This window comes from Pelophylax lessonae, assembly GCF_965119305.1.
Source record: "Pelophylax lessonae genome assembly, chromosome: 1".
In the NCBI taxonomy this organism is placed as follows: Eukaryota; Metazoa; Chordata; class Amphibia; order Anura; family Ranidae; genus Pelophylax; species Pelophylax lessonae.
In genome coordinates, this window is record NC_138768.1 from 745116737 (window position 1) to 745693452 (window position 576716).

At 42.8% G+C, this 576716-nt stretch overlaps 2 protein-coding genes across 2 annotated transcripts in view; one reads left to right on the forward strand and one right to left on the reverse strand.

Moving 5' to 3' along the window:
- Positions 1 to 98964: 98964 nt before the first annotated feature.
- Positions 98965 to 471624, forward strand: CORIN (corin, serine peptidase; the record flags this gene model as incomplete). The annotated part of the gene is given in 23 exon segments (XM_082265807.1): positions 98965 to 99028; positions 99031 to 99128; positions 216120 to 216264; positions 250841 to 251248; positions 274502 to 274712; positions 323104 to 323285; positions 336347 to 336460; positions 338116 to 338223; positions 351597 to 351707; positions 356683 to 356805; positions 363220 to 363324; positions 374985 to 375216; positions 377652 to 377797; positions 379018 to 379125; positions 396368 to 396481; positions 396570 to 396680; positions 399946 to 400075; positions 412649 to 412771; positions 425041 to 425090; positions 434890 to 435064; positions 460016 to 460287; positions 467527 to 467654; positions 471083 to 471624. Coding segments are annotated over 23 exon segments (3441 nt in total). The 3' UTR covers positions 471266 to 471624.
- A 57349-nt stretch (positions 471625 to 528973) lies between these two features.
- ATP10D (ATPase phospholipid transporting 10D (putative)) overlaps positions 528974 to 576716 on the reverse strand; it is a gene marked incomplete at its 3' end in the record, with an annotated part of 176005 nt that continues 128262 nt past the window's right edge. Inside the window, exons 13-23 of the mRNA XM_082252624.1 lie at positions 575904 to 576007; positions 570574 to 570700; positions 563579 to 563763; positions 560695 to 560962; positions 560533 to 560609; positions 556348 to 556473; positions 537526 to 537726; positions 536873 to 536953; positions 534893 to 534997; positions 530641 to 530828; positions 528974 to 529166 (exon numbers count right to left, since the gene is read on the reverse strand). Coding sequence (XP_082108750.1) covers positions 528974 to 529166; positions 530641 to 530828; positions 534893 to 534997; positions 536873 to 536953; positions 537526 to 537726; positions 556348 to 556473; positions 560533 to 560609; positions 560695 to 560962; positions 563579 to 563763; positions 570574 to 570700; positions 575904 to 576007 — 1655 coding nt within the window. The remainder of the gene's footprint in view (positions 529167 to 530640; positions 530829 to 534892; positions 534998 to 536872; positions 536954 to 537525; positions 537727 to 556347; positions 556474 to 560532; positions 560610 to 560694; positions 560963 to 563578; positions 563764 to 570573; positions 570701 to 575903; positions 576008 to 576716) is intronic.

Consider the following 576716-nt stretch of genomic DNA (forward strand, 5'->3'; position numbering starts at 1 on the left):
CTCCTCATATATAATACAGCCCCCTCCTCATATATAATACAGTCCTCTCCTCATACATAATACATTCCCCCCCTCTCCTCATACATAATACAGCCCCTCCTCATACATAATACAGCCCCCTCTCCTCATACATAATACAGCCCCCTTCTCCTCATACATAATACAGCCCCCTCTCTCCTCATACACAATACAGTCCCCCCCTCCTCATACATAATACAGCCCCCCCTCCTCATGTATAATACAGTTCTCCCCCTCCTCATACATAATACAACCCCCCCCCTCTCCTCATACATAATCCAGTCCCCCCTCTCCTCATACATAACACAGCCCCCCCTCCTCATATATAATACATCCCCCCCCCCTCCTCATATATATAATACAGTCCTCTCCTCATACATAATACATTCCCCCCCTCTCCTCATATATAATACAGCCCCCCACCTCATGCATAATACAGCCCCCTCTCTCCTCGTGCATAATACAGTCCTCCCCCTCATACATAATACAGCCCCCCCTCCTCATGTAAAATACAGTCCTCCCCCTCCTCATACATAATACGCCCCCTCTCCTCACATCTTCCCCCATCAGAACACATAAGAAAAGCAGGTGAGCTCACTGTAGTAACATCGGACCGGGTGGTGGTGTGTACCAGGCTTATGACTTGCTGGCCAGATTACCAGATGAAAATAAAAGAAAGAAAGCCTAAAAACGCTGATGCAGAAAACACATCAAAGAATTGGTAAGCTGCAGTACAATAAACCCTTGTTTTTGGGTTTAATATAGTTCCAACAGCCTTTCAGGTTGGGACAAAAAAGATAGTCTATTTAAAGGGAACCTGGGTGCACAAAAAAAATGAAAACTGGTTACTTTATTGGCCAGCAGCTAGATCCATACTACCTAGCAGCTAGATCCAGGGCTGCTGATAGGGGGGGACCACCAGTCCTCCTGTAGGGGGCCCGGGCACACAGGGGGGCCCCAACAGCATGGGGAATCGGTGCAGTTGGGTGGAGGGGCAATTACAGAAGGAAGCCCTGTGCAGCTCTCTGCAGCAGCTAAAAGCCATTTTCTCCCCCTCCTGTCAGCATTCAGCTGCCTGCAGGGAAATACACAGATACAGGACATTATTCCTATTCCTGATTCCCCCACCCCCATGTGCCCCCCTTTCACTCTGCAACCCCCCCCCCCTCCCGCAGCGCTGCAGGCTTCCCTGTCCTGTAAAAACATAACAAATTGTAAACAAAAAATAACAAACATTGGATTTAAAAAAATTCTAAAATAAAATAATTGTAAACATTTTTAACTTTTCAAAAATTTAAATAACAATTAAAAAGGGCTAAATCACACAGGTTCTCTGTAATGTTTGTGTTCACTAATAATAATTTTAGTGTAATTTTAGTGAAAATATCTTGACATATTAAGGGGGGCCCTGCCAGGTAGGCTGTACGGGGCCCTGTGATTTCTAACGGCAGCCCTGGCTAGATCCATACCTAGTGTGTAACCTGGAGTATGCATGCAGTTAGTGAAGTGTGACAAGTTTAAACTTCTGTCCTTCATGCTTGTTCCAGGTCAGTAAATGACAACATAGTAAAACCAGGATCAGTGATTGCTCTGGATTCTTTATGTTCCCCATTTTCTTCCATACAGGTTCGCTTTAAATGTCAGTTGGATATCTTCCATGAAGACTACTTGACAAAAAAAAAGAGTACAAGTTATGCCTCCAGACTCAATGTTGCCCAATGTTGCATGCTTCTGCAGAATTGTTGGAGGGAGCCAGAGATCTTGGTCTGATTCTTTTAACTTAGGAAACATAGCAAGGCCCTCAAATGAGATTCTCAAAATAGCTTAAAATGGTTGTAAAATCTGTTTTTATTAGTTAGGAATACCAAACCTGTTTTACTTCCCTCCTCTGTGCAGTTGGTTTTGCATAGAGCAGTCCAGATCCCCCTCTTCTCGGGTCCCTATTCAGTGCTCCTGGCCCCTCCCTCCTGCCAAGTACCCCTACAGCAAGCAGCTTGCTATGGGGGCACCCGAGCCGAGCCACAGCTTCATGTGTTCATTCAGACACGGAGTCATGGCTTAGCCCCGTCCCCTTTCTCTCCTCATTGGCTGACTGACTTTGACAGCAGCGGGAGCCAATGGTGCCTCGCTGCTGTCACTTCTGCAGCATTGCTGGATCTAGCGGGACCTCTGCCTTTACAGTCACTTTCATTTAGTATAAGCTCTCTTCTCTATAACAAAATTGCCTGCAAATGTATTCAGGATTAATGTAATGTGCTATACCTGGATTGGTAGAAAATGCATATCCAGGCACACTCCAAATAGCTTCCAGACCATAACTAGAGGGCGCTAGGTAAAAAGCAGAGTGTGCTGCTACTCTTTAAATCGCCTTATAAAGGAGTTCTGTTAGGCTATGAAACATTGCATTGTCTCATGTGATAAATAAATAGGCTCTTTCTCAGCTACAGTATGTGGTGTACTGGTAATTATATCTGGGTTGGTGTATTTTCATACTAATTTCCTTAACCACTTCAGCTCCAGAAGTTTTTACCCCAGGCCATTTTTTGCGATTCGGTACTGCGTTACAGTAACAATGGCGCGGTTGTGCAACGCTGTACCCAAATACAATTGATGTCCTTTTTTTCCCACAAATAGAGCTTTATATAGGTGGTTTTTGATCACCTCTGCGGTTTTTAGATTTTGCACTATAAACAAAAAAAGAGCGACAATTTTGAAAAAAACACTATCTTTTACTTTCTGCTATAAAACATTCCCACAAAAAAAATGTAAAAAATCTAATTTTTTTATCAGTTTAGGCCAATTTGTATTCTGCTACCTATTTTTGGTAAAAAAAAATCCCAAAAAGCATATTTTAATTGGTTTGCACAAAAGTTATAGCGTTTACAAACTATGGGATAGATTTTTGGACTGTTTTTATTAGTAATGGGTGGCAATCAGTGATTTTTAGCAGGACTGCGACATTGCGGCGGACAAATCTGACACTAAGCGACACTTTTGGGGACCAGTGACATTAATACAGTAATCAAGTCTAAAAAATATGCACTGTTACTGTATAAATGACACTGGCAGGGAAGGGGTTAAAACTGGGGGTGATCAAGGCGTTAAGTGTAAGCCTAATTGTGCTTGCTAACTGTGTGGGGGGCTCTGTGAAGGGCACACAGAGATCGGTGTGTCATCTTAACTGAGACACACAATCTCACTGTGCCTGTCTGACAGGGGAGCCGCCTGCTTTGTTTACATAGGCAGGCGACTCTCCGGTCAGTTTCCACGAAGATCGCAGGAGGCCGGTGGTGATCACGCCCACTCCTCCTGCGGTCTGGCTCCCGCTGAGTCTAATCACAGTGGGAGCGCGGCTCCGGCGGCGTGCGCGTGCCGCTGAGACTGCATGCACCTGATCACATTGATCTACATTTTGTGCAGCTGAGCCACCCTGCCTCAGTAAATCTGCGTGGGGCGGTCGGCAAGTGGTTAAAATATACATGCAATGTAAAAAAACATTACAGAGTAGCAACTATTAATTGGTGCAACTATTTAAAGGTGTACTTATCTGTGGTCTAGAGCAGCCTTTTTCAACATGGGTGCCTTGGCAAATTGCCTAAAAATTGCACCAAAGGTTATGCAAGCCTGCAGATTGATGAAATAAACAAAAATTGTATCTCTGCGCTAGCTGGATGTGAAACTGCAGCAACTCAAATTCTGAAAGTGGAAAAAATAATTGTCTAAAAAATAATGGTGCGTTGTTCCTAAACAATTGTAACTAATTGTGATAAATTGTTGTAATGACAAAAGTCAAAAACAATCAGCTGATCAAACAAATTGCAAATAAGTGGACTTATGCAGATATATATATTAAACTATAATGAATGTGAACCACAAAGTGCACAAATCAAATGTATAAACCCATGTACAACAATAATAGGAAAATGTGCATAAATTAAATAATTAAAATAAAATTAAAAAAAAATTAAAAAAGCGCATAATACGAAAAAGTCCAAAACTATGTGAAAGTGCATATATCTAATTAAAAGGTGCATAGATGTTGAATATTCTACTCCGTGTTCACCAGTGCTCTAAAATTGAAAAAAGGTGCTCCTTCACAATTGTTTAGGAACAGCGCACCAATATTTTGTAGACTATTGTTTATTGCAGATGGATGAAGCTTGCCTTTTAGGTAAACAATGCCACAGGTTTTCATTGTGCACCATTAGGACCTTATAGGTGCTGACATCCTAACAACCAACAATGACCCTCCCCTGCCCCCCTCTGTGTCACCGCTGGGGTCACATTAGCTGAGTGATGGAGAATAACTGAGGGAGAAGAGGAACATTAGAATACTAGTCAGTACCAGTGTGCAAAAAATAGTTAAAATTAATTAAATAATTAAAGTAAAATAGTTTTTCTCGATCGTCCATGGACAGACGCAGCTCTTATGCTTCTTTACTATTGGGTTATGCGCCATCTACAGGAGTTGACTAGGCTGTGAAAAATTTTCACTCGACATGCCTATAGGGGCTGTCCCTCACGACATAACCTCAGACACACTGCTCTCATATCAGTTTCTTGCTGCCTAGTGAAGGAGTAGGACCTAGGTTTCCTGCTGGGACTTCGTTTTTTTTTATTCTTTTAAGAATGTTTATGTTTATTTTTCTGCACTCACTATCGCTAGCTAGTGTCAGGGGGATCCTCCTGGTGAACCTCAAGCAACAGCCGGCTGCGGTTTCGCACTGGATAATCTAGATCCTTACGGTCTCCCAGCCTGGCCAACGAGTGTGAGCAGGTTATGGTCCGCCCAGGCCTCGCCACAACGGAGCCCCGGTGGATGGGGACGAGCCTGCGAGCAGATGCTTTGCCTGGACGCATCGACCTGGAACGGGGGCACCTGCATCCGGAAATATTTTTCATCTCCTGTGTGCCCGATGGGGAACTCCGGAGGTGGATCTGTTTGCGTCTCGTCTACACAAAAAGGTACAGAGGTTTGTGGCCAGGGCTCGAGGCACTCTGGCCGACACCACATACGCATTGGTGGCGCCCTGGAGCCAATATCGGCAGATTTTTGCTTTTCCTTCGATACAGCTGTTGTCAAGATTCCTCCGCAGGTTGGCGGTGGAAAAGGTGCCGGTGATTCTGGTAGCCCAGACTGACCTCGCCGGTCTTATTACGCAGACCTGGTAAAGATGGTCGTCGAGCCTCCTTAGTGGCTGCCTCTGAGAGAGGATCTGATGTCTCAAGGGCCGATCTTCCATCCTGCTTTACGGTCGCTGGCTTGAACGGCATGGCTGTTAAAGGCCAGGTGTTGAGAGACTGAGGCCTCTCTGCTACTGTGATTCCTACCCTGTTGAGGGCAAGAAAAGTGACTTCCAGGAAGATTTATCATCGTACTTGGAAGAGCAACGTTTGGCTTTGGGCACGATTAAGGGCTGAGTGTTAGCCTTAGCCATTTACATCCGTTGGCATCTAATTCATTGATCCACACCTTTATTCAAGGGGTGCGTCATCTGGCTCCTCCAAGAAGATCCCCTTTACCTCCGTGGGCTCTGAATTTGGTTTTGACTGTTCTTCAAAAGCCTCCTTTTGAAAATATTAGGGACATATCTCTGCCTTTGTTATCTCAGAAGGTCGCCTTTCTGGTGGCTATTTCTTCTGCCCGCAGAGTGTCTAAGTTGGTGGTTGGTGGTTTCCTGTCGCTCGACTTATTTGGAAAGTGGTTCTGCGACCTAATCAATCTTTCCTTCCTACGGTGGTGTATAACTTCCACCTCAATGAAGATATTGTTTTGCCTTTCCTCTGTCCTAAGCCTAAGCATCCCAAGGAATTTGCCTTACATTCTCTGGATGTGGTTTGGGCGATCAGGGTTTACCTGTCGCCTACGGTACCTTTTAAGTCATCTGATTCCCTGTTTCTCCTTTACTGAGGGATATCATTAGGGTTCGGCTGCGTCTGCTGCGACCATATTAAAATGGATCAGGCAGACAGTTGTTCAGGCTTATTCATTGAAGGGTCAGGTTCCTCCTTTCCCTGTGAAGGCGCAGTCTACTAGAGCGCTAAGTGCCTCTTGGGCTTCTCGCCATCAGGCATCTGTTATTCAAGTGTGTAAAGCGACGACTTGGTCATCCGTACATACTCTTACAAAATTCTACGTAGATTTATTGGCATCCTCGGATGCCTCCCTTGATCACAAGGTTTTGCAGGCTGCTGTTTAAAGAGACTTGTTTTTTTCTCTTTAACCACTTGCCGACCGCTGCCCGACTATATACAGCGGCGGTCAGCCCCTCCCAGGCAAAGTGACGTACCGGTACGTCACTAGCCTGGGAGCCAATAGGGGGCGAGCGCGCCGCCGGAAGTCCGCGCGTGTCACTCGCGATCGTCGGGTGGAGAGGGAGAAAGGCAGACGGCTAATGTAAACAAAGCCGCCTGTCATTCTCCCCTGTGTAAAAGCACAGATCATACGGTCCTGCTATGTAGGACTGTTGATCTGTACTGTTACACCACTAGCCACATCCAATCACAGTTAGAAACACGCCCCTAGGGACACACTTAACCCCTCCCTCTCCAATAAAGTTAACCCCTTCCCTCCCAGTGTCATTTTTACAGTAACAGTGCATATGTATAGCATTGATTACTGTAGTAATGTCACTGGTAGCCCCAAAAGTGTCAGAAATGTCAGTCAAGGGTCCGATCTGTCCGCCGCAATGTCGCAGTCCCGCAAAAAAAAAAACGCAGATCGCCGCCATTACTCGTTAAAAGAAAACAATAAAAATGCCAAAAATCTTTCTCTTAGTTAGTGAACGCAATAACTTTTGCGCAAACCAATCAAAATACGCTTTTTGCGATTTTTTTTTTTACCAAACATATGTAGCAGAAAACAAATTGGCCTAAAATGTTAAAAAATTTTGATTTTTTAAATTTTTTTGGGGGGAATTTCATATAAAAAATTTTAAAAATATTGTTATTTTTGCAAAATTGTCGCTCTTTTTTTGTTTATAGCGCATGATCAAAAAATCGCACAGGTGATCAAATACCACCAAAAGAAAACTCTGTTTGTGGGAAAAAAAGGACGTCAATTTCATTTGGGTACAGCGTCGCACGACCGTGCAATTGTCCGTTAAAGTCACGCAGTGCCGAATCGCAAAATAGGCCCTGGTCAGGAAGAGGGTAAAATTTTCCAGGGCTTAAGTGGTTAAGGGGTTGATTTTTTCTTTTGGGGGTATGCTCCTGTTTGTACTGGTTGAGCTTTTTGTTACCCAGTTGGCTATGTTTTTAGCCTTGGAAATACGTTATCAGTTTTGGTTGTGTTCTTCCCACCCTCATGCCTATACTGCTTTGGGATGTCCCAAAAGTGAAGAAGCGTAAGAGCTGCGTCTGTCAATGGACGATGGAGAAAACTGGATTTTTGTAAGAACTTACCGTAAAATCCTTTTCGGACGCAGCACCCGCCCCTCTATTTAAAAGATGGTTGTGTCTTCTTTTCACTGCTTACTACGAAACTGATATGAGAGCACAGTGTGGCTGGGGTTATGTCGTGAGGGACAGCCCCTATAGGCATGTCGAGGGAAAACTTTTCACTGCCTAGTCCACTCCTGTAGATGGCGCATAACCCAATAGTGAAGAAGCATAAGAGCTGTGTCTGCTAATGGACTTCAGAAAAAAAGGATTTTACGGTAAGTTCTTACAAAAATGCAGTTTTTACATTTTAGAATGGGGTGCCTCAAAAAAAAAAGTTGAGAAACACTGATCTAGAGGATATCTGAGACCTAAAATTAAGAGTTCTCAATTGCAAATGCTTTAACCTGAACTCTAATCCACCCCCACCCTCCTTAAAGTACTCCTCTTTATATAACTCTCTATAGTTCTTTTTCTCTTACGTCTTATTTTTGTAAACTCTTACCTGTAAAATTCCTTTCTCTGAGTCCTCCGACAGTCGCCGCCTCCTCTAAGTCATCACTGTTGGGTATTGACTTCCCATCCGCAGGAGTAGCTAGGCATGTAGACTTAGTCCAAACACAAAGACATTAGCATATACACACCCATGGGGGCTGTCCCATCTGGTCAATATCCCCCCTGCATCACCACTCCCAACTCAGTTTTAATCTGCCTAGCGTCAGGAGTAGTCAGGCTTCCCTGTGCTGGGGCTTCAGTCTCAGCCTTCCTAATCTTTTATTTTATTTTTCTTTGAAAAATGTCAGTTTTTTCTTACTTTACTAGCTGTTTATTTTGTCAGCTTCTAGTGTTAGTCTTCTCTTCGGATGAAGATGGATCATGCGGTGCTGGGATTCGGACTGACCGCCCTGGTTCTCCAGGGCACAGAGGGTCAGATGGACCCCCAGCCCGCCATCGAGTGTTCAGCTATGGTTCGCCCTGGCATTACGAACGACCCATCCCTGTTCGCTACAGGGATGCAGCCGTGAGGTGGCTACCTCACAGGACACGTCTGCGGTGCTGCAGCGTCAGGTCCCTGGCTCACGGCACTCCCTGTCAGATGAGGACAGCGGTTTTCCGTGCATAGAGGCTTCCCACGCCATCTGGTACAGGTAAGTACTTCTGTGTGGGGCCTCTGTCTGGGGTGGCAGTCTGTGTTGCTGTGTGTTCCCCATGTCTGTGCCTGTGTGACTCCCTGTGCGATCCCTGTGGGGATCGCTTGTGCAGATACTGTATGTTGCCTGGGGGTCCCTGTCCCTGTGTCACTTCGGTGCATTATTGGGGGTGCAGACGTTTGGTTCGGCCGCATGTCGGCGGCCATTTTGGCGTAGCCTCCAATGCATTCCTATGGGGCAGCCATTTTCCCGGAGTCTGGCATATAGTCCAGCCTACTTCAGCAGCACTTCCTTTCCATCAGCAGCAGGACATCGGTAGCAATGCACTGCGAGCTCTGCAGGTTATCGCTCTAAATTTTCCTCTGTGTTATCGCTTCACCGCAGCGATTTTTAAAAGGAACAGTACTTTGTATTGCACTGTGGTTTGTTTCTGATAACTTGAGCAATGGATTCTCAGGAAAGCAAGTTTCCTCCAGCTTTAGTGGGGGGCACCAGTTCTCCTGTGGCCCCACTGCGACCCGATTTGGCTGCTGTGGTGGTGACCTTGGTGGCGAATATGGAAATGCTGATGTCTGAACGTGCTGCGAGAAAGAGGCCCAGATTGTCTCTCTCTTCTGATTCAGATGGGGATATGGCTGCTGCTGCGAGCGTGCCCTTTTCAGGGTCCCGCTCATCCTTGGACCCCCTGGGGTCTGAGGGGGAGGCTGAGGTGGAGGGGGTTGATACCTCCTCCCCGGGGTCGCCTGAAGAACGGGTGACCATGGATGAGTTGATTGTCTCTGTTAAGGACACCTTACATTTAGAGGATGAGCCCTGTCCTCCGGGCGTTGTGTCCTCATTTGGGACGCACAGGACCCGCAAGTCTGCGCAGGTTTTCCCCTGCCCAGCTGAGTTTCATTACACTGTTAATGAGATGTGGCGCACGTTAAAACGTCCATTCCTGGTACCTAGTCGGTTCAAATTGCTTTATCCTTTTGCGTCGGCTACGGAATCACGATGGTGTGTGCTTCCACAGGTAGATCACACTGTGGCCGTGTTGAACAAGGCTACCTTGATTCCTACTGAGGATACCCCGGTTTTCCGGGATCCCACGGATCGGCGGTTGGAGTCTCTAGCTCGCCATTCCTATACGGTGGCGGGTTCGTTGCTCAAACCCGTTTTCGCGTCCGTTCTGGTGGCTCAGGCGGTGGCTGATTGGACTAAGATGCTTAGGAGCAATCTCGTGTCTGATGGTGTTCCGCCTGCCCGGCTGGAAATGGTGGATCAGATCCACCAAGGAGTCATGCACTTGTGTGATGCAGCCTTGAATGAGGCCCCCTTGGTGGCTCGCCTCTCTAGTGTCGCGGTGCTTAACCGGCGACTGATATGGCTGAAGAGCTGGTCGGCCGACCAGTCCTCACAGAAAACAGTTGCTGATTTTCCCTATGCTGGCTCTCGTCTTTTTGGCGAGGCGTTGGACACCCTGGTGAAAGGCGTCACGGGGGGCAAGAGCACCATGCTGCCCCAGAACCCGAAGCACAAGTCTTTTCGAGGCAAACGGGGTTTTGCGCCTAGCCCTAGATCCAATCAGGGGTCCTTTTGTGCCTTTCGGAACCAATCCAAGGGCAAGCCCTTCAAGGCCCAGGGCAACCAGAAGAAGCCCTGGGCGGGTAAGCAGAAGTCCGACAATGCCGGCTCGGCGGGTCAGTCCTCCTCTGCCTGAAGGGGCGCCCTCACCCATTTCAGGGGTGGGGGGACGTTTGCACGGTTTCCTCCAACCTTGGCTGCTCCGGATATCAGACAGGTGGGTTCAGGAAATCATTCAATCGGGGTACAAGATCGAATTCCTTTCCAGGCCGGCGGACAGATTTTTTCCCTCAAATCTTCAATCGTCCCCAGGGCGTCTGCAGGACCTGCACCAAGCGGTGCAGGACCTTATGTCTCAGGGGGTGATTGTCCCGGTGCCTCATCGGGACAGGTTTCGGGGGTTTTATTCAAATCTGTTCACTGTGCTCAGAAAGGAGGGCAAGGTGCGTCCTATTCTGGACCTGAAAGCGCTGAACCGCTTTGTGCGTGTTTGGAAGTTCCGTATGGAGTCTCTCCGTTCGGTGGTGGCCTCCTTGAGCCCAGGAGAATTCCTGGCCTCGATAGATCTGAAGGATGCGTATCTACACATCCCCATTTTCGAAGGTCATCAGCGGTACCTTCGGTTTGCTATCGCAGGGGACCACTACCAGTTTGTGGCGTTACCTTTCGGTCTCGCTTCGGCACCCAGGGTTTTTACCAAAGTGCTGGCGCCGGTTCTGGGCCTACTGAGGGCACAGGGCATTGCGGTCTTGGGCTACCTGGACGATCTCCTTCTGAGGGCACGTGCCAGCCAGGACCTAGTGCGCGATCTGTCCATCACGGTACAGACGCTTCAGGAGTTTGGATGGACCATCAACGTTCAAAAATCGGCGTTGTCTCCATCGGTTCGTCTTCCCTATCTGGGCATGATTCTGGACTTTGCTCAGGCGAAGGTGTTCTTGCCGGAGGACAAGCTCCGGACCTTGCAGGACGAGATCAGGTCCCTCAGGGACAACCCGTCCTCGTCACTCAGAACCTGTATGAGGTCTCTGGGGTTGATAGTGTCAGCCTTCGAGGCTATCCCCTTTGCTCAGTTTCACACGCGGGCTCTCCAGACGGAGATCCTGGCCAGGTGGGACAGACTGCCTCAGTCCCTGGATCTGAGTGTCTCCTTGAGTCGTCAGACCAGATTGGCTCTTCTGTGGTGGCTCCAGTCCCCGTCGGAGAAGGCAAGTCCTCCCGTTCGTTGGTGTGGACGGTGATTACCACGGATGCCAGCCTGTCGGGCTGGGGTGGAGTCCTGGGCAACCTGTCTACGCAGGGCACTTGGTCGGAGGAGGAGTCCTCCCTCCCAATAAATGTGCTGGAATTGCGAGCGATAAAACTCTGTCTCTTCCAGTGGTTGGACCGTCTCCGGGGCCTACCTGTCCGAGTACAGACAGACAATGCTACCGTGGTGGCTTACATCAACCACCAAGGGGGCACCAGGAGTGCTCAGGCGGCCCGGGAGGTGACCGACATTCTGTCTTGGGCCGAGACTCATGTCCCGGCGATCTCAGCAGTTAACATTCCGGGTGTGGAAAATTGGCAGGCCGACTATCTGAGCCGCCAGACCCTGGACCAGGTTGAATGGTCCCTACACCCGGAGGTCTTTCAGATGCTGTGTGCGAGATGGGGATCCCCGGACGTGGATCTGTTCGCATCCCGGCTAAATCAAAAGGTGGAAAGGTTCGTGGCAAGAATGCACGATCCGTTGGCGGACGCCTCGGGTGCGTTGGTAGCCCCTTGGCATCAGTATCGTCTGATGTATGCCTTTCCTCCGATTCAGTTACTATCCCGATTCCTCCGCAGATTGGTCTCGGAACCGCACCTGGTGATTCTGGTGGCTCCGGACTGGCCACGCCAGTCCTGGTACGCCGACGTTGTTCACCTGGCAGTGGCACCTTCGTGGCGTCTGCCTCTGCGGGAAGATCTCCTGTCTCAAGGTCCGATCTTCTATCCTGCTTTACAGTCGCTGGCTTTAACGGCCTGGCTGTTGAGACCCAGGTCCTGAGGGACAAGGTTCTCTCCCCTGAGGTTATCCCTACTCTAATCAAGGCTAGGAAATCCTCCTCTGGTAAGATCTATTACCGTACCTGGAAAGCATATTTCGCCTGGTGTGAATCCAGGGGGTTCTCCCCTCGTTCTTACTCGGTGTCGAGAGTGTTAGCTTTCCTCCAGTCTGGAGTGGATCAGCGCCTGGCGCTGGCCACGATAAAGGGCCAAGTGTCTGCACTGGCTGTCCTTTTCCAACGCCCTGTGGCGTCTCATTCCTTGATTCGCACCTTCATTCAAGGTGTGCGACATTTGGCTCCTCCCAGGAAGGAGCCTTTACCTCCATGGGACTTGAACTTGGTTCTGTCCGTATTACAGCGTGCTCCCTTTGAAAACATCAGGGAGATATCGTTGCCTCTGCTGTCGAAAAAGCTTGCTTTTCTAGTGGCGATCACTTCGGCTCGCAGAGTGTCGGAGCTGGCGGCATTGTCTTGCCGCTCCCCTTACTTGATAATTCACAAGGATAAGGTGGTTTTGTGACCACTCCCATCCTTCCTTCCCAAGGTGATCAATGAGTTCCACCTTAATGAGGACATTGTCCTGCCTTTGCTTTGTACGAAGCCTAAACATCCGAAGGAGATTGCCTTGCATTCCTTGGATGTTGTTAGGGTGATCAGGGTTTACCTGTCATCTACGGAATCCTTTCGGGAAGACGGATTCCCTATTTGTCCTTCCTGAGGGACCTCGGAAGGGCATGGCTGCGTCTGCAGAAACTATTGCCAAATGGATCAGACAGATCATTGAGCAGGCTTATGCCTTGAAGGAACGGGTTCCGCCCTTCCCTGTTAAGGCGCACTCTACCAGATCTTTGAGTGCGTCCTGGGCCTATTGGCATCGGGCCTCGGTGGCCCAGGTGTGCAAGGCTGCGACTTGGTCGTCGGTGCACACCTTTTCCAAATTCTACAGAGTAGATGTTCTGGCATCAGCTGATGCTTCCTTTGGCCGCAAAGTTCTCAGTGCGGCAGTGCCATGAAGGACCCTTGAATTTTTTTCTGGGTCCCTGGCTGTTGGTGTTTGCTTTCCTGGGTTGTTGCTCCTGTTGAGCATTGTTTTTTTCTGTTGCCCAGTTGGTTATCTTACGGTGCATGTAAGATTCCTTTCTCTGATGGGGGTACTGCATTGCCTTTTCTACGGTTGCGTCTCCCACCCCTCATGTCTATACTGCTTTGGGACATCCCAACAGTGATGACTTAGAGGAGGCGGCGACTGTCGGAGGACATAAGAGAAAACTGAATTTTTGTAAAATCTTACCTGTAAAATTCCTTTCTCTGAGTCCCCCGACAGTCGCCGCCCCCGCCCCTCTTTTGGGGTTCTTGTTACCTACTGCTATGCTACCAAACTGAGTTGGGAGTGGTGATGCAGGGGGGTATTGACCAGATGGGACAGCCCCCATGGGTGTGTATATGCTAATGTCTTTGTCTTTGGACTAAGTCTATATGCCTAGCTACTCCTGCGGATGGGAAGTCAATACCCAACAGTGATGACTTAGAGGAGGCGGCGACTGTCGGAGGACTCAGAGAAAGGAATTTTACAGGTAAGAGTTTACAAAAATTCTGTTTTTTTCCTGCTATCTTTAGGCCGGTCTAGAGATGTCATGGGTCCTTTCTGTTTTATCATGGCATTGGCAGTGGGTGGTCCTCAGTGGTGATCACGTAGTTGCATCATTGTCAAGAGTACTGTAAGCCCAGGCTGCATGATGATGCTACCCAGGGTACAGGTCCATGGCTGCCTGGGCTCACAGGAAGTAGGTAACACTGGCCATCATTCAACATGAAAGACCAGGGACATCTTCATTGGAGTCAGGAAAAATATAAGGTTTATTTTTCTGAAAATAATCCACCCTAAATTAAGAGGTTAGACTTAAATTTCAGTATGTAGGGGATTTAAAGTGGAAAACTATCTGAATGAAAAATAATTTTGACTATGTGATGAGTGTCTCTCCCCATGAGACTGTTCTAGGATCAGCATTAGAAAAAAACAAAACAAAACTAAATCCATAAAAATAAATCCATAAAAACAACTTGCAGATGTTTTCTGAATTTATTTACAGCTTGCATAACTTAAAGGAAAAAACTAATTTTGCTAGAATCTGTCACAGCATGCACACTTGCTACACAAGCCATTTTGTAATTTATTTCTTTCAAAGAAAAGAAAAAAACACAACTTACTATTTCAGTCTGCTGCCAAATATTGATGTCTGAAGCTTCTTCAATAATGCAGCACTATTTCGTTTCTGAACTGACTTTTTAAAGATCCTCATCTCCCTGTTCCTGTCTCAACACCTTTGGGTCCTTTAACATGGGCTTTGTGCCCGGTGGGCTCTGTTTGCTTAGTGGGGATAGATCCACCGATCCCCGCTGAGCAGGCGGATGAAATGTCTGTCTCCGCTCACTGTGCTGAGACAGACCTGTCAAATCCCTGCTCTTCTCTATGGGAGATCGTGTGAAAAGGACCGCCTGTCAGTTTTCAACCGATCCGATCCGATCCTCCAGACTAATGGAAAATAGGGTTTCCATCCGTCCGGATTTCACGGACAGGATCAGATCAGAGAGCAGCGGGTGTCAGCGGACATGTCAATGCTGACATCTGCTGCTCCATAGGGATGCATGGAGCATCCGATCAGGTCCGCCCCAAAAACTGACAGGAGGACCTGATCGGAAAGCCCATGTGAAAGGGGCCTTTCTGATAAGTATGTTTTGAGCCTGAGTTCACTGCTGATCAATAAAACATAACCCTGTGATTGAAACAGATTAAAAGCAAATAAAGAAAAAAAAATACTTCTTAAAAGCAGCTACATGTTATATCACTATTTCTGGGTATTACCTCTTTGTCAAGTCTAACTACCATCTACTGATGAATTACAGCCCCTTGTATAAGTATTCACTTCTTGTACCGTTCCACGTTCTGTAGTGTAAAGGCCCGTACACACGTACCGATCGTCGGCATACAAACGTCGGTGGACGAAGGATCTGCCGATTGTACGCGTGTTAGTATGGTGCCTCCGACAGATGTCTGCGCACAATCCGCGGACAAAAGTCTTTCGTGCAAACATGAAAATATTTGTATGCCGACACCAGAACGGACGATTGTTCGCCTGTCAGTACACAATTCGGCCGACAGACCGCAGATTTGCAAGACTGGGCATGCTCAGAAAATAGAAAACACAGGGAAAGTTAACCATTACATGACATCACTTCTGCAGTCGGCGGACAAAATTCTTGTGCTGTCCTTGTGCTGTCTTTGCACTTTTCAGCAGACACCGACATCCCGGGGAGAAAAGAGGAACATTTGTAAGCCGACCATCGGTACGTGTGTACGGGGCTTAACAATTATGATTCAGAACTAGAAAAAACTGACATCGTTTTCCATATTATTACCAAATAAACTAAAAGCTCTCGATTCTTGAAGTTTTTGCCTAGTTGAGGTCAAACTCTCAGATTGCGGTGCAGCCTATTGACTTCAGAAGTCCAATTGTGAAAGGGACTGCTTTTGTGCAATAAAAGTGTCATATGATTGCATAAAAATGTAAGACTGTTCAGAAATTCACGGATGTGGCTTTGCAGGGGGATCCTAAGGCAGTGCTGCTTAACCTCACGCCTATGTCTAAGAAGAGATACAGCAAATCCCTACTCAAATACCTCTTAAGCGCTGCGCTGGCCTGCATTCCAGCTATGTGGAAACAGCAATCTGCCCCCACGGTTTCGCAATGGCTTGCCAGGGTGAGCGAACTCGAGCATATGGAGGAACTTACGTCCAAACTCCGAGGGACGAGAGAGGCGCACAGGACTAGGTGGATACATTGGAACCTATTTAGAGTCTCCGAGGAGTACCTGCCATACTCTGACCCTCCGTAGGGGGTTGGTGCCGCTTGAGATGTAGCAACTTTTGCAGCCCTTTTTGGGCGCCCTTCTGGCCAGTCCGATCCCTTCGAAAATTCCCGTCCTGGTTGGCGTGGGGGATTTGCACCCTTTTTTTTTTTTATCTCTTCCCCCCTTGTCTTTCCCTCTTTTCAATCCTTCTTTCTATCTTTCCTACAACGTTCTTTCTTTTTTCACTCTGGTAACCTTAAGGTGAAAAAAAATAAAAAATTTCAGGATGCACACAGGCTCAGGCGCCTGCCCACCTGGAGTACGGTTCCTTGTTCTCCTTCACTTGTTGGTTTGCTGGTTTGACTTTAGAGGCGTCATTCCCGGGGTAAGTTTTCCTCCCTTACACGGAGGACCTGGGAATGGCGCGTTCTCTGCATAAATGTAATTTAAAGTAGCGGATCACCTTTTTATATTTTCTCATACTGTCCGCTTTTGGTTCTCCGCACTTATGTGTTGTAATGACAAACCTGTTGTTTCATGAATCTACATATTTGCCTGTTGCCTGTATTGTATTCTTTAAATAAAAAATTTGAAAAAAAAAAAAAAAATGTAAGACTGCATTGTTCCGGTTATTCAGAACTTGTTTATCACAAAACACAATATAGGAATGCTGGGGATGCAGGGACTTGTATGCTGTCAGCAGGATTTCATCCAGACTAGCTGATACTAAACTACATAGCCTGAGACAACTGGTAGAGGGGCGGGAGCATTTTAAAAGGAAAAAGCCTGGGAACATAAAGAGAGAGATGAAGTCTGGACATTCCAGGGAGAGAGCAGTGTGGATCCAAGCAGGTCCAAGCCGGATCAGGTCAAGCTGGAAAGCTGCAAGAATTGCCAGAGAGCTGAACATCCTGTGGAAGTAGGTTAGCAGAGCCTGTGGGTGGACGGGTCATCACCATCTGCACAGCCATAACAGCATAGGACCGAAAGGGGGCCCTCCCCCCTTATAGGAAGGACACTGCTTAGCCCTGCTGCTCTGTAAAACTGGGTGGGAGAGTTCTTAACCAATACAACATTACCATTGTCACAAGCGTGTTTGTTGTTTCCAGGTGCTTGAGTTCAGAACATTTATCAGTACTGGCCCCTACCTCACAGGATATCAGTGATGATCCCTTTCACCTCCCTGTTAGGCAGGAACTCTGCACCTATTCCCCTTCAGGCCCAAGCCACCCAAAGAAGGAATTAGCTTCTCAAGTCGAGTCTGTTTTTATCTGAAAGGACATACCTCAGTCAAATTCTGCTTCCCCCCCTCCCCCCCCCTTCCTGCTAAAGCAACTTCGACTACAATCTAGTGTCCTTAAGGTGACTATTTACTTTACATTTGTCTAATAAAGAGGGACTCTGTTGGCCAATTTACCATTCCTTTGGTAATTCCGCTTCTCCTCAAAGAAACTGTATTCCTATTGAGCACCAACATATGGGCCCCAGCTAGCCGGCAGAAGAGTTCTTCATATGTTTATGGTTCCTTATGGGATATTTTCTTGATTGAATTCCTGAGAGTTAAACCCTGACTCTTCTCACTGAGGGCCTACAAGTGAGTAAGCCCCTTGTTTTGTCTCCCTCTTATTTTGCTCACTTAGGGAAATTCTCTCGGTTTGGGAGTTGGTGTTTGAATTCTCAGTCCTGCAGGTGGGTGATACTTAAAGGGGTGCTGTATTGTGTATTGTTGCCTTTTCTCTGTGGTGTCTTGCCATTTGATAAACTCAGCAAATTGTTTCCTTTGCATGTTTTACGAGTTTACTGTTATTAATACAAATTGAACATTTACCTCCCCAGAGTGTGTGTGTTTATCCTTTGTGTGACAGCCAGGGAGTTGCCTGGCCAAAGTATTTTGGTGGTGTCAGCATGGACAGTGCTCTGCTTGGGGCTAAGTAATAAACAGGGAACCTAAAATATTCAGCGGCTCCTGAAGGGGTAGCACTACAAAACCTTTTTGGAGGCCCAATAATTTTTTTAGTGAACAGATGTAAATTACACCATTGTTCCTCTGCAGCCTCCATATGTGTCACTAGGGGAGCAGTGATCTGATTGGATACTGCAACATCTTTAACCACTTGACGACTGCTTACTGTGCCTCTACTAAGGCACAGTGGCTCGTTATCGTCCAGCGACGTAGTACTACGTCGCTGGACTCCTCCCCTTGTGGAGGCTCGGGGAGTCGACTTTGGAGATCCGCCCGCTTGTGTAAACAGAGCGGGCGGATCTCCTCAGTGACAAACAGTGACAGATTGCAGGGTTCAGCATAGCTGAACCTGCGATCTGTCCTTGTGTCACTCAGTCACCTCCCCCCTACACACGTTAGTAAGCACCAGGCATACATTAACCCCTCCCTCTCCAATAAAATTAACCCCTTCCCTGCCAGTGTCATTTTTACAGTAACAGTGCATATTTATAGCACTGATTACTATAGAAATGTCACTGGTACCCCCAAAAGTGTCAAAAATGTCAGTCAAGGGTCCGATCTGTCCGCCGCAATGTCGCAGTCCCGCAAAAAAATCGCAGATCGCCGCCATTACTCATTAAAATAAAAAGAACACCAAAAATGACAGAAATCTTTCCCTTAGTTAGTAAACTCAATAACTTAAACCAATCAAAATATGCTTATTGTGATTTTTTTTTACCAAACATAGGTAACAGAAAACAAATTCGCCAAAAATTTTAAAAAATTTTGATTTTTACGTTTTTTGGGGGGGAATTTCATATAAAAAAATGTTAAAAATATTGTTGTTTTTTCAAAATTTACGCTATTTTTTTGTTTATAGCGCAAAAAGTAAAAATCGCACGGGTGATCAAATACCACCAAAAGAAAGCTCTGTTCGTGGGAAAAAAAGGACGTAAATTTTGTTTGGGTACAGCGTCGCATGACCGCGCAATTGTCAGTTAAAGTTGCACAGCGCCGAATCGCAAAAAGTGGCCTGGACGTAAGACAGCAAAATCCTCCGGTGGTAAAGTGGTTAATGTGAACCATGCTAATAAATAGCAGTGCCCCTCTGCATTTGGTGTACAGTTGGGAGTGGCTACAGTAGAGAACAGTGATAGCCTAAGGAAAGGTTCCTGTTCAAAAAGTGAGACATTGGGGACACTGTTGGCTGCTCTGCTATTCATTGGTCTTAATTACTTACCTGTATTGTTCTTTTAAGTGCTACTTGTGACGCCACTCTGTCAGTCAGCCACCCCTGTTGCAGATACTGCTTCGTTAATGTAGGCCATGGCATTGTTCTATCTTTTCATGCTGAAGATATACCATTGTACCACCAGTGTTACTGTGACTTATGCTATCAGCATTACTGCAATTATACTGTCAGTGTTAAAGTGTTTGCTACTGCAAGAGTGTCTGGAAGCGGAACCCGTTTAAGTACATCATTACAAATTTGAAAGAATGTCTCACAACTGGAAAAGTAAAATAACTACCTAGATCAACTGATGCCAGGAACGGGGCAAATGGGCAGGGAAGTACACTTAATATGAAAATTCCTCAGAGCAAGATCCAACTAGTCAGAATACCTAGTAAAACTGTTCCAATTTTTTTCCTAGATTTGCAAATACCTAAAAAGTCACACTGTTACATCAACTAAAATATATGAGTTCCCAACAAGGAACACCTAAGAGCAGGCTTACCTTGAAGATAAAGAGGAGACACAGGCGCTTTCTAAGTGTAGCTGTATGGTACATCTTCATCTTGCTAGTGCGTTCCATGGACCTGGAAGCACCAGAATCTACCAGCGCCAACCTCCCGCCTCCCCTGACAGATGACAGCGTCTCTTGTGGACTCCCCCGGATTTGGAGTTGCCAAGGACAATACCCTGCTCAGTGCCCTTGCGACTGTACATGCTCTTATAACAACACATATACACTTGTCAGTAGTTCTGTTTTTCTTCTAAAAAATTTGTACCATACAGCTAAACTTAGAAGGTGCCCGTGTCTCTTCTTGTTCTCCCCTCATAGCTGCTTCTTACTTTTTCATGGAGCTGTCTCAGTGAGCTGCACCTGGATGATATATGGAGTGTAATCTATTATGAACACTAGTATAGGAGGCATTTTTCTCTTTCACTGTCATATTTTACATGAGTTGGTTCCCACTTATTTATAGATTGTGTGTACAGTGCCCATTTTTGCACTAAAAATCATCTCCTACCCTTGTTACCTTGGAGCTAGCCTATTTCTCCTCTGAAGGTACAAAGAAGGTCATCCACCAAACAACAGGAATTTCGTCTGAGAAGCAGTAAGAGACAAATGGCACATCCAAACTGAGAGCTGCAGAGATCATCATCTGTCATAGGAGAATCCTCCAAGCATCTGCAGGGCCATCTTACCAAATGGGCACACTGGGCAGTTGCCTGGGGCCCCACCTGCCCAGCGACCCAGCCCCAGCCAAGCATTAGTCCCGATTCCTGAGTGCATCCGCCGCCGAACTTAACAGGTGGCAAGCGCCTGTCAGACCTGCGATGCTGTTGGGCCACTTGGGCCGTGGAGGGGGAGCCCACAACTGCAGGAATGCCTGTCTGCCTCCACGGGAACAGGCACACACATTACAGTCGAGTCTGACTCCCATCCGTGTGTGTGTTCACCAGACCCAGCCGCCTAACTTGGAAGCTGTCATTAGCCTGGCACTGCCGTACCAATAAATATCTCCTTATCGATAATTTGCATTTTTAGTCTCGTGGGTGATTGTGTAGACGGGTCCCCAGTGCACTGCATTGCCAGGGGCCCTTTATTACTCTTGAGCTAGCACTGAGCATCTGGACACTCTATAAAGACAGGCTATGTTTAAAGGTGAATATACGGAAGCTTTTGCTGAAAAAACATGGATTGCAGTTTGGAGTTCATAAAGATAACAAAAAAAGGAAAAAACAGGATTTTTGATGCAGAATGTGAAACACATATAGATTTTTTGGGTATTGTAAATAGCTATGTGAGGTGGAAAGGAGAAAAACAGTCTTCTACTCACTCAAACCAGGATAAACCAGGATTATGATGCACAAATAGCTGATAATCAGGCCCATAGTGCTATGCAAATCCACGGGGACAAATGCCTAAATTCAAACAGCAGGCTTACTTGTATGTAATTGTGTCCTACTGTTTCCTAGCTGTTGTATTTATTCCTCCATACGATAATCAATCTCATGTGTTGTACTGTTTTTAATGGATTACAATGCTTGGAAATAGTTTGCTATCCTCAATGAAGCCCGTTTGATGGTTGAAATAAACAGAGGCCTGAAGACAGTTCTAATTATAGTTACCTATACCTCTACCAAAACCCATACTTCATATAGTCAATCAAATGAAATATTTCTAGATTTACTGGAAACTCGATGAACAGTCTCACAGAAACAATATCACATCCTGGATGAACTCTCCTGTGCATCGGATATTGTGTATATATATATATATATAAGACGTTGTACAAAAATGCACCTGCAAAAGGCTCTACATTGGGGAAATAAAAAAAAAAATACAGCACATAGGACGGAACTAAATGAAATCAGTGGGGGAGCACGCCTGGAAACCAGACCATATCAAAGAACACTTGAAGGTGCATATAGCGAAAGGAAATGTCGTTACAGCAAGAAAGAAAAATGTGGTAATATAGCTTATAAAAATATTCAGTACTCTACAAAGTTTAAACATAGGAGCGAGATTTATGACCTCATGAAAATGAACTGTTTTTTAGTAACTAAGGCCAGGCTTTCTGATGTTTCAAACCGTGGTGCAGGTGCCTTACCTCTGCTTCTTGTAGATTTGTGATCTGCAATGTATCTGTTATTATCTAATTTACATCTAATCTGCAAACAATTATTTTTTTTTTCTTCAGAATCTTTATGTATTATGTTCTGTGCTACATTGGCTTTCATATATCAATGTACTGTATTTATCGGCGTATAACACGCACCTACATTTTAGGAGAGAAATTTCAGGAAAAAAAGCTGAAATTTAAAATAAACCGCTTTGAACTCAGAACATTTTTTTTTAAATCAAATGCAGTCTCACCAGTGCCCACGAATGCAGCCTCATCAGCACACTGCCCACGAATGCAGCCTCATCAGCCCACTGCTCACGAATGCAGCCTCATCAGGGCAGTGCCCACGAATGCAGCCTCATCAGCCCACTGCTCACGAATGCAGCCTCATCAGCACAGTGCCCACAAATGCAGCCTCATCAGCACAGTGCCCACAAATGCAGCCTCATCAGCACAGTGCCCACGAATGCAGCCTCATCAGCATAGTGCCCACGAATGCAGCCTCATCAGCATAGTGCCCACGAATGCAGCCTCATCAGCACAGTGCCCAGGAATGCAGCCTCATCAGTGCAGTGCCCATAAATGCAGCCTCGCCAGCGCAGTGCCCATGAATGCAGCCTTGCCAGCGCAGTGTCCATCAATGCAGCCTCGCCAGCGCAGTGTCCTTAAATGCAGCCTCGCCAGCGCAGTGTCCTTAAATGCAGCCTCGCTAGCGCAGTGTCCTTAAATGCAGCCTCGCCAGTGACACTATCCGAACCAATTTTAAAAAAGGCCAGAAAGCAGCGCCGAGAGGTAGAGACACAGAGAACAGTCTATGACTTTTTTTTTTATTTATTGAGGGATAAAAACTTGGATAGGGATGGGAGATCATGGGATGCCCACTTGACTTCAATAACAAATCTATTACCACTTATTCACAATCTCTATATACAGTCTCTATATATATAGCTCCACCCCTACCTCTAGCACTCACTTGCTTACAGAACCCACCTGGATCACTGTGTGAAGATCTGACAGTCACTTGGTCAGTTTTAAATCCATGGCCCATTACAGGCAGGAACCTTTGGTTGTCTAGCAAAATATTAGTGTCCAGCTTGTACTCTTCCTCCTGTGGTTACTGATCCCAGAACCACCTCTTCAGGCACTACCAACCCACCTGGCTGCAGCTGCCCCTTTATTAGCCCGTCCAGACTAACTTCTCCACCACAGTCCTCCAGAGCAGTGTTTCTCAACCTTTTTTCAGTCAAGACACCCTTTAAACTTATTGACAATCTTGAGGCACCCTCCAAAATTATGGACAGTCTTGAGGCACCCCATTTTAAAATGTAAAAATTATTCTGATAGTTTTACATAATGCAGCAACATCAATACATGTAGGACACCCTACGTTAAAGGTGATTTATTCTTCCAAAGCAAATACACTTTTGCAAACTGGTACTGAATAGTATTCCAATGTTTCTCTTCTCCCTCAGTTTTTCTCCATCACTTAGCAATTTAGACCCCAAAGCTGATGGAGAGAGGCAAGGGAGGGTCAAACAAGGATGATATGCAGGCAACTGACATCCTCCTTATCAACTGATGATGTCATTGGTCGTTAGGAGGTTGGCAGCTAGAAGGTTGTAATGGTATACAATAAAAACCTGTGGGTTTGTGTAACTAAAAGGCAGGTTTCATCCGCCCACCAGCTTGTATACAATTTTGTGGCAATTTTTTTTGGCAATTTGCCAAGGCACCCCTGGAGACACCTCAAGGCACCCTGGTTGAAAAAGGCTGCTCCAGACTGACACTCTCCAGCCCACCTGGCTGACTATCAGGAGATCTCCCAGTATTGCTGACCTGTTCCTGCTGTCCTATTTCCTTGCTCCCATGCCTCCAGGAAGGGCTTTCTCCATGTGTCATGGCAGGATCCTTCCAGCACCTTCAACCCCCCCCCCCCACACTAGGAGGGCCACTGACAGCCTTCCTCAGCACTCCATCCTTCACTTAAATGCCTCTGCTGGCTTGGCCCATGTCTATTTATGAGGTAAGCTCTGCCCCCTGCCAGTCCATTGCTGGGGATTGGCTAAAGCCTCAAAATATGCATGGCAGCCCCTCCTTACTCCCACCCTCCAGTTCTGGAAGTTTCTACAAACTTCGGGGATGGAGCCGGGATTAGATTGAGGTGGTGAATGAATCTAAGATTGTATCAGGGTGATGGATGGAGTCGGAATGGAATCAGGGTGGTGGATGGAGCCAGAATGGAATCGGGGTGATGGTCGGAGCTGGGATGGGATTGGGGGGGGGAATAGATGGAGCCACCCTTTGCATTCTGTACATTATACACTCCTGCCCCCTGCATTCTGTACATTACATACTCCTGTCCCCTGCAATCTGTACATTACATCTTCATCTACTCCTACACTATATACACAATACTGTACATTATATACTTCTCACCAGTGTTCCCTTTAAGGTGCGCGCGTGCGCGGTCGCGCAGTGGAAATTACGTCCCGCGCAAGCACCTAGTTAGACGGCGCAGCCGCAGACGGAGCGGCCAGGGAGCAGAGCGTGCACCCCGAGAGCACGCCCATCGTGTGACAATAGCGAATGAAAATTCGCTATTGTCATACGGATCCTCCTCCTGGCCAATCAGGGAGCGGGTCCTCCCGCTTCCTGATTGGCCGAAAGGCCAACTTCATGCCATTGGCCGAGGAGGAGGCGCCGGGACTCGGGAGGATGGAGACGCGGGAAGCTGGAAGCCGGGGACTGAAGACAGAGTGCCGTGACCGTCCGTGAGGTAAGTGCACGGGGTCGCGGGGGGGCATTGCTGTGGCACTCTGCAGTTTATTGGGGGCATTGCTGTGGCACTCTGCATTTTATTGGGGGCATTGCTGTGGCACTCTGCATTTTATTGGGGGCATTGCTGTGGCACTCTGCATTTTATTGGGGGCATTGCTGTGGCACTCTGCATTTTATTGGGGGCATTGCTGTGGCACTCTGCATTTTATTGGGGGCATTGCTGTGGCACTCTGCATTTTATTGGGGGCATTGCTGTGGCACTCTGCATTTTATTGGGGGCATTGCTGTGGCACTCTGCATTTTATTGGGGGCATTGCTGTGGCACTCTGCATTTTATTGGGGGCATTGCTGTGGCACTCTGCATTTTATTGGGGGCATTGCTGTGGCACTCTGCATTTTATTGGGGGCATTGCTGTGGCACTCTGCATTTTATTGGGGGCAATGCTGTGGCACTCTGCATTTTATTGGGGGCAATGCTGTGGCACTCTGCATTTTATTGGGGGCAATGCTGTGGCACTCTGCATTTTATTGGGGGCAATGCTGTGGCACTCTGCAGTTTATTGGGGGCAATGCTGTGGCACTCTGCAGTTTATTGGGGGCAATGCTGTGGCACTCTGCAGTTTATTGGGGGCATTGCTGTGGCACTCTGCAATTTATTGGGGGCATTGCTGTGGCACTCTGCAATTTATTGGGGGCAATGCTGTGGCACTCTGCAATTTATTGGGGGCAATGCTGTGGCACTCTGCAATTTATTGGGGGCATTGCTGTGGCACTCTGCATTTTATTGGGGGCATTGCTGTGGCACTCTGCATTTTATTGGGGGCATTGCTGTGGCACTCTGCATTTTATTGGGGGCAATGCTGTGGCACTCTGCAGTTTATTGGGGGCAATGCTGTGGCACTCTGCAGTTTATTGGGGGCAATGCTGTGGCACTCTGCAGTTTATTGGGGGCAATGCTGTGGCACTCTGCAGTTTATTGGGGGCAATGCTGTGGCACTCTGCAGTTTATTGGGGGCAATGCTGTGGCACTCTGCAGTTTATTGGGGGCAATGCTGTGGCACTCTGCAGTTTATTGGGGGCAATGCTGTGGCACTCTGCATTTTATTGGGGGCAATGCTGTGGCACTCTGCAGTTTATTGGGGGCAATGCTGTGGCACTCTGCAGTTTATTGGGGGCAATGCTGTGGCACTCTGCATTTTATTGGGGGCAATGCTGTGGCACTCTGCATTTTATTGGGGGCAATGCTGTGGCACTCTGCATTTTATTGGGGGCAATGCTGTGGCACTCTGCAGTTTATTGGGGGCAATGCTGTGGCACTCTGCAGTTTATTGGGGGCAATGCTGTGGCACTCTGCAGTTTATTGGGGGCATTGCTGTGGCACTCTGCAATTTATTGGGGGCATTGCTGTGGCACTCTGCAATTTATTGGGGGCAATGCTGTGGCACTCTGCAATTTATTGGGGGCAATGCTGTGGCACTCTGCAATTTATTGGGGGCATTGCTGTGGCACTCTGCATTTTATTGGGGGCATTGCTGTGGCACTCTGCATTTTATTGGGGGCATTGCTGTGGCACTCTGCATTTTATTGGGGGCAATGCTGTGGCACTCTGCAGTTTATTGGGGGCAATGCTGTGGCACTCTGCAGTTTATTGGGGGCAATGCTGTGGCACTCTGCAGTTTATTGGGGGCAATGCTGTGGCACTCTGCAGTTTATTGGGGGCAATGCTGTGGCACTCTGCAGTTTATTGGGGGCAATGCTGTGGCACTCTGCAGTTTATTGGGGGCAATGCTGTGGCACTCTGCATTTTATTGGGGGCAATGCTGTGGCACTCTGCAGTTTATTGGGGGCAATGCTGTGGCACTCTGCAGTTTATTGGGGGCAATGCTGTGGCACTCTGCAGTTTATTGGGGGCAATGCTGTGGCACTCTGCAGTTTATTGGGGGCAATGCTGTGGCACTCTGCAGTTTATTGGGGGCATTGCTGTGGCACTCTGCAATGTATTGGGGGCATTGCTGTGGCACTCTGCAATGTATTGGGGGCATTGCTGTGGCACTCTGCAATGTATTGGGGGCATTGCTGTGGCACTCTGCAGTTTATTGGGGGCATTGCTGTGGCACTCTGCAATGTATTGGGGGCATTGCTGTGGCACTCTGCAATGTATTGGGGGCATTGCTGTGACACTCTGCAATGTATTGGGGGCATTGCTGTGACACTCTGCAATGTATTGGGGGCATTGCTGTGACACTCTGCAATTTATTGGGGGCATTGCTGTGGCACTCTGCAGTTTATTGGGGGCATTGCTGTGGCACTCTGCAGTTTATTGGGGGCATTGCTGTGGCACTCTGCAGTTGATTGGGGCAAGCTGGTCACTCTGCATTGACGTCCCCCCCCCCCCCCCCCCATTGCTCAATCTAAAGGTTTGCGCTCAGAAATTTTTTTATTTGCTCAGCTCAGTAAAAAATTAGAGGGAACATTGCTTCTCACCAAAATCTTCATTGTCTCAACAGTTGATGGTTGCTTTGCAGTCCCTGACTATTTTAATGAAGTTCTTTAAGGTAGGCTCGGACAAAGCAATGTACAAGGAAAAAGGAAGCCCTGGTTTTGTTTAACCACACCCACACTGCTCCAGGTCCTGGGATGAAGGCGGGGGGGGGTCCTGGAGAATTGTATGCCCTCCGACTGCTGGTTCTCCATGATGGCGGGGGCGGAGCCAGGGTTAAGCCTATCTTAGGAGTTCCATTCATCCTTTGAACAGACTGCCTCATTCAACCATGTGGGGCCCTGGTCCTTTACTCCAAACCAACCTACATCTAGCCTGTGTTCCAGTGACTCAACTTAACCTCAACAATATGTCCTCTGCTATCCAGCTTGGTGTTACTGGTTCTCTGTCCACCATCCAGTTTGATTAGCCAGCAAAGCGTCTATGGAGCCAAACTGACCTCACTGTACCCCTCCCCTGACCATTGCCCATTGAATGGGGTTCAGTCCCCCTCTATGCTGCCTGCTGATGTTGTTTAACCTGCCCCTATACTTACCAATGGAGTTCAGTCTGCCGCTGGTGACCTACTATCCTCTGCTTAGCTTGCCTCTGATGCTCTTTTGCCAGTTTCCCAGCTTGGTGGTCCTGTTTCTGATGTCCAGCCAAAGAGTCCTGTTCCTGATGTGCAACCGGAGGGTCCTGTTCATTAAGCCGAGCCGTACTGCCCAATCTGCCTCCTGGAGCATTTTCTGGCAACCAAGATATGAAAGGTCCACTTACCATGGGACACCCTGGCGTCAGGGTAACTGTATGGACCAGGGATACTGCTGTCAGGCCTTCAGCTGGCCTTGGGAGTCCCAGCATTGGGACATGTGCTGCATTAGGCATGTATAAGTTGGAAATGTTGCTTCACTTTAGGGATCTGAACCCAGACAGTTTGGGACCCTGGTGGCGGGGTAACCAGTCAGCTTCCAGACCCTGGCGATGGGGCGCATGACCAGATACTAGACTGGGGTGGCACGCCATCCAGGGGGTTAAAAAATTGAGGCCTGAAGAGTTCAAGCGAATCTTCAGACACTGAAGAAAAACCTTTTTGGACTTATCCTGCATCCACATGGACTTTTGGGTTAAAGGCAGAATGGAGCATCCAGGGGCCACTCCTCGGGGGGGGGGACTGTCAGGACTTGTGTCATTACCTGGGTCACCGACTGGTGGCACTGTTGTTCCCGGAGTAGAAGTATGAAGTTCTGGTAACCACCAGCAGGTGTCTCCCAGCAGCCAGGCTTTCCAAGTAATTAGGCTGCACCTGACATGGCTGCTGGAAGGTATTTAAGCCTGCCCATAACTGAGAGTCATTGCTTCAGTGTCTTTCTGCAAGCCGTATCCCTGCTTGAGACTGATCTTTTTCCTGTACCTGACCCTGAGACCTGCTCTTTTGACCTGCTTTCTGCTTCCCACTCCCTGTACTTGGCTCCCTGCTCCCTTTGTCTCCTGTCCTGCTCTTGTGTGCTCCCTCTATTTGTATATAGTTAGTTAGGTTATTAATTGGGGTTTTGCACTGTCACGTTATTTGTCACTTACTTTACGGCTTACCGGGGTGGTTCTGTAAAACAAAACCACTGCACCACAGATTTCTCAAAGCTAATAGCTAATCCGTGATACCTTTGCCGCTAAACCAAAAAAAAAATGGTGTATTTTACACCAATTGCAATCCAAAAACATTTTTGGATTACTGGGGTTGGTGATGAAAGTGTGTAATTTTCCTTAATAAACTTATTTTAACCTTATTCAGTCTGGGTTCTGATTCCTTAACCCCTTGCCAACTGGCAGCAGTACATATACTGAGGCAGGTCGGTTCTGTCCCACGAAATGACGTAACTGTACGTCGCTTCGCAGGGCCGCGAATGGGGGCGCATGCGCCTATTCGCCACAGGGGAAGCTGATCTGTGGGTCCGGTGGCCGCGATTGACGCCGAGCACCCGCAATCTCTAACCCGTGGAGACAGAACGGAGATCTGCCGTTGTAAACAGGCAGACCGCTGTTCTGTCAGCAATGAACACAGGGCTCCTGTGTTCCTCCTATTTAGGAACACAGATCCCTGTATTCATTCCATAATTCTATCCCCCAAACAGTTAGAACGCACCCCCTAGGGACACATTTAATACTTTGATAGCTTCTGGTGTTAACCCCTTCCCTGCCAGTGCCATTAGTACAGTAACAGTGCATATTTTTAGTACTGATTACTGTAGTAATGTCACTGGTCCCCCCAAAAGTGTCAAAAATGTCAGGTGTCCGATCTGTCCGCCGCAATGTCGCAGTCCTGCTAAAAATCGCTGATCGCCACCATTACTAGTAAAAAACTAAATATAAATGACATAAATCTTTCCCCTAGTTTGTAGACGCGATAACTTTTGCGCAAACCAATCAAAATACTCTTATTGGGATTTTGTTTTACCAAAAATATGTAGCAAGATACATATTGGCCTAAAATGATGAAAACATTTGATTTTTACATTTTTTTAAATGGGAATGTTATATACCGGTAGCAGAAAGTGAAAAATATTGTTTTTTTTTTTTTTTTCAGAATGGTCTCTCTTTTTATATAAATAAAAATTGTACAGGTGATCGAATACCACCAAAAGAAAGCTCTATTTGTGGGAAAAAAGGACATCAATTTTATTTGGGTACAGCGTCACACAACTGCAAAATTTTCAGCTAAAGTAACGCAGTGCCGAATCGCAAAAAATGGCCTGGTCATTGAGGGGGAAATCCTTCCAGTCCAGAAGTGGTTAAGGTACAGCCAACTGATTTGATCACCCATGCTGAATGCTTGCATGTGGTATCCTTGACACATATGTTCTATTGTAAATATTATTCTACAGTGTTCTCTGGTTTGAGTCTGGGACACAAAACCATTATAAATCTCTACTTAAGTCTATTTCCATCCACCTTCTGGGAGGAATAGAAAATAACATTCTTCTAACACCAGTTTTGCTAAATGGAGCTTGTTAGGAATGCTTTTTTTCCCTCACCAAGAATTACCCATAGGGTCTTTTCTGACTGAACAGCCTCTCCGCTTGTTATATGTAAATAATAGAAAAGGTTCCACCTATCCACCGCTACTGGACCACAGCATACTCTTCAATTACCGCCTAGAGGCTAGATTCTATAATCTCTTGTGCTGCTTTCATAGCGGTTTGAGAATATATTTGATGTGGGGCCAAGGAATACAACATTTCCAGATTTGGGTGGACACCAATGCATCAAGAAAACAAAGTATTGTTTAATGTAACTCTGCCAACTAGTAAAAGATTTTCTTAGATCTATTACAACCAGGGAATGATGCTTTCTGGCCATAGGTTATTATAGCAACGGGCTTCGGAGAAAATGATGGTAATGGTGGCAAGTGCTAGACAATAGCTCATGTGACAAAGGGAAAAATTGTTCCATCAGTTTCAGTTCATAATGAAATAAAGGGTCTGGTTGGATTAATAAGGAGAAACTTTAGCTACCAGTATATTGATTTGATCAAAGGTACATATCCTTTAAGAGTACATACTTGAAATTTTGTACATACATACCTGTAAAAAAAAAAATTCAATATCAGAGTTTAGTGTCACTTCAAATAAAATCATCATCAACATTATAATTTTTGAAGACTGATCTTTCTACAGTATGTATACTTAATACCCTGTTTCCCTGAAAATAAGCCCTACCCGAAAATAAGACCTAGCATGATTTTCAGGGATGGCTGCAATATAAGCCCTACCCCGAAAATAAGCCCTATTAAAATCCTTGATATCAGCCCCTCCCTCTGCAGTATTCGGAGAGGGAAAGTAGAGCTCCGGAGGGTCACATGAGTGCCCAGCGTCGCGGTAAATAAGGTATTTCCCACAATAAAGTTACAAAAGGAGACACATTGCACATTACATAATCTTTTTACAAAATCGATTACAGAATTTTACAATTACTTTATCCAAGGATTATTTTTGGGATTCCAGAATGTCATAATGCTGACTCCTGAGCTGACAGGGGGAGAGAACTTTTTTTAACATTTTATTTTTTTTATTACAGGTTTTTTAGAACATAGAGAGGGCTAAATGACACTGCACAAGCACTGAGCTGTCTATCATGCTTTAAAGGATCAGAATATTTCTTTATTTTAAGGTTACAATCACTTTAAGATCGTCATTGTACATACCGTAAATAAATAAGACATCCCCTGAAAATAAGCCCTAGTGTGTTTTTTGTAGCCAAAATTAATATAAGACCCGGTCTTATTTTCGGAGAAACACGGTAATGTAAAATAATGGAATTTTTGTAAAATCTTACCTGTAAAATTCCTTTCTCTGAGTCCTCCGACAGTCGCCGCCCCTTCATATTCGTCACAATAGGGTTATTGACCTTTGCTCCGTAGGAGTGGCTAGACAACAGAATATGTTAATATCAAAGCTTTTAGCATACCCCACCCCCAGGGGTCAATACCCTCCTGCTTCCTGCATTCCTACCTCAGTTTCAGTAGCATAGCAGTAGAGTACATAAACAAAACCCCAAAAGAGGGGCGGGGCGGCGACTGTGGGAGGACTCAGAGAAAGGAATTTTACAGGTAAGATTTTACAAAAATTCAGTTTTCTCTTACGTCCCCCGACAGTAGCCGCCCCTTCATATTCGTCACAATAGGGACGTCCCAAAGCAGTGTAGACATGAGGGGTGGGAAAAAAGCAGCTGCGCCTAAGGCAACGCAATACCCACATCAGAGAAAGGAACCTTACCAAAGGAAAGAAACCAACTGGGCAACACGAAAAAAACTTGCTCAACAGGAACAACAACCCTGGAAATAACAAGTAACCCAGGGATAAAAATATAAAATCTAAAAGAGAGAAGAAGCTGAGGCTGAAAAAGCCCCAGCACAGGAAACGTCTAACCTACTCCTGAGCTAGACAAATGAAACTGAGGTAGGAATGCAGGAAGCAGGAGGGTATTGACTGAGGGGACCACCCCCTGGGGGTGGGGTATGCTAAAAGCTTTGATATTAACATATTCTGTTGTCTAGCCACTCCTACGGAGCAAAGGTCAATAACCCTATTGTGACGAATATGAAGGGGCGGCGACTGTCGGAGGACGTAAGAGAAAAATAGATTTGAGAAATTAACAGAACATTGTTGTAATAATAATTGTAATAATACAAGAGATTCCTTAATTCAAAGTTTTATAGAGTTACTTGCCTGTTACAGTTGTATTTTATTTGTGTTAATAAGTTATCTGATAAACAGGGTAACATGGTATGAACTAATTGTGTATATCTAATACTCTTAAAGGAAACCTATCATACTTTTAAGGCAAAGTTTCTCTAGATATAAGACATCATATATCAATATATGCCAACATTGATCTCACTCAATTATGGAGTGTTTTTTATTGGCACATTTTGTCTGCCTAATATATTTTGTGAACAATATTCAGGAAAGGATTTTTTGATTATGTGTTTTTACATCACAAAATGAGTTTTTCTGCACAACACAAAAGAGGATTTTCTCAAAATTAACAGTATCCAAAGTTATAATTACTTTTTTCATACAGTGAACTAATCCTACTGAGCTGTAAGAACTGGAAGGTTTTTTCCCCCTGAGAAGTAAAATTGGTCACAGTTGGTCAGGGGTGTTTGCTTCATCTTTCTTGGGGCTAAAACTGATGGAATTTATGAGAGGATGAAATTGATGGGCATTTGTCTTTTTCCAACCTAAATATTTATGTAAGTATATAAAATCAGCTTTATTTCTTTAAATAGAACCATTAATTTAGCATATTGTAATTGTAACAGAAAAGACATTATTTAAGATTAATGTCATACTATTCCGTATATATTGGTCACTATACAATTCATTTAAAAAACAAACCTTCACATAAAAATATATGTGCATTTCACCTATAAATACCTCCCTTATTTAGACATCCAAAAGCCCTAAGACAGACTGCTGCTGGGTACCACCATCTTAGATGTGATATCAGCAGTCGCAGCAGATTCAGAGTCACTCAAGTGTATGTAGGGGGATGTAGGGAGATAAAGGGAGGGGTGGGAGGGGAGAGTAATTAGACAATCATTATTATCATTGTTATATTATTGACACATACAGATTTTATATAGTGCCAACAGATTGTGCAGTGCTTTACAAAATGGGAACAATACAGTTATTAATATTATTATTATACAGGGTTTATATTGCGCCAACAGTTTACTCAGCGCTTTACAACATAAAAGTGAGACAATACAGTTACAATACAATAAAACACAAGAGGGTTAAGAGGGCCTTGCTCATAAGAGCTTACAATCTAATAGGGTGGGTCAAGTGGTACAAACTGTGGGGGATGAGCTAATGGAAGTGATAAAAAATTAGTTGGAGGCGTGATAGTCTTCCCTGAAGAGATGAGTTTTCAGGGATCGTCTAAAGGCAGCCAAAATAGGAGATAGCCGGACAGATTGAGGTAAGAGTTCCAGAGGATGTGAGAGGCTCTGGAGAAGTCCTGGAGACGAGCATGGGAGGAGGAGACAAGGGAGCTGGAGAGCAGAAGGTCTTGATAGCAGGATGGTTTGAGTGATATTTGGAAACAAGATTGGTGAAGTAACTCAGGGTAGAGATGTAAATGGCTTTGTATGTTGTTAGTATTTTTAATTTAATTCTCTGGACGATCAGAAGCCAGTGTAGGGATTGGCAGAGAGGGGTGGCAGCCACTGAGCGGTTGGTAAGGTACATGAGTCTGGGAGTTTGCAATAGTCAAGGCGAGAGATAACAAGGGAGTAAATGAGTAGATTAGTGATTTCATTAGTTAAGAAGGGGCGAATTTTAGAGGTGCTACGGAGGTGTAGTCTACAAGCTTTTGACAATGATTAGATTTGGGGCTAAAAGGACAGGTCAGAGTCTAGGATTACACCTAGTACCCTGGCATGAGGGGAGGGATTGATGGTTGCATTTTTGACCTTGATGGTAAAATCATGGAGGAGGGCACTGGCAGCTTGGTTTTAGAGAGATTTTGTTTAAGAAAGTGGTGCGACATTCATGCTGATATGTCAGTTAGTAAGTTAGTAATGTGAGAGGAGACTGAAGGTGTGAGGTGAGGAGTAGACAGATAGATTTGGGTGTCATCTGCATAGAGAGGGTACTGGAAGCCATGGGAATTTATCAAGTAAGCAAGGCAGAAGGTGTAGATAGAGAAGAGAAGGGGTCCAAGAACAGAGCCTTGGGGGACCCCTACAGAAAGAGGAAATGGAGAGGAAGAGACAGAGTTGTATGTAACACTGAAGGAGCGCTGTGATAGGTAGGAGGAGAACCAGGATAGAGCAGAATCTTGGAGGCCAAGGGAAAGGAGTTTATTGAGAAGGAGTGGGTGGTCAACAGTATCAAAGGGCCGCAGAGAGGTCAAGCAGTAGGAGTATGGAGTAGTGGCCATTGGTTTTAGCAGTTAGTAAATAGTTAGTCAGTTTTAGTAGGGCAGTTTAGAGGACACTGCTATGGGCAGGGCCACCCCCATAGCAGTGTTTTCTACCGCCATTCACATCAACCCCCCCCCCAACTCTGCATTCTTAGCGTAACGCACTCCTGATCCCTGCATTCTTAGCGTAATGCACTCCTGATCCCTGCATTCTTAGCATAATGCACTCCTGATCCCTGCATTCTTAGCGTAACGCACTCCTGATCCCTGCATTCTTAGTGTAATGCACTCCTGATCCCTGCATTCTGAGCGTAACGCACTCCTGATCCCTGCATTCTGAGTGTAAAACACTCTTTAACCCTGCATTCTGAGTGTAACACACTCCTGAACCCTACATTCTAAAAGTAACACACTCCTGATCCCTGCATTCTGAGCATAATGAACTCCTTAATGCTGCATTCTGAGCATAACGCACTCCTGATCCCTGCATTCTGAGCGCAACGCACTCCTGAACCCAAGGCTGGGCCAAGACATCATGCTGCCTGGGTCCAAGAATAAAACACTGCCCCCCCCCAAAAAAAAATCACGCTCACCTAAAGGCCCCCCCATCCATCCATGATTATTAAAACTAAAATTACATTTATCAGGAAGTCAGATTTATGCAGATGCAGCGTGTTAGGAGAGAAGAGAAAGAGAGACATCGGGGCAGCGTGAGCTGAATCGGCAATGAAGCCGGTTTGTTGAAAGTGATCGCTCCATCATTGGACGGAGCGATCACGCGGTATAGGGCTGCTGTGATCACTTGCCAACAAACTGGCGTCATTGCCGGTTCAGCTCACGCTGCTGGGGTGTCTCCCTCTCTTCTTTTGCTACTTCGGTGGTAAAGGGCCGCTGTCATTGCCCTTTACCTGGATCTGTGATGAGCTAGGTCCTGCGGACCCAGCCATCATAGACACTTCTACACATGCAAAAACGGAGGGCCGCTATATGATGGCCTCCCAGGACTAGCCGGCATCACTGTAGCCGCCAATTGGGTAAATTAATCACAATGATTTCTATTTTTCCATATTTAGGTTTCTATGCATTACTGCTGAGAAAACTGATCCAAAAAGGTAGAGACTCAAAACTGGCTTTTATATTTTTACATTCCTTAAATAGCGCATGTCTGGACCACTACTTATTAAAAACATGCATTTATTTATTTCCTTTTGTGAATTGACTTTAATGATGTTTTATGGAATATTTACCAATACTTAAGGGGAATAGCCTATGTATAGGTAGGCCAACAAGGAGGGCATTACAATAGTCAAGGTGAGTGAATTAGTATCTTTTTGGTTTTGTTGGTTAAGAAGCGGCATATTTTAGAGGTGTTATAGAGGTTGAGGTGGCAAGAAGACAATAGAGGAGAGGGCTATGGCAAGCAGGGAGGGAAGAGGCTATGCTAATTATTTGACTAGTTAATATTGGTTTAATTTGTTTAATATTTGTTTTTTAAGTTGGTAACTGAGTCTCTTTAAAAAGGGTAACTTCACTTGCTGGGGGACTGTAAAGAGCAAACCTGAGTGGGCAAAGGCAGGGGACTGAGCTATTGGCTGTAGATTTTTGCTGCAGAGAGACTAGAGCACTGTAGATCTGTGGGCTGAGGATCACAGCCCCTTCAGACAAGTCCAGAGGATGTTTAAACAGCTGGACCATTGTGGTTGTATCTCTGGGACTTGTAAAAGGGCATTGCTGCCACTGACTTGTTGCTTCTAGTAGAGGCTGAGCACATATGGAGTTGACATTGGACTTGCAGCCTTTACCACTGCATGCAGACTTATTATGTACTGTGACTGTACATATGTGCACCACTGTAAAGACTGAGCCCCAACGCTAGCTGGCTGAAGAACCAGGATAAAGTACTGTCTTTTTAGACAAGCTGCTCTACAGGGACTTTATCTACTGCCTATAGTAAGGAGTACCATTGCAGTAGACCTGGGTCTTTGCATAGTCCCAGAGTGCACTCTAGCAGTATAGAACACTGATTGCTGGAAAGGAATTACAATACTATTCATCACTGCAGTTAATGTTATCTATGCCTTTATGCATGTTTGTAGGTTATCAGGTATTATCAATTCAACTATATATGTCAAGCTGCTACGAGCTAGTGATCATACTGTCTAGTGAATTGTGGTTGAATAAATTCTCAATTTGCTCATTTATGAATTTACTGCCATATACTTTAGCTCATAACAATATACTAAGTTCTGTTTCCACTAATCAGCCTGGTGTCTACTTCCTGATACAAAATTATAGTTGTGTGCAGATTATTTACCTTTGTGCTCTCAACAGTAATTGCAATTTCTGTTTGCTTAACCTGGTGTGTCAGAGGGGCCAAGGTTGCCCACAGAGTCAAGGCAAAGAACAGAGAACTCAAACTATCAAGAGGATCTTCTGGGTGTAGCACTACATTCTGAACAAAAGTAGAGTTGTTCTTAAAATTATAATATGATGGTATGCAGAATTTATTAAGATTGCCCAAAATCAACTTATCTTCTATTGTTTATTCTTTTCATTAATCCAAGGTGGTCTCTGTTATAACCTTGTATTTAGTTGGGTAGTTTTGGTTCTGTACAGTATTACTAGTTATATGTAATGGTTTGGACCTCTCTATAAAGCCTGAACTTGGTTGGCCAGTGACAGCCGATTAACAGTCTTGAGGATTTTTTTTTATCTATGGGGGCAGTTGGGAAGGGTTTTGTTTTGTTTCTTTAAGATTGTATTTTTCATTTTTTTACTAATTCTTTAATAAATATGGTATGGAAAAAAAAAAGATTGCCCAAAATCAATAAAAACATAGCAATGTTTAGTGTCTCCAAAATTTTGAAGTGAAAGGCTCAGCTCTGTCAAACTTATAGAAAAAGTTTTGAGAGAATAAAAAATACAATTCTGAGAAATCATTAGTTATTATGTAATAACCAACGTTAAAAACCTTCATTTTTGCTGCCTCTATAGAAAAACTATCTACAAAATGTTCCAAAAACGTACTTGCTTAATAAAGAACATTACATTACAAATCCTGTGCCATTCCCTGTCTTCACTCATACCTGATCACATAATCAGTTGTGTTCCCTTAGTTTTCACATTACAAATCTGGTTCACAGATGTGCTGAATTATGGCGTACATTAGATTTGCTGCAGAATACATAATCCATTCACAGCAGTTGTTCCCAGCAAAGTAGCTTACACTGAAACATCCACAGTCACACAGACACACAAGGGCTGGTTTGTGTGGGTATGGAAGTCAGTTAAGCTGGTACTTCTGGATTTTGGGAATCCTAGAGCAACCCTACAAAACCCATAAAACACAAAAAAGGACATACAAACTCAATGTAAACAACTAAAGATAGCTAGTACACTTACCTACCGCAAACTATTTGATTTCAGATTATTTTGGACAAATAATAAAAAAGATAAAATATTGTTTGAATTCTATCAGATGGCTCTAGAGCCTTTCATATATTAATGGGAGTTTTAGGCCTCAGTAAAAATGTCTGTAATAATTCTGATGGCTACAGGATACTAAGATGGAAAAATTAAATTGGAACTTATTAAAATGTATTAAAATGTATTCAAATTAAAAAGGAATTTATTGTGAAACTTGCTTTTAAGCGCATATGGTAGCTATAAGCTTTCAAAATGCTACCCTAATTTTTGGACTCTGCTGTTTATATTCATACAAAGATAAAGGCTGACAGAGGCTAATGACATGAACGAGAAGGCTGGGAATAGGAATGAGTTTAAGTCCTTTTTGGCATTGGGCAGTTCTTTTTTTTTTTTTTTTTTATATTTGTTTATTTAGAAATGTTATCAGTTTACAAAGTTAACCAAAATAGAAAGATATTCCACATATAGAAAAAAAAAAAAGGATGTCAACATAGCAATAGTACAAAGTAACCAGTGGTATAAAAATATGCATACAGGTTTACTATGAGGATTACAGAAAACTTGATACCTACATTTAGGAGAAACCATCAAGAATATTATAGTCCACCAAATGATAATTATTTGCTGAAATATTCAGTATCCTTATATTGTAATATGTGGAAGGTCAAGAGGTTAAACAATAACATCAAAAGAAGAAAAACACATAGAAAAACATACAGCAAATTATATAAATGAAGAAAAAACATATTGGACTAGGCGGGACTTTAAGTGAGACCCAATCTGGTGTTGCCCGGCGTCTCCATCCCTATAACAAGAAAAAAAATGAGGTTGAAGGATTGTAAGAGGTGCATGAATATCAGCCAGCCCCCAGTCTGATGTACTCACCCTCCAGTCTGTCACTAACCAAGTAGACCTGTCTCTTGGTACAAAGAACAGGGGTTTAGTTGACACACATTTGCAAACGCACCCTGTTAAATCTGCAGTCCTAACACTCCTAATTTAGTGTCCTCACACTGGAGGCACATGGCTGCTAATGGGTGGATGGGGGAACAGGTGAGAGGGAGACAGCCCAACCTCCCCCAACCCACCCTCATCCATGACTGGCTGTTGTCTCAAAGACTCAAATAATTAGGCTATAACGATGGTACAAACTGGAAGAGGCCAGCTGAAAAGCATTACACCTCCATCCCCTTGGTGGAGGCAGTATATATATAGGAAGGGAATTTATATATGGGGCATGGCCTGTAAAGCACAATGCCTTTGAAATCCCTAATATCCTATTTGGGACTTTATGTGAGACAAGCAGGTCATGCTATTGGTCTCCATCCCTGTATACGGAAAACACTAAGGTCAAATCAAAACTGCATCCACCAAAAACGCATGAATATCGCACGGTGGGACTTTGTATGAGGCACCAAGCTGTAAGCAAGGCGTCTCCATCCCTGGGTGCTTAAACATATTGGACTAGGTGGGACTTTAAGTGAGACCCAAGCTGGTGTTGCCCGGCATCCCTATAACAAGAAAAAAAATGAGGTTTTTCATGCACCTCTTACAATCCTTCAACATAATTTTTTTTCTTGTTATAGAGATGGAGACCCCGGGCAACACCAGCTTGGGTCTCACTTAAAGTCCCACCTAGTCCAATATGTTTAAGCAACCAGGGATGGAGACGCCTTGCTTACAGCTTGGTGCCTCATACAAAGTCCCACCGTGCGATATTCGTGCGTTTTTGGTGGATGCGGTTTTGATTTGACCTTAGTGTTTTCTGTATACAGGGATGGAGATCAATAGCATGACCTGCTTGTCTCACACAAAGTCCCAAATAGGAAATTAGGGATTTCAAAGGCATTGTGCTTTACAGGCCATGCCCCATACATAAAATCCCTTCCTATCTTTATACTGCATCCACCAAGGGGATGGAGGTGTAATGCTTTTCAGCTGGTCTCTTCCAGTTTGTACCATCGTTATAACCTAATTATTTGAGTCTTTGAGACAACAGCCAGTCATGGATGAGGATGGGTTGGGGGAGGTTGGGCTGTCTCCCTCTCACCTGTTCCCCCATCCATCCATTGGCAGCCATGTGCTTCCAGTGTGGAGACACTAAATTAGGAGTGTTAGGACTGCAGATTTAACAGGGTGCCGTGAAGTGGCTCTGCAGCTTTCACATGCGTTTGCAAATGTGTGTCAACTAAACCCCTGTTCTTTGTACCAAGAGACAGGTCTACTTGGTTAGTGACAGACTGGAGGGTGAGTACATCAGACTGGGGGCTGGCTGATATTCATGCACCTCTTACAATCCTTCAACCTCTTTTTTTTTATAAATAAAGAAAGGGATCATAGAATAAAAGAGAAAGGGAAGAAGCCACTCAGTGTGTTCCAGTCCTAAGTACCATAATTAATTATTTAGCATTAGTATCCCAGATGTTCCATACAGCATTACATTTATCCAGTGTATTTCATAATCTAGCTGTAAGGTGTTCCATATGCATCTTTCCTTTAATACAATACAGTAAATCCTGTATTGTGGGGAGTATGTCTGGTTCCACCTAACATCCATCCACCTAACCGCTTAGGTATATGAGTCATCCATTTTTTGGGGGGATTTTTTTTATACCTCACATAGGGAGACCTAAAAGATGTGTCAGTGGTTCAAGAGAAATTGCATTTTTGGCTATTTTAGAAATCACTTTTGTCTAATAAGGTGTGATCCCTGGACAGGTCCACAGGATATGAAACAAAGATCTCACCACAGCATTGCGTCTCCAAAAGGAGTTGTCAGCTGGAGGATATATAGTAGTAACTTAGGAGTATTGTAGCAAAACATTAATATTTTATATGCATGGAAATGGATGGAGGACAGGGATTCCCCAGTCCCTTTCTCTGCAACTTCTAGATTTTTTTTGTTAAAGCCTAATTGAACAAGCTGAATTTAGAAGCTGATTTGCTGGCATGCACACCTGCACCAGATTTTGCACTCTCCAGCTTTAGAAAATCAACCCCAGTGAGTACTTGGTACCAATCACTCACTGTGTTTATTCAAAAAAGAAAGGGGCTGGTAAATTACATATTTACCGACCCCTACCCACCATCCTGAAACGATCCCCTGCCGGTGGGAGAGAAGAGGAGTGAAGTCTGCAGCACTGTGGGAAACAGGGGGATCAGGCAGCAGAAAGAAGTGCAACTGGACATGTGGAGCAGCAGGGGTGGCATTTACTAGAAACTATTGGTGTATTTTCCTCCTGCAACAGCTGAATGCTGATGGGATGGAGAGGAGGAGAAGCTGGCATTCAGGAGCTGCAGGAGGAGAACAGAGTTGATCGGTCCTAGTGAATGCCCCCTTATGCCCCTCCTGTCCAGAAGAGACAGGGAGGCCTCTCTCAATGCGGCACCTTGGCCACATGCCCCCCCCTCCCCCCCCGATCCCCTTTCCCCCTACTTTGGCTGTTTATTAGTATATATTTTTTTATTTTATTGAGGACTAACATGTCAATTTTTTTGCATTTAGTTCAATCCGATAATTATGAAATCATTTATATGAATCTTTCAGTCTTATAAATTTACAGCCGGAAAGTGGTGATCCATATGCCTTTTCATTGGTTTCCTGTCTATCTATCCCCAGCTGCTCCCTTGAAAAAGTCTGTTGTTTACAGAGGTTAATATCTCAAACTTGTTTACAGAGGTTAATATCTCAAACTTGTTTACAGAGGTTAATATCTCAAACTTAAATTCCCATCCTTCACCCCCACCCAACACCCAGCCTGCTGTGTTTAGATGGAGTAATCTGTAGTCTGAAGAGAGAGAGAGCCCATAGGCTGTTTTTTTTTTTTTTTTAAAACCTATGTTTTCTGCATCCTGCGCCATGGTTGCATTATATTAATTATATAAAAATAATTTCATACACATAGTAAAGAAATGATAAAACAATATTACATAAAATGATATCACTAAAACTTCCTTAACCACTTACATTTTCACTTTTACCTCCTGCTGCCCAGGCCAATTTTCAGCCTTCAGCGCTGTCACACTTTGAATGATAATTGCGCGTTCATGCAACACTGTACCCATAAGAAATTATTATCTTTTTTTTTTTTTTTTTTTTTACACAGATAAAGCTTTCTTCTGGTGATATTTAATCAACACTTTTATTTTTCATATATTTTTTATGTAAAACTTACCTGCAAACAAAGGCCTTCATCGATGCGTTGTCAGTGCTGGAGGAAGCATCCATCTTCTCCCGTCTTCTTTCCAGGTCCAAGGACTCCGGCTGTGCTACTGACCGGAGCCGCATGATGTCAATCCCGCACGGTCATGGCACAGGGCTCTGAAGGAACAGCACGGGTGCGCCGATGACGTCATCGGCTGCATATACAGTACAAATCTCCTAAACGGTACACAGTTAGGAGATATTTACAGTACCTATAGGTGAGCCTTATTATAGGCTTACCTATAAGTACAATTAATCAATGAGAATTTACAACCACTTTAAGGCTCTGTTTACATCTAGGCATTTTTGGGGGATTTTCTGCTCTAAGCCTCAGCTCTTCGGGTTTTCAAGGTCTTGTTTAGCTAGTGTTGATGGTTTTGTCTTTGTAACCTTTCTTATGGAAGGAAAGGTTAAGGTCAAAATGTATTCTGCTACATTTCTTTGGGGAAAATAACCCAAATCTGTGTTTATTATTTAGTCAGTAGGAAAGGTATAGAGTCTGCAAACTATGGTGTATATATATATATATATATATATATATATATATATATATATATGCAAATAGATCAATCCTGATGTACTGATAGCATATCTCATTTCTTGAGGCCGTAAAATGCCGAAAAATGTACAAATACCCCCAAATGACCCCTTTTTGGAAGTAGACAGTCCAAGGTGTTTAGTAAAATGCAAGACAAGTTTTTTTTAAGTTGTAATTTTGTGTCAATTATATGAAAATTAAAGAAATGAAAAGAAAAAAAAAAGTTTTCACAATTTGTGTATTTTTTTTTTTTTACATACTGTCACCAGTGCAGTACATTGTTATCATATAACTGGCGTGGCTGTGATCAGGGGGACACTGACTGTTAATTTTTTTTAAATTTTATTACATCTTTTTTTTTTAAGATTTTTTTTTCTAACACACTATGACCAGAGCAATACAGTGTTACTACTCTGGGGAAGTGATCAGGATTTTTTTTTTTTTACACATTATGGATTTCTTATACTAATTAATGTAATTGGTATAAGCAACCATTTTTACAGTGAAACTGGTTCATTCAGTGTCTTTTGTTGTGATTAGCTGTGATTGACCAATGCTAATCACATGATACATATGGGCTGTCTGTACCGTGTGATCACTGTGACCAATCATAGGTAGCAACACAATTGTATAGAAGGAATGGCATGAAAGGACGGCATCCATTGCTTTCAATTGTCATGTGATTTGCTGTGATTGGTCACAATGATCACATGGTACTGGCAGCAAGCCAGTACAGTGATCAGTCATCGGCTGTGTCTGGTGCACATAGCAAGCTGCTTGCTGTGGAGGCACTCGACAGGAGGGAGAGGCCAGGTGGGCCAGCAAGGTCCTGAAGAAGCTTATTAATTTGAAATGCATCGACCTCTTTAATACCTAAGCAAAGTCAAATATTCAATTTTTGTCATATACAGCCTAATGTCTGTGTGGGATTCGTTCTCATGTGGTTTTGATAGAACTTTTTTTTATATTTGTAATAAAGACTTACATTTTACTGAATGTATGTGGTAGTCCTTTTCTTGTACCATTAAAGTCTGACATACAAGGTTCTTTTTTTTTTAAATAATGATATACAATATAAATGTGCAAAGCAAAAAGTAAGTTGGCAACTCGATAACTCCTTGGTATTATCCTTTATTTGGCTAGATCATACACACAGGATGAATGCTGACATGTTTCGTCCATTACAGCCTTACTCATAGCTGAATATGGATGTGGTACAAATAAGAGCCAAGTCTTTTCTTTTCTAAGGTAATTTTTAAACAAAATAAACAACTTTAATATCACTGTAGGTTCTGTCAGTTCTTCAATTCTTAACTTCTTCAGTGTACTGTAGTGTTAGGGCCACCGATAGGGAGTAGAACCAGCTCTTCTGTGCCAGGCCCAGGCCCCATCAGTTCAGTAGCGTGCCCGGGGGCAGAGGGGGTTACCTAAAAACCTTTGATGTATGCAAAATAATCCCACAGCCTGTGGTTCCCAGCAATTTCATAAAAGTTCCCTGGGCCCCATCAGTTCCGCAACAGGGGCCAGGGAGGGCAGAGGTATAATTGCTCATTCCCGTGAGCAGTCAACGAAATTAAAGTTCTCTCCCGTTCTATATCAATCTTCTGGGCGCAACCTGGAACTTTTTTAATGAATTGCTGGGAGCCATGGCACGAAGGATTACTCTGCCTGATTGTGTTTTATTTCTGGGAGCCACGGCTGATGGTATTATTGTATGTTCACAATAAAATTATTAACATGTGTAGGAAGGGGGAGCAGACTGGTCCTGTCAGACAGGCTGCTTGGTGGGGAGCCATGTCACACAGGCTTTATAGAGCCCCATGTTTTCACAAAGCTTTAATAAAACAAATAGTTCTTATAAGGACTGGTATATGTCAGAGTAAACTGATTGCGTGATAGTTCTTCAGCTGTCTAAAGTTGGCCACACACTCAAAGATTTCTTTTGTTCAGCCTGTAGACTAAAAGAAAGAAATCGAACAGATTCCGCCATCCACACTAAACAACACAGAAGGATGAATCTTCTGCTGCCGGCTGTCAGAATGAACAATGGCTGTATCTGATTGAATGACAATTTTCCACCCAGTTCCCCTGATATTTTTAATTTTTGTCCGATATAGTGGCACTGACAGAACATCCCACTGATCTACTCAATGTACGGCCAGCTTTGTCTGCTGGTTTCTGTCTGTTTTTCATTTTAATTTGGATCTTTTCCTTTTTAATGTCTTTTAGTTTTGAGTGGATTTGAAGGCAGCAGTCACGTACTTAGCTTGTATTGATTGCACATTTTTAGGGGGGCTTCAGTTTTATTTTGTTGAGATATGATCTTTTTTTCTTTTTGTTTGGGTTGAGCTTCTTTTTTACCCACAGTATCCCACTACATCATTTAAAGAGAAAATGCAAAACCCGTGTACACCAAAAGCACCAAAAGTACCTTAGACATGCAGGCATGTAGTCCTGCTATCCCTTTCTAGTAAACACTCTTGTCTCCAGGCAAATGACAAGAAACTAAAAAAAACAAAAAACTAATTTGATTTACATTGTAAACAGTAACTCTAACAATGATATTCTATCTTATTCCATGAATTATACGTTGGTTACTCATCATTAGGAGTATAGCTGCAGTTTTTATTCTTGCCACAAGAGGGCTGTTGTAATGAGGATTACAACCAGCACTGTGCGAGGCTTCAGGGCTTCAGTAGTTATTTTCATAATGTTGTAATATTAACCAGTTTCTCTCTCTCTCTCTCTCTCTCTCTCTATATATATATATATATATATATATATATATTTATACACTGCACACACAGATATATATATATATATATATATATACACATATACACGCGCACACATATATATAAATATATACAGTATCTCACAAAAGTGAGTACACCCCTCACATTTTTTGTAAATATTTTTTTTATATCTTTTCATGTGACAACACTGAAGAAATGACACTTTGCTAAAATGTAAAGTAGTGAGTGTACAGCTTGTATAACAGTGTAAATTTGCTGTCCTGTCAAAATAACTCAACACACAGCCAAACATGTCTAAACCGCTGGCAACAAAAGTGAGTACTCCCCTAAATGACAATATCCAAATTGGGCCCAAAGTGTCAATATTTTGTGTGGCCACCAATATTTTCCAGCACTGCTATAACCCTCTTGGGCATAGAGTTCACCAGAGCGTCATAGGTTGCCATTGGAGTCCTCCTCCACTCCTCCATGACGACATCACAGAGCTGGTAGATGTTAGAGACCTTGCGCTCCTCCCCCTTCCATTTGAGGATGCCCCACAGATGCTCAATAGGGTTTAGGTCTGGAGACATGCTTGGCCAATCCATCACCTTTACCCTCAGCTTCTTTAGCAAGGCAGGGGTCATCTTGGAGGTGTGTTTGGGGTCCTTAACATTTTGGAATACTGCCCTGCGGCCCAGTCTCCGAAGGGAGGGGATCATGCTTTGCTTCAGTATGTCACAGTACATGTTGGCATTCATGGTCCCTCAATGAACTGTAGCTCCCCAGTGCCGGCAGCACTTATGCAGCCCCAGACCATGACACTCCCACCACCATGCTTGACTGTAGGCAAGACCCACTTGTATTTGTACTCCTCAGCTGGTTGCCACCACACGCTCTTGACACCATCTGAACCAAATACGTTTATCTTGGTCTCATCAGACCACAGGAAATGGTTCCAGTAATCCATGTCCTTAGTCTGCTTGTCTTCAGCAAACTGTTTGCGGGCTTTCTTGTGCATCATCTTTAGAAGAGGCTTCCTTCTCAGATGACAGCCATGCAGACCAATTTGATGCAGTGTGGGGCGTATGGTCTGAGCACTGACATGCTGACCCCCCACCCCTTCAACCTCTGCAGCAATGCTGGCAGCACTCCTACGTCTATTTCCCAAAGACAACCTCTCGATAGGACGCTGAGGACGTGCACTCAACTTCTTTGGTCGACCATGGCGAGGCCTGTTCTGAGTGGAACCTGTCCTGTTAAACCGCTGTATGGTCTTGGCCATTGTGCTGCAGCTCAGTTTCATGGTCTTGGAAATCTTCGTATAGCCTAGGCCATCTTTTTGTAGAGCAACAATTCTTTTTTTCAGAGTTTTTTGCCATGAGGTGCCATGTTGAACATCAGTGACCAGTATGAGCGGGTGAGAGCCATAACACCAAATTTAACACACCTGCTCCCCATTCACACCTGAGACCTTGTAACACTAACGAGTCACACCTGGGAGAGAAAATTGCTGATTGGGCCCAATTTGGTCATTTTCACTTAGGGGTGTACTCACTTTTGTTGCCAGCGGCTTAGACATTGATGGCTGTGTGTTGAGTTATTTTGAGGGGACAGCAAATTTTCACTGTTATACAAACTGTACACTCACTACTTTACATTGTAGCAAAGTATAATTTCTTCAGTGTTGTCACATGAAAAGGTATAATAAAATATTTACAAAAATGTGAGGGGTGTACTTACTTTTGTGAAACACTGTATATCATATACTGTATATAGTATGAATAAATGTACAGTATATTATATAATACAAATGCTAGGCCAGCCATACACAGCCAGCAATACACAGCTTGTGTACATGCTGTAAAATCTTTGCTCTTGATCATTAGAATGATGTTAAGCAGCAGTTGCCTGCATATTTACTGCAGCTTGGTCACCTCCACCTAGAAGTTCACATTTCTATAGGAAAGCTAGGAGTTTATAGCCTACATCCCAACTTTTTTAAATGGGAATGAGGGACACCTATTAGCAAAACTAAGTGGACATAGGACACACACCCTGTCACACCCCTTTTAATGATAATTATAGAAAGTGATTGAAAGGTAAATAGTACATTTTATATATAATTATATAAATCAGACCAAAATGAGGGACAAATGAGGAGAAAGAGGGATCAAGGGACATTGTTCCAAATCAGAGACAGTCCCTCGAAATCAGGGACACTTGGGAGCTATAGCTTAACTACTTCAGCCCCGGAAGGTTTTACCCCCTTAAAGCTCACTTTAAAAGTTTATCTGTCTCCTCCCCCCTCCGGTGCCACATTTGGCACCTTTAAGTGGGGAGGCGGGTACCTGTTTTTGACAGGTACCCTGTCCCCAGTTCCGTCGGACCTCGCCGCCCCCTCCTCCTCCCTCTGCTTCCTGGCCAATATCCGAGTGCAGCGCTTTGCGCATGCACAGTAGGGACCCAACCGTGAAACCACGAAGGCTTCACTGCCGGGTTCCCTTACCAGCAATGGCGGCGGCAGCACCCAACATCGCTGGACTCTAGGACAGGTAAGTGTCCTAATCTTAAAAGTCCAATATTGGTTTTTCATTGCCGATATCGATACCGAAATTTTGGCCATTGCATATCAGTATTGGCCGATATTTTCATACATTTTTTTTTTACTTGACAGGTACTCTTGTGGAGGGATCTGGGGTCTAGAACAGTGGTCTTCAGCCCTGGCCCTCAGGGCCCACTAACAGGCCAGGTTTGCAAGATAACTGAAATACATCCCAGGTGATATAATTTGCTGCTCAGTGATTACAGTATTCTAGTCTGCATCTGCTCAAGGAAATACTTAAAATCGGGCCTGTTAGTGGGCCCTGAGGACCGGAGTTGAGGACCACTGGTCTAGAAGACCCCAAAACCCTCCTCTGCACTTAAAAACATTCAAAAGGCCAAGTTTGGCTGTTTTGAATGCTGTCATTTTTTTTAATCTGGCGCCGAATACCCGGAAGTGATGTCATCACATCACTTCATTGCTTATATCTTTAATTTGTACATATGTAAGTGGCATATTCAATAACATTTGTAAATGGAATTATGCTATGTGACATCATTTTACCCTTACATGAGCAATATTTGGAATATCGGCAATATCGGCCAGTTCTGGGGCCGATAAAGATATATCGGCAAAAGTCAATATCAGCCCTCGATATATCGGCCTTGCCAATAATCGGTCAACCCCTAATTAAAAGTCAGCAGCTACAGTATTTTTTTTGGGGGGGGGGGGGGGCGGAACTCTGCATTAATTACCAGGCCATTTTTTGCGATACAGCACTGCATTGCTTCCCAAATAAAATTGATGTCTTTTTTCCCCCCACAAATAGAGCTTTCTTTTGATGGTATTTAATCTCCTGTGCTGTCTATATTTTTTATACGCTATAAACAAAAAAAAAAAAAAAACGACAATTTTGAAAAAAAACAATATTTTTTACTTTCTGCTATAAAACATTCACAATAAAAAAATAGAATTTCTTAATCAGTTTAAGCCAATTTGTATTCTGCTACATATTTTTGGTAAAAAAAAATCCCAAAAAGCGTAAATGAATTGGTTTGCGCAAAAGTTATAGCGTTTACAAACTATGGGATAGATTTATGGATTTTTTTTATTGTTTATATTAGTAATGGTGGCGATCAGAGATTTTTAGCAAGACTGCGACATTGCAGGGGACAAATCTGACACTAAGGGGTAGATTTACTAAAACTGGTGCACTTAGGAACTGGTGAAGCTGTGCATGGTAAAATCAGCTTCTAATTTCAGCTCGTTCAATTGAGCTTTGGCAATAAAACCCGAAAGCTGATTGGTTTCTATGCAGAGCTGCACTAGAGTTTGCACGCTACAGTTTTAGTAAATAAACCCCTAAGTGACAGTTTCTGGGGACCAGTGACACAAATACAGTGATAGTGCTAAATAATAAGCAATGTTACTGTATAAATGACACTGGCAGGGAAGGGGTTAACATCAGGGGCGATCATGGGGGTTAAGTGTGTGCCTAAGGAATGTTTTCTAACTGTGGGGAGTGAACTGACTGCAGTAAGAGGAGATCAGTGTTCCTGATTACTAGGAACACACGATCTCTCCCTTCCTGTCTGACAGAACTTGTATACATAGGCAGATGGCTGTTCCGTCAGTCTCTTGGACAGTCGTGGGAGGCCAGCGGCTATCGTGGCCGCCGGTCCTGCCGACTAGCTTCTGCTGTGTCTAATCTTAAGCACAGCGGGAGCGCAGCTCCAGCGGCTATCGTGCCCCCTAGAGCCTTAAAGAAAAATCACGTACATGTACGTGATTTTCGCCTAACCACATGCCGCCCGTCCATCGTCAAATGAAGACACAGCGGTGCAGCTCTCATTCTGGGAGGATGTCATATGAGGGTGCCCCAGGATGGCCGATATCGCAGCCACACCGTGTTCCTAGGACATGGCGCGTCCCTGATCTTGGTAAAGAGCAAATGACGTGGCTCTTTACCCATGTGATCGGCTGTGTCCCAATCACAGCTGGTCACATGTAAATGCGGAAGTGCCATTTATCGCCGCTCCTCATCACACACTGTCAGAGTGTGTGGTGAGGAGAGCCGACCAGTGACTCCTTCTCGAAGGGGAGTACAGGACAAGTAATCAGGGCAATGATAATCAGTGCCCTGATTACAGTAAAGCAAATAAAGTGCTCATCAGTGACACCAATCAGTGACCCCAATCAGTGCCCATTAGTGATGCCAGTCAGTGCCTGCTCATCAGTGCTGCCCATCAGTGCCGTCAGTGCTTCCCATCAGTGCCCACCATTGTCGCCGATCAGTGCCCATCAGTGTCGCCCACCAGTGCCACCTATCAGTGCTCAGTGCCACCTATCAGTGCCCATCAGTGCGGCATATTAGTGCCTCCTCATCAGTACCACCTAATCAGTGCCCTTCAGTGCCACCTCATTAGTGCCCATAAGTGCAGCCTAACAGTGCCCATCAGTGCTGCCTCATCAGCGCACATCAGTGAAGGAGAAAAATTACTTATTTACAAAATTTACTGACAGAAACTAAGAAAAACTTTTTTTTTTTCAACATTTTCTGTCTTTTTTCTTTTTCTTGTAAAAAATTAAAAACCCAGCTGTGATTAAATACCGCCAAAATAAAGCTCTATTTGTGTAAGAAAAAAAAAAAAGATAAAATTTAATTTGGGTACAGTGTTAATAACTGTGAAATTGTCATTCAAAGTGTGACAGCGCTAAAAGCTGAAAATGGTCTGGGCAGGAAGGGGGTGAAAGTGCCCTGTATTGAAGTGGTTAAGGGCTGCCCTGCTGCAGTATATGTACAGTGGGCGGTCCTTATGTGGTTAAGTGACATCCTTGGCTAAGCATATCTAAACCCAAAAAAATAACTAAAAAAAATAATAAATAAAAAACCTCAGCTTGCCAACCCTTAGATGTGCATTTCTGTTTTCATTTTTTATTGTTCCCTTTTTTTAATTGATGCCGCCAGAAACACACTTCCTGTCTTAGGGTGGCTTCTCTATCTATGAAGGAGCAACATAGGACAGGACAGCATCACTGCCTGGATAGAGTAGTGTTAGGTGGACTAGTAGAACTTTTTGTCAATCAAATGTTTATTGAGGACTGTTGCCTGACAATCAAGAGTTGTTTAGTAGAACAAATTCAGTAACACTGATTATAAAATATTTGGGGGGAAAATAATAACAAAATAATAAGGTAAAATATAACAGTGTCATTCATCTTCGTTAGCGGGGAGTAAGCACACCCCTGGGAAGACAGCAGTAAAGTGGAAAACAGAATAAAGTATATTTAATAACATATGTGATAAAAATTATACTTAATAACTTATGTAATAAAAAAAAGTTATATCGGATAATTGAAAAAAGTCAAACAGTTTTACCCTCGGCATCTATCCAATTTGCCCAAATTGTATCAATTTTTTTTGGACAGTTGTGGCTAACATAAGTTAATTTATAGATCCATTGTAAAGCGCTGCGCGTTATATAAATCCTGTATAATAATAATAATAATAATAGGCAGGACTTTATTAATCACCATTTTCCTGCAGTAAGGGTGATTTCCATTCCCTCAAAATTTCTCTAGCAGATGACAGTGCCCCGTGAGGAATTAGCTGCCAGTTTGCTGGAATGAGGAGGTGAGTATTTCTGTAGGCTTAGTTCTGCTTTAAGTAATATAAAACATAACAGCAGAATCAATATGTAAAAAAAAAAAAGAACTATGTTAGGGGGGGACTCAGAAGAACAAAGAGTGCTGTGTTAATTCTAGTGACAGGCAGCATCATATATGTCATCTTTGATTTTGCCTTCAGTACCACTGTAGGCCATTAAAGATATACTGTATGTATATATATATGTATATATACACACTTTTCAGCCAACATAACTTAGATCAGACTTCAGTCTACAGTTGTGAAAATGGTTCAGAAACCTTTATATTAAGGCCTCATGCACACAAGCGTTTGAAACAACAAGCCGCAAAGCCAGTTCTGATGCCAGGAAAAATCAGCTGTAAAAACGTGCTTTTAGAAGGGTTTTGTATTGGCGTTAATGCACGTTTTAACCACGTTTATCATTGTTAGTGTTTAGCAGACTTTCTTTGCCCTCTTCTATTTTCCAACCTCAAAACTAACTACTACAGCTTAAAAACGTCTTATGTGGCCTAACGCTGTATGCAGCGTTTAGCAGCGTCAGGCGTTATTACAGCCTAACGCTACTGCTCCAGAACGCGCTGGCCCTGGGTTTTTTTTTTTTTACGGCTTGAAAACGCCTATGCCACTTGCAGCTCCTAAAAGCCTGTGTGTGCATGAGGCCATAGAATAACATGGAGGGGCGTTTTTAAGCTGCAAACAAAAAAAAAAAAAAAAAACCGTCTGACGCTCCTAAAAGCAGCTGCAAAAACACCCTGTGTGCATGAGGCCTTAAGCCCCGTACACACGATCAGATTATCGAACGATCTGTCGTCCGTTTTTTGTGGCATGCTAGTCTGATGTGGAAAGTGAAGAGGTTATTTTCATATGAATTTTCCCGTACGACAGAATTCTACTTCAGAAGTGATGTCATGTGTTGGATTGCTTTCTATGTGTTCTTTTGTCTCTGAGCATGCCTAGTCTTGCTCTTAAGATTTTCTTCCGTCGAAATCTGTACTAATGAGACGAAAATCGGATGTTGTTTTGACGGACAACAAAAATGTTATAGCCTGCACATCAGGATTTTGTCAGCCGAAAAGTCGGTGTTGGCTGTCGAAAGCACCATACTAACACTCCGAAAATAGACAGATCGGTCGTCGGACGAATTCTCCCTACAGATTTTCTTATCGTGTGTGTACAGGGCTTTAGACACAAAGTTTGCAGTCTTTCTGAGCTCCTGGTACACAGATGTTCTGTAAATTTCTGTTTGTGTACTGTGGGGTTCCAAATGCGAGTCCTTGTGTGGTCAGGAAGAAAATGTCTTCTGATGGTCCTTTAGTTCTAGGGAAAGTGCAGTACACTATGGTAACTTCCCTTATAGAAGTACCATTGAATAATGGCAGGGTTGGCACCTAGTAAAAGTTCTGTAACCGCTGCTCTGGGCTTAATTTATTTTTGTACATGCAGATGGCTGATTCAAACATTCTGTTGGATAATTCTGAGTGCATGTCAATAGAAAGGTTGGTTGAGTTGGAAACACAAGTCCAACGGTCTTCTTTGCAAGGCAATGGTTTTCAAAACTGGCAGAAGTCATTGTTTTTATGAGATCTAGCAGTCTTTGGTCAGTCTAAGAAAATTCATACATTTCAACATGTTCTTGTTATTGATTCAGGATGAAAGATCCCATTCGACTGACTAAAAAAAAAAAAAAAACAACTCATGCCAGCACATGCCAAATGCGTTTGCATTTTTATGTTCTTTTCTACTTGTAGTTGATGTTATGCTCATCTTCTGAATGGCTGTAAATCTGCCAAAAAAGTTTGATCACGGTGCCACATTTTACTTGGGACCCCTGCAGTGACAACACAGCATGCTGGAGCATGAGAGGGAGGTTGCATAGAATGAAATCCTAAAACAAGAGACTGCACAGCATTCATGGTGAAACGTTGGTGCATGGAAATAAGTAAACCTCTGTGTAAAACCTCATGCACACAGGCAGAAAAATGGCACTTTTAGAGGCATTGTCATGCCTCCTATTGAACCTTTATTTAACCCAGTGAGGGAGATTTACTAAAACTGGTGCACACAGAATCTGGTGCAGCTGTGCATAGCATCCAATCAGCTTCTAGGTTTTATTGTCAAAGATTAATTGAACAAGCTGAAGTTAGAAGCTGATTGGTTTTCAAATCCTATATACTGTGCCTTATTTTTGTAGATGTGACCTTCTCTACTCATATGCACATGCACTTGTAAGATTATAAAGAATTAAAAAAAAAGAGAAGCTGACTGGTTACTGTGTACAGCTGAACTAGATTCAGTGTGCACCCGTTTTAGTAAATCTTCCCTAATGTGTCCATGCATATTCTGGCATTTAGATTTGCATTTTAGAGCAACATTCAGGGGTGTAAAATGCCCTAAACCTACATTCAGTGATAAGCTTACTGGGATAATTTACACACATTCACACACATCTTCAAGGCGATAGAAGGATTTCACACACAAGCTTCTAAATGTCATATATATGCACATGTAATGTGCATAATTATGCTCCAAAACAAGCATTTTTCTGCCAGCTCTGGAAGATCCACCATAGATTAAAGTATTTTAATATGTCTGTGTGCATGCAGCTTTAAAGAAAATTCTATGGAATTAGCACACCTCCAATATTTTCTGGACATCTTTGGGTCATTAAGTGGTTTTACTTTTAGAATTCCTATTTAGGATATTGATTAGAAACAAAGCTATATTCAAGTCAGACTTGTACATGTAATCAAAAATTCTAAAAAGAGTGTAAAGTTGTTATTTTTCATGCCAACCTCAAAATATCATTCTTGTCACACTGAGTGTATTTATTTTGTGCTCAATAGTCATCGGTAACTGCAATACTACTACTCCCTCCACTCTTCCAATGCCTCTTCCTGACAGATGCTCCATTACAGCACGCAGTGTGAAAATTCTCAGTCATTTATAGATAACCATCTGTGAACAACAATTGGCGCTTTCATGCTGACTAGGAATAGCTCCTACCACTCCCCTGTGCCACAGTTTATTTACATGAAACTCGCATTCACAGGACTAGGCTCCCTGCACATTGATACATATGATGCATACACTGCATACACATATATTTATAGGAAAAACAGACCCTGCAAAAAGTGCTTGTTCATATATATATATATATATATATATATATATACACACACATACACACTATATTGTCAAAAGTAATGGGACGCCTACCTTTATGCACATGAACTTTATTGGCATCCCAGTCTTGGTCTATAGGGTTTAATATTGAGTTGGCCCACCCTTTGCAGCTAGACCAGCTTCAACTCTTCTGGGAAGGCTGTCCACAAGGTTTAGGAGTATGTCTATGGGAATGTTTGACCATTCTTCCAGAAGTGCATTTGTGAGGTCAGGCACTGATATGAACAAGAAGGCCTGGCATGCAGTCTCAGCTCTTCTTCATCCCAAAGGTGTTCTATCGATTTGAGGTCAGGACTTTGTGCAGGCCAGTCAAGTTCCTCCACCCCAAACGCACTCATCCATGTCTTTATGGAGCTTACTTTGTGCACTGGTCCAAATCATTTGGTGAAGGGGGGTGATTATGGTGTGGGATTGTTTTTCAGGGGTTGGGCTTGACCTCTTATTTCGAGTGAAGGAAACTCTTAAAGCGTCAGCATACCAAAATATTTTGGACAATTTTATGCGCCCTTCCTGTTCCAACATGACAGTGCACCAGTGCACAAAGGTCCATAAAGACATGGATGAGCGAGTTTGGGGTGAAGGAACTTGACTGGCCTGCTCAGAGTCCCGACCTCAACCCAATAGTACACCTTGGGGATGAATTAGAGTGGAAACTGCAAGCCAGGCCTTCTCTTCAAACATCAGTGCCTGACCTCACAAATGCGCTTCTGCAAGAATGGTCAACAATTCTTGTGGACATCATTCCCAGAAGAGTTGAAGCTGTTAGTGCTGCAAATGGTGGTGGGCCAACTCAATATTGAACCCTACTTACCAAGACTGGGATGCCATTAAAGTTCATGTTTTTCAAGTTAAATTTCCTAATGGTGTGGTCCATAGAAAAGATTAGCCTAGCTAGTGGTTCTAAATATGTTTCCAGAGCACTCTTTGGTGCAGGGTTCCATGCAGGGACAAGTGCATTCATATTGGACCTTGAATAATTACTTTTACAGAGAAAGTCATTACTGGTTATTATATCATTGCTATCATTATAACCTCTCCAATCTACAGCTGGAATAATAACTTAGCTCCACCTGCTTTCTCTCTGTACAGAAAATGGTTATGTTTCAGCTGTACATGGAGCAGAACTGATCAGAGCACAAAATGAATGTGCAGCTGCTGGGATGACATTAATGTAGCAACCCTGCCCTACACAGTTGGGTCTATAATAAATTCAGAATGTATTGCTGCTAGGCTGTCCCAGCCTTTGCTGATATATATCTATTCTGTGTTCTGTAGGTTTTAATCCTGGTGTGTTTATTGCTTCATTCTGTTGCTTGAAGGAGGATCCTGTAATCAGTATGGCAAAGATTAAACAATAGATCCTGAATATTTATTTAATATAGGTTTTTGAGCACCTTTCCAGAACTTTCTCTCCTCTGGGGGTTTTTCCTAGAAGGAGGCTTGTGTGAAGAACTGCTGTCAGGGCCTGGCTTTAACGCGAGATATGCTCTGTGGGCCCTGAATACCAAACCACTTACTGGAGTGCATGTCTGAAAGGAGCTGGAATGAACAGAAATACACATGCCTGAAGAGGGTCACAGATGATCTGGGAAGACGCTGCCATCTGGACCTAGGAAGAAGAATCTTCACCCATGGACTCAGGCAGGGCCGTCTTTAACGCAGGGCAAAAAGGGCAGCTGCCCAGGGCCCAGTCATCATTGGGGGGCCCAAAGCAGCTGCCCCTTGAGCCCCTTGTCATGTAGAGTCCTGGTCCGGTGGTGGCGGGGGGTGCAGGGCAGTGGGGCTCAATCCGCCAATCCAGGGCCGACAGCGGCGTCCTTTGGGTGTGGGCATCTTCACAGAGAGAGTGGGCGGGCGGAAGCTGCGTGGAAGGCGAGCAGCATGAAACTGGCTAGAGCCGCGAGCCCGGGATTGAGAAGACCTCCTACCACTATAGTGGCTACCATTGCCACTGATCACCCCACCCCCCAGCCCCAGCAACCATTTGGTGAGCAATAATGATGTGCAGTAACTAATCAACAAGAAGAAATGATGCTTTGTAACCTCTAACAACTAATCAGTGAGCAGTAATGATGTGCTGTAACCCCTGGCATGCAATCGTTGCCTGATATGCTGCATAAACTGATTTTGAGTCTAGCTGCTATTTATAGTATGTCTCAGAGCAGGTGAAGAGCGAATTGCATGCGAGCAGGGGGCAGGAAGGGGGCCGAGGGCCCCAAGAGAATGTTTGCCCAGGGTCCAATCAATATTAAAGACGGCCCCGGACTCATTTTTGTCTGCTAACAGAGGTACCAAAGTCAGATTCAGGAGCAATGGAAACACTGTAACTGCTCTCAAAGTGTCAACAATTTAGCTGGATGAAGAACGTGGGAGACATGTTGAGCTTGCATATATAAAGTTTTTTGGACATGGGATTGTTTGAATAATTTTTTTAACTCTTCTGAAGATAATCTGTGCCTGTAAGCGTCGGTTTTGTATGTACAGTTGATCTCTTTATGCTGAGGGTGGCAGATTGTTTCCAGCTGCTGGGTTTATTCACATTTCATTAAGGGTGGTTCTAGTGTCCTGTTATTGAGTATAAAGGTTTATCTAGATGTCCTCTGTCTATCAGCAGCTATTTAACCTTCCTAGCGGTATTCCCGAGTGTGACTCGTGGTAAGATTTTTGAGCCAAAAGCGGTAACCCCGAGTCACACTCGGGGTAGCGCTGGGAAGATCGCTGGATCCTGGTGGAGGTTTCACTTACCTTTTCTCCGGGATCCAGCGATGTATGAGAGCGGTGTCCGGCGGCGGATGTTCCTCTCGATCGTCTGTAAGCCCCGGCTTCCGTCTCCGGCGACGTGACGTCCGCCGGGGGGTGGAACCGGCGGCAAATTCAAAAAGTATAAACACCAAACACACTGACACACTGTAATCCTATTGGATTACATTCCCAAAATATAATAAAGTGACCTTTTTATGCCCCCCAGTGCTTTCTCCATTGCACTTCCTGCATTATCTCCATACTTTGTATCTGGATTATTGCAGAGCGACCATGGCCTCAAGCAAGCGTGCCGCAACATCAAAAGCGATGTATGACCTGCTGGGCGATAGCGACAGCGATCCCGAATCGCACGGAGAGTGGAGTGACAGCGATGCATGGGAAAGCTCATCATCCGACGAAAGTGAGTTTAGTGATGATGATGTGCCGAGCGATGTGCGTACGTGGTGCGTGATCGACTGCGGTATGGAGCACGTAGCGCCCCCAAGGTTCCCGTATACCGGAACGCCTGGTCTCAAAGTGGATGTTGAGGAGGATAACCCCTTGGCGTATCTGCAGCTTTTTTTGACCGATGAGGTCATCGAAAAAATTGTTGTGGAGACCAACCGGTACCAGCAACAACAAACCGCAGCACATCGGCGGTTTTCCAGGAGCAGGATGTGGGAACCCGTTACCAGTGCGGATATCTGGAGATTCCTGGGCCTTATTATTCTGCAGGGAGTGGTGGGGAAACCCCTGCAGAAGTGGTATTGGACCACCAACAAATTATTGGCCACTCCTTTTTTTGGAACCATAATGTCGGAGTACAAATTTTCCCTTATAATGCGATATTTGCACTTTGCCAACAATGAGGAGTTTGATGAAACATCTCATCCGGCTCCGAAGCTGAAAAAAATCTGGGACATTTATCAATTAATTTTGAAAAACTTCCAGCGGTCCTATGTCCCAGAAAGAGACATTTGCATTGACGAAAGTCTTATGGCGTATAAAGGGAGACTTAGCTGGATCCAATATATTGCGTCCAAGCGAGCACGCTTTGGAATAAAATCCTTTATGCTGTGTGAATCCAGCTCTGGATATATTTGGAACTCGGTCCTATATACCGGAAGAGGAACTAAGTTTAACCCAAGGTTCAGCAGCTATGGGATGGCAACTGCTTCAGTTCTGACGCTGATTGAGCCTCTGCTGGATCAGGGGTACTGTGTCACTACAGACAATTTTTACACCTCCCCAGAACTGTTTGAGTTCCTCCTACAGCACAAGACGGATGCTTATGGGACCGTCAGAGCAAACCGGCGTGACATGCCCCCCAGCTTTGCCAACAAAAAACTCAAGCCTGGAGAGTTAGTTGCCTGGCAGAAAGGCAAAATGTTGGCACTTAGATGGCGCGACAAAAAAGATGTCTGCCTGATGAGCACCATCCATAGCACCGCCACTGTCATGGTCCATACAAAAGGGGGAAAAGATGTGCTGAAACCGCAACTGGCCCTGGATTACAATAACACCATGGGAGGTGTGGACAGAGCTGACCAGGCCATGACCTTCTATCCAGCAATGCGGAAACAGCAGAAGAAATACTATAAAAAAATTTTCAGACACCTCCTGGAGCAGTGTTTATGGAATGCCTTCATTCTGCTGAAAAAGAAAAGCGACCGGCCTATGATCCATGCGGACTTTGTGTGGAAAATTGCGGAGCTGATTTTTCTCAGGCACCAGACACCAACTGTAAGTCGATCCGGACGCCGTGCGGCTGGTGTCGTGAACCCCGAACGACTGACCGGTCGTCATTTTATGGACCTCATTCCGCCGACGGAGAAGAAGGCTGCACCCACAAGAATGTGTGTGGTGTGCTGTTCCAAGCACGACGACACCGGGCGGAAAATAAGAAAAGAAACACGGTACTACTGTCCAGACTGTGATGTTGGACTTTGCGCTGTACCCTGTTTCAAAATTTTCCACACCCGGGACGTTTATTGAAGCAGTATGAAGAGTAATATTGCATCCTTTTTGGGAAAAAAAAAAATATATTGCATCCTTGATTGACAAAAAAAAATGTCAGTGTTTTTGTTTACATGATTTACTATCATTTATTGAATAAAAAGTGTTATTTTTTGGAAAAAAAAAAAAGTGTTATTATTATATTATTATTTTATAGTTATTTATTATATTATAATTTAGGATTTTGTGTTTCAAACTTTATCATACTCGGGATGTTATAAAGAAGAACACACGGTAAAAAGAAATCATTAGTAAATAGCTGGTTTGGGCTGCTCATTCTCCAGAATTGCAAGCAAAATAATGGTACCGCTTTCAGCACCTAAAATCCGAAAGAATCATACCGCCAGGGAGGTTAAAGGTCACTTTCATAGGATCCACTGATGATAAAGGTCATGTAAGTGGGGTGCATCGTGGTTCGGCAGCAATAACATAGACAGTTTCACTCTGATGAAAGAACTTGTATTGAAATAATGCAAAGACAGTTCACAATTAACCAGGTGGGAAGGCAGCCCAGCTGGGAAAACTCACAGTTCCACCAGTGTGTAGAGAGCAGGATTCAGCCAAACTTGCAGCACCTGTAGACAGAGATAGAATGCGGCCTGACTGTCTTGTGCCCAAGCAGGAAGATGTCTAGAGAAGTTGAGAGCCCTAAGCTTTCCCTGCAGCTAGTTCTGTCCCTAACAGATGGGGTACCTGTCCCTACTCTACCAACTTGCAAAACTCCAAACCTTAGATCCATTGCCTTAAAAAGCTCTGTCTGACCCAATATGGCTGCTAAAGTCACACTAGGAGGCAGCATCCAATGGGACTGCTTCCTCAGTGACCCAGGAAACTATGAAGGAACCAAGTTCATATTGACTTTCTCTCCAACTGTAGTGCCACTGCGGAAGAGCACCATCAGCAGTAGAAAAAGTAGGCTGCACCTATCTACAGGCAGGTAGTCACTGGACAGGTCAGAGAAGCCAATTATTTCTAGTGATGCTCTAGTACTACTGTGCATTCAATGACTGATATCTTGGAGAGTGGGATGATACTCTGCAGATGTAGCTAAAGGGAAAGATCAGAACTAGGTAGTGCCAGCTATGATCATACTGCGCTCTTGATTCAGAAGATTTACTTACCTTCTTGATAATCTGTCTTTTTATCAAATCCTTTTTGGTCAAATTACCCCATGAACAAGGTTAGGGAGTAAGAAACAATCTTACCTACTTGGTGGTTTACATTCTTCTCACAATGCCATATTCCAGTCAGAGCCCACACACCTCTTTGGCATGGACCAGACCAGCTACTCTAAAGTGACATACCGTCAGGTCCATACATATTGGGACATCTACACAATTCTAATCTTTTTGGCTCTATAATGGATTTGAAATGAAACAAACAAGATTTGCTTTAACTGCAGACTTTCAGCTTTAATTTGAGGGTATTTACATCCAAATCAGGTGAAAGGTGTAGGAATCACAACAGTTTGTATATGTGCCTCACACTTTTTGAGGGACTAAAAGTAATGGGACAGATTAACAATCATAAATCACTTTTTAATACTTGGTTGCAAATCCTTTGCAGTCAATTACAGCCTGAAGTCTGGAACGCATAGACATCACCAGACGCTGGGTTTCATCCCTGGTGATGCTCTGCCAGGCCTCTACTGCAACTGTCTTCAGTTCCTGCTTGTTCTTGGGGCATTATCCCTTCAGTTTTGTCTTCAGCAAGTGAAATGCATGCTCAATCGGATTCAGGTCAGGTGATTGACTTGGCCATTGCAAAACATTCCACTTCTTTCCCTTAAAAAGCTCTTTAGTTGCTTTTGCAGTATGCTTCGGGTCATTGTCCATCTGCACTGTGAAGCGCCGTCCAATGAGTTCTGAAGCATTTGGCTGAATATGAGCAGATAATATTGCCCGAAACACTTCAGAATTCATCCTGCTGCAAACAAAACACATCTTGTTTGTTTCATTTCAAATCCATTGTGGTGGTGTATAGAGCCAAAAAGATTAGAATTGTGTCGATGTCCCAATATTTATGGACCCGACTGTATAATAACAATACATAGGCATTCTGCTACAATAACAATTTTCCTTTTACATAGTTGGCAACATTTGAAAAAAAATTCCAGGGACACTTTGCAGCACAGCTATCAATTACTTACTTGTACCACACCCACTTACCTGAAGCTCCGCCCACTCCACATAATTAATCTCTGCCTACTTATCATCAGATTATAGGGTCTATTGATGCATTGTGAATACAGGTGGTCGGCCACTCAGTATGGTGCCATTCAGGGAATGCTTCTGAATTAATGCAAAGCATTCTCTGATTGGACAAGGTGGAGATCATGACATCCCTACCCCGCCTCTCTACCTTGTCCAATCAGAGAACACTTTGCATTCATTCAGAAGAAGTAAAGCATTCTTTGAATGGCGCCCGTGCCAAGCAGATCTATTTTGGTGATTTCCAGCTGCCAGCGGCATTTGGCAGGTATGGTGTATACATCAATATATTGGTCCAAACTCAACCAATGTAACTATGTATAACATGCCAATGCCTGGAATTTTTACAGTTAGGTTTTTAGATATGTGAGAATAATTTAGTGTTAACAGGTCGACACACTCGGAGTGAATATTTAAAAGTTTGATCATCCCTTTTTAAAATATTATGCCAGGTACTTTTTCTCATCTTATTTCTTCTTGTTGTCTATAGACCTATCCATCAATATTTAGAGTAAATATGACCATAAAATAAATGTGCATCAGTTTTAAAGGCGTCCTCTTACAATTAAAGCAAATAAAATTGACATTTTATACTAAATTAGTTGTAAATGAATTATAAATATAGTACAAATTCATTTCAAGTATTTATCTTATTCCTGTTTAAAAAAGCCAGCATTAGTCAGATTATCCCAAGTGCAGTAATTGCTTTGTACATTGCCATAAGGATGACTAGACTCATAGGTGTGCGCAGCCTATTGCATTAGGGTGTGCACCCCAAAGTTTAAATACACATGCATGTGTTTGCCTACATGTACATGGCCCCGGTAAATTACTCTCCCTTCTGGCAAAGTGAAATAGAAGTGTGTGGCACTTCTCTTATGGCAGAGCAGGTCCGAGGGAGATCTTTCCCATCTCCTAACTGGCAAACAGAGCGATAATGCTAATGTGCCCTAGGTGATTAGGGTGTGCCCCGGCACACTCGGCACACCCTGTGCGCACGCCTATGACTAGACTCTGTACAGAGTAGCTGATCTGTTTCTTACAGTCCAGAGACTGTACTTATGTGGTCTAAGTATCAGAGCACCCATGATGGCCACTGACCTGCAACTGTGATGCCTGCAGCATCGCATCTTCCCCTGCACATGTCAGCTCAGAATTAAGGGGGCAAGCAGCAGCTGAGCCCACGTGGGATCTCCCTCTGGCTAGCAGGTGTCTTCCATGTGTACAGTGGAGAGGGGAGGGTCCTCTGACCAGGGCAGCTAATCGGCTCCGGCTAGCAGGTCACTTCCTTGTATACAGTGGAGAGGGGAGGGACCTACAACCCGGGCAGCTAATCGGCTTCAGTGTACAAGTGAATAGCTTTGCTTCTACACTGAAGAGAGAAGCCGATTGGCTGCTTCGGTCAGAGGCCCCTCCCCTCTCCACTGTACACAAGGTAGTGACCTGCTAGCCAGAGGGAAATCCAGCGGCGCGGTTATATTTTTGCTTCGGCTATCACAAAGCCAATTTCCCGTGATTTTTCCTGGGACATGGACGGACCGGGACATGTGTCTGAAAACCGGGACTGTCCCGGGAAAAAAATGGGACTGTTGGCAGCTATGCTTTTATTATGGCAAAGCGGCACTAGGGAAATTGACTGGATTTTTTAAATTGTCTTAATTGCATGCATGATAATTTTCTCCCTTCAATGGACAGAGAAAATGTTTCACTATAGGAATCATTACTACTTTATAGGTCAACGAGTCTAAGATGTAAATCTAGTAACGTTACCCCTAATCCCCAATACATTAATCACACAAACCATGGCACTAATATTTATTCCTTCCTTTGCCCATTCTTAAAACCTTTAGCCGACTTCCCTTTGGCAGGGAACACAGGGTCTGGCTCTCCTGTTTAGTTAATCTTGATATATCCTTTTGACTATGCACATTAAATGCAAAGTCATTCCTTGCCATTTGCAAAGTCATAAAGAGGCCCCTTTGTTTGACAAATACTTGATTCATCATTATTCATTTTTTGTGTGTTCCTAAAGGCAACATAAATGACCTAGTGCCTTCTATTTTTCTCCATAATACACAGGTTTCTTCTCTGGTTACAATCATATGTTCAGCTAGAACAGTACTCCTATTCTGTTTGCTGGAATTTTTACTAAATGCCAGTTCCTACCATTATGTAAATGTCGATGATCATTCTATTTTTAAGAAGAACAAGTTAATAACAACTGACTGTGATAATCCTTCAAAAAGATTCTAAAACCAGATATGTGGAGGCAAAGAGCTTATTCACTGTACTGTAAGCTCTCGTAGGATCTGGATTAAACAGTAATACATTACAAAACTGATATTTTTTTAAAACTTTTTTTTTTTTAAATAGTTTGTAATCTTATATTTAAAAAAATTATTACAGTGTGTGAGTTTGCCAGACTTTCCAAAAAGAAAGACCAGCACTAGCTGCATGTCTTCTGGCCTCCTATTTAAATTAGCATATGCAAGGAGTACCTGGACCTGAGAAATACAAGGGACTGATCTTTTTCTGGAAATGCTATTCACCTGACCCATCAGTAAAACTTTCCCAGTAACTATCCCAAAGCTTTCCCATTAACTATCCCATAAACTAGAAGATTCCAACCGTGGGGCAGAAGCTACAAACTCCATTACAGTGAGTAACACACTTCCATGACTACTCTGCAGGGATCCCCCCATTGGTTTCTCACTGACCAGAATATATGGGCATTTCTGCAAAAACTGCCCACCAGAGAATACTTTGAATCCCTGGCATCTTGTGTGGAGACAGCCCTTAGAGGGGAGCTGACAGGGCTTAAACAAGAAGTGGCAGATATTTCTACTCGAGTCTCTACCTTGGAATCCAATCAGTCTGACATTAGGCAGTCAGTTTCCAGTGCATAGATGGCGCAAACAGAAATTGCTGACCAAGTTACTAATTTAATGCTACTTTTGGATGACCTGGAAAATCGTAATCGCAGACGTAATCTTAGAATCAGGGGTCTCCCAGAGGCCACCCCGCAGGCAGACCTTAAGGCCACGGTCTTCGCCATCTTTAATATGTATCTGGAGTGCCCAGACAACACATCCGACATCACGTGACGGTGGGGGACCTACCCAGAAGGTACAGGGCTGGCGTGGAGTTAGCCCGGGGACTGGACGAGTTAGGCTTCCTTTTGCCAAGCAATATGAGACTATATGCCTATTAATGAGCTTTTACATGTGAGTGCAATATTTTTACTTTTAATAAAGCGATTGTGGTTACGTTACTTCACTATGTGGGGCCATTCTTTCTCTCCATGATACCGGTATACGGAGGGAGTGTGTGCAAGGATTTTTTATGAAGCAGTGGTGAACAGGCTCTGGCTCTATATCCATTTAACACTTCTGCGCAGTTTGCTCTTGTGTGAGAACACCTGAGCATTGATTTCTGGTGAGTTGCCAATCTTACTATTCCTTGGTGTGACACCTGGTGGTGGATGGTGATCCAGTAACTCATCTCACTTACCCCTGGATTTCATGGACTGAAGGGACATTATTTCTTTCCTGAATACCATTCTTCTTTTTTGAAAATGTTTGTTTAGCAGTATCTTTGACAGTTTGCTTACAACATCTTGAGTCATATAATAGTGATCTTGTGCGCTATTCTTTTTCCATTTATGTATCTGCAAATATTTTCCATTATTTGTCCAAGTAGCAGCAGTATTTGTTCATTATAGCAGTCAAGAGACTGACTCCTCCTCAAGCGCAAAGATATTTTACTTGACAGTGGGTGTCCAAGTTTATATATATTATATATTATATATTGATGTTTAAGGTTTTAGTTGGGAATGTGTCTTGACGTCAGATCTTCTGTTGGGAGGAGGTGGCTGAGTGTTGACTCCCACCTTGACAGACTCTCAGGACCCTGGAGGACTCAAGTTTCTTGATCCTTTGGGGCCCGAAGCCTTGCGCTTTATCTTTGGCATCAGCTTCACCTAAATAGTAGTGGTCCGTGTCTGACGTCTGGACATTTCACCTTGCTTGTGATCCCTTATGGGAAACTTTTCCTTTCAGTTAAATAGCTGCATATAAGAATGTTTGAGTGTCCCCTGTTTGCTATTTAGCAGAATCTACATTTGTTCTCCCCCTCAGAAAAGAGATACTCCCTGCCTAAGCTATAGTGAAAGGATCACACACCAGTTACCAGTTGGCCTTCACTTTTAGGCTTGCCTGGGGCTGCCAACAACCAGGGGCTCCTCTCCCTAAAGTTACCTCTTTCCCCATTAGGCCCTAGCTGCCTATGACGGCAGTTAATCATCCATTTGGAGTCAAGGTAGTAGATTGCTTCTTTTTCCTTATTGCTTTTTTCTCCTTCATGTGTTCTCATTAACTAACTTTCTCCCTCTCTTTTATCCTTTTATATTTCTTTTTCCTTTCCTTCTGCCATCCCTATTCACCCCCCTCTTTTTTTATTTTTCTCCTCCTCCCCTCCACCCAGTTTCCCACTCACCTGTGAGGGTTGCCAATTGGGATCTGTTTCTATAAGATAGTGTTGAAACTACTGTCCTGGAATGTTAAGGGCCTTAACACCCCTAAAAAAAGGTCCAGATGCCTCTCTGATTTATGGAGACAACACCCCCAAATAGTGCTTCTTCAGAAAACCTATTTTCGAGCAGATAGAGTCCCGAAATTACATGATAAGTGTTTTCCCGGTGACCTACCATAGTGTGTCTCCCTCGTCCAAATCAAAGGGAATCAGTATCCTCTTGTCTAGTACCCTCCCATGGCAATTTTTGCACCTCTGCTCTTACCAGGAGGGCAGATACATTTTTCTAAAGGGCAAAAGCCAGTCACAGACATTAACTCTGGAAAATGTCTATCTTCCAAACACAGGTCAAATGACAGTTCTGGAGTCATGTCTCTCCTCCCTAGACTCCTTTGTGGAAAGAACTCTCATTTTAGGTGGTAACTTCAACTTTACACTCAACCCATATAAGGATTAGCCTAACCTCAAAAAACTCGATCTAGACTTAAAAAACGTCTCCATTCTCATCAATTGGTAGATATTTGGCATATTCTCCACCCGCAGGATAGGGATTATACCTTTTTTTTGCCACCCCATGGCTCATACTCAAGGATAGATTTTTTCCTTGTCTCTTGTGCCACGATTCAGTTAGCATCTAATGTTCACATTGGCCATATTGCTCTCTTGGATCATGCCCAAATCTCCTTAGACATAGCCCTACAACGTAGAATGCCAAGATCTACTTCCTGGCGACTAAACAAAACCCTACCACAGGATCCAGAGATTAAGGTGGACGTGTTGAGAGAATTAGATCTTTTCTTTGAGACTAACAAAGACTCCGTCTCCAGCCCTCTTCTCCTTTGGTCTGCATATAAATTCTACATAAGAAGGGTTCTCATTAATCATGGTCATAGGGTTAAAAAGGAAAAATGGGAGCTGTTATCCAGTCTATTAACCAAATTATATGACCTTGAGCAAGGTCATAAGTCTTTCCCTGACCAACTTATGGAAGTTGAGCTCAACTGGCTTAGAGAGCGGATCAGAGACCATTCCTTGTTCCAGGCCAAAAGTAAACTATTGAGGGCCCCTAGAGCGTACTACAAATTTGGGGATAAGAGTAGAAGATCATTGGCGAATGCGATACAAATCCAACGCAATTCATCATACATTATGGCTCTTTCCACTCCTTTGGGCACTAAAATCCACTTGTCCCTGGAGACTTTTATGCATTGCCCTATAACCTACACTCACCTTCCACACCTGAGGATACCTTAAAAAAGTCAGAGGCGACTGATGACTACCTCAAGGCTGCGCAGTTGCCTTCACTTACAGAGGAGGAAATTGAGATGCTACCAGAACCAATCTCTGTTGAGGAGTTTGCGGTGCTATAGCTAGATCCCCAGCAGGTAAGCTGCCTTGGCCTGATGCCTTCACAACCCCTTATTATAAGACCTCTTATGACCACAGAAATGCTTGCACTTAGGAGGTCTGGTGGCATGTTGTGGCCATCTAAAATGATGTTAAAAGCAGTGGTAAAATTCTACTGCTTTTAACGCCATTTTAGATGGCCTCACCATGCTATCAGACCTCCTAAGTGCAAGCATTTCTGTCATCCCAAAACCGGGCAAGGATCTCCTTCTTTGTGCCAACTATAGATCCATTTGCTTTCCTAACTGCGATCTAAAATTGTTTACTAAAATCCTGGCTGAGAGATTGAGTTCCATTTTTCAGCACATTGTTCCTCTGGATCAAGTGGTATTTATTCGTAATAGAAAAGCCCAGTTAGAGTAAATTAAGTTATCTCCAAATCTTTCGAGATGGAGGTGGTACAAGTTAGGGATGCCCCCTTTCCCTGCTCCTTTTTGTTCTATCATTAGAACCTCTATTGCAACATATTCGGAACAACCCAGATATCACTGGACTGGAAACTAGTACATACAATCACAAAGTGGCTGCTTATGCAGACGATTTGTTGTTCTATTTATCAAATCCTCTTACCTCCTTACCAGTCCTTTTGTTGGATGAAATGATTATCTCTGGGAATCACTTATTGAAAGATAAAAAGTGCTTTTTATATACAACTATATGAACCAGACCACAATGAGGGAGGAAAGAGGGACAGAAGGACATTTGTATCAAATCAGGGACAGTCCCTCAAAATCAGGGACTATTGGGAGCTATGGATATACTGTATATGGCGTTTCCTTTCTGTCTCATGATTTAGTCATGATGATGCAATTCTAAGATTCGGCACAGACACAGCAAGATTTTACTGATTCCCAATTATCTTAATGGGAGTATATAGTCTTTCCTTTTTTACCCAACCTTTATTTTATTCATTTTAAACAGTTTATACCACTTCCAGACTAGGCCTTTTCTGGCACTGTAAAGTATAAAAGATGATGTTCGTTGAGTAAATAGATACCAAACAAGTCACACATTAAAACGGTGCACGCCCCTGCAACCGCGACAAACGGCGTAAATTTTACTATCCATAGGCGATGGTTCAAAAGCCTTTACAGGTTGCTACTTTAGATTTACAGAGAAGGTCTAATACTAGAATTACTGGTCATGATCTGACATTTGCGGTGATACCTTACACGATGCTTGCTGTTTGGGTGCGTGCAGGACCGGCGCACACATTCACCTTGCGAGAATGGGGGGGGGGGGGGGAACGGGGGCACTTTATTGTTTTTTTTAATTAATAATTTTTTTTTTTTACACTGTTGCTTTAATGTTTTTTTTTAATCCCTTTTATTGCGGTCACATTCAAAACACCAAGATTGGCATTTTCAAATGCTTTCGATTTTTTAAAAATGGCGCCACTGACATCCGGCTGAACCGGAAGTAATATCAGGTCATCTTTTCCAGGTTACCATAGCCTAGAGCTGCTCAATACCGATTTGAGCTTTGTTTGACTCTCTGATCAGCTGGTGGAAGCGCTGGCTGGTCAATTGGGTCTACTGGTGGAACAGGAGAGCTCCCGTGGAAGGTGGCGGGGGGGGACGACACATCCCCTCCCGCTTCTTGTAAGAACAATCCAGTGGCTAGTAAGACGCCCACTCTTCCTGGTATAACCTCTTAAAGTCCAGCGACATACGGATCCGGACATGGTTATACAAGACAAGATACAAATGTAAGATACAAATGTAAATTACATCTGCTCTTTCAGTTTTCATGTATGTTCAGTAGGCATTATGTCACGATGTATCACAAATGTACAAACAGAATACAGTAAAACCTTGGTTTGAGAGTAACTTGGTTTGAGAGCGCTTTGCAAGACAAGCAAATTTTTTAAATAAATTTTGACTTGATATACAAGCGATGTCTTGATATACAAGTAGCATCATGTATAAAAAAGGAGAGGAGCCTCTAAAGTGTAGCAATATGGTTACATTTAATGAAGGTTCAATATTTAGCAACTCACATGGTTGATGATTAAAATAGGTACACCTAAGTATGCAGGCATCTGGGGTAAAGCTGTCCACATAGACCATCCTCTGCACAGCCATCTTCATCATCCCTTCCCCGCTGTACTCCATGAGTGATTCAAAGCTTCACTTTCAGATCACTCTACTGCAGGCTATTCTTCCCAGTCAGCCAGATGGTCTAAGTGTACAGCTTTACCCCGGATGCCTGCATACTTAGGTGTGCCTATTTTAATCATCAACCATGTGAGTTGCTAAATATTGAACCTTCATTAAATGTAACCATATTGCTACACTCTCCTCTCTCTTATATTCTGTAGCTCTGCTAGATTTTGCTTCTAATTCCCTTGGGAAAGCTGCATATTGTGGATGGACAATTTTATGGCTACACAACCTATCACATTGCTATAATCTTTGTATATAGACTATAAACTGAAGAACTTGTGGAATTAATCATCTGAGTTTCCATTATTTCTTATGGGGAAATTCGCTTTGATATAAGAGTGCTTTGGATTACAAGCATGTTTCCAGAACGAATTATGCTCGCAATCCAAGTTTTTACTGTAATTATTATTTGCAGGGTCTTTTTAAATATACAGACCCCTGCTGATAACATAGATATTATTGGTTCAAGCCTTTGATAGTGTGGATTGGTTCTATCTTTGGGGGAGAGGGCTTAAAAATTTATATTTTTTCACTTAACATTTTGAAGGGGTACAAATTCTACACGTTGTATATGCTTATTCTGAGGTATGTCAGATTTAATGAGCCCTACCCACCCATTTAGGAGACACATTACATGGCTGCTTGTTACCTTCTTTACTATTTGCCATGGCAATTGAGCCTCTGGCTGCTTATATTAGACAATCCCAACAGATTGGGGACTTTGTCCAGGGAATGCAAGAAGACATGATCGCATTATATTCCAATGTAACTGTACTGTTTTTAGTTGATAAGCATACCTCCCTCCCAAATGCAATGTCCTTCATTGACAACATGGGATGCTACTTTGGTCTGTGGATGACCTGGAACAAGTCCACCCTTATATTTACAGACCTGCTGCCGTAACCCTTAGCAGACTCACTATCACATATCCATCTTGTGTCTGTATTTAATTATCCAGGCATTTCTATTTCCATATGAGCAGGGCCCTCTGACTCCTCTTTTACCAAATTGTATTATAACTGTAATGTCTGCCTTCAATTTTTAAAGCGCTGAGCAAACTGTTGGTGCTTTCTAAAACCTGTATCATAATAATAATAATAATATTAATAATATACATCTCCGAGTACATAGAGTGTGTCTGTCACAGTCGTTAGATTGACTCAATTGTTTGTCTAGGAAATACACCCCAGGTAGTATTTAATATTGGGTATGCACTTACTCTAACTGCATTAAGTGCAGGAGAGATGTCCAAAATTGTTTTGATAACAGAATGAAGTGGTTTCCACACTAAGTATTTACAGTGCAACCCCCTTATGAGTTTACCAGGTATTTGACACATGCACAGTAGTTTCGTTTGCAGAGCATTCTTTACTGCATGTAAATTCATTGCTAACAGTTGGGCTGTGGTATATACGCTATTATGGCTGTCAACTAAAGTCACTTTTATGTGGCTTTGCAATAGATGGAGTACACCGGATGCCCCAATCTGCTTGGGAGCTGGATCTACAACACACACTCACCGATGGTCAATGGGACAAAATACTCCACCTAGGTCATATATCGTCACTCTCTTCCAGAACTGTTGAGAAGATCTTTAAACTATTATCACGGTGACATTACTCCCTGTCACGTTTACACTAATTATTCTTCTTCTTCTTGATGGCGAAGATGTGGTTTGGAGGCCTCTCATGCTCACAATTGGTAGTTATGCCGCATTTTACACCCGTACTGGACAGAACTCAGATTCCTCATCTCACACATTCCTAACGTCTTAATACCTGATGACCCTTGGGTCACACCTTTCCATTACTCCCAAGAACCTAGCAAGGTTTATAACCACTCAATTGTCCCCCACCTTTTAAATGCAGCTAAGTCTCTGATCCCTTTATATTGGAAAAAGCTAAAGATTCCCCCACTGAAATTGTGGTGTCAGACTGTAGACTAGACCATACAATGAAGGATCTTACTTTTGAAATCTGCAACACTCAATCTTCCTTCCCCAAAACCTGGACATGTTGGTTGGAATTCAAATCCACTCCTCGCTATGTGGAGATAATGGCCTGGGAGTTACTTCTGTCTAGATTTTTCATGCTTTTGCAACAGCTATATATGCATTAATACTCTTGATAGCTTTTTGGTGCTTCTTCTTAATGATCATTGATATTCTATGCATTTGCTTAGGATCTTGATATATGGCACGGCACCTTGCTTTCTCCTTTTTCCGACTCTTCTGTTCTGTTCCTTTCTCTCCTCCCTTTCTGCTCACTCTCTGTCCTCTCCCCTCTACATACTGTCATAGAGTAAAAACCACCTGAGACGACTTGTAATAATTCCCCTTGGTCTGTGAATTACTGTACCACCTAATATGAATGTTTGCTTCATTGTTATATATATTCACTACTGTTTTTGCGGTTAGAAAGGAATAACATATTCCCGGGGCCAAGTCTTTCTCCCATAATTATCCTCATCTGCTTATTTTTACTATGCACCCAGAGGTGGTGGTAGGGGTGAAAAATAAAGACAAGCAGCAAAAGATACCATGCAGCTGTGCAAAGAAGGAACATGCTGATCTGAGAAAAGACACCTGACAGCTGATCACTTATATGTGTACATTTAGAAAAAGAAAGACTAAAAGCCTTTCCATATTTACTTAATCCATTTACTACAGAGATTTGCAAGTTGTCCACTAGAAGCTCTGTATTTGACACTTTTGGGCTCCCTGTAACCAGTGTAAAGAGCTGACAAGAACCAATCAGTTCATGTTCTGACAAGGGGCATGCTGCTAGGAGGATAAAGCAGAGTGACAGAGAAATAAGCTGCTTCTCATTCACTATCCAGTAACAGGCTTGGGGGATCCAAGGTAGCCTGGGCTCAGAAGAAGTGGGTTGAATGATGCTGGCCATCAGACTGAGAACTATAGAAGTACTGCAGGGAACAGTTCTGGATTAAAGGTGAATATTGCAGCAAAAGCTGCCTTTTTATTTCATCTTTTAAAATGTATCTTTTTATATTTCGTTATGCTTTAAAATGTGTTAATAAATACAGAGATGCATTCATTTGTGTCTTTTTTTTGTCTGCCCAAATCTGTGTCTATAGATATGGATAAATCAAAGTCAACAGTCGTAAGCGGCATAATTCAATACAGTACAAGTGGCATAATACAATAGAGACTTTTAGCATCCCCAGCAACGCTCCAGATGCAACATGCAAAGAATTAGTGGAAAGGAAAAAAATTTTCTCAAATTCAGCTATAAAAGATCATATCATATATCAAGTATAATTTCAGATATTAGGTCCAGTAGAAAACTACATGTAATATTGGTCTGAATTGATATACCTGCTGCTGGGGCTAGGAATATGAACAACAAAGACATGGCAGTAATCTATAGCAATGTCTAGGGAGATTGTGCTTTCTCTCCCAGCACTCGACTTTCCACTGACGGAGATCAAGGAGACAACATCAAATGAAAAGACTGGAGACAAGTCACCAGTAGGTGTCAGACAGTTCACCCTAAGTCATGACACCTAGGATTGCTAGTCTTCATGTCTGCCTCTGATTTTAAGGATAAATCTAAATTCTCAGACTTTGCTCCAAAAGATCACACTGTTAATAGTGATGTCAGGTAAAAGGAAAGTAGATGCTACAAAAAAAATAAATACAGGGAACAGATAGAATATAGATAGATAGCAGTTCAAAGCGTCATTCCGTCACTTCCGCTTTCTGGTTGAACCGCATTTCCGGTAATTGGAACGCATAGCGTTCTGGAAGTGGACCGCGATCTAGGAACCAAGCGGTTACACGCCACTTTCATTATCTGCCTATGATCTACCTATGTTTGTATTTTTGCTTTTATACAATAAAGATATTTTTAGCAATACTTCACTATCTGAGCCCTTTCCTCCCTATCTATGGTCGGGACTCCCACTTATATATATTGATGCCATTTACACTACCCACAAGTATTGCCATACCTAAGAGGAAAGAATGGTTTTGATGCCTATATATCCAGTATGATGCCTATGATCTGATGTGTATTGCCATTGAGTGATGATACCCGAAAATTGACCACTGAGCAGTGATGCCTCTGATGGGAATTTGCCTTTGAGTTATACTATGCTTATTACCCCTGTAGGGGTACCTTGATCTGGTGAGTGCGGCATTTACTGAGAGGGCAGCACAATTATATCCTCACCTGCATGTGTCACCTTTTGGATCCTTTCAAGATCTTCCAGATTTTGGGACTCCAGTCAATTAATAATTTCTTCACTGCCATGGACTATTTGTTCTGAGTGCACTTGGTCACCTTTGCACAAAGTCACTTTTTATCTATTTTTCCATATTTTTTCATGTTTACTGGTATATACACACCTGGCCACTTTAGTCACCTCATAATTTTTATAGGTCTGACTTTCCACTTAGTCACCTTAATTATATTTGTTTTCACTGCATTATTGAATTATATTTTAATTATTGAGCAATGGTTTACTGCTCCTGGGACTTTTTGCATTAATTTGCACATTGCAACGTTTTTTTTTTGGTTTATCTTATTTCATTGTACCCATTTGCACTTTTGGCACCATGTCACTTTAACCACTTCAGCCCCGGAAGATTTTACCCCCATTCTGACCAGGGTTTTTTTTTTGCGATTCGGCACTGAGTGACTTTAACGGAGAATTGCGCAGTCGTGCGACGCTGTACCTAAACGAATTTGACATCCTTTTTTTCCCACAAACAGAGCTTTCTTTTTGTGGTATTTGATCACCTGTGTGATTTTTACTTTTTGCGCTATAAACAAAAAAAGAGCGTAAATTTTGCAAAAATAACAATATTTTTCACATTTTTTTATATGAAATTCCCCAAAAAAAATGTAAAAATCAATATTTTTTAACATTTTAGGCCAATTTGTTTTATGCTACATATGTTTGGTAAAAAAAATTACAAAAAGTGTATTTTGATTGGTTTGCGCAAAAGTTATTGCGTTTACTAACTAAGGGAAAGATTTTTGTCATATTTGGTGTTTTTTTTTTTAACACGTAATGGCGGCGATCTGCGACATTACTACAGTAATCAGTGCTATATATATGCACTGTTACTGCAAAATGACACTGGCAGGGAAGGGGTTAACTTTATTGGGGAAGGAGGGGTTAAGGGTGTCCCTATGGGGCGTGCTTCTAACTGTGATTGGACATGGCTACTGGTGTAGGAACAGTGATCAACTGTCCTACATAGTAGAACCGTATGATCACTATTCCAACACAGGGGAGAATGACGGGCGGCTTGTTTACATTAGCCACCTGCCTTTCTCCCTTCACGGGGGACGATCGCGAGCGACCGGCGGACATCGGGCCCGCCGGTCACACGCACGGACTTCCTAGGGAACGAGCCGGGCGGGCGCGCGCCTCCGCGGGCGCGCGTTCGCCCGCTATTGGCTCACAAGCAAGTGACAGGCGAGTGACGTACCCATACGTCACTTTGCCTGGCCGGGGCTGACCGCCGCAGTATATGTACTTGCGGCGGTTGGCAACCGGTTAATGTGTCACAATATTGTCACATTATATCTATTGTATATAATTTGTGCCACTATATTTATTGATATTTATTGTTGTTTTTTACTGTTACTTGCAATCCATATCAGTTAATTTACACACATTTTAGGCAGGGCCAGATACCTTTCCCTTTCCCCCTCCACTTTACCTATATTGCCTCTCCAGGGGCTATATATTTGAAGGTAGGCTGCAGCCATTTTAGTTCTTCCATAGCGCGGATTTTTCTCTTATTTTTCAAAGAGACAGTTGTCCCTCACTAATCCCCCTCCCTGTGTTGCCCCCCTCCCAGCCCTGGCTCTAATGCTAGCACTGCTCTGGAGTTTGTTATCTCTGTAACTTTGTTTCTCTCCTTGCAGTTCCTCCTTTACTCCCTGTCCCAGCCTGTTCATTTTTTCGTCTCTCTCCCCCATTGCTTTGTCTCCCTCACACAGTCATAGCTGATCGGCTGCATTCCCATGGGGTGAAAAATTTACTGTTACACCAGTTCCATAGCTGCCTGTTATCTTGTCCCAGTGCAGTTCAGTGTGCTTTATGTAGCTGAGCTTCCCACTCCTCTCCCCCAAACTGCTTCCTGATCTATGCACCTTTGCTTCTTCTCCCCTTCACTGTCAGTTCCCTCTGCATCCATGTATTAACCTTCCTAGCGGTATTCCCGAGTGTGACTCGGGGTTAGATTTTAGTGCCAAAAGCGGTAACCTAGAGTCACACTCGGGGTAGCGCTAAGAAGATCGCTGGATGCTGGAGGAGGTTTTACTTACCTTTTCTCTGGGATCCAGCGAAGACTGCGAGCGGTGTGCGGCGGCGGAGCTCTCTCCCGATCGTCTGCGAGCCCCGGCTTCCGTCTCCGGCGACGTGACGTCCGCCGGGGGGTGGAACCGGCGGCAAATTCGAATGTAAAATGCACCAAACACACTGATATCGTTCAAAATAAAATAAAATCACATTACATTACCCCCCAGTGCCCTTTCCTGCAGTTTTACTGTACTTTTTATGTAAATATATGTATATATATATATATACATATATATATACAGTATATATATATATACGTATATATATACACATATACATATATATATATATATATATATACACACACACACACATATTATATATATATATATATATATATACATATATATGTATATATATGTATATATATATATATATGTATATATATATATATATATATATGTATATATATATATATATATATATATATATATATATATATATATATATATACACGTATATATATATATATATACACGTAATTCTTGTGAATGAGCAGCCCAAACCAACTGTATACATTATATATATATATATATATATATACATATATATATATATATAATATATATATAATATATGTATACATAATATATGTATACATACATATATATATATATATATATATATATATATATATATATATATATATAATATGTATAATAAATGTATACAGTTGGTTTGGGCTGCTCATTCACAAGAATTACATGCTTTCAGCACCTAAAATAATGGTACCGCTTTCAGCACCTAAAATCCAAAAGAATCATACCGCCAGGGAGGTTAAATCCTTCTATTTAACTCAATTTTTATCTTGTATTTACAGGTAAGCCTATAATAGGGCTTACCAGTAGGCTCAGTGAATATCTCCCAAACATAGCAGCTGGTGATAGCACTAGTGCATGTGCACTGCGCTCTCAATGGATAACATACCATCCATTGAGAGAGCGGTGCTGTGACCATGACACCTGTGCGCATGTGTGAGTTACTTTGTCGCAGTTTGGCCAAAGGACTGGAGCCCACAAACCCAGAGGGAAGACCAGACGAAGATGGAATTTCTCTTAGTAGTGACAGCACACCGCTGGAGAGATCTGTTTTTTAGGTTAGAAAAATTAAGGGCTCATTCCCACAGGTACTCTGGCTGTGTGAAGGAGGGGTTTGGGCTGGAACCATCTGTCATTCTATGGGGATGCAGCGCCTGTATGAACACAGCCGCAGGCCCTACTCGGACCCCGAGTGGCCCCCAAATGCACACTGTCTGTGTTAGGGCCGTACACCTGCATCCCCATGCCTGTCAAATTAGGACCTGCAGCTGTGTTCATACAGCTCCAGGGGGCTCAAGCCACATAAATGAACCACTGATTCACAGACCACAGCACCCATGTACCTCCATGTAGCCCCAACCCCTCCCCCACACACACAGATTTATTTATCAACTCAGTTTCATCATTTAGATTTAGCAGGAATTCTGTGAGTTATTTTTTATTTGTGACTGCTAATAATGATTTTATTGCATTGTTATCGAAATATAGCTTTAATATTTTCTTGGGGGGGCTGTCAGATAGAAATTGCAGGGCCCTGTACTATCAGCAGCCCTGATCACGACCTTGCCTCTCCACCTTGCCTAATCAGAGGATATTGAAAAAAGTACATGGCATTCTCTGAATGGTAGCAGTGTCAAGTGAGTGACCCCCTCTGGTTAATATGCAGAAGGGAAGCTGCTTGGAACTGGAAGGCTGCTGCTATCATTGTAGTAGCATCAACTACCACAGTGATTTCCAGCTTCCGAGAGGATCAGTCAAGTATGAGATATACTGTACATACACTATATTGTCAAAAGTATTGGGACACCTGCCTTTACACACACATGAACTTTAATGGCATCCCAGTCTTAGTCTGTAGGCATTAATACTGAGTTAGCCAATCCTTTGCAGCTATAACAGATTCAAATTTTATGGGAAGGCTTTCCACAAGGTTTAGTAGTGTGTCTATGGGAATGTTTGACCATTCCTTCAGAAGCACATTTGTGAGGTCAGGCGCTGATGTTGGACGAGAAGACCTGGCTCGCAGCCTCTGCTCTAATTCATCCCAAAGGTGTTCTATTGGTTTGAGGTCAGGACTCTGTGCAGCCCAGTCAGGTTCCTCATTGCCAAACTGGCTCATCCATGTCTTTATGGACCTTGCTTTGTGCACTGGTTCAAATCATTTGGTGGAGGGGGGGATTATGGTGTGAGGTTGTTTTTTAGGTGTTGGGCTTGGCCCCTTTGTTCCATGCTCCCAATTTTATAGGAACAGTTTGGGGATCGCCCCTTCCTGTTCCAACATGACTGCGCACCAGTGCACAAAGCAAGGTTCATAAAGACATGGATGAGCGAGTTTTGGGTAGAGGAACTTGACTGGCCTGCACAGAGTCCTGCAAGCAAGGCCTTCTCATCCAACATCAGTGCCTGACCATACAAATGTGCTTCTGGAAGAAAGGTCAAACACTCCCATACTCCTAAACCCTGTGGACAGCCTTTTCAGAAGAGTTGAAGCTGTTATAGCTGCAAAGGGTGGGCCAACTCAATACTGAACCCTACAGACTAATGGGCTATACACACTATAAGATTTTCTGAAGACTTTTTCCTTTAGACTTACCAAAACCATATAATATGAGGTCAAACCTAAACACTTTCAATTTGTATGCAATCTGGCAGGCCCTTACACTACATAGAAAAGGTAAATCTGAAGGAAATCTAACCACAAAAGTTGGATAGTGTGTATCCAGCCTTAGACTGGGATGCCAATAAAGTTCATGTGCGTGGAAAGGCAATTTTGACAATATAGTGTATTTACATTGGTTTGAGCTGGTCCAATATTATTATGCATGAAATATCATACAAAAAAATAATCTCTGAAGTCCAATTGAACTTTCAGTTTTCAGTTAATTGTTGGGTGTCAGACCTCTGCACAGAGTCTATTGCTTCCACACATAGAGCAGGGGTCCTTCTCTACAGTATGCTGCCAGGGGACAAGCTTTTCTACTCAGGATGTGGTGGATTTAAAATAAAAAAACAAACTATAAAACCTTTCATGCCTTTTTTGTTTTAATGCATCCGGAAAATATTTAGCTGATTTTAAACTGAAAGTTCATTCGTCATTTAACTTACTGTATAACCTTGACACCAAGTGCCCTAAGCCATGGGGGTATGGTGCTCATTCCAAAAGCCTATTCTCTGCTAAGAAGGAAGGAAAGGCAATTTTATAAAGAGATGCAAGAGACACAACGTCAAGAGTAATCTACCACTTAGTATTCTCAGCGTATTGCTCATCATAACCTTCAAGATAAATCAAAGTAGCAAATGCAGTTGTTTATACAGATGACCAGCAGAAAGACCGGAGTTTCTCCTTTCATTAATGGAGAACACAGTATAGTAATCTGCTAACTAAGAAGTAAAAAGCAAAGTAAAGGTTTAAGTGTATCTAAACCCAAGAACAAAACTTAAAGTGTTACTAAACCCAGGAGCCTGCATTCACTATATCTGGTCTCCCACAGTGCACAGAACATGGTTAGCGCCGGTTAGTACCACGACGCTACTTTAGGTGGCGACCTCCGAGGTCGCGGTGCGAGCAGCGCGCCGCGACCTCGGAGCGGCCGCCACGGACTTCATAGCATTGAAGTCTATGGCGGTCGCCTCCTGGTCGCCCCAAAGAAGCTCCGGACCCTTTTTCTAGGTCGGAGCGACTTGTGTCGCTCCTATTAGAACGGGTCCGTAGCTTCCCTATGGGAGGCGACCTGCGGCGACCTGTGAGGCGACCAGGTTGCCTCACAGGTCGCCCTAGTGTGAACCGGCACTAAAGCAATTATTTTAGTAAATATAAACTGCTAAATACCTTTTCTCATCAGCAGTATATAGCAGTCTTATGACCTCTTTTAGGGTCTGGTTAAAGCTTGTAGGAGAAGTTTTCATGTCCTTTGTGCTGCACTCTCAAGTAGTTTGCTATGGGGGGGTCACCCGAGCCAAGCTGCCGCTCCGTGTGTCCATTCAGACACGGAGCTGCCACTTGGCCCTGCCCCCTCTCTCTCCTGATTGGCTAACTGACTTTGATTGACAGCCGCGGGAGCCAATGGCGCCACAGCTGTGTCTCAGCCAATCAGGAGGGGGAGTCCCGGACGGAAGAGGGACTCTTAGACATTGCTGGAAATAGAGGGGGCACAGGTAACTATTAGGGGATGCTGGGGAGGCTGCTACACCCAGAAGGTTTTTTTTATCTTAGTACATAAAATGCATTAAGATAAAAACCTTCTGACTTTACAATTCCTTTATTTTTCTGCTCTAGGGTGACAGGTAATAGTGTTGTTGAATTCTATTGACAACCCCATAGCTGTTATTTATGGGATTATTGATCAGCCGGTTTGCATTCTTTTTCTCCCTTCTCCCTAGGAATAAACATGCTATCTTGGTGACCCTGAGCAGGCATGGCTCCGGAATATCAGATTCTACCTGTACATGCAATCACCATCTGATGTCAAGAGTCACCTTATTCACCTGTTGAACAGATATAATAAAATGCCTTTAACTGGCCAAAGGGGAGCAAACAGAAGTGTATTGTTAGAGTTTACAATAGTTTCCCTTTAAATTAAAACTCCATCATATTCTAATCCATGGTACTGCCATGAAATAGGGTGCTGATGATATTGGTAGATATAACCATTTATTTATTTATGTGCTTTCCCAGCAGTCAGACAAGAGTTTCTGTATTTGGATATCTGTACCTGGTTCTCCCACAAATCACGTGTCTTAATCCCTCTACTAAATCACTCCAATTGATAGGAAGGAGTGCAGCACAGAAAGTTCTAACTGCATTATGAGATGTGAACTGTTTTATTACATATTAACCCTGTACACCTCAGTCTAAGCCTTTGCATTAAGTGTAATTATTAATAATGATATACTGTATATGATGCAGTCAGTGTCATTTATAAAAGATTTAATAAAATGAACAATGGCTAAAACAACAGAATTGCAAGAAAACCTTGTTCGATGCGCCAAGCATTTATCAGTAATAAGGATTTATCTTCTTTACTCGGACTGGATTTTCTATTCAGACCAAATCAGAATAATGTTAATAAAAACGATCAGTTTTGCCCAAACACCTCAATACCGGGCACTTTCACCCCCTTCCTGCCTAGGCCAATTCTTAGCTTTCAGTGCTGTCACACTTTGAATGACAATTGCGCAGTTATGAACACTGTACCCAAATAAAATTTTTATCTTTCTTTGAGACAGATAGAGCTTTCTTTCGGTGATATTTAATCACCACTGGGTTTTTTTTTTTTGCTAAACAAATGGAAAAAAAATAAACATTTTGGGAAAAAAAAAATTTTCTTAGTTTATGTTATAAAATTTTGCAAATAAGTAATTTTTCTTCTTTACGGATGTGCACTGATGAGGCTGCACTGATGGCTACTGATATGCTGCACTGATGAGCACTGATAGGCTACACTGATGGGCACTGATGGGGCGGCACTAATGAGGAAGCAGTACTGAGGCGGCACTAATGGGCACTAATGGGGTGGCACTGGTGAGGCTGTACTGATAGGTGGCACTGATGGGCACTGATATGCTCCACTGATCAGTGGTGTATTTAGGTTTTGTGCTGCCCTAGGCCTGACTAAGTTTGTGCACCCCCTAATTTAAATATCACCCACCCCTTCCTGTAAAGGCCACACCCCTTCTTGTTTATGACCTGCTCTGTAATCTGTACACAACAGACCACAACCACACTCTATCTGTGCCCATCAGCATAGCCTTATCAGTGCCCATAAGTTCAGCCTCATCAGTGCCTCCTCATTACTGCCCATCAGTGCAGCATATCAGTGTGGCCTCATCAGTGGTCATCAGTACAGCCCCATCAGTGGCCCCCAGTGTAGCCTATCAGTGCCCATTAGTGCAGCCTATCATACCGGCAGGTAGCAGTGTGACTGCTTTATGGGGGTGCCAGACTGATTTGCCACCTGGACCCTGCCCTCCGGCTCAATTCGCCCCATAATACTGGCACTAAACTAAAAGTGTAGCGCAAGTCGGCGGGGACCCTTTTCGTGCAGGAGCCAGGAGGAGGCTGTTTTTTTTCATGCGGTGTGAAGCTTTGTTGCTGCCCCCCTGCAAAGTGCTGCCCTAGGCCTGGGCCTTGTTGGCCTAGGCCAAGATACAGCACTGCCACTGATAGGTGGCACCGATGAGCACTGTTAGACGGCACTGATGGGCACTGTTAGGCAGCACTGATGGGCACCAATTGACACTGATGGGCACCAATTGACTCTGATGTGGCTGCATTGATAATCAGAGCACTGATTATAAGTGTTAGCAATGTTCTGACAGGCTTGCTGGTTAATGGCTCTCCTTTCCTCACACAGACACAGCATGGGAGGAAAGGACTGCCGATAACTGACAAGTCTGTTTGCAAGTAATCAGCTGTGATTGGACACAGCTGATTATATGGTAAAGGGCCACTGTGATAAGAACTTTACCCCGATCTGTGATCCGCTATGTCTTAAGGACATGGCAGTCATAGAGTGCGCACGATGAGCGCCACAGGAGGTGCGCAGGGGCACAGGGTGCTCGACTATAGCAAGGTCAACAAGTGGTTAAAGCAAGGGTCTTCAAACTATAGCCCTTCAGCTGTTCTGGAACTACAATTCCCATCATGCCTAGTCTTGTCTGTGAATATCAATGCCTCATGGGATGTGTAGTTTCACAACAGCTGAAGGGCCGTAGTTTGAGGATCCCTGGGTTAAAGGGTAACTCCACTTTAATGGGAAAAAATGGCAAATAAAAAAAAATATAACATACAATTGCTACAAAAGTCATATTGTAATTAAATCTTTTTAATAGTCACATTTTCTTTATAATCTACAGCGCTGTAATTTTCTGTAAAATACAATATGGCATCCTGGATGCATTCTTTACACAGATGGTGTACAAAACACCCCCTAAAAATGTAATTTCCTGCTTGTGTAATTGGCTCACTGATGTTGGACATCTTCTGCAACAAAAATAAATTTTTTGTGAGATCCTGCCAAAAGGAAATCAGTTCTAAAGCAAATCAGACCCTGCCATTATCCTCATAAGAACCCTGTAAGTGCATCAGCTGCGTAATAATGGGAAAATCACTCCAATTCACATTCACTTTGCACATGGACAAAGACAAACTAATAACAAAAAGTTAGAAATCTGCAACAAAGTTGCAAATCCTTAAAGGGTAACTCCACTTTTGTGGGGAAAAAAAAAGGAAAATAATATAGTGTATACAATTGCGACACAAATGACATTGTGATTGAATGTTATTAAAAATGACCTTTCCTTTTCAATATGCAGCTGTTGCAATTTTCTTAAATTGCAAATGGCTACCTGGAGGTGTTCTGTACACAGAATGTATACTGACCACACCCCAGAAACATCATTTCCTGCTTGTGTGATTGGCTCACTATTTTTCTCAGAAGTCTGCCTAAGATACAAGTCAGATTTCTGGCATCCCCTGCAACAAAAATGTCATTTTTGGTGAGATATTCCCAATAGGAACACGTCTAAAGGGATGCAGGCCCAGCAGCTTTCCTCATTAGAGCCCTGCAGCTGCCACAGCTGACAGATAATTATGAAACCACTCCCATTAGACCCACTCAGCACAGAGGAACAAACAATGATTTCTTCAGAATAACAAAAGGTAGGAATCTGCAACAAAGTTTGATATAATCCTGGTAATGTACATAGATCACCCAGAGGGGAATGTTTTTTTCTCAACAAAAGTGGAGTTACGCTTTAACTGTACAGTGATCACCCAGAGGTGAAAGTTTTATTTCTCAATGAACAGGAAGTTAGTCTTTAGAATCAATTGATGATGCAGTTTGTGTCTTTTCAGTAATTCATAGATTTAATCATACTGTCCAAATCTGTAAAGAATCCTTCCATCAGATAATTACATGTATGACCATCGTTGGAGAGTGTTGAAGTACCGGTAATTCTAGAGGGGTAAGCAATGCAAAATATATTATTTTCACAGGTTTTGTTTAACTATTTGCAATAAATCTTTGGATGGCTTGCAACAGAGTCAGTAGTGAACAAGTTATTGCTGGGGTTTTGTATAACCTCCTCTAGAACCCCTGCCAGAAACATTGGAATATATTATCAGAGGTTTCAGCTTTCTCAAAATGACTCAGGGGTTACTAAACCATTTCATATACCATATATAAAGTGGAGTTCTTCTTTATAATGAAGTTATGTACAAAGACTAATTTGTAAGGCTCATTAGCGAGGCCTAGTAAATGAACAGGAGCATACTGCTTCCTGTGACAGATGCGGAGAATAGATCTATTCATGGGGTCTGTGAATGAGCAGGTTTAGGATGTGTTAGGATTCAGAAGCAGAACAAGGGTCAGAGGTGCCATTTACAGCAATCTTACACAACTGTAAAAACAAATTACACTCTGTTAGAAATAACTGTTTGGCTTTCACTGGTAATTATTTCCTGTTTCTCTGACCCCCCCACCATGCTGGAAAGGTATGTCATTTATACCACCATCGCACACGGAATAGAAGGCTTTAGCGGTAATCTAATTCTCCCAGGTCCTTTTAGGATGATTGAAGAAAATGATTTCCAGGGCTTTTAACAGTATGTCTTTCCATCGCAGAACCAAGGGCAATTAAATAAACATTTTCTATAGGAACACTTACCACCATACAGGAATCTACAGAGGCAGATTATCATCAAATCTACACATTATTATCATCAAGGAACAGAGGTATAAGGTAGGCTGAGATTCTTACTTTGTAGGCTAAATAAAGGTGACCCTTGACATCAGATGGTGATTGCATGTACAGGTATGATATGATCATCCAAAGCAATCCAAAGCTCAGGGTCACCAAGTTTGCATGTACAGGTATGATATGATCATCCAAAGCAATCCAAAACTCAGGGTCACCAAGTTTGCATGTACAGGTAAGATATGATCATCCAAAGCAATGCCTGCTCAGGGTCACCAAGTTTGCATGTACAGGTATGATATGATCATCCAAAGCAATGCCTGCTCAGGGTCACCATGTTTGCATGTACAGGTATGATATGATCATCCAAAGCAAAATGCCTGCTTAGGGTCGCCAAGTTTGCATGTACAGGTAAGATATTATCATCCAAAGCAAAATGCCTGCTTAGGGTCGCCAAGTTTGCATGTACAGGTAAGATATGATCATCCAAAGCAATCCAAAGTTCAGGGTCACCAAGTTTGCATGTACAGGTAAGATATGATCATCCAAAGCAATCCAAAGTTCAGGGTCACCAAGTTTGCATGTACAGGTATGATATGATCATCCAAAGCAATGCCTGCTCAGGGTCACCAAGTTTGCATGTACAGGTATGATATGATCATCCAAAGCAAAATGCCTGCTTAGGGTCACCAAGTTTGCATGTACAGGTAAGATATGATCATCCAAAGCAATCCAAAGTTCAGGGTCACCAAGTTTGCATGTACAGGTAAGATATGATCATCCAAACAATGCCTGCTCAGGATCACCAAGTTTGCATGTACAGGTAAGATATGATCATCCAAAGCAATGCCTGCTCAGGATCACCAAGTTTGCATGTACAGGTATGATATGATCATCCAAAGCAAAATGCCTGCTTAGGGTCACCAAGTTTGCATGTACAGGTAAGATATGATCATCCAAAGCAATCCAAAGTTCAGGGTCACCAAGTTTGCATGTACAGGTATGATATGATCATCCAAAGCAATGCCTGCTCAGAATCACCAAGTTTGCATGTACAGGTATGATATGATCATCCAAAGCAATCCAAAGTTCAGGGTCACCAAGTTTGCATGTACAGGTATGATATGATCATCCAAAGCAATGCCTGCTCAGGATCACCAAGTTTGCATGTACAGGTATGATATGATCATCCAAAGCAATGCCTGCTCAGAATCACCAAGTTTGCATGTACAGGTATGATATGATCATCCAAAGCAATCCAAAGCTCAGGGTCACCAAGTTTGCATGTACAGGTAAGATATGATCATCCAAAGCAATGCCTGCTTAGGGTCACCAAGTTTGCATGTATAGGTATGATATGATCATCCAAAGCAATGGCTGCTCAGGATCACCAAGTTTGCATGTTTATGCCTAGAGAGGAGGGAGGAATAGAATTCAACCTGGCTAATCATTAACCCCATAAATAACAGCCATGGTGTTGTCAATAGAATTCACAATGTTCCCATAGCTGTGTTTCCCAGTCTGAATGTAACATTGAGAGCCACATAGACACAAAACAGCAAATGCCTAACCCAGAGTGGCATTGAGTGCAATAATTCCCCAAACTAAACAATGTGCCCCCCCCCCCCTCCCTTATAATAATAAAAAGGAATTTGAGTGGACTCATCAGGGGGGTCGGTTTTGTTTTCTTTGCCCTCTCTGTGCATGTGTTTTATTCCATTCTGTCCTGTCTATCCCCTGTGTTTTCTATTATTCTTCCCCTGCCCATTCAGCCCAAGTTGCGTTCACTTTTCTTTGCGGTGCATAGTCACACTGTATATTTTATTTAAACTCAACTCTAGGCAAACAGCTGAATACACCGGTAAGATACCCTTATGGGAAATGCTTTGCTTGCCAAAAGATTTGTCATCTTCTCCAGCCAGTAATGAGTTTAACCACTTTAAGACCCTATTTTGTGATTCGGCACTGCATGACTATAATGGACAATTGCGCGGTCGTGCGGCGCTTTTCCCAAACAAAATTGATATCCTTTTTTTCCCACAAATAGCTTTCTTTTGGTGGTATTTGATCACCTGTGCGATTTTTATTTTTTGTGCTGTGACAATTTTGAAAAAATAACAATATTTTTCACATTCTTTTATATGAAATTCTCAAAAAAAAAAATGTAAAAATCTAAATTTTTTAACATTTTAGGCCAATTTGTTTTCTGCTACATTTTTTGGGTAAAACAAAAATCGCAATAAGCGTATTTTGATTGGTTTGCGCAAAAGTTATTGCGTTTACTAACTACAGGAAAGATTTATGTAATTTTTATTGTTTTTTTTTTTTTTTTACTAGTAATGGCGGCGATCTGCGATTTTATGGGGACTGCGACATTGTGGCGGACAGATTGGACCCCTAACTGACATTTTTGACACTTTTGGGGGTACCAGTGACATTACTACAGTAATAAGTGCTAAAAATATGCACTGTTATGTAATAATGACACTGGCAGGGAAGGGGGTTAACAGTACTGGTGATCAAGGGGTTAAGTGTGACCCTAGGGGCATGATTCTAACTGTGGGGGGGGGTGTGGCTTGTGAAGTCATCACAGAGACATGTGATCCTATATAGCAGGATCACATGACATCTGTGATCACTTCAGGGAGAAGTACGGACGGCTGTGTTTACATCAGCCGTCCGTCCTTCTCTCTCAGCTGCGGGAGATAGCAAGTGGCCGGCAGCCATCGGAGCCACCTGCCACACGCACTAGCTTCCCAGCTGATGAGCTGGGGCAGGAGTGGGCCTCTGGCGGCGCGTGTTCGCCCCCTAGATGTTCCCAGGCGAGGGGCGTACATGTACGGGGCTTTACCTGGGAGAGCCAGACTGCCACCGTACAACTGCGGCGTGCGGTCAGCAAGTGATTAACACAGCCCTGTCAGACAGCAGAGCCTGCTCAATGACCTCCCTTTTCTCTGCTGCTGTTTACCAGTACAGCTAGGTCATCTCCCTACCCACAGCCTGTGATTGGACAATAAAAGATACTGATTAGCTCTTCTTCCTTTCTTATCCTGTCAGTGCAATTCTTGTTATTACTTGGGTAGGCAGCAGAGGCTGATTGGCTCAGAGCACCGCGATATTTGCCAACATTTAAAAAAAAAATTCCAGGGACACTTTGCAGCACAGCTATCAATTACCACACCCACTTCCCTGAAGCTCCACCCACTCTGCATAATTAATCTCGCCTACTTATCAGATTATAGAGTCTACTTAATATAGAGAGAATTACAGGAAATTAAAAAGGGAATTTCAACTTTAAGGCTACAGTAGCAGAGTTGGAATAATTCTCCCATTCAGCTGCACTACTGCGTAACATTTATGGGCAGCCCGATTACCAGGCACTTCCAGGGACAATATAAATTACCTGGGACAGGCTCCTATTTGCAGGGACTGTCCCAGGAAAAAAGGGACAGTTGGCAAGTATGCACTGCCCCTCCATCTCCCAGTCTGAGTGTTGCTGTGCTGGATTATCTCAGGGTAATAAAGGGACATTGCCTCCTGTTCTGGTCATTGACTGGTGATGGCTCTGTACAACAGGTGCTGACATCACATGTATAAAAGTCAGAAGAATTCCTTAATAAGATTTTTTTGCCAATAACATCTAAAATATGGTTGCAAAAGATGTTATGACTGTAACTAGAAGAAAAAGAAACATTCCCCATACTTTGACTGATATGTATGCTCTTAGGGCTCTTTCACACGGCCGCTCCGATTTTTTATTCCGCTGCGGCACTTTTTTTTTTTTTCCACGGACACGGATGACACTTGTGTCATCTGGTCCGTACGTCCGAATATCATCCCATCCGTTTGCGGATGATATACGGACATAATGTATGTCTATGGACATTGCGTATGTCAGCTGATGACGCCGCTGACATCCGATTTTGCATCCGTTTCCGTTTTTAAACGGAAGAAAAATAGAGTTCTGTTCCAAAAAACGGAACAGAACTGAAAGGACGAAAATCGGATGTCAGCGGATGGTCATCCGCTGACATCCGCAATCCCATTGACATGCATTATGTCCGTATATCACCAGCAAAAAAATGGGATGAAATACGGACATACGGAGCGCCCGTGTGAAAGAGCCCTTAGGATAAAATTGTGATTCGACTCACTTCATCTCAAATATAATGTGAATTTATGAATCCACTATGATATGATTACTTTGTATCTTCTTCTTTTATTTGATTCAATATAAAATGTATCATTTTCTTTTCTTTTGTTATTTCTATGCTGATCTAAAGCTGCGCTCCAGGAATGATCTGTATCACATAATTACATTGGTCCTGGCATAGTGTAAGTATGCATAATTCATACCGGATAGACCACTGGGGAAGCTGGAAAGTAGTGGGCACTACTACATTGATAGCTGCGATCTTCCGGGTCCTGCTCAGGTTCTATGCACACGGCTGCCTTAGGGGGTTGCTTGCCCGGCACAGTTGCCATTTGTAAAATTCCTTGTAATTGTTTTGAATGAATACAAGCTGTTCTCCGACTGGATGAGATAGAAAGGAGAGGTGGAGTTCAAATTTAAATCCCCTGCACAGATCTGCGTATTTTCCTGAGAAAAAGTGCACCTTAAGTGATTGTAAATTTTTTTTTTATTAAAAAATAAAAAACAAACAAACGCGTTATACTTACCTGCTCTGTGCAGTAATTTTGCACAGAGCAGTCCCAGTCCTCCCCTTCTTGGGTCCCCTGCCGGTGCTCTGGGCCCCTCCCACTTGCTGAGTGCCCCCATAGCAAGCTGCTTGCTGTGGGGGCACTCATGTGTGCTCGATGCAGAAAAATCTCATACGATAGAATAAAAATTCGGAGGTGTTGTAATGTATTTGTATTGTATTTTCGGATAAAATGACTAAATTATCACTTCAGCTCCAGAAGGTTTTACCCCCTTAACTACTTCCGGATGGCCCGCCGCAGTTTTACTGCAGCAGGCAGCCCCTCCTGCGCGAACCGATGTAGCTCTACGTCAGTCGCGCACCTGCAGCTAGGGGGCAAGCGCGCACTGCTCCCACTCGGCAGTGAGGACCCTGATGCACGGGACTGGCGGCTCAGATTTCCGCCTGCCACCCGCAATCGCTCCCCGCTGAGAGAGAAGGACGGTCAGCTGTTGTAAACACTGCTGACCGTTCTTCTCTCTGGAATGATCACAGAGCGCCTGTGATCCTTCTATATAGGATCACAGGTCTCTATGGTCATTTCAAAACCCCCATACAGTTAGAATCCCTCCCCTAGGCTTACATTTAACCCCTTGATCACCCGCTGTGTTACCCCTTCCCTGTCAGTGTCATTATTACAGTAACAGTGCATATTTTTAGCACTGATTACTGTAGTAATGTCACTGGTCCCCCCAAAAAAGTAAAAAAATGTCAGTTAGGGTCCGATCTGTCCGCCGCAATGTCGCAGTCCCGCTAAAAATCGCAGATCACCGCCATTACTAGTCAAAAAATAAAAAACAATAAAAATTACATAAATCTTTTCCGTAGTTAGTAGACGTAAACCAATCAAAATACGCTTATTGCGATTTTCTTTTTTTTTACCAAAAATATGTAGCAGACAACAAATTGGCCTAAAATGTTAAAGAAAATTTGATTTTTAATTTTTTTTTGGGAATGTTATACAGTGCCTTGCGAAAGTATTCGGCCCCCTTGAACTTTGCGACCTTTTGCCACATTTCAGGCTTCAAACATAAAGATATAAAACTGTAATTTTTTGTGAAGAATCAACAACAAGTGGGACACAATCATGAAGTGGAACGAAATGTATTGGATATTTTATATAAAAATAAAAATCGCAGAGGTGATCAAAGAAAGCTCTATTTGTGGGGAAAAAAGCATATCGATTTTATTTAGGTACAAAGACGCATGACCGCGCAACTATCCGTTAAAGTAACACCATGCCGAATCGCATAAAATGGCCTGGTCATTAATCCCTTCAGTCCAGAATGGTTAATGACCAGGCCATTTTTTGAAATACGGTACTACGTTTAACTGACAATTGCACAGTCATGCGATGCTGTACCCAAATAAAAGTGATTTGCTTTTTTACCCCCACAAATAGAGCTTTCTTTTGGTGGTAAAGGATAACAGGTTTTTATTTTTTGCGCTATAAACAAAAAAAAGACCGACACAAGCCCCTATATATATCCAGTATCTGTCCAGTGTGTATAAATTTAATCAAATCAAAGAACAAGATACAAAGTAATCATATCACAGTGGATTCATACATTCACAAATATAATTGAGATAAAGTAAATCAAATCACAATTATATAAAAAGAGCATAAATATACCTCAGTTGAAGTATGGTATATGTTTCATTTTTTCCAGTTACAGTCAGAACATCTTTTGCAACAATTAGGTGTTAGGTGGGAGATGGAGGGGCAATGCTCTGAGCCAATCAGCCTCTGCTGCCTACCAAATATGAACAAGAATTGCACTGCCAGAAAGAGAAAGGAAGAAGATGACCTGATCAGTATCTGTAATGACCCGTACACACAATCCGAAAATGATACGACAGATTGCACGTTTTTTTTTGCATCCTAGTCCCATATTGAAAATGAAGGGTTACTAAAGTTACGAAAATTCTCATACAACAGAATAAAAAATCAGTGATCAAGTGATGTAATGTGTTGTAGTGTATTTGTATTGTATTTTCGGTCCACAACTCTACTGAATAAATGAAAATCATACGATCTGGTATCGTACGAGAAACATTTTCCTGCTTGTCTGATCGGATAATATCGGATGAACTGTCATAATCGGCTCTGTATTAACGATCCGATTATCGTACGATCGCTTCGAAATCAGCATTTTATGTCTGATTTTCGGATCTTGTGCGCAGGCAATTAGTTAGTTAGTAGTGTATTTTGAACATGTAAAAAAATATATACAGTGCATCCAGAAAGTATTCACAACGCTTCCCTTTTTCCACATTTTGTTATATTACAGCCTTATTCCAAAATAAATTAAATTCATTATTTTCCTCAAAATTCTACAAACAATACCCCATAATGACAAAACGTGAAAGAAGTTTGTTTGAAATTTTTGCAAATTTAATAAAAATAAAAAACAAAAGAAATCCCATGTACATAAGTATTCACAGCCTTTGCTCAATACTTTGTTAAAGAGGAAGTAAACCCTCCTCAGGAAGTTGTACCTATAGGTAAGCCTATATTAAGGCTTACCTATAGGTACTGTAAATATCTCCTAAACATGTACCGTTTAGGAGATATTTACCTTTAATGCAGCCAGTGACGTCACTGGCGCATGCGCTCTGAAGGAACGGCAGATCGTGCCGTTCGTTCAGAGCCCCGTGCCGTGACCGTCGGCTCCCGCGCGCGTGCGCGGGAGTGACGTCACCGCGGCTCCGGCCAATCAGATGGCCGGATGCCGCGATCCCGGAAGACGGGCGACTATACATGTCGCCCGTCATACAGGTAAGCGGACGGCACGGCGGGGGTTCGTTCTAAGGTAAGTATTTCATAATGAGCTAGTATGCGATGCATACTAGCTCATTATGGGTTTCTCTTTCAGGATTTAAAGAAGAGAAAAAAAAAAATTCTCGGTGTACAACCTCTTTAAAGCACCTTTGGCCCCAATTACAGCCTCAAGTCTTTTTGAGTATGGTGCTACAAGCTTGGCACACCTATTTTTGGGCAGTTTCTTCCATTCTTCTTTGCAGGACCTCTCAAGCTCCATCAGGTTGGATGGAGAGCGTTGGTGCACAGCCATTTTCAGATCTTTCCAGAGATAATCAGTCAGGTTTAAGTCTGGGCTCTGGCTGGGCCACTCAAGGACATTCACAGAGTTGTCCCGTAGCTACTCCTTTGTTATCTTGGCTGTGTGCTTAGGGTCATTGTCCTGTTGGAAGATGAACCTTCGCCCCAGTATGAGGTCCAGAGTGCTCTGGGGCAGGTTTTCATCAAGGATGTCTCTGTACACTGATGCATTCATCTTTCCCTCGATCCTGACTAGTCACCCAGTTCCTGCCGCTGAAAAACATCCCCACAGCATGATGCTGCCACTACCATGCTTCACTGTAGGTATGGTATTGGCCAGGTATTGAGCAGTGCCCGGTTTCCTCCAGACATGACGCTTTCCATTCAGACCAAAGAGTTCAATCTTTGTTTCATCAGACCACAGAATGTTGTTTCTCATGGCCCAGAAAGTGCTGTTATGTGCCTTTTACTGAGGAATGGCTTCTGTCTGGCCACTCTACCATACTGGCCTGATTGGTGGAGTGCTGCAAAGATGGTTGTTCTTCTGGAAGGTTCTCCTCTCTCTACAGAGAAACACTGGAGCTCTGTCAGAGTGACCATCGGGTTCTTGATCACCTCCCTGACTATGGCCTATCTCCCCCAATCGCTCAGTTTGGCCTGGCGGCCCGCTCTAGGAAGAGTCCTGGTGGTTCCAATCTTCTTGCATCTACAGATGATGGAGGCCACTGTGCTCATTAGGACCTTCAATGCTGCAGAAATGTTTCTGTACCCTTCCACAGATCTGTGCCTTGAGACAATCCTGTCCCGGTGGCCTACAGACAATTCCTTGGACTTCATATGGCTTGGTTTATGTTCTGACATGCACGGTTAACTATGGGACCTTATATAGACAGATACGTGCCTTTCCAAATCATGTCCAATCAACTGAATTTACCACAGGTAAATTCACACCACAGGAGTTTTATTTTTAATACATTTGCAAAGATTTCAAACAAACTTCTATCATTTTGTTATTATGGGGTATTTTTGTAGAATTTTAAGGAAAATAATGAATTTTATCCATTTTGAAAAAGGCTGTAACATAACAAAAAGTGAAGTGCTGTGAATACTTTCCGAATGCACTGTAAACATAAAGAAGATATAGCAAAGTTATCATACAGTAATGTTCGGTTCACACTGGGGCGACTTGTCAGACGACTTAGTCACCTGACAAGTTGCGCTCCATTCAGTGCAATGGAACCGTTCTAATCGGAGCGACTCAAGTTGCTCTGACTTAGAAAACGGTTCCTGCACTACTTGGGGGGCGACTTCGGATTGGCTTACATTGACTTCTTTTAAAGAAGTCGTATGCAAGCCGCGCTAAAGTCGCGGCATAGGAGGCGGCTTCAGAGTTGGTCGACTTTGAAGCCGCCCCAGTGTGAACCGAGCCTTAGTGCCGGTTCACACATATGCGATGTCAGACATTGCATGTGATTTGCACCGCACTGCGGTGCAAATCACATGCAATGTCTGAGCGATGCAAATTCAGCCATACAGATTGCATGGCTGCATTTGCATCGCATTCAGACCAAAGTCACACAGCATCCTTTTTTTGGTTCGCACCAAAATCGGATTGCATGGGTGTTCACACCTATGCGATCCGATTCCTGTCCGAACTGACAGTTTGCACTGCGATATTCAAACGAATGTGGGGGTGTCATTACTTTTGTATTGATACTCTCATCGGTTCATATATGGGAGTGTAAACTGCCTGCAAGTCGGGTGCGATGCGGAAACCCGCAGTGGATTCGCAGGGTTCCCGCATCGCACCAATGTGAACCGGCAATAATAGTCAGGTACACAAAAAAATAAACAAACATAAAACTGTAAACAAAACAAAATAATTTGATTTACATATGCAAAAAGGAGTGGGAAGGAGTACCCGCTTATTCTTTATGGTTCAATCACAGGCTGTGGGTGGGGAAATGACTTAGCTGAAAACTGTGATCGCTTTGATGGCAGATAGGAGATAATGGCCAGTAGTTCACTTTGATGGTCCCTAGAGCAGTTTATAGTTTTCCAAAGGCAGGGCATTATTAGCAAAGCGAGATTTGGCCAAAACTCCTAGAGGGAAATAGTACAGGTAGGTGTTTACTACATAAATTAAGAGACTACAGGTGGCACAAGACAAGGCCCAAAGTTACTAGAAAGCGCAGGGGGAGTTTTATTACAATAATTAAAATACTGCAGAGGACACAGCAGTGTAAAATTTCCCAGCAGAGTTTCTAATCAGGGATAACAGCCCTAACTGGTGTATACCTAACATTTATATTCTCTATGAGGATAAGGGAGTGTGTTGAATGTGAAATGATTTAGGTGCAGTGCAATTTTTAATGTTACTGTTCGTGCACTTTTTCTTTTCCTTTCAAGTGCTGCAGCGGCGTGTTGCAAATAAAAGGCAGCTTATAGAATAGATGGTCGGTAACAAGAAATATCCACTTTAAGCACCCCAAATATTAAAAAGGCCCTATTAACATGAAAAAAAAAAATGAAAGAATTAAAAACCCCAAAACAATACCCCGTGAAACAAAGGCTCAATTTTTAAGGGAAGCAGTGCTGCAAAAAAAGTAATATAAAAATAAAATAAAAGCCATAGCACTATAAAATAAACAATATAACCCCAAAAATAAGGCTGCATTCACATGTCAGCGTTTGGATCGCAGGCAGAACCGCCGCGGTTCCGCCCGCGATCCGGAGATTATTGCAAATCGCAATCGCGGGACGCGCAAACAAAATCGCGGGACACAATACGCTCCAAAGAAGTACAAGAGCTTCTTTGGAGCGTATTGCGTCCCGCGATTTTGTTTGCGCGATGTTGCCGCGATTCGGCAGGCGGAAATCGCGGCAACATCGCTCGGCGTTTGGGGGGCTATTGCAAATCAACGGGCAACGCTAGGCGTCCCGCGATTTGCAATAATCTCCGGATCGTGGGCGGAACCGCGGCGGTTCTGCCCGCGATCCAAACGCTGACATGTGAATGCAGCCTAAATGAATAGCCCCTTCACCCAATAAAAGCCAACTTTTTAAAGAAAAACCAAAAACTGCAGAGCGCCTCTAATTTCCTCCTTCTGGGTTCGGCTGATGTCCGGGGACCAGATTGGAACTCAGCATACGCTGCGTGGCGTCAACGGAGCTAGTGGTGACACGACGCCTTTCAGAGCTTGCGCAAAGCTCACTCTGGGCATGCGCGCTCTTTTTTCAAGTGTGGATAAGTTGAATACAGAGAAGAAGCCTACTATATAGCGAGAGGGCACTAACAAGGGGGAGTGGTTATGTTGATTCATGTGTGGAAGCTTAAACTCCAAGAAGAATGGTAAACAGATTAATCAGTTCTGGGAACATGGTGGCATATGAGAACACATGAATGCATATGTATAAGACCATATGTCATATATATACATATATAAAGATGAAACACATGTGAAAAAGAGTTAGATAATAGACAAGGATATGGATAATAATAGTAATGTAATAGATATCAGTGATAGATAATTAAAAAGGAGATATGCATGAATATAAACGTAAAGATGTCTGAAAAAAAGAGAAATAAATAATTAAAAAAGTAAAAGAATATGTAAAAATAAAAATAATTAATAAAAAAAAAATTAATTAATAAAAAAAAAAACTTTTTAAAGGAAGCCTTGCAGTTTGCTATGAAAGGACAGATGTTAAAAGTATCAACTAATCCTAAAGTCCCGTACACCCGATACGAAAATCGGAAGGGAAATTTTGTCCGAAGAACGATCTGACGATTTTCGGATTGTTAGTATGGTGCTTTTGACAGCCGATTACGAATTTTCGGACGACAAAAACTGGATGTGCATGCTATAAAAATTTTATCGAATGTCAACACAATGTCTGATTTTCGTTTAATTAGTACAGTTTTTGTCCGAAAAAAATAGTAAGAGCAAGACTAGGCATGCTCAGAAACGAAAGAACACATACAAAACAATTCAACACATGACATCACTTCTGAAGTCGAATTCTGTCTACGGGAATTTTTTTCGTATGAAAATAACCTCTTCACTTTCCACACGAGACTAGCATGCAACAAAAAATGGACGACAGATCGTTCGATAATCTGATCATGTGTACGAGGCTTTAATCAACCACAAGATAAATGTAATCACTTGAGTACTAACCAGTAATATTTTCATTTTTCAGTGTTGTGATAGTTTGGCTGACAATTACATTAACAAAATATATTTTATATAAGTTTTCTTGAGACATAACTTTTTTGGTAGTATTTATTAAACCACTTAATGTTTTTTTTTACTATATATATATATATATATATAAGCAATTACTACTCCACCAATTTTCAGTGTAGACAGGTGGTTAAAGCGGAGTTCCACCCAAAAGTGGAAGGTCCACTCAGTTGGCTCCCCCCCCCCCCCCCCCGACTTGGGAATCCAAGTGTGAACCGGCCCTTAGGTTTTTTTCCTTCTGTTTTCACCCGCTGATCTGCCCAGTAACACACCTCCTGTATTTGAGAGCCCCAACTCTGGATGAAGGAGCACCAGGGGCACATTTGAACAGCAGTATAGTCAGTCTGGGGGGGGGGGGGGGAGTGTTAGAAGTATTGACAGATTTAAATATACATAAATTGAAGCTGAACTCCAACCTATAATCAGTTATAATCAGTTACAGCAAACAGTGTTTTCCATTTTGGGATAAAGGTTTTATATAAATAAATGCAAGCTGATCATTGTAAGCACCCCAGTAAGTGAAAAATAATTTGTCACATCCCTGTAACTGATAGATCTGCATGAGAGCTTGTCCTGTTGAAAAACAACAGAATTAAAGCATTTGTTACCCCTCCCCCCCCTGTCAGTTTCTACCCTCCCCTCTGTACACTGACCACAGTATATCATGTCTGGTGAGCCCTAACACCGTGGTCATCTGCAGCTCTCCTCTGTCCACCTCCCTGCCTGTCTGCTCCTGTGTCAGAGGCCGCCCCCTCCCCTCTTGCTGCTTTTAAAACTTTTATTGTCCTGTATAATCCTCTCTGTACCCTGATTACAAGTGCTCCTGTCTCTGTGTTTTATATTAAAAAAAATGCCGCCGTTACTGTATTTCAGAGCGATTTCCGGCAATCACGTGATCGGCCGCCTTTCTCTCTCCTCTTGCCCCGCCTCATGTCAGCAAGGGGATCTCAGCCCCGCCCCCTGCATCTGTCAGATGGGGAGAGGAGAGAGTAGCCAGTCACATGATTGCCAGGAGCCGCTCTGAAATACGGTATTTAAAAATAAAATACAGAGACAGGAGCACTTGTAATCAGGGTACACAGAGGATTATATAAAGTTGTATAAGTGACTTAAAGTGACTAAAACGACCACTTTAAGCCTGGTCAACACATTATTCATTTTTTTTTTTTTTTTATGAACGAAAACAGTCCAATAAGCGCTCTCCGCCATTGGCTGAAAGTTCTGATTGGGAGTTGGTCAGCCGCTGATTTTCCAGCATGAAGGACCCATCATTAAACTTTAGTAGGAGACCCATACATTTTTTGTTGTCTCCTGACATTCAGCCTGTGTGTACCCGGCTTTAGACCACCCATACACAAGTAGAAAAATGAACAATCTCTGGAATGAAAATAGAAGTTTACATTTATGTAACAAGTGATAGTCCAATCATTGTTTCACAATTTGTCCAGTGAAGTTGCATTTTTCTGATCGTTTTCAACATAGACATATTTTTGTTTTATTCCTTCAGCTCATGTCCATTTCATTTATAGTTTATTCTTGAATGAGTCTCCTATAAATGATTAGAAATGTGTTTGCACACTAATTATGCGAAAATCGAACAATTGGTCCGACTACTGGATATTTCGTTCATTTTTCTACTCATTTATGGCCTGTTTACTGATCAGCAGATAAACATAAAGCAAAGAAAGCCTAAGAAAGAAAAGGAATGCAGCCCTCACATCTAGGAATGGGTAAGCTGCCATGTAATGAGTGTTAGCTTTTGGGTTTAATAGCGCTCTATTGTTATAAATCTATTCCTGCTGATAGTTAATGCTGGGATTGGAGACTCAGAACACGGGGGACCTCATCCAATGACCCCCCCAACCTGCTCTCTTCCCAGCTCTGACCCCTGTGCTCTGTCTGTACACCCCACCTCTGCTCAGGGACACACATCCATGCCTTCACTCTAGGTAGGTATCTCCGGGGATCGGTAGGTGTGCCCGCACACGGAGTGACACCTCCCGGCACGTGAAGGGTGTGTGATGGGAAGGCGGTCCGGGGTGTGGAGGGCAGGATGATGCTCGGAGCCTTCATCCCGGCACGTGGACGGACAGTGTACACAGCGCGGAGCTGGGAGCGGACACCGGGGATGGGAGCCCGCTGAGTATGTTGTCACTGCAACAGTTCACCACCATTCCGGGGGAGGAGAACTACCGGCCCGTCACCGCCACCGACAGGGTAAGAGCGACCTACCTGCCTGCCTCATTTACAGAGCGATATAATATGGAGCGATAATATAGTGCGGTACAGGCTCCAGTAATATACAACTCTGCCTGTTCCGTTACTGTGCTTCTCTTCTATAGTACATAATAGTCATGCTATACCGGGTTCTCTCCTATAGTACATTAATAGTACAGTGCCGGGTCCTCTCCTGTAGTATACAGTACAGTGCCGGGTTCTCTCCTGTAGTTTAATGCTGAGTCCTCTCCTAGAAGTACAGTGCTGGGTCCAACTTCAATGCCAGATCCTCTCCTATAGTATAATAGTGATGAGTCTTCTCCTATAGTATGATATTGGGTCTTTTATAATATGATGATGGGTGTTCTCCTGTAGTATATTATTGAGTCTTCTCCTATAATATAATGATGGGTCTTCTCCTATAGTATATTATTGAGTCTTATCCTATAGTATAGTACAGTATTGAGTCTTCTATGGTATAATAATGGGTTTTCTCCTATAGTATAATATGGATTCTTCCCCTGTAGTATAATGATGGGTCCTTTTATATGGTATATTATTGAGTTTTCTCCTATAGTATAATGATGGGTCCTCTCCTATAGTATAATGTTGAGTCTTCTTGTAAAGTATAATGATGAGTCCTCTCTTATAGTATTTTGAGTCTTCTCTTTTAGTATAATGATGGGTCTTCTCTTATAGTATAACATTGAGTCTTCTCCTATAGTATAATAATGGGTCCTGTCCTATAGTATAATGACTGGTCCTCTCCTATCCTCTCCTGTAGTATAATAATGGGTATTCTCCTATAGTATAATATTGAGTCCTCTCCTATAGTATAATGATGGGTCCTCTTCTATAGTATAATATTGAGTCTTCTCATATAGTACAATTATGAGTCCTCTCCTATAGTATAATGATGTGTCTTCTCCTATAGTATACATTTGAGTCCTCTCCTATAGTATAACGATTGGGTCTTCTCCTATGGTATAATATTGAGTCTTCTCCTATAGTATAATGATGTGTCTTCTCCTATAGTATACATTTGAGTCCTCTCCTATAGTATAACGATTGGGTCTTCTCCTATGGTATAATATTGAGTCTTCTCCTATAGTATAATGATGGGTCTTCTCCTATAGAATGATATTAAGTCCTCTCCAGTAGTATAACAATGGGTCTTCCACTTTGGTATAATGATGTCTTCTCCTATAGTTTAATATTGCGTCCTCTCCTATAGTAAAATGACGGATCTTCCTCTGTAGTATAACATTGAGTCCTCTCCTATAGAATAATGATTGGTCTTCCCATATGGTACAATGATGGGTCCTCTCCTATAGTATAATATTGAGTCTTCTCCTATAGTATAATGATGGGTCCTCTCTTATAGTATAATGATGGGTCCTCTCCTATAGTATAATATTGAGTTTTCTCCTATAGTACAGTATAATGAAGGGTCTTCTCCTATAGTATAATGATGGGTCTTCTGCTATCGTATGATATAGAGTCTTCTGCTATAGTATAATATTGAGTCCTCTCCTTTAGTTTAATATTGGGTGTTCTCCTATAGAATGATATTGAGTCCTCTCCTGTAGTATAATGATGGGTCCTCTCCTATAGTATAATAATGGGTCTTCTATAGTATAATATTGAGTCCTCTCCTATAGTATAATAATGGGTCTTCCCCTGTAGTATAATATGGAATCTTCTCCTATGGTATAATGATGGGTCTTCCCCTATAGTATAATACTGAGTCCTCTCCAGTGTTAATTTTGGCAGCAAATTTCAATTTAGTTTTAGTCTTAGTCTTAGGACTAAAATGGCATTTTAGTTTTAGTCCTATTTTAGTCTTCTGCAAGTGTTTTAGTTTTAGTCGTATTTAGTCGACTAAAACTCCAGTATATTTTAGTCGACTAAAACGCCCTACATTTTAGTCGACTAAAACTCATTTTAGTCATCTATAACCAAATGGGTGTAGTTCAATTGTAATTTGTAATGCATTATTTAAGCATTTTTCTACAATTTCCAAACTCATTATATACTACTGCTGGTCCTGGAGTGAAAAATCTAATATGTTATTATTTATGCTTTGAGCATGCACCAGTGTTAATTTTTGGCAGCAAATTTCGATTTAGTTTTAGTTATAGTCTTTTGACTAAAATGTCATTTTAGTTTTAGTCGTATTTTAGTCTTAAGACTAAAATGCCATTTTAGTTTTAGTCGTATTTTAGTCATCTGAATTGTGTTAGTCGACGAAAACGTTTTAGTCGATTTTAGTCGACGAAATTAACACTGGTCCTCTCCTAAAGTATAATGCCAGCTCCTCTCCTATCGTATACTAATGGGTCTTCCCCTATACTATGCTTGGTCCTCACCTATAGTACAGTCCTGGGTCTTCTTTTATAGTACAGGACACGCTCCACTCCTACAATACAGTGCTGGGTCCTCTCCTATAGTACAGTCCTGGGTCTTTGATAGTACAGGACACACTCCACTCCTATAATACAGTGCTTGGTCCTCTCCTATAGTACAGTCCTGGGACTTTTATAGTACAGGACACTATCCACTCCTATAATACAGTGCTTGGTCCTCTCCTATAGTACAGTCCTGGGTCTTTTATAGTACAGGACACTCTCCACTCCTATTATACAGTGCTTGGTCCTCTCTTATAGTACAGTCCTGGGTCTTTTATAGTACAGGACACTCTCCACTCCTATAATACAGTGCTTGGTCCTCTCCTATAGTACAGTCCTGGGTCTTCTTTTATAGTACAGGACACGCTCCACTCCTATAATACAGTGCTTGGTCCTCTCCTATAGTCCAGTCCTGGGTCTTCTCTTATAGTACAGGACACGCTCCACTCCTATAATACAGTGCTTGGTCCTCTCCTATAGTACAGTCCTGGGACTTTTATAGCACAGGACACGCTCCACTCCTATAATACAGTGCTTGGTCCTCTCCTATAGTACAGTCCTGGGTCTTCTCTCATAGTACAGGACACTCTCCACTCCTATAATACAGTGCTTGGTCCTCTCCTATAGTACAGTCCTGGGACTTTTATAGTACAGGACACGCTCCACTTCTATAATACAGTGCTTGGTCCTCTCCTACAGTACAGTCCTGGGTATTCTTTTATAGTACAGGACACACTCCACTCCTATAATACAGTGCTTGGTCCTCTCCTATAGTACAGTCCTGGGTCTTCTCTTATAGTACAGGACACTCTCCACTCCTTTAATACAGTGCTTGGTCCTCTCCTATAGTACAGTCCTGGGTCTTCTTTTATAGTACAGGACACGCTCCACTCCTATAATACAGTGCTTGGTCCTCTCCTATAGTACAGTCCTGGGTCTTCTCTTATAGTACAGGACACGCTCCACTCCTATAATACAGTGCTTGGTCCTCTCCTATAGTACAGTCCTGGGTCTTTTATAGTACAGGACACTCTCCACTCCTATAATACAGTGCTTGGTCCTCTCCTATAGTACAGTCCTGGGTATTCTTTTATAGTACAGGACACTCTCCACTCCTATAATACAGTGCTTGGTCCTCTCCTGTAGTGCAGTCCTGGGTCTTCTTTTGTAGTACAGGACACGCTCCACTCCTATAATACAGTGCTTGGTCCTCTCCTATAGTCCAGTCCTGGGACTTTTATAGTACAGGACACTCTCCACTCCTATAATACAGTGCTTGGTCCTCTCCTATAGTGCAGTCCTGGGTCTTCTCTTATAGTACAGGACACGCTCCACTCCTATAATACAGTGCTTGGTCCTCTCCTATAGTGCAGTCCTGGGTCTTCTCTCATAGTACAGAGATTCCAGCGCACTATTCCCAATGCACACATTCCTGTAGAGATGGCTGTGTATGTAAGTGGGTGCTGAAGTCCAGCTGGAACCATGAATAGTCAGAAAGAGCAATGTCACCAGCACACCAAGATCTCCAACATGGGTCCAAAGCTTTATTTAGTGATCACATCGCTGGAGCAAATAGTCAGAGAGATGTCATCAGCACACTAAGATCTCCAAAATGGGTCCATAGCTTTATTTAGTAATCTCATCATTATAGCAAATCGCAAGATTTTGGAGCCACGCAGGCATGTGACTCTTAGTACAGGACACGCTCCACTCCTATAATACAGTGCTGGGTCCTTTCCCATAGTACAATGCTGGGTCCTCTTCTACAGTATGGTGGCAACTGCAATACTATAGCACAGTGCTAGTTACGTTTCTATATCACAGCATTGGGGTCCATTCCTATAGTACAGTGCCAGCTGTAATCCTATGGTATAGTGCTATATCCAATCCCATAGAAGAGGTCTAGGTACTCTTTTGTATAGTACATTGCCCCCTCCTCAAGTACAGTGCTGGGTCTCCTCTTATAAAATAGTACAAGCTCCTCTCTTGTAGTATTTTAACAGATTCACTGCTATAATACAATACCATCTCCTCTCCCGTAGTGTAGTGCCAGCTATAGGGACCACATCAGTGTACGCTCCCTGCCATCAACTCCCAGAAATTAGCAGCAGTTACTTTAACGTATAACTAATGACAACACCTTTTCTTTAGTTTTGGATACAGGAGAGGAATTAGAACACATGTAGGTTTTTATTGCTGTCTGTGCCCCCATCAAGAAGATTCACCCTCTCTATTTATCTTGTTTGGGTCCTGTACACACCTGAGCGATTTTCTCCTTGAAGCGTGTAGCTCTAAAACGCTCAACAAGACAAATCCCATTTATTTCAATGGCCCCTGTTCACACCGGAGCGTTCTGTCACCTGAAGCAAAACGCCTGTCACTCAAAAAAGTACATGAGCGTCTTTTTGGCAGATTAAAACGTTTTTTGGCCCTATAGACTTCCATACGCCTGACTAGAGTGTTTAACGAGCGTTTTATGAACATTTTGTAGCTCATTTTCTGCTCAAACAGCAGCTCTCCGCCCCTAGTTTCCTCTCCCTTTCCTTCCCCTAGTGCTTTCTTTTGGCTAAACAAAAATGTCTGAAGCTGTAAAACACTTATAATACACTTCTAAAATGTTTTAAAAAAGCTGCAAAAAATCTCCCGAAAAACGCCAGTGAATGTGAAAGAAAATCCCACATTTTGGGTTGACATCAGAACAGCAATAGAGGGGAAATCTTCCAATGAGGACACTAGCTTTTGTAAAGCTCCTGGATTCCTTCACTTTGGAGGGATTATTTTCTTCTCACTTCCTGTTTTGTCTATGGGACAGGAGTGAAATATCCCCCAGTGGGACAAAGATGGCAAAAATGATGGAGATTATAACCCCCTCACCTTAACCGCTTACGGCGGCAGCTCTGCTCTGTCCCGCGAAATAACGTATCTGTACGTCGCTTCGCGGGACTGCTACATTCGCCACAGGGGAAACTAATTAACGATTGCCGCTGTGCACCTGCGATCGCTCCCTGTGGAGACAGAACGACAGTCTGCTGATGTAAACACGGCAGGCCCCTGTTCTGTCAGTAAGGAACACAGGGATCCTGTGTTCCCCTTATTTAGGAACACAGGTCGATGTGTTCATGCAGCAAGCCCATCCCCCCACAGTTAGAAAGCTCCCCCTAGGGACGCATTTAACCCTTTGATCGCCCCTGGTGTTAACCCCTTCCCTGCCATTTTCATTAAGTATAGTAACAGTGCATATGTATAGCACGGATTACTGTAATAATGTCACTGGTCCTCCCAAAAGTGTAAAAAATGTCAGTTAGGTGTTCAATCTGTCCGCCACAATGTCGCAGTCCCATTAAAAATTGCTGATCGCCGCCATTACTAGTAAAAAAAATAAAATAAATAAAAATGACATAAATCTTTCCCCTAGTTTGTAGACGTGATAACTTTTGCACAAACCAATCAAAATACGCGTATTGGGATTTTGTTTTACCATACATATGTAGGAGGATACAAATTGGCTTAAAATTATGAAAAAATTCGATTTTTAAATGTTTTTTTTATTGGTAATGTTTTATAGCAGAAAGTAAAAAATATTGTTTTTTTTTTTTTTTCCAGAATTGTCGCTCTTTTTTTGTTTCTAGCGCACAAAATAAAAATTGCACAGGTGATCAAATGCCACCAAAAGAAAGCTCTCTATTTGTGGGGAAAAAAAAGGACATCAATTTTATTAGGGTACAGCGTGCTGGGAGCGCGCAGGGTACACATTCTCGGCACAGCTCTATGGGCTCTAATGCATGCGAATATGCGGCCCCTCAGCGCCAAGGGCCGGCTACATATTTGCATGCGGTCGGCACCTAGGGGTTAAACATAACTTTTGATGCTGACAGAAGTTTTGGTGGGTTACTGCACCCCAAACATTAAAAGATATGAATGAGTGAGTATTTACATATCCAGCAATCCAGTTCCATGCTCCATTGTAGCAGTCCTGTAGACTCGGGATGTAGAAGGGATGAACTGTATGAAGTGGTTATAAAAATGTATCAATGTAGATTACAGTTACTATGTTTGTTTCAGAAAGTCAGATGCAGAAATGTGTCACAGATCACAATGCCTGGAGTAGGATGTTAAATGCCCTCATTATATTCCATTACCTCCAGACAGAGACATGCCTTTATTGACAGTAAAGACAGCACAGAGCCTAGGAAGAGGCAGCAATCTGTTGTACAGTGTTACAGAATACAGGGACCGCACTTGAAAGGAATCGTACTTCTTACATCGGAATAATGGATTGAGTGTGAGTGATGAATGGCTGAATAGTCAGAACTTTGTGTGAATCATATCTCCACCAATCACATGGCTCTGTGAAACAGCTGATTGAGACATATGGGAACAATCGATGGGATCTGGTCGACACATGTCATTAAATCTGGTTATTATTGCAGGGAAGCTGTATGGGTAAAAATTGGATGTACATAGAATGTATCCTGTTGAGTAAGAGGCATTTATTATTGGGTGTATACTAAAGAAGGAAGGAATTATTTATTGAATGGTAATATTTTAAATTCCTATAGACTAGCAGTAGTTCACATTCCCGATAAATGATATATTCATCTGTACTGTGGATCATCCTGCACCTTCCAACATACATAGCTCATTTTCTATTCTTGCCTTTGCCAAGCTACTTAGAGTTACGGCCCAAAGCAAACATTTATTACATAGCAGGTGGTGGTTGTATTTGTTTTCTTTCGTTAGCTGTTCATTCTTTTTTCACCTGCTGATCCTGCCATTTATGCTGGCCATACACTAGCCGAAATACCGTTTGAAAATCTGTCATTTGGGCCGTTCGTTCACAAAAAGAAAATCGGTTTTAACTTTTCAGAACTAAAAAATCGAAGGAACAGTTTGGAAAATTCTGCCAAACGAACGATAAATTGAAAGGTTAATGTGTTTCTCGCCCATACTGTTTGCACTACGCATATGTGACAAAATGAATGAAAAACTGATTCATTTATATCCATTGAACGATTTATCAATCAAAATTCGGTCATTATATGATGTTATGATCATCGATGAGTGTTTGTTTTTCAAAAATGAGTTTGAACGATTTTTTGTATATAGTGTATGGCCAGCATTGCTCTGTTTTCTTTTTTTTTTGTTTGTTTTTTAACAGAGCAAGCTATCCTGCAGATGTTGCAGTTAGGTATGCTTACCGTGATAAGCTTTTATTTCTTTATGTAAAACCTTAATCGAAAAGGAACAAAACTGTTTGCTGTAACAGCTTATAAAGTGTCATCTGGAGTTTGACTTTAATTTCTTAGTTTATTTAAATCTGCTAGTACATTAAACACTACCCTCCTCCGGACTGACAATGCTGCTGTCCAAACGTGTCTCTGTTTCTCCTTCATCTATCCAGAGTGGAGGCACTCTAATATGGGAGGCATGTTACTGGCAAGGTCATCAAGTGAACACAGAGGGGAAAAAGCCTAAAAAAGAAAACGAATGCAGTTACCACATCTAATGGTTGGTAAGCTACAATATATTACAGTACAAGACCTTTTTGGGTTTATTGCTGCTGCTTTCATTTCCAAAGAAAAAAAATCCCTGCTGTTAGATTGGATGAGTATATGCAATGAAAAAAAAAAAAAAAGTATATATATAGAACAATAACTGTGGCGCTAAACCCTAATAAAATGTCCCAAATGAATGAGCAAAAGGCAGTCCTTATGGTATAACTTCACACTGAAGACAGATGAAATAGCCTCAGAACCGAAGAACCGCCACCAAAAGCACTCCAATCTCACCACTGCTTACCAAATTTTAATGATCCCCATGACAGACATCACATGAGCCCAAAAAACATGTATTGGAACAGGAACTCCCACTCGCTGGTCCCGGACTGGCAAGCTCAACAAATGGTGTGATATGGAACAGAAAAGCAGGGACACTCACATAGCGCAGACTGCTAGAAGTTTATTCCCACATATATTAAAATTGCACTTACAATGTTAAAAAGATGATCTTCGCATCGCAAATCTGTGTAAATGGACCTCCTCTCTGTGTTCCTCTGCGTTCCTCGTTTAGACAACCAAAAATATGGCCGCCACTACTCCTCCACGCCACAGCGCGCGTCACCAAAAGCGCCACCCGGCGCGTTTCGTCATCAAAAGATGTCGTCCAGGGGTGTGGCCTCGAGGTGCTCTCACGCTATATAAAGCCGCGGAGGAGAGCGGAACTGAGGGAACTAATTGACAACAGGGAATGGGAGCTACGTTCCACATACCGGAACCAGCCCCATTTCGGAAGAGGATAAAGATAACAACATCCGGGGAACGAGAACTTAATCACAATTCCACCGGCAGCAAAAATAGATCCTATACATAAACATACACACATACATAAATAAATACATACATACATACACATACATGAGTTATAAATAAATAAATTGAGAATGATTTGAGCAGAAAGCATGCTTTTCCTATGATGTTTCCACATGTTGCAATAACTATATTTTGTACAAGCATCTTTGTAAGCTACATTGGCACTAAATAAATCCTGTATAATAATAATAACATTCACGGTCATGTTTAAAAAATGTATTTACTACAAATATTTTAGGCATTGTGTGCTGAGCCAACAAATTTCATTTTCCTTTCTCTATTTTTATTTATTTTTTTATTTTGTTATTTTTGGCTCAGCTTTTATACTTCTTTTTTTCCTTTATATGGGTTATCAGTGGCATCCATGCATGCATTGTTCTTCTGTATTTTCCATCATCTTGTCTTTCCACATGTGTTTCTGAAGTTAAACAATCTTATGTTCTGCAGTGTCGTGACGTGATACTCCTGTGAGGACGATTGCCAAAATAAGAGTTTGGCCAAATCAAGTATTATTGGTCAGAATGAACAGAAAGGGTTTTGTATTTTGATGCCAAGTTGTATAAAGTTATCCGTTATAATGTACACACTTTTCATGCTTTATAAAATAAAACAACATTATACAACGTGCCTTCAAAATACAAAGTCCTTTCTGTTCATTCTGACCCATAATACTTGATTTGGCCAAACTAGTATTTTGGCAATCGTTCATGTATTTTCTGACCATTCACAGCAGCTGGATTGTAGTATTGGTTGTCTCTAATTAATAATTAATAGGAAAATATATCTAGTAACTTTTTTTTTATTTATTTTTTTATAATCAGCAAATCAGGAATAGTTAATACAGCGGCATGTAAGAGGAGACCTCTTGTATGTAAATACTTTCACATCTGTACACAATAGGAGGTATTTGGAATGTTAAAATACAACTGCAGCTTTTTTTATTAGCCAGTTTGGGGTTGATGTGTAAATCTCTCCCTGACTACAGCAGACGATTGTCCTTAGATTGTCTGTCCTTAGATTGTCTGTCCTTAGATTGTCTGTCCTTAGATTTTCTGTCCTTAGATTGTCCGTCCTTAGATTGTCTGTCCTTAGATTGTCCGTCCTTAGATTGTCTGTCCTTAGATTGTCTGTCCTTAGATTGTCTGTGCTTAGATTGTCTGTCCTTAGATTTTCTGTCCTTAGATTGTCCGTCCTTAGATTGTCTGTCCTTAGATTGTCCGTCCTTAGATTGTCTGTCCTTAGATTGTCTGTCCTTAGATTGTCTGTGCTTAGATTGTCTGTCCTCGACAGGGTCTGTCACATTCTTCTAGCCAAGCCAGCCAATGTAGGAATTGGGACGTTGGCTGCTGGAGGAGAATGGCTTCCCATATTACCAGAATGATTTATTAAAGGAGAAATTCTTACAATGGCTTGGGTTCACATTCTGGCAATTTTTCTATGTGTTTACATTTTTAAAACATTTTTTGAGCTTTTGAAGTGCGAGTAATCACCTTTGTTTTTAAAGAAGAGTTTTAAAACACTTAGGCTGTAGTTTTTAATGGCAGATTTACATAGATAATATAGATACCTAGTTGTGGTGCTATTAGACTTAAAGGGGCATTAAACCCAAAAACGAATATATTGCAAACGATTAATTCTTAGATGTGGTCCTGCATTTGTTTTCTGTTTTTAGGCTTTTTTCCTTTATTTTCTCCGGGTGATTTGGCCAGCAAGTCTTTGTCACTGACAGTGTTGGGACCCTTACTTTTTAATATCTTTATAAATGATATAGGGTCTGGGATTAAATGTAGCATTTCAGTTTTTGCAGATGACACCAAGCTTTGCAGTGGAATAACTTCCTTACAGGATGTCTCCAACTTACAATCTGACCTCAATTCACTATTTCATTGGGCAACTATGTGGCAAATGAGGTTTAATGTTGATAAATGTAAAGTTATGCACTTGGGGGCTAAGAATATGCATGCATCATACATACTAGGGGGAGTACAACTGGGGTAATCCATAGCGGAGAAGGATCTGGATGTTTTGGTAGATCATAAGCTTAATAATAGCATGCAATGCCAAGCTGCAGTTTCCAAAGCAAGCAAAACCCTTTCTTGTATTAACAGAGGCATGGACTCCAGAGAGAGAGATATAATTTTGCCCCTGTACACATCATTAGTAAGACCTCATCTGGAATATGCAGTTCAGTTTTGGGCACCGGTTCTCAAAAAGGATATCGGGGAACTGGAGAAAGTGCAGAGAAAGGCAACCAAACTGATAAGAGGCATGGATGAGCTCAGCCATCAGAAAAGATTATAGGAACTGAATTTATTCTCTCTTGAGAAGAGGAGATTAAGGGGGGAAATGATCAACATGTATAAATACATAAGGGGTCCATATAGAGAACTTGGTGTTCAGTTGTTCACTTTAAGGTCAACACAAAGGACAAGGGGGCACTCTTTACGTCTAGAGGAAAACAGATTTAGTCTCCAAATCTAGAAAGGTTTCTTCACCGTAAGAGCTGTGAAAATGTGGAATAGAATCCCTCCAGAGGTGGTTCTGGCTAGCTCACTAGATTGCTTTAAAAAAGGCCTGGATTATTTCCATGGTGGACTTAATAAAACTGGGTACTAATATTTATAGGTAGAGTTGATCCAGGGAATAGCAGATTGCCTCTCGGGGGATCAGGAAGGAATTTTTTCCCCTGCTGTAGCAAATTGGATCATGCTTTGCTTGGGTTTTTCACCTTCCTCTGGTTCAACTGTGGGTATAGGATTGTGTATATGGGATTGTATTGTTAAGTCTTCATTACATTTTTTTTGTTTTTTTTTTTGTTTTTTTTTTTTTATTGGTTGAGCCAGATGGACTTTTGTCTTTTTTCAACCTGACTAACTATGTAACTATGTAAAAAAGGGGAGAGAAATGAGCTAACCCTCGTGTGCCATAATCCTAATTGTAAGCGATGTAACTATGTAACTTTGGTACTTACAATGATCAGCTTTTATTCATTTATGTAAAACCTTTATCCCAAAAGGAAACAAAAAAAAAACAGATTTCTAAAACTGCTTATAAAGTGTTAGCTTGAGTTCAGCTGTTATTCAAGTCCATCTAAATCAGCTAGTGCATCTAAAGCCATAGACAAAGGGTTTTTCTTTCCTGCCTGCAACCACGGTTGATTCCTCCCACTGAGCCATCGTGTTCTCCTGGCGGGGGGGGGGGTTTGCGAGGAGGAAGCTGTCCCCGCCAGGAAAACACAGTGCTTATTACTAGCAGCTATAACAGAAGCTAGCAATAATTGCATGTAAAATCCGACAGGCTGGTTGTACCCAAGTTAATCAGTCGATCAGCTTGGGTACATTCAGCCTGCCCATACATGATTTGAACCATCTATGGCCGAATTAACAGTATTCTCCCCAAGATTGACAAGGCTGCTGTCCAAAGTTGTCTTCTTTGCTCCTGAACCCAGAGTGGAGACACCCTAAGGCAGAAAGTGTGTTATCGGCCAGGTGAAAACAAAGGAAAAAATTCATCAAGTGTATAGATCACCAATAAATAGTCCCACATTATCTTAATAGTTAAATCAGTCCAACTCCAGTGCCCACAATAAATGAATGTGCTCAGTGCTGTAAACCAAGCCTTTTTCCAGGTGCTTCACCTTAGAACGAGCCCCCGCCGTGCCACCCGCTTACCTCTATGACGGGCGACATGTTCAGTCGCCCGTCTTCCGGGATCACGGCATCCGGCCATCTGATTGGCCGGAGCCGCGGTGACGTCACTCCCGCGCACGCGCGGGAGCCCGACAGTCACGGCACGGGGCTCTGAAGGAACGGCACGAGCGGCCGTTCCTTCAGAGCGCATGCGCCAGTGACGTCACTGGCTGCATGTAAGGTAAATATCTCCTAAACGGTACATTTTTAGGAGATATATACAGTATCTATAGGTAAGCCCTATTATAGGCTTACCTATAGGTACAACTTGCAGAGGAGGGTTTACTTCCTCTTTAATACCCACAGTTGATCTAGAGAAGAAGGAAAAAAAATCTTTGTGTGTGATCCCCTAAGGTACTGGTGTCAAACTCAATTTAATCGCGGTCCACATCAGCATTAGGATTGCCCTCAAAGGGCCAGTTGTATCTGTAAGTCTAGATGTCCATAGCCACCCCCCCCCCCCTTGCAACAGATGTCAAGAACCCCCCACCAACAGAGGTCAAGAGTCCCCCACCCTCCCTTACATCACAGTGAACCTCCCTTACCTTGTGCTGCTGCTGGGAGGAAGCTAGGGGTGGAGCTGAGAAGCAGAAAGTACAGGGTCTGGAGGAGGACCAGAGGAGGGCTGGAGTCAGCTGCCAGAGTTTGCTGAATTCTGAGACCAGGAGAGGTTTGGACAAGGGGGTGCTGTGGCTCCACAGAGAGGGGGAGGATCTGAAGGATGAATTTTGTCCTCCTTTCTGCTGCTGACTGCTGAGACAAGGTGGAGGCATAAACAAGAGGATTGCTGCAGCTGCAAGGGGGGTGCGAGGGCCACATGAAATGGCATGGAGGGCCGCATTTGGCCCGTGGGCATTGTGTTTGACACTTGTGCCCTAAGGCAATCAGATATTCTCTTGGTCAACAATATCTGGTGTTAATACAGTACTTATAAATGGTAAAATTCAGTTATACTCTGTGCAATTAGGAATGCAATTGACTGACCTGGCTAGAACTAGTTCCTGAAGTCTATTCCACATTTTTACGGCTCCTACTGTAAAGAAGCCTTACCGTATGTGGGAGATAAACCTCTTTTCCTCCAGTTGCAAAGAGTGCCTCCTTGTCCTTTGTAATGACCCTGAAGTACATATTATCATTGACCTGAAACAAAGTACGCAGGTCAGGAAGTCTAACTTCATTTGTCACATTGATGTTCTGGGTCAGTTACCCAGAATGTACAGCAGGCAGTGAAAGCCAGACAGACAGCATTTTTACAACAGACTCAGAAATGTAAAACTTTACTTTTTTTTTTTTTAAGTACAGGTTACCTATAACAGTTTTTTCTGAGTCTCCGGGATGCTAGTAATATGCAGAGTAGCTGATCTCTATGTCCTGACACCCAGCCTAATATTTTGCCAGTGCCTGTACTGCTGTAGGATCAGTGGAAGTCATTAGGAGCCACTCAGTCTGCACTCACCTCTAACATGGCATGATAATGAATGACCCATGATGGTCAAGAAGACCTGGTGCTGGTTGATGGGTGCAGTATAGTGTGCCCAATTTACACTGCTTATCCGCTCACAGCTCCTAATGCTAGATCATTTCCACATGTGTATGAGCCACATGGAGCCCATAAACACATTTTACACACATGACATTGGTGCCAATAATGTTAAGCAGGGTTCATTAGGCAGAATGTGCCTTTTAATTTATACTGCTAATTGCGAGTAATGTGCAGTGGAGAATGAGAAGTTTTGGTCAATGTATAAGTTGAAAGCTGCATAGAGACAGGTGCCTTGTCACGGCTCGATGCCTGGACAGGCATGTAGTATTTAGAGCCTGTTCAGAGAAAATTAATTGGGCAGTGATGAGCAGCGTTGTCCAAAGCAGTCCTAACACATGGCAAATATTTTATATATATATAATATTTTTATATATCTCCTTTAGGGCTCTTTCACACAGGCGGATCATTTAGATCTGCCTGTCCGTTTTTTTTTTGGCGGATCTGAACGGTCCCCCCTATGCATCCCTATGGGGCATCGGATGTCAGTGGAGACATGATCCGTCAAATCTGGACGGCTGGAAACCCTATTTTCCATCCGTCCAGCGGATCGGATGGGATCGGATGAGAACGGACCGACGGTCCGTTCCCATCCAATTCCCCCATAGAGATGTATGGGGAACTGAATAGCTGTGTCTCCACACACAGTGCGGAGAACAGCTGTCATCCTCCTGCTTAGCGGGGGATCGGCGGATCGATCCCCCGCTGAGATAAACGGAGTCCGTTTGACGAACACATAGTGTGAAAGAGCCCTTACTTATTCCTTTTAAGTTTTTTACATATATGTCCTTTAATGTATTCTGCTATGTTTATCTTGTCATTGGTTATTTGTTAGGCACAGTCAACGTTTTGATGTATGTATTTTTTGGGTTTCACGATAACCTAGTACCCCTAAGACATCATAACATCTAAATTCATAGGCACCAACAGAGAGTGGGTTGCTGTACTATATAGTAAACCTGCCTTGCGAAGTACCAATATAGCCGCTGGATATATAAGGTGACACAAATCTACTAGTTATCTAAAGGAGTACCAAGGTGGCCGCTGAATGTGTGATCTAGGAATGCTAGAATACCGCACCTTATTTAAACCAGATGGTGTAGCAATATGGTGCCACACCCGATGGTGTCTGAGTGACGAAACGCGCAGGGTGGAGCCACAGCGTCATTGCATCACTTCTGTTTTCGGGTCCGTGAGGCGCATTTGCGTTCCGGACTTCCTGATTCTCTGTTTTTACTGCTTGGCTTTAACTGATCAAATGTAAGTGCACAACTGGTTTCTTATTAAAATTTGAACCACGGAATTATACTATGGATGTTTCATTTCCCACACATGTATGAGACCGCGGGGGTAACTGGAGCATAAGAGTATAGTGTGTCAGCCACCCATTGCGAAAAAGAGATTACATACAGCCACTGGTGCTGTGAAGGCTGGATACCCCCTTGGTGGGGAGAGCTTTCCGGTGAGTGCGGTACATAAGGGGGGGCATGAGTCACAAAGACACCGGCACAAACGTTTTGTGAAAGCACATATTTCTGATTTCCGTACAATATCAAACTTTAGTACTGTCATTACAGAGAGCACCCCTCACATTTTTGTAAATATTTTATTATATTTGATATATATGTGAGAACACTGAAGAAATGACACTTTTCTACAAGGTAAAGTAGTGAGTGTACAGCTTGTATAACAGTGTAAATTTGCTGTCCCCTCAAAATTAACTCAACACACAGCCATTAATGTCTAAACCGCTGGCAACAAAAGTGAGTACACCCCTAAGTGAAAATGTCCAAGTTTGGCCCAAAGTGTCAATATTTTGTGTGGCCACCAATATTTTCCAGCACTGCTTGAACCCTCTTGGGCATGGAGTTCACCAGAGCTTCACAGATTGCCACTGGAGTCCTCTTCCACTCCTCCATGACGACATCTTGGAGCTGGTGGATGTTAGAGACCTTGCGCTCCTCCACCTTCCATTTGAGGATGCCCCACAGATTCCCAATAGGTTTTAGGTCTGGAGACACGCTTGGCCAGTCCATCACCTTTACCCTCAGCTTCTTTAGCAAGACAGTGGTCATCTTGGAGGTGTGTTTGGGGTCGTTATCATGTTGGAATACTGCCCTGCGTCCCAGTCTCCGAAGAGAGGGGTTCATGCTCTGCTTCAGTGTGTCACAGTACATGTTGGCATTCATGGTTCCCTGAATGCACTCATGCAGCCCCAGGCTATGACACTCCCACCACCATGCTTGACTGTAGGCAAGACACACATGTCTTTGTACTCTTAACCTAGTTGCCGCCACACATGCTTGACACCATCTGAACCAAATAAGTTTACCGTGGTCTCATCAGACCACAGGACATGGTTGCAGTAATCCATGTCCTTAGTCTGCTTGTCTTCAGCAAACTGTTTGTGGGCTTTCTTGTGCATCGTCTTTAGAAGAGGCTTCCTTCTGGGACGACAGCTATGCAGACCAATTTAATGCTGTGTGCGGCGTATGGTCTAAGCACTGACAGGCTGACCCCTGTAACGCTCCTGCGTTTTTGTAGTAGGCTGGATTTGCAGCTGCAGAATCTCCACTCAGTAGTCATGTAGAGATGTGTTGAATAACCAGATCCAACTCTCCAGACTCATCACTGTGGGCCCGTCAGCTTCAGCATACAGATATACACACACTCAATAAGATGTTCCTGGAGTGATAGGATGTATATGATAGTATGAAGGTGATGTGCTGAAGGGACAGGTGTGAACAGTGACAGAGATGGTAAGCACTTGATAGAAATGTTCAGGAGAGTATTAGATGGTATTTAGGTAGAATGCAGATAGGTTAGTAATCGAGTATGGTAACAGGTGGTAAGGACAGCAGATGACAAATACAGGATAGGCTAACCCAGTGCAAGGATAGATGGTAGTAGACTCAAGAGCTAGCAATCTATGTAACAGTGCAGATGATAGAATTAGTATGCATAGATAGTAACAGTCCTTAATGTGCAGAGGTAGGTAGTGTAAGTTAGGTTATGGAGGATTCCCCTGTGGGGTACTTATCACTAGTAAGGTTAGTAGTAGAGGGGTCCAGTAGTGAGGGAGTGATCCGGTAGCGAGATACAGGGATCAGTAGCGAGGTTCCGGTCTGTTCCAGGTAAAAGCAAATAGCTGGAGGTTCCGGCAGCGAGACAAGCTTGTAAGCATGTAGACACACAGGCACATAAGCAAAGGCACAGGCACAGGTACAGAGATAGAGAGTGAAAGCAGTAAGCCAAGAGTGATCCGGTAGCGAGATACGGGATCAGTAATGAAACTAGTTCAGGTAGCGAGATACAGGAGCGAGTGACATCAAGTATGGCTGCTTCCCAGACGGCTTGAACGAACTAACCAGGCGGTTAGAACGAACTAACCAGGCGGTTAGAACGAACAACGTGAGAGAGAACGCCGGCGGTTGAAATAGCCGCTCAGAGCGGCGCTCGGCGATGACGTCATCCGTCTTAAAGGTGTTTGCGTACCACCTAATTAGAAAGGTGGGACGCATATTGAAAGGAAATGGAAATTAAGGGTACCAGAGGTACCAGAATCTTACAACCCCCCCCCCCCCCACACACACACACACACACACCCCTTCAACCTCTGCAGCAATGCTGGCAGCACTCATTTATCTATTTCCCAAAGACAACCTCTGGGTATGTCGCTGAGCACATGCACTCAACTTCTTTGGTCGAGGCCTGTTCTCACTGGAACCTGTCTTGGTAAACCACTGTATGGTCTTGGCCACCATGCTGCAGCTCAGTTTCAGGGTCTTGTCAATCTTCTTATAGCCTAGGCCAGTGATGACAACCTTGGCACCCCAGATGTTTTGGAACTACATTTCCCATGATGCCTACACAGCAGAGTTCATGAGCATCATTGGAAAATGTAGTTCCAAAACATCTGGGGTGCCAAGGTTCGTCATCACTGGCCTAGGCCATCTTCATGTAGAGCAACAATTCTTTTTTTCAGATCCTCAGAGTTCTTTGCCCAGAGGTGCCATGCTGAACTTCCAGTGAGCAGTATGAGAGAGTGAGAGCGATAACAACAAATTTAACACACCTGCTCCCCATTCACACCTGAGACCTTGTAACACCGAGTCACATGACACCGGGGAGGGAAAATTGCTAATTGGGCCCAATTTGGATATTTTCACTTAGGGGTGTACTCACTTTTGTTGCCAGCGGTTTAGACATAATGGCTGTGTGTTGAGTTATTTTGAGGGGACAGCAAATTTACACTTATACAAGCTGTACACTCACTACTTTACATTGTAGCAAAGTGTTATTTCTTCAGTGTTGTCACTGTTACAAAAATATAAGAGGTGTACTCTTGTGAGATAATTTATGTAATGGCAAGAGGTGCTGAAGTATGCTAGATGTTCTATTAATGCTGACTGCTGGGGGAGCCTATTGTTGCTGGGGTGGGGGTCAGTGTTTGTTGAGAGCGGTCTATTGTTGCTGGGAGATCTGTTGTTTCTGGCAGACAAATCCTCTCAGGATATATGTTTAACAGGGTGGATCTATTGTTGCTGGATTGTTGTTTTTTTGGGAGGAGTCTATTGTTGGTGGGGGGTATTTTGTTGGTGGAGCGGGATCTATTGTGGCTGGGTTGTTGTTTTTTTGGGAGGGGGTCTATTGTTGGTGGAGGTTATTTTATTGCGAGGGGTCTTTTGTTGGTGGGGATCTGTTGTTGTTGGAGCGGGATCTATTGTTGCTGGATTGGTGGGGCAGGATCTATTGATGCTGGGTGGGACTATCTACAGTATTTTATTGCTTTTCTTGTTATTATCAATTACTTACTGGGAATTGGGTAGGGGATGGAACCTAGGAATGGTGTTCAGAGGTGGGTAGGGGTCGGAAGAAAAGGGGTGACCTAGAAGGAGAGAGTTCCTTGCACATTTTCCTGCTTTTGTCATCTCTGATTGATTGGTTTCTGCTACAAGTAAAAAAACAGATGCAAAAAAACTGCTGTAGACTGATGAACCCTAAACTGAACTGAAGACGGATGTACAAACTGATGTAAACTGAATCAGCGTGACGACAGATGACGCCTCTGTGAAAGGATCCTTAGGGTAACCATTACAAACTGACCATACAATGTTAGTACAATCAACTTTAGATTTGTTAGAACTATGTAATGAGGACCTACCTAAGCTAACCAATCAATTTATATCCAATCAGACAGGTCCTTGGAGGGCTGGTTCACACCTGAATTGTACAAGGAAGCAGTGCACATTTCTGTGCGATTCCTATGCGACTCAGTGCAGTGCGCTTTTTCAGCCACTGAAAATGCACTGAATTGCACAAAAAGTAGTGCTGCGGTACCATGCGATCTGGTGCAGGCAAACGCTCTGGTTTTGGGGTGTTAGGATTATATTGACACTCGCTGCAGATTGCACACCCAGTGCGTTTTGAACGCGGTGTGAACAAGCCCGCACTTTATAGTTTTTGCTAGATCTAAGGGAGATTGTACAATCAGATTGTAATGTGTGTCATGCGCTGTACAAAAGGGGCAGAGACACGGTTCTTTAATTAGTGAACTGCCATATGTTCACTTGTTTTTTCTCTGGGCACAAATTAAACATTGGTGCTTGTTATTTTATTTATTGATTTTGTAATCGAATCAGCCATAAGGTGCGGAAAATGTTGGACTCTCAGTCTGGAAAACGGAAACACTTTGTACAAACAAACATTCTCAGCTCATCACATGGCAGCTTGTACACATGACAGCGTTAGCTTGGCAGGGAATGTGTTAAACAGCTGGGGGTTTCCCCTTTTGCGTCAGAAAATCCCTAAACTGAAAGGTTTCCTCATTAGAGTCCAGTTTGATAACTTGGGGCTGACAGATATGTAATCCTGCCTTTTTTTTTTTCCACGAGCCCTAAAAATAGCAGCCAAGATGAGATTTCATATTCCCCCCAAATGACTGTCTAGTGTCACCCAATAAGTCCTGAGTGGAAAGTCTGAATGCAGAAATACCTCTTTATAAATAGACAGGGTGCGGGTGCGTTCAGTGCTTTGTATCAACTCCCTCAAGCCTTATCTCTCCTGAATCCTGATATAAGTCCTGGTTATTTCAACAACAGTGCTCATGGTCTGCCACTTTAAGGACCGTGTGAATGTGTGTGCATCAGCAGATTTAACACACTTTACTGTAGTCAGATCAAGTAAGAGGAGATTATTTTTGAATGGGTGCTATAAATGAATACCATTCACCAGAGGCGTAACTAGAACCTTCAGGGCCCCGATGCAAGAAACCATGAAGGGCCCCCCAGACCCCTGGCCGGGGCCCTTCCCTTCAAGCCCAGGGCTCTTCCCACTAATCCTGGGGCTCTTTAATCTCATTGCATGGCCTTTTATTATGGTCCCGCATCAGGATCCTTTCACAAGTTCTGCAGTGGGCCCCCTTCCTGCAATCTTGGGGCCTCCCCACAGTGGTGAAATGCCAGGGCCCGGTCGCAAGTGTGACCTTTGAGATCCTAGAAGTTCACCCACTGGTTTGCTACTGGGCCCCCTGGAGCATGGGGCCCGGTAGCGATTGCAACCCCTGCAACCCCTGTAGTTACGCCCCCTGCCATTCACATTCCCATTGCTTTTTGAACTTACTGGGGATGGTTTACTACAGGAGTAGAGCAAGTGGAGCAATTCGCAAGAGACCTTTCACTCAGCTTAGTGAATGTGGTGAAAATTCACTTTGCAAAGAATACCTTGTCACAAGCAAGGAAATAAAATATTGTATATTCAAATGGCGCTTTTCCACTGCATGGAACCGAACGGTACGGCTCTCTAAAACAGTACCACCTCGATTGTGGTTCCAAGAGGTACCATACCCGGTACCATATCCCACAATCCTTTGCATGCAGTCACTACTAGTCACTGATTGGTAAGAGAATCGTTGTTATCCCACCCACTTAACTTTAGTACTACTTTAGTGGAAAAGCAAACCATACCAAACCATACCGAACCGTTCCAACACCGTACCATGCGGTACCAGCAGGGGAAAAGAAAACTGGGCCAAGCAGGGCCGAGTAGAGCCGAGCCAGTACTTGCAGTGGAAAAGTGCCAAAAAAAAAGAGAACACAGCTACAGCCTATTGAGGTGAAGATTCCCAGCTCCTTTAGTAAATAAGCCTTTTTATCTCTCTATTTTGAGTCAAGACTATCAAGTCAAGTCTATTTTGATACAAGAAAGTAACTTGTTTGCACTAACTGCACATTGGCATTGCATGCTGTTATTAAGTCTAACATCTACTGGAAAGCCCAGATCCTTCTCCATTATTAACCCAATTGTACTCCAACTAGATCGTATGTGCAAAACTTTACATGTATTAGTACTGGCAAAGGGGTGCCCATTTCAGAACTGGGAAGATTAGGGATATTATAAATAATTGGAAATGCAAGTGCGGGTAGACTGGGGGCTGGATCAGTGTATGGTGAGGTGTCTGATAAGGAAGAATGGATGTATTCTAGGGAATAGATTTCTGGATGGAGATGGAGGGATGAACTCAGAGGTAGTGGCTTGTGGACAAGGAGGGGTGGATGTCACCAGAGGGAAAATGTGTTTGGATGGAGAGGGAGACATGAACACAGGGGAAGAGGTGTATGGCCAGGGAGGGGTGGATGTCATTGGGGAGAGGTGTATGGGCATGGGGAGGGGGATATCATCCGGGGAGAGGTTTCTGGATGGAGAGGGAGGAATGAACACAGGGGGAAGAGGTGTATGGGCATGGGGAGGGGGGGGATTTCATCTGGGGAGAGGTTTCTGGATGGAGAGGGAGGAATGAACACAGGGGGAAGAGGTGTATGGGCATGGGGAGGGGGGGATTTCATCTGGGGAGAGGTTTCTGGGTGGAGAGGGAGGAATAAACATGGGGGTAGAGATGTATGGCCAGGGAGGGGTGGATGTCATTGGGGAGAGGTGTATGGGCATGGGGAGGGGGATGTCATCTGGGGAGAGGTTTCTGGATGGAGAGGGAGGAATGAACACAGGGGGAAGAGGTGTATGGGCATGGGGAGGGGGGATTTCATCTGGGGAGAGGTTTCTGGGTGGAGAGGGAGGAATGAACACAGGGGGAAGAGGTGTATGGGCATGGGGAGGGGGGGATTTCATCTGGGGAGAGGTTTCTGGGTGGAGAGGGAGGAATGAACATGGGGGTAGAGATGTATGGCCAGGGAGGGGTGGATGTCATTGGGGGAGAAGTGTCTGGATAGTGAGGGAGGAATGAACACGAGAGGAGAGGTGTATGATCAGGGAGGGGTGGATGTCATTTGGGAGAGGTGTCTGGATGGAGAGGGAGGAATGAACATGGGGGTATGGGTGTATGGCCAGGGAGGGGTGGATTTAATCGGGGGAGAGTTGTCTGGATGGGGAAGGAGGAATGAACACAGGGGAAGAGGTGTATGGGCAGGGAGGGGTGGATTTCATCGGGGAAGAGGTGTCTGGCTGGAGAGGGAGGAATAAACACAGGGGAAGAGGTGTATGGGCATGGAGGGTGGATGTCATCTAGGGAGAGGTGTCTGGATGGGAAGGGAGCAATGATCACAGGGGGAAGAGGTGTATGGCCAGGGAGGAGTGGATTTAATCGGAGGAGAGGTGTCTGGATGAAGAGGGAGGAATGAACACAGGGGTAGGGATGTATGGCCAGGAAGGGATGGATGTCATCAGGGGAGAGGTGTCTGGATGGAGAGGGAGGAATGAACACAGGGGGTAGAGGTGAATGGCCTGAGTGAGGTGGATGTAATTGGGGGAGAGGTGTCTGTGTGAAGAGGGAGGAATGAACCCAGTGATAGGGATGTACGGCCAGGAAGGGATGGATGTCATCAGGGGAGAGGTGTCTGGATGGAGAGGGAGGAATGAACACAGGGGTAGAAATGTCTGGTCAGGCAGGGATAGACATTAGTGGAGGGTATAAAAATTTGGTTAGGGATGCATGTCAGATGTGTGATATGGGTGGCAGGGAAGTTCTGTAATGGTGGGAGGTGAGTTGGATGGCAGTCACGTTGTATAAGGAAGTTTTTGTGAAGGCAGTGGGGAGGGGTCGGTGAAGTGGGTAGTAGGAAGGTTCTGTTGTGGGAACGGGGAAGGTTTGTGAGGAATGTGAAGTGAATGACGGGGGTCTCTCTTGGGGTGGAGGTGAAGGGAGATGAATAGCGGTGATGGACTGTAGGGGAGGATGATATGTGTGACATGGAGAGTCTGTGGGGGGTGCAAGTTGGGTAACAGGAGTGTCAGTGATGGAATTTCTATGGTGGAAAGGAGATGGGTGGTGGGGGGTCTCTGTAAGGGTAGGTGAGTGGGGTAGTATGGTGACTCTGTAAAGCCAGCCATAGATGGCTCAAATTTGGGCTGGTTCAGCAGGGTCCGGCCAATATTCTAACTATTAACAGATAGGCTGATTTTACTCATGGATCTATACCCAGCATGTTGGATATATACATGTGATTATTGCCAGCGGCTATAGGTGCTAGCAATAATCACTGTACTCTTGTGGCGCCCCTGCCGGGAGAACGCAATGGCTCCATCAACACTGACCTGTGGTAGCAGGAAATAAAATCGCATCATCTAAGGCCTACCTAAGGAATAATTGAGGAAGGGATACTCTGTTAGAAAGGGGTAAATAGGGTTAAACCTAATTTCTCTTACGTCCTCCGACAGTCGCCGCCTCTTCATATTCGTCACATAGGCTGACATGGAACACAGGAATAGAAGGATAAAACCTGAGGAGACTCCGCTGCTGCTGCTGCCTCGATCGGTGCTTCCAGGAAAGAGGAAGTGATGCTGCCAGGGCGCTCTATGTAAGCCTATGTGACGAATATGAAGAGGCGGCGACTGTCGGAGGACTCAGAGAAAGGAATTTTACAGGTAAGATTTTACAAAAATTCCGTTTTCCTGCATTGTTGCCCAATCAAACTTGTCAGAGACAAAGAAAGAATAATACATCAACCAATCGGATATCAGTTTAGTCACATCAGCTGTCTAGCTGGAGGCATTCAATAAGAACAACCCCTGCACATGCCGATAAACAACATATACATGGGGAAATACTTCACCAGAAGCAGATAGGTCCTGGTCACTGCTGCTCCTCTCTCAATCCACTGGGGGGGGGGGGGGGGGGGGGGATGGCAGATCAAAAGCAATTCCAATCTGTAATGGACTAGCTGGAGGCATGTCCCTCAATTATAATATAAAAATATAAATACTGTATATAATACATGTTTATATTCAAATCTGTACTATCAAGTGGCATCTGGTATATTATAGTTATAAATTGATACCTCATCTCATCTTTCACTGGCCCCGTATTTTATTTTTATTAATTTCTCATAGATTAGCCTCGGAATTTCCTCTTCAGTAGGACAATACAAATAACATGATGATGTGGAAATAATTTTATTATTTATAACTATTCTGGTTCTTTTACCGTTGTCAGATCAGTAAAAGATCACTGATTGGTTATTGTGGATTATTGATCTTTGCTAACTTTTGCTCTGAAACGGTCAGTTATTAGAGATATGTTTTTGTTATTCAAAACAATTTCTTCTGAATGTTTTATGCTGAATGGCGTGCGAAATAACAAGGATGTTTTCTTTGTTGTAAATTCCAAGTATAAAATGCAGTTTGAGTTGTATGACCATATAAAGTTTATTTGTGGGACTAGGTATGCAGGTAATCTGTTATATTTAATATTTATAAATCGTTCCAAGAATATGTTTCAAATAAAAATATGTTTTCCTTAAAAAGCAAAAACAAAACTTTCTTCTTTTTTCCTTTTTGCTGTGTTTATCATACCTTCATATTAATACTAGTTGGAGTTCAGGCATGTTCTGAACCACCATAAGTGTCGGTTCACACATATATGCGATGCGGGACCCTTCAAATCCACTGCGGGCTCCCGCATCACATTCAACTCGCACGCAGTTCACATTGCCATATGCAAATCACTGGGGGGTGTCAATACAAAGTTAACTACACCCCCAGATCAGTTCGCATATCGCAGTGTGAACTGTCAGTTCTGACCTGAATCGGATCACATAGGTGCGAACACCCATGCGATTTGATTCTGGTGTGGACCCAAAAAAGGATCCTGTGCGAGTTGTGTCTGAATGCGATGCGAATTCAGCCATACAATCTGTATGGCTGAATTTGCATCGCACAGACATCGCATGTGATTTGCAGAGCAGTGTGCTGCAAATCACATGGGATGTCTTTCATCGCACACATGTGAACCAGCGCTAAATGGTTCCAAAGTTGACCACTGAACCATCAGATAGGAATCAAAAAGGTACTATTTACTTGAATATTTTAGGAGCTTTATTATAATTTATTATATAACTGTCTAAATAACCTTGATCCAGAAAGCGCATGAAATGCAAACTTAGCATTGTGACAATCAGAAGTGCCTTAAAGAATGTTACCCCAATATTTCATATTCCTGATATGTGTTGGTTGTACCATGTACTTGCGTTAAATATTATCCTGTTCTCTTTGATTTACTTATTTTGTGTGAAATACCTGGTACTCCCTGTTTCAGACTGATCAGCTAGGCATGAGATCACACCCATCTCAGCATGGTGAGCTTTCTAGCTTTGCTTGCTCAGCCTGCCTGTGCTCTAATGGCTAAGACTTCTACTGACACCCTCCTGCACATCCATTCACTAAGAAGATCGGTGTCCTGCTGTTTCTCCACCCCACCTCTCCAAGCCCCATATGTTGCTTAGAACTTTTTCACAAAAAAAAGCAAAAAAAAAAATTACAGTGCAACGTGTATTATACTATATATACAGTATGTAGGCAGGTACAGTCTACTTTCTGCGTTCATCTGCAGCAGCCCTGTAGTTGGAGGGGAAGCCAAGAGGAACACGGTTCCTCTATGGTTTCCTTGATCACTGGGGAAGCAATCCGATTGGATGCTGCGGCCTCATATGAATTTGACAGCCATTTTGAGTCAGGCAGAACCTATTTAAGACAATGGCTCCCAGGTTTGGCGTGCATTTGTGAGTGGGTAGAGTAGGGACAGGTACCCTGCCTGCTAGGGACAGTACTAGCGGTAGGGAAAGGCTCCTGACAAGGAGAGAAAGAGTATGGCTACAGATCCTTTGGGCATCATCCCGCTTGGGTAAGAGATGGCCAGGCCACATTCTAGTCTATTAACACATGCTGTCAGCCCGGCAGATACCCGCTCTTTTCACAATACTGGAAACTGTGAGTGTACTAAGTCAGGCCACCTGTGAACTGTTGCTGTATTCCTTTGCACCTGACTGTGGGAATTACACCTCACTGCACCCCACCCAGGGCTGCTGTTAGAAATCGCGGGGCCACGTACAGACTACCTGGCAGGGCCCCCTCAGGAAAATATTAAAGTTAAATTTAGCTAAAATTACAACAAAATCACTATTATCAGACACAAATATAACATAACATAACTCGCATAATTCCTGCTAATTCCTGCTAAATCTATAAAAAAAATGTTAAATAAAAAAGAAGATGAGATGAGAAAAATATACAGGCTGGGCAGTTGGAGCTCAGTGATTAGAGAGACAGAGAGAGAGAAACAAAGTTACAATTTACAAATAAACTCCTGAGCAGAGATAAGTGCTGGGAGGGAGGGCCCACACAAGGGAGGGGGATTAGTGAGGGACGACTGTCTCTTTCTCAACAAGATAAAAGCAAGCTGATAGCAGGGAGAGATTCAGATTCAGGTGCTGGAGGAAGATTTCGGTAATTGTTGTCCATCACTAATCCCCCTCTCTGTGTGGGCCCCCCTGTGTACTAGGGCCCCCTACAAGAGGGCTGGTGGTCCCCCCCTATCAGCGGCCCTGACCCCACCTACATATATACTGTATACAAATGTTTTGCCTTTTATTTCTATTTTAAACTAAATAGGTTGTTATAAAAGGCGAGGGCTCACATATGCTTTAATCAATAAAGAAGCTGCTAGTATATTCTATCAAAACTGAGAAAGAAAGTGATTATAAACTATAAGTTCCCGGTAAGTTTTTGAATATGTTTACTTTAATTAGATTTGATGCTACGCGACCAGATGTGATTTTATAAAATACAGTATGAGCCTTTCTATTTTAAAGTAGCAGCATACAGCTTGCCTCCTGTACATTCCTGTTGGTTAGTGAGGCATATATCCGAGGGTCTTTTCACACTGGTAGTTTTAACTATGCCTGGCCCAGTTCACCCCACTTAGTCCTGTTCATTTGTGTAGTGTGAGTGCTCCAAACTGTACCCGGGAATGATTCAGTGTATTATACCCGGGACTACTTAGAAGAGATGATCCTAGGCACGGTTCACTTGTGGTCCAGTAGGGTTCACTTCAGTGTGAGCGCAAACAATGCCTGAGCACAAAAATCTCCATAGATCACTGAGCACAAAAGCAGGGATCACTGTGGTCTTGACTGGCAGGGGTGATGATGTAAGCGTGCTCAGGAATACGTACCCAGGGCTCGACAAACCCCAAGTTGCTATGGCGACAAGAAATTGCGTCCTGGCACCTAGGCTGCCGCCTGAATGCTCCACACTGTAATGTTCCGGTACCTTTGGTACCCTAAATTACACTTTCCACAAGTGTATGCGCCCTACCATTTACTTTTGGAAAGGTGCGCATACACCTTTAAGACTGGAGCTGTCATCACTCAGCGCCGGACTAGATGGCTATTTAAGGCGTCGGTTCTCACTCACATGTGTTCGTTCAAACACCCTTATCTGGATGCTAACCTTGCTTGAAGCTTCCATGCTTGCAAGCTTACTTCGCTGACGGAACCTCGCTGCGCTGATCCCTGCATCCTGCTACTGGATCATCCGCCTCTCCTGAACCACCCTTCGGCTGTATCGCTAATAGTGCTAAGTACCCCACAGGGGAATTCTCTATAAACTTATACTAAGCTTACACTATCTAGCTCTGCATAGTAGAGACTGTTTATCACATCTGCATAAACTAGATTGCTAGCTCTTGAGACTACTGTTACTTTTCTGCACTGGGTTGATCTCTTTTGTATGTCCACCTGCTATTCTATCATCTGCTATCATACAACATTGCTAAACCTTCCTGCATCCATCTGCTACTGTCTCACCTTCAAGTGTCTATCACCTACCACCTCCACTCAACCTTCATCATTGTGTTACCACATGCATAAAGTCACTCTAAGAACCAGCTTGCTAATTGTGTGTATTTACTGGCTGAAATAAGACCTTCCACACATGATGAGTCATTGAGGTTGGGAATGGTGTCTCAGCATATCTCTTACATGACTGCTGACGTGGAACTATTTCTGCAGCTGAAAATCCACACCATATAAAAACGCAGGAGCGTTACACACACACCCCGCTCCCCCCCATTCCGCTATGTATCCCAGGCTCCGCTTGCCCATCTGTGGGCATAGCAGGTGCTGACGGGTAGAGGGGAGGGAGGAGAGTGGACACACATCCGCTCTCTTCCCCTTCTTGTTGCTGACCCGGAATTAATGTGTAACGTCAGTTCCGGAACCCCGTTGACAGTTTCCTCAGCCATCAAGGCCGGGAAAGAATGTAATGCAGTGCAATGTGCATTGCATTACATTCAGTGGAGCACAGGGGAGACATGCAGGTTCTCAATAAACAGAACCTGTCACCAAAAAAATCATCACATAGAGGCCCCCCCCACCAATGTAATGGAAAAAAAAGTTAAGTAAAAAAATTGTTTTTTTCATTGTACAAAATTAAAGTTGTATCCAAGCACATAAACTACCCCCCCTCAAAAAAAATGAGGCCCCCCAGCTCACATATACGCATATACAAAAGTGAATGCACGTGGCGTGGCGCCTATGCCTGAGAAGTCGACTGCAATACACATGTTATCGCTGCGGACGCCGAAATGAGAGGAATAATTCTAGCACCAGACCTTCTTCGTAATTCTAAACTGATGACCTATAAGGGGCTCATGCAAATTTAAGGTTTGACATGTTGGGAATCTATTTACTTGATACAACCTCAGCTTTTATATTTTACAAAAAAATGGGTAATTTATTGCATTTTTGTGATCCCCTAAAATTTAATTTTAATGTATTTTTTTTTATTACATTTTTGTGATGATATCGTGTGACATAAAAAATTGGAACTACCACTATTTTATTTTCTAAGGTGTCTACTTTCATAAAATATATGTTTGGGGCTTTGCCCATCAGAATCGGGAATGCAAAATCCAAAGTCAAATACCCCTTACAAACTGGGGAGCCTGGAGATCCAACACCAAAAGTCCTGCAGCTGACCCCTTATCCTCACAGAAGAATATATACTGAAAAAACAAAAAACAGAAAAAACCCCAGAGTGGGCTCATATGAAGAATTGAATCGATGCATAATGCTCACCTTTACAGGTGCCTGAGAAAACACAATAGTATGCATCCTGACTAACAAGCTTCAAGATCAAGATTACACAATCTAGACACCTATATTCTTCCAGTGCTAGTAGATAAAAAAATAACCCGTCTAAGTGTATGCCTATCCAGAAGTAAAACCTTTCCACAGGAAAGGATTCACCCGATTCTAATGCTGGTAAACTTGACACAGGTGCTGTTTGCTAATACCAAGAAAAAGAATAAGCTGTTGCGCTAACTGGAACCCAACCCTCATTAAATGGGACACATAAAAGGGCCAGGAGAGTGGTAGGGAACACCAGGTAAAATGGATGCAGCTCCTCTCAAATTAGGTCTTGAGATCCTAATGCAGATATAAAAAACAAACACAAGAGGGCGCCTCCATCTAGGTGTAGCGATTTATTAAAAAGCATAAAAGACAATAAAAATGCACTCCTAGATAGAAGTAGATCAAGGCTTGTCATAGACCCATATAGACCTCCATAGGATCACCCTGAGGCTGCAGAGCTCAGCAGGCATGTGATTGAAGCAGAGTTCTTGAAAGAAGTGCAGCTGTCAGACTTCAGGCTGGATCATAAGCATCAGCAGCTTCCAGAAGTGGCAAGATGGCTGTGTCTCCGATCAGCACCTCTCTCGGCCGGGTTATGACAGGAAGTGGAGGGGATGTGGCTACATGTTTCAGGGCAGACCGGAGGGCCCCTTTATCAAACCATAGGAAGGAGATTTGCCAAAGAACACGTTTTTATATGCTGTGAAGAGTGGGATGGGAGTAGGATGCAAGTACTATTAACTCTTTTTTTACTACAAACTGGTGCTAGACACTGCATGTATCAAGGGGATATATAAGGCTAATGTTAATTGAGCAGCCTATACTGTCCATACTCAAAAAAATCAGAGAAATAAAATACGAATACATAATTAAAAAATTAAAGTAAAAGGCATATTCTAATGATGATTAGATACAAAATAGGTCAGACTTCTGATTGGGTTTATGAATGAATCCATGCTTAGATGGTAAAAAATTGGCATCTGTAAACAGCTATATGATAGTGTACAGTCAAGTGCAACATATAGAAAATGAAGTAGTTGCGGATCAATGGAAACCTGTATGTAAACTACAATGGAAATAGTGGGAATACTCATATAGTGTGTAAAACAGTCAAGTGCAGCAAAAAAAAAAATAAAAAAATTGTGGGGTATCGATTTTGTGTCAGATTGAGGCACAATGGGAATTTATGTAAAAAAAAAGGCGGAGATGCTTTTTCAATAGTGGTGATATGGAGATGGTTTACAGTTTATTTACTTTTTTGTGGTATGGGAGGCTGTCAGAAGCAAGCCATAGAGAAATGGTAAAGTTTAAATGAGACCAGGATGGAGTGGGTAAATTACTGTATTTAATTCTAATTATTCATTGAGACCATGGGGGCTGAGACTGTTTAAGGTAAAAATCCAGAATGTTTCACGTTCACATAGCCTTTTGAACTGTTCTGCTTTGGTACAGTTTGATGGAATGCTTTCTAGTACCCACAGACCCTTGGTAGATTGCTCATGGTCTTTCTTGAAGTGTCTGGGTACACTGTAGTTGGTAGAGCCTTGATCTATGGTTTGGCTGTGTTTGCCAAACCTAGCTGTGAGTGCTCTAATAGTACGTCCAACATACAGTAACCCACATGGACATTTTAAGCAATAAACAACAAACTCAGTTGAGCAGCAAAAAAATTGGGAAATACAATAACTTTTTCCATTCACCTGGAAGGATTTTTTCTTATGGTCAACAAACTGACATGTTAAGCACTTGGGTTTTCTGTATTGGAACATGCCTACCAGATGGCAGAGCAAACATAGGGACTCTAAAGTGTTTTTTTTTTTTTTTTTTTGATAGTGCTTTAAGCTTGTTTGGAGCAATACGACTTTTCAAATATGCGGACTCTCCGGTATGTGAACATGGGTTTGTTGGGAATCAGGGGACTTATTATGGCTTCCTGTTGCAAGACATTCTAATGTTGATTAAATTTTTTTTCCATGTATGGGAATCTGCTGTGAAACGGTGATAAACCGTATCGGGTTCTGATCGTTGTTCGATATTTGTTTATGCTGTTTGGCCAGATGTGAGGTGAAAGCTTATTCAATAATACCGGATGGGTATCCCTTATCAAAGAACTTATCTTTGAACACCTTGTTATGTGAGATGTAGTCAGTGTCTAGAGTACAGTTCCGGCTTAATCGCTGGGATTGATTACTGGGAAAGTTCTTCTTCCACTTCGGGTGGTGACAACTCTTACAGTGGACGTAAGAATTTCCTGCGGTGGGTTTAAAATGGTTTTTGGATAAGATGTTGGGACCGAAATGACCTAAAAGTAGATCTAGGAACCCCAAGGATTGGGTGTCACTAACATAAGTAAATATAGGCCATATTCATTATTGTTACAGTGACTTACAAAATCTGGAATGATGGAAAGGGCGCCATCCATTATGATGATGATATCATCAATGAACCTCCTAAAAAATATTATGTGGGAGGCAAATTGATTAAATAGGGGGATGTACTGGTGTTCCCACATTCCTATTGTGAGATTGGCATAGCATGAAGCAAAGCTAGCACTAGAGCTGCATGATTAATCGTTAAAAAATTGCGGTCTTGATTCACCCCCCTCACGATCTTAAAATGGCGTGTCCTCGATTCTTACAGAGCTGTTCTCTGCTTACTCACAACTGTCAAAAATAAAAAAAAGAGCCTCCAGCAAATGTTTATCAACATTGTTAAAGAGGTTGTAAACTCATTAAATTTTTATTTTTTTTTCCCAACCTGAAAGAGAAACACATTATGAGCTAGTATGCAATGCATTGCATACTAGCTCATTATGAAATACTTACCTTAGAACGAGCCCCCGCCGTGCCGCCCGCTTACCCTTATGACGGGCGACATGTTCAGTCGCCCATCTTCCGGGATCGCGATGTGCGCGGGAGCGGACGGTCACGGCACGGGGCGGCCGTTCCTTCAGAGCGCATGCGCCAGTGATGTCACTGGCTGCATTTAAGGTAAATATCTCCTAAACGGTACATGTTTAGGAGATATTTACAGTACCTATAGATAAGCCTTATCATAGGCTTACCTATAGGTAAAAGTTGCAGAGGAGGGTTTACTTCCTCTTTAAAGCTGCTAGATAACTATAAACACAGTTTTACAATGTATCATTTTGTTCTTTTAGAAATTTAGATCAAAGGAATGAACTTCCGTCTGTAAGTGAGGGCAGTTTAACTTCTTAAAGGCTAAGCCTTTTTCTGAAACTTGTTGCTTACAAGTTAAAATCAGTACTCTTTGCTAGAAAATGCTTAGATCTCCCAAACATTATATATACATATATATATATATATATATATATATATTTATATTTATCGACAGACGCAGCCTCATCTTCATGAACTGAGTGGGTTATGCTGCCACTTGAAGGAGTAGTCTAGGCAGTACGTTAGTATAAAACTTTTAACATGTACACACCCACAGGGCTGTCCCTTCAGGCATAAACCCCACTGCCACAGCCCAGCACTTCAGTTTGTTTCTGCCTAGAGAAGGAGTAGGACCTAGGTTTCTTGCTGGGACTCTGGTTTCAGTTTTTTTTTTATTTTTTTCAGAATATTTTTCTTTATTTCTCTTTAATCACTTTCTAGCTAGTGTTCAGGGAAGAATTTTCCTGGTGATCTACAAGCAACGATGCGGGCTGGGGATTTACACTGGATAATCTATATCCTTATGGTCAGCCCAGTCTGGCCTATGAGCATGAGTAGGTTATAGTCCCGACCTAGGCCTAGCCACGAGGGTGCCCCTTTTCCGGATGGGAACGAGCCTGCAAGCGAATGCCTCGGTTGGACGCGATGGCCTGGAATGCCCTGAGTCGCAGCCATACCCCTGGCAACACCCCCACTTTAGGATGGAAGGCAGTCTGCCCCCCCTGTCCCTGCTGGCCTTGGGGGGATGTCGGCCCTCTCCTTGGGGATAATGGGATTTGTGCCTCCCAAGGGATCCCCCTGGCCTGCCAGGTGCCCGGTCTGTGTGTCCTACCCTCCCCCATTCCCTGTTCCTGCGGTGGCTGTGTGTCTGGAGCCCTTGGCGCCCTGTGGGGGGGGGGGGTTTATGGTACCTTGGGCTTGCTGGTCCCTGTTGTGGTTCCTGAGGCCTTCATGTGTCGGTCGCTGGCCACATGGCTCGCCGTGGGCGCCGTCATTTTAAGTGTGGGCAATGTGAATTTTTCCCCATAGACTTGTATGAGGCAGCCATATTCGCTGAAGCTTCCTATTGATATGTATGGGCATCCATCTTTGTGTAGCCCCTGTGCTATGCTGAGCAGCGTGACCTTCCTTAGGTGACATCACTTCCTGTGCTTTTGTTTCCTGCTGTTAGCCGAGGTCACTTGCTGTCTTTTTCTCAATGCTGCTGGAAGAAACAGGTGGACGGTTTGTCTGAGGTGGTACGGTACTTGGGGGTCCCTGCGGGCATATTCCTGCACATTCTGCTGTCAGTTTTGTTTAAAGGGGGTTCCCTGCAGACCGCTGCGACCGGTGGTGGGTGCCGCGATCGGCGCTCTTAAAGCTACCGTACTCAGTTTTTTGCTGCTTGCAATATGGAGTCCCAAACTGTGCAATCACCCTCAGACCCACTCTGTGCGACTCCCGGACAGTCCAGATCACAGTCGCTGGCCATGATTTCAGCAGCCCTGAAAAACGGCTGCTGCCTTCTCCATTTATGGAGGTGTTCTCTGAATCAGAGACTGATGTCACCCTGGACGCTCCCCTACCTAAGGGGTTGCTGTCCTCACAGTCAGATGGTGAAGAGGACGCTCTTTAGTGGAAGCCCTGATTATTTCAGTATGGGATACTTTATAATTGGCTGATGAGCCCACGCTGGCAGGGACACGGGTGACCAGAAGTCTTCAAAGATTGACAGGGTTTTCCTTTGTACCGACACTTTTCACGATATTGTGAATGACCAATAGTGGCGCGTTAAGCACATGTTAGTGGTGCCTAAACGCTTTAAACGCTGGTACCCTTTTGCTGAAAAGGTCTCCAACTGTTGGATGGTGCAACCTAAAGTGGACCACCCTGTTTCCAGATTTAAAAAATCTACCCTTGTGCATGTGGAGGGTTCCCATTCTTTACGAATCCAGTGGACAGGCGGGTGAAATCCCTATCCTGCCATCTTCACATGCTGGCGGGTTCCATTTTGAGACCGTTTTTTGTGTCTGTGTTAGTCTGACAGACGGTGACGGAATGGATTAGGGGTTTCCGGTAGTCTTTGGACCCCGAGACTGTTCCTCCGGAACAGCTGGAACTGTTGGACGAGGCGATCCAGGCTCTGGTGTTTCTGTGTGATGCGTCTTTGGATGCAACTCCCCTGGTGGCCAGGGTTTTGGCCGTGGGCATTGTTTTAAGGCGCATGGTTTGGCTGAAGAGCTGGTTGGCTGACCAAGCTTCTAAGAAAGACCCTTTTTGGGAGAGCGTTTGTTTGGCGACTCCCTAGATGAGTTGATCAAGGGCCTGACTGGCGGGAAGAGTACTCTTCTTCCTCAATCCTTCAAGGGTAAGACACCCCGTGGTAAGCGGGGTCCTTCCTTTTCTGCTCATAAGCGTTTTTTTCGTGCCTCCGGGGCGCAAGAAAAAGGTAAGCCGTTCAGAGCTTCTGGAGAAACTAAAAAGCATTAAGGCAAGCCAAAGGCCGGTCAATCCAGTGCTGCGGACAAGTCCTCTTCAGCATGAAGGGGCGCCCTCACCCGTCTCAGGGATGGGAGGACGTCTGCGCTTCTTTCAGGAACCCCGGACTTCCTTCATTCAGGATGATTGGGTTCGCAAACTGATTTGCTCCAGGTAGAAGATGGAATTCTGGTACTGGCCAGGGGACAGGTTCTTTCAGTCAAATAAATCTTCACCTGTCTCCGGAGCGTTTGAAGGATCTGCGGAAGGCTTTGCGAGATCTCCTGGCTCAAGAGGTGATTGTGCCGGTTCCTCCGCAGGAACACTCTAAAGGTTTCTATTCAAACCTGTTCACAGTGCCCAGAAAGGAGGGCAAGGTGCATCCAATCCTGGACCTCAAAGCTCTGAACCGCTTTGTGTGGGTGCAGAAGTTTAGAATGGAGTCTATTCGGTCAGTGGTGGCATTATTGAATCAGGGGAATTTTCTGGCCTTCATCGATTTCAAAGATGCGTATCTCCACGTCCCCATATTCGAGGGACATCAGCGATTCCTCTGCATTGCGGTGGCAGAGGAGCACTTTCAATTTGTGGCGTTACCCTTTGGTCTCGCCTCGGCTCCCAGAGTTTTTACCAAGGTCTTAGCCCCTGTGCTGGCCTTGTTACGTTGATGAGGTATCTCCATTATTAGATATCTGGAAGATCTCCCGTTGCGAGCAGTCTCCCATTCAGATCTGCTGGACAACGTCTCTATCACCATTCAGACCCTTCAAGAATTCGGGTGGACGATCAATTTAAAAAAATCTGCCCTGATGCCGTCCATGCGGGTCACTTATCTGGGGCTGATCCTCGACTCTGCTCGGGCGTTCCTTCCATTGGACAAGCTTTAGAAGTTGCAAAGGGCGGTCCGGTTGCTAATGGAGACCGATCAGTCCTCCGTGCAGGCCTGCATGAGGGCCTGGGGTCTAATGGTCTCGACCTTAAGAGCGGTCCTGTTTGCTCAGTCTCACACGAGACAGTTGCAGAAAGAAATTCTGACAAAATGGAACAGGGATCCTCTGTCTTTGGACCTGAAGATTCGGTTGAGCCATCTCACGAAGTCGGCTCTCTCTTGGTGGCTCCAGTCGCCTGTCCTGTGCTAGGGCAAGTCCTTCCTGCCCGTGTTTTGGACAGTGGTCACCACAGACGCCAGCCTGTCAAGCTGGGGTGGAGTGCAGGGGAAGCTCTGTGCCCAGGGGACTTGGACGACGGAAGAGTCTTCCTTGCCCATCAATATTCTGGAGCTGAGAGCGATAAAGCTCTGCCTGCTTCACTGGATGAGTTGGCTCCGATTCGGGTTCAGTCGGACAATGCCACGTCCGTAGCTTACATCAGTCATCAAGGTTGCACCAGGAGTGCCCTGACGGCCAAGGAGGTGGCCGAGATTCTAGTGTGGGTGAAAGACAATGTTCCTACTCTTTCCGCAGTCCACATCCCGAGTGTGGAGAATTGGCAGGTGGATTACCTGAGTCGTCAGGTGTTGGATTAAGGGGAGTGGTCCCCCCCATCCGGAGGTGTTTCATCTCCTGTGTGCCCAGTGGGGGACACCAGTGGTGGATCTGTTTGTGTCTTGCCTCAACAGGAAGGCTCAGCGTTTTGTGGCCAGGTCTCTGGATCCTCTGGTGGCTCCTTGAAGTTAGTATCGCCTTATCTGTGCCTTCCCTCCGCTCGTTCTCCTGCCGAGGTTTCTTCAGCCAGTGGCGAATGAAGGCGTTCCGGTCATTCTGGTGGCACCAGACTGGCCTCGGTGGTCCTGGTATGCATTACTGGTAAAAATGGTCGCGGATCCTCCATGGCGTCTTCCTCTGTGGGAAGATCTACTATCTCAAGGACCGATCTTCCGTCCTGCTTTACGGTCGCTGGCTTTAACGGCTTGGCTGTTGAAAGCAAGGTGTTGAAGGATAGAGGTCTCTCTGATTCGGTGATTCCTACCCTTTTGAAGGCCAGGAAGTTGACATCTAGGAAGATCTATCATCGTAGGTGGAAATCGTACATTTCATGGTGTGAATCTCTATAGCTGCACCCTTGCTTGTTCTCTATAGCTAGGGTTTTGGCCTTCTTACAAAATGGGGTTGAGCAGCGCTTGGCGTTGGGCACTATCAAGGGTCAGGTGTCGGCCTTGGCAATTTACTTCCAACGTTCATTGGCTACTAATAGTTTGGTTTGCACTCTCATTCAGGGGGTGCGTCATCTGCGGAGATCATCGTTACCGCCGTGGGATCTTAATCTTGTTTTGTCTTTTCTTCAAAAGCCTCCTTTTGAGAATATTAGGGAGATTTCTCTGCTTTCTTTGTGATAGAAGGTTTCCTTCCTAGTGGCTATCACTTCTGCTTTCAGAGTCTATGAGTTGGCAGCGCTGTCCTGTCGTTCGCCTTATTTGGTGGTCCACAGGGATAAAGTGGTCCTCCAACCTAATCCGTCTTTTCTTCCTAAGGTGGTGTTGGATTTTCCCCTTGAATGAAGACATTGTGTTGCCTTCCTTATGTCTTAAGCCTAAATATCTCAAAGAAGTTGCCTTGTACTCTCTGGATCTGGTTCGGGTGATAAGGGTTTATCTGACGGTTACTGAGTCCTTCGGGAAGTCGGACTCTCTCTTTGTCCTTCCGGACGGCCCTCGCAAAGGTTTGGCTGCATCCGCTGCAACCATTTCGGGATGGATCAGGCAGACGGTTGTTCAGGCTTATTCAATCAAGGGTCAGGTTCCTCCTTTACCCGCGAAGGCGCATTCTACTAGAACGCTGAGTGCCTCTTGGGCTTTTCACCATCAGGCCCCTGTTGTACAAGTTTGTAAGGCAGCGACTTGGTCGTCTGTGCGCACCTTTACAAAATTTTACAAGGTGGATTTGTTGGCATCTTCAGATGCTTCTTTTGGTTTGCAGGCTGCTGTTTCATAAGAGAATGATTTTTGTTATTCTCTTAGGGGTCTTTTACCTGGGTGAGCTCCTGTTGTTTGGTTGAGCTCCATGTTGCCCGGTCGGCTAGGTTTAGCCTCTTGGAGTTGACGTTACTGTCTGGTTGCGTTTTTCCCACCCCTCATTCCTATACTGCTTTGGGACGTCCCACTCAGCTCATGAAGATGAGGCTGCGTCTGTCCATTGACGATAGAGAAAATAAAATTTTTGTAAGATCTTACTGTAAAATCTTTTTCTCTGATGTCCATCGACAGACGCAGCACCCGCCTCTCTGTATGGGGATGGTTCTTTTGTCTTCACTGCTTGCAACTAAACTGATGTGCTGGGCTGTGGTAGTGGGGGTTATGCCTGGAGGGACAGCCCCGTGGGCGTGTACATGTAAAAAGTTTTGTACTAACGTACTGCCTAGACTACTCCTGCAGGTGGCAGCATAACCCACTCAGCTCATGAAGATGAGGCTGTCGATGGACATCAGAGAAAAAGATTTTACGGTAAGATCTTACAAAAATCATACTTTTTTTTAGCAGAGACTCTAGAGAATAAAATGGCGATCATTGCAATCCTTTTTTTCACACTGTATTTGTCTTTCAAATGCATTTTTTTTGCTAAAAAATACACTTTAATGAATTTAGAAAAACTAAACAGTAAAGTTAGCCCAATTTTTTGTATAATGTAAAAGATAATGTTACGCCGAGAATCGTGATCTTTATTCTTAGCAAAAAAAATGATGATTCTCATTTTATCCAGAATCGTGCAGCTCTAGCTAGCACCCATGGCTGTGCCCCTGTCTGCAGATAGAATTGGCAGTCAAAAGTAAATAATTTGTGCTCTAAATAAAATTGGATGGCCCCTAAAATGAAACTAGCTTGTTTATATAGGAATGTTAATGTGAGATGGATGTGTAGAGGTAAGTGACATCTAGCGACAGCCAGCGACTGTTCTGCACACTATCATATAGCTGTTTACAGATCTAAGCATCTAAGCCTGTATACATTCAGAAACCCAATCAGAAGTCTGACTTATTTTGTATCTAATCATCATTAGAATATGTCTTTTACTTTTATTTTTTTAATTATTTATTCATATTTTATTTCCTTTGAGTATGGACAGTATAGGTCTCTAGGGTCAATTAACATTTGCCTTATATAGCCCCTTTGATACATGCAGTGTCCAGCACCAGTTTTTGATTAAACAAGAGTTAATAGTACTGGCCTCCTACTCCCGTCCCACTCTTCACAGCATATACAAACTTGTTCTTTGGCCAATCTCCTTCCTATGGTTTTATAAAGGGGCCCTCCTGTCTGCCCTGAAACATGTAGCCAGATCCCCTCCATTTGCTTTCATCACCCAGCCGAGAGAGGTGCTGTTTGGAGCCGCAGCCATCTAGCCACTTCTGGAAGCTGCTGATGCTTATGATCCAGGCTGAAATCTGACAGCTGCACTTCTTTCAATCAGTCACATGCCTGCTGAGCTCTGCAGCCTCACAGTGATCCTATGGAAGTCTATATGGGTCTATGACAAGCCTTGATCTACTTCTATCTAGTGAGTGCATTTTTGTCTTTTATGCTTTTTAATAAATCACTACACCTAGATGGAGGCGCCCTCTTGTGTTTGCTGTTTGCTAATTTGTTAGCTTCTGTTTCTTTCCTGTGGGTATGTGTTCTACTGCTGGTTGCAAAAAGACTTAGATGGTTTGTAGGTTGTTTAGATTCTTTATTTGAATCCACTGATACTTCTAGAAGTGCTCTGTATTTTAAATTTTTTTGCCCATCAGAATGGCCTGAGTTTTTAGGATGGGGTAGCGATATGGAGCATGAGGCTGATGCAACTATAAGTGCGCATTTTATACCTAATATAAGGTTTGTTTTTGTTTTTGTTTTTTTTCATGTTCAAATTAACCAACATTTCCAAGTGCAGTCCAGATAGTTTCCCAGTCAAGTCCAGTTAGCACAAAAACTTTTTACTGAAAAAAAAAAAAAAAGTATAACAAGAATATAAATACTTTTCTGCTAAATTATGTCTTAAGGCCCCTTCCACAGGATCAGAATGATTAGGTCTGCTTGTCCTTTTTTCAAGCAGACCTGATGGGGCATCCAATTCTCCAGGTGGGGAGGGGAGGTGGATGTCAGCAGACACCCGCCTGGCATCCGATCCGACAAGACCTGCTGAAAACAGATGTATCGCAATACGTTTGCCCCATCTGTCCAGCGGGTTGGATTGGATGAAAACGGACAGTATGTCCGTTTTCATCCAATCTCCCCATAGAGGAGAGTGGGACTCTGACAGGTCTGTCTCTGCACAGTGAGCGGAGACAGACCTGTCATCTGCCTGCTCAGCAGGGATCCGCCCTATATGAAAAGGGCCTTAGGTTTTCAATGTAATAAGGATATCTGGTGGCTACTTGTATCCTACACTTCCAAGTGCAACCTTGTCCCCAGGACATGTGTGTAAATGAACTGCTCCATAGGCTCAGCCAAATCTACTTTCTTCCCTCCAGGCATTGAAACACTCTATTTTTGACAACCTCTAATGAATGATCCAGTTGGGTGAAATGCGACTGAGGGCGAAATCATGTCTGATGAGGGAGGGAATGTATGTCTGACTCAGGAAGAAAAAGATAGTGGAGTGTGGTTTATGTGTTGGATACTTTGTACCTTTAAGGTGGAGCTCTCAGCGGCCTCTCTACTCAAAGAGGGAACCAAGGTCTGTTGGTCACTCGAAAAAGAAAAGGTTGTTGCTGTAGGTGAGTATCGCTTTAAGCAAAGGTCTTGACAGCTTGGGATCATTATAGCATTTGATTATTTGAAAACTAGTTTACAGAAAGAAAAAAAGAAGGGAACTTTACCCGTGCCACATCCGGGTATAATCATATAGTACAAAAAGTTTGCAGTTTTTCTCAGGGATAATGCCTGTCCTGTATTTTTATGCCGGGTTGTATCTCTCATCCATGTCTACCATGGCCCCTCCATCCACATTCCTCTATATACTTCCCCCTTCAGCGTCTGCTTGGTCGCTCCACGAGGTTAAATTTCAATGATAAGGTATAAGAAACCCATATTGCTGAATGATACGTGCTCTATGTCCAATGTGAACGTATTTTCATGGACCTCTGTTGAATAAATTTACTATCATAAATATCAGTTGTCAAAGGGAAAAGGTATACAAGTTGAGCCCCATCCGGCTGCTAGTCCCCTGTGTCCGCCCCCTCAAGCATATATGACCTTAGTGAGCCTCAAACATTAGACTGTGGCAAACCCGTGGTTGGTCTTGAGGAAGCACAATGTGAAACGCGTCGACCAGCAATGTCAAATAGATGCCTAAATCTTGACATTGATTATATAGAGGTGTTTATATACATGCCACAGAATTTATTACCATTATGTACATGTGTATATGTGTGTTTTTTAATATAGTCGCCTTAGGTGCATTTTATGTTTTATATGATGTTTAAATAAAATGATTTTTTAGAAATGATATATTTGTCTCATGCTAGTGCCTTTAAAATCCACCACAAGCAGTACATGGTCTTGCAAACTTTTTGTACTATATAGTTTACAGACATTTTCGATGCTTTTTGGAGTTAAATCCACTCTTTAAGGCTAAAGGATGATGGTGGTAACAATACATTGGAAACGTTGGAAAAAAATGAAATAAAAGTAAAATTTCATGAAATCACATATGAAAACCAGAAACTACCCTGCCTTACTCTTCTGAACACAATAAAATGTTTTGGCTGGATGGAGCTGCATTTTAATCAAATAAGGGGATGAAGTAAGTAATATTAAACTGGAAACGTTGGACTTATCCAATAATAAAACTAAATATTTCATTATTGCATTGTTATCTTGGATATGATTTCAGGACTTCACAGACCTTCATGCTCTCCATAGCTGTTCTTAATACATTTTCATGGTATAATCAAATACTATATTAGGTTTTTTTTTTTGCATCAAGATGATTTTGTTATGTCCTATCGACCTGTCCATGATTTTTTTAGTATATTTTGTCTTTGTCTGTTGCTTTATTGTTTGCAATGATAGTTGAAAAGCTTTTTTTTTCAATGAGTTTAAAATAAGAACACAACTAGCTCATGCTCTGGTAAAAAGAGAATTTTTGGAATGAGTATTTCATTGTTGTACATTGTCCAGATACAACATTGTGCAAAGGAAAAAGATCTTGTACATATGAAAGGTTGTACAGAAATTGTTTTCATATATTGGCTTTTCAACATTCTAACAAACCTGTCACACTGTAAAATCTGTTTAACCACTTAAGATTTTACCCCCTTCCTGACCCGGGGTTTTTTTGCGATTTTTTACTGCGTGACTTTAACGGACAATTGCGCGGTCGTGCGATGCTGTACCTAAACAAATTTCACGTCCTTTTTTCCCACAAACAGAGCTTTCTTTTGGTGGTATTTGATCACCTGTGCGATTTTTTGATCATGCGCTATAAACAAAAAAAGAGCGTAAATTTTGCAAAAATAACAATATTTTTCACTTTTTTTTTATATGAAATCCCCCCCCAAAAAATGTAAAAATCAAAATTTTTTAACATTTTCGACCAATTTGTTTTATGCTACATATGTTTGGTAAAAAAAATCTCAAAAAGCGTATTTTGATTGGTTTGCGCAAAAGTTATCGCGTTTACTAACAAAGGGAAAGATTTTTGTCATTTTTGGTGGTTTTTTTTTTAACGAGTAATGGCGGCGATCTGCGATTTTTTTTGCGGTACTGCGACATTGCGGCGGACAGATCGGACCCTTGACTGACATTTTTGACACTTTTGGGGGTACCAGTGACATTACTGCAGTAATCAGTGCTATACATATGCACTGTTACTGCAAAAATGACACTGGCAGGGAAGGGGTTAACTGTATTGGAGAGGGAGGGGTTAAGTGTGTCCTAGGGGCGTGATTCTAACTGTGATGGGACAGGTCTACTATTGTAAAAACAGAGATCAACGGTTCTACATAGTAGAACCGTCTGATCTCCATTTTTACACAGGGAGAATGACAGGCGGCTTGTTTACATAAGCCATCCGCCTTTCTCCCGCTCTACCGACGATCGTAGTGTGACCGGCGGACATCGGGTCCGCCGGTCACATGCCCAGACTCCTCTGTGAACGAGCCGAGGCGGGCGCGCACCTCAGCGTGCGCGCGCTCGCCCGCTATTGGCTCAAAACCCGGTGACAGGCTAGCGAAGTAGATCTACGTCACTCTGCCTGGCCGGGGCTGACTGCCGCAGTAAATATACTGTGCGCAGTCGGCAACCGGTTAATCAAAGTCTAGAAGAGCAGGAGCCAGTGTCCTGCATGTATCTTTAGTGCCTTGGAACTTGGGCACTCAGTGGCTACAGTCTTTAAATCTGTATTCAAGATATATATCAAGATTTGTTATGTAATATAGTGTACCTCTATATTGGCCAATGAGACCCCTGCATTGAGACCCCTGCATGGGATGCTGGAAATTCAAGATATATTCAGGCTATTATTGGTTGTAATCTATAAACTGGACCTTGCATCAGAAATATTTTTTCATGTTTTTGATTTAATTTTTTTCATCTTAATGTATATTCCTATAGTGTTTTTTTTCCCGTGGGTCTAAAATTGCTTTATCTGTTGTTGGGGCAGACGGTGAGGCAGCAAATGGGGGCGCACTTAGGAGAATATCAAACTGGGATCAATTTTAGACAGAAGCCAATCAACCTACCAGCATGTCTTTGGAGTGTGGTAGGAAACCATACTACGCAAAGTAAACCCTGGCAAACACAAGGAGAACATGCAAACTCCATGCAGATAGTGTCTTGACCATCCTCTTACAAGGCTTGCTCTAACTGGCTGAGGAGGAGGGGTGGGCATATGACATCAAGATCTCCACCGCAGCTTTGTATTCCTTGATAAAATACAAGGCTTCCTTTGAATGGCTGAGGAATGTCAACCTGACTCACTTTTGTTCTGGAAATGGGACATGAAGCCTCTGTACCGCTTCTGGAAAACAGTACTGCATACCGTATGTAGCTGATGCTACATACAGTTTATACAGCGATGACAGCAGCCTCTGCATGTAGTAAAGGAAATTGTTCCACAAAACCCGGAGTTAGGCTTTGATTGTTTTATGCGTCCAGTTCAGTTCACAAGAAATGACAAGTACTCTGCATTTCTGGCAAGATCAACATGTATTTTTGTACTTGCTGAAAATGTTCTTAGCCCAAAAAAGAATACTAATATTGTCATCATATCACAAGGAATGGTAAGCTGCACTGAGGGATACTGATGAGGCAGCACTTATGGGCACTGATAAGACACCACTGAAGGGCACTGATTAGGTGGCACTGATGAGGAGGCACTAATATGTCGCACTAATGGGCACTGGTAGGTGGCACTGATGAGCACTGATAGGGCAGCACTTATGGACATGGATAGGCGGCACGGATTGGCGGCATGGATAGGCAGCACTGATGGGCACTAAAAGGCAGCACTGACAGGCATCACTAATGGGCACTGATTGGAGTCACTGATGGGCAATGATTGGTGTCACTGATGGGCACTGACTGCTGTCACTGATGGGCACTGCTTGGGCTGCACTGATAATTGGGGCACTGATGATCAGTGCCCTGATTATCTGTACAGGTCTCCCCTGTGGGGAGATGCCACTGATTGGCTCTCCTTGCCTCACACTCTTTCAGTGTTAAGCGAGGAGATCCGATAAACGTCACTTCCGTGTTTACATGTGTCCGGCTGTGATTGGACACAGCCAATCACATAGGTAAAGAGCCACGACATTGGCTTTTTACCGAGATCGGGTTCCTACTAGGGATGATCGAACGGTTCGGGTTAGCCCCGCCAAATCTCTAGCACTTTAATACTGGGGCTGTGGAAGAGAGTGGAAGAAGTTCTGTTACTCCTGCTTCAAAGTGTCATTTAGCAATTATTAGTGTGAGGAAAGGGATATCTAGTGTAGTTAGGGTACTATTTTCCACTATAGTTAGATTTAATAATGTAGTTTCTGTAGGGAAAGTGTTAAGTGTCAGGGGACTGTAGTGTAGTGTAGGGTTAACTGACTCTGACTGCTATGGCAGGGTGACCAAACCCTTCCATGTTAAGGTGACCGCCATAGAAAACCATAGAAAAAAGATAGTTTCTATTAGATCTGCTATAGAACAGGATAGTGGCTTCGCTCCTTTCACACCTGGCCGTTTTGTTGCAGGCGTTTTATTGGGCTTTTTTGTGGACGTCTGTGGAGGCAGGCATGACAACTGAACTTCTGTGTAGGGGTATATATACACATATATAGGTGTGAAAGTAGCAGAACCCTATGGCTGCGCTAATTATTAACACCCATAGGGCTTCGCTCCTTCACACCTATAGGTGTGTATGTGTATAAATACATATAAGTATGTGTGTATATATACCCCTATACACAAGTTCAGATGTTATGCCTGCCTCCAAAGACTTCCAAAAAATGCCCCAAAAAAACGCCTGCAACAACACACCTGGGCGTTTTTGTAGCAGGCGTTTTTTTGGGCATTTTTTGGGCGTCTGTGGAGGCCGGCATGACATCTGAACTTCTGTGTAGGGGTATATATACACACACACATGTATGTATATATACACATATATAGGTAAAAACGTGAAAGTATACTGTGCTGTGGTAAGAGCACTTGGCCAAAAAATATAGTTCTGCTTAAAAAAAGAATTGACAGTTTATTCATTGGTTTCACATGTCTGGAATTGATTTTTAATGCTCTACGTAGATCGAAGTGGGATGGTCAAGGCGTTTGTATGATACACTATGCTTTAATATGTTATAGAGCAGGGGTGCCCTACCTGTGGCCCCAGGGCTGCATGTGGCCCCAGATGGCTATGAATGTGGCCCAACACAAAATTGTAAACTTACTTAAAAAAGATGATTTATTTATTTTCATTTTCTTTAAAAATGCATTTACATATAGCAAACACGTGCAGCCAAAGAAAAATTTGACAGTGTCCTATTACTGGACTTTTATACGTTTTTATCTTCCCAAAGAAAAAAATCCCACTCTTCACATTTACGCCTTATTCAGGTCATTAGTTTTCAGCAGCACTTTTATTTGTGAGCAACTATTTTCAAGGTGGAAGCACATGAAAGGCAAAATTAGAACCAAAATATCTGATGAGCACCCTGAGAATTAATTGAGAATTGCTACTACCTCCATGGAACCAGATACTGATGCTTTCGTTTAAAAAATATCACACTCATTTTATGTTGTTCTCTTTTACTTTTATAATAAAAAAAATTACAAAAAAATGACATTTTATTACCCAGATAGGTAAATTATGTATATTAGTGATCATTAACTTGTGATCTGTCCGCCTTTTTCTGCTCATTAGCTCTCCTTATTGTTAGCGTATTTTATGTGTGGCCCAATTCCTCTTCTTCCCATGCAGCCCAGGAAGGCCAAAAGGTTGGACACCCATGTTGTAGAGAATACCAAGATGCTCAAAGTCTGAGGGTTGTGTTCATCTGCTGTAGATGGCCTGGTTTCCAGAAGAGATGCCAGGACAAATGTCAAAAACTCCAGACTAGGATCTGCTTCCTTTATGTATATTTTTCATGCTTGCCTTTTTTAGTTAACTGGAATAAATCTTTGATTGCTTGATGCGTATTCAACCACCTAAGTGCAGAAATAATGTATTTTTCTTTATAGTGTTTTCTTGTGTGAAGTATCGGTTGGTTAATCCGTCTTTGTTCTGTATAATTGTAAAATAAGTGTATCCCACAAACAGACAAAAATTTTCCAGCGCACTAAAGCTGGATACACACTATACAACTTTTGTTGTTAGATTTCCTTTAGATTTACCTTCAGCTATGTAGTGCAAGGGCCTGCCTGATTGCATACAAATTAACCACTTTACCACCGGAGGATTTTCCTGCTTTACGTCCAGGCCACTTTTTGCAACTTGGCACTGCGCGAATTTAACTGACAATTGCGCGGTCATGCAACCCTGTACCCAAACAAAATTTACATCCTTTTTTTCCCCACAAACAGAACTTCCTTTTGGTGGTATTTGATCACCTCTGCGCTTTTCATTTTTTGCGATATTAATAAAAAAATGCAAAAATTTTGCGAAAAAATTGACATTTTCTACTTTGACAGTTAAAAAATATCCAATATATTCAATTTTTGTCATATATTTAGGCCAAAATGTATTTAGCTACATGTCTTTGACAAAAAAAATCCTCAATGAGCGCATTTTTAACCGCTTTAAGACCGGAAGATTTTACCCTATTCCTGACCAGGCTATATTTTGCGATTCGACACTGCGTTAGTTTAATGGACAATTGCGCGGTCATGCAACACTGTACCCAAATTAAATTGATGTCCTTTTTTTCCCCACAAATAGAGCTTTCTTTTGGTGGTATTTGATCACCTGTGCGATTTTAAATTTTTGAAAAAAAGAGCGACAATTTCGAAAAAAAAAAAAAATTTTTTTACATTTTGATATATAACATTCCCAAAAAAATTAAAAATCAAAATTTTTTAACATTTTAGGCCAATTTATTTTCTGCTACATATTTTTGGTAAAAAAAATCACAATAAGTGTATTTTGATTGGTTTGCGCAAAAGTTATCACATTTACTAACTACGGGAAAGATTTGTCATTTTTATTGTTTATTTTTTTACTAGTAATGGCGGCGATCTGCCATTTTTTTTGCGGGACTTTGACATTGCGGCGGACAGATCGGACCCCTAACTGACATTTTTGACACTTTTGGGGGTACCAGTGACATTACTACAGTAATCAGTGCTATAAATTTGCACTGTTACTGTAATAATGACACTGGCAGGGAAGAGGTTAACTTTATTGGTGGTCAAGGGGTTAAATGTATGTCTCATGCTTACTGACGTGTGTGGGGGGAGGGGATTGTGTGACACAGACACAGATCGCAGGTTCAGCTATGCTGAATCCTGTAATCTGTGACTGTCTGTCACATAGGAGATCCACCGCACTTAGGAGAATATCAAACTGGGATCAATTTTAGACAGAAGCCAATCAACCTACCAGCATGTCTTTGGAGTGTGGTAGGAAACCATACTACGCAAAGTAAACCCTGGCAAACACAAGGAGAACATGCAAACTCCATGCAGATAGTGTCTTGACCATCCTCTTACAAGGCTTGCTCTAACTGGCTGAGGAGGAGGGGTGGGCATATGACATCAAGATCTCCACCGCAGCTTTGTATTCCTTGATAAAATACAAGGCTTCCTTTGAATGGCTGAGGAATGTCAACCTGACTCACTTTTGTTCTGGAAATGGGACATGAAGCCTCTGTACCGCTTCTGGAAAACAGTACTGCATACCGTATGTAGCTGATGCTACATACAGTTTATACAGCGATGACAGCAGCCTCTGCATGTAGTAAAGGAAATTGTTCCACAAAACCCGGAGTTAGGCTTTGATTGTTTTATGCGTCCAGTTCAGTTCACAAGAAATGACAAGTACTCTGCATTTCTGGCAAGATCAACATGTATTTTTGTACTTGCTGAAAATGTTCTTAGCCCAAAAAAGAATACTAATATTGTCATCATATCACAAGGAATGGTAAGCTGCACTGAGGGATACTGATGAGGCAGCACTTATGGGCACTGATAAGACACCACTGAAGGGCACTGATTAGGTGGCACTGATGAGGAGGCACTAATATGTCGCACTAATGGGCACTGGTAGGTGGCACTGATGAGCACTGATAGGGCAGCACTTATGGACACGGATAGGCGGCACGGATTGGCGGCATGGATAGGCAGCACTGATGGGCACTAAAAGGCAGCACTGACAGGCATCACTAATGGGCACTGATTGGAGTCACTGATGGGCACTGATTGGAGTCACTGATGGGCAATGATTGGTGTCACACTCAATCCCAGACGATCGGGAAAGAGCGGCGGTGATCACCGCCTCTCCTCCCCTGGCCCGACTTTCGCTGTGTCTGAATACAGCGGGAGCGAGCCTCCGAGGGGGCACGCGCACCGCCGAGAGGGGGCGTTGTCCAGCGACGTAGGTCTATGTCGCTGGACGATAACAAGCCACTTTGCCGCAGTACCCTCAATGTGAGCGGTCGGCAAGTGGTTAAAAGTGTTTAGGTTTGACCTCATATTATGAGGTTTTAATAAATCTAAAGGAAAAAATCTAAAGACAATTGTATAGTGTGTATCCAGCTTTACTAGCTAGCCTGAGGAAAAAAATTACATTGTCTAACAATTTGTGTTAAAAACTGAGGACTAGTTTCACAACATTTGCAATCATATGTGCAAGCACTTTTGTATGGCCCCTCTGTAAAGTTTGGCTTCTAAGTCTAATGAGTGATATGAATGTACAATGTATATGTAAAGAGCTGCGTAAATGAATTGCGCTATAAGTACCTGAAATAAATAAATAAATACAATAATGTTTGAGAGTCTCCATATTGGAGCATATACATTATAGCAATGGATTAATTAAGGGCATGTATGCCTGAAGGGAGCCCACCCCTCCTAAAGGCGCAGGGACATACTAGAAGCCCAAAGCACAATGGCAGCTGAAGGCATCCAATTGTGTTCCAAGCTATACAAATTTGGCAACCGCCCAATTCATAACTTGCTTTAAAAGTAAGATGTAGAAAGGCTTTGCACAGCACAAAAAAATAAAAAAATAAATAAATAAATTCCTAGCACCCTTACCAGCTAGCCCGCAAGAAAATAAAATAAAAATTACACTGTCTAACAATAAGAGAGGTTAAGTTGGACAACATTATGAAAACACAGGTGGGATCTTCATCATGAGGGTCTCTGCTAACCGGAGTTTGTATTTTTGGTTGAGCACTTTGCTGTCCTAACAGAGATTGGCCCGGGAAGGCTGTAATCTTTGTTTTTCTCATTACTTCTAAAAATAAACCTGTTCCCTTGGTGGGATTTTCCTTTGCTCCCACAACAAAGTGTCAGAGGACAACATTGGGCAGACAGAAAAGTATACAGATTGGCTGTTATGGGAAACAAGAACATACATGACACTCCCTATCCACTCTTTCATGCTACATTCTAAGATCTCTCGGAATATCTAAGGAATTTATTGTATACGTATACTGTAAGAATCATGCAGGTAGCTATAAAGATAATTGGATGCATTCTATAATATTTATAAGTTGAAATGTCAGAGCACCATGAAAATTACTTTTGATTTTACCTGCCAATATGGTAGTTACCATGGAAAACAGAAAAACTTTTTCAAAGTGTAGATTAACCACTTGAAGATTTACCCCCCTTCATGAACAGGCAATTTTTTGATACGGCACTGCATTACTTACAATTGTGCAGTCATGTAATGCTATACCTACATACAATTTATATCATTTTTTTCCCATAAATAGAGCTTTCTCTTGGTGGTATTTGATCACCACTGTGCTTTTTATTTTTTGCGCTATAAACAAAAAAACAAAATGACAATTTTGAAAAAAAAAAAATTATATTTTTTACTTTCTGCTATAAAACATATCCAATGAAAAAATTGAGAAAATCAAATTTTGTCATGAATTTAGGCCAATATGTATTCTGCTACATATTTTAGGTAAAAAAAATATGCCAATAATCATATATTGATTGGTTTGCGCAGACGTTATAGCTTGTTTACAAACTATGATACATATACTGGAAATGTTATTTGTTTTTTTTATACTAGTAATGCCGGCAATCAGTGACTTTAGCGGGGCTGCAATATTGCGACAGACATTCGTATACTAACTGACACTTTTAACCAAAAAGCTAAAAAACATACGCATTGTCACTGTACTAATGAGGCTGGCTGGGAAGGGGTTAAACATCTAGGGCGATCAAAGAGTTAACTGTGTGCCTAGCCAGTGTTATTGTGTACTATGTGTGCTGCTTTTACTCAGAGAAGTGATGGACCTTATTTACTGCTTTGCAGGGACACAAATCCATCCTTTTTCCCCTGTCAGAATGGAGATCTGCCCTGTTTACATAGGCAGAGCTCTGTTCTGTGTCTCTGCCCAACAATCAGTGGGTGCTGGTAGTCATTCAGTGCCCAACACCCGCAGATCGGCTTCTGCTGTGAGTAATCACAGTGAAAACAGCCCACACGCTGCCACCCACTTGCCCCCTAGGCGAAAATTTTAAATCACAATTATACAGTGTATGTGATTCTGCACAGGAGGGCCACCCTGTAGCAGTAAATCTACTTGAGGGTGGCCTTAACTCGTTAAAGAGTCTGTCAGCTGAATAAAAAAGACAAAAAAATGCTGTGTGTAAAAAGGGCTGGTATCTAGAAGTGCCTACATGTTACTGCCAGAGCCAAAACCCTGTCCTTACGAACAAATCTTAGATGAATCTGACAGACAAAGTGGCATCTGCAGTGCAATATGCTTAATTGATACTGGTAATTGTCAGATACAGTTACAGTATTTAAAAAAGTTTTAAACGTTTAGAAAATAGAAAAAAAACATATATTTTTTTGTGAATTTGCAAGCCTATAATAATTATGATGGACCCTAGTACTCAAAAGAATTATGTCCATCGTATAAGCTTCCCATGCCCGGTAACAAAACAATACAAGATCCCGCTGCTCACACAATCACTAGTCGAGAAACAGCGTAGGGTGGTGAAAAACATGGGAACTGTTTATTGAAAACTCACAGAGAATTTATATACCACACAAAATCAGATAAAAGCTTGATCACATTATCGTATGCAAAGGAAAATGTAAACAGGAATATAATTACCATACCTAACAATAACCAACCAACATATTCTATATGCTAATCCACATCTAGCAACTAATAGCTGACAGTGATATAATTAACATGAGCTAATTAACTAGGCACCTAAACCAGCCTAGGTGACCAAAACATTTGGCACCTACAACCCTGAATACAAAGTACTGTACAATGCACATTATTACAAGTATAAACATATACAGTAGGTGAGAAGACACAGAAACAATAGGAGATCCAATTAATATTGGGAGGAAGACACCTAGGAGGCACACTATGGGAGAGACCTACTTACAATAAACACATTATGGCAGGCGACCCCAGTGGTTTGAGCTGATTACATTAACATCTACAGTCATGGTTTGAGCCAAAGGGGTCCCAAATATGTATATGGAACCTCTAGTTCCCAAAGTCTGTGTGTTTTGGGGAGATATGGACTCCCCAAATCCAAACAAGACCACTTCAAGGGTCCCCCAGGCACACACCTCCCAAAGAGTAGTTTTCCCTTAAAAGCCAGGGCCCATAGTCAGCAGGCAAGAGGCTACCCTGCAGTCCCCTCCAAAAGCCCCTGTCCTGGCTGGGTCTATCACAATAATACCAAAAACAAAAAAACTGTGTTCTACTTAATAGATAATTTCAAGCATGGAGATCAATGCATAAGTAACCAATGTTTGGAAAAAAAAAAAGGTTAAAAGGAAAGCAGTGCTGTGGAAATATAAAGCTGGCCATTGCTGCCTGCTCCTTCTGAAAATGCTAACTGGCTGGCTTTCATGTTGATACTGAGTCCTGCTGTTGGAATACAATGTCTCAGTGGGTGTGATTCCTCCATCCATCTCCATCTCACTTGTGTGGATGGAGGAATCTGCTGACTGAACGAAAACAAAATAGCAGTCTATGGCCAGCTTAAGCCAGTGAGCCATATCAAGTATGAAGGCCAGGACTTCAGACCTTATTTTTGCTTTCCCAATCTGCATGGTTGATTTTGAAAATGGAAATGGCAGCCCCTATGTTACGCTCAGTACAGGTTCCCTCAGGGACCATTCACACTTTAGCTACCCTTTGTTTTGCATTATATCGCATGTTAACATGCATTGCTTTAAGACAGCCCATTCATTATGAGTGGGCTGTCAACGACCTACAACAGATCAAAGGCGCAACACAGCATGTGAATTGTGCACTACAGTGTGTGATGCATTGCAGTCTATTGTCTGGTGTGTTTTACTACACTCTGTCGCAATGTATACGTTTATATAGGCCCCTAAAGTAAATCAAAGCAAAATATTTGTGGTTGCTTTAGGTAACATCACTATATCTGTTATGTGAGTTCTTTTCGGAAAAGTATAACAGTTTTGAAACAAAACCACTAGAGGGCTTATTTATTTTTATTTCTATTAATACATGAAACATCTATAATATACTTGTTTGTAATAATAATTTTTTTTAAACGAATTAACTCGGTGCTAATTTATCATGATATCTGGGGAATTAACCAATTTATAACTAAAATATAACTGACTGTCAATTTATAGTGCAGGCTTAGATTACCTGGCTATTATCGGAAAATAGGGAATAAAGTGACATAACCACTTAAGCCCCGGAGGATATGGCAGCTCAAAGACCAGGCCCTATTTTGCGATTCGGCACTGCGTGAATTTACCGGACAATTGCGCGGTCGTGCGACGCTGTACCCAAATGAAATTGAACTCCTTTTTCCCCACAAACAGAGCTTTCTTTTGGTGGTATTTGATCACCTGTGCGATTTAAATTTTTTGCGCTATAAACAAAAAAACAGCGACAATTTTGAAAAAATAACAATATTTTTCACATTTTTTTATATGAAATGCTCAAAAAAAATGTAGAAATCAAAATGTTTTAACATTTTAGGCCAATTTGTTTTCTGCTACATATTTTTGGTAAGCGTATTTTGATTGGTTTACGCAATACATTTTGCTTGTTTTTTTTTTTAACTAGTAATGGCGGCGATCTGCAATTTTGTTTGCGGGGCTGCGACTTTGCGGCGGACAGATAGGACCCCTGACTGACACTTTTGGGGGTACCAATGACATTACTACAGTAATCAGTGCTATAAATATGCACTGTTACTGTAAATATGACACTGGCAGGGAAGGGGTTAACTTTACTGGTGATCAAGGGGTTAAGTATGTCCCTAGGGGTGTGATTCTAACTGTGGGGAGGCGTGGTTTGTGATCCTGTACATAGCAGGATCATATGTATAGCCTCTGTGATTACTTTAGTGAGAATGACAGACGGCTGTAAGTGGCCGGCGGCCATCGGAGCCACCGGTCGCATGCGCTGGCTACTCAGGGAACGAGCGGGGGCGGGAGTGCGCCACCGGGGTCTGAAACGTGCCGGCGGCGGCGCATGCTCGCCCCTACAGGCTCGTGGGCAAGTGACGTACTCCTACGTCACTTTGCCTGTAAGCGGCTGATTGCCACAGTAAATAGTCGTTAGGCGGTCGGCAAGTGGTTAAAAAAAAAACAGAAAACCTTGCAGTATGCATTCTTAACTCCAAAAAGAACCTTCTATTGCTCTTAGCCCCTCCTAATCTCCAAGTTGTTTTTTTTTTTTTGCTGCTGGTCCAACTTACAATTAGAAGTTGACTATGTTTGTTCTCCATGGTCCCACTAAATGTAGGAACATAGCCATCCACTGTTGCTTGTTCCTGAGATTTACTATGGACTATGGGATGTGCATGGAGGAGTGCACATGACCGCAACTAACGTGCACTGCGTGTTCCAAGCAAACAAAAATGAAGAGGAAAAGGAGAAGTTCTGGACAGTTTATTCATTAGTCACAGGTAACGTCAAGGAGTTGTTACCACATTAGATAGCTAGTGTGTGCGGGCATAATGTGTCTCAGCCCCAAACAGTATATGAATACATAGAACAACAACTCCCAAGGAATCTTTTATTTAATTTTTTTGCCTCCTGTGTCCGCGTGTTCCTTGCTCCCAGAAGTTGAAATCCCATTTGGCATTTTCTTTCTTCAGCCCTGTGGGTGGTGATTGGGTCTATTACATTTTTCTTGGTTTTGTTTTTATCTTTGCTTGATTTTTTGTCCCCAGGCTGTTTTTTGGTTCCTGCACGTCCTTCCGCCCATGCTGGTTTGCGATGGGTGGGATTGGTGTCACACATGCCTTCACCACGTGTGGAGTCATTGTGCATGCGCTGTGCACGTGATGCGGCCTAATTGGACATCGGCGCTGCCATCATTGAGGTGGCCTTGCAGTTGCCCTCTGCTGATTGGCCCGGTGTTTGGCAGTCTTTTTTCCCACCTTTGTGATGCTAAGGAGGGTTGGGCGGGTCATTTCGATTGGCTTTATAAGCCAGATTGTTTGGGATACTAGTTGTTATTGCTGCTTGTCTTGCTGGGGAAGTGTAATCTTACGCTTCACACATGATTGAAGGTATATTCACGTGGACTTCTTTGTCCTCCTCTGTGGCGTTGGGCCATATTTTTTCACTTTGACTTTTATTTTATCTTTTTCGTTTTTTTATTTTTTCACTCTTTTTCACCCCTGGTATATCATAGTTGGCTATTGAGCCTCTGATCACTCACCCATCACCATAGTGTTTTTTTTCTTGGGGGTAATTGTATAGAGTGGCTTTTTTATTAGCTATTATCCTTTTTCCCCACATGCCTGTCTTCATTATATTTTGTATTTTGTTTCCCAGCGCTGGCGACTCTGCCGCCTTCTCCCACAAGGTTTATGTCATCTTCTATGGTCAGTCTGGTTCCACTCACAACTCCCGGTCAGGACGGTGTGGACTAGTTGGCATATTTGTTGTGCTTGTTTTGTTTTCATAATTTTTTACTTTTCTGGATCAGTATCCAGTCTATGCTCTTTTTGGTACCTCAGTGAAATTGAAAGTATACAAAAATGTTTTTTTTCTTTCTAATGACCTGGTCTTTCCCTGTAGATACGAGTTCTTACATATACTGAGGAAGTGTCATGAAATGTGTCGAGAGATAAGTGCAAGAACTGAATCATGTGCAATGCTGAAAATCTATGTAACCATTTCTATCCTATTTACATTATTGACTAGAAATTCCATTTTTTATATTTGATCTGAGCGATTTGTATTTTCAATAATATGTAAACATTTTTTTTAAGCAATTTCAATGTGTTAAAACAAAGACACTTGGGCAAAATTCACAAACCCCAGATAGCTTTGACCTGGCTACCTGAAAAAACACTTGGAAGCCACAAATAGGGCCACTGCAAAGCTTGTACCTACTGTATATGCCAACTATCAAGAACTTTGTCAATCCAAAAAATAAAGAGAATATTATCATCAATTTTCTTTAATTGCAGTAATGAAGGTGTCATATATGTGGCCAAATGCCTTTGCTCATTGTTATGTGTTGGAAAAACAATGCGCCAACTACGACGATGTATCTTAGAACATGTCAATGATGTGATCCTCAAAAGGGACAGACTGGTTTCCAGACATGTATGGCTGAAACATAGTTGTAAACCTGAATGTTGCAGTCCAGATGGCAAGCCTGGGCCCAAGAAAGGGTGAGCTAGATGAGATCTTTCTTAAAACAGAGGCTTTTGCCTGGGATCATGGGCCCCTAATGGCCTCAATGAGGCCCCTTAACCCTTTGTGTGTGGATAAATAACCCTTTGTGTGTGGATAAAACTTTGTAGCATATAGTCCGTTGCTTCATATGAATTTAAGGGTATGTATTGTTTCAAGTGCATTTGGTGTGGAGAGGTGTTATTACAAAAGTTTGGTCAAGACAACACATATCTGATAAACTTACTGGAGGATTAATATACATTTAAGAGGAGCCCGTTTTGTTAGCCTGAGAGGCTCCAGAGATAGTTATCTATAACTCCCAACATTTATAAAATTGATAAAGCCTTGCTTACTAGCTTGGAGAGTTGAAATAGTTAGAATAATCATTATATCTCTGCATCCTATTTACTAAAGATATTTAGGAGTTCAATTAGAGTATTGAGCCAAGAAACTCTGTGTTTATATAGATACATTTTATTGGGGCTCCAATATTATTTATACTTCTTGGGATAATTTATGTTATTCCCACTTTTGTCCATAAGATGGAGCAAGTTTTTTAAATTTAGGGTGCATTATTGCCTATAATCCCCAAACTGCCCACTAGATGTTCTATGACATGATAGCTTTGCAGATAGATATTTTTTGTCTTTTGCTTCCGGCTAACCAACAGACAGGTGGGGATATTATGGCCACACATGCGCGAGTGTCACGACGTGGTGATGTCACGACACAAGTGCGCAATGACATCACGTGTGTTCGGACGTCTTGACGTCATTGTGCGTGGATGCAAGGCGCCCATCTTGCCCATAATGTTATAAATAGGAAAATACCAAACAATTGGATGCCATTTTCTCATCACAATGTGCTTTATATATTTGTTTGTTTGATTTGGTGCACAGATGGTCTTTTGTACTCCTGATGAAGCTTGTTTTATGATCGAAACATATAGAGTTGAGTTAGATCACTTATTTATTTTATATTCACTTTAATTCTGGGGTGAGTCATGGTTTTACTAGGATAATGACTGAGTAGCATTTTATAATGGCGGTATTGGAGTTTGATTTGATCTTTGTTTGACTGACACCAATGAGTGGCTTGGATGCATGACACCATACCACAGTAATTGACCAGTCAAAATTGATACTGATAGGGTGTCTGTGATATATGCACTGACCTGGCTGAGGTACATAGACGACTTGTTCATGGTATGGAAAGGCACACAACAAGAGCTTGATAACTTTATGCAAGAACTGAACACAAACAATCGGAAAATCCATCTAAACCTACACGGCAGATAATCATCATATTGCATTTCTAGACCTGAATATATACCTGGAAAACGGAAAACTTAGAACAACAACCTACAGAAAACGTACGGCAGCAAATACCCTACTCAGAGCAGATAGCGCACACCCTGAACCACTGAAGAAAGGCATCCCTGTAGGACAGTTTATAAGGTTAAAAAGAAATTGTTCCAAATACAAAGACTACCTAATTGAAGCAAAAAAGTTATACAAAAGATTCAGAGAAAGGGGATACTCTCATAGAACCCTTCGACGAGCAAGACGCAAAGCAGGCCAAAAAACAAGAAACCAACTTCTCAACACATCAAAACCAAAAAATGAAAAAAACATCTCAGCCCCACCTCGCCTTATTACAAAATTCGGAAATCAATGGAAAGAAGTCAGGGAAGTACTAAACAAGCACTGGCACCTTCTACAAATGACAGACAGAATTAAAAACGTAGTAGGCCCAAAACCACTACTAGTGGCAAAAAGATCTAAAAATCTTGGAGACCATCTGGTGCATTCCGAATATACCAGATCAAATACACAAAGGACTTACCTAAATTAAAAGGCATGTACCCATGTGGACACTGCCATATATGTGAATTTGTGGAAAAAACGAATACTTTCACAGACTCATCAGGCACTAAAAACTACAGCATAAATTCATTCATAAACTGCAGTACTTCACGTCTTCTATACCATATCACATGCCCATGCAATAAAATTTATATTGGGAAAACCAAAAGAACACTTCGAATAAGGATAGGAGAGCATCTGAAAAGTATAAGACTGAAGGAGGAGACCCCAATAGTACAACATTTCAAAGAAAAACATGAAAGTAACCCAAAAGGACTCAAAGTTAAAGGCTTCTGGGCACTAAAAATTCCAGCAAGACGCGGAGACTTCGATCAAGTCCTGCTGCGCCACGAAAAAGCCTGGATTTTTAGACTAGATACTTTGACCCCAAAAGGCCTCAATAATGAATTAAGCCTCAAAATATTTCTGGACCCATGAGCCCATCCCTGAAACCCAAACATAACCCCCTTCTAGGGCACACCCTCTATATAGCCCTACAACACCTAATTTTTGGAATATCTATCCTAAAATATACACTGAATAAGAACCCAAAAATATAGCCTTGTTATAAGAAAAGTACACAGTTTTTCTTTATACCCATTATATACTTTGAATTCGATATCTGCATCGTTCTGTCCCCTCTGCAGACGCCATCTACATGATCACCAAATAAAACTGACATAAGTTTTTAAAGCTTTTTATTCTAAGTCTCCACTACTCTCTGATTGTAACCTATATACTTAGTCAGTTTCTTATTCACTCTATTATTGTCCAAAACCGCACAGTAATCTGGAATAATTGTAACATGAGGGCATTACTCACTTCATCCACAAGATGGCACTATTCAAACCGGATGAGAAAAAAATCACTAATAAAAATTAACCAATCAGAAATAAACACAGACTATTTAAACTATCATCCAATAATGCCCTCTACGTTCTTAAGAAGCGTGTACAATCACGCGAAACGCGTCAACGGCTTACGGCAGACGCCACCACAAACAGCCCATCCTCAGCATAGGAACCAGCCGACTCCATAGAAATTTTCAACCGCCGCAACACCTGAACAAAAAGACTCAACACTTATAGGCAGCAACAAGGAAAAGAAAAAGCACTTGCACGGAGGAAAAGCAGGTCTCCCCTCTACCCTTTCCCCCCCCCTGTCAGATCCCGCAACACAGCGTCCAACACAAAGCACTATATTGGTGGAACGGAGCAACGGACAGCAGCAAACAGCGTGGTGTTTAAAACCACATAGAGGGATACAAAATCTGGATGTTCCCGCGAAGCTTTGAGGTAATGTAGCTCTAAGATACCGAGGCAGGTCGACCGGACAACGAGCGGTGAGTAAAGACAACACACACACTGTTCAATTCATTGTCTTACAATCGGGCATAGCCCAGAAGATACTCATCACACTCATATGTGTCCAGGTCCCGGGTACCAAGAGCTCCCCATTGCCGGTGAACAAAATACAGATATTACTCTCTAAACCATAAGTACAAAATACAAGAAAAAATAAAAACAGTTTCACCTTCCTTCTTCCACAATTAGGATCAACTGGATCTGACATCATTCCTCCGACCCCCTTCCCCCCCCCCCCCCTATTTTTCCTCCCCCTCCCGCACAGATTCCACATCAATACAACCTGCTGCATAGTGTTTTTTTACTTTAAAGATAGGATTAAGACTACTCCACAGCGCTGTCATTTTTCACAATATGAGCTCCAACGTACATATCTGAAGTATCATTGGAAGAATATATCTTCTTTCTTTTGATTATTGAATTCACTCCATACAGGGGAAAAATTCTTTTATACCCTACTCTGAAGAAACATATTGTGACTTTGACAACCTCCATCTTAGCAACTTGAGAGTCGGCAGAAGCCCTTTGGTCATATCACTTGCATACTCTGCACATACTGAGATTTAACACTTTATATGCATGTTTTGATAGAAGTGTATACAATTACTTTTGATTTGCAAGTGTTTCATCTCCATAGGCTACATATGGTTCTATTAGAAATATATCTTATTTAAGAAGTAATATTCTGTCCCATCGAAGTTTTCGCTCCCAACTATCACTGCTTCTGAGGGTGGGCAAGGCACGGCGGGGTATCTTGCTTTTTTTACAAGCTGCCCCACCCGAACCGGTCCAGAGAGCAATGTTTATAATAGATGATCATATTTAGTCATCTCTTTCTACTTTCAATTTTATATGTCATATTAATTGTTTTCTGCTATATTTTGATATCACCAATAAAGTTTATTTATGCACCTCAGTAATTTGTGAGCCAAGTAATTGCAACTATCTTGAGAGGATCTATATCCCCTCTACAACCCCCCTTCTTACTCCCATAGTATTATTACAGTTGCCTGTGGTTCCTGGTACTAAACACACCAACAAACTGAGATATCATATCCATATGGATCCGATATCATGATCACACCTATTCCCTGGTATTTTATCCCTGTCTTGTCTGTGATATACCCTTGTAGACATAGACCAAGGAGGTACCTGGTTGATAACTTCAATGTTTAGGGACCGGTCAGTCAATTGAATAGTTACAAATTGTCGTAGGAAGGTAGATGTAGGATATTTTTTGTGTCTACCTTTCAATTCCCCCTCCTATCTCTTACAGGATTATTGTGGACTTGGATCAATGAAAGGATATAGAAGTCTAGCACATTATTACAGGCCATAGGCCAGTCCATCTAATGTTGCTACTTTATAGCAGGTGGTCATATTGCTCATGGTTGGGTGGTGCTAGGAACTTCCACTGTGTTTGTAACATTGTAGAGAGAGAATACTCTTTCAATGTATACCCTTATTTGGTATCCTGTGATAAACATATAGATCCTTTTTGGGTTGTATCGCTGCCTCTATCTTTGTAGTAGTGAATGGAACATATCTCTGAAATCACAGAGCTCCCGCCAGGCGAGATAAGTGAGGGCTTGGAAAACCAAAAGAGTGGGACTTTAACGGTACCAGTAAACATTAAATATTCACAAAGAGATAAAAATTATTATAGCTTTATTCATTATACATTTAAAATCATACGCTTAGCATAAGCTGGATGAGAGAGTCAAAAGATACAAAAAACAGAAAACAAAAAACAAGACCAAAAAACAGGCGTAATTGGTAGGATAAATCACATAGGTAGATATAACAGTGTAAACAAGACCATATATAAATTATATACACGTGGCTGCTCCAGTGAACAATCCGGTTCTAGTCCACAGAGCAGCACCCAACATGTTTCGCCAGAGGCTTCTTCAGGGGCGTTAATATGTTAGACCTATGGTCGTGATACTTGATAAACACCTAGTAAGGTTTATCCTTCATATGCAGTATATCCTAATACCAATTAAAAATCTTGAATAGAGCTCATGGGGATGTAAGCGGGGACACATCAAAAGGTAAACCCTAGCGATTAGATAAATTGCCACTCTGAACTGATGCTTTCAACCCAAGTGATTAGGTCGATCTTAAGAGGTAGCATACTCAAAACCAGAGAGACTCACATGCTAGTGAGTGTTGCCTAATCATAGCCAATAGTGAAGAATGAAGACCGTACTCTCTGTGTGATCCCGCGTCGAGTCCCCATGAACTGACGTCAGTTCATGGGGACTCGACGCGGGATCACACATAGAGTGTGATGACACTGCTACAGGTAAAGAAAAAGGGGGAGTAGGCACCCGTGGGCTGCCACAATCCTTCCAGAATGGGGGCCTTGAAAACTGTCCACTTCCCATTTTTCATTCTTCTACTTTATTTGGTTACAATAAACATGGAACTATATATAAATTTTTTTTTGTTTTATTTTTTTGGGAAGTTATTTATATCAATTTTGCAAAAACAGTACAAAAGAAACGAGAAAATAAGAAGAAAAAAAAAAGAAACAAAAAACTGAGAAACATAACAATGCAACCTCCCCAGCCCCAGTGCAGTGTCCAAATGTAACGATGTCCATAAAAATAAAAAAAGTGCGAAGAAGGATTTACCGGAAACACATAGCTCAGCGGTGTCTCTCTCCTCAGTGTCCAGTCCAGGAATCTTTTTAATCAGTCCCCCTCCCTTTCACCCCCTCCCTTTCACCGCCATCTACTTCAGGTGAAAAGACAATAAATATTATGACACATAGTGCAGGACCACAGGCCACCCCCAGGAGAGTCACTCACCCCCCCCCCCCCCGGCGGTGTGCCACCGCTACCTCAAAGAGGGGTGGATGAGCTATTCGTCCAACTCTGCCATACTTTCTGAAACGTCCTAACACAGCCTCTATTCAGATAAGTTGCTTTATAAAAGGGTAACATCTTGTTCACAAGGGATTTCCAGTACTCTATTGATGGCGCCTCAGCCCTCCTCCAATGCAGGAGAATAGCCTTGTGTGCATAGAACAGAGTAATGGACAACAAGGTTCAATGTGCTCTCAAGGTTGCCAGTTCCTCCACCAACCCCAACATACATACCGACAGAGTTAATGGAACCCTCAGGGTATTGACCTCCCCAAGGGCCCCAACCACCCCCTGCCAGAATCGTTGTATGGCCCCACAGTTCCAAAAAACATGCCCTAAATCTGCCGGAGCATGCCGACACCTCCAGCATTCTGTTTACCCCGAGGCATACATCCCCGCAACCCTGGCGGGTGTATAATACACCTGATGCAATATCTTGTACTGTATAAGTCGGTCCCTAGATGAAACCAAGCATTTAAAGGGCTGATCCCACATATCGTACCAATCCTCACTTTGCAATTCGGGTACCAGAGAAACCCATCTCTCCCTACATTTAGTGAGTGCCTTGGGGCGGTTGGTAAACAATTCCTTATACACAGTAGATAAAATTTTAGGCAAAAGTTCCAAAGCCAGCAGCCTCTCCAGGTCGGAAGCCTGCAGAGCCACTGAAGTACCCCCAAATTGAGAGTAGAAGGAGTGCCACAGCTGCAGGTGACGGAAAAAATATCTGGTAGGAAGTTGAAATTTGGATCTCCACTCATTAAGCGTGAGCAGCCGCCCTCCACTCACAATAAGTGTTTTATTTTTAACCATTTTAATGTAAATTAAAGAACGTGATTAGCAGAGAAGAAGGTGACTTTGTTGCAGGGTCCTTTTTTTATGAAGTACAGTTTTTGCCCAAGTGGTCTTCTATTTTACAAGACGCAGACTAATAGACAATATAATACTAGTGTTATTTTCTAATGTGTAACACTAGGTGAAAATCAGTTTAATTATTTCAATATATTACAAATTAAATTTAAAGTTAGTTCTCACTTTAATTATTTTGTAGAAGCAAGTAATGAAATATCAGCCTTGCCAGTAGTTTGCCAGTGATTTGGTTATTGGATTTATTAGATGTGCTTCTGGTGACATTTTTGAAAAATTAATAATTTACATACAGGGATATAGGATGACATCCCCATTCCAATAAGGCTTTGTGTATATTTTTGCCTAAATGCTTCCTGCTGGTGGCTGCTTTAAGACCAAAAAATGGATCCCTTCTCAGAACAGCGGCCAATGACAGGGCTCTTCTGCACCACTGGTCCTACAAGAACAGAGGTCAGTGTTTCGTCCAATTTTGTCTGTTAATCAGGCGCTAGTGGTCCAAGGGGTCTGCTGGCCATAAACACCGAGATGCTGTTTTGAGCAGGGGGGGGGGGGTGTTCATTTTTATTTATTTTTTTTATTTTTATTTTTTTTGTAGGATAAATATATCTACATTCTCCTAACTCTCTTGTTGCAAAGTCATTGGTGCATATTCCTTGTGTGCCAGGCTGGTATCAGTTGGGAAGGGGGGAATGCTGTTTTAATTTTACTTTTATTGACAAAAATAGTGGCAGACATCTGTCAACTGCAATTTATTCCAGTCTAAGGCTGGCTATACATGGTTAGAAAATCATTCTAAAAAGTGTTTGATACGCTTGATCATTCGACTTTCAAAATGTTAGTGGGCTTATTTCAGTTCTCCAAAGTTTTTGGCAAAAAAAACCAAACTGTCATGTCAGATTTTTGTCGGATAAACAATCGATTTTCTACGCATTAGTAGTAGAATCAATCGGAAACAGTTTGAAAAAGCTTCAGAGCATGTGCGTGTTAAAACGAAAAGAAAGATCTTTCTTTTAAATACAGTTGGCGAGTGGGAGGGTTCACAAAGCCTTTACATAATTTCCACCGATAGATGAAAAATGTACAATTTATGTTGTTAACGATCGATAATATGTCAACAATTGGGACAGTATTTTGATACAATGATGGCGTTATCGCATGCATGTTCGACAGATCTTTATCAAATACAGTTGTTTTTTCTAGCGATTTTCTAACCACGTATAGCCAGCCTAAGTCTAATTTCAAACAAGATGCTGAAGATTAATTTAAAAAAACTGAAGCAGCAATGGATTTATTACCTAATCTAGCAAACATTCTTTTATCTGAAAAAAAAATCTGTTGCTATGGATAACCGCTTTACTCTAATTTTCTTTTTTTTTTTAATGTAAGATTTTCAGTCTTTTTGTGATGCATCAATAAAGCATATGCAGAGCGGTCTGCTGGGTCAGGTGAGGAAAGATCACACACATTAGTCTTTCACTTGATATGCCCTACTGAAAGGTCAGATGTGCTGGAAAATGTTTACTAAGAAAACTGCTGCAGGTCCTGATAATGTGGAAGGAATTTATCTCAATGGTGTAATGGGAGATAGAGCGGAAAGGGAAGTATCAGTAACATTAACCACCCGGACTGTACCTTAATTACAGATAATCCATTATTAACTGATAGCCACCCCTATAAAGTTATATTTATATTCCTCTTTCGTTCTTTGATGGACATCGCTTTATCTATTTTTTACTATTGGATTATACTGCCACCTGCAGGAGTGCAACGCTAGGTAAAAAGTCACAACAAACGCTTAAACCCAGGGGCGCCCTCCGCTAAGTCCCCTTACTTCCTGAAGAGCTCAGTTTTTGGACAAGTTTAATCCCCTGCTGGGATTTAGTTCCCTGTTCTTTATATTTTTTCCTTAGAAGAAACCCTTGTTATTCATCTCTACTGAAGATTCTACTAAAGGTGACCTTCTGGCAAGCCGTTTACTGGGTGACAAGCTGGAAAATCTAGACCCCGGCAGTACCCCCAGCTCTAGTCATGCAATTCCTGGCTACATGCAGGATTGGCTGCAACAACCCTGGCAAAGAAAGACTGTGGAGCTTTTGCTCCAGGGGACACATATGACCAGTTGGCCTTGGGCTTTCCTGTCAGTGTCCCCCTCTGGTGAGCAAAACCCTGGGTGTAGCAGTTGGCATCCTGTTCCCAGTCCCTCCTCCTGGCAGAATGTTGGTATCCTGACTTGGACAGTTATGTGGTAAGTGGAGGGTCTTCTTGTGTGGTGTATGGTGCTTCTCCCCTTGTATACCTGTATACACCGGATATGACTCTCTATTTTAGGTCCCTCTGGAGAAGCTTTCTGTATGACTTTTATCCTTTGGGGAGCCTTTGGAGACTCTCTGGACGATGGCCTGGGTGGCGACCACAGTTGGAGTTCACTTCTGTGGGCATTGCCAGCATCATCTTGGCTTTGGGTACTATGCCCTTTCCTACTGCACTGCATTTCCCAGCTTCTGGGACAGCCGTTTAGGCAGGTTCTTCTCCCCGTGCATGAAGCATTGTTTGCACTGTTGTGGGCAACATGTCTAACATGTCACATGGTGGGATTGCTCCTTTGCTTCTGAGACAGGCTTCTGCTACTCTTTCTTTGTACTATTGTGCTGTTTTAGAGGGGTATCTGAGGGGTTCTTGTTTTGCCTGCAAAACCCTTTATTCTTTTCTCCATCTCTTCTGATAATTGGGCATCATCCCCATCCTTGGGTTTTATTCCTGCTCTTATGAAGGGCTTTTCCTCCCTAAAAAGCACTCCTTCTTACTCTGCTGCTTTTGATGATAAGGATTCATTGGCTGCAGTGGTAGCTCCAGCACAATCCGCGGCGCTGACCTAAACTTTACTCACTCTGGAAGTGAGAACTAAACCTTCTTACACAATCCTCTTCAGCAAAAAAGAACTGGTACCGGCTTTGATTAAATTAAAGTTTTTGGTTTGTTTTTTAATAACAAACATGTCATAATTATCTGCTCTGTGCACCGGTTTTGCACAGAGCGACCTCAATCCTCTTCTTTTTGAGGCCCCCATCTCAAAGGGGGCAAAGGATAGGAACTCGCATATAAATATAAAATCATTACTAAATTCATATGGAAATCCAATAAAAAGAATATTTAATTGTAAGCAAAATAATAATTAAAAAATATTGTGTTTATAATTGGATAAAATAAAAATAATACAAATTATGAAAAGCATTGGTAACGAGTTAAAATTCATAACGAATGATAAAGAAATGGAAACCACATAAATGATTCCTATTTAAAACCAATAGGAAAACTATTGGCTGCCAGGCAATATTACAGTGCACTAAACTCTAACCTGCAGTGTGAAGCTGAAACAAAAACAATGGCAAATAATTAGTAGGAATAACACTGATAACTAAGGTTTAATGTAACTAAATAAGAATTCTGAGAGTTATGAATGTGTGACGCTTGTACTGGGAACTGTTAAAAAAAAAACGTGTGTAGACAGGACTAAGTATCCATGGCCAGGGATGCCGGATGCACTGGTGTCTTGAGGGGACTTAAACTGATTTATGCTTTTTCTTCTGATAAAACTTCTACCTTGGCTGCCCTGAAAGATCAAAGTTGAAGGGATTCCAGTCATTTCTGATGGCTCCAGAATGGCTTTGTTGGTCTTACTACATGGACCTAGTTTGTCTGTTCATAGATTCTCCCTGGTGCCTTTCTTTTTGTCAAGACTTGCTGTCCCAATGAGTCCTCCTCTATCCTGCCTTACAGTTGCTGGTTTAATGGCCTGTGGCCACAAGCACACTGAGCGTTTGCTCAGCTCCTCTAAACGCCTTTCTTCCTGACAAACAATGCAGTAAGAGCCACATTTTCCACACAAGTTTATATGCGTTTGCGTGTTTGGTGTTAAAGTATTCTATTGTGAAACTTGTGTAGGCGCGCTGTCCCTTCAAGAAACACACATATATCAAAAGAACAAAAAAAAAAAATATATATATATATATATATATATACAGTATCTCACAAAAGTGAGTACACCCCTCACATTTTTGTAAATATTTTATTATATCTTTTCATATAACACTGAAGAAATTACACTTTGCTACAATGTAAAGTAGAGAGTGTACAGCTTGTATAACAGTGTAAATTTGGTGTCCCCTCAAATGAACTCAACTCACTGCCATTAATATCGAAACCGCTGGCAACAAAAGCGAGTACACCCCTAAGGGAAAATGTCCAAATTGGGCCCAATAAGCCATTTTCCCTCCTCAGTGTCTTGTGACTTGTTAGTGTTACAATGTCTCAGGTGTGAATGAGGAGTAGGTGTGTTTAATTTGGTGTTATTTCCCTCACTCGCTCATACTGGTCAATAGAAGTTCAACATGGCACCTCATGGCAAATAACTCTCTGAGGATCTGAAAAAAATAATTGTTGCTCTACATAAAGATGGCCTAGGCTATAAGAAGATTGCCAAGACCCTGAAACTGAGCTGCAGGTGGCCAAGAACAGTGGTTTAGCAGGAGAGGTTCCACTCAGAACAGGGCTCGCCATGGTCGACCAAAGAAGTTGAGTGCATGTGCTCAGCGTCATATCCAGAGGTTGTCTTTGGGAAATAGACATATGAGTGCTGCCAGCATTGCTGCAGAGGTTGAAGGGATGGGGGGTCAGCGTGTCGGTGCTCAGATCATACACCGCACATTGCATCAAACTGGTCTGCATGGCTGTCGTCCCAAAAGGAAGACTCTTCTAAGGATGATGCACAAGAAAGCCCGCAAACAGTTTGCTGAAGACAAGCTGACTAAGGGCATGGATTACTGGAACCATGCCCTGTGGTCTGATGAGACCAAGATAAACTTATTTGGCTCAGATGGTGTCAAGGGTGTGTGGTGGCAACCAAGCGAGGAGTACAAAGACAAGTGTGTCTTGCCTACAGTCAATCAAGGTGGTGGGAGTGTCATGGTCTGGGACTGCATGAGTGCTGCCGGCACTGGGGAGCTATAGTTCATTGGGGGAACCATAAATGCCAACATGTACTATGACATACTGAAGCAAAGCATAATCACCTCCCTTCAGAGACTGAGCCGCAGGGCAGTATTTCAACATAACGACCACAAACACACCTTCAAGACGACCACTGCCTTGCTAAAGAAGCTGAGGGTAAAGGTGATGGACTGGCCAAGCATGCCTCCAGACCTAAACCCTATTGAGCATCTGTGGAGCATCCTCAAACAGAAAGTGGAGGAGCCCAAGGTCTCTAACATCCACCAGCTCTGTGATGTCATCATGGAGGAGTGGAAGAGGATTCCAGTGGTAATCTGTGAAGCTTTGGTGAACTCCATGCCGAAGAGGGTTAGGGTTAAGGCAGTGCTGGAAAATAATGTTGGCCACACTTAAAATATTGACACTTTGGGCCCAATTTGGACATGTTCACTTAGGGGTGTACTCACTTTTGTTGCCAGCGGATTAGACATCAATGGCTGTGTGTTGAGTTATTTTGAGGGGACAGCAACTTCACACTGTTATGCAAGCTGTACACTCACTACTTTGTAGCAAAGTGTAATTTCTTCAGTGTGCTCACATGAAAGGATAAAATAACATATTTACAAAAATATGAGGGGTGTACTCACTTTTGTGAGATACTGTGTATGTGTATGTGTATATATATATATATATATATATATATATATATAGTATATGTATCCACATTACTTAGAATACAAAGTATGCAAATCAATAAATATAGTGAAAGATTATGAAAATCCATGACAATAGATCCAAAAATTGTGAAACAAATCAACTAATTTAAGTGCAAACAAAGAAAAAGTCCAAAATAAAAAGTGATCCACTACTTGTATAATAAAATAGTAGTGTCAGGAGGAAGGAAGGGTGCTACCAGGCCCCTCCACACAATAGTAAAGCAGGCTTCTTACCAAACTAAAGAGATCTTAAAGCTCCTTGCTGCCCCACAACACCACTCACTCCGGTCATATAAATCCAGACACATCAGCTCTGGATGGATGCGCTCAATAGATAGTGTCATTAGAAGAAAAAAGGTTCCATAGTGTAGTATATTTAAAAATATGCTTTTATAAATAAAATAAAAAAACGTACAAAATGCACCTTGTATCGGCATGCGGTATGACGTCATGTGATGCGCAACATCCAATGTGTTTCTCTGTAACCAGCATCTTCATGGGATAGAGGCTTTTGACTTTATTATCGCTTTAAGCAATTCTGTTGCTATTAAAGAAAATAAAATAGAAAAGCCTCTCTGCAGAGAAAGAAATGAACATATACCTGCCCTACTTCCTTCCTTCCGGAACTTAGCTCCCTTGAAGAGCTAAGCTTGTTGAAGAATATTAAGCATCCGACACTTCCAGGTGTGTCTCCCTGGAGGCCCCCGTCAGGTTCTGGTGCTGGGTCAGAGTTGCAGAAGTGGGTGGGATCCGGGTGCGGTCAGAGGTATTGGTCTTTGCTTACACACACATTCACACACACACATTCACACACACACACACACACGCTTGGAGCTCCTTAAAGGTAAGTTTAATCACTCTGTTTTTATCATTGTAGGCAAGAGCAACAGAGGAGATTTAAATAGATTTAGTGTATATCTTAAAAGTTAATACATGAGGTTGTAATGGCAAAATCAGTAATAGATTTAAAAAAGAAATGCATGATTTTCTTACAGTTAATGATATGCACATTTTCAATCACTTAGGAGAGCATTGCCATATGTTGGTCCAAGGAATTAATTTAACTGCCCTTGTGAGGTCAGGACAGATATTTTTCATTGCGATAAAATTGATCATGGTTTCCTAGGGGGGTTTTGTTTTTCCTTTTCTGACCAACAGTTGTGAACGTAGAATTTGATGGATATGTATCCTTATTCAGCCTAAGTAACTGTGAAAAGTATTTTCAAAAAATGCTCCTTTAAAAGAAGTAGAGCATGTGCTTACTAAAGTTATTATGGTTCGTTAACATAAAATTAAATTGTAATGCTAATAGGTTCACCTTTTTTGAATCAGGTTTATGTTTTTGCACAGCACTAAATTTTTTTTAATTTTTTTTTATTTGCCTTTAAAAAATATTGCTTTGTATTTTATTTTAATTTATACTTATAGGCTGTAGATAATTGCACATACATATCCTGTTTTTTTAATGTAAAAAACTGTTATAATATACATGTGTATTATAGGATAAACATTTTTAATAACTTTTTAGTTGGCATGATCCAGATTTACTCCACACTTTTCCATTTATAAAAATTAGAGCTAGATTGGACTTGAATATATAACTATGTTCTTCCACTCAGATTATATTATCATTTTTATTACTAATCGATATTGCTGCTGGACACAAGTTAGATACATATCTGAATCTGAAATTGCCAAAGGGACAAGAAAATGTATTTCTCAATATATTTACAAAAATAATTTAAATGCAATATACATAGCAGGCAAGTTTAAACATAAATACATTACAAAGTAACTATGTACAAGATTATACAAATTGTCATATGTAGAAGCATAGGTATTATTTACATTGTCTTGTTGGACCTATTTACATAAAAAAGCAGGTAAAATTGGTTAAAAACTAAAAAGAGTGGTGGCAAGTAATATCCATAAAATTAAGTTTTGTTTTGGTTTGTGTCTTTAATATTTTTTATAAGAAAACACTTTACGTGTACCTAAACAGTTATACTGGTTAATAGCAATACTGCAAATTTACTATTTAATATACAATATATTTAAAAGTATTATCACTAAAAATGTATTTGTCAGTAACAATAATACAAATAATATGTACCCCCAAAGAAAGGCAGTACAGAGCCAGGTATTGCACAAGGATGAGGATTTTATTTTTCAACATTAATTTTTAATCTGTCACAAATGCAAAGTTGCAATTTTGTGTGTGTGTTTTTTTTTTTTTTTGCAAACAATGCTTTTTTTGTTTCTATTTTCAATAATTTATTTTCTATACATTTAAAATGTAAAAAATATATATATATATATACACAAAAGTTCATCATTGGTCATTCTAAAACCTCTAGGCTAACATTAGTTACAAAGAACAAATTTTATTCAGAAATTTTCTTTCCAGTGACAGTATAGTCATATTCCACACAGTGAGTTTATTTAAAAATAAATGTAATTTTTTTCCAATGAGTATTTTTGTTAACATTGTATTGCAAAAAAATAAAAATAACAGGTGAAATTAACAAAAAAACCTAAACTACTGACGATTACCGTAATCGTAAACAAAACTGTTTACTAAGCTGAGGAAGAGGAATCGTTAAATAGGTAGCATTAGGGGTTAATAAGGAAATTGGGAAAAAATAGTTGTACAGCTTTTGCTGCAGCTGTTGTCATGATTAGAATCGGAATAAACCTGCGATTTGCAATGACAGGTGCTGCAGCAGTGTAACTTTGCAACAATTTATAAAATGACACTGTATGATTACTGCTTGTGGAATTCAGTGACATAACTTCACGGCAGAATCATGTAGAGCAGGCAGGAAGTAGGCATAGATAAATAAATGTCCTGCAGGAAAATTTCACTTTTGTTAAAAAATATAACAGTTAGGCTATGTTAACACTTTTAAGCTAAAAAAAAAAAAAAAAAAAATGGACAAAAATGCTGGATAAAAAAAGCTGGTAAAAGCTGTTTGTAGTAGCGCTTTAGGAGCCTTTAAGAGTGTTCAGAAGCGTTATCTTTATTTACGTTTTTGCATTTCCTTTAAGAAAAAAAAGGTGAAAAAAACGCTATTAGGAGCGTTTTGCAGCATTTAGCAGCATTTCTACTGGAAAATCACTCCAAAAAGCTCTACAAAAACAATATTTTTTCTGCTCCTAGTTGCTGAAGCTCACAAAATCGTTAAAGGACTAAAGTTGTGCATATGGACGCATAGGATAAAACTGTTTAGCTTCTAGGAACAGAAAAAAACACCATTAGTGTGCATGGAGACTTAAGCCCCGTACACACGTACCGATCGTCGGCGAAAGATCGGCCGTCTTTTGTCCAGGGCTGTCGGTGTCTGTTGAAAAGTGCAAAAGACTGCACAAGAATTTTGTTCGCCGACTATAGCCGACTGCAGAAGTGATGTCATGTAATGGTTAACTTTCCCTGTGTTTTTCCTTTTCTGAGCATGCCCAGTCTTGCAAATCTGCGGTCTGTCGGCCGAAATCTGTACTGACTGGCGAACAATCGGCCGCTCTGGTGTCGGCATACAAAAATTTTAATGCTTGCATGACAGATTCTTTTCGACCGAATGTGCGCTGTCGGCTGTCGGAGGCATCATACTAACAAGCCTACAATCGGCAGATCGGTCGTCGGCCGAAGCTTTTCGGCCGACGGTCGGTACGTGTGTATGGGGCTTTAGGCTCCTTTCACACTGTCCGCTCCATCTGTTTTTCTCAGCGGGGGATTGATCCGCCGATCCCTCGCTGAGCAGGTGGATGGCAGCTCCGTCTCTGCTCTGTGTGTGGAGACAGAGCTGTCAGGTCCCCGCTGTCCTCTATGGGGGAATCAGATGAGAACAGACCGCCTGTCCGTTCTCATCCGATCCCATCCACCAGATGGATGGAAAATAGGGTTTCCATCCGTCCAGATTTGACGGACAGGATCGGATGTGGATGGGAGCGGGTGTCAGCGGACATGTCTCCGCTAACATCCGCTGCCCCATAGAGATGCATGGGGCATCCGTTCAGATCCGCCTGAAAAACTGACAGGCGGATCTGAACGGTCCGCATGTGTGAAAGGGGCCTTAGAATTGCATGATAAGTAATGTTGCGATTTATTGGTATTAAAATGTTTAAATTATTGTTATTCTATTTTTATTCTGCAATCACTGCGATTTTCTAAAACTGTCAAATATGGCTTCTTTATAATGTGGCAGCCTGGATACATCTCATACAATGTTGGTGTACGGAATGCCACCAGAAATGTAATTTCCTGCTTAAGTGATTAGTTCACTGGTTTTCTTAGAAGTCAGTAACCCCTACAATAGGTGTTTCAGTTTTGGTGTAATACTCTCTAATGTATGCCTAATTCTAAATGGATGCAGAAAATGTAGCTTTCCTCATTAAAACACAGATTTTCCCAGGTGGTTATAATGAGCACAGATCCTCCCATTCAGGAATCCGTCTGGAAAGGACATGGTGAAACAAACTGATCAGTGGCATATCCCTTGGTGCAATGTGTACAGTGGACACTGGCTCTAGGAGGAATGGGACAAAATGTGCTTTTACACTGCACAACATGGTGGGGTTTACATAAAATCAGCGCTGTCCTAACTCCTGACTGAGCGCCAGCCTGTCACTCACAGCTACAGCTCAATAGAGATTCATTCTGTCTGTGGCTGTGGGGAGACAGGGACTTTTCTTTTTCTGCCAGTCCAGGGAACAGCACAATGGCCCACATTTTCTGTCCTTGTATAGTTGAGGTTTTATCAGCATTATCTGGTACTATTGCCATCTAATGTCAAAAAAGCATTACTGTAGGAGCGTAATGACACACTAGTCATTCCCTAGTGGAATAGTATGCATCCTGCATCTGAGAAAGACTGCTTTCTTTAATTTGGCAGTGAGCCTCCATTCACATCGGGCCAATTTGACATCTTAAATCGCATTCCAAATCTGAGCCTATTGCCGGCAACGGCACCCGTCCGAATCAGTGCGACGCAGACTTTGCGGCACTGCATCGATTCCCAAAAGTAGTTTCTGCACTACTTTTTGGCAACTTCAGGGGGCGATTTCAATAGATATCTGTGCATGACCCCGCAAAGATGTCTTTCAAATCTCCCCCAAAATCGGACTGAAATGCTGGTTTGAAATCGTGCGAGTTCAGCTGAAACGCATGATATGAAACCCGCCCTTGTGAACAAGGGTGAAAAAGAAACAGTGGGAGAAAGACTATCTTCTGGGTCATCACTGTTGACTGCTGGGATGGCTAGCCTGCCTTACTGCATATGAACATACTGTTTAAAGTGGTTATCAAAGCATATCTCTCTATAGTGTGTACTTGCCGCAATCCAAAGCATCCAGTGTAATTTCTTTCGGATCTTCCCTCTACTATCTATATGAGTCACTCCTAATAGGATAAGCTGACACAGCAGAATCACAGGTGACCCCTCAGCTGTTTATATTTCTGTATGAGCCTGTGTACAGGAGGATGTGTCCCTTCTCTGCATTCAGCCCCGTGCTGTAGCTGTGTGGTGTGATGTCAGATTGATGCCCCCGAGTTGTACTGCTGAGAAATAACCTTTGTTCTGTGTACCTTGAACAGATCTGGAACAAAAAGACAGATGCAGATAAATAGGTACAACTGATATAGGATTTGTTTCTTCTCTTGTATATCACCTGAGGCTAGTCACTTCATTGGGTATATGTAAGGGTGTACAACCCATTTAAGTACTCTGGACAATTTACTTGGTATAGCAGGGGGACTTTTTTTTAGCACAGAGTCCTGATTCCAGAGTCCTGTGACCTTTGTCCAGAGTCCAGGGATCTGAGTCCTGTGTCTAGAGTCCAAAGTCCTGTGTCCTAGAGTCCAAGTCCTGTGTCCTAGAGTCCATAGGCCTGTGTCGTAGAGTCCATAGGCCTGTGTCGTAGAGTCCAGTGGCCTTTGTCGTAGAGTCCAGTGGCCTTTGTTGTAGAGTCCAGTGGCCTTTGTCGTAGAGTCCAGTGGCCTTTGTTGTAGAGTCCAGTGGCCTTTGTTGTAGAGTCCAGTGGCCTTTGTTGTAGAGTCCAGTGGCCTTTGTTGTAGAGTCCAGTGGCCTTTGTCTAGAGTCCAGTGGTCTTTGTCCAGAGTCCTGTGTCCACTGTCCTGTATTCAGTGTCCTGTGTCCATGGTCCAAAGTCTTGTGACCAGCATCCACTGTTCTGTATTCAGTGTCCTGTGTCCACAGTCCAGTGTCCTGCGTCCACTGACCTGAGTCCAGGGACCTGTGCCTAAAGTCCACTGACCTGTGTTGTGAGTCCACTGATCTATGCCCAGAGTCCAGTGACTTGTGTCCAGAAACTGGTGTCCTGTGTCTAAAGTTCAGTCATCTGTGTTCAAAGCCAACATCCCTTTTAGCCATGCCCAATAATCAGTACATTGCAAACTACACCCGATTTTTGATGTGGAGCATTGGCATTGCACATACTGGCAATTTCCTTTTAAAAAGGAGGCTCAGCTTATGATTTTGCACACAGAACTAATAAATTCAGAAAATGCCCCTGAAACAGCTACAGTATGTCTTCAGAACAGAGAAAGGTATGAATCTGCCACACATTTGCCCAAATCCTTGCAATTTATATATATTACCTAGAGGAGTTCTTGTTTTTCTTAACAAAACAAGTACAAAGCCCTGAAATGTTTAAATGTATGCCCCTCATCTACAGCATGTCAAAACATTTCTGCGCACTTTGCTGCCATATAAAAAATGACGCTTGTGTATGGGTGATTGTCACTGGAGTCTTTATGCCATGTACTAGCCTATGAACGTCTGCTTGAAGCAGAAACATCCATACATGTCCATTATAAACCCCTCTGCATACGGCTCACTAACACTTTTGATGAAATGCCTATTTTAGTCACCTTTAATGATAGTCATGCATTTATGATGTGATTTTATTCTTATATAATATGCTTGTTTAAAACTGCTAACAGTAAAGAAAAATCACATTTTTATTTTAGGGATGCCATAACTTAGCTGGAGCTTACATCCCATTTAAAACTAACTTTGTTGTGGAATTCCATGTACATAGACTTTGTGTGGATGTTTGCACACGTCGGGGACATGTACTAAATACTGTGAACGTTCAGTCTGCATTTTCATGTAGTATAGAGGCACAGGCATGCCCACATATCCTTAATAAATCAACGCCATAGTGCTTTTTCCTTCTTGTGTCTAGACCCCATGGAGAATAACTTGACATGGCCGCATCCATAGTGCCGTTTTTCATTTTAGGGCAGCTTTGATATGAATAATGTTTACAGTATTTAGTAATGTATTATTAAAGTCAATGTAGCAGTGGTAGTGCGGGATTTTTTTTTTTTTTTTTTTTACGATCGTTCCCAAACAATGTAATATATACTGTATATAAATATCATAATATCTGGAGCCGTCCAGCTAGGGGTAGGTGCCAAAAAATGTTAGAGTTTCCTGATGTATTTATAAAAGTGCTTTGCATGTACACACACAGGGCTTAGTTTAGGGCTAGGAGCAAAGTGTTGATCCAGGTGTTTTTGATCTCTTCTGGATGTTTCTGCCATTTGTGTGGATGTATTTGTATGCCAATGATATATGAAACACGCTGTTATAGAGAGAGAATTCCCAGCGCCTTTTTAAAGTAAGTATAGTTTTATATTTGTTTGTATTGCAGCAATATAATCCACTTTATAGAACTTGTAGACTATTCATGTGAGTTCCACTGTAATGTATCTACAGCAATCGTAAGATATACACTCACCGGCCACTTTATTAGGTACACCTTGCTAGTACCGGATTGGACCCCCTTTTGCCTTCAGAACTGCCTTTATTCTTCATGGCATAGATTCAACAAGGTTTTGGAAACATTCCTCAGAGATTTTGGTCCATTTTGACATGATAGCATCACGCAGTTGCTGCAGATTTGTCGGCTGCACATCCATGATGTGAATCTCCCTTTCCACCACATCCCAAAGGTGCTCTATTGGGATTGAGATCTGACTATGGAGGCTATTGGGGTACAGTGAGCTTTTGTGACTTGTAGCCTCAGTTTCTGCTTCTTAGCTGACAGGAGTGGCACCCGGTGTGGTTTTCTTCTGTTGTAGCCCATCTGTTTCAAGGTTCAATGTGTTGTGTGTTCAGAGATGGTATTCTGCATATCTTGGTTGACAGGGCTGGTGCAAGGATTTTTGATACCCTAGGCAAAACCTCATGGGGGGCAGGGGAGGGAGAGGAGGAGAGAGGAGGGGGAGGAGGAGTGAAGGGGGGCAGAGGAGAGGGGGAGGGGAGAGAAGAGAAGAAGGGGGGGAGGAGGAAAGGGGAGGGGGAGGAGGAGTGAAGGGGGAAAGGGGAGGGGGAGAGGAGAGGGGGGGAGGAGAGGGGTAGGGGAAAGGGGGAGAGGAGAGGAGGGGGGTATGGAGGCGAGGGGGAGGAGGAGAGAGGGGAGGAGAGGGGGGAGGGAAGTGCGAGACCGGGGGCAGGGGAGCACAGTACAGAGGGGGTTACAGAGTTCGTGTCCTGGAAAGGGTATAGTATCCAGGACTAAGGCCCCTTTCACACTAGTGTGACTTGTCCCGCGATTTTGGACCGCAAAATCGCATGACAAGTCGTTTTCCATTATTTTCAATGAGCCCCATTCATATCAGTGCGTTTTGAAGTCGCACCAACTTCAAAGTAGTTCTTGCACTACTTTGGCACGATTATAATGCGTTTTGAGGTATATAGCCCTGAGTCATTGCTCAAAATCGCGTCAAAATCACGGCAAAGTCGCGTAAATAAAATTGCGTTGCATAAGTGTGAAAGGGGCCTAAAGGTTTAGGCTTACTGTGACCATCTGAAGAGCAAAGCCATCCAGGACTCCTGTGTGCAGCTGTAGGTGATCTGACTGCTCTCATGCTTCCCAGTGGAGAGGGAGAGATAACACACACACCCTGCATGTTCTGATCTTGTCTTGTATCCGCTCATCCTTCTTTGCAGGCAGTGTGGGGAGAGGACCCCTCTCTGTGTGCACTTTGAGCTGCATGCGGCAGCGGGAAAATGACAGGCTTCCGAGACGTTTAAACACAGGGTCCCCCCCGCGTGCCACTAGATGGCACTCTAAGCATTAACCTATTCCAAGCTCAGCTGATAAAGAACAGCTGGCAGTTGAACTGTGCACATGCAGTTTGTATTTGCCGGCGGAGCTGTCATTATTACTGACAGGCAGCTCCCCCATGTTTACGGTCTGCTGGAAACTACAGCAGCCCCCCCATGCACCAGGGGGCCCCTAGGCAGTGACCAGAGGTGCCCATGCTTTAAGACGGCCCTGCGGTCTCTCCTCCCCCTCCTAGTCTCCGGGTGTCTGCCCCTCTCCAGTGTCGGTCTCCTGCAGGTTTCCTCTCTCCCGCCTCCTCATGGCTCTCATCGGAACCATCCTCGGCTCTGTTCTCGAGGTTTAGCAGGCAGTATAGGGTGCTAAAAGGCGCAGAGAGAGGGCGAAGCTCCTCGGCAACCCTCTCAGCATCCCCCTCCCTTCTTTCCTCCTGCCAGGACATGTATCTGTTGAAACCCGCACCTCCCAGGTGGAGCAGGGGACCCCACAAATAAAGACCGAATCTCCCTGACCCTGGTGAAGAAGGAGCTGGTGTCGGAGGAGAGCTGCCTGGAGCAATGTCCGGAGGAGGGCGGAGTAAGAGGAGGAAAGGAGATTGACACCTTTCCCCACACCCGGACTGCGGAGAACGAGGCACTAACAAGCTCCTGGCTCCCCCTCGCCCCGAAAGGGAGTAGAGAAACCAGCGGTCGTGGCTGCGCCCTGGGTGGCAGTGCGCCCTAGGCAGCTGCTTAGTTCGCCTAGTGGTAGCTCCGGCCCTGTTAGTTGTAACGAGTGGTTATTTGAGTTACTGTTGCCTTCCTATCATCTTCAACCAGTCTGCCCATTCTCCTCTGACCTCAACAAGGCATTTCCGTCCACACAACTGCCTCTCACTGGATATTTTCTCTTTTTCTGACCATTGTCTGTGAACTCTAAAGATGGTTGTTTGTTGAAAATACCAATAGCTCAGCAATTTTTTAAATACTGAGACCAACCCATCTGGCACCAACAACCATGCCACATTCAAAGTTTCCCATTATGATGCTCAGTTTGAACTTCAGCTAGTCATCTTCACCATGTCTAGATGCCTAAATACATTGAGTTTCTGCCATGTGATTGGCTGAATTTGTGTTACTAAGCAATTGTACAGGTGTACCTAATAAAGTGGCCGGTGAGTGTAAATACTATCTGGTCAGTTTTTAATGGAATCTGATAAACCTTCTAATTTGTTTTTGGCTGTAGGCGTTAACAGGAATAACAGTGTTATTGGGGTAACATATTAATCCCATAAAACATTGCTCAGGTTGAGAATTTCATTTGTGAAAGTTTGGCGATTGCTTGAATGTAGAAATGTGAGCAGATCTGATTCTTTAGAACAGGGGTCTCCAAACTTTTTAAACAAAGGGCCAGTTTACTGTCCTCCATAATTTAGCGGGGCTGGACTCTGACCAGTGGGGGTAGAGATTGTCTTGGCATCAGTGCACCATCTGTGATATAAGGGGGAGGAAAAGAGCCCCATTTTTGGTGTCAGTGGTAGGAATTATGCTCCATTATTAGTGTCAGTGGGAGAAATAGAGTTTCATGTCAGTGGGAGAATTAGTCCCCCAAAGGTCGGATAAAGGCAAGCAAAGGGCCACAGTTTGGAGACCCCTGCTATAGACAATCCACATCAGTTTAAATTCACTTTTACTTGTTCCTTGATCCAAAAAGGTTATAGAGGCAAGGCAACCCTAATGTAAAACATTCTTTTACTCTTTTATGTCAAGACAGCCTGCCATGCTACAAGAGAAAGCAGCTATGTCATAAGACAACTTGAGGCTGCAATTAGAGTTAAGCTTGGTCATCATCCGAATCTCTACCCGAACTCCAAAATTTTATCTTCTGGTTTCAGGGGACCTCTGCTAAAAATTACTTTATCTTCAACTCATGTTACATTGGTGCAGTGTTTTCCAAACTTTTTTCAGTCAAGGCACCTTTTAGAACTATGCACAATCCTGGGGCACACCAGTGTGAGGGCTTGTTCACACCAGCACGAACATTCAAGCAGTGACATTAAGAATTAATGGTACCCACTTGGGACTGCAAAAGGCAGCACTTTTTTCTGCGGGACAGGAAAACATGCAGTTTTGCATGTGTTACCACACTGCACTTGGTGTGAACAAGCCCCAAATTGTAGTAAATGAGGCAGAGTTCCATGAGCTTAGATTTTGCCAATCATTGCCCATCATTGCCTCCTCATTAGTGTCACTTATCAGTGCTGCTTATCAGTGCCACCTACCAGTACCCATCTGTGCCACCTATCACTGCCACCTCTCTGCGCCGCCCATCAGTGCCCCTCAGTGCCATCCATCAGTGCAGCCTCATCAGTGTCTCCTGATCTGTGCAACCTATCAGTGCCCATCAGTGCCACCTCATCAGTGCCCATCAGTGCAGGACAAAAATTACCTGTTTAGAAAATTTTATAATAAAATATGAAAAAGGTTTTGTTTGTTTGTTTTTTTTTTTAATTTTTGGTCTTTTTTTGTTTAGCAGAAAATTGAAAACCCAGTGGCAATTAAATACCACCAAAAGAAAGCTCTATTTGTGTGGAAAAATGATAACAATTTCATATAGGTACAGTGTTGCATGACCATGCAATTGTCACTAAAAGTGCGACAGCGCTGGAAGCTGAAACTTGGCCTGATCAGGAAAGGGGTAAAAGTGCTCAGTAAGCAAGTGGATAAATACAATTTTCCTCTGTTTCAATCCTTATTAACCCTTAGTTTACTCTAATCACCCTAATTGACTCCTTAGGCCCCTTTCACACTAGTGGACCATTCAGATCCGCCTGTCAGTTTTTCAGGCGGATCTGAACGGTCGCCCCATGCATCTCTATGGGGCTTCGGATGTCAGCGGAGACATGTCTGCTGACATCCCATCCCATCCGATCCTGTCCGTCAAATCTGGATGGATTGAAACCCTTATTTTCCATCTGTCCAGCGGATCGGATGAGAACAGACAGGCGGTCCGTTCTCATCCGATTCCCCCCTAGACAACAGCAGGACCTGACAGCTCTGTCTCCGCACACAGCCGGAGACAGAGCTGCCATCTGCTTGCTCAGCGCCGATCCCCCGCTGAGAAAAACTGAGTCCGCCGACGGACTCCCATGTGTGAAAGGGGCTTTAGTCTCCTTCTCTCTTCGGCTATTATTTCCTGCTGATTTGTTTCTATGTTATTAAAGTGATCCTAAACACACACATTGTTTAATTGACATTGTCTCATCTATTTCTGTATGTGGATGATGGAACTGTATTTTTTTAATTTAAAAAAAAAAAAAAACATTGAAGTTTAAATAATACAATTCCAGCTTATATTGGCAAACATTTATTTAGATTCCTACCTGATTTGTGTTGCTGAGATTATTTCGAAGAACAACCAAACAGGAATTTTTGAAGGGAAGATTAGGTCTTAAAAAGGAAGTAAATTCTGGATCCACTGGCCCCCTAAAAAAGGCAAAAGATGCAGTATTGCCAGTTATCTTCTGCATTACTGACTTACTATTCTCTGTTCTGTAATGTGTCTCTGTGTGGAGGAGTCCAACCTGGTAGAAGCAGGGCTGTGCTTCTTTGTGCAAGGAAGGGACAAAAAAGAGATACAGCTATGAAGCTGTATGTATACTCACATACACTGCCTGGCCAAAAAAAAAGTTGCCACCTGGAATTAACTAAGCAACTAACTAAACTAAGCATGCAGTAACTATCCTATTGGATAGTTACTGCATGTGCCCAAAGAATGAGGTCAGCTGACTACCTGAATATACTGAATGACCGGGTTATTCCATCAATTAATTTTTTCTTCCTTGATGGCACGGGCATATAGCAAGATGACAATGCCAGGATTCATTGGGCTCAAATTGTGAAAGAGTGGTTCAGGGAGCATGAGACATCATTTTCACACACGGATAGGCCACCACAGAGTCCAGAACTTAATCCCATTGAGAATCTTTGGGATGTGCTGGAGAAGGCTTTGCACAGTGGTCCGACTCTCCCATCATTATTACAAGATCTTGGTGAAAAATGAATGCAACCCTGGATGGAAATAAATCTTGTGACATTGCAGAAGCTTATCGAGACAATGCCACAGCGAATGCGTGCCGTAATCAAAGCTAAAAGCGGTCCAACGTGTGTGATTTTTTTTGGCCAGGCAGTGTATTAGAAAGTGCACTACTATTTTTCAGGAGGAGTTCCAGACAAAAGGTAAATCTTTCAGGGTATTGTTTAGGCAGAATTTATATTTGTAGATGTTCCCTATAGCATTATAAATTTTTACTTCTTAAATCCAGGTCGACTTTAAATACATTTGGCAGTTCCCTTGCACCTAAGGACGAGCAAATAAGCACAAAGGAGTTGTTCCCTGTGACGGTACGCACCGTCACTGACAGTGAAAAAACTATGTGACAGATAAATTGATGGTTTGGACTGCTTCAGTTGGTCAGACTTGTAACAGATGCATGTCATCAGCTCAAACACCTGTCTTCCACGGATTGTAAATGATACTGATTTGCTCACCTATTGTTTACTGTGGGTTCTCAGTATTTACACTATAATACTGTATATTATATCTTGTTTTACCTTTGGTGATGGCAGTCTGGGCTTCTAGGCTGACTTAAGTACGCTGAGCTAATTAGCATGTGAATAATAACCTTGTCTAGATGGGATTAGCCATGAGTCAGCTGTACCTCGTTAGCTATTCATTGTGTGATGTTTTGGGTAAATATTCATGTAGTGACCGACCTACTTTTAAAGTGTATAAAAGTCTGTTTGTTTTAATAAAGCAGTTAGTTGTTTCCAGTATACAAGCTAAGTGTAAGGCTAGTTTTGTATGACAGCGGCTGGGATTTGATATCTATGTTCATGACTGCGAGGAAGCCGTATACTGAGGAAGACCACAAGTACAGTGTGGGTCTGAGGTTCCGTTACATTGGTGGCAAGTGGTGGGATGCTTCCTGCAGTCTGGGACATCCAAACCTCCACCGGGATCCAAGGTCCGGGGAGCAGAAGAGGAGAGGTACAGATATCAGCCGCCATGGAAGAGGAATTCGGAAGGAGGTTGCGAGAGATGCGGATACAGTACAGGGGGCCAGTGTCAGAGAAGGTCCTGCTAGGATGGCATGATGTGATCCACTGGGAACTCTGGAAAGAAGAGCTAGCTCGTGAGCAGCGACACCAGGGAAAAATCCTCCCCTGCTTCCAGGAAAGGTACTGGTCACAGTACTAAGTGCGAATGGTGTTTTTGGGGAGATTACCGCATAAGGAATGGAAAGCTGAGTTAAGCAGGCTGGTCCAGGTGGAGATGCGGTTGGATGAGAGCTATAGAGCCCTCCGCTGGTAGCCCAAGTGTGTCCATGGACAGCAGACGACAGTCCAACGGAAGGCTTTTGCTACGGCGGCCTGGGGCTGTTATTAGAGAGGCTGTCTGAGGACCCCGACTTTGGGAGCGATTTGGAGTGGCGTTTGGAGGAAATATTGGAATACAGAGAACAGATGCTGAATGTCTTGGATGTGCACTGGGCACTGGAAGATTTGGAATTTCTAGCCAATCAGGAATGGGAGCCGGAGATCGCCTACAGACAGCTGCTAGACTCTGCCTGGGCTCCCCTTGCCTGGGAATATCCAAAAGTACCAGCCGACAGTCCAGAAATCCTGACTGAAGAGTCGGCAATGTGGCACAATAATAGTGTGCTTTGCTCACCTGCACCCACGGTTTTGGATGCGGAGGTCTTATGGCGGATGCAGCAAGTGCTGACTGACCTTGACGAACCTGTTACTGCACAGGATGAGCTTGGATGGAGGAATGCCTCTGTCCAGCCACTGGATAAAGGTAGGGGAGAAGAGGAAGCCATCTTCGTTCCCCAACCATGGATCACAGCCTTAATTAACTTTCCATCAGAGGATGATATGGAAGATAATTCACCCGCCAAAGTGTTGCCACTGGGGCCAAGTGCCACCAGCCCCTGCCCTGGACTTTCAGCAATTCCAGAAACTGGGGATTTAATAGATTTTTCTGCTGAGGAGGAACCTCCCAGTGAGCCTGCAGCGGAAGAGCGGGCATCCAGGCACAACGTGGCTGACCTCTGCCTGCAACAATTGGTGACCCAGCAAGATGTGTGCAAGGCCACTGACTTTTCAGTTTATGTTCCTGCAGAAAAGCTGGCATCAGGGCCTAGCATTACTGACCTCTGCCCTACACCTGCAGCAGTCCCGGAGGCCCAGGGTGAGAAGGTGGTGATCACTCCCCAGCAGCAGATCAGGATTGATGGGGAGAAGAGACAAGAGGTTGCCGGAGCAGATTACGTGGAGTCCCCAGCAGAAGTGCTGGCAACAGTGCAGAGTGCGGCTGGCCTCTGCCCTCAACATACAAAAAATGAAGTTCCTGTGATAGTGGATGGGACTGCAATAAAAACCTCCTATATCCCAGGGATGCTGGGCAGTTGGCCCAGGTCCCCGACAGCATGAGGGAGTGAGTCCAGCCACCCTGTCTTCTCTCCAGCAGCTGAAAGGACTCCAGGGAGAAGGGCCAGTCCATGCTTCTTCCCTACAGTGGGTATGTTCTGCGAGAGAGGCAGAGGTTGGCTGGGTAAGTAATGCTCCCTTTGGGACAATTTGCTTGGGGTACTGTGTGGGTATAGACATTGGGGGGCTGGAACTACAGACTATCTTCAAAGTCAACCCGTTTGGGGTCCCCTCCTGTGTTAGTCTCCTTCCGGAAGCAGAGAGATGTGAGTCACTTTGGTTGGGGGGCCCTTGGAACACAGCTTACCTTAGAGAGGTTGGGAAATACCTCTCTCAACCCCCTAGGCACTTCTTATGTGTAAGTCACCCTGTGTCTTTTAGGGACACAGGGTGAACAAAAAGCCCAGTCTGGCCTGCCCAAACCAGACTTCCACAGACTGATTGGCTACGAGAGCTCCATGCGCCTTGCCAGGACAAACTTACAAGCTATGTGGAACTTTGTCAAGGAAGCTGCCATGATTGATTGACTCTTTGGGACTTGTTACCCGACAAACTCAGGCACAGACCAGTTGGGGGTCTGGTACCTGGTTCGTCAACCTTTGGGGGGGAAGATATGTGACAGTACGCACGTCACTGACAGTGAAAAAACTATGTGACAGATAAATTGATGGTTTGGACTGCTTCAGTTGGTCAGACTTGTAACAGATGCATGTCATCAGCTCAAACACCTGTCTTCCACGGATTGTAAATTATGCTGATTTGCTCACCTATTGTTTACTGTGGGTCTCAGTATTTACACTATAATAATGTATATTATATCTTGTTTTACCTTTGGTGCCGGCAGTCTGGGCTTCCAGGCTGACTTAAGTACGCTGAGCTAATTAGCATGTGAATAATAACCTTGTCTAGATGGGATTAGCCATGAGTCAGCTGTACCTTGTTAGCTATTCATTGTGTGATGTTTTGGGTAAATATTCATGTAGTGACTGACCTACTTCTAAAGTGTATAAAAGTCTGTTTGTTTTAATAAAGCAGTTAGTTGTTTCCAGTATACAAGCTAAGTGTCAGGCTAGTTTTGTATGACAGCAGCTAGGATTTGATATCTATGTTCATGACTGCGAGGAAGACGTATACTGACGGAAGACCACAAGTACAGTGTGGGTCTGAGGTTCCGTTACATTCCCCATATAAAATATTAGAATTCTTGTTTAGTTTTCCAAAATATTAAAGGTGGAACTTGATGGGTTTCTTTCGATGACAACTTCTAATGTGTTGACCCTTTTACTCCACAAGACACTTAGCATTACTGTAGGAGAACATTTTCTTGTTTTTTAACCTCTGTAAGGTTGTTTATTGGCATGGAAATGTCATATATTATGATAATAACTGCCTTTATTCTGTGCCTTTACTCTACTCACAGAGTGTTTGCTACTTATGTAATACATCCATTATGTTTCTCTTTTATGTTGTAGAGCAGCCTTTTTCAACCAGTGTACCGTGGCATCCTGGGGTGCCTTCTGGATTCTTCAGGGGTGCCTTTGCAAAATGCCTAAATTTACCCCAAATCACCCAAAAATTGTCAAAAAGCCAGTGGGTGGATCAAGTCTGCCCCTTTTTTGTGACACGGAGCAACAAGATTTATGTTATGTAGCAATACAACCATGGGCACCATGCAGGACAACTGCTGGCATCCTTACAATTTGAACATGTCATTGGTTGATAAGGAATACTTCGGGCGCCTAAGGACTTCCTTATTTGCCCCTTTCCTTCATCACTAGGGTTATGTTAGCTGAATAAGGGAGAGAAACAAATAATCTATAATATTGGGTGCCTACATGTGTGGATGCTGTTATGATATGTAAAACTATTAGTTAAGTTTTTACATTTTAGAGTGAGGTGCCTCCAGATTGAGTATATTTTAAAGGGTGTCGCAACTGAAATAAAGGTTGAGAAACAGTGTTCTAGATAGAGCAGGCTTTTTCAACTGGGGTGCCTTGAGGTTTTTTCAGGGGTGCCTTGGCAAAATGCCTAAAAATTGCCCAAAAATGTATACAAGCCAGCAGGTAGATCAAGTCTGTCTTTTAGTTACACAAAGACACAGGTTTTTATTGTGCACCATTTCAACCATCAAGCCACTGGCATCCTAACAACCAGTGATGTCAGCAGTATTGATAAGATGGGTGTTGATCACCTGCACAGCATTCTTGTTTGACCCACCCCTGCCCCTCTCCGTCAACACTGGGGTCACATTAGCTCTGAGTGATGGGGAGAAACAGAGGGAGAGGAGAAACACTGGAATACTAGTCGGTACTAGTGTGCAAAAGTGTATTTGCTTTGGAAGAATTAATCATCTCCAATTTTGAGTGTCCTACATGTGTGGATGCTGCCGCATTATGTAAAACTACTGTTTTTTTTACATTTTAGAATGGGGTGCCTTGAGACTGTCCATAATTGTAATCCTTTCACTGCCAGGTCCGTACGGCATATGGACCTACAGCACTACTTGCAGCCGTACAGGCCTCATTTCTCCCCCTGCTATAAATTCATGGTCACTTCAATGAACATGAACTTATAACAGAATTGTTCAGCTGACTCTGCTGAACAATAAGGCAACTCTGATCAGCAGATTACAATCCGCTGATCAGAGTTATTAACCTAAAATGTGACCCTCCCATGCCACCGCTTCCCTGTCCCCAGTCTCTCCACTTTCTCGCTGCTCCCTGTCACCTAAAATTACCCCCCACCCTCTTTTCCTATCCCCTTTACCCCCGTTTCTGCCCCCCAACACTGATTCCCCCCCACACCCGATCCGACACCCCCCCGCAAACCTGATCCCCTGCAGCAACCTTTAGATGCCAGCATCCCTCCTCTGCCACTCCCGCCGGCTTCAGGTGCTGCTCGGGCTTAAGAGGGATCGTAGAATGTTCCCCCTGGCAGAATGAAACCCCCCCATACCTGTCCCTGCACCCCCATCCACCCCCCCCCCCCGGCGACATCCCTCCCTTTCCCTCTTGCCACCCGGGGGGGGGGCATGCTAGTGAAGCTGAGGCTTGGGGGGGCTTGGTAAGCATGTGTTTACCAGCCCCCTCCCTGTAGTGCAGTGGACTGAGACAGCGATCTCTACTGATGGCTCTCCTGGGTTCACTGACAGCTTAGATGATCAGCTGATCACATAGTAAACCGAGAATTGACAGTTTATGAATGGATAAGGAGTCTCTATACAGACTCCTTATTCATTCATGTAAAGTACTGCAGAGAAAGGAACTTTCTTAAGTCCCTTTCTCTATCTTGAAAAAAGAGATATGGGGGTCTGTTTAGACCTCTGATATCTCACCAAAGACCCCCGTCCACCACCACAATAAATAAATATATAATTGTAAAAAAATAAAAAGTAAAAAAATAAATTAAAAAAAAGCAAAAAAATAAAAAACATGGAGCGTACTCTGTCAAGCAGATCCGCCTGCTCAACAAGGGATCTCTCTGCTGATCCCCGCTGAGCAGGGAGATAACAGGTCCACATCCGCTCTACTAATGCAGAACGAACATGAACACAGCCCACTGTTCTCTATGGGGCGGTCGGATGGAAACAGTCCACCTGTCCATTTCCATCCGATCCGATCTTCTAGATCGATAGGGAATGGGACCGGATCATATTGGATGCAGGCGGGTGTAAACTGACACATTTCCATCAGTCTCGCCATAGAAAACAATAGGTGGTCCGATTGGGCTCACTTGAAAAACAGACAGGTCAGACCCGATCGATCTGCTTGTGTGAAAGGGGCCCAAGGCTTTGTTCACATGGGGCATACACAGCGTACCTTTACAGGGATGCAGAGGTGTTCTGCGAATCCCCGTGCAGGCAGTCCCATTGATGTCATTTGGGGTGTAGCAACTGCACGAAGAGACCCGTCGCTCTCAATTTGACATCCATGTAGGTCCGCGTGCATGTCCCTGAGCTCACACTGTCTCCCTCAATGGGCGTACACTTTAATATATGCCACGTGTGAATGATACTTTAGTAATTTAGCAGGAATTGTGCATGTTAGGTTGTGTTTATGTGCACTATTAATGATTTTAGTGTATTTTTAGTGAAAATAGCAATATGATGAACAAGTATTGCGTGCACCATAATCGGATCGCATGGGTGTTCACACCGATCTGGGGGTGTCATTAACATTGTATTGACACCCGCAGCAGTTTGCAGAGGACAGTGTGAACTGCCGGCGATTCAGGTGCGATACGGGAACCTGCACTGGATTCGCAGGGTTTCCCACATTGCACCAGTGTAAACTGAGGGGACTTTTCAAATTCTGAAAGCTGTAAGTGAAAAATGGTAACCTCTGGATTTTTAGAGTAAATTGTTTTTTATGTACAATTTTGCGTACATTCAGATTTCACAGAAAGGTACAATTTAAAATGTTTAAATATTTGTTATTTAATAACTCAATACAGTTTTAACTTTTATATTTAGTAGGGATTTTGTACATTTTGCCATGTATGAATCCAATATTAATGATTTTAGTGTATTTGTAGCTAAAATATTGGTTTGATAAACATTTGCGCAAATATTGTGGTGCCTTAAAAATCAGTAGCACCTTCTTTTTATTCTCTTGACCATGTGGTTTCAGAAAACATATGTTTTTTGAGGGTCTTTTATAATCTCTAAAAGCTGTAAGTGAAAAAGGAAAACCTCCAGATTTTTTGAGAAATTTTTGTGTACGTCCGATTTTCACTATTTCTCAAAAAGACGCAATTTAGAATGTACAAATATTTGTTATTTTTTAACTCAATACAGGTTTGGCTTTTATACTTAGAAGGATCTTAGCAGTGATTTTGTAAAATTTGCTGATTTTGCATCTGCTAATAATTTTAGTGCCTTTTTAGCTAAAATATTGTTTTGGCAAACATTTGCGCAAATATCACAGGGCCTTAATCAGTAGCACCTTCTATTTATTCTACTGGCCGTTTGTTTTAAGAAAATGTATAGATTGGGGGTGTTTTATTTTAACTCTGAAAGCTGAAAGTGAAAAATGTTTAGAGAAATTTGGTTATTTACAGTTTTGTGTACGTTCAGTTTTCACTGTTTTGCAAAAAAGTGCAATAAAAAATTTACAAATATTTGTTATTAACTCATTACAGGTTAAGCTTTTATATTTAGTAGGAATTTAGGAAACAAAAGCTTAAAAAAATTGCAGCTTACCAATTTTTAACCCCATCCCGCTCGCCCCAGGCTTCCCTTTAGGAAGTTCTGAACACCCAGGGCTGTCACAGTGATCACATGTTTGGGAGCCAGTCCCACCTGATTACTGATACTGATTGACTGCTAGTGGGGATTGAGAGCTGTCTTTGACAACATGGTCTATGTGTTATGCTGTAATACATTTTTATGTCTTAGGCCCCTTTCACACAGGGAGTCCATTCAGATCCGCCTGTCAGTTTTTTTGGCGGATCTGAACGGACGCCCCATGCATCTCTATGGGGCATCTGATGTCAGCGGAGACATGTCCGCTGACATCCGATCCGTCAAACCCGGACGGATGGAAACCCTATTTTCGATCCGTCTGGCGGATCTGATGAGAACGGACAGACGATCCGTTCCCATCCAATTCTCCCATAGAGGAGAATGGGGACCTGACAGCTGTGTCTCTGCACACAGCGCGGAGACAGCTGTCATTTGTCTGCTTAGCGAGGGATCGATGGCCAATCCCCACTTATGGAGCAATGGAGACACCTGTGGACATTAGCATTGTCAGTCTGGGGGGGGGGGGGGTCGTGTCAGACTAGCAGATTTAGATAGACGTATCTAAAAAGTTAAAGCTGAACTCCAGACAAAACTTTTTAATCAGTTACAGCAACATTTTTTTTCCCTTTTGGGATAAAGGTTTTACATAATTGAATAAAAGCGGACCATTGTACACACCCCTATCCATGAAAAACGGTTTGTCCCAACACTGCCATTTTTGCTTGCCTGATCAGTAGGTGAAAAAAGTAAAAAACAAAACAAAAAAAAACCAAAGTCTAAAGGTAAACGAATGCAGCCACTATACCTACTATAGCTATAGCTACTATATTAAAGAATAACTAAAGGCAAAACTTTTTTTTTTCATTTTGGATAGAATGAAGAGAGATTAGAACCCCTGTCAATTTGTCTTGCTGTCTGTGCCCCTGTTATGGAGATTCACCCTCTCTATTCGCCCTGTTTACCATTATGATTGAAAGTGAAAGTAAAAGAAAACCTCACATTTTTGGTTGTCCCCAGAAAAGGGCAATCTTCAAATGGGGACAATGGGTTCTGGTGACCTGGAGGTCCCCTAGAAATTCCCTTAATTTGCCGGGATTTCCTCTCACTTCCTGTTTAGCTATGGGACAGGAAGTAAAGGTAAATCTCCGTAATGGGACACGGCAAAAAAAAATCTGACGGGTTTTAACCATTCTTTGCTCTATCTAAAATGACTGAAACGTTTTTCCTATAGTTCTACTTTAAGAATAGGTAAGTTGCAAAATATTACATTTTTGTTTTTGGATTTACCACCACTTTAAAAACAATAGCACTATAAATTCATCATGCAAGCCAATATTTTATTTCTGACTGTATCTACTGAAATGCATCAAGCTTCCAATTATTTCCGTGTCTGTTTAAACATTTTAAACATACCAAGAATGCTCTGTAAAATTATTAATGGTTTGTAATGAATAGCACATTTATCTAAGCCTGGAACCATGTGGAAATTGTCTTCACTATTAGTTTATTTTTGCATCTAGGTTCACTCAAGCCAAACATTTTGTATTTAGACTGACTTTTTAGGCTGGTATTTGTCCTGGGTTGTTAGCTACCTTATTACTGGCCCTCATTCTGAGCCTGTAGAACTGTAGGCCAAGGCTTTTCTGTTCTAATCACTAAGAACATTGCTGACAAAAAATGCACATGAGAAAGCAAAATATAATATTAACGCTTTACAGAAAAAAAAAAATCAGACAAGTCATTTATATTAAAGTGAAGTTAAAAAAGTTATTCTTGAAAAAACATCCATCTTTAAGGGCAATAAAAACTAGATATAATATGACTACAAATTAGACAGGAACTCACCAAAAAGTGCGTCATTCTTAATTGAAGTTATAACTCGTTCAGGTGTCTCTAACATAAGGTCTGTAGCATCTTCTGCCCCATCCAAGTATAAAAGACTAAAGAATTCATACAACGATCCAACTCAGAATTATGTGTACATGAATGAGCTCAGATAGAAGAAAAGATATCATTGGTAAAGTACTGTTTAAATCAAATAAAAGCCTTAAATATAGGTAAAGCTGGCATGTGATTATGGCAAAATGCACTATAGGTAGGCATGTGTCTCAGGCTGAATTGTTCCATAGAATATGATTCTGCAGACACATACTCTACATTGCCAACACAAGTAGTGTGGCACAGCAGTGTGGTAACATCTCCACATCCTACCCAATGCACCTCATTGTCACTTCTCAGGGGCACAGGAGAAAAAAGGAAAACAAATCATTAATTATTGTTATCGTAATGATGATTCAGGCTAAAAAAATGCATTTTGTTCTCTAAGTTTAGGGATATTTAACCAGAAATACAGTATGTTACATTAAAATCAATAAAATTAAAAAAACAGAAATAAAAACATAAAGTAATGAGTATATGTACAGCATTAATACAGAAAAAAAACAGATTAATATTTTTTTTCATCATATATTTATTACTTTGTTCAAAATGTTATCTGTGTTTATATTTTGTATGGTGAGAAATAAAATCTCAGGCTAGGTTCACGTTACTGCGGGTTGGGAGCACTTGCAATTTTCCGCGTGTTACTGACCCACAGGCAAACACACTGCTCTTTAGCAGAGTCACAGGGGTGAGCATTAGCAAATGCGGCACATTGTGCAAAACCGCATGGTTATATTTGCCGCCTTAAATGCAGATGGTCAGTGGTAAGTGCCCCAAAACATTGGTGGTCAGTGGCATGTTCCCCCATTACATTAGTGTCAGTTTGTACTAGGGATTGACCGATTATCGGTGGGACCGATTATTTGGGCCCAATATTTGGTAACGATCACAAACTTTCTGATATGACTGGTATTGCTTCAAGTGGTTGTACCGGGGTGATGCATCATCCCGTTGCTGATTTTTAGAGCTGAAGGTCGGCTTTTTTGTATTAACAACTGAATCAGCTGTTATTACAAGCATCGGGAGGGGACGACCCCCCCTCCTGCCACTCTGCTCAGTTCTCCCGTCCCACCGTGAGGCCCGAGCGCCCATCCGACACATCCGCCGGCTGGCCAAAAACCCGAACAAAGCTGGAATCAGCTCTTATTCGATCTCCGATGTAGTAACCCGGAAGCTATGTCATGAAATCACTTCCAGGTACTGGAGCCTTAAAGGCGCAAGATTTTTTAAAAAAAATGACAGTATTCAAAACAGCTAAACTTGGTGTTGTGAATGATTTTAAGTGCAGAGGAGTGGCTTGGGGTCCTATAGACCCCAGATCCCTCCATAAAGAGTACCTGTCACTGCCTATTACTCTCACAAGGGATGTTTACATTCCTTGTGACAGCAATAAAAGTGATAAAAAAAGTGATAAAAAAAATCAATTTAAAAGGATAGGGTAAAAAAATAAAATAAAAAAAAAAATTAAATGTACAGAATATCGGCACTTAATATTGGCTATCGGCCTGAAGGGTGGCCAGAAAATCGGTATCGCCCCTGAAAAAACGGTTGATCCCTAGTGTGTACCTTGTGCCCCTTGTGTAACCCCTTGCAGCTGCAGACACTGCTACAGTAATTTGCTGCAAATTTGCAATGTACATCCTGATCCCTGCAGAATAGGAAATTGAGGAAATGCTTTCTCCTGCCTTCAGCAGAGTGAAAAATCATCTCAGCCTAGGCAAAGTAATTTGCTTTGAGCCTAGGGACTGCTTTTTAATTATATTTGGAGCTCTTCTGAAAAATTACACTGTTATAAATTTTAATATTGTTTTTTTATTATTGCAGGCAATTTAAGATTCTAGGTGTCTGGCTGCCACTCTTCACCTATTTTAATACTATGAGGCAGGGCTTGACAAATCCCAGGCACCAGGTTGCCTTGAAATTGCAACTAGAAATTATTTTGTCAGCTCATTCACAATTGGCAACAGACAGGCCTAGACTGGATGTAGGGCACACTGGGCATTTGCTTGGTGGGCTGAGGCCACATGTCCTTGAGAGTCCCAAAGCAGCTGCTCTTTGAGCCCATGCTGCTTCTCCCCTCTGCCGGCTGCCCATTCAGTTTAGTCGTAGGGCCGGGGGGGGGGGGGGGGGAACTACAGGTTAGATAATTTGTGACCGTGAAGGGGGAGGAGCTGAAGGAGACCCCATTACCTGATGTCGGGATAGGTGTCACTGCTGCTGCCCACCACAGATTATAATGAGCAGGACCGGAGAGAAAGTGAGTGGCAGACTGCCAATGGTGGCATGTTCACTTACTATTAGAAAAAAATATAGGATGAGCGACGGCTGCATATAGAGGATATAATCTCTTCATTTTCCTCCTGTAGCCTCCGAATGCCTGCAGAAGGGAAAGGAGAAACAGGCTTTCAGAGGCTGCAGGAGGAAAATGGAGAGATTCATTCCTTTATATGCAGTCGCCCCCCGCAGATCCTCCTGTCCAGCTTCTTTCTGTTACCCCCCCCCCCCCCGTGCTCTCTTTCTCGTGCTTCTTTTACTCCTCCCCCAGTTCTCTGAGTTTTTATGTAGCTGAGAACAGAGGTCATGTGATCACTTAATAAGAGAGGAAAAATGTATTTATAAAAATGTTTGCCTTCCATTTCTATTTTAAACTGAATAAGTTGTTTTACAAGGTGAGGGTTTACATAGGCACTACTCAAAAAAATTAAAGGAACACTTTAAAAACACATCAGATCTCAATGAGGAAAAATATCATGCTGGATATCTATATTGATATAGCCTGGGTAATGGATCAGGAACGAAAGGATGCCACATCGAAAATGATCAACCTACAGAGGGCTTAACTCAAAGACACCCCCATAAATCAGAGTGAAAAAATGATGCAGCAGGCTAGTCCATTTTGCTGAAATTTCATTGCAGCAACTTAAAATGGTACTCAGTAGTGTGTATGGCCCCCACATGCTTGTAGGCATGCTTGACATGCTCTGTGTATAATCCACCCGGTCATGTAATCACCAGAACTCCGAAAAGATCTTCCTTGTATCACTCAGTAACATCCATTCAAAAGTCAAGAGAAATTGAGGAAAACTCTCATGGTGTAGTATTTAAATACCACTGATGATGTCTGTTGTGACATGATATGTTGTGGTACATAAACAAACAGAGCTTTCTTCTAATGCTGCACATCTATCCACTTCCGGGTCCCAAGTAGTGTGATCGTGTGACTCTCACTGGCCCTTCCTGAAGTGTTTTGTCACAACAAACATCATCAGGGGTATTTAGATACTACACCATGAGAGTTTCTTTCCATTTCTCTTGACTTTTGTATGGATGTTATTGAGCGATACAAGGAAGGTCTTTTTGGAGCTGTGGTGATTCTCTTACCACATGGTTCATACAGAGAGTGTGTTTGACCACCCATTATACGTGGTCTTGCCATTCAGTAAGGTGTATTCATTCATGAGCACAACCTTTTTTTTTTTTACTACTATTTCATTCAGAAAGGGAGTTTATCTCTTACAGAGGATTACTCACATGTTTTTGGGACTTTCCTTCATATTTCTATATTTTGTGGATTTATCACTTATATGAACTTTTTGTTATCTATATATAGCTATAGAATTCATTCTCATTTGTGGAGGTGTATTTTTTGGATAGTTAATTTTTTTTGTTTGATGGTCACTTTCTCACAACAGAATTGTTTTTACTACATTTATTTACATGTATATATTTGTATGAATTTATTTATGATCGCTGCACTTATTAAATTTAAAGAATGCATTAAGGTGAAAAACCTTTTGCCTTTAGAACAGTGTTAATTTTGGCAGCAAATTTCAATTTAGTTTTAGTCTTAGTCTTAGGACTAAAATGGCATTTTAGTTTTAGTCCCATTTTAGTCTTCTGTAAGTGTTTTAGTTTTAGTCGTATTTAGTCGACTAAAACTCCAGTATATTTTAGTCGACTAAAACGCCCTACATTTTAGTCGACTAAAACTCATTTTAGTCATCTATAATCAAATGGGTGTAGTTCAATTGTAATTTGTAATGCATTATTTAAGCATTTCTCTACAATTTCCAAACTCATTATATACTACTGCTGGTCCTGGAGTTATACACTGCTGGTCCTGGAGTTAAAAATCTAATATGTTATTATTTATGCTTTGAGCATGCACCAGTGTTAATTTTTGGCAGCAAATTTCGATTTAGTTTTAGTTATAGTCTTTTGACTAAAATGCCATTTTAGTTTTAGTCGTATTTTAGTCTTAAGACTAAAATGCCATTTTAGTTTTAGTCGTATTTTAGTCCTCTGAATTGTGTTAGTCGACGAAAACATTTTAGTCGGTTTTAGTCGACGAAATTAACACTGCTTTAGAACCACCGTAAACCTTGTATTCTTTTTTGACAGGTTTACTGAAAACCTTTACTGTTGGGTGGGCTTAGCTTGTAATATATCCTTTAACATTCTGCTAAAAAGCATTAAAACAAACGTTTTCTTATGTATCTTTGTCTGTTTATACTTGAGGGCAATCCATTATTGCGAGACTAAATATAACACATTAAAGTATGATCAGTTACTCCATTAGAAATCTCTTGTTACGTTTTATTAGCAATTGAAGTCAGCTTTGGCATGCACCCAAGAGAAGCATGCCCATCTGGAACAACAAATTTTTTGTATCTTATTTTTAGTTTTCTTTCCGCTCAGTTAGTGTGTTTATGCCCACTTACATTGTTTGGATTGGAAATCTGGGATATTGGAGCTTTCATGGCTTTTAATAACCTTATCAAAATATTCTTTGATGTTATTTTTAAGAATTTCTAACATACAGGCCTTGTACATTGTGAGGTCTGTGAGCTGCTTTTCATTTCTTTATCATTGATACTTCTTGGCACGCAACAAAATGTAAACTATTGCAACTACGTTTTTCTATACATCACTGCAAGTGATAGAGTTGTTAGCACTGCTTGATCATTATCACAGTCTTTTTATTCACTGGAAATTAACTCAGAGACCCGAGCACCAGACCTGTAAAAGCCTATCCGGTGTTAACATCTAAAAGCCTTGAGACTGCTGCTGAGATCCACCATCTTGGCTGTCACTCAAGTGACACTCTTTAGTATTCCCTTTGAACTGCCCCCAGCAACTAAATAAACTGTTATGTGGTAAGATGAGGGGTGGAAGTGCTGGGTCAACGCAGACAGCAATTAGACATTCCTAGAAGGGGAGAGGGCTTTGACATAGCAGGGAAGAGAGGGCAGTACTAGAGAATTGACTCTTCATGGATTAGTCAAATTTTCTAGCAAGCCCAGGTGCACATTGCCAGTGATTAAAGATCATTTTTGAGTGAAATTCAGTGCCTTTGGGATGAATTCGAGCGGAGACTGCAAGCCAAACCTTCTCGTCCAACATTAGTGCCTGGCCTCACAAATGTGCTTCTGGAAGAATGGTCAAACATTCCCATAGACACACTCCTAAATCTTGTGGACAGCTTTCCTAGAAGAGTTGAAGCTGGTATAGCTGCAAAGGGTGAGGCAACACAATATTGAACCCTAGGGAGTAAAACTGGGATGCCATTAGAGTTCATGTGCGTGTAAAGGCAGGTGTCCCAAAACTTTTGACAATATAGTGTATGTGCAGTGCAGTGACAGTGCGAATTCTCTGTGAATTTAAAAAGAGTCCTGTGCTTTTTTTTTTTAGCTGTGGTGCAGTTCAGATGCGTAATCCAAGCTCATTGCTTTCTATGGGAAAGTATGTGAATCGCACATCAGATCAGTTTTCAACACAAACTTGATCTGAAAAAAAAAAAACAACAACATGGGGGTCCCTCCCTAATCTATACCAGGCTATTTCGGGTCTGCTACGGATTTTAGGGGAACTCACGCCAAAATAATAAAAAAAAAAAAACAGCATGAGGTCATGGTTTTGATGAAAGTGGCTGGAAGGCAGTATCAGAATATGTAGCAGAATACAAATTGGCCTATTAGGATTAAAAATTAAAATTTGAAATTTTGTTTTTGGGGAATGTTATATAGCAGAATGTAAAAAATATTGTTTTTTTTTTTATGGAAATGTCGCTCTTTTTTTGTTTATAGCACAAAAAATAAAAACCGCACTAGTGATCAATACCACCAAAAGAAAGCTTTATTTGTGGGAAAAAGGACATACATTTTATTTGGGTACAGTGTCTTTTTCCGTTAAAGTAACGCAGTGCCGAATCGCAAAAAATGGCCTGGTCATAAAGGGGGAAAACCTTCTGGTCCAGAAGTGGTTAATTATGGTTTTCACTGCTCCAAACGTATGGAAAGGGAAATTAAATTGGTTGCTATAGGCAACTGCATTTTGCACAAGGTTCCACTGCCTTATTAGTTACACCTACTATCATTGCAAGTCCTTTTATTGCATCCAGGTGTTGCATATGAATAGTGCCTGTATTTCCCTTTGGTGATTCAGTATGTTGCTATCCAACTGAATGCAGAGGTCTGTTTAACATTTGTACTGTGCATAATGAATTATGCACTGGACATACCAGTGTGTAGCTTGTTATTCCATTTGTCAAATAATTTATACTAAGCAATTTAAAAATAAGTTTGGATGTTTTAAATTTTAATTTATTACCACTCTTGGAAAGACAACTGATTCATGTAAAATGTGGTTATATAGTGAGGTGGCAAACAACACGTACTGCGGATGTTTGTATTCAAATGAGACAGAATTGTGTAAGGAACAGTTAATGCATCAAACATGTTTTTGCTGGCAAAAATAATATCAATGGTTATTTATTTATGTATTCAATGTCAAATTAACATTTAGTATTTCATGTAAATTTTACAGAATTTCTGGCATTGTATGTGGTTTTCTCACATGTAAACATCTGAAGAAGTGCGTATTGTCTTTAAAGTGCTTTTATTTCTTATTCGTAGGATTAAAATTAGTTATTCAAAATATTTTTTACTTTCTCCAACCACCTCCGGACCGGCCGCCGCAGTTTTTTGTCACTACTTTGACGTTAAATACAGTTGTATAAAGTACTCGAAACCCATACTTGATTAAAAGTACAAGTACTTGATCAAAAAGTGACTTGAGTAGAAGTGGAAGTGCTCGATCAAAAAGTAACTTGAGTAGAAGTACTAAAGTATTCAACATTTGTTGTACTTAAGTATTGCAAGTAGTTTTTTTTAAATTTTGATACTCAAGTACTGAAAGTAAAAGTACCAGTAGTTTTGAAAAAAAAATTGCTACTCAAGTACTGAAAGTAAAAGTACAAGTACTGTGTTATGTAGTTATTAAAGAAAGAAGTCAAAAGTTTTTTTTTTTTTTTTCAAAACATTTTATTGAAATAAAATACAGGAGAATGAAATAACAATTGAACAGCAGTTTGAATGGTACAAAGCGTTACAGAAATATCAACAGTAACATCCAGAATACAATATAAGGGTGGAGGAGCAAACCACGACACAATCGTACATTGGAGAGAAGTCAAAAGTTCGAACATCATATTGTTTTTTATTATTTCAAATGCAGCTTTTAGTTATACACTAGACATTAAGCCCGTTAAATTAACGGGCGCTAGAACGTATGTATGTATGTATATATATGTATATATATATATATATATGTGTGTATATGTATATATATATATATATATATATATATATATGTGTGTGTGTGTATATATATATATATATATATATATATATATATAAATATATATATATATATATATATATAAATAAAATGGAAGTGTCTCTGCGTCCGTCCCTGTGTCTGTGGAAATGTGCTACTGCGCATGTGCCGCACGAACAGCCGTTGGGACGCAGAGAGACTTCGGGCGGCCGGCCGGCGCTGGGTGGGCGTGTTAGACAGGAGCGGATCCCCGCCCACTTCACTTCCTCCTCAGAAGAGTGCGGCTCCGGAGGAAGAGGCCTGTCGGATGATGTCTCTAAGGCATTATCCGACATGACAGAGGCATCATCCAACAGGCCTCTTTCTCCGGAGCCGTGGGGGGAGCCAGCATGCACACAGTGAAAGAAGCAACAACAACAGCAGCAGAAGGTACATCATAGCGAGCAGTCTCTCCGATCTGTCCCGGCTCCTCCGATCACTTCCCCGCCATAAGTTCCAGCAAGTCACCGGAGTCCACCAAACTTCCCACACACCTGCAGTAAATCCACACTGACAGCACCGGGATCTCACCGATCACACACCTGTAACGTTCATGCGTTTTTGTTAGTGGATGGATTTACAGCTGCAGAATTATTACACTCAGTAGCCTTGTAGAGATTCTGTTGAACAAACATATCCAACTCTCAGGACTTCAACACAGTGCACAGCCTGTTATGCAATATACATATACTCAATCAGATGTTTAATGGAGGGATAGAATATATGAGAATGTATAGATGAGAGACAGGCAATTGTATGGTGAGCACTAAGAGTAGTATTAGGAGAGTTGCAGGTGATGGTAAGCAGATAGGTTCTGATGTCAAGTATAGTGCAGATGGTAAGAGGACACAGATGGAGTATACTTAGACAGAGTAACCTAGTGCAAGGATAGTTGAAGGTAGTCCCAAGAGCTGTCTATGCAGATGATAGTAAATAGATAGATACAAATAGTCCTGGTAATTGCAGTAGATGACAGTAAATAGATAGATACAGATAGTCCTGGTAATTGCAGTAGATGACAGTAGGAGATTGGTTAGTAAGAATCCCCTGTGGGGTACTTATCACTTAGATAGGTTAGTAGTAACAGTGTCCTTAGAGAGAGGTGATCCCGTAGCGAGATACGGATCAGCAGCGAGGTTCCGGCTTCAGTTCAGCAAAGGGAAATGTCAGCAGCTCCGACTTCACAGGAGAAGGTGCGGTGAACATGTGGTTTGAACGAGCAATGAGTGAGAGAAAGCCAGCGATTGAAATAGCCGCTCATAGCGGCGCTCAGCAATGATGTCATCCGGTCTTAAAGGTGTATGCATCTCTTGGATAACAAGATGGGACGCAATTTAGTAAGAGAGAAATATGGAACAAGGGTACCAGAGGTACCAGAACCTTACAGTACCCCCCCCCCTTAAGGCCGGCTCCGGAAGGCCTCTAGAACTGTTTTTTCTGGATATTTCGAGTGGAAATTGCGAATCAGTCTAGGGGCATGTATATCGGAGGTATCCAGCCAGGTGTCATCTTGGGGCCCATAGTTCTTCCATCGTACAAGATACTGGAGTCTTCTTCTATGGAAACGGGAATCCAAAATCTCTTTTATCTCAAATTCTTCTCCACCTTCCACTTGTACAGGAGGTGGAGGTGAGATAGTAGGCCTTATTCCTTGGTTAGGAACATGGGGCTTTAGTAGCGACACATGGAAGATGGGATGTAACTTGAGGTCCGTTGGTAATGTGAGTTGTACTGCAGCTTTTCCAATAAGCTTCTCTATTGGGAAAGGTCCTAGAAATAGAGGTCCAAGTTTTATACTAGGGATTTTTAATCTCAGATTTTTTGTAGAAAGCCAAACAAGATCCCCAATGGCATATTGGGGAGAGGGTTTCCTATGGAGGTCGTAGTACTTCTTTTGTTGGCTATGAGCATGGGATATGGTATTGTTGAGTAATCCCAGAGAATCCTTTATCTGGGCAAGATAATCAGATGCCACTGGATTACTTGATGGCAAGATACGTGGAGGAAGGAGTGTGGGATGAAACCCATAATTTAGGTAAAATGGACTTTGTTTAGTAGTGCTATGAGTCGCGTTGTTATAGGCGAATTCCGCTAGCGGGAGGAGATCTGCCCAATCGTCCTGTAGATACGAAGTATAGCAACGCAGATACTGTTCAATGCACTGGTTAACTCTCTCTGTCTGTCCGTTGGTCTGAGGGTGGTAGGGAGAAGTAAGTTTACGCTCTATTCGTAGTATCTGACATAGAGCTAGCCAAAACTTTGAGATGAATTGTGAACCACGGTCAGACAGCAGTGTTTTTGGAATACCATGTAACTTAAAGACATGTTTCACAAGCAATTCCGCTGTTTGTTTGGATGAAGGTAGTTTTCGGATAGGAGTGAAATGTGCCATCTTGGTCAGATGGTCCACTGACACCAAGATGGTGTTGAATCCTTTGGAAGGTGGTAGTTCCACTATGAAGTCTAAGGATACCACTTCCCACGGAACCTGGGGTATCGGTAAACTACAAAGTAACCCCGATGGTTTCGTGTTGTCAATTTTAGACCTTGCACAGATATCACAAGATGAAACGAACTTTTTTACGGTTGTCTTCATGTCTGGCCACCAAAACTGCCTAGTAAGTAGATTGAAAGTTTTAGTCATACCCATATGTCCTGCCATAGGTACATTATGCGACAATTCCAAGATCTTTGTTCGCATAGTAGGGGGTATGTATAATTTATCGTTGTAGTAGAGGAAGCCTTCTGCGTCAGTAGTTAGTTGTGGTGGAGGTGAGTCCAGTCCTATGCTGTGCAAAATCTCTTCCTTCAGGGAGCGAACGACACCGATAATACGTTCAAGTGGTATTATAGGAACTGAGGGAACCTCGGTACAATCTTTCTCGGCTAGTCGTGAAAGTGCATCCGCTTTTTTATTTTTTTCTGCGGGCGTGTAAGTCACTAAAAAATTAAATCTTAGAAAGAATAACAACCACCGTACCTGCCGGTGGGAAAGAGTTCTATTAGTCTGAAGGTATTGAAGGTTTTTGTGATCAGTATATATCAGGATTGGTAATTGAGTGCCCTCAAGTAGATGTCGCCAATTCTCTAACGCCAGTTTTATGGCTAGTAACTCCTTCTCACCTACTGGGTAGTTCACCTCGGGGCTGCTTAATGACTTTGAGAAGAAAGCAACTGGGTGAAGAGGTGAGGTGTTTGTTGGTCGTTGTGAGAGAACTGCTCCCTTTTAGGTCCAATTTTGAAAAGAAAGAAGCTCCACGCACCTGTTCGATAAGTTCAGGAATAAGAGGTAAAGGATAACGATCCTTTATTGTAATGGCATTTAATTGTCTGAAATCAATGATAGGCCTAAGGCTAGAATCCTTATTGCGGACAAAGAAGAGTCCAGCAGCAGTGGAGGAAGTAGAAGGTCGGATGAATCCTTTTGCCAAGTTCTCATCCAGATACTCCTTAAGATGAGAGAGTTCATCCTGCGAGAGAGGATAAACATGTCCGAAAGGCAACTTGCTATTAGGGAGTAGATCGATACAACAATCATAGTCCCTATGGGGAGGTAGCATTTGAGCGTTTTTCTCAAGGAAAACCTCCGATAAATCCTGATAACACTTGGGTATAATGTCGTCCGGCACTACAGACAGGATCCTATCATGTGTGGGGAGATTACACGTCGTTTCACAATAGTGAGAAGAGAAAGCTAGCGTTCTTGTTTTCCAATCGATGATTGGTTGATGTATGTGTAACCAGGGAAGTCCCAAAATGATTGGAAAATGTGGTGAAGTTAATACATCAAAGGTGGTGGTCTCCACATGAGACTCGTCAGCAGTTACAAGGAGTGCCTGTGTCTGACTGGTGATAGGACCAGAGGATAAAGGGGTACCGTTAATAAAACTAACGGAGACAGGTTTGGGTTTTGAAACAATAGGTATTTTATTAAGGGAGACAAAACAAATGTCAATGTAGTTTCCACAAGATCCTGTGTCGATCATAGCCTTGGTGGTGATCCTAGTTTGGTCCCACTGCAATGTTAAATGAACAAAAAGATAAGGATTAGAAAAGGAAGTTGTGAGTCCCCCTAGCAAGATATTTGAACACTCACCCTCTTTTCTGCGGACAAGGGGACAGCCGCTTATCAAATGATTCGGGGATGCGCAGTACATGCAAAGATGTTCGGTTTCCCTCCTGGCACGTTCAGAAAGGGTCAGAGGTGGGCGTATCATTCCTACTTCCATAGGAGTAGGGTCAGCAGGCAACATCCGAGAAGGACTGGAAAATGGTGAGCCCATCTTCTCAGCCTTTCTTTCTCGTAGTCGTCTGTCAATATTGATACTGGTCTGTATCAGTCCCACTAGAGTGCCAGGTAAATCCGCTCGGGCGAGCTTGTCTTTAACGGCCTCAGATAGGCCGAGTCTAAACTGCGTTCGTAAAGATGTGTCGTTCCACCCTGAATCAGGGGACCATCTTTTAAAATTTGCCACGAAATCTTCAACAGGTCTCCTTCCTTGTTTTAAGGCCCGTAATTGGGTATCAGCGGTACTCTGCTTATTGGGGTCTTCATATAAACTAGCGAGTTGTGCTAGAAATAAAGGGTAAGAATTAAGGAGTGGATCATCCTTTTCAAAGAGAGCGTCTGCCCAGGCCCGGGGTTCACCCGTTAAATAGGAGATAACGGTACAAACCTTAATTTGGTCAGTGGTGTAGGTTAGAGGTTTTAACAAAAAAAGCAATCGACATGCGTTTTTAAATTCACGAAATTTGCTCCGATCACCAGAAAACACTAGAGGAGGGTTTATCTTAGGCTCACGGGGCTGAGCAGCAGAAAGCTGTGTGAGACGGCCAACCTGCTGTCTCAAGGTCTGATTTTCGTTTTGTACCTCTGTAAGCGCAAGGATCAATGCATCTACTTGCTGTTTTAATTGTAGTACATGAGTGGGTAATTCTGCTGAATCCATATTTTTTTTAAGGGCTCGTTCAATCTGTAACGTTCATGCGTTTTTGTTAGTGGATGGATTTACAGCTGCAGAATTATTACACTCAGTAGCCTTGTAGAGATTCTGTTGAACAAACATATCCAACTCTCAGGACTTCATCACAGTGCACAGCCTGTTATGCAATATACATATACTCAATCAGATGTTTAATGGAGGGATAGAATATATGAGAATGTATAGATGAGAGACAGGCAATTGTATGGTGAGCACTAAGAGTAGTATTAGGAGAGTTGCAGGTGATGGTAAGCAGATAGGTTCTGATGTCAAGTATAGTGCAGATGGTAAGAGGACACAGATGGAGTATACTTAGACAGAGTAACCTAGTGCAAGGATAGTTGAAGGTAGTCCCAAGAGCTAACTGTCTATGCAGATGATAGTAAATAGATAGATACAGATAGTCCTGGTAATTGCAGTAGATGACAGTAAATAGATAGATACAGATAGTCCTGGTAATTGCAGTAGATGACAGTAGGAGATTGGTTAGTAAGAATCTCCTGTGGGGTACTTATCACTTAGATAGGTTAGTAGTAACAGTGTCCTTAGAGAGAGGTGATCCCGTAGCGAGATACGGATCAGCAGCGAGGTTCCGGCTTCAGTTCAGCAAAGGGAAATGTCAGCAACTCCGACTTCACAGGAGAAGGTGCGGTGAACATGTGGTTTGAACGAGCAATGAGTGAGAGAAAGCCGGCGATTGAAATAGCCGCTCATAGCGGCGCTCAGCAATGATGTCATCCGGTCTTAAAGGTGTATGCGTCTCTTGGATAACAAGATGGGACGCAATTTAGTAAGAGAGAAATATGGAACAAGGGTACCAGAGGTACCAGAACCTTACAACACCGCACTCCCAGCGCTGCACTCTGCTACGATACATGCCGACCTCATGAATATTTATAGAGGGACCGGACAGTCCACTGGCTCCCCCTGCGCGACGAGGTTTGCTGGTTGTCATGGAGATCCGTCACAGAATTCTCCCGGCTCAGCATCACCTCAGAGAGAGAGCATGGCGCCCTCCAGACACTCCGATCACTGGAGGGAGGTGTCATGTCATCAGTGCAGAGTCAGCACTGTGTTATATCATCAATAAAGAGTAAATAATATGGGATATCATCAATTAAGAGTAAAGAATATGTGATATTAATAAATAGTAAATAATGTGTGATGTCTTCAATAAAGCCGACCTCATGAATATTTATAGAGGGACCGGACAGCCCCCCCCCCCCCGACCAATCCGATTATCCCCCCTGGGGGGAGGCGGCACTTGAAAATGTGGTGTGTGTATATATAAATGTATGTATAAATACGTATATATATATATATATATATGCACACATGTGTGTATATATATATATATATATATATATATATATATAAACACACGTATATATATATATATATATATATATATATATATATATATATATACGTATTTATACATACATTTATATATACACACACCACATTTTCAACTGCCGCCTCCCTCCAGGGGGGATAATCGGATTGGTCAGGGGCGGGCCTGTCCGGTCCCTCTATAAATATTCATGAGGTCGGCTTTATTGAAGACATCACACATTATTTACTATTTATTAATATCACATATTCTTTACTCTTAATTGATGATATCCCATATTATTTACTCTTTATTGATGATATAACACAGTGTTGACTCTGCACTGATGACATGACACCTCCCTCCAGTGATCGGAGTGTCTGGAGGGCGCCATGCTCTCTCTCTGAGGTGATGCTGAGCCGGGAGAATTCTGTGACGGATCTCCATGACAACCAGCAAACCTCGCCGCGCAGGGGGGAGCCAGTGGTGCCTTTTAAAAGCGTGACGTCGTAAAGTCACTTTTCAGGCTCCTCCTCCCCGTCACCTCCCACCTTGCAGAGACGGAAGCCGGCGGGGTCCGGGTGCTGCTGGCGGAGGAGAGATGCGCGACTCCAAGGTGAACGTGGCCGTCCGGATCCGGCCTGTGAACCGGAGAGGTGAGCCCGGGAGCGAGGGGAGAGAAGGGTCACCCCCCCCCCCATCAACTGGTAGGGGATGCCCCCGCCAATACAGAGGCGGATGTTGAAAGGTGGGCGGGGATCCGCTCGTACACACGCCCAGCGCCGGCCGGTGTTCTCTGCGTCCCAATCCCAACGGCTATCCGTGGTGCACATGCGCAGTAGCGCATTTTCACGGACACAGGGACGGACGCAGAGACACAGGGCTTTTATTAATATAGATACAGTAGCATTTATTTTCGTATGCACTGATAATACACATGTTTTGAGCTTCGTGAAACCTGCCATCTACTGTTCTGGCAGTGGTAATTTTTATAATAGTAACGAGTAACTATGCAGCACAAAAAAAAAATATCGGAGTAGAAGTATTGAAATCATTGAAAAAATGTAGTGAAGTAAAAGTGGAAGTAGGAGAAAACAATTCTACTCTAGGAAAATACAGATACCGCCTTTCGGTACTTAAGTACAGTAGTGAAGTAGTTCTACTTAGTTACTATACATCTCTGGTTAAATACCAGGGTTATGGCAGCAGATAGCTGCCATAACCCCGGTATTTTCTTACACGGCCGGCAGTCTTCTTTCACATGAAAGTGGTCCCAGCGGCGTATTCGCTGCGGGATCACTTTTATGGACGGCGGGAGAGGTCGCTTTCCCCGCTTACTGGAGCTGTCGGTAACGGGGTAAAGGATCCGGTCCTCTGAGGTGCTGTGCAGGAAGTCGAGTGAGGGCAAGCTGGCCCCCACTCGACTCTATAGCCTTGGAGGACAGGAGTGATGTCATGTGTCACTTCCTCCCAACGGCGTTAAAGGGCCCATTTTTTTATGCTGGAAAAAAAAACTTTTTTTTTTTTTTTTTTTTTTCGCTTTTAGGTTTAGATGTGAGATCTGAGGTCTTTTTAAACCCAGATCTCACAATAAAGAGGACCTGTCCTGCTTATTTCTATTACAAGGGATGTTTACATTCCTTGTAATATAAGTAAACATAATCAAAACATTTTTTTTGGGACAGTGTAAAACTAAAACATAAAGGGTAAAATAAATAATAAAAAAAAAAAAATTAAAGCACCACGTCCCTCCGAGCTTGCGCGCAGAAGCGAACGCATACTCAAGTCAAGCCCACATATGTAAACGGTGTTTAACCACACATGTGAGGTATTGCTGCGATGGTTGGAGCGAGAGCAATCATTTTAGCCCTAGACCATTTTTATAAACGTTATTTATTTTTTTAGGTTATACCTATACATATTATATTCTGTAATCCAGAATAAAAATTTCTGACATAATACAATGAAAAAAAGTAAAGATTACAAAACGCATTATAAAACATTGATTCTTTATCAAGTATAACAAATATTCTCCCCCCCCTCCCTACCCTCCCATTTCTAAGAGAATGATTCAATGGATTAAAATGTTATATAGAGGGCCAAGAGCAGCAGTTAAAACAAATGGGACTCTCTCAGAGGTCTTTGAGCTGGGAAATGGCATGAGGCAGGGGTGTCCCCTATCTCCCCTACTGTTCATTCTGACATTAGAGCTCTTATTGGGACAATAAGGAATTGTATAGATATAAGGTTTGAGAATAGGAGACGTCAAACATAAAGTGGCTGCATACGCAGATGACTTATTTTTTTATGTCTCTAGCCCTAGAATAACTTTACCTAATATAAGTAAAATTCTGAAACACTATGGAGATTTATCCAATTTTAAAATAAACCCTCAAAAATCAGAAATTTTAAATATAAATATAGACATAAAAAGGTTACAAGAATAATTCCCATAAAAGTGGCAAGAAAATTTTAAATATTTAGGGGTAAAACTAACAGCTAAGTGGAAAGAGTTATACTATATACATTTTATACCGTTATTAAATGAAATAAAAACAGAGTTAAGAAAAAACTCACATAAACCATTATCCTGGCTGGGCCGTATCAATATGGTTAAAATGGGGATCATACCAAAAGTACAATATAAATTTAATATGCTTCCAATACATATTCCACAGAATTAATTTAATATTAAGGAAAATAATAGGAGGATACATTTGGCAGTATAAGAAACCCAGAATAAATTACGAGCTTAAGTAAAGATAAAACACAAGGAGGTTTAGCAGTACCAGATTTTAAAAGATACTATAAAGCGGTTTTATTAACAAGAGTTATAGACTGGACATTTAATATACAGGGAAAAGTTGGGTAAAAAAAAAAAAAAGTAAATCAGCTGCACAAATACGGTGTGGCATAAAGAATTGCAATGATCTCCATTTTATTCTCTAGGGTCTCTGCTAAATATATATATATATATATATATATATATATATATATATATATATATATGTAATGTTTTGGGGTTCTAAGTAATTTTCGAGCAAAAACTGATTTTAACTTGTAAACAACAAGTGTCAGAAATAGGCCTGGTCCTTAAGTGGTTAAACTATTGCACATGAATATTTTATATTTACTAAGGCTCGGTTCACATTGCTGTGACAGGGGCTCCATTCACACCTTGGCGAATTTAATCGCGGGTGTAATTGCCATGATTCAAATCGAGAGAAGTGTGTGCGATGCCATTACTCCTTAATGGCACCCCAATTGCGCTGCGATTTTGCAGCGATTGCAGCTCAAATCGCAATGCACGACGCTGTCGCTCAAAAGAAACTGCTGCGGCGCGATTAGGGAGCCATTAAGAGGTAATGGCATTGCACACGCATCCCATGATTTGCCGCAATTTTGAATCATAGGAATTCTGCCCGCGATTAAAATCGCCCAGGTGTAAATGGAGCCCTAAAGTGCGACTTTTCCAAGCAACTTCATTGCAGCTTGCTTGCGACTTCATTAATAGAAATCAATGCAAGTCATGATGAAGTCGCCCCAAAGTAGTGCAGGAACCCTTTTCTAAGTCGCTGGGACTTTAGTTGCACCAATTGGATTGGTTGTGTTGAAGTCAATAGGGTGCGACTTGTCATGCAGTTTTGAACTTTCAAGTCACATGATAAGTCACAGCAGTATAAACCAAGCCTAAATCCAGCTAGAGGGTGTCTACTATGCCAGCAGTTCATAGTGCCTTTAAGATTTGACAGTCTTTTTGAAGCCCTAACATAGGTCTCCTAATGCATTTCATTGTGATTCTAATAACATCCACTGCTCAAGCCCTGAGGAAGAAGGGCCTTTCCCGCAAAGCATGTTTTCCTGTATTGGATGCTCCTAACCGGCCACTCTCAAACAGGGTTCCTCTGGAGTTTGCTAGGGGTTCCTTGAGTTGTGGCTGATTGCTTTGATTATGCCTTCATAGTTCCAGAACCAACACTGCTTCCCATTCAGATATTCTGACCACCACTGTAATGATATCTTCTTATCACCAAAGTAAGGGTCATTTTACCCACTGACCCCTGATAAATTGGTTTTAGCAGGGGTTCCCTAAAAACCTAAAATTTGTTTCAAAGATTTCATTAGGATATAAAGGCTGAGAAAGGCTGTTCTAAACATTTAACATTTTGAAAAGACCTCTGAATGATATGGTTTGTACTAGGTGCTGCTCAATACCCACGTCAGATTTTATCATCTGCTGAGTGCTCTTTTAGTAATGATCAGAGAAGTAGCAGCCTAGGACTAAAACAAGGTCCACCTAAACCATATTTTCATTACCAATCAGCACTTTTGAAGGAAGACACTCTGTATTATATATTCATCAGAACCAATTTTTACTTCAATCGGTCTAGCGGTATCACACACACATCTGATGATAAAAGTAAAGTTTCTTATATCTCTTAGGGACTCTGGGTGTAAGATATTTGCACTTTAACCACTTAAGCCCCAGAAGATTTTACCCCCTTCCTGACCAGGCCCTATTTTGCGATTCGGTACTGTTTGAATTTAACGGACAATTGCGCGGTCGTGCAACGCTGTACCTAAACGAATTTGACGTCCTTTTTTCCCCACAAACAGAGCTTTCTTTTGGTGGTATTTGATCACCTGTGCGATTTTCTGATCATGCGCTATAAACAAAAAAAAGCAACAATTTTGCAAAAATAACAATATGAAATTCTCCAAAAAAAAATTTAAAAATCTAAATTTTTTAAAATTTTTGGCCAATTTGTTTTCTGCTACATATGTTTGGTAAAAAAAATCGCAATAATGTATTTTGATTGGTTTGCGCAAAAGTTATTGCGTTTACTAACTAAGGGAAAGATTTTTGTCATTTTTGTTGTTTTTTTTTAACGAGTAATGACGGCGATCTGCGATTTTTTTTGCGGGACTGCGACATTGCGGCGGACAGTAATCAGTGCTATACATATGCACTGTTACTGTAAAAATTACACTGGCAGGGAAGGGGTTAACTTTATTGGAGAAGGAGGGGTTAAGTGTGTCCCTAGGGGCGTGATTCTTACTATGCAGGGATGTGGCTTTTCATGTAACAGCAGAGATCTACGATCCTACATAGCAGGACCGTATGATCTCTGCTGTTACACAAGGGAGAATGACAGACGGCTTTGTTTACAGTAGCCGCCTGCCTTTCTCCCTCTGTAACTGACGATTGCGAGTGGCCGGCGGACATCGGGTCCGCCGGTCACTCGCGTGGAGGTGTCCGTGAACGAGCAGGGGCGGGAGCGCGCCTCCGGCGGCGCGCGCTCGCCCCCTATTGGCTCACAGGCGAGTGACCTACCCATACGTCACTTTGCCTGCACAGGGCTGACCGCCGCAGCATATGTACTTGCAGCGGTCGGAAAACAGTTAAAAGGAACTGAACTGTTGAAGCTGTTCTCAAAAAAAGCAGGCAAAGGGCAGTCCTGCGTTCAGTTTGCATTCAGGGACGATCATCCACAGAAAGTCGCTGCATGAGTAATTACATGTAAATGGCCATGAATAGCTGTGGGCGCTGGAAAATACATCAGGCGGAAAAACACAAACTGTGGGTTGGGTTTTAATCTAGTCTAAAAGGGAATTCTGTTCTCCTGGGGAGATTTTTCTTTTGTTTCTTAATATGCCAGGGGGAGCGTGAACACTGCAAAGTGAGTGTGAACCTTCAAAATTATAAATTTTGAATAAAAATGCAAATTATCGATAAGGCGATATTTATTGGTACAGCAGTGCCAGACTAATGACAGCTTCTAAGTTCAGCGGCTGGCTCCGGTGAACACACACATGGACAAGAGTCAGACTCAACTGTCCTGTGTGTGTCTGTTTCCGTGGAGGTGGACAGGCATTCCTGCAGTTGTGGGCTCCCCCTCCACGGCCCAAGTGGCCTGACAGAAGCGCAGGGCCGACAGGCGCTTGCCACCTGCTAAGTTCAGTGGCAGGATGCACACGGGAATCAGGACTAATGCTTGGCTGGGGCTGGGTTGCTGGACAGGTGGGACCCCCGGGCAAGTGGGGCCCCCGAGCAACTGCTCAGCGTGCCCATTCGGTAAGATTGCCCTGGAAGTAAGCAGGACCTACAACAGCAGTGCCAACAGATACCGCAGTCATTATTCCTTCTGAAATGATGCACCTTAAATTCTTCCCTAATCCCTTGTTTGAATTGGATTATTGCCTCCTATACAAAAGCTCCCACTGTCCCTGATTTGGAGGGACTGTCCCCGATTTGGAACAATGTCCCTCTGCCCCTCCTTCCTCCTCATTTGTCCCTCATTTTGGTCTGATCTATATAGTTTGATATAAAATGCACTTTTTATACCTTTCAAAAAGTGTTTCCCAGTGCTAAACCTTTCATCCAATTTCTAAATGGCTGCATTTATAAATACCAATATAAAAGAAAAGTAGTGGTAAAAAAAGCACTTGTGGGTCTAAACTAATCATTTTTTGTAAAATCCTCCTTTAAGGGGGTGTGGCAGGGTATGTGTCCTATGCCTACATACTTTTGCTAATCAGTGTCCCTCATTCCCATCTCATAAAATTGGGAGGTATGCTATACTGAGACCAACCACCTTGTCTTGGCCATGTTCTGTCCCTATAAAATTGGAAGAATACTACAATAAACCAAGGCCATTTTCCCATTGTGGACATAAAGGCATACTAACATTTGTGTCTATCCATTCCTAGAGAAAGCTTGAGCCAGCTTCATCACCACTTCTTAAATGTGACTTTCAGCAAAACATACACAGATTATATACACAGTTCTACCAAACAGCACAGCTCTATCTCTCAGGCCAGAAGGCACGATTTTACTCTGCTGCAGTTTAGTAACACTTAAAGGTCTTGTCCCTCGCCCAGACAGTGACTGGACTTGACTCTAAGTCATGGGTGTCCAACCTTTTTGCTTCTCTGGGCCACATTGAGTGTAGAGAAATTTTCTCGGGCCGCATATAAAATATATACTATAGTTAAGGTAAATAAGTAATAAAACGCCGCTGTGCCCTTCTCGAGCTGCTGCGCCCCCCCCCCCCCCAGCACTAATTTAACACAACTAGTGGATGATCCCCTCTGAGGAAGCCTCTGCCTACAGTTAGTTGGAAGCCGTCGTGGCCGTGCCCCTGACTCAACTTCCTTCCTCCCCAGCAAAAACAAAATTGTCAGTGGGCCGCATTGCCTGCGGTTCTGGGCCGCATGAGGCCCCCGGGCCGCAGGTTGGACATGCCTGCTCTAAGGCATCCTTTCTCAACCTTTCCAACACAGAGTAACCCTTGAAATACATTTCTGGTCTAAAGGGAACCCCTGCTAAAAATGTAAAATCTACAGCTCATGACACATTAGTGTAACAGTCAGTGGGAAGAATGCTCCTTACTCTTCTCATCATTGGGAAGAACTACCCCCTTACAGATAGCTAAAAGGAACAATGGTGTCATTGGGATTTTATCTGAGAGGCAGAAATTGTCCATTGCTCAAGGAACCCCTAGCAACCTCAGGAGGAACCCTAGGGTCACACGTAACCCTTGTTGAGAAACCCTTGTCTAAGGAGAAGCAGCAGACTGATCAGAATGTTCTTTGTTAGCACCGCAGCCCAGCTGATTGGCTTTTTCTGCAGCGTCTTCTCTTCCAGTTTTTGCTCTGCTGTAATCAAATCAAAATGAAATACCCTAATTGCATTATTCCTGCCTAGAGTTCACCTTTAACCTCCCTGGCGGTATGATTATGTCAGGAATTATGTACCAAAAGCGGTACAATTTTTTTCATGGAAATTTGGCATTATGTATTATAGGCCTACAATTCTTAGTAATTACTGACTTAAACCTGACCAAAACAAGAGTCTAGTAGACATCCCAGATGTGATAAATTTGAAACACAAACGCATGAATTATAATCAAATCAATAATATAATTTTATTATATAATATATAATATATATAATAAAATTATATTATTGATTAGATTATAATTCATGAGTTATATATTATATATATATATGTGTGTATATATATATATATGTATATATATATATATATATATATATATTGTGACAGGAAGTCAGGTAAATCTGTGAGTGTTGTCACAGATGGGAGATACACTTCTGCTTGGTTTAGACAATTCACCAATTACTATAGGGTGTCGGCTGCAAAGGTAGCCAGGAAGGTTTAAGGAAGTTGAAAAACCTTCAGCTATTCAGAACGAGGAAATTAAGGCCTCTATAAATTGTCCAGAGGAAGTCTATTGATTGCTGCCTCCTGACGCTGTGTGAGTAGAGGAGGGCAGTCAGATGTATGCCTCCTGAAGCGATGTGCGCTGAGGAGGGTAAAAAGACTGAAGACTTCTCAAGGTGAGGTCTTGGATTGTTTTCTATGTGAAGAGAAAAACAAATGGATGTTTTCTATGTGAAGAGAAAAACAAATGGATGTTTTCTATGTGAAGAGAAAATCAAAGGGACATTTTCTGTGTGAAGAGAAAATAAATGGACTATTGATGGTCTGCTGTATGATCAGCCAAGTCCGCCCACAGTGGCAAGGATTTATTTTGTGTTTTATTTTTATTTTTGATGTTTTGATGCTTGCACTTGTGTGAAGAAAATTGCAAGAATAAAACCATACACTGTTGTTTGCAACCACTTCTCGGCTATCTCCCTGTGTAACGAACCCCCCCAAGGGGTCATCCACACCCGCCACTGAGCTAATCCCTCACAATATATATATATATATATATATATAAACACACACACACATATATAAATATATATATATATATATATATATATATATATATATATATATATATATATATAATATATAACGCATGAATTATAATCTAATCAATAATATAATTTTATATATATATATGTGTATGTGTGTGTGTGCATATATATATATATATATATATATATATATATACATATATATATTTTTTGTTTTGTGCAACGTTTGAATTTCCCTCCCAGTTCCGCTCCCATGCAGCATTGCTGCTGCAGGGAACGGAACTAAGAAGTCATCATACCGACGGACGAGCGGCGGGGATCTCGGCTGGTGGTCACAGCAATGAGAGATCATCGCTGGATCGCCAGGAGAAGGTAAGAGTCACCGCTGCGCTCTCTGCACATCTACCCCGAGCGTGACTCGGGGGTTCCCGACCCTAGACTAAAAAATCCACCCCGAGTCATGCTCGGGGATACCGCCAGGGAAGTTAAAATAGAAACATCTGTATATCTGAGAACTAAGCATGATAAATTGCGAATTCCTGTCTTAACATTGTTTTATTAACCACTTTACGTCCAGCCGCCGCAGATGTACCGCGGCAGGCTGGCTGTCCCAGGCAAAGTCCCGTACATGTGCGGCGCTCGCCTGGGTGAAGCTAGGGAAATGGCATTATTACAGTAACAGTGCATATTTTTAGCACTGATTACTGTAGCTATGTCACTGGTACCCCCAAAAGTGTCAAAATTGTCAGTTAGGGGTCCGATCTGTCCGCCGGAATGTCGCATTCCCGCAAAAAATCGCAGATCGCCACCATTACTAGTAAAAAAAAAAACAATAAAAATTACATAAATCTTTCCCATAGTTAGTAAACGCAATAACTTTTGCGCAAACCAATCAAAATATGCTTATTGCGATTTTTCTTTAACCAAAAATATGTAGCAGAAAACAACTTGGCCTAAAATGTTAAAAAATAAAAATCGCACAGGTGATCAAATACCACCAAAAGAAAGCTCCATTGTGGGAAAAAAAGGACACCAATTTCAATTGAGTACAGCGTCGCACGACCACGCAATTGTCCATCAAAGTCACGCAGTGCCGAATCGCAAAATAGGGCCTGGTCATTAAGCAGCAAAATCTTCCAGTCTTAAAGTGGTTAAGATCAACATCTAATATTTTTTTAATAGCAAACGCTGTCATCAAATTCAAGAAGTTGGGTTTTTACCTCTACTGTGACTCTTTTTTATTATCAGTGTAAGCAAATATAAATGAATCTGTGATGTCATGAAGAATATATGGGTTGTAGCCAGTGGTGATATATGAGAGTGTCCACCATATTGTATTTAGTTTACTGTAACTTCTCAGACCTTACAAGCAGAAGCTATTTATGAGTCTGTCCCACTGAGCACTTCCGCTCCCTGGCCAGTAAGAAGGCTCTGGCCACTTTTATAGTATCACACCATTCCATCAGTAATAGACGGAGTTCCCCCTATATAAATAGCTCTGTCATGGGTCAGATTAGCAGGATCAGTTACTAGCTATGTAAATAATTGTAAAAGTCTCTTAAAATAGATGCTGCACTCATCAACAAACAGTTTATCCATACTTTCCAGCTGCAAAACAGTTTATATATTTTGTCTTGCTGGATGTCCAGAGACAGATAATTAGATCCTCTTAAGATGCTTATTAACAGTATGAAATTGATGGTAAATTATTACAAGGATGAATGAGTCCAGCAAAGACCAGATATTCAATGGGCAGGCTGGAAAATTGGGAAGATTGACTATGTATATGTCGTGTTGTGTTTTTTCAGTATGTTTAAAGGTTAGTTCACTGGGTTCAATCAATGGGCAACTTCTTGGAAATCCTGATGGCAAGATCTCTGCACTTGCCATTACGTAATTTGTGGGGAAATTTTACTTTTTATATATTTTACATTGCAGTGTATGAAGCGGGAAACGTGAGTCTGTTCGGTGGATCTCTCTAAACTATGAAATGTGGAAAAATGTCATTGTTGAATTCGATAACAGCAGGACCAGGACAAAGGGTGGGCAGGAGGGACGGTTGCCCTGGGTGCAATGGTTTATTGCAGGGATGGTGGGGGCGCCTTGACCCTAACCCTAAGGGAAGGGGGGATGCAATTTGGCATCCTTGCCCTGGGCGCTAGATGACCTTGTCCCGACACTGCATAACAGACACAAAATTTAAAAGGGGAATTTTATCAGTGGTCTTACAGGAGGAAGATTTACTAAAACTGGAGCATACAGAATCTGATGCAGCATAGAAACCAATCAGCTTCTAGGTTTTATTGTCAAAGTTTAGATATTAGACGCTGATTGACTACCATGCACAGCTCCAGTTTTAGTAAATCTCCCCCACAGTGTACTTCTGTGACTTGGTTCTACTGGTGTATGGTCAATTGGTGTAAAATTAGATCAGCTGGTTTAGTGGTTTTCTTTGCTTGTTAATAATTGAGAGTATATAAAGGAGTACACGTATATGTATACATAGCAGATGGGGACATACATTTTGGAAACAATCCAACTTAATAACTGTTTTTCCTTTCTGTTCTTCAGGTTTTTGGAACAGATGAAGATAATATGGGGGATGGTTGTTCTCAGAAGCTGGCATCTGCCAAGTACCTGCGGGTTTTGCTGCTAATTCTAATTCCATGTATTTGTGCTCTTATACTTTTGCTGGTAGTACTACTTACTTTTGTAGGTAAGTAAAACACAAATTAATGCCTACTTATAATTGCTTGAAATTGCTTAAGAGAGAATAAGTGTGTAAGAAGCTTGAGTGTCAGTACATTCCTTATGTTTCATCTCTTTGAAATCTTGTGTAGATCATAAGACAATAGCAGTTGCTCTTTGCATTGTAATTTTCACCAGAGCTTAGTGATTGAGGTGAAGCTCTGCTACCTTCCATCATCCAATCATGTGCAAGCAAAAATGCTGTTTTTTATTTTTCTTGCACATGATTAGGTATTCTTTGCAAAGTGAAGTTTCACTTATTTATTTATTTATTTCAGGTACTTATATAGCGCTGTCAATTTACGCAGCGCTTTACATATACATTGTACATTCGCATCAGTCCCTGCCCTCAGGCTCGGTTCACACTTATGCAATGCGGGAAGGCTGCGAATTCGCCCCTAGGGTCACATTTAAAATTTAATTCACGCAATGCCAAATCGCAAAATAGGGCCTGGTCATTAAGCAGCCAAATCCTCCGGCCTGAAAGTGGTTAACCAATGACGTCATTGGTTGTTAGGATGCCAGTGTCTATAAAGTTGTAATGGTGCATAATGAAAACCTGTGGCTTTGTGTTACTAAAAGACAGGCTTCATCCACCTGCTGGCCCGTATAAAATTTTTGACTAATTTTTAGGCATTTTGCTAAGGCACCCCTGAAGAAACCTCTAGGCACCCTGGTTGAAGAAGGCTGCTCTAGGGTACACTGAATAAAATACAAAGCTGTGATTATCTTTTGTTTATTTTTTTCTTTGCCTGTGCCTTCAAGATTCTTTGCCGGCATAATACACTTTGGGCTTGATTTACTAAAGACAAATAGGCTTTGCAAGGGAAATTGCACTTTCCAAGGGAATTTTCCCTAGAGCTTAGTGAATGAGGTGAAGCTTTGCTGACTTCCAATTATGTCAAAGCAAAAATACAGTTTTTTGGTATTTTCCTTGGGGGCATTTCACACGGTGCGCTGTCCGACAAGGTCCGTTCTCTGCTCAGCGGGGGATCGATCCCCCGATCCCCACTGAGCAGGCGGATGGCAGCTCCGTCTCTGTTCCGTGTGCAGAGACGGAGCTGTCAGATTCCCCGCTAACCTGTATGTGGAGATCAGATGAGAATGGGCCACCTGTCTGTTCGACATCCGATCCCATCCGCCAGACGGATGGAAAATAGGGTTTCCATCCATCCGGATTTCACGGACAGGATCGGAATTGGATAGCAGAGGGTGTCAGCAGGAGAAGTCTCCGCTGACATCCGCTGCCCCATAGGGATGCATGGAGCATCCAATCAGGTCCACCTGAAAAACTGACAGGCGGATCGGATCGGATTGCCCATGTGAAAAGGGTCTTACACGTGATTGGGGTGTTCTTTGAAAAGTGAAACTTCATTATACGGTATTCACTAAACTCTGAGTAAAATTCCCTCGAAGAGTGCAACTTCCCATGCAAAGTGAACAGCCTTTAGTAAATCAGCTCCAATGTGCAGTACACTGGCATACAACGTGTATAGCATAGTCAAAGAGAAGATCAATAAAAGAAAAATGCAACTTTTGTGTTTTTCTGTGTACCTTACACACATAAAATGAGTCCCTATAATGCCGGTGTTCACATTATATATAGTGTTTTTTTTTTGTGTTAACATAAAGAAAACCAGTATTGCCTATCATCGCTCTGTATTGAATGGAAAATAAATATGTAATTCTGCCAAATGGCGTGCACAGTCCTTTGTGTATAGTGGAACAGAAGTAGTTACATGTAACCTAATGCAGGCATGTTTGTCAACATGATCCACTGAAGTGCAGTTGCTGGGTGACTTTTTCTAACCAGTTGCTTAGGTGGAAAACTATCTTCTCCAATGCACTTGAAACAGACACAAATAGCATTAAGCTCAATGTAGCCAAAAGTCAAGGCTGTGAATAATATAGATTGCAGTCTGAAAATAGTTTAAGATGGGAAAACATGTGTGATTGTAATTTGGTTGTGACGTTACAGTGGATTTACTATTTTCACATGAAATAAAAGCTTTGTGTAGCATTGCATTTGACTCAGTCAGGTTATTTTACTCATTTGCAGAAATCTGACATACACAAATAATACACAAATAAAATATATGCTCCCACAGGTGCACTCACATACCTTTTTCCAGCTTTAACCACCTTAATTAGCCCTAATATTTTCTGACTTGATCCTGCTGCCTATCGCTCCTCGCTTTTGGTCATTGAGTCAACAAATCACAATGATGGGCCACTAAAAAAATGCGTGAGGAGAGGCTCTAAACTAAATGAAATGCTGAAATTAGCATAAATGAGGCACAAACACAGTTTTATCTGCTGCTCTTATTTAGATTTTTAACTTACAGTATGTAGGAGTTAAAACATCAGGTTCCTGTGATCTTCTTCCAGCAGACATACAAAAGGAAGTGAGAAGTGAATGGAATTCCCATATTAGAGAGTTACCACAGGAACATTGGAGGATTTTCTTTCACCTCTTACTTTGATAACAACCCAAATATTGGATTTCCCCTCACTTGCTGTCTTGGTCACAATGATCACCAGGACAAATAGAACTGTGAATCTCCGCAGTTGGGAAAGAGGTTGTGATAAACACCCAACAAAGGGCCTACTCTATTCCTACTCTATTCCTACTCTGTCCAAATCAAAGGGAAAAAAATGCTTTTACTTACACTTACTTAGAACTGAACCTTTCACCTTGATTATGCGTTCATATGTGAACTTGATCCCTGATTTGTGTCACATGAGACCAAACACTTGAATAGCTGGCCCCAAGAACAGATTAGACCAGCCTTTCTTAAACATTTAAGCCTCGTACACATGATGAGAATATCAGACGATGATTGTCCGTTTTATTTTTAATTTTTTTGCATGCTAGTCTTATATTGAAAATGAAGAGGATACTAAAATTATGAAAATTCTATTACGACACAATAGAACTTCTGAAGTGATGCAATGTGTTGTATTGTAATGTATTCTTTAGTTTCCGAGCATGTGCAGTGTTGCTCTTGGGATGAATACTGTACGGATTAAACTAAAAATGTTTGTCGCTTCGGAAAATTTCGGATGAACTGTTGTGAACGGCTCTCGAAAGCTCTGTACTAAAGATCAGCGATATTTTTCGTCTGATTTTCTGATCGTCTGTACTGGGCATTAAACTTGGAGGAACTCTTGAAATAATTTTCTAGTCTCCTTGAGCCCCTACTAATAATTGCTATATGTACAGCCCATGGCACATTAGCATACCGGTCAGTCGACCAGTCAGGTAATTGCTCAAGGAACCCCCAGCAATCTCTGGAGGAACCCTAGCGTTCTATAGAACACTGATTGAGAAAGGGTGGACTAGACATTGCAGATTAATGCCACCCGTAATGCTGGGTTTGTAGGTCTATTTTTTTTTTATATATGCAGCCTGTAGTATCCACTTATCACACTGTCTGAATAAAAACAATAGACTATCTTCAGTTTCTGCTGGCTTTGAGTACCCCCGGTGCACCTGCTTGAAAAGACATATTCATGTGATCTAGATTGTCAAGTCTTTTTTTATTTAACAGTTTTTTTCAGAATAAGGACCAAAGAGCAACACAGGTTGATAGGGGTACATGACAGCATTATACAATGGAGACCACAAAATAAAGCCATAACAGTAATGATGCAGGTCATTCATGATAGTACATGGCAACAACCAGAGAGAAGGGGAATCCTTTTTTTCTATGGACTGTTAACTAGTGCGATTAATCCTGATTGTTTCATGTTTGTGTATTTTACCTGAACAAGTTGATACTTTTTATGCTGTCCATTTTATTGTATCTCGTTATAATTTTGCTCTGCTGGGCTGGTGGATACGGGTGGAGGGTGCTCTCTGGGCTACTTCTTTCTGCCTCCCCACTTAGGTTTGTGCACAAGTTATTGCAATAGAAAATCGTTTTTTGCTTCTGCTAGATTCGTAGAAGGAGTTACTAATCCACAGACAGTTTTCCTCCTTCATTTCCTATCTTTTCATTTTCTACCACACCTGCCCCTCCCCCCTTTTTTTTTCTTTCTTGGCAATGGAGAATATAAAGGAAATCTCATTAAACTCAAAGGGCCTCAACATACCTGAGAAAAAAACGTATGCTTTTAATTGACCTGAGACGTCTACAAGCTGATGTGGCATTTATCCAGGAAACTCACTTCAGAGTTGACAAAACCCCTATTCTTAAAAACAGATTTTACCCTTTATCATACCATTCTACCAATGCAGATTCTAAAGGCCAGTACACACACGATACGAAAATCAGAAGGAAAATTTTGTCCGACGAACGATCTACCGATTTTCGGATTGTTAGTATAGTGCTTTCAACAGCCGATTACGGATTTTCAGACGACAAAAACTGGATGTGCAGGCTATAAAATTTTTATCATATGTCAACACAATGTCCGATTTTCGTTTAATTAGTATAGTTTTCGTCTGAAAAAAATCTTAAGAGCAAGACTAGGCATGCTCAGAGACGAAAGAACACATACAAAACAATCCAACACATGACATCACTTCTGAAGTTGAATTCTGTCCTACGGGAAAATTCGTATGAAAATAACCTCTTTACTTTCGACATGGGACTAGGATGCAACAAATAACGGATGACAGATCGTTCGATAATCTGATCATGTGTACGGGGCTTTAGTCTAAAGTGGTCTCCATCCTCATCTCGAGCAGGCTCCCATGGACTTTCCATGATGCCCGCCTATATCCAGAGGGACGATTTGCATTTGTCAAGGGTTTGATAGGTGGCGTATTGGTGACGTTGGCAACTATTTATGTGCCCAACCACCAACAGGTCATTTTTGTTGCCTATTTACTAGATACCTTGTTGGAATTTACTGAAGGCAAACTAATCTTGGGAGGGGACCTTAATGTACCTTTGATCCCCTTTGCTGACACCTCGACCGAATCCTCCTCTGTCCCTTCTCATTCTGGTAAACGCATAGGTCATTCGCTACATAAGGCCCAACGAGTTGATGTGTGGCAGCTACAGCATTCGGGAGAAAGAGACTACACGTTTTACTCTTCTCCCCACAAAACTTACACGAGAATAGATTATTTCCTGATCTCTCACAGACAATTACATGCAGTACACAACACTGAAATAGGAAACATAACGTGGTCTTATCACGCCCCTGTGTCTCTTTACTATTCACTCTCAGAAACCCCTTACTCTACGACTCGTTTTTGGAGGCTGAATGAGATTTTCCTACAGATCCCAGATGTACTTAAGGATGTTTCTGAAGAACTCCACTCTTACTTTCAAATAAATAACCTTCCCGACTTTGACCCTGGGACTCTTTGGGAGGCGTACAAGACAGTGATCAGGGGGGTCCTGATCAAGCATGGTTCCAGGGTTAAAAGAGAATGAGAGAGATAGCTCATGCTGCTCCTTTCTAAGCTGCATGACATTGAATCTAGGCAAAAACATGCACTTACCCCCTATGCTCGAACTAGAACTTATGTCCGTTGGCAAACAACTCCCTACACTTCCACCGGAAATTCTAGAAGAATTGGACAATCCTATAACACTAACAGAAATCCAACAGACACTCAATACAACAAAACCGGTTAAGGCTCCCGGCCCTGATGGCTTCACCCTTCAATATTATAAGACTTTCTTTCCGACGTTAGGCCCTTACATGGTAAAGCTGTTCAACGCTTCGGGATCAAACACAGTCTTCTGTAGAGACACTCTAAAGGGGGGAAAGCCAGGGTTATCCCTAAAGAGGGAAAGGACCCAACTTCATGTGGCAGTTATAGACCTATCTCACTGCTTAATATCGATCTCTAGCTCTTTACCAAGATCTTTGCGACCCACCTAGTGCAGCACTCTTTGATCCATCTAGATCAGGTGGGATTTATCCCATCCAGAGAGGCGAGAGACAACACAGCTTAGGTACTCAACCTACTACATGTGGCAAATAAGTCCCAACTTCCATATGTCTTTTTGGGGACGGACGCGGAAAAGGTGTTTGACCGTGTAAACTGGGAATTCATGTCTTCTGTCGCATCAGACTGGGAATGACTATGTTGCAATAGATTTCCTCTATATATTCCGTTCCAACAGCCCAAGTCAAAGCCAACGGGTTCCTTTCTGATCCCTTTCCCATTCTGCCCTCTCTTCTGAACCGCTCCTTTGTAAAATCAGACAAAACCCAGACATCAAAGGCATACCGGTCAGGAATACCCAATATAAAATCTCTGCTTATGCGGATGACCTACTTTTTTCATTAGCTAACCCTATGTTTTCGCTTCTAAACCTTTTCAGAGAATTCAAGCTTTACGGAGCTCTATCCAATTTGAAAATAAATTTCGGTAAGTTGGAAGCTATGGGGGTTGAACTATCTCCTTCTCTCCTGCAGAACCTGAAATTAATCTTCAAGTTCAAATGGACAGACACTGTGTTAAAATACCTGGGCACACTCATACCCTCCAACCTTTCCTGCGCTTATGAGCTCAACTTTCCCCCCTTTGCTAATCAAAACCCACCTTCTCTTGGAGAAATGCTATACCGGGCTACATTCCCGGTTTGGTAGGTGCAACTTACTAAAAATTACCATATTACCCAAATACTTATGCCTTTTCCAAAATTTAACAATTAGGATTCCTTCCCATTACATCAAACAAGTTCACTCCCTCTTCATTAATTTCGCCTGGTCGCACAAAAAAACCCGCCTTCTACGTCATCATCTAACTTTACCAAAAATATATGGCAGTTTGGCATTTCCAGATGTCAGCAAATATTATCAGGCCTCTCATCTTCGTAGACTCATAGACTGGTGCCGCTACAGTAAGTCCAAACTCTGGGCACAACTTGATCAGGCCCAAACGATTTTCCCGCTGAACACGCTATTTGGTGTTATGAACGCCTGCCCATATGGTATGGTTGAAATCACACCCCCTTATTGGTACCACACTGTGAATCAGTTCACAAGCCTGTTTCCAGACCTCCCTCTCTACCCAAAATACCCCGTTATTTCCCATTTTAGGGAACCCACAATGCCAAGCCTCTCACTTCCTGAGGGGAGATAAATGGCCCTCAAAAGTGACATTAGTAAGCGATATGGGTCCCTTTGGGCTTCGCTTCTGGAATTCTCTCCAATTACATAATTTCCTACACTCCATTCCAAATCCTCAATGCTTTGGCCGCCAGTTAACATCTTTCAAACAATACTCTTCTGACGATGGGGATCTCGCCCAAGTCTTATCTAAAACATACAATTTATTCAACACACCCCTTGAACAACCTCACCTATCTTGCTTCAGCAGATGGGAGAAGGAGCTGAATTGTACCTTCGCTTCAGATCAACGACAACACATGATCAGATTCGTCTTCAAATCCTCAATCTGCACCAAGTTCCAAGAAACTCATTTTAAAATCCTGACAAGGTGGTTACATGTTGCATAAATTATTTCCTAACACCTCTGATCGTTGCTGGAGATGTCAAAAGGAGATCGGACCAATGCTCCATATTTTCTGGTCCTGCCCCAGACTGACGCATTTCTGGAAAGAGGTCAGAAGGATCACCCAAAAATTGATAGAGTGCGAGGTCCCAGACGATCCAGCCTTCTTTCTCTTACACGTAATCAATACTCTGGCAAAAGGATATAAAAAATCTATAGTGCTCCACCTGTCAAACGCTGCCAAGTCCTGTATTCCCCTTCATTGGAAAAATCAATTGCCTCCGATGATTACAACAGTGAAAACTATTCTAGGACATGGGGTGTATGGAACCTGTTTGTCCTCTTGGATGAGGGAGTGGCTCTTCTTGAATCATAAGCCCCCTGTGTGTTTCCCTTGACTAGATTGCTTAATTATTCGATTCCACTACTATTGGGTGCGGGAAAATACTTTCACTCCTTTTTTTTGTCTTCCTCCCCCCCCCCCTCTCTCTTCACTCTATTTTCTGGCTTTCCTAACTGTTCTTTCTGATCCTTTCTCTCTATTAGAAAATGGAAGGAGTGGGTAGCACCACGTTTCAATATTTATATTGTGCATGTTCTGCTGCAGTTACATAGGGGAAGAGAGTGGACTATTCAACTGATATGTTTCAATTTGTCTCACTGTACTTTTGGATTTGTAATATGTGATATGATAGTCTTTCTCTTTCTTGGTATATTGCGGTGACGCATTTTAGCGGACCGCCTCATTCTTGAACTCAATAAAGTTTATATTTGAAAAAAAATAAAACATTTATGGGGATAGTGGGCTGCACTGATGTGTCCCATTAGTTATATTAAAGGGAGCAGATAAATGTCTATTAACCTTCATTTGCACTGAAGGGTGGTAATAAATAGGCCGAATCCAGGCCATCATGTTATATCCCAGGCTAAGATGGGCCAGCATCCCCTTCATAAAGGTCCAGTTCACCCAATCAAAATCCTTTTCCGCATCGGTGGTTAATAACATCCTTAGGGTGAAATTGGTATGGGCAAACTCAATGGCAGCGAGTGCTTTGGTTGTGTTGTCTCTGGTCTCCATGGAGGGGATAATACACACCTTGTCCAGGTTAATTTACCTCTGGGATATTGGTCAATATTCTAATGGCCAAAATCTTAGTAAAGAGCTTAAGATTTGCATTTAAAGGAGTTGTGAAGTAAGAAGGTTTTTTATCTTAATACGTTCTATGCATTAAGATAAAAAACCTTCTGTGTGCAGCAGCCTCCCCTCAGCCCCCCTAATACTTACCTGAGTCCCATCTCTTTCCAGTGATGTCCACAAGTCCCTCAGCCGTCCAGGACTCTCTCTCTCCTGATTGGCTGAGGCACCCGCGGCTGTCAATCAAAGTCAGCCAACCAAGAGAGAGAGGGGGGGCGGAATGTCTGCTCCGTGTCTAAATGGACACACAGAGCTGCAGCTTGGCTTAGGTGCCCCCATAGCAAGCTGCTTGCTGTGGGGCACTCCACAGGAGGGAGGGGTCAGGAGCAGCAACGAGGGACCCGAAAAGATGAGGATCCTGGCTGCTCTGTGCAATACCAACTGCACATAGGAGGTAAGTAAACAATGTTTGTTATTTAAAAAATAAAAACAAATGAGACTTTAAAATCACTTTAAGAGAGAGATTGGCCGGTAATTTTGGCTTAACATAGGATCCTTACCTTCCTTCGCAATGACCGTAACATGTGCTCTGAGCAAGTTGGTAGGGAAGGAGGAGCTGGAGCCTACAGCATTAAATGCCTTAACTAAGTAGAACGAGAGAATTGGCACAAATGTTTTGTAGTATAGTAGTGTAAAGCTGTCTAGACCCGGTGCTTTGCCACTTTGTGTCTGAGGGATGGCCAAATGAAAGTCATCTGAAGTGATTGGGACATCCAAAATCTCCAGGGCCTGTGCTGAGAGATGGGGAAACTCTGCATCTTCTAGATAATGAGAGACTGCCTCCTTAGAAACTGTCCACTGCCTATTTTGGGAGGAGGAGTCAATATTGTATAAAGAGGCGTAATAACTTTTGAAAACATGCACAATGTCTGCTGAAGTAGTTACGTTGTCATAATTATGGCTGAGGATTTTAGAAATGTACAAGTGGCCATGTTGAGACATGAGAGACTGGGCAAGAATCTTGCCACATTTCTGTCTGTGCTCATAAAAATGTTTTCTTGCATTTTGTGATTGACGCTTGGCATTATATAAGTGCAACAATTTCAACCTCTCTCGAAGTGTTGTGAGCTCCACCAAAGCTAAGCTAGCATGAGAACGTTTATGAACCGCTTCTAATCTTTGAATGTCTCTCTACAGTCACCCCTTGTTTAGTCTGTGTTTTGTTAAGCTGCGTCCCTAGTTTTATTAAGGTCCCCCTAATATATATTTTTTGGGCCTCCCAGAGGATCATTGGATCACAGTCAGTTGAGTCATTTGTAGAAGCAGTTGCTCAAGTCTTGCAGGACTTATGCCTGTACCAGCAGGTCTTGCAAAAGAGTTTTATTAGGCCTCCAGTGCTGGGGTTTGCTCGTCGAGGAGGTCAAGTTGATCTCCAACGAGATAGGAGTAATCTTTCTGTTTAGGATGGAGGATGCGCCATATATCACCCAAATCGAAAGGTTAAGGGCCCTGTATGAAAGGTACAAGGCTGCCCACGATGCATCTGTAAGGGAGTCTAATGTAAGGTTTAAGTCCCCTTTCACATTTACAGTGCACTCAAAAAATTCCTGTAGTCTGTCCTAAAAAAAGGACCTGATGTGTATTGGAAAGGTAGAGGTTTACTAAGATGCAAAAATGCAGGCCAATTGATCCCTTGAGAAATAGAGCTTTGCCTTATTTTTTGCACCTTGTATCATATAGTTGCCACTGAATAGAGTTGTGCAGAAGAATGCTAACTAGATTTCGAATCTTGGGAGTTGCTATGAAAGACTTTTGGGAAAAAATTATTATAAAGCTTAGGGACACAATCTGCTCTAAAATGGGTTTTCCCCTTAAGCATATTTGAGCCCTCATGAACTTCAGGTCAGCTAAAATGATAGAACACTTTTAGGGGGTGTTGACATTCTTTAGATTAAAGAAGTTGTAAAGTCAGAAGGTTTTTTATCTTATTGTATTCTATGCATTAAGATAAAAAGCCTTCTGTGTGCAGCAACCCCCCTAACCCGATGTCCCTCTCTGTCCAGTGATGTCCACGAGTGTCTCAGCCGTCTGAGATTCTCCCTCCTCAATGGCTCAGATACAGCAGCGGCGCCATTGGCTGCTGCTGCTGTCAAAGTCAGCTAGCTAATCAGGAGAGAAAGGGGGTGGGGCTGGGTCAAGGCTCCGTGTCTGAATGGACCCAGGGAGCACTGAACAGGAGGGAGGAGCCAGGATCACAGAAGAGGGAACTGAGAAGAGGAGGATCCGGGCTACTTTGTGCAACACAGCAGGTAAGTATAACATGTTTGTTATTTATTATTAAACTAGTTTAACTTTAGAATATACCTCAGATGGCATACTAGTGTGTCAGAATGTGAACCCAGTGGTTGACCTGGATGGAGAGCAGAGGTAAAGGGGGGTAGGGGGGTTGAGAGAGAGCAGAAGTGTTCCAAGAGGAAACCTCCAAGTAAGAAGTAGGGAGTAAACCCCATCTGCCTAGGCTTTTTATTCATTGCATGAATTAGGCAAAGTTTTTGTGAGAATTGTGTAGTTGGTAAGATGAATACATTCTCTACAGAATCATCTAAAACTTGAATTTCAATGTTGAGTTCATTATAAGAAAATCACAGAAGAAAAAATCGCTACTTTAAACTTGGCCATATTCGTGGTAGTATGAGAGCTTTTACGGTTGAGCATCAAATCTAGGGTCAGTCACAGTAAAAAGTTGTGTCTTTGCCCTTGCTGGCACGTTTGTTGCAGTAGAAGCCCTTTTTTGCCCAGGGACCACACAGGGGACAATGAGAAAGTTATTCTACTACAGTTTAATGGAACAAAATATAAATATAGTTACATGGGCAGCCCTCCAATAAACAAATCGCATTAGCAGATACCAAACTTGGTGACTACGCCACTGTTATAATGTCCATATCTACTGTTCTCTAGTGAAAATGTGAAGCTGTTCTAAACTGGATGCTACACTGGTCTCTCAACACTATTTTGAAATTCGGACAGATTTTTAACAGAGAGCGGAGATAGCTATCTGCTCTCCACTATACTAAACTAAGGTGCGTTCACCATAGCCTCCATTTTATGTCCTATTCAAAAAATGCGGGCTGCAGCGTGAAGCATGTACCATCACCCCGGTACTGACAGGAAGTGAAGTAAAAATTTCCCAATGCAGATACAGATGGCAAAAACAAAAACCTGGAAAAAGTTCTAAACTTTTACTGTTTCTTTCCAAAAGCGAAATAAAAACTTTTGCCTGAATTTTTTTAGGCAGCAATGCATGGCCCTCCCCTCTGTTTACCCTTACCACTGCCCCCACCTTTCCTCCATCTTCCCTTGCCTTTTTTTGCCTTTTTTTTTCTTTTGGGAACAATCTGAGTTGAAACATTGATCTATTTATTTATTTATATATATATATATATATATATATATATATATATAATGTTTTAGACTCCAACAGAGGGGAACAAACACGACAGTGAACATTTGACTTGTGATTAGAAACATAGTAAAGAAAATTAGCCATTACAACACATCTGCAAGGCATATATCCCCTGAATATAATTTGTGAGTTCCACAAGTCAAACAGAAATCATCTAATGACAAAGCAGAGTATTTGAAATCCCTGGTGTTCCATTTCCTTTTTTCTAATCACACAGGAGAAGAGTAATCAGAACCAGAGTAAAAAAGGAAAGTATAAGTAGGGAAAGGAGGAAAAAAAAGAAAACAAGGGGTAGGGTGTGTGCGTGTGGGGGGTAAGGCAAGTACTCCCAACCGGGTACAGCCCCCCAAGTGCCCCCCTCAGGTATGGACAACTCTACCGTCCACCAGGGTATCTGTAAACAAATCAAGGCGTCCAGATCTGGAAGTGTCTCTGATTGATCTTTCATGTCAGCTGTCAACTGCTCCATTAGCTGAAGATCGGCCACTTGGTCCAGCCATTGATCCATGGTTGACGGGGAGGATTTTTTCCACATGACCGGAATACAACCTTAGTTTGTACACATCAGTGAATGACCTCACAAATGCACTTCTGGAAGAATGGTTAAACATTCCCATAGACACATTCCTAAACCTTGTGGAGAGCCTTCCCAGAGGAGTTGAAGCTGTTATAGCTGCAAAGTATGGGCCAACTCAGTATTGAACCCTAAAGATTAAGACTGGGATGCCATTAAAGTTATGTGCGTGTAAAGGCAGGTGTCCCAATAATTTTGGTAGTATAGTGTATCTATTTCTTGTTAACATCAGGACCATTCTAACCTTTGTATTTTTCTTGTTGAAACCAATAAACAGTTATTGAACTAAACAAATACTACATTAATAAAGTTTTGTATGAAATGATGTCATATGTATTGTTTTTGTTTTTTTACATTTTGATCCAGGCAGATAAGAAAATAGGCTTAATTCACAAAGCTAACACATCATTAAAAAGATCTACATTTAGAAAAAAAAAAAAGTGACAATCTTCTTCTGATTCTAATAAGATTTGAAAATTACAATCACATTGCTGTGTTTTATTTGTGTTAAAACTAAACTCCAGGAATTAATTGTATTGCATGCCTACATTGAGCCAGCTTGACACAATGTAAGTATTTATTACTCATACTTGACGAACCATTGAAGCTGCAAATCACTGTAGTAATCGGCATACCTACAGTGATAGCCGTGATCCAATGGGCCATGCTCAGGGTTGCTCTGGGTCATGCATAGAACTTCCAGTGATTTCCAGCTTTCCAAATGGTCCATCAGTTATGAGTAATGAATATTTATGTTGTGGCAAGCTAAACAAATGTAAGTATGCAATACAAATAATTCCTGGAGTTCAGCCTTGAAAGTTTGTTATTTGAGCATCGTATTTTAAAACTAGTATAAGGTACATTTTACATACCTGCATATGTACAAAGTAGTATTAGGTTCATGGTGACTGTGGCTGAATTAATATCCCATGGTGTCCCTTAGTTCCTATATTTATCATATTTGTTGTACTGTATGAATTAATAACATGCCTTTTAATGTGGTTATATGTTGCACTATAATTCAATTACTCCATCACACCATGGAATTAGTCAAGGTCAGGTTTTTATTGGGTGCTACAGGTTTCTTCCTGAATAACTGTGTTCACGTTAGATAATGGCACTGTTTTTTTCCATTACCAGTGCAGAGCATAGCTCAGCTGCTTTCTCCTACAACATGCACCCTTCATCACTCTTAAATCTCTTTTCTTCTGGTGCCAATTTCTCATCTCAGATATCTCTCTGAGTTACTAAACTCTCTCTTGGGTCATCTCAAGTGTGAAATATTCAGATGCATTACTAAAATGAATCATTATAACCTACTTATCTCTGGTGTGTGGTTTTCAAAGAAAATTTAAATTCTCTCCTTTAAAGACTAGGCTTTTAAACCTCAAGAACACAAACGGGACTGTTTTGGAAGACCCAGCAACTCTTTTAGTTGAAAAGCTACCCATAGACACAGTTTCATTAAAGATATATTAGATGTACTTAGGACTGGTGCTAAGACTAGATGAACTAGGCAGCCGCCTAGGGCACACGCTGCCCAGGGCACAGCCATGGCCAGTTGTTGCAGGGTTCAAACTCTCTCAAAAGAGTTCTGTCCAAATACCCAGTCAGCATCTCTGCTGCCACAGCCATGCTGCTCAGCAACAGAGCAGGCTGTGCAGCATTTAGAACTGAATGTACGGAGGTTGACAGCATGCGCTGCCACCCACTATTCTCAGTGCTGGGGTTTGGTTGCTAGCAACCAATCATGAGCTTGCCCCTCCCCCAGGCTCCGGCATTAAGAGGAGGAGGAAGTTCCTCCTCCAAATCTATCTGGTCCCAGTGCCCAGCTTTCCAGCTTCCACCTGTCCTGTAGCCAACTTCTGAAAAGGAAAGGATCCTGATGTAAGCTGGGGTCTTCATAATACTCCCTCCTCCTCTTCTACTACCCAATTTATTCTCTTAAACCTCTCCACTCACCTTACTCCATTGCTTCTATTCTAAACTTGGGGACCCTATTAAAGGGGACCCGGAGGTAAGAGGGCACTGGGGACCCTGATGTAAGGGGGGCGACTTTGGGTATCCTAATAAAAGGGTTACTCTAATGTAAAGGGGAACTCTATGGTCCCTGATTTGAGGGGGACTCTGGGGACCCTGATGTAAGGGGGGACTTTGGGGACCCTAATGAAAGTAGGGTCTCTGATGTAAGGGAGAACTCTTGGGTCTCTGGTGTAAGGGTGAATTCTGGGGTCCCTGATTAAAGGAGAGGGACTCTTGGGAACCTGATGTAAGGGGGGGGGTGACTCAGGGGGAAACCAATGAAAAAAGGGGGACCCTGATGTAAGGGGGTAACTTTGGGGACCTTAATGAAAGGGGTAAACTCTGATGTAAGGGGGTTAGGCCTGGGGGGGTCTATGCCCAAAACTGTGTAAGAGGCCCCAACATTTTTCATGATTGTCCTTTTCCCCAACACACACTGCGCCAACATTCTACCTACCACTGCAGGCTTGGATGGTGTTAGCTGGAGATGAAGCTGCCTTCTGCAAACTTCAGCCAATCGTTGAAGAAGAGGTATCCAGCCCATAGGGTGCCGCGCAAACTGTGCTGTGCAGTTCCTCCCAGCTTCCTAGTAAGACTCCACACGAAGCTTGGCAAGGAATGTTGGCAAGGAAATAAGAAAGCATCTTTGCATGCAGCCCTTATGTGTATTTTATTTTTTATTTTTTTGGGAGGGGGGGAGTGCAAGTAGCAATTCTTGCCTTGGGCGCAAAATAGTCTAGCATCGGCCCTGGATATACTATTGCTGCAAACAACAGTTATATACTATCACACTGCAGCCAAATTTAAAAGTTAAGCTTAACCGCTTGCCGACTGCCGCACGACTATTTACGTTGGCAGTCAGCCCCTCACAGGCAAAGCGACGTAGGGCTACGTCGCTAGCCTGTGAGGGTCTAGGGAGCGAGCGCCCGTCGCCGGAGGCGCGCTTCCGCGCGGTCACGGACCCCCCCCCCCGCGCGTGTGCCCAGCGGACCAGATGTCCGCCGGGCACTCGCGATCGTCCGTTGGAGCAGGAGAAAGGCAGGCGGCTAATGTAAACAAGCCGCCTGTCATTCTCCCCTGTGTATGATGTATGAATAGTGATCATACGGTTCTACTATGTAGGACCGTTGATCACTGTTCCTACACTTCAAGCCACAGCCAATCACAGTTAGAATCACGCCCCTAGGGACACACATAACCCTCCCTCTCAAAAAAAGTTAACCCCTTCACTGCCAGTGTCATTTTACAGTAACCAGTGCATATTTATAGCACTGATTACTGTAGTAATGTCACTGGTAACCCCAAAAGTGTCAAAAATGTCAGTCAAGGGTCCGATCTGTCCGCCGCAATGTCGAAGTACCGCAAAAAAAATCGCAGATCGCAGCCATTACGCGTTAAAAAAAAAACAACAAAAATGACAAAAATCTTTCCCTTAGTTAGTAAACACAATAACTTTTGCGCAAACCAATCAAAATACGCTTTTTGCGATTTTTTTTTACCAAACATATGTAGCATAAAACAAATTGGCCCAAAATGTTAAAAAATTTTAATTTTTAAATTTTTTTTGGGGAATTTCATATTAAAAAAATGTGAAAAATATTGTTATTTTTGCAAAATTGAAGCTCTTTTTTTGTTTATAGCGCAAAAAGTAAAAATCGTACAGGTGATCAAATACCACCAAAAGAAAGCTCTGTTTGTGGGAAAAAAAGGACATCAAATTTGTTTAGGTACAGCGTTGCACGACCGCGCAATTGTCCGTTAAAATCACGCAGTGCCGAATTGCAAAATAGGCCCTAGTCAGGAAGGGGGTAAAATCTTCCGGGGCTTGGTTAAAGAGTTTGAAGACCTAAAAGAAAAAAAAAACCTGTAAGACAAAGACATAATGAGCTAGTATGCATCTCATACTAGCTCTTTATGAAATACTTACCTTGGAACGAAGCCCTTCCAATGGCGCCCGCTCTACCACTGAGATGGGTGACATGTTCACCCGTCTTCCTTCCGGGTTTGCGCTTTCCAGCCTTCTGATTGGCCAGAGCCGCAATGACATTACTCCCATGCATGCGCGTGGGAGCCGCAGTTCCTTCAGAGCGCATGTCCCAGTGATGCCACTTGCTGCATGTAAACTAAATATCTCCTAAACGGTGCATGTTTAGGAGATATTTGCAGATACCTATAGGTAAGCCTTATCATAGGCTTACCTATAGGTACAAGTTACAGAGGGAAGATTACTTCCTTTTTAGGATGCATACAAGCTACATTTATAGCTGTTTTACTTCTGTTTTTCATCTGGGTGTAGCTAACCATTCGACTTCCTATTGTTGGTAATCTGAAGATACTGGAGCACATCTGCTAGTGCTGCTGAATACACAATGCAGTTTTCTTGCTTCTCTCATGTATAGGGAAATCTGTTAAAAAGTGCTAGTACTATGAAGTTTCTTGGATGTATGTATCAGCTTCAATCCTGCCTTGAAAGTCTGAATGATCAAGGAAGCCCAATCAGTAAACAAAACGTGTTTGTCATGATTTACCCACCCCCTACCCACTTGGTATGGACGGGTGACTCGAGTCCCAGTGATTTGGTGTGCAGCATCTCCTTGCCTTTAGGGGAACATAGTAGCATCCATGGGCATACTTACAGTTGTGTTCATAAGTTTACATATCCTGCCAAAATGTATGATTTCTTGGCCATTTTTCTGAGAATATGAATGCTAACACAAAAACATTTCTTTCACTCATGGTTAGTGTTTGGCTGAAGCCATTTATTAATCAACTGTGTTTACTCTTTTTAAATCATAATGACAACAGAAACTACCCAAATGACCCTGATCAAAATTTACATACCCTGGTGATTTTGGCCTGATAACATGCACACAAGTTGACCCAAAGGGGTTTGAATGGCTATTAAAGGTAACCATCCTCACCTGTGATCTGTTTGCTTGTAATTAGTGTGTGTGTATTAAAGGTCAATGCGTTTCTGGACTCCTGACAGACCCTTGCATCTTTCATCCAGTGCTGCACTGACGTTTCTGGATTCTGAGTCATGGGGAAAGCAAAATAATTGTCAAAGGATCTGCGGGAAAAGGTAGTTGACCTGTATAAAACAGGAAAGGGATATAAAAAGATATCCAAGGAATTGGGAATGCCAATCAGCAGTGTTCAAACTCTAATCAAGAAGTGGAAAATGAGGGGTTCTGCTGAAACCAAACCAAGGTCAGGTAGAACAACTAAAATTTCAGCCCCAACTGCCAGGAAAATTGTTTGGGATGCAAAGAAAAACCCACAAATAACTTAAGGTGAAATACAGGACTTTCTGAAATCATGTGGTGTGGCTGTTTCAAGATGCACAAAAAGGAGACACTTGAAGAAAGATGGGCTGCATGGTCGAGTCACCAGAAGGAAGCCATTACTACGCAAATGCCACAAAGTATCCCACTTACAATACGTCAAACAGCACAGAGACAAGCCTCAAACCTTCTGGCCCAAAGTCATTTGGAGTGATGAGACCAAAATTGAGCTTTTTGGAAACAAACAGAAACGCTACATTTGGAGAGGAGCCAACAAGGCCCATGATGAAACGTACACCATTCCTACTGTGAAACATGGAGGTGGATCACTGATGTTTTGGGGATGTGTGAGCTGCAAAGGCACAGAAACTTTTGTCAGAATTGATGGCAAGATGAATGCAGTATGTTATCAAAAAATACTGGAGGAAAATTTGCATTCATCAGCCCAGAAGCTGCACATGGGACATACTTGGACATTTAAAAATGACAATGATCCTAAATACAAGGCCAAGTCGCCCTGTCATTGGCTAAAGCAGAATAAAGTGAAAGTTTAAGAGTGGCCATCTCAGTCTCCTGACCTCAATATCATTGAGCCACGCTGGGGTGATCTCAAACTTTCAGTTCATGCAAGGCAGCCTAAGAATTTGCAGGAACTGGAGGCTTTTTGCCAGGAAGAATGGGCATCTTTGCAATCTGAGAAGATAAAGAGCCTCGTCCACAAATACCACAAAATACTTCAAGCTGTCATTGATGTTAAAGGGGTCAATACACGGTATTAAGAACTGGGGTATGTAAACTTTTGATCAGGGTCATTTGGGTAGTTTCTGTCGCCATTATGATTTAAAAAGAGTAAACACAGTTGATTGATAATAAATGGCTTCAGCCAAACACTAACCATGAGTGAAAGAAAAGTTTTTGTGTTATCATTCATATTCTCTGAAAAATGGCCAAGAAATCATAAATTCTGCCAGGGTATGTAAACTTATGAGCACAAATGTATATGGATGGAGTTACAGTTGGGCCCTATTCAGACTGGCAAACTTGTGCTTATGTCATAATATATATATAATATAACCAACCAAAAACAAAATTGGACTTTTTAGGTGCCATTTATACAATATGACATACATTTTTTTTTGTTTTTACCAGAGGTTCTGGTTTGTATTGAAAACACTTTAAAATGTAAGATGTATAGTGCACAACATAGAAATCTACCCTTCAGTTAAGGTCATAGATTTCTGTCTAGTACATACATAAATACTTGTCCACTGATACAACCATTATATTACCCCAGTGATTTATTACAAAAGTACATATCAATAAAGAAGTATATTCCTTTAAGTTTTATACCTGATAATGCTGTCCCTGGGGTTAGGGTCTTCCACCTGCTTCATCAGGAAACTGTGCAGTATAAATGATTCATGTGTGTAGATACAAAGTGCCAAATCAGAGATCACGGAGCCAACATCCATGAGGGTAGCTGGTATACAATCAGGGATAAAAGCCTCTCAGATAGTTCAGGGGTGAAATGATGGAGGGGTGGGAGCAAGTTTTACATTTACACTAGAGTCTGAGTTCCTCTGTTAATAACCATATCTGGTCATTCCATCACTGGTATTATGGTACAGACGCTCCAACATGACTCACTCCATTGGGTAGAAATTACTCTGCTTCTGAATCTATTTTTGAAAAGAGTTTGCATAAATTTTAGGTAATTAAAATCAGAAAAGCAGCATTCAAGAAATCCCTAATGGGGGCCATGTTGGAGCCTAATGCTGGCTATACATGTATAGATTTTTATTTTAAGAAAATTTTTTGATTTTCTGATCATTAGTGGTGTAAATTCAATGTCTGTTTTCGAATGCAGTGACGGGAAAATTTGAAGGGGCAGGAAGGAAAACTTTTCTCGGGCAACGAATTTACGGGCAGTGTGTGTGGTTATCGCTCAGAAGTTACATTCATTTTAAAATTGAATGTTAAAAGCAAAAGACAATTTTCGAATGACATTTTTTCATTCATCTAATGTTCAAAGAACATACTCGTCCAAAAATCTATACGTGTGTGGCCAGCATAAGGGAGAGGGTATTACTTTATTTCCCTAGTTTTTTCAAATAAAATTTCATCCCTCTATTCAGTATTCTTTTAATAATGATTACATTGCTATTTATTACTACAGGCAAAGTTTGTAGGCCAAGAAAAATGTTTGTTTCCATAGTTTTAAAATTATATTTATTATTCTTTTTCAAAAAAATACATTGGTTTTCATTGTATTTAATCAGAAATCACTTGCCATATGGCATTGTTGGTACTGCTAGGATCTCTAAATCAGAGGGGTAAAAGTAAATGTAATGCACATCTTTACACTCATCTTACTTTAATCCAGGGATATGCCATTCATTGAGTTCTTTAAACAGATCACACTTACGTGTATTGCATGTCTGAGAAAACAAAAAGGGAAAAAGCATTACATATTTCCTTTAAATAAGTTGCAGAACAGCATTAACGGGACAAGAGTATAATTGAAGTCACCTGAACACGAACAACATTTCAGAGTCCTATGCTTTGTCTCTTCCTCAGCATATGAAACCAGTTTTCACTTTACTTTCACCTACCTGCTGTCTGTTAGCATCACTAAGGCTTTCTCAGCACTGATTAACCTTTGCTTCATCTGGACTTATCAGCCAAGTACTTCAAAAGGACTATGTACGAATAAGGTCAAAGACTTCTTATGAAGGAATCCTACTTGTTTAAATTTAGGTAAAACCACTTCCAGATTTCATACAAAGAAAAACGATGTAATTGAAACCAATGGAATATTTTTTGTATTAAAAGAGAAGACCCTAGGTAATGTACTGAAAATGCATAATGCATATTTTTCTTTGGCATATTCTCATACTCTTACTTTTTATCTAACCATGCAAAACGATAAATTGATTAGAGACATCAGAGACAATATTTACATTTCTACATTATCTGCAGTAAATCTGCATCATTTGTTTAAAGTAGTTCCAACGCCTTCTATTGTGGAGGAAAGATGTTCTGGCAACACCACTCTTGTAGGTGATGCAGGCTCACCCAAGGCATGCAGTTTAAGAGCAAGAGTTTTCACCAAAACTTCTGATGGTAGAGTTGGTATGTTGGTATGCTGGTACCAGATCACGACCCTCTGGATTTCCCCACCAAGAGCTGAGTGGGGATAGAGAGGCTATAATGTGGAGATGGTACACCAGGGGGTAACTGGAGATTGGTTGGAATAAGGCAGGGGTGGGCAACAGGGAAGACAGAAGAAGAGAGATCATGACAATCTAGGTTGACAAAGGGCAAGACAACAGAAGAAAGGTCAGGTTCAAGTGAAGGTCATGGGGCAGGTTGCAGACAAGAGTATTCGGATCAATCTGGGTCAGCAACGAAACAGTCAATCAGCTGTATAGTATAACTGTCTTACACAATACAGGGTAGCTAGCAAGAGGATACAGTACCAGCCATATCCAGGGCTGATGCTTAAATACTCCTCTGGGTCAGAGGACATGAGGGTCAGGAAGTCCTGGCAGGGATTCTGCACGCACCATTAGAATCATTGGCAGAAATTCTGCGAGCCACCCAAGGAATGGGAAGTGTGTTAGGACTGCAGAATACCTTCCTCAGGCAGAGAGCACAGAATGTTATCAAATTTCTATTAGGATCAACTAGTAATTATTTTTCCCCCTATCTGACCGATATTACATAAAGGTTTTTTTTCTATATTTAACAAACCAAAGCAGAGGAAAAAAGGGAAGTTTATTGTTAGGGTTTAGTTATGTATGACTGCCTGAAGTGTATAGTTACTAACTTCCTATAATTCACCACTCACCAATACAGGAATAGAAGGGAAGTCTTCCAATGGGTACACTTGTTCCCATGACAACTTCCTAAGAGGGCATTTTCATCACATTAGAAAGATATACTCTCACTTCTTGTTGAGTCTACAGGAGAGGAAGTAAAGGAAAATCTCTCTTTTGAAACACATATGGCAAAAAAACTGCAGCGTTTACCCTTCCCTACCCTAACTAAAATAAACAAAGTTTTAGATTTAGGTATATATTACATTTTGTCCCTATAAGAGCCGGTTCACACTGAGGTGATCCGACTTGCCGGGGCGACCGGTATAGTCGCGGTGCACAGAGCGCACCGCGACCTCGGAGCGACATGCACGGACTTCATATCATTGAAGTCAATGCAGGTCGCCCCAAAGTAGTACAGGACCCTTTTTCTAAGTCGGAGCGACTTGTGTCGCTCCTATTAGAATGGGTCCTGTGCTAATTTATGGCAGGCGACCCACGGCGACTTGTCAGGCGTCCAAGTCGCCTAACAAGTCGCCCCAGTGTGAACCGGCTCTAAACAGGTTGGATATACTTATTTTATTTTACTGTGTAGTTAGCTGTCTGCCATTCAGACCTACCACCACCTACAGTTTAGCAACTTTAAAAAACATATCCAATGGGATAATTTAAAAACTAGTAAACTCACAATGTTTAACAAGGATAGTGCAAGCTTAGTGTAACTGGGAAAATTGCAAGCATATCTAATCATATGTATGAATAGTAATTAAGAAAATATCCTTCTGATATTATTAGTTCCTGAAAATTTGCCTCTCTTTAATGATTTGCACATTTCTCCATGCTGGGGAAGATACCTTAGTCAGTGGGACGTCAGATCATCGGCATGAGGGAAACATGCTGACTGCATGAAGCACACATTCAATGAGATGCCTTTTCATTTCCTTGCTAAATAAAACAATTGTATTTTTATTGTGACTAGAACAGAACACTGAGAGAAATATAGAGGCTGCCAGTTCTGATCCCCTTCTGAAAATTCTAGTTGCCTGTCTTCGGCTTTACAATTTGGAGTCACTGTCTTGGAAATCAGGAAAGCCAGAGTTAGGTCAGAGTGCCTGCTCTACATTCTTGTTCTGGATCAATAACTGAAAATGTCATGGATCAGTATGTCAGTTCTGTCTCTCCTCCAGGGGTGCTGGCACCACCACACGGTGGGCCCCACTGATTAAAGCATGCTTGAAAAGAAACTTGAATACTGCAGATTCTTCTGCTTTACTTTTTCTTGATTAGAAGTCACATACTTCCTTCTAAGCTCCTCCATCTAATGCATTTAGGCTGGGTTTAATCATAGAGAGGATTTAAAGGGTAAATACTGTCAGAGGAAGGAGCTCAAACAGGAGTATATACCTTCTTATAAATAGACAGTAAAGCAAAAGAATATGAAGTGCGACAGAGAAGTTTTATAGGGAGCCAAGGAACTAATATTTTCAGAGTGAGAGGTTAGAAATGGCAGCCTTTATACTTCCTCAGTACAGGTCTCCCCTAAAGGTCATTCTGCTTAGAATATTTCAGTTCTGCTAGGGCACCAATACAGTAAGCTGGGTCACCCTCAAAATTCTGCTGTATCTTTCAAGGCTTCTATTTTTGAGATATTCCTGCAGTTCTTTGTTTCTCTGTATCACAGCTGGTTTCACCATTTGTTAATTTCTTCCACCCGAAGAAGTATAACATTATTTGACCCTTGAGAAAGTCATGTGTGTTTGTGATGCAACGCGTCGGGAGAAACCGGGTGACGTCACTTCTGGTCTACGGCCGAGACCGGAAGTATCGGAGCATACCGCATCGGCGGTACTGTGCTGTGTACTATATGCATCTATCCAGTTTTAACTGTAAGTTTTCTACATTTATGTTATATTAAAATCCTGATTTACTACACTATGAGAGCCCCCTCTTATTTTTGATGAGCGAGTGTCCCAGGAACACCGATCTATTTCTGCCTGAATGCTGACACCATAATAAGGAAAGGTATACCGATTGGGCATTATATTTTGGAGATCCATTTATTCACATCAATAAGCCCCCTATTTTATTGGAGAACATCCAGAGGTCGCCTATGGTGATTGATTACACCAAAAAGCTCATTTGAGTGTTAATGGAGGTGAGCGGCCATTGCAATTCATTTGGATTCCAAGCTCAGGATTTATTGCACTTGGCTGTCACTGGAATTGTCCCTTTTGTGTCACTGGATCACATATGAACTTTTAATCATCTTCACTCGATATTATCGGCACTTTATATTTAAGCACATATTTATTTGGGACTTTGTGCTTTGTAGATTTTTATTTATTTATTTTTGATATATATTCATTTTTTTACTTTGTTGCAGTCAAGCACCTCGCAGCATTTATTTGCTGATCAATTTTTTGATTATTTTGCACTGATTAATCTACTACACCCCCACTTACATTAAGAGCCGGTTCACACTTCTGCGTGTGCCGGGTTCGCATGTCATGTCGGAGCGCACTGCTCCGACATGACATGCGATCAGCTGTGCGGTGCGAGTTTAGCCATACAGTTTGTATGGCTAAATTCGCATCGCACCCGCAGCAAAGACGCACAGGAGGCATTTTTGCTGCCGCATCAGGATCGGATCGCACAGCGGTTCACATCCGATCCGATCCTGTGCGAACTGCACGATCGCACTGCGATATGCGATCAAACTGGGGGTGTCGTTAAGATTACATTGACACCCCCAGCGGATCGCATATGGCAGTGTGAACTGCCGGGGGTGCGTGTGCGATGCGGGAACAGGCTGCGAATTCGCAGCCTTCCCGCATCGCAATAGTGTGAACCGAGCCTGAATATTGTCGTTTATATCACTGTTATTGTGCAACCGGTCTGTTGCCCACCATCAGGATTATTGTCTACTTTTTACCACTTATATGATTTGGCACTGATCACTTTATTCATTATCACGTCAGCACTTTATATATTATTCATATTGTTATACAAGGACTGTCATCTTATTGTCTCAGATCATTATTGTTTTATTATCATCTTTTTCTCATGTTTACATTGGTCATATCTTTTTACTTATAAACTATTTATCCGTGGTCCACCATTTTCAGAAATTAAGCGCTGATTCCCTCTGCTTTTATAACATTATTTTGAATTGCACCGGCTATACAGACTTTTGTTTGTGGTATCTGACCTCCACAGCCTGAAAGAGATGCCATGAGTGATTGGCAACCATATTTTGTTATTTGAGGGATCAGTCTCAGTCCGTAACAAACTGGCTAAAGCTTTTAAATATGGGTCAAACTTGGGTCCTTCATTTTAGGAAAAAAAAAAGGGGAAAGGTTGCCTGGTTGCATTACATAAACATTTTTGAATGTGGGACAAGTACATATTAGTGGTTGCTTCTCTTTTAGCATGCAAAATCCCTTGCTTGATATAATTAACAGCAGACCGCAGTCATCAGTATCACCTGCCTAAGTAGATTTCACCCACCAACAAACTCAAAACATATTTTCCAAAGAGTATACTTTGGATGATGCAAGCTTCTGAGAACTTCCTGAACATGTTTATTAGCGGAATTCAATGCATCCCTACATATGTTTGCTTTTGTATGCAGAACTATACAAACACATACAAGTTATTTCTATATAGATCTTAACAAAGTTTGGTTAGGTAGAATACTGACGTTTTCATTTCAAAGCAGAACACACAACAGTATCAGCCTGTTAAAGCATGTGAAAGCAACACATTTTCTGGCAAGATAAACAGGTCATTAAACCATAAATATTGGGACATTGACACAGTTCTGATCTTTTTGGCTCTATACACCACCACAATGGATTTTACATTAAACAAGCAATATGTGCTTTAACTGCAGACTTTCAGCTTTAATTTGAGAGCATTTACATCCAAATCAGGTGAAAGGTGTAGGAATTACAACAGTTTGTATATGTGCCTCCCACTTTTTAAGGGACCAAAAGTAATGGGACAATTGGCTGCTCAGCTGTTCCATAGCCAGGTGTGTGTTATTTCCTCATTATCCCATTTACAAGGAGCAGATAAAAGGTCCAGAGTTAATTTCAAGTGTGCTATTTGCATTTGGAATTTGTTGCTGTCAACTCTCAATATGAGATCCAAAGAGCTGTCACTATCAGTGAAGCAAGCCATCATTAGGCTGAAAAAACAAAACAAACCCATCAGAGAGATAGCAAAAACATTAGGTGTGGCCAAATCAACTGTTTGGAACATCCTTAAAAAGAGAGAACGCACCGGTGAGCTCAGCAACACCAAAAGACCCGGCGGACCATGCAAAACAACTGTGGCGGATGACCGAAGAATTATTTCCCTGGTGAAGAAAACACCCTTCACAACAGTTGGCCAGATCAAGAACACTCTCCAAGAGGTAGGTGTATGTGTGTCAAAGTCAACAATCAAGAGAAGACTTCACCAGAGTGAATACAGAGGGTTCACCACAAGATGTAAACCATTGGTGAGCCTCAAAAACAGGAAGGCCAAATTAGAGTTTGAAAAACAACATCTAAAAAAGCCTTCATGGTTCTGGAACAACATCCTATGGACAGAGGAGACCAAGATCAACTTGTATCAGAGTGATGGAAAGAGAAGAGCATGGAGAAGGAAAGGAACTGCTCATGATCCAGAGCATACCACCTCATCAGTGAAGCATGGTGGTGGTAGTGTCATGGCGTGGGCATGTATGGCTGCCAATGGAACTGGTTCTCTTGTATTTATTGATGATGTGACTGCTGACAAAAGCAGCAGGATGAATTCTGAAGTGTTTCGGGCAATATTATCTGCTCATATTCAGCCAAATGCTTCAGAACTCATTGAACAGCGCTTCACTGTGCAGATGGACAATGACACCGAAGCATAATGCGAAAGCAACCAAAGAGTTTAGTGGAATGTTATGCAATGGCCAAGTCAATCACCTGACCTGAATCCGATTGAGCATGCATTTCACTTGCTGAAGACAAAACTGAAGGGAAAATGCCCCAAGAACAAGCAGGAACTGAAGACAGTTGCAGTAGAGGCCTGGCAGAGCATCACCAGGGATGAAAGCCAGAGTCTGGTGATGTCTATGCGTTCCAGACTTCAGGCTGTAATTGACTGCAAAGGATTTGCAACCAAGTATTAAAAAGTGAACGCTTGATTTATGATTGTTAATCTGTCCCATTACTTTTGGTCCCTTAAAAAGTGGGAGGCACATATACAAACTGTTGTAATTCCTACACTGTTCACCTGATTTGGATGTAAATACCCTCAAATTAAAGCTGAAAGTCTGCAATTAAAGCACATCTTGTTTGTTTTATTTCAAATCAATTGTGGTGGTGTATAGAGCCAAAAAGATCAGAATTGTGTCAATGTCCCAATATTTATGGACCTGACTGTATGCACTTTTTAAATTGTATTTAGTCTTTTTTTTTTTTTTTTTTTTTTTAGATACAACTAATGATTTATTACACAAAAGGATATTTACAATGAATGGAGGCAGCTGATAAATTGATATATGATAAAGTAATGCCATTTAATATTTTTTTAACCTCAAGCATGTTATTCTAACTGCAGTCAATGACATCAGAGTCAGTGCTTCCATTTCCCTCCCAGCAGTTCTTGAAAAAGGAAGTAAAAAACACAATTGTTGCCTTCTCCGAGATTTGTATTTCTCATTTTAACAGGGCATAGCTAAAAATAGTTTTTCCATGAAATGCCTGGGATATATTTAAACACACAAGATTGAAAGTGAGTTATGGCAGAAGCAAGACTGATTAAATTTAAAAAGCTTTTTTATTTTTTTTTTCCTTTTTTTTTTTTTTTCAAAAGAAAACGGATATTAGATTATAGCATGGACTCAAGAGCGCCATACAAATCATTTAATTTGCTTTTATGGCTTTAGTTCCACTGAAGGGAAAGCAGAAAGCTGTCACAACAGCTGCATTGTGTGCGGGCACAAACATCATTATTGGTTAAAGCAATATACAACCAACGCAGGGTTGGAGTTTTTTAATTATCCTACATCACAAATAAATTTCATACAACAAACATGGGTAGCACCATTTTCCGCATAGCCGGTTTCTAAATATACAATGTGGCAGAACGGTGCCCTTTCAAACACCAGTACTGAGCAAGATAATCTTAAAATACATGACATTTAAAGGCTGATGAAGAGGAAATGTTATCTCAGTTCAGGAAACTGAATGAGCTACAGTAATCTAATTGCAATTAAAGTAAAATGACACTGTATCATTATGTGCAATCACAAGTGGGATAAAGGTAATTGCCCATTGAAACAATATATTAGATTGACTGGGAACACCTTGAGATATAGAAAGGAAGGTAACCTGTTATTTGCTAGCCTGGTAATGTGGCTTTGCATTACATTTTTTGAAAGAATAACGTGAAACTGTAATATACTTCTTTGTTTTATAGAAATGATTGTAAGGTATAATTAGATTATGTAACTTTTCAATCTTTAAATGAATTTGCATGCATCAAGTTTATTGAATACCAGCTGTTTTATCTGCCATAAAGATTGTATTTTGTCCATCCACTTCTGGGATTTATACTACTCTTCCATACAGCACAGCCCAGTTCAGCACAGCAGGATACATAATTCTATTCTTTTTAAATAAAATCTTTATTTACAAAAATCGATATTAGTTGGTACCAGTTTTCACAGCATGGTACATAACAGATAAAAGAGAGTTACAAGGCATTACAACCAAATCAGCATCACTGAGCAAAAGTATAACATGCGTAGAAAGTTAAAGCGGAGTTCCACCCAGAAGTGGAAGTTCCACTTTAACCACTTGCGGACCACCCGCGGCAGGCTGGCTCGGCTGCGCGAATTGACATATGGGTACGTCGGTTGGAAAGAGTGGTGCTGGCGGCGTGCTCCCACCCCCACTAGACAGTGGGGATGCCGCGATCGCTCCCCGCTGAGAGAGAAAGGCGGTCAGTTGTTGTAAACACAGCTGACCATTGTTCTCTCTGAAATGATGAGAGCGCCTGTGATCCTTCTATATAGGATCACAGGTCTCTATGGTCATTTCACAAGCCCATCCCCCATACAGTTAGAAAATACTCCCCTAGGTTCACACTTAACCCTTTGATCACCACTGTGTTAATCCCTTCCCTGCCAATGTCATTATTACAGTAACAGTGCATATTTTTAGCACTGATTACTGTAGTAATGTCACTGGTCCCCCCAAAAGTGTCAAAAATGTCAGTTAGGGGTCCAGTCTGTCCGCCGCAATGGCGCAGTCCTGCTTAAAATTGCAGATCGCCGCCATTACTAGTAGAAAAAATAAATAAATAAAAAATAAATAAATAAAAATGACATAAATCTTTCCCTAGTTTGTAGACACGATAACTTTTGCGCAAACCAATCAAAATATGCTTACTGGGATTTTGTTTTACCAAAAATATGTAGCAGAATACAAATTGGTCTAAAAGAATGAAAAATTTTGATTTTTACATTTTTTTTTGGGTATGTTATATAGCAGAATGTGAAAATGTTTTTTTTGTTGCTCTTTTTTTTGTTTATAGCGCAAAAAATAAAAATCGCACAGGTGATCAAATACCACCAAAAGAAAGCTCTGTTTGTGGGGAAATAAGGGCATCAATTTTATTTCGGTACAGTGTTGCACGACCGCGCAATTGTACGTTAAAGTAACACAGTGCTGGATCGCAAAAAATGGCCTGATCATTAAGGGGGCAAACCCTTCTGGTCTAAAACTGCTTAAGGACATTTAGCATGTCATTTTCTTTTTTTGGGGGGGGTGAGTGGGTACCTAGTTTTGACCGGTACCCGCTCCCATTTTCACTTGGGCCGCCTAGACGACTTGAGCAGAAGTTCTCCTCTCCCCCTCCCTCCCTGCAATCTTCTGGGACATGTCACAGGTCCCAAAAGATTGCCTGGCCATTGAGGAGGTGCAGCGCAACACGGCCGTAAAGTCGCACACTGTCACAGCCTGGTGCCCGTACTTGTGATTCCGGCACTGAGGAGAGGCGGGGAGAGAACTGAGGATTCTAGCGGCCGCATCGCTGGATCATGGGCCAGGTGAGTGTGTGTTTATTATAAGTCAGCAGCTACACTTTTTGCAGCTGCTGACTTTTAATAAGCACAAAAACCACTAGAACTCCACTTTAAGTTTGTAGTGGACAAACACATTTAAGATACTTTGCTCAAGGTGAGCAATTACTGTTCCCAATGTTATTTTCTTTATTTTGCGGCGTATAAGACGACTTTTTAACCCAGGAAAATCTTCTCAAAAGTCGGGGGTCGTCCTATAAAAGGTGTCGTCTTATAGGGCGGATGCTGGAGCCGAACTGGAGAATATGCGGTGGGGGCTCAAAAACGGCTGCGGTATGCACGAGGTTGTAAGCAGGGCCGGCGCAACCTATAGGCAGGGTAGGCTGTGCTGACGTCCTGCTGGCTGCATGTGGTGTGAGGAGTGAGAGCACTTCAGCTATGCTGCCACACGGACTGCCTAAGCTGACAGAGAACTCCCATCCAGGCTCCCCTGCCCCTACCTCCACCCCCATCAGGGGAGAAGGTTACATAGTTACCTAGTTAGTGAGGTTGAAAAAAGACATCAGTCCATCCAGTTCAACCAAGGTGCTGGTGCTTTCAATATCACTCACTGCGCCCTGCTCAGGTATGTCAGGCTTTGCAGTGTAGACTGAGCTCCCTACACTGCTAGTCCAGTGCTGGCTGTAGGGGGTGAGTTGGGGGGAGTTTTGGCAGGTGACAAGTGCTGTGGTATCAGTAAATGTGTCTTCTCCTCTCCCGTGTGACTCCTCCTTCCCCCGCCGCTGATTTCATACTTACACAGCAGGTAGCAGATAGAGCATGCAGCATTTCCGAGCAGAAGGCAGGAGCTGTCTAAGTTAAAAAGCCTGTGATTTGTTGTTTCTAGAGTTGGTCCTAGCAACCAATCTGCCTGTTAAATGGAAAGTTGGACAGCTACTGCCTTATGCTCGGACATGCTGCATCCTCTATCTGCTGTGTCAGGTAAGGGAGGGGGCTGTAAAGGGGACTGTTAAAGGGAGTAATGTGCAAGTAAGGGGGGGGGGACTGTGGAGTGGATTGGGATACAAGGAGGGAGAGTGTGGAGGGGATTGGGATACAAGGAGGGGGACTGGGATGCAAGGAGGGGGGTTGTGGAGCCTCCCATGGGTTTACTGTTTTATCCTTCCTTTCAGCTTTAGAGTGAATTTGGAAAAGTTTAATCCACTTGCACTGTTTTATGTTTACATGTATACTCTATATTTTAACTGGAAAAGTTGGGGGGTCGTCTTATACGCCCAGTCGTCTTATACGCCGGAAAATACGGTACATCTTAAAGTAATAGTGGGAGGATGGTAATGGTAGGAGGGTTATGGAAGAGTAAGAGCCTTTTGAGGAAAGTTGGAAGATAAAGGACGGAGATAGACAAGAAATAAAGCCCCATATAGCCCTTCAAATATAACATCGCCATAAAAAAGACTGAGGCTCCCTAGGGTCCAAGTACATGTGAAGAAACCCTACATACTGTATTTATTGGAAAAAGAGTAGTCAAAGAACTATTAGCAGCGCAATTCCTCAATGAGTACGTGTACGTCATACATAAACCCTGTGATAGGTAACAATGAAATACACGTGAATATATTACCTATAAAAATGTGAGTTCAACCATGTTATAACGTGCAGTATTGGAATGTGAAAAACGAAGTCCAAAATATATATATAAAGTGCAACAGCTTATAGTGCAAAAATAAGTCCAAAAACGTAAAAAAATCAGCATAAGTGATGATAACCACAACTTAAACGTCTTCTCAAAGTGCAATAGTGCATGAATCCTTTGCACAGGTGCAAATGTATAAGGTGCTGTATGCCAGAAAAAATGGTGAGGGTGCCACCCTCCGTGTGCTTGGGAATATGGGGAGAATACACACTCACCAGAGGTTGTTGATCTCTGATGCCATTTGGCAAGAAAGATCAAATAAGGCTTGCAAGGATCATCCAAATCTGTAATCCAGCCTTCCGTACCTGGAGATGGTTGGTCCTAAAAGGTGACGTGTGGGGACACAAGAGGCGGACTTCTCATAGTATAGTATCTTTTTTTGGAAAAGTTCCAATGTTTATTAAAAAAAATAAATAAAACGATGGTGGTACAATGTAAAAATCACAGTCACAAAGATCATGCCCGGGTGAGCAACTCACACTATCTGGGAAGCACGCCGCTGCCGATACATCCTAGACTCAACTAAATATCTGTGGATGGTGGGCAGCCCCTAGCGGAAGGGGTCAATGAAGAGCTGAAGGAAACACTATTATATATTATTTAAAGATATCTTTTTTAAAGCAAATTTTTTATTTTTCTTAGGAAATTGAGAATTAAAATTTAACTTAATGTTAACTTCTAAATACACAGATGAAATGCAAGTAAGGGAACAGTTTTATCTGCCAAAGCATTTACAGCTTTATGCATTAAGTCCAGAGATTTACCCAGCCCTGTCACACAGTACAGCCAGGCAGGTAACACCACTTTCTCTGTTAGAATTACTGACACCACCTTGCCCCCAGCTTGTTTGTTAGACAATGCAGGAGCCGCAGCAGAATGAGGCATCCAGTGGGTTGAATAAAAAATAAAACTGCCTTGATTCCCCCATTCACACATTCCAGGTGGATGCGTGATTCCTCCCTGCTGAGCTATTGTATATTGACAGTAGGGACACTTCCCCGTCTTCAGAATACACTAATCAGCACTGCAGTCTGTAGCCTACAGCAGTGGTCCTCAACCCTGGCCTACAGGGCCCACTAACAGGCCAGGTTTTCAAGATAACTGAAATACATCCCAGGTAATATCATTTGCTGCTCAGTGATTGCAGTATTCTAGTCTGCGTCTCCCCAAGGTAATACTTAAAACCTGGCCTGTTAGTGGGCCCTGTAGGCCTGGGTTGAGGACCACTGGCCTACAGGACTGATTGAGCGGGTAAATTCCGACAGGGGGGTTGTACAGAAGTCAGTTGGTAGATCGACTTCTGTACAACCAGAGTGCCCATACATGGATTGAAATTCAGCCGGCTCAGCAGGGACTGGACATTTTCGGATCCATGTATGGCTGTCTTAAAGAGGTTATCTCTCTGCTCTGCTCACCCTGCTCTCTCCTCCTGTCTTCTTGTATATTTTTACTGTACTTTCCTTTATGTCAGTCTGTACAAAGTCTGTTTTACCAACAGTTTTATTAAACATATGTTTAAAAGAATTTGCTGCCCTGTTTTACTTGTTATTATTAAATTCATGTCACTTTTTGATATTGCTAATTATTTACAGGAAATTTTAGGCCATCGTTGAAATTGCTTATTGTATTGATTTTACCATGTGGCAATAGAGTTTTCCTCACTAATACAGTTTCCATTGAAACACACGTAGGAGCCCTGTCTGTTGGTTGGTGGTATGAAGTTTTATCGCCTAATATATAGCGATTCGGATTACACATTGCTTTTTTATATGTATGTGGGACTTCCTACTCAAGTTGACAGCTCTGCAAATCTTAACACGGAGTCTTACATTTGTCATTTCATTTTTCATAATCATCACCATAAAAACAACCACTATAAAAAATGTCAGTAGAGCGATTGAGACCCCTCATGGTGGACATGGCAAGTAAAGGCATCTGTTGAATTTAGGCATAGACATCTTGCAGCAGTCTGATAAGATACAAGAAGCCAGTGGGGGAATCAACCCTATGGCATGTATCCAAACCTTAAATACCTCTTGTAGACTGATCCTAATATGTATATATACATTATATTGTTAAAATGATTGGGACACCTGTCTTTGCACGCACGTAAACTTTAATGGCATCCCAGTCTTAGTCCGTAGGGTTAAATATTGAGTTGGCCCACCCTTTGCAGCTATAACAGCTTTAACTCTTCTGGTAAGGCTGTCCACAAGGTTTAGAAATTGTGTCTATGGGAATGTTTGATCATTCTTCCAGAAGCGCATTTGTGAGGTCAGGCATTAATGTTGGACGAGAAGGCCTGGCTCGCATTCTCTTCTCTAATTCATTCCAAAGGTGTTCTGTCGGTTGAGGTCAGGACTCTGTGCAGGCCAGTCAAGTTCCTCCACCCCAAACTCACTTATACATGTCTTAATGGACTTTGCTTTGTGCACTGGTGCGCAGTCATGTTGGAACAGGAAGGGGCCATCCCCAAACTTTTCCCACAAAGTTGGGACCATGAAATTGTGCAAAATATCTTGGTATGCTGACGCCTTAAGAGTTCCCTTCACTGGAAGTAAGGGGCCAAGCACAACCCCTGAAAAACAACCCCACACCAAAATGCCCCCTTCACCAAAGGATTTGGACCAGTGTAAGCAGTCCTAACCTCAACCAAAAGGAGTGGAGACTGCGAGCCAGGCCTTCTCATTCAACATCAATGCCTGACCTCACAAATGCGCTTCTGGAAGAATGGTCCAACATGCCAGTAGACACACTCCTAAACCTTGTGGACAGCTTTCCCAGAAGAGTTGAAGCTGTTATAGCTGTAAAGGTTGGGCCAACTCAATATTGAACCCTACAGACTAAGACTGGGATGCCAGTTAAGGTCATGTGCGTGTAAAGGCAGGTGTCCCAATACTTTTGAAAATATAGTGTGTGTGTGTCTGTATGTGTGTATATATATATATATATATATATATATATATATATATATATATATATATATATGTATATTTATATGTATAGGTAGAGACAGGTTTTAATGCAGACAGTGTTTTAATTGTCTATTTTTCCTTTTTAGGTGTAATAGACAGAAATTGTTTTGCCTTTAATAGAAGTGACCCATTAACCAACAGCTATGAAATAGGACCTAATCACATTCCTTTTGTAAAGATGGGAGACAATGCTTCAGAAAGGACGCTTGGAAAATGGGATGCACAGACTCCTTTGTTGAATTCTAATACAACTCAAGATGACCAAAATATTACAAACTTTGGAAGGGAGAAAGAGACTGTGCATCAGAATCCGATTTTCCCCTTTACACCAAGCACAGCGGAGGAACATAGCACAAAGCAAGGGATGGAAAAGGCCAAAGAGCACCAAGGAGTTACTAGTACGCTGGAAAGAGCAAGCCACTGGCCCACCACAGCTCCTTCAAAGACCTTGGGAGATGAAAATGCCACTCCAGCAGCTCGTACATTTGTCACAGGTGAGACTCACATCTATTCTTCTTTCATATGCCCCTAAACATCTGTGGCTTGCAGAAAAAGAGCAAATAGGGTCAGTGTTGGCAGGCTTTTCAGCAGCTGAAGCAGGTAAATGCAAGTCTACTGCACCTTTAGCAAACTCGGTCGGGATAATTAATAAATTAATGTTGAGTGGTCAAGCTGTGTTTTTGAGGAACAGAAACATATTCGCATTGAGTTTAGAGGTCCTGCCTAGATTATTTAGGTCTTGTCTAGTTGCTGAACGCCATACTGGAAAGTAAACTAACTTCTGTTCAAACTCGCCCTAATGAGGATTTACAGTATATTTTGTATGACTGTAGTATACAAATGAGGCTTAAAGTGTTTTTTACCCCAACACTTCATATTCCTGATATGTGCCTGCTGTACCATATACTTGTATGGGAAAGTATCCTGTTCTCTTTGTATTGATTCCTTTATATGAAATCCTTGGTGTTCCTCCTAGTCCCCTTGCTTTCCTATTAAAAACTGACCACACTAAGCAAGAGAGCACATTGTAGTCAGTTCTCTAGCTGTGCTGGGAACTCATTGTCCAATGATCAGACTTGTCCTGTTATGCCCCTGCTGAACAGCCATTTACAGGGAAGCTCAGTGTGCTGCTGCTTCTCATCCCCCAGCTCTTATGCACCTGAGAACAGAGGGAATGTGATCACTTATAAAAAAAAAAGTATTTAAATTGTTTTTTTATATCTTTGCAAAAATGTTTTGCCTTTCATTTCTATTTTAAACTGAATGGGTTGTTTTACAAGGTGATTAGGTGATTGTTTACAATCACTTTAAGGACAGAGGCTAGTGAAAGTGAATGAATACTTTATTCAGTGGTTATTTAAAGTTGGATGGGACTATATTAATCAATGATGTTATTTCAAATCACAGAGATTTAATGAGTATGCACAACACTTCATTCATTTTAACACTCCTCAATGCCAGAGGTAGAAATGTCAGTACATATCTGCACAAACATATGCATGCATTAGTTTGCTCAGTGCAGCTTAAAGTGGAGTTCCACCCAAAAGTGGAACTTCTGCTCTTTTGCTTCCTCCCCCCGTCCAGTGCCACATTTGGCACCTTTCAGGGGGGGGGGGGGGACAGGTACCTGTTTTTGACAGGTACCCTTCCCCACTTCCGGGATATGGCGCTGCGGCGCCGTCCCTCAGAAGTTTGGCCCCCTCCTCCTTCCCCTGCCGCCGAGCCAATAGGAATGCGCAGCGCGTTCCGCGTATGTGCAGTAGGGACATGGGAAGGCTTCACTGGCAGGTTCCCTTGCCGGCAATGGTGGCGGTGCTGACATCACTGGACTCCAGGACAGGTAAGTGTCCTAATATTAAAAGTCAGCAGCTACAGTATATGTAGCTGCTGACTTTTAATTTTTGGAGGGGGTGGAGAGGAAGGTGGAACTCCGCTTTAATGTAAATATAGCATACTTTTTTAAACAGATTTCAGGCTGATGAAAAGAGCACTACAACAGGTTTAGGGCTGATAATCACAGACACCATGTTAACTGAACTGTAAAAATAGGGATTCCTAAAGAGTGTATAAACCTAAGAGCAAATATTGATAGTATTGCAGCTTTCCCATCCTTAGATGTGGTGGTTGCATAATTTTTTCTTTTTTCACCCTTTCCCTTCTTTATTTAACCTGGTAATCCTACCATAAACCCACTTCATGTCCTTGGGTGACAACCAAACTGTACTGAGCAGCGTTGTCACACTAGTAAAGGGAGTGTGTTAAGATTATATATCACAATGTTAGGACTACACATAACCACCCTCTCTTCTCCATAACAGAGGGAGGCATTTTGTAGTCCAGGGAACAATGCTAAAAATGGAGCCATAAAGCACATGAAGTTATCAACAACTTTATTTTATTACCCCTCCCTGTGCTTGCTGTGCTCCCCTGCCACTCCGTTCCACTGACTCCTAACATTGCGCAAGCTCCAAGTGTGGAATCTTATATGGGGTTGATAATATGACCAGAGTTGTATAAAGTACTCGAAACCCCTTACTTGAATAAGTAGAAGTACTAAAGTATTCAACATTTTTTGTACTTAAGTATTGCAAGTAGTTTTTTTTTAAAATGTTGCTACTCAAGTACTGAAAGTAAAAGTACCAGTAGTTTTGAAAAAAAAAATTGCTACTCAAGTACTGAAAGTAAAAGTACAAGTGCTGTGTTATGTAGTTATTAAAGAAAGAAGTCAAAAGTTTGAACATCATATTATTTTTTATTATTTCAAATGCAGCTTTTATTTATGCATACAGTAGCATTTATTTCCGTATGCGCTGATAATACACATGTTTTGAGCTTCATGAAACCTGCCATCTACTGTTCTGGCAGTGGTAATTTTTATAATTGTAACGAGTAACTATGCAGCACAAAAAAAAAATATCGGAGTAGAAGTATTGAAATCATCGAAAAAATGTAGTGAAGTAAAAGTGGAAGTAGGAGAACAAAATTATACTCCAGGAAAGTACAGATACCGCCTTTCGGTACTTAAGTAAAGTAGTGAAGTAGTTCTACTTAGTTACTATACATCTCTGGATATGACACCCTTACTCAAGTGGCAGTGTCCAGGCATTTGGTCTCTCTGGCCTGGGCACTGCATCATAGGAAGAGGTCACATGCTTCCCCAAACCCAGAAATTCTTAATGGAGCAAAAGAGCAGCATGGAAGTGTGGCAGACTTTAGAATATGTCAGTCAGAGTGGTCCTTAATCAGATTCTATCACTTTACCCTGGCTGGGCAAAGTGGCAGATCCTCTTTTTATAAAATTTAAATACAATTTTATAAAAGGGCTGAAGACTATTCATTTATAATGCGTGTCTCCTAAAATTGCATTATCGTATAATATTGCATATATGTGGGGGTGAACCAAGAAAGCATAGCAGTACCAGGGAATGTTATTAACCACAAAGGAAAAGAGAGAAATATAAGAACCAGAATATGCTAAAATGTCTTTTAGTATTATTTTTGGTCAATTGGCTGGTTTGGCTTTGACAGCAGAAGTCATAGTTCAAGTACTGAAACTCCTAACATCTAAGGTTTCCAGGAACTGTTATCTAAGAACTGGGTATTGCTTTACAAACTTATGTCCAAGTTCCTCAACATAGCAAGAAAAGGCAATTGTACCTGACAAATCACTCAAACTGCTTATTCCAATGGTGACAATGGGCAAAGATATTTTCTTTAATACATACAGAATCTTTTTGAAATATATAAAAACTATCTTGTTGGGGTCACTTAGGTGTCTATTAAGACAGTAGGAATGAAAATATGTTAATTTTTAGAAGCACTAGCACTTTTAATAAAAAAAAAAAAATAATAAAAAAAAACAGACATAATTAGAGCCAGGGTGGATTTAATTTAAATCAAGTCGATTTAAATCACAATTTAAATCAGGATTTAAATCACTAGTAAAAAGGCTTGATTTAAATCAACTCGGTTTAAATCATAATTTTTAAAGAGCAACTATCATCTCTGTCCCGCAGCGGCTAATCCATTGACTCACTGTGGCTCCTCCATTGACCCACTGTTGACTCACTGACAGTCTTATTCACTTTAATGGGGGGGGCTGATGATGCGGCAGGCGAGGGACCTGGTGGCAGCAGGTGAGTTGATGCCCACTAACAGGCGCTGCCATGATGGATCTGAAATGACAGATGCTCTTTAAATGTAAGGACTCATTCTTGCTGGTAGTTAGTGTGAAATTGTGTGATGGCATCAATGCAGTGCATATTATCTTAGCTTGCAGAGCTTGGATTCTTTGAATGAGTTTACCAAAAATGTACATTTTGCAGAATATACAGTCTCATGCTACATAACTAAGCTCAATTTCATGCTAAATAAACTAAATGAATAAATGTATCTTAAATTCAAAACTATGTTTAGATAGATTTTTACACCAAAATTATTTTATTAAAATAAATTTGATAAAAAAACTCAGATTTAAATAAAAAAATCATTTTTTTTTATTTTTAAAAATCATCAGTTTTTATCCACCATGGATCTTCACAACTAATAAACCCTTGTAATTTGCAATAGAGCACCTTCTGTGCCAAGCGTATTGCCAACAATTCTAATAAATGAGTACATCACTGTTGCAGGATCTGATTTCATTATAATTGCCATAATCACAAAAATGTATGTGTGAAGTGAAAAAAAAAATATATATATATATTTTAAACAAACCAACATTTGTTTTCACAATGGTCTAAACAACTGCCAATGTAATACCAGCATGATGACCGTATAATTCCAACTGGCCATAGAGCTTTAAAAATAGCACCACCTTTTTTCATTACTGTATATGTCTTATATTCTTAAAATGGAATATGCAAAATGCAACATCTACTGATTCTTTCAGCTTTACAGAAAGGTGGTGTAAAAAAGGCTGCATAAAAAAAACAAATACACACGCACGCAAACACACACACAAACATACATTAGGAGAATAATTAAAAGTCATTCACCTCAACTTCCACTTGCAGTGTTTAGACAAAGGTAACATTACAGGTCTTGCAATGTGGTCCTGGGAAAAGTGAGTATTGGGAATCTTGTGAGAAAACACTCTGGAACCTTGATGGGGCATCGTTTAGTAAGACTTTGGATCCGCAGCCTACCTAGGATCTCCCTGAATAAGTTATGACATCACCCTCACCTATGGCCATCAGACATTACATGGGGGGGGGGGGTCTAATGAATAAGTAGACCTTACACCTTGATGCAAAGTCTACTTTAACTAATCAAATAGCCTACATTGACTAGAGATGAGCCTGCTGCTAAACAACTGGCTATTCTTCACATAGAATTCGAATCAGACTATCATTTTTTTGACCGATTCTAATTCGAATCATTCCGAAAATTTGGAATTCGTTGGAAAAATTATTTGCACATTTTTGTACTGCCACTGAATACATTTCATACTACTAAAAAAGTGAAAGTCTTGCTTATTGTGCAATAAAATGCATTTTTTTTTACATGGGTAATTCCTGCTAATGTAAAACATAAGTGTCCAAACTGTATAGCTAGCATCAAGGTAAAGTGAGCATTGCCTTGTCCTACCTGAGCTGGAATGTCAACAAAGCAGAACTTCTGTGAAGTTTCCATTTGCTAAGCACAAAGGAAAGAGTAAATTGGAAACACTGACCATAGAACAAAGAAATGATAATGAGTTACACCTGTATTTAGCTTTCTACAGGCTGTGGATTAAAAGTGTTTAAAACACCATCGTTTTCCTTAGTATTGGTAGTTGATGTATGGCTAAGGCAGGCCATAGATTATGCAATTTTCTTTTCTGCAGGAAAGAAAATCGCTGAATTCCATTATCAACACAGTCAGTTTTGTGTTCTTCCCGCTTGGAATGGGGGGGGGGGGGGGAGAGGGGGATTAGGTGGATGCCAGGAGCTATCCCTGCCGGGAGAACACTTTGATTATTGCTAGCGGCTATGGCAATACTCACATGTAAAAATCCAACATGCTGGTTGTACCCAAGTCGTTTGATGGATTGACTTTGGTACAATCAGTTAGCCCATAGATGGTTTGAATCTCTGCTGGTCCGGAGCCACCAATGGTTGGCTTAAATGTTATGGTCCACATACAACTCTAGTATTCCTGCCTTATGGCCCTAAAGCAATTTGAGAATTGAATTGCTAAGTCCCCCCTTTGCAAAAAAATGATAAATGCACATAGATGTGCATTTAGTTATTTTTTTATTTATTTTTTGCAAATCAGCCTACAAGGCATTAAAGTCTTCATCAGAGAATGGTGGGTGCAATGCGCAGGCTCTTGCAGACTCTTCCTCCAGCTCTATTCCTATAACGAGGTATGGGCTTTCTGCAGGGCTGGGACACAGGATAGGATTGATGTTAAGAGGGGCAGCACAGTAAAATCATGTGAGGCAGAGGCTTAACTAGAACCTTCATGGTCCCGGTGCAAGAAACTATGAAGGGCTCCCCTGACCTCTGTTCCCACGTCCCTTCCCTCTGATCCTAGGGCCCTTTTCTCCCATCACAGAACCCTTTATTATGGCTCTGCTGTGGGATCTATTCCAGCCATCTTGGGTAGGGTTGCCACCTTTTCCCTAAGCCAAACCTGAAGACTTTTTAGTATACACTATACATATATTTTGTAAATAAAAAACAATTCTTATTGTATACAGTATATTTAATATGAGTCCCCCCCCTTACATCAGAGTCCACAGAGTTCCCATTTTACATCTGAACACACACACAGTTTCCCATTTACATCTGAACCCAAAGAGTTTCCCTTTACATCTGAGCTTGCAGAGTTCCCCTATACATCTGAATCCAGATAATTCCGCTTTACATCTGAACTCACAGAGTTCCCTTACACCGTAAGGGGGACTCTTCAGACTCTGATATTGGGGAGAACTCTGGGGATATTGATTTAAGGAAGAACAGTGAGAACTCTGATGTAATCGGGAACACCGTAGACTCTGATATAAAGGGAAACTCTGGAATAAGGCGGTCCCTGGGAACCAAGGCCCACACTTACATCATCACTCCCAGCATTCCCCTTTAATCAGGGTTCTCAGAGCCCTTTTTTACTGCAGAGTCTTCAGAATTTCCACTTGCACTGTAAGGGCCCGGTGGCAAACTCAGGACAGGGGCTTTTCGAGGGGACTGCAGGCTAGTCTCTTGCCTACTGACTATGGGCCCTGGCTTGGGAGGGAACACAGCTCTTTGTGGGGTGTATGCTGAGGGGACCCTTGGAGTAATGTTACTTTGGATTCAAGTCCAAATTCTTCCCCAAGACACGCAGACTCTGGGACTCTCTAGGCCTAGGATCCATGTTAAAGGCCTAGCTGCCTATTGCCAATAGGGGACTGCTATGCACAGTCAGACTCATGACAGATGCTAATGTCATCGGCTGAACCACCTGTCTTCCATACATTGTTGATTGTGCTGATTAGCTCCCCTATTGTCTACTGCGGGGATGTGTTTACACTTATAATAATGTGTATTGTACTTCATGAGCTCGATGACGGCACGTCTGCTAGTTAGTAGCTCAAGTTAATTAAATCATTGTCATCTATTAGTTGCTAGTGGATAAGTAGAATACTGTTTGTGTTGGTTGTTCCTTAGATATGTTAATGATATTTCTGTACACATATTCCTCTGCATATTATAATGCAATCAGGCAGCTGACCTGGTGGGGTATATATATTCGATGTGAGTTTGTTCAATAAATGTTCCAGATTTTATAAAAGCCATTCTTGGCTAGTTTTGTATGGGGGTGGCTAGAATATCTGATATCTATGTTCAAGACTGAAGGAAGCGATATACTGACGGAAGCACACAGGTGCATTGTGGGTCGCAGTTCCATTACATTGGTGGCAAGCGGTGGGATTCTTCCTGCAGTCTGGGACATCCAAACCTCTACTGGGATCCAAGGTCCAGATGGCAGAAGAGGAGAGGTACAGATACCAGCCAGCATGGAAGAGGAATTCGAAAGGAGGTTGTGAAAGATGCGGATACAGCACTAGTGTCAGAGCAGGCCCTGCTAGGATGGTATGATTAAATCCGCTTGGAACTCTGGAAGGAAACTCTAGCCCGTGAGAAGCAACACCAGGGAAAAATCCTCCCCTCCATCCAGGAAAGGTACTGGTCACAGTATGGATTACGGGTGCTGTTTTTGGAAAATAAACCACACAAGGAGCAGACAGCTGAGTTAAGAAGGCTGGTCTGGGCAGAGATGCGTTTGGAAGAGAGCTATAGAGCCCTCCAGTGGCATGTATCCCAAGCATGCACTTGGATAGCGGATGACAGCCCAACGGAAGGCTTTGGCTATGGCGGCCTGGGACTGTTGTATGGGAAGCTGTCAGGGGATTCTAACTTTGGGAGCAATCTGGAGTGGTGGTTAGAGGAAATGATGGGGTACAGAAAAGAGATCCTGAACATCTCAGAAGTGTTCTGGGCACTGGAAGAATTTTGAGTTTCTCAAAATTTTCCGTCTGGTATTGAGACTGAAGATCCAGAACAACTCCCTCTTACATAGTAGCCCAAACAGGTCACCTCCTCTTTTCGGTGTGATAACCCTCTCAACACCCTGTACAGCCAGGCTGGACGTGTCCCCATGGTGACACTTATTCCAATGTGTGGCTACATTTGTGTTGTGATTCTTTTCTATGTCATTTAAATGATCATGCAGATATTTCTAACACATAGCATGTACATAACAAAAATGACACCCCAAAATACATTCTTCTACTCCTACAGGTACTCAGGTACTCTGATGGGCTGGTGACAGGTATTCAGGTACTCTGATGACAGGTACTTGGGTACTCTGATGACAGGTACTTGGGTACTTCGATGACAGGTACTCGGGTACTCCAATGACAGGTACTCAAAGTATCCGAGTACCTGTCATCAGAGTACCCGAGTACCTGTCATCAGAGTACCCAAGTACCTGTTATCAGAGTACCCGAATACCTGTCACCAGCCCATCAGAGTACCTGAGTACCTGTCACCAGCCCATCAGAGTACCCGAGTACCTGTCATCAGAGTACCTGATGGGTTGGTGACAGGTACTCGGGTACTCCAATGACAGGTACTCGGGTACTCCGATGACGGGTACTCGGGTACTTCGATGACAGGTACTCGGGTACTCCGATGATGGGTACTCGGGTACTCCGATGACGGGTACTCGGGTACTCTGATGACGGGTACTCGGGTACTCCAATGACGGGTACTCAGGTACTCCGATGACAGGTACTCGGGTACTCTGATGACAGGTACTCAGGTACACCGATGACAGGTACTCGGGTACTCCGATGACAGGTACTCAAAGTACCGTAGTACCTGTCATTAGAGTACCCGAGTACCTGTCATCAGAGTACCCGAGTACCTGTCATTGGAGTACCCAAATACCTGTCACCAGCCCATCAGAGTACCCATCATCATAGTACCCGAGTACCTGTCACCAGCCCATCAGAGTACCCGAGTACCTGTCACCAGCCCATCAGAGTACCCGAGTACCTGTCATCAGAGTACCTGATGGGCTGGTGACAGGTACTCGGGTAATCTGATGGGCTGGTGACAGGTACTTGGGTACTTTGATGGGCTAGTGACAGGTACTTTGATGGGCTAGTGAGAGGTGCTCTTTATTGGAGGGGCAATCAGTGTGTTTTGGGGTGCACTGTAATTGGTAACTAGCTGTTACCACAATCTCCTCCTCACACAGGATCAGTGTGTGAGGAGGAGAACACGGTGACAGCTAGTTACCGTGTTCTCTGTTGACATTCTGTGACCGGCTGTGATTGACAGCCGGTCACGTGGTAAAAAGCCAATTTCATTGGCTCTTTACCTAGATCGGGGATGGGCTCTGTCCGAGGGACGAGCCTCACCCATAGAAGCCCCGCACTTCCGGAGATAGCAGTTCCCGTCGAACATAAAGAACTAATAAAAAGCCACAGCCTGAATGCCTCGGTCTTGAGGGATAGAAGTGTAGAGACTAATCACATCACATGTGAGCCAGCTGTATTCACTTCTCCTCTCAAAATCTTTCATTTTTATTAAAAGCTGTTTAGTATACCTAAGAAAGCTGGGTAAACTGGCTACTAGGCACCGGTCATTCCTCCTCCTAAAGGCCCGCTCAGCCTCAGAAAGGCGAGTGAACTCCAGCTGCATGAGTTCACAGTCAGAAGCACCATCCCCAGGAGGCCTGGGAGGTGAGGGAGGAATGGGTGGGAAAGAAAACATAGGAGCCAATCTGGTAGGAGGCCTCCGCAGGCGCATCTTAAACAATGGTCTCTCCCTGAGGCTGGTATCAATCAAAATCAGGAAGGAAATGAGAGCCTCAAGCTCGTCAGGAAGATCCTTGAACACAATCTCGTCCTTCAATCCCTCAGAGAGACCATGAGAGAAGACAGCCACGAGAACCTCAGTATTCCAGCCCACCTCTGCTGCCAGGGTACGAAATTCAATGGCATACTCGGCAACGGTTTGTATACCCTGTTGAAAGGACAGGAGCTGCTTTGCACCAAAGGCAAAGCGAGCAGGCACATTGAATACCCTATGAAAGGAGGCAACAAAAATTGTTCTCCTATAAGGGATTTGCCCAAGCCAAGGCCTTGTCCGAGATCAACGATATTAGGAAGACCATCAGAACCTATCAGAAGTAAACGCCTGAGGAACCATCTCATAATAAATGCCAACTTGGTTTAGGAAGCCATGACACTGACTCGATTCCCCCTCATAGCGCTGCGTAAAGGGGAGCTGAACCAGTCATCCCTCTGGTAACAGTGACTCCAGCTGCAACTGCAGCAGCAGGAGCGGCAACAGAGGCAGGAGCAACAACAGGAGGAACCATCGGCCTAGAGGCACCCGAAGCACGGTGCACTGTGCGTGCAAGCAACATCTGCAACACCTGAGCGAACTGACCCAAAAGGTGATCTCTTTGAGGCAAACAACAATAAACGCACAGCAAGAGTGAGGAAGAGAGATCAGGAACAAGCCGGGGTCAAGTTCAGAAGCAGGTAGTCATCCAAGCCGAGGTCGAGTCCAGAAACGGGTAGTCTGCTGATGCCGGGTCGTCTGCTGATGCAGGATCATCTGCCCATACGGGGTATAGAGCCAGGAGAGTCGTCAACCAAGCCAGGTCATACACAGAGGAACACAGAGAACAGAAGACTGCTAGCAGAGAAGCACCTTCGAGCAAAAACGCAAGGGCAAGGATTGCAACTCATCAGGTAATAGATATATTTAGGTGTACAGCATCATCACTGTGCGACATCCAGGCAGCAGGCAAGTGATGATGCAATCATAGTTTATAAGAGGCAGCAGTCTGCACTTGTCCAAGATGGCTGCCAACAGGAGGAAAAGGTAAGACCTTGACATGTGCTGATTTTTTTCCCCCATGTAGACGAGCACAAGGACCTCTTCCTCACAACCTTGGCAATAAGTCATTTTTATAAAAAAAAATAAGAACACATTAAGTGCGTGTGTTTACTTGCTATTTAATTTTTTTTGTGAATGAGTAGGGGTATTATGACATCCCTTACTTATTCACGTGGGGGGGGGGGGGTATTTGGTTCTTCAGTAATTTTTAAAGGCTGATCTCAGGTTTCAATAAGCCCCCCGCCTGCAGACCCCGACACCCACATGGCCAGACTTCATGCTCAGATAAGGGTTTGGATACTGAAGGGCTTTATATTTTTTTTACTACTGTTTTTTGCATGAGTTTTCCCCTTAAAATTCATGTCTGTGTAGGTGGGTACAGCCTGCTCTGTAATTTCCTGCCCCCGTTCCCCCCTGCCACTGTGCTGCCGGCCATGTTACAGAGGAGCGAGCTGGAAGTGTCAGTGCTGGTTCTCCTGTACTCCATGCTGTTGGCTGCGATCAGCGAATTCAATTTCCTTCATGTGCCCACTCTTCTCCTTCACACTCTGCTGTGTGCAGTAAATAGATCCCCACCACAATCTGTGAGAGTGGATGGTGTAAAATCCCCCGCTCCTGCTCCCCCCCCTTCTGGCAGTGCAGATTGGATCCAAACAGAGGGCGGGAGCAGTGGCGTAGCGTGGGTGGTGCAGGGGAGGCGGCCGCACCGGGCGCAACATCTGGGGGGGCGCATCCGCTCTGCAGTGTCATGTCACTCACTCTGTCATAGGCTGGCTGCCGCTGCCCACTGAGTCTGCTCTCTGCAGTGCCCCTGGCTCACTCTCACTGCTGGCTGGCTTCGGCTTGGCAGCTCGTTTCGGCCGCTCAGCTCCCGAATCTGATCCAGCCAGCGTCGCCCACTGTGGAGTGGTGGGGGAGGGGGGAGACAGGCCAGGCGTGCGGTGGGTGCGGAGAGCCGAGGGACTGTCTGGGGGAGGGACTAACCCATGCAGCGGCCGCCCAGCGCAGCGTGGGAGAGAACCACCAGGCACCAGGCCAGCAGTAGAAGAAGCCGGCGCGGAGAGGAGGAGTCACAGGACTGGAGTCAGCAATTTCAGCAAAGAAGGCAGGTGAGAGGCCAGAGAGTCTGGTGACAGTGGTGCTGCAGGAGGAAAACCTAGCCTGTGGTAGGGAGTCGGGACACAGGTGAAAAAAAGGTAGGATTACTACTGGCTGTACTAGTGACTGTCTGACTGACTACTGAGTGAGAAGACTATGTAAAGGGGATCTATTTTATGGGGAACCTGGCCTGCTGTAAGGGGGAGATCTAAATGGGGGACGGGACCTCACCTCACCCTGGCCTGCTGTAAGGGGATCTATATGGGGGACCTGATCCCCCATATAGATCCCCCCTTACCCTAGGCCAGAGTGAGGTGAGGTCCCCCATATAGATCCCCCCTTACAGCAGGCCAGGGTGAGGTTAGGTCTGGGGTCCCCCATATAGAGCCACCCCTTACAGCAGGCCAGGGTCCGGACCTCACCTCACCCTGGCCTGCTGTAAGGGGGGGATCTATATGGAGGACCTCACCTCACCCTGGCCTGCTGTAAGGGGGGGGATCTATATGGAGGACCTCACCTCACCCTGGCCTGCTGTAAGGGGGGAGATCTATATGGGGGACGGGACCTCATCTCACCTTGGCCTGCTGTAAGGGGGGATCTATATGGGGGACCTCACCCTGGCCTGCTGTAAGGGGGGATCTATATGGGGGACCAGGTGAGGTCCCCCATATAGATCCCCCCTTACAGCAGGCCAGGGTGAGGAGAGGTCCCATCCCCCATATAGATCTCCCCCTTACAGCAGGCCAGGGTGAGATGAGGTCCGGGGTCTCCCATATAGATCCCCCTCACCCTGGCCTACTGTAAAGGGGGTGATCTATATGGGGGACGGGACCTCACCTCACCCTGGCCTGCTGTAAGGGGGAATCTATATGGGGGACCTCACCCTGGCCTGCTGTAAGGGGGATCTATATGGGGGACCTCACCCTGGCCTGCTGTAAGGGGGGATCTATATGGGGGACCTCACCCTGGCCTGCTGTAAGAGGGGATCTATATGGGGGACCTCACCTCACCCTGGCCTGCTGTAAAGGAGGATCTATGGGGGACCTGCCCAGGCCTGCTTTAAAGGGGGATCTATAGGGACCCTGCTCTAAAGGGGATCTATGCCATAGATTCCCCCCTTTAGAGCAGGATCCCCATAGATCCCCTTTAGAGCAGGCCAGGGCCCCCATAGATCCCCTTTAGAGCAGGCCAGGGTCCCCATAGATCCCCTTTTAGAGCAGGGTCCCCATAGATTCCCCACTTTAGAGAAATGTCCCCATAGATTATATGGGGACCATTCTCTAAAGGGGGATCTATGGGGACCCTGCTCTAAAAGGTGATCTATGGGTACCCTGGCCTGCTCTAAAGTGCTTAGGGGGCAAGGGTTTCTTTAACTAATCTAGTGGAAGAGACTCAAGTGCTAAAATCCCGCAGGTTAGGGGGCACAAATTATTTGCCTTGCCCCGGGTGCTGACAACCCACGCTACGCCACTGGGTGCGAGAATAAGAGCCAATGGAAACTTTAGAGAGGATATGATGCCAGATGTCGGATGCCATGGATTATGGAAAGTGCTGTTTTTAAAGGGGTGCTGCACCATACTTGTTAATGTAGGCTAACAGACTGTGGACTTCAATTCCCACAAATCTCTGCACCTGGAGGAGAGGGGTTTCACCACTTTTCCCATGCAGACTGATCCAGATCGGGCAGTCTAAAGAGGAGAGCAAAGGGCACAGACCTAATGTTGGGTTCTGTGCCCACAGCCGGGGAACCAGAGCTAGCGGAGCGGAGCTAAGAGGACCTGTTGTTTTGCTTGTTCACCCATATTAGAGGGGGAGGATAGGCCTGCACCTGAGTATGCCAGAGCTGCCCTGAGAGACTAAGCTTGAGAGAAGGAAACTCTGCATCTCTGGGAGCAGAGACTGCACCCTGTGTGAGGATTCAGGCCAAGAGAGTCACTGGAACCTGATTGCTGGAACTTGCTGATCGCCAAACTATTGGGACCAGACTACTCAGAAGTGGTGAGCTGAACTACATGTCTTAACGACCACTACACACTGCTAACATATTAGAGACTGCTCCTACTTAACAACCCACCTTCTTAAAGGACAGTTTATGTGCGCCACCTAAAGAAGGGCCCCATCAAAAGCTGGCCAACATTGAATTGCAGACGTCTGATATTATCGGCCACCTTCAAGGGTATTGCATTCACTAGAAATGCGTACATTCACCCGCCTTTGGGGTTGTATACATAGCATGCACAAAAGGACCCTTTTTATCTTCAAAGGTAGGTAATGCTGTTCTAGAGACTCTAGTGCAGGGGTCTCCAAACTATGGCCCTTGAGTTACTCAGGAACTACAATTCCCATCATGCCTAGTCAGTTCCGTAACAGCTGGAGTGCCATAGTTTAGAGATCCCTGCTCTAGTACATCTGTTATAGTTTAGTTTAACCTTGCTATAGTTCTTTTAGGGGCAAGTTAATTGTTCATTGACCATTTATCAATGATAGTGTTCATGAGTCAAGAATGAGTTGAGCAGTTAAGAGAGTCGCGGCAGAACAGAGAAACCACTATCTCCAGCGGAAATAGAGGGTCTGCTTTGGAATTTGGGGGAGACTTCACAAAATTTTTTTGTGGGGTTCTCCTTTAAAACCATACCAGACCTAAAGGTCTTGACATGAATTTGGGGGGTGGGGGGGGCAAGTGTTTTTTCTTTTTTAACACTATCCTTACCTGACTGACAGCTGAATATGCTGGACAGCTGGTGAGTGTCATCTCCCTAACAACAAGGAGTGCTGAGAAGGGAGCTAAGTGTGAACTAAGTGTTGAGCTATTCACTTTAAGGTCAGCACAGAGGACAAGGGGGCACTCTTTGCGTCTAGAGGAAAACAGATTTCGTATCCAAATATGGAAAGGTTTCTTCACCGTAAGAGCTGTGAAAATGGGGAATAGACTCCCTCCGGAGGTGGTTCTGGCTAGCTCACTAGATTGTGAAAATTAATTTGGTGCAATACAATGTGATCTGGTGTTTATGTAAATAATAATAAAGCATTTATATATAAACAAAACAATAAAGGCCCGTACACACGTACCGATCGTCGGCCGAACGATCGGCTGTCTTTTGTCCGAGGGCTGTCTTGTCTGTTGAAAACTGCAAAAGACTGCACACGAATTTTGTCGGCCAACAACAGCCGACTGCAGAAGTGATGTCATGTGATGGTTCACTTTCCTTGTCTTTTTTCTTTTCTGAGCATGCCCAGTCTTGCAAATCTGCTGTCTGTCGGCCGAATTCTGTACTGACTGGCGAACAATCGGCCGTTCTGGTGTCGGCATACAAAAATTTTAATGCTTGCAAGACAGATTCTGTTCGGCCGAAAGTGCGCTGTCGGCTGTCGGAAGCATCATACTAACAAGCCGAATCTTTTCGGCCGACAATCTGCACGTGTGTACGGGCCTTAAGTGTATTATCCACCAAGTGAATACAATTGCTAAGCAAAAAATGGTGAGTGTTCATACAAGTGCTGAACAAAAACTATACAGCAAATATTAATGTCCAAAACAAGTGCTGAACAAAATCCAATCTCTTTCCAAAGAGAATAGTGATGTAGAAATTGTGACGAAAATAAACTGGTGATGAAGTGATTTCGGCAAGGTGTGACAGTTTCCCACCACCTCTTAAATGTGCTTCTTACCAGAATGAAAGATAAAAAAGGGCATATAAATGATAATCGTTTCCAAGAAACTTCCGATGACACCTCAAAAACTCAGGGTGAATCAATATTCCATTCACCAAGTAACCAGGCAGCTCCTTACCAGATGTAATGAAATGAAGAGCGTTTCAAATCATTCCTTTTTCCCTGTACTTGAAGTGATGGGAAAGTTTCTCCTGGCACTTGCACTCGGTTTACCATCCACAGCAATTCCACATATGAGAGAAAAGCAAGGCAGGCCACAAATAGTGCATTATAGTGCATTATCCCCAAGTAAAATGTATTGTTTATTGTCTAGCTCACTAGATTGCTTTAAAAAATACCTGGATTTTTTCCTAGGTATACATAATAATAAATGGGTATTAATATTTATAGGTAAAGTTGATCCGGGGAATATCCGTTTGCCTCTCGGGGGATCAGGAAGGATTTTTTTTCGCCTGCTGTAGAAAATTGGATCATGCTTTGCTGGGGGTTTTTTCCACCTTCCTCTGGATCAACTGCGGGTATAGGATTGTGTATATGGGATTGTATGGTTGGGCTTTCTTTACTGTTTTTTTTTATTTTTATTGGTTGAGACAGATGGACTTGTGTCTTGTTTCAGCTTGACTAACTATGAAACTATGTAACTATGTAACATTTAGTAGCGGTAGTAGTATTGCAGCTAAATGTTTAACTTTCCACTGTAACCCTAAGGTTCAGTTGACCAAACACCTAAAAGTTCAGCCATTTGCTGAACCTTCCTAACTACAGACCCACCTGCAGCACATACCAAGAGAGCACAGAAATTTCCATACACTTTGTACACTATTCAGATAGACCCTTATATTATTTCCTCTGGTCAAATGTTCTTTACCTATAGTGTTAGGCTATTTTTTCCATTGGTTGCATGTTTTTAAGGTTGTTTTCACATAATATTATATGTTAGGGAATGTTATGTTTGCTTTGCAAAAAGCAAAACCTAAGCCCCCGTTCACACTAAGGCGACCTGTGAGGTGACCTGGTCGCCTCACAGGTCGCCGTAGGTCGCCTTCCATAGGGAAGCTGCGGACCCGTTCTAATAGGAGCGACACAAGTCGACCCGGAGGCGACCGCCATAGACTTCAATGTTATGAAGTCCGTGGCGGCCGCTCCGAGGTCACGGCGCGCTGCTCGCACCGCGACCTCGGAGGTCGCCCCACGAAGTCGGATCGCCCCTATGTGAACGTAGCCTAAATCTGACATTTCAAACATATTTGACAATAATAATAACAATTTACAAACATTTCAGGTGTTTATGTGACTTTTCGGCGAATGCTGAGACATTTGTAAAATAAACCTTTTATACATAGACCCCAAAATATACGTTTGTAAAGCCGAAACTCTTTATTTCAATTTGGATAGAAGAGGGAATAGTTAAGACCCATTTTTTTTTCTTCCTCAAATAGTAAATGATATAGAATATGCTAGTGCTATATAAAAAAAAGTAATGATAACCATATTATTTATAATAGAAGGCAGCTCCTTGGTTTCTAAAGAACCCACAGAAAAAGAAAAAGGACACAGTGAGATAATTTAATATGACAAGCAGAAACAAACCCAGAACTGTGTTTGAAAACTTGCAGTAATAACCATGTTTCTATAATCTTCCATGTGAGATATAACATTTTCTATGGAGTATGTGGTCACCATCAGACACATGAAGACTAATATGACTGCCTCGCTTTAATGTTATTTAACCTAGTCTTGTGACAACTGTTTTGGTGTCATTGATCTTTACTAATAAAAGATGATTTGCTCTTTGCTTATCATTTATTATATTCTTCTAGCATCTGCAAATTAGTATAAAAGTGGGTCAGTGACTAGATGTTTATATTTAATTCTACAGCACATCACACCACTGATTCCCATGTGTAGTATAGAATATAATGGTTTTTCCATGGTTGTGTGAGCATACTGATTTATGCACCGTCATGTAGAATCTGTTAGTCAATCATAGAGCAACCATTGGCAATAGTGCCCAAAGATAGACATATGTTATCCACTAACCAGTGGCAGAACTGTATATACAACAACCCATATTGCTGCTATGGAGCTTGAAGGTGGAGGGGGGCCCACTTAGAGAGGTTGGCAAATTAAATGTGTAATTCTGTGGAAAAAGTATAACAAAACATAACACAGTATTCTGAAGATTACAAGGAGGCTCGTTGCTCCATCCAATCCATATGGTGCCTAGATTCCACTCATGGCTTTGTGGTTCTCTTGGGGAAATCTATAATTTCAAAGAAAAGACAAAAATACTGGACACACCAGTCTAGTGATTTATCATAAGCACCATAAATTAATAAAAATTGAAAGCTTCGATATTTTTTAATTAAAATAATAGGCATGTTCTCCTTACTTGCTCTGTGCAATGGTATTGCGCAGATCTACCCGATCCTCCTCTTCTCGGGTCCCCTGCCAGCATTCCTGGCTCCACCTCTTCAGTGAATGCCCCCATAGAAAGCTGCTTTCTATGGGGGCACTCATGCAGGCATGCTCCCGGGCTACCTTGTCTGCCGCTGCTCATGTGCACATCGCTGGAACGAGATAGGGCTCAGGTAAGTATAAGATGGGGGGGCAAGGGGGATCCTCTGGCACATTAATACTTCCCTCTGCTGACCAGCTTTATGGAGATGCTGATTTCAATTTCCAGCAGGTCTTTGTACCTGCCCACACTGCCAAAAGTATCAATACCTGGTTTAATGATCATGGTATCACTGCGCCTGATTTGCCAGCAAACTCGCCTGACCTAAACCCCATAAAGAAACTGTGGGATGTTGTCAAGAGGAAGATGAGAGATGCCAGTCCCAACAATGCAGATGAGCTGGAAGCTGCTATCAAAGCAACCTGAGCTTCCATAGGCAGTGCCACAGGCTGATCGCCTCCATGCCACGTCGCATTGATGCAGTAATTCGTTATACAAGAGGAGCCCTGACCAAATATTCAGTGCATACTATACTGTACATGGACATACTTTTCACAAAGCCAACATTTCTGTATTAAATTCTTTTTTTTACTGGTCTTATGTAATATTTAGATTTTCTGAGATACTGAATTTTGGGTTTTCACTAGCTGTAAGCCATAATCATCAAAATTAAAAGAAAGAAATGCTTGAAATATATCACTCTGTGTGTAACGCATCTACATATATAAAATATATGAGTTTCACTTTTTGAATTGAATAACTGAAAAAAATTAACTTTTTGATGATAAATCCAATTTTATGAGATGCACCGGTGTGTGTGTGTGTATATATATATATATATATATATATATATATTGATTTTGTGTTTCAAACTTTATCATACCCGAGATGTTATAAAGAAGAACGCACAGTAAAAAAAAAATCATATGTAAATAGTTGGTTTGGGCTGCTCGTCCTTAAGAATTACATGCAAAATAATAGTACCACTTTCAGCACCTAAAATCGGAAACAATCATACCGCCAGGGAGGTTAAAGTCCAATTCCCGAAAATTGGAAAATACACTCATGCAATGGGGCTGTGCCTGCACTGCAATGGTTAACTGCTTGTTTATTCTAGGGGAGAGTAAAAGCAGTTTACCTACCTGATTCTCCACTCCCTTGGCAGAAGGCGCTCCCTATCCCTGTGGCGGTGGAGTGTGCCTCAACGTCATCATGTCTAGTGCAGGGCTATGGACCCAGCTATGGTCTTGATGACATCAGGGCCTTATACTGCTTGGAGCAAGGGGGTAAGTAAATCATCTTTTCTTTGCCTCCTTGACCTAAACGAGCAGTTAATCCTTGCAGTTTGGGCACAGCCCCACTGCAAGGGAGAATTTATACGTTTTTGGGAACTGGGCTTTAAAGTGGTTGTAAACCCTTACATATACCCACTGAAGTAATCTGTAGCCTTAGGTGATTCATAGAGATGAAACAAGCCCTCCTACATAAGTTGTACATGTTTATCTGCAGCCCTCTCTTCTCTACAACGTCTAAAACACACAGGTAAAAGGTTTTTTTTTTTATGTCACACACTGCACATCACAGAGAGGAGGGCAAGGACACCCGCCCCCTACATGGTCCCATAGGAAAACATGCACAGCTGAGGCTGTCAATTACCTTTTGTGTGCTGGAAGGGGGTGTGCAGATAGCATAGGGAAGACAGAGGAGACAGTGCTTTGGATAGAGGCAAGTACACACTATAAAGGGATATGAGAAAACGACTAAAAAACTTTATTGAAATCAAAGAAGGTAGCGTACAATATACTCACAAATGTATACTGATAATGTATGGCCATACAAGGTTGTGAGGATGCCATCACGCTATCCAGCAGTAGAGAAGTGTCTTCGAAGCGAGCAGTCCCTATTTCCTACATGCTTGTACATATCCTATGTTTTTTGAGTATATTGAATGCTACCTTCTTTGATTTTAATAAAGTTTTTTAGTGGTAATGCACAAGGTTGGTGTGCCCTTCTCTTGTCGTTTTCTTGTAGTGCTTTTTGGATACCCTTGGTCCTGAGGAGGGCAGTAAGACCGCTCCATTTGTGCCTAAAAAAACACCTAGATCATTTACCTTTCCACTCGAGTGCAGGAGAGATACTGTTTTATAAAGGGATATGCCCTGTTTATTTTTCAACTCAGAAGTTTACAACCACTTTAAAGTGTTCAAAAAAAACAAAATGAATCAGCGCTCAGCGGTAATACAAAAAAGCAGCTATTTCAAAAACTGTTATACCAGCCAAACAGAAATAAAAAACAAAAAAGCAGTGCTAAAGTGATATCTGGTCTAATGCACTCAAGCAAGAAGGTGAGTAGAGATGATCATCACAGGTGGAAGACATACATCAAAAAGCGATGGATCCCAAATACTCCCATAGTAAAGTCCATCAAAATCATTGTAGTGTTTATTAGGAAATAGATGGCTACAATTACCTTATAAAGGTCATAAGCAGACAATTATGGCAAAAACTTCCAGCAAGCTGTCGGCATCCAAACTTCGCTCATTCGCGGCTCTTCATGCGTGATGACATCGCCTCAAAGCCACTTCCGACACGTTTCGTCACCAATGACATCGATGGGGAATGGGCCAAGTGACGGTCAGCACAAGAACGATTAAATAGCGTCTGGGCATGCCGGAATAAAATAGATAACAATGAACCGATGTATGAACCCGGCCCGAATACATCCAAAGAAATGGAAACTAGTGGGCCTAAAAGGAGAAAGCACCATCTAGTAGATACAATTATTATTACTAGATTGACAACATACTGAATCAATTTTGTTGTTTATTCGTTTTCAAGTTAATATGGGATCCATTGCCTTTTGAGGTATGTCTTCCACCTGTGATGATCATCTCTACTCACCTTCTTGCTTGAGCGCATTAGACCATTATAATTTATGGTCCTGCTAATTTCGGTAAGAGGCGTGTGTTGGAGGGTGTTGGTGGTGGCGATCCCTTCTATGGTTTTCGGTTGCAGTACACTGTTCTGGAAGGATTGATGCACTATTTTTCATTGGACTATTTTATGTACTTATATTTCACTGATTTTTATGTATAGATTGTTTTGTTTTACTGCATATGGTCACTCATGTGTTACACATTATTGTTTCATATATCACTTTAGCGCTGCTTTTTTGTTTTTTACTTTAAAGTGTTACTAAACCCAGGAGCCCGAATTCACTATATCTGGTCTCCCACAGTACACGGAAATTGAATAATTTTAGTAAATATAAACTGCTAAATACCTTTTCTCATCAGCAATATATAACAGTCTTATGACTTCTATCAGTGTCTGGTTAAAGCTTGTAGGATGAGTTTTTATTCTCCTCTGACAATCCTATGAGACCGCAGGACCCCTGACCCTCTGTCTGGACAGTGCTGATTGGCCCTGTGCTGATCACATGCACTCCCTCAAGAAAAAAAATAAAAAAACTCTCTAGCAATACACACCAAATTGAACATGTACAGAGTGACTCCAAAGGCTCTGTCTTATCAGGAGATGGACTGGGGACAGTGAAAGAAGGGGAGGGTCAGAGAAGACAGGATCAAACAGCCTTATTACACAATGCAGAGGATTACCCCCTTAGGTTCCACAATGAGTATAAAAAGCATGCTTTATTGCATATACACACTGATTTTAATGTTGTGGGCTGTAACGGATCAGGGCACCCCAGACCGGGTACCTCCGTTGACAGATGCTCCTAGTGCTTTCCAAGGGCTCCAAGCACTCCACCAGACACCGTAACCACTTCAGACCCCACGAACCGCCGCAGCTTGGTTAGGGTCTCGCAATCTCCTACCCACCCTGGACCTACGACAAGGCTCCAGGTTCCTGTGGGTGAACCTCTCTTTCCCCATAGAGTGCAGCAGAACAAGCTCTTACACAAGCTCTTACAAGAGCTCAGTGTTTCTCTAAGGGAGTATGGAAGACAATAGCAATCCCTTGCAGCAGATTCCCCCAATAAGAGACAGGACTCTAGATTGAGGGTGAAGGAACTCTAGAACAACTTTATTGAACAAGACTTATATACAGTTTTCACCCACAATGTTACCACCCAGATGGACCTTGTTGAAGACTGAACATAATATTCACCATCCAATAGGAACAGAGTTTTACACTCTCATACAGTGTACAAAATATACAATGTGGGACAATCCCCCCTCCCCCTTAGCATCCAATCCACATACCTATATACATCTCATAATACGTTTCTCTTAAGGCAGACAGACAGAACAATGGGAGGTCATTAGCACTTAACAATGAGAGAGGGCAATCCACATTCCCTCCCAATACACAACAAAAGGAAAACCTTTCTGACATTGAAAGATATGTAATATACACAGCATATAGGAATTACACATTTCATGGCAAATGGGAATAAATCTTAATATTTCTATATGGAGATATTGCTGGCAAATATGAAGCAATCCAAACCATTACTTATCTGTCTTTAAAGAGGTTGTAAACTCGCATATTTTTTTTTTTTTTTTTCACCCTGCAAGAGAAAAACATAATGAGCTAGTATGCATCGCAAATTAGCTCATTATGCAATACTTACCTTAGAACGAGCCCCCGCCGTGCCGCTCACTCACCTCTATGACGGGCGACATGTCCAGTCGCCCGTCTTTCGGGATCGCGGCATCCGGCCATCTGATTGGCCGGAGCCGCGGTGACGTCACTCCCGCGCAGGCGCGCGAGAGCCGACAGTCACGGCACGGGACTCTGAAGGAACGGCACCAGCGGCCGTTCCTTCAGAGCGCATGCGCCAGTGACGTCATTGGCTGCATGTAAGGTAAATATCTCCTAAACGGTACATGTTTAGGAGATATTTACAGTACCTATAGGTAAGCCTTATCATAGGCTTACCTATAGGTACAAGTTGTAGAGGAGGGTTTACTTCCTCTTTAAATTCCAGTGACGGTGAATACTGTCACATGGGTTTAGTAACACTTTAAGCCTTAATTCTTATGAACTACCTCCACATACAGCTTTATGCCACCCAGACATGGATAACCTCTGCTTTATATACTGTAAATTCTCTGTGTAGTGGTTGTGTTGATTTTGACTGTTTTTTTTTTTTTTCCTTTACTTTTCAGAAACTTGTGTAAACCTCACATACAGCCAGTGCCAAATGCTGCCGTACAATCTGACTGTTCCAAAATCTGTGTTCTCCTTTGTGAAGAGTATTGATATGGAGATGTTCTTAAAGTTCTTTAGTTATCTCAGCCGCCTCAGCTGCTATCAACACATCATGCTGTTCGGCTGTAGCTTGGCTCTTCCTGAATGCATCAGTCTTGGCGATGACAGGTATTTGGGAGCTGGAATCATCAATGATTACAATCACTCTCTGTGAAATACTTGTTATCTAATCTGTACTAAACTATTTGTGTGCTAAACACATGACTTAGCAGAGGAGGCATGACAGCAAAACATTTGTCACATTGTCTGAAATCATGCCGTGGGAGGATTTCCTTGGAAGTTACTTTAGTGGGTGAACCAAAGACACACGTGGTCCTATGCTGGCCATACAAGGGGGCATTTTCTAAATATTTTATAACTAGCTTTTAATTGAAAAAATATGGATAGGTAGCTTTACAAAATGTAATTCACCCTATATATTTAATATACTAGTCCAAATATAGTCAATATGATGTACTGCATATGGCTGAAAGGGAACGTGTAGTGTAATTCATTGAGCACTCCTTAAAGGGTAACTCCTCTTTTGTGGGGAAAAAAATGGCAAATAAGTATAAAAAAAATACAACGTATACAATTGCGACACAAGTCATATTGTAATTGAATGTTATTAACCACTTCTGGACCGGAAGGATTTGCCCACTTGATCACCAAGCCATTTTTTGCGATTCACTACTGCGTTAGTTTACCATAAAATTGCGCGGTCGTGCGACGCTGTATCCTAATAAAATTGATGTCCTTTTTTCCCCCACAAATAGAGTTTTCTTTTGGTGGTATTTGATCACCTGTGCGACTTTTATTTTTTTGCGCTATAAACCAAAAAATGCGACAATTCTGAAAAAAAAAAACCAATATTTTTCACATTCTGCTATATAACTTTCCCCCCCCAAAAAAAAAGTAATTTAAAAATCAAAATTTTTCATCCTTTTAGGCCAGTTTGTATTCTGCTACATATTTTTGGTAAAAAAAAAAATCCCAATAAGTTATCGCATCTACAAACTAGGGGAACGTTTTATGTCATTTTTATTTATTTATTTATTTATTTTTTACTAGTAATGGCAGCAATCTGCAATTTTTTAGCGGGACTGCGATTTTGCGGCGGACAGATCGGACCCCTAACTGATATTTTTGACACTTTTGGGGGGACCAGTGACATTACTACAATAATCAGTAATAAAATATGCACTGTTACTGTAATAATGGCACTGGCAGGGAAGGGGTTAACACAGTTGTGATCAAAGGGTTAAAGTGAGCCTAGGGGAGTGTCTTCTAACTGTATGGGGAGGGACTTGTGAAATGAACACAGAGACCTAGGATCCTATATAGAAGGATCACAGGCCCTCTGTGATCATTTCAGAGAGAACAACTGTCTGGTGTGTATACAACAGCTGACCGTTCTTCTCTCTCAGCAGGGAGCGATTACGGGAGCCCGGCCGCAATCACGGCCACCGTCTCCGTGGATCGGCATCCCCGCTACCTAGTGGATATGGGAGCGCATCGCCGGCAGCGCGTGCTCGCTCCCAGCACTGCTCCCGCAAACCGATGTACGAGCCAGCCTGTGTAGTCATCAAGCGGTTGAAAATTACCTGTTCAATCTGCAGTTCTGTCATTTTCTGAAAGTGCAATGCAATATGGCTACTTGGAGGTGTTCTGTACACAGAAACATCATTCCCTGCTTTGTGATTGGCTCACCGATTTTCCCAGAAATCTGCACTACGATAGTATAAGTATAAGATATTAGATTTCAGACATCTTCTGCAACAAAAAATGTCATTTTTGGTGATATACTCCCAATGGGAACACTTCTAAAGGGATGCAGGTTTCCTCATTAGAGCCCTGCAGGTGCAGCAGCTGATTGATAATTATGAAACCACTCTTATTAGATTCACTTTCCCACATGGACACAAAAACACACAATGATTTCTTCAGAAAAACAAAAGGTAGGAATCTGCAACAAAGTTTGTTAAAATCCTCGCAATGTGCATAGATCACCCAGACGGGAATGTTTTTTTTTCTCAACAAAAGTGGAGTTGCTCTTTAAATTATTATTTCAGCATTTATTTATGTAACTCACATATTTTGCATGCTTTCTGTCCCATAGTTTTGTTGTATTAAATCTAGAGCTTGTTAAATTAGCCCCTAGGGCAGTGATGGAGAACCTTGGCACCCCAGATGTTTTGGAACTACATTTCCCATGATGCTTTACTACACTGTAGAGTGCATGAGTATCATGGGAAATATAGTTCTAAAACATCTGGGGTGCCAAGGTTCGCCATCACTGCCCTAGGGTGACCACCCTCACCACCCTTAAATAATGTTTAGATACAATATCAACCACATAGGGAGTGCATTGTTTTCCATGAGTCAGCTGATTCATAAACTTGCATTATGAGAAGGAGAAGTAAAGCAGAACTTAACACTGCAAAGTAAGAAGCAGAGTCTGTATGATCAAGGCATGGCTACCTCATGTTCATATGTAATTACAGCGTAAACACAGGAAAAAGTTGTTTTCCTTTTTTATTATAATTATGTATTGATTGCATTACTTACATTGTACCAGTCTCTATTTTTCATGGATATGTAAAACATAATTTAAAAAAGAATATGTATGTTCTTTGCTCATATAAAGCAAAATATCAGGTTCTTGTTACTTTAGGGACTCTTAAAAGTCTTCCTAAACCCTGATTCACTACCAGGCTAGTATCAGATACTTTTGCAGTTAGAACAGGATTGTACACTTTTCCCCTTATGTGACAGTGATTGGGTATACCGGCACCATATGCTACTTTGGGGAGATGCGGAGGGTGTCACATATTCCGCCATACCCAGAAGCTGCAAGTTTTTGAACAAATCAGGAAAGAAAAGGTTGAATGTAAGTTATGTTATGAACTGATTTATTTGCCCAGTATTAGTCTGTGTACTCATTTTTTTAATATTATTTTAAACCTTTATTTTTTTTTGTATTCCTTTCTCTTTTTATTTTTTATTCTTCTTATTTTTTTGTTTTGTTTATTCTCTTGTCCTTGTGCTCTGTTTTTTTTTTTTTTTTAATAAATATCCTATACGCATCAATTGGTATTTTATATATTTTATTTTAATATTTAAAATTAGTAAGGTTTATAATGATTGCTGGTTTTCCCTTTTTTTAAATTGCTCTTGACCTTGCTTTGCTTAGATTAAATAATAATCCTTAAAAATTATTTATTTGGAGTTTTAGTGCCGGTTCACATTTGTGCAATGCGGGAACGCTGCGAATATACAGCGTGTTCCCGCAACGCTTCTGCACCCCTGGCAGTTCACACTGCCATATGCAATACGTTGGGGGTGTCAATTAAAAGTTAACGACATCCCCAGATAAGATTACATATCGCAATGCGATCTGTAAGTTTGCACAGAATCGGATTGCACTAGTGTGATCCACAATGCGATCCGATTCTGCTGCGGACCAAAAAAAGGGTCCTGTGCGTCTTTTAGTGCGATTGCGGTGCAAATTTAGCCATACAAACTGTATAGCTGAATTTGCACTGCACAGAGAGCGCATGCAATTTTCGGAGCAGTGTGCTCCGAATTACATACGATCTCTCTGATCGCACTAATGTGAACCAGCACTTAAAGTGTTAAAGTGTTAAAATATATAAATATATGAATCAGTAAAACCTGATTTAGAGTTGTTGATTTACTAAAGTCAAATAGACTGTGCACTTTGAAAAGTGCAGTTGCTCCAGAGCTTAGTAAATGAGGTAATGCTTCTTGAAAAGAATACCCAATCAGATGCAAGGAAAAAGAAAATTAAAAAAACAGCTTTTTTGTTTGCATGTGATTGGATGATAGAAGTCAGCAGAGCTTTTGCTCATTTACTAAGCTCTGGAGCAACTGCTATTGCAGAGTGCAACTGCACTTCGTAAAGTGCACAGTCTATTTGCCTTTAGTAAATCAACTGCATAGTCTCTGTACTATTTTGTTTAATTTGTGTTCATTATTTGTCCTGTAAAAAAGAAAAGTCTAGTACCGTATATACTCGAGTATAAGCCGACTTTTTCAGCACGTTTTTTTATGCTGAAAAAGCCCCCCTCGGCTTATCTCGAGTCCCTTACCTGTTCTCCCTGGGGCTGAACGAACGTCAGCGGCGGCCGGCTGACATGTTCATTGCGAATGCGCCGCCGCCACTCGGGAAAGCCCGTATGCATCCGGCCATTCTCGGGCAGGCGGCGCACGCGCAATGACGTGTGGCGCTGGGCACCACCATTTTTTATTCTCGGGGATGGTTAAGTAAGACCCCCTCTGCATATCCTGCATCATACCCTCAGCCCTGCATCTTCTGCACCATGCCCTCAGTCCTGCATCATGCCCTCAGCCCTGCATCTTCTGCACCATGCCCTCAGCCCTGCATCATGCCCTCAGCCCTGCATCTTCTGCACCATGCCCTCAGCCCTGCACCATGCCCTCAGCCCTGCATCATGCCCTCAGCCCTGCATCATGCCCGCAGCCTCTGCATCTCCTGCACCATGCCCACATCCCCTGCACTATGCCCGCATCTCCTGCACCATGCCCGCAGCCCCTGCATCTCCTGCACCAGGCCCACAGCCTCTGCATCTCTTGCACCATGCCCGCAGCTTCTTCCTCTCCTGTACCATGCCCGCAGTAGCTGCTGCATTTCCCACCCTAGGCTTATACTTAAGTCAATCCGTTTTCCCAGTTTTATTGTGGTAAAATTAGGTGCCTTGGCTTATATTCGGGTCGGCTTATACTCGAGTATATACGGTAGATTTTTAACAAAAATGTAGTTGATCAAGAAACGAAAAAAACTGAACAAAGCAACTCACCACCAATAGATTTATTATTATTTATGGTATGATACGTACAAACAATGTGAGCAAAATTCCAGAAAAAAACTGTTGTGTGTATATATATATATATATATATAGCCTTACAGTATGTACACATTTTATGCTGCAGCATTGTTACCTCATCATAAAAACCATGGCACACATAATAGACAGTCTCTCCTTAGGAATGAACCAGATTTATTTCCATGTATGTGCAGTAGAAGTGAAGTCATTTCCAGATCTCCAGGACTGTGGACAGGTGGTTATAAAACTTTGGGGTGCTAGGAGGGAGTAGGCAGTAGTCATATTAATGAATAACTATAAAACAGTATAAACTTTAGGAAGCTGTAACAGGAATGTCTAGATTTTATATCATTTTGTAGAGTGGGTGAAGATATGAGAAGTCAAATTATAATACAAGCCTCAATAACTGTAGGGTTCTGTGTTGATAACTTCTCTTTGAACATACTTCCCAATGTTCTTAGATGAGACAAAGGGACACCTTTTAGCACAAAGTTTGTTAGACAAGTCACACCCCTGCCACAGCCCCAGTTGCACAGAACATAATGAAGTAAAAAGGAAGAAAAAACTTTTTTTTCATTACTTTTCCATTTGATCTGCTTACAGAAGAGGAGGAAAGAGGGGCTTAATTCCACTTGAGGGACAGTTGTGAGCGATGTGTGAATGGCAACATTCCTGTTGAGGACTACATTCCATTTGTGTTCACATGGGCTGTAATGTATACAGACAACCATGACCAAAGACCTCAGGTGTTTAACTCGTAGTAAAGGGTCATTTTATTTCTTATAAAATAAACGTATCAGTGTAAACTACTGAGAACGGCATGTATGACATAATCCTTCAATCCAGATGTGTTTTACCTTTACTGGCAGCTCTGTGTTCAATCCTGGAAGACTTCCATATTCAGTGTGTGACTTAAATGACAGCATTAACTGACAAATAAAATATATGACTTTTCTGAGTAGTGACTCATGAATAAGGCAATTAAAGAGACACTGTCATCAACTTTAAAAAATTCAGGTAAAATCACAGAAAACATTTAAGGTAAAAGTGCAAAAATATACATTTCTGTTTTCTCGTTCGTTCACTGACAGACACAGCTTCAAGTCTTCAGACCATTGGGCTTATGCTCCTGCTCTCTAGGAGTAGAACTAGGCGGAAACCTTTCTGGTTATGCCCTATGGGGCAGTCCCAGAGATTATACCATCACTTCCTGCTGTAGGACCCCAGTTTTTTCTGCCTAGTCAGGAGTAAGGAGCTAGCTCTCTGCTGGGATCTGTGGTCCTGGCATTTTTTCCTATTTAAATTGAATTTTTTTACTTTTTCTTTATTATTTCTGTTCCTGTGTGAACTACAATCCACTGTTCCTGTTAGAACTACAATCAACAGCCAGACTGGGTGACATACTGGATATTCTAGATCCTTACGGTCCTCCCAGTCTGGCTTCAAGCGCGACCCGACTTCTAACTCCTCGCTAAGTTGCTGTGACATAGCCCCACTGGATGGGGGCTGACCGGCGAGTGAAATACCTCTTGAGGTTGCATAGCACTGGTCACGACAGCAGTCATGACCAGAGTCGCAGCGTACCTCAGGCCACAGCACCCCCATTCCAAGAAGGTCCGGTGGGCTGCTGGGAGTGGCGCCCGTCTGGTGACCATGGTATGGTGAGAAGTGTCCCCCCTCCTTTCCGACGGAATTGTTGGGGTGATCACAGGCCCCCCCCCCGGGGAGGGTAGGCCCCCCTGTTACCTTCCTCCCCCTTGTGGTTCCCCCTCCTCCTTGCGGGGTACCCCCTTAAATTTGGATACCCTCATCTGTCCCCTCCACCCGGCCCCTGTTTGAGGGCATGGGTGAAATTGGGCAGGGGGACCAGATGGTGCTGGGCTGGAGGAGCGGTGGGTTATGCCACTGTCGGCCCCTGTTAAGGGGTGTCCGTACCTGGGTGCGGAGGGGGGGGTCCCTTGGGTGGTCCCCTCTGTAAGTTTTTTTTCCGTGGGGTCCAGGGTCCAATGCAGCACTGCATGGTACCACCATTTTTCTGTGGTTTCTGTGATTCCCCTTTCGGCAACCATATTTCTGTAGTTCAGCGGCCATGTTTTTGCGTCCACGCACGCTGAATGCTCTAATAGTGAGGATGAGTCCTCCTTCTCTGCAGCCGCGCATGAAAAAGCGCTGGTGGAGGCCCTGATTGTATCAGTGCGGGGAACTTTAAAGATGGAGGACTCAGCTACTGCTGAGTCGGCGACGCCAATGCAACTTGGCACCCGCAAATCTTCCAAGGTGAATAGGATTTTTCCCTTTGCTGCCTATTTTGAAGAGATTGTCACTAGTCAGTGGGGTTCCCCAAAACTCATGGTTGGAATATCGAAGCATTTTGCTAGAAAATATCCCTTTGAGGAGTCTCTTCTGAAGAAACTGACGGTTCTTCTGTCGGTTGACTCTCAGGTTTCCAGGCTGAATAAGACACCCTTTTGCCGGTGGAATATTCCCCCTCTTTTAAGGACCCCGTGGACAAAAGAGCGGAGGCTTTGATCCGGTACTTTTTCATTGTGGCTGGTTCAACTTTAAGACCGGTATTTGCTATCACCTTGGTATCCCAGACCTTAACGGAATGGGCTAAGGTTTTGCACCAGGATCTGGAGGGGAGTCAACGTCCTTCTGAGCTGGCAGACCTGGCGGATCAGTTGATCCAAGGGTTACAGTATATATGTGATGCATCCCTGTCCAAAAGGGTTTCTGTGACAGCGGTGGTCCTTCGCCGCATAATCTGGTTGAAGTACTGACCAGGCTTTTTAGAAGCTGACCAGGCTTCTAAAAAGGTACTGACTGTATATCTTCCCTTTGTAGGTGACTGTTTGTTCGGTGCCTCTATAGAAGAGTAGATTAGAAGCCTTACAGGAGGCAAGAGTACTTTGCTTCCACAGGCGGCTAAGGGCAAGGAACCTCACCGTAAGAAAGGTCCCTTCTTTTCGGCTCACAAGCGACCCTTTCGTCTGTCTTGATCGCAGCACAAGGGCTCGATATCCACCCATACCTTTGCGGGAGGCTCCAAGAGACCCTGGAATGGTAAGTCCAAAGCGGGCTCAACTGGTTCCGCAGACAAGCCTTCCCCAGCCTGAAGGGACGCCCTCACCCGCATCTGGGGTGGGGGGGACATCTTCTCTTCTTTCTGGATCTCATTCAGGACAAATGGGTCCATGAACTGATTTGGTTTGGTTACAAGATTGAATTTCAGTCCTTGCCTCCAACAAAGTTCTTTCATTCCAACATATGCCTGTCTCCAGAGCGGCTACAGGGCCTCTATGGAGCAGTGCAGGACCTGTTAGCACAAGAAGTTATTGTGCCAGTTCCAGAGTCGGAACGTTTCCAAGGTTTGTTTATTCAAATCTGTGTACAGTTCCCAGGAAGGAAGCCAAAGTTATTCCAATCTTGGATCTCAAGGCTCTAAACCACTTTGTGCAGGTTCAGAAATTTCAGATGGAGTCCATACACACATTAGTAGCTTTCCTTCATCAAGGAGATCTGATGGCTTCTATTGATCTCTAGGATGCTTGCCTTCATATTCCAATATATGTCGGGCATCAAAGTTTTTTCTTTTTTTTTGCCGTGGGTGAGGAGCACTTTCAATTCATGGCGTTACCCTTTGGTCTTGCTTCAGCTCCTTGAGTGTTCACAAGGGTTTTGGCCTTGTTATGCTAGAAGGGTATAGCCGTACTGGGTTACCTGGACGATCTGCTTCTGTGTGCAGTCTTCCTCGGCTCTAGAAGCTGACTAGGAGGTTAAGGTGCAAACTCTGCAGGAGTTTGGGTGGACGCTGAATTTTCAGAACTCAGCACTATCTCTGTCAACAAAGCTGGACTACTTGGGTCTGACACTGGACTCAGTGTCAGCCTGGGTGCTTTTTCCTCAGACAAAACTACTGAAGCTACAGGAGGCTGTTGGGCTCCTGTTGTTCAATCATCGATCGTCACTCTGATGGTCTCCACCTTCGAGGCAGTTCTGTTTGCGCAGTTTCACACCAGACCTTTGCAAAGGGAGATTATGATCAAATGGAACAAGGATCCACTGTCATTGGACAATCTGGTTCTTTTGAGTCGGGGTTCAAGGGAGTCTCTCCTATGGTGGTTCCGCTCCCCGGCCCTACGTCTGGGAAAATTCCCCTGTATTTGACTGTAATCACCACGGATGCCAGTCTGCCTGGATGGGGAGATGTCTTGGGAGCGTGTTTGGCCCATGGAGTCTGGACTCAGGAGGAGTCCAGGTTGTCGATCAACATCCTGGAAATTTGGGCGATCAGACTTTGTCTGTGTCAATGGATGGATCGTCTGCAGGGACACCCTGTGCCGATACAATCGGACAATGCTATGGCTGTGGTATATGTCAATCAAGGGGGCACAAAGAGTGCCCTGGCGGCCCGGGAAGTGGCCGGCATCTTGAGGTGGGCAGAACAAGATGTTCTGGCTCTCTCTGCTGTGCACATTCTGGGGGTAGAAAATTGGCAAGCGGACTATCTCAGTTGGCTGACGTTGGATCCAGGAGAATGGTCTCTTCACCTGTAGGTAATCCATCAACTGTGTCTTCGGTGGGGGACCCCCCAATGTGGACCTGCTGGCTTTCCGTCTCAACAGGAAGGTGTAGAGGTTTGTGTCAAGGTCTCGGGATCCTCTGGCCGACGCTGAAAACGCTCTGGTGGCCCCTTGGGGTCAGTATCGTCTGATTTACGTCTTTCCTCCAATTCAACTTCTGTCGAGAATGCTATGCAGTTTTGAGGTAGAAGGAATTCCAGTCATTCTGGTAGCACCAGTCTGGCCTCGCTGATCCTGGTACGCAGGCCTGGTAAGGCTGGTAGCAGAGGTCCCTTGAAAACTTCCTCTCAGGGAAGATCTTCTGTCTCCGATTACCAATCTTCCATCCTGCTTTATGGTTGCTGGCTTTAACGGCGTGGCTATTGAAAGCCAGGTGCTGAAAGACAGAGGACTTTCGGAGTCGGTGATTCCTACGCTGTTAAAGGCTAGGAAATCTACTTCCAGGAAGGTTTATCATCGAGTTTGGAAGGCATACATTACTTGGTGTGAATCGCAGGGGGTTTCTCCCAACTCCTTTTCTGTGTCTCATCTGTTGGAGTTTCCACAATTGGGTGTAGATCAACGTTTGGTTCTAGGCACCATCAAGGGCCAGATTTCCGCCTTCCACCTTAAAGGATCCCTAGAACTTTTTTGAAGATATGAGCTATTATTTGCATGATCCTAACTATACAGACACCTTGTACCTCTAAAATATTCTTAGTCCAAGTATTTTATGGTGAGATTAAAAAAAACATTTTCCCCACAGTGCAGGTCAGAAGAAATTCATGTGAATTCACTTGTCAATAAACCCTTAGGGTAGAGACAAATGACTGCATAGAAATACTGCAGCTATTTTACAGGGTCATGCTTGAAAAAATTATCAGCAAGATCCTGCGTGAAAAGTGCTCTGTACGCATGTAACAGTTGAGCAATATACAGTTCTACAGTATAAATGGCTTTTTATTGCTCTGATGCAGGCCATTTCTGAAGGAAGCCCCTAGTGTCCTGCTGTTGTTTGGATGCAGGCAGCTCCATTAGAGAGCATTTGCAATGTATGCATGTAAACATTACCACTAAACTTTCAATGTGTGCAGCGTAAAATTCAGTCCTTACGCAAAACCTTAGAGGCACATTTTTTTTTAGATATGAATGCAGCATGTTTGCTGCTTATTATATGACTGTGTGCCTGCGCCCGTAGAAAACTATACAGCTGCATTGACATCTATCACAAAAGTGCTGAATACATTAAAATGCTGTGATTTTCATACCCAGGTGCATGAGCCCTTAGTGTATTTCTTCAGTTTGATTTTACAAGTTAAAGTGGAGCTCCACCCAAAAGTGGAAGCTCTGCTTGTTTGCTTCACCTCTCTTGCCACATTTGGCACCTTTCGAGGGGGAGTGGGCACCTGTTTTTGACAGTAACCCGTCTCCACTTCGGGGTGACCTCGCCGCAGTGAGGTCTCCCAGAATTTCGGCCCCCTTCTCCTTCCCCACTGCCGGGGCATTCACAAAGAGCAGCGCACTTTGCGCAGTAGGGAACCGGCTGTGAAGATGCAAGGTTTCCCTTACAAGGAATAGTGGCAGAAACACCCGAAAGCCGATTGAAACACTGTCTGGGGTGCCGACACCGCTGGATCCCTGGACAGGTAAGTTTCCTAATATTAAAAGTCAGCAGCTACATTATTTGTAGCTGCTGACCTTTAAATTTTTAGTGGGGGGGGGCTGGAGCTCCTCTTTAACAGAAATGTGGGTGTAGACAGTGGAGGGTTGAAAATGCCAACGTTGTTACCAGTCACTTGGCTTCTTGATGCTTTAGTGATGATGTAAATCTAGAACACATTTTTTTTATTAAGGAATACAATGTTTGTTTCTTTGGGTATTCACATAGACAGATTATACAGAAAAAAAGCAGTAACTCAACAACGGGACAACCAATACTGCTAACAAATGGCTAAAAATGACATGGAAAGAAAGAATGCAGAGGGCGCACCAGCCTAGCGCATTACTTTTAAAACAATTTATTGTTTAAAATCATATGTACATCATACTCACAAAAAATGGATAAAAAACAGGCACAAAATGGAATAATAAGTCCACCGAAAATGTCCACTAGGCGTAGTTCGCTGGTACGGACCGTGGTAAGATGTAGACCTCTAAACACAACTTACGCGTTTCGGGGGTGCCCCGCCTTCCTCAGAGCTCTTTTGTGAGTATGATGTACATACGATTTTAAACGAGGTAATGCGCTAGGCTGGTGCGCCCTCTGCGTTCTTTCTTTTCAGTTTCCTTTGGGTTTCCCCAACCCTTTAAGAGTGGCAGCACAGCAAGACGACGACAGTACCAGCTGAGGTCGATTTACAGCTATCCAAGTCGCATGATAACCCCTCAAGTGCAGGAGCAGCAATTCTCTTTGTTATAAAACTGACATGGGACATGGTGCCACTAATACTGAGTAAAAAGTCCAAAAAATGCACCTGTATGTGGCAACTGTAGGATAGATACCCTTAATATTCGTTTCAACTGGTTTGAGAAAAAATTTTCAGGTTTATTGCTCTGTGAGGTGTCTGAAGACAAGTTGAAAACATTTAGGAATGAATGTGATCTACAATTGACTATTAAGTGGTCTCTATGGGAAAACTTACTATGCATATACAGATACTTGGCACTTACGGACATGGTATACATTTGGATAGAAGTAACTGTGCTCCTGTTTATAGCCCCCAAAACCTGAATAAAACATGTTTTTCTATTTAGACAGGTGGGCGTCCTGTCCAGTGTGTCTAGGCAAGAGACATAAAACTGAAAAGCTTAATGAAAGCACGCTTTTCAATTTATAGTAAAGACTGTAAAAGATGCAAAATGTATATTTAGTAGCAGTCAGGAACCACTATAGACTTTTATTTCCTGAAAATACCCTAAAATGTCATCAGACTTGGCAGTAGTTATTAAACATATGGCCAAAGGTTTAAATAAAGATACTGAGCAACTGTTGAACGGTTAAGTGTCACCTTTCGGAAGATTTCCCCCCAGTTCCTGACTCCTTCAATAATGATCTGACAGAGTTTATATATTTTCCCAGGTTAACCCCCTCAATACAGGGCACTTTCACCCCCTTCCTGCCCAGGTCAATTTGCAGCTTTCAATGCTGAGACAGAGCTTTATTTTGGAGATATTATATCACCACTGGGTTTTTCATTTTTTGCTAAACAAATGAAAAAAAGACTGAAATTTTTCAAAAAAAAATGTTTTTCTTTGTTTCTGTTATAAAATTATACACTTTTTTCTTCACTGATGTGCCCTGATGAGGCTGCACTGATGAGCACTGATGAGATAGCATTGATGGGCATTTATAGGCTGCATTAACCACTTGCCGACCGCCGCACGACTATTTACTGCGGCAGTCAGCCGCTCCTGGGCAAAGCGACGTAGTACTACGAGCCTGGGGAGCCAGCGTGTGTGACCGGCAGCTCCGATGTCCGCCGGCCACTCGCGATCTCCCGCAGGAGAGGGAGAAATACAGATGGCTGATGTAAACACAGCCGTCTGTCATTCTCACTAAAGTAATCACAGATGCTATGCGATCCTGCTATGTAGGATCATATGTCTCTGTGATTACATCACAAGCCATGCCCCCCCCCCCACAGTTAGAATCACGCCCCTAGGGACATACTTAACCCCTTGATCACCAGTAAAGTTAACCCCTTCCCTGCCAGTGTCGTTTTTACAGTAACAGTGCATATTTATAGCACTGATTACTGTAGTAATGTCACTGGTGCCCCCAAAAGAGTCAAAAATGTCAGTCAGGGGTCCGATCTGTCCGCCACAATGTCGCAGGCCCGCAAAAAAAATCGCAGATCGCCGACATTACTAGTTAAAAAAAAAAACAATAAAAATGACATAAATCTTTCCCGTAGTAAGTAAACGCAATAACTTTTGCGCAAACCAATCAAAATACGCTTATTGTGATTTTTTACCAAAAATATGTAGCAGAAAACAAATTGGCCTAAAATGTAAAAAAAATTTGATTTTTACATTTTTTTTGAGAATTTCATATAAAAAATTTGAAAAATATTGTTATTTTTTAAAATTGTCGCTTTTTTATTGTTTATAGCGCAAAAAATAAAAATCGCACAGGTGATCAAATACCACCAAAAGAAAGCTCCGTTTGTGGGAAAAAAAGGGCGTCAATTTCATTTGGATACAGCGTTGCATGACCGCGCAATTGTCTGTTAAAGTCACGCAGTGCCGAATCACAAAATAGGGCCTGGTCATTAAGCAGCCAAATCCTCCGGGGCTGACGTGGTTAATGGGCACTTTCGAGATGGCACTGATAAGCTGCACTGATGGGGCAGCACTGATAAGCTGCACTGATGATCAGTGCCCTCATTATCAGTGTGAACTGTGTGCTGACATCTTTGCCAGTTATCAGCTTTCCTTTGATCACACAGAGACTTTTTGTAAAATATAAAAGATGATGTTATGGCGAGTAAATGGATACCCAACATGTCATTCTTTAAAATTGCGTCTACCCGTGAAATGGCACCAAACTACAGTACTCAAAATCCTAGGCAATGCTTTAAAGTCCTTTACAGGTTAACAGATTAGAGTTACAGAGGAGGTCTGGGGCTAGAATTATTGTTCTCACTCTGACATTCACAGTGATACCTCACATGTGCGTGTGGGAATAACGTGTGCGTTCGCATTTGTGCACGGGGGACAGGGGTGCTTACATTTATTTATTTTTTATTATTTATTTTATACAAAACTTTTTTTTTTTTACACTGTCTTTAACTTTTTTTTTGCATTAATTTTATTGCTATAATCTCAGCAGCTAAACAGCTTCAGGGGTTGAAAAACATCCCTTGTGACAGCATGGGCCATGGCAGGTCGTTTAGACCCCAGATCTCACCTTTGAGATGCAATGCAGCCAATCAAACACAGATCAGTCTGATCGGCTGCTTTCCTAGCTGCTAACGACCAGGTAAACAGAAAGGTGGAACTGGATGTGACGTCATACTCATCTGTTCCTGTTTCCGGGATCACAAATAGGAAGGAACAACGTCAGTTCCTCTCTCTTTGTTCTATGCAGCCATCGCCGCCAGTCGCATTGCTCCTGGGCTCTGCCATCCAATCTCCCAAAGGCAGCAGCGATGGGAGAGGGCCACCTGTTCAGCCACTGGAATCATGTCTGCTGAAAAGGGAACCACCAGTTAAAAATTTTCATACCCACTGCAAACTGAGGACGTTCATGGACGTCCTAAAAAGTCATCAAGTGGTTAAAGTAAATGTATCACTTTGCCTAGTCAGGGAAAGGCTACAGGTTCTCCTATAGCCCATGCCCTCTACTACTAATTCCTTTCCAACACTCCCTTTGACCCTTTTGCCAACTTATGTTATTGTGTATGGTTACTGAGCAGCCAATCACCAGGCTCAAACACTGTCACCTGGAGAAGGGGGTTCCCTCATCCCTGTGTAAATTCTGAGATTACACAGCACATTCCTCTCAAAGCTTTGGTGGGTGAGCAGGGCATTGGGAGAGAGAGGAAAAGTATAGTAGCAGAGAAGGCGAACTATAAAGAGAACCTGTTATAACAGTGATTTGAATTATTTGGAGGCTACCGACTGTAAATCTCTGAAGGTCTCTTGAAGTGAGATCTCAAACACTGAGTCCCCAGCTCCATTCACCTGCCCTGGAGTCCCCACTCATTAATAGCATTATTATACATCATTTGCAAAGAGGATTTAGAAATTCCAGAGATGCCCAAATCCCAAGTGTAGAGAGCAAAATAAACATTTGGATGTTTAACACTACCTGTTTATGTACTTTATTCCCAAGTCATTCATTTGCTGTATTTATTCAGTGTCCATAGTAATTCAGTACACTTGTATAACCTGCTACTTGGGAAATGTCTATGTCTGCCTGCCCATAGAATGATTTAACATCTGTTCAGACCACATGCCTCCCCTCCACCAGATCTTCCCAATATGTAGAATGGTGCACAGATGTGACTGCTTGTTATCTATACCGAATTCTTCCCAGAAACCAACTTCTTAATGTAAACACCTAGGAAAACAGTTAAATGGCCAACCTCTGTCCTGCTTTCGTTATTGTTAATATGACGGTTGGTTATTTTGTCACTGGACCTGTATTTTGTTTTGTACATCTGAGCTGTATAGGGCAAGGAGCGTTATAGGAGATGACAGTGAACAGAGACATCTGATAACACTGTATGTGCAATTGCATAATACAGGCTTAGGCTCTACCTTGGTGTTACTGGCCTCAACACAGCTGTTATGGGGCCTGAGGGTGGGAAGGGGCCCCACTGGGAAGGTTGTCTGATGTCTCCATTCCAGAATAGTTGATATCAGATTCACAGGAACATGCTTTTGGATCATGCTGTTATTAGTCACAGATCTCCTATGCATCCCCAATCAGTGCGTAGATTTATTACCTACAGAGCTTCTAATCATGCTGCTTAGCGCTTTGATGTTAACAATGTATGCCAAGCACAGTATTCCTGAAGCTGAAAATCCTGGAATCTCTTCTCAGCTAAAAATTGTTAAAATATTTGAGGTTAGTAGTTCTTAAAAAAAAAAAAAAAGTTTAACCACCTCAATACCACCATAAGTACATATACTGTACATGATGGTATTGAGGTGGTTATAATGAGATCATGGTTGAGGCTTCAGCCATGATCCCGATTTAATTTTTTACATCAGGCTATCCCCACTTAGATAAAAGTAATCTCAGCAGCTAAACAGCTGCTGGGTTACTTTTCCAGCTGGCAGAAAGGGGGTCCCCCACTCCCTCCACCGCCTCTTTTACAGGGCTTTCCCAAGTGATCGGGAAGGCATCAGCTTCCTGGGACACAGTGAGAAGAACTGATGTTGTTCCTCCCACTGTGTGATGTCAAAAAACGAAAATGACGAGGATGTCGTCACTAAGGCTGGCCATACATGGGTTGAATTTAGAAAGAATTTTCTTTCGAAAATCTTATCTAAGAATTTTCGTGCGAATTTCGCACCATTAGTGGGCCGCAGCAACAGCTGATTTTCGTGCGGTCATCAAATTTGAGAGATCAGGCATGTTGGAAATTTTTTGAAAAGCAAAGACTTTTTAATCAATGATGGGAGAATCGTGCAAGAAATATAATTGAAAAAGAAATGTGCATGAGTGCAAGAAAAGGAAATCGCCAGAAAGAAAAAAGATCCCCAGCCACGAACATTCTTTTCTGTAGCAATATGAGTTGAAATTAAAGGCTTGATTGCTCGAATTTTGATATCAATGGTGGCACCATCGAATCACAAAATGCACGAAATGTCTGATTTTCGAAAGAAAACTGTGAGTCTGGATCTCTAGGACCCCGTGGAGGCCGCTCCAGTCCTATTGAAGCCTGCCACTGACATGGCGCTGATAGGCCTGAATGAGCGCATGCTCCGCAAACGCATAGCCTTTGCAACCCCCCTGCACCCAGCAGTGAACGTCACAGAAAACCGCGCAGACTCATCGCTGATCACTGGAAGTGCTGACATCCTTCGATTACATCCTTGCTAGCCACAGCAGCCGATGCCATCCTGACGGATCCCTTCCCACAGGGGGACATGCTTCACAGTGCCATATATGCTTTACCTCATATTCAATTGTGAGTACCTGTATACTTCTTGGTAATAAATCACTTCATGTGCTACACTTAGATGGCGCTTGTGTTTCCTGTCCAGTTACCCACAAGCCCCCTTTTGCTTGAACATTGAGCAGCCGTTTAAAGGAGCCAGCACAAGAACATCATCAAGGACCCATTTTGAACTTCTTATTTAACCCTTATTGAACCTTTCATTGACCTAACCATACCACATCTCCCATGGGATGTAGACTATTTCATGTTCTTTGCGCCAGTATGATGTCCCATGTTGTCTGAAGAAAGTGAAAGCTACTGTCAGTCATCTTTGACTTCACCTACACCACATTAATGCACAAAAAATACACATTTGATGTTCAATAAAGATTTCTAGGGAGCTGTAAAACATTTTTTGATATTCATGATTTAATTTGAATTGCTCTTCTGAAACAGTTTTTTTTTTTTAAGTCATGTGATCAGCACAACACCAACCGGGGCTGTGCAGACACAGACTTCTATTGTACAGAGCATACAGCAGCAGAGTAATAGAAGCCCCTCCAGGGGGAACAGGGAAAGATCATGTGACCACACAACAGCGCTGCAGGAATAAGGTTATTAAAATAGCTAACCTACCTGTTGAAAGCTTGATGTTCAGGAAGTAGGAACCAACACTGGCACTGCAAATATGAGGGAGTATAACAGCCATGGGAAGCTTACTTAACATGTAAGTGTGCTATTTTAATAAAATTTTGCATATGGTTTTAGTAAATTCATCCTCCTTGCTCTGTCTTTTGCATACTGCCTTTGGAGATCCTTAGCAGATCTTAGCTGAGGAGCTGCAGGAGTTGTCTTACCTCTATCCACCACCTCCCCCTTGATCCCATCTTCTATACCGTATGGACCTGTTTCTACTCTAGGAGTACTGAGTAAGCTGGACACACTTAGCTCCATGTCCACTCCCACAGCAAACACCAAAAGAGGTGGTAAAATAGTCAGTAAAAAAAAAAAAAGATTTGTAGTAGCACTGATAATAATTATCATAATATGGTATACCATTACATAATTGTTCATTTATCTGGGCACAATCACTTTATAACCCTAATACAAAAGTGTTTAAAGTGGAGTTCCACTAATTTTTGTGTTTATTTAAAGTCCGCAGCTACAAAAAGTGTAGCTGCTGAATTTTAATAAACACACACTCACCTATCCCACAGTCCAGCAATGTGGCCGCCCGAAGCCTCGCTTCTCTCCCTCTGCATTCCCCGACGCTGGCATTGTAAGTGTGGGCACCCGGCTGTGACAGTTTGTGGCTTCACAGCCAGGTGCCCACTGCGTGTGCGCGAGCCGCACATCGCCTACCCATTGGTCGGACAATCTTCTGGGACCTGTGACGTGTTCCTGAAGATTGCAAGGAGGGAGGGGGATAGGAGAACTTCCGCTCGAACCGCCTAGGCAACTCCAGTGGAAGTGGGAGCGGGTACCTGTCAAAACAAGGTACCTGTCCCCCCCCCTCACAAATAACATCATACATGTGGCATATTTGGGGGGGGGGGGGAGTTTAAAGCAGAACTTCCCCTTTTTGATTGGAGCTCCACTTTAAACGTTGGCTCCTGTGTCTGACATCAGCTCTTAGACTGGAGACCTCACTGTTTTGTCAGTGCCAGCAACTGCAATTTCTCCAACATCTTGAACCTCTAATGATACACCACTGAATCTGTGTTACATTCACATGGACCCCAGGCCCCATAGCAGCTGAATGGGCTATTATGGCTATTGTTATGCTAGTGCTCCTGGGTCTGTTACTGCATTCATAGGCTTTTCTTTACATACCATAGTACAGGCAGCATGACCTTTCAGACCTGAGGCCTTCATCAGGTACTGTAACAAAATGAGGATATGCAAACCTAGACACGCATAACCTCATGCACTCTGGTTGGTGTTCTATCAACCCATTACAATCTTAGCAACTATACACACATTTATTTAATCAATGCAATGCAAGACATAATTGATATGATTCAAACTATTTGTCTCAAATGCACCCAACACTGTAAAAAATGTCCCAAAGGTATTTATTCAACTCTCTCTTTCTGCCTGATCATATCAGTAACCAAATATAGGTCTGTGGCCTCACATGAAGGGGTTTAAAGATCCATACAGTGCTCCTGTTTTCTCTACAGCACAGCGACACAAATGGAGATGTTCAACATGGACAATGAGCTCCATGAGCTCCAGTTTATTTTTTTTGTTGGCAGCTAGAATATGATCAGTTTGATAAAGACTGTTTTTCCTGCTTCTGCTGCCACAGACGTGGGTTTGTTGTCCTATCCAGTAAAAATGGCCAACACAGGCAGTTGTCCTCCACACCCAGCTTGGTAGCCTGGCCTTCACTGCAGATATTGTTCTTTAAATACAGAAATTTGAGTAAGGCTGCATTCAAACTAGTGCAAAATGGATGCGTGTTTCTCCGCATCCAATTTGCATGTCAGGAGACTGTGACAGGCTCTCAATGGAGCCGGTTCACACAGCCCTGGGACGGCTGCGGAGCAGTTTGCAGAAGAGTTCTGCATCTTCTGGTCTATATAAGATCCGAAAATTTGGGCCTGAATCGTCCCTGAAATGGAGAACAGGGAGGCACTAGACCCCCGATGTGAGCCACTTCGCACAGCAGTGTGAACCCAGCCTGGGTGTAGCTTTTCAACCAATAATTTTTTTATAGTAGTAAGTCATTTTTGGGTTAGAGAAATGATGACTTCTCATCAACCATGATATTAGAACCCATCCTTTGTCGATGTGAAAGCCTATCTACAATGTTAGTTCATAACAGCTATCCTAGGCAGCAGCTTTTGTATGTCCATCCAAAAAATGTAGCAGCTCCCAAAGACACACATATACATATCTTCACAAATACCCAACTGAAAAGCAGTTCCCATCCCTCCTTGGGGTCTTCTTTATTCTTGTACCACCAGCAAGCAAATAACTTTTGCCGTTGCTTAGCGATAAAGCACTCAATATTATTTAAGACCAGGAGAGGGGAATGAGGACACATAGACATCAACAACATTCCATTTCAGAAAAGGGGAATGACCATGTAGAAGATTTAGTATTATTTATTTACCCGTAATGAGTAGGAATTATTTATGCATTATAATAATATCAGTTGCAATTATCTCATTTTATATATTCCGTGTCACTCAAAAACAATTATTTTATAATGGGATTTTCTAATTTTGTAATAGGGAGGAGGATTTACTTCTTGGGTTATGTGAACTTGCAACCAATCATTGTGTCAATTTTAATACTAGTGACAGCAAAATTAGTAGTTGTAAATTATAATAGTTGATGATGGTTTAAATTAGAACTGGTTTCTCCAACATTTCATTCACCATTAAATTCACCATTTGGGAATTTGTTTCAGAACATAACAGCTGTTACTTTCTGTGCAGCTCAGTCATACTGTCCTCAATGTGTTGGGATCACAGCGTAAAAACACTTCCTTAAAAAAACTCCACTGGTTAAGCATTACCATCCTTCCCTCCTGGGACCTAAAAAGTGTATATGATTTTATTAGAACATATGTTCTGTCTTATTTAAACCCTGTATCTAATGTAGTTAAGTTATAAACTGGCAGAAGAGCACAGCTTGTTTGGGACTTGTACCCATCAAGATGGAATGTAAAATTGAATCTCAGTGTAATGGCAACCATTCCTCTCTGCAGAAAAAAAGGCATATGTCTGTTTTATTGCAATAATATTATACAATAATTGTCACATTAATAGCAACAAAGTGATTAGATAATATTTTAAGACAGCGATTTATAGTCTGCCGTTAGGAAATTGTGTCTTAAAGTGTATATAAACCCTAAAAGTGAACTTCTCTTATCTGTTTCCTTAAGGTCTGTTAAATATCCTATTAAAAATTATTTATTATCTGTCTAATAAGGGCAAAAAATACATGTTTGTCATACCAGAAATCCCATGAGCTCCCAATTTCTGTGGCTCTGCGACACTGAATTTTCAAGCACTGTCATTCTCCTCTATAAACTAGCACCCCCCCCCCCCCCCCCCCATGTAATGCAGATTAGAAGAATGTTCCAGCACTTGGTTCCTGTAACTTCTCTGGCAGGGGCACACAAGTGCAGGCACTGGTTGCCTCTGCCCCGCCGCTTGTGAGTGGTGTATGGGGTACTACACACCAAAATCCAGTTTTTGTATTGCAGCCGACATCTCCTCGCCGGCTGCCTGTCATAGCAGCCGGCAGGGAGATATCAGCTGCAGCTGCAAAGCAGAGACTGGTTCACGGTGTGTGCAGTGCCGGCGACAGAATACTAATCACCAGATGGGAATGCCAGCCATGGTGGGGTCTATAGGGGTGATAGGGTGGGCTGCCCCTCCCCCCAGATTTTAGTGGCACCCCCCCCAATTTTGGCAGAGGATAAAAGAACATGTGGCAGCTGCAAACTTAGGGGATATATACACCACTGGGAGGCATATGGCCAAGGCTCATCAATATCATGTTCCGCCTCTCCTGTTCTGGGGCCTGGACTCTCACCTTCTGGACCCCAGAGGAGGAGACTAGAACAAATTCCTGCTGCAGAAAGAAACCTGCTGGATACATAAATTGGGGCTAATAAACCCCCTGGAATAAAATAATCAGTTACAGACCCTTCTTAGAGGGTTTTCCATCAGGAAGTTTATTTATTTTTTAGTCATCTTAGCTCCATTTGTTGGTTTTGATGGCCACACATTTATATTGTATTATGTCAATGACTCTAACAATGTTACTATATATAACTGTAAATCCTTGGGGTCTGTCCTTCAAATGGAATTTTTTGTCATTTCCCCTTGAGCTTGCATTTTTGGTGTTTAGTGCACATCCTCTGCCTTTTTGCTATTCGGTACTCCCGAGTGCCCGGCACGTGTAGCTCCCTCTGGTTCCACTAGAGGAGGCGTCTTTGGTGGTTGTGGGGATGCCCCTTGCGGGTGTCCCCCTCCCCTCAGTGGATTGAACAGCAGTTCCTGTTGCCCAACCCACTTTCCGTGTTGGCGCTGCAGTGAGACATATCCTTTTCCAAAATGGCGGCGGACTAATTTTCGGTTCCAACTGTGACGTCACCACACTTCCGACGGTGATGCACTTCCAGCCGGAATACTTTTTTCACGTTTTTCTTTATATGTATTTTTTTCTATAATTAGATTGTTGCAATTGCAACATTCAGGTTGCTGCTTCTTGTCCCTTGTGCTCGGGACCCGGTAATGTGGATGCAGGTCAATTCCATCGTCTTCCATCCCATGGATGGACCCTCAGCATACTGTTCTTTGGACTAGCTTTACCTTTGTAAGGTACTCTTGGTTCTCTCAACACATGATCTGTTTTATCTATTTTGTATGTATACAATTTTTAATATATGTTATATCTTTAGAAAATCCAATGTGATACCAATGTCCATTATCTCCCTGAGGAAGACTGAATAAGTCGAAACATGTCGGGGTCTCGGACGAGGACTATTGGGATCAGATCCTGATATGCCAGAATATTGTTGAGTTTTTGTTGCTCTGTGTTACATGGGTTTCTTTCCTTCTATTAACTCCCATTTTTGGGAATGTTTTTAACGTGCTGCTTTAATAAAATTTTCTAATTTTACTTCTTTGCAAAACTTAATGATTCTTGGGCATCGTTCAAAGTCCCTTTCCTTCCCCTCTTGGCCTTTGTGGTGTGTATTTTATATGTGGTGTTGCCTATCTCGACTGTTCCACCATGTTAATCAACAAAAAAGTTTCTGTAATAGCAGATCAGCAAAATCCTGTATTTTGAGAAGTACACACATGTATAGCATAAAGATATCTATCTACCATCTTAGTATAATCATGTAAAAAGATTATATCTTTGATCCTTGGAGTACATTGATGGCACATATGTAGAAGATTACTCTGTATATATGCAAACCAACATATGAAAGAATCTGTTCCTCTCTGATGTTTAATTTTTTTTTTCATAAAGCAAAACTGTAAAGTAGGAATTTGAAAAATAATCCTTGCACACAGGGCAACATTTCAAAGTAAATACAAAAAATGCAACATAACGTGTGAATGTGTTTGTATAAACAATGGTATGCAACATTCTATACTTGTATTAAAATATATAACTTGCAATATATGACTCCAAGCCTGAAAGAAAACAGTATACAGTATTCTAAGGTTTCTCAACTGGGGTTCTGCGAGAAATCCCCAGGGGTTGCGCCGCAATCTACCTGTCGATCTCAGACAGGTAACGGGTACATTGTGTCCCCACCTAGCCGATGCTAGGAAATCTCCTGTCCTGCATGCAGAGGCAGGAAAGCAACATCAAGTGTATCCACTCTTCTCCACTGGTGCTTCCCCTGCCCATCCTAGAAGCTTGTTTTTGACATCACATATGATGGACGAAAGGTGATGACTGGTGGGGAACTATGAACCAGGACAACACTCACAGCAGATACTCTGCTCCGCTCTCCATGTTAAGGAAACCACTCTACTACTGTAATGTGCCCACTGAAATTTTTGTGTCTTATTGATGAGTTAAACTGCCTGTTGCTTCTGCCACATTAGGAGGTGGCCATATTGTCAGCACAAACTATGTCTAGGAGGTTTGTCATTGCATATATTGGCATTTGAAACATTTAGCTGTAGATGAATAAAATAAAACAGAGTAATACAAAGTAACAGTAATGTTACTTTGTATATCTAAGGGTAGATTTTGGCATGCATCTAAATTGTGGTAAAAAATACTGCGCTAACAAAAATAGTGAACAAATAGCCACTGACACTCCAACAGACTGTGATGGCAACCAAATATAAACATAAATTGTGCAGCGCTCAAATGTTAAAGTGAGTACAATGGGATACACACTGAAATGCAAAAATAAAGTCCAATATTAAAAATTAGACAAAAAAGGAAGGTGACCAGTCCCACATAGAAGAGTGAATACTTGTGATAAATCCCACACCAAAAAGAGAATATAATTTGCTCACCAGATGTCATGGACCCAAAGTACCTTACAGCAATTGGGTCATGCAGGCTGAAAGTGATGATTTCCTTGGAACAGATGGCAGAGGCTTCCACGAATTCTCCTCCAAATGGTGGATATATGAAGGTCACTCAAGGATGGTACACGTATGGATATCTGGAAATCCCCACTCAGAAAGGTGTATGTGGGATAAATCTAAATGCATCTAAATCCCCCTTGCCTCTGAAGCCCTACCCGCATTCAAATCATGCTCCAGAGGCTACTGGCAGGCAGTGAGGAAACAATGCAATGCCTCCTCAATGCCTGTTTTTAATTTCCGCTACCAGACATTGCAGTTGTGGGGCTTCTCCATTTACTTGAATGGGTAGCATTTAATGGACTTGCAGCCTGTGGATCTCTACATGTTGGGTCCACTTTACCGTGGGCACAAAGGGAAGCATCTCACCCACGGCATGTAAACATCCTGGTCTGCTGCATATTGCAGCTTAAAGGGGGCAGTCCGCAAGAGGCAAAAATGCCCCCCAATTCCAACTCTAAGCGAAGCCTTAACCTCCCTGGCGGTATGATTCTTTTGGATTTTAGGTGCTGAAAGCGGTACCATTATTTTGCATGTAATTCTTGTGAATCAGCAGCCCAAACCAACTGTATACATTTATTATATATATTAGATATATATGTATGTATACATATATTTTATTTTATATATATATATATATATATATATTATATATATATATATATAATGTATACAGTTGGTTTGGGCTGCTCATTCACAAGAATTACGTATATATATATATACATATATTTACATAAAAAGTACAGTAAAACTGCAGGAAAGGGCACTGGGGGGCAATGTAATGTGATTTTATTTTATTTTGAATGGTATCAGTGTGTTTGGTGTGTTTTACATTTGAATTTGCCGCCGGTTCCACCCCCCGGCGGACGTCACGTCGCCGGAGACGGAAGCCGGGGCTCGCAGACGATCGGGAGGAAGCTCCGCCGCCGCATACTGCCCGCAGACATCGCTGGATCCCCGAGAAAAGGTAAGTAAAACCTCTTACAGGATCCAGCGATCTTCCTAGCGGTACCCCGAGTGTGGCTCGGGGTTACCGCTTTTGGCTCTAAAATCTAACCCCGAGTCACGCTCGGGAATACCGCTAGGAAGGTTAAACATGTTACTAACACTGATAAGAAGGTCTGTTTTTGACAGCAGTGGTTGGAACTAGCTTCTCTATTTACACAACAAACACCAGCTGACATTTTGACAACTGGAAATTGCTGATAAAATGGGAGGGGGGGGGGGGTCAGAACCGGAGGGAAGGGACAGGCCATTCTGTGTGCACCCTATGTACTTTTGTGACTTTTTAGGGCATATGTAGCATGTCTATGTTACAAGACTGGGTAAAAAAACAGATCATCTTTTAGAAGGCTTAGATAAGCTTTAGCACTACTTGGGCATTATTGAAAACCTGCTGAAGCCTGCTAGTGTTTATTGCTATAATTCATTCACACAAATCATATATATCGGGACACTGTACTTTGTTTTATTTTAAAAATCGTCTAAGTACCTTATTCCTGCAGCGCTGTTGTGTGGTCACATGATCTTTCCCTGTTTTTTGTAATCTGCAGGAGATCTTTGGGAGGGGCTTCTATGACTTTACTGATGTATGCTCTCTAGAGTATGAGTATGTGCCTGGCCAGCCCTGATTGGTGCTGTGGAAGTCATATGACAAAAAAAAAAAAATCAGTTTCAAAGAGCAATTCAAATTAAATTATAAATATCAAAAAAAGTTTTATAGTTCCCTATAAATCTTTATTGAACATCAAATGTGTATTGTTTGTGCATTAATATGGTGTAGGTGGAGTCAAAGATGATTGACACGAGCTTTCATTTTGTTCATATGGCATCTGCATACAGGGCTCTTTTTTACTTTACATGTATTCACAATTACATTTGATATATTTAATACCGATCTAAGCTTTTTTGTGAGTTTCTTAGTGAATGTAATCAATCAGCATACTACGGCATATTATATTTTTTCCCCACAGTGTTTAGCAATAGGAGGACGAGGAGGATGGAGGGAGGGGAGTGTCATTTACCACTGTTAAGAAAAAGGAGCAAATTAAGAGCTTAGAAGGGAACTGAAATTGAGCATGCTCAATAGAGGACACCAGCTGGTACACACAATCTCAGCCTGCAGTGGGAACAGAGTGAAGATGGGAGGTACAGCTGAAGACAGGATCAGCCAAGTTTATTTCGCTCTACAGAAAGCAAATGCTTTAGTAGCTTTGTGTGCAACCATGTGCATTGCACACATTTGCAGGGTGGCTTCGAGGCACCCTCATTCAGTTGAATTGGTTGCATTTAGCTTGTGGTTTTGCCCTCTGAACTTGACAGCAGGGCTTATTTTTGCCACAACAAGAGAAGGGGACACCGACCTCGTGCATTACCACTTAAAAAATGTATTACAATCCAATAAAGCATACATTGTACTCACATGTTAATAGCACACATACAAGGAAAATGGAACCAATTGCCTCCAGGACTATGGTGCTGGATGATGTGATGGCATCCACATATGCCTGGCTGACGCATTTCAAGGGAGAACCCTCTTCTTCAGAGCCAAAAGTACTACTGACGCACCATAAATTCACAAGGTGTTATATAGCCAGTCTGTACCGCCCTCATTACTCAGCTCCGCCCCACAGAGGGCAAAGGTCAAGGGTGTAGATAGCATGGATGGAGTTTGTTTACTGATGGCCTATAACATCCACAAAAGTGGGAGACCATACAGTGCAAGCTACTATCCCTGAGTATACAAATTAGCCATACACATACACCAATTGCAAATAATGATAATAACTAAGGTATAATGATGCTAACAACTAAAAGCAAGAATAAAAAGGATAAAGCTTTTTATAAGACAGATCGCAGTTCTGTCTCTCTGTCCAATGATCAGCAGGTGCCGAAGGACATCGGGTACCGTGCACCCACCGATTTGCTTCGACTTTGTGTAATCACAGCGAAAGCAAACCACTGGCGGCACGCATGCGCGCCCCCTGCCCAGAAGTGTTGGATCATGTATGTACTGTATACATAATTCGGTGCAGAGGTGCCACCCTGTAGCAGTAAAACTGCTATAGGGTGGACCTTAAGTGGTTAAAGAAGGTATATCCAAAATTAGGATTAACAAAAAGAGTGGAGGTTCTTCACTTAGCAAAATTGAATGTTTAGTTTAAAAAGTGTACATTCTCCTGGTGATCACCGGTGGTGCTGTTCGGGTTGCTGAAGGCTAAGCTGACCTGGATCATGATAAATGAGAGGATTGTGTCCATGCTTCAAGATAAAACAAATATTTTTGAGAAAACATGGGACCCCTGGGTGAGGTACCTAGCTGGACCTCCCTGAGGTAGAGGGGGAGCCTATACCTAATGGGGTTGCAAAGTTTGCTTATACCTCCTAACCCCTGGGTTCTTTGATCTAGACACCGACACTTTACTATCCACTTCTTTTCCTTCTTTCTTCTATTCTTCCTTTTTTTCCATACTTTTTTCCTATCTCTTCTTCTTCTCTCTCGTATGCTTTATTACTGACATGGATGTTAATGGACCAATGCTGGTCCCCGGCCACCACATCTTGCAGTCATTGCTTATAACTGGCAAACAAGCAGTACCCCTGCTTGGACTGAAGACAGTGAACACCTCCACAGTATGTTATGGTATTATGGACTGGGGTCGGGCGGGTCGCTCTCTCCCTCGTGGCGCAGCATGTTCCTGTTGGGGTGTCGGAGGGGGAGTGGCGGGGCCCAGAACGGCCAGCACAGATACAGTCTACACTGAGGAGTTCCACCAATTGCAGATGTTTATGTTACTGTTTTATTATCCTGAGCACCATGACAAATGTTTTGAAAGGATTTTGATTTCTTGTTCTACAGTCATGGACTCTTTGTACCTTTGTATATCCTTTCTTCTGAAACCAATAAAAATATTGAAATATAAAAAGTATACATTCACTTTGCAAAGTGAATGATAGTAAGTCTCACTTTCGAAGACCTAAACTAGCAAGGGGAGTCGAAATAACAGGGTTTCTGCTTTCACCCGATTGGTTGATTGAAGTGACCATAGATTCATCCTATTTTCTACGTTTAGTGGGCATTAATTTAATAAAGTGAACAATTCCAATTCTTTTGTATATCAGGTTTTTTGTCTGTGCATCCCTGATTCCCCACACACTCTTTGTGGGGTTGAGGGAAATCTATAAGCAGAACTAAAAGCCAGAAACCGCCTACTAGGCTCATGTGCTACTTCAGTGCCTCTGTAAGCTCTTATTCTGTATACAAACATGAAAAGAATTATATCACACAACTACAAACACAAAACAAATAAAAATAAGATATGAAAAATAAAAATAACTATTCGATAATTTAAAATGTTTGGACCATCCTTTGTAGTGTGTACCATCATACCTTTATATATTTACAGTTTTAAATATGGCTTTCATATGTCTTATATTTATATTTCATTTTTATTTACTACCTAAACACTTACACAATTCATGTTCTGAGAATCATGCAGGGCATTAATTTAAAACAAATGGAGTCTTCTGAGAGATTATCATGTTTATAGATGTTCATATGGCACATTCAAGGCTCTTATTGGGCGCTAAAGGTTTTATAGACCGCTGTGTAGGGTGTGATGTGGCAGCCGCCAGATCTAAATGGGAACCTTGACAGACGACTAAATCCCTGACAGGTTCATCCTACAGAGGAACTTCACCATTATCATAAAAATCTCAACAATGGCACCTTTAAAAATGTATAGTAATATCAATCTACAAACAGATGCTTAAAGCGTAACTCCACTTTTGTTGAGAAAAATACATTCCCCTCTGGGTGATCTGTGTACATTACAAGGATTATAACAAACTTTGTTGCAGATTCCTACCTTTTGTTATTCTGAAGAAACCATTGTTTGTTCCTCTGTGCCTCATAATGCTGAACGTGCATCCCTTTAGATGTGTTCCTATTGGGAGTATCTCACCAAAAGTGAAATTTTTGTTGCAGGGGATGCCAGAAATCGGACTTGTATCTTAGGTAGACTTCTAGGAAAATTGGTGAGCCAATCACACAAGCAGGAAATGATGTTTCTGGGGTGTGATCAGTATACATTCTGTGTACAGAACAGCTCCAGGTAGCCATATTGCATTGCAATTTCAGAAAATTACAACAGCTGGAGATTGAAAAGGAACATTCAATTACAATATGATTTGTGTCGCAATTGTATACACTATATTGTTTTTTTCTTTATTTGCTATTTTTTTCCCCAACAAAAATGGAGTTACCCTTTAAAGATACAGAAATTGCAGGCTTTTTGTTCTTTACATTCCTCTTTTTTCTTTCCCTCCCCATTTGTCTCACAGGGGACTTTTTCATTAAAGCGGTAGTAAACTGCCACAAGAATAAAAAACAATTAGGCCCCCCTGCAGGTTTAAGTCATAAAGTACTAACATGCACTGCATACTAGGACAATATGACAGACTTACCTGCACATGGAGCCCTCCAGTGCAGCGCTGTCATGGCTCCCCAGCACTTTTATCTTCACCCAGTATTCCTTATGGGTTTGCTGGCTCCAGCTCTTCAAATGGCCTGGGCTGTGATGACATGCGCATGGGAGCCTCAGTCAGGGCATGGCGCTCTACATCCTACAGCATACTCTATGCCCTGAATGCAGAGCGTCACTGCGCATGCACAGGTGACATCATTGCCTATTGTTAATGTGAATATTTCCTAAGCGCTGCATGTTTAGGAAATATTCATTGTACCTACAGGTAAGACTGATTATAAGCTTACTTATAGGTGCAATCAAAGTGGTTCTAAAGGCGGAAGGTTTTTTTTATCCTAATGCATTCTATGCATTAGGATAAAAAAACCTTCTGTGTGCAGCAGCCCCCCTAGTCCTTATCGGATCTCCATCTCAATCCAGCGATGTTGCATGAGAGCCATGAAGTCCGGGGACTCTCCCTCTTCTTTGACTGAGACAGCAGCGGGCGCCATTGGCTCCCTCTGCTGTCAATCAAAGTCATTGAGCCAAGAGGAGAGCAGCGGCTTGGCTCGGGTGCCCCCATAGCAAGCTGCTTGCTGTGGGGGCATTTGGCAGAAAGGAGCGACCAGGAGCATCGGCAAGGGACCAGAGGAAAGGAGGATCTGGGCTGCTCTGTGTAAAACCATTATACAGAGCAGGTAAGTAGGACATGTTTGTTATTTTTAAACAAAAAGAAAAAAAAAAAAACAAGACTTTAATATCAATTTAAACAATAGAGTTTACTACTGCTTTATGGGCAGATGAATCCTTCTCCCTTTACATCCTGGAAATCTGGGCCTGACTTCTGGAACATGTGACAGGAACTTCCCAGCTGTGAGTTACATCACCAGTGCCTCTCTCAACCAGGAAGTGGTCATTGTAAATAAAACTAGTGGATGTAAGATGTTTTCATATCAACATGTAGTGTTGTGTGCTGATGGGATTTTTAGTGAAAGGGGTCCACTTTAAGCTATTATTAGTAGTATTAGTAGTATTAGTAGTAGTAGTGGTATTATTAGTATTTTTTTGGCTTTTCGTCTACTTCATACTGTAATTGCAGGAATTGAATGTGGAACAACAGTTGGTACATAATGGATACAATCCAAAGAGGTTAATGATTTTGGCACATGTGTATAGACTCCCAGTCTTGCCTTTGGGCCTCCCAAACTGTGCATGTTTTACAGATCTCTTTACAAGAGCACATGGAAAACTAGCTGCTTAACTCAATCACTAATTAACCCACCTGTTTTCCTGATAGAAAATTTACAAAACATACACTGTCCGGCCTGAAGACAGTTTTTAATAATTTATAGATGTTCCCCCATTGGAATCCTCCTTGAGGTTACACTAGCAAGAGCGCTCCTGTTTTTTTAATGTTAAATATAGAAATGACAAAGACAAATGTGCGCATCTAAAAAAAAAAAGGCAATCGTGTAATAATTTTGTTTTTTTTCTTGCACAAATTCCCCGTTTTTTTCTTTTTCTTCCAGTTGTACTTTTGCTGGGGTGACATGCTAGAAGGCACTGATAGAGGAAAAACTAAGTGCCAAGTAAAGTTTCCTTGTATGTGTATAGGCAATCTCCTTTTCAGGCTGTGTTATAGTGAACCATGTCTAGCCTGGGGTGCACCCACTGCTAGATATAGACTATATGAAGTACCTTGTCCAGACATTTCCAGGTTGATTTACTAAAGGCAAATATACTGTGCACTTTGCAAAGTGCAGTTGCTCCAGAGCTTAGTAAATTAGGTAAAGGTTCACTTTTCAAAGAGTACCCAATCACATGTATGGAAAATAAAAAATCTGCATTTTTACTGCACACGATTGGATGATGGAAGTCAGCAGAGCTTCTGATCAATTACTAAGCTCTGGAGGAACTGTCCTTTGTAAACTACACAGTCTTTTTGCCTTTAGTACATCAACTCCTACCTGTCATGGGATAAATCCTTCTGTCCCCACCTATTAATCATACTCCTGTTTTTAGCAGATTGAGGGGTTGATTTAATAAAGGAAAATAGACTGTGCACTTTGCAAAGTACAGTTGCACTCTGCATGGGCAGTTGCTCCAGAGCTTAGTAAATTAAACTCTGCTGACTTCCATCATCAAATCATGTGCAAGCAAAATGCTGTTTTTTTTTTTGTTTTTGTTTTTTTTTTCCTTGCTCATGATTGGGTATTCTTTGCAAAGTGAACCTTTACCTCATTTACTAAACTCTGGAGCAACTGCACTTTGCAAAGTGCACAATCTATGTTGTTGTGTTGTGTTGTTGTGGTCTGTGGTGACTTGTTCCTGTGCATGGATGGGATATCCTTGATGTCCACCATGTCTAGGGATAGTCATTGCGGACGATGGCATCACATTGGCCATTTTGAATCCATATACGTCACTGTGACTGCCGCCGTTTTAGGCACAGTATGGTAGTGGGATACGTGCTGTGCGTGAGACTGTGGTAATTGATCTTGCGGTGAGGTAGAGGGAGGGCGTGTAGATGGTAATCATTTGCATGCTCAAGTCTATATTAGGAAGGTTGCCGTGCCGTGCAGCCAATCCCTAGATAAAGTGGTAATGACGAAACGCATCAGGGCGTGGCTGTACGGCAACTGATAGTGGCCTTTAGGAGAATTGGAAGTGCCGTTCTGGCAAGTTTTCCAGTCTGGTGAGACATTGTCTTCTGGCTTATCTTTGAAACTGCTGTAATGCTCTCGGATATGTGTAACCAATGCTCCTTTTTATGTTGTACTTGTAAGTGCAACGTTTGAAGGTTTTAACAAATTGATTACATGTTTAAGACATATTATACTAGTGGAGCTTTCCTTTGTCTCCCCTCTTGTATGAGCAAGTTCTATGTGTACCTGCAACAAGTGCAGAGCGCTGGGCTGGAGATATCAACCCCGTGAGAGTAACTGCATATCTGCCAAACATGCAAGTGTGAGGCAGATAGCTCTAGTGAGTGCATATCTTATGGGGAAGGTGTTTCCATGCACTATTGGTGCGGTGTGAAGAACTTTTCACTCTTTGGAGGACTTGCTCTTGCACTTTGATATTTCTTGCACTTTATTTATTTTGTTACACATGTATATGTGCAGTTTATCTTCACTGTAGTGGTGGTTTCACTTCATTTGGTTTACTCAGTGGTGTATTTAGGTTTTGTGCTGCCCTAGGCCTGACTAAACTTGTACAACCCTTAATTGAATTATTCATTAGGCTGCAGTGCTACAGTTATTCGCATTGGTGGCCGTCGGGCCAGTTGTATTAATTGAGGTCGGCGGTCTGTGGTCTGTCTGAATGTCCTCACTGGCCGGTATTTATCATACCAGCAGGTAGCAGTGTGATCGCTTTATGGGGCTGCCAGACTGATTTGCCTCCGGGACCCTGCCCTCCGGCCCAATTTGTCCCATAAGACTGGCACTATACTAAAAGTGTAGCGCAAGCCAGTGTGGACAGTTTTTATGCAGGAGTCAGGAGCAGGCTGGGTTTTTTTTCTGTGGGATGCTTCTTTTTTACTGCCCCCCTGCAAAGTGCCTAGGCCTGGGCCTTGTTGGCCTAGGCCAAGATACAGCACTGGGTTTACTTATGTTTTATATTTTGATGTCCACATTTCACCATGTATGATTGCTATATTTGTAATTAAGCATTAGTAGGTAATTTCCATTTATTATACCCTCTAGCGCAGCTGGTCACTTATAGTGTTAGATTTAGGTCATAAGGTAAAATCATTTTTTGTTGTTTATTGAAAGTGGCGGCTACAAACTTACACCTAATTTTATCTACGTGTCACCTTCAACTTTTTTACACACATATTTATCTTTGGCACAGTGGTGGATGGGTGTTTTTTACTTGGTAAATCACTTATTCATAGATTGCACAATCTATTTGTCTTTAGTAAATCAGCCCCTAAGTATCATTCAATTGGGGTCAACATCCATCATACATCAACATCAACATCCTACATCAAAATTTTTTAGCTTCATCTCAAATGGTTGGAAGCTCATATCGTATTGGTTTTAATTGGTAACTACACACAGTTTAATAATTACTAACTTACGTTTTTTTCCAAATGCTAAATGGAATAAACATATCAAGTTAAAACTACAGCTGGAATAAAGTGTGAGAAAACTATTTAAAACTAATTCCTGCCAACTGATTTATTTTTCTGTGTAGGGTGAATGCTTTGTTAATCTCCCCGGTCCATCTGGAGGGGTAAAATTATAAACTTGGTCTCCCACTAGGTTCTGAAACAAATGTAATAGTTGTGTAAGTTAGGCAAGCTTAAAAATGTTCTGATGGATACAGATGCAACTTTCTATCCAGTTATGTGGAAATGAAGGTCATGGTCTAATGGTGGACGTTGTTAAATATTATCAGCTCCCGTGCTGTGACCTAATTGAAGCGTGGACACTGAGCAAGCCTGTGCCATTTTGAAGGGAGCAGCTGTTGTATACCAACGCAAATTCCTGTGTGAAATTCGGGAGAAACAAATTCTAATTCAAATCTGTAACCATGATAATAATAATATTGCTTTCATAATCATTCTTTTGATTGACATGGTGATTAAATTCAAGTGAAAAGGCAAACATTTGCTTGTATCATGAGAAAGGCTTGTTATAAGATTGGATAGGGAAGTCAAAAGTTCATATGCCCCAAAATAACATGACATGATCTGAACTCTGTTGAATAATACATTGATATTTCTGGGTCCAGCTGTTATTTTCATGTAATTTGAACATTAAAGGGACAATTTGGCCAATTTTATTTTATCCTTTTTGACAGTTTATAAACTATTTTAGTATTATTTTTTAGCATGTGTATAAAATAATGTATTTCCAAATAATACTCTAAATACAAACATATTTAAAGTGGAGTTCCGGCCTCAAAAAATGTTTTCGATAAAAATACCCCCGGACAGTCAGGGCTAGTGCATTTCAGCAATGATAGCCTCTGAACTGTCCCCAGGTTCACTTACCTTTTAGAAGAAATACTTACCTTGAAAATGTCTTGTCCAGCGCTGCCATCTCAGGTGTGGGCAGCTGAAGCCAGAGTGTATTCTTCGGTGTCCTATTCGGTCACATCGGAGTCCCAGAATGCCCTGCACCGGCCCTGCTCGTCACTTCCGGTGCAGGTGCGTCATCCCTGCACAGCTTCTGGGCATGCACAGTATATTTGCCTTTAGTAAATCAACCTGGAAATGTCTGAACAAGGTACTTCATATAGTCTATATCTAGCAGTGGGTGCACCCCAGGCTAGACATGGTTCACTATAACACAGCCTGAAAAGGAGATTGCCTATACACATACAAGGAAACTTTACTTGGCACTTAGTTTTTCCTCTATCAGTGCCTTCTAGCATGTCACACCAGCAAAAGTACAACTGGAAGAAACATAAAAAAATGGTGAATTTTTGCAAGAAAAAAAACAAAATTATTACACGATTGCCTTTTTTTTTTTAGATGCGCACATTTGTCTTTGTCATTTCTATATTTAACATTAAAAAAACAGGAGTGCTCTTGCTAGTGTAACCTCAAGGAGGATTCCAATGGGGGAACATCTATAAATATGCAAAAAAGACCAAACTCTCCACTTAAAGTGATTGTGAAGTCTCTTTTTTTTTTTTTTTTAATAACAAACATGTCATACTTGCCTCCTCTGTGCAGTTGGTTTTGCAAAGAAAAGCACGGATCCTACTCTTCTCGGGTTCCACTTCTGTGTTGCTAGCCCCTCCCTCCTGTTAAGTGCCCCCACAGCAAGCAGCTTGCTATGGGGCACCCGACCTGAGTCACAGCTCCATGTGTCCATTCCGACACGGAGCCACAACCCAGCCCCGCCCCCTCTCTCTCCAGATTTGCTGACTGACTTTGATTGACAACAATGGGAGCAAATTGCGCCGTGCTGCTGTCTCAGCCGAAGAGAAGGGGAGTCCCGGGCAGCTGAGAAACTCCTGCAACAGCGCTAGATAGAGATGGGCTCAGGTAAGTAATAGGGAGGCTGAGGGGGGCTGCTGCACACAGAAGGATTTTTTATCTTAGTGCATTGAATGCACTAAGATAAAAAAAAAACCTTCTGCCTTTACAATCCTTTTAACCACTAAGGACTAGAAGGTTTTACCCCCTTAATGACCAGGCCATTTTTTGCGATACGGCACTGACAATTGCGTGGCCGTGCGACGCTGTACCCAAATAAAATTGATATCCTTTTTTTTCCCACAAACAGAGCTTTCTTTTGGTGGTATTTGATCCTTGATCACTCTGCGGTTTTTATTTTTTGTGCTATAAACAAAAAAGTGCAACAATTCTAAAAAAAAAAAAAATATATATTTTTTACTTTCTGCTAATTGTTTTCATTATTTTAGGCCAATATGTATTCTGCTACATATTATGTAAAAAAAAATCCCAATAAGTGTATACTGATTGGTTTGTGCAAAGATTATTGCATCTACAAACTAGTAAAGATTTATGTCATTTTTATTTATTTATTTTATTTTTTACTAGTAATAACGGTGATCAGCGATTTTTTACGGGACTGCGACATTGCTGTGGACAGATTGGACACCTAACTGAAAATGTTTACACTTTTTGGGGGACCAGTGATATTACTACAGTAATCCGTGCTAAAAATATGCACTGTTACTGTACAAATGACACTGGCAGGGAAGGGTTTAACACCAGGGGTGATCAAAGAGTTAAATGTGTGCCTAGGGGGTGCTTTATAACTGTGTGGGGGATGGACTCACTGGATGAACACAGAGACTTGTGTTCCTAAATAGGAGGAACACGGCATCGCGGGTGCTCGGCAGACATCACAGCCGCTGGGCCCGCTTATTGGCTCCCCCTCTGGCCAACACCAACTGCTACACGAAGTGACGTACATGTACATCATTTCCCGTAACGGAGCCGACCTGCCGCAGTATAATTATAGCGGGTGGTCGGCAAGTGGCTAAGGACATCAACCACTATTCATTTTTTTTTTTCATATTTTTTACGTAAGAAAAAAATATTTTAAAGAGGTTGTAAACCCCCGAGTACTGTTTGTGCCTATAGGTAAGCCTATAACAAGAACTGTAATTGAAGCACCTATGTTAGAGACCAATGTGTCCAGAAGGTATATACAACCGGACACTACCCATCCAAAAGACCCACTAGGAATTCCTAAATGGTCTTATATTTAAGCAGGGAGCCACCGCAACCCAGGCAGTGTGAGAAAGAAATGTGTAAGGAAGGAACTAAAGGTACCTCCTATGAATGGCTGCAATAAGGGATGCTCAAACTTGCTGATTTCAAAATTGCAAAAAACTTTATTGAAAAGCACGGAGTATAAAACACCCCCTATGTGAGGGGAATTTCAAAAATGATTAAACATACACAGGATAGATACAATTGTGGTGTCAATGTACAAGCACAACATAAAAACAAATACAAAAACAATGACTCACACACACTAGCCGGCCACACACACACCGGAAGAGAAGATACACTGATTCAGTCACCAGCAGCATACAGCTCAAATAGAGCTTTGTTAATTCTACCTAGGTGTCTGACCGTGTATCATCATGCCACGTATTCAAAAAAATGACAAACAATGTTAGCTGACCTTGTATTTCACCCACATGGGAAAATGACAGGCTATACACAAATAGTAATTAGAATTTGACAATCCTGAACCTCATGTATCAATTCAAATATATATAGACCAAAAGGGATGTCTGCGCCTAGCTTGGTACCAGTTATATATATAACCTGGCCTTTAAATGATCAGACCAATACAGTGATTTATCAATATTTAGGCTGTAGAAAAATCATGGCGTCCTCACATGTAGATGAGCTGTACATTCATGGAGTCAACTCTAATTGTATTGACTCAAAACACAGATGGAATGTCTACTAAGAGGGGGATTGTAGAATAAATGAGCACTGTCAATCCTTAATTAAGGAAATGGTAATTTGATCCTCAATACGGTGAAATCAAATGACAATGTACTGGCCGCCTTAGGAATATGTGGACAATTTTGGACCATGTTGGTCATCCAGGGACAGATTGGTGCAGAACCCTCCAAACGAACCCGATTTAGGATGGGAGCTTGGGAGAGACGCAGGTCAACTCAACCTCTGCGCAGGCTCACACCGGTGTCAGGTACTAATGGATGCAGGTATTTATCAATTATGCAGGGTATTACTGATAAGGATATATCATCCGTGTAACCCTCTGCTATGTGGAGCAGTTCATCCTGATGTACTGACCACCGAGTGCTCACAGCCCTTTCTCAATCCCCATATTTGGCTGAAGGCTCACCATACATCCAAGCGTAGGTATCTGGCTTCGGGTAATGTGCACTCCGGTCGGCTCCTGGAATAATGGCCACTGGTCACAGGCAGCTTCTCCAGCACGCCAAGTGTGGGCAGTGTCTACCGCACATGGCGGTTTGATGGATGCAGACGGCTGGATCAAATTGTGAGTGACTCTTTCGATGGGTGTGCGGCCGGCGTGTGACGTCAACGCGTTTTGCATGCGTGACGCACGCTTCGTCAGGCCTGCATCCATCAAACCGCCATGTGCGGTAGACACTGCCCACACTTGGCGTGCTGGAGAAGCTGCCTGTGACCAGTGGCCATTATTTACACGGTCAGACACCTAGGTAGCATTAACAAAGCTCTATTTGAGCTGTATGCTGCTGGTGACTGAATCAGTGTATCTTCTCTTCCGGTGTGTGTGTGGCCGGCTAGTGTGTGTGAGTCATTGTTTTTGTATTTGTTTTTATGTTGTGCTTGTACATTGACACCACAATTGTATCTATCCTGTGTATGTTTAATCATTTTTGAAATTCCCCTCACATAGGGGGTGTTTTATACTCCGTGCTTTTCAATAACGTTTTTTGCAATTTTGAAATCAGCAAGTTTGAGCATCCCTTATTGCAGCCATTCATAGGAGGTACCTTTAAGCCTGTAACAAGGCTTACCTATAGGTACTGTAAATATCCCCTAAACTTGCATTATTTAGGTGTTATTTACATTGCATGCAGCCGACGACGTCATCGGCGCAGGCGCTCTGAAGAGGCGGCCGTCCGTGCCGTTTCTTTAGAGCCCTGTGCCGTGACCGGCGTCTCCCGGCTGACGTCACGTGGCTCCGGCCAGTAGCACAGCCGGAGTCCGCAGACCCGGAAGGAAGACGGATAAAAATACATGCAGCCTCCAGCGGGGGCGATGCGGGCTTCGTTTGCAGGTAAGTGTTACATAATGTGCTAGTATGCATTGCATGCTAGCACATTATGCATTTACTTTGCAGCTAACCAAAAATAATTTGTTTTTCCCAGGCTTTACTTCCTCTTTAACACAAAATAAGATCAGTACACCAGATATGATGGACAGTATAGTGGCCTAGCATCTTAATCTGATCTAGAGTTCATTTCCGTAAAGCGCCAAACTATTCAGAGTAGTATTATATACCTTATAGTCTTGGGCTATGCTGCAAGATCTGCTGAAATAAAATGGTGCTCAGTAACAGAATAGTAATTAATATGGTTAAGACAAACTGAATTAAAAATAATTCATATGTCACTTTTTGGGAAGGTTAGCATTTTTATTTTATAAAAATAAAGCAGTGAGATGGTTTTACTACGAGTTGATTTAATGGTCAGGACTCATGTTAAAAATGACAGATTTTTTTTTTTTTTTTTTGCCCTATTGGCATTGAGTGCTCTGTCTAACTCAGGGGTGGAAATACACGTTTATTATTTGCAGCTGAAGTGTATTAAGCGGTATAACCGTTGTGACAGGAGGTACGCTCAAATGGTAGCTCCATAGAAGGAAGGCACCATAGAGCACTCTCATTGAAGGATTGCTGGTCCCATGTTTATTTTCATGTACAGAATTAGCTGAATGCAGCTTAACTTTAGCGGTAAAAACAAAGAAACAAAGTCTTGCTTACATCCACAAATACACCAGAGTCCATATAGTAGGCTTCTGCTCATCCTAGACAAGTCACAGTTTGATATGTGAATCTGTCAGTTCCCCATCCATAGAAATGTTTTTAATTCAGTGTACAGCCTAAAGCTTCACAGCCCTTCTAAAAAATGAGCCAGGTATTCTGGCCGTGAACTTTGGACCGTGGTGGCCAGGCTGCAGACCCACCCAATCTCTTCTGAACTCCAACAGAGGATTTTTACGATTAGTTTCTTAAAAGAAAACTGACCAGGCTTCACTGGAGTCCACAACTGCTCCAACCCACATTCTGGGTGACAAATATCTTCTATTCGCCAACTTATCTGCCATTTTAGCCAAGATTTTGTCACACCGTGTACAAGAAATAGGAAAATCGCACATAGCTTTAACTCGTAATCAGAGTAGTGAGCGTGACTGTTGTGATAAGGGCATGTTGGTTTTATGCATCTGGCTTGCTGGTGAAACTGGTCAGGAATCAGCTCCTTAAACATACGACCTGATTATATGCAAGCCTGATCATTACGAAATCCAATAAAATACAATGATATTCTTGGCTATAGTAGCTGGATATCACTGAGGAAGACATATCTGCAGTCCTTCCTTCCTGGGTGATTTCCTGAATAGACTCATTCAACTTATATTCGTACATCTAATTTATTTTACAGCAGTCAGATTTATTGTATAATTATAAATTCGATTTCAGATTTCAGATATGTTCACTTGCATTTCTGCATGTTGCTGTAGCCATGTTCTGAAGATTTGATTTTTTTAAACAGAATAAGAAAAAATCCTTTTTTGTTGGACCCTGTTCCGATTCCCCTAGGAGTAAGAAGAAACCCAGATCCGTCTATGGGGTTGATTTACTAAAGGCAAATAGACTGTACACTTTTCAAAATGCAGTTGCACTCTGCAAGTGCAGTTGCTCCAGAGCTTAGTAAATGATCAGAAGCTCTGCTGACTTCCATCATCCAATCATCCAAGCAAAAATTATTATTTTTTTCCTTGCACATGATTGGGTATTCTTTGCAAAGTAAAGCTTTACCTCATTTACTAAGCTCTGGAGTAACAACTGCACTTTGCAAAATGCACAGCCTTTTTGCCTTTAGTAAATCAACCCCTTTATGTTAAAAGCAGTTGGTTGATTTGTTTTTATGTTGCTTGAGTGGAGAAAATTGATTAAAAAAAGTTATAAATAACAGCTCAGTGCAAAAGAATCCAGGATCACTTTTATAAACCAGTCTCCTCCTTTATAACATCAAATTTATCTGTTGTATCTGTCAAAAATGAGATAAAATGTATTCCCATTGGATTACAGATGTCCTTTTAAAGTAGTCGTAATAGTTCATGTAGCACTGTAATTCATTTTCTATTTTGTAATTTTGCTACTGTTTGAACTTCATATGCTTTGGTGGTTCCCTATCTTTATTATCTCCCTTTTGTTGTTATATTGGTTTTGTAACTTCACATATAACTTCTGCATGTAAAATATAGGGAACTTTGTTCTAAAGAGGCATGGCTGTTATAGACAGAGCAGCTCATGTTTCCCATTTAATAAAGAGTAACTCCCCTTTGTTAGGAAAAAAAACAATCCCCTCTGGGTGATCAATGTACGTTGCAAAAGCAAACAGAAGAAGGCACACAGGACGAGTGCATTATCCAATGGATTTTAATAAAAAGGTAAAATAGGCTACTCACAAACATAGGTAAATGTGCTCGTCCAGCCACACTTCTGTGGCTTGGTTTTACAGAGCAGACAGTATGCAGAGCATAGGGGGCACAGCTGTTTTCCTAGAAAAAAGAAGGAACTTCTTTGAAACGCGTTAGCTACAAGGACCCAGATGTGGTCCTCCCTGTGCTCTGGATACTGTCCGGTCCTGCCAAACCAAGCCATGGATATTTGTGAGTAGCTTATTTTACCTTTTTTTTTATTAAAATCCGGATAATGCACTAGGCCTGTTCACCCTCTTCTGTTTGCATATCCTTTGGTTTTAGGACATCCCCAGGCCTAGAGGGTAGCAGAGCTTCAAGCGACTATCCATATGTTCAGTGGAACAGTTCTTATACTTTACTGGGCTATCACAGGCATGTGCAGGAGATACATGCTGCTGTTGGTTAATGATCAATGTACTTTGCACGGATTTTAACAAACATTGTAGCAGATTTTGTTGCTATGAAAAAATTGTTTCTTGTTTCATCAGACTGATCACATACTCAATATGGATGGGAGTGACTGGGTTATCATAATCGGTTGGTGCACTATTTGTGTTCTAATAAGGAAAGCTTCAGGATCTGCATCCCTTTAGAAGTAATTAACTATTAGGGCTTGTTTGCATTAGCATTGCTCCCTGAAGAGCGATCCACATTTCTATCACTCTAATGGATCATTTTACAGGTGGTGTGGAGATGTTGTATTGCCTTCTCACTGCAGCCTTAACCCCAATTGAAGCATGGCCCCATTCACTTGAATGGATTGTGCTCAGCAGACGGTAGTGCCTGCCGAACGTGACAGGGGGTATAACTTTTGCTACAGAACAAAGCATCTTGGCCGTGCCATATGTACACCCCCCCAGCCACTGCTTCTGCGGCTGAGCTGTACTTTTACCGCCCCCAACTACTAGTGTAAACGACCCCTAGGGAGTTTTTCTTTTTCAGGGGATGCCGAAATCTGACTTATATCGTAGTGCAGACTTAAAGGAAAATCAGTGAGCCAATCACACAAGCAGGGAATTATAATTTTGGGGAAGTTCTGTATGCCAACTGTGTGCAGAATTCCTCCAGGTTGCCATATTGCACTGCATTTTACAGTGCTGTAAATTGAAAAGAAAAGATAATTAAATTACAACATGGCTTGTGCAGCAACTGTTAATGCTACATTATATTTTGCAATGAAAGTGGAGCTACAATTTAAAGATTTCTATTCGAGAGCTATTGAATTTACTTTGTTCACTTGTATCATTCTTTGCCACACCTCTCAGTTTAGCTGCTGGATACACTCACACACACCCCTGTTTGGAAAAATCACCAACACCTTATGACAGTCACCTTTGCCTTACTTTTACCATATGCTTTAAAATAGTAACGTCATTCCTTCTTTGCCTCGTTCCCTTTTTCTGACTATGAAGTGGTTAGTCTAACATGAAGTTAGATTTTTAGAAACAATATGGACTTGTGCCTTGAAAAAATAGACCTTAGTAAATATATAATACAATGCCTATTTTCTTTGCTAAATTTCAGCAAATAGTTAGTCTAAATACAGTCATGGCCAAAGGTTTTGAGAATGACATAAATATTAATCTTCAAAAAGTCTAAAGCCTCAGGTTTTATGATGGCAATTTGCATATACTCCAGAATGTTATGAAGAGTGATCAGAAAATCCTACAGTTGATTCAGCTGTGGGATCGGGGCACCATCAGTGCGGAGCTTGCTCAGGAATGGCAGCAGGCAGGTGTGAGTACAACTGCGTGCACAGTGAGGAGAAGACTTATGGAGGATGGCCTGGTGTCAAGAAGGGCAGCAAAGAAGTCGCTTTTTTCCATTAAAAACATCAGGGACAGACTGATATTCTGCAAAAAGTACAGGGATCGTATTGCTGAGGACTGGTGTAAAGTTATTTTCTCTAATTAATCCCCTTTCCGATTGTCTGGAAAAAACCTTGTCTGGAGAAGAAAAGTTGAGCTCTACCATCAGTCCTGTGTCCTGCCAACAGTAAAGCATCCTGAGGTCATTGATGTGTGGGGTTGCTTCTCAGCCAAGGGAGTGGGCTCACATTTTTTCCCAAGAACACAGCCATTAATAAAGAATGGTACAAAACCTCCTACAAGAGCAACTTCTCCCAACCATCCAAGAACAGTTTGAGAAAAAACTATGCCTTTTCCAGCATGATGGAGCACCTTGCAATAAGGCAAAAGTGATAACTAAGTGGCTTATGGAACAAAATATTCCAATTTGGGTCTATGGCCAGGAAACTCCCCAGACCTTAATACCATTGAGCAATTGTGGTCAATCTTCAAGAGGCAGGCGAACAAAAAAAAAGCCCCACTAATTCTTACAAACTCCAAGCATTTATTATGCAAGAATGAGCTGCCATCCCTCAGGATGTGGCCCAAAAGTTGATTGACAGCAAGCCAGGGAAAATTGCAGAGGTCTTGAAAAAAGAAGGGTCAACACGGCAAATATTTACGGTTTGCATAAACTTAATGTAATTGTCAATAAAAGACTTTGACACTTATGAAACGCTTGTAATTATACGTCCTTATACCATAGTAACATCTGACAAAAAGATCCAAAAACACTGAAGCAGCAGTCTTTGTGAAAATGAATATTTGTGTATTTCTCAAAAAGTTTGGCCACGGCTGTATACCACTAATTTGTAAGCCCTTCATTTTAAAACAATGGCCCAAATCTGGCCAAGCATTGCCCGCACGTCCAAAATGATTTAGTTATGCAAAAGTCCACCATTCAAAGTGAAATTAGCTATATTAAGATATTTACTTCTTTATGTTATTGTAGAGTCTAGTGGGGTTTTTTTTCCCCCTAAAAAACAAAACATGTTATACTTAACTCCTCAGTGCAGTTGGTTTTGCACAGGGCATCCTGGATCCTCCTCTTCGGGTCCCTCTTCGCAGCTCTTAGCCCCTCCCTCCTGTCAAGTGCCCCTACAGCAAGCAGCTTACTATGGGGGCATCCGAGCCGAGCTGCAGCTCTGTATGGAGATTTAGACATGGAGCTGCCATTCCGCCCTTCCCCCTCTCTCTCCTGATTGGCTGACTTTGATTGACAGCAGCGGAAGCCAGTAGCGCCAGTGCTGTGTGTCAACTAATCAGGAGTGAGAGCCCCAAAAAGCCGAGGGCCTCCTGGACATCGCTGAATAGAGAGGGGGCTCAGGCAAGTATTAAGGGGTGTTGGGGCGGCTGCTACACACAGGAGGCCTTTTATCTTAATGCATAGAATGCATTAACATAAAAAAAACCTTCTGCCTTTACAACTCCTTTAAGTTACAATCAAGAACAGATCTTCCCACTTGTAGATACCACAACACAGTAATCCCCCACTGCATGCTCAATAAAGATGCTCACTGGAATGATTTGACCCTCCGATTAAGAGAAGTCAGTATGGCACAGCATACAATTCTTCATATACAGGTCTCTAATAAGTATCCTCTGAAGCTCCATGATGTTCATGAAAAGAAAGCCAAGGATATTACATAAAATAAAACCAAAATACTCACAAGCATAAACCAGATAATGCCTATAATCAGTACAAGCTTGTCACAGGAATCGAGCCGGCCGCTTCTGGACTCCAAGGTGTATGACAATGTCACAAGCATAATCTATTCCCTACGCGTTTCATCACATATGACGTCTTCCAGGCATGAAAGCTGCCCGTTCGATTCCCGCGACTGGCTTTGTACTATATGAATGGATAATAAATATAAAGCAGGTGTTATCCCAATTTGGCTGCAAAATTGTAAATACACTTAAAGTAGCTGTAGGATTTTTTTTTACAAACATCTCTTTACTTACCTACCCTGTGTAATGAAATTGCACAGAGCAGCCCCGAACCTCCTCTTCTCGGGTCCACCGCCAGAGCTGCTGGCTCCTCCTCTGTCCAGTGCCCCCACAAGAAGCCGCTTCCCATGCTTGCTCCCGAGCCCTCCTGCTGCATCCATTGACACAGACAGTGGGACTCAGCCCCGCCCCTGCTTGCTGGCATTGATTGACAGCACTGGGCGCAAATGGCTCCTGGTGCCCCAGCAAAGCCAGCAGGACTTGAGCTATAAAGGGGGAGGGAGGGGGGAGCTGGCAAAATCAATGCCTAAACATTTTTTTCCTTAATGCAAGGAATGAATTAGGGTAAAACATGTTTAGGCTTTAGAACTACTTTAAAGCAATGACAGAATGATCTTCCAACCACAATATTAGGAGAAGAATTTTCTGCTGACATCCAGTGCTAAGGGTCACTTTAACAGTGACCACCAATGCAATGGGACACTACATGTAAGACCACTAAGGGGGCACTTTGCCTGCTGACCACCAATGTTAGAGAGCATTTTTCCACTGAACCACCATTATAAGTGTGTGTGTGTGTGTGTGTGTGTGTGGGGGGGGGGGGGGTAGGGGGCATTTTTCTACTAAACTTCAATGTAAGGAGGCATTTCTCTATGGATCACTAGTGTAAGGAAATACTACAATTGTATTGGGTTACTGGGTTTATTTCTGTTCATTACTGCTATTATTCTTTCACTTTCATGGAAGAACTCTGCTTTTTAGTGAAAATATTTTTTTATGGTATATAGAGCAGAAGGGTGTTGATAAATAATCTGCTGGGAAAGTCACATAAGCTATATTTATTTCTGCAATTTTCTCATTGCTCTAATGTACCTTTCAACAGGTGACCTAAACATTATTTAAAGGGTTCCTCTGGGGGTTAAAGGGATGAGAAAGGTTGCTCTTTCCTTTTTACATAAAACAACCAGATTTTCCTACTAGGTAATGTCCCTAAAGAGAATCCACTAGTTTTAGGATGCACAGTAATCAGTATGTGGAAATGTCAGTTCTTTCTGTTATGTCATTTAAGTTGAAAAGTGTTAAAAAAAGAAAACATAAGAAAAGAAAACCAGCAAGTCTTTAAAATCCGCATTTTTCAAACCCCAAGTTTCTTACATGTCAATTTAATTATACCTCAATTTTCATTCGCTGCATGAAAGGAAAACCACAGAACAAGAAGACAGCTTATACAGGGTGCATGCAGCCATGAAAATCTGTTCTTGCCATCACATAATATTTTAAGACATGCAAAATTAATATTTAGCTAGCATACATGGAATATTCATTATTTTCTACAAAAACTTTTAAAAGCGTCAAACTTTAAAATGGAATAGTAGTTGACAGTAGTGCTTTGTAGGCTGGTTTGGTGGTTGGGGACAGACACATCTGGAAAATGTCATTAAGTATTTGGAGCAACATTTTATTATTGTTAAAATATTATTGCTAAAATTGTGTAATTAGTTTTTGTTATTGCTGAAAAATTATTTAATAATTTGGTAAGCTGCTTTTAAAGTGACCAGTTTCTATATGTAGGCAGGCAGACACACAGTTCTCTATTCTGGGGGAACTAGAGGCACAGTGGCATGTCTAGCTGGATTTCTCCTTCCCTCCTTCAAAGCAGGGCTGGATCAATGGGGGTACTGAGGTGGGCTATGCCCCCCTCGATTTTAGCCGTGCTCCCCCAAGACCGATGACGGTGAAGTGAAGGGGCCAGGGAGAAGCACAGCCTTAGGCAATGCCCACTTAGTAGGGCTGCACAATGTCCTGCCCCTATCTGCCGCACTACATCATGACTAAAGTATTGCTGATGTTGCAGCTTCCATTACTTTACCTCTATTACTCACATACTATTCTTCACATTAAATAATAACAACACATATCTTGGATTTAAATAGCCATAGCAGTCCTTTTATTAACAACCATAAATAACGCAATTTCCTTTAATTCCATTCCACCTAAACAAGAACTTTCCAAACCTAATGTATCTAACTTCCTGTTTATATGTCTCAGGTAAATGAAGGTTGATTTCTCTATCGCATCAGGTGTATCCACCACCACTTTACTATACCGGCACCTAGCCGCAGTTACACTGGCTCAGGGACAATTTATTATCAGTTTTCACACCTGATGCAGCCCGATAACCGATAGCCCCTTACTGACTTCACTCAGTATGGAAGGTACACCCATATTGAGTCAGATCCAACCCCTCACACATACGGTTTTGACCATGACGATCTTCAAAAACCTGAGACCCCTGCCTGCTGCTATGACAAAACAAAACCCCAAACCCACCAGCAAAAACTATAGGATCAAACACCCTGTAGCACCTGTAACCCACCTAGAAGAAATACAATACATAAAACAACCCATGCAAACCACATAACAAAGTAAGGGGAGGGAAGGCAGGCAAGTGTCTTCCTCACTGACCAGGCTTCCACTGACCCTCGATCAACCCCTCCCTTCTGCTGGATCTTGCTGCCACACCTGGTGACTTTTTTGGTGGCTATCACCTCTGCATACTATACTGTACATGTACATGGCCTGTACATGGACAATCTTTTCAGTAAGCCAACGTTTCTGTATTAAATATCCTTTTATTTTATTGGTCTTATGTAGTATTCTAATTTTCTGAAATACTGAATTTTGGGTTTTCACTAGCTGTAAGCCATAACCATCAAAATTAAAAGAAAGAAATGCTTGAAATATATCACTGTGTGTGTAACGTATCTATATAAAATATATGAGTTTCACTTTTTGAACTGAATTACTGAAATAAATTAACTTTTTAATGATATTCAAATTTTATGAAATGCATCTGTATAATCCTTCCCAATCGTTAGCAGTTCTCTTATTAAAGAAATACCACGTATGTAAAAAAAAGATATGTATATATATATATATATATATATATATATATATATATATAAATACTATATTGCCGAAAGTATTGGGGCGCCTGCCTTTACACGCACATGAACTTTAATGGCATCCCAGTCTTAGTCCGTAGGGTTCAATATTGAGTTGGCCCACCCTTTGCTGTAACAGTTTCCACTCTTCTGGAAAGGCTGTCCACAAGGTTTAGGAGTGTGTCTATGGGAATATTTGACCATTCTTCCAGAAGTGCTTTTGTATGGTCATCAACTGATGTTGGAGAGAGGGCCTGTCGCAGTCTGCTCTCTAATACATCCCAAAGGTGTTCTATTGGGTTAAGGTCAGGACTCTGTGCAGGCCAGTCAAGCTCTTCCACCCCAAACTCGCTCATCTACATTATATTACCAAAAGTACTAGATCATTAGGAAGTTGCTCCAGTTATTTAGTAATTAGTACATTAGATTTAATTTGACTGAATAACAATGCTGTTTCTTACTGCAGATGGCTACGCTGAGAATTTTGTTTTCTTCTTTTTCTCTCCAGTCAACCATTGCTACCATGCCGATCATTTTGTGAGGCGGCACAAGATGGCTGTGGACCTGTGCTAGACATGGTGAATTCTTCCTGGCCGGAGTTCCTAAGATGTTCCCAGTTCCAGAACAAAACAGAAAATAGCAACCTGAGCCGCGTGTGCTTTTCTCCACAGCATGAGAAAGGACGACATTGTGAGTACAGAACTAGTTCCAAGTATGCCTTTGCTGTTTACTTAAGAAAATTGTGATATCCGATATAATGTAATATGATTCAAGAGCCAGATTCAATACATTACTGCTGAATGTGTAGTTTACAACAAAAAGTACATTAGCGTATAGTTAAGATATACTGTATATATATATATATATATATATATATATATATGCAGAAAGTAAAAAAAAATCTCCAAACGTATATTAAATACCAGGGGTTTATGTAGATAGATATGTTATGTATCTTTAAAACATCCATTACATTATTATAGCTAGGTGCCTGAATCAGTTTTTTTTTTTTTTTAACGTACTGTTATCATTTACACCATACGTGCATGAAAACTGTTTGGAAAACCGCGTTGACTTCACTTGCAGAGACATCAGTTTACATCAGCTTTCATATTATATGCGTTTTAGTGAGTTTTATGCATGTTGAGATCAGTTTTCATGCATATCAGTTATGTCGCCATGTTCACACCTCAGTGTTGATATCATGTCAGCTTTTTTTTTTTTTATGCAGAAAACTGCATATATGTTGCAGAAAAAATCTGCGCATGATATGGGTGTTGTGGTGGGAAGAGTGCACATAGAGAACCATTGTTGTCCTTGCAGAATGCGTGCGCTGCAGGCAACACTACACTGCACGCTGCTGTCAATCTATCAGACCTTGCTGACAGAAAATATAAGAAGAGTGATGACCTCATTAGGGTGGTGATGCTCCATTGTTGTACTGTATATTCATGAAGCTGGGGTTGGGTTCTTGACACAGCCATATTGCTTAAATGCTTTTGAGGAAAGTAAGGTCACTAACCTTGTTATTTTGTCTGAAGGAAGTGTCTGAATCAGAAGACTGACAGAATATGTCTACACAGAATATGTCCCCACTGCAGCCTTTGTCTGGACAGTGAAGGAGTAGCAGCAGACTAGTTAGGTCATTCCTCACTTCCCTTCAGCGTGCTGACAATTCCATTCAAAGCAATTGGCTCTGTGTGCTGATCCCTCTTCTTCCTGAATGCTTTTAAACAGACTAAAATCAAGACATATATGGCTTCTTAAAGTGATATTTTTAAACTAGCAAACTTGTCAAACTCACCTGCTCTGTGCAGTGGTATAGCACAGAGCAGCCCCGATCCTCCTCTTCTGGGGTTCCCTGCCGAAGCTCCTGGCCCCTTCCTCCTGCCACGTGCCCCCTACAGCAAGCAGCTTGCTATGAGAGCATTCAAGCTGGCTTGCAGGCGAGCCACTGCTCTTCGTGTCTACTCACACACAGAGCTGTGACTTATCCCCAGCCCCTCTCTTTCCTCATTGGCTCATTGGCTGCGATTGACAGCAGCAGTAGCCAATAGCTCCCACTGCTGTCTCAGCCAATGAGGAGGAAGAGTCCCTGGAGAGCTGAGACTGTCGTGCACATTACTGGATCGAGATGGAGCTCAGGTAAGTATTGGGGGTGCTGAGGAGGCTTCTGCATAGCCGAGTTTTATTTACCTTCATGCATAGAATGCATGAAGGTAAAAAACCTTGAGCCCTTACAACCACTCTTAGCTAGCTGTATTATAAATATGCATTATCTTAATAATTATAAAGTATAAATATAAATTTTGAATAATTTTAAATAAATACATCACAGGATTAAATTATGGATTTACATCTGCCTGGAGCTTGGTTTTACTTTTTGCCATGATTTAATCAGATAAATTCTCTTTTGCTGACTTTTTTTTTTTTTTTTTTTTTTACAATTGTCTTAAATTGTATCTCTAGCCAAAACATGTTTTACTGGCAAAATTTCCCATTATTTTTTGCCCCAGATACATAATCGGAAGTGATATCATCTCACCTTCTGTTCCAGTGATAACAAGTTTGGATGTGACGTCACATTTTGTCCCAGTGACAGTGGTGAGCAGGGCATACAGAATAAAAACAGAGATCTAACCCTTCCCCATTTTATGAAGCTAAAAAAAAGTTTTGGACAGAGATTTAATTTTCCATTTTCAATGATCCTGCACATCCTTACAATGAGATAAAACAGAGAAAAAATGATTTGATTCTTCCGTCTGCATGTGCCAAAATCCCATAAATATAAGAAAACAATACATTTTCTGATATTCAGTTGAATCACATGTAATTGGTTTTTGTTTTTGCCATTAAAAACCAAAAAAAAAAAAAAAAAACAGAGGTAATTTCTCATTCACACTGGAATTTCATATGGCATTCTACTTTACAAAAAAAGTATTTCCTGTATTAAACTATGGCAATGCATTATGTTTCTTTTTTGTTAATTATGTTCCAACATGAGCCATTGATAATACATTTATTCCCAAATGCACAAGAGTTACTGTTTCTTTATTTGCAACTCATTTTATATAATTTTGGTCATTTGAGTAAATTAAAAAGTAATTGGTTGGTTTTTCTTTGGACATACAGTACTTACAAGGTAAGCTCCCAACAGAGAGGACCTAGGAATCCTAGTTCTGTCATCACTTGGGGAAGGTAGTCAGTCCCAATCCTAAATTCTTCTGTAGGTTCATACTAAGTTCTAACATCAGGCAGATTATAGGACCCAGTGTTTGGTAAAGTTATTGTTACATTGCATTGAGAGCTTTAAGCCCCGTACACACGCAACGATTATCGGCCGACCGATCGTCCGTCTTTTGTCCAGAGTTGTGTTTTGTTGGTTGGAATGTGCCTAGACTGCACACGAATTTTCTCGCCCAACAAAAATTCTACTTCAGAAGTGATGTCATGTGTTGGTTTGCTTTCTTTGTGTTCTTTCTTATCTGAGCATGCCCAGTCTTGCTCCTAAGATTTTTCCCTGTCGAAATCAATACTGACTGCACAAAAATCGGCCGTGTTTTGACGGGCAACAAAAATTTTATAGTCTGCACACCAGATTTTTTTCGGCTGAAAAGTCGGAGTCGGTTGTCGGAAGCATCATACTAACAAGCCGAAAATCGGCAGATTGGACGTTGGACGAAAATTCCCTGCCAATTTTCGATGCGTGTGTACGGGGCTTAAGTCTTTAAAGTCCATGCCTCTCCAACTGGTAGGATGTATATTTTACATAGCTTTGCACTGCTGCTACTGCTGTATTGGCTGTCTTTGTCTTTGTTGGAGATATTTATTTTCTCTTTATGTCCCCTTGGCAATTTTACTGGGACAACTTGTGAGGAGAAATCTGAAGATTGAAGGAAGAAAATGGGTGTTCTTGTGATGCTTGTCAAAGGTGGAATTTTTTCTACTTAGACATAGACAATAAAAATAAGAGGTTCTTCTCTACTGCATCAAATGTTTTGGCAGGAGTGTTGAGAAGTAGGCCAATGCGCTACCAATGGGGTATGAAACGTATGGGGTTAAAGTGGATGTGTGAATCATTTAGGCAAATGTATACAAATAAAACACCGAAATAAGCAGCCAATTTTGTAGTGTCACCACGTACTCAGTATAATGAATAAAGAAAGAATCTGCGCTCAATTTCTCACTGGGCAGAGTGATATAATATCAATAAAATATCGAAGGGAGTAGTCAAATGTAAAGTTTCCACATTAATATCTCAATGAGTGAAGACTCAATGTAATAAATAAGTAATAAGTTAACAATGTGTTGAAATAGTGTAAATACCAAAAAGCATAAATAAATGTGGGGCAGATGTCCCAAAATAAACGGAAAGTGGTAGAAATAAATAAATAAAAAAACAGTATATGAGAAGTGAACAATTTCTTAGAGCATCAACATATACATATAACAATATTCTTGAAATTGTGCAAAATAGCAAAATAGGTAGTAAAAAGTGCAAATATTTATAATTGCTGGAATATACATCAGAAATATACAATAATATCCAAAATAATATGGGTAATTCATGCATCCACAAGGCCAAACAAGCAATAAAGTGCTTAAATTACATGCAAATGAATATATAAATAGCAGCACTCAAATGTGGGTGAATATAATGGTCAATATAAAAATGTCCATGTGCAAAACAAAGTGCAGTGAGGTGCTTCGAAAAAGTGACTCTCGTGACTCTTCACAATATTGAGGTGACTCTCGTGATTCTCCAGGTGTGTCACCAGAGTGAGCTAATCTTCAAATAGGTGTAATGGCTGCTCACCTCCAAAAACACCTTTAAAGGTTTTTTGTGATATAAATCACCAGATTGGGGCAATCGGATCTTCCTCCACAGATGGGGCTCTAGTAGGGTCACTAGTAAATCCCTTGCTTATTCTGGACTCTAGCAGTATCATAGGTATAATCAGCCTCCTCTATCTATAGTGGTGGCTAGGTAATCCTCTGGTGGCTCTGGGAGGAGCCGGGTGACGTCACTTCCGGTCTACGGCCCAGACCGGAAGTATCGGAGTCTTTACCGCATCGGCGGCTGCACATTTAACCTTACCCAATTGTGAGTTTTACTATTTGTTTTTACTTAATAAAATCCTATATACTACACCATGAGACCCTCTTTATTTCTCTGACATGAACGGGAGCCACCAGACCTTCATCATAACCCAGACCTTCATCATTAGACAGCACAGGCCAGATCATTCCCTTTTCCTTGGAGGATAAATTTGTGCAGCATGTTACAACATGAGGGCAGACAGTACATTTGTAAGGAATCAGAGGGCACTGCTCAATAGAGCTTACAATCTACAAGGGAGGGTCAAGAGATACAAAAGGTAATAAATGTGGTGGATGAGCCGATGGAGTAAGTGAAAGTATAGCTGTTAGAGGGAGGAGCAATAGGCTTCTCTTAAGAGGGGGGTTTTCAGGGATCCCCTAAAAGTAGATAGAGTAAGTCAGGCAGATTGGGGTAGGGAGTTCCATAGAATGGGAGAGGCTTGGGAGAAGGCCTAGAGACGAGCAAAGGAGGGGCTGACAATGGCCTTCTGGCTTCATTGAATGCCAGTCTCAGTTCTTAGAAAAAAAGTAACACTGAACCTAAACATTTTACAGTGGAGGAAGCACAAGTGCCATACTAAGTGCAGCATAAATGGAATTTATTAAAAAAGACAAGAATGTTACTCTCAAAGATAAAATCATCAAAGGCATGTAGCATATAGTACCGCAGATCATCCCTGTCAGTGGAGCGGTGGGTCAGAATTGCCTTCTGTGGCATATTTTTGTATGCATTTTTTATATGCATTTTTTACATACTACTTGTAGCATTATTTGCTATTCCAATTGATACTGCACCTAATTTTATTTTATTTCATTTTATTTCACTTTATTCTTTTTCAATTAATCCCATGGTTGTATTACAAACTTTGCATCACCCAGAGCAGCCGCCCGACCTTAGGACCTAGCGACTGCCTCATTTTCTATATAAGCCCTTACTCAAGATGGCACTGCTTAGGCCTGAAGAAGGATCATTTCCAGGAAGTGACGTCACAACTAGCCGCATGTGCGTCCCACGGCTCCAGGAAGCATTGGCATGAAGGCCATTCTGACCCACCGCTCCACTAACAGGGATGATCTGCAGTGCTATATGCTACATGCCTTTGATGATTTTATCTTTGTGAGTAACATTCTTGTCATTTTTATAAATCCCATATATGCTGCACTTAGTATGGCACTTGTGCTTCCTCCACAGTTACCCTCAAGTTACTTCTTGCTTGTTCACTGAGCTGCCACTAAAGTGAGCCTACTTATGGACTTTGTTGGACTTTTGTATAGATTCTCTAATTCAACCCATTGATTGTGTTGAGAACTGCTTGGAAACTCTAGCACTTTCATTTTTGAGCCGATATCCATGTCCATTAAGCATTTTACTGGCCTTTTATTTTTGCTAATTCTTATCTCAAGTTTCTGTTGTGTCAAGTCAACACCACTACTCTTACTAAGTGCCATAGGAGCAAGTAGTACAAGAAAGGTGCATGTAAACTCTAAAGTAATTTATACACTAAGTCAAGCATATACAAATTCCTTGTTTTTCCAATGTAACTGTGCTGCTATTGGTGGACTACCCACTCAAGATTTATTCCAGTAGGAATGGAGGACCAAAGGAGTAGTAAAGAAAAAAGATGAGTATTTGACATTCATAAATACATCTTTAATTTTAAAGGGAAAATCAGTTTGTGCTTTTATTCCTTTATAAGGAAATACTGCGCACTTGGCTTGGTATAGATCTGCAATTCCACTTTTGGCAGCCCATCAGGGACCTTTGGTCTTAAGAATGACAAATGTCAACTTTCAGTCTAATCTGTGACTTAAAAAAATAAATTTAACTATAATTTCTCACTGTAGCAAAAGCTAAATGCAACATGGATGAATCTCCACAGTGAGGACTGACTCGTCTGGCAAAGATCTCTAAGTTTTATGGACTGCTGGGTGCTCTCTGAGAACCTACTTAACGAAGCAGGCCAAGCCATCCATGTTCCAAGAATTGCATTCTGTACAGTATAGTCTGGTTTATTACAGTGTATGTTTATGTAAAAGGTCAAGGACTTCTTAAGACATATGAGGGTTATAAATGCTCATAATGCCATAAAGTAGAATGCTTTAATGGAGTAAGAAACCAAATATGCTGAACTGCAGCGATTGTACAGACTATGCTAACTCAATTTCAGCATCATTCTGTTTGTTTAAACAATTTAAAGAGATTTATGGAAAAACTATTTGTCAGTGCTATTTGGTTGTTATATTTGAGTTTGTTATCAGTCGACATGGCAATACTAAGGCAGAGCTATATACGACAGTGGTCATTTATCACTTTGTTGTAGCCTCTTAGTCAACAGTACAGATCTTCAGAACTGGTTATTGCTTAGTGTATGGTTGTTTAAAATAAGTTTGACATTTGTGCAGATTGCTCATAGTTCTTAAAGTGTATGTAAACCCCAAATCCATTTTTCATTATGCTCGGCATCATGCTCCACTGTATACAGTTTTTTTAAGCTAACAGATTGTCGGCAGTTGGTTACAAAGCTCCTTTCCTGGAGATCCTGCTAGTAACAACACTTCCTGGTGTAGGCTAACAATGCTAAGCCACTGCGTCACAATTAGAAGTGCCATTGACAACCAGCCATGTAGGTTGCCTATTAAGTCTATCAGATAGGCAGTCCAGTGACCAACTGAAGGAACGCATACGGCAGGCTGTCAATGCTGCTTGCAGTTGTTAGGCGTCAAATTACCATTGTTAACCTGCAACAGGAAGTTCTGTTCCTGGCAGAATCTCCTGGTAAGAAACGATGCAACAGATTCCCCAAAAACAGTATGCTTAAAGCGTAGTTCCGCTGGTTTTTGTGTTTGTTAAAAGTCAGCAGCTACAAAAGGTGTAGCTGCTGACTTTTAATAAACACACACTCACCTGTCCCATGGTTCAGCGATGCGGCCGGCGGGAGCCCCGGTTCTCTCCCTCTTCTTCCCGCAGTGCCAGCATCACTACTGTGGGCACCCGGCTGTGACAGCTTGTGACTTCACAGCCGGGTGCGCACTGTTCATGTGCGAGTCGTGCTGCACATCCTCAGTGGACAGGCAATCTTCTGGGACCAGTAAAATGTCCCAGAAGATTGCAGGGAGGGAGGAGTAGAGGAGAATTTCCTCTCAAGCCGCCTATCAAAACTAGGTGCCCGCCCCCCGACCCCCCATGCCAAATGTGGCATGTCAGGGGGTCAGGAGATCTTAAAGCATAAATTCCACTTTTGAGTGGAACTCCGTTTTAAGAAAAATGTATACAGTGAGGCATAATGTTAAACATGAAGAAACATGTCTGAAAATACTGTGGTTCTTTCCTTGATCCTGTGTTTTTAATGATTGAGTGAACTGTAAATAAAGAGTTGTGAAGATGAGCAAAGAGCATAAACCCTTAGTTAACTGCAATATTTTGGATTTTCTATCACTTTCTGCTTTGGTGACAGTGGTCACCAGGACAAATAGAGATGATAAATCTACCGAATGGCAACACAGATAGCAATAAAACAGAACTTCAGCCCCTCCCTATTTAAATAAAAAGTTTTCACTATAGATTCACTTTTAAGACTAAAGGGATTTTAACTTTCAAAAACAGAGTAACTGATTGACAGGGAAACATCTTTAAAAAAATAACTAAACAAGATAAGGCCATATCAATGGAAAATTGCCAGAATACACAGCTATCATACTGCATAGACTAGACTATGAATCCAATTTTTTTTCTTCTTGTTTGCATGCATTCTGAGATTTCTGTTTGTACAGATGTCCAAATGTCATCCAAAAAATGCTTCTAGAGATTGTATCAAGTTAAAACTGCAAAGAATTGTTGACCCCAGGGAATAAATGCTTTGCCAAGTTATGTTTCCTTTGAGAGCTATCCCTCCTCCGGGCTTTTTTGCCTGTTAATGGTTTCTTTCTTTTTTTATTTAATGACAGATCCTGCTGATGAGTTCAACATTTTGCCCCTGTTAGGACTATATTCAAAATATTTAAAGCCCAACCCTGGGCACAGTTCTCCCCCCCTACCACGCCTCTTTTATCCATTTACTCATTGCTAATACATGAAATCTGCCATACATGCCCCTTGTTGACCTAGTCCTAGAGTGTCACATAGTTACAAATTTGGTTCAATATTATGGGCATTTTGAATCTTTTTGTTTTTTTGGACAAACTCAGTGATTAGTTAGTTTGGTAATGAGGGGCAAGGGGATAGGGGTTTGAGTGCCCAAAGTTCAGCTGTACTAATATAGTGCTATATACAGTCTGCAGTTACCCACAGCAATAACCCACCTTGAGAGAGTGGACTAAAGAAGACTAACATTTGAAAAATTGTTATGGTCAAATGCTCACTGCATTTTATATGCTCATATTTTATATGGTCCAACACAAATTATATATATAATTTATGTGAAGTTCCATAATTAAGGCACAAACCAACAAAAGAGTTTTCTTGCACCAGGATTCAGTAATGACTTGCTACCACTGTTGTAATGGTGGGATCCACTAATCTCCCTATTGCTTAGGGAGGTTTACTAAACCTAAGGCAGGTGATACATGGATCAGTTTTTTGATCAGCCAGCTGGATGATGAAACAAAAAAATGGATTCCCCCATCCACACGAGCAGGATGGATTGCATTCTGACTTTGGGGATAGATTGGCTGTAGTGCTGATTAAAGGAAACATTTTCAACAAGCTGTCTTGAGAGAAGTTGGTCATTAGACCAACTTCTTTAGAAAGGGAATGGCCATAGATGGATCAAAATTTTGTCTGGTCCCTACTGAACCAACCGCATTTCGATCCATCTATAGACAGTTTTACATAAAAACCCAATGTACCCCTATAGAGTGGCACTCACAAAGCGTTAGAAGACTGTTAAGAATCTAAACAAATGTTTCTATCCACTAATTATGCTATAACTGATACATAAAATATGCTTCAAATTTAAAGTGGTTCTAAGAGCCGGTTCACACTAATCCGATTTGTCAGGCGACTTGGTCGCTTGACAAGTAGCTCCCAATGCTGTGCAATGGAACCATTCTAATCAGAGCGACTCAAGTTGGTCTGACTTAGAAAAAGGTTCCTGCACTATTTTTTGTCAAAGTTGGAGCGACTTGCATTGACTTCTATTATGAGAAGTCGTTTGCAAGCCGCGCTGAAGTTGCGCTGCACGGGCGACTTAAAAGTCACCCGAAGTCGGGGAGACTTTGAGTCGGATTAGTGTGAACCGACTCTAAGGGCTGAATGTTTTTTACCTTCAAGGATTCTATCTATGAAGGTATAAAACCTTTGGTGTGCTGTGCCCCCCCCCCCAATCCTTACCTAAGCCCCCTCTGATCCAGTGTTCACGATAGCCTCGGCTGTATGAGGACTCATTGTCTCCCACTGTTGTCAATCACAGCCAGTGAGCCAATGAAGAAAGGGTGTGATTGGGCCGATAGACGGATCTATGTGTCTTATGGACGCATAGAGCAGTGGCTTGGGAGCGAGCCAACAGCATTGCCCCCAGGGCAAGCAGCTTTCTCTGGAGGCTCTGCTCAAGGGGTAGGAGCCGGAAGTGGTGGCAGAGGACCTGAAATAAAGAGGATCGGGGCTGATGTGTGCAAAACCACTGCACAAAGCGAGTAAGTATAACATGTTTTGTTATTAAAAAAAAAAAAAACCTGCAAAGCTTTACTATCATTTTAAATATAAAAATTAGTTTTAAATAAGTTTAAAAAGCTTCCGTTTCATTCATTTGTATAATAGAACTGCTGTCAGCTACGTCCCACAGTTTATTGTGGCCAAAATTCTAAGTTTGTCACTTGTACTGAGTGCATCCTGCTTTGACAAGAGCAGGGCAATAGCAAAAGAACATGTAAGTAATTGCAAGCATGTAGGTCCAGAATGAAGGAATACAGTATTCCTGTTAACATTTGTATCTATTTTCTTTTTTATTAGTTGTACATTCAACTGCTTAGTTGTATGGTTCTGTACCTTTTGGATTTGTTTTTGTTCCCCCATGTACATCCTTCTCCCTTTGTAAAACACTGTTCTGTAAGTCAATAGCAGTAATGTGATGATATTTGGACTATTCCCTCATGTGGTGTCAAATGGATGTTGAAAATTATGAACTGTAATATATTATTTTAAATACATTTTAGAATAAACCTGAAAATGTAATAATACTAATAGGACAACTTGAGTACACAGTAATAATCTGAGTATTATAATCACTCACACAATATTGCATTCTAGTCCTGTATATATACAAGTAGACACCTATACACACTCACAGTGTACACTGGTGTTGACGAAGAATTAGAAAGATGCTTGCACAGGAAATATATAGCAATCCAGTAAGCATTATGCTTTATAATATTAACCATTGTTCTTTGAAACCTTAGGGTACCTGCAGAGGTTGATGGGGTTTTATTAAGCAATGAATAATAATGAATTGATTAATCATCTTATGATGCCTGCATAATTACAACACCAACTTCACTTACCAGAAGCAGTGGTGTGGGACCAGTGACAATAAATTTAAGGAAGCATTCTTTACACAGATCACCAGTGTAAGGGATTTGTCATGCACTGATCACTGATCTATGGAGTCACCTCTTCTATTGATCAACAATTTAAGGGAGCATCTCTCCTACTGACCACCAATGTAAGGGGACACGTCTTAAACTAAACACCAATAGCAGGGAGCACTATATTAAGACCCCAATGTATACAGATATTTTTCATTGACCAACAATGTAATTGGGAAGCTCTCTACTTACCTCGATTGTAAAAGGACACTAAAATTTTCGCTCCTGGCGTTCCTTTACTGGCCGTAATAATTAATAGTTTAATTCTATAATGTTGATTTACTAAAACTGGAGAGTGCAAAATCTGATGCACTTCAGCTTGTTCAATTAAGCATTGCTAAGGAAACCTGGAAGCTGATTGGTTTCTTTGCAGATTTGCACCAGATTTTGCACTGTCCAATTTTATTAAATCAACCCCTATGTCTGTTAGTGAAAATTAATTTTGCCATGTAGAGAAGGGGTGTTATAAATAATCTGCTCTGGGTGCCAAAGAGGTTTGGTGCACCACATTCTTTACTCTTACTTTTTTATTATATCTACAATGTATTGACTTTGTGAGTATGACCTGTAGATATAGACCTGAAGAGACCTGAAAGTTATTTCAAGGTTTCTTCGCTGGTAAAAACTTTTCGAAAGGATGATCTAAGCAAATGCTCATTGAAATTGATGGCAATCTGCTATTCTTGATATTTTCACACATAATTCAACTTGCTTGAGAATTGTGATTGTTCTTATGCTGTTCAAGTTGCAGTGATGTAATAAGCCCTTCCAGGTGACACATATTCATAGATGGCTGCAGCTGTTGAGGAGACCAGAGAAAATGTATTTCACAAGTGGATTTTCACACAAAACAAGCATAAAATTGTTGAACTACAAAATACTTGAAAAACATTTTTTTTTACCATTTTACGTATTCACAAATGCAGTGCCAATAATAACAGTTACATATGTCTTTAGAATGAAAAAGGAACATGTAAAAGTTTAAAGTATTAGTGAATCCCTCTTATGTAAAAAACAGGTGATGTCCTTAGTGCTTCCCATGCCTTCTTTGTCAGTCTTGTAATTTCTCAGTATTTCATTTTTTTAATTCTCTGTCCTTAGCTTCCTGTTTTACAGTAGCTACATTGCCTTACAGGGTCCCATGGAGCCCTGCCGTAGCCACCCTTGCGTTCACACTCTTGGCTGGAACTACAGCTGCATGTTGTTTAGATTGTGTCTATCTAGCAAGGTTACTTTGCGGTATAATCAAGGAAGCTCAGACCTCTGCAGTGTATAAATGTGCTTTTACTATACAAAACATTAACTAAAGATGTTTCTCGCCATGGAGTCCCATTTGCTATTGTGCAACATGGCACATGGAATCAGGACCAGACACTTCATGGATGTTGTGGCTGAGACTGCCTTTAACAGCTTGGGCAGTGGTATTTAAACTTGTGTATAAGGAACATACCATCCCCCAAGCCAACACCCTTTATCCTGAGAAGAAAGGGCTCGCTTATCTATTGTTTGGACAGTGACTTCACCTTTTAAGGGGGAAGGGTGGGCTTGGTCATACTGCATTCCTCAAGCCTTACATCAGAAAGGTATAAGCTATACATATGAATGCAGTGAGCCACTTTATTAATAAGGAAATATGTAATATGCAATTTCCACAACACATGTCCACCCAAATGTGGAGTTTTATTTACAGTGGGAGTCTGGGGGACTGAAGCACACTGGCCTCTCTTATCTTTGGATTCAACTGTGAGGAGATCCCCTTGCTATAATTTTTCTGTGTCCCTCCATCTCGGAGTTGTGGTAGCCTTTCCTACTTTGGGGTGTTACCAAACTTACTTTTGCATTCTGCACAGTATAAAATATAATAAAAAATCAACAGAGAGACTCGGAGTCCATTATAATGATCACAGCAGGTATGCAGACCCCAAAAAAATCAAACACCAATAAAGTTTCCAAGAGATAAATGAAACACATATATCAGTTTTGGATGGACTATGCTTTAATGAAAGGAAAATGTATTTATATAATTATTTGGAGCTCAGTACCTTCATGTTTTATTTATTTTTGTGTTTCAGCACTGTGCGGGGACCAAGAAAGCTTTCTGTGCAGCAATGGAATTTGCATAGCCAAGAAACTGACGTGTAACGGCTACAATGACTGCGATGACTGGAGCGACGAGGTACATTGCAGTAAGTCCTTCTCACTAATACCTTTGCAAAGGGTTTACTTTTATACTCAACAAAATCTATTAATAAAATGTTTTATACCAAAATTGTCAATTTACTTTATGTTTTTAACCACTAACCGACTGCCAGCAGTACATATACTGCGGCAGGTCGGCTCTGTCCTGCGAAGCAACGTAACTGTACGTCGCTTCGGGGGACCGTGCCCCATTCGCCACAGGGGAAGCTAATCTACGGGCCCAGTGGCCGCAAATGCCGCCAGGCACCCACGATCTCTCCCCGTTGAGACAGAACAACGGTCTGTTGTTGTAAACACGGCAGACCACTGTTCTGTCAGCAATGAACACAGGGCTCCTGTGTTCCTGCTATTTATTCCATTAGTACATCTCCCACACAGTTAGAAAGCACCCTCGAGGGACACATTTAACCCTTTGATCGCCCCTGGTGTTAACCCCTTCCCTGCCAGTGTCATTAGTACAGTAACAGTGCATATTTTTAGCACTGATTACTGTAGTAATGTCACTGGTCCCCCCAAAAGTGTCAAAAATGTCAGTTTGTTGTCCAATCTGTCGCAGTCCCTCTAAAAATTCGCTGATCACCGCCATTACTAGTAAAAAAAAAAAGAATATTAAAAAAAAATATAAAAATATTTCCCCTAGTTTGTAGACGGAATAACTTTTGCACAAACCTATCAATATACCCTTATAGGGATTTCTTTTACCAAAAATATGTAGCAGAATAAATTTTGGCCTAAAATTATGAAAAAATTAGATTTTATTTTTTATTGGGAATGTTATATAGCAGAAAGTAAAAAATATTGTTTTTTTCAGAATTGTCACTATTTTTTTGTTTATAGCACAAAAAATAAAAATTGCAGAGGTGATCAAATACCACCAAAAGAAAGCTCTATTTGTGGGGAAAAAAAGGACATCAATTTTATTTGTGTTTATTTTTATTTTATTATATCGCACGACTGCGCAGTTGTCAGTTAAAGTAACGCAGTGCCGAATCACAAAAAATGGCCTGGTCATTAATGTGGAAAACCTTCCGGTCCAGAAGTGGTTAAAAAGCATTTTTCTTAAGGAGAATAGTGTCATTGCTACATTTCTCCCTCTTTTTTTAATATTTACAAAAGGAATGTTTCTTCAAGACCTAACAATTTTTTTATGAGATCCATGTTTCAGAAAATATATGTTTTGGGGTTCTTTAATGAGCACACCCTTACTGCTTTATTGGTGAAAAGTGTAAAAAACACGACTATATATTGTATATACCTATGAGAAAAAGACCAAGGCAGTGAGAGGGTTAACTGGAGGAGTGCAACCAGTTACAAAATATGTACTGTGGAATCAATTACAATAATGTAAAGGTGCTTTGAGAGGGAAAACGTAGCTCATGAAGAATGTAGCTGATATTCTCTTACGATCTTACCACCCATTGACTAAGCACAGTGGTGTCTCTTAAGTGTTCAATAAAAGCATCTGAGTCTATGGCAGATTCATGGCCCTCATAATCACTCTGAATGTACCCCTTCATTTTAAGCAAACATAAGGTCCCTTCATGGCGTAGGCACTTTTTATTGCAAACATAAGTCACGTTATTCCACAGAGCACATGCAGATTTCCTCTGAATTCTAACATTGACATCATTTTTAATTACAGATTGCAGTGAACATCTATTCCGTTGTAACACCGGAAAGTGCCTTAATCATAGCTTTGTCTGCGATGGATATGATGACTGTGGAGACCTGAGCGACGAGCAGAACTGCGGTATGCCATAAAACCTCCAGAACAACTTCTCTGTGAAAAATGTTGCTGGTTTTTATATATTGTATTAATTCTGTTTCAATCTTTTTATTCAGTTTTTTAAATGACAATTAAAAAACATGTTATGATGTAACAAAAAGTGCATAAAAACACTGTCATCAAAATGAGTTGACAAGAAAATAAAGACGATAGCATGTTTAAAGGATATGGAGTTTAGGCAAAAATCTATGAAAAGTATATTGTTAGGTACTTTGCCAATGTGGTTAAATGTAAAGAGTCCCATATAGCAATACAGGTTCAGCTATATGGGAGGAAAAGGGCAAACATCAGATGAGCCTTACTGCAGACCAACATTGTAGGCTCTGCAAATGGGTCAAGCAGGACTACACCCGCTCACCCTTCCACCTGAGCAGGCTATGACCATAATGATAGAACTATGGCTAACATAAGAACCAATATAGTGCCTAGACCTAGACTTATTTATCTTACTCTGGGAGCAACAAATAATTAGAAAGGTCCAATATATCAATATAGTATCCTAACCTGTCATATAACCCCCCCCCCCCTGAAGAAAAACCCCTAATGAGCAACAAAGGGGCAGAGGGTCCGACTAGAGAACTAATACTGGACCTAAGGAGAGAGATAGAAAAAGCAAGTAAAGAGAAGTAAACCAGAGAAAGGAGCAGAGAAGCAAGACCTTACCAGGAATCCACCCTACCACCGGTCCAATGTCAGCCCCGAGTATCCAGTACCTGTAGGAAAGAAAGCCAAGGCGACCATACCTTTTCAAACGGGTTGTTTGTCCCGGAGGACACTAACAATTTTTTTTTTGGGAGTATGATCCAGGTTAGCTTTTTCTTCAATAAAGCTAGGTCTTTTCCAAGCCGTAACAATTGCTATTTTGGGCGCTAAAAACATATAGTATATTAAGGTCTGTGAGGACTGTGAGGATATTTTTTACAGGTTTGTTAAGCAATGCTATTCGAGTGTCTTTGATAATATTGACCATAGTCACTGAGTGACTTAGGGAGTAACCCCTATCCAAAAACAACAGACCTTAGGACAAGTTCACCATATATGAAGAACAGAGCCCACCTGGCCAAAGCCCCTGAAACAGGAGGGTACATTTTAGAGGAGCACCCTGGCACTAGGTACCATCTCGCAAGCACTTTGTACCCCACTTCAATCAGGGCAACGTTCATAATACCCTTATGTATACGTTCAGTCCGAGATCGCCAGTCCCCCTCCTCAGGGGTCATGCACAAGTCCCTTTCCCAAGCTATTTGGTAAGAAAGTTTAGACGAGGGAGAAACAAAGAATATTACATTAATTCATTGCATTTTATACACCATTCAGGTTATTCCTCAGTTTACAATAGGTTAAAAATCACCAGCATTTTGGATGTGAATAACAGGTGACAAGCAGCTCTGTTAAACGCCCTATTAAGGGGTATTACAATCTACTTTTCTCTATAAAAAGTGCTGACCTGTAAAAGCATATAATGCTACATACCATCTATGTGCAAAACAATCATAGACATAAAGTGTTATTTACTGCAAACAAAAAGTGCTATCCACAATGAGTGCAAATTTCAACTCCACAGTTCTCAAAAAGAAGTGTCAGTGCGCTGTGCAAATGAAAGTACTTTCCAACAACACACAAAAGTGCTTCTTAGAAAGTGCTTCAGTGCTCCACCACCTTATTCCAGCTGGAAAACTCACCAGATAGCCATGACCACCTGTTACAGGTGAGTCATGGAAGGCATAGTTTTTATCACGGTGTTTCCACTAACTGCGATAATTTCCCAATTTCCAACAAAAGATGAAATTCCTTTATATATTATTAGCCAGTATCCCTTTCGTATGGATTGTTTCAGTACAACATATAACGGCAAGAGTAATCGATATAGTGTAAATCCTTTTAAAATTTTATGAAAACACAAACACTTTCCTCCTACTCACATTGTTTCGTCCTGTACCTCGCACCGAGGGGTATTCGATACAATTATCATAAAATACTGCAGTATTAGTATTGTTCTCTAAACATCTGTTCTGTTGTATGCATACTGCATCCAGTATCTCCTCTCATAGTTCTTCTGAGTGTACTATGCTCTACCTCCATGTGTATGTTGAGGGGTGGCGTCTTTTCCGGTCCTTCACGACGCGTTTCATCACATAGACATTATAAAGAGGCGCCTCTTACAGTGTGGTATGGTCATGGCTATCTGGTGAGTTTTCCAGCTTGAATAAGGTGGTTGGGCACTGAAGCCCTTTCTAAGAAGCCCTTTTGTGTTATGTTGGATAGTACTTTCATTTGCACAGCGAGCTGGCACTTCTTTTTGAGAACTGTGGAGTTGAAATTTGCGCTCATTGTGGAACATTTTTTTATATCAATATTATTGCACAGAACGCTGGCACTTTGTTGTGGAAGATTGTAGGAATTGAACCTTACACTCACTGTGGATAGCACTTTTTGTTTGCACTTAGAAGCACTTTATGTCTATGATTATTTTGCACACAGATGATATGTAGCATTATATGTTTATACAAATCAGCACTGTTTGTAGAGAAAAGTTTATTCTCCAGTTTAGCAACAGGTATTTGCGGCTGTCACATAGCAAGGGTGACAGATATATTATATAGTCTCAATGAGTGAATATTCACTTCAATTATTTCATCATGTGACAAGCAGATTCCTGATCACGTTGAATACACAATCTGTGCAGATGATTTTTTGAACAACAGAAGTGAATGCTTACACATTTTTTGAGCAAGATTCTCAACATGGTCAGTCAGCCTTATTTTTTATTACTCGTACTGACAATTTATGTAGCACTTTACATATATTGTACATTCACATCTTTCCCTGTCCTAAAGAGCTTGCAATCTAAGGAGTCTGCTTCACATGCATACAGACATGGGAAAATGTAGTCAGAAGCTAATTAACCTACCAGCATAGTTTTGGAGTGTGGGAGGAAACCAGGGTACTCGGAGGAAAACCATGAAAGCACAGGGAGGACATGCAAACCTTATGCAGGTAGTAAAACACAAGGATAACACCATCCAAAGTTCAGCAGATATAGCTTTAAAGGAAAACTTGACAAAAAACAAGTTCTCAGCAAACTTGAGCTTGAAACCAAATTCCAGGCAAAATGTTTCATTTTCTTATGTATAGAGCATGAAAGGGTTAGAACCTGTCAGGTTTTTATTGCTATACAGAAGGAAAGAAGAAAGCAATACCCTGTAAAAAAAGAGGGGAGAACACATTGTCTCAAAAACAAAGCTAGTAAATACTACATACCAAAGAGCTTCAGGTGTCTCTCCAAAACCATAAAGTAATATCTCAGTTTTTGATGGTGGAGGTAGCCACGTTCACAGTCAGGATCCAATATATAATAGAGGCACTAATCCACAGCACAAAGTGCATCCAAATAGGAATATCATATTTGGAAGAAACATCTATTCGCAGAAATATATATTATCCAATAAACCATTTACATTGTATTAGGCCCCATTCACACCTTAGCGTAGTGTTTTACTGATGTTTTTCTGACATTTTTGCAGCTTTTTACAAGCATTATTAAAGCATTTTAGTAGTGTATGACAAGGGTTTTACAACTTCAGGCATTTTTTTTTTTTTTAGCCAATAGAAAACACTAGGTGGGGGGGGGGGGGGAGAGAGGCTATTTGAGCAGAAAATGCTTGTAAAACACTCATGTCAGGTGTTCTTATTGAAGTCTATGGGCCAAAAAACATTTGTAATCTGCCAAAAAGAGTCTCATTTACTTTTCTGAGCTTCTGGCATTTTTCTCCAGGTGACAGAACACTCAGATCTAAACAGGGGCCATTGAAATGAATGGGATTTGGCTTGTTGAGCATTTTAGAGCTACAAGCTTCAATCAGAAAATCACTCAGGTGTGAATGGGGCCTTAGATATATCATTTCAACCACATTGCATAGTTGGGCTACCTTCACCAATTTTTTTTTTAGTTTATTGTACTATCCTAGTAAGTGATCTTTGCATATCTTGTTAATTTTTGGTCACATGACCTGCTGGCAAGCTTCACTTTTTAATTGGTTCAAATAAAGCTTTTTTTTAGATATACTCTTTTTCTAATTCCTTTAGTACATATAGAGATTACTTGATGGCTTTTGAAGTGATACCCGAATCTCTTTTGGTATGCAGCATTTACTAAGTTTTTATTCAAAAAGCTAGTACTTGTGTGTTTTGCGTGCGTTTCTAGCAACGTTACTTTGCGGTACAACCAAGGAAACTTAGACCTTTGTGGTGTATAAATGTGCTTTTACTATGCAAAAACAATCTGTACATACAAAACTGTTACAATATTTAGGAGTATAATACAAGACTAGCAGATACAGATAAAGATAAAGCAAATATACTTAGCTAAAAGAAGTTTGCAGCCATGGAGTCCCGTTTGCTTTCGCACATGGCACAGAGAAGTCAGCCCTCGCTTCATGGATGTTTCGTTTGAGACTAAAGACTTGCAGCTTTGAGCAGTCATTTAGACTTGTGATTAAGGAATATACCATCCCCCCAAACCAACACCATTTGTCCTGAGGACAAAAGGGCTGTTTATCCATTGTTTGGACAGTGACTTTGAAGGGAAGGGGGTTAGGCTTGGCCAAACTTCCTTCCAAATCTTTATAAAAGAAAGGTATCATTTAGTGAGCCACTGTTAAATATGCAATTTCCACAACACTCCACCCTTGGCTCACAAATGACATAATGCCTCCAACTTTACATAAAGACATCTAATAATTCTCCCACCCCCTGGTTTATCTTAAATAAAACACAATGGGGGAACTAACTAAAATACAACCCCCTCCTATAACTATGAAGGTATTTCAGTCTTTGGCTAAAAGTTCATTAGAAAAGTCCAATCTAACGTTCTTTAGAAGACAAGTCCAGGCTTGTAATACATCAAAAGGTCTTGCTCTCCATAGCTCTTGCGGTCTTCCATCATTCTGTCCATCATGTAACCACTTTCTCTGGTCTTCCTATGGATCAAATCGGAGACAGCCTGTGGAGTGGAAAACAAAGCGGATTATCTGTTCCTTCTAATAATACATATACAGTAGATCCCGGCCCTTCAGCTACAATCTCTCCTCTAACTGACTTCTTGCCTGGATCTCTGACCAACACTTTTCCACCTGCCTGTATCCACTTCTGATCCTCCCAAAGAACATCAATAGGGAGGAGAGGAAATATACTGATATTTCCCAGAAGATCACTGCTGTTTATTTTGGAAGGTTTGATATTATAGAGCCTCACCTTCCACTCTTGCTGGGAAGTATCCACTAACCAATCAGAGTCCCAGCCAGTGTCCTGAAGCTCATCTGCCAATGCAAATATAACTTCAAACCTTCCTGCCAGATTCCCTCTCATTCCTAGATAGGCTTCAGCTTCAGATACTTCACTCTTGGTTTCTATGTCATGGGAAGCAGTAACTTGGTACCTGTTAAACCCTGTTCTTTCAGGAACCTTGTGTAAATACTGAACTCTGCACTCTAGCTGTGGAATCTGCACCCCAGCCCCAACCATCCTTTCATATGGTGTGCTTTTGTCTAGTGGCCTAGAATTTAACAACATGACTGCCTGTGTGAGGACCCAATCCCACCCCCTTAGTGTACGTGTGGGTGTAAGTTTGCGTATCTGGTCCTTCAATAGCCCATTGTATCTTTCAATCAAACCAGCTGCCTGTGGATGGTATGGGATGTGGCACAACCAGTACACTCCAGAATCTTTGGCCCATTGCTGTACTGTTGATCCGGTGAAGTGTGAGCCATTATCACTTTGGACTTGTTTGGGACAGCCATACGCAACAACAATTTTCTGTAGCAGTTGAAGTGTTGCGGCTTGATCTGCACGTTTGCAAGGATGAACAAACAAACGTCCTGAATAGGTGTCCATTGCAGTGCAACAATACCTCAGTCCATTGTTTCCCTGGGGCAGGGGACCGATGAAGTCAATCTGCCAAATCTCTGCAGGCCTCTCTCCCCTCTTAATCGACCCGGTGGAGTACTTTTGCAATGGCCATTGTCGCACTTCTCCACACACTGTACAGTTGCCTATTACAGTCCTTATCATGTCCATTGATATGGGCAATCCTCTTTGCTGTGCCCATTCATATGTGGCTTTCTGCCCCAAATGTCCAGATTGCTTGTGGGCCCAGTTGGCCAAGTTCATCAAGACAGGATCAATTGGCACAACTGCATTCACCTTGGCAATTTCGTCTGCCACTCTGTTATAGTTCTCAAAGTCTGGGACGAGGGGCACATGTGCATCAACATGCCCCACTTTTATGGTGCGGGAGTGAGCTTCCTTCCAGATGAAGTCCCAGACTTCCTTGCCTCCCCACACCACCTTTCCATGAATCAACCATTCATTGGACTTCCACGTGGGCATCCAAGTTGTCAGTCCTTTAAAGACCGCCCAGCGGTCAGTGTAGATAGTGACATGGGAAGAAAGATCCTCCTGAAGAGTCATCACTACAGCTTTCAACTCTGCATACTGACTGGACCCTCCAATTCCGGTCTCCTGCAGGACTGTGTCTGTACTCGGGTTGTAGGCTGCTGCTGTCCATTTACGCCCAGACGAGGTGACTATGGCTGAACTATCAGTGAACCATGCTGACTCCTTCATCTTATCGGACAGAGACTCAAAGGGTGGAGCCTCGTGAATGGGGGATGACTGCAGCATAGGAATTTCTTCTTCTGTATGGGTGCTGGTAAAAGTGACAAGCCCAGCCAAGTGTTTTTGAAATGTCTCTGACATCCCCAGCTGCAATACCCCCTCTTTCTTGAAGGTACCATTTCCATTTCATCAGTGTTTGGTTCTGGGCTACAGCTGCCCTAGTGGTCAGTCCATCGTCTCTCACCCATCCTGCTATTGGCAATGCAGTATGGATGGTGACTGTGTCCTTTCCTGTAATGGTCTCTACGTGTTGAAGTGCTGTGTAGGCCCCAAACAGGTACTTCTCTAGGGGCGTGTATCTCTTCTGTGCCCCTGTAAGTTGTTTGGACCAAAATCCAATGGGTATTGCTCTCAGTCCCTTCTTTTCATTTGGCTGCCACAGACTCCAAGATATTGTACCATCCTGCTCAACTACATCCAGCTGAAATGGTACTCCTTGTCTCACAGGTCCCAATCCTTGATGCTGCAAAATGGCTTCTTTAGCAGCCAGGAATGTGGTCCGCTGCTCTGAACCCCATGTGAACTCAGTCTTTTTTCTTGTGACATTGTATATAGGCCTCAGAATCAGTCCAAGATGTGGGATGAATGATCTCCAGAATCCCACAACTCCAATGAACTTCTGCGCCTCCTTTTTGGTAGTAGGTGGCAACAATGCCTGGATAGTTTGCACAACTGTCTCGGGAATTTTCCTCTGTGGCCCAGTCCACATCATTCCCAGGAATTTCACCTCTGTGGCAGGTCCTTGGACTTTGTCTCTGTTGATAGCCCACCCTCTGTTCTCCATGTGCTGTATCAGCAGGTGCAGTGCTTCAGTTACATCTTCCTTTGTTCCAGAGATCATGATGTCATCAATGTAGTGAAACACAGCGACTTTCAGATTTAGGGTGCTTAAATCTCGGGCAATCAGTCCATGACAAATCATTGGAGAATGAAGGTATCCTTGAGGAAGGACAGTGAAAGTGTACTGGCGGCCATTCCACACAAAGGAAAACTGGTTCTGACACTCTGGGTCTATTGGAATCGAAAAGAAAGCATTAGCCAGGTCTATCACAGCATGATATTCTCCTGCCTCTTTAGCAATTTTCTCAATAATTGAGATCATATCCGGTACAGCTGACTTTAATAGAGGTGCCACTTTGTTTAGACCTCTGTAATCCACAGTCATTCTATATGTCCCATCAGGTTTCTTTACTGGGAACACCGGAGATGAGAATGGACTTACAGCAGGTCTAAGGATCCCTACTCTTAACAGTTCATGAATAGTCTCCCCAATTTCTTTGTGGCCTCCAGGAAATCTGTATTGCTTGAGACAGACTGGCTTCTCTGGTGGAGGAATAAAGACAGGGGTCCATTTTGCATGACCTCTGACCACAGCCTTCACCGCCCTGACCAGATACGTTTTATCAGGATACCCGAATGTGAATGTACCTTGTTCAGTCTGAATAGACTGACCTTGAAGTACATCCATCCCAAGAATATTTTCAGGTAACTCTGATACCAAAACATTTGTCCAAAATCCTGGTCCCTTGCCAATAGCCAATTTCATCCGTGTCCTAACTGCTGGTGTGGTTTGCCCTCCCAAACCTTCTACATAAATCAGTTCTCCTTTGTGATGGGAAGGATCTCCTTGCAAAAGTGTAACTTCAGCTCCAGTATCCACTAAAGCCATGACATGTGTAGGAGGAGACGACTTCCCCCACCATACAGTGACAGGTGCATATGGGCGTCGGTCTCCTGCTGTCACTGTTCTTATTGCTATTACAGGAGACCCACCTTCCCTTCATAAAGGAAAAGGGACCTCCCAATCCCCTTTTCTAATTCTCTCTAACTCCTCCCCAGGATAAAGGGATTTGGGTTTGGGTTCATGTTCAGTTTTGGGAATGGGTTTGGGACTAACAGGAGGGGTCTGTTCTATTGTCTCTAAATCTAGGCTGATGTTATCTTCACTAGGAGTAGTGTTTCTAACCCTGACAGTTTTCCCCACTAAATGTTTCCACCGCTTCAAAATTTCTGCAGTAGAGATGCCATCTATCTCACTTTTAGGTACTCCTGCCTTTAATAGGTCTACCCACATTTGTTTCCTAGAGATAACTAGCCTGGTTTTCTCTTCACCTCCTGTCTTCTCTCCCACATTCCCTTTCTTCTCTTTAAAAGTCCTTTTCAGCCTGTTCTCTGCCTGTCTGACCTTATCTACTGCCCTGACAGGTTTTGTTTTAGTCTCCTCTAGCTCCCCCAACTGGCTTAAAAGGGTTGTTGCTTCATGAATTTTGCTGTTTAAACCCAGGCCTCCCAGCAAAGACAATAAAGGAGCCCTGAGATTAAATGGTGCAGACTTCATTAGCTTAGAGCGCAGAGCAGACGTGAAGGGTTCCATATCTGGACCCATCCATTCTTTAAATGTATTTAATCCGGTTATACAACCCATCTCACGTAACCTGGAAATACCTTCTCCTAATGTTCTCCACGAGTAGGTATTTTCCAGGTCACTAGGATTAGCGTATACTCGGACTATACCATCTCTCACGAGGTCTAAGAGTGAAAAATTCACACTAAACTCTCGGGCTTTTCGCATGGCCTGACGCAATTGTGGATCATGGGTTAACACTCCCAAAGCCACTGCTTCCTTGCCTGACAAAACAACACTGTCTGCCCCTTCATCCCACAAACGTAAGAGCCAACTCAATAGGGGTTCCCCGGACCTTTGTTTGTATTGTTTTGCCAGCTCATGGAGTTCAGTTTGTGTAAACTCCCTGACTTCTTCAAATTCAACATCTCTGGGGTTGCGATAATGCACCTCCCCATCTGCCATATCCTCTCTATCATGTTGCCTTTTCCTATGCTTAGTAATGAGAGGTCTGGCACACTTTTTCTTTCCCATTGGATGATCATCATCAGAAACATCAAACACTATCTCCTCATCCTCACTATCATTGGAGGAGACATCCTCACAATCCCAGTTTTGGGATGTGACAATGGCACGTACCCTGGCTTTACTAACAGGTTTACGTCCCTTTCTTTTCCTTAAGGCATTAATTGATTTGGTCATGAGGGCTGCACACCGCTCTTGCAAATCATCAGCCCTACTAGCAGTTGAACGCACACACTCTGAAGCAACTGCTAGCTGGTCTTTCAATAACTTAACTTCTGCCTCTGCCTTCTCCCTTCTCTGTGATTCTGTATAGAGAGCATGAAGAAAATACCAGCCCACTGTGGAAACTGTCCTCTTCTCTGCTTTACTTAAATCCAACCCCTTAAGGCTAAAATCTACAAAATGATCTGAGATTTTATCACCCCAAGTCTTCTTCAAAGGAGAAGCATACCTTGCAAATTCTTTAGCAAGAGACTCCCACTCATTGTCTCTGGCCCAGATAGGAAAACTGCACATTTCCTTCTGGACACCAGAAACCTCTGCAGCCTTGCTTTTCCTAAACAGATTACGCAGCATTTTTTACCTAGCACAAGCTACACAACACACCACAGAAAACAAACAGGTCTGTTTCAGTTGAATTTATAGCGCAAATCGCGGACGAGCCCCCAAATGTTTTGCGTGCGTTTCTAGCAATGTTACTTTGCGGTACAACCAAGGAAACTTAGACCTTTGTGGTGTATAAATGTGCTTTTACTATGCAAAAACAATCTGTACATACAAAACTATTACAATATTTAGGAGCATAATACAAGACTAGCAGATACAGATAAAGATAAAGCAAATATACTTAGCTAAAAGAAGTTTGCAGCCATGGAGTCCCGTTTGCTTTCGCACATGGCACAGAGAAGTCAGTCCTCGCTTCATGGATGTTTCGTTTGAGACTAAAGACTTGCAGCTTTGAGCAGTCATTTAGACTTGTGATTAGGGAATATACCATCCCCCCAAACCAACACCATTTGTCCTGAGGACAAAAGGGCTGTTTATCCATTGTTTGGACAGTGACTTTGAAGGGAAGGGGGTTAGGCTTGGCCAAACTTCCTTCCAAATCTTTATAAAAGAAAGGTATCATTTAGTGAGCCACTGTTAAATATGCAATTTCCACAACATTGCGCTATCGCGAGAAGTAGCCAGCTGCATTAGGTCCACAATTCAAAAAGCTAAAGTCATGAAAGGGATAAAACATGGATTACTGCTGCCTTGCTGCTCTCTATACCAGCAGGTACTGGAAACTGTAGATATAAAACACTAAGAGAGAACGCACAGACTCTGGTGCAGTAGACTTTATTAAAGTAGATTAAAAACAGTAACAATTGCCCTCACACACAGTTTCTTGTGTAAGGCATGTCGTCTATGTCATCCTTAAGTTTTTATTCCAATTTTTGTTGCTATAAGGGAGATCTCCAATTAGTTTTTGCCTTAGTGACAGGGAGTTACAGGAATTGATAGGAAATCTCTTCAGTGGGAGACAGCAACAATAACAATTTTTTGGACATTGAGGAAAGTTTTTTTTTTTTCTTTCAGATATTGTGTGAAGGTGTGTGTACCTTCCTGTTACAATGACCCCACAAATCTTAACTTTGCCATGGTGTCACCAAGGCATACAGTGTGGGGAAATCTCTCCAGAGGAATCATGGAGAGCAGTACAACCCTAATAGAGGTTTTAACCTTTATTTGAGCGATTGGAAAATTGGTGTATGGATCCTGCTCTCATTTTTACTATTCTTCAAATTGATATATCATAGATTTTCTAATATCAAGCTGAAGGTTTTCGGTCATTTAGATTATGAAATTTAGAGATAGAAGGGAAGTGTCTACTGATAAGGCTTTAAATGACAAGGGAACTCCTTCCACCAGATTGACTGAAGAAGCCAGTAAGTCTCATTGTGTTTGGGTTAATACCATTGGTTTGAGTGGAAGGTGCTCGAGAATGTTTTTTTATTTAGCACGTTGTCAGCCATTTGAGCCTGTAGCTGTTACTGACTGGGTGCTGAGTTACATACATCCAACTTACCTACAATTCATACTTACAAACAGAGACAACCGGAAGTGAGAGGAAATCTACCCCTAGGAAAGGAAATTCACTCCTGTAACGGTTCTCATGGGAAAAAGGTGTCTCCACTGAAGCTTTATCACCAATCCTTGTTTCCACAACAACCCAAAATTTTCAAAACCCAATTGTCATAGGGACAGAAAGTGAGGTGGAACAAGGGCACAGACCGCAGCCAAAAAGTCTCAAGGTTTTTCACCTTAATGCATTCTATGCATTAAGATGAAAAACCTTCTTGGTTGTAGCTGCCCCCCAGACCCCCCGTTATTCTTATCTGAACCCGGACATTCCAGCAACGAGCATGAGCCCAATGCCTCCAACCACTGTCTCGGGTCCTCATTGTATAGATTGATAGCAGCAGAAGCCATTGGCTCCTTCTGCTTTCAATCAATCCAGTGACGCGGGGGGCGGGTCCTGCTGTCTGTGTCAATGGACTCAGCAGCGGGACTCGTGAGCACCTGCATGGGTGCCTCTATGGAAATCGGCTCTCCATAGGGGCACCCAATGAAGAGGAGGAGCCAGGAGCTCTGCCGGGGCACCCCAGCAAAGGAGTATCAGGGCTGTTTTGTGCAAAACCTTTGCACAGAGCAGTTAACTATAACATGTTTATTATTTAAAAAAAAAAAATAACCTTTACAATCACTTTAACCACTTAAGCCCCGGAAGATTTTACCCTCTTCCTAACCAGGGGGTATTTTGCAATTCGGCACTGCGTGACTTTAACGGACAATTGCGCGGTCGTGCGACGCTGTACCTAAACGAATTTGACGTCCTTTTTTTCTCACAAACAGAGCTTTCTTTTGGTGGTATTTGATCACCTGTGCAATTTTTTGATCATGCGCTATAAACAAAAAAAGAGTGTAAATTTTGCAAAAATAATATTTTTCACATTTTTTTATATGAAATTCCCCAAAAAAAATGTAAAAATCAAAATTTTTTAACATTTTCGGCCAATTTGTTTTATGCTACATATGTTTGGTAAAAAAAAATCACAAAAAGCGTATTTTGATTGGTTTGCGCAAAAGTTATTGCGTTTACTGATAAAGGGAAAGATTTTTGCCATTTTTGTTGTTTTTTTTTTTAACGCGTAATGGCGGCGATCTACGATTTTTTTTGCGGTACTGTGACATTGCGGCGGACAGATCGGACCCTTGACTGACATTTTTGACACTTTTGGGGTTACCAGTGACATTTCTACAGTAATCAGTGCTATATATATGCACTGTTACTGTAAAATTACACTGGCAGTGAAGGGGTTAACTTTATTTGAGAGGGAGGGGCTGTGTGTGTCCCTAGGGTCATGATTCTAACTGTGATTGGCTGTGGCTTGAGGTGTAGGAACAATGATCAACGGTCCTACATAGTAGACCCGTATGATTATTGTTTCTACACAGGGGAGAATGACAGGCGGCTTGTTTACATTAGCCGCCTGCCTTTCTCCCTCTCCCCCGACGATCGCCGAGTGACCGGCGGACATCGGGTCCACCGGTCACATGCGCGGGGTGGTCCGTGACCGCGCGGGAGTGGGAGCACGCCTCCGGCGGCCCACGTCGCTCTGCCTGTGAGGGGCTGACTGCCGCAGTAAATATACTGTGCGCAGTCGGCAAAAAATTAAAATATATTTATGCATACTTGGTGCTGTAAGCTAGATTGTCATTTGTACAATTACTGGTTCTGTTTCCTCAGACTGTAACCCTGCACATTCTTATAAATGCGGAGACGGACGATGCATAGCATTACGATGGGTATGCGATGGAGACCACGACTGTGCCGATAAGTCAGATGAAGTCAACTGTAGTAAGTTTTTTCATTTTTCAATGTTAAAAGAAGTGAAAATGTTTTTAAACATGTGGCCTAGTTTTATATGCAGGCTGATGTAAAAGACCATGAGTAAAGAAACAGAAGTGTGTTGATTGTTGCATAAGAGATCAAAGATGAGGCACATCAGCAGAGAAAAAAAACAAGGGCAGTGGACTGTGAACACTCTCAATATGCTTATAAAAACTCTATAAAATCTATGAATGTAAAATAGCATACATAAATGTGGCTTTAAATTTGTTTATCATCATTATGTATTTTTAGAATGACAATGGGGCAGAGGCATCAAGCCAGAAAATGGTGTCCTCGCTGTAAAATCACCATTCATGTTGAATTTTTATTTCTTTTGTTTATATTTATTAAAGCCCAACTCTGGGCTCAGCCCCCACCAGTGGATTAAGCCTTTGATTCCCCTCTGTGACTTGGTATAAGGTTTTCTTCAGGTTTACCTCCATATTTTCTGAAATCTTTCAGGTCACATGATATGTCAGAACATTTCCTATAGTCTTCACCTGGTGGGTGGTTCTCCGGAGAGAGGTGCTGATGTAATGACATTGGCGCCACTGCTTGCACCTATATACTGTAAATAAAGGTCACCCTGGTGATGCTTCTTCAGGTCCATATGCATGTGTATTCCTCAGGCTTTTGGGTTGAGTTATGCTGGGTGACGTTTAACCAATCAAACTGGAAGACTGAGGACATCTTGTGGTGATAGTTCTGGATTGAAGGGGAGTTTTGCACCCTTTTTTTTTTTTTTTAACCGACTGGGGGACCAAAGGAATAAAAAACATAGTGTGGAGATGGGGATCCAACATTTTTTACCATCAATATCAGGCTTGAGCTTGATGCACATCAATGCTCTCATTATTTCAAATGTTATTTAAAAGTATTTTTTCACCATTGTAATTTTTTTAATTATATTTTTATGCTTGCATAAACAGCATCAATAAGCATGTAGAAAATCTATTTCACAGAAGTCCACTATGTAAAAGAAGCAGACCTGGGAATTCTGGGAAGGAGATGAGATACATCTAAGGGAGTTGTTTTACATGTCAAATTATTTGTATTTCTGTCTATCCAATCCTGCGATTTATACAGCTTTGCCACACAGCACAACCTGTCTGGTGTATCAGGATGTCTGATTTTCTAATTCTGTAGTATAGGAATGAAATAAAGTCTTGTCCCTCCCCCAGTCTGTGACTGGACATTAAAAAGGAGAAGCAGAAGACTGATTAGCTCATCTCACTTACACTCTATGCTCTCCCCTCCTATCAGCATGTTCCTTGTTAGCACATGAGCACAGCGGCACAATTGATTGGATCCTTGTGCTGTTTCCACCTTGGCCTCTGTGAGCTTTGCTGTACAGCGGATTGCAGGGAGGTGTTATAAACTCAAATCCAGGTACATACACTGCTTGAATTTTAAAAAATAATTTAATGATGTATCATCATTTGTATTTTTTTTATATATGTATGGAGTTCATCTTTAAGACTCCATATAATATGGGAGGATGAATAATAAGAATGAAGATAATACCACATAGATCATTACAGTTCTAAGTATTGATTGAATTAAAAACATTGCATAATATATGGCTTATGAATATACATGGCTTTTGTACTTAGACAATATTTGTATAGCATGGAGTTCAGTTTTAATTTACAGCTCGTAGAGTTCAATATTGAGTTGGCTCACCCTTTGCAGCTATAACAGCTTCAATTGTTCTGGGAAGGCTGTCCACAAGGTTTAGGAGTGTGTCTATGGCAATGTTTGACCATTCTTTCAGAAGCGCATTTGTGAGGTCAGGCACTGATGTTGGACGAGAAGGCCGGGCTTGCAGTCTGTGCTCTAATTCATCCTAAAGGTGTTCTATCTGGTTTTGGTCAGGCCAGTCAAGTTCCTCCACCCTAAACTCGCTCATCTGTGTCTTTATGGACCTTGTTTAGTGCACTAGTGCACAGACATGTTGGATCAGAAAGGAGCAATCCCCAAACTGTTGCCACAAAGTTGGGAGCATGAAATTGTCCAAAATGTCTTGGTATGCTGATGCCTTATAAGTTCCCTTCACTGAAATTAAGAGGCCAGGCCAACCCCTGAAAAACACCCCCACAACATAATCCCCCTCTTCCACATGATTTGGACTAGTGCACAAAGCAATGTCCATAAAGACATGGATGAGCGAGTTTGAGGTGGAGAAACATCAGTGCCTGATCTTACAAATGTGCTTCTAGAAGAATGGTCAAAAATTCCCATTGACACACTTCCTAAACCTTGTGGACAGCCTGCCCAGAAGAGTTGAAGCTGGTATAGCTGCAAAAGGTGGGCCAACTCAATATTGAACCCTACGAACTAAGACTGGGATGCCATTAAAGCTCACGTGCGTGTGAAGGCAGGCGTCCCAATACTTTTGACAATATAGCGCGTACACCCCTTACATTTTTGTAAATATTTTATTATATCTTTTCATGTAACACTGAAGAAATGACACTTTGCTACAATGTAAAGTAGTGAGTGTACAGCTTGTATAACAGTGTAAATTTGCTGTCCCCTCAAAATAACTCAACACACATTCAGTAATGTCTAAACCGCTGGCAACAAAAGTGAGTACACCCCTAAGTTAAAATGTCCAAATTGGGCCCAATTAGCCATTTTCCTCCCTATGGACTCGTTAGTGTTACAAGGTCTCAGGTGTGAATGAGGAGCAGGTGTATTAAATTTGGTGTTTTCGCTCTCACTCTCTCATACTGGTCACTGGAAGTTCAACACGGCACCTCATGGCAAAGAACTAGGCTATAAGAAGATTGCCAAGACCCTGAAACTGAGCTGCAGCACGGTGGCCAAGACCATACAGCGGTTTAATAGGACAGGTTCCACTCAGAACAGGCCTCGTTATGGTCGACCAGAGAAGTTGAGTGCACGTGCTCAGCGTTATATCCAGAGGTTGTCTTTGGGAAATAGATGTATGAGTGCTGCCAGCATTGCTGCAGAGGTTAAAGGGGTGGTGGGTCAGCCTGTCAGTGCTCAGACCATACGCCGCACACTGCATCAAATTGGTCTGCATGGCTGTCATCCCAGGAGGAAGCCTCTTCTAAAGATGGTGCACAAGAAAGCCCGTAAACAGTTTTTTGAAGACAAGCAGACTAAGGACATGGATTACTGGAACCATGTCCTGTGGTCTGATGAGACTAAGATAAACCTATTTGGTTCAGATGGTGTCAAGCGTGTGTGACGGCAGCCAGATGAGGAGTACAAGGAGAAGTGTGTTTTGCCTACAGTCAAGTATGGTGGTGGCAGTGTCATGGTCTGGGGCTGCATGAGTGCTGCCGGCACTGGGGAGCTGCAGTTCATTGAGGGAACCATGAATGCCAACATGATCCCCCTCCCTTCGGAGACTGGGCCGTAGGGCAGTATTTCACCATAATAACGACCACAAGCACAGGTCCAAGACGACCACTGCTTTGCTAAAGAAGCTGAGGGTAAAGGTGATGGACTGGCCATGCATGTCTCTAGACCTAAACTCTATTGAGCATCTGTGGGACATCATCAAATGGAAGGTGGAGGAGCGCAAGGTCTCTAACATCCACCAGCTCCGTGATGTCGTCACGGGGGAATGGAAGAGGAGTCCAGTGGCAACCTGTGAAGCTCTGGTGAACTCCATACCCAAGATGGTTAAGGCAGTTCTGGAAAATAATGGTGGCCACACAAAATATTGACACTTTGGGCCCAATTTGGACATTTCCACTTAGGGGTGTACTCACATTTGTTACCAGCGGTTTAGACATTAATGGCTGTGTGTTGAGTTATTTTGAGGAGACAGCAAATTTACACTGTTATACAAGCTGTACACTCACTACTTTACATTGTAGCAAAGTGTCATTTCTTCAGTGTTGTCACATGAAAAGATATAACAAATATTTACAAGAATGTGAGGGGAGTACTCACTTTTTTTAGATACTAAATATATATAATATATATATATATATATATATATATATATATATATATATATATATATATATATATACATATATAAATATATATATATATATTAATAATAAAACTTGTTATTTTGATTAGTGGAGTCATTAAAATTTTCCATATATCTCATACAGAATCTTTCAGCGCTCCAGGTGTTTATTTGTAATAAAATTGGGCAATAGGTAAAACATTTTTATACTTTTAAGCTCAGTAGCAGCTCAGACAGAACAGATAAGAGAACAAAGAAAGGATGCAAGGAGATTTTGTGCAGTACATAATTAGAGCATACAGGTAATAAATACGCACAGTAGGCGTTTATGGTTAAGCAGTTTCCCCTTTGATGCCCCCTGTAGTTTCCCAAGATAATAGTAGCACTGAATCAAACAATATCTTACTGAAATACAAAACAGGGATTGTTATGTTATGAATGTTTTTAGAGTTTGCATTGGTTTCAGATATTTAGACAGAACAGAATATTTAGACAGACAGAAGAGAATAGGAATTATACAGCATAAAAAAATGAATGTACCATTTATTTGTAGAAATGATATACAGTAAACCCCCCTCCATTGCGGGGGTTACGTTCCGGACCCAGCCGCGAAAAGTGAAAATCAATGAAATAGAAAAACCCTATTAAAATACACTGTAGGCATGTTTTTTTTTACTGTCACTGTACGTGTAAAAGCATTTTAAGGTCTTTAAACACACTCTTAAAACAATAGAAACTCATTTAAACACATAGAAGAGACTGAGAGACATAGCAAGAGCTATGGAAAACACAAAAATATTTAATTTTTGAATGATTTATATAGTAAAATAACATTACAAAAAAAAAAAACGCAATATACCGGGACCGCAAAAACTGAACCGCGATGGAGCGGGGGTTTACTGTATAATCAATTTATGGCAACCAACTTTTGGATGAAATTGTGAAACAGATCAGTTAGCTATATCTGATTACATTTTTTTTTCATAGCTTGTCATAGTCAGGGTCTCACGGAGTGCAAGAATGGACAGTGTATTCCTAGTGCCTTCCGCTGTGATGGAGATAATGACTGTAAAGATGGCAGTGATGAAGAAAATTGCACTGAGCACAAAGGTTAGGAGAATGCAGCATCCTTTCATATATTTCTCTATTCTGCATCTTTATCTATGTTCCACTCACGTGTGTCAGATACATGTACTGTAATACTTCTTTAACCTAACCCTAAAACTCATAATACTACCCTAAGTTCTAAGTATTGGCAAAGATCATACCATGTTCTCATATGGTGTGTCTCAGATCCATTTTATTTATTAGAGATGTTCAGTCTGCTGTTGGCTGAAAATGGGTGACAGGAGTGCAGAACAAACTTTTCGTTCTGCATTTCTGTGACCCGTTTTCAGCCAACAGCAGGCTAAAGCACCCTGTTGGCTGACATCACAGAGCCGGTCCAGGCTCTAAAAAAGATTACGACCATATGGTTGCAATCCACCCAGAAGCCTGGACTGACAGCTGGCTCAGTCTCTCAGTGAGCCATAGCCAGCCGCTCCCACCCCTCCACAGCCCTGCACTTCAGTGAGTGCTCAAGGGGCAGGGCAGAAAGTTGGTAACTGACAGTCACTGGCTCTTTGCTCATGGAAGACTGAGAACTGAACGTTTAAAGACCGCTGATCGCTCAATTGTCAGTGTACCATGAGCAGAGAGCCGGTGACTGTCAGTCACCAACTTTCTGCCCTGCCCCTCCAGCGCTCACTTGGAGCCAGCGGGGGACAGATTCACACACCTCTACCACCCCATAGCTGCATACTGCATAGTTCTTGAAGCTGTGCTCCACCGCAATGTCTTCTTCGTGGGCTCCAAGTGTGCCCAGTAGAAAGCAATAGACTTCTATGAGGCCATCAACTGAGCATCCTGTGCATTGAGCGATAACTCCATAGTAGGCTATGTAATATATATCAGGTTATAGCACATTTTTTACTGAAATTTTATTTTAAATTAAGTGCATGTAAGAGAAATTATTATAGCTTGATTACAATCACCAAATATGAAACAAAACATGGGAATAATAAAAAGCTCAATTTCTTTTTTGTTCATTGATGGACACAGCTCCTCATCCTCTTGACCATAGGGTTATACTGCCCCCTACTGGAGTAGAACGCTAGGCAGAGAAAAAGCTTGAATACGCCTATGGGGCAGTCCCTGGGGGTATACTCCCACTTCCTGCTATAGGTATTCAGTTTTTCTGCCTAGTCAGGAGAAAGGACCTAGTTCGTTGCTGGGGTCTTTACTACTGGCAATTTTTTCTTTTTACATGGAATTTTTTCCTCTTCTTATTATTTTGTTCCTCTGAGAGCTACAATCAAGTGCTGGACTGGACAACCAACTGGATAATATAGATCCTTAGAGTCCCCCCAGTCCAGCCAGTGAGCGCAGGTAGACCGCAGCTTGCGATGGAGCTATGTCCTGTCTGGAGTGGTGCCCAGCCTGTTTCTGGTGTGGTAGGTAGCTGTCTTCCCACTACCCCCAGAGGGTTTTGGAGTGGGCATGGGCCCCTCCCTCGGATGGTGGTACCCCTGGGTTTCCATCCTTCCCCCCAGCCCCTTTAAAATTGTGGTCACTGTGGGTCTTTGTGCCTCCCTCCCCTGCCTGGATGAGGTTATGAGCTGGCTGTTGCCACATGCTCTTAAGGGGGGCTGGTTGAAGTTGCTGCTGACAGGTTGCTGACCGGGTTTTCCTGGGGTGCAATGGGGGGGTTGAGCAGGGTTTCCAGCCACACTGGGGGTTGGTGACTAGGGTGACTAGAGCAGGAATGTACTCTAGGCTTCCTGCAGCGGTTGTTGGGCTGGGGGAGCGGATGTTTTACCATCCGCGGGTACGCGCCTCAAGCGGCCAAATCGGGCCAAAAATTTAGGCGGCAGCTTTGCGACCTACTCGCTGGAAACAATGTGAGGTGGCCCCTGTGAAGGTGGCTGATGACACTTCCTCCTGTTTGGGCCTTTTCCTCCGCTGCCCCTGGGTGATTGACTCTGCTGGGGCTCGTGTCCTGGCGACTGAGTGCCTTCTAAAATTTAGGCAGTAGTTTGCGGCCTACTAGGCCAATGCGGCCGAGTCAGGCACTGCCATTGGGGGTGGCCTCAGTGTGTGTAGCTGAAGCCCCCACTCTTCTTTTGGGCACCTGCTGGGCTGAGGATCAATGAAATTGCAGCTCCACAAAAATGTAGGCAGTGGCTTGCGGCCTGCTAGGCCATGTGGTCAGCTTGGCACCTCCCTTGGAAGGGATAGTGCTGTGGGGGCACTTCATTTTTTTCAATGACAGCTTTGCCGCCATTGTGTGAGACACCTGCCCTGTTTTAGTGGCAGGACCCTGCCTGCGCTTCCGCGTCATGGCGGGCAGCCCCCTTTTAAGAGGGCTATGTCCTATTATGTCCCCTACAAAGGGCTCGGAGGGCTACCCCCTTGTTTTTTCAGAGTTTCGATCATATCCTCCAGAAAGGTTCTTCCCTTCCAACCTGCACTTATCCCCAGATTAACCACTTCCCTACCGGCGCATTGTAAAATGACCCTGGCCGGAATGCTTTCTCCCTCTGGGCAGACATCATATGACGTCCACCGTTCTTGCCGCTCTCCACACAATGTGTCCATCGGGAAACAGCCCATCCCGATCAGTGTAAAGAGCCAATAAAAATGGCTCTTTACTATGTGACCAGCTGTGTCCAATCACAGCCGGCCACATGAACTATCCTTGTGCACGCCCCCAGGAGCGTGTAGAGCAATGATCGGGGATGGAGAGTGTCACTGTGACACAGCCTATCACCGATCAGAGTAAATAGCCAATGAAATTGGTTCTTTACCACGTGACCGGCTGTGTCCAATCTCAACTGGTCACAGAATGTAAACAAACTGCCGTAACTAGCTGTTACCAAAATCTCCTTCTCACACAGGATCGGTGTGTGAGGAGGAGATTTTGGTAACAGCTAGTTACCGTTACAGCACAAAGTAAAACACACCGATTGCCCACTAATAAAGAGTACCTGTCACCAGCCCATCAGAGTACCTGTCACCAGCCCATCAGAGTACCTGTCACTACCCCATCAAAGTACCTGTTACCAGCCCATCAAAGTACTTGTCACCAGTCCATCAAAGTTCCTGAATACCTGTCACAACCCCTCAGAGTAGCTGAGTACCTGTCATCAGCCCTTCAGGGTACCCGAGTACCTGTCATCGGAGTACCCGGGTACCTGTCATAGGAGTACCCGGGTACCTGTCATAGGAGTACCCGTGTACCTGTCATAGGAGTACCCGGGTACCTGTCATCGGAGTACCGGGGTACCTGTCATCGGAGTACCCGAGTACCTGCTACCAGCCCATCAGAGTACCCGAGTACCTGTCGTCAGAGAACCCGAGTACCTGTCGTCAGAGAACCCGAGTACCTGTCGTTAGAGAACCCGAGTACCTGTCATCAGAGTACCCGAGTACCTGTGGTCAGAGTACCTAAGTACCTGTCTCCAGCCCTTCAGAGTACCTGACTACCTATCTGCAGCCCATCAGAGTACCTGAGTACCTATCTGCAGCCCAATAGAGTACCCGAGTACCTGTCTGTAGCTCATTAGAGTTCCCAAGTACCTGTCTCCAGCCCATCAGAGTACCAAAATACCTCTCTGCAGCCCAGAGTACCCGAGTACCTGTCTGCAGTCCAGAGTATCCAAGTACCTGTCTCCAATCTAGAGTGCCCAAGTACCTATCTGCAGCCCATCAGAGTACCCGAATACCTATATCAGAGTACCCGAGTACCTATCTGCAGCCCATCAGATTAACCAGGTACCTGTCTCCAGCCCATTAGAGTGCCCAAGTACCTCTCTGCAGACCATCAGAGTAACCGAGTACCTTTCTGAAGCCCATCAGAGTACCCAAGTTCCTGTCTGCAGCCAATCAGTGTACCTAAGTACCTGTCTGCAGCCCATCAGAGTACCTGAGTACCTGTCTGCAGCTATACTAACTAGGGATGCACCGAAATGAAATTCTTGGCCGAAGTCGAAGCCGAATAATAATGAAATGCTTGGCCGAAGGCCGAATACCGAACGCGGTGTTTCGCATTTTTTAACATAAAATATGCCCATTAGCGTGCCCCTTAACATAAAATATGCCCATCAGAGTGCCCCTTAACATAAAATATGCTCATCAGAGTGCCCCTTAACATAAAATATGCTCATCAGCATGTCCCTTAGCATAAAATAAGGGGCACGCTGATGGGCACATTTTATGTTAGGGGGCACTCTGATGGGCACATTTTATGTTAGGGGGCACGCTGATGGGCACATTTTATGTTAGGGGGCACTCTGATGGGCAAAACAAAACATTTAAATCAGCGTTGCTCTTAACATAAAATATGCCCATTAGCGTTCCCCTTAACATAAAATATGCCCATCAGAGTGCCCCTTAACATAAAATATGCTCATCAGAGTGCCCCTTAACATAAAATATGCTCATCAGCATGTCGCTTAGCATAAAATAAGGGGCACGCTGATGGCCACATTTTATGTCAAGGGAGCACTCTGTTGGGCACATTTTTTTTCTTTTTTTTTTAAGGGGCACTTTATAGGGCACTCTAATGTAATGAGCATGGCAAGTGGCAACAACATATGGCAGTCTGCACACTAATGCTTGAGCAGCTACCGTATTCTCCCCCAAATGTGCTCAGCTCCACATACCTGAACTGCAGCCAGGTCGGAGCCAAAAGCCGCGAACAAGGGGGCGGGGCGTGCACATAGTGTCACGCTCGCTGGACCTAGTGTGAAGGAGCCGCAGTCAGGAGCAGGGGGCGGGACGCGCGTGTGACGTCACACCCCCTACTCGCGGCCGGACAGGACACCGGCGGCGTGTGAGAAGGGAGCCGGGAGCCGCAATGAGGAAGGGGAGCGGTCCGGGCGGAAGCTGACATTGTTCGGCACAAAATTATTCGGCCTTTTGACTTATTCGGCCGAACACCGAAAGTGCTATTTTCTCTATTTTCGGCCGAATAATGTTCGGCCGCCGAATATTCGGTGCATCCCTAATACTAACACATGCTATGTGTTAGAAATATCTTATAAATTGACAACTTTGTGTAAAAAAAATAAATTAAAATTCTCTAAAGAAGACATGCAGCCCCACAAAAAGGATGGATGATAAGTGGTTCAATAGTAACCACTTCTGGACCGCCTGTTACATATACACTGCGGCAGGGTGGCCCGGCTGCGCAAAATCATGTACATGTATTTGATTTTGTGCACAAGATCTGTGTGCACGCGTGCCAGCAGAGCCTTGTTCCCGCTGTGATTGGACACAGGGGGAGCCAATCAGCAATTTGGCAGCTGCGATGGCTGCCGGAACCCGTCGATCATTTTGAGGAGAGGCAGAACAGTTGTCCGCCTATGTAAACAAGGCAGACCGCCATTCTGTAACAGAGGAAAATGGAGGTCTTGTGTTTCTGCTTAGCAGAAGCGGTTTTCCTCCAGTGCATCCATTCCCCCATAGTTGGAAATCCCTTTCTATGAGCACACTTAACCCTTTGCTCGCCCCTGATGTTAACTCCTTCTCTGCCAGTGTCATTTATACAGTGACAGAACTGATCACTGTATTGGTGCCACTGGTCCCCAAAAAGTGTCCCTTTGTGTCAGATTTGTCTACTGCAATTTCGCAGTCCCACCAAAAATCGCTGGTCGCCGCCATTAATAGTAAAAAAAATAAATAAAAAGTCCATAAATCTATCGTATAGTTTTTGAAAACCAAACAATATACGCCTATTGGGATTTTTTTTTTTACCAAAAACATGTAGCAGAATACATATTGGCCTAAAATGATTTAGAAATTAGATTTTTACATTTTTTTTTGGATATGTTTTATAGCAGAATGTAAAAAATATTGTGGTTTTTTTTTTCAAAATTGTTACTCTTTTTTTTGTTTATAGTGCAAAAAATAAAAACTGCAGAGATAATCAAATACCACCAGAAGAAAGCTCTATTTGTGGGAAAAAAAGGACATCAATTTTATTTGGGTACAGCATCACACAACCTTGCAATTGTCAGTTAAAGCAACGCAGTGCTGTATCGCAAAACATGGCCTGGCCTGGTAAGGAAGGGGGTAAAACCTTCCGGAGCTGAAGTGGTTGAACTGTGTAAGGACCTCCTTACTGTTAGAGTAGTAAGGATAAAGTACCCCCTTCCACAGTTGGTGGGGTGTAGATAAAGTCAAAAACCTATGATATTGGTTTCTTTGTGAACACAATGTACAGTGATAATAAAAATGGTAGTGACACACACACACACACACACTCACACTCAGGTTGAACTGATGGACTGGTGTCTTTCTTCAGCCTTACCAACTATGTAACTATGAGCTGCTCTTTTTTCTGCATAGATTGCCTTCAAGACCCTGTGAGAACCCCCTTATTTGAATCTTGCATAGTATATCTACAGTCTTTGTTTTATTTGTTGCTTGCAATTCATTGTGGTAAATCAGCATACTATATATTAATGGCCTTTCTTTGCACAGGTCACTCGTGCCAAGATGGTGATTCTAAGTGTGTGTTGGCGGGCTGCTCTGAATCATGCGCCAATGACACCAACTGTGAAATGCCTCAAAACAAAACCAACTGCAGTATGTACACTCATTTCTACTACCATTACCTTTAAGTACAACTCAAGGCCAACAACTAAATGCAAGGTTAAAATACATATATGATTACTGTTTCACCTGCCAAATTATTTTGGATTTTGGTGAGCCATTCTTGTGATATGCACACTTTTTTTTTTAGAATACCTAGTGGTTGCTCAGTGAGCAAAGTGAATGTTCACTTCAAGAGGTTAAATGAACATTCACATTTCACAGTGAACATGCTCTATTCCTTAGGTAAATCAACTCCAGTGTCCTCCAAGAATGATTTCACTTTCTATATATTTAAGGTGCTTCTAAGGGTTGAAGGTTTTTACCTTCATTCATTCAATGCATGGAGGTAAAATGCCTTCAGTAGGCAGCTTCCCCCACAGCCCCCCCCCCCCCCAATACTTACCCGGGCCCTATCATGATCCATCGATGTTCACAACTCCTTCCAAATTTAATATTATGTTTCCCAAAGTCAAGTTTACTGCTGCCTAGTTTAGCTCCTTGTTCAGTGGACTGAGTTAATTTTGATTCACTGTCCACTGAGGGGGTGAAGAGAAGCTGTAGGAAGATGAATTGTTTCATTAGGAGAGAGAGTGGCATGCATTGAAGGAATGCTTGTGCCAAAGGTACAGTTGTCCTTTAAGGCTTTTCCCCTGTCCCAGAAGGAAACATGGGCAAGGAAACATGTTACTATAAGGATCCACTGCAATTAGGCACATGTGACTGCAAACTAAAACATTTGAAAAAACAATTATATTCTTTTTTTTTTTTCACTTAAGATGGCCGCCATACAGAATGAGCTGTATTAGAGAGAAAGGTTGAAAGATACCTTAACTCGGGTGAAATGTTGGGCTGAAATGAGAGGACTAAATCTCTAAAGGCCACGATATGTCTACATTGGACCCCATTATCTCTATTGAAGGCTATATTATCTCTACTGAGGGCTGCACTGTACTTTATTCCAGTGAACGATGGCTCCTCTGAATTTAACATAGTAAACTGCAAATTAAAATATTTAGGCACAGAGAAAGGAGTCATAAAAATACCATGAAGTATTTAGTTCAAAATTAGGTAAGGAATTGTGACTTATTAACTGCCTTAACCCGGGTTTAAGTTTTGCCTCTGTAATTTAATGGCAAGATTGTTAATGGATGAAGCTAATATAGCCCATCCACACGGCTGGCTCATGAGTTTACATGGTCTACTCTGTTGCCTGACACTCACATGTGAGTTAAGGTGACCATAGAGAGTAGAGATTAATCAGACTTGAATGTATGATCCAAATATCAAATGATATCTTCTTGGCTGTCACTTTCTTCCTATTCAAAGCAATAGAGAGAGAGAGGGATTCACATGCGGAACATTACATTAGGCAAGATTGTGAAACCTAACATGTAAAAAATGAGATGGGAGGGGGAAATGTATACAGAAAAACTTTCTCTGACATGCCTTCACTTAGTGTGTGACGACCAACCTAACCGGACTCATGCAAAAAATGTTCCACAAAGAGCGTGGAAAAAAAGAGGTTATATGGTTGGTTCACAGAATGGGCAGAGAGACCAATTAGGTAGTTTCTGTAGATTTAATGATTGTAATGAAAACATGTACAAATACAATGACATGCAGGTCAACACTCATATGGAGGTATCCTACACCACTCACTAGATGTGGTACCCTTAAACAAAAGGCTAAAACAGGAGACTATCATCTAATATCTGTAGGCACCTGTCAGTAAGGGGTATGTATTCCCTGCAACAATGGTGCTTGGTTGCCCCAAACCACAACCAAGGACTCACTGCATGGAGGCTAGGCAGAAACATACCATGTTGCTATTAAAAATGGCAGCTGCATGTAACTGTAATTCCACATGGTAAAAAAGAAAATATTTTCTGCCTCTCGCTTGACCCCACATCATCTAATCCTCCCATTTACCAAACTACCAATAAATGGCTTCTAAAAGTTCAGAGGGGACTAAATATGATGGTAACCTTTTTATTGTTCTAAAACCAATCTTTGTGCTAAATAGGCATTTCCTGAAGTATTAAACGACAGTGTGTTCTTTTACAAATGGATCTTGACCATATGATTTACTGCCTCCTTGTAAACTACACACGCTTAAGTTATGCAATAGCACTGAGTACTGAGTCACTCATGAAAGAAAGCAGTTGCACAGATTTAGAACAGAAAACTCCAGCCGTGAAAATAACATGGTTCCTGGGACCTTTCCTCCTCCAGGGACTAGAACCATCTGCAGAAACAGCTGTGACGCAGAACACAAATAGGGCTTTCCTAAAACGTGCACATATATGCTGCATCTGTGAGTTGTGACTACAGCAAGTAAAATTTGTTCAAAAGCATATTAGGCTGGGAATTATTATACCAAGCGTTCATCATTAAAACATTTTCTACTTATAAATACAAACCCCATTCCGCACCAGTTATTGTGAATTTTGTGAATCTTCTAATCCTAACAGAATCAAGCTGCTGCTATAAAGAACTCCCACATACTAGTCTAACAATTGATTCAGTGAATATTAAATCAATGTACACCATATTGTCAAAAGTATTGGGACACGTGCCTTTACACGCACATGAACTTTAGTGGTATCCCATTCGTAAGGTTCAATATTGAGTTGGCCCACCCTTTGCAGATATAATAGATTCAACTCTTCTGGGAAGGCTGTCCACAAGGTTTAGGAGTGTGTCTATGGGAATGTGTGACCATTTTTCCAGAAGTGCATTTGTGAGGTCAGACACAAATGTTGGACGAGAAGTCTCTGCTCTAATGCATCCCTAAGGGGTTCTGTCGGGTTAAGGTCGGGGGGGGGGGGGGGGGTTGTGGTGTGGGGATGGCCCCTTCCTGTTCCAACATGACTGCACACCACTGCACAAAGCAAGGTCCATAAAGACATAGATGAGCGGGTTTTGGGTGGAGGAACTTGACTGGCCTGCACAGAGTCTTGACCACAACCCAACAGAACACCTTTGGAATGAATTAGAGCAGAGTCTACCAGCCAGGCCTTCTCGTCCAACATTTGTGCCTGACCTCACAAATGCCCTTCTGGAAGAATGGTCAAACATTCTCATAGACACACTCCTAAACCTTGTGGACAGCCCTCCCAGAAAAGTCAAAGCTGTTATAGCTGCAAAGGATTGGCCAACTCAATATTAAACCCTACGGACTAAGACGGGGATGCCATTAAAGTTCATGTGTGTGTAAAGGCAGGCGGCCCAATACTTTTGAAGATATAGTGTGTGTGTGTGTAAATAAATAAATAAATATATATATATATATATATATATATATATATATATAATATATATATATCTATATCTAATGCTTTGGATTCACATCTGTTAGATTCTTAAGGTTCACTTTATCCCAGATTAACAAAGAGCTTCTCAATCTCCACATCAATCATCACATTAAAAAAGAGGAATTTGATAGTTTAACTACTTCAAAACTTCATATCTTAATAAAAAAAAAATTGCACTTACAATGCGAAGCACATAATCGGCATAAAGCATATTGCATGTAACTGCCACCGAGCGGAGGAGCCTAAAAGCTGGCCACTAGGTAAACATTTCTCCCACTTGGCAAACGCATACACTAGCCCCGCCACTGATGCGTTTCTTTAGCAAAGACTTTAAAAAAATGTCTCTTTTTTATTGTGACTGTTAATATGACTGTTGTGACTCAAAGCACTGAGTAGAACACAGTTGTGAAAGTTTTGTATAAAAAAGGATTTTTCTCTTAAGTTCATTGACGGACACATCGCTCCATAAATCATAACTACTGAGTTATATTGCCTCCTCCAGGAGTAGGACTAGACAGAACAAAAAAAACACCTTGCTACACCCATCGATGGTCCTCAGCTTGGTGTATAACCCCTCTCTCTGCTCTAGATAATCACTTTTAATCTGTTTAGTCAGGAGTAAGGACCTTGGCTCCCAGCTGGGATCTCTGGTCCTAGCAATTTTTTTCTCCTTCCTTACATCTTTTTTGTTTTTTCTCTCAGGAGATCCACAATCAACTGCTGGGCTGGGCGACGAGCTGGATAATCTAGATCCAGTGGTCCCCCCAGCCCAGCCAGTGAGCATGTGCAGACCGCAGCTATGCCCTAGGTTGGCCACGACATAGCCTCATGGACAGAGGCTGGCCCACGACTTAAATGTCTTGAAGGGTCGCATATGACCGGGCTTTGGTCTGAGTCGCAGCGGTCCCTTGGCCGACAGCTCCCCTACTTTGTGGCGAGGATTCTGTCTGGAGCATTACCCGCACCATGGAAGGGTAAGAACAGTCCCCCCTCTCCCCTTTTGCCGTTTTTTTGAGGTGGACACAGGTAAACTCCAGGGACGGTCGGACCTGCCTGCAGGTTCCCTCCTTGCATCCTTAAAAATCCCTCAGTGTGCTGGGGTTCCCCCACTCCCTTTCTCCCCTGTCTAGACCTGGGGTCTGGTGTGGGTGCCAGGGCAGAGGATGCAGTGGAGACCGTTGAGGTCTCCCCCCACTATCCCCACTCTGTAAGGGTCGTAGGATAGTGTGTCCTGCCCTGGTAGTCTGGAGGAGTCAAGTGTAGGAGACCCCTAGGTACATGCCCCACTGTTTGCAGCGTGGGTATAGTGCAGGGGGGTCCCAGTGCAGAGACCGGTGCAGAGTGTGCAGCAGAGTCTCCCCTAATGTGTGTCCTACCTTCAGGAGGGGGTCCCCTTGCAGAGGGTGTAGCGTTGTAGAGGGCACAGGGAAGATCCTAGCAGCATTCTGTAGCTGATGGCGGCCATTTTCCCTTAGTCTGGCTGGTCTCCGGTTGGTGGCCATGTTTGTGTAGCCGGTGATGTCACGGAGGCCATTTTCCCTTAGTCTGGCTGGTCTGCGGTTGGCGGCATGTTTGTGTAGCCGATGATGTCACTGGGCCATTTTCCCTTCATCCAGGAGATGCTGGAGATGACCGAAGCTTTGTTGGGATGCCGAAGCTCCTCCTGTTCCTCTCCCACCACAGTTTCCTCTTCCTGTGTCTGGGACATATGAACAGGCATGGCACCATGGTGATGCTGGGTCTGAATTCTGGGCGCTCCTCTGATCGTTGGGGGTAAGTCCTTGGGGGTCCCTGTTATCTCTCTCTGCTGATAGGTACCCTGAGCCTTGGGGGGATCCTTTAGTGGTGATCATTTTTGTACTTCCTTTCCTTATGGAGCCTCAGGGTCACATCTCCCCCACTGACCCCCTCATGGAGGTGGCAGGTCCCTCGGAACCCCAGATTCCCATGGTTGCAAGGACGGTGGTCCTGCAGTCCTTAGTGTCCCAGGTGGAAGTGGCTTGTGGGCAAAGGCCCAGAAGGAAGCATCCCTCGCCTTTCCCTGCTCAGTCTGTCTCATCTGATTCTGAGAGCCTAATGTCGCTGTGGACGCGGCCTGTCCAGGGGAGCTTAATATCACACCCCCAGACCCATCAGATAGTGAGGATGATTCCTCAATGGTCGCAGCACCGAATTATAAAGCGCTGGTAAATGCACTTATCACTGCAGTGCGTGAGACTTTAAAAATGGAGTATGTGGCTGATGTAGCCAAGGACATGGCTGTGTCGTTTGGTATGCATAGGTCACCTCACGCTCCAAAGGTGTTTCCTGATGTGCCTTATTTTGACAGGTTTTCCTGTAAGGAATGGGAACAACCAAAATTTCCCTTTGTGGACCCCAAACGTGTTGCTGTACGTAACCCTTTTAAGGAGTCACTTTTAAAAATGTGGACTAGTCCACCAGAGGTGGACCCTACTGTTTCCAGGTTAAACAAAGATCCCATGACAGCAGTAGAGGAATTCCCGTCCTTTAGGGACCCCGCTGAAAGGAAAGTGGAGGCTGTGGCATGCAGCATGTTTACTATGGCTGGTTCAACATAGCGGCCAGTCTTTGCCTCAGCCCTGTTGTCTCAGACCCTAACTAAATGGGTCAAGCTTTTGCACCAGGGCCTGGGGGGGGGGGGGGGGGTGAGCAGGTCCCCGCTGCTTATGTTGATTTAGCGGACCAGTTGGTCCATGAGCTGCAGTTTATTTGTGATGCAGCTTTGGATACAGCTCCTGTGCTGTCCAAACTTTCTGTTTCAGCGTTGGTGATTAGGCGCGTGCTGTGGCTTAAGAATTGGTCCGCAGGCCAAGCCTCTAAGAAAGCTCTCATTGATCTGCCCTTTCAAGGCAATCGCCTGTTTGGGGCTACCCTGGGTGATATCATTAAGGGTATCACGGGGAGGGGGGAAGAGTACCTTCCTGCCATAGTCTATGTAAGGGAAGGAGCCTTGTCACAGATGGGGGTCCTCCTTCTCAGCACATAGAAAATTATTATTCGCTTCTGGGACGGAGAATAGGGGAAATAGATCTTTCACATCTTTCCCAGGAGGTTCCAAGCATCCTTGGTCTGGTAAGCCTAGAGCTAGCTTATCCAGACCTGCAGGCAAGACCCCTTTAGCATGAAGGTCTGCCTCAAAATCCTCCTTAATGTGTGTCAAGGGGAGCCACAAAATGATTAGTTTGAGGGTACCCAGAACAGGGGACAAAGCTTGTCCTTTTTAGGTCCTGAGTCTCCTTGTGTGGATTTAATTCCTGCAAAGGTTCAGGTGATGTCCGAACTACCTAAGGTCCCCCCTATCCCTGTCCAGGGAATTGATTTACCTAGGTCTGATTTTAATTCTGACCAGGGTGGTCCTTCCTCTGGACAAACTTCAGGAACCAGAGGCTGTGATTCACCGGCTGCTATCACACAGATAGTTTTCTCTCTCATTTTGCATAAAAGTTCTGAGTCTGGTGGTATCCACCTTCAAGACAGTTCTGTTTGCACAATCCTACATGCAGCTCCTTTAACAGGTTCTGCTCCACAGGAGAAAACTGAGGTTCGTGGCGAGATCACGGGTTCCTATGGCAGACACCGCAGGCGTCTAAGGGCCATCGTAAGGCCAGTATCATCTTCGGCTCAGGCTTTTCTTCGGCTTCAAACCTTTCTGCAATTCCTGCAAGGATTCAAGGGCAAGGATCTTCCAATCAGTCTGGTGCCCATAAACGTCCCTTGGGGGCTTCCTCTCAGAAAAGACCAGTTGTCCCAAGGGATGATATACCATCCTGCTTTACATTTGCTGGTATTATTGGCTTAGCTATTGAAAGCCAGGTACTGAGGGATAGAGGTCTGTCTCGGATCGTAACCTTTCTTCAACAGGGCAGTGATCAGTAGTTGGCCTAGAGTACCATCAAGGGCCAGGTGTCTGCCCTGGCATTCTTCTTTCAGCGACCCTAGCCACACATTCTTTAGTTCGTACATTCATTCAGGGGGTTCGACATGTGGCTCCCCCTGTACGGTCTCTTTTGCTGTCATGGGATTTAAATTTAGTACTGTTCGGGTCGGTTCTCCAGAAACCTCCATTTGAGAATATTCAGGAGATTCCCTTACCTACGTTATCCCAGAAGGTGACATTCTTGGTAGCTATTAACTCGGCCCGCAGGGTATCGGAATTGGTGGCATTATCCTGTCGCAGTCCTTATTTAGTGGTCCATAGGGATAAAGTGGTTCTTCTTCTCTGTCCATCATTCCTGCCCAAAGTTGTCACTGACTTCCATTTTGAATGAGGACATTGTGTTGCCTTCCTTGTGTCCCAAGCCGGCTCATCCCAAGGACTGTGTTTTACATACCTTGGATGTGGTTTGTGCGATTTGGGTGTATCTGGCAGCTACTGAGTCCTTATGAAGGTGAGACTCATTTTTTTGTGGTTATGGACAGACCAAGAAAAGAGCTGGCCGTTTCTTCGGCTACCATCTCTAGATGGATTAGACAGACGGTGACTCTGGCCTATTCCATTAATGATCAGGTTCCACCTTTTCCTGTCATGTCACATTCTATTTGGGCCTTTCATCATCAGGCATCAATATCACAAGTTTGTAAGGCAGCCACTTGGTCGTCGGTGCATACCTTCACAAAATTCCATAAGGTAGATACTTTGGCATCTGCGGATGCTTCTTTTGGCTGCAATGTTTTGCAGCCTGCTGATTAACCACTTTACGTCTGCTCACAGTAATATTACTGCGGCAGAGTGGCTCGTTATCGTCTGACGAAGTAGTACTACGTCGTCAGACACTCCCCCTTCTGGGCGGCGCTTGCGCACCGCCGGAGGCTCGCTCCCGCTGTTTTCATTCACAGTGGGAGTCGGGCCAGGGGAGGAGCAGCGGTGATCGCCGCTGCTCTTACCCGATCGTCGGGGATCGAGTCTGGAGATCCGCCCGCTGTGTGTAAACACAGCGGGCGGATCTCCATAGTGACAGGGAGTGACAGATCGGACTGTTCAGCATAGCTGGACATCCGATCTGTCCATGACTCACTCAGTCACCTCCCCCACTACACGTCAGTAAGCACCAGGCATACATTAACCCCTCCCTCTCCAATAAAATTAACCCCTTCCCTGCCAGTGTCATTTTTACAGTAACAGTGCATATATATAGCACTGATTACTGCAGTAATGTCACTGGTACCCCCAAAAGTGTCAAAAATGTCAGTCAAGGGTCCGATCTGTCCGCCGCAATGTCGCAGTCCCGCAAAAAAAATCGCAGATCGCCGCCATTACGCGTTAAAAAAAAAAACACCAAAAATGACAGAAATCTTTCCCTTTGTTAGTAAACGCAATAACTTTTGCGCAAACCAATCAAAATACGCTTATTGCGATTTTTTTTACCAAACATATGTAGCATAAAACAAATTGGCCAAAATTTTTAAAAAAAATAGGTTTTTACATCTTTTTTGGGGGGAATTTCATATAAAAAAATGTTAAAAATATTGTTATTTTTTCAAAATAAATGCTCTTTTTTTGTTTATAGCGCAAAAAGTAAAAATCGCACAGGTGATCAAATACCACCAAAAAAAAGCTCTGTTTGTGGGAAAAAAAGGACGTAAATTTCGTTTGGGTGCGGCGTCGCGGGACCGCGCAATTGTCAGTTGAAGTCGCACAGCGCCGAATCGCAAAAAGTGGCCTGGACGGAAGACAGCAAAATCCTCCGGTGGTAAAGTGGTTAAGAGGGGCTGTTCCCTCTTGAGGGGTGTTTTTTTTTTAAAACTTTTATTTTTTCAGACGGGGCTCTTGTGACCCGGTTAAGGCACCTGTGTCCTGGTTAATGGCTCTTATGTTTAGCCTAGGGTTATTTTCCCCACCCCTCATTTTTCTTTTGCAACTGCTTTTGACGTCCAAGTAGGCATAATTTATGGAGCGCTTTGTCCATCGTTGAACGAAAGAGAAAATTGGATTTTTGTACTTACTCTAAAATCCATTTCTCTGAGTTCATCAATGGACACAGCACCCACCCCTCTATGGAGTTTTGATAATTCTAACACTGCTTGCTACAAAACTGATTATCTAGAGCAGAGGGGGGGGGGGTGGGTTATATACCAAGCTGAGGACGGCCCATGGGTGTAGCCAGTTGTTTTTTGTTCTGCCTAGTCCTACTCCTGGAGGAGGCAATATAATCCAGTATAAAATAAATGTGACGGCGCCTGGCCCTTTCAAAAGATACTAAAAACCTGCTGCCCTTTTTTATTGTTAGATAACAATAAATAGATAAACGAATGGTAAAAATTGCACAATACGCTATATGCCACTTACACTTTATATATTATTAAATGTAAAGTATATTTATTGTGGGTATATGTGCCACTAGTATTTATAATAATTTATGTGAGTTTTTAGTAGGTTTTATTCAGGTTCACATAAAAATACACTTCAAATAATTTTATATTTCATTAATAAGTTTGGAATTTTGACACTTAAGATCACCAGCGCCTTTTTACCATTCGTTTAAATATAATCCAGTAGTTATGATTTATGGAGAGCTGTGTCCATTGATGAACTCGGATTTTACGGTAAGTACAAAAATCCCATTATTTGGACTTCTTTGGTAGTGATGTGTGGATATTACACTGGATGGTAGTGTCACTCTTTTCCTGAGAGGATCTGACTGACATCTTATGGTTTTTGTTTAAAATGAATCACAGGGTGTAGTATTTATGCATTTTTATGTTTATTTATATGTATATTATTGAAGTAGTGTTTATTTTACACAGTGCTGCATTGTGATTCAGTATTCACTGAATCACTTGTTAGAGTTTCTACTACCATGATTACTGTGTTATACTGAATTACTTTCCTTTCCCCTCTTCACAATTTTTTCTTGAGTGACTCTGCCTGCTTTTAACATTTGCTGGTTTTCATTGGTGATTGGTGACAGAAAAATGGTTGGTGAAAACACCAAAACCAGATTGTGACTTCCAGGCATGCATGGGCTGTCACACAGTTTACTTCTAAAGAACAGCAATGCACTCAAGGAGAATTTATTAAATTACAATTACTCCTATTAGCCTACTCTGCTCTGTAGGCGGCTAGGAGTAAACAGGCTCCACTGTACATTTACATCTGACTGCCCTCAGATCCGATGCACCTAGAAAGGAGAAAGCAGATCCCTTTCCGTTTATTTTAAGTGGACCACATTGGACCAGAAGTAGGCAGGTGTGAAAGGACTCAAGTCCATTTACACCTGCCGGTCCATAGGGGTGGATGGACTGTCCGATCTGGTCCGTCCGATCTGGTCCGCATAAAAAACTGACAGGTGGACCCGATCAGACCCTCCATGTGAAAGGGGCCTAACTTAAAGTGAAGCTGTGGCCAGGATATGAATATTTAAGTGGTAAATAAGCTGTGAAGCAAGCCCTCACTGATCACTGTAGCTGCAGACTTGGTGGTACAATTCATCATGAAATTCACGGCAGAAGCACTAAAGTCAGGTTCTAGTCTGTTTTTGGCAGCCTCCCTCTTGCCTCCTTTCTGCATTTATTTGAGTGCTTCACAGCCCTCTAAACACAAAGCACCTTCTTCCCCTTGACAGTACCCAGGCTGGGAGGCTACAAAGTCATTGGTGTGTGACTAAGAAACCTTCTAGAACTCAACTTCAGCACATCTGTTATTAAATCTGAGAATGAGTTGCTCCACAGTGCTTGCAGCTACAGGGGCCAGTGAGGGCTTGTTTGAAAAAAAAAAAAAAAAAAAAAAAACAATTTACTGCTTGTTAAGAATGTGCCAGTACCTAAATATCCATTGCAAGGCCCTGCACATGCTTGGTTAAACACCATAGTCTTAGCAGAACAGGTTGCAAGTGGTGTGCCAATAGCACAATTAAGTCTGTTTGGACATCTGTGGGGATCTGCGTTCCAGGTACGTGTTATATATTGCAAACATTAACAGATGGCAGCTGAGAATAGTGCACTTTTCATTTAAAGAAACACCCTCACCTCCCCCATGCAGGAGGGAAAAGTTACAGGGACCTTACAAAAGGCATCCCCAACCTCCCTATACTCGCTGCCTTATTTGAATTCTCTCACAGCTCCTTGCTCCTCAGCAGCCAAAGATTAGATTGACTGTGATCGAGGGGAAAAGTTATATCAGTTCCCTGGTCACATGAATGCTCCCAGGCCTCATAAAATATAAAATCTTAAAAATAACCTTTACTTCAGGCATTTGGGAACTAAACATTTATTGTGCTGTATAAGTGAAGTTGACTGATTAGTCTTTTTTCTTTAGAAGTATATTGTTATATATCAAGACCATTTTTTCCTTTTTTTTTTACTTTGTTAAAATTTTAGGTCAATGTGAACCAATAACTCTGGAGCTGTGTATGAATCTCCCCTATAATTATACACATTTCCCAAATTACCTTGGCCACAGGACTCAGAAAGAAGCCTCCATAAGCTGGGAGTCCTCTCTGTTTCCAGCTCTGGTTCAGACCAATTGCTACAAGTACCTCATGTACTTTGCTTGCACTATCCTGGTACCAAAGTGTGAACTCGAGATAAACCAGCGGATACCACCCTGCAGGTGATGATGCCCTTTAACAATAATGTTTCAGTGTTTGAATGTATTGTACCCAATATTTGGGGGAAAGATAGAGCCTTTTATTATCCCATGTTTTGAGACACTTTTCATTAAATATGAAACTGACATTATTTGTGCTGTGGCTTGTCAAAAGTGCATGAACAGGAGGGGTTAGCAACATAGAAGGGTGACAGCAGAAAAAAACCAAGTGATCCATTGTTGCTGCCCCAGGTTTTTTTTTTTAGCTTTTAAATTTTTTTTTTTTTGTCTGGAAATAGTTGTGTGTTTAGTCCAAACATGTTTAAATACGCTTACTAACTCCCTACCTCTGCTGGAAGCCTATTCCAAGCTCTATTCCATCAAGTTCCAAGTCAACTACTCTTTCTATAAATTAATACTTTCTAAGATTCGTTTTGGCCTCAGAGCTGTGTAATACCACTGACAAATGTATTTTCTAATTTGTTTGTACAGGCAGCTTTAAGCATCACCTGTGGCTCTAAGGTGTTGAAATATGGCCCTATTTTTATTCTATACACCCTAATAAAGTCATGTCCTTAAGCTCTTACATGCAATGTCAGGATTTGGGCAATGGATGTCTAGACCTTGATGGCAGCATTGGCTGTGAGGATGCAAATGATGGAGCAATGACAGCAGGATTGGGTAACCAAGTGTAAACACAGGAATGTTAAGCAGTGCAGCATAATGTGATCAAGCATGGTACTTCTGTCCCACACCTACCCTGTTATATATGTCAACCCAGCCAAAATGTTTCATATTGCTATGTTCCCAAAATAATGAAAACCTGTTAGAGATTTAACCCTTCCCAATTAAAAAATAGGTGAATTTGGTGAAATTAAGCATTAGGAGGATTTTTTTCCCATTTTTGGTATACTTTCATCTAAAAAAAAAAAAAAAGTAAACTTTTGGTGCAGGGTTCCCTGAAATATTCCACCTAGACCCTTATTCGTGCATGTAGCCTGGGTGGCCAGGAAAAAAAAGGGCAGCAAGCTTAGACCCCCTCCCACATGCTGGAGAATTACCCCAGTCAGGGGCGTAACTACAGGGGTTGCAGGGGTTGCAATCGCTACCGGGCCCCATGCTCCAGGGGGCCCGGTAGCAAACCAGTGGGTGAACTTCCAGGATCGCAAAGGTCACACTTGCGACCGGACCCTGGCATTGCACCACTGTGGGGAGGCCCCAAGATTGCAGGAAGGGGGCCCACAAGATTGCAGGAAGGGGGCCCACTGCAGAACCTGTGAAAGGACCGTAATAAAAGGCCATGCAACGAGTGTAAAGAGCCCCAGGATTAGTGGGAAGAGCCCTGGGCTTGAAGGTAAGGGCCCCGGCCAGGGGTCTGGGGGGCCCTTCATGGTTTCTTGCATCAGGGCCCTGAAGGTTCTAGTTACGCCTCTGACCCCAGTGTATGCGTGTGTTTATTTATTTTAAACTTTTTAAGTTCCCCTGTATTCACTCTCCTGGAAGGGCAGATATTTCAGGTAAAGTGAGATTCTAGATTCCACTATAAGTTCACAACATATTACCCCCCGCAGTCCTTCTTGGGGCATTGAATGTGAGGCAGAAGTCCTTTATACTCAACATTGGGACAAGGTGCCTTGAGAGTGGGAGACCCGTTGCTGCCCTTCTGCCTGAAAGATACCCCCAATGTTTAAAGGTATGTGGCCTAGTCTGGTACAGAAAGGGAGGGCCACATATTCCTCTCCTGATCTCTTAGGCTCCATGCCTGGATAAGTATCTATAGTGGAATTTTAGGGGCACCCCACATCACCCTGCCCCCCCCCCCCACACACACACACACACACTTTTTGCACTGTTCCGTAATGCAACATGTGGCTTAAAGACATCCAGCAAGTATGTTATTTAAAGGATTTGTGTGTTTTCAATGTTGCCCTTAAAACACATGAACAATATTTAAAAAAAAAATTTGCATGCGCCTCATGGGAGTTGCCAGCTACTTATGCCCCTTTTAAACAATAACTTGTTAGTCTTGAAAACAGTCAGAAAATAATAATTTGATTTGGCTACCATAGACTTGGGGTTTGGTATTATTTTTGGGGTTTGTGGACTACATGTTAGGTTTGGTGAACCTAGCAAGGTTGACTAATGAGTACATATGAGGTCCATTGTAGGCAGTCGGTAACTGAGAACACAACTGCATTGAGCCACAAAGAGCAAGCCGGTACAAGTAACCTTGGAGTGAATGGTTTATATAAGAGGGACAGTTGATCAATCTGTAATGAAGAGACGAATGCCACATGACAACACAAATACAGGGGTTTCTCACTTTCTTTATAAAAAGTCCTTCAAATAATGGATGGAGAAACTTATCATGACCAAATTACATAAAATGTTTTTACACAGGAGTTAGTGTTATGAAGAAATGTAAATGCTCAATGTCCATCTAAATTATGCCTTCCCAGATCACTTTGTGAGCATTCCAAAGAAAGATGTGAATCTGTACTGGGTATTGTTGGACTACAATGGCCAGAGGACACAGACTGCAGTCAGTTTCCGGATGAGAAGTCAGATAATCAGACTTGTCTTATGCCTGATGAGGATGTTGAAGGTACATTTTAATTTTCAAACAGTGTGGCATATTTTTTGGGAGTATGCATTTGGGTGCTTTTCTGTCTGCCATATTGTGTTAAAACAAAGCAACAAAATGTCAAGTAATGAGCCCATTGTTATGCAGGGATGCCATACCAGAATTAATTCCTCGATTTATAGCCTTGTCTACCTACCAATACCATGAATATATTTACATGGGTGCTACCATTTTAGAAAGGCTACTGCACTCAGTTTAAAGATATAGCGTTTCCAATGCAATACTGATATAAATAAGATGAGTGCATTTCAATTAAAAGTAACACATATATTACCTAGTGTATATATTATGTTTAATAAATGTCATTATTATCAATAAACTAATATACAAACAAAAGCCTTTATCCATATCTAAAAATTTAATTGGGGTTGCAATAACATTGATCTGGATTGTAATTTAGCTAAGTACACGTGGGTGCTATAACGTGTTGTAGTTTTTTTTTTTGTTTCTTTTTTGGGTGTCTGTGTCCAATCATTAGACTAGCCCCTTCCCTATCAGTTACATGTCATTACTGTCTTATGAATTGAGGTAAAATCCCCAGTGGGAACACAGACATCAGTAATAGGCCAACAGAGGTTATAGTCTTTCCCTATCTAGGTAATAAAAGCTGGTACTACAGATAGACCTGACAAGAGTTCTAGACATTCCTTACTGTATCCAGAACTATAAATAAAAGGTTTTATTATAGATTCCCTTTAATCATGCCTCAAGGTAAAGATGGACATGTAAATATCATTGCATATACCTTTATCGGTAATGGTTTGCATGGCAGGGGGATGTTTAAAAGAGATTCTGTGTAAAGCAAGTGTATCGAGCCATTCAAACGTATGTGATTTTGAGATGCCCAAAGCACTCAGCAGACATCAGAAAGTTACTATAAGAATTTACTTGTATACTAGACCTTTTTTTCTGATCTGGTTTAGACCAGCAATAAATGGAATCTAACTGGTTGCTAAGGACACAACACCCTCTCATTTTTTTCTGGTTTCCTTAGTGACACTCTTGTTTGTGGAGGCAGGGAAGCAAAGTAATCAGCTTCCTAAATCATATTTATTATCCTTATATGCTAAACTTTAATGGGTAGTGTAAACAGGGAAATTGAGTTGCTACAGTGACACAGCTGGAATGTTTCAAAAATAGCAATAATCCTAGTGGTTTAATCTTATCTTCTGTTCCTTCAGAATGTTCACCCAGTCATTTCAAGTGCCTCTCTGGCCGCTGTATCTTGGCATCCAGGAGATGTGATGGAGAGGCAGACTGCGAAGATGACAGTGATGAAGCAAACTGTGGTATGTAACAACCTGACTACATGGACCCTATTTGGGTACCTGACTGTCAAAATAGACTTCTTGTGATATGTGATGTTTCAATACACGAGGCTCACTCCACATAATATGTAGTGTCATACATGTTACATACAACAACTCTGCTACCTATGCATATAGTGTACCCTTGACCATAGCATTTCCTAGTGGTAGAGGATCTATATTCCTGAGCGCCATGGTAGTGGACTTGAACACAGTATTTGCCTATGGTATTGGAGCTATACACCTGAGCACAGCTTTTGTCTGTGGTAGTGAAGCTATACTCCCATGAACAGAATTTTGCCAGTGGCAGTAAATCTTTACTCCTGTGCACTATAATAGTGGATCTATACTGAGTCCCAAGCAATGTGGTAGTGGAGCTACAGTATCTCACAAAAGTAAGCACACCACTCACATTTTTGTAAATATTTTATTATATATTTTTATGTGACAACACTGAAGAAATGACACTTTGCTACAATGTCAAGTAGTGAGTGTACAGCTTGTATAACAGTGTAAATTTGCTGTCCCCTCAAAATTACTCAACACACAGCCATTAATGTCTAAGCCGCTGGCAACAAAAGTGAGTACACCCCTAAGTAAAAATGTCCAAATTGGGCCCAATTAGCCATTTTTCCTCCCCAGTGTCATGTGACTCGTTAGTGTTACAAGGTCTCAGGTGTAAATGGGGACCGGGTTTGTTAAATTTGGTGTTATCGCTCTCACTCTTTCATACTGGTCCCTGGAAGTTCAACATGGCACCTCATGGCAAAGAACTCTCTGAGGATCTAAAAAAAAGAATTGTTGCTCTACATAAATATGGCCTAGGCTATCAGAAGATTGCCATTACCCTTAAACTGAGCTGCAGCATGGTGGCCAAGACCATACAGCGGTTTAACAGGACAGGTTCCACTCAGAACAGGCATCATTATGGTTGACCAAAGAAGTTGAGTGCTCAGCATCATATCTAGAGGTTGTCTTTGAGAAATAGATGTATGAGTGTTGCCAGCATTGCTGCAGAGGTTGAAGGGGGGTTAGCCTGTCAGTGCTCAGACCATATGCCGCACACTGCATCAAATTGGTCTGCATGGCTGTCATGCCAGAACTAAGCCTCTTCTAAAGATAATGCATGAGAAAGCCCACTAAGACAAGCAGACTAAGGTCATGAATTACTGGAACCATGTCCTGTGGTCTGATGAGACCAAGATACACTTATTTGGTTCAGATGCGTCAAGTATGTGTGGTGGAAACCAGGTGAGGAGTACAAAGACAGGTGTGTCTTGCCTACAGTCAAGCATGATGGTGGGAGTGTCATGGTCTGGGGTTGCATGAGTGCTTCCCGCACTGGGGAGCTACAGTTCATTGAAGGAACCATGAATGCCAACATTTACTGTGACATAATGAAGCAGAGCATGAACCCCTCCCTCCCTTTGGAGACTGGACAACAGGGCAGTATTCCAACATTAAAACAACAACAAACACACCTACAAGACGACCACTGCCTTGCTAAAGTAGCTGAGGGTAAAGTTGATGGACTGGCCAAGCATGTCTCCAGACCTAAACCCTATTGAGCATCTGTGGGGCATCCACCAGCTCCGTGATTTCATCATGGAGGAGTGGAAGAGGACTCCAGTGGCAACCTGTGAAGATCTGGTTCATTCCATGCCCAGGAGGATTAAGGCAGTGCTGGAAAATAATGGTGGCCACACAATATATAGACATTTAGGGCCCAATTTGAACATCTTCACTTAGGGGTGTACTCACTTTTGTTGCCAGCGTTTTAGACATTAATGGCTGTGTGTTGAGTTATTATGAGGAGACAGCAAATCCACACTGTTAAACAAGCTGTACACTCGCTACTTTACATTGTAGCAAAGTGTAATTTCTTTAGTATTGTCACATGAAAAGATATATTAAATAAAATATTTACAAAAATATGAGAGGTGTGCTTACTTTTGGAAGATACTGAATATGACTGAGCACAGCTTTTGTCTGAGGTAGTGGAGCTACCATAAAAAAAAAAAACAAAAAAAAAAACAGCATTTTGGCTGTAGCAATTAATCTGTACTCCTAAGCACAATCGTAGTGGAGCTATATGCCTGAGCACAGCATTTGTCTGTGGTAGTAGATCTATACTCCTGAGCACTATCACAGTGGGGCTACATAAACTATATTACCAAAAGTATTGGAATGCCTGCCTTTACACACACATGAACTTTATAATGGCATCCCAGTCTTGTACACAGGGTTCAATATTGCATTTATACAGCATTTATATACACAACAACATTTTAATTTTCCCCTAAATAAGAACAGAAATGATTACATCTTGTGTAATGAATGTCATATGCATTACTAATTAGCTTATCAAGCCCATCATTGGTCATATATTTTGTACATTTTTTTACACCACCAATAAAAAGGTTTAACCATATACTTCTATTTATTCTTTGTGTTTGCACATGCACTAAAGTACTGAGCACTCTATTTGCACATGTTGCACCCCTGAAGAAGCCACAAATGTGGTGAAACATGTTGTGTTGTTTATGTGATTGATTAGGTAGATGTAGGAGTTAAACTGGCCATACATGGCCAAACCTGCTGAACCGGCCGAATTGTGGTCCATATTTTGGCAGGGTGGTTGTACAGCAGTCAACCCACAGATCAACTTCTGCTCAACAGCTCAATCAGTGCTGCTAGCTATAGCCAGCAGTGCTGATCAGTGTATTCTGATAGTGGGGACATTTTCTGACTGCCAGAATACAATAGCGCAGCGCAAGGAGCATTCCTTCATCAACCTCAAATGTGTGGATGGGGGATTGAGTAATTTTTTTCTTTGTTCAACCCGCTGGTTAAACAATAAAAAATAAAAAAATTATGGCCAGCCTTCGACTGCTAATGATAGCTTGAGTCTGTCTATTTAAGGAAGTCCTCTAAGAATTTTGTAAATAATTTGCACTCTAAACCAAAACTTGGAAAGGTGCAATATGCAAAAGTACACACATTAGTTAAATTATTAGTTATCTTTTCATTGGAGATATAATAAGGTTCACAAACTATATGATTCCTTATTCTTGTTACTTCTTCCTTTTGTCCTTCCTTTCTTTACATGACAGCACCCCCACATATTTTATTATTTTTATTTTATTATTTTTTTTTCTGTCCTCTCCTTACGCTACCAAACTTTTTTTTTTTTAACTGTGCTGTATGATGTTCTTGTTTTGTATAATTGGTAAAATGAGGACTGTCCGCTATCAGAGCTCTGTCAACCCACCCTGGTTTAATTGAGATTATGAGGAAATTGTTCTTCTAAATTTACAATTTTATCTTCTACATAGAGGTCAGTGATTATGTAATTGGTCTGTTTCATGCTGGAAGTGTCACGACTTTCGTGTACTGATTTGTGTTTACAATGCCATGCATCTGGTGTGATTGTCACATAGATGATCTGCTAAATGCTTATTTTTATGAGTTTTTTTTTAAATTAATAATTAAAAAATAAAATATATATATATGATTCCTGATAAGGTTGAAATGATAATTGTTAATGAATATCACATTATTTATGCCAGATATAATTATTGTGCATTTATACTGGCTGCACAAATCCTTTATGGTAGAATAAAGGTATAGGGGGCACACACAATATAACTTTCCCCAGGACAATGAGGTCATGGGGTCCAGTGACTTCTATGCGCTCTCATTTATCATTTTTTTTCTTTATATATTTTCTCTCAATATCTTCATATATTTTTATATTTGCTGTTATGAGTTGTTTGAGCATCCAGTACACTTTTTAGGCTAAAACAAATTACATTGCATATGACTTTGGTAAAGGGCTGAATAAGACCATCAGGGGTTTTTGTATGATATATAAAGTGTCCCTTTGTGGTTTTGGACTACCACCTTGTGACTTTTCAGTTACACCTCTGTGCATCCCTGTGTACAGCAATATTGCCTGAACCTGGTCCAATGTATGCATGCATGACATCCTGTATTGCGATGAATAGGGGTTGTACTTATTATGCTAATGAATGCCAGTCAGTCCTTTAGTAGGCATCAGGTTTTGTGTGTATCAATACAATTAATGTGGGTGAATCCTGAAAGAAGAAACTCAGAAGCTGGCAATGCTGACTTCTTCTGAAAATGCAAATTGCCTGGCTCTCGTGCTGGGCCTCTTGCTTTAATACTTGGTGTGACAAACATGGGTCAGACCACTGCCCTTTTTACTGACTGGTAACAAACGACTAGTCAATCTCACACAGCTTTGTCACTGGTTTGCAACAATGACACTCTCAGCCTCACTGTGCACATGGATTTTCCAGCTCGCAGGACCACAATCTAAGTGGCATCAGGCTGAGAGTGATTGTTACTGGGTTCAATTAACTAAGCAATTAACCCTTTAAACCCCAAACTGCCCCCAGATAGCTTTGAGCTTTCAACCCTTCAAAATGACAATTATGATTTTAGAATAAACGTCTGTACCACACACTATCCCCACAGACTGGTGTATTTAGAGATTTACATTACAGTAACGTTCTTAAAGAGACAGGGACTCTTTTCATTTGCGTTAGCGCATTAGAGACAGTATTAACACGTTTCAAAATATGATTTAATAATGAAAAAGTAAAAAATGGTGCAAATAAAATGTTTACAAAAAAAGTGTTACAAAGAAACAAAGTGACAATAAATGCAACATAGAAATAAAAAGAGTTGAAAATAAAAATACTTGCAAGTACTGGTTTCAGCAGACTTCAGTTAGTGAGCAAGGTGATATATTGGCTCTCATAACTTGTCAGATCTTTCTTCATTTGATAGAACACGAGAGCTGAGCAATGTGATTGCAGTCCACTTTTCTTTGGCATTAAGGGGGTATTGTCAGAGACCATTTGACCAATTAAGCGGAGTGGCCCTGGGATGTCACTGTGTTTATGACTGTATCCCAGGTACTGTTTTCTATAAGTAATAATATCTCCAAATACCTACAGGTCACAGTCTGCTAATCTGCAAATTATTGTCCAGCATGAAGTTAGCTTCAAAATGCATATAAATATGGCAGGTTTGGGGGGTCTACTTTACCCAGGAGGAATAAGGCGTTCCAGTGGTTCCCAATATCAGCTAATATAGGGGTGTTTTGACTTAAAACTCTACAAATTAACTGAGGGAGGTAAATACGGTATATCCTTATTCTGGCTGTGCTGTTATTATTTCATAAGTTATGAAATATACTAACGTTCTAGAGTCTTGGCTGGTAACCAGTCTATCAGGAATGTGTATTGCTACGGTTTTTACAAAAGGGGGGAGAGCTGGCAGGTATCTGTAAAAACTCCAGTCACTCAAGCAGGCAAGTCAGACATTTTTGTTAGGGTTTCCTGACTAAGTGGGCATTTGGCTAATAGGCATGAGAGGGTTTGCATCTGTCCTGATCTGATGAGGAGGTTTTGGCATCAGCTATCATTTTGTGTCATGTTCCAGATGCTTCCTGGGGGGATGAAGAAAAGGGTTACAGACTGTCATGGCTGAATTCTGAACAACATGACATCTTTGCTCTTTCACGCAGCTTTGTGGGGGGCCCAGTACGCTTTACCATTACACTTTGAGTCTTCAACCCAGAACAAAAATGCAGATAAAGACATAATATAACCCTGATTTGTATGCTTATTCCAGGCCAGTGGCTCAGAGTGTATTCATACCAATGAGTCAGCATAATAGCCAAGTAACGAGCATTTTCAAAAGGAGCAGTGGCAGCCCCCATTTTCTCATGAAGAGTTTACTTTACTCGGTTCTTATTATAGTTTACAGTATGCTTAATTAAAATATACTTTTGCACTCAGCTAACTGATAGGTAAACATTGCTTTAAACTGTACATAAAAAATATTTTTTTCTTTTAATACATGTATCCAATGTTTTCACATGTATCTACGATGCTTCAAGTCTTGAACAAAGTGAAATTCTGAACAAAGCTGTTACTGATTTGTTACATGCCATTTGCTGTAATCTTTCATCCAAGGCAGGCCACATGGCATAGAAATGTAATGCTTTTATTTGCAGAACTCTGGATAAAAGTCGCTTTCAAGAAGATAATCAAATTTGTTTTGAAAGCCTTGTCTTGCTTCCCCTCTCCAGTCAATTCTTATCAATTTCTATAAATCTGGAAGGCACTGCAACAGCTGGAAAATTACCAGTGTCACCGTGACATTTGTGTGACCGTGGCGAAACGTGCCGCAGAGGAACTGTCTGCTCCTCACAGCTCAAGGTCTCATTCATATTCCATGTATGCAAGAAAGACAAACATCTCCTTTCTCTTTATCCAAGCCGGTCATGTCTCTATTACCATAAAAGGATTCGGCTAGATTGCTATCTATTTCTATTACATTTATACATAATGCCCTTAAAGTGGCAAAGCATCAGCCTTAAAAAAACGAATCACTTGGTAGATACAGCCAGGTGCCTTAGTTGTAGTCAACCATTAACCACTTCAGGACCGGAAGGTTTTACCCCCTTAACCACTTAAGCCCTGGAAGATTTTACCCCCATTCCGACCAGGGGGATTTTTGCGATTCGGCACTGCGTGAATTTAACGGACAATTGCGCGATCATGCGACGCTGTACCTAAACGAATTTGACGTCCTTTTTTTCCCACAAACAGAGCTTTCTTTTGGTGGTATTTGATCACCTGTGCGATTTTTTGATCATGCGCTATAAACAAAAAAAGAGCGTAAATTTTGCAAAAATAACAATATTTTTCACATTTTTTTATATGAAATTCCCCAAAAAAATGTAAAAATCAAAATTTTTTAACATTTTCGGCCAATTTGTTTTATGCTACATATGTTTGGTAAAAAAATTTGCAAAAAGCGTATTTTGATTGGTTTACGCAAAATTTATCAAGTTTACTAACAAAGGGAAAGATTTTTGTCATTTTTGTTGTTTTTTTTAACGCGTAATGGCGGCGATCTGCGATTTTGTTTGCGGGACTGCGACATTGCGGCGGACAGATCGGACCCTTGACTGACATTTTTGACACTTTTGGGGTTACTTGTGACATTTCTACAGTAATCAGTGCTATACATATGCACTGTTACTGTAAAATTACACTGGCAGTGAAGGGGTTAACTTTATTTGAGAGGGAGGGGCGTGAGTCCTGGGACCAACCTTGTTCAATTTATTCATAAACAGCATTGAGGACGGGATCAGTAGTTCGTTATCAGTTTTTGCAGATGACACAAAATTGGCCAGGGCAATAACTGCACAGCATGAAGCAGATATCCTACAGAATGACCTGGACAAAATTACGGAGTGGGCAACGACATGGCAAATGAGGTTTAATGTGGAGAAGTGTAAGGTTTTGCACTTGGGGACTAAAAACATAAAAACACAATACACGTTAGGAGGGGAACCCTTGGGGGAATCAAAAATGGAGAAAGATCTGGGAGTCTTGGTTGATGATAGATTAGGCAACAGCATGCAATGTCAAGCGGCAGCTTCCAAAGCCGGCAGAATATTAGCATGCATAAAGAAAGGGATGTATTCCAGAGATAAGACTATAATCCTTCCATTTTATAAAACTTTGGTCCGACCGCATCTGGAGTATTCTGTCCAGTTCTGGTCGCCAGTCCTCAGGAGGGATGTGTTGGAGCTGGAGAGAGTCCAGAGAAGGGCAACTAAACTGATTAGGGGGTTGGAGGACCTTAACTATGAAGAGCAGCTGCAATCGCTCGATTTATTTTCCCTGGAGAAGAGACGTCTGAGAGGGGACATGATAGCAATTTATAAATATCTTAATGGGGATCTCAGCTTAGAAAAAAAGCTGTTCATTCGAAGGAATTGCATGAGGACTCGAGGACATACAATGCGATTAGAGGAGAAGCGTTTTAACCTTAGGCAACAAGGAGGGTTCTTTACTGGGCTACAAGATTGTGGAATTGTCTACCACAAGAGGTGGTTTCTGCGGGTAGTATGGTGACTTTCAAAAGACTCTTAGACGTACATCTCAAGGATCAGGACATTAAGGGCTATGTTAGATGATTACAGCCGCACACACCTACACAGGTTGAACTGGATGGACTATTGTCTATTCAACCTCACCTACTATGTAACTATGTAACTATGATTCTAACTGTGATTGGCTGTGGCTAGAGCTATAGGAACAATGATCAACGGTCCTAAATAGTAGAACCGTATGATCATTGTTTCTACACAGGGGAGAATGACAGGCGGCTTGTTTACATCAGCCGCCTGACTTTCTCCCTCTGCACCGACGATCGCCGAGTGACCGGCGGACATCGGGTCCGCCGGTCACACGCGCGGGGGGGTCCGTGACCGCACGGGAGCGCGCCTCCGGGGGCGCGCGCTCATTCCCTAGACCCTCACAGGCTAGTAGTACTACGTCGCTCTGCCTGTGAGGGGCTGACCGCCGCAGTAAATAGTCGTGCGGCGGTCGGCAAGCGTTTAATAAAAAGGCCATTTTTTGCGATGCGGCACTGCATTACTTTAACTGACAATTGCGCGGTCGTGCGACGCTGTACCCAAATAAAATTGATGTTCTTTTTTTTCCCACAAATAGAGCTTTTTTTTGTGGTATTTGATCACCTCTGCGATTTTTATTTTTTGCGCTATGAACCTAAAAGTGCGACAATTCTGAACAAAAACAATATTTCTCTTACATCCTCTGACAGACGCAGCCACTTCATAGTTTCCTCACAAATGGGTAATGCGCCACCTACAGGAGTAGACTAGGCAGTGAAACTATTTAGAAAAACTTTTCACTAGACACACCCTTAGGGGCTGTCCCCTTAGACATTATCCCCAGACACATCCAGCTTACTAATCAATCTCTTGCTGCCTAGTGTTAGGAGTGGACCCAGGTTTCCCCTGCTCGGACTCCGGTCTCAGTTTTTATTTTCTTTGAGAAATGTTTCTGTTTATTTTTCCTTACTCACTATCACTAGCTAGTGTCAGGGGGATCCTCCTGGTGAACAACAAGTGACAGCCGGGCTGAGGTTTCACACTGGATAATATAGATCCTTATGGTCTCCCTGCTCGGCATATGAACGTGCGCAGGTTGTGGTCCGCCCAGGCCTCGCCATGACATAGCCCCGGTGGATGGGGACGAGCCTGCGAATGGATGCATCACTGGGATGCATCAACCTGGAATGCCCTGAGTTGCAGCGTAACCTCTTGGCTGACAGCACCCCCACTTAGGGTGGGAGGCGAGCTGCTTCGGAACGGAACTCCCCGGTCCATGGTATGGTAAGTGATGCTGCGTCCCCTGTGTCCCTGTGACAGGGAAGATGGGGCCCACTCCTGGGGATAGCAGGCTGTGTGTCTCTGCAAAGATCCCTCAGGCCTATCCGGGGGGGGGGGTCTTGTTACCTTGTCGGGGGGGGTCCCCATAGGTGGATCCCTGTGGTGGCCTCATTCCTGGGTTCCCTGTATGGTTGGCGCCGTTGTCAGCCGCCATTTTGGCTGTGGGCATCAGGCTGACTTGCTGTGAGGGAAGCAGTCATTTTCCTGAGGCTTGGTGCCGTTTCCGGGCTCCATCTTTAGTGTGGGCAAGCGTGCTGTATGGGCGGCGTGCTGTTTCGTCACTTCCTCTCCTCACTCACACTGAAGACTGCAGGCAGAGCGGCTGCTTCTCAGGTTTGCTGGCACTATAAGGGGTTTTTAATCCTTGGGGCATTCCTCAGACATACCTTGCTCCTGTCAGGATACTTAGTTACATTAAAGGGGGACTCCGGATGTAGCCTGGCAATGTGGTGCAAACCGCGATCATGATTTAAAGGGCCAGTGTACTAATTTTTTTCACTTTATGCAACGTGGAGTCCCAAGGTGAATATTCCCCTTCTGCCTTTATTTGTGCATCTGGACCCTCCAGATCACCATCTCTAGTGTCTCTGTCTGCAGCCCTAAAAACTTTAGCGTGGATCTTGTGATGAACCAAGTCACTGCTAGTAACAGGCCGATGCCCTCTCAGTCCTCTGATTCAGGACCTGATTTGGTTGCCACGGACAATGCCCTCCCAAAGGGATCTCTGTCCTCAAAGTCTGTTGGTGAGGAGGATGTGTCTATTCGCCGCATGATCTGGCTAAAGAGCTGGTCGTGGGACCAAGCCTCTAAGAAGACCGTACATAAGGTGTTCTGTGCAGGTGTCAGAACTAAGGTTCGATTAGATGGTCAGTACAATAATTTAGGGATTCAGAAGTAAAATATAAATCATAGCAATTTATTATGAATAATATTTATGTTATTACAGTACCGTACAGATATTGGCTTAGCCTAATTATATGTGACCAGTATAAACATAGAAAACAAAAAAACAAGACATACAACGTGAAACATTTAAACATTTAACAGGGTACCGGCCGGTGCATAATGAAATACATCATTAGGGTATTGGTAATCAAATGTAATTATTCTTAGTGGTAGATTCCGTTTCTGTATCCTCCTATGATGTGTGTCTGTGGACTTGTGGGGGGAAGTTTGATAATCAGCTTTTTATGCTTGATATAGCAGAGTGGGTAAGTGGTGGGTGGCTGCGGTAATTTTTCCTCCACTTGATAGCATTTACACTGTCCGAGGGTATGGCAGTATTCTTTTCCTCTTTGCTCCTGAGTCTATGTTGTGACTCGTGGTTAGGTCGGCAATTGCCTAGATTTCCAGCTATTACCCTCTCAAAGTGTAAATGAAGTGTCAGGTTTCAGCGGCTCAGAGGCTTGGGGGATGGTTCATTAGTGTGTTTGGTATGTCCTTAGTAAGTTTGTTATTAAGGAGATCTTGCAGAGTATCTAGATATCTCCTTTTGTATTGGCGGCATTTGATGGAGGGGTGTCAGGCGGTTTTAAGTGAAACACCGTTTCTTGGGGACTATGCAGAGTGTGTATCTGTGTTTATACATGTGGGGATAGTTCCAGGAGGCGGAGCTTATGAATAGAGAGGGAGTGAGTTGGTGTGGCTGTGGAGAAGGTGCTGATCCCTGGCTGGAGGATTACAGGGGAGAGCTGTGATCTGTGAACAATGAGGAGCCATCATAGAAGAACACAGCACTGATTATCCCAGTGTCACAGACGTGGACGGCGGAGGAGTTAACGGGAGCCGGCGGATCGGGATCAGCACACGAACCGGGCACTTCAGCGGCATCGTAGCGGAGGACAGGAAGCAGAGCGGCGCGGCAAGGAGATCAAGGTCAGGTAAGTGGAAACACTACACCGTCCAGGAAGAGGGGTGAAGAATCAGCCACCCGGCTGACAGAGTGTCTCTGATGAGACTGAGCCATATACTGGAACTATCCCCACATGTATAAACACAGATACACACTCTGCATAGTCCCCAAGAAACGGTGTTTCACTTAAAACCGCCTGACACCCCTCCATCAAATGCCGCCAATACAAAAGGAGATATCTAGATACTCTGCAAGATCTCCTTAATAACAAACTTACTAAGGACATACCAAACACACTAATGAACCATCCCCCAAGCCTCTGAGCCGCTGAAACCTGACACTTCATTTACACTTTGAGAGGGTAATAGCTGGAAATCTAGGCAATTGCCGACCTAACCACGAGTCACAACATAGACTCAGGAGCAAAGAGGAAAAGAATACTGCCATACCCTCGGACAGTGTAAATGCTATCAAGTGGAGGAAAAATTACCGCAGCCACCCACCACTTACCCACTCTGCTATATCAAGCATAAAAATCTGATTATCAAACTTCCCCCCACAAGTCCACAGACACACATCATAGGAGGATACAGAAACGGAATCTACCACTAAGAATAATTACATTTGATTACCAATACCCTAATGATGTATTTCATTATGCACCGGCCGGTACCCTGTTAAATGTTTAAATGCTTCACGTTGTATGTCTTTTTTTTTTGTTTTCTATGTTTATACTGGTCACATATAATTAGGCTAAGCCAATATCTGTACGGTACTGTAATAACATAAATATTATTCATAATAAATTGCTATGATTTATATTTTACTTCTGAATCCCTAAATTATTGTACTGACCATCTAACCGAACCTTAGTTCTGACACCTGCACAGAACACCTTATGTATGCTTGCCCTGGTTAGGTCAGACAAGTATTATTAAAATACAGGGACCCTTAATAGCAATCTATAACCATATGCTCCTCACACATACCTTATATGCTCTAAGAAGACCGTGCCTGATCTCCCCTTTTTGGGGGAATGCCTTTTTGGTGACTCCTTGGATGAGATGATGCAGGGTTTAACAGGGGGTAAGAGTACTCTTCTGCCTCAGTCTGCAGAGGGCAAAGCGCCCCGCGGTAAGCGGGGTCGCTCCTTTAAGGCTCACCGGGGGCTTTTTCATGCCACGGGGTGCAGGAAAAAGGAAAACCGTTCAAGGCCTCCCGCGGAAACAAGAAGGCTTGGTCAGGTAAGCCCAAGGCCTCTCAGTCCAGTGCTGCGGCCAAGTCTTCCTCTGCATGAAGGGACGCCCTCACCCGGCTCTGGGGTGGGGGGACGTCTGCATTACTTTTCAGGAACCCTGGACGTCTCTGATTCAGGACAAATGGGTTCATGAACTGATTTGTACAGGGTACAAGATTGAAATTTGATCTCGTCCAGCAGGTTCTTTCCATCGAATCTCCGTCTGTCCCCAGATCGTTTAAGGGATCTCAAGGGGGCTGTGGAAGATCTTCTCGCACAGGGTGTCATTGTCTCGGTTCCTCAGCGGGACAGGTTTTGAGGCTTTTACTCAAAGCTGTTCACGGTACCCAGGAAGGAGGGCACGGTGCATCCTATCCTGGACCTCAAATATCTGAGCCACTTTGTACGGGTGCAGAAGTTCCGGATGGAATCCATCAGGTCGGTGGTGGCGTCTTTAAATCAAGGGGATTTTCTGGCCTCCATCGATTTACAGGATGCGTACCTGCACATCCTTATCTACGAAGGTCCCCAGCGGTTTCTCCGCTTTGCAGTAGCGGAGGAACATTTTCAATTTGTGGCATTACACTTTGGTCTAGCTTCAGCTCCCAGGGTCTTCACCAAAGTTTTGGCCCCTGTGCTGGCTCTGCTGCGCAAGAAGGGGATTGCGGTCCTTGGTTATCTGGACGATCTCCTGCTACCGGCAAGCTTGTGTGCCACTCTGTCGGGCGATCTGACAATCACGTTTCAGACGCTCCAGGAGTTCGGGTGGACCATCAATGTCCAGCAGTTGGCACTGGAGCCGTCAGTGTGTCTGAATTATCTGGGCATGGTCTTGGACTCCACTCAAGCAAAAGTTTTCCTCCCGGAGGAGAGACTTCAGAGGTCGGAGCCGTCTCACGAGGTCGGAGCTTTTGTGGTGGCTTCTGGTGCCCTCTCTGAGCCAGGGCAAGTCCTTTCTGCCGCTGTTGTGGACGGTGATTACCACAGATGCCAGCCTGATGGGCTGGGGTGGAGTTCTGGGCACTCTTTCTGCCCAAGGTGTGTTGTCAAGGGAGGAATCTTCCTTGCCGATAAATGTCCTGGAGCTCAGGGCTATAAAACTCTGCCTGCTACATTGGGCGTCTCGGTTGCACGGTCACCTGGTTCGGGTTCAAACCAAGAATGCCACGGCTGTGGCTTACATCAATCACCAAGGGGGCACCATGAGTGCCCGGGCGGCCAGGAAAGTGGCCGAGTTTCTGACTTGGGCCGAGGCGCACGTTCCAGCTCTCTCCGCTTTTCACATTCCTGGAGTGGAGAACTGGCAGGCAGACTATTTGGGTCGTCAGTCCTTGGATCAGGGGGAATGGTCCCTGCATCCGGAGGTGTTTCGCCTCCTGTGTGCCCGGTGGGGGACACCGGATGTGGATCTGTTTGCGTCTCATCTCAACAGAAAGGTGGACAGGTTCGTGGCCTGGGCTCGAGATCCTCTGGCGGATGTCAGGGACGCGTTGGTGGTGCCTTGGCACCGGTATCGGCTGATTTATGCCTTCCCTCCGATTCAACTGTTGTCCAAGTTCCTCCACAGATTGGCATTGGAGCAGGTGCAGGTGATTCTGGTGGCTCCAGACTGGCCTCACCGGTCTTGCTACGCGGACCTCGTAAGGATGGTCGTCGAGCCTCCCTGGCGGCTGCCTCTGCAGGAAGATCTACTTTCTCAAGGGGCGATCTTCTATCCTGCTTTAGGGTCTCTGGCTTTAACGGCGTGGCTGTTGAAAGCCAGGTGTTGAGAGATAGAGGTCTCTCTGATGCCATCATTCCTACCTTGATGAGGGCTCGAAAGGCTACCTCCAGGAAGATTTATCATCATAACTGGAAGGGGTATATTGCCTGGTGTGAGTTGCAAGGGTAACATCCTTGTTCCTTTTCAGTGGCAAGGGTCTTCGCTTTCTTGCAGAAAGGTGTGGAACAATGTTTGGCTTTGGGCACGCTTAAGGGTCAGGTGTCGGCCTTGGCCATTTACTTCCAGCGTCCCTTGGCGACTAATTCCTTGATTCGCACCTTTGTTCAAAGGGTGCATCATCTGGCTCCTCCAAGGAGATCCCCTTTGCCTCCGTGGGCTCTGAATTTGGTTTTGGCTGCTTTGCAACGACCTCCCTTTGACAATATCAGAGAAGTCTCTCTGCCTGTGTTGTCCCAGAAGGTTGCCTTTCTGGTGGCTATAACCTCTGCGCAGGGTCTCTGAGTTGGCAGCGCTGTCTTGCTGTTCGCCTTATCTGGTCGTCCATAGGGATAAGGTTGTTCTGCGACCCAACCAATCCTTTCTTCCTAAGGTGGTGTCTGCTTTCCACCTCAATGAAGATGTTGTGTTGCCTTCACTTTGTGCGAAGCCCAAGCATCCCAAGGAATTTGCTCTGCATACTCTGCATGTGGTCCGGGCGGTCAGGGTTTACCTGTCAGCCATGGAATCTTTTTGGAAGTCTGATTCCCTGTTTGTCCTTACTGAGGGTCCTTGTAGGGGTTCGGCTGTGTCTGCTGCAACCATTTCCAAGTGGATCAGACAGACCTATTTACAAAAGGGTCAGGTTCCTCCTTTCCCTGTGAGGGCACATTCTACTAGAGCCATCAAGAGTGCCTCTTGGGCTTTTCGCCATCAGGCTTCTGTGGCTCAGGTGTGTAAGGCGGCGACCTGGTCGTCAGTACACACTTTCACAAAATTCTACAAGATTGACTTATTGGCATCCTCGGGTGCTTCCTTTGGCTGCAAGGTTTTGCAGGCTGCTGTTTGCTGAAGAGACTTGTTTTTTTCTCTTCCTGGGGTGAATTTTCATTTTGGGGTTAGCTCCTGTTGATTGAGCTTCTGTTGCCCTGTTGGCTACGTTTTTTTTCTGGCCTTGTTGGATCATTACCGTTTAGTGGTTGTGTTTCTTCCCTCCCCTCATGCCTACACTGTTTGGGACATCCCATTTGTGAGGAAACTATGAAGTGGCTGCATCTGTCAGAGGACGTAAGAGAAAATAGAATTTTTGTAAGATTTTACTGTAAAATTATTTTCTCTGAGTCCTCTGACAGATGCAGCCCCCGCCCCTCTATGGGGTTTGGTTGTCTTTTTCCTTCACTGCTTGCTACGAAACTGATTAGTAAGCTGGATGTGTCTGGGGTAATGTCTAAGGGGACAGCCCCTAAGGGTGTGTGTAGTGAAAAGTTTTTCTAAATAGTTTTACTGCCTAGTCTACTCCTGTAGGTGGCGCATTATCCATTTATGAGGAAACTATGAAGTGACTGCGTCTGTCAAGAGGACTCAGAGAAAATAATTTTACGGTAAGTTCTAACAAAAATTCTATTTTTTTACATTCTGCTAAAAAACATTCATAATAAAAAAATAATTTATTTTAAAATCTAATTTTTTTCATCATTTTAGGCCAATATGTATTCTGCTACATATTTGTGGTAAAAAAACATCCCAATAAGTGTATATTGATTGGTTTGCGCAAAAGTTATCGCATCTACAAACTAGGGGAAAGATTTATGTAATTTTTATTTATTTATTTTTTTACTACTAATGGCGGCGATCAGCGCTTTTTAGTTGGACTGCAACATTGTGGTGGACAGATCGGACACCTAACTGACATTTTTGACCCTTTTGGGGGGACCAGGGACATTACTATAGTAATCAGTGCTAAAAATATGCACAAGTTACTGTACTAATGACACTGGCAGGGAAGGGGTTAAAACCAGCGGCAATCAAAGGATTAAATGTGTCCCTAGGGGTCCTTTCTAAATGTGTGGGAGATGGGTTTGCTGGATGAACATAGAGACCTGTGTTCCTAAAGAGGAGGAACACAGGATCCCTGTTATAGACTGAGGGAATTTTTTTTTTGCAACCCATGGAAATTTGCTTGATTCCCCCATCAACACAGTGTTGACAGGGGAATCAATGCCACCGAGCAATTGTGTTCTCCTGGCGGGGGGTGAGGGAGTCGGTAAATATGTAATTTACCAGTTCCTTCCTTTTCTGAATGGAAAGAGTCATAGTCAGTAACATTGTAAAAAAATAAAATAAAATGATAAAAAATAATGCAATCGGAAATACCGAAAAATAAAAACTACTGACACCAGTGGGTGTGCTTCCAGGATCGCAAAGGTCACACATGCAACTGGGCCCTGGCATTCCACCTCTGTGGGGAGGCCCCAAGATGGCAGGAAGGGGGCCCACTGCAGAACTGCAGGACCCCGCAACCAGAGTAAAGGGCTCCAGGATCAATGGGAAGAGCCCCAGGCTTTAAGGAAGGGGCCCCGGCCACATGTCCGGGGGGCCCTTCATGGTTTCTTTCACCAGGGTCCTAAGGTTCTAGTTACGCCTCTGACATAGGCTAACATCAAATTGCGTTTTAAGGCAAAAAAATGCTGGATGCCTGTAAAAGTGGCATATTTTTATGCCTGTGTGCATGAGATCGTACTGTTGTCATACAGAGCCGTTCCCTTGTGTTAGAGAGTGGCTCCCTCCGTGCCCTGGCTGCCATGTTAACTCCTCCCTTATTTTTTAAGTCTTGTATGATATTCAATTGTGAAGCATTTGTACTACAGAAGTAGTTTAAATGCTGTTGGAGTGAAATCTAATGATGTTCTGTGAGCTCCATTTAATCTAAAGGCCATATTTTTTATTTTAAGTCGTTTTTTTTTTTTTTTAAGAATCCATACGATACAAAAGTATCATACGATATAAAATGATACAAAAGAAGTGCAGGTTGTGCAAAGTCAGGACCCCTCTGTGCTGCTAATTGGTTTTGGAAAAATGTTTGAATGTTATTGGAAACGTGATTCCTAAATGTTGTTCTTAACCTTGAAGGTTGTGCGGAGAGAGGTCTCTGGGAGTGTCCAGGAAGTAAGATATGTATCAAGTATTCCATGATCTGCGATGGCTTTCCAGATTGCCCCGAACAGCTAGAAGAGACCAATTGTTGTAAGTTGTTTACAGTTGTTATATAAAAGAGGACCTGTAAAGACACATGATCGTGAAGCATGTTCATGATTCCCTATTCATTCTACAGCCTCCTGCACACATAATGAACTGGAATGTGCAAACCATAAGTGTGTATCCCGTGACCAGTGGTGTGATGGTCGAGTGGATTGTACTGATAGTTCTGATGAATGGGATTGTGGTAAGTAGGACAAGTAGGCAACTAAACATACATAATAGCGGGAAGAGTGGCAGTTTAGCAGCTCAGGCACATGCCTGAATGGCTGGTGTGTGTGTTGTTAGAGTATTGTAAGTCTGTGTGAGCTGTACATGTCCTATCTAAGAAAGGAGACTTATTGCTGTATCCTTATTTGACAACAATGTACGATTTTATGATCAGCCAGCCTGCCTGAAAATTGGCCATTACTGCTGTGCTATATTCTTAACACGGACACATCCCCTTGGACATCAGCTTGTGTTCATTGTGGGCATCCTTGGTTGGCTGCATAGAACAGCACTCACACACACATAACAATTTTTATGAAGTTTGAGCACAGTGGTCATCATGTGATCACACCTGTTATTTTGTATTTAAAGGAACTTAAAGTGCATTTAAAACTTAAAAATTAACTTTGTTTATTTACTGACCTCTGGCTTTTAAATTATGCCATTAAAAGCATTATGTATTAGGTGTGTGATGACTTCCTCAAGTTCCAGGTGCGGGTGACATACGGCGCTGTCCATGCTTCAGACACAGAGGAAAAAATAGAAAGAAACAAGCTGCAGTACACCATGGACATCACACAGATCCTCGTTTATGCAAGCTAAAAACCATGGCAACATTCCCCACCCCTGGAACCTCCCTTCTAACACGTTTCATCTACTCATGGAGTACAGTACATCTAATAAACAAGGATCTATGTGATGTCATCAGTGTGCAGAAGCTTATTTCTTGCTTCCATTGAAAGAATTACATTATATTTCTTCAAAAAGTGATAAATGTTGTGCTGACCATTGCATTCTGCAGTGTTATCCAAATCAGACTTATCTTTCTGCCTGGGTCACCTCTGTGAACTACAGAACGCTTTTCTCCTTTGTTGTGGAGATAAAGAGATGGGAAGGTGCCCCTTCGTTTTATCACAATTCCTTTCCTAAGGTGACAATGTTGCTTCTCCATAGATACAATACAGTGAGCGAGTGTTCCACCCTAGGACAGGAAGTGCATTATTGTGCATTATTGGGAGGATCACTAGGTGACAAAAAAAAGCTCCAAAATTTATAAGCATAATTACATATTTGTGTGAAGTACCTCAGCCCAGTTAAATGGGTTTAAAGCTTTTTCCAAAGTGTAAACACTCCTATGGAAATTTGTTTTGTATGCAGTCAACGACCCCTCACAGCTAAATGAAAAGCGACTGGGGCCAACTAACTTAATTTTATCCAAAACAGTATAAGCCTAATGCACACTGGGCTTTTGGCCACTAGGATTCTGGCATCTTCCTGCAGCTAGAAGGTAAGGTGCACTGTCCAGCCCCACTACCACCCCCAGCCTGTACAAGTCTATATAATGAAAAATAGGACTGGACACTGTACCGAGTGGTACTAATGTTATTGGCCATATGCTGGAATACCTGTGCCTGAGTGCATACAGCTGTAAGTGCCAATATCGCTCAGTACTGGGGCTAAATGCCCAATTTGCACGAGGCCATAAAGTTTGATGCCTAAGATTTAGTAGTTGTGAATCTTTTTGAGATCCATTTGCTAACTGAGTATTCGCCATATTTTTTCATCTATATCCTGGAGCAAATGAGGCTTGGTTCACCTCTGCATATTTTTTTTTTTTTTTGCAATTCCTTATTTTTGTTAAATCCTTTCTATCTTCTATTTTAGTAACAGTTTTGATTGTATGTTTTGTCTTCTAAGCCATTTTGCAATTTATTCTTTGCACATTATTTTTTGTGGTGGCTGTCCTACGCTCTAATTTTTTAAGTCTAAACTCCGTACACACGTACCGATTGTCGGCCGAACGATCGGCCGTCTTTTGTCTGGTGCTGTTTTGTTGGTTGAAAAGTGCTCAAGACTGCACACGAATTTTGTCGGCCAACAACAACCAACTGCAGAAGTGATGTCATGTTCTGGTCTACTTTCCATGTGTTTTTTCTTCACTGAGCATGCCCAGTCTTGATCATCACATTTTTGTCGGCCGAAATCTGTACTGACTGACGAACAATCGGCCGTTCTTTGTTGGCCAACAAAAATTTTAAAGCCTGCATACCAGATTTTGTTCGGCCGAAAAGTCGCAGTCAGTTGTCGGAAGCATCATACTAACAAGCCGACAATCGGATGTTGGCCAAATATTTACGGCCGACAATCGGTACGTGTGTACGAGCCTTAAGTTAGCCTCTTTTGCCAGTACTAGCCCTGTATGTCAAGAAACTGCTTTAGTTCATTTTTCAACTGCTAGAGAAAGAAAAGTGTGCTTGCAAAGCCTTTGTACTAACCTGTTATCTTCAGGGGAGCAGGGTGGAGGGGGTCTGTTTCATGCTTGTAAATTCTGAGTGGTTGCAACCTGTGTGCATGTGCTTTTTTGTGTCCGGATTGGATGGCTTGTGTTTTTGCATTATTGGCTAAAATGAATGTAAATTATCAAGAATCAAGCCTTTTCCTTGTTTACTTCATCTTCCTGTGTCTGTGACTGATGATGAGATCTTTCTGTGTTACTAAATAACGTATTTTAAAGCAGAAATCTACCTTTTAATGTGTAAACTTTCTTATCAGCCCAAGTATTCTGTTCAGCCGTTTTGTAAGTCATACACCTCTGCCAGACAGCACAGCCACAAGGATGATACTAGTTTCTCTCAATGTAACATTGACTGGGGTCACCTGTCTAACCAAAGCCTGCTGATTGCATAATAAAGATGCAAAACACTGAGAAACAATCAAATCTACTCGGCCTGCCCCCCCTTCCTCTATCCCCTTCTGCACATGGGCATGCATTAGAGCCTGATTGGCTGCTAGTGCTGCTCCTTCCTCATCCGTGGGCTGTTTTGCAAAGAATGGCAGCATGATATGACAGATTAAGTTATTTACTGTATGCTAGTTTCATGTGAAATTAAAATGAATACATTGTTCTATTACATTGTGTTTTATTATCTGTCTGAGCTTGATGCTGCAATTTGTTACATATTTTAAAGTTTTGTGTTCAACAATTAAGGTTGCATTCAGGAACACTGAGCTTCCAACTGTGCACCCCTGCAACCCATATTAGTTAGTAAGACATATACAGTATATTGACATCTAATCAGTGAAACCTATATTCTGATTGGCCTTTACATAACAAATAAGCTCATATAGGAAAAAGATTATTTTTGTAACATGTTTCAGCATTATGCCATTACAAGCAAGGATTCTGGTGTTATTTCAAATATAGTTGATGTCACTAACTTTTCTAAATTTTTATATTTCAGTCTCTGTCTCTAGCAATATGAGTTCCCTGACATCCTTGGTCATTCACAGATCTGCTGACAATTACCATGTTTGTGCTGACGACTGGAAAGAAGAGTTGTCTCAATGGGTCTGCAAGCTAATGGGTTTAGGGTAAGGTCAGTAGTGTGTAGCAATAATAAATATTATGGGCTATAAAAAAAATTGATAACGGATTGATTTTTGAAAAAAGAAAAATTTGTAACTGCAAAAAACTGATGATTTTAGTTTTTCGAAATGTGAAAGAGCAGCTGCACCTAAAATTGATTTCTTGGGTGTAAGGTTCATTTTCCCCACTGCCTTATTACTGCTGCCCAGAATCAACTAAATGTTGAGACAGGCCATGGTTAGCTTTTTTCCACTGAACCTACGGTTGTCACTAAGCTCTTCCTATAATTCTGTTAAAAATGATCATGTTGCAGAATTTCTGTGCCTGGGTCTATATAGTGGATAACTAAAATGCAATGTTCAGGAGACTGCTGTAACATTAATCTTAAGAAGATTTAGCAAACTAGAAAAATCCCTTTCACACGGGCTTTCCGAACCGGTCCACCCATCAGTTTTTCAGGCGGACCTGATCGGATACTCCGTGCAGCCCTATGTAGCAGCGGATGTCAGCGGAGACATCTCCGCTGAAACCCGCTGCTATCCGATCCGATCCTGTCCGTGAAATCCAGACGGTAACCCTATTTTCCATCCGTCTGGAGGATCGGATCAGATAAGATAGGATGAAAATGGACAGGCGGTCCGTTCTCATCTGATCTCCCATAGAGGAGAGTGGGGATCTGGCAGCTCCGCCTCATGCAAAGTAAGCTGAGACGGAGCTGTCATCCGCTTGCTCAGTGAGGATCAGCGGATCGATCCCCGCTGAGCAAAACTAAGCCTGTTGGGTGCACCGCGTGAAAGGGGCCTTATGCTATTAGTAGGTCTCTTATACTTATGAGTAGTAAGAACTATCCAAATTACTAATATGTATTACTTGCCTAATGTTCTATACTTGAATTAACAAAGGATGCCATTTTGAAACCATGTAAACTGTAAAAAAAAACTATAAACACTACAAGATAGAAGAACTTGGAACAGAACTTCTAACAACTGAAATACCAGGGGAGGGGGGGGGGGAGATATAATCAGTAGGCAAACATTATAACATGAAAACAAAAAAAAAAAGGAAAAGATGACGCCACACTATGGTTACCTCTTAAAAAGTTTATTTATTAGCCGATATGGAAAGTATAGCAATACACAGCATCAGAATCCAGAGACCCTCAAAAAACCCTCTCCCTTAATTTGTTCCATTTAAATTAAATGCCCCTAACTAATTTAAAATGGTCCGTGTGACATCTCACACCTAAAAATCACTATCGTGGGAGCTGGTGAAAGACTCACCTCAGAGCCCCCTCCTTCTCACTAACAAAGCCTGCACGAATAAATCCATAGTATAAGAAGCTTATCTAGATCCGTCAGTACCCCAAGAAACCAGCACCCCACCTTAAAACCACAATGGGTGAATGAGGTGCTGGATTTGTACAAGGTAAAAACTGAACTGGTTGAATGAAGCATTGGACTGATCCAGTATGGAGCTGAATATAAAATTAGAGAGCAAAATCAGGTCCCACTGACTGTATTGGGCAAATACAAACCCAATTCCAAAAAAGTTGGGACACTTTACAAATTGCGAGTAAAAAAGGAATGGACAAATTTACAAATCTCATAAACTTATTCACAATATAATATAGATAACATATCAACTGTTGAAAGTGAGACATTTTGAAATGTCATGCCAAATATTGGCTCATTTTGAATTTCATGAGAGCTACACATTCCAAAAAATTTGGGACAGGTAGCAATAAGAGGCCGGAAAAGTTAAATGTACATATAAGGAACAGCTGGAGGACCAATTTGCAACTTATTAGGTCAATCAGCAACATAATTGGGTATAAAAAGAGCCTCTCAGAGTGGCAGTGTCTCTCAGAAGTCAAGATGGGCAGAGGGTTACCAATTCCCCAATGCTGCGGCAAAAAATATTGGAGCAATATCAGAAAAGAGTTTCTCAGAGAAAAATTGCACAGAGTTTGAAGTTATCATCATCTACAGTACATAATATCATCCAAAGATTTAGAGAATCTGGAACAATCTCTCTGCCTAAGGGTCAAGGCCGGAAAACCATACTGGATGCCCGTGATCTTCGGGCTCTTAGACGGCACTGCATCGCATACAGGAATGCTACTGTAATGAAAATCACAACATGGCTCAGGAATACTTCCAGAAAACATTGTTGGTTGAACAATATCCACTGTACCATTTGCCGTTGCTGGCTAAAACTCTATAGGCCAAAAAAGAAGCCATATCCAAACATGATCAAGAAGCATAGGCATTTTCTCTGGGCCAAGGCTCATTTAAAATGGACTGTGGCAAAGTGGAAAACTGTTCTGTGGTCAGACGAATCAAAATACAAAGTTCTTTTTTGGAAAACTGGGACGCCATGTCATCCGGACTAAAGAGGAGAAGGACAACCCAAGTTGTTATCAGCGCTCAGTTCAGAAGCCTGCGTCTCTGATGGTATGGGGTTGCCGAGTGCGTGTGGCATGGGCAGCTTACACATCTGGAAAGGCACCATCAATGCTGAAAGGTATATCCAAGTTCTAGAACAACATATGCTCCCATCCAGACATCGTCTCTTTCAGGGAAGACCTTGCATTTAACAACATGACAATGCCAGACCACATACTGCATCAATTACAACATCATGGCTGCGTAGAAGAAGGATCCGGGTACTGAAATGGCCAGCCTGCAGTCCAGATCTTTCATCCATAGAAAACATTTGGTGCATCATAAAGAAGAAGATGCGACAAAGAAGACCTAAGACAGTTGAGCAACTAGAAGCCTGTATTAGACAAGAATGGGACAACATTCCTATTCCTAAACTTGAGCAACTTGTCTTCTCAGTCCCCAGACGTTTGCAGACTGTTATAAAAAGAAGAGGGGATGCCACACAGTGGTAAACATGGCCTTGTCCCAACTTTTTTGAGATGTGTTGATGCCATGAAATTTAAAATCAACTTATTTTTCCCTTATACATTTTCTCAGTTTAAACAGTTAATATGTCATCTATCTATGTTGTATTCTGAATAAAATATTGAAATGTGAAACTTCCACATCATTGCATTCTGTTTTTATTCACAATTTGTACAGTGTCCCAACTTTTTTGTAATCGGGTTTGTATATATATATATATATATATATATATATATATATATATATATATATATACACACAGCATGGTGCAATACAGTCCATAACCAATGTGTAGTTACCAGCTTCTTATAGAGTAGTCAGTGTTGATGTGTTCCCAATAGAAGTGCTAGTTAGCCAAGTAGAGACAGAAATCAAGCACACTTGATAGTATGTTAATCCACCAGCGGTGTCACAGCTTATAGAAATCAGCGCAGCACGGACCAAGGAGAGCATCCTGGTAAAAACACCTCAGTCTATGATGAATGAAATCGGCAATTAAAAAAAATATTTAAGAGTTTAGGGTGTGTTCATCTTTTCTTTTTTTGTTTTAATTTTATAAGTTATAAAATACCTTGGTTCCCTGGGAGAAAAACAAGTTTTGGTTATCACGTTTATCATGTTTTTCCATGCTCATTATAACTTATTCTTGGGCTTTCACCTTAATCAGGACATTGTTCTCCTGTCTCTCTATCAAGCTCTAGTACATCGGAAAATAAATTCTCTTTAGGATCCATGCACACTGGGCTTATAAAACGCTGCTTCTACAGGAGTTTTGCGTTTTGCCTGTAGAAGCAGCTCAATGTTATCCTATGTGTCCATGCACATTAGGATGGTTAGAGGCTTCGGGGTTTATTTACTAAGGCTAAAGAGTGCAAAATTAGTCACATTTCTGCATAGAAACCAATCAGTTTCTAACCTCAGGTTGTTCAATTAAGCTTTGGAAATAAAACCTGGAAGCTGATTGGTTTCTATGCAGAATTGTGATAAATTTTGCACTCTCTAGCTTTGGTAAATAAATCCCTTACTATCTAGATGTAGTCCATTCTGCGCTAGTTTACCTTGCAGCCACAGTTTCCATTAGAAAGACTAAAGGCCCGTACAGACGCACCAATTGTTGGCCGTAAATTTTCGGCCAACGTCCGATCGGCCAATTATCGGCTTGTTAGTATGATGCTTCCGACAACCGACTGCGACCTTTTTGTCCGAACAAAATCTGGTGTGCAGGCTATAAAATTTTTGTTGGCCAACAACAGAACGGCCGATTGTTCGTCAGTCAGTACAGATTTCGGCCGACAAAAATGTGATGATTAAGACTGGGCATGCTCAGTGAAGAAAAAACACACGAAAAGTAGACCAGAACATGACATCACTTCTGCAGTTGGTTGTTGTTGGCTGACAAAATTTGTGTGCAGTCTAGAGCACATTAAAACCAACACAACAACACTGGACAAAAGACGGCCGATCAGTCGGCCAACAATCGGTGCGTGTGTATGGGGCTTAACTCTCTGTTTGTCATCCATAACAAAGGAGCAGGAAACCTGCTTCTTGTTCCACCATTGCTAGGTGGCTCAGACAGATCATTGTTCAAAATGAAGGCTCTTAAGGATCAGTATTTACCCTTTCCTGGTAAAGCTCACTTTACCTAGATTTGCAAAGCTGCCACCTGGTCTTCAGTTCACACATTTTCATGGTTTACCATATGAGGGAATCCCTCCGTTGGCGCTGTTGTTTTCTGCCAGTGGGAAACACAATGATCACTGATGACTGCTATAGCTGCCTGCAGTGATCGCTTGAAAAAAAATATGACAGGATGGTTGTACTAAAGTCTATTGATGGATCGACGTAAGTATAACCAGCCTGCCCATATATGGATTGAATCTCAGCCAGTCCATGCTGAACCCGCCGAGATTCGATCCATCTATGGCCAGCTTTAGGGACACAGCTCCCACCACTCTCTGTTTTATGATCTGCTGCTAGTACTGCTTTTTTACAAACTGAGGCATGCTGGGAGTGGAGGGGTTATACCAGGCTGGTCACTGTTTTTTTTGTTGCCAGTGTCCAAGTCCTCCCATAGTCAGCTGTATAACTCCAAGAACCAGATTTTACAGTATGAACAAAAATCCAGGGATAATAAAGAAAATATATACAAACACTCTGTAAATCCCCTTCAAGTTTTAGTCCATGTATTACAAGAGACACAAGTGGTGTGGAGCTCAGTAGTGAGAGCTGCAGAGGGACCAAAGAAACCGACACTCCAGGAAATGTCAGTTTCCCAGTGGGCTTCTGGGGCCTTTATTCTGAATGACTGGCGTTTGGTGTCACATGCAGGGAAAAGGTGAGTATACACTGTTTAAAACTGCAACAACAGTTTTAATATTTATTTTTTAGGATTGTCAATGACAGCTGCCATGTGTCTCTAAGGAAAGGTTTACTTTAACATATAATTCATGTTTGGGATTTCCAGGGGGTTGGCTTTTTCTTTTACAGCTCTATGTATGGACTGTACATATAATACATGTATAGTGCAACTTACATTCAATATCATTCAAGCATAAGGAAGGTGCACTTTCTGGTCATTTTAGGAAACACAAATACTGTAAAACATTTTTTATGAAAATGATGTGGTTAAAAATGGTATCCCAAAAAATAAAGCTACAGAACTCTGTGTGAACTTTATGTACAGGTTAAGGAACAGTAAAGTCTGAAGAACATAGGAGTAAACAAATTCAAAACATTGCATTGGGGTGATATACTTTAACTATTAATACTGTGCAAAGCCACCTTTAAATTACATACATGTTTATCTCTGTTGTAGGAATACTATATGCCCATGTACAGTATATCAGGCTATTTGACTTGTGTTATGTTTAAAGCGGATCTTCACTGCATCTGAGCACCACAAACCAAAAACACTATTTAATTCATTTTTAATATTTGAATTATTTTTTATTAAGTTTTTTCTTTAAAAGATATAAAAGGAGTACAAAATATAGCAGCAACAGTAAATTGCTAAGGTAACATACACAGCAGTATTGGGCAGCAATAAGGAACAAAGTTGAACTGCTCAATGGTTCGATTAAAGGTCTAGGTAGTTATATTTGTGGGTGATTCACAGCAATTCTATGAAATGAAGGACCCTGAGTGGTGCCTTTCCAGGTAGGAAATGTAAAAGCCCTTAAATCCTAGGGCATCATAAAAGCTGAACATCAATGAAAACTCTATAAAAAACAATACTTCATCTTATATCCAGTACCCTCCCAGGGCCAGGTCTTGGCATCTGTTCGACAATGTATTTGTGTCCAAGGACCCCTCTACCAATTCCAGGAGGGCCATATATATATATATATATATATATATATATATATATATATATATATATAAAGAAATGAAAGAGAAGAGAAGTACTGAGGGAGTATTGAAGAAAGAATAGTAGGTCAAAGAAGAAGAGAAAGAAAGGGACGAAAGTGGTTCCGCCCGAGGGTCCAGCTCTGGAGCCTGGGGTCAACTCCGCATGTCTGGTACCTGCAAATAACTAAGCCAGGGGGACCAAATTTTTTTAAAACCCTATTGCTTGTCCTGTAAGACACTGACATCATACACATCTTTTCAGTCAGAATGATCCAGGTGAGTTTACGTTTCATCAAGGCAAGATCTATGACCAGACTTTTCCACGCAGATGCAATAGTGATTTTAGCTGCTAAAAACATAAAGTGGATTAATGTCTGTGTGTGTCTTGGGACATTCTCAACTGGCTTATTCAACAGGTCTATGCTCACGTCGCTGGTAATATATACCATAGTTACCGAGTAAATAGAAGGGTGTAGCCTCATCCAAAAGAGGCGAACTTTATGAAAGTTCACCATATGTGTAAGGTAGTGACCATCTAGCCACAACCCCCTGAAGCAGGATGCCGACGATGGGAAAGCGCAGGGAACAAGATAGCTTTGCGTCATTTTTGATATTCAAAGCAAACTCACCCATCCATCCTTGCCGCCGTGCTTTATTTTTTTGAGAAATCACTTTGAAAACAAACCCCTTAGCATTTCTGGCCATGGCCATCATGAGTAAGGGCAAATGATTAATTTAGAATTTACTTCCTAGAATCCATCTGCCCTTAGCTCAAGTATACATGCAAAAGAGTGTGCTTAGCTGACAAAAACCCCTCCTCTTCTCCATTCTTTCTGAAGACTCCTGGGATGTATGACATCATTTGCCTAGGCAAGAAACCAGGAAGCAACTGAAGAAATGTAAATAAAAACTTTAACCACTTAAGCCCCGGAAGATTTTACCCCCTTCCTGACCAGGGCCTATTTTGTGATTCGGCACTGCGTGAATTTAACGGACAATTGCGCGGTCATGCTTTCTTTTGGTGGTATTTGATCACCTGTGCGATTTTTTGATCATGCGCTATAAACAAAAAAAGAGCGTCAATTTTACAAAAATAACAATATTTTTCACATTTTTTTATATGAAATTTCCAAAAAAAAAAAAGTAAAAATCAACATTTTTTAACATTTTGGCCAATTTGTTTTATGCTACATATGTTTGGTAAAAAAAATCGCAAAAAGCGTATTTTGATTGGTTTGCGCAAAAGTTATTGCGTTTACTAACAAAGGGAAAGATTTTTGTAATTTTTGTTGTTTTTTTTTAAACCAGTAATGGCAGCGATCTGCGATTTTTTTTGCGGGACTGCGACATTGCGGCGGACAGATCGCACCCTTGACTGACATTTTTGACACTTTTGGGGTTACCAGTGACATTACTGCAGTAATCAGTGCTATACATATGCACTGTTACTGTAAAAATGACACTGGCAGGGAAGGAGTTAACTGTATTGGAGAGGGAAGGGTTAAGTGTGTCCTAGGGGCGTGTTTCTAACTGTGATTGGCTGTGGCTACTAGTGTAAGAACAGAGATCAACGGTCCTACATAGTAGAACCGTCTGATCTCCATTCTTACACAGGGGAGAATGACAGGCGGCTGTGTTACATTAGCCGCCTGTCTTTCTCCCGCTCTAACGGACAATCGTGAGTGGCCAGCGGACATCGGGTCCACCAGGCACACGCGCTGAGGGGGTCCGTGACCGCGTGGGAGCGGGAGCACGCCTCCAGTGGCGTGCGCTCGCTCCCTAGAGCCTCACAGGCTAGCGACGTAGCCCTACGTCGCTTTGCCTGTGAGGGGCTGACTGCCGACGTAAATTGTCGTGCGGCGGTCAGCAAGCGGTTAAAACAAGTAAAGTGATATATGTTCCTATCTTTTTACTAATACTAATTTACTGGTACTATTTACTAATGCTAACAGCATGAGGATTACAAATAATCAATGTTGATTGGGAGAGTGAAGTTCCATTTTATTAAAGCGGAGTTCCATCCTAAAATTATACTTACCTCCATCTTCTTGCTCCGGGTCACCTGAAAAACAAATGGATAATCGCAATTTTTTTTTTTTTTTACTTACCTTGTTTAGAAGAAAATATTCTCACCTTACTTCCTCTTCCTCCCCTCGGCGGCCACGGCGATTCGTCACTTCCTGGCTTGCAATGATTCCTGGGAGCTGAACCTCATCGCTCCCGGGAATCAATGCGCCTGCACCGGCCCCGACGTCAGTTCCGGTGCAGGCGCCGTCATACCTTGCTAAACAGCTTCTGGGCATGCCCAGAAGCTGTGCAGGGATGACGCTGCGGAAACGGAAGTGACGGCGGGGCCGGTGCAGTGCATCGTGGGACCGAAGAAGACGGAAGAGGACACAGAAGAGGATCGCACTGACTTCAAGCTGCCCACACCTGAGATGGCAGCGCTGGACAAGACATTTTCAAGGTAAGTATTTCTTCTAAAAGGTAAGTGCAAGGGACAGATCAGAGGCTATTGTGGAATGTACTAGCCCTGACTGTCCCGGGGGGGTATTTTTATTAAAAAAAACGTTCCCAGGGTGGAACTCCGCTTTAAGTTTTCTTCTCTCCAGTTTTGAACTTGACCCCAGTGTGCAAAATGTATCACTTTATAGCAAACCATCAGATTCATTTTTTACTCATTAGAACCACAGTCTGCTAAATTCAGATTGGTTGCTGTGTCTCTTTGATATGAGTTCATTATTTACATAGGTCACTGCAGCTTTCGAACAATAGAGCAGTCCTCTATTGCCACCAAATAGATTTTATATGTAGATCTTTAGGAAATTGAAAAGCGTAATCTGATTGATTACTTTGGACAATCAATCCCTGGATTTCCTTCCTCCAGTTTTCATACCATAGCCCCACAGTGTTTGAAGTTTCTACTTCCCTAATAAGTTGCATGGCAGGTTACAGCTGTGCAGCCAGAAAAATATCTTAGCAGATGATTTCAGAGTAGAACTGTCTTGTGGCAAGTCTTATTAGCATCCTCCATACAGGTCCTGGCAAGGGTCAGAGGTGATAATCATTTAATAAGCTTGGTAAGGATTATAAGAAATACAGCATGCAATATATAGACTAAGATCTGGGCAATGGAGACTAGTTGGCTTTGCCAGTTACACTAGAATCATTCTCATGTGGCAGCTATAACTTGCTGCGGTGCCAAGATTTTATTTCTAATGCGGCTGTGTCGTCCAAGTTGTACTATACTTATCTAACAAGGAATTATGTGCAAAGCCATTACTTATAGTTGGGGAAAGCTACAAAGACATTAATATATCAGTCCAATCGCTGGACAAGTACAGGCTATAGCTATATCTTATTCCAGCATTTATGCACTGAAACTCCTGCTGTGTTAGTGCACTGGACATGGCAACATAATAACCTCCAGAAACTCACAGTCATTTTCCAAGCTAATTCACAATTCAAGGTTTGCAAATGAGTTTTAAGCAAGGTGATTTGTCTTTCTTTGAATTTTTGAAAGGGACACTAAAATATACTATTGCCTTTAAAACAAATTAAATAAATAAAAAATATACATATTACAAAGCTCATTTACCGCATCTGCCTCATTTAATAAAAATCAATGCTTTCTATATTTTTATTATATAGATATACATATATAGATTTATCATATAGCTTCTGTCCCTCATTACACCCTCGTGTTACCCTGCAATACAGTCTATCTTCAAGAAATAAATAGAAAAGATCATCTGCTTTTCTTGAGATTGGAGTAGATCTGATATGTATTACAAAATAAATCAGCTGAAATGTGATATACACGGAGGATATACAGATAAGTCTTCTCCTCTTCCCAACACAGCTTGAATGGCAACAGTGGCTTTACCAGAATTGAAGAATTAAGTATTGCTAAATAGCTGTCTTCATAAGTCTAAAATTCTATTATAAAAATAGACTTAAATTAACGTTTTTTTTAATAAATAGGAACCACATATTAAAGTGTAAATAAAGGCAAAAATTTTCTCTTATTTTGATTACAGTAAGAGGGTTATAACCCGGCAGGTTTTTTTTCCGCGTCCCTTTGGGGGGATTTCCCTTCACTTCCCGTCCCATAGCCAAGACAGGTAGTGAGAGGAAATCTCAGGGTGTCAGAACTAGTGACCCCATTATAAGATTTCTCCTCTATTCCTGTTCTGGTGTTAACCCAAAATTTTAGATTTTCCTTTAATCTCAGGGTGAATCTCACTAACAGGGACGCAGACAGCAAGAAAACATGACAGATCTTCTAATTCCTCTCTACACTATCCAAAACTAAAAATAGAAAAATCTTGCCTTAGTTACACTTTAAATAAAAAAAATAAAACTAAAAGAAAGTAGATATATAATGTTACTAACAACTACTACTACGTTAAAGTTTTTCTAATTAAAGCAGAGTTCCGGCCACAAAATCGACATAATCGATTTTGTGGCCATCCCCTTCCTATTTGTCACCTGAAAAAGAAATGGATAGTTAGTATTTTTTTTACTTACCTTGTTATTGTAGAAAAATATACTCACCTTTCTTCCACTTCCTCCCTCTGTGGCCGCGGCCCGTGCCGTCACTTCCGGTTTGCAATGATTCCTGAGAGCTGAACGTCATCGCTCCCAGGAATCAATGCGCCAGGACCGGCCCGCTCGTCACTTCTGGTGCGGCGCCGCATTCCCTGCTAAACAGCTTCTGGGCATGCCCAGAAGCTGTGGAGGAATGCGGCGCCTCACCGGAACTGACGAGCCGGGCCGGTGCAGGCGCATTCTGGCATTCTGGGAGGAAGAGGACACGGAAGAGGATGCAGAAGAGGATCGAGCTGGCTTCAGCTGCCCACATCTGAGATGGCAACGCTGGAGAAGAGAATTTAAAGGTAAGTATTTCTTCTTGCAGGTAAGTGCGACCCGGGACAGTACAGAGGCTATCCATTGTGGAATGCACTAGCCCTGACTGTCCCGGGGGTATTTTTATTGAAAAAATGTTTTCGTGGCTGGAACTCCGCTTTAATTAGAATTAGCATTTGTGGTAGCAGAGATTCCCCATAACTTATTTTATTTAGCAGGGGCGGTGAACTGTGGCTTTATATTTCACTGCCATCACCACCTGCAGGTGAAACCTGGTACCGCATCCCAATATTAGTCTGCCAAGCATATAAAAATAACAATGGAAAGCTGCAACAGTAGGGTTGCCGCATCATCCCTTTAAACCAGGACACACATGAATTATACAGGTTCTGTGGCTGATTAATGTGGTGATTATTCTCACTTAATGCCTTATGTGCATTATATTAGCCTTGAACCTGTGTAATTAATGTGTCCTGGTTTATGATCAACAATACCTCTCAAATTGTGAGTAAGCAAGTAAAACCCATTTAAATATAGTGCCTAATGCACTTTGCAGATGAAATAAGGCACAGCTCTGAGGTACATGTTTAAAAAGTGTCCAAAAGTAATGTGTTCTGTCATTTTTTTTGTAGTGCTGTGAAAAAAAAAAAAAATACAATATTAACCAACACAAAGTAGGGCAAATTGTATGAAGATTTAGGAAGTGTCAGGGCTTGTGCACACTGGGCTTTTTTTCTATCTGTAAAAGCACCTCTATGTTAGCCTATGTGTCCATGCACACATAGGCATTTACTGTACAGGCATACTAGAAGAGGAGTATTCACAGGCTGAAAAAAAAGACATCACCAGATCATTCAAGGAAGGAGCTTTTTGGACAGAAAAAATGATGCACCTAAACGTATGGTATTGTGTCTAAACGTGCCTAAACACAAGACACGTTTAGCGCTTGAGTATTCATTCATTCAAGTGGCCAGAATAATAATATTCTGGACTACGGAGTCCAAAAATGCTTTACACATTTAACGTGTCTTAACTCCAATCGAACATGCAATAGGTGGCTTAAGGCAAGCTTAAGCTGCTTTTTCCTGCCAGGAGTAAAAGGTGTTCAGAGGACAAATTCAAACACTCTGTGTGCATGAGCCCTTAAAGTGATCTTAAGATACCGCTGTAGATTTTTGGCTGCCCCAGACATTTATGTAAATATCTAGCCAGGGTTCTATCACTGCAGCCTGCTACCTTAGGTGTCCAAGGCAACACCCCTTTGGTATGATCTTTTACACAGAACCGTTTGTTTTCCTAACCTAGATTTGAATACTGTCACTGCGTGTATACAAGTTTATAAGAGATGTGGGTAGTAGGGTGTACAGCCCTACAGGATAAATAACCAGTTCTTCACAGTTTATGTTTAATACCTGCTGTGAGATATAATTCATGTTGTTTTTCCTATGTCAGGGGCCCATCAATGACAGTGGTCACACCAGATTATCATCACTACGAGAACAATAACTGGCTGCATTTAAAGTCTGATTGGAAACTACAAAATGATTCAACCTTCCATGAACTACTTATAAAAGGGTAGGTAATGTGCAAACTGATAATGATGACAGAGGGTAGGTAGTTCATGGCGTTGGAGCACTGATATCCTCGGTCAGGTTTCCACCAAGGGTCTAGTTTCATGAGGCGCAAAGCTGCATTGGTTTCTGCAACAGTCCATAAAATTGGTACATCAGTTCGGATCAAATTGAAACAAGTATATATTTTCTTGTATGGAGAGAACCTATGACTGTAAAGTGCGTTGTAGAGAGAAATTGATATGAAGCGCTGAACATACTCTGTGAAGTATTGTATAATATACTATTACTTTATTCCCTCAGCTCATTCATGCAAACCCTTATATTGCAGTCCAGTAGATTTTCTGCTTCCTCCTCTGCGTGTATACTCAGTGTACAGTATCTGGCGTGGGGGCCTACCATGTGTGTGCAGGAGGTGCGCACACTGGCCAGAATATTTATAATCTTTGAAATTTAAAAAATGATGTGTCGCTTTATGAGATTGCCTTTTCAGGTGGAAATGTGCACAGTGAAAATAGTCTAAAATGGCTCAGTAAATTCCTTCCCACTATCTGTACAGAATGGAGGTCCCCGGCCTATCATAGCTCAATCAACAACATGGAATAAAATAATTGTCCAGGGGCCACACCATAGCTGGGTACAAATGTGCAGATAGCCAGCTTTTCCGTCTCAAAAAACTGGTCATGATAGTTAATATTGTAGCTTGAAATGCCCGTAGACTATTAGACTACCAAAATCAATTTATCAAATCAATTTCTTGCTTTTTATATTTTGCATAAAAAAATAATGTTCTTGTTCTTAATGCGCACTGATGGATACTAGACCCTAATGCTGGCCATACATGGATTTGTTTTTTTTTATCAGCCAGCGGGCTGGTCAAAAAAAAATTGAACGTATTACCCCATCGACACAGGCGAGGTGAATGGAGAAAAATCTTCCCCGCTGTGTTATTGTATTCTGACAGCTGAAAACTCCGCTATCAGAATACGCTGATACAAGGTTGCAGCCAATTGGCTGCAGCATTATTTGAATAAAAATTTTCCAACAGGCCTAATCATGAGTATTGAATCATTAGATCGACTTTTCAAGAATGGGAACAGCTGTGGATAAATCAAAAATTCAGCCAGTCCTTGACGAACTGGAATAGTTTTGACTCATCCATGGCCAGCTTTAAAGAAATATTGTACCTTTCCAATGCAAAGCAAATCAACTGGTTTACATAAACATCACCTCCCTAGCAGCACTTGAACACCTTTGTTTTGTTCTCCAGCCACTTTGTTCAGCTGCCAACAGTGAAAAATGTAAAAGTGGAAAAACTTTCATTTTTATACCCAGTTTGTAAGTACTATAAGTACTGTTTACCATCGTTCAGAAACCTGAAAACAGACATTATTCTATTATGGTAGGTATCTAAAGTCTCTATTTTTTTCCTTCAAGAGTCCTAGTCATGCAAGTAGGCATGTTAAATGTCTTAAGAAGAAATGTTTCTTTGCTTTAGTCATCAAAATCTGTTATGTCCCTGAGTAAAAATGGATTTTTAATTCAAACTTACCTGTAAAATCCATTTTTCAAAGTACATCACGGGACACAGAGCCATAAATCATAACTAATGGGTTATATAGCCACCTATAGGTGAAGGACTCTGGTAACCAACCAGAATTGATGGACCCCTATATAACCCCTCCCATACAGGAAGTACCTCAGTTTTGTAGCAAGCAATAAAAGACCCCATAGAAGAGTGGAGGGACCTCTGTGTCCCGTGATGTAATTCAAGAAATAGATTTTACAGGTAAGTTTGAATTAAAAATCAATTTTTCTTTTCGTACATCACGGGACACAGAGCCATAAATCATAACATATGGGACATCCCAAAGCAATACATTTAAGGGGTGGTGGACACCAAAAAATACCTCCATCTGCCCCCAAAAGAAGGATCACACCACCGCCTGCAGAACACTGCGGCCATAAGCAGACTCCTCCTGGGTCCAATCATCCACTCGATTGAATGAGTGAACGTATGCACCGAGGACCAGGTCGGGGTCATGCAAATCTGAGCCATAGAGGCTTGATGTCGATGTGCCCAAGAGGCACCTACTCCTCTGGTAGAATGTGCCTTTACAGGAAAAGGAGAAACCTTTCCTACTAAACCATACGCCTGGGTAATAACCTGGCGAATGCAACAAGAAATCGAAGATTTAGATGCTGCCAACCCCTTTTTGGGGCCTTCTGGCAGCACAAACAAGCTCTCGGTCTTACGATTCTGAGCTGTTTCCTTTAAATAAAACCTAAGTGCATGCATTACATCAAGAGAATGGAATAACTTTTCCTCCTCTGGGTGAGGATCTGGAAAAAAAGAAGGTAGTATATTGTCCTGATTCAAATGAAAAGCGGACACTACCTTGGGCAAAAAATCAAGAATGGCTCTTTACAAGAAAGAGCTGCTAGTTTCGATACTCTGCGATAACTTCAGCTAGAAATCAAAAAGACCAGTTTTCTAGTCAAAAGATCCAGGGGAACCTTCCCCCAGAGGTTCAAAGGGTTGTTTCTGCAAAACTGCCAAAACAAAATTTAAGTCCCAAGAACACAACAGTGGCTTCACTGGTGGAAGCAAACACAATATTCCCCGGACAAAGGTTTGAACCAACGAGTGGGAAGCGATCGGTTCCTGGAAAAAAAATGATAAAGCTGAAATCTGCCCTTTAATCCTGCTCAAGGCTAATTTCATATCTACCCCTGCTTGAGGAAGGATACAATTCTCCCAAAAATATATGTTCACACCAGGCAATGTAGGATTTCCAGACCCTGTAATAAATATTTCTAGAGACTGGTTTAATGCCTTTAATCAGTGTATGAACTGCAGGGCCCGATACACCCTGCTCCTCCAAGATTAAGGCTTCAATAGCCAAGCTGTCAAATTTAGAGACTGTACAGCAGGGTGGAATATCGGACCTTGAGAGAGCAAGTCCAGGCGCAGTGGAAGAACCTAAGGCCTCCTCACTGCCAGCCTTCGGATTTGTGCATACCAAATCCTCCTCGGCCATGCCAGAGCTACCAGAATTACTGGTTTCCCCTCTAGTTGGATACTGCACAACAAATCAACTGCACTGGAGGAAAGGCATAAATCAAGGAATACTCCTCCCAAGGAGTCACCAAAGCAACCACTCCAACTGCGAGTGGATCCCTGGTCCTGGATACAAATCTCTCCAACTTGTTGTTGAACCTGGATGCCAACAGATCTACAGCAGGGATCCCCGAGCATAGGCAGATCAATTGAAAAATCCTGGGATGTAAGGACCATTCCCCCAGAAACATCTGTTGACCTCTCAAAAAATCTGCCTGCCAGTTCTCTATTCCTTGAATGAACACTGCTGTCAGGCATGGCACAAACTTTTCTGCCCAGGACAGGATAATATCCACCTCTTTCTGGGCTGACCGACTCCTTGTGCCTCCTTGATGGTTGACATAAGCCACGGCTGTGGCATTGTTGGATTGCGCCCTTACAGGGTGACCCCGAAGTCTGGGCGTCCAAAATGTCAGAGCCCGGCTGAGTGCCCGAATTTCCAAAAAGTTGATAGGGAGACGACTCTCTAACCAAGACCATTTCCCCTGGACGGTAGCTTCCTCCAGAACCGCTCCCCAGCCGGAGAGACTGGCATCTATAACCACTGCCCTCCAGGTCACTGGAAGAAATTATTTCCCTTCTCCAAATTTCTGGCCAACAACCACCAATTCAGACTGCCGTACTCTTGGTAGCAGAGATATGGACCAGTCCAAGGACCGAATGTTCCCGTTCCATGCAGACAGAATGTTGTTCTGCAAGGGTCTGGCAGGGAAATGAGCATTGGGAATTGCCTCGAATGTAGACACCATCTTCCCCAGTAACATCATGCAAAGACATATAGAAGGATATCTCAGCCTTACTATAGACCGAACCTGATCCTTCAGGTCTGAGACCCTTCTTGCTGGCAAGAATATCTTTGCCTGGACCGTGTCGACAAGAAGCCCCAGGTATTCCAGACGCTGGACTGGCTGTAATGCTGACTTTGCTAAGCTCAGTATCCAACCCAGACTTTCCAAAAATTGTACTGTCTGAAAGACATTTCGGTTTAGAGCCGACGTCGATTGATCTATTAGTAACAGATCGTCCAGATATCCTATTACCAATACCCTTCGGGACCTTAAAACAGCCAATACGGGAGCTAAGATCTTTGTGAACACTCCTGAAGCTGTGGCTAACCAGAAGGACAGGGCCACAAACTGAAAATTATGGTTTCCTATGGCAAAACGAAGAAACCTTTGATGGGCCTGACATATAGGCACATGCAGATATGCATCCTTGATGTCTATGGATGCTAGAAATTCCTCTCCCTGCAGGGAGGCTATGACTGAACAAATTGACTCCATGCGGAAGGAACGAACGTTCAGAAACTGGTTCAGAGCCTTGATATCCAAAATAGGTCTCACATCCCCATTTGGTTTGGGGATTATGAATAGGTTTGAGTAAAAACCCTTGAACCTTTCATTTTCTGGAACCTCGCTAATTACCTTCTGAGGTCTAAGCTGGTCCAATGCCTGAAAGAGAGATCTTTCTTTTAGGGGATCTGTTGGTATTCTTGACTTCACAAACCGAGGATGCGGGAACACCCGAAATTCTAGCTTGTATCCCTGTGAAATGGAGGAGACGACCCAGTTAACCTGAATCGACTCCATCCATACCCCTGAGAACTGCAGGAGCCTTCCCCCCACCCAGGCAAGTGGGGGCACCCCTTCACTGAGAGGGCTTAGAGGAAGACTTGGCTGATCTCTGGGCCCAGGGCTTTTTCTGACCTTGCGATGAAGGCTTGGGTCCGGGTGCAGACGGTTGAGGCCGTTGCCACTGCCTGGAATCGGAAGCACTGGTATTATGAGTGCTGGGGGTTTTAAAGGAAGGATGCCTGCTCTTCCTCCTTACAGGTAGCAACATACTCTTCCCCCCGAGATCTTTTGGATATACTTGTCCAGATCATCACCAAAAAGGCATTCTCCCTGAAAAGGGAAGTTAGCCAGTAATTTTTTACATAATAATTCCGCAGACCAGCTCTTTAACCAAAGGATTCTGCTCATGTGCACTGTCATCAGAGCAACCCGTGACTTTGCCTTATGGAGTCCGTAAGAGCATCTTCTGCAAAACACAAAGTGCGAGGTAGATCTGACAGATCTTCCACAGACTCTCCTTGAGAAGGAACTGTCTTGGACACTCGCTTCATGCGGTCTTTCAAAGACTGACACACTCCTATGGCTGCTACTGCGGGTTGTACTGAAGAACCTGCAACCGCAAAGGAGGCCTTCAGTAAAGATTCTAACCTTTTATCAGCTGGATCTTTAAAAACCTGGGCATTATCCACAGGACAGGTTAAATTCTTGTTAACCAAGGAAATGTCCGCATCCACAGTGGGAATTTTCCATCTCTTAGTAAACTTATCCTCCATAGGATATAACAAGGAAAACCTTCTGGGAGGAACAAACATCCTGTCAGGATGATCCCAATCATTATACACCTCTTGCTGCAAGAGCAGATGTGTGGGAAATGTCCGACTCTGAGGAGGGCACAATGAGTTCAGGGAGGAAAAAGAGGTTTCAGTTGTCTTCCTTGGTAACATAGGCTGTGGCAGAAGTACACAAAAGAGCTACTATGCCTGACAACTGTAATAGCTCAGATTGGCTAGTTGCCTCTGGCTTATCAGGAGGAGTAGACACAGTGGAAGCACGACTAGGACCTTCAAGGCCTAACGGTGGCATTATGCTGCCCTTTCCAACTGTGCTCCATCCAGCCCTTTTTCGGGCAGACATTTCTTTATAGCAAGACAAACTTGAGGTACTAACTTTAAAGTGTTCTCAAGGCTTGTGCCAAGCTTATACAGCATAATGCAGACAGCACTGATTATCCTAAGATACAGGACCTGTTTGTGCCAGTAACATACACCCACAGTGACTCACGCAACCCAGCTGCTGCTACTCTGTGTCCCCTTCAGCCTCTGACAGAGGCTAGCACGTTGAAACCAGTTCCTTTAATTTGTGCCTTTTTATGTTGAATAGCGCATGCACTGTGTGTATGTGGTGTCCGCGTGCACGCCATTGCGTTTGAACCCGCCTTCCTATGCAGCGAACGCCTGGTTATAAAAAGCTAAGATTCCCACGTGCGTGAACAATCCTTCACCACAGACATGCTAGGAAGCGGGAGACGAACATGTGGATGCTTAAACGCCAAGGCGAAAACAGCAAACATGGGGTGAGAGCAGCTTAGGCTGAATCTTGTTAGCCACAGCTGATACCTTTTCAGGTGATCAACTCAGGGTAAGAAACAGTGTAACAACATGTTTAAACATACTTTAAACATGCTTTGCATAAACCTGCTACAATAAATGTAACTACTAGCAGAAATACACTTGGCACAAGTCTCTGTAATCCTATTAAAGGGAACGGTGCATAAAATATTTACAATTTGCAATTTTAACCTTTTAAGGTTTGTATGCTGTGTAAATATTTAAAATGGACTCACCAGTCCCGCCGCAGGAATCTACTATAAGCAAGAATCCAATCTTCACCCATCACTGCGAGCATTGTCTTGGAGACCTTCAAGGACTGGGTCCCCTATATAAGAGTGAGCGCACCCTGCACAGAGCATCTTTGGTGTTTGGTATTCCAAGGGTCCAGATCCCAGGGTCCAGTGCCTAAAAGGGACAGCATTACAGGCAAAACCTCATATCTGCTTTCCGAGGTATGGGTACCATCTTTTTAGTCCATTGACTGTTTTATATGGATCTGATAGCTAACACCTTAGATCCAGTGATCTTTGTTTGGGGTATGTTAGCATAATCTTCTTTCTTCTTCTTTGAAACATAATAAACATGTGGAGCATCTCTCCACAGCAACCTTCACCTTTTAGACACTGGCAAAAAAACTGTGATACTTCCTGTATGGGAGGGGTTATATAGGGGGTCATCAATTCTGATTGGTTGCCAGTGTCCTTCACCTATAGGTGGCTATATAACCCATATGTTATGATTTATGGCTCTGTGTCCCGTGATGTACAAAAAGAAAAGTAATTACAGCAGTGTTATTATAATCCCCATTCATATTTAAAATCATTGTAAAAATTTTATTGTGAGGTCATAATTAGTTATGACACTGAATGCACATAACGGCACAATTAAATTGTCGGCATTATTGCCAGTGTGTACAACTTTTATGTGTGCTATTATTGCATCAGTTAAACATTATTGCATCAGTTAAACATGGGCAATATTTGTGTTTAATCCTAGGAATAATCATTACTAAAAGTTTGTTGATTTTAAGTGAAGTATGGATTTTGCCAAATAAAATATTAGAAATTAACTTAAGATGGGAACACCCTCATAGATCTGCTTTATATTACATTACACAAAATGCTCAAAACGTTTGTACTGTATTCAAGTAATTAATATGACGCTGGCAGCTCCACTAAGCTATTGTATGATTTAGCAGAAACAATTCCAAACTGAGGTTTTTTAATGTTGTTGTCTAACATCTCAAAGCAAAAAGAAACAACTAGAAATGACAGCAGCAGAGAATTGATTAAAGTTTGGGATTAATAAGGTGACTCTTTCACAGTTCATATCGCTCCTAATTCCACCAAAGACTGAAAAGCAGAAAAATTCCCTTTTAAGCATTGTGATGTGCTGGCTGAGAAGTGTGCTGCTATTTTGAAAAATCAGGATTGTTCATGTCTTTCTGCTTTTTTTCCCCAATCTTTCTGACATGTTTTGTTCCTGTTGTGTTTCTGTTGTGTTTCTAAGCTGAGGGACATAGCAGAATTTGCTCCACTGGGCAAGCACTAATAGCTCTGGTCATCCTTGCTGGATACCTCCATGTGGTGTCCCTGACACTTGCAATGCCGTGGTCTGGCAAATGGAAATCTTCCAGCTCCAATTTTTTTGGAAATGTCATATAACATAATGCTAAAAGTTGCAAAAGAAGCTAATGTTAAGAGATGTGAAAAGTTGTGTCCCAATGAAATATGTCCTTTAGAAACAACCACTTTTCACAATGCCCACCAATCAATGCAGAACCATAGCACAATTTCCATAATATACTTTCTTTAGCCTACAAAAATCTGCCCCTACCATGAAAGGGCTAGTTGGTTGTGGTGCCCAGGCCAAAGTTTCCCAGTCCTCCTATTTGGACTCCAGTTGTTGTAATAGTGACATCTCCTGAGACCTGCATGCTTGGCCTGAATGTAACGGAGACAATCACCGTTGACAGTCTTCATCGGTTAGCTGAACTCACTAAATGCTTGGCATCCACAAATATCTTTATTGAGTGCAGGAGAGTTGAGGCAAACCATATAATGCAGTAGATGTTGATATTAGTGTTTGAAGGTCAAAACTGAATATTTCTTTCTGAGCCTCAATGCAGGAATAATACAGGAACTCATAATGAAGTAGGAAGGAAGATACACCATATAAGAAGGAGGATACATAGACAATTGAGTGTAATTAAAACAATAAACAAAGAGTGACAGCATAGCCATAAACAATTAAATACTTGCAGACTACCTGCCTGTAATGTACTGTGGACGGGTCTCTCGTTCAGGCAAAGTGACATACTTGTACGTTGCTGCCTGTTGCTGGGTTTAGAGCATGCACATGCGTGACCCCCTTACCCTCCAAGTCGGCACCCATTCTGATTGTACACAGCAGGAGTTTGTCAGCAGGTGAGGATTCATGGTCGGGACCCGCTGATCGGCTGTGTCCAATCACAGCCCAGAGCCCTGTGTTGATAATCAACACAGGGCTCTGTACAGAGGGAGCGATTTCTGGGATTGGAAACAAAGAGATTTTTAGTAGAAAGCAGCACATTTTACTCACATTAAACAGTGTTAGGCACACATTTTACCCTTTGATTTCCCTATATGTTGATCCCTTCCCAGCCAGTGTCATTAGTACAGTGACAGTGTATAGTATTATCATTGATCACTGTATTAGTGTCACTGGTGATGTCAGTGGCAGTTAGTCAGTGTCAACCCAATGTAAGTAAGTGTCAGATTGCTCACCACACTATTAGTCCCAATATAAGTCACTGATCACCGCCATTAGTATTACAAAGGTAGAATCAGCGAGGTAGCCATTTATGGACCCTCCTGGAACACCCTTCTTAACTATTATAAATCGTTTGCACATCCATTTTGGGCTGTGTTTTTTTCTCTTTTTTTTTTTCTTTGGGGAGGGAACTTTGATGGAGAAGCTGGGTGGACTTTTGAATGTGAGGAGGAAGACCAGAAAAGATACCCATGTTTTTAAGAGAAGGGTCTATTTTCTCTATCTTTTTGTCTTTGTATGCGAGAATATCTGGAAATTATATGTATATTGTGGGGTATTTTGAATAATTTTTCATGTGCATATTTCAAGAATTCGATCATGAGTTTGATTGTTTTGTCTTGTTATGTTTTCTTTTTCTTAAATTAAAAAAAAAGCTTAAAACATTAGTTTTAAACAACTTCCAAATCTTTGCAAACTCTAGGTACATAGAGAACTCTTTTGGTAGTTGCATTGAAATAACATTTTATTTATTTTTGGCAGTTTTAGATAATCACAACTGCCGTAAGATTAAAGTGTATTCACTGTATATAAACATTTTATTATGTTTTGGATAGATTAGGGAAGGGTTATAACTAATATTAGAATAATATACAGTAAAAAAGGCATATTAGTTGATTTTAAAATGCATTGTTTTTAATGCATTGTTGTGTGGAGGACACTGACATCAATCTAAAGTCTCGCTGTGTTTTAACACATGATAAGTAAACCTTATCTATCCTTTTTTATCATATCTTATCTCTTCCAGATTTTTTTTTTGCTGTTTGTGAAGCATTGGAGAAATTTCTCCTGCACTTCCAGTCCCAGAGACACAGGAGGAAGTTAGAGGAAATCTCCCAGAGTGAGATTTTCCCAAGGAAAAAATCAATTGATACCAGACCCTCATCCTAGATATGGAGGACACACACAAAATAAATACCAGAACCTTATCTAGACATGCAAGGTTCTGGTATTTGGTGGTGGGTGTGCCAGGAAGTGGCTGATTTAGTGGTAGTAGTAAAACCACCACTAAATGGATCATTTCTGCCTGAAGCAGGGTTCAGTTGGGTGAAAAGATCAAATAGCCTGTTCTGAGAAGGTCAAACAGCGAGAGCCTGGGTCAAACTCTCCACTGACCTGAACTTGAAACTCATCCTTACCTATTTTCTATCTTGATGACAACCGCCATCAGGACAAATAGAGTGAACCTCCCCAACAGACAACATTAACAACTTGAAAATTAAAAAAACCTGCTCTCAGTGAAAAACTGAAAACAAAACAAAGAAATAAGGTGTCAACAGCAGCACTCACTAGCATCTGAATATAGCAATACCTCTAGGATCAATGGATAAATACCATGTTGCGCTGTCCCTTTAAAATAATACTGTCAAACTCAATGTGAATCTGCAACAAACAAATCAGTAAAGATGATAAAAAACAAAACCATGCAAAAAATAAACATATCAGTGAAGATAAACATGAATATAATTGTATCAAACTTCAGTGTATACATGTGAAAAACACTTCTAAATGCTCAAAAAAGTGTCCATCAAGAAAAAAGTGCTGTGTGATTCACAACTATGTCTTCAGTTTAAAGCTTTGGTGTTTTCACCACCAAGTGCACAATTATTGCTTTCCGAAACTAGGACCCCAAAATGCAAGAGGTCTTAGCATTTAGACCAGAGCACTCCAGGGATGCTTCCAACCTGGTATCAGCCACCCAGGTCTCAAATGAAATCAATACAAATGGTATCCCAGATAGATAATAAAACAGAGGAATGTTAGCCCCCGTTCACATAGGGGCGACGCTACTTCGCGCCGCGACCTCGGAGCGGCCGCCACGGACTTCATAACATTGAAGTCTATGGCGGTCGCCTCCTGGTCGCCCCAAAGAAGCTCCGGACCCTTTTTCTAAGTCGGAGCGACTTGTGTCGCTCCTATTAGAACGGGTCCGCAGCTTCCCTATAGGAGGCGACCTACGGCGACCTGTGAGGCGACCAGGTCGCCTCACAGGTCGCCTTAGTGTGAACGGGGGCTTATAGTGTGGCATGTAAACATCCTGTTTATTTCAGAGCTTCATCCAATGTGTTTCATCACAACCAACAGTGTCAGTGGACAACTGAGTCCTGAGTCCCATGACGACGTTGATTGTGACAAAACGCGTTGGAAGGCTTTTTTGTGCGTTTATTAGTGTTTTTCACATGTATACACTGAAGTTTGACACAATTACTGCACAGTGTATTTTTATATTTTCACTGATATGTTTATTTGTTGCACAGTTTAGTTTTTTTTTATCATCTTTACTGATTGGCTTGTTGTTGATTCACATTGAATTTTAATTAATGACTCTATTATTTTACACGTTATTTATTTATTAATATTAAAAACTTGACAGAGGGTCAAACCTTTCCCTACTCTTTTCAAAAAAGGCTTTCCCTGAAAATAAACTTTATTTTAAGGTAATTTTTAATTTGAGACCGCTAACCCCCATCATAATAGTGTAATATTGTGTACAACTAATTTTCTGGGCACGGAAAGATAGCAACCTGGTGAAGGGGTACACCTCAAAACACAATGCCTGTCTTACACTGGGAAATTAGCTGAGTAAAAGCTTTCTGTGCTAAGGTTGGGCTTCGGTCTATACTGCCTCATGCTGGATACATTGGTGGATTTGCTTCCTTACAAGGATCTCCAACTGGTTCTGCAGTCTAGGTCTTGGTGGAATTATTTTTATTAATATAAGGTCGTTTTTAATAACATTTCATTATAAACTGAGTTGTTTGGCAATTATATGTTATTCTAAATTTTCAAGAAAAGCAGAATTTTCCTAGACATTTAATTTGATCGTTCCACGTGAAGGAAGTATGTGTTTTTTTGTGATATTTTATGGCACTGAGTGTGTACAATGATGGGAGTGATAACAATATTTTCAAAAACATAATAAGATTAAATATTTATCCTTCTTGTATGTAAATGACTAATTAACCTTCACTACTAATATCATCAGTATTAAATATTTGCTTCAGTTGAACCTCATAGTCTCTAAATTTCTTCTCTGTTACAGTACTGACATTGTAATCCTTAACCCAATAAAAGTGTTTCCCTTTACAAATAGGTTCCTAAACTTTTATAGGCAAACACTCCTGTCCACAATGTTACCATATCTTCTTCTTTTTTCTAGGCAACCGTGTCAAAGTAGAAGCAAAATTTCACTTCTATGCACCAAGGAAGGTAACAAACATATTGTTGTTTTAAGAACCTTATTTGGGTGAACATCTAGTAACATTAGCTGTATAGAACTGTTATAGTATATGGTATAGTATAAGTCATGGTACCAGCCTTTCAATTTCTATTTATAGTTTGCCTGATAGTCTGGCATATCAGTCATTCAGATCATTTTGTAGTGCTACTCAACATTTTGTAGTGATACCCAATAGACAATTTCATCATCCTGACAAGTATGGTGACAAATTATTGGGCTGATCAGTTGGTGAAGTAATCTGGCCAATAACTCTTATATCTTCAAGATAATATTGGTACCAGGGATGCCTGCTCAGGTGCACATATGTACATGTTTATATCGCAGTCACTCTACAAAGGTCTCCTAAACAGTAAATTCTGTCTATGGTAAACTTTGGTAAACTTAAAGCGGAGTTCCACCCAAAACTGGAACTTACGCTCTTTTGTTCCCCCCCCCTCCGGTGCCACATTTGGCACCTTTAAGGGGGGAGGGGGGAAACAGGTACCTGTTTTTGACAGGTACCCTTCCCCACTTCCGGGATACGGCGCCGTCCCTCTGAAGTTAAGCTCCCTCCTCCGCCGCTGCGCCAATAGGAATGCACAGCGCGCTTCGCACATGCACAGTAGGGACCCACCCGTGAAGCCGCAAGGCTTTACTGCTGGGTTCCCTCACCGGCAATGGCGGTGGCAGCACCCGACAGCCGATGGAAACATCGGCTGTGGTGCCGACATCGCTGGACTCCAGGACAGGTAAGTGTCCTAATATTAAAAGTCAGCAGCTACAGTATGGCATCCCATGTCGAATTCATGGTGCTTCAAAGCATCCATAGAAGAATCCCTGCTAACAGCACCTGCAGAATTTTATCAGCTATTTAGTTAGCGTTGCTTTATTTTAGAGATACTGGAGGTGCAAGATATCCCAGGATGCACTGGGAAACAAGTGAACCAGAAAGACATCATCAGTGGTCACTTCCAGTTCATGTGTATATATTCTGGGAGTGTCTGGTGCAGATGTCACATCTGGTGTGCAGCATGGACCAACAAGAAGGTAAGCGGGGTCCGGACTGGAGCGACGCAACTAGCAGATGGCACACATGCTATAGCGAAAGGTGAGCGGGGACTGAAGTGATAGGACTGGCAGAGGATCATGAGAGCTGAGGGACCAGAGCAGGAGAAACTAGCAGATGTCACATATGATGAGAAGTGTGGGAGCAATATAACAGGAGGTTAGCAGGGACTGGAGAGAGAAAGGACTGAGTAGCAGAGCATCACCAGAGCTGGGGGGCCGGCGAATTAGCAGAATTCACACGTGGTGTGCAGCTTGGGAGCAATATAGCGGGAGATGAGCGGGGACTGAAAAAAGAGGATCAGCAAACCAGTCAATTTTTTATAATTTGACTATACTTTTTCTAGATTTATACAACCTTTGTTTCGCAGGCAAACATATAATATGCCACACCATTTCCAGAACACTATGGAGGGAATTTATCAAACAAATTAGAGACACAGTTAGATGCATATCAAGCTGCCTCCATTTTAGCAGTATCTATGCTACAGTTTTTGCGTGCATTTGCAACCCAGGCACCTGTAATCCTTGGCTACTAACTGCTACAGAATTGCACTAGTATGTTCCAGTTTTATTATAAAGATGAGACAGATTTTCACTCTAATGCACAATTAAGAAGTGTCAGTGTCAAGTTTTACTCTGTCTCAGTGCTGAGGGAGAAATGTATGATTCAAGCTGTAACCTTGTAGTAAATCTTCTGTGCTGTCTCACTTCTCCTGTTTAGCATTGCCTTGCTGTTTAACATAATTAATAAATGATCCCCTGATAGTTTTCTAAAGAGAGAGCACAACAGAAGCTGCTTGCCTTCATCCTCCCCCTGTCCAGTTGACACCTTAACCTTAACACCTTAACTTACAGTCATATGGAAGAAGGTAGCGGGGGGGGGGGGGGTCACTGCTCTGCCTCATTCACGTGTGTGTGTGTGTGTGTGTGTGTGTGTGTGTGTGCATTTCATCTTGAGCTATTGAGCTCTGTTAAAAAAACAGTTTTTTTACAACTGGAGGTGGGAAGAAAACTTGAAGATCTCTGAAAAGCAGCATTAAAGTCTACCTGCTGGGTCTATATAAGAGTATATAATAGTATAATTATTTACAGTAATATTATTTTTACCTAACAATAAGATTTGTAGGCATTTATTTCTTAGTCCTGATGATAACATTATGCTTATGTTTGCTAATTATACTGTGCTTTAGCTATTTTGCATCATTGTAATGTAGCACCCTCTAGTGTGCTACTAGTGTGAGAGTAGGCAAACTATATCCTGACATATGTTAAAGGATGTGAGTCTTTACTTAGGTCAGGGTCATTGGAGTTCAGGGAAGCATGACTCATACAGACAGCTCTATAGTGCCTCCCCCTGATTCTAGAATGTTGGATAATGTTCTGGAAGCTGGAAGGGGAAGGCTAGGAGGGGCTATTCTGCATATTTAGGGGCCCTTAGCCAATCCCCAGGTTGAGGGCCTGGCAGGGGACTAAGTGAGCCCTTAAATATGGATTCTTATGCATCAGGCCAGGGCTCGGGTGCTAGCCTGGAAGAATCATACAACAAGAGAAGTTGGAAGTAGGCTTTACTGAGAGACAGTGGGAGCAAGGAGAAAGAAGACAGTATGAGTACTACAACATAGTGCAGGGATTTACAAGGGGAGATATTGCCACATGTAGCAGGTCTCTCTTGAAGACACCGGTGTGCTTAAGTCTTCATAAACCTTGCCCTGGGAGATCTCCAGTGAGTCAGTTGGGTAGACTGGTGAAGTAAAGCAGCTAGGTGGGCTGGTGAAGAGGCAGCCAGGTAGGCTAGCATTTCCTGCAGTTGTAGGTCTGGGATCGGTGTCCACAGGGGAGTTGAATGTACTACAGGATGCAGTTCACAACACATCTGCTACTTTCCAAAGGGACTGAGAGTTCCTAGCCTGTAAGGGGCTGTTGCTAAATCGAACAGAGACTGTTAGCCATACAAAAGGAATCAACTAGAGCTGTACAAAAGAATCAAGCGAAGTTGTACAGGAGGTTCAAGTGGAGTTGTACATAGGGAGGAAGCTGTCACTGTTTTTTGCCACTTTCAAGTTGGGCATCCTATAATTCCTATTGCCATCTAAGCTCTTAATCCCCCAATAACGCAACAAAAACAAAGGTCAAGGACTGATCCCTGTGTGTGGATGAATGCTGAAAATGTTATGTGCCTTGCTGTGCAGCAGAGGGGAACTCTGTCACTTGCAGCCCCTACAGGGGTAGTGCTACCGTAATATTAAAAATAAGCCAAGTAGTTCAATCCTTGCTAGTCATGAAACTGTTAATATGTAAGGACCTCCCCCTTAATCACATTTCTTTGGCAGAGATGCGTGTTATTGTGTTCAAACCGCTAGATAATGATGATAATGATATTGTAGGAAACCAAGAAGCACTTTAAAAGCAATAACTATGCCAGTCCATTACACATGTAGTTATAGAATTTCAGCCTGTTAGGAACTTACTCGATTTACACCCGGAATAATGTTCAGAGGACATAACAGAGGTCAGTTGCCTGCTGCTTCTTGAAGGAGTGATTCAGGAGAATCTAATGCAGAAGAGGGAAAGAGAAAATAGAACTTAAATCAAAGCAGACTTAAAAAGCAGACATTTTTCAGTAACAATCAGGTCAGGTATTGTGAAAAGGCAACCCTTGACCGAAAAGCCTTTTAAATAAATGAATTAGTCTGTCATGAGATCCATTAATCAAAATAAATTGGCAGGATATAACGCTACAACAATAATAATAATGGTACAAAATGTGTCTTTATTGTTTAGTAACAAAAATTAAGATCCAGCGTTAGTCCTAAAAAAGATTTATCTCTGATATCAGGCCTAGCTCGAGGAAGAACTCATTTTAAAACATTGCAAGGATAGAAAGATTTACAACTGTACCGTTTCATTCTCTGCAGGTTTTATTTATTATTGGATGAATAATGGGGACAATCTTTAAGAAAATCTTGCATATTTTGTAGATCCAATCCAGGCATGCATAACAATGATGGCTAGGAATAATATTGTACAGTTGTACAGTGAAAACCCTGCTCATGAACTTTCCATTAACCAGTACCGTAACTATTATATAAACCCTATATTCTGAGGTGTAACATTTTTTGTGTGCCATGGGCAATGAATTTTTGATACTGCTTTTCTATTCTGATATTTTTAGTACCATGTGCCATTTACATTTCATATTAACTTAGATACTAGTAGCTATTTTAGGAGTATTTTAAAATGAAAGTTAGTGAAGCAGGGGCTGAATCTCGTAGAAAATAATTAGAGTAAGAGGAGCACAGGATTCTAGGAGACTTCAATGCAGTAGTTCCCACGCTGTCATTTTTAGCTACTTCAATAAATAGGAAATATTTCTGTTATAATGCATCTCTATTTTTACTTTAAACTTGCTTTGGTTGAACATATATGCCTTTTTAACTTTTTTTTGGGGCAGAGAGTAGCAACTAAGGGCAAGTTGGGAATAAACACCCCTCATTCCTATGCTACTGTTTTGGGGTACATGTGGTATAGGAGTCAAAACCCATCACCACTGAGCTGGCATTATTCTATTTGAGGCCCTTCCTGAAGCCTATACATATTGAAAGGTATATGGGCTGTTAACTGCTGTATATCCAAAGAGCCAACACTCTTACAGTGTCTTGAAATACATATTTGTAGTTATTGTTTAATGTATCCAAGAAAGTTATACCCTCCAATTGTAATAATTTATAGTGGGCATTAAATGAAAATTAACCTGGAGCCATGAGTTATGTCAGTTTTATGTGGAAAAGTCTGGCTATATCTAGTGATGGAATAATGCACTCACTATTGATTTATCTGAGAATAGTAACAGGCATATATACATCATATTACCCTTCTAGTCTCCTTGGAGTTTGTAAATTACCTTTCCAATGAGTTTAATGTTTCACTCCAAGGGGACATAGAGGCCAGGCTGTTTATTTGCACAGAAGTCAGTACATTCTCCTTAGCACATGAGGGTCAGTTCACTAAGTTAGAACAAAGGTGGTATTTGTCATAGGGATTATTGTGTTTACCCTCTTGGCTGTTATTTTATTCTCCTATTGTTGAAAATAATGATTGTTCTGAAACAAAATAATTGTTCTGAAACAAAATAATAGTTGTTCTGAAACAAAATAATGATTGCTCTGAAACTAAATAATAATTGTTCTGAAACTAAATGATTATTCTGCTAAACTGAGCCTATAGTGTAATGTGTGTTCAAGGATGTCCACATACAAACAGATATTTCTGCAAGAAATCAGAAAACTTACCATCCTCATCCTAATCGCTGATAAGAGATCCCACTGCCACATTTCTTCCCAGCTAAGACAATGTTCCTTTTTGGTACAAAAACACTGAAATTATACCTATTTCTTTGGAAATACTGCCAGAAACCAGCTAGTAACATTTAGTCACATTGACTAGGTTTTCTGGAATGTTGAAGACGTTTCACCACTAATTCAGGTAGCTTCCTTGGCCCTAATGGATATTGGGAAAATAATCCAGCATTTATTCCAGTTCTCAACACTTATTGAAACTTGTCTGTGATACTTTTTTTTATATACACTAACATCCTAATTTGCAGGACAAGCTTTCGGGGTTTGCCCCCCTTCTTCAAGGTCCAAGCAGTACTTGGGTGCTGTTTGGTCCTTGAAGAAGGGGGCATCCCCCAAAAGCTTATGGATGTTAGTGAAAATAAAAAAGTATCACAGGCAGTGCTCAGTTGTTCTTTTTGCACGTGTGCTAGTATGGCTGCAATCACCTCCAACACTTAATAGAACTGAGGAAGCCACTTGGATGAGTGGTGAAGCATCTTCAATATCACAGGACAAATGCAGTTGAATGTTATTATTAATAACTATACCATGGCCTGGATAAACAAAACCTTCAAAGACGCTGCTAGAAAGTGGTTTAATGTTTGGAAATAATAAAAGTTTATAAAAAAACATTTTCAGGATTTGTACTATTCAGTTTTTACTGCAGATTATTAGGTATTAGAAAATGTTGACAATGTTTTGCATAGGAGACATTTTGATTTTCCAGGGATTGAATGGATTGGGGAAAATTATCTTAAGTAGCTTGTAAATGCGTTCCCTGCGTTAAGGTTAAAAATGTTCCAGTATTTGTAACCCCCCACCCCCTAAATACGGACCTGAACCCTCACTTCATCTAGTGCTGTGCCCATTTGTAGGAGCTTTTTTCTCTCTCACCGCTCTCAGAAGACAGAGAGAAAGCAGCAGAAGCCAAACCGGTTTTAATTTCATTAAAAAAAAAAAAAACAACCCATTAACTTTTTATACTGAATGTAGTTTAAGTATAATGTTTATTATCATGGTATGAAGTACTTTTATTGAGTTGATATATGAGAAACTGAATAAAGTAGAAAAAAGGTAACCAAAATAAATACACAATAGATGCATTCCTTTTAAAGTTAGCTTGTGCTTTGTTCATGTAGGTCAAAGGTTCTCGTTCATCTATCCACTTCTATAGTACTTCTATAGTACTACAAATTCATCTTATGATTGCTGTTTATGATAAATAGGTATGAAAAGAAAAAGTGCGCTGATAGGGTGTTGGGAAGCTGCTACCTTAGAGCAGTGAATAGTGTAATGTAAATAAAAATCAGGTGCGCTAACCAAATAACAAATAAATCAATCATATACGTCAGACCATAGATGGTAAGGTATGTGATGAGACAATCAATAGATGCTGGTGTTATGGTATAAAATGCACAATGACAAAATATATGTGAATCAATAAAATGGAACAATCAAAACATTGAAAAAAACACCAGTGAATATCGAGCAATAATGTCCATCCAAATAAGGTGTCAAAAAACAGTCCCAATGGAATGTGCACAGTGAATCCAAAAGTCCAAATCCAAAAATATCCGGTGAAGAAACAATAAAACTGAGAATGTGTAAGAGGCTAGCTACTCTTTTTGGGGGAAACATTGGTAGCTTTATCCGTTTGGGCTTTCTCCTTTACTGCATGATCTCTGGAGCAGAATTTTTTCTACACGCCCTTATACTCCAACCTTTAGGTAAGAAGTAAAGCTGGTAGTGGGACGCTGAACTTTTATTCACGTGGTCTACACATTCTCAGTTTTATTGTTTCTTCACCGGATATTTTTGGATTTGGACTTTTGGATTCACTGTGCACATTCCATTGGGACTGTTTTTTGACATCTTATTTGGATGGACATTATTGCTCGATATTCACTGGTGTTTTTTTCAATGTTTTGATTGTTCCATTTTATTGATTCACATATATTTTGTCATTGTGCATTTTATACCATAACACCAGCATCTATTGATTGTCTCATCACATACCTTACCATCTATGGTCTGACATATATGATTGATTTATTTGTTATTTGGTTAGCGCACCTGATTTTTATTCACATTATGATAAATAGGACCTTAGACACATTAGTGTACAGGATGGTGTGCCAAACCCTGGGTGGCAGTGAGACGTTATATGTGACATGGCATAGGTCTGCCTAATTGAAAAGTTTTATGGCTTTTAGGATATAAACTGAATTGTAGGAATTTTAAGGTTGTATTTTCAGAAATCTTACATGCACCACCTTGGGTGGGGTATTTTGAACATTGAGGAGATCATTTGAGCTACATGAAATAGGAACTACACAAACAAAATGCTAGAAAGTAAAGTAATTAACTAGTATGCAAAGGTTTTTTTTTTTTTTTTCCCCCAATAAAATAGACTGTCACTTTAATGGTTCAGGGGAAGTTCAAATGCAGTAAGAATTTTTAAAGAATGAAATAAAAATATCAATAAAAAAGAAATATACGGTAATGTTGGTATACAAGTATGCAAAAAACGCAGAGCATTTACTACACCAATACATTGTTGTCAAAGTTTTAGAGGACTTCAAATGTGGCCCCTGTGACACTTCAAAAGGGCCACACAATAACATGTTTTCATGTGTTGAGGTGCATCAAGTTGAGTTATACAGGTCCTTTGAAATTAATGGACTGTAAGGCACTGCAGTTTCAGTCCTGCTGCCTTTATTGCAATGTACTGCAAAGCACACTGAAGAGAAATTGAGAAAAAAATAAGCTCTATCATTGGTGTCTGTGGCAGTAATAAAAGCATCAGTGGTGTCATTGGCTGGAATAATAACCCCCAGCACTGGTGACAGTGACTGCAATATTAACCCTTAGCATTGGTATCAGTTTCTGCAATAATAACCCCCAAAATGTGTAGGTGGGCACAGTGATAACCTCCAGCATTGGTGCTAGTGGCCTAATTAATAGCCCCCATCTTTGATGTCAGTGTCTGCAATAATAACCCCCAGCATTGGCTTTTGTGGCAGTAACAGTTAGACACGGTTCACACCTTTCACGGTTTTTATGGCTTTTATGGCTTTTTGCGATTGCAGATAAAGTCCATTTAACATGATTTCCTAGGAGCCTGTTCACATCTATGCTTTTTTTCAGCCGCTTCATTTTTGAAAAGGGCCAGTGACTTTAAAAAGCAAAACGGTGCATTTTTGGTTCAATAGATTCAATGGAGCATCTGCAGAAAAGCATGTAGTGCGTTTTTGCTGCGATTTGTATTTTTTGTAATCCACCCAATAGCCAACATTTTTTTAAAAAAGCATAAAAAATGGGCAACTTATAAAAAAAATGTAAAAACGGTTTTACAAATACAGTATGTACTCCAAAAAGAACCACAGAAACAGATCAAAAGCAAACTGCATAGGTGTGAACCAAGCCTAACACTCCATTCACTGGTGTTTATGGACAGTGCTGGTAACTTCCGCGTGCACATCTTTTGTCAGTGACATTGCTGTTAACCCCATGGATTGCTAGTCAGTGGCCCTCTCACTTTGCATTGCTGGTCATTGGCAGTGCCCCTCACAGCCTGGCAATGCTGGTCATTTGAAGTGTTGTTAACCCACTTTTACCTTGCTTTTCTGGTCTGTGGCAGTCCTGTTATCCCCCCTACTCCCAGTCCTCACATTGGTGGTCAGTGTTTACTTACCTGATCACATGCTTCCACCACTTTCTGTATCCAGGTAGGGACTATCCTTGCACTATCTGACATTGATTCCTCTGCATGACAGTAAGGCCCCTTTCACATGGGCTTTCCGATCAGGTCCCCCTGTCAGTTTTTCAGGCAGACCTGATCGGATGCTCTATGCACCCCTATGGAGCAGCGGATGTCAGCGGAGACATGTCCGCTGACATCTGCTGCTATCTGATCTGATCCTGTCCATGAAATCCAGACGGATGGTAACCATATTTTCCATCCGTCTGGAGGATCGGATTAGATAGGATTGGATGAAAACTGACAGGCGGTCCGTTTTCATCTGATCTCCCATAGAGGAGAGCGGGGATCTGACAGCTCCGTCACTGCACAATGAATGTCATCCGCCTGCTCATCAGGGATCGGCGGATTGATCCCCACTGAGCAAAACGGAGTCCCCCAGGTGAAAAGCCTGTGTGAAAGGACCCTAATACAGGTGTTCTTTTAGTGCTAGATACTGGAACAAAGAGAGTGTTCCTGCACCTGGCTCCCCGCTGCCAGTCGACAAACTACCCCACAGGTGCCTAATAAAAAACATATTACCTCCACTTCTGTCCTGGTGACAATTGGAAAATACTGAATTTACCATCACTTTCTGTCTGCTAACACCAGGACAAAAATGGTATGATCCTTTCATGTGTTTTTCAGACTGTGGACGTCGCCCTGCAGCCAGAATGAGCAAGAGGATCCTTGGTGGCAGAACCAGCCGACCTGGGCGATGGCCTTGGCAGTGTTCCCTACAGAGTGAACCAAGTGGCCACATCTGTGGCTGTGTTCTTATAGGGAAAAAATGGGTTTTGACTGTTGCCCACTGCTTTGAAGGGTAAGTAATTTACTAAATTATATTCTCAAACATTTTAGAGCATGCATTTACATATTTTATCAAACGTAAAAGGGATAGAGCAGAAATGTACATTTTATTTTTCATTTTTATATAGTGCTGCTGAATCTGTAACCTAAACCATGTCAGAAAATGATGCATCAAATAAATACAAAGAGACAGCAGGACAGCAGCTAGGAAATATCAAAATTACCAGTAACTGGCTTGTTCAATAAAGTGTATCTAAAGCCAAAACCATTTTTTTTTTTTTTTTATGGAAGGGTTAGAACTGCTGTTGGGTGGTTTTTGCGGTCTTTGTCCCAGCTGGGGAAATGTGTTTCTCTATTTAACCTGTTGACCATTGTCAGTGGAACTAAAAAAAATGGAAAAAATCTAAATTTTAAATTGTCACCAGAACAGGAAGAGAGGGGATTGCAAAAAAAAAAAAAAAAACAAACAAATTAAACATTACAGTAGTTTCAACCATTTCCTACCCTACTCAAACCTAAAAAGTTTTGACTATAGATAGACGAAGGCAAGTTGCAGAAACCCACAACAACCCTATTTATGATACACCTTTCCTTATTAAACAGAAATCTGGTTGCTATGGTTACTTTGTCTGACACTTTCTCATTTATATCTGCCCTGCCTTGTTGAAAAAATTATATCTGCCCTGCCTTGTTGAAAAGGCCAGTAAGTATGGGATTTCCTTGTAAGGGTGAATGTATAGGAACTGCCACAGCTGTCAGCCGCTTGAACAGGAGCTCCAGATACCCCCCCCCCCCCCGAAAAAAGTAAGCAGCTACAAATTCTTTAGCTGCTGACTTTTAACAGCTTCACAGCTGGTTTCCTGCTGCGCATGCACAAAGCAAAGCATGCTGTGCTTTGTGAATGGGCCGCTGTCTTCTGGGACCTGTAAAGTGTCCCAGAAGGCTGGGGGGGAGGAGGGGGCTGAGTTCACCAGGCACCCGCTCTCCCCTCCCCCAAAAGGTGCCAGATGTGGCAGTAGAGGGAGGGGGGGGGAAGCAGACATGCAGAGCTTCCCCTTTTTCAGTTAAAAAGGACCAGTTAACTCCCCTCATCCATGATGCAGGCGCAGTTGCTTTTTACCAATACAGAAATAAAATGTCTAGCTATTGCTGTAATGTTGGTAATGGGCCTTATTCTGGTGCCCATGGTTGGTGGCTACTGTTAAAAGTAACATATCACACTTGAGCACCCTGTGGTCTTCAAACTGGCAAGGATCCTGGCATATCTGGCCAACTACTGATTGCTAGTTGCCGCCATAACTTGTAGCCCTCCAGATCATTTTTAGAACATTGAAGCACAGTACCAATCTTTAGGGACCACTAAAATTGCTTGTTTTTCACATTATCCCATAGACACACACCTACATTAATTGATAACCTGTGTAAGGCCCATGTAACCGTAAGTGGTTTAACAATTTGTCCATACATCTCCTAGAGTGTCTCTCTCTTCCCAGCCAAACCAGTAAGATATTGTTCAGTCAAAACTCCCTCACTAACAATTGAGGTTTCGGGTGAATGAGAGAGTGACTTCCTTAGTCATGTGGTGTGCCAGGTTCCAGATCTCTTTTTCTTTTGGTCCGTACTGTGGGGACGTGGGCACTGCCCAAGAGTCCACCACAGGGACCTCACGGGGTCCTCACAGAGGGATGACATATTCTATCATGATGTCATGATGAGGAGTGTACACAAGACAGGTTGACTGAGCAGCTGGAAAGCAGAGGAACTTCTGAATACCAGTTACTACATGCGGAAAAGGCTCCACGGGCACCATATTGTCTAGGAATAATTCTGATTGTCTCACCTGTAAGTCATTGGCACTACAGTATGCACTGTTAGAGGCCTTGATGGCTAAAGCAGAATGCAGAATACAACATATACTGTGGGCCTTCACCATGCATGGTAAAATACTAGGTGTGTAGGGGTAGATTGCGCAGTGATACACTACAATAGCTGTATTTGTCCTTTTTTTCTAAATAATCACTATGCACTATAAAGTTACAATAATCTTTTCCTAACAACTTGAACAATTTTGGTCACATGGTTTTGTTGAGTGATTGCTGAAAGATCTTACCTCCAGAAGCCTAAGTGAAATCTTTTTAAAGTTAAAACATATTTCCTACTCCTACTTTAAACTATAATATCATAGTCTCTTTCTGGCCTTTTTATTTTTTTGTTTATAATCCAATCTGCATTTCTATATTGTAATCTACATTTTAGCATTTAGCAGATAACACAATTACAAGCAACATTAAGCAGTAGGACCGTAACTTGTCATATGGTGAGAGAAATTGCACAATACACAGTAACCTGTTCAACTAACGTTGAGTAATAAGGGCTATTTATGGTTATTGGTGCTGTGCAAGGGCAATAATCCTGGTACGAAAACATTCTGTAAAATAGTAAGGTTTTATTTGATAGTAATTCTGAAGTGTGTTGATAATGACTTCAGGATTTCTGCCCTTGGGGAGTGGCACAAGTCTACAATTTCTTATTCTTCTCTTTTGTAATAACGCAGAGAGTTTCCCTGGAGTGTCCTGTTCTTTCAAAATATTACCAGCTATGGTCTTGGAAAATGCTTGGCAGGGAAAATGAAAAGACATTAGGAAATCTAGTTTGTCATAAAGTTTTCATTAAGCGACAGAGCTGAGACCAATACAAGGATATTGTTTACCATCGGTGACATTGATAGATTTTTTATGCTTGTGTATTTATGAAGCTTTTTATTTTGTTCTTAAAGCTCTGTAAAGAGATGGGGCTGCACAGTATGATACATGACCACCATAAAGCAGAGTATGGGACCATGCTGATTTTTAAACCATAAAACTGCTTGGAATGTACAGAATGTAAATTGTATGCTCCTAGGAGCAGGACTTTGCAAAGGTAAAGTACTGTATATATCAAATAAAGAGAACCCATCCCATTCATATTCACTGAATACTTTATATCAGTAAGGCAACTTTTTTGTATATTATTTAAAGCAGTATTTACTCAAAAACAAAAATGTATTACAACTGTGTTCAAAAGTTTACATACCACTGCAGAATTGGTAATATACAGTATGTACCATTTTTAACACCTTCCCGCCTGGCCTATAGCAAAATAACGCCCAGGTGGATGTTTCAATGTGAGCCGCTCGTGCGCAATGCGGCGGCCGGTGGTGCGGTGTGTCACGCTGACAGAGCATGAGTAGAGGAGAGCCGATAAGCAGCTCTCCTGACAGGGGGGTCTGCACTGGTAATCAGTGCACTGATTATCAGTGCAGTCCCATCACTGATCCATGCCTGTGCCCAACATTGATGCCAATCATTGCCCACAGTGGTGCCAATTAGTGCCCATCAGTGATGCCAATCAGTGTCCATCAGTGCTGCATTTCAGTGCCCATAAGTGATGCCTATCAGTGCCATCCATCAGTGGCCATCAGAACATTTTGTTTGGGTACAGCATTGCATGACCACACAATTGCCATTCAAAGTGCCACAGCGCTAAAAGCTGAAAATTGGCCTGGGCAGGAAGAGGGTGAAAGTGCCCTGTATTGGAGTGGTTAAAGAAAACATGAGTGAGCAGACAAAACACATTTTTCTCTATCGTTCATTGATGGACGCAGTCTTCTGTTCTCAATAGCTGCCCCCTACAGGAGTAGGACACTAGGCAGAAAAAGTTCTGGCTTAAGCCTATGGGCAGTCCCAGGGGGTATACCCTCTCTTCCTGCTATAGGATGTCAGTTTTTAATCTGTCTAGTCAGGAGTAAGGACCTAGTTCCTTGCTGGGATCTCTGGTCCTAGCAAAAGTTTTTTTCAAGCTAGTTTTTTTCTAGTTAGGTTTTTCACCGTTTTTTTTTTTTCCTGTAAGATCTACAAGCAACTATGCCGGATCTGGGCGATGGACTGGATATATAGATCCAGTGGTCACCCCAGCCAGGCAGTGAGCGCACGCAGACCCCAGCTCCGTGCTAGGTCGGCCGCGACATAGTCCCACCGGACGGGGACTGGCCCTGCGAGTTAAACCTCTCACCAGGTTGCATACGACCACAGCGTTCCAATTGGCCAACAGCCCCCCCCCCACTTCGGCAGCGAGGGGTTCTGTCAGGAGATGGCACCTGCCTGTTCCTGGTATGGTGAGTAAACTGTTCCCCCCTCTTCCCCTGGCGGGTTTTGTGTGGACGTGGGACCCTCCTTGGGACGGTTGAACCTTCACATTCCTGGGTTCCCCTCTGTCCTGTCACGCACCCCCCCTGACCTGTCCCCCCTCCCCCCACTCACTACTGGGGCTATGGGGCGATTGGAGCTACTCCGGGGTTGGGGGGGGTGCACCACCGGCGACCGGACGATCGATCGTGCAGAGGGATTTACCTGTTTCTCCCAGGACCCCCTTTCTGTTGATCCTAACCAGGAGGCTGGAGGGCCCCTCGAAGCTCCGTAGGCCACGCGGGGCCACCATTTTCTTGTAGCCTACATGTGCTGAGGAGATTGGTGGCCATTTTGTTACACTCGGTACAGCCATTTTGTGGTGGATCCTATTGTAAATCAATGGCGGCCATGTTATTGGGGTTTTTTGTGGTGGTGGAGCCCCTCCCTATACCCTAGGGCTAACACTCAGGTTTTTCTATGAGGATCGAGATCGCTGCAGACACATGCTGTGCAGACGTTCTGGGCCTTCCTGGTGCATCTTTGGTGGGGTGGTGAGTCTGGGGGGTCTCTCTCTCTCTGCTGGGGGTCTCTGTGTGTTCTGCCTGACCTCTTGGGGGTGCTGTAATGCGGTGGGACGTTTTAAGAAAAACGTTTTTTCAACTTTTTGCTGCGGGGTTCCCCTGGTGCAACATGGACTCTGCGGAACATTTTTCCCCATTTGACCCCCTCAAGGAGGCCGCAGGGCCCTCTGGATCCCAGCTATCCATAGATACACTGTCAGCGGTCTTGGGATACTTTGTGTCCCGGGTGAAGGTGGCCTGTAAAGGACAGGGTGCCAAAAAAGGCCCCCCTCCTACCCCTGGCTCATCTGATGTGTCAGATTCCGAATCTGTTTCAGCCACTGCAGACGTGGGTCTCCCTGCCGGGTCTACTGCCTTGCGCCCTGTCTCCTATGATAGTGAGGATGACACCTCTCCCTCCGCCACCGCGCATGAGAAGGCGCTGGTGGATGCACTGGTTGTATCTGTGCGTGAGACCCTGAAAATGGAGGATGCAGCTGCGACTGTGGCGCAGGTTACTTTTGGCACTCACAAGCCTTCTAGAGCAGTTAACGTTTTCCCCCTTCCCGCGTATTTTGACAGCATGGTCAAAAAAGAGTGGGACCGCCCAAAGCGTCCCTCTGGGGTGCTAAGCGGATTGCTAGGCGTTACCCCTTTGAAGAGTCAGTTTTTAAGATGTGGACTGTGCCACCTATGGTGGACCCTCTGGTCTCCAGACTGAATAATGCTACAATGATTCCAGTGGAGGATTCCCCGTCCTTTAAGGATCCGGGGAACAGAAAGGCGGCGTCTGTGGCCTGCAATATGTACTCCTGGCGGGGTACTCTGCGCTCAGACCGGTGTTTACTACGCCGTGACCTGGGAAGGGGTACAACTTCCCCCTGCCTTTAAGGAGCTGACAGACCAGTTGATCCAGGGGCTGTCTCGCTGGATGCGGCTCCAATATTGGCCTCGGGTCTTCACAAAGGTGTTGGCTCTGGTCCTGGCTTTATTACGCCAGCGGGGAATATCGCTCCAGGTTTACCTGGATATATCCTGGGTTACCTGGACAATCTGCTTCTCCATGTGGAGTCTCCCACAGCGCTGGTGACAAACTTAGAGATCACCATGAGAACTCTGGAGGAGTTTGGGTGGATTGTGAATCTCCAGAAGTCGGCCCTGGTTCCTTCCATGAGGCTAGACTATCTGGGTCCGACTTTGGATGCATCCTCAGCCAGGGTGTTTCTTCCTCCAGACAAACTTCAAAAAGTCTAGTCTGAAATCCAGTTATTGCTGTCCAGCAAATGGTCGTCCCTTCAGACTTGTATGAGTTCTGGGACTGATGGTGTCGTCCTTCAAGGTGGTACCTTATGCTCAATTTCACACGAGATTACTCCAGAAGGGAATTCTTCTCAAATTGAACAAAGATCCAAGTTCTCTGGACAATCAGATCCAGTTGAGCCAGGTGACCAGGGGGTGCCTGTTATGGTGGCTTCGGTCCCGACACTCAAACAAGGAAAATCCTTCCTCCCCATATATTGGACAGTGATCACCACGGATGCCAGTCTGTCCGGATGGGGATGTGTTCTCAACAAGCTTTCTGCTCGAGGTGGCTGGTCTCTGGAGAAATCCAGGTTACCGATCAATGTTATGGAGCTGAGAGCACTCAGGCTTTGCCTAATCAACTGGACGGAGCACCTATGGGGTGGTCCAATGCGCATTCAATCGGACAATGCCACGGCTGTGGCTTATGTGAATCACCAAGGAGGCACCAGAAGTGTCCTTGCGGCCTTGAAGGTGGCATGCATCCTTTGGTGGGCGGAACGCCTTGTTCCGGCTCTCTCCACTGTTCACATTCCAGGAGTAGAAAATTGGCAGGCAGATTACCTCAGTCGGCAGACCTTGGCTCCAGAGGAATGGTCTCTCCATCCGGAGGAGTTCCAGCAGCTGTGCCTTTGTTGGGGCACTCCAGACGTAGATCTGTTGGCGTCTCAGAGCAACAGGAAAGTGCAGAGGTTTTTGGCCCGCTCTCGGGACCCTCTGGCAGATGCCACAGGCGCGCTGGTGGCTCCGTGGGGTCAGTATCAGCTGATGTATGGTTTTCCTCCACTCAAGTTGCTGCTAAAACTTATTCGCAGGATCGAGGCGGAAGGGATTCCGGTCATCCTTGTGGCTCCGGAATGGCCTCGCTGGGCTTGGTACGCTGACCTGGTCAGGCTAGTTGCAGACGTTTCTTGGAGACTTCCTCTCAGGGAGGAATTGCTGTCTCAAATCTTCTTTCCTGCTTTATGGTCGCTGGCTTTCACGGCTTGGCTGTTGAAAGCCAGGTGCTGAAGCACAGGGGATTGTCTGCTTCTGTGATTCCCACTCTGCTTAAAGCGAGAAAAGCGACTTCTAGAAAGATCTATCATCGCACTTGGAAGTCGTATATTGCATGGCGTGAGTCTCTTGGGGTTCCCCCTCGCTCTTACTTGGTGGTTGGCATCCTAATTTGGTGCTGTCGGTTCTACAGAAACCTCCCTTTGAAAATATTTGGGAGATTCCCCTGCTTACTTTACCGCAGAAGGTAGCCTTCTTGGTGGCTATTACTTCTGCGTTCAGGGTGTCGGAACTGGCGGCGTTATCCTGTCGTTCTCCCTATCTGGTGGTTCAGACGGTTGTGCAGGCTTATTCAATTAAGGGTCAGGTTCCACCTTTCCCTGTTAAGGCGCACTCTACTCAGGCGCTTAGTGCTTCCTGGGCTTTTCGCCATCAGGCATCTAGGGTTCAGGTTTGCAAGGCGGCTACCTGGTCGTCTGTTCATACTTTCACAAAGTTTTATAAGGTGAATGTGCTGGCATCTGCTGATGCTTCTTTTGGCCGCAAAGTTTTGCAGGCTGCCATTTAAGGGTGTTTTTAGTCTCCCTTGAGGGTGTTTAATGTTTTTCAGGTGGATCTCATCTTGTGGTTCTGATGAGTCCTATGTTGCCTGGTTGGGAATTATTTTTTGCTGTTCCCGCCCTTCATGTTTTATGGCACTGCTTTGGGACGTCCCTACTGCAATTGAGAACAGAAGACTGTGTCCATCAATGAACAATAGAGAAAATGGGATTTTTGTCTTACCGTAAAATCCGGACGCAGTACCCACTCCTCTGTTATTGAGTTGGGATGGTATTGTTTTTCTCTGACACTGCTTTGATACAAAACTGCCATCCTATAGCAGGGAGAGAGGGTATACCCCCTGGGACTGCCCATAGGCGTAGCCAGAACATTTTTTCTGCCTAGTGTCCTACTCCTGTAGGGGGAAGCATAACCCTACTGCTATTGAGAACAGAAGACTGCATCCATCAATGAACTTCAGAGAAAAGAATTTTACGGTAAGACAAAAATCCCATTATTTTTTATGGGGTTCATATTCAACTGTAGGTCATAACAGAATAGTACAATCATAAAAAAAAACATGGCAATAAGTAAACAGATGAAATGACCACTGTTCAAAAGTCTGCATAACCTTAGTTCCTAATACTATGTATGGCTGCCTTTAATGACAGCGTGTAGTCTTTTGTAATAGTTGTCTGAGGCCCAGAAGTTTGTCAGATGGTATAGCTTCCCATTTATCTAGGCAAAATGCCTCCAGGTCATGCAAAGTCTTAGGTCATCTTGCATGAACTGCACGTTTGAGATCTCCCCAGAGTGGCTTGATGATGTTAAAGTCAGGAGACTGTGATTGCAATTTTGTGATATTGTTGCAGTAAAGGTTTCTTTCTTGGAACTCAACCATGCAGCTAATTTTTGATCAAGTATCATCGTCTTGAAACAATCTTTTTCTAGAGCAGCCTGTATTTCTCCTGAGGTAACCTGTGGGTTTTTCTTTATATCCCAAACAATTCTTCTGGACGTTGTGGCTGCAATATTCTTGGTCTACCTGACCTTGGTTTGGTATCAAGAGATCCCCAAATTTTCCAGTTCTTAATAAGTGATTGAACAGTACTGACTGGTATGTTCAAGGCTTTGGATACCTTTTGATATACTTTTCCATTATGCAGTTCTATTGACAGTTCTTTTCTGTTCCCCATGGTTCAGTATCTAGCCTGCTCAGTAGGGATGATCGAACTTTTGAAAAGTTTGGTTCGACCAGAACACCCGAACTTCCCGAAAGTTTGGCTCGGATTCCAGAACCCCATTGAAATCAATGGGACCCGAACTTCTGGAATAAAAAAAACACCATTTTGAAGCCCTAAAACCCAATAAATGCCCCTAAAAAGTGTCTAGGGTTCTGGGTCATGCCCCAGGGACTATTAATCACATAATCACACAAAAAAAAAGTTCTTAAAAATTGTCGTTTTTGATAGAGAGCCAATTATTGAAAAAATTATTGAAAAAAAAAAAAAAGAGATTTCTTTGGATTTAGTGTCGGGGGGGGGGGGGGTCTAAAAGTGTACCTGTGAAGTTTCAGCTCTGTAGCATGTCCAGAACCAGAAAAAAAGATAATTTTTCTTAGAATTTTTAGTAGCGCAGGGATGGGGTTCCGCTCCTTGCACACCTGGGCGTTTTTGTTTCAGGCGTTTATTGGGCATTTTTTGTGCGTCTTTGGAGGCAGGCATGACATCTGAACTTGTGTATAGGGGTATATATATATATATATATATAGATATATATATATATATATATATATATATGTGTGTAAGTATATATATATATATATATATATATATCTATATATAAATACAGTGGGTACGGAAAGTATTCAGACCCCCTTAAATTTTTCACTCTTTGTTATATTGCAGCCATTTGCTAAAATCATTTAAGTTCATTCTTCTTCCTCATGAATGTACACACAGCTCCCCATACTGACAGAAAAACACAGAATTGTTGACATTGTTGCAGATTTATTAAAAAAGAAAAACTGAAATATCACATGGTCCTAAGTATTCAGACCCTTTGCTGTGACACTCATATATTTAACTCAGGTGCTTTCTATTTCTTCTGATCATCCTTGAGATGGTTCTACACCTTCATTTGAGTCCAGCTGTGTTTGATTATACTGATTGGACTTGATTAGGAAAGCCACACACCTGTCTATATAAGACCTTCCAGATCACAATGCATGTCAGAGCAAATGAGAATCATGAGGTCAAAGGAACTGCCTGAAGAGCTCAGAGACAGAATTGTGGCAAGGCACAGATCTGGCCAAGGTTACAAAAAGATTTCTGCTGCACTTAAGGTTCCTAAGAGCACAGTGGCCTCCATAATCCTCAAATGGAAGACGTTTGGGACGACCAGAACCCTTCCTAGAGCTGGCCGTCCGGCCAAACTGAGCTATCGGGGGGAGAAGAGCCTTGGTGAGAGAGGTAAAGAAGAACCCAAAGATCACTGTGGCTGAGCTCCAGAGATGCAGTCAGGAGATGGGAGAAAGTTGTAGAAAGTCAACCATCACTGCAGCCCTCCACCAGTCGGGGCTTTATGGCAGAGTGGCCCAACGGAAGCCTCTCCTCAGTGTAAGACACATGAAAGCCCGCATGGAGTTTGCTAAAAAAAACACCTGAAGGACTCCAAGATGGTGAGAAATAAGATTCTCTGGTCTGATGAGACCAAAATAGAACTTTTTGGCCTTAATTCTAAGCGGTATGTGTGGAGAAAACCAGGCACTGCTCATCACCTGTCCAATACGGTCCCAACAGTGAAGCATGGTGGTGGCAGCATCATGCTGTGGGGGTGTTTTTCAGCTGCAGGGACAGGACGACTGGTTGCAATCGAGGGAAAGATGAATGCGGCCAAGTACAGGGATATCCTGGACAAAAACCTTCTCCAGAGTGCTCTGGACCTCAGACTGGGCTGAAGGTTTACCTTTCAACAAGACAATGACCCTAAGCACACAGCTAAAATAACGAAGGAGTGGCTTCACAACAACTCCGTGACTGTTCTTGAATGGCCCAGCCAGAGCCCTGACTTAAACCCAATTGAGCATCTCTGGAGAGACCTAAAAATGGCTGTCCACCAACGTTTACCATCCAACCTGACAGAACTGGAGAGGATCTGCAAGGAGGAATGGCAGAGGATCCCCAAATCCAGGTGTGAAAGACTTGTTGCATCTTTCCCAAAAAGACTCCTGGCTGTATTAGATCAAAAGGGGGCTTCTACTAAATACTGAGCAAAGGGTCTGAATACTTAGGACCATGTGATATTTCAGTTTTTCTTCTTTAATAAATCTGCAACAATGTCAACAATTCTGTGTTTTTCTGTCAGTATGGGGTGCTATGTGTACATTCATGAGGAAGAAGAATGAACTTAAATGATTTTAGCAAATGGCTGCAATATAACAAAGAGTGACAAATTTAAGGGGGTCTGAATACTTTCCGTACCCACTGTATATGTGTGTGTGTATATATATATATATATATATATATATATATAATCAAAAAACACAATTTTGAAGCCCTAAAACCCAATAAATGCCCATAAAAAGTGCCTAGGGTTCTGGGTCATGCCCCAGGGACTATTTTTTACACAAAAAAGTTCTTAAAAATTGTTGTTTTTGATAGAGAGCCAATTATTGAAAAAATTATTGAAAAAAAAAAAAGAGATTTCTTTGGATTTAGTATCTGTGGGGTCTAAAAAGTGTACATGTGAAGTTTCAGCTCTGTAGCATGTCAAGAACCAGAAAAAAAGATAATTTTTCTTAGAATTTTTAGTAGCACAGGGATGGGGTTCCGCTCCTTTCACACCTGGCCGTTTTTGTTTCAGGCATTTATTGTGCGTTTTTTGGGCGTCTTTGGAGGCAGGCATAACATTTGAACTTCTGTATAGGGGTATATATACACACACACATATATATATATATATATTGTAAAGTTTGGGGGTTCTAGCTCCACCGGATTGAGTGCCCAACCGTTTAAAACATAAACAAAAAGGCTTTATTTCAGCAAACTTAAACAGGCTTCCAGCAGTGCATAAATCAAACACAAAATAAAGTCCGCTTTTCTTCAGCACAAAGGAATAAAGCAAGAAAAAAGGCACATACGGTTTTGTGGATGGGTCTTCACCCCAAGGTTTGAAACAGTCCTCAATAGACCTCTCAGCAGCTTCCAGCAAACTTGCAGCTCCTTCAGACAGGTGCAACCACCAAACTACTCCTCCCCCACCCGAATATCACTACAGAGCCCCCCAAATTCCGGGTCCCAAATATCGCTCTATTCAACACAGAGAGCACTGCGATTCAGTCCTCCTGATTTTAGCTATTTCCAGGAATTTCTCACCCGTCTTGGGTGACCCCCTGAACATTTCCCAACTTCCCTTAAAGAGACCACAACCCAAACACAGGAGATATATAGCGATTGTCCAGGACCCAACCTTGGCGTCCTGTACATATCCCCCCCCTCTGCCTCAACGCGGAGGTGTTGGAGGCACCACACGACAGCATACAGTGGACTCGGGAGAGGGCATCGGCATTCTGATGCTGTCTCCCGGGTCTGTGTTCTACCACAAAATTAAACTCCTGGAGAGAAAGGAACCACCTTGTCACCCTGGCATTGGTGTACTTGTTCTGTCTCATCCAGGTCAATGGGGCATGGTCTGACACCAGGCGAAACCTCCTACCTAGGAGAAAATACCGTAGGGAGTCCAAAGCCCACTTGATGGCAAGACACTCCCGCTCCACCACAGCGTAGTTTCTCTCTGCTGTCGTTAGCTTCCTACTCAGAAAAACCACGGGGTGTTCTTCCCCATTGACCACTTGAGAGAGGACCGCTCCTAATCCTTCACTTGAAGCATCTGTCTGCACTACAAAATCCTTGGAGAAATCGGGAGCTACGAGCACCGGATGTTGGCATAATGCCGCCTTAAGCTTCTGAAAAGCTTCTTCGGCATTCGCGCTCCACTTTATCATCACTGACTTTCTACCTTTGGTCAAGTCAGTCAATGGTGCAGCAATGGTGGCAAAGTTGGGGACAAACCTCCGGTAGTAGCCAACTATGCCCAAAAATGCTCTGACCTGCTTTTTGGTTAGGGGACGGGGCCAGCCCTGTATGGCTTCTACCTTATTCATTTGGGGTTTAACCAGCCCTCTACCCACAATGTACCCTAGGTACTTGGCTTCCTCCATCCCAATTGCACATTTCTCTGGATTGATGGTGAACCCTGCTCTTCTCAAGGAGTCTACGACTGCCTGAACCCGGGGAAGATGGGACTCCCAATCAGTGCTGAAGACGACTATGTCATCCAGGTAGACGGAAGCATATCTTTGATGTGGACGTAAAGTTTTATCCATGGCCCGTTGGAATGTGGCAGGGGCAGAGTGCAGACCAAATGGCATCCTTTTGTACTGGAAGTGGCCTTCCGGGGTGGAGAAGGCTGTTTTCTCCCTGGCCTCCTTGGTTAGGGGAATCTGCCAGTACCCTTTTGTGAGGTCAAGCGTGGTGATATACCTGGCTGGACCCAACCTCTCAATTAACTCGTCTATCCGGGGCATAGGATATGCATCGAACTTGGAGATTTCATTAAGCTTTCTGAAGTCATTGCAGAAGCGAAGAGTGCCGTTGGGTTTAGGCACCAACACAATTGGACTCGACCACTCGCTCTGCGACTCTTCAATGACATCAAGCTCAAGCATTCTTTTTACCTCCTCAGACACTGCCACCCTATGAGCTTCTGGGATACGATACGGCTTTAACCGGATTTTTTCATTGGGCTCGGTTACAATGTCATGCTCGATGACATTGGTGAGACCAGGTAACCCTGAAAACATGTCCCTATTTCTTTGCAGAAATTCTTTTGCCTGTTGGGTTTGGGGCCTAGACAGGGTAGCAGCAACCTGCACTAGGTCAATCCCTGCAGGGTCCCCTGACTGGACACCTATCACTGCAGACACCTGTTCTCTATCTCTCCAGGGTTTCAACAAATTTATGTGGTAGATCTGGTATGGCTTTCTTCTCCCAGGCTGGTGTACCTTGTAGTTCACTTCCCCCATTTTTTCCACTATCTCAAACGGACCTTGCCACTTGGCCAAGAACTTGCTCTCCACCGTTGGTATTAGGACGGCCACCCGGTCTCCTATTTGAAATTGTCTGATTTTAGCCGATCGGTTGTACACCCTTCTTTGGGCATCTTGAGCCTTCTGCAGATGCTCCCTCACCAACGGCATTACCTTAGCCACTCTCTCTCGCATTTGGGAGATATGCTCTACCACAGTTTTGTGTGGGGACGACTCACTTTCCCATGTCTCCTTTACTAGATCTAGCAACCCCCGGGGCCTTCGCCCATACACTAACTCAAACGGTGAGAAACCCGTTGATGCTTGTGGAACCTCCCGGATGGCAAACAACAGGGCAGGGAGTAACATATCCCAATCCTTCCCATCTTTCTGGACCACTCTTTTTAACATGCATTTTAAAGTTTTATTGAACCTCTCGACTAGGCCATCAGTCTGCGGGTGATAGACGGACGTCCGCAACTGCTTAATCTGGAACAGTTTGCACAAGTCCGCCATCACTTTGGACATAAAAGGGGTGCCCTGGTCCGTCAATATTTCTTTGGGGAACCCCGTTCGGGAAAACATTTGAAACAGTTCCCTGGCAATGGCCTTAGAGGAAGTTTTCCTTAAAGGGACTGCTTCTGGATATCTAGTGGCATAGTCTAGGATGACTAGTATATATTGGTACCCCCTTGCTGACTTCACCAGGGGTCCTACGAGATCCATTGCAATTCGTTCAAATGGTACCTCGATAATTGGCAAGGGTACCAGGGGGTTTCTGTAATGGGACACCGGGGCAGTTAACTGGCAAGTCGGACAGGACGCACAATACCTTTTAACCTCGGCCTTTACCCCTGGCCAGTAAAACCGGTCAGTTACCCTGGCCTCTGTTTTTTCTGCCCCCAGGTGTCCTCCCAGTGCATCATTGTGGGCTAGATCGAGAAGCATCCGCCTATAAGGCTGGGGAACCAGCAACTGCTCGACAGTTTCCCCTCGGCTTTCAGCCACTCGATAAACCAAGTTATCTTTCAATGCAAAATGAGGAAACCTCTGGTCTGCACCTGGTATTTGTGGGATCCCATCAATAACAGAAACCTGCTCTCTAGCATTGACCAAGGTAAGATCCTGCAATTGAGCGGTGCCAAACGCACCCCTGGATACGTCCAGGTCTGGATGCACTGGCCTTGAGGAGGTTTCCCCTTCACTCTCCTCAACCTGGGACTGTGGTGGGGAGAGTTCCTCATCATCCTCTCCCAGCATAACCTGTAACGGGGAGACTTCCCCCCCCTCAGAGGTCAGCTCGGTCTTGCGACCTGAAACAGAAACAATATCGTCCACTTTAACATTTTCTGCAATGTCATTGTTAGTGACAGGTACCTCCCCATCAGGGGGTTGTGTTGTGGGGATTTCAGGCCCGGACCCCTCAGACTCTGTTCCTTCGAGGCCGAGGGTCCCCAGTCCCCTTGGTTGTCCAGGCTGTTCACACTGTACCTGGTTCCATAGTTCAAAAAACAGTGGGCAGTCCCGCCCCACTATGACATCATGTATCAAATTTCTTACCACCCCGACTTCTTGTGTCACAGAGGTACCACCATAGGCAACAGTCACTGGCACCAGGGGGTACTCTCTGGTGTCCCCATGGATACATACTACCCGTAGAGTCTTACTTACTGGGCCGAGTCTTCCGATCACCCTGGTATGTACCAGCGTTACCATGCTACCAGAGTCCAGCAGAGCCTTGGCAGGAAGGTGGTTCACCCATAGTTCACATTCAAACTGTCCGGTCGCTATATCAAGATGGGTGGCACATGCTCTTTGCACATAAAAAGAGCTTCTCCGAACAGTCCCACACTCCATAGGCTCCTCCTGAAGTGGGCATTGTGCCCGGGTATGCCCCCAGGACCGACATCGCCAGCACTGTATGTCTCCCATCCTTGGGACAGGAACCAACCTCCGTGGTTCTGCTGAAGAAGATACCGGTTTGTGGGTGACAACGTCTGGCGGAGCTTCTCTCCTAGGTGCTGTGGCTGGCCTGGTTGCCCTATGTGTGGGTTCCCGATGCTTGGCAGGCCCGAGCAGGTCTTCCACCACAGTGTATCTTTCGACCAACTCTACCAGCTGGTCAGCGGTTGCAGGGTCGCCATGGCTTACCCAGCGCTGTAGGTCATCTGGTAGGGACCGCAGGTACCAGTCCATCACTACCCGTTCCACCATTTGCGGGCCTGTCAGCTTCTCTGGTTGCAGCCATTTTTTCACCAGCTGTACCAGTTCGTGCATCTGGGACCTGGGTGGCCGATTAGGTTTGTACCTCCAGCGGTGCACCCTCTGAGCTCGGACAGCTGTGGTCACCCCCAGGCGGGCCAAGATCTCTGCCTTCAGACGCTCATAGTCGCTGATGTGCTCAGTTGGAAGGTCAAAGTAGGCTTTTTGCGGGTCACCAGTAAGGAAAGGGGAGATAATGCCAGCCCATTGGTCACGGGGCCACCCCTCTCTCTCCGCTATCCTCTCAAAAGTTGTGAGAAAAGCCTCCACATCATCACTGGGGGTCAGTTTTTGCAAGTAATGACTGGCTCTCACAGATACTGGGTTGCCATCAGCAATGACTGCTTGCTCTCGTCCCTGAGCCAAACGCTGTACTGCCTCCTGCAAGGCAGCCACCTGTGCTTGAGTGGACTCCTGCTGGGCAGTAAACTGAGCAGCTAGCAACCGTGTGCTTTCCTGTTGTGCCTTTACAGCCTGTGCCAGGGCTTGCTGCTGCTGAGCCATTGCTTCCTCATGGCGACGGTTTGCCTCTACTGAGGCTTGCTGCTGGGTCACAGTGGCTTGCACCAGTGCTTTAATAACCTCCTCCATGCCTGCTGTTTGTAGTGTCTGAGCTGTTTTCACCCAAGACATGCCATAGGTATACTGTCTCTTTAAATGTCAGTTTTTGGTTTTTAAACGGCTTTTGCGGCTGCAAAATGCACTCTGCCCGCATCCGAGACACCAGTTGTAAAGTTTGGGGGTTCTAGCTCCACCGGATTGAGTGCCCAACCGTTTAAAACATAAACAAAAAGGCTTTATTTCAGCAAACTTAAACAGGCTTCCAGCAGTGCATAAATCAAACACAAAATAAAGTCCGCTTTTCTTCAGCACAAAGTAATAAAGCAAGAAAAAAGGCACATACGGTTTTGTGGATGGGTCTTCACCCCAAGGTTTGAAACAGTCCTCAATAGACCTCTCAGCAAGCTTCCAGCAAACTTGCAGCTCCTTCAGACAGGTGCAACCACCAAACTACTCCTCCCCCACCCGAATATCACTACAGAGCCCCCCAAATTCCGGGTCCCAAATATCGCTCTATTCAACACAGAGAGCACTGCGATTCAGTCCTCCTGATTTTAGCTATTTCCAGGAATTTCTCACCCGTCTTGGGTGACCCCCTGAACATTTCCCAACTTCCCTTAAAGAGACCACAACCCAAACACAGGAGATATATAGCGATTGTCCAGGACCCAACCTTGGCGTCCTGTACAATATATATATATATATATATATATATATACACATACACACATATAGGTGTGAAAGGAGCGGAACCCCATCCCTGCGCTACTGAAATTATTTTAAGTTCAGATGTCATGCCCGCCTCCAAAGACGCCCAAAAAATGCCCAATAAACGCCTGAAACAAAAACGCTCAGGTGTGAAAGGAGCAGAACCCCATCCCTGCGCTACTAAAAATTCTAAGAAAATTATATATTTTTTTTTCTGGTTCTGGACATGCTACAGAGCTGAAACTTTACAGGTACACTTTTTAGACCCCCCAGACACTAAATCCAAAGAAATCTCTTTTTTTTTTTTGTTTTCAATAATTTTTTCAATAATTGGCTCTCTATCAAAAACAACAATTTTTAAGAACTTTTTTTGTGTTTGTATTGGGTTTTAGGGCTTCAAAATTGTGTTTTTTGATTCCATATATATATATATATATATATATATATATATACCCCTATACAGAAGTTCAGATGTCATGCCTGCCTCCAAAGACGCACAAAAAACTCTCAATAAACGCTTGCAACAAAAACGCCCAGGTGTGAAAGGCGCGGAGCCCCATCCCTGCGCTACTGAAATTCTAAGAAATTTTTTTTTTTTTTTCTGGCGGTCACCCTGACATGGAAGAGTTCGGTCACCCTGGCATAGCAGAGTCAGTTCATCATAAACTACACTACGGTCACCCTGACACTTAACACTTTCCCTACAGAAACTAGATTATTGAATCTAACTATAGTGGTATACAGTACCCTAACTACACTGCTAATCCCTTTCCTCACACTAATAATTGCAAAATGACACTGGAGCAGCAGGAGTAACAGAAATGCTTCCACTCTATTGCACAGCCTCTCTATTACAGTGCTAGAGATTTGGTGGGGCTATGTTATATACTGGGGGGGTGTATTCACTCCTGATTGGCCTCTGGACCCCCTAGTGACTCCAATCTGCTTTTACTGATGTTTCTGGGCCAATCACGGGCTTTTAAAGCCCAGTTCCTGTCCCATTGCATTTTGGGCGGTTATGGTGGCCGAATTCCGAACTTTTACCCCAAAAAGGTCGTAATTCGGTCGAATTTCGAACAGCCAATGTTCGGGTCGAACCGATGGTCGACCCGAACCATTCGATCATCCCTACTGCTCAGTGCATCCATGTGAGAGCTAACAAACCCATTGACTATACACAGTCAATAATTACAATTTAAAAAGCCACAGATGTAGGAAATTAGTATTAATGCTATTTTAACCTGTGTGTGTCACCTTGGGTCTCTGTACCAAGGCCAAACATTCCGGGGTATGTAAACTTTTGATCAGGGCCATTTGAGTGATTTCTGTTATTATTATGATTTAAAAAGGAGCCAAACAGCTATGCGATAATAAATGGCTTTATATAATCACTATCCTTTAATAGAAGACAGTTTTTAGCATGATCAGTCATATTTTATACCAATATCAAAATGTCATGATTTTTGCTAGGGTATGCAAACTTTTGAGCACATATGTATATTCCAGTTTACCAATCCTTAGAAGTGATAGCTGCTTTAGTTTTTTTTTTTTTTTTTAGACTTTTTTTTATAGTAGTTTCTGTAACATGACTTTCTCTGATATCATTGCTAAGCCCTGCAAACTGACACTCCACATTATAGGGAACCTTCCTCTCTACTAATCTGCGACTATGTACCCAAAATTGATGTCCTTTTTTCCCCACAAATAGAGCTTTCTTTTGGTGGTAATTGATCACCTCTGCACTTTTTATTTTTTTGCGCTATAAACAAAAAAAAGAGCGACAATTCTGAAAAAAAAAAACAATAATTTTTCACTTTCTGCTATATATCATTCCAAATAAAAAAAAAAAAATCTAATTTTTTCAATATTTTAGGCCAATTTGTATTCTGCTACATATTTTTGTAAAAAAAATCAGAATAAGCGTATTTTGATTGGTTTGCACAAAAGTGATCGCGTCTACAAACTAGGGTAAATATTGATGTCATTTTTTTTCAATGTAATTATTACTAGTAATGGTGGCGATCAGCGATTTTTAGCAGGACTGCCACATTGGACCCTTAACTGACATTTTTGACACTTTTTGGGGGGCCAGTGATATTACTACAGTAATCAGTGCTAAAAATATATACTGTTACTGTAATAATGACACTGGCAGGGAAGGGGTTAACCCAGGGGTGATCAAAGGGTTAAGTGTGAGCCTAGGGGTTGTTTTCCAACTGTGGGGGGATGGGCTGTGAAATCAACACAGAGACCTGTGTTCCTGCATTGATTCCTGAGAGAACAATAGTCTGCTGTGTTTACAACAGCAGACCGCCGTTCTCTCTTCACGGGGAGCAATCGCGGGTGCTCGGCAGCAATCGCGGCCGCCGGCCCCGTGGATCGGCTTCCCTGCTGGCAAGTGGGTGCACACGTGCGCCTCCCCGGCTGGTCGGCAAGTGGTTAAGTATGCTACAAATTAAATATTATGTGCCCAAAATGTATATCTTTTTAAAGTAAACCTGTCAGGATAAATAATTGGCAACCCAATCCTACCACCCTGTTGTAAGCACTCTCTAGTACCTATACTTATTGCCCTTTCTTGCTACACCAGTTGCTGCCATTAACCCTTGCAAAGTAACCTGCAGTCACATGCTCTATAAAGTGCTGGCGCTTGGAAATTGGTGGCTTGAGCCGCAAGCACTACATTTTTGGAAGGCTGCCAATGTTGGCATCTCTGCACATGGTCAGTTTTCAGTAGGTTCTATGCTGTGCATTTCCTCCCAATCACATATGAGCAGCCCATGTGACTATAGAGTCACACATGTGGGCGTATACATAGTGGTAAATGACAGCCCACTCTCTCCCTCCTCCTCCATGCCCACTAACCAGCTAAACACAATTGGAACGGGATATACATGTAGATTGATGGTGGCTTTACCTCCCTCTTATTCTAAGATGCAGTCTGGAAGGGCATGATACAGCCTATGACTGGTAGAAATCCGCCATCATGTAATTGGCAAAAATGTTAAAGAATTATTTTCAAATGTGTATTTGTATGACATTTTAGAACAGTTCATTAATAATACTTATTTATTTTTACTCTGTATCCCAGAGGCTTTTTTTTTTTTTTTTTTTTAACATGTGACCAGCAGCAGAGGACTAGAAGCTCCTCCTGCTTATGTTTCCCTGCAGACTGGCTGGGAAAGATCTGGATCATGTGACAGCTGTATATTAATTAGTAACTAGATGTTTTTTTTTTTATTAAGATAATTACAGTGCTATCACTCATATACAGAAACAGAAGGGACAAAGTAAATTAAACAGTATGTGTTTAGTATCACTTCAAGGCTGCTTTCTGGGAATGTGGATACAAGGGAATTATAGTATATGTACTGTATATCTAAAATGCATTTATAATAGACAACCTTGATTGGTTTTGTATCAGTATAGCCTTATTAGAGAACAATAATTTTTGAATGAAGTGGGATTTAAGGCTCCAGTCACACTCGTGACTTTGGACACATAAAGTTGCATGACAATTCGCAGCCCATATATTTCAATGGAAAGGGGAAAAAATAAGCGCCCTCTCCCAAAAAAAATCATGTGCAAGTGACAAATAGAAGAGGATGCTATGTGCAGAAATAGCAAGATTACAAAAGACCCAGTAACCCACTAGATAAGATCAGAAATCACAAGTGTTATATTGTGTGAAAAAATGGTGTGATAACAGTGCACGTCCCACCCTGCCCTTGGTGAAGATAGAAGTGTTTTGGACATTATTTTCACGCAAAACAATTTATTGTGAAGAAACCAATGGACTTGTGTCCGAAAGGACCTTCTTTCCTTAATTTTGTGGAAATATTTGGAAAGTTTTTGCCATTTGTTCCTTCATGTTGTGGTTTATGTACACCATATGCGGTGTTATCACACCATTTTTTCACACAATATAACACTTGTGATTTCTGATCTTATCTAGTGGGTTACTGGGTCTTTTGTAATCTTTCTATTTCTGCACATAGCATCCTCTTCTATCTTGCACTTGCAAATTATTTTTTTTGGGAGAGCGCTTATTTTTTTCCCTTTCCAATTGTACTCTCCATTGTTAGAGTTTAAGTGCTGCCTCCCCAATTTACAGGTTAGCGCAATCATATTTTACACATATTTCAATGGAAGCCATTCAAGCATGCGACTCTAAAGCCCCGTACACACGTACCGATCGTCGGCCGAAAAGCTTCGGCTGACGACCGATCTGCCGATTGTAGGCTTGTTAGTATGATGCCTCCGACAGCCGACGGTGCACATTCGGCCGAAAAGAATCTGTCATGCAAGCATTAAAATTTTTGTATGCCGACACCAGAGCGGCCGATTGTTCGCCAGTCAGTACAGATTTCGGCCGACAGACCGCAGATTTGCAAGACTGGGCATGCTCAGAAAAGGAAAAACACAGGGAAAGTTAACCATTACATGACATCACTTCTGCATTTGGCTGTAGTCGGCAGACAAATTTCTTGTGCAGTCTTTTTCACTTTTCAACAGACACCGACAGCCCTGGACAAAAGACGGCCGATCGTTCGCCGACGATCGGTACGTGTGTACGGGGCTTAAGCTGCAGCAACTTAAAGACTGGGTTCACACTTTGTGACAGGTGGCTTGCAGCAGGGGGTCTGGTGTGTCCCTGTTCACCATTTCAGGTCCGAATTTGGGCTGAATTTTTAGCTGAATTTGTACCTGAAATGAACCAGAAGACACACAGGACCCTTCTGAAAACCACTCTGCAGCCGTCCCAAAGCTGTATGAGCAGACTCCATTGAGAGCCGGACACAGTCTCCTGACATGCAAACTGGATGCGGGGCAACCCGCATCCAATTCACACCAGTGTGAACCCAGCCTAAAAGGTTCCAGCACTACTTTGATCTGGCTTTCATGCGACTTGAGTCATATTAATGTTATCAGTGCGACAGCTGTGCAACAGTCAAAACCAAAGTCCACAGCCAAAGTCGCACCAAAGTTTCACCCATCCAAAGTTGCATCAAAGTCGCAATGTAAAGTCCCAATGGAAATTGCACGATTTCTGAGTTACTGAAGTGTGAATGGAGCCTAAACAAAAGTGTTTTTAAAATATTACTTACCACTGTTGCCACGATCTGAGTATTATTCTGAAAGTCCCATGGTAAACACTTTGACTGTGTATGTTGGGTTTATTTAAAGCAAATTTAAACCTAGTAACTAAAATCTCAGCTTTTAATAAAATAATTTCTGGTCATCCTGCCCTGATTGCTTTCTTGTGTTATCTCCCTATTATATGTAGTTTCAGTAGAGGCTATTTTACATGTACTGACATGTTCCACTGTTGTCACTCTTAGGAAGACTGTACTGAGCAAAAGCATGCAGCCCCACTAGAGCAAGTGCTTGTAAACAAGAAGTGACTGTAAAGTAGCTGAAGTAGATCAGCTACACTTAAATGCAACACAGGATGGAAAATTGTGAAAATAGCATTTTCTAAAAGTAAAAAACATGGCAACTATTTATGCTACACAGTGCTTTAGCTAACTGTCATTCAGTTAGTGTTTAGATATACATATGATCAATAAAAAAAACTTTTTTAGCACATGTATTATAGAGCAGATTATTCATGAAAAGTTTTGCCATAGGACTTTCAAAATTCGGGAGCAGAACAGAGTTTTGAAAGAAAGTGGTTGTAAACATCAGACATGAAATATGAACAAAACATATCCCTTTTTAGTGTGTACTTGTCTCAATTAAGAGCACTAAGTGTCATTTCTGTCTGCTGCTTCATTCCTCTGCTATTACCATGAGTCACTTCTAACAGGTTTTCCTGACACCATGAGAAAAAAGGTGACAGGGGAGGAAACAGCCTGTGATTGACAGGCTTACCTCTGTTTCTGTGAGCTGTGCGGAGGGGATGTGTCTCTTTCCTCCAATCAGCTCTTAGAACTCCCCTTACTGTGTGTAACTTCAGCTTTCTGCCCCTTTTATTGAACTCTCAGACAAGCTTTATAAATTCTGCAATTTGGATGTAGATACAACTAATGTAGGAGGGTTTATTTCATCTCTGTGTATCACCTAAATGCCAGTCACTTCCCTGGGTATAGAGGTGCATCTAAAAAAAAATGAATATTATCAAAAAGTTATTTTATTTCAGTAATTGAATTTAAAGAGTGAAACTCGTATATTATATTGAATAATTACACTTAGAGTGATATATTTCAAGCATTTCTTTATTTTAATGTTCATTAGGGCTTACAACTAGTGAAATCCCAAAATTCAGTATCTCGGTAAATTAGAATATTGTGAAAAAAGTTAAATATTGTAGACTCATGGTGTCACACTCTAATCACCTAATTAACTCAAAACACCGTAAGGGTTTCCTGAGCCTTAAAATGGTCTCTCAGTCTGGTTAAGTAGGTTACACAATGATGGGGAAGACTGCTGACTTGACAGTTGTCCAGAAGACAGTCATTGACACCCTTCACAAGCAGGGTAAATCACAAAAGGTCATTGCCAAAGAAGTGGGCTCTTCACAGAGTGCTGTATCCAAGCATATTAATAAAAAGTTGAGTGGAAGGAAAAAGTGTGGGAAAAAAAGGTGTACATGCAACAGGGATAACCACAGCCTTGAGAGGACTGAGAAGCAAAGGCTATTCAAGAATTTGGGGGAAATTCACAAGGAGTGGTCTACGGCTGGTGTCAGTGCTTTAAGAGCCACCACACACAGACGTATCCAGGAAATGGGCTCCAACTGTCTCATTTCTTGTGTCAAGCCACTCCTGAACCAGAGAAAATGTCAGATGACCCTTACCTGGGCAGAGGAGAAAAATGACTGGACTGTGGCTCAGTGGCTCTTTTCGGATGAAAGTAAATTTTGCATTTCATTTAGAAATCAAGGTCCCAGAATCTGGAGGAGAATCAAAGTTGCATGAGGTCCAGTGTGAAGTTTCCACAGTCAGTGATAATTTGGGGAACCGTGTCATCTGTTAGTGTTGGTCCACGCTGTTTTATCAAGTCCAAAGTCAACGCAGCCCTCTACCAGTAAATTCTAGAGCACTTCATACTTCCCCCTGGTGACCAGCTTTATGGAAATGCTTATTTAATTTTCCAGCAGGACTTGGCACCTGCCCACACTGCCTAAAGTACCAATACCTGGTTTAATGATCATGGTATTACTGTGCTTGTTTGGCCAGCAAACTCGCCTGACTTAAACCCCATAGAGAATCTGTAGGGTATTGTCAAGAGGAAGATGAGAGACACCAGACCCAGCAATGCAGACGAGCTGAAGGTCGGTATCAAAGCAACCTGGGCTTCTATAACACAACAGAAGTGCCACAGGCTGATTGCCTCCATGCCATGCCGTATTGATGCAGTAATTCATGCAAAAGGAACCTCGACCAAGTATGGAGTGCATACTATACTGTTCATGGACATCATTTTCAGTAAGCCAACATTTCTGTAATCAAAACCCTTTTTTTATTGGTCTTCTGTAATATTCTAATTTTCTGAGATACTGAATTTCGGGTTTTCACTAGCTGTTACCCATAATCATCAAAATGAAAAGAAAAAAAGCTTGAAATATTACACTCTGTGTGAAATTAATCTATATAAAATATAAGTTTCAGTTTTTGAATTTAATTACTGTAATAAATTAACTTTGTTGATGATATTCAAATTTTTTGAGATGTACCTGTATGTAAGGGTTTACAACCACTTTAAGTATGATTTTACACCTTTTGGTGGAGCTTACATATAAGAATAATGTTCAAACGTGACATGTAATCTTTCCTCAGGCGGGAACATGCTGCTGTATGGAAAGTTGTATTCGGTATAAACAACTTGGATCATCCCTCTGATTTCATGCAGACACGTATGGTCAAGACAATAATCCTTCATCCGCGCTACAACAGAGCTGTGGTAGACTATGACATCAGCATAGTACAGTTAAATGAAGACATTGTGGAGACCAGCTATGTAAGACCTGTGTGCTTACCTTCCAAGGGCCAGCTGGTGGAACCAGACACATACTGTTATATTACAGGATGGGGACATATGGGCAACAAAAGTAAGTACTGGTACAATGATACTATGAAATGTATGGCTTTGTGTTGTATTCCTGCAAAAAATAGCTATGTCAACAAAGTCAAAGTTCTTGATCCCAGTTGCCTATGATGTGTGTTTGCATATTTGTATGGACCTCACCATTAGTATAAGAGAATGAAGGATCATTAGTTAAATCCCAAACACCACACCACCTGCATGGAGTTTGCATATTTTACCAGTGCTTGTAAAGGTTTCCTCCAAGTACTCCAGTTTTCTTCCACTTGCCAAAGACACGTTGGCAGGTTATCTGGCTCGTGTCTAAATTGGCCCTAGTACGTGTATGTATGAATGTGAGATAAGGACTTTAGTTAAAGTGCTGCATAAATTGTTGGTGCTTTAAAAAATACCTGAAAAAATAATGAGGCACGCACTGAATGGAACTGGGAAGCAGCTCAAATATACGAGTTTAGTTCTTGGAAAGAAAGGGAAACAACTTGGAAAGGGCCTGGAACAAGTTTACAGGATATGCATCTTTGGCTTTATTGGCTGCAATAGTTTTAAAGGGATTGGAAAAAATGAACTTAAACTATAAAAGGTCAGCAATTATCTTGTAGTTTTATTAACATGCTGGGTTCTACCACTTCCTTGTCTGTCTTCATGAAAACATTACAGTAACGGATTGAGAAAAAAGATAAGTATCTTTGGCAGGTTTAATTGATCCCTATAGCAGTTAAAAAGCACGTCTGAGCTGGTCCATTTATAAACATATGTAGGAAGACAATATCCAGTTGAATCCTAATAAATAAATCAAAGCATTTTCTTTAATCTCTTTCCACTCCTCTGATTATCATAAACAGATGTACAGTGGGTACGGAAAGTATTCAGACCCCCTTAAATTTTTCACTCTTTGTTATATTGCAGCCATTTGCTAAAATCATTTAAGTTCATTCTTCTTCCTCATGAATGTACACATAGCACCCCATACTGACAGAAAAACACAGAATTGTTGACATTGTTGCAGATTTATTAAAAAAGAAAAACTGAAATATCACATGGTCCTAAGTATTCAGACCCTTTGCTCAGTATTTAGTAGAAGCCCCCTTTTGATCTAATACAGCCAGGAGACTTTTTGGGAAAGATGCAACAAGTCTTTCACACCTGGATTTGGGGATCCTCTGCCATTCCTCCTTGCAGATCCTCTCCAGTTCTGTCAGGTTGGATGGTAAACGTTGGTGGACAGCCATTTTTAGGTCTCTCCAGAGATGCTCAATTGGGTTTAAGTCAGGGCTCTGGCTGGGCCATTCAAGAACAGTCACAGAGTTGTTGTGAAGCCACTCCTTTATTATTCTAGCTGTGTGCTTAGGGTCATTGTCTTGTTGGAAGGTAAACCTTCGGCCCAGTCTGAGGTCCAGAGCACTCTGGAGAAGGTTTTTGTCCAGGATATCCCTGTACTTGGCCGCATTCATCTTTCCCTCGATTGCAACCAGTCGTCCTATCCCTGCAGCTGAAAAACACCCCCACAGCATGATGCTCCCACCACCATGCTTCACTGTTGGGACTGTATTGGACAGGTGATGAGCAGTGCCTGGTTTTCTCCACACATACCGCTTAGAATTAAGGCCAAAAAGTTCTATTTTGGTCTCATCAGACCAGAGAATCTTATTTCTCACCATCTTGGAGTCCTTCAGGTGTTTTTTAGCAAACTCCATGTGGGCTTTCATGTGTCTTACACTGAGGAGAGGCTTCCGTCGGGCCACTCTGCAAAAGGCCCGACTGGTGGAGGGCTGCAGTGATGGTTGACTTTCTACAACTTTCTCCCATCTCCTGACTGCATCTCTGGAGCTCAGCCACAGTGATCTTTGGGTTCTTCTTTACCTCTCTCACCAAGGCTCTTCTCCCCCGATAGCTCAGTTTGGCCGGACGGCCAGCTCTAGGAAGGGTTCTGGTCGTCCCAAACATCTTCCATTTGAGGATTATGGAGGCCACTGTGCTCTTAGGAACCTTAAGTGCAGAGAAATCTTTTTGTAACCTTGGCCAGATCTGTGCCTTGCCACAATTCTGTCTCTGAGCTCTTCAGGCAGTTCCTTTGACCTCATGATTTTCATTTGCTCTGACATGCATTGTGATCTGGAAGGTCTTATATAGACAGGTGTGTGGCTTTCCTAATCAAGTCCAATCAGTATAATCAAACACAGCTGGACTCAAATGAAGGTGTAGAACCATCTCAAGGATGATCAGAAGAAATGGAAAGCACCTGAGTTAAATATATGAGTGTCACAGCAAAGGGTCTGAATACTTAGGACCATGTGATATTTCAGTTTTTCATTTTTAATAAATCTGCAACAATGTCAACAATTTTGTGTTTTTCTGTCAGTATGGGGTGCTATGTGTACATTCATGAGGAAGAAGAATGAACTTAAATGATTTTAGCAAATGGCTGCAATATAACAAAGAGTGAAAAATTTAAGGGGGTCTGAATACTTTCCGTACCCACTGTATGTTGAGTAACAGGCCTTCTAACATGGTCTACAAAAATAAGGCAATCTAACTTGATCTAGCTTTTTTGTGCCTTAACATGATATATATCTCAATCATTTCTACAACAAATAGTATTAGATGAGGGGGATCTCCCATTACTTAAATAAGATCCCTTACACCGTATCTGGTAACATTGCTAAGAGAAGGACTGCTATCTATTTTAATTCCCAACTATATATATATATATCATTTAGTTAACGAGCCTTTAAATATACAGATAGGACTTTTTGATGTCTCACTTCAAAGTGATTTTACTGAATTGTTTTTGTGAACCCAAATACTGAAACCTTTATACTAAGCCTCAATATGTTAAAGTAGTTGTTAACCCTTTTTAAATACCCAGTGAAGTGATTAGCCTCAAGTGATACACAGAGATCAAACAAATCCTCCCACGTAAACTGTACTCGTATATCTGCAGCCTTCTCTCCTCTACAGCCTCCAAAAGCACAGATTTTACGCAGCATTTCTGAGCTTAAGTCAAGGGGTGGGGATATTATGTCACACACTGAACAACATAGAGTGGGAACCGAGTGTAATCTGAGACCTGAGTAGATGGAATGGACACACTAACTCTACAAAGCCTCATAGGGAAACATGCACAGCTAAGGATGTCAGTCACCTGCTGTGTTAGACACCTCCTGAGATTCTGTGGTCTTGGAATAGACTGTCAGAATTGACTAATGGAGATAGCAGAGGGAGGAGAGAGCAGATAGGAACCACACTAAGTGCTTTGGATTGAAGCAAGTACACACTATAGAGAGATATGCTTTGTTCATTTTTAATTTCAGAGGTTTATAGCCACTTTAATGTATTTCATTAGAATAATTATGGGGCAATTCTGCTGCTGAGGGCCTCATGTAGACACTTCTTGTTATAAGGTGACAACACTCTGTCCTTGTCTGCTGATTGTTCTTCCAATTAGCCAAGATGTCTCACCCTCTACCAATAGATACTTTAAGTAGCCATGTTGATTAACATTACACATGATGGTCAACTGTAGTCACCGCCTGGAAACTCACCCTGAGAAATGACGTCCATCGCTGAAGTGCATGCATGTAGCCTGCTAGTGGCTGCAAGGAGACTGCATGAGATCAGCAATAAATGCCCTGTTTCTATGTTTCTACCATGGTGTGCTGGTGGTAACATATTGCTTTATCAATAAAGAACTTAATGTATATATACAGGACAATTGCTAACAGACATTCTAGGAAATTAGAATCAAATGCTGAGCAAAAGAAATATTACTTTTTCTGTACTGATGTAGCTTTCATCAAGTTTACCACAGCTGCATTGAAGTTTCCTATCCTTAGAGCAGGAAGTAATTATATGCAATGTCATTTTTTATTTCATGTATGTCTGATGTTTGTTAAAAACTGTAAAGAACTTTCTTGAAGGTAACATCTTTTTTTTGTAAAGTGATTCTAAAGCTAAAACATGTATTTAATGTAATGCATTCCCTGCATTAGGGTAAAAAATGTTTTGCTACTTGCTGTGCTCCATTTACCGCAAACTTACCTGAGTTCTGTATCAATCCAGTGCTTTTCCTATCTGCGGGTCTTCTCTCCTCTCTTTCTCTTCTTGCAGGATGTTTGTGCAGGAGCCATTGGCCCCTGCTGCTGTCCTTCAAATCCTGTGATCAGAGGGGGTGAGGCCAAGCTGCATTGTGTGTGTCTATGGACACACAGCGCAGCTCAGGAGTGAGCCAACACATCTGCCCTCATAGCAAGCAGCTTGCTATGGGGGTAGACACAGAAGAGGGGGAGTGGACAGTGCAGGCAGAGGACCCAAGAAGAGGGGAAGGGGGGCCGCTCTGTGCAATACCATTGCACAGAGTAGGTGAGTATAACATGTTTATTACTTTAATTTAAAAAAATAATAATTTAGAAATGCTTTACTTTTTTTGCATTCCTTGTATTGCTTTATTTGCACAGCATTTATTTTGCTACAATTTTTTGGTTGTTGGTAGTAAAATCAACAGTGAAAAATGGAGAAAAGCCAACAGTAGGGCATTTTCAGGTTGTGTCGGAGAAACCACAGATTCATCTTTAACACCCACTAGCACCCCCAGATCACTTACTTAATCTAACCTAGAAACCCCCTCCATAACCAGATGTTTACTTAAATCTTTATAAGTGCAACCTCCTCTGGATTTTAGATCCTTGTGTCATTGCTTCTGTAGTAGTGCAGCAGGAATAATCATTAAAAAAAATCGCAATCTTGATTCAACCCCCCTCGCAATCTTAATTCAGCATTTCCACGATTCATTGTAAAGATCTATTCTCTGCTCATAGCTGACAGCTTTAAAAAAAAAAAAAGGCAGCCGTCAAAGTTTATCGCAACATTGCTCAGAGCTGGGATAAAATGAAACATTGTATCATTTGGTTCTTTTAGATCAAAAGGATTAACTTCCATCTGTAAATGAGGGCAGTTTAACCAATTAAAGACCAATCCCTTTTCTGACATTTGTTGCTTACAATTTAAAATAATTTTTTTTGCTAGAAAATTTTTTAAAACCCCCAAACATTATTTTTTATTTTAGCAGAGACCCTAGAGAATAAAATGGCGGTTGTTGCAATATTTTATGTCACACTGTATTTGCGCAGCGGTCTTTTAATCTCATTTTTTTTGGGAAAACAATACACTTTAATGAATTTTAAAAAAAACTAAACAGTAAAGTTAGCACAATTTTTTGCATAATGTGAAAGATGATGTTCCGACGTGTATCACGAGAGAATTGTGATCTTTATTCTAAGCAAACAAATTGTGATTCTCATTGTATCCAGAGTCGTGCAGCTCTATTCTGTAGTATATGGACATTTCAAAAATTGCCCTCCTTTGAGGTGAGGATTGTGCCCGGACTTCTTATCACTTAGTCAATTACCCAAAAACACTTCTAAACTCTAATTTCTATAGCCTAACTCTTTACAATAGTTGTTACTACTCAAGTGTGTAAATAATAAAGTGTTTTTTAATATTCATATTTTATTGCTCCTCCTTATGATCGTGTAGAAAGATGTGGGGTTCCGATCCATTTCATCTTTAAAAATTTAAATTAGCCAATAAAGGGTTTCACTTAAATTCCAAACTTTCTGCAATAATCAATGACCAAAGCCAGCCATACATGGGTCGAATTCTGAACAATTTTTCTTTTGAAAATCGGTACCTAAAAATTTTCGCCCGAATTTCATACCATTAGAGGGCTGCAGTAAAGGCTGATTTCTGCGCAGCCATCAAATTTGAGTGATCGGCATGTTGGAAATTTTTGGAAAAACAAACACATTTCTAATCAAGGATGGGAGAATCGTGCGAAAAATATAATCGAAAAAGAAATGCGCAAAAGCTGTGACCTGGTAAAAAAAAGAAGATTCCTAGCTACGAAAATTCTTTTCTGTAGCAACATGAGAAATTGAAGACTTGGCTGGTCGGATTTCTAGATCAATGGTGGCACCATTGGATCACAAAATTTCTGATTTTCCAAAGGAAATTTGTTCGGCATTCAACCCAAGTATGGCCTGCATTACACAGTACAATACTCTACTACTATCCTCAGGCCCCACATTTTCTCTGGCACTGACCCCACCTGAACAGTAACTCTCCAAATACTTGAGCAGGGCTGAACTCCTTGCTTCTCAAAGAGTGACCTTTATCACCAGCTTTATTTAAATCAAAGCTGCATATATATATATAATTTCTATATATTTATGCGCATATTTAAAAAGACTGAAAATCACTTTTGAAATTACATTAGCATGTTAAAGCTGGGTTTACTTAAAGCACAACTGCACTTTTGTTGAGAAAAAAAACCTTCCCCTCTGGGTGATCTATGTAGACTGCAAGGTTTATAACAACCTTTGTTGCAGATCGCAGATCCTACCTTCTGTTATTCTGAAGAAATCATTGTTTGTTCCTCTGTGCTGAGTGAGCCTAATGGGAGTGGTTTCATTATTATTATTATTATTATTATTCAGCTGTGCAATTGCAGAGCCCTAATGAGTAAATCTCCTGGGCCTGCATCCCTTTAGACATGTTCCTATTGGGAGTATCTCACAAAAAATGACATTTTTGGTGCAGGGGATGCCTAAAATCTGACTTGTATCTTAGGGCAGACTTCTGGGAAAATTGGTGAGCCAATCACACAAGCAGGAAATGATGTTTCTGGGGTGTAACCAGTAGACATTCTGTGTACAGAACACCTCCAGGTAGCCATATTGCATTGCATTTTCAGAAAATTACAGCCGCTGCAGGTTGAAAAGGAAAGGTCATTTTTAATATAATTTAATTACAATATGATTTGTGTTGCAATTGTATACGCTATATTAGCTATACGCTCATTCCCCCCCCCCCCCCCCACACAAAAGTGGAGTTAACCTTTAAATACAAGGTAAAGTATAAGTAAACCTCAATCACTAAAATCTCAAATAAGCTTTAACATGTTCAAGTAATTTTCAGTGTTTTAAATATGCAACTTTCATTAAAATCACCTGGTAATTCTACCATAAATGTTTCTGTTATAGGGTGACAACGCTCTGTCTCCACCTTTCAATTGTGATCCTGCGTTGTCACCTTGTTACACAGGTTTCTGATGGAGACTCAATGGAAGCCTCAAATTGTCCTCTTTCCCCAATGTACAGAATACAGTGGAAAAAATATATTAGTAACATGTTGATGCCTACAGTTATCCATTATCTTACCTTTTTCTTGTAATGTTATTGCTTTCCACCAGTGCCATTTAAACTGCAGGAAGGAGAAGTTCGTATCATATCCCTAGAGCACTGCCAATCCTATTTTGACACAATAACATCCAGAATGTTGTGCGCTGGTTATGAGTCTGGTACAGTAGACTCCTGTATGGTAAGTTACTGTTGGATGATCTTATTTTTCCACATATGCACTCTACATATATCTGCTAAAAGATGTAGACCATTAGAAGACCACAGAAGACCATTACAGAAGGTTCCAAGAGTGTTTTAGTTATGGACAGGGTGCATGTAAGAAAACATATGTTTTGCTCATGCAGAGCAAAAAAACATAGCTTTATAGTATAAGCCCTGGTTCACACTGATGTGATGCGGGAAATGCACAATATTCACTTTTTTTCCCTGCATTGCATCACACTACATAGCAATCACGTTCATGCAATCTGCTGCCGGTGTCAATGTTAGATTAAAGACACCCTGAAACAGATTGCAAAATGCAGTACAATTGCCAGAATTGCATCGCAAGGGTGTGAACACCCATGCAATGTGATTCAGGTGCAGAAAAAAAGGGTCCTGCACCATTTTGGTGTGGACACGATGCGATTTGAGCCATACAAAATCTATGGCTCAAATCTCACCGCACAGACATCACATGTGATGTGCACAGGAATGCAGTGCAATTCCTGTGTGAATCACATGTGGTGTTCCGCACACACTAGTGTGAACCCAGGCTTAAAGTGGGATGAGACCCAAAACCAAGAATGTAATATATTACAGTTTACCAATCTGATGTGGTGGCTGCATTTGTTTTATTTCTTGTTTTTCTCGGCTTATTGCCCCTCAGATTTCACCTTTGATCTGCCTAATAACACACCTCCTGTATTAGAATGCCTCCACTCTGGATGAAGAGGCACAGGGCATCTTTGGACAGCAGCATTGGTAATCTGGGAAAGAGGATGTTAGATGTGCTAGTAAATTTAGATATACTAAGAAACTGAAGCCAAAATCCAGTTAACACTTTCTAAGCAGTTACAGCAGTTTTTTTCCCCCTTTTTTTTTCCAACTTTTAACATTAACCGCTTGCCGACCGCCGCAAGTAAATTTACTGCGGCGGTCAGCCCCTCACAGGCAAAGTGACGTTAATTAACGTCACTAGCCTGGGAGGGTCTGGGGAGCGAGCGCGCGCCGCCGGAGGCGCGCTCCCGCGCGGTCATGGACCCCCCCCCCGCGCGTGTGACCAGCGGACCCGATGTCCGCCGGTCACTCGGCGATCGTCGGGGGAGAGGGAGAAAGTCAGGCAGCTTGTGTAAACAAGCTGCCTGTCATTCTCCTCGGTGTAAAAACACTGATCACACGGTTCTCCTATGTAGAACCGTTGATCAGTGTCCTTACACCTCAAGTCACAGCCAATCACAGTAAGAATCACGCCCCTAGGGACACACACAGCCCCTCCCTCTCAAATAAAGTTAACCCCTTCACTACCAGTGTATTTTTACAGTAACAGTGCATATTTATAGCACTGATTACTGTAGAAATGTCACTGGTAACCCCAAAAGTGTCAAAAATGTCAGTCAAGGATCCGATCTGTCCGCCCCAATGTCGCAGTACCGCAAAAAAAATCGCAGATCGCCGCCATTACGCGTTAAAAAAAAAAAATGACAAAAAATTTTTTACCAAACATATGTAGCATAAAACAAATTGGCCGAAAATGTTAAAAAATTTTGATTTTTACATTTTTTTTTGGGGGAATTTCATATAAAAAAATGTGAAAAATATTGTTATTTTTGCAAAATTTACGCTCTTTTTTTGTTTATAGCGCAAAAAGTAAAAAGGGCACAGGTGATCAAATACCACCAAAAGAAAGCTCTGTTTGTGGGAAAAAAAGGACGTCAAAATTGTTTAGGTACAGCGTCGCACGACCGCGCAATTGTCCGTTAAAGTCACGCAGTGCCGAATCGCAAAATACCCCCTGGTCGTTTAGCAGCCAAATCCTCTGGGGCTTAAGTGGTTAAATAGATAAAAACTGATCATTATAAGCACCCCTGTCAGTGGTAAATGGTTTGCCTCAACTCTGAAACTAATATTTCAGCAGGAGAGCTTGTTCAATAGTAGAAAGGAAGCCTAAAAAAAGAAAACCAATGAAGCCAGCACATCTAAGAATTGGTAAAATGCAACGTCCTACATATTCCCCTGCCTTCCCTGCATGTGCAAAGTTTAGGGTCATGTTAAATGAATAAAGATAGTTATTTTTAAATAGAAGTCTTTGGACATGTGTAAGTAAGTTCTGCATCAGAATGGATGCAGGATGGTGACCTCACAATCTCCACCAGGCTCAAAGAATGCTTTGCTTTCTTATATTATAAAATACATATCACCATAGTGAATAAACACTAGTGAATGAACAAATAAATAAATACATCTTCATTTATATTATAGAAAATACATAAAAATTGTGAAGTCCATATATGATCCCACACATGAATAACGTCCTCAGTGAGTATAGTAAAGGTTCCTCTCCACCCGCATGCAGATGCACTATGCACTCACCAGACTTAATTGACCCCTATTACAGGGAATCAAAGTATGCATATGGGAAAATCCATGATGTCATACATGAGGTCACAGGAATTAATTCAAACCGCTGCTGTCATCCATTCAATGTGTATATACATAGCATATTCAAAGCTCCAGTGTTGCCATTTAGAGAGGGAGAGGAAAGAACACTCTCATGGTGCAGTATTTAAGGTAGCCCTTAAGGACGTCAGACATAGGCTAACGAAACGACGTTGGGTAGTGTTTGAGATACATAATTTCCAGTCAGCAGGAATGCAGATGAAGCGCAAACTGGTGATTCCTATACAATACATGGCGATCCCTGACTTTTATGTAAGTGCAATACAACCTTCTTTTTTAAATAAATGATTTGAAATACTGCACCATGAGAGAGTTCTTTCCAAATATAGGAAATGGCCCTTAGGCCATTCATTCATCATACTGACACCATAGATGGGACACTATTCCTTCCACTGACACCAACTATGGGGCACTATTTATCCCACTGACACCAACTATGGGGCACTATTTATCCCACTGACACTAATGAAGGGGCACTATTCCTACCACTAATACCAATGATGGGTCACTATATCTTCTACTAATAACAATGATGGGGTACTTTTCCACCCACTGAGACCAATGATGGAGATTAATCCTCCTACTAATACCAATACCGTCTAATGCCCACAATCATTAGGTAATTTTCTTTTCCCTGCTGACCACCAAGTCTGAGGCATCTTCTACTCCCACTGGCCACAATCTGACCGTCCTAAGGTTAGAAGGATTGCTTAGAAGGTTTGGAGACCCCTGATTTAGTACATGATTAGGCTTATTCACTAAAATAGTTAAGTAAACTATTCAAATTAATATGAATTCATCTGTCACCAGTATGGTATGTCTTTAGTTAATTGCAGACCACCCTGTTGCTATTGGTTATTGCACTTAGTATTTTATCTTTGCAGTTTGCATTATTTTATAGATTATATGTCATAACTGTGCCTTTAACACATCCTTATTCTCTGACAGGGAGACAGTGGAGGTCCTCTGGTCTGTGAACAGACACCAGGACAATGGACATTGTTTGGTCTCACTTCTTGGGGATCAGTGTGTTTTTCCAAAGTTCTTGGACCCGGGGTCTACAGTAATGTGTCACACTTTGTGGATTGGATTGAAAGACAGATATACATTCACAGCTTTTTGACTGACTGAAGAAGCAGATGTTATGAAGGAAAATCTACACTTTACAAAGACTGTTACGAAAAACGCCTTAGCCTCCATGGAGGTTTTAAATGTGCAAATATTTGTTGTGTGTATCTATGAAATTCTATATATTTTTGGTTTCAATATTAGATATTTTAGTCAAATTTTGGAACTTTTTGTACATATTTGGTCACAGTTCTGTTCCAATGTGTGAGCATTCCTAAATGACACAGGACTTCAGGAAGTGTATTTTGCTGTCATTCACGGGGGTGGGTAGGGGAGAATGTGTGGGGGTAGTCCCCCTCTTTATTTTCAAATAGAATTAAATTAGTTTTAAGCTGCTGCACATATTATATATCCTTCTTTAATTACAAGTGTTGGACAAATGTTTTGCACAGCCAAGATATAAAGTGTCATTCTGATGTTTGTCATTTATGTCTACATCCACATTTACCATTAAAAACTTATTTTTTGTACAAAAGATTGCATGGCACATTATGACATGGGGAGAATTGCTTAAAGACAGAAATATAGGCAGATCTAAAATAGCCCCATTAAACTGACTCTTGCAAGCAAAGCACATCAGATCAGGATGTTGCATCACTATCCAATTACTTTAACTGCAGTAGAAAGTGGGGGTCAGAACCTGGCTGTGCTGCATAACAAGGAGGTCTGGGTGAGACACTTTTTGCAGGTAAAACAGTTCACATTTATAAATTTAAGCTGTGAAATTAAAAGTTTGCTTACATCACATATATGTGAATTGGATGTGTTTTGAACCGCATTTGATTCGCGTGACATGTGAACCAAACCGGCTTTCAATGGAGCCAGTTCACATATATGAGGTGCAGCAGCAGTGCGAATTCGCTGCAAATTTAACCACTTCAATACTGGGCACTTTTACCCCCTTCCTGTCCTGGCCAGTTTTCAGCTTTTAGCGCTGCCACACTTTGAATGACAATTGTGCAGTCTTGCAGTGCTGCACCCAAACAAAACATTTTTTTTGAGACAGACAGACCTTTCTTTTGGTGGTGTTTAATCCCCACTGCATGTTTTATTTTTTGCTAAACAAATGAAAATAATACAAAAGAAGAAAAAAAACATTTTGAAAAAAAAAAGTTTTTCTTTAGTTTCTGTTACAAAATATTATAAATAAGTTATTTTTCTCCACTGATGGGCAGTGCTCAGGCTGCACTGACAGGCACTGATAGACTGCACTGATGGGCACTGATAAGGAGGCACTAATATGCAGCACTGATGGACACAGATAGGCAGCAATGATGGGCACTGATAGATGGCACTGATGAGGAGGCACTGACAGGCATCGCTGATGGGACTGCACTGATAATCAATGCACTATTTATCAGTGAAGATTTCCCGTCGGGAAAGCCACTTATCGGCTCTCCTCTACTTAAACGCTGTCAGCGTGAGTAGAGGATTGCCAATAACCAGCACTTTCTATATTCACTGCGATCGGACACAGCTGATTACATAGTAAAGAGCCTACATCATAGGCTCTTTACCGTGGTCAGAGACGTGGTGTGTCGGAGCGACACACACCACACCACTGAACGCCATGCTGCATGCCCCTGGGGGCACACAGGAGCAGGTTGTCCTGAAGGACGTCATATGACGTCCAGTCAGAGCAATGTAACTCTCGCCTGGCCGTCATTTTGCTAAAGCCCAGTTGGGAAGGTGTGGTAAAGAGTCCCGTGCGTTTTCTGAGCACTGTGTAGAGATTCAGATGCGAATTCCAGTCTGTGGGCAGGGGGCCCCCAGATCCAGCCCCATCCCCCATGTGAATGAGTAGGGGTACATTGTACCCCTACTCAATTCACAAAAAAAGTGTCAAAAAGAAATAAAAACATGGAGACAGTTTTTGACAATTCCTTTATGAAAAAAACAAAAAACCCCCGTGTAGATCCATTGTCAATCACGACAACCCCCGCTACCATCGATCCGAAAAAGAAAAAACAAAAAGGTCCGCTTGTACCGAAGGCTGCCACTGTCTGCCAGATCTTCCATCTGACAGTTATTAATTAGTTAAGGGATGGGGCCAACCAGGGACATCACTGGGTGACCCCGTCATCATGTGATGCCAATCACAGACCCAGCTTGCCAGGCTGCATGCTCAGATAAGGATCTGGTATGGATTGGGAGGGAGGGGGATGCACGCCTTTTTTTATTTTTTTTTAAATACTTTTTTATTTTCATTTTTTATTTTGGGGTGGGGGCTTCCCTCAAAATCCATACCAGACCTTGGGTCTGGTATGGATTTGGGGGGACCATACGCTGATTTTTTCTTTAATTTTGGCATAGAAGTTGCCCTAAAATCTGTACCAGACCCGAAACGGCCTGGTATGGATTAGGTTTTTTTTCACAATTTTCTATTGCCAGCAATGTTTTTCTTTACATTTAGCTGTCAGCAGAGAACCCTGCTGACAGCTGATAAGCCATCTGTTGTTAAGGACATGGGGGCCCTCCCTTTAACAGCCGGCTAATGTTAAAGGAGCCAGTGGCCACCGGCTTCAAAAATCTTCATCTGAACCGCACCTAAATCACAGCTAAACCGCTGAACAGCTGCTTTGGAAAGGGGAAAATTTGCGCCAGATGTGTAAACCTAGCCTCAGCCAAACTCCAGGCTCCCTGTTCCCCTCCCTGACCCCATATCCCCATATACTTCATAATGTTATGGTTTTTGTTTTTTCACCTATCTTTTTCTGATGTTGGCTGGCCAGTTGTGACACACTGGGTCCACTTCTTCCACAGTCTTATTTCAGTAGTTGGAAGTCTTGGATGATGTAGAGATATAAACACAGAAACATTTTTGCGCTTAGTACAAAAAGAGGTAACGCAGCAACCTATATTCCACAAAGGAATTACAAAAATAATTTATCTAAAAAGTTGCACAAAATCAATATCTCTGTAGTGATCAATACAGAAATATGTTAACTTATAACCACAATGAACAATCTGCATTACATAAATGGTGAAATAACAGTCCCATAACATATTCATATGTAACACCCCATCTGGAATATGCAGTTAAGTTTTTGAAACCAGTTCACAAAAAGGATATCGGGGAACTGGAGAAAGTGCAGAGAAGTGCAACCAAACTGATAAGAGGCATGGATGAGCTCAGCTATGAAGAAACATTAGTTGAACTGAATTTATTTTCTCTTAAGAAGAGGAGATTAAGAAGGGGGGATATTGATCAACATGTATAAATATTATAAAAATGTAATGTAACGTAAGCTAAAAATTTCTAAAAGTATAAAAGTGAGGGAACACTATAATCATTGAAATGTTACAAGGAATATAACAGAATAAAGATAAAAAGGAAATCAAGGCCGTAAAAATTCAAAATGAATGGCAGATTGTAAAAGACAGTAGGACAAGAAAAGGCAAATTTATTGAATACCTTCTTCAGCTCTGTGTATGAAAAGGAGTATAGGGGAGCTCATGTCTATAATGAGGATGCTATTAACACAGCTCCTAAATCATCCAAAATGGCTCAAAATTGATATGGTCTAGAAATATTTAGACAGAATAGATGAATAAGGCACCTGGACCGGATAGCATACGCCCACAGGTTCTTAAAAGAATTGAGCTCTATCATTTCAAAGCTATTGTTTCTAATTTTTAGGGACACTTTAATGACTGGAATAGTACCACTGGATTGGTGTAGGGCCAATGTGGTGCCTATATTTTAAAAGGGGTCAAAGGCTTTACCAAGTAACTATAGACCTGTTAGTTTAACTTCTATAGCTGGGAAGATACCACATAGATACGTTTTTGCTAGAAAAAAATATTTTAAGCGATAGCCAGCATAGATTCATGAGAGACATAAGTTGTCAAACAAATCTATCTTTTTATGAGAAGGTAAGCAAAACTTTGGACAAAGGAGTGGCTGTGGATGTAGTATATTTAGATTTTGCAAAAGGGTTTGACAGTTCCCCACACATGGCTAATGTGTAAGGTAAAGTCTACAGGCTTGGAAAAGACAGAGATTTCAGAGAGTAGTGGTTAATGATTCTTACTCTGAATGGTCTAAGGTCATCAGTGGTGTACCCCAAGGTTCAGTGTTGGGACCCTTACTTTTTAATATAATTATAAATGATATAGGGTCTGGGATTAAAAGTACCATTTCAGTCTTTGCAGATGACACCAAGCTATGCAGTAGAATAACTTCCTTACAGGGTGTCTCCAACTTACAAGCCGACCTCAATGCACTGTTTAATTTGGCAAATGAGGTTTAACCACTTGATCTCCGGAAGATTTACCCCCTCAAGTCTATGCCATTTTTTGCGATACGGCACTACGTTATTTTAACTGACAATTGCGTGGTCATGCAAAACTGTACCCAAATATGTCCTTTTTTCCCCAAAAATAGAGCTTTCCTTTGGTGGTATTTGATCACCTCTGTGTTTTCTATATTTTGCGCTATAGACAAAAGCAGACTGACAATTTTGAAAAAAAAAAAAAAAATTTTTTTTACTTTCTGCTATAAACCCTATCCAATAAAATAATTAAAAAAATTTAAATTTCTTAAAAAATTTAGGCCAATATGTATTCTGCTTCATATTTTTTATTTAAAAGGCCCAATAAGCATATATTGATATGATTGGTTCGCGCAAAGGTTATAGCATATGAAAACTGCAGTTTTTCTCTCTGCCTAACGATCAGCTGGTGCTGGAAGACATCGCGGGGTATAAAAATATGCAGGCATCATATACACCATATTGTCAAACGTATTGGGGCACCTGCCTTTACACGCACATGAACGTTATTGGCATCCCAGTCTTAGTCTGTAGGGTTCAATATTGAGCTGGCCCACCCTTTGCAGCTATAACAGCTTCAACTCTTCTGGGAAGGCTGTCCACAAGATTTAGTAGAGTAAGATCCATAAAGAGTGTGTTGGTTTTCTTTGTTGGTTGAACTGGGTGCATTTGTGTCTTTTTTCAACCAGATTAACTATTTAACTATGTAAATACATAAGTGGTCCATATAGTGAACTTGGTGTAGAATTATTCACTTTAGGGTCATCACAGAGGACAAGGAGGCACTCTTTACACCTGGAGGAAAAGAGATTTAATCTCCAAATACATAAGAGCTGTGAAAATGTGGAATAGCTCAGATTCTTTTTATTTTTTTTTTCAATAAGGGCTTGATTGTTTCCTAAATGCACATATTATAACTGGATACTAACATTTTTAGGGGAAGTTTGTCCAGTGAATATCTGATTGCCTCTTGGGGGATTAGGAAGAATTTTTTTCCCCACTGGAGCAAATTGGATCATGCTTTGTTTTGTTTGCTTTGCTCTGGCACAACTGTGGGTATTGGATACCGTACATGGAGTTATTTGTGTTTCTCTGTTGGTTAAACTGGATTGACTTGTGTCTTTTTTCTACCAGATTAAAGGAGTTGTAAAGTCAGAAGGTTTTTTTTATTTTAATGCATTCTATGCATTCTAGTCACTTTATACTTGTATATAAAGTATCTTAAAGGATACTTTAAGTATCCTTTCTGCCAGGTGGTAATCTTTTGTATTTGTAAATGTGAGTGTGGCATTGCTTATTTTTTGTGTATGTTCCTCTAAGAGCACCTAGAACTTGATATACAGTATCTCACAAAAGTGAGTACACCCCTCACATTTTTGAAAATATTTTATTATATCTTTTCATGTAACAACACTAAAGAAATGACACTTTGCTACAGTGTAAAGTAGTGAGTGTACAGCTTGTATAACAGTGTATATTTGCTGTCCCCTCAAATTACTCAACACACAACCATTAATGTCTAAACCGCTGGCAACAAAAGTGAGTACACCCCTAAGTAAAAACGTCCAAATTGGGCCCGAAGTGTCAATATTTTGTGTGGCCACCATTATTTTCCAGCACTACTCTAACCCTTATGGGCATGGAGTTCACCAGAGCTTCACAGGTTGCCACTAGAGTCCTCTTCCACTCCTGCATGATGACATCACAGAGCTGTTGGATGTTAGAGACCTTGCGCTCCTCCACCTTCCCCATAGATGCTCAATAGGGTTTAGGTCTGGAGACATGCTTGGCCAGTCCATCACCTTTACCCTCAGCTTCTTTAGCAAGGCAGAGGTCCTCTTGGAGGTGTGTTTGGGGTCGTTATTATGTTGGAATACTGCCCTGCGGCCCAGTCTCCGAAGGGAGGAGATCATGCTCTCTTTCAGTATGTCACAGTACATGTTGGCATTCATGGTTTCCTCAATGATCTGTAGCTCCCCAGTGCTTGACTGTAGGCAAGACACACTTGTCATTGTACTCCTCACCTGGTCCTGCCACACACATTTGACACTATCTGAACCAATAAGTTTATCTTGGTCTCATCAGACTACAGGACATGGTTCCAGTAATCCATGTCCTTAGTCTGCTTGTCTTCAGCAAACTGTTTGCGGGCTTTCTTGTGCATCATCTTTAGAAGAGGCTTCCTTCTGGGAGGACAGCCATGCAGACCAATTTGATGCTGTGTATGGTCTGAGCACTGACAGGCTGACCCCTCCCCCCCCCCCCTCTTCAACCTCTGCAGCAATGCTGGCAGCACTCATACGTCTATTTCCCAGAGAAAACCTCTGGGTATGACGCTAAGCACGTGCACTCAACTTCTGTGGTCGACCATGGCGAGGCCTGTTCTGACTGGAACCTGTTCTGTTAAACCACTGTATGGTCTTGGCCACCATGCTGCAGGTCAGTTTCAGGGTTTTGTCAATCTTCTTATAGCCTAGGCCATCTTTATGTAGAGTAACAATTATTTTTGTTCAGATCCTCAGAGAGTTCTTTGCCATGAAGTGTCATATTGAACTTCCAGTGACCAGTATGAGAGAGATAACACCAAATGTAACATACCTGCTGCTCCCCATTCACACTTGAGACCTTGTAAAACGAACGAGTCACATGACAACGGGGAGGGAAAATGGCTAATTGAGCCCAATTTCAACATTTTCACTTAAGGGTGTACTCACTTTTGTTGCAAGCACTCTAGACATTAATGGCTTGAGTTATTTTGAGGGGACAGCAAATTTACACTGTTCTACAAGCTGTACACTCACTACTTTTCATTGTAGCAAAGTGTCATTTCTTCTTCTGTCACATGAAAAGATATAATAAAATATTTACAAAAATGTGAGGGGTGTACTCATGTTTGTGAGATACTGTACGTATAAAGTGGCTAGATGTAAAGTAATATGTTGTGCAAATCATATAGTGGCTCCAATATATTGTTCAAATTCATAAAATAAACATACAATCCAGAAATATAGTCCAGCAAAAAGTGACATGTGCTAGAAAACATTATTTTAAGTCCATATATTGTTATCTGGATTTCACGTGTAGTCCCTCCCCCCCATATTGACCTCACTCACCAAAAGCTTTTCGCCTTATGGGGTAAAACTGCATTCACAGCATTTTAGTGGCTGTACACATGCTCCATATCCAGGGCTGTCCTCTCGTTCCATCCAAATTTCATATATGGAGACAACAACAGGCTGTAGAAAATCGGATCATGCTTTGCTGGGGGTTTATTTTCGCCTTCCTCTGGATCAACAGCGAGTATAGGATTGTGTATATGGGATTGTATGGTGAGGTTTTCAATACTGGGTTTTTTTTTTTTTTGGGTTGAACCAGATGGACTTGTGTCTTTTTTCAACCTGACTAACTATGTAACTATGTTATAGTGTAATACCATGTTAAGCCTTTATTATTAAAAGATTTGCATGTATTGCACTTACATTGTGTTAAGAAACAATCAGCATTTAAAACCAGGAAGTCCGGGCCTGTTCCACGTTCCATGGCTTCAGACCGGAAGTAATGCAACAACGCTGGAAGCTCTTCCCTACGTGTTTCGTCACACTGACGTCATCAGGAGTGCAGGAACTGCAGTGTTGTTGTCCCCACATGTAAAATTTGGATGGACAAACAAGAAACGAGAGGACAGCTCTGGATCTGGAGCACGCGTGAAATCACTGACACACTGCGAGATCCGGATAACAATATATGGACCTAAACTAATGTATTCTAGCACATGTCACTTTTTGCTGAACTATATTTCTGGATTCAATATTGTCTTATAGTAGTCATCACTTTGTTGACACGGCACTTGTCACTTTTATTGTATGATTACTTTGTATAGAGATACACTTTTTATTGATTGCATAGCCTATTTGAATTGAGAGGGTAGACACTTGGTTGTATATTTTGTATGTTTATTTTATGAATTTGAACAATATATTGTAATCCCTGTATGATTTGCACAACATATCACTTTACATCTAGTCACTTTATACCTATATCAATTTCTAGGTGCTCCTAAAGGAACACACACCAAAAATAAGCAGCGCCACACCCCCTTTTTACAAATACAAAGATTACCACCTGGCAGAAAGGATACTTAAAGTACAGTTGTCATGAGATTACAGTTTTTTTTTTTTTTAGGGACTTACACCAGTGTTTTTGTACCTTTTTTTTGTCCCGGCACCCTTTAAAATGAGGCACCCCATTCTAAAATGTGAAAAAGTCAACTTTAGAGTTGCAGCAACATCCACATGTCAAAGGTGATTTATTCTTCCAAAGCAAATACATCTTTGCACACTGGTACTGACTATTATTCCAGAATTTATCTTCTCCCTCGGTTTCTTTCCCACACTCAGTTAATTGGACCCCAGTGCTGACAGAGAGGGGGAGGGGCAAACAAAATTGCTGCGCAGGTGCCAAACGTCCTCCTTATCAACCAATGACGTCATTGGTTGTTAGGACACCAGCAGTAGGAAGGTTGTAATGGTGCACAATGAAAACTTGTGACTTTGTGGAACTAAAAGCCAGGTTTGATTTACTTGCTGTACAAAAAAGTGGCAACCACCCCAACCTATAACTGGCTATTGCAGCAAGGTGCACATGGAAGGGCAATGCACATCACAAACAAACAAAAGATTTCCCAGCACACTTTCCAGCCAGTCTGCAAAACAACCAAATTGGCCTGAACAGTTTACAATAAAAAGAGAGGGGTTTTTTTTTTTGCACATATTTGTAAACATATACATAAGCCGCAGTGCCCATGCCAAGGGGACCTCTGTATATACTGTTACATAGTTACATAGTTAGTGAGGTTGAAAAAAGACATCAGTCCATCCAGTTCAACCTATGATGTGTGTGTGTGTTTGCTGTTAACCGTACATTGTATACCCCTGTATGTTGTGGTCTCTAAGGTGCCAATCTAACAGTTTTTTGAAACTATCAATGCTCCCTGCTGATACGACTGCTTGTGGAAGAGAATTCCACATCCTTACTGCTCTTACAGTGAAGAACCCCTTACGCATTTTAAGGTTAAACCGCCTTTCCTCTAGTTTTAGTGAGTGGCCACGTGTCTTATTGTATCTCCTTTCTCTGAATAGTTTGTTCCTTATGCTAGGGTCGCCAGTACAGTATTTGTACATTGATATCATATCCCCCCTCAGTCGTCTCTTCTCCAGAGAGAATAGGTTCAGTGCTTGTAGTCTTTCCTCATAGCTGATGTCCTCCATTCCCCTAATTATTTTTGTTGCCCTTCTCTGGACTCTCTCCAGTTCCAGCACATCCTTCCTGAGGACCGGTGCCCAGAACTGGACAGCATACTCCAGATGTGGCCGGACCAGAGTCTTGTAGAGTGGGAGAATAATCTCTTTATTTCTGGAGTGAATCCCCTTTTTTATACATCCCAGTATTCTGTTGGCTTTACTTGCAGCGGCTTGGCATTGCATGCCACTGCCAAGCCTGTTGTCTACCAGTACCCCCAAGTCTTTTTCCATCCTAGACTCACCCAGAGGCTCCCCCCCTAGTGAGTAGCTTGCTTTCTGGTTTTTGGCCCCCAAGTGCATTACTTTACATTTTTCACCATTAAACCTCATCTGCCATGTAGTTGCCCACCCCGTTATTTTGTTCAGGTCCGCTTGTAAGGTTTCCACATCCTGCTTAGAAGATAATGGCATGCTTAGTTTAGTATCATCTGCAAATATTGAGATTGTACTAGATATCCCCTCCTCTAGATCATTTATGAATAAATTAAACAGGATTGGTCCCAGGACAGAACCCTGGGGGACCCCACTTTCCACACCCGCCCAATCCGAGTACTCCCCATTAATCATCACCCTCTGAACTCTCCCCTGGAGCCAGTTCTCTATCGAGGTACTCACCTTATGGTCCATACCTACCTTCCTTAGTTTGTACAGTAAGCGTTTGTGGGAAACGGTGTCAAAGGCCTTTGCAAAGTCCAGATACACCACATCCACAGGCTTTCCTTTATCTAGGTGGCAGCTCACTTCATCGTAGAAGGTTAATAGATTGGTTTGGCAAGAACGATTTTTCATAAATCCATGCTGATTGCTACTAATAATACAGTTTTCATTACTAAAGTCTTGTATGTGTTCCCTTAACATCCCCTCCAAAATCTTGCAGACTACAGATGTTAGGCTGACCGGCCTATAGTTCCCCGGGATACACCTCGGCCCCTTTTTAAATATTGGTACCACGTTGGCTTTTTTCCAATCAGCTGGCACCATACCCGTCTGTAAACTATCCTTAAAGATCAAGAATAATGGTCTGGCAATCACCTGGCTGAGCTCTTTAAGAACCCTCGGGTGCAAGCCATCCGGTCCCGGTGATTTATTTATGTTAAGTTTCTCTAGTTTAGTTCTAAGTCTATCTTCTGTTAACCATGGCGGCATTTCCTGAGGTGTGTTGTTTAGTTCGGCCTTACAAGCTAGGTTCGTGTAGCCCCCCGATTCTTTTGTGAAGACTGAAGAGAAGAAATGATTTAACACTTCCGCCTTTTCTCTGTCCTCAGTGGCCACATTTCCTTTGTCATCTTTTATGGGGCCAATGTGTTCTGGCCTCGCTTTCTTACTGTTTATATACTTAAAGAACTTCTTGGGGTTCTTTTTACTCTCCTCCGCTATATGTCTCTCGTGTTCTATTTTAGCCGCCCTGATTTCGTCTTTACATTTCTTATTACACTCTTTGTAATGCTTAAATGCTGCCAATGACCCCTCAGTCTTGTATTTTTTGAAGGCCTTTTCTTTAGCACTAATATGCATTTTTATGTTGGAGTTTAGCCACCCAGGGTTTAATTTTGCTCTTTTAAATTTATTTCCCTTTGGAATGCACTGGTCAATCCCCTTGTTAAGTATGCTCTTGAAGCACTCCCATTTTTCCTCCGTGTTCTTTGTTCCCAGGGTTCTATCCCAATTGATATTTTCTAGCAGCGAGCGCAGTTTTGGGAAATTGGCTCTTTTGAAATTCAGTGTCCTTATATTACCCCTCTGCTTCCTATAACTGTAATTAATACTGAAACTTATTGACCTATGGTCACTGTTTCCTAAGTTGCCCCGTATTTCTATATCCGTGAGCAGGTCTGTATTGTTGGTAATCAGTAGGTCAAGTACCGCATTTTTTCTCGTCGGTGCATTCACCATCTGACCCATGAAATTGTCCTGCAAAACATTTAGGAACTGCCTAGCCTTGGCTGAGTGTGCGGTTCCTTCTGCCCAGTCTATATCTGGATAATTAAAGTCCCCCATTATAATGACATTTCCCATCCTTGCTGCCAATCCTATCTGTAAAATGAGGTCCGCCTCCCCCTCCTCCCTCAGGTTGGGGGGACCTATAGCATACGCCCAATATTACCTTCCCCACCATGCCTTCCCTTTGAAGCTCTACCCATAGGGATTCTGCTTCGTCCATAGCTCCATTATTAATATCATCCCTCATATTTACCTGTACACTGTTCTTAATATATAGACATAACCCTCCCCCTTTTTTACCCTCTCTATCTCTGCGATAAAGGGAATACCCCTGAATGGTCGCCATCCAGTCATGAGAGCTGTCAAACCAAGTCTCAGTTATCCCCACAAAGTCTAAGTCCTCCTCAAACATCAGCAGCTCCAGCTCTCCCATCTTGTTGGCCAGGCTTCTGGCATTGGTATACAAACCTCTTAATTTTGACCGGTTACATATATCCTCGTTTGATGTTTTTAGGCTGCTCTCTTGATTTTTCCCCATACCCACCCTGGGTATAGGAGCTCCGAACACCCTACCGCTAATGCCCCCATTTCTGCCCTCTGAAACTTGCTTTCCACTGGCTAATTCTACATCTGTACCCTCCCCCCCGTCACCTAGTTTAAAAGCCCCTCTAACTTTGTGACCATCCTCTCACCCAGTACGGCTGCACCCTCCCCATTTAGGTGCAATCCGTCCCTACCAAAGAGCCGGTGGCCGACTGAGAAGTCGGCCCAGTTCTCCAGGAACCCGAAACCCTCCTTACTACACCAGCTCCTCAGCCACTTGTTAACTTCCCTAATCTCCCGCTGCCTCTCTGGTGTGGCTCGAGGTACAGGTAGTATTTCGAGAAAATACTACCTTGGAGGTCCTTCTCAACCTAGCGCCTAAGTCCCTGAAATCGTTTAGGACTCTCCATCTTCCTCTGCCTTTGTCATTGGTACCCACGTGTACCATGACAGCTGGGTCTTCCCCAGCCCCACCCAATAATCTGTCCACCCGATCCGCGATGTGCCGAACCCGAGCGCCCGGCAAACAACAGACTGTTCGGCGCACACGGTCTTTGTCACAGATTACACTATCTGTCCTTCTAATAATTGAGTCCCCTACCACCAGCACCTGTCTTCCCTTTCCCTTTCTCCCGGCCTTACTGGAGGAGTTCTTCCCCTGGCAGCTAGGGGCGTCGCTCTGCTCCAGCACTGCTGGTCCCTGACTGGTTTCCCCAACATCACACAACGGGGCGTATCTGTTGGGGTGCTCCAGCCCAGGATCAGCCTCCTTGCCTTGTTCCCTTCTACCCCTCCTGTCACCCCTCTACTCTGCTCTGATGCCTGCACCTCCGATACTCCGCCCACCTCTGTGCAGACCCCTGCCTGCACCTGATTGGTACAATCCTGGCTCTCCTCCGGTATGGACATTCGTTTCAGTGTTGCCAGCTGCTTCCCTAGATTCAGGACCTGAGCTTCCAGGGAAGCAACTTGCTTACATTTTGCGCATTTGTATTCGCCCTTGATCACATGTCCGAGGAACGCATACATATTACAAGATGTACACCGAGTCGCATCTCCACACCCGCCGGGCATTGTACCTACTAATCTAATCTAATGGGGATTCAGTAATTTAAGTCTATCCTATGTGGCTATTTCCTGGCTTCCTAACTCTACCTTCTCACCCTCTGGTACTCCACTACCCTCACTTGACACTCAGTTGCACAACACTCACAATCTCACAGCCCGGTCAGTCGCACAACACTGCCAGTCGCACCACCCGGTCAGTTGCACAACACTCACAGTCTCACAGCCCGGTTCAGTCGCACCACACTCACAATCGCACAGCCCGGTCAGTCGCACAACACTCTCAGTTGCCCAACACTCAGTCGCACCGCCCAGTCAGTCGCACCACACTCACAGTCGCACAACCCTCACAGACACACCGCCTGGTCAGTCGCACCACACTCACAGACACAGAGATACTCACCAGTCGCAAAGATACTCACCAGTCGCAAAGATACTCACCAGTCGCAAAGGTACTCACCAGTCGCAAAGACACTCACCAGTCGCAAGGACACTCACCAGTCGCAGGGACACTCACCAGTCGCAGGGACACTCACCAGTCGCAAGGACACTCACCAGTCGCAAAGATACTCACCAGTCGCAAAGATACTCACCAGTCGCAAAGATACTCACCAGTTGCAAAGATACTCACCAGTCGCAAAGATACTCACCAGTCGCAAAGATACTCACCAGTCACAAGATACTCACCAGTCGCAAGGTACTCACCAGACGCAAGGATGCTCACCAGTCGCAAGGATACTAACCAGTCGCAAGGACACTCAACAGTCGCAAAGATACTCACCAGATACTCACAGAGCCTCAGTCAGTGTTCAACCTCAGTCACCAGTCTTGTGTGTGTGTCCCTTTAAGCCTGTCACTTGCAGTTCCTGACCTCCTCCCTCAGGCGGTCAGTCTTCTTCCCAAGCTCCTGCCTCTGTCACTTACCGATCAGTCTCCCCTCAGCTCCTCTCCCTGCCAATGGCCAGGTCAGGTATTGTACGTCTCCTCTGCCCTCTCTCTGTCTGCCGCCCGCTCTTGCAGGGGGGGGGGGGGTTACAGCACCGCACGCTGCCAGCATACCACTAGCTCTTTCCTCTGGGGGGGGGTTACAGCACCGCTCGCTGCCCGCACACCACATGCTCTTTTTTCCTCTGGGGGGGGGGGGGGGTTCTCGCCACCGCTCTTCTTAGGAGGGGGGGGGTGTTCACACACACTCACTCACTCCTTTCAGTCCCACACACGCGCTCCTCACACACGTCCGCCCTGTCAGCCTCTGTTCCCACGCTCTGCTCTAGTCCGCAGCACAGCGCCACCTGTCAGCTCTTTGGCCAAGCGTGAGCTGTCCTAACAAAATTTGGATAGATTAAGAGCAGGTATGCCTGAAGGGAGCCCACAGGTGTTCCATGGGCCCCAAGACTAACTACTTTGTCCTATCAGGAATAGCTGCTAATATGAGAGCTGCTAGTTCAGAGACAACTGACAGATGTGATAGCCACCAAGAAGCCAGTTTGCAGGAAAGATCATCCAAATTAGAGTTCTCTGATGTGTTCAAAGAGGGGGTTTCTGCAGGACAGAGATAACAAAATTAAGACCCTAAGGAAGCACAGGGTGTAAGGAAGGTCTAATCTGAGAAACACCTTGAACAAAGGTTTTTACCTGGGAAAATGAAGCCAGAGATTGTGAGAACAAAATGGACAATGCCAAGTCCCTTAAAACATCCTTTCTTTATCTTACATCACTGGACATAAAGATAATCATAACTCTCTGGGTTATGCACCACCTATAGGCAAATGAACACTGGCAGAACATCTAAACAGAAAGACCTCTCCTATATAACCCCTGCTATACAGGAAGTACTTTAGTTTTTTGCCTGTGTCTGTAAGGTGATGGTTACGGATGTGCTGTTAGAGCATACCTGGAGGTCCAAAAGCGGTTCTTCTTTCAAGGACTGAAATCTGATCCATCCAAAGGGCAGTTAGCTAAAATGGATGGTACCCGAGCCTCTTTGGGTAGGAGAGAAGAATCCTCGAGGTCTGCCTGTAATGCAGCCTTACGGCGCTAGATCCTGCGTAATGGAACCCTGTGCAGTGTTTGTTCTAACCAAGGTGCTTTCCAGTAGGGTGTTTTACAGGTCCAAGGGAGTGGACTCCAGAATAAGGGGGACAGAGTCCTTGAAGGTCTTTTATGAAAGAGCCCGCCGTGATGGGTGCTATGGGACATCCCACATAGGTATGATTATAACCTGCTCTGTGTCCTGTGATGTACAATGAAGAAGATTGGATTTTTTCCACATTCTTATCTTTAAAATCTTTTTCTTGGAGTACATCGGGGTACACAGAGGTCCCTCCCCTCTTTCTGGGAATTCAATGCTTGCTACAAAACTGAGGTATGTCCTGTATTGGAGGGGTTTTATAGGGGAGGACTTCTTTTTTGATTAATCTGCCAGTGTCTATTCACCTATAAGTGAAACATAACCCACATAGTTATGATTATAACTTGCTCTGTGTCCCATGATGTACTCCAAGAATAGGATTTTACATGTAAGTACTGTATTAGGAAAGAAAATGTGATTTTCGACTTACCGTAAAAATCAATTTCTCTGCTGTTCATTGACGGACACAGCTCCTGTCATTCTTGACCACTGGGTTATGCTGTCCCCTACAGGAGTAGGACACTAGGCAGAAAAAACTTCTGGCTACACCCATGGGCAATCCTAGGGGGTATACTCCTTCTCCCTGCTATAGTCACTCAGTTTTGTTACAAGCAGTGTCAGGAGAATTATAACTCCACAGAGGGGTGGGTGCTGTGTCCGTCAATGAACGTTAGAGAAATGGATTTTACGGTAAGTCAATAATCTAATTTTCTCTTTTGTTCATTGACGGACACAGCTCCTGTCATTCTTTACCATTGGGACGCCCCAAAGCAGTGTCAAACATGAGGGGTGGGAAACAGCAAAAAGATTCCCAAGGCAAAATATTAGCCAACAGGGGCTCAACCAAAACAACTGGAGCCCACCTGAGAAAAAAAAAACAATATACCTTTTCTTTTGTTTTTTTTGCTAGAAAATTACTTAGAACCCCCAAACATTATATATATATATATATATATATATATATATATATATATTGTGACAGGAAGTCAGGTAAATCTGGGAATGTAGTCACTGAGAGGAGACACATTCCCACCTGCTTTGAAAAGTTCACTAATTATTATAGGGTGTCGGCTGCCAAAGGCAGCAGGAAGGTGTAAAGAAGTTGAAAGGCCTTCAGCTGTTCAGAATGAGGAGATCAAGGCCTCTATAATTTGTCCAGAGAAAATCTATTGAGTGCTGCCTCCTGTCGCCGTGTGGGCTGGGAGAGGAAGGCAGACAAACTGCTGCCTCCTGTCGCTGTGTGAGCTGGGAAGAGGAGGACAGACATACGTGTACCTCCCGACGCCGTGTGGGCATGGGAGAAGGACTGCTGCATCCTGACGCCATGTGGGTAGAGGACAGTCCTGTGTGCCCCCTGAAAGCTGAGTGAGCATGGGGAAGACCTCCTGAAGCGGTGTGCGCTCAGGAGGGTAAAAACGAGTGAAGACGTCTCAAAGGTGAGAAGACTAAGTGTTTCTGTGTGAAAGAAAACAAAGGGACATGTTCAATGGACAATGTTTGTGCTGTGTGAAAAGCAAACAAATGGACATTTGAGTGTCTGCTGTAGGATCAGCAGTGTCGGCCCAACAGTAGGTTGGGAAGACTTCTTAGGTAGGTTCCAGAGTGAGTAGGTAGCCGCCCACAGAGGCAAGGATTTATTTTGTCTTTTATTTTATTTTGCTGTTTTTGATGCTGGCACTGGAAAAAAAAAAAGAAAATTGACCTAATAAACCAAACTGTTGTTTTCAAGCACTTATCGGTTGTTTCCCTGTGAAAACGCACCCCCCAAGGGGTCATCCACGCCTACCACCGAGCTAATCCCTTACATATGGTGGAGGTATGCAGTGGGCAGAAGCAGCAAGATCCCTGCAAGGAAGTGCAAATGTTTGATGAACTTTATCTGGTGCATGAGATTGCACAATCTATGTGTGCAGGAGAGAAGATCCTGACAGAAAAAAAAGTGTTTTAAAGAGACAGCGGTCTCAAAATTATTTGATGAACTTTGTTGTGTCTGGTGCAAGTGACTGCACAAACTGTGTGTGCAGGAAAAGAGATCTTGCAAGAGAGAGAAAAACTACATGTGTTAAAGAGACAGTGGTCTGAAAATTTTTTGCTGGACTGTGAAAAATTTGTTTGTGGAGTTATTGAAGATGGGGCGTTCAAAACGCCTGAAGAATGCAAAGATAGATGAAATGAGAGACCGGATTCTATGGATGGAGGGGATGTTACCGTCTGAACCAGCCCCATCCATGCCTAAAGAGAGTCTACTAAAGAGGAAGGTTGTTGTCCCTAGCAACACTGATGAAACTGCTATGGAGACGCAGTGTGCTCAGATGAAAAGTAAGCTCAAAATGGAGGAGATGTTGAAACAACTGATTATATCAAATACAGCTCAACAGCAGGCAAATGCAGCTCAACAGCAGGCAAATGCGGATTTTCAGCGGAGCTTTGCAGCTCAACAAAAGGCTCATCAAGAGAGCATGGCAGGCTGGAAACAGAGACGCCAGCAGCCAATGGAGGCCATCGGTTTGGAAGAAACCGAGTATGTGTGCAGGGCTGAGTTGGATGCCTTGCAACGGAAAATGGAAGAAAAGGAACAAGCCTTGGAATTGCTTAAAATGGAGCATAGAAACTTGCAGGAAACGAATGAACTACTCAAGTCTCATGTGTCACAGTGGGAAGAATCCACTGCTCTTCTTTTGGTCGAGTTGCAAAAACGCAGAGAGACTATAATGGAGAAAGATACCATCCTCATGGAAAAGGAAAGTGAAATTCAGACTTTGCAGAAGCAAAGTATGGCTGATATGTTGGAGTTGCGTAATCAGCTGGAAAAAAGTCTTCAGTGTTTGGAAGTTACAAAAATAGACCTGCAGGAGTCGCAGGAACAGAATGTCGCTCTGAAAACGACATTGTCTCTCAGCGACAACGAGAAAAGTGAAAGAGAGGCTAAATTACTGAGTACTGTGTATGAGCTCACCACTTTGAGCAATGTGGTAGATGAATTACGTGCAGACTGTGAAAGTTGGAAAGGTGAAGCCCAACGTTTCCAGCAGCAGTTAAAGGAGAAAGAAGCCTGTGTGGCAGAATTACAGTCTCATTCCCAGAAACTAGCCAATGAGGTGAAGGCTCTTATGCAGGGAAAAGGAGATTGTGAACATAAGAGGGAAAAAGTAGAGGCACAGCTTCTGGAATCGCAAGTCAAGGTGTCAGAAGGTGACCGATTGTGTGCTAAGCTGTCAGAGAAGGCAAACCGACTGCAGGTTGAGTTGGACAATGTTACAAATCAGCTTTCTCAAGCAGACAGCAAATCTAGAGAACTTGCGGAAGATTTTTCTATCTTGGAATCGCAGCTGCAAGACACGCAGGAACTCTTACAGGAAGAGAGGTGTCAAAAGCTGAGTTTTAGCACAAAGCTCAAACAAATGGAAGATGAGAAAAATGACTTCCTGGAACAATTAAAAGAGGAGGAGGTAGCAAAGAAAAACCTATCAGAGCAAGTCGCAACATTGCAAGCTCAGATAGCGGATATGAAAAAACGCATGGAAGAAAGCGTCGGTTCATTAGAGTGTGTTGAAGATGTGAAAAAGAAGCTTGATCAGATGCTTGGTGAGGAGAAGACTGTGTCTGCAAAATATGCAGAAGAACGCGACCGTGCAAAAACGGAGGCGCGTGATAACGAGAGCAAAGCCCTGTTCTTGGCTCGCTCTTTGGAGGAAACTCTAGAGTCTAAGGCTGAACTAGAAAGAGTTAACAAGCAGCTATGTACAGAGATGGAACATGTGGTCAGCTACAAGGATGAGGTTGAGAAAAGCGTTCAGGAGCTAGAAAAGTCTAAACGAGCCTTAGAACAGCAAGTAGAAGAGATGAAGATTCCGTTGCAGGAACTGGAAGAGGAATTACAGGCAACAGAGGATCTGTCCCAAAGAGGGGATAGTGTGCCTGATGCAGTTTTTAAAAGGATCAGTGTTTTGGGGTCTGTCCTGAGTGAGCCTCAGAAATGTGATGACATGTGGCTTGAATCACCCCTTTGGAATAAACCGTTCCTTCAAAAACTTCAAGCATTGGAAAATGTATCATTAGAACTTCAGCAAACAAAGGAGCTGAGTAAGAAATGTGATGATTTCTCAGTTCAGGCTGAAAACCTAGTGGGGAAAACTAAGGCTGTTGGTGAAAACGTGAAGCAAATGAATAAGTGCCTTTCAGGGAGTGTTTCCAAAATGGAACTGGTGAAAGACAGGTGGCAGAAATTTGATCGTGATCTTGAGATACATTCCATGTGGAATTCAGATAGAGAAAAGGAACTAGGTGACCTTGAGCGGTCAAATAGTTCAGCAGAAAGTGCATTGAAGAAACCTGTAAAAGAATGTGTTGCAGTTCCATGCTTCTTCACTGATGCAGAGAGGAGGTCTATAATGGATACCACCCAGATCGCTGGGTTCAACTGTGTTGTTGCCTTTGACCCCTATGTTGGTGGAAGGAAAGTTGATGATGTTCTGGTTGGCTTCTTCTGTGAAGAGTTTGGCAAGAAATATAAACTCAATATCAAATCAAATAGTAGGCCTTTACTGCGACTCGCTCAGGAGGGCGAAAAGTTTAAGAAGTTGATGAGTGCAAATGTTTCAGATCTGCCTATGAATATGAAATGTTTGGTGAATGATATTGATGTCTCTGGGAAAAGGAACAGGGGTCACTTTGAAGAAATGTGTGACAGCCTGTTGTCTCAATTGGAAAATCCTCTGCACAGCATCTTAGAGCAAGCAAAGCTCAAGAAGGAAGATCATTCCCTTTTACAACAAAAAGTCAATGATTATGTACAGCTGTATGGAGAGGCAACTCAAGTCACAGAGGGATGTCAAGAGTCCCTACTTGGAACAAAGCTTAGTGAAGCAAAGGTTCTCAAAGTTTTGTGGAAAACATTTATGGATTGCAGAGAGAGGCGTCTTAAGAATGTTGAAGACATTAAGACTAGCCCAATTGAGTTGCCTATGGATCACGGTCCTCCATGGTGGATTGGACAGACGGTTATGAGGGACAAGCTGTCTGACATTTATGAGAAAGCTGTCAATGAAGATGACAGAAACGAGAAGGAGAAAAATGATGCCAAAAATGCAGTTGAAGAATGTGTATATGAGATGAGAGACAAACTGTGTGGCATTTATGAGAAATCCGTCAATGAAGATGACAAAACAGTTTCATCCGGAAGCTTGAGGATAATAGGAGGCTTATCAGTGAGTCAGCAGTGCCTGACACATGCGTGCCTGGAAATATGTGTCCCAACCCTAGGGTTGAAACAAGAGGGGGGGGTATGTGACAGGAAGTCAGGTAAATCTGGGAATGTAGTCACTGAGAGGAGACACATTCCCACCTGCTTTGAAAAGTTCACTAATTATTATAGGGTGTCGGCTGCCAAAGGCAGCAGGAAGGTGTAAAGAAGTTGAAAGGCCTTCAGCTGTTCAGAATGAGGAGATCAAGGCCTCTATAATTTGTCCAGAGAAAATCTATTGAGTGCTGCCTCCTGTCGCCGTGTGGGCTGGGAGAGGAAGGCAGACAAACTGCTGCCTCCTGTCGCTGTGTGAGCTGGGAAGAGGAGGACAGACATACGTGTACCTCCCGACGCCGTGTGGGCATGGGAGAAGGACTGCTGCATCCTGACGCCATGTGGGTAGAGGACAGTCCTGTGTGCCCCCTGAAAGCTGAGTGAGCATGGGGAAGACCTCCTGAAGCGGTGTGCGCTCAGGAGGGTAAAAACGAGTGAAGACGTCTCAAAGGTGAGAAGACTAAGTGTTTCTGTGTGAAAGAAAACAAAGGGACATGTTCAATGGACAATGTTTGTGCTGTGTGAAAAGCAAACAAATGGACATTTGAGTGTCTGCTGTAGGATCAGCAGTGTCGGCCCAACAGTAGGTTGGGAAGACTTCTTAGGTAGGTTCCAGAGTGAGTAGGTAGCCGCCCACAGAGGCAAGGATTTATTTTGTCTTTTATTTTATTTTGCTGTTTTTGATGCTGGCACTGGTATGAAGAAAATTGACCTAATAAACCAAACTGTTGTTTTCAAGCACTTATCGGTTGTTTCCCTGTGAAAACGCACCCCCCAAGGGGTCATCCACGCCTACCACCGAGCTAATCCCTTACAATATATATATATATATATATATATATATATATATATTTTTTTTTTTTTTTTTAGCAGAGACCCTATAGAATAAAATGGTGTATGTCGCAATTTTTTATGTCACAGGGTATTTGCTCAGTGGTTTTTCAAAAAACAACTTTTGTGGAAAAAATTGTTATAAATAAAAAAAAAAAAAACAATAAAGTTAGCACATTTTTTTGCTTGATATGAAAGATGATGTTATGTCAAGTAAATAGATACCTGTCACGCTTTAAAATTGCGCCTGCCCATGGAATGGCGGCTAACTACGGTGCTTGAAATTCTCTATAGACGATGCTCTAAATGCCTTTACAGGGTACTAGAATTATTGCTCTCGCTCTGAAGTTTGCGACAATACCTCACGTGTGGTGCAAGCACCGTTTACATTTGCGCGCGGGAGTAACTTATGCATTCGCATTTGCGCGTAAGCACGGTGGCGCTTTACTTTATTTATTTTATACAAACTTTTTTTTTTTTTACTTTTTTTTGTACAAACGTTATTGCTATGACAAGGGACGAACAACATATGATAGCATGGGCCGTGACAGTGACAGGTCCTCTTTATGGAGAGATTTCAAGTCTATTAGACCCCAAATCTCTCCTTTGGCCTCCTATGCAGCCGATCGGATTGAGATCAGGTTCAATCGGCTGCTTCTCTGGCAGCTGGTGGCCAGGTAAACACAGTGGTGGAACCAGAATTGACGAATACTCGTCGTTCCCAGTTTCCAGGGTTACAGAGAGAGGGGAACAACGTCAGTTCCTCTACCTATGGGGCAGTCATCGCCGCCAGTCGCATCGCTCCCGGCCTCTGCGATGGGACCGGAGAGCCCGGGAGAGGCTGCGGCAGAGACCCCCTTCTGCCACGTCTTTGGGTGGGAAGTGGTTAAACAACAGCCTGCAAAACCTTGCGGCCAAAAGGAAGCATCCACAGATGCCAACACATCCACTTTATAAAATATTTGTAAAAGTGTGCACAGACGACCAGGTGGCTGCCTTGCAAACCAGCATCACTGATGCTAGAAGACGGAACGTCCTAGTAGAGTGCGCCTTGACAGGGAAAGGAGGAACCTGACCCCTGATGGAATAAACTTGAACCACTGTCCCAAATTAAGATCCCAAGGCGGCAACAGAGCCCACACTGGAGGAATCATATGTCGGACCCCTTGAAGAAAAGTACGCACCAAGGAGAGTGTGACCAAAGGTCAGTGGAAAAAGACCGCCAAGGCCGATACCTGGCCCTTGATTGTACTCAACCCCCCATTGAAGAAAGGTTAAGATCTGAACCACCAAGAAGGAGCGAGGATAAACACCATGCAGGGTACATCTTCCACGTACAATGGTAGATCTTCCTAGAAGCAGATTTCCTAGCTTTCAAAAGAGTAGGCATCGCCGATTCAGGTAAACCCCTATTCTTCAGCACCTGGCGTTCAACAGCCAAGCCGTCAAAGCCAGCGACTGTAAAGCAGGATGGAAGATCGGTCTTTGGGAAAGCAGATCCTCCTTGAGAGGAAGCTCCCAAGTACATCGGCAACCAGCTGCACTAGATCAGCGTACCAGGCATGACGAGGCCATTCCGGAGCCACTAAGGTCACCAGAATCCATTCTGCCTCAATCATGTCTAGGAGTCTGGGCAGAAGCTTGAGAGGAGGGAAAACGTAGATCAGACGATATTGACCCCACGGGGGCTCCAGTGCCAGAGAACCCCTTGACTGAGCCACAAACCTCTGCACCTTTCTGTTGAGCCGGTACGCCAACAGATCCTCCTCTGGGGTGCCCCACCAGAGACACAGCTGATGAAATACCTCCAGTTGAAGGAACCACTCCCCTTGGTCCAACGCCTGCCAACTGAGGTATTCCGCCTGCTGATTTTTTTACCCCAGGTATGTGCACGGCAGAGAGGGGCTGGGATGAACCGTTCTGCCCACCTTAGAATGCCGGCTACCTGCAGAGCCCCCAGGGCACTTTTAGTTCCAGGACATTGATCGGTAGTCTGTACTCTTCCAGCGTCCAGATCCCCTGAGAAGAATGCTTGCCAAGGACGCCTCCACAGTCAGACAGGCTGGCATTCATGGTGACCACGGTCCAATACAAGGGGAGGAAGGATTTTCCCAGCCAAAGCGCCGGAGAGCGAAGCCAGCATATCGGGGACTCCTTTGTTCCCTGCCTCAGCCAGATCTGATTGTCCAGAGACTGCGGAGTCTTGTTCCATTTGGTCAGAATCTTCCTTTGCAGGGACCTCGTGTGGAACTGTACATACGGAACCGCCCCAAAGCTAGATACCATCAAGCCCAGTACCCACATGCAAGTCCGGAGGGATGACCATTTGTTAGACAGCAGGAGGTGAATTGCAGCCTGCAATTTCTGGAGTTCGTCCAGAGGAAGGAGCACTCTGGCTACGGCCGAGTCCAGAGTCAGGCCCAAATAGTTCAGCTTGGTGGACGGAAACCAGGGCAGACTTCTAAAAATTCAGAATCTAGCTAAACTCCCGCAGAGTTCGTATTGTAATCTCCAGGTTCTCGACCAGAGCAGAGGGAGACCCTGCTCGCAGAAGGAGATCGTCCAAGTGGCCCAGTACCAAGTATCCCCCGTTGGCGTAGCAAGCCTAGCAGCGGAGCCAACACTTTTGAGAAGACCGGAGGAGCGGAGGCAAGACCAAAGGGTAACGCCACAAACTGATAATGTTCCTCTCCCACAGCAAAGCAGAGAAAATCGCTGGTGACTGGCACATATTGGAATGTGAAGATAGGCATCCTTGATATCTATAGAGGTGAGGAAATCCCCCTGACGCAGGAATGCCACCACTGTTCGAATGGACTCCATTCTGAACTACTGTACCCGCACAAAGCAGTTTAGTGCCTTGAGGTTCAGGATTGGATGCATTTTGCCTTCCTTCCTGGGGACTGTAAACAGGTTTGAGTGAAAACCCTGAAAATGTTCTGAAGTTGGAACCGGGACAATTACCCCTTGAAGGAACAGGTCTTGTACTGCCCTAAACAGGTTCTGTAAGCGGTCGGTGGACAGGCGTAGGTTGGAAGGAAAGAACCTTCCTGGGGGACAAGAGCAAAGCTCGTTCTTGTAACTGGACCAATGACTTCGGGGACCCACTTGTCTTGTACTAGAGAGGTCCACGGGTCCAGGAACCAGCAAAGACGTCCCCCAGCCCCATTACGGGTGAAGGCACACCTTCATGAAGAAGGAGCCTCGTACACAGGTCTGGAGAAGCCCGCTCTCAGCTTGCCAGCCCAGGTTAATTTGGATCTGCCAGAGGAAGCCCTGAAAGGCTTTGAGGCCTTAGTCGTCCCCGAGGGAAGAAAAAAAACTTCTTATGAACCGATTCCTTGCCCTTAGTAGCCTGCGGAAGAAAGGTACTCTTCCCCCTAGTGAGACCTTTAATGATGTCATCCAGGGTAGCTCCAAAAAGACTATCTCCTTGAAAGGGAAGATCAGTCAAGGCCTTTTTAGAAGTCTGGTCTGCAGACCCGCATTTGAGCCAAAACACACGCCAATGGACCACCACAAAAACAGAGAGGCGAGCCAAAAGGAGAGCTGCATCCAAAGAGGCATCACAGATAAACTGCATCCCCTGGACCAGTTGGTCCGCCAGCTCAGCAAAGGCAAGAGGGAGTCATTCCCTCTCCAGGTCACGGCGTAGGGGATTAGTCCACTCTGTCAAAGTTTGTGACACTAGGGCAATGATAAATACCGGCCTCATTGCCACAGCCTCTGCCTTCCGGTCAGCAGGATCCTTAAAGGCCGGGGACTCTTCCACCGGAATCATGGCTGCCTTGTTTAATCTGGAAACCAGAGGGTCCACCACCAGTGGCACAGTCCATTTCTTAAGAAGGGACTCCTCATAGGGGTAACGCCTAGTAAAGCACTTAGGAAACGGGGACGCTTTCTGCCAAAGCAGGCAGGGAAAGGGAACACCTTTGCCGCTCTGGATGGCTTGTGAGTGCCAAAGGGTACCTACACCTCTGTCGCAGCCTCAGCTGCATCCTCCATCTTCAGGGTTTCACGCACAGATACAATCAGTGCATCTACCAGCACCTTTTTGAGCGAGGTCGCAGATGTGAAGGAATCATCCTCACTATCAGAGGATTCCAGGCGGGTGGCTGCAGACCCAGCAGGATGACCCACATCCGCAGCGGCCGAATCAGATTCAGGATCTGAATAGACAGATGAGGCAGGGGAAGGCGGGAGGGGGGGTGCTTTTTGCTAGCCCAACACCCGCAAGCCACTTCCACTCGGGACACAAGGGACTCCAGGACCGCTGTTAGTGCATGGATGAATGGTTGGGACCAGGAGGGCCCCGCAGCCTCAGAGAGGGGATCAGGTGGGGAAAATTGCTCCAAAGACTCCATGAGTCACCAGGGGAACCCCACAAAAAGTGTAACACACTGCTAAGGGACAACCCCTACCATGTTGGCAGCACCTCCCAGTCGCCAAGCACAAGGCACAGAGCGATCCTCAGCAGAGAGGTAGAGGACCCCACCAGACTCACCACCCGCCGACACAGGCACCTGCAATCACCAGGAGAATCTGCACTACATGTGCAGTGATCAGGAAGCTAAATAATCCAGGAGTCAGCACCAGAGGATAAAGAGGGGCTCCCACTGCCAAAATTTCCGCCTACGGGGCTCTACTGTCATGGCCGCCGCTATTTGCAAAGCAAACCTCAAGAAAATGGCCACTGGACTACACAAACATGGCCGCTGTATATAGGAATACACAAGGCTACAACAAAATGGCCGCTCCATGCAGCACCACGAGGCCTACAGGGGGCCAGAAATTGGAAGACCAGGCCTCAGGACACATCGTCGATCGTCCAGTTGCCGGCAGTGCATCCTCCGCCCCCATGACCAGTTAGCATACTGCCCCCACCCCAGGAAAGTGGCCAGACCGCCCCAAAAAATTACATCCCCAGCGTATATATGGAGGGGGGGCAGGATGAGGAACTTAGCAAGAGGGGGGTGCCTGCAGGAAAGAGGGGAACCCGGGGGTCCGACCGTCCCAAGGAAGGGCCCAGGTCCACCCCTAAACCCTCCAGGGGTAGAGGGGGGACAGCCACTCATTATACCAAGAACAGGATGGGCCCTGCTCCAGACAGATCCTCCCCTCCATCAAAATGGGGGTTCTGTCGGCCATGAGGAAAGCTGCAATTCAGGCTGAGGTCAGGTAGTATGCGGTCTCTCGTGGCGTTTAACTCACAGGGCCAGCCCCCGTCCAGTGGGGCTATATCACGGCTGACCTAGCGCAGAGCTGAGGCTTGCACGCGCTCGCTGGGCAGACTGGGGTGACCACTGGATCTAGATTATCCAGCCCGTCACCCAGTTTGGCAGTTGATAGTAGATATCACAAAAAATTTCTATCTAAAAAATTTTGCTAGGAGCAAAGATCCCAGCAAGGAACCAGGTCCTTACTAGTGACTAGGCAGAAAAAAACTGAGTGACTATAGCAGGGAGAGGGAGTATACTCCCTGGGACTGCCCGAGGACGTAACCAGAAGTTTTTTCTGCCTAGTGTCCTACTCCTGTAGGGGGCAGCATAACCCAAGAATTACAGGAATTGTGTTCATCGATGAATGAAAGAGAAAATCCAATTTTTTTCAACCAGGGTACTATCGCCTAAAAATTTACACAAGTTGTCCAAAAATTGTCAACAAGCCCGCAAGTGGGTTCCGCCCACCTTTTTGCTACACAAAGCCACAGGTTTTTGCTGTGCAGCATTGCAACCTTGGGCACCATGTGGGCCAGCCACTGGCATCCAAACAGCCCATGACATCATCGGTTAATAAAAAGGATGTTGGACACATGCTCAATATCCTTGTTTGCCCCTACCCGTCAGCATTGGGGTCATGTTAGCAGGGAAAGGTAGAGAAACGGGGGAAGAAGAGAAACGCTAGAATACTAGTCAGTAACAGACTGCAAAGCTGGAGGAATAAATCACCTCTAGAGTTGGGTGATCCCATGTGTGTGGATGTTTCTGCAATATGTAAAACTATTAGTTTAAGTTTTTTACATTTCAGAAAGTTGTGCCTCTAGATTGTGCTTAACTTTAAATGGTGTCCTTGACTGAAGAAAGTTGAAATACACTGCCTTAAAGGATAAGTTCACCTTTGAAAAAAATAACAAATGCATATTTTTTGCAGGTAAACCCAACCTAGGTCCATATAATAGGTGAAATTAAGTATGTTGAGCCTAAATCCAATTTTATTTATAGATTTTTGATTGATTAAACTCATGGATAACTCCCTCTTCATATTATATAAGGTTCATACCTGGTAGGATATTTTAAGGTATTTTTGATACATTTTTTAACCTGCAAAAACGTGCATTTATTTTGTTTTTTTAAAGGTTAACTTATCCTTGAAGAATGAAATAGCTGAGTCAAAAGTCAAAGAACCCCCTTTGTAGAATTCCTTCTCCGTGAGGTACTGGCAAGTGAAACTCTTTGCGGGTGTAAACACCTTCACCTGCTGTTCCTAATTGGCATGCATCCACCTTTTTTAAAGTGATGATACACTGGAAAAGACTTCGGAATTATTAGCGTCCCGGGACACAGAATCAGTTACTTTAGTTAGCGCATACTCCTTCTCCTCCTGAGAGGGCTTCCTCATAGGAATCCTGATCTTCAGCGGCTTCCACCACTTCCTCTTCCTGAGGTATTTCCTCTGATGCCTCATCCTCTATCATAAGGGAAGGAGGAAGGCATCATGATTTCTCCAGCCTGTAGCACATACTTATTCCCAGACAATGGAAAAAGACTACCACTTCCACTGTAAGGCTGGCCATACACTATACAATTTTCTTGTACAATTTTCTTTTGGATTTACCAAAACCATATAATATGAGGTCATACCTAAACACTTTCAATGTGCATGCAATCAGGCAGGCCCTTGCACTACAAAGTTCAAGGTAAATCTAAAGAAAATTGAACAGGAAAATTGTATAATGTATAGCCAGCCTTAGAGAATGGGTAGAGGAACCAAATTTAATTATGAGGACAGAGGAGCTAAGCTGCTGCTAACATGACAGGTATCTGAAATTTGTGACATTGTGGTACTCTTGCATTGACTTTTCTACACCTATCAAACTTCAATCCTTTTTTGACAACTCACAGAAGCTCAGTTGTGCTGGTGGTGGTTCTAGTGACATCTCAGTCAGAAATTCTCCTCTCGATACTGCTCTTTTCTACCTTTTCCTCTCAAAATACTGTATGTTTCTCTGCTCAAGGCATTGTTTCCAAACATGCTAAGGTTCTAATACCACTGGTTCAGTAACTAGATCAAATGTGTTGCGACAGCCTGCGCCCTGTTGGTCTATGATGCAAACACAATGCCTTGATGAAGCTATAATACCACAGGATGTAATGGAATATTTACACTGACAACATATGGATTGGTGGACTTTTATAAAAAAAAAATGTACTGAAGTGCCTATTTCTCTACTGTAATTCTTGCTGTCTTTCAAACCTATGTGTTTTTGTCAATGTTTGCAAACCTAATAAAACCTCCTTCTTCCAAAAAAAAAAAAAAAAAAGGAAGTAGAAGAGTATCCATGTTTGCATATCAGGTGTTCCAGCCCAGGGAGAACCTAAGTAGTCATGAATATTAACTCCTCTGTGTCCTGTATTGTACAAATAAAAAAGCTGTTTTTTCTACAATAACTTCAGCTGGGTAATTTATTTGTATTGTTACCTGGAGCTCTGTTTTAAGTATTGGGCAGATACGTTGTATTTCTCCAGGTTTAATGTTTCGATCTGACTTAAAGTGCTATTAACCACTTTACCACCGGAGGATTTTGCTGTCTTACGTCCAGGCCACTTTTTGCGATTCGGCACTGTGCGAATTTAACTGACAATTGCGCGGTCGTGCGACGCTATACCCAAACAAAATTTACGCCCTTGTATTTGATCACCTGTGCGATTTTTACTTTTTGCGCTATAAACATAAAAAGAGCATACATTTTGAAAAAATAACATTTTTCAAATTTTTTTATATGTAATTCCCCCCCAAAAAAATGTAAAAATCAAAATTTTTTTAAAATTTTTGGCCAATTTGTTTTTTGCTACCTATGTTTGGTAAAAAAAAATCACAATAAGCGTATTTTGATTGGTTTGCGCAAAGGTTATTGCGTTTACTAAGGGAAAGATTTCTGTCATTTTTGGTGGTTTTTTTTTTTTTTTTAACGAATAATGGCGTCGATATGCGATTTTTTTTGCTGGACTGCGACATTGCGGCGGACAGATCGGACCCTTGACTGACATTTTTGACACTTTTGGGGGTACCAGTGCATTTCTACAGTAATAAGTGCAATACTATAAATATGCACTGTTACTGTAAAAATGACACTGGCAGGGAAGGGGTTAATTTTATTGGAGAGGGAGGGGTTAATGTATGCCTGGTGCTTACTAACGTGTGTGGGGGGAGGTGACTGAGTGACACAGGGACAGATCGCATGTTCAGCTATGCTGAACCCTGCAATCTGTCACTGTTTGTCACTTAGGAGATCCGCCCGCTCTGTTTACACAAGCGGGCGGATCTCCAAACTCGATTCCCCGACGATCGGGGAAGAACAGCGGCGATCGCCGCTGCTCCTCCCCTGGCCCGACTCCCGCTGTGACTGAAAACAGCGGGAGCGAGCCTCCGGCGGCGCGCGAGCGCCGCCCCACAAGGGGAGGAGTACAGCAACGTAGGTCTACATCGCTGGACGGAATCGAGCCACTTTGCGGCAAACGGTTAAAAAGTCTTTTTTTTTTTTTTTATATAATATAGCAGGATTCCCAACCATTGTGCTGGATGTGGGTCTACCAGGGTTACCTCTAGCAACAACAGCACATTTAAGCATGTTCTCCAAGTGTGAGTACTGAGACAGTAAACAGTCCAGCATCTTTGGGTTTTGTATTTATTTAGGAACTTGGATGGGAGAAGGGAATGAGTGGGATACTCCTCTGGCTCAACTATTCACAAGATAATGGGACAACTGAGAAAAATGCCTATGGACGCTGACTTGACGCTGGGTGAATGCTGGTCAACACCGCTTGGTGCTGGTTAACACTGACTTGCTGTCTGTTAACTCCGAACTGACTTTATTGGCACAAAGTCCTTTGTACTGCTGCCTTTAGCCCTCCTAGCTAAGGTAGCTACTTGTAAACACTGCTGCAACTTTTAACACTTCAGGGTCCACACTGACACCCTCTCTCACAGACTTCTCTTCAGGGTTTAGACTCTGGCACCCCCTTCTCTAAGCCCTCTCTCCCAGTTGACTGGCTCCCTCTGACCTTCCGGAGTGGTCCCCTATCCTAGGCAGACCCCTGGGCAGTTTACAGTACTCACGACACTGCTTTCCTGGAAACTCCTGCCCCAGCAGCTCCACTTGGTCCTCACCACTCTGGATCCCTCTCTGCAGCTCAGCTCAACCTTCTGTCCTCTAGGTCAACCGCCAAGGACACCTTTCCTCACACTGATAGGAGGAGAGACAGCCGTCACCCCCCTTCTGGGACTGTGCTTCCCGCCCAAGACACCCTGTCATGTGCTCCCCTCAGACTTCTATCCCCTCCCAGGATGCATTGCGGCATATTCTGCCCTCTGGGATAGATACAAGCCCTGGTGTGCTATTGATCAGGTTTGCTCCACTGTCCAATGGGAGCCCCCATTGGACACAGTGGGTAGACTCCCAAAGCTCAACAGGCACACCTGGGAACACATGACAGCCTGCTGAAAAATTAAGGCCCATCTGATAAGCAAATAAATGCTTTTTCCTAGCACCCACCTAGGAGGGTGCTACATCAAAAATTACAAACATGTTATATTTACCTCTTCTGTGCAGTGGATTTGCACAGAGCAGCTCAGATTCTCCTCTTCTCGGGTCCCTCTTTGGCTCTCCTTCCTGTTGAGTGCCCCCACAGCAAGCAGTTTGCTATGGGGGCAACCGAGCCGTGTCGCAGCTATGTGTATCTATTCAGACACAGAGCTGCGGTTTGGCCTTCCCCCACTCTCCTGATTGGCTAACTGACTTTGATTAATGCCCACGGGAGCCAATGGCACCACTGCTGCATCTCAGCCAATTAGGAGCAGAGTTGTATAAAGTACTCGAAACCCATACTTGAGTAAAAGTACAAGTGCTCGATCAAAAAGTGACTTGAGTAGAAGTGGAAGTGCTCAATCAAAAAGTGACTTGAGTAGAAGTACTAAAGTATTCAACATTTTTTGTACTTAAGTATTGTAAGTAGTTTTTTTTTTACATTTTGCTACTCAAGTAGTTCTACTTAGTTACTATACATCTCTGTATAGAAAAAAAAAAATGGATTTTTGTAAAATCTTACTGTAAAATCCTTTTCTCTTAAGCTCATTGACAGACGCAGTCCTCTTGATTAATATTACATTGGGTTATACTGCCCTCTACAGGAGTAGGACTAGGCAGAAGGAAAATGTTCTGGCCACACCTTAGGGGCAGTCCCAGAGGGTATATCCTCTTCCTCTCTGCTACAGGATGTTAGTTATGTCACAAAGCAGTGTCAGAGAATTTAACCCAACCCAACTCAAAAGTAGAGGGGCGGGTACTGCGTCTGTCAATGAGCTTAAGAGAAAAGGATTTTACGGTAAGATTTTACGGTAAGATTTTACAAAAATCCATTTTTCTCTGTCGCTCATTGACAGACGCAGTCCTCTTGATTAATATCACATTGGGACGTCCCAAAGCAGTGCCACAAATGAGGGGTGGGATAACAGAAATCAAAATCCAATCTAGAAGGCCCAACCGGTGCCAACTAGAAGTTTTAAAGGCTCATCAAACCAAAGGATGAGACTCAACTGAAAATCCAACAGAAAAAACCCTCGAGGTAGACCAACGGTCTCCTCAAATTGCGGCCTGCAAAACCTTGCGGCCAAAAGAGGCATCCGACGATGCCATCACATCAACTTTATAAAATTTTGTAAAGGTATGAACCGACGACCAGGTAGCCGCCTTGCAAACCTGGACCACCGACGCCTGATGGCGGAAGCCCCAGGAAGCACTAAGCGCCTGAGTGGAGTGCGCCTTAACAGGGAACGGAGGATTCCGACCCTTAATAGAATAAGCCTGTACCACCGTCTGTCTGATCCATCTGGAGATAGCCGCGGCAGATGCAGGCAACCCCTTTTTGGGGCCATCCGTGATCACAAAAAGTGAATCCGTTTTACGAAACGAGTCCGTAGTCTTCATGTATACCCTGATTGCCCGAACCACATCCAAGGAGTGTAACGCACACTCCCGAGGATGACTGGGCTTAGGACACAAGGAAGGTAGCACAATATCTTCATTCAGATGAAACTCTGAAACCACCTTAGGAAGGAAGGATGGATTCGGACGAAGAACTACCTTATCCCTATGAACCACCAGATATGGGGAACGACAGGATAATGCGGCCAGTTCTGACACCCTGCGTGCAGAAGTAATGGCCACCAAGAAGGCCACCTTCTGGGATAATGTAAGCAAGGGAATCTCCCTGATATTTTCAAAGGGAGGTTTCTGAAGAACCGACCACACCAAATTAAGATCCCAGGGCGGTAAGGGCGCGCGCACTGGCGGAGCCAGATGCCGCACCCCCTGGATGAAATTCCGCACCAAGGAATGGGTAGCCAAAAGTTTCTGAAAGAAAATTGCTAACGCTGAAACCTGACCCTTGACAGTACTCAAGGCCAGCTTCTGCTCAACCCCCTGTCGCAGAAAACCCAAGATTCGGGTCACCGAATAGGTACGTGGAGGAAATCCAAAGGATTCACACCACGCAATATAAGACCTCCATGTGCAATGATAGACTTTTCTGGAAGTCGCTTTCCTTGCTTTAATTAAAGTAGGAATAACTGAAGTTGACAATCCCTTGTCCTTCAGCACCTGAGTCTCAATAGCCAGGCCGTTAAAGCCAGCGATTGTAAAGCAAGATGGAAGATCGGTCCCTGAGACCGCAGATCCTCCCTGAGAGGAAGTCTCCAAGGAGCGTCCGCGACCAGCCTGACCAAGTCGGCGTACCCGGGTCGACGAGGTCATTCCGGAGCTACCAGGATAACTGGAATTCCCTCCACCTCTATCCCGCGCAGAAGTTTCGGCAGCAACTTGAGAGGAGGGAAGACATACAGTAGCTGATACTGTCCCCACAGGGCGACCAGCGCGTCTGCTGCGTCCGCTCGAGGATCTCGGGAGCGGGCTACAAACCTCCGCACCTTCCTGTTGAGCCGAGCTGCCAACAGATCCACCTCCGGGGTGCCCTAATGAAGGCACAGCTGGTGAAATACCTCTGGATGAAGAGGCCATACCCCTTGATCCAGAATCTGACGGCTGAGCTAATCTGCCTGCCGATCTTCCACCCCCGGAGTGAATACCGTGGAGAGAGCCGGAACAAACCGTTCCGCCCAATGAAGAATGCTGGCCACTTCTATGGCCGCCAGGGCACTCTTGGTGCCCCCTTGGTGATTGACATAAGCCACGGCCGTGGCCTTGTCTGACTGGACCCAAACCGGGCTACCCTGAAGCTGCTCGGTCCAGTAAATCAGACAAAGTCTGATCGCTCTCAGTTCCAATATATTTATCGGTAACCTGGATTCTATCGGAGGAAATTACTTCCCCTGGTTGAGCATTGGAGACCGAAGCCACCAAACCAGAAACTCCCTGGTCCGCTCGCTCAACCGGATCCGATTGTCCAGAGAATTGGGATTCCGATTCCATTTGAAAAGAATCTCCTTTTGGAGAATTCGGGTATGAGACTGGGCATACGGTACTGCCTCTAAGAAGGCCACCATCAGTCCCAGGATCCTCATGCAAGTCCGAAGGGAAGGCCAGTTGACGGACAGTAACATCCAAATTGTTCACTGAATCTTCCGGAGCTTCTCCGTAAGGAGACACACCCTTGCCAAGGATGTCTCCAAAGTTAGGCCCAGATATGTTCAGATGGACTCCCATCTTGAATTCTTGTACCTGGACAAAATGATTGAGTGCTCTTAAGTCCAGAATTGGACGCACCTTGCCCTCCTCTCTGGGTATTGTGAATAGGTTTGAATATAACCCCTGAAAACGTTCTGCTCAAGGAACGGGAACTACCGCTCCCTGTTGCATCAAGTCCATTACTGCCCCCCGCAAAGCTTTTAAGCGATCCGGGGGATAGTCGAATGTTGGAAGGGAAGAATCGCACCGGTAGAAGTGATCGAAACTCGATCTTGTATCCCGACCGTATGACCTCGCGAACCCCTTTGTCCGGGATTCTGGAAAGCCATGGATCCGGAAACCGGTGAAGACGTCCCCCCACCCCAGAGATGGGTGGGGGCGCACCTTCAGGCTGTATTGGTCTTATCTTCAGGTTTGACTGAGCCAGACTTTTGTTTACCCGACCAGCGCCCTTTGAAACCCCCTGAAGGGGCTTTGGAGGGCTTCCCCTTATCGCCCGCCCCAGCGGAACGAACAAACCTTTTATGAGCGGAAAAGGAAGGTCCTCGCCTGTTACGAGGTCCTTTACCCTTAGCAGTCTGTGGCAAAAAAGTGCTCTTGCCCCCAGTGAGATCCTTTATAATCTCATCCAAGGTGGCCCCAAACAGGCGATCCCCTTGAAAAGGGAGATTAGCCAAAGCTTTTTTGGAACCTTGATCCGCTGACCAGCACTTTAACCACAACACGCGTCTGAGGACCACTGCTGAAACCGATGCACGCCCTAGCAAGGGAGTGGCGTCCAGGGCGGCGTCACAGATGAACTGTAGCCCTTGTATAATCTGTTCCTGCAAATCTGATACTGCCGGGGGATACTTCTCCCCTTTATGTCACGGGGTAACAATTTGGTCCATTCTGTCAATGTTTGTGAAACTAAACCAATGGCAACCACTGGCCTCAATGTTGACCCTATCAGGGAAAAAATGGCGCGGGATTCCGCTTCCACTTTTCGATCCACCGGATCCCTAAAGGACGGAGCGTCCTCCAACGGGATAACAGTGGCTTTATTTAGTCTGGAAATCGGTGAGTCCACCACTGGTGGTACCGTCCATTTTTTAAGGAGGGATTCCTCAAACGGATAGCGCCTAGCAATGCGTTTGGAAATAGCAGGGGTTCGTTTCGGACGATCCTATTCTTCTTTAATTAGATTACCAAAACATTTGGACAAGGGAAAAACCTTCGCCATTTTTGTAGGCTTGCAGGTACCAAAGGGAATTTCAGTGTCAGCTACTTCTGCCGGTGTAACCTCAAGACTTAAGGTTTCCCGGACAGACATGACTAGTGCGTCCACCAACGCTTCTTCTTGCGCTATGGCGGACGCAGAAACGTCCTCCTCACTGTCTGAGGAGACCGTACCCGAGACAGCAGCCCCAGCAGAGGGACCTGCAGCTGCAGTGACAAGCTCAGAATCCGTATCTGAAGTGTCAGATGAAATAGGGGTAGGCGGGGGTCGCTTTCTTGCCCCCCGTCCCTGACAGGCCACCTCCACCCGGGATACCAAAGACTCCAAAACTGCTGATAATGCATCAATCATAAGTGGGGCACTGGAGGGTCCTGCGGCCACCTCGAGGGGATCAGGTGGGGATACATGTGTGGCAGGGTCCATGATTAATTCAAGACACCTGCCAGCAAACAAACAAAAAATATTTGCAAAAGAAAAAAAACTTTTTTTTTTCTTCTTGTAATCCCCCAGCGCAACAGCGCCCCTCAGTGTTACCTGCTTTGGACCCCACAGAGAGAGAGAGACCCCAAGGCTCACCACCTGATGCACAGAAGTTTCTATCAACCTGCTCTCAGCGCTGTCTCTTACAGACAGGAAGTCTTTTGGATCCTTTTCCCGGGTAAAGGAGGCGGCTCCGCCCCTTTACACGCCTTTCCGGCGCCTCCCATGCTACTCCTCGAGGTAGCTGGTCACTTCCAAAATGGCCGCCCCCATGCTGGAGACACGAGGCTACGCCAAGATGGCGGCCCCTGTGGAAAGATGGCTGCGGCCTTCAGGAGGTGTGCGGCCTACGGGAGGATGGCGGCCTGCGGATGGCGGTAGTCCAGGCATAGGCATCGGCCTGTATTGCAACCTTATGTATAAGGTAGGATGCTATCACCTTCTTACATGGCCATCCTATCAGTAATGCCAGCCACTGACTTCAGTCATGGTCCCTTTACAGTGCCCCTCATACAGTGACTTCCGATAGTCAGCTCCCAAACCAAGCCTTCTGGCTCTTATTCACGAAATCACCCTTAAGAGGGGGATCTGTGACACCTGTTATAGGATAGAGGGGGGGATCCAGGATCATGAGGGTCCTATCATCCCAGGGAGGGGCCCGCGTCCACCCACAAACCCGTCAGGGGGAGAGGGGGAACATTTTACTCACCATACCGGAACAGGCGGGCGCCAACTCCTGACAGAACCCCTCTCCACCGAGGTGGGGGGGGCTGTCGACCAATACGGACGCCGTGACTCAGTTTCCAACTGGTCGTCGGCGTCCCGGTGAGACGTTTAACTCGCAGGGTCAGTCCCCGTCCAGTGGGACTATGTCGCGGCCGACCCAGCCCGGAGCTAGGGCCTGCACGCGCTTGTAGGCTGACTGGGGTGACCACTGGATCTCAACATCCAGCCCGTCGCCCAGTTTCAGCATATTTGCTTGAAGATCTCACAGGAACAACTGGAGAAAAAAGCTGCCTAAAAAAATCTTGCCAGGACCAAAGATCCCAGCAAGGAACTTCGGTCCTTACTCCTGACTAGACAGAAAAAAACTAACATCCTGTAGCAGAGAGGGAGAGGATATACCCTCTGGGACTGCCCCTAAGGTGTGGCCAGAACGTTTTCCTTCTGCCTAGTGTCCTACTCCTGTAGAGGGCAGTATAACCCAATTTGATATTAATCAAGAGGACTGCGTCTGTCAATGAGCGACAGAGAAAACCTGACTTTACACCACTTTAAGTGTACCTTTAAATTATAATACACAGCAAGTACCTTTCTTTTACAAAGGTTATATATTAAAGAGATTTAAGGCATTACTGACTATGCAAGATAATAAGCAAATATATAATTGAAAAACATATTGTGGTTAAAAACATGAACATTCCCCACAAGAAAATTTAGCCATGTTAACATAACCAAACCAGATAGCCACGATAAGGGTTCATTGCAGGACAAAAGCCACCATGCAGAAGTTCATTGTCCAGAACATGTTATCAAAAGAGGACAGGATGTATAAATTTACTAGAACAAGTTATTAAAGCAGAGGGAACAAACAGGATTAGTTTACAGAGAGTGAAATGTAACATATCTACAACTGTAACAGCTTCAGCGTGTATTTAAAACCCAACTATAGCTAAAATTTATTTTTTGTTTTGGATATTATGGGAAGGTTTATAGCAATGTGTACCCACATTAGGGTGATTTCTCCTCACTTTCTTGTGTGCTTTTGTGTGGGAACTGAGAACACAATAATGGGATTTTTGTACTTAACATAAAATCCATTTCTCTGAGTTCATCGACAGACACAGCGCTCCATGAATCATAACTACTAGGTTATATTGCCTCCTTCAGGAGTAGGATTAGGCAGAACAAAAAACACCTGGCTACTCCCATGGGCAGTCCTCAGCTTGGTATATAACCCCCCTCTATGCTCTAGGTAATCAGTTTAGTAGCAAGCAGTATTAGAATTATCAGATCTCCATAGAGGTCCTGTGTCCGTCATTGAACTCAGAGACATTGATTTTTCGGGAAGTACAAAAAACGGAATTTTTGTAAAATCTTACCTGTAAAATTCCTTTCTCTGACTCCTCCGACAGTCGCCGCCTCCTCTAAGTCATCACTGTTGGGTATTGACTTCCGCTCCGTAGGAGTAGCTAGGCATATATACTTAGTCCAAAGACAAAAGGCATTAGCATATACACACCCATGGGGGCTGTCCCATCTGGTCAATACCCCCCTGCATGACCACTCCCAACTCAGTTTGGTAGCATAGCAGTAGGTAATAAGATCTCCAAAAGAGGGGCGGGGGCGGCGACTGTCGGAGGACTCAGAGAAAGGAATTTTACAGGTAAGATTTTACAAAAATTCTGTTTTCTCTTACGTCCTCCGACAGTCGCCGCCTCCTCTAAGTCATCACTGTTGGGATGTCCCAAAGCAGTATAGACATGAGGGATGGGAGACGCAACCGTAGAAAAGGCAACAGTACCCACATCAGAGAAAGGAATCTTACATGCACCGTATGAGAACCAACTGGGCAACAGAAAAAAACAAACAATGCTCAACAGGAGCAACAGCCCAGGAAAGCAAATGCCAACAGCCAGGAACCCAGAAAAAACACAAGGGTCCATCATGGCACTGCCGCACTGAGAACCTTGCGGCCAAAGGAGGCATCAGCTGATGCCAGAACATCTACTTTGTAGAATTTGGAAAAAGTGTGCACCGACGACCAAGTCGCAGCCTTGCACACCTGTGCCACCGAGGCCCTATGCCAATAGGCCCAGGACGCACTCACAGATCTGGTAGAGTGCGCCTTAACAGGGAAGGGTGGAACCCGTTCCTTCAAGGCGTAAGCCTGTTCAACGGTCTGTCTGATCCATTTGGCAATAGTCGCTGCGGATGCAGCCATGCCCTTCCGAGGTCCCTCAGGAAGGACAAAGAGGGAATCCGTTTTACGAAAAGATTCCGTGGACGACAGGTAAACCCTGATCGCCCTGACAACATCCAAGGAGTGCAGAGCAACCTCCTTAGGATGCTTAGGCTTCGTAAAAAGCGAAGGCAGGACAATGTCCTCATTAATGTGGAACTCAGAGACCACTTTAGGAAGAAAGGAGGGCTGCGGACGCAAAACCACCTTATCCCGGTGAATCACCAAGTATGGAGAACGGCAAGATAACGCTGCCAGTTCCGATACTCTGCGAGCCGAAGTGATCGCCACCAAAAAGGCAACCTTCTTAGACAGCAGAAGCAACGAGATATCCCGAATGTTTTCAAAGGGAGCACGTTGTAACACGGACAGAACCAAGTTCAAGTCCCACGGAGGTAAGGGCTCCTTCCTGGGAGGAGCCAAATGTCGCACACCTTGAATGAAGGTGCGAACCAGAGAATGAGACGCCACAGGGCGTTGGAAAAGAATAGCCAGGGCAGACACATGGCCCTTGATCGTGGCCAGCGCCAGGCGCTGGTCCACTCCCGCCTGGAGAAAAGCCAACACTCTCGACACCGAGTACGAGCGAGGGGAGAACCCCCTGGACTCGCACCAGGCGAAGTAAGCCTTCCAGGTACGGTAATAATCTTTCCAGAGGAGGTCTTCCTAGCCTTGACAAGAGTAGGGATGACCTCAGAGGAGAGACCCCTGTCCCTCAGGACCTGGGTCTCAACAGCCAGGCCGTTAAAGCCAGCGACTGTAAAGCAGGATGGAAGATCGGACCCTGAGACAAGAGATCTTCCCGCATTGGGCAGCCGCCACAGAGGCGCCACTGCCAGATGAACAACGTCGGCGTACCAGGAGCGTTGTGGCCAGTCTGGAGCCACCAGAATCACCAGGTGTGGTTCCGAGGCTAGCCTGCGGAGAAACCTGGATAGCAACTGAATCGGGGGAAAGGCATACATCAGACGATACTAATGCCAAGGGGCCACCAACGCATCCGAGGCGACTGCCAGAGGATCGCGTGTTCTTGCCACGAACTTTTCCACCTTTTGGTTTAGTCGAGATGCGAACAGATTCTCGTCCGGGGATCCCCACCTGGCACACAGCATTTGGAAGACCTCCGGGTGCAGGGACCATTCCCCCTGGTCCAGGGTCTGGCGGCTCAGATAGTCGGCCTGCCAATTCTCCACACCCGGAATGTGAACTGCTGATATCGCCGGGACATGAGACTCGGCCCACGATAGAATGTCGGTTACCTCCCGGGCCGCACGAGCACTCCTGGTGCCCCCTTGGTGGTTGATATAAGCCACCGCGGTCGCATTGTCCGTCTGTACTCGGACAGGTAGGCCCTGAAGACGGTCCGACCACTGGAAGAGACAGAGTTTTATCGATCGCAATTCCAGCACATTTATTGGGAGGACTCCTCCTCCGACCAAGTGACCTGGGCAGACAGATTGCCCAGGATGCCACCCCAGCCCGACAGGCTGGCATCCGTGGTAATCACCGTCCACACCAACGGACGGAAGGACTTGCCTTCCGCCACCGACAGGGACTGGAGCCACCACAGAAGAGCCAATCTGGTCTGATGACTCAAGCAGCCTCAAAGGCTGACACCATCAACCCCAGAGACCTCATACAGGTTCTGAGTGACGAGGACGAGTTGCCCCTGAGGGACCTGATTTCGTCCTGCAAGGTCTGGAGCTTGTCCTCCGGCAAGAACACCTTTGCCTGAGCAGAGTCCAGAATCATTCCCAGATAGGGAAGACGAACCGATGGAGACAACGCCGACTTTTGAACGTTGATGGTCCATCCGAACTCCTGGAGCGTCTGTACCGTGGTGGACAGATCGCGAACTAGGTCCTGGCTGGCACGTGCCCTCAGAAGGAGATCATCCAGGTAGCCCAAGACCGCAATGCCCTGTGCCCTCAGTAGGCCCAGAACCGGCGCCAGCACTTTGGTAAAAACCCTGGGTGCCGAAGCGAGACCGAAAGGTAACGCCACAAACTGGTAGTGGTCCTCTGCGATAGCAAACCGAAGGTACCGCTGATGACCTTCGAAAATGGGGATGTGCAGATACGCATCCTTCAGATCTATCGAAGCCAGGAATTCTCCTGGGCTCAGAGAGGCCACCACCGAATGGAGAGACTCCATACGGAACTTCCGAACACGCACGAAGCGGTTCAGCGATTTCAGGTCCAGAATAGGACGCACTTTGCCCTCCTTTCTGGGCACAGTGAACAGATTTGAATAAAACCCCCGAAACCTGTCCCGATGAGGTACCGGGACAATCACCCCCTGAGCAAGAAGGTCCTGTACCGCCTGGTGCAGGTTCTGCAGACGCCCCGGAGGCAAGTGAAGATTTGAGGGAAAAAATCTTTCCTCCGGCCTGGAAAGGAATTCGATCTTGTACCCCGATCGAATGATTTCCTGAACCCACCTGTCCAAAATCCGGAGCAGCCAAGGTTGGAGGAAACCGCGCAAACGTCCCCCCACCCCTGAAATGGGTGAGGGCGCCCCTTCAGGCAGAGGCGGACTGACCCGTCGAGCCGGCATTCCTGGACTTCTGCTTACCCACCCAGGGCTTCTTCTGGTTGCCCTGGGCCTTGAAGGGCTTGCCCTTGGATTGGTTCCGAAAGGACCCCTGATTGGATCTAGGCGCAGAACCCCGCTTGCCTCGAAAGGACTTGTTCTTCGGGTTCTGGGGCAGCGTAGTGCTCTTGCCCCCCGTGACGCCTTTCACCAGGGTATCCAACACCTCGCCAAAAAGGCGAGAGCCAGCATAGGGAAAATCAGCAACAGTTTTCCGTGAGGACTGGTCGGCCGACCAGCTCTTCAGCCATATCAGTCGCCGGTTAAGCACCGCGACACTAGAGAGGCGAGCCACTAAAGGGGCCTCATTCAAGGCCGCATCACACAAATACATGACTCCTTGGTGGATCTGATCCACCATTTCCAGCCGAGCAGACGGAACACCATCAGACACGAGATGGCACCTAAGCATCTTAGTCCAATCAGCCACCGCCTGAGCCACCAAAACGGACGCGATAACGGGTTTGAGCAACGAACCCGCCACCGTGTAGGAATGGCGGGCTAGAGACTCCAACTGCCGGTCCGTAGGGTCCCGGAACATCGGAGTATCCTCGGAAGAAAACAAGGTAGCCTTGTTTAACACGGCCACAGTGTGATCCACCTGTGGAGGCACACACCATCATGATTCCGTAGCCGGCGCAAAAGGATAAAGCAATTTGAACCGACTAGGTACCAGGAATGGACGTTTCAATGTGCGCCACATTTCATTAACAGTGTAATGAAATTCAGCTGGGCAGGGAAAAACCTGCGCCGACTTGCGGGTCCTGTGCGTCCCAAACCAGGAGACAAAGCCCGGAGGACTGGGCTCATCCTCCAAATGTAACTTATCCATGGTCACCCGTTCTTCAGGCGACCCCGGGGAGGAGGTATTAACTCCCTCCACCTCAGCCTCCCCCTCAGACCCCGGGGGGTCCAAGGATGAGCGGGACCCTGAAAAGGGCACGCTCGCAGCAGCAGCCATATCACCATCTGAATCAGAGGAGAGAGACAATCTAGCCCTCTTTTGCAGCACGTTCAGCCATCAGCATTTCCATATTAGACACCAAAGTCGCCACCACAGCAGCCAAATCAGGTCTCAGCGGGGCCACAGGAGAACTGGGCGCCCCCACCAGAGCTGGGGGGAATTTGCTATCCTGAGAATCCATTGCTCAAGGTTACAGAAAAAAAAAAAACAGTGCAATGAAAATGTGTACTGCCCCTTTAAAATCGCTGCGGAATGCGCAGCCCACCGCTACAGCTACAGTGACAAAGACCCCCAAAAGGAGAAGAGAAAACTGAGCCAGAAGCGATAATACAGAGGAAAATTGAGAGCGATAACCTGCTACCGATGTCCTGCTGCAGAGGAAAAGGAAGTGCTGCTGAAATAGGCTGAACTATAGACTGCCAGACTTAGGGAAAATGGCTGCCCCATAGGAATGCATTGGAGGCTACGCCAAAATGGCCACCGAACATGCGGTCGGACCGATCGTCCACCTCCCACAAAATGGCGGCGGATGGCGCCAAAATAGCATGCAGTATCGCCCACAGAGAAGCTATACATGCCTGCCCATATTAAAGATGGCGGACCGCGCGAATTCACGCTGCTGCGGTCGCCACACAAAAAAACGTCTGCACCCCCAACAATGCACCGAAGTGACACAGGGAAGGAGACCCCCAGAAAAGCATACAGATTTGCACAAGCGATCCCCACAGGGACCGCATCAGGGAGTCACACAGGCACAGCCATGGGGAACACACAGCAACAGAGACTGCCACCCCAGACAGAGGCCCCACACAGAAGTAGTTACCTGTACCAGATAGCGTGGGATGCCTCTATGAACGGAAAACCGATGTCCTCATCTGACAGGGAGTGCCGTGAGCCAGGGACATGACACTGCAGCATCGCAGATGTGTCCTGTGAGGTGAGCAGGGATGGGTCGTTCGTAATGCCAGGGCGAACCATAGCTGAACGCTCGATGGCGGGCTGGGGGTCCATCTGACCCTTCTGCCCTGGAGAACCAGGGCGGTCAGTCCGAATCCCAGCACCGCATGATCTGTCTTCATCCGAAGAAACGACTAACACTAGAAGCTGACAAAATAAACAGCTAGTAAGGTAAGAAAAAACTGACATTTTCAAAGAAAATCAAATAAAAGATTAGGAAGGCTGAGACTGAAGCCCCAGCACAGGGAAGCCTGACTACTCCTGACGCTAGGCAGATTAAAACTGAGTTGGGAGTGGTCATGCAGGGGGGTATTGACCAGATGGGACAGCCCCCATGGGTGTGTATATGCTAATGCCTTTTGTCTTTGGACTAAGTCTATATGCCTAGCTACTCCTACGGAGCGGAAGTCAATACCCAACAGTGATGATTTCGAGGAGGTGGCGACTGTCGGAGGACGTAAAAGAAATCCCATTTTCTCTTTCGTTCATCGACGGACACAGCACTCCATAAATCATAGCCGTCCAAAAACAGTGCCAAAAGGAAAATGAGGGGTGGGGAAAAATGAACCCAAGGCTAAACATAAGAGGGCTTAACCAGGACACAGGAGCCTTAACTGGGTCACAGTAGCCCCATCTAAAAAAAAAATAAAAGGTTTATGGAAAAAACATCCCTCAAGAGAGAATAGCCCCTCCTAAACAACAGCCTGCAAAACCTTGCAGCCAAAAGAAGCATCCACAGATGCCAAAGTATCTACCTTATAGAATTTTGTGAAGGTATGCACCGACAACCAAGTGGCCGCCTTGCAAACATGCGGTATTGAAACCTGATGACAGAAAGCCCAAGAAGCACTCAGCGCTTGAGTAGAATGCACCGTGACAGGGAAAAGTAGAACCTGACCTTTAATGAAATAGGCCTGAGTCACCATCTGTCTGATCCATCTGGAGATGATAGCCAAAGAAGCGGCCAGCCCTTTTCTTGGTCCATCCGTAACCACAAAAAGAGAGTCTAACCTCCGAAAAGACTCAGTGGCTTCCAGATACACCCGAATCACACGAACCACATCCAAGTTATACAAAGCAAATTCCTTAGGATGAGCCGGCTTGGGACACAAGGAAGGCAACACAATGTCCTCATTGAAATGGAAGTCAGAGACAACTTTGGGCAGGAATGATGGACAGGGACGAAGAACCACTTTATCCCTATGAACCACTAAATAGGGACTGCGACAGGATAATGCCGCCAATTCTGATACCCTGCGGACCAAGGTAATAGCCACCAAGAATGTCGCCTTCTGGGATAAAGTAGGCAAGGGAATCTCCCGAATATTCTTAAATGGAGGTTTCTGGAGAACTGAAAGTACTAAATTTAAATCCCATGGCGTCAAAAGAGACTGTACTGGTGGAGCCACATTTCAAACTCCTTGAATAAAGGTACGAACTAAAGAGTGCTTGGCTAGGGGTCACTGATTAAGATTGCCAAGGCAGACACCTTTCCCTTGATGGTAGTTCAACTTCTGATCAACGCCCTGTTGAAGAAAGAAAAAGATCAGAGCCACAGAAAAGGATCGAGGATGAGCGCCAATTGACTCACACCAAGAAATGTACGCTTTCCACGTAAGATGGTATATCTTGCTGGAAGACGACTTCCTCGCCTTCCCCATAGTAGGGATTACTGATCCAGACAGACCATTATCCCTTAGTACCTGGCTTTCAATAGCTAAGTCATTAAAACCATCGACTGTAAAGCAGGATGGTAGATCAGCTCTCGGGGCAATTTGTCTTCTCTGAGAGGAAGACCCCAAGGGACGTTTGGAAGATCCTCGCTCTTGATTCCTCACAGGAACTGTGGAAAAAACCTTAGCTGAGAATGATACTGGCCTTACTGTGGCCTTTGGACGCCTGCGGCGTCTATCAGAGGACCCCGTGACCTCCTCATGAACTTCAGAATCCTACTGTGGAGCCGAACCTGCTAAAGGAGCTGCATGTAAGACTGTGCAAACAGAAATGTCTTAAAAGGTGGATACCACCAGACTCAGAACTTGTATGCAAAATGGGAGAGAGAACTATCTGTGTGACAGCAGCTGGTGAATCATGGCCTGTGGTCCCTGAAGTTTGTGCAGAGGAAGGACAAATCCTGGTCAGAAATAGAATCAGAACTAGGTAAATCAATTCCCTGGACAGGGATAGGGGGGACCTTAGGTAGTTCAGACATCACCTGAGCCTTTGCAGGAATTAAATCAGCACAAGGAGACTCAGGACCTAAAAAAAAACCTGAAAGTACAAGCTTTGTCCCGCTTTCTGGGTACACCCAAAATAAACATTTTTCAGATCTCCTTGACGCTCACCAAAGAATTTCACGGGACCGGAAACCAGTGAAAATGTCCCCCCATCCCAATATGGGTGAGGGCAGACCTTTATGCTGAAGGAGTCTTGTCTGCTGGTCCAGGGAAGCTAGCCCTAAGCTTACCGGACCAAGGTTGCTTGGAACCTCCCGGGGAAGATTTAAACAGATCTATTTCACATATTCTCTGTCCCAGAAGCACAAAATAATTTTCTATGGACTGAGAAAGAGGGCCCCTGTCAGTTGCGAGGCTCCTTCTCTTTCCTTGACTGTGGCAGGAAGGTACTCTTTCCCCCCCATGATACCCTTAATGCGGTCATCCAGGGTAGCCCCAAACAAGCGATCACCTTGAAAGGGCAGATTAATGGGAGCTTTCTTAGCTTTCTTGCGCACCAATTCTTAAGCCACAGCATGCGCTTAATCACTACCACTGAAACAAAGTTTGGACAGCACAGGAGCTGTATCCAAAGCTGCATCACAAATAAACTGCAGCTCATGGACCAACTGGTCTGCTAAATCAACATAAGCAGCGGGGACCTGCTCACACCCCAGGCCCTGGCGCAAAAGCTTGGCCCATTCAGTTAGGGTCTGAGACAACAGGGCTGAGGCAAAGACTGGCCACAATGGCAAACCAGCCATAGTAAACATGCTGTGTGCCACAGCCTCCGCTTTCTTGTCAGCAGGCTCCACTGGAGGACGGGATTCCTCTACTGGGGTAATGGTTGCTTTATTCAACCTTGAAACATGAGGGTTCTCCACTGGTGGACTAGCCCACTTTTTTTTTTTTTATCAGTGACTCCTCAAAAGAGTAACATACAGCAAAACGTTTGGGGACCACAAAGGGTAATTTTGGTTGTTCCCATTCCTTACAGGAAAACCTGTCAAAATAAGGCACATAAGGAAACACATTTGGAGTACGATGCGACATGTGCATACCAAAGGACACAGCCACGTCCGTGGCTACATCAGCTGCATCCTCCATTTTCCAGTAATAACTGCATCTACCAGCAGTTTTTCACTTGCTGCTGTGACCATGTAGGAATCATCCTCACTATCAGATGGATCGGGGGGTGTGATGTTAAGTCCTCCTGGACGGGCCGCGTCCATGGTGGCACCCGGCTCAGAATCAGATGAGACAGACTGAGCGGGGGATGCTTCCTCCTGGGCCCCACACGCCACTTCCACCTGGGACACTAAGGACTGCAGGACTGCCATCAGTGCAACCATGGAAGGCTGGGGTTCCAGGGGACCTGCCACCTACATGAGGGGGTCAGTGGGGGAGATGTGACCCTGAGGCTCCATTAAGAAAAGAAAGACCTTGCAGTACAAAAAAACAAAAAGGCTCAGGGTACCTATCAGCAGAGAGGGAGATAACAAGGACCCCCAAAGACCCTACCGACTGGAGGAGCGCCGAGAATTCGAACCCAGCATCATCATGGATGCTATCCCTGTTCAAATATGGAGGAAGAGGAAGAGTTTCAGCATCCCCATGAGGCTTCAGTTGCTTCCAGCATCTCCCAGACTAAGGGAAAATGGCCCAGTGACATCATCCGGCTACACAAACATGGCCGCCAGCTGGAGACCAGCCAGACTAAGGGAAAATGGCCCCCCTGATATCATCTGACTACACAAACATGGCCGCCAACCGGAGCCCAGCCAGGCTAAGGGAAAATGGCAACCATCAGCTACAAACACTGAAGCATGCTGCCAAGATCTTTCCTGCACCCTCTGCAAGGGGACTACCCCTGAAGGTAGAACACACATTTGTGTTTTCTGTGCACCGGGACCCCCTTGCACTATAACCACACTGTAAACAGCAGGTCATGCACCTAGGAGTCTCCTACACTGGGACCCCCCCCAGACTACCAGGGCGCAACACACACTATTTGCATTTTCTGCCCTGGGACACCCACCAGAGGCATGTAAGGATGGGAGGAGCCCATCCCTGGAGGTTACCCACGTCCACCCTAAAGAAAACCATCAAAAGAGGAGAGGGGGAACTGTACTTATCCTTCCACGCTCCAGACAGAACAGCCTCTGTTCGTGAGGCTATGAGGCGGTCTGCACGCGCTGGCTGGCTAGACTAGGGGGACCACTGGATCTAGATTGCCCAGCCCGGAAGTTGATTGTAGATCTCCCAAGGGAAAACATAAAAGATGCAAGGAAGGAGTAAATTGCTAGGACCAGAGATCCCAGCCGGGAGCCTAGGTCCTTACTCATGACTAGACAGATTAAAACGGATTGCCTAGAGCAGAGAGGGGGGTTATATACCAGCTGAGGAAGGCCCATGGCCATAGCCAGGTGTTTTTTGCTCTGCCTAGTCCTACTTCTGGGGGAGGCAATATAACCCAGTAGTTATGATTTATGGAGCACTGTGTCCGTCAATACGAAAGAGAAAAGAACTGTTTTAACATGAAACCATGCCCAGACATTGCACATTAAAACTATTTAAATGTTCTGAACAAGCAGGAAAAGCACATTAAACTAGCCTTCACTAACGTCTGTATTCGTAGGCATTGTGAAGGAATTAATACTGAAAGATCTCAACACACAATCACAGCTGCTTTCCTCCTCACTTCCTATGGAAGCAGAACCTCAGTATCCTTCCAGCATTCTAATATAAACACACAACATGCTTGCAAGGTATTAGAAACAATCTGAAACCTGACTTTATCATTCTAACCACTTCAATACAGGGCACTTTCACCCCATTCCTGCCCAGGCCAATTATAAGCTTTTAGCACTGTCACAGTTTGAATGACAATTGCGCGGTCATGCAACACTGTACCCAAACTACATTTTTAGCATTTTGTTTAAACAAATAGAGATTTCTTTTGGTGGTATTTAAAGTGGGTTTACACCCCATTCATGAAATTTAACCTGGGCACATATGTCTGTAGTGCTTACTTTTCTCTCTCCAAAGCCCTAAGTCCCGTGTCTTTCTGCTGCTCCGTTCCTCTGTTATCAGCATGATAACTTCTGACAATTTCTCCGACACAGGAGATAAAAGCAGCTAGAAATTTGTGTTGGGGTGGGTGCATAGAGAGATTAGCAGAGGGGTAGTCTATTTATAGAACAATTCTGCATTTATTCTTCCTTCCTCTGCCTATGTGGTGGGTCGGGGGGTGCCTTTTCTCCAATCAGCTGTCACATAGTGTATGCCAAGACTCCACACCCAGTGCTGGAATGGGAAGAACAAAATTCTAACCGTGTTCACAGTGTAGAGAGCTGAAGATAGCAGATATACAAATAAAACTTATTTAGGGAGATTTATTTCATCTCTATCATCTGAGGCTGTTCACTTTACTGGGTATATATTCACATTCACTGTGATTGGCCCAGTCTGTACCATGTGATCCCTGCGACCAATCACAGCTAGCAACACAATTGCACACAATGGATGGCTTGAAAGGAAGCCATTAATTGTTTACAACTGTCGTGTGACCTGCTGTGATTGATCATTGTACCGGCCGGCCCATTAACCAATCATTGGCTGTGTCCAGTGGACACAGTCGGCGACAGATGGCACCACTGCGTGACCCCACATGAGGCGCAATCTGGGACGACGATATAGGACATCCACCCAGATCGTCAAGGTGCCGCCCCCGGCATCATTCGCCTATAGGCTGGGCGGGAACCAGTTAATGAATTACTACACATAACATTCAGCTAGAGGGGTTAGGGGTAGCTTGTTCTAAAGCTCTTTGACTGCCTTGTAGGAATAAGCATGAAATACTTTAATGTCCCTGTACCCAGATTAACTGAGGGGCTGGGCACCATGTGATCACCACAAGGTACGGTTTAAAGGGTAAGTCCCTCCCCTTACAACAGGGAAGGAGAGAGATCCTTTATGTGTTAAGGTGAATAGAATCAATAGATCAGCAGCTGCAGATCCTTTCATTCTGTTTCATTGACACAAGGATTGTTTTTAACCCTTTCATGCACTCCTCTCCCACAAATTAGAGCCCCATGCTATCCCTTTAATGACCTGTATATTAACCCTTTTACCCCCACATCTGAATATTAACCCCTTCATCTCCATGATGCCACTGTATATGGCCTGTACATTAACCCCTTCACTTCATCCTTGCGGTGTATGAACTGTATATTAATGTATCTAGTGGTGAACCATTCTCAGGCTCCATGTTAATCCCCCCAGTACCAGCATGTTTCTTCATTTACAATAAATTGTGGCAAAAATTAGATCACCATGGGGTGTCTACAACTCTAAGAAAAAATATCTGCGCTTACATAAAATAATAGCAGCAACAATGAGTGAGACAAACCCAATAAACTATATCAATAAAAAAATTGTGCTATAAGTCCCAAAACCAAAATATAAATATGTATAAGTAATATGAATAGTCCATAAATTCAGCAAAGTCCAACAACAGTGAACTGAAGATCTCCTTGTATTGCTTCCCACAAAGTGTGACTAGCACTAGAAGTGAAATTCCTCCACAAAGATCAATTGGCCCCTTACCAAAAGGAAGGGACCTGAGGTCCATATCACCTCTGACATAACCCCACCAAGGTCTCTAAGACACAGAAGAAACTCGGATGGGTGATCATAGAAGTAAAATCCACGTGTCCAGTTATAAGGATGACACTCCCCACGAGAAAATCAAAAAACGCCATAGTGTAAAATTGTAATTATTTAATATAAGGGATAAAAGATTGCAGTACAAGGTAATTTGCACATAGAACAAAAAAGCTTGCTGGCTGCCCAAACACGCCCGTCCTTCCGGGATACAATATGCGGTGACGTCAGCATGTTGAGAACCGGCGCGTTTCGTCACAGATAACGTCGTCCTGGGGCGTACGTACCACCTATTGTATCCCGGAAGGACGGGCATGTTTGGGCAGCCAGCAGGGCTTTTGTGTTCTATATGCAAATTACCTTGTACTTCTGTAAGGGCAACCTTTTATCCCTTATATTAAAATCATTACGAATTTACACTATGGAGTTTTTAATGGTTTTCTTGTGGGGAATGACATCCTTATAACTGAAGGTGGACGTGTGGATCTTGCTTTAATGATCACCACTCCAAGTTTCCTCTGTCTTAGAGGCCCTGGCGGGATTATGCCAAAGGTGATATTGACCTCAGGTCCCTTCATTTTGGTAAGAGGTCAATTGATCTTGGTGGAAGAATTTCACTTCTGGTGTTAAATAGTCACACTTTGTGGGAAGGAATACATGGAGATTTTCACTTCACTGGTGTTGGACTTTGTTGAATTTATGGACTATTCATTTCACTTATAATGCATATTTATATTTTATATTTTGGTTTTGAGACTTATAGCACTATTTTTTTTTTTTCATATTGTCTACTACTCTAGTTTTTTTTTTTTAACAGAAAGTAAGGGAAGCAGTTTATTTCCAAAATTTTTGGTCTTTTTTTTTTTTTTATAAAGCGGTCTGCTTTAACATAAGGGCGGCGGGAAAGGCCCCCCGCAGCTTTCCAGTCATTTTCCCGGCTTACCGGACCCATCGGTAGCAGGGAAAACTATCCGGTCAGCTCTCCCCTCAGGCAGGAAGTCAAGTGGGGACAAGATGGCCTTGGAGGACCAGAGCAATGTCATACGCCGCTTCCTAGCAACGGATTTAAAGAGCCCATTTTTTTTTCATCTTTTTGACCCCAGATCTCACATTAAAGAGGTCCTATCATGCTTATTTCTATTACAAGGTAATAGAACTAAAAGTGGTCAAAAAGCAATAATTTGAGCCCTAGACCTCTGTAACTGTAAACTGTAGAAATTTTTAAAGTGTCGCCTTTGAGGATTTTTAAGTACCAATATTTGTCGCCATGTCACGAACGTGCGCAATTTTGAAGCATGACATGTTGGGTATCTATTTACTCAGCATAGCACTATCTCTTTCACAGTATAGCAAAAAAATTGGGCTCACTTTACTGTTTTATTAAAAAAAAAAATTGCATTTGCAAGACCGCTGCGCAAACACGATGGGAGAAAAAAAAATATTGCAACAATCTCCAGTTTATTCTCTAGGGCAGTGATGGCGAACCGTGGCACCCCAGATGTTTTGGAACTACATTTCCCATGATGCTCATGTGGTTGAGAATCATGGGAATTGTAGTTCCAAAACATCTGGGGTGCCAAGGTTCGCCATCATTGCTCTTGGGTCTCTGCAAAAAAAAAAAAAATAAAAAATATTATATATATATATATAAATAAATAAAATGTTTGGGGGTTCTAAATTTTCTAGCAAAAAAAAAAATGATTTTAAGTTGTTAACCGCAAGTGTCAGAAAAAGGCCCGGTCCAGAAGTGGTTAAATAAATAAAAAACAGCTCCAAAAAAAAAAAAAGATATAAAACACATTTAGGTACAGTGTATAGGTTCCCAGAATAAAAAGTGCTCTATGAATGGAGGAGGCACACCTTTCATCCTTCAGTAATCCGCCATTCATAGAATGCTTTTCCTTGAATGTAGCGTGGAGGTAGAAAGGGTGGGCACAGTTGGCACTTGATGAACACCTTCCAAAAGGTGCAGACGCTTGTATTAACCCCCAACAGCATAGAGAGGTCACTGCTGTGGGGGTTTCTGGGAGAAGAGGAGTTCAGATTTAAACAGCAGCCACCTGCACACTCTTCAATCATGGTAAGTACCATCCCTGGTGCCAAACTTCAGCTTCAAGTTCCCTGTGAAGCACCTCCTTTGTCTAGCCCCCCTGTTAACTCCCAAAAGCCCCCCTCAGTCACACTAGTGATGCAGCACAGGCTGATCAGAAAGAATGAACACCCTGCTCCTAGTAAATAAAGTCTATAACCTATTTCATTCAGAATAGGGGCACAGTTAACATTTCTCATTTCATATTGTGCAAAATCCAAAATAAGACCTTTATTAAAATACTCCAAACCTTTTTTACTTAAAAAATGACAAAGACTTAACAATAAACCATTTCTTTATTTTGATATACAATAAATATAACATACAATAGCTATTGTGCAAACAATAAAGCATAAAAAAATTTGCACTAAAAACCATAAGAAATACTTAAGGTGCATTGTCTTTTGCACAGAAAAGCGTTTTGGTGAGAATACCTAAGCATTACCAGAATGTAGGCCAGGAAAAAACAAGTACAAAATTCTGGATCATTCTCTGGTCAAGCAGAAATAGATACAGGCACTATAGAAATACACAAGCATATTAGTCAACCCATCCCTGTAGTGTCATGTCTAAAGCTGGTCATAGATGAATAGAATTTCAAACAAAAATTCTCAAGAAAAGCCTTAAGAAAATTCATACAAAATTTTCAGAACATTCGAAAGTCGCTCAAACTATTTCTTTCAACATTTGATTTTGGAATGAATGAACTTTACCAAACAAACCACATACAGTGTTTGAAAAGTATTAGATCGAGAAAAATATTCCTTCCTGATCCTTCATCATTTCTCAGCACTGCGTTGAAATTGATCATCAATTTGACCCCACTATTAGAAAAATAAATAAACTTTCTTTGAACATTTTTTTCTCCCAAGAATTTTAATTTGATATTCTAGCCATCTATGGCCAGCTTTAGGGATACACTGCCTGCAATTACAATTCAGCCAGTGCCTTACCCATGTTAAATCAGCACAGAACCTTTTATTGTGCAGCGTCAGAAATCACAGTAATGAGTTGGCAACTGTGTACAAGAATTCATAATACACCATCATGGGTGTGGGATGCATAGAATAAAGACAACCCTGAGAACTGAATATAGATAGGCTTTACAAACTCTGCAAAAGTGACTGTAAGAACCAGAGTATCACTCCTGGAGGGACATGAAGTCAAACACTCATGTAGTGAATAATACCAGTTATCTTATAATCAATACAGTAATAACATATACACAATGCTGACCTTTAAAGGCTGACTCCATCTAAAGATATTTTTTGGAGAATAAAGACTCATCACCTCTGCAATGTTGGTCAATCACTAATTTTTAGGTTTTCAAGCATTGCTAGGGATAGAGAAGTGGAAAAGGGATTTTAAAAAATGAAAGAGTATTTAGAAAGAACTTCAGTACTGCTCACAGAAAATACTCCAGCATGATGGAGAGGATCATTCAGTTCTAGAGATGTTTTTACAGTAATCCTTTCATCCTTGTGCACTAGCTAGAAGTACAGTAGTTTTAAATCCAGACATTTTTTGGGTTTTAGTCAAATGTTCTGACTGCATATGGTCGGTTTAGGACTACTGTATTTATATAGGAGGATAGAGCTGAAAACAAGTCTATGAAAATCCAGGTAGTGGTGAGTTTAAAGTACAACTAAAGAGAAAACTTTTTTAAAGTTTTGGACGGAGTGGAGATGGATTAGAATCCCTGTCAGGTTTTATTTTTTGCTGTCTTTACCCCCCCATTAGGGTAATTCACCCTCTCGATTTGTCCCGTTTACCATCATCAGTGAAAGTGAAAAAGGAAAAAAGAGGAGCCCACATTTTGGGCTGTCCCCAGAAAAGGACATTAGGGTAAATCTCTATAAGGGCTTGTTCACACCAGTGGTTGAGGGGCAGTAAAACCTGTGGTTTATGCATTTTTAATACGATGCTTTGCTTCGTTGCAATGGTAGGAATTATACCCTCTATCACTTATGGCAAGTGCAGCGCCTGTGGAACATAAACCATTCTAGTGAGGGGTTCAATGGGTTAAAGCAGGTGGTAAAGAGGGCGATACAGTGGCCCCTCACTGCCTATCAAATGCTCGCTAATCTACATGAATCACTCTTTAAGAGACCAAACAAGCGTTAACAAGCACTAATAATGGTGCCTTGGACTGGGATTCTAACCCTTTCCCATTCAATCTAAAACCAAACTTTTTTACTTTATTAAGTATTTAATATATTAAGTGAAATTTCTATAGAACATAAAAGTAGATGGGGTGCCTCAAGGTTATGTTTTTTTTTTTTTTTTTTAAACAACATTTAATTTAGAAATGCATATGTGTGTGGTGTTAAACCCCCCTGCCTCCACCTGTATTTTGACAAGACTCAAAATTGAATTGGCTGCTCTGTGGGTCAAAAAAGGTAACCCCCCCCCCCTCTCCCACCCAATGAGGCTTTGTGGTGTCATCACAATGGGGGGTTTGTTATGGCTGTCTTTTCTGGGTAATACCGGGTTTCACTTAAGAAGAAGAAAAAAACTGGCATTTACATAAAAAACATTCATTAAAATTTAGAAGACTTGAAAAAACTAAAACCTAACAGTTCTAAGAAATGTGGGAAGAACGGGCTCAGTCACTTCACCAACTTTTTGGGCAGCTAATCCCTTAATACTCTGAATATGTATTTAAGCATTTTTTTTCTTTATCTCTAGTGTTCGATAATACAATTGTTCATCTACAGTACCTAAAACTTTTAATCAGTTGTTTTGGTGCATAGCATTATCTTTTTTACATTGTAGTAATACTACAGGCTAAAATAATCAGTAGCTTTGGATATACAGACAATTGATCTTATATGGAAATATCAACTTTTACTGTAAAGATGGAGCATGGACCCCTACTTAAACCTGAGATTCCCTATTGGTCACTGATTCTGCTAATCATGTTAAAAGACCAAAAAGGGATGCTCTGTAAGTGGACAGAATGGGACCAAGCTTGGCTATTGCAGGAAAAAGTTGATAGTTCCATAATTTCAGCTTTCTAGATCTCTTAGGCCCCTTTTCATTCAGATCAGGTCTAGCTGTCAGTTTTTAAGGTGGACCTGATCAAAAAGTCCATGCAGCCTTATAGACAGGTAGGTGTAAAATGGACTTGTGTCCGTTTAAATCCCCCCAAACTCTGGGTCCAAACAGGTCCCCAAAAAACCTAAAAAAGCAAGGTCCTTTTTCAATTTGGTGGACCGGATTGGAGGTAGCAGATTTAAAAATGGGCAGCCGAGTCCATTTACACCAGGCCGCCCATAGAGCAGTGTGGGCTCTGTCCATGTCTGCTCTGCATAAACTGAGTGAATACGAAAGCGACATTCATCCCGCTCTGATCCAATCAGGGAAACAATCCACAGTAAATTGAGCAAAAAAAGATTTCCCCATTCACACCAGTCTGTTCTTTACTGCTCTAACTTCTGTATATGGGGATCTAACCTCGCTAGGTTCCTGGATTTTGTACATAAAATTGTCCTCCGGCAATAAGGCAAGGATAAGACAAAAGAGAAGACGAAAAAATTAAGTAACTGACACCAGCCAATCAGATGCCATTGTGCATTGCCTACTCTAGAAAGCAGAAAATTATTGCTCTTTAGGCCTGTGGTTAAAGAATTGTAGTGATCTAAACAGTAAAATTTCACATTTACATACAATGGTATCTATAAGGACATGCAGTAATGTACATTGAGCCCTCTAATTTTAACATTTTGAGTTTAGCAATGTTTTCTAGACAAAAAAAGAAAATCTTTAAAAACAAGCGGTTAGCAAAAAGGTTCAAGTTATTCAGTATAAGCTGCAGTATAGTGAAATGTACAAAAATGACAATGTTTCGAATATAAAAAACAGTAATACATGAGCCAGCATAGTTTAGACCCAATTGGTCTTAGAGGTGCTGCACAGCAGCCATTATTATGTATCATTATGTATAGCTTCCTTCTGGAAGTGTAGGAGAAAACATCTAGTGTGTCCAATCTAGAAATACCATAAAGTCAGCCTGATCACTAATACATATTACAAATCTATACACATGAAACATGCTGGAATAAAGTATTAGGTGATGAAGTGGCTGCATGTGGAAAGTTTATTTTGGAAGCTCAAAGGACAGCTAGGATCTTTGCATTCAGTACTTATAGATGTACATACAGAATGAGCGCATTCAGAGAAAACTAGAGAATGGATGAATACGTCCTGAATAACGTCAAGATCAGCCAGGTTGTTTGAACCAGATATAAAGCAAAAATTGGGTACACGTGGCTAGCTTTTTTTTTTTCTTTGTTAAACAAAGAAATGCAAAGAGCTCCAACAATAGGCTAAGATTTGTGACTGTCTGGGGTACTGCCCTGTGTACATTACTCCTAGTCTTACCTAATAGGGAGATGGGTCATATATACATCTAATTTAATTGAACCCCTTCACCAAGCAAGTGGAGCTCACTTCCTAACTAAGTATAAAGAGCAGTGATAAAACCTAATAGAAAATGAAGATTTCACTCTTAGCAGTAAAGGGTAAGGAAACCTATTGGTTGATACTGCTCTGTGAACCATTAAAGGGTCCTTTATGAAATTTAACAAGCCTACTGCAAAATACTCAAGCGTGTCTTTACTATAAGGATTTTGTGATCCAAATTTGCATACTGCTTCTGGCTTCTCTGTACAGTGGGTTTCCTAGTCCAAATGCATGCAACGGTCCCAGTCCCAATACACTTATGTATGATGGCTCTCAGCTCATCACTACACCCAAATGGCTTGCCCATAATACCCGACCAGCAGGTGGTGCTGTAGGAGAAACGTCTACTTTGTATCTGGTCAGCTGTCCAAGAGAAATGGACAGGCAAACACTTGAAAAGCAGACTCCTTGGTTATACTCAAGATTTTCTTCATGTACTGAGAAAAAAACTAGCAACGAATTAATATTCAGCACAGGTCATTGGAAACATTTAACACTGTATTATAAAACGTACAAAGTGCAACAAGAAAAGCTGGAATGATGAATGAATTGCAACCTCTACATTCAGCCATTGATCCAGTTATTTATGGCCAAGTCTAAATTGCCCAGCAGATTCCTTTTACACAGATAGATTGGGTCTAGGCTTTGATCTATAGATCCCCAAAATCTTAAAGGAGCAGATTACCTCCTTTGTCGTACTATATTAGCACCATGCACATAATACAAGTATATTTTAGCAATAAACATTGACTGTGCAATTGCTTAAGCAACAAAGGATCAATCTCTTCTGTTGTGCATCCTTTTTAGACAAAAAAAGCTTCTTCATCCCCTGTTGCTTTGCTGCCACCTGCTGGCACAATATGAAATGAGGTACTGTTACGCCGTGCAATCTTTGGAATGGCACGTAAACGCTCTTCAGCGGGCATCACGTCCAGCTGCTTAGCCCTTTGCTGTGGAGTAGGGAACAATGACCCTTGAAAGATCCTGTAAACATACCTAAAATAAAAAAATATGATGGGAGTAAAAGGTTAACGCACACCTTCAATGATTACACTTATTTTCCCCTCTCCCTCTATCACAACTGTAGATATTTTTTATTTTAGGAAAAGGAAATCATCCCAGTGAGAAACCCAATTGGGACAGAGGCTTTTGGAGGGACCCCAGGGTAGCCTCTTGCCTACTGACTATGAGCCCTGTCAAAAACCAGGGTCCAGGGTCCATAGTGAGTAGGCAAGAGGCTACCCTGCAGTCCTTCCAAATAGCCCCTGTCCCGTTTGGGTCTGCCACAACCCTTTTTATTGATTTAATAGTGTCACTTTCTGATTCTTTGCCTAGGCGAAAACAACGTAGGGTCAGTCACCCACTGCCTCCTGGACGTCTAACTCATGTCCCAGGAGGAAGGATTTCAGTGCAAAGACCCACATGAGCAAGATCTCATACATGCGCAAACAAGCTGCGTCTCTGCAAGACCCATGGGATCTCTCAGAGACCAGCGGCATGTCCATGCATGTGTGAGAATTCACTCATAAGAAAACATGTCAAGTACTGGCTCCTGATATTGGTGATGTGGGCATACAGGAGGCAGTAGTTTGGCCAGCCCTGCATTATCCTTGCCTAGGAGAGAAATTAGGAAGTGCAACTATAAGGAAAAAAAAGATATTTGTGACCCGACAGGCATAGGTCTGTGCATGCGCAAGGACCTGCCTCTCAAACCTGAAATCTTCCCTCCAAAGTGCTAAATTCTGCCACAATGTGTGACTCAACCAACCGTGCTCAAGCGGTCCAGTGTCACCTTTTTTCTTCTCTGTGAGAAGATGAAGGGATCTCCATGTGCAATAATGAATTCTTCAGACTTGCCTCCTTGGGGAGCACTAAGCAGCACAATTCATGCTTGTGCATTGAGTCAGGTGAAATGGGTGTGATTGGACCATTTAAAGTAGTTCTAAAGGCAGAAGGTTTTTGGTAAAAACCTTCAGTATGAAGCTCCCCTCCCCAGCCCCCCTAATAATTACCCGAGCCTTATCGCATTCCAGTGATGTGCATGAGAGCGGTTGCTCTCCCGGGTCCCTACCTCCCGATTGGCTAAGGTCCATTGGCTCCTGCTGCTGTCAACCACAGCTCAAAGACAGGAAGGAGGGAGCAGAACTGAGCCCTGATCTGTGTGACTTCTAGACACACAGGGCGGGACCCGGGAGCGAGCATGCACAAGTGCCCCCATAGCAAGCTTCTTGCTATGGGGGCACTCAGAAGAGGGGGGGCCAGGAGCCTAGAAGAGTAGGATGCACAGAGCAGGTAAGTAAACCATGTTATTTATAATTAAAAAAAAAACTATAATATCCATTTAACACTAACGCAGATGAGAAATACAGGTATATTTTTATGCTGAACATTTCAGGAGCCAACCTATCAATAATGGCAGGTGATGACTAAGAAATTACTGCACTTATAGAAGCATATTATGTATACATACCTTGGTAAAAGTGCAACTACTACAGTCATGATACACACAAGATAGAAGACTGGGTCAGCCATATGAGTGTGCATGATCCAGTATACATTTGCAGGTGGGATACAGTTCACACAAGCTGCAGAAAGAGCCAAGGCGAATACAAAATAGGCGAGAACACTGAGAAACATCACTGTCCAGTGAATCCATGTCTGAAATAAGAAGTAGAATGAAAAGACATTTCATTGAGAAATACATGCTTCATTTTACAGCAATCCGGCAAATTATCAATGTTTACAAGCTAGTTTCACAAAACTTGAGCGAAAAGCGACCAGTAAGACCCCTGCATTTATTTGCTGACAAGCACTGGAAACATAGCTGCTTAAATCTAACTGGCTGCTGTGGACAGTACAGCCTTCACTTACAAGTGTTAGTTCACCTTATATAAAAAAAAACCCAAAATATCCTATGCACTGCATGAACACCATTTCACATTAAACTAATTCAGTTTTACAATAATGCATTTATACTCCACACCTGTAGGCCATTTGTGCACGGAGTGAAGCCTGCCCCAAACGAAGTGTTTTCCCAGCTTTGTTCGGTCCTCTTCTCTAGGACGGACCAGCTATTGGGATGAGGGCCTCCTAGTGGTACAAGAGTGAGCGCTGTTCTTCTGAGCCCCACACATGCATGGTGCTATCTCTTGCCACTGCAGGTGACCTCAGCAGCTGCAACACTCTCTTACTGCAGCCGCTGAGCGAATATGCTCAGTGGAGTGCACAATGTGCATGTGCGGGGCTGGGAAGAAGAAACCCACTTGCTCCTGTACTGCTAGGGGGCGCTCATCCCATTGGCTGGTCTGTCCTAGAGAAGAGGACAGGATGGAGTTGTTAAAACCATCAGAAGCGTTTCACTACATGCACGAATAGCCTACATGTATGGGAGGAACAAAAATGGATATATTAAAAATCAGATATTAGTTTAGAATTATAGAATGGTATTTGTCGACTGCACAGAGTATTTATTTATTTTTTTAAATAAAGGTGAACTAACCCTTTAAGGCCAACTTCAGATGAGATTCTAAACAAAGTTTCACTACGACAGAACTGTTTAAAGTGGAGCTCCACGCTCTTTCAGAAAAAAAGTCAAAGTTAACAGCTACAAATACTGTAGCTGCTGACTTTTAATACTAGGACACTTACCTGTCCTGGAATCCAATGGTGTCTTTATCCTAGCCAATTTTTAAATTGGCTTTACGGTGCTGCCGCCACCACTATTTGTAAGAGAAACTGGCAGTGAAGCCTTGCTGAGCTTTGTGAATGGCCCAGCAGCGGGGGAAGGAGGGGGGCCAAACTTCTGCGGTGAAATCACCAGGAAGTGGGAGCGGTTAACTGTCAAAAGCAGGTACCCGCTCTACTCCCCCTGATGACATCACACGTTGGATGACGAAATGTGTCTGGTCTGTGCTACGCCCTACGTCACTTCCGGTTTCCTGGAACGCAGCCGGAACGCAAACCGGCTGCGGCGCTACTCCGAGCTGTTCCCTGTAAACTAGAATGTAAGTGGCTACATTTTTTATTAAATCATGGAATATACATACTACACCATGAGCTTTCTCTGTTTTCTTATGGCTTAATGGAATTATCGTATATGGCTTGAGTGAAGTACTTAGCGGAATCCATACCAGCCCTTCTCACGCAGTGGAAAAACTCCCGGGTACATAAAGAGAGCGGGGAGACGAGAGTCTGGCCAAACACCGGGAATTTCTTGAAGCTACCACTTACCCATGCTAGACCCCAAGGGGTCATCTGGTAAGTGAGTGGGTCACCTGGTGACGGATTCCTTTTTCCCTCATTTGCATGAAGGATGCATCTTTGCTGAACACTTAGCACTTCAATCACTTTAATTTGCTTGCTGCACATTTGCACCTGCACTTTCAAGATATAAGGACTATAATTTGTATAGGAGTTTATTTATAAAAGGAACATGGTCCATTCACTTAGCAGGAGAATTTTCATTTCAAAAGTACATTTTCCCTTAGCTTAGTGAGGAGGTGAAACTCTGCTCACTTCCATCATCTATTCAAACAAAACAGTTTTTACCCCTTGCGTGTGGATTTGGTATTCTCCGACAGGAATCTTCACCACATTCACTAAGCTAAAAGGAATTATCCCTTGCAAAGAGAAAAGCTTATTTGCCTTCTGTAAATTAACCCTAGCATCTATTGCCTTAAGCAGTTTTTAGTTGCTATGTTGCCGCTCCAACGATCGTGGCTGAGTTTCAGTGGTATTTCAGGCAGTGTCAGGGCGACAGTGATAATAAAAGTTTAACCTGTAGTGTTTCTGCTACTGACGAAGTGCTGCTAGTAACAGATTTTGTTATCTGACAAGCCCCTAAAGACAACACAAGCAGACAGAGTGGCACAATATAATAACAGGGTAGTTAACCATGATGGGTATTGTAGCATGTCTAAGAGAATAGGTATAGTTGTGGCTTTATCCTCATGAGAAACCTTGAAAAATTAATTCTATACTGAACACAATTATAAACGCAACACTTTTGTTTTTGCCCCCATTTTTCATTAACTGAACTCAAAGATCGAAGACTTTTTCTATGTACACAAAAGGCCTATTTTTCTCAAATATTGTTTACAAATTTGTCTAAATCTGTGTTAGTGAGCACTTCTCCTTTGCCAACATAATTCATCCCCCTCACAGGTGTGGCATATCAAGATGCTGAATAGACAGCATGATTATTGCACAGGTGTGCCTTAGGCTGGCCACAATAAAAGGCCACTCTAAAATGTGCAGTTTTATCACACAGCACAATGCCACAGATGTCGCAAGTTTTGAGAGAGCGTGCAATTGGCATGCTGACTGCAGGAATGTCCATCAGAGCTGTTGGCTGTGAATTGAATGTTCATTTCTCTACCATAAGTGGTCTCCAAAGGCGTTTCAGAGAATTTGGCAGTACATCCAACCGGCCTCAGAACAGCAGACCACGTGTAACCACACCAGCCCAGGACCTCCACATGCAGCATCTTCACCTCCAAGATCATCTGAGACCAGCCACCTGGACAGCTGCTGCAACAATCGGTTTTCATAACCAAAATTTCTGCACAAACTGTCAGAAAAGGTCTCAGGGAAGCTCATCTGCATGCTCGTCGTCCTCATCGGGGTCTGGACCTGACTGCAGTTTGTCGTCGTAACAGACTTGAGTGGGCAAATGCTCACATTCGATGGAGTCTGGCACTTTGGAGAGGTGTTCTATTCAAGGATGATTTCCGGTTTTCTTAGATCTTTGCGTTCAGCTCATAAAAAATGGAGGCAAAAACAAGTGTTGCGTTTATCATTTTGTTCAGTATAATATAGACCTTTGCATGTGATGTACCTACACAATAAGCACACATTTTGAGTTTTTAGACCTGTTTACCTTAAATGGTGAAACCTTCTATCCCACCCCTGATACCTCCCGCTGGGACACACTAACCATTTATTTTACACCCCCCCCCCCCCCCCCCACACACACACACACACACTCTCCCTTTTTTCCTATGCCCCTCCTTCTCCCCAGTTATTTTCACATCCACTACCAATGCAAAAACAGACCGTTTGTCCGTTTACATGCATTTTTAGCCTGTTCCTTTTTTTTTTTTTTTAAACTGAAGAAAAATAGGGCTTTCCTTCATAAAAAAATAAAATAAATTATGTATATATATATATATATATATATATATATATATATATATATATATATATATATAATCATTAATGGAGGCAGATGTCAGCGGATGATCATCCGCTTGCCCATAGAAATGCATTGGAACTGTTCTTCCTGGCCTCTCAAAACCGATGGCTGACAAGTCTCTTCAGCATGTACACTGTTCTCACAAGAAATAAACCAATTTACCACAAGGAAACCAATCAACTAGTAAAATTGGCAAAAATGTCACACTAAGAGCTCATTTGTTTTTTGTAAGTAGAGATTATTTTGCACTGGGAGTTTTTGTCCAAAAAAGACAAAAACAAAAAAAGTAAAAAAGTAACAATAACATATCACTAGCGAAATTATAACGTCTCCACCCTGGTTTAAAGTTGAAAGTCTAGCAAGGAAAAAAAAAAAAGACTTTTAATGAAATTTCATTGTAGGAAAAGCATGAAATAGAAATGTTAAAACAGAACAGATGACCTAATGGCTGCAGAACAAGATTTGATATTCTTCCATCAGATGTCTTGCCCAGCCTTCCAGCAGCAGGCTGCATTTTGTATTGACTCACCAGGCTCTTGCTTTCAATTAGAAGGTGTAGCAAAACCACAAACAGCGTTGCTGTTATGATGAAACTCCCAAAAGAAAAGATATCCATATCCGAGCCAAAGTAAGTCTGCAAAAGTAAAGAGGAAAATAACGAATTACTAATGATTTTTATTCAATGTTATGAAGATTTTTTTTTAATGTATACAAATAAATCCCCTATATTCTTCACGGTTTGTATAAAACCTGGGACTTTCTATCTCGCATCTACCGGATGACTGATCCACTGGCCTTTATAGGGTGCTTTTTCGCATGTAATACCAGATGATGCCAGTGTCACAGACTAGCAATACATTTATGTACATTTCATTCATTTTGAATTTGTTACCAAGACTCCCCAAACCAAGGCATGTCCACTGTAATGGACTTTATTAGGATTATGCAGCCTGCTACTGAATAGTGAGTTGGGATGTGATTCACAATCATTCCTTTTTTTTTTATTTACAATACTGCAAAATGGTTTGATGGGACCATAGATATCCTAATAATGGTGAGCAGGGGATTTTTGGGGAAACTGACTCTTCCACTTGTGGGGGTCAAAATGGGGTGTCCAAACTGTCCGCCAACAAGCTTGTTGAACTTTGCAGGCATACAAGTAGTTGAATAAAGTTCTAATGGACAGAAGTACAAAATGCATGCTACTCACAGGCAAAAGGAAGAGGTGACAAGTGAACGTCATCTTTACAATATCCCAGAGAGGCAGTTCTATTATGTGTTCATTACCAACTTCACAACACCAGGACAAAATCAGAGCAACTGTCCATACAAAACAGGGCTAGATCTAGCCTGTCTGATCTGGAGGTTTAGTTAACTGTCCAATCTGGACGTACAGGTGAGAAAAAGTCAGGGGGGGTATAGTTTCTCCTCATTCTCTACATCTCTATGTGGCTGCAAAACAATGCATGTGTAATTAGGCCAGCATTTCGCAACCTTTTTTTTTTTAAGTCATGGCATCCTTTAAAAATATGCAAAATCCAGAGACAGTCTAGTTTTGAACTGTTCTTATTGGGTTTAAGGACACTAGTTGATGATGTTACCCACTACTTGGCATCACAGAGGGGAGTTCCCATTTACATCAGCATTCTCCCTTCACAACAGATTCCACCCAGCACTTCAGAGTAAGCCCCCTTTACATAACTGTCCCCCATTAAATCACCTCCTTGAAATCAGAGTCATCCCCATACCATCAGAGTCACCCTTCCTATTGGAGGTCCCCCTTCACAACAGTTTTCCCCCCCATCATAAAAGTATACCCTCTTCGCATTTTGCAACAGAGTCCCCCATTCCCTCATTACAACATAGCCTCCCCTTCACAAACCGCAAATAATGATGCTGTGCATCCTGGTCCACCCCTCTGCACCATAGAAACATATGATGCCATTTTGTGAATAGGGGCGGGGCACTGTGCAGGCATGCCGACTTGGCACCGCTGCGGCTGTGTATTGCCCCCCCAGCCCTTAACTTCCTAATACCAATGTCACTGGTCCTGGAAGGATACTACTGAAATCTGGAGGGGCAAAGCCCACCCCAGCACCCCCCAAGATTAGACCCAGATACAAAATCATCATGGTATCATCTTTCTGATACAATCATTTTTATTTTTGCACTCAAAAATGACAGTACAGCTGAACACCTACGGAGGGGATACACAACAACAAGAATCGAGTCATAGAAACACAAGTGAAATCTTGTGGCGCTAAATATTTTGGTAGTATGAAAATTTTATTGGATGACCGTACCGTAGGAGCTGTGGATTTGCGTAAGTTACCCAAGCCCGCAGGCATCGGGATCATGATATCATCTTTGAAATTAAATCTGATTGCTCTATTTATACTTCACTCCTCATAAACTAGCCTGCCAAGCTAAAGTAATATAAATAAGCGTGTATGACAGAAAAGAAATTAAAAAAAAAGTTCTACAAATAAATAATCTGTAATCTACTTACAAAGTAAGGAATGAAGAAACATGCCAAGCTTTGGTAGAAAGCATCCACTATGGTGACCCAGAATGTTGATTGCTGGTAAGCCTAGATGAGAAAAATAAAAATGACAGGCGTAAAATTACAATATAGGGTAAAACCAGTTAACATTTTTTTCTCTTAACTGTCCCACCCCATATCCAATGACATTACCAGAGCTGCTCTTCCCCTTTCTTCTCCATTTAGCAGCTAATGCAGATGCTCACACCATCAGCTTTGAAATTTAATTCAGCTTGATGTGAATTTAAAGTTTAAATCCAGCTACATAAAGTTTTGGAGAGAATTGAGGTCATTATGTTTTTTCAAAGATGTGTCCCCACTGAAATTTCCCGCACTACTCGGTATGACACGTATAACCTGGTATAACCTGGAGACCAGGACAGCAACAAAAATTTTCGCTTGATCTAATAAATGTTCCAGTGAATGAAGTGATTGTGATTTATAAATACAGTAAAATACTCACTGATTACAGTGAATTTTAAGTGAATGTTACATTTGACCACGATAAATATTCCCATGGAACAAATAAGAAGAAATCAAAACCCTTTGTCAACAAATCTTTAAAAGTTATCGGGTTAGGACAATAATATGAGAGGACATAAGGTCCCAGCTGCTCTCACCTCTGATATTTGTCCTGATTTGTAGAGCACTGGAAGCAAAATAAGGGTTTCTGCAGATAAATCTTTATCGAGAATTCCGTAAATTATAGGCGGCACAGATGTGAAGATCAGGTTAAACAAAATTAGCATCCAAAAATCTGTCATAGCTGTTCCTGAGAAACCACAGAAGAACTGGTACCAGAAAAGAAGATTCACAAACATCTGGAGGGAGAAAACCACAACGTAAAATGCACCAGATTTCCCTTTCCTGTATACTGCGTAATGTGTTTGTAACAAATGTGCTATTGTCATCATAGTCTTCAAAATACCCAGGAGCAAAGCTTGTGGGCAGTGCACAAAAACAAAGCATGGGGGTAACCAAGCATGCATGCAAATATCAATAACTATACTCTAATGCTAACCTAAATATATGTTTAAAAGTCTTTCGGAGATTGATAAAAAGGAACAGAAGGATTGACATACACACCTTTAGAAAAGAAATGCAGATCTCTCCATGCCTAGGCATTTGATGATGTGATCAGGCAACATTAACTTTTTTTTCTGACAGGGATAATTAAATCACATAACCAAATGCCTAGACACTGGGCACAGAAAGGAGCCTGCACAAGGATTCAGAAAAGGCAACCATTTCTGCCCTTCTATTACCGAATCAGCAAGGTAGTTATTATAGCTTCATATCAACTTTGGAATATAGCACTGTATAAAATTCAATACACAGTTAAATGCAGGGCTTTTCTTTTAGCGGGAGCGCAGAGGAACACTGTTCTGGTTCCCCCAGTGCTAAATGTATGTAATAGCAAGGGGTGTGGGATGTGCTGGGGGACTTATGTTGCTGGCTGCTGGAGGGTCTATTGATGCTGGCTGCTGGGATAACTGTTGTTGCTGGGGTGGATCTATTGTTCCCAGTTGTGGAATTTTGTTGTGGGTGGTCCATTGTTTCTGGGTGGGTCTATTGTTGCTGGCTGCAGAGGATCTATTTAACCACTTGCCGACTGCCGCACGACTATTTACGTCGGCAGTCAGCCCCTCACAGGCAAAGTGACGTAGATCTACGTCGCTAGCCTGCGAGGGTCTAGGGAGTGAGCGCGCGCCCCCGGAGGCGCGCTCCCGCGTGGTCACGGACCCCCCCCGCGCGTGTGACCGGCGGACCCGATGTCTGCCGGTCACTCGGCGATCGTCGCTGCAGAGGGAGAAAGTCAGGTGGCTAGTGTAAACAAGCCGCCTGTCATTCTCCCCTGTGTAGAAACACTGATCATATGGTTCTACTATGTAGGACCGTTGATCATTGTTCCTACAACCCAAGCCACAGCCAATCACAGTTAGAATCACGCCCCTAGGGACACACACAGCCCCTCCCTCTCAAAAAAAGTTAACCCCTTCACTGCCAGTGTAATTTTACAGTAACAGTGCATTTGTATAGCACTGATTACTGTAGAAATGTCACTGGTAACCCCAAAAGTGTCAAAAATGTCAGTCAAGGGTCCGATCTGTCCGCCGCAATTTCGCAGTACCGCAAAAAAAAAAAAAAAAAAAAAAATATCGCAGATCGCCGCCATTACGCGTTAAAAAAAAAACAGAAATGACAAAAATCTTTCCCTTTGTTAGTAAACGCGATAACTTTTGCGCAAACCAATTAAAATACGCTTTTTGCGATTTTTTTCACCAAACATATGTAGCATAAAACAAATTGGCCAAAAATGTTAAAAAATTTTGATTTTTACATTTTTTTGGGGAATTTCATATAAAAAAATGTGAAAAATATTGCTATTTTTGCAAAATTTACGCTTTTTTTTGTTTATAGCGCATGATCAAAAAAAAAAAAAAAAATCGCACAGGTGATCAAATACCACCAAAAGAAAGCTCTGTTAGTGGGAAAGAAAGGACGTCAAATTCATTTAGGTACAGCGTCGCACGACCGCGCAATTGTCCGTTAAAGTCACGCAGTGCCGAATCGCAAAATAGGCCCTGGTCAGGAAGGGGGTAAAATCTTCCGGGGCTTAAGTGGTTAACTGCTTTTCTTGCTATAATTAAATTACATACAGAATATTTAGCACCACAAAATACCTGGTTCTGTATTCTCTAAAAGGGGAGGTACTGGGAGATGGGTAGGGGGTGGAACCCAAGGACGGTACTCAGAGATGGGTAGGAGGTGGAGACAAGGGGCGACTCAGAAGGGGGGAGTTCCTGCACCTATTTTCTGGTCAGTAAATGTGGATAGATTAGCAATAACTATAGTAAAACAAACAATCTTGTTAAAAAGATAGCAAATGCGCTTGTATTCCCCGATTAGTAAAATCACTGTGCTATTTTGAGGTGAATATTCCATACACTTTAATGTGTATATACTTTGCTCTCTGCAGCATCATTTACAATAAAAATTCCCGTTTCCAAATTTGTAATCAGACATTACAGGATCTCACTATTAAAATTCTTATTTCACATTATTGTAGGTATAGGAATTTAGAGAGACTCTTCCAACAGCAGTATGTGGACTAAGACTTCAAAGCAGAATGAAGATTATCCAGCCGGCACTGGGACCTCAAGTACTAATTTGTAAACACTAAAGTCAGTGAGCTCACTGTCTCCAGCTTGGCTGTCTACAGATTGGAGGGGATCTGATCTCGTTTTTTTTTTTTAACACTGGCCAAACTTCAGACAGTTTTGAACATTTAAAATATCCATATAAAAATGGATTTTTGTAAAATCTTACCGTAAAATCCTTTTCTCTTAGCTCATCGACAGACGTAGTCCTCGGTGATACACCACCTTCGGGTTATGTTACCTCCGCAGGAGCAGGACTAGACAGGAAATTAAAAAGCTCTGGCCACACCCTAGGGGCAGTCCCAGAGGGTATATCCTCTCTCTCTCTGCCTCAGCAAATCAGTTATGTGAAAAAGCAGTGCTTAGAGAATTTAACCCAACCCAACTCCAAAACAGAGGGGCGGGGACTACGTCTGTCGATGAGCTAAGAGAAAAGGATTTTACGGTAAGATTTTACAAAAATCCATTTTTCTCTAGCGCTCATCGACAGACGTAGTCCTCGGTGATACACCACCTTCGGGACGTCCCAGAGCAGTATCACAACTGAGGGGTGGGAAAATGGAATCAAATCCCAATCTAGAAGGCCCAACCGGTGCCAACTAGAAGTTTACAATGCTCATCCTTAATGATGAGACTCAACCAAAAAAAAGAGAAAACAATTTTTTTTTTTTTTTTTTTCAAACAGAAAAAAACCCTCGAGGTAGACCACCGGTCTCCTCAAATTGCGGCCTGCAAAACCTTGCGGCCAAATGAGGCATCCGCCGATGCCGTCACATCAATTTTATAGAATTTTGTAAAGGTATGTACCGACGACCAGGTGGCCGCCTTACATACCTGGACCACTGACGCCTGATGGCGAAAGGCCAAGGAAGTACTGAGCGCTCGAGTGGAGTGCGCCCTAACAGGGAACGGAGGACTCTGACCCTTAATAGAATAAGCCTGTACCACCGTTTGTCTAATCCATTTGGCAATGGTCGCGGCAGATGCAGGCAAACCCTTTCTGGGGCCATCCGTGATCACAAAAAGTGAATCCGTCTTACGGAATGATTCCGTAGCTTTCAGGTATACCCTGATTGCCTGAACCACATCTAAGGAATGCAACGCATGTTCCCGATGATGCTTGGGCTGAGGACACAAGGAAGGTAGTACAATATCTTCATTCAGATGAAAATCTGAAACCACCTTGGGAAGAAAAGATGGCTTAGGATGAAGTACTACCTTATCCCTATGAATCACTAGGTATGGTGACTGGCATGATAATGCAGCCAGTTCTGACACCCTGCGAGCAGAAGTAATAGCCACCAAGAAGGCCACCTTCTGGGATAGAGTAAGCAAGGGAATCTCCCTGATGTTTTCAAAAGGAGGTTTCTGTAGAACCGACAAAACCAAATTAAGATCCCAGGGCGGTAAGGGCGCGCGGACTGGAGGAGCCAGGTGCCGCACCCCCTGGATGAAATTCCGCACCAAGGATTTGGTAGCTAAAGGCTTCTGAAAGAAGATTGCTAATGCTGAAACTTGACCCTTGATGGTGCTCAAGGCTAGCTTCTGCTCAACCCCTTGTTGCAAAAAAGCCAATATTCGAGTCACCGAATAGGTACGTGGAGGAAATCCTAAAGATTCGCACCACGCAATATAAGTCTTCCATGTGTGATAATAGACTTTGCTGGAAGTCGCTTTCCTTGCTTTAATAAGGGTAGGAATGACTGAAGTAGACAAACCTCTGTCCTTCAGTACTTGGGTCTCAATGGCCAGGCCATTAAAACCAGCGACTGTAAAGCACGAAGGTAAATTGGTCCTTGAGACCACAGACACTCCCTGAGACGAAGTTCCCACGGAACGTCTGCGACTAACATGTCCAAGTCGGCCAGGCCGGCTTGAGGAGGCCAGCCTAGAATTTCTAGGACCACTGGCGCTGATTGGATCTGAACCAGGCGTCCCTAGAGCTATCTGGCCCCGACCATCCGAGAAAGTCTGGTCGTTTTCTGTTCCCACACATTTATCAGATGCCTGATAGTTATCAGGAAAAGTGATCTTTTCTGGTTGAACCTCAGGGACCGAAGTCACCCGACTAGAGGCTGCTTGGCCTATCTGGTCAACCAGATCCGATTCCTGTGAGGTATCGGGACTAATCTTAGGAAAAGGTAGAGGAAAAAATCTTTTCAGGGAACGGTAACTACCGCTTCCTGTGGTACTTAAATGTTGGAAGGGAAGAATCGCACCGGTAGTAGTGGTTGATGCTCGATCTAATGTCCTGAATACCGGTGAAAACGTCCCCCCACCCTGAAACCGGGTGGGGGCGCACCTTCAGGCTGTGTACTCCTTTGCTTCGGGTTTGGCTGGGTTGGTCCCCTTCTTGAACCCTCCTGGAGGAGTCTTGCCTTTCCCGCTAGTACCAGCCGGGCGCCCTTTATGGGCGGTAAAGAAAGGTCCTCGCTTGTTGCGAGGTCCCTTAGCTTTTGCAGCCTGTGGCAAAAAAGTGCTCTTGCCCCCAGTGGCATCCTTAATGATTTCATCTAGGTTGGCTCCAAATAGACGATTCCCCTGAAAGGGGAGATTGGTCAAGGTCTTTTTGGAACCTAGGTCAGCTGACCAGCATTTTAACCACAGCACACGTCTGAGGATCACTGCTAACTTAGATGCATGCCCTAATAGGGGAGTAGTGTCCAAGGCTGCGTCACAGATAAACCGTAGCCCTTGTATGATCTGTTCCATCAAATCAGATGTCTCCTGGGGAATATCTTTTCCCCTAAGATCTTGGCGTACCATCTTCGCCCATTCCGTAAGTGTCTGGGAAACTAGACCAATAACGATTACTGGTCTAAATGCTGACCCTATCAGAGAAAAGATAGTGCGGGACTCTGCTTCTATCTTTCGATCCACCGGATCCTTAAAGGACGAAGTGTCCTCCACTGGAATAACCGTGGCTTTATTCAGCCTGGAAATAGGCGGATCCACGACTGGTGGTACCGTCCATTTCTTAATGATGGATTCCTCAAACGGATAGCGTCTAGCAATACGCTTGGAAATAGTAAAGGTACGTTTAGAATGCTCCCATTCTCCTTTAATCTGATTACCAAAACATTTAGGTACAGGAAAAGCCTTCGCCGCACAACTAGTGCGTCCACCAATGCTTCTTCCTGAATTATAGCAAGAGAAGAAGCGTCCTCCTCACTGTCTGAGGGGGCTTTACCTGGGATAACAGCCCTTGCAGAGGAACCTGCAACTGCCGTGACCATCTCTGAATCTGAGTCAGAGGTGTCAGATGGTATAGGGGTAGGCGGGGGTCGCTTCCTTGACCCCCGTCCCTGACAGGCCGCCTCCACCCGAGCCACCATAGACTCCAAAATTGCTGTAAATGACTCTATACTCTGTGCACCGGCGGGTCCCGAGGCCCCCTCGAGGGAAACAGGTGGGGGAATATGTGTGGCAGGGTCCATAATAACTCCAGTTACTTCCTGGATAATATAATTCAAAAGTAAAGAAAAAAACTTTTTTTTTTTTTTTTTTTTTGACCCCCAGCGCCACAAAAAAGCCCCTTAGTGTTACCTGCTTAGGGATCCCTATCGATCGAGAGAGAGAGAGATAGACCCCCAGGCTCACCACTTGATGCCCAGAGTTAAACTGCAACAGCTTACAGCGCTGTCTTGACAAACAGGAAGTCTTTTGGCTGGCTGCCCAGGAAGAAAGGAGGCGGCTCCGCCCCTCTGCACGCCTTCCGGCGCCTCCCCCAAGCTCCACGAGGTGTAGGATCACCTCAAACATGGCCGCCCCCATGCTGGAGACACGAGGCTAAGCTAAAATGGCGGCTCGTGCGATCCTGCAAGAAAAAATGGCGGCGGCCTGCTGAATGTCGGTGTGCTGCACACAACACTGTCTCTGCCTGGGGATATGGCGTGGTTGGCGGTATCGGCCCCTGGCGGACCGCATGGCCGTTCGGGAGGCCTGCTAATAGCTGGAGATCTGATTTGGAAGGCAGTCTACATGTCCGTGGCTTCTGACTGGTAGGTAGCTTATACTTAACCCATAAGATTCCCAGAATGCCACAGATTACATCTTTTAAACATGTATACAATAGATTGTTAGCTCCCAAACCAAGCCTCCTGGCTTTTTGTACACAAAAAATCACACTCAAAGTAGGAGGATCTGTGACATGTTATAGGATAGAAAGGACTCTTTCTTACCATACCGAGAGGGGCCCGCGTTCACCACAAAACCCGTCAGAGGGAAAGGGGGAACATACTACTCACCATACCGGAACCAGGCGGGCACCAACTCCTGACAGTACCCCTCTCCACCGGGGCGGGAGGGCTGTCGACCGATACGAACGCCGTGACTCATGGTCTTTGGCGTTTCAGCGAGACGTTTAACTCGCGGGTTTAGTCCTTTTAATGGGACTTTGTCGCGGCCGACCCAGTGCGGAGCTATGGCCTGCACGCGCTCGTAGGCTGAACTGGGGTGACCACCGGATCACAACATCCAGCCCGTCGCCCAGTTCAGCTTTCTTGCTTGAAGATCTCACAGGAACACTGGAGAAAAAGCTGTCTAAAAAAATCCTTTAAGAAAAAATTCTTGCCAGGACCTAAGATCCCAGCAAGGTGTCTAGGTCCTTACTCCTAACTAGACAGAAAATAACTGATTTGCTGAGGCAGAGAGAGAGAGGATATACCCTCTGGGACTGCCCCTAGGGTGTGGCCAGAGCTTTTTAATTTCCTGTCTAGTCCTGCTCCTGCGGAGGTAACATAACCCGAAGGTGGTGTATCACCGAGGACTACGTCTGTCGATGAGCGCTAGAGAAATACAGATTTCGTTTGCTAAAGAGGTCCCTCGAATCCACGTACACTTGTTTAATCTCAAAGCCCAGATGAAGGGGGCGAAATACTGTACATTGGTTGTGGTTTTTTTTTTTCCCCGCCTTTTGCAGAAGAACCAATAAAGCATTTTGTGCGCTTTACCTTGGCACTGTTGTTGCATTCTGTAATTCAAGGCAGAATGAGTCGTTTTCACCCATAACTTCAAAAATAGGATTTTTGACTTGACGTAAAAACTCGGAGTAAATTTGCAAGACAGACATAGGAGAAGCAGTCCGGTACATAGGATTTTGCAGTTGCTTTCAGGAGATTGAACATCCTCTAAGGGTGTCAAGCCCAGTTCTACCTCTGTTACTCCCAGCATGCCTGAGTTTTAGAATACGCAATAATAATAGCGGATCATAAGAAAAACAGAAGGAAGAGACCTGTGTCCCAAATATACTCCAAGGAAAGGATTTTTATTCAAAAATCCTATTTTTTTAAAATCATACATTGTGGGACACGAGAAAAAAATTGGGTACATAGGGACGTTTAAAAGAAGTTCAACTGAGGGGTGGAAGACATAACAAATGAAGGCTAAACGGCTTATGAAAGCAAAAGATTACCAGAAGAGGCTCAACAGATTTGGGAAGCCACCTGAAGAACCCTATGACTGAAGCTGGCATCAGTGGAGACCTGGACATCCATCTGGCAAAACTTAAAGTGGTTCTAAAGCTAAAACATTTTTTACATTCATGCATTCCCTTTGACGGTCTGACATTGAGGGTGTGAGCGCAAACATTAAAATAATGAACATATCTGATTATATGCTACTCCACTGCTATCTATGATATGATAGTCCAAAGACATAGTTGTCCTGCCCCATGCAGGCAAAATATTTAGTTGTAATGGCCTGGAGTGGAATTGGGAAGATGGAACTGCCTTAAAGGAGGTCACTATTAGGCCCTTGTGACCCACCAAACTAGGGCAAGCTTGGTTTTGCAGGTCAGGCGGACATGATGGTCCAGAGACTGAGCTCCCACCTTATGCAGCCAGAATTTTAAGTTACAAAAGTCTAGAGTGGAACTGGGCATACAAAACTAATGCAAAATTAGAGGGATGGATGACTCCCGGACTGGTGATTTTGAACATGGGACTAAAGGAGCTGTAGTTTGTCCTAAGTGAGACAAACCTTGGACAGAGTTGTATGCAGGATCAGGCACAGATACTCCAAGCAATGAGATGGTCCCAGAGCAGATTTCTGGAGATTCGTGATCCCCCTGAAACTCCAACTGGTCTGAACAACCTGTCGAATTTATGGGTGACAGAGACTAACCTGACTGTTCTTGCAGATGGTGACCATCCAGATATCTCACCATGGGAATGCCCTGGCAGCAAAGCAAGGCAAGGCAAGGACCAGAACTAGCACCTTGGTGAAAACCCACGGTGCAATTGACAAACCAAAAGGGAAGGATGACAAACTGGTAATTTTGTGAGTCCACAGCAAAACTGGAAACATTTGAGCCAGAAGGTCCTCTGCATATGTACCAAAAGAAGGACCATTCTAGAAATTTGATGAAGAATATCTGCCAGCTTGTTAACGCAATAGAGCAGGGTCACAGGCAAGAGCTTCAGTGAGAAAAGAAAAGGAACCATCAGGATAGAACTAGGATCCCCAGACAAGTTCCTCGGACCAGGCAGCTTAGGTCTGGAAGATGGACATGGATGCAATGATAGGTTGTTGGCAGGGCCTGCAAGTGAAAACAAGACCTTCGAAAGGCTTCCAAACGTTTATCCACAGGGTGTTTAAAGACTAGGTCCTCCACAGGTATAGTTAAATTCTTGTTAAGACAGGAGATGGCAGAATCAACAACTCCTGCTCAATAGGATATTCCTGGGCAAGGCACCTGGAAGGGGTGAAAATCTCTTCAGCATGAGATCCGTCAACGTACAAAACAGGCTTCAAAAATGAGTGTACAGGAAAGGATTTGGCAGGCTGGGGACTTGAGGAATCCACGCTGTTGACATTTGGCATCATCTACAAAGGCTTCTCCAGGTCAAGACACATGCGCACTGCATCAGTAAGGACCACAATGGTGTCCTTAAGTTTAGGAGAAATGTCAGTAGACAGTCATCAAAAATAGACGAGGTACAACCCTCATCCTCCTCAGAAGCAGTAGCAGCTAAAGTATAATCAAGATGGATTCTAGAGGAGAGAATGTAGGTGCTTGCTTGCAGCCTGAGTGTGTCAATTAACAAGGCATAAATCTTCCCCACAAACTTCGGGACACAGTAGCAAAGAATGCCCTGTCTCCCCTCCCAGGACTATTAGACTGTAAGCCAGCAAGGCCCACAAGGCCAACTCCTTCGCACCTTTGGTCCACCTCATTAATGCTCCAAGTGAGGGATACCCACAAAAGGGTGCGAACGATAACCCTTCCTTCTCCAGCAGTGTAAAACCACCTGTGAATAGTCACTTAGAGGCAGCAGGGAGCCCAATTGTGTCCCGGAGGATAAGCACTAGAGTTGAGTAGATAGCGGGACAGAAAGAGCTGGTCTGTATGTCTAGTCTAAAATGGCATGTGCATGAAGAGTACAAGTCCCCTTGAAGGAGGCTGCACATGCTAAGTGGGTGCCTACTGTGAACCTTGTTACAATGAAGTCACAGCTGGCGCTATAGAGATTTATTCCCATAGGATTCCAGAAGGGTTGAAGCTTTGACCTACTGCAGTGGTGGTTTTAGACTCCTGCAGTCCCCTAGGAGCTAAATAGACCGGATTCAAGGGACATGCTCTAATATGTAGCAGTCTTTGCTCTCACTGTGGGCATACTCCCTCAGGAGTCTCCAGGGACAGGGTTCCCCAGACAGTTGGATTACAGCCGTTACATTGTATCTGTAAAGCACTCTGCGGCGAACTCATTTTACAAAACAAAGGATGCCTAGGTAAGTGCCAAAGCAGAGTTCAGTGCTCAAAGACACACTTTTATGCCAGGCCTGATTCTTCTTAGCAGGGTCTGGGTAAGGCTTCCAGGGCAAATCTTGATAAATAGAGGTAAAAGAAATAAAGAATAGTGTACTTTTCAGGAAGAAGCCCTTCAATTGGGTTAAGGACAGAGCATAAAACAGACATGAAGGGAGTAGGAAAGCTCATGCTGGGCTGTCCTACCTTACAGCTCCAATTTGCCAGAGAACCATCTCTTGAAGGCAACTGCATAACCTTATCTACCCATTTGTCCTGTGTGCCATAATGTATGAGGTCAGTTGGCCAAACTATCAGTTTTTTCAGCGTGCTCAACACTCAACATTTTGTCAGCTGAACTAACATGAGTAGGATTTTGCACAAATCAGTTAAAATATTTTTAAATAGTAGATTTATGTAACCCAGACTTGAAACACTTCTGTCCTCATTCTGGGGTATTACCATGAGATCATAGAATCTCTCACTTGACAGTGATGAAGCATTCTTCAGGCCCCTTGAGAAAGGGTGATAAACCATGGTAATGAGCAAGCGTCATTCCCAATTCTATATTTTTTATGACTTTTGTGATTTTTATAACTAAGCATCTTTTGGGGAAGGCGCATTTGCTGTGGGGGCTCTCTTTCTCAAAGTGGGGGTATTTCTAAAAAAGTGGGAGCACTTCAGCGAATGCACAGGAAATACAGAGAAAAACACCACACAGACTACATGTGACCTTGTTTACCCCTTCAGCTCTTTCTACTCTTGTAACATGCACTCTCTACCATTCCTTCTGACAGCGGTGTCCTCTATCCTTAAACTCTCTCTCCTTCACCCCTCTTCTCCACCCCACAGCTTATATACACTGCTCAAAAAATTTAATGGAACACTTTTTAGTTAGAGTACAGCATCAAGTCAATTAAACTCCTGGGATATTGATCTGGTCAGTTAAGTAGCAGAGGAGGTTGTTAATCAGTTTCAAATGATTTAATGTTAATTAAATTAACAGGTGCACTAGATGGGCAACAATGAGACGACCTTCAAAACAGAAAATGGTTTTACAGATGGGAGGCCACTGACATTTTTTTCCCTACTTATTTTTTCTGACTGTTTTTCACTAGTTTTGCATTTGGCTAGGGTTAGTGTCACTACTGGTAGCATGAGGCGATACCTGGACCCTATAGAGGTTGCACAGTCAGTCCAACTCCTCCAGGATCGAACATCAATACGTGCCATTGCCTGAAAATATGTAGTGTCTCCTAGCATAGTCTCAAGAGCATGCAGGAGACAGGCAGTTACTCTAGGAGAGCTGGACAGGGCAGTAAAAGGTCCTTAACCCATCAGCAGGACCGGTTTCTGCTCCTTTAGGCAAGGAGGAACATGATGAGTACTGCCAGAGCCCTACAAAATGACCTCCAGCAGGCCACTGGTGTGAATGTCTCTGACCATTTAGAAACCGACTTCATGAGGGTGGCCTGAGAGCATGATGTCCTCTACTGGGCCCTTTGCTCACTGCCTGGCACCGTGGAGCTCGATTGGCATTTGCCATTGAACACCAGAATTGGCAGGTCCACCACTGGTGCCCTGTGCTTTTCACAGATGGGAGCAGGTTTACCATGAGCACATGTGACAGACATGAAAGGGTCTGGAGAAACCGTGGAGAACGGTATGTTGCCTGTAACATGGTGCAGCATGACCGGTTTGGTGGTGGGTCAGTGATGGTCTGGGGAGGCAAATCCATGGAGGGATGCACAGACCTCTATAGGCTAGACAATGGCACCCAGACTGCCATTTGGCATCAGGATGAAATACTTGGACCCATTGTCAGACCCTATGATGGTGCAATGGGTCCTGGGTTCCTCCTGGTGCATGACCATTCCTGGCTTCATGTGGCGAGAGTATGCAGCCAGTTCCTAGAGGATGAAGGAAGTGATACCATTGAATGGCCCCCAATCTCATCTGACCTAAAGCCAATTGAACACCTCTGGGACATTGTTTTGGTCCATCCGACGCCACCAAGTTACACCTTAATCTGTTCAGGAGCTCAGTGATGTCCGGTACAGATCTGGGAGGAAATACCCCAGGGAACCATCTGTCGTCTCATTAGGAGCATGGCCCGACGTTGTCAGGCATGCATACAAGCACATGGGAGCCATACAAACTACTGTTTGCCATTTAGAGTTGCTGCAATGAAATGTCAGCAAAATGAATTAGCCTGCTGCATCATTTTTTTCACTTTGATTTTCGTGTTGTCTTTGAATTCAGTCCTCTGTAGGTTGATCATTTTCATCAAACGATGTGGCATCCTTTTATCTTTCATTCCTAACACATTACCCAGTCCATATCAGTATAGATATCCAGTAGTGATCGACCGATTATCGGCAAAGCCGATATATATCGAGGGCAGATATGCACTTTGCCCGATATATTGGAATCTGTCTTTTGATTTACAGATATTGTCGATATTTTGGGAAAGTGCTTGTACCCGGGTGATGCCTGCAGCTAGAGGCATCACGCCGGTACAGGTGTCCATAGCCGACGGTCGGCTGTCTTATAATGACAACCGATGCGGCAGGAAAGCCACCCGGCTGTCATTCCAAGGAGCGGGAGGGGACGTCCCTCCCACCTCCCGCGGCTCACCCGGGTCTCCTGTCCCACCGGGAGACCCAGGCATCCTACCTTCACCGCCGCCGTCTGACCGGGTCTCCATTTATTTGAATTCGGCGCCGCCGAGTACCTGGAAGTGATGTCATGAAATGACATCACTTCCGGGTACTGGCGGCGCCAAATTAAAAAACTTACAGCATTCAAAACAGCCAAACTTGGCGTTTTTTTAAGTGCAGAGGAGGGGTTTTTTTAATGTCCGAAAATATCGGCCAATACTGATATCCGATGACCAAAATATCGGCATCGGCGGTAAAAAAAAAACCATATCGGTCGATCAATAAATATCCAGCATGATATTTTTCCCCATTGAGATCTGATGTGTTTTCAAAGTGTTCCTTTAATTTTTTTGAGCAGTGTATATCACCCTCACTTCTGTCCTCTATTACTGCACTTACCATCTCCAGCCTTTTCCAAATCCACACGCACAAAAATCTCCAGGACACTGGGGCATGTCCCTTCCTATAATTCGCACTTTCACATTACCTTCCTCACCCTTCTGCTTCTCCTAACCTCTGGAGATATATCCCCAAATCCTGGACCTCCATCATTTAACTGTACTCAACCCTGCACCCTCTGGCAACAGCCGCAATCCACACAATTTAGTCCCCATTTCTCTTCTTTCCAAGACCAGACTCCCTTGCTCTTGTGCCCTTTGGAATGCCCGCTGTGTCTGTAACAAACACACCTCTCTCCATGACCTCTACAAACTACTGTTTGCCATTTAGAGTTGCTGCAATGAAATGTCAGCAAAATGAATTAGCCTGCTGCATCATTTTTTTCACTTTGATTTTCGTGTTGTCTTTGAATTCAGTCCTCTGTAGGTTGATCATTTTCATCAAACGATGTGGCATCCTTTTATCTTTCATTCCTAACACATTACCCAGTCCATATCAGTATAGATATCCAGTAGTGATCGACCGATTATCGGCAAAGCCGATATATATCGAGGGCAGATATGCACTTTGCCCGATATATTGGAATCTGTCTTTTGATTTACAGATATTGTCGATATTTTGGGAAAGTGCTTGTACCCGGGTGATGCCTGCAGCTAGAGGCATCACGCCGGTACAGGTGTCCATAGCCGACGGTCGGCTGTCTTATAATGACAACCGATGCGGCAGGAAAGCCACCCGGCTGTCATTCCAAGGAGCGGGAGGGGACGTCCCTCCCACCTCCCGCGGCTCACCCGGGTCTCCTGTCCCACCGGGAGACCCAGGCATCCTACCTTCACCGCCGCCGTCTGACCGGGTCTCCATTTATTTGAATTCGGCGCCGCCGAGTACCTGGAAGTGATGTCATGAAATGACATCACTTCCGGGTACTGGCGGCGCCAAATTAAAAAACTTACAGCATTCAAAACAGCCAAACTTGGCGTTTTTTTAAGTGCAGAGGAGGGGTTTTTTTAATGTCCGAAAATATCGGCCAATACTGATATCCGATGACCAAAATATCGGCATCGGCGGTAAAAAAAAAACCATATCGGTCGATCAATAAATATCCAGCATGATATTTTTCCCCATTGAGATCTGATGTGTTTTCAAAGTGTTCCTTTAATTTTTTTGAGCAGTGTATATCACCCTCACTTCTGTCCTCTATTACTGCACTTACCATCTCCAGCCTTTTCCAAATCCACACGCACAAAAATCTCCAGGACACTGGGGCATGTCCCTTCCTATAATTCGCACTTTCACATTACCTTCCTCACCCTTCTGCTTCTCCTAACCTCTGGAGATATATCCCCAAATCCTGGACCTCCATCATTTAACTGTACTCAACCCTGCACCCTCTGGCAACAGCCGCAATCCACACAATTTAGTCCCCATTTCTCTTCTTTCCAAGACCAGACTCCCTTGCTCTTGTGCCCTTTGGAATGCCCGCTGTGTCTGTAACAAACACACCTCTCTCCATGACCTCTATCATTTAATCTACTCGCCATTACCTAAACCTTGCTTCATGAATTCCGAAACTGCGTCTTCTGCTGCCCTATCCCATGGTGGTCTTCTCTGGACTCACTCCCCCAGGCCCAGTGGGCGCAAGTGAGGGGGTGTCAGGATCCTTCTAGCTCCACAGAGCACCTTTCAGGCACTTCACCAACCTCCCTGTCACCCTCCTCATTTGAGGCACACTGCTTTTGTCTTTTCCCTCTAGTTTCTCTAAGGATAGCTGTGATCTACAGGCCCCCTTGGACTGGTATCAACCTTTGACAACTTCTCTGCTTGGTTTCCCTACTTTCTCTCTTCTGAAATCCCCACAATCATTCTCGGCGACTTCTACATCCCCATTAATGCTAACACTCCTGCCACTTCCAAAACTTCTCAGTCTAACCCCCTCCTTTGAACTGAAGCAATGGATACATGCTTCTACTCACTCTGAAGGCAAATTCCCTGACCTTGTTTTTTCCCACCTATGCACTCCGTGCAACCTCTACATCTATCCTTTCCCTCTCTCTGATCACTACCTTATTAGTTTCACTCTCTCCCTTCCCTCCACCTCCTCTCCCTTCAACCGCTTAACAGTTACTCATAGAAACCTATGCCATTTCAACCCTCCTCTTCTCTACACTGCTACAGACCACCTCTTTGACAAAATCTCACCCCTGTCCTGATCAGACCTAGCTCCTTCTGTCTACAATGCTTCTTTTAGCCTCCCTGGACACACTGGCCCTCTCACCAATGTTCCCTTTAGGATGCGCGTACGTGCAGTCTAATTGACGGTCCCGCGCAAGCACAGTTTCAGACTGCGTAGCCGCAGACGTGGCGGCCGGGGAGCAGAGCAGTGCGCCCCGAGCCCGCCCATTGTGTGACAATAGCGAATGAAAATTCGCTATTGTCACATGGATCCTCCTCCTTACCAATCAGGGAGCAGGTAATCCCGCTTCTTGATTGGCCGAAAGGCAAAACCCATGCCATTGGCCGAGGAGGAGGCGGGAGGACTGAGGACTCGAGGAGATGCGGGGAGTCGGGACTGAAGAGAAGCTGCGGTCAAGCAAGTGCACTGGTCTCACGGGGGGAACACTGGCATCTCTGCATAGATTGGGGGCAATGCTGTGGGCACTCTGCATAGATTGGGGGCAATACTGTGGGCACTCTGCATAGATTGGGGGCAATGCTGTGGGCACTCTGCATAGATTGGGGGCAATGCTGTGGGCACTCTGCATAGATTGGGGGCAATGCTGTGGGCACTCTGCATAGATTGGGGGCAATGCTGTGGGCACTCTGCATAGATTGGGGGCAATGCTGGGGGCACTCTGCATAGATTGGGGGCACACTGTTCACTCTGCATTGACAACCGACTGCCAAGAATAGCCTTCTCGATTCCCTCTAGTCTGGATTTCATCCTCCCTCAACACTCCACAGATACTGCTCTCCTAAAACTAACAAACGATCTACGAACAGCCAAAACCAATGGACACTTTTCTGTACTCCTACTCCTGGATCTTTCTGCTGTGTTAGATAAGGTTGACCACCCCCTCCTCCACAAAAAACTTCACGCCTTTGTTCTCCATGACTGTACTCTTTGCTAGTTCTCTTCCTACTTATCCAACCACACGTTTAGTGTTACTTACAATTCTACTTCCTCCTCTCCTCTTCCTTTCTCTGTTGGGGTCCCAAGGTTCTGTTCTTGGACCTCTCCTATTTTCACTATACACCTCCTCTTTGTATCAGCTGATGGCATCCCATGGCTTCCAACACCATCTCTACGCTGACAACACCCAAATCTATTTCTCCACCCCTCAGCTCACTCCCTCAGTCCCCTCACGTATCATTAATTTACTAGCATTTATCAGTCTGGATGTCACAACACTTCCTCAAACTCAATCTATCCAAAACCGAACTTATATTTTTTTCCTCCACCACATGCCCTTTACCCTGATCTCTGTCAAAATCGATGACACCACTATTAGCCCATCCCCGTATGTCAAGGTCCTAAGTGTAGTCCTGAACTCTGAAATCACCTTCAAGCCCCACATCCAATCAATGTCCAACTCTTGCCACCTCAACCTCCACAACATAATACAAAATAAGCCCCTTTCTAATCAATGACACAACAAGGCTCTTAGTTCACTCCCTAGTCATCGCTCACCTCAACTACTGCAACTACCTTCTTATTGGCTTACCTTTACAAAGACTATCCCACCTTTAATCCATCACGAATGCTGCTGCCAGACTCATCCACCTTACCAATCGCTCAGTTTCTGCTACTCCTCTGTCAATCCCTCCACTGGCTTCCACTCATTCAACAAATTAAATTCAAAATACTAAAAACAACAAAGCCATCCACAGCTTAGCCCCCATCTACATCACTAGCCTAGTCTCAAAATACCAACCTAATATTTCTCTTCGTTCCGCTCAAGAGCTCCTGCTCTCTAGCTCCCTCATTTCCTCCTCCCATGCTTGTCTCCAGGACTTTACCAGAGCCTCTCCAATCCTATGGAACTCCTTAACCCAATCTGTCCAATTATCTCCTACTCTATTAACTTTTAGACAATCCCTGAAAACCCTCCTCCTTCAGAGAAGCATATCTTAACCCACACCTAACAACTGTATTTTAATTTTCTTCATCAGCTCATCCCTCACAGTTATTGCCATTGTTTCACTTAACCCCCTCCTAGAGCGTAAGCTATAGCGAGCAGGGCTCTCTAATTCCTCCTGTATAGATATGTATTGTAACTGTATTGTCTGCCCTTATGTTGTAAAGCACTGCGCAAACTGTTGGCGCTATATAAATTGTGTATAATAATTAATCACCATAGAAGATGCACTTTACAACGCATCACCCTGAACACAAATGCAGTCTCAGGCTGGCCTTACATTATACAAATTTCCCTTAGATTTACAAAAACCATACAATATGAGATCAAACCTGTAAAGGAAATTTGTACATCCTGTATATTATTGTATTTTATTTTGTATGTGTTGCACACTGCACTCACTGGGCACACGGCACTAATGTTTTCATTACATGTTTGCATTTTTTTGAGTCCTGATTAGAATTAGCCTGCCTATTTACGCCCCTTGTTACCATAAAAGTACAATTGTAATAATAATGCGATACCCAAGTAATCGTGTATAAAAGCCTTCAATTGCATCAAATAAAACCGAACAGTTATTTTGGAAAGATGCGAAGTGTATCTTTCTGTGTCTGTTCCCTACTGCAGTAGTTATTATTTGGAACCACTAATCAAGAGGAGGATAGGAGTTGCCTATCTATAAAATGTCCTGAACAAAACTAAACACTTTCAATTTGTATGCAAATCAGGCAGGCCCCCGCACTACACAGTTGAAGATAAATCTAAGGAAATTGAATAGGAAAATTGCATAATGTATGGCCAGCTTTACAAAGGGGCCCCTAGTTGTGCACATTAGAAAGTGACCATTTGAACTGTTGTAATGATTATACGTGCTATAATTTTTATATGTTGCATTTCTGTAAATTACCTAGCTGCATATGGCTTTTGGGACATTTTTTTACTGCTAAATAATTGCCTCACTTTGTGTCATGTTTTCATTATAGCACTATTTTGTGTATACCGAAGGAATACGAAATATACAAAATGACAATTAAGCTTGTAGTATAAAATGGAATTCATATCAGCTGAGATTACTGGATGTCAGCAGGTGACAAACTGGACAACACAATCCCAAAACATTTACAATTTCCTCTATTAGCTTTGCTATTAGAGTGTTACCAATAATAAAAAGAGTGTAAACCAATGTTTAAATGAGTTTTCCTAATTGGATAAGGCTGGTCTGGAATGGAGATAACAGCATGAACTTAAAAAAATAAATAAATAAAATAAAAGTGATATCATTCATACAATAGAAAAAAAAAAGTTTTTTTTTTTTTTTTTTTTTACATTTTTTACTTACAACATTTTTGTAGAAAAAGTATAGAATCATATTGGCAAGGCGAACATAACACCAGTGACCATGAACAAGCAGCAACTTCCTCAGGTGCTTGAAGTGAGACACTGCAAAGTCACTTGACATTACTGCCTGCAATACACAAACAAAAATACCAATGAACAGAAAATGTGATATCCTGCTCCACTGCAGTATAAGTAACCGATTGTACACCTATTAATAAATGTAGTATTGCACAGTCACTATCTATTAATAAATGTAGTATTGCACAGTCAATATCTATTAATAAATGTAATAAATACATGATCATTTATTGTGTTTTATTAATTTCTAAACCTATAGATTTAGCTCATCTAAATTGCAAATTAGCCACCCTACAGCCAAATTTAACCTGAATAAATACACGAACACGTGCTACTTAAATAACCAGGTATAATTATCACACATACACCTGCTAATTAAATATGCAGACTAATAACATTATGCAATTTTCATCCTGATTGCCACAAACTTATATTGTCATATTAAATCACACATTAGAATAAAGGCGTTGAGATATACAGAAGCATGTGATTATACAACTGTGTGGTTCTAGGTTTATTTTTTTTTTTTTGTGCTATTATAAAATGATATTAAAATGCATATCGCATATCCAAGATAAAAAAGACAATCAGTTTCTACATTGATGTGCAACCCAGGGCAACTCATACATAAAAGATGACCGTGCTTCAACTAGACAGCATCAATGTTCATAATCCAGGAATGCAATAGTGTGGCCACAGAAAATGAGAAAATATGAAAACTGCTGTCATTGAGTTATTTTTCCTGAAAATACTTGATGCCTTGTTATGCTAATCCAATGACTTCAGTACTTTGAGTAACAGACCCAGACATGTATGCAGATCATATGTTAAAGTAGTATTAAACACTGAGCATTTTTTAGATTCACACATTAGACACAATAAAATAAGCCAGTATGTTAGCTTGGAGAAGGTGGGGGTGGATGAGCAATGCAGTGCCTTGCCATCCCATGCCATGGGGTTGTGCGTTTCTATTGATGCACATGTGTAGGGAGACAACTAGTATCTGCATGCAAAGGTGGCTCCATAGGATTCTGCAAGAGAAAGGAGCCCCCCTGGAACAGGAAACTGGTAATTTCACTGTACTCTATAAATGATTAAAATCAGCTGCTCAAAGTGCATAAAATTACTGGGTTTAATAACACTTCTCACTAACCATCTAATTTTATTCTGTATGCTTTTTCCTGGTCATTGACTAAGAAGGTATTGAAGCCAGGGACAGTCAGGCAAGAAATAGGTCAACAAAAGCCGTTACTGAATTTCTCTCAGTATATATCTCCTTTAATTTGTTCAGCTCTTTGGACGTACTGCATATGTCCAAAGAGCACAAGGTTAACTACAAGCTGATGGCTGCAGTATCCTGCTCTTCCACTCATACCAGGGGCCCTTCAATATGACAGGAGGAGACTAAAGAACATCCAGTCTTTGATCTCCCCTGATCAGAACGAAACTGGAAGCCATGAGGATTTTGTCACTTTCAGGTTCTGAGGTGTCATTCTCTGGCTGGAACAGTCAGGGAAGCATGTAACTGATAGGTTACATGCATTGGAGGGCAGGGGAGACATTGGGGTTTATTAGACTCGCAATGTCTCCATAAAGAGTACTCGTCACCCGCCCAATGCTATCACACAGAAGTTCATTAGCCCCTTGTGATAGTAATAAAGGTAAATTAAGGTAAAAAATAAAATAAAAAAGTAAAAAAAAAAAATACGTTAAAATTTTAACCATAACCCCCCGCTGCCCCGCACACACCCACAAATGCAAATGTGCACCCAGAGTGCACATGTGTATCGCCAAAAACATCAGTGAGAGCATTAAATCTAGCGCCAGAGCTTACAGTTCTGTACTGTACACTGATGAAGACTGAAAAGGGTTTTTAACCATGTTCATACCGGGCACTTTACCCCCTTCCTGCCCAGGCCAAATTTTAAGCTTACAGCACTTCGAACGACAATTGCGTGGTCATTCAATACTGAACACCAATATGAAATTTTTAAATTTGTTCATACAAATAGAGCTTTCTTTTGATGATATTTAATCACCGCTGTTTTTATTTTTTTGCTAAACAAAAAGACCGAAAATTCTGGAAAAAAAAAAAAAAAAAAAAATGTATTATTTAGTCTGTAGGAATGTCTGAAAACTATGGTATATATCTCAAAACTGATCAATCCTGATGTACTGACACCCTCTCATTTCTTGAGGACCCCTTTATGGAAAGTAGATAGCCCAAGGTATTTAGTAAGAAACATTAAATAATTTGTCACCGTTTTTTTGGAAAAAAAAAAATGTATATATATATATATATATATATATATATATATATATATATATATATATACACATATACATACATACACACAGACACACAGACTCACAAAAGTGAAAACACCCCTCAAAGTTTTGTAAATATTTCATTATATACCTTTTCATGTGACAACACTGAAGAAATTACAATTTGCTACAATGTAAAGTAGTGAGTGTACAGCTTGTATAACAGTGTAAATTTGCAGTCCCCCTCAAAATAACTTAACACACAGCCATTAATGTCTAAACCGCTGGCAGCAAAAATGAGTACATCCCTAAGGTAAAATGTCCAAATTGGGTCAAAGTGTCAATATTGTGTGTGGCCACCAATATTTTCCAACACTGCCTTAACCCTCTTGGGCATGGAGTTCAGAGCTTCACAGGTTGCCACTGGAGTCCTCTTCTTCATGATGACATCACAGAGCTGGTGGATGTTAGAGACCTTGAGCACCTCCACCTTCCGTTTGAGGATGGCCTACAGAGGCTCAATAGGGTTTAGGTCTGGAGAAATGCTTGGCCAGTCCATCACCTTTACCCTCAGTTTCTTTAGCAAGGCAGTGGTTGTCTTGGAGGGGTCGTTATCATGTTGGAATACTGCCCTGCGACCCAGTCTCCGAAGGGAGGGGATCATTCTCTGCTTCAGTATGTCTAAGTACATAATAACATTCATGGTTCCTTCAATGAACTGTAGCTCCCCAGTGCCAGCAGGACTTATGCAGCCCCAGACCATGACATTACCGCCACCATGATTGACTGTAGGCAAGACACACTTGTCTTTGTACTCCTCACCTGGTTGCCGCCACACACACTTGACACCATCTGAACCAAATAAGCTTATCTTGGTCTCATCAGACCACAGGACCCTGCTCTTCGGCAACTGTCTGTCTGTAGGAGAGCTACAAGCAGAAAGCTATACTAAGAGTCTGCAGGAGCCTGGCATTGCACCCGTGATCTACTGATCATGGGTGCATTGCTTTTCAGGCTCGGTTCACACTATTGCGATGCGGGAAGGCTGCGAATTCGCAGCCTGTTCCCGCATCGCACACGCACCCCCGGCAGTTCACACTGCCATATGCGATCCGCTGGGGGTGTCAATGTAATCTTAACGACACCCCCAGTTTGATCGCATATCGCAGTGCGATCGTGCAGTTCGCACAGGATCGGATCGCACAAGTGTGAACCGCTGTGCGATCCGATCCTGATGCGGCAGCAAAAATGCCTCCTGTGCGTCTTTGCTGCGGGTGCGGTGCGAATTTAGCCATACAAACTGTATGGCTAAACTCGCACCGCACAGCTGATCGCATGTCATGTCGGAGCAGTGCGCTCCGACATGACATGCGAACCCGGCACACGCAGAAGTGTGAACCGGCTCTCAGGCTCCTGCAGGAAAAAATAATCAATGCACATTTTTTTTCCTTCAGAAATATGTGCATTTATTATACAGTATTTTACCAAGGAGGTGAACTTAGCCTTTAAGCATGCCTATTTCTTTTACCCTCTTCATTAAAATTTGGGTTAATGTCCAATTTGCATCTCTACATTGTCATATGCAGATATGCTGATCCTATACATCTTATGTGCATGGGAACTACAACCAAAACACTCTACATGGGTGTTGGTGGCATCAATTGCACAGCAGAAATGCTAAACATGCTGCATACTGACAGTAGGGTGCTCTGTTTGGCATAGCTGGAAAAACACTTTTACCAAGCATACATAAAATAAGCAGACTGTTATAATTGGGGTTCTAATTTTAAAGTCATACAAGTCAATAGTATGATTTTAGTTGGTGGAAGTTAATCAGTACCTGCATGCCTTCTTGGCCAGAAATGCCAATCCCAACGTCAGCTACCTGAATCATGCTCACATCATTGGCACCATCACCTTGAAACATAAATTAAAAGTGGGGTAAAGAAAACTAAAAGAAAAATAAATACATTTAAAGGCGAACCAGTATAGGTATACTAACCGATGGCTAGAGTCATGACCTGCAAATTATTCCGGACCAGTTTAACCACTTGGCTCTTTTGCAGCGGAGTTGCCCTGCAGCAGATGACAGCTCTGCATTGCTGGGTGAGGTAGAGGAACCTATGCTGTAGGGCTTCCTGCAGTGCAAACTCCAGGCTCCTTCCATCTATGATCAAGGCAAAGTGCTGCTCTTTCTTCAAAGGGTCACTTGAGTTAACATGGCTTTCGATCTCAGCAAGCATGTGATTCATCAACACTTCACAAGTTCCCTGAAGTAGACCAGAGAGTGGAAGTGAGTGTTTAGCTATATACAGCAAATATCGGGAAATGTATGTTCTTTTTGCTGAACTGTAAATAGGGTACACATTTTGCATTTATACAGGGTGCTGTCTGATGTGAATATTCCAGAAATAAAAAAGGACATCAGGGGTGATCAATATGTGGCCCATGGAGCCACCAGATGTGGCCCATGACCTCCAAACTAGGGATGTGCATGCCCATGCTCTGGGATTGCAAGTCAGCAAGCCCAGATCGCGAGCAACGGGTTGCCGACCCTCCAACCCAGAGCATCAGAATGCATAGAGATGGAGCCAGAGCCAGCAGTGGAGGAAACAGGAGCCGCATAAGCTGATGCTTCCTCTGTAGCCCTGGCTCCTGTCCAAGGCCAAGTGATACCAAGTGCACTTTGCCTGGGACCTTTCTAGCAGCCTGGAGATCGATGCCAACAGGAGCTAGAAGAGGAACAGGTTGGTGTATTAAACATCACATACACTGCACTTTTGCAATAGGCATAACAACACTTCTACAAAGTGTTATTAGGCTGCTTTTACACAGGTTGTACTTACTAATGCCTTGAGTAGCAGAAAATAATACCTATAGTGGCAATCAAATACTTTTAAACTAAACGAGGGTGCATATCCCCATGCACCAAGGCCACTGGTATTAAAACATAACCTTTATTCAAATGATATTAAATGTTTGTATGTATTTACTTTACTTCAATACTCCCTTGAAGTAAATACATACACACAGTCAATACATTTTATAAAATTTGAATAAAGGTTACACTTTAATACAAGTGGCCTCGGTGTGGGGGGCTACGCACACTCGTTGAGTTCAAAAGTGCTTTCACGCGTGTGCACAACAGTGCACCTACGCCTTTCCCAAAAGGTTGAGCACCTCTGAAGTATATGATGTTCCCCTTGGTAGTGACACTTCTACAATAGGACCACTCAAACATATGCTACAAGGCTATAAACCATTAGACAATCATTAGAAAAGAGAACACATAACAATATTCATCAAGATTCATGAAAAAAGCTTACATTGTAGAAAGAAAAAAAAAAGCTCAGAAAATTATTTTTTTGTTAGATTTTACAAATCTATAAACACCAAGTCACCGACTGATCTCTGCTTGGAGTGAAACCCGTCAGAGGGAGGAGACCAGGCAGGTATGACTTCATAAACAATATGGTGAAAGATATAGGAGCACGACAATTGGATTTTCTTTAACATCAAGTCTATGTTGCTAAAAATCTACTTCATCGTAAACATGGTGTCTATCCATTTTCAAAGAGGCTTAAATGCAATTTTGGTTTTTGATAGACTTTGCCAGCTTTCCCCTGTTTAGATCACCAATCTTTGTATGTTTCACTATTTTTAAACTACTTGAACTTTCCATTACAAACATTTATAAAATGGAAAAGAAAACAATACCTTTATTAGAGTCGGTTCACACTATGGGGACACGACTTCGGGGCGACTTAATGAAGTCGCCGTGCACCGCGACTTCGGCGCGGCTTGCACCGACTTCACATAATGGAAGTCAATGCAAGTCGCTCCAACTTCGGCCAAAAGTAGTGCAGCAACCTTTTTCTAAGTCGGACCGACTTGAATCGCTCCTATTAGAACGGTTCCAATTGCACTGAATGGAGCACGACTTGTCAGGCGACCAGGTCGCCTGACAAGTCGGAACAGTGTGAACCAGCACTTAGGTTTAACACCAGACAAACCGCTAAATACACAAATGAAAAACATTTTGGAGAGATGTCTTATCTACCAAAGAATTTGTATTTGTAGGTTTGTCCACCCAGTCCTACGATTTACAAATCATTGACACAAAGCACAGTCCTGCTTGCCAGGGGAGGGTACCTAATCGTCCTACCCCATGACTGGACAGAATAATAATATTTGGTATGGTATTTTTATAATGGGATTTTTTTTGCTGGCTTACCGCTATATTCATCTAGTGAACAGTTACTGTACACATTAAGACAAAGGTCTACTTAACCAGATAGCACACACTGTGGTCAATCAGAAGACCTGGAGATTTTTATAACTTAAATTAAATTTGTTCCAAGTCAAACAGAGACCACCACTGTGGACATTCCTTTCTGAATATTAGTTGCCTGGCTGTAAGATTCAGTTAGTCCTGGTTCACACTGATGTGAATCAGAACGTACTGAATCACATGACAAGGGAAACAAGCTTATGGAGCCCGATTCCTTTTGGGAAAGGGTACTGTTCTTTGGCGATTTTGTGGTCCATAGACTGGGAATGCATTCAAGAATCAAGACATGAGAATGCTCTTATCCGTCTTACGATCATATGATTCCAGCAGGTTTTCTTCCACAGCACAGAAATCGCAACTGTATGCAAATGGCATCAAGCTGCACTGCAATTGTGCTTGAAAATCACATCAAAATTGCCCTGCATCAGTGTAAACCTAGCCTTACTGATTCAGAAAAAAATACATAAATCAGAATTTTTCCTTTTAGATTCTAAACTGAAGGTCTATTTGTTTCAGGTCCATTTTAGGAGTTCCACAATGGCAGCACCCCATATACTTTAACAGCAGGGTTCCTTTAAAATAGCTTCATACTCACATTGTCCAGTCTGCTCAGGGTCAGAATCCTGTCACTGTGCTCCAGCAGCTTGCAGGCATAAGCAATATTTACTGCGGTTTCTTCCTTGTCCCCCGTAAGCATCCAGATTTTAATAGCAGCTTCTCTCAAGGATTCTATCGTATCTGCAACTCCATCCTGCAGTCGATCCTCTATTCCGGTGGCACCTGAAAGTTTTAGGTTTTTGGAGAATATAAATTGATACCACAGAGAGCACTAAATTCCAGGCGAAACCAGACTTGATTTATAAAGTCAAGAGGAACAAAACATTCCTGTTTTAGTCAGGCAAGTCTGAATTGCTTTGAAAAAGACACAGCGCTCCATAAATCATAACTACTGGGTTATATTGCATACTCCGGGAGTAGGACTAGGCAAAACAAAAAACACCTGGCTACGCCCATGGGCCGTCCTCAGCTTGGTATATAACCCACTCCTCTGCTCTAGGTAATCAGTTTAGTAGCAAGCAGTATTAGAAGTATCAAAAACTCCTTAGAAGGGAGGGTGCTGTGCTGTTGATGAACTCAGAGAAATGGTTTTTACAGTAAGTACAAAAATCCCATTTTATCTTTCGCTCATAGAACGGACACATCGCTCCCTAGATCATAACTACTGGGACGTCCAAAAGCAGTGCCAAAAGGAAAATGAGGGGTGGGGAAAATAACCAAAGGCTAAACAAAAGAGCCCTAACCAGGACACAGGAGCCTTAACTCGGTCATAGGGGCTGTGAAAAATAAACATTTAAAGAAAAACACCCCTCAAGAGGGAACAGCCCCTCTCAAACAGCAGCTTGCAAACTTTGCGGCCAAAAGAAGCTTCCGCAGATGTCAAAACTTCAACTTTGTAGAATTCGGTGAAAGTATGCACCAATGACCAAGTGGCCGCCTTGCAAACTTGAGAAACCGATGCTTGTTGACGGAAGGCCCAATAAGTACTCAGTGCCCAAGAAGAATGCTCCGTGACAGGAAAAGCAGGAACCTGACATTTATTAGAATAAGCCCGAGTTACTGTCTGTCTGATCCATCTGGAGATGGTAGCCAAAGAAGAGGCCAGCCCATTCCTTGGTCCGTCCGTAACCACAAAACGTGAGTGACCTCCAAAAGGACTCCGTAGCTGCCGAATACAACCGGGATCGCCTGAACCACATCAAAAGGTATGCAAAGCAAATTCCTTTGGATGAGCTGGCTTGGGACACAAAGGCGGCAACACAATGTCCTCATTAAAATGGAAGTCAGAGACAACTTTGGGCAGGAATGACCGACAGGGACTAGGAACCACTTTATATCTATAGACCACTAAATAGTGAGGACAGGATAGTGCCGCCAACTCCGAAACTCTGTGGGTCGGGGTAATAGCCACCAAGAATGCCACCTTCTGGGACAACATAGGCAAGGGAATCTCCCGAATATTCTTAAATGGAGGTTCCTGAGAACAGAGAACAAATCGAGAGTTTAAATCCCACGCTGGCAAAAGAGACCGTACAGGTGGAGCCACAGGTTGAACCCCCTGAATGAAGGTACGAACTAAAGAGTGCGTGGCTAGGCGTCGCTGAAAGAAGTACATGTAGGACTGTCAGAACTGTCTTGAAGGTGGATACCAGCAGACCCAGAACTTGCATGCAAGTCAGGAGAGAAAACTGTCTGTGTGATAGCAGCCAGTGAATCATGGCCTGTGGTTCCCCAAGGTAATGCAATTTCCTCGGACAGGAATATGGGGGGACCTTAGGTATTTCGGACGTCATCCGAACCTTTGCAGGAATTCTATTCACATAAGTAACCTGGGGCCTAAAAATCCCAAAATTGACAAACTTTGCCCTCTTTTTTTTTGGTACCCTCAAAATAATAATTTAGTTGATCCCCTTGACGCTTATGAAGGAGGTCCACGGGGCCGGAAACCAGTGAAGATGTCCCCCCACCCCTGTAATGGGTGAGGCAGACCTTCATGCTCAAGGGGTCTTGTCTGCGGGTCCAAAGAAGCTAGCTCTAGGCTTACCAGACCAAGATTGCTTGGAACCTCCTGGGGAAGACTTGAAGGATCAATTTCCCTTATTCTTAATCCCGGAAGCAAACTAATTTTCTATGGAGCTGAGAAAGAGGGCCCCAGATGCAACGAGGCTCCTTCCCTTTCCTAGACTGTGGCACAAAGGTACTCTCCTCCCCCCTGTGAGACACTTAATGATGTCATCCAAAGTAGCCCCAAACAGGCAATCACCTTAAAAAGCAGATCAATGAGAGCTTTCTTAGAGGTTTGGTCTCCAGACCAATTCTTAAGCCACAGCATGCGCCTTATTTATTAAAACCACTGCTGAAACAGAAAGTTTGGACAGCACAGGAGCTGTATCCAAAGCCGCATCACAAAAAAACTGCAGCCCATGAACCAACTGGTCCGCTCAATCAACATAAGCAGCAGGAACCTGCTCACCCCCCAAGCCCTTGCGCAAAAGCTTGGCTCATTCAGTTAGGGACTGAGACACCAAGGCTGAGGCCAAGACTGGTCGCAATGTCGAACCAGCCATAGTAAACATGCTGTGTGCCACAGCCTCCACTTTCCTGTCAGCCGGATCTTTAAAGTGCGGGTATTCCTCTGGGATCATGGTTGCTTTGTTCAACCAGGAAACAGGAGGGTCCACCACGGGTGGACCAATCCACTTTTTTAAAAGTTGTTCCTCAAAAGTGTAACGTGCTGCAAAAATGTTTGGGGACCACATAGGGTAACTTAGGTTTACCTATAGGGAAAAGGAACAACCAATCAAAACAAGGCACAGAACGAAACACCTTTGGAGTGCGAGGTGACTTATGCGTACCAAAAGACACAGCCAGGTCCATGGCCCCATCAGCCTAATCCTCCATTTATAAAGTTTCACGCACTGCAGGAATAAGTGCCTCTACTAGCGCTTTTTAATTCGCTGCGACCATGGAGTAATCATCCTCGCTATCGGATGGACCTGGGGTGTGATATTAAGCCCCCCTGGACGGGCCGTGGCCACGGAAGCATTAGGCTCAGAATCAGATGAGACAGACTGAGCAGGGGATGCTTCCTCCTGGGCTTTTGCCCACACGCCACTTCCACCCGGGATACTAAGAACTGCAGGACTGCCATCAGTGCAACCATGGGAAGCTGGGATTCCTGAGGGACCTGCCACCTCCATGAGAGATGTGACCCTGAGGCTCCATCAAGGAAAGGAAGACCTTGCAGTACAAACGATCTTTTGGCACCACTAAAGGATCCCCCCCAAAGCTCAGGGTAACTATCAGCAGAGAAAGAGAGAGATAACAGGGACCCCCCTAAGGACCCTACGGACCGGAGAACGCCAAAAATTCAGACCCAGCAACCTATGGACGCCATCTGCTTCATATATCCCAGGACAGGAAGGGAAGACAGAGGAGGAAGAGGAGGAGCTCCGGTCTCTTCACGAGGTTTCGACCATCAGCAGTGTCTCGCCAACTAAGAAAAAATGGCCACCATGACGTCACCGGGCTGCAAAAACATGGCTGCCGGCCGAAGACCAGCCAAGCCAAGGGAAAATGGATGCCATGACATCGGACTTCCCATACATGGCCCCTGGCTGCCGAAAGCATGCTGCCCAGGAACACACTGTGCCTTTCAAACTGCTGTGCCCTCTGCAAAGGGACCCCCCCACTAAAAAGGTACTGTACACCCTAGGCAGGGATAACTTTTAGGGGAACTGCGCTGTGCGCTCTGCACTGCGGACCCCCAAACTGCACCATACCCACACACAGTAGGGCATGCACCTAGGGGTCTCCGCTGCACCCATTGCACTGGAACTTCCTGACCATACCGCCAGGGCAGGACACACACCACCCCAAGACTTTTGCTGAAAGGGAATGATGGGGGGAGACACCCAGGGATCTCCGCTGCCTGCCCTGGGACCCCCATGGCGGGGGGTGAAGCCCATTCAACCGAGGGACTTTAGGATGGAAGGAGGGAACCCGCAGGCAGGCCCGACCATTTCAGGAGGGTGCCTGTGTCCATCCCAAAACCACCCAAAAAAGGAGAGTGGGGACTGTACTTACCCTTCCACAGGTACGGCTGACGCTCCAGACAGAACTCCTCGCCAACGAAGTGGGGGAGCCGTCAGCCAAAGGAACGCTGCGACTCGGACCAGTGCCCGGTCGCATGCGACCCTGCGAGATGTTTAACTCGTCGGCCAGCCTCTGTCTGTGAGGCTGCGGTCTGCACGTGCTCGCTGGCTGGGCTTGGGGGACTACCGGATCTAGATTACCCAGCCTAGCAGTTGATTGTAGATTTCCCAAGGGAAAAAAGACAAACGATGCAAGGAGGGAGAAAAAAAATGCTAGCATCAAAGATCCCAGCAGGGAGCCTAGGTCTTTACTCCTGGCTAGACAGATTACAACTGAATACCTATTAGCAGAGAGGGGGATAATATACCAGCAAAGGGTGGCTCATGGGTGTAGCCAGGTGTTTTTTGTTCTGCCTAGTCCTACACCTGGAGGAGACAATATTACCCAGTAGTTATGATTTATGGAGTGCTGTGTCCGTCGAACGAAAGAGAAATGGGTTTTGTGTACTCGCTATAAAAATCCTTTTCTTTGAGTTATTCAAAACGGTACATCTTGAATTCTAACGATTGGGTTATAGCACCACCTTTAGGAGCAGGACACGAGCCAAAAAAAAAGAAAAAAACACAACCAAAAGGGTGACGCACTGATGGCGGCAAAACCCTCATCTGCTAGAGAATGCTCACTCACAAGCAGTCCCCAGAGAATAACCAGCCACAGGGGGCCAACAAAAAAAACAACCAGAGTGGTGGGTGCTGAGCCCTTCCATGAACTCAAAGAAAAGGATTTTGCGGCGAGTACAAAAATTCTACCTCTTCCATTTATTGAAGGGCCCAAGCAAGATTTTGATCTCTAACCACTGGAACATTCTAAAGCTGTACCAAGGAATGGGAGACTAACAACTTCTCCAGAGCAGGAGCACACAATGCTGCCTGTAATATTGCAGGCAGAAAACAGAGGTCCCCTGCCTCAGAGTACATAGAAACCAGTTCCAACCAGAGAAGCGGCCACAGGAGTCCTCCTAGGTGTCTTCAAAGGGCTCCAAGAGGTCAGACATACTAACAGACTGTGGCTGAGAGGCTAACCCACACAGCAGAATACATCTAATCCAGTGCAAGGAAAAATACAGTATATTCTGTATACTTGAACTGGGCAGAAAAATCAAGAAAACCACATTCCGGTCGAAGAGCTGAAATCAAACTAGGAAACAGAAGGTTTACGGCAGGGTTTCTCAACCAGGAATCCATGGAACTCTAGGGTTCCTCGAGCAATAAGCTATTTTTTCACTGTAAGGAGCATTCTTCCCACTGACTATCACATTAATGCATCATGAATTGTAGATACAGACATTTTAGCAGGGGTGCCCTGAGAACGGAAAGGTTTTTCAAGACTTGGAAAGATATCTTTAAATCTTTACCCTTGGTGCTAAAGGGTCCTGTCCCAGAACAACTATATTTACATCGGGCAATTTCCTTTTCTCATTTTCTGCGTTGGACATGTAACTGGAGGAATGCTTTGCTCTGCTGTTTTCTGAGAGAATAATAAAATTCTGCCACGTGGAACCTTGTAGAGAGGAAAATTCTGAATGCCTCCATTTACGAAAAAAGACACCATCAATTTTCCATTTTGTTAATTCAGAGAATATTGACACTATCTCCCAATAACCCACCTTTGCAGATCCCATGTTTTACTCACTGATGCACTCTGGGGGGGGTCCACTGTGAGAATAAGCTCCATTGTTGGAGCTTACCTGGTTTGGGGAATTATAAGTGAGGGGCTCTGACAGAGCAGGAAGTTGGCGAGGAAGTGTAGATCAATCAATATAATTTGCGGAGGGGGAGGGTTCTATCAGAAATAGCCAAAGTGTCAAGGTCTTCAATTCGCTTAGTGTAAACAGTGGCTGTATGGCTTAGAAATCCCCAGAGAGCACTGTATGAGACAAGTTTCCTATCTTATATTCTTGTGGGTACGATTCTGGCAAATATGCATTAAAATTATAGAGATGTGAGCCTTGTTTTTAAAGTGAAGTGTCAGAGAGAGAAATATAGGTTGTTTTTGCAGGCCTGATTCTGATAATTAGCTCCTTAACCATGAAACTGATCCTGTGACTTCAGTATCGTCAGATTCCCCAATCTGGAAAACAATATATACATGAAATACTAAATTACTGAAGCAGAAGGATCAGCATGAGCCGGGGAGTAGCATTTCGGAAGGAGTTTGGTAGTAACCAAACTCATCGCTCATTACATGTTTGAATTTTGGGTTGGAATCCGCTTTGAAGACCATACCAAGATACCAAGAAGTGGAGAGCCACCTGTCTAAAACATTAGAACCCTTGTATACACTTTTAGTCCTAACCAATCTAAGGCCAGTCATAGACTGAGCGGGTTGCTTCCTCTGATTGGCTGAGACAGAGAAGCAGGCAGATGATCTGGTGATCTCCACCTCAGTCAAAGGAAGCTTCGTATTCATCCACAAAAATACAGAGGTTCCTGTGAATGGCTGTGCAGTGCTCAAGCCCAACTTGATTTTGTTCCAGAAATGGAACAGGAAGTTCTCGTATGGAAGATGCCGATACACAGCACTGTATACTGTATGTAGTGAACTTAGGAAGATTCAGCCTGCCCATGCATGGATTTAAATCTTGGCTGGTTCCTGCTGAACAGGCAGAGCTTTGAACCATCTATGGCTGACTTAAGGGAATATAATGAACAAACACTTACAGGGTTAAAACTACTGACTCCATTAAACTGCTTCTCTGTATATCTGTAGGTACACTCTAAAAAGTGTCATGCTACCTTTTATTACAAAGAACTAGAGTTTCTATAAAAACATGTCCTTTTAGTAACCTCACCAACCTGTTATGCCTTTACAAATATCTGATGTGGAAGTTCAGCAACTCCGTACAGGTTTTACAAGATGTAGAAAGAACAGGCTTACCAAGTAACGTAAGATTGGTTTCCAGACGAAGCGCAGACTCGTACAGGAGCTCTTCTCGATTGTCAATACTGGTTTCTGCTAGAAAGTGGGATTGTAACCATTCGGCATACTCGCCGTCATTCATCACCTGCACAAAACAGGCCAGAAGTAGCTTTACAAACACATTTTAAAAGTACGGGTTCACGTTTTATAAAAACACACCAATTTAGGGGCTGGATAGTGTTACAATATGTTCCTGAAATTAAAGCTGAACTCCAGGCACTAACATTTTTTTTATTGAAATATATTCCACTACAGATTATAAAGGAAATAAATCCAATTTGTGTGGACCAAATGCACAGGTGTGTATTTGCCCATGCATTTGTCCATTGTCACATGCCCAAAATGCAAATGTGTAAACTTAGACATTACCTTGTAAAAGTAGCAGTGACATCATCACTGTACTGTACATAGCCTGGGAAGAGAAGGGCTGTGGGAGGTACCCAGAAGGCTCTACTACAGGAGATGGTTAGAGACGGGATGCACACCAATATCCAACAAAAAATACAAATGCCTATTATATTTAGACACGTATAGGCTGGTGTTCTATCAGATTACCGCTACCTATCATATTGTTTAACGGAAGTGACGTTCCGACCAAAAAATACTTACTGCGTATGCGTTCCACGGTGCTATGCATTCCAAACACTTCATCTGACTGGCGGACATCTCACTACACCAAGCTACCTCTTGAATTTTAGCAAATAGTTACATGGGAGTAGTAAGTGTCTCCCATGGTTAAGAGAGGTGGGATTTATCCTTCATTTTATGGATAATGTCAATTGATGCGTTGGCCGCTGAGTCTGACCTGCGAGCGCAATGTCCCTTTCCTTTTTACAATTTGAGTGAATATTCTCAACACCTTTACTAAATCATCCTGAGAGCCATTGTAGTAGCTAAGGTACCTGCTTCTAGTGACTTGTCTTCAAATCCCTAAATTACAAAATGAATATGGAAGAGCAAGCATGTGAAATGAATGGAGCAGGATTTCACCTAACAGAAGAGGTATCAGCACAAGGGACATCTTCTCCTGACGGGAAGTTATGTCTTTTTTATGTCACTTTTGATTTTTGTGTGTGTTTTTTCTTTTGGCTGCACTTTTTAAAACACATTAAATAAATAACTGAAAATAGGTAATCAATAAAAATGCGTTATACTTTCCCTTTAGAGTTCAGGACTGCATTTCTAATCCAAAAAATATTGTATGCAATACAAGCACAAGATTTTATGACTGAGTCTGGAGAAATTCATGCATAGTTTGTTTAGGACCTGTGGACAACTGTAAATCCTAAACCAGCCTTTTTCAACCAGGGTGTCTTGAGGCTTCTTCAAGGGGTCCTTGGCAAAATGCCTAAAAATGTATCAAAAACTGTATAGAAGCCAGCAGGTGGACGAAGCCTGCCTGCTAGTTACACAAGCTACAGGTTTTCATTTTGCACCATTACGACTTTCTACACACTGGCATCCTAACAACAAATGATGTCATCAGTTGATAAGAAGGATGTCTGTTGCCTCCGCAGCATCCTTTTTGGACCCTCCCCAGCATCCTTTTTGGACCCTCCCGTGCCCCTCTCCCTCAGTACTGGGGTGACATTAGGTGAGTAATGGAGAGAAATTGAGGGTGAAGAGAAAATATTGGAATACTAGTCAGTACCAGTGTACAAAAATACGTTTTTTTGTAAGATCTTACCGTAAAATCTTTTTCTCTGATGTCCATTGACAGACGCAGCCTCATCTTCATGAGCTGTGTGGACTATGCTGCCACCTGCAGGAGTAATCTAGACAGTACGTTAGTACAAAGTTTTAGCATATAGGCCCCCACAGGGGTGTCCCTCCAGACATAACCCTCACAGACACAACCCAGCACATCAGTTTAGTTGCAAGCAGTGAAGACAAAAAACCATCCCATTTCAGAGGGGCGGGTGCTGCGTCTTTCAATGGACATCAGAGAAAGATTTTACAGTAAGATCTTAGAAAAATCTTATTTTCACTATCGTCCATTGACAGACGCAGCCTCATCTTCATGCGCTATGCGGGAAGTCCCAAAGCAGTATAGGCATGAGGGGTGGGAAAACGCAATCAGAACGGGATGTAAACTCCAAAGGATAAACCTAGCCAACTGGGTAACATGAAGCTCAACCAAAACAATATGAGCTCACCCAGGTAAAAGACCCCTAAGAGAATAAGAAAAAAATATTCTCTTATGAAACAGCAGCCTGCAAAACCTTGCGGCCAAAAGAGGCATACCAAGAAGCCAACAAATCCACCTTGTAAAATTTGGTAAAGCTGTGCACAGACGACCAAGTCGCTGCCTTACAAACTTGTACAACCGAGACCTGATGGTGAAAAGCCCAAGAAGCACTCAGCACTCTAGTAGAATGAGCCTTCACAGGGAAAGGAGGAGCCTGACCCTTGAGTGAATAAGCCTGAACAACCGTCTGCCTGATCCATCTCGAAATGGTCGCAGTGGACGCAGCCAAACCTTTGCGAGGACCGTCCATAAGGACAAAGAGAGAGTGAGTTACTAAAGGACTCGGTAACTGTCAGATAAACCCTTATCGCCCGAATCCCATCCAAAGAGTACAAGGCAATCTCCTTGGGATGTTGAGGCTTAGAACAAAGGAAGGCAACACAATGTCTTTATTAAAATGAAAATCCGACATCCCCTTAGGGAGAAAAGACTCTTTTGGCGGAAGGACCTCTTTATCCCTGTGGACCACCAAATAAGGCGGACAGGATAGCGCCGCCAACTCAGAAACTCTGCGAGCAGAAGTGATAGCCTCTAGGAAGGCAACCATCTGACAAGTTAAGCAGAGAAATCTCTCTAATATTCTCAAAGTAAGGCTTTTGAAGAGACAAAACCAGATTGAGATCCCACAGTGGCAACGGGGATCTCCTCAGAGGAGCCAGATGACGCACCACCTGGATGAAAGTGCTGATCAAGCTATTAGTAGCCAACGAATGTTGGAAGTAAATAGCCAAGGTCGACACCTGGCCCTTCATAGTACCCAACGCCAAGCGCTGCTCAACCCCATTTTGTAAAAAGGCCAAAATCCTAGCTATAGAAAACAAGCGAGGGTGCAGTTGCAGCAAACACCATGTAATGTACGATTTCCACGTACGATGATACATCTTCCTGGAAGTCGACTTCCTCGCCTTCAAAATAGTCGGAATCACAGAGTCAGAGAGACCTTTATCCTTGGAACACCTTCTTTCAACAGCCAAGCCGTTAAAGCCAGCGACCGTAAAGCAGGATGCAAGATCAATCCTTGAGAAAGTACATCTTCCCACAGAGGAAGATGCCATGGAGGATCCACGACCATTTTTACCAGCTCTGCGTACCAAGATCGCCGAGGCCAGTCTGGTGCCACCAGAACGACCGGAATGTCTTCCTTCGCCACACAGCGAAGAAATTGCGGCAGGAGTACGAGCGGAGAAAAAGGCATAAATCAGCCGATACTGGCTCCAAGGAGCCACCAGAGCATCTGTGGCTTTGGCCAGAGGATCCCCAGACCTGGCTACAAACCAACTGAACTTTTCTCACTGAACAAACCGTCTTCCTGATTGTTCCAGCAGCATGGAGAGACAAAAAGTGACCTCGGCCAGCAGCAGGAAACAAATGCACAGGAAGTGATGTCGCCTGAAGAAAGGTCACGCTGCTCAGCATAGCAAGAGCTACACAAAAATGGTTGCCCATACAGATCAATAGGAAGCTCAGGGAAAATGGCTGCCCCATCCAATCTATGGGGGGGAAAAAAAAAATCACATTGCGCACACTTTAGATGGCGGCGCCCATGGCGAGCCTTGCGGCCAGGGACCGACACATGGAGGCCACAGGAACCAGCAAGCCCAAGGTACCATGTCACACCCCCTCCCCCCCCCCCCCCAGGGCACCAGGAGCTCCAGACACACAGCCACTGCAGGGACAGGGAAGGGGGGAGGATAATACACACCGACCAGGTACCGGGCAGGCCAGGGGGATCTTTTGGGAGGCACAAATCCCATTATCCCCAGGGGAGGGCACACATCCCCCCCCCAAGGCCAGCAGGGGTAAGGGGGGTACATTTACTCACCATAACATGGACCGGGTGGGCTCCGCTTCAGGCAGACTGCCTTCCACCCGAAGTGTGGGTGCTGCCAGCCAAGGGGTACGCTACGACTCAGGACATTCCAGGTCATCGCGTCCTGGCGAGGCATCCGCTCGCAGACTCATCACCATCCGGAAAAGGGGCACTGTTGTGGCTAGGCCTAGGTTGGGACTATAACCTGCTCCCGCTTGTAGCCAGGTTGGGGGACCATAAGGATCTAGATTATCCAGTGTGAAGCCCCAGCCGGCATCGTTGCTTGTAGATCACCAGGAAATACTTCCCTAAACACTAGCTAGCAAGTGACTAAAGAGAAAGAAAAGAAAATATTCTGAAAAGAACAAAAAAACTGAAACCGGGGTCTCAACAGGGAACCTAGGTCCTACTCCTTCTCTAGGCAGAAACAAACTGATGTGCTGGGTTGTGTCTGTGAGGGTTATGTCTGGAGGGACAGCCCCGTGGGCATGTATATGCTAAAACTTTGTACTAACATACTGCCTAGACTACTCCTGCAGATGGCAGCATAGCCCACACTGCTCATGAAGAGGAGGCTGCATCTGTCAATGGACGATAGAGAAAGTGTATTTGCTTTGGAAGAAAAAAATCACCTCTAACGTCGGGTGTCCTATGTGTGGATGTTGCTGCATTATATAAAAACTATTAGAATATTCTTTTTACATATTAAAATGTGGCACCTGAAGATGCAAATTTTAAAGGGTGCTTTGAGATTGTCTATATTTTAAAAGGGTGCCTTGACTGATAAAAGGTTGAGAAACACTGGTCTAGACCATATACAAGATGAAATGCAAGGATATCATACAGGAACACTCAGGAGTGAGCAGAACAGTTAACTTTCCCATCAGTCGTGAAATGGTATTTCTGCTGCTCTGTACATCAATCTAACAATGCAGGAATACAGGAAGAGCCTACACACCCACAACACACAGTCGGTACAAGAGACTTCCTTATATGCTGCATGAGCGATTATAGGATGACATGCATAATGATTTATGGTATGCATGCAACAGGTACAATTTACAAGTAGAGAGGGCATTATTTCAAACTGCTTGTTGGGCTTTGGTAACGGAGAGTTCCAGGTCAGATAATGCAATGTGCCCATGATTTATATACAAATAGGCTGCCAACTATTATAATCTGATTTACAGAACAAATTGCAGAAATGTGGAAAAACAAGCTTATCTTTACCTTTTTAGCAATACATAAAGTGCGGAGTCCGCTTCTGGCATATCCATCTAAATGTCTTTGTGTTAACATTCGGATGTCAGTTTGCAAGACGTCTGTTTTGTTATCTAAATGTACAATATATGTGACACATGATTCATAAAGTGAACTTACTATACCTATCGGCATATAATACAATAAATACATTCAGTCCATTTGTCATTTTAGGTTTCACATTGATCATAACTGAAGAAAAAATACAGCATGGTTTGAGGATGGTAAATTATTAAGCGAGGCATGTGAAACCATGCCATTGAGAATCGTAGTATTTTTGGTTGTGTTGCAATACCAGGTATTACCAGCAGGTTTTTCAGTTTTCTAGCTGCAAAGTCAGGTGAAAAAACAGAGGGAGGTGAGCAACAGAAAATAATTCTATGGCACACAGAAAAAAAAAAAACACTGCTAACGTAGGGTTCTGGTGGGCATGACTACTACATGAAGTACATTTAAAGTAAGTTATTATGGACCTGCTAAAATTAGCAGTGTCTAGAAGTGCAGTGGTCAACGCTCATGATACAGGGGGCCTCAACCACCAGCCTTGACATTACCAAAAGACCACACATAATATGCAGTATACTATGTGATGCTACAAAAAAGACTATCAGAGACTCCAGACATAATATAGTAAATGGTCGAGACTGCAGACATGCCAACAATAATTGTCAAACTGTGGTCATACCAAGAGTGTGGTTGGAAACTGGACACCTGCTGCAGAAGAGAGTCTGAGACTGTGGACATGTTACTGCTGAAGTCCACTGCCATTACAGTCCCTCTACA